At 37.9% G+C, this 412732-nt stretch overlaps 5 protein-coding genes across 15 annotated transcripts; 3 read left to right on the top strand and 2 right to left on the bottom strand.

The window, feature by feature from the left end:
• Positions 1-19693: 19693 nt before the first annotated feature.
• On the top strand, positions 19694-286117 carry TTN (titin). Of its 2 annotated transcripts, XM_081261924.1 has the most exons (331): positions 19695-19909; positions 22172-22275; positions 24437-24640; positions 26033-26320; positions 26846-26931; positions 27024-27274; positions 31676-32006; positions 32372-32524; positions 33195-33332; positions 34660-34791; positions 36013-36150; positions 36640-36777; positions 39967-40260; positions 40366-40488; positions 41742-42023; positions 42256-42321; positions 43068-43326; positions 43542-43605; positions 43727-43942; positions 44901-45043; positions 45915-46120; positions 46854-47087; positions 47198-47442; positions 48316-48587; positions 48711-48875; positions 48973-49141; positions 49249-50942; positions 51076-51357; positions 51778-52044; positions 52139-52411; positions 52612-52875; positions 52963-53223; positions 54798-55058; positions 55560-55823; positions 55912-56172; positions 56285-56545; positions 57027-57287; positions 57779-57920; positions 58007-58172; positions 59305-59536; positions 61225-61509; positions 61717-61842; positions 66561-66749; positions 72157-72201; positions 87137-87415; positions 89029-89592; positions 90092-90373; positions 90483-90761; positions 91218-91496; positions 91594-91872; positions 91989-92276; positions 92390-92668; positions 92763-93044; positions 93137-93415; positions 93528-93806; positions 93908-94186; positions 94314-94601; positions 94731-95009; positions 95150-95431; positions 95531-95809; positions 95928-96206; positions 96318-96596; positions 96699-96986; positions 97226-97504; positions 97691-97972; positions 99171-99449; positions 99570-99851; positions 100564-100842; positions 100959-101246; positions 101390-101668; positions 101773-102051; positions 102160-102438; positions 102557-102844; positions 102966-103253; positions 103799-104080; positions 104380-104658; positions 104778-105059; positions 105179-105457; positions 105551-105838; positions 106018-106296; positions 106389-106667; positions 106776-107054; positions 107195-107482; positions 107626-107913; positions 109296-109577; positions 109802-110080; positions 110481-110762; positions 110873-111151; positions 111651-111938; positions 112054-112332; positions 112431-112709; positions 112799-113077; positions 113623-113910; positions 114056-114343; positions 114783-115073; positions 116725-117012; positions 117767-117859; positions 117979-118264; positions 119073-119256; positions 119461-119550; positions 119637-119904; positions 120432-120692; positions 122261-122470; positions 122675-122752; positions 122852-122878; positions 123224-123283; positions 123595-123678; positions 125359-125433; positions 126348-126401; positions 127813-128214; positions 128633-128695; positions 129077-129154; positions 129317-129394; positions 129975-130061; positions 130308-130388; positions 131339-131422; positions 131800-131886; positions 134412-134495; positions 134708-134788; positions 134938-135018; positions 135188-135271; positions 135522-135623; positions 136038-136142; positions 138013-138093; positions 138279-138356; positions 138595-138672; positions 138831-138914; positions 139208-139291; positions 139506-139589; positions 140296-140376; positions 140675-140893; positions 141616-141693; positions 141893-141967; positions 142161-142253; positions 143025-143102; positions 143299-143553; positions 143771-143854; positions 144038-144115; positions 144605-144688; positions 144949-145032; positions 145238-145321; positions 145530-145748; positions 146064-146150; positions 147257-147331; positions 147483-147566; positions 148089-148163; positions 148758-148901; positions 149496-149573; positions 150152-150220; positions 150366-150470; positions 150599-150904; positions 151690-151770; positions 152544-152621; positions 153151-153234; positions 153394-153465; positions 154662-154745; positions 154856-154939; positions 155054-155137; positions 159316-159399; positions 159511-159594; positions 159700-159783; positions 159867-159950; positions 160177-160263; positions 161578-161658; positions 161765-161848; positions 161957-162040; positions 162153-162236; positions 162343-162426; positions 162539-162622; positions 162735-162818; positions 162924-163007; positions 163091-163174; positions 163305-163388; positions 163510-163593; positions 163723-163803; positions 163938-164015; positions 164397-164480; positions 164944-165036; positions 165323-165400; positions 165597-165674; positions 165887-165970; positions 167622-167705; positions 167939-168019; positions 168526-168606; positions 169037-169150; positions 170429-170497; positions 172676-172756; positions 173640-173714; positions 174348-174434; positions 174866-174928; positions 175300-175389; positions 176807-176857; positions 177532-177933; positions 178102-178380; positions 178744-179019; positions 179157-179296; positions 179593-179719; positions 179812-180075; positions 180457-180723; positions 180858-181121; positions 181210-181349; positions 181476-181602; positions 181716-181982; positions 182094-182360; positions 183343-183609; positions 183699-183838; positions 184283-184409; positions 185221-185363; positions 188334-188457; positions 189186-189452; positions 190999-191096; positions 191841-192009; positions 192097-192363; positions 192470-192736; positions 192818-193096; positions 193186-193594; positions 193725-193849; positions 193952-194218; positions 195067-195336; positions 195428-195730; positions 195829-196131; positions 196383-196570; positions 196756-196870; positions 196972-197256; positions 197350-197501; positions 198195-198342; positions 198468-198645; positions 198952-199073; positions 199161-199448; positions 199546-199842; positions 199955-200141; positions 200579-200694; positions 200784-201083; positions 201270-201569; positions 201663-201768; positions 202202-202398; positions 202482-202787; positions 202886-203164; positions 203750-204049; positions 204261-204563; positions 204674-205036; positions 205335-205637; positions 205758-206057; positions 206154-206450; positions 206555-206839; positions 206923-207216; positions 208499-208798; positions 208917-209225; positions 209318-209508; positions 209904-210333; positions 211488-211796; positions 211921-212069; positions 212153-212185; positions 212286-212415; positions 212509-212808; positions 212901-213218; positions 214327-214623; positions 214730-215029; positions 215117-215431; positions 215528-215676; positions 216212-216362; positions 216452-216733; positions 217743-218045; positions 218582-218884; positions 218986-219267; positions 219353-219652; positions 219742-220044; positions 220146-220454; positions 220570-220851; positions 220954-221253; positions 221338-221631; positions 221726-224692; positions 225221-225541; positions 225640-225924; positions 226019-226318; positions 226617-226919; positions 227313-227588; positions 227691-227990; positions 228086-228388; positions 228688-228987; positions 229757-230044; positions 230394-230690; positions 230780-231082; positions 231183-231488; positions 232330-232617; positions 232712-233002; positions 233083-233370; positions 233517-234104; positions 234193-234297; positions 234717-234914; positions 235007-235303; positions 235396-235983; positions 236074-236376; positions 236488-253593; positions 254394-254690; positions 254795-255382; positions 255477-255779; positions 255896-256192; positions 257701-257988; positions 258100-258399; positions 258649-258951; positions 259042-259347; positions 259460-261226; positions 261539-261832; positions 262457-262744; positions 262861-263160; positions 263257-265323; positions 265425-265727; positions 265829-266134; positions 266227-266517; positions 266612-266908; positions 267050-267355; positions 268254-268559; positions 268645-268926; positions 269100-269693; positions 269813-270100; positions 270202-270501; positions 270963-271265; positions 271556-271858; positions 271962-272546; positions 272675-272980; positions 273097-273396; positions 274057-274632; positions 274730-275035; positions 275518-276111; positions 276234-281926; positions 282049-282205; positions 282916-283607; positions 283701-283854; positions 284372-284674; positions 284806-286117. In XM_081261924.1, the coding sequence occupies exons 2-331, from the start codon at positions 22185-22187 to the stop codon at positions 285102-285104; spliced, it is 101961 nt and encodes a 33986-aa protein (XP_081118050.1). In that variant the 5' UTR covers positions 19695-19909; positions 22172-22184; the 3' UTR covers positions 285105-286117. The 2 variants fall into 2 exon arrangements, with proteins under 2 accessions (XP_081118051.1, XP_081118050.1); XM_081261925.1 differs by lacking the exons at positions 87137-87415; positions 89029-89592; positions 90092-90373; ... (282 more) ...; positions 284372-284674; positions 284806-286117 and adding an exon at positions 73278-79937 and having other exon boundaries at positions 19694-19909.
• A 15315-nt stretch (positions 286118-301432) lies between these two features.
• PLEKHA3 (pleckstrin homology domain containing A3) lies at positions 301433-326561 on the bottom strand. The gene is made up of 8 exons (XM_081262158.1): positions 326122-326561; positions 321308-321424; positions 315377-315532; positions 312735-312871; positions 311107-311271; positions 307661-307704; positions 306085-306200; positions 301433-303658 (listed from the first exon to the last, which is right to left on the bottom strand). Exons 1-8 carry the CDS (start codon positions 326159-326161, stop codon positions 303531-303533), a joined length of 903 nt encoding a protein of 300 aa, XP_081118284.1. The 5' UTR covers positions 326162-326561; the 3' UTR covers positions 301433-303530.
• Positions 326562-328573: 2012 nt separating this feature from the next.
• Positions 328574-340136, top strand: FKBP7 (FKBP prolyl isomerase 7). Of its 4 annotated transcripts, none has more exons than XM_081261822.1 (4): positions 328574-328890; positions 330293-330444; positions 336226-336356; positions 339813-340136. In XM_081261822.1, exons 1-4 carry the CDS (start codon positions 328682-328684, stop codon positions 339972-339974), a joined length of 654 nt encoding a protein of 217 aa, XP_081117948.1. In that variant the 5' UTR covers positions 328574-328681; the 3' UTR covers positions 339975-340136. The 4 variants fall into 4 exon arrangements, with proteins under 4 accessions (XP_081117948.1, XP_081117947.1, XP_081117949.1 ...); XM_081261821.1 differs by having other exon boundaries at positions 328576-328890; positions 336223-336356; XM_081261823.1 differs by lacking the exon at positions 336226-336356 and having other exon boundaries at positions 328576-328890; positions 339813-339977.
• A 2702-nt stretch (positions 340137-342838) lies between these two features.
• On the bottom strand, positions 342839-349116 carry PJVK (pejvakin; the record flags this gene model as incomplete). Of its 2 annotated transcripts, XM_081261786.1 has the most annotated exons (7): positions 342839-343131; positions 343334-343432; positions 344868-344985; positions 346441-346582; positions 347651-347846; positions 348572-348761; positions 349079-349116. In XM_081261786.1, the coding sequence occupies 7 exons, from the start codon at positions 349085-349087 to the stop codon at positions 342839-342841; spliced, it is 1047 nt and encodes a 348-aa protein (XP_081117912.1). The 2 variants fall into 2 exon arrangements, with proteins under 2 accessions (XP_081117912.1, XP_081117911.1); XM_081261785.1 differs by lacking the exon at positions 349079-349116 and having other exon boundaries at positions 348572-348782.
• Positions 349117-351187: 2071 nt separating this feature from the next.
• On the top strand, positions 351188-366909 carry PRKRA (protein activator of interferon induced protein kinase EIF2AK2). Of its 6 annotated transcripts, none has more exons than XM_081261787.1 (8): positions 351188-351490; positions 352065-352234; positions 355712-355793; positions 358707-358785; positions 359918-360035; positions 361571-361665; positions 362738-362912; positions 366181-366909. In XM_081261787.1, exons 1-8 carry the CDS (start codon positions 351426-351428, stop codon positions 366336-366338), a joined length of 942 nt encoding a protein of 313 aa, XP_081117913.1. In that variant the 5' UTR covers positions 351188-351425; the 3' UTR covers positions 366339-366909. The 6 variants fall into 6 exon arrangements, with proteins under 6 accessions (XP_081117913.1, XP_081117915.1, XP_081117918.1 ...); XM_081261792.1 differs by lacking the exons at positions 351188-351490; positions 352065-352234 and adding exons at positions 352438-352562; positions 353836-353903; XM_081261789.1 differs by lacking the exon at positions 362738-362912 and having other exon boundaries at positions 351196-351490; positions 366181-366323.
• The last annotated feature ends 45823 nt before the right edge of the window (positions 366910-412732 follow it).

The following is a 412732-nucleotide window of genomic DNA, read 5'->3' as shown; positions in this document are numbered from 1 at the left end:
TGAGATCTTTTTCAGCAGAATCCATGACAACTCTGTTCATTATATTCCCAGCACCTAAGACAAAATCATGCTCAATAAATATTTCTGAGTTGATTGTTGTCAAAGGTAGACAAAAATAAACCTAGCTGTTTTTCTTTTTTAAAAAACAAATATCTTTTAAGAAAGATTGGAGAAGAAAATGTTAAAAAGAAAGATGATTCTTCCTTTTTATGTACATGAGTTGGGGACATAATGAAGCATTCCCACCCAATATACAAAACTTACATGTAAACCCTCCAAATCCTTTAGGCTAAACCATGATTAGAAATAAAAACTTAAAAATAGCTGATTTCTTGAATCAAAATAATAGTGAGGAGCGAAGAGGGAAGGTCCAGGATCATTGTTTCAACATTTTAAAGCAGATGTAATAAGGCATAAATCATCATCAGGAGTAAGGGACAGGATGGCATCTCCACTCTCTGTGACCAAACCCAAACCAGAATTTGTGTACTTCTTTAGAACACTACAATTATCAATATTTAGTTGCAGCTGGGGCTCAGTAATCTGGCTATGAACAGATCTTATTTTAAACTAGTGTATTGTAGATGCTTGTAAATATATACATTAAAAAAAAAAATCCAAGACCTTAGAGTATTTGAATTCCAAATGACGGAAGGGAAGACTATTGGATCTTGTCCTGCTTTCTGTTTGTCTGTATTCATGACAATTTCTTACTAAAAATTGCCATCTGAAGCTTTTAACATTCCCGTTATACATACAGCATTTTAAGTGTGGCCATGAAATAAATTAGTTGAAACAAAATAAAATACCTCCTCCCTGTGCACTCTGATGTTGTGCATTTCAATGCAAATGCCAAAGCTTGACAGTCTGTTTTCCATTTATAATAAGCAGAATCTTGAACTGTACCAGAAAGCCAAAAGATTCACATTCACTAAATGAAACAGTGTCCTGCTTAAAGCAATATCACATCATTTTCTCTGCTCTCATCACAGGAGATGAGATTTAAACATTATCTGCTGCACATGAATTCAGTCTCCAAACAGAAAGCACAAAGCTGCTTTTGGTCTTTTTCTGTGAGTCTCCTCCACACCACCATTCTTGGGTTGGTGAGTTTATATACCATGGTGAACCACCCTAGCACCATGGTGAGGTTGAGTGTATGGTATTCCTCCCAGTGAACACATCTTGGTTTCAGAGTTTGAGTGCTGGATCCGTTGGCTCTTCTTTTTGTTCAACAGCAGTTTCATTTGCATAAACGAGCTCATGGCAAATCTGATTCTTTGGACTCTCCTTTTCTGTACCACAAAATTCACTCTATCCTCCTTAAGAGCAAGACAGCAGAGAGAATTATATAGATAAGCATTTTTTGTATGCATGTATTTCCAGTTACTACAATAAGAATTGGGTGAAATCAAAATACATTTTTAGCCATAGGGAGACACTGGAAAACATTGATTAAATCTGATATTTTTTAAAAAACTAGAATAATGGTAGTTGCATAATTTGAAGTTTTAAGTTTGTATTCAGAGGGCTCCCTGCTGTGGCTCTTTTCCCATTTAGAACCCACTTAAATATCAATACCTGCAAAATAACAGCTCCAGAACTAGGCAACAAAATGAAATAACCTTTTCCCTTTGTCATTCAACAACTTTATTTCCCCCAAGAACTGCATTGATCCCAACAACTATAGAATGGTTATTTTTATCTTATGTTAGCTTAAAAATCATATAATAAAACCCTTTGAAAATAAAATTCAAAGGTTGAAATATAAAAGAACATACTTTCTCCATGGCAAATATTCCCTAACACACATTTTTCTAGGGTTGCCAGAGTCACTTCTTTTTTGTAGTGTTATGCTTACCCTCACACAGACAAGCTGTTGGCACATAGGGTCAGCTGGAAATGCAGACAGAGTAGGAAGAGCTCACCTGGCAGGATCAGAAAGGCAGAAATGCCCATGGGCTCCAAGGTGTCCTCTAAGCAGCCCCTGCTATGGACCCGGAGGCCTGCCTTTGATCCCCCTTAATGCAGCTCCAGAAGGGGCCTCTTAAAATGCATATTTATCCATTTCTATTACTCTTCAAGAACTAATAGAATTTCTTATCACATTCTGGTTATCAGATTACATGAGAGTACTTCTCTCTCCCCTGCAAAACAAAATAGAGCAACACAGTATATTCTAGTGAGAAAATGGGTGATATGAGAACCTGAAAGATTTGTATATTGTACTCCACTTCAGATGGTGGTTGGGAAATGCAGGACAAGAAGACCAAAGAACAGGAATGAGGACACTAAGTGTCACCTTGGGGTTTCATCTTTGCTCTGTATGAATTTCCTAAAGACTCCAGAAAAGTGTGTGAGGAGCTAGCTCTCTGAGAGGAAATCAGAGGCCACAATAAAATGGACCTGTAGGACAATTATTTTTCCCCCAGTTAGGAAAATATTGAGACTGAATAGTGTCCGGGTGACTGGTGTCCTTATAAGAAAGCCATGACAGGCACAGAGACACAGAGGTGCCACACTAAGGGAAAAAAAAGTCATGTGACTACAGAGGCAAGGACTGGAGTTATGTGGCTATTCTAAGCCTGGAAACACCAAAGAATGAGACCACCAGAAGCTGACCGAGATAGGAAGGATTATCCCTGGAGACTTCAAAGGAGCATCGTCCTGCTGATTCACACTTTGTACTTTCGGATTTCTAGTCTTCATGAAAAATAAACTTTTGTTGTTTGTTTATGGTACTTTGTTACAGTAGCCTCAAGAAGAAGAAGAAGAAGAAAAAACCCTGTTTTAGAATAGTCATTATGAGTCTTTTTTGACAACAAAATTCCCAGAGATATTTATTAATGGACACCCATAGCTTCAAAATCAGCCCTCCCAGGATATGCTGGAATGTCTCAGTTCTCCTCTTGATTTGGGGGAGTGGTGGGTGTCACCTTTGTCCATTGCAATCAACAGCTATTCATCTCCTATGTGAATATCATCCACTATGTGTGCCATGGTGCTAGGAGTTTGAGAAGGGCAAAAGGCCTTCAAGACATGGATCTGCTACTTGCTTGATTATGACACACATTCAAGAGTCAGAAAGGAATAAAACAATACAATGTATGATCCAAGTAAGAAAAAAGGGGAGGGCTCTGGAGTAGGCGAGAAGCAAAGGGAAGTTGCAGTTAGAAATACAACCAAGTAGGAATATACAGTATAAGATACAGTGCAATACAGTATAAGAAAAGAGAGAAGTTTAAGAAACGAGATTACTCACAGACAAACATTAGGATATACATGACCTAAACTACTTTATCCATCTACTTGCTCTAATTGACACTTAGAGAATATTCCATCCAACAACAGCAGAATATATACTCTTCTTATGCTCACATGGGAGCATTTACCAAAATAGACTGCGTTCTTCACCAGAAATCTCATCTTTTTTTTAACAAATTTAAAAGAATAATAAACATACAAAGCATATTATCAAGCCACATCGGCATTAAATTAGAAACAAAAAGCTCAAAAATCCAAAAATATTTGGAGATTAAACAACATACTTCTAAATAATGTAAGGATCAAAAAGCAAATCTCAGGAGGATTTTTTTAAATATTTGGAAATAAGCAAAAATACAACTTACCAGAATTTGTGTAATGCAGCAAAAATAGTGATTAGGGGGAAATTTGTAGCACTGAATACATATACCAAGAAATAAAGAGGGGAATGGGAAAATAAACAAGGAGAGAAATGAATTACAGTAGATGGGGTAGAGAGAGAAGAAGGGAGGGGAGGGGAGGGGGGATAGTAGGGGATAGGAAAGGTAGCAGAATACAACAATTACTAATAGGGCATTATGTAAAATTGTGGATGTGTAACTGACATGATTCTGCAATCTGCATTTGGGGTAAAATTGGGGGTTCATAACCCACTTCAATCTAATGTATGAAGTATGATATGTCAAGAGCTTTGTAATGTTGTGAACAACCAATAAAAAAAAAAGAAATAAAAAAATATCAAAAATAAATGGCCTGAGTTTCACCTAAGGAGGTTAAGGAGAGAAGAGCTATTTAAGCCAACAACAAAAGAAAAGAAAATTTAAAAATTGAAAATATATTCCAATGACAAAGAAAATAGTACAGAAAATCATTGACCCCCAAATCCTATTCTCTGAGAAGATCAATAAAATTGATACATCTCTAGCCAGGCTAAGAAAATAAAGAAGACAAAAATTACTAGTATCAGAAATGAAAGAAGAGTCATCATTACTGATCCATGGACATTAAAAAGATAATAAGGTTTTTTTGGGATTGGCTAATTTCATTAAGCATCATATTCTCCAACTCCATCCATTTACCCACAAATGCCATGGTTTTATTCTCTTTATTACTAAGTAATATTCCATTGTGTATATACCACATTTTCTCTAGGGCAATGGGGTGGGAGGGGAAAAGTGGGGACATGGGGGTAGAAAAGACAGTGGAATGGGATGGACATCATTACTCTAAGTACATATATGAAGACACGAATGGTGTGAATATACTTTGTATACAACCAGAGATGTGAAAAATTGTGCTCTATATGTGTAATAAGAATTGTAATGCATTCTGCTGTCATTATAACAAATTAGAATAAAAATAAACAAATTAAAAAAATAATAATAAGGGCTACTATGATTATATTATACTCACAAATTTGGTAAATAAAATGAAATATATCAATTCCTTGAAGGACACAAACTACCAAAACCAACACAAGCAGAAATGGACAACCTGAATAACCTTACATCAATCAATAGTTGATAACCTTCCAAAACAGAAAGCACAAGACCCAAATAGTTTCATGACCCAAATGTCTAAGGAAAAAACAATACCAGTCCTCACCAATCTGTTCCAAGAAAGAGAAACAGGGAGAACTCTTGTTAACTCATTCTACGAGGTCAGAATTACCCTAATACTAAAGCCAGATGAAGGTATCATAAGAAAGGAAAACTACAGACCAACATCTCATGAATATAAACACACAAATCATCAACACGATACTAACAAATCAAATCCAGCAATGAATAAGAAGTATAAACATAAGAAGTAGAATTTGTTTGGGGTATACAAAATGCCCCAAATTTTAAAACTGGAAAGTCAAAAGTTAAAAAGTCAATCACTGAATCTACTATATCCACATACCAAAGAAGAAAAGTTATATGATGATATGAATTAATGCAGAAATAACATTTGAATAAAAACCAGTACATGAGCATGATAATTTTAAAAAAAATTCTTATAAAACCAATAACAGGAGAATTCTTCTGTTTGATAAAGAGATCTACCAAAGACCTGCAGCTCATTTTGTGTTTAGTGGAGAAGGACTGGACACTCCCCTAGGATTGAGAGCTAAGCAAGGGTGTCCTTTCTCATCACTACTATGTTACATGGGTCTGGAATCCCAAGCTAGGGACTATGATAAAAAACAGAAATTAAAGTTACAGATGTAGGAAAAGAAGAAATAGAACTTAACTTCATTCACAGATGTCATGATTTTCTATGCAGAAGATTCTTAAAAAAAAAAATCTACAGTATACTTAGGAGTACATCAAGGTCACCAAAAGTAGGAAGACTGTGACAACTGCATCCAGGAGGATGCAAGAAGCTGGGGATTTCTTGAGCAAGATGCCAGGTCATCCTCTGAGACCACAGCAAAGATGGGAGACACAAAAACTTTCCCCTTTGCATACATTGGTTAGAGATATAAGAGATATTAGGAAACATGTGGCAACATCTCATACTTATTTTTTCCTTTCAGCTCCTGTGACATTTGGGGATGAGGGGTGAAAGAGGTAAATTGTTTAAAGAAGACAACATTAATCAGAACAAGAGGATGCTTGATGTGGAACAGGAATCAAGTCTGATCATTTTCTGGCCATTGTCATTATCAACAGACTGAAAGGGAAAAGTTAGAAAGAAATTGTAATTGTAGCATTAGAGAAATCAGCTTTTTCCAACAATTAACACAATAATAGTGGAAGAAAGTCCCTTGACCTCTGATGTCATCTCCTGGGTGAATGATTAAGTCAGTTGGTAAGTTGCAGCCTTGTAAGAATTGGATGTCATTACCATGAGTAAGTAATTTCCCAGCAGGAAGGATGGACTCAGGCTGCTAATTTTATTTCTGAGATTTTTTTGTTAGAAACCTAAGCTAAAATATGCCACACATCTTATTATTCTTTAAAAAGTAATGTTTCATAAAGTCCTATCTTGGTGTGTTAATTAGTAGACTACAAATGGCTACTTTGGCACTTACAGTTAACTAGAAACTTTTCAATGAAACTAATTATTTTGTATTATCTCAATGTTAAATATAAGTGCTTTCTTCATTTCCATTAAACATGCTCCTGAAGCTAATTTTTGGTCTTACATGTCATTCATCTAAAGTAGAATGGCACTGTACATTATCACTTAAAAGAAAACTCACTGAGGCAGCACAAAATCCAAGTATTAGACTTGTATCAGAGGCTTTGTAAACATAATCATATAAATGTAATCATAAACATAATAAACAAACAATCAATTATATAAACATATAAACAGTGGAGACACTGTAAAGCCCCCTCTATGACTCAGAAATGAAAAAGTACTTATTCTAGATGTTTTTCAAACCATGTCAGTGCATTGCAGAGTTGCACAAACACTGATTTACTGATACAAAGGGATCATGAACACCATTGTGAATGACCCAGGTGTCACAGGATGTACATATACTTGTTATGACTACTGTCTGAGCTATAGGGACTGCTCTTCTGGTGAGCCTGGCTTTTTCTTGGCACAGGTTTCTCATTCCTCTGTGCTCTGTCTCTAACTTACCACAGGTACCAGTAGTATGGAACAGTTACATGGTGCCATGTCCCAGAGAACCTCAAAATTAGAAAAGTCTACATGGCTTCTTTAAATGTGAGCAATTGTGATTGGCTGGTGTTTTAGTCAGCTTTTTCGCTGCTGTGACTAAAGGATCTGACTAGAACAACTCTAAGGAGGAAAAATTTATTTGAGGGCTCACAGTTTCAGTGGTCTTAATCCATAGAAGGCTGGCTCCATTCCTCAGGGCTCAAGATGCAGGTGAACATCATGGTGGGAGAGTGTGGCAAAGGGAAGCAGCTCACATCAGGAAGCAGAAAGAGAAACTCTACTCTCCAGATACAAATATATACCCAAAGTCACACCCCTATTCCCATCCCCTCCAGCCACACCCTTTCACTTCAGTTAATCCCATCAGGTATTAACTCATTGATTAGGCAAAGGCTATAACCCAATCATTTCTCCTCTAAACTTTTACATTGTCTCACATGTGAGCTTTTGGGAGACACCTCACATCCAAACTATAACAGTTGGCTTAATCACAATTATGTGTGTCAGACACCATAGCATCATTGAGAATGAACGAGAAACCATTTTGGATGAAGAGTTTTGATAATGTGTGGGTGTGCCTATTTTCGGTATGAGTCCTTATCTATTCATATTGTGCCTAGATGATATATGATATAATCAGCACTTCATGCTAATGACACCCGTGCCCTGAGCAACCTATGGCCAAGAGCTCCTAAAGAATAGGCTTCTCTTAATTTTACAGTGGTATCATGCCAAGTTATTTATATGCATGCTACAGATAAAATACTCAACACCACTCTAGTTTTTTAAATGGCCGATTAAAAACCAGTTTATTTCAAACAAGGTTTTCAGACAGCTGTCAGAAGGGGGGAAATACTGATATGTATTCACATATATCAACTTCAAATATAAATCCATTAAAATTCCTTACAGATAGCAATCCAGAAAAGATTATTTCTAAATAGAACTTACAGGTTACTTATAATGTATGAATAACATCATAAATCTTGGTTGAGAAGCAGCTGTTATTGTTGTTGTTTTAATCCTTTGCCTATGAAGTTTGAATTTTCCATATAAAGTACTGAATCTAGAGCCTTAAATATAGGTTTTTCCCAGCTCATTTCTCAAGTATTGAAGTATATATGATTGAAATATATATGATTGAAGTATATATGATTGCTTTAGGAACAAATGTCTTGTATTCAGCTCTTGTATATTGCTAATAGTTTACATGCTAATTAAGAAATATGTATTATATTTATTAGATATCTGGAAACAACAGAATTTAGTTAACCTGTTACTTAGTTTTGCTGGGAGTTCCTTAACATTAAGTTCTCATAAGGATATTAACTTTTATCTGATTATTTCATTCAGATTTTTCAAATAGGAGATGTTTATTCTTGTATAAATGTTGATGCCCGAATCCATACACAGTAAAAAATTCAAATGGCTATTTTAGGATATTCACACTTAAATTTGAAATCATAATATAGTCAACATTTCAGTTATATGACACTGGCTATGTACAGTATTGGAAATAAATTATAACCGAGTTTCACTTTTAATTTTCTTATAACAGATATGCCTTTTATATGTCCAATGTAGATTTCCATTTAGATATAAAGTATTTGAGGTAAAACAGTTCCTTTATTGATGTTGCTCTGATAAACCCAGAGGCATCTGCATCTTTTTTACCTGGGTAAACGAAGGTCTTTTGTTAGTACATCTTTGTACTAGTTAATTGAATGCTCTTACTGCTCATTAATATGGTGGAAAACTCATTTTATTACCAAAAAAAATGTGCATTTAATTCTTTTTCAATCTTGTATTCATATAGAAATAAGCATTTGTCTTAAAGAAATGGACTATTTTATATCACTCCTCTTAAAATGTTGCTACGTGGAAGAGCCAAAGACCTAAATCCTAATCCTAGGTTTGTTACAGAGAAGCTCTAAAGATTTAGGCATAGTAAAAGCTAAAAAAGCTTTTTAGTAAAAGCTCTGACCCCATGTTCCTTGCCTGTGAATGATAATGTAGTTAGATCATCTCTAAGAGTGCTTCTAACTCTCAGGGATCTCTAAGGAGCATTAAACACACCATGTGTTCTGGGGTTTTGTCATTGGAATGGACAGATGGTATTTTTAAGAACTTGGTGTTTGGGACTAAATGATCAAGAGGCTACCAAGTTTTAGAACAAAAGTTGAAGAAATTTTTCCTGGAAAGCATAAGAAATATAAGCAAAGGGATTTCTTTACTGGGAATAGTATACTCCTTGGCAGTCATAAAATATTTTCTTCATTTGAAAGTGAGAAATCATATAAAGCTATAGGATTCCAAATAGAGTCAACAAAAATTCTGTTGTACCCAAACACAGTCAGTCTCTTACTTTACCCCCAGTAGTCCCAGCCTCAAAGCCCTTTAAATGCAGCAATGACTCCAATGAATGATGATAAAACTGAGAATACAGCCCTTAAGAGTTGATTAAAATTTATCCTTGTATAAGAAATAAAAACAGTTAATTAGTATAGATCTTATCATTCTCTAGAGAAATGTAACCCTACTACTTGAACATTCTCTTTTTGTGCAATGAGTAATTATTAAAATGCACAGTGGTATAATAGAACAGAGAACATAAAAGTCATGCTGACGTGTCTAGCATGTGGAATTCTGAAGGACTTCATAAGGTAGGCGACTTTATAAGGCTATGGTGCTGTAAACAGAGCCATCAACGTGTCCACCCACACAATCCCTGCCTTAAAGAAAAGATCAGTACCAGTTTCAGGCAATTTTAAAATCTTAGCCTTTATTATATTGAAATGAAGTCAAATTATTTTTCTATTATGATCTCTTTTTGAAAGAAGCTTTTATACATTTCTAATCTTTTCTTCTGAAGGGTCCATATAAATTAATGCTTTAATTTTTTTATTTCACTTTGATCTGCTTTAGATCTCTTTCTCAAGGAGAAACAACTGTGTTTAAGTCACTTTTAAAAATGATTTCTCTCTACTGCAACTGAAATAATGACAAATAGAACATAATTGGTAATTTTCTTACAAATTAAACTTAAGCCTAGATTAAAAAAAATATCAAGTGCCTAAACCTATTCAGGTATTACTTACCATGTTTTAAAATTTTAATAGGAAGAGATAATATATTTAATTAAAAACACATATCTAAAAGTGAAATCTGATTTTGTAAAATATTAAATTGTGGTTTGTAAAGTCAAGTCAACTCTGAAAATGTGTCCCTAAGTGACCACAACCTGTCCCAGCCCTAACTCTCTTCACCCCACCCCACCAGTGTGGCCAAACCAAAGGAATTGTGAAGCAGGAACATAGTCCCACAGGTCAGGGCCAAATAAAAGGGTAAAAATAGTATTAGTGGCTTTCAGAACCACCAGGTTTCAAAGTGAGCCAGAGGGCAGAGCAACAGCTTTCTTTTCAAACAGAAGTAACTACATCCTTCCAGTGAGACACCCTGATGTGGAACATAAACTGCAGTAAATGATGACTTCATGCCTATTTATGCTAAGATAAATACAGGGAAGTATCTTTGATGTGCTTTATTGTTGAACAAATTGGTTATGAGAATAATCATTCCTGTCATAGCACCTTTCAGTCACATGATAATGAAGATTTAAATTAAATATATCAAATAAAAGTCAGGAAAATTAATCAGATTGAATCTACATTATTCTGGAACTGGACAGGAAAACAGTGTGGAGGATATCACTTTTTGGACAAAGAGGCCCCTATGTATGTTGTAATTAGTGGCCACATACATATTTGTAAATGTCATCTATGTTATTATCTATGTTATTTCTGTTTACATTTGTGTCTCCAGGAATGCAGATTTTTTACTCTGGACATCCTTAGACACATCCCCAGCAGAGCATAAGTCAGGCTCAGAAAGCCAAAGGTCAAATGTTCTCTCTGAGGTGTGGAACCTAGGGCTGAGGATATAGCTCAGTAAGTAGAGTGTTTGCCTTGAATGCACAAGGACCTAGGTTCAATCCCCAGCACCACAAAAATAAATAAGTAAAGATATGTGGAAGCTAGTCCAAAATAGGGGGGAAAGGAAAAGAGAGAGGAAAAAAAGGTGGGGGAAGGGAGATTCCATCAAAATAGAAGAAAGAAGGGATGGGATAAGAGAAAAACAGAAGAATGAATTTGACTATGTATATATATATATATATGAGTATACCACAGTGAATCTCACCATCATGCACATACTGAAAAAGAAAAAAAAGTAAATAACAGCAAGATCAGTAAAATAGAGGAAAGGGAACAGGAGAAGGGAGGAGAGGAGGTAAGGGAAAGGGGAAGTACTGGTGACAGAATTAGAGAAAATTATATTCCATGCTTTTTTAATTATGTCAAAATGAATCATAAAGTCATATATAACTAAAAAGAAACAATTAAAAAATGTCAACTATGTCAAATGACTCCAACAGCATTACAAATGTATAACATAACTGCACTAAATGGGTTGGCTTGACGTACGTAATTATAGAACTGAAAAAAACAACAAAACGAGTGAATCCTAATGTAACTATGGGCTTTAGTTAATTCTGCATCAGTATTTGCTCATCAATTGTAACAAATGCACTACACAATTTAAATATAATTGAGTTCATAACAGGAAAACCACGCTGGGAGGAGGGATATACAGAATTTAGTGATTTCTGCTAAATTTTCCCGTAAACCTAAAGCTATTCTAAAAAATAAAATCTGTTATTCTTTAAATGTCTCTGAATGTAAAACTACCAATTAATTTTTAAGCTGATAATAGTGTATTCTCTTCAAATTTGGGGTCTTAGGCAGAAAATGGTATGATTAAGTTTTAAGGATCACTTAGAAAACTCATTTTCTTACATTCTACTCTAGCCTGAGAGCCGTTCTCTCTCATTAAGGTAATTTGAAACTCTATCTTTCCTCCAAGAACAGTTGTCTAACTCATATAGCAACCCTATTTTCAAGTTCTCTGGCTGCCTCAGTGATACTCTGGGCTGTTAAGCAGATTGCCAAACCCCACCCCATCTACTGTTAGTGTGGGGCTTTATTGAACGAGCACTTTGTCATTTTTCATTTGCTATCAAGAGCCCAACTAAAATGCTGATTTTTTTCTGGAGTCAGTAGCACATCTTTAGGAGCACATCACTATTATACATACATCCCTGTATCTTGTCCTGTGGGGCCGTGTGCCCCAGAAATTCTCACTGTCCACTGTGTAGTATGGGCTGAATGCCTGAAGCAGATACAAACCCATTCATCATGGTGCAAATGCTGATTCTTCACACTTCTCTGGAAGAAATAGGTACAAGAATCCTATTATGAGCCTGAAGAATCCTCCAGCTATTTTTCCTTTCCTTCACAAAAGAAATTTCTCAGAAGATATATATATATAAATACTTCAATCCCACACCATTTCATGGAAACTTATCTCCATGATCAGTTCTCCCTCATCCCTGATCCCTAACAGCAACAGTGAATCTAAAGGACATGTTCCAGTCCCATTCACTTCTCCCTCATTCCTGAAATATACATATTCCCTTTGACTCTGATGCTACCATTCTCATCTGGATTTCCTATCTATTCTTATTCTCAGTCCCTTTTGTATCTTGCCTCCTTTGAATCATTGTACTTCCACTCTAGCTCTCTTCTAGGCTTCTCTTATCTCCTAGTGATAGAGCACTTCTCCCCAGGTTTTAGGTACCAAGAACTCCTAAATACTTATCTCCAGTCCAGATTTCTGTTGCAAGCTTCAGAGTCAGTCATCTACTCAGCACTTCTAATTGAATTTCTCACTAGTACATCAGTTTTGCCTGTATCAGAAGCCATCTTTCCTTAAACTGGCCTCTCTTCTTAGCTCAGTGTAAGGCATTTATTAGCATCCCAGCTACTTAAGCCAGAAATCCTGGCATTATCCTCATGTCAAATTTTCCTCACTTTGGTCAACTGCATTCACAGAATAGCAACTGGGTGGGTATTTTTCATGGAGAAAAATTCTGTTATTTATTTATTTAGCTTTTTTTTTTTACTGGTACATTACAATCACACATAATAGTGAGATACAATATGCTATATTTGTACATGTGCATGATACAGTTTGATCAACCTTGTTCCCCAGTACTTTCCCTTTCCCTCTTTTCTTCCCTCCCCCACCCACTTTCTCTACTCCACTGATCTCTCATTCATATATATATATATATATATATATATATATATATATATATGTGTGTATATATATATAATCATATATGTATATGATTAATTGTGGTGTACTCAGACATGGACATAATATAATTTTGTAGATTTCATTCTTTATTCCCCAGTATTTCTCCATCTTCTTCATGCCCTTCCCAACTCCTTCCCTCTTGATCTCTTCCTCTTCTTTATTGGTCTCCCTACTCTTTCCAGGAAACCCTCCTTTTAATAATTCATATCCTCCCTCTCTTTAGCATCTATGTATGAGATAAAATTCATTCTTCATTTTCTGAATCTGAATTATTTCACTTAGCATGATGTTTTCCATTTCCACCCATTTTCCACAAATGACATAATTTTATTCCTCTTTATGGTTGAGTAATATCACATTTACTTTATCTATTCATCTGTTGAAGGGCACCTAAGCTGATTTGATGACTTGGATACTGTGAATTGCACTGCTATAAACATAGGTATGCATGTATCACTAGATTGTGATGATTTTAGATCTTTGGTAAATACCAGAGTAGTATAGTTGTGTCATGTGATGGTTTCATTCCTGGTCTCTTGAGAATCTCCATACTACTTTCCAAATTTGTTGTACTAATTTGCAGTCCCACCAACAACTGTATAATTTTACTTCCCCCACCATATCCTCACCAGCAATTATTGTTATTTGTATTCTTGATGAATGAAATTCTAACTGGAGTGAGATAAAATCTCTGTATTTTTGATTTGCATTTCTGTGATCACTAGGAATGTTGAACATTCTTTAATGTATTTATTGGACACTTGTATTCCTTGTTTTGAGAAAAAATCTCTCTTCAGATCATATGCCAGTTTATTATTAATTTAGGGGGTGGTGTTAAATTTTTTTATATATTTCTTTATGTATTCTGGAAATTATTCAGCAAAGTAGCAGGAAACAAGATCAACATAAAAATCAATAATTTTCCTATACTCCAATAATAAGTCTGCTGAGAAAGAAATTAGAAAAACAATTCTATTTAGAATAGCCTGGGAATAAAAATATTTGGGAATAAATCTTCTTAAAACTATAGAACACTGAAGAAAGAAATTGAAGATATTAAAAGATGAAAAGATCTTCTATGTTCTTCAATAAGCAGAATTCATATTGTTAAAATGACCACATTACCAAAACTGATATACAGGTTCAAGGCAATCCCCATCAATGTACCAATGATGTTCTTCTAGATCTAGAAAAAAAAAACAGTTCTAAAATTCATATGGAAGAAAAAAATACCCAGAATAGCCACAGCAATGCTGAGCAATATGAGCAATACTGGAAGCATTACAATACCTGATCTCAAGTTATATTGCAGAGCCAGAGTAACAAAAACAGCATGGTACTGGCATCAAAACAGATACATAAACCAATGGAATAAAATAGAAGACACAGAGGCAAACCCACACAGTTACAATCATCTGATCCTTGACAAAGGTGCCAAAAACATCCTTTAAAACAAATGGTGCTGGGAAAACTGGATATTCACATGTAGGAGAAACTAGATCCCTAACTCTTACTCTGCACAAAAACTAACTCATAGTGAATCAAACACCTAGAAATTAAACCAAAAACATTGCAACTGCCAAAAGGAAGCATAGCGTCAACACTCAAACATATTAGTGCAAGCACCAACTTCCTTAATAAGATTCCTAAAGCTCAGAAATAAAACCAAGAATCAATAAGTCAAGATCATTGTAATGTTTTGAGCAATTAATAAAAAAAAGAATCAATAAGTGGGATGGCTTCAAGTTCCAAAGCTTCTGTCCAACAAAGGAAATGATTGAGAGTGTGAAGAGTAAGCCTACAGAATGGAGAAAATCTTTTGCCAGCTACTTTTCTGATAGAAGTTTTTCATTTTATATTAACTAGATGTTATAAGTTTTTATAATTACACAACTGGTTTTGGATGCATTCCCATAATAATTAGTCCTTTTTAAATGAAAATAACATATGTTCATGGTAAAAACTGCTATAGAAAGTGAAAATTAAGTTTTTCATCCTAGTTTTAAGACCTCTGTACTCAACTATCTTTTTAAAAAAATCACTTTTAATAGACTTTGTATTTTTCCAGAAGTTTACTATGAATTTTCATTAAATTAATGTTTAATAAGCATCATATATGTGCCTGGAGGCAGAATTTTAAAGATGAGCTAGACAAATGCTGTCTCTCTTTTTATTATCTCTCCTTGAATTGTTATATCACTCTCTTGTTTTTCCAACTAATATCTAAGTGTAGGGCCTTACATTTTCTGTACCCTCCATAGTTTTTGGTACATGGAAAACAATTTTTAAAAAATCACAGGTGGAGGAAGGTCATGCTCAACTATACCCCTACTCTCTCCTGCCAGCATTTGGGTTGGCTGGGCCTTGTCAGAAGGCAGAGAACAAAGGAGCTCATAGATGGATGGAGAGGACTGGGCAATATGTGAAATGGGGCAGGGGTGACCAGAGAATGTGATAGGATCTACATTTCTCATTCACAGCAAGGACCTGCTCAAAAGAATTCTATATTTATGATTAGCGAGGTGATAAGGGGAAGAGGAATCAACTAGGAATCTGAAACAGAAGAGCTAAAACACAGAGGTAAATAGGCCTAAATGTTTCACCACACGGATTCTCCTACTTTTGGAGGATCTACCCCTGAGCATATGACACATAATAAAATATACTGATCTGAAATGCAGTTAACCAGTTTTGTTTGCCTCTGATAAACATTCATTATTTTCATTTTTGCAAACTTCTTTTTTTAATTTTAGACCAGAACATATTTTTCAGCCCCCAAACACATTTTTAGCCTTGAAAAAGCTTCTAATCCCAGGAGTTATTGCTTACTGTGATTACTGGATAAAATGAACTCAGCTGCCTCCCTTCTGCATGTGTAAAGCTTATTATTTGACAGCAATACTCCCTCCAGTGAGCATCTGCTGGTGGTTGGATTTGATCTGGCTTATGGTTTCCTGTTCTAGGCTTCCAGAAACCCAGTTTATTTTTTCCCTAAGATTCCAGTATTTCTTGGGCTTTGCTTTAATCCCATATAAATGTGTCACCTTCTGAGGTCCTTCAGGGAAGGACATGACCAGTTTCTATGACTTCACTTTTGGGCTTCCCTGAGATTTCTTAGAAAACACAATCCTGTATATTTAGGTAGTTAGATGATTGGCCAAATCAGTATTACTAAGCACAGACATTGTTTTCTTTGTGTCATGCTTGATAGCATCAAACAAACAAAATGCCTATCAAGTGTCAGATTCTCTCTGTCCTGGCCTGGACATGTTCGTATTGTTTTTGAATCTTCCCAATAGTTCTTTGAAGCAGATATTATAATCCCCAATTCACTGACAAGTCTGAGAATCAAGTGAGTTGTCTAAAGCCCACTTAGGAGAGAAGCAAAATTCTGTGTGCCCTTGGAGTCAATGCACACTTACTGGGATCCAAGTCTTCAAGAGGTTCAGGACTTCAACTTACTGATCTTACTTATTTTGGAAAGTGTCGTACGTGTTGGAAATAATCGCCTTTAATGTGGCATTAAGTGTGTCAGTAATCATTAGCATACTGGTGAATAATTGTGGAAATCAATTAATTTGGTCTTGCTACTAAAGCAATTTTAACTGGATATAGGAAAACAAAGGGCCAAAAGTCTTCTCCTAAATTCCAAGTCACAATTTCTTTCCCCTGGATCCCCATGTAGCTTCACCTGCCTTCAAAACTCAAGGAGCACAGACCACCACCATTAGTAGGAGTTGTTCTGTCAGAACCTTCTTCTTGGTGCATTTCCTTAATTTGCTTTTTTCTTGTTTCCTTGTGTAAAATTAGTTCTGTGATGAGTCTGTATTTCAGGTTTGAAATATTTTATGAGTGAAATGGACTGTACAGGTATTGTATGAATATGTATTTCTGTGCTTACTAAAATGTAAATTTAGGGGAGGGCAGAGATTATTGTCTTTTTTTTGTACATTGCTGCAATCCCAGCATTTGAACTGTGTTGAACATAGTAGGAACACATGGGGTTTAGTTAGTTATGAGACATTAATTTTGTTCTTTCTCTCCAAAAGTACTCTTAGGTTAACCTTAAAAACTCTTCCCATTTCTCAAATAACTCCCAGTAAGTTCTAACTTTTGCAAATGGTTCTATGCAGTTTAAATAAAATTTGACGCCAAGAGCGATAGAGAGGAGTTTCCACCTGGGTTCTGCATATATCCTAGTCTAGGTTTCAGTTGCAGATTAGTGAGAATTTATCAGGAGTTTAGGCAGACTTGGATCCCCAAGGGCACAATCCACACATGTGTCTTTCCCAGCTCTGTCTCATCATCATCTAGCACAATGGCAGGCGCTCAGTAAAAATTTGTTGAGTCAACAAACAATGCCAGAATTCATAGTCCTAACAACTTAACAGTGTTCAGCACTGAGTATAGGTTTAATATATATTTATTGAATTGCATTGAGATAATTCTCAGAGAGAATCATACCTTGCATTCCAAAACGAAGGAGGCATTATATCTGAATTATCAGCTGTTTTGGATTATCTCTGTGGCTCCTCCCCACTGTTAGAAAAGTAAAAGACGCTCTTACTGCATCAGCAAACTCCCCAAATCTGAATAGTATTTCATTTCCACTGGCCTAACTTACTATATTCCAACTATGACATATGTAATTTTTAACTAATGCTTACCAGTATCATATATTGTTCAAGAGTGTTCACTAAGCCAATAATAAGGCCTCTTTCCAGAGCAGTGTGTTAGTACTTTCTTTTTTGTTTTCTTCCTTTTACTTCCTTTCTTCCTTCTTAACTCTGAATGCCATATAAGGATGTAAATGCAAAGGCAAGGACCTCAGCAATACTGAAAATCTAGGGAAATCTAAGAACAGTGAATAGATAGCAGTTTAGGGGAGAGACACTTCACTTGGTTATAGTATATGGTCATTCTCCTGGCTCCTGAATGCCCTGAACTGTGTTGGGCCAACATGACACAAGTTTCAGGATTCTATTCACTCATTCCCTGTAAATTTAAAGTGGTTTGACTTCAGTTCCAACAAACATGACATGACATTAACATGCCAAATATTGGGCCACATGAGCCTAAAAACACACATATGTATACAGTGTACACAAACATGTAAACAAATGCCTTTTAATTGATTAGTCCACTGTTGAACTCCCCAAATGGAAAGAGCACACATTTCTAGTCTTGCTTTACTTAATGATGGACACGTTGCCTGTAACAGGAGTTTCTCATGGAAGTATTTTCAAAGTATATAACATGAAACTAGTTGTTTCAGCAGAAAGCAATAAAACAAAATTATGACAGATGCAGTCAATGGAGGAGGAACAACGCTCTCAATATGGATAACACCAAAGTGAAGAGACATGTTTAAATAAGTACATGGTGTCAGCTTGTAGATATAACTGCACTGAATTCATTGTTGGTAAATTTAAGCTCTGTTAAATGTTAATGAATTTATCACTGTATAAACAAGTATGAGGAATGAAGTACTCAAGAAGGTAACAAGTCTAAGACAAGGTCAATTTATTCTATAACAAGAAAAATTTTTTACTATAAACAAAGAAATTTACTTAAAATTTAAAATTTTCATCTGTTTTATTGATTAAAGCCTCTTTCCATTATCAACAAGACAATTTTCTTCCCTCTAAGTAGAGTTTTACAAATCTCTCAGCTGAGCCATTATAAAGGTCTTTCGGTTTGCTCTTTTGTATTTGAAGTATCTCTTGCTTGAAATTAAATTCAGTCCTAAAATAGCAACTATATCATCCCCTAACCACTTCCCATTAGTAACAGCAAACTCCAGAGATTAGTAGAGCAGCTTTCATGTACTGGGGAAAACAGCCTTATGGATGATTTAAACAGAAAACTTGCCTGCTCATTGAGAAGCAATCGGTGTATATTTGTAAATACCAACACCAGACAAAAATGAAACCTAACAAGAGTGGTGATGTTGTCCTATGCAGACTAAATCTAAGCTAAGTTCAGATGTTGCTTTTCAACATGAATTCTTGCAGGATTCTTAACTCATTAACATAGGTTTAAACTTTCTCCAAAGTACAGGTGGATTCTGGAGAATGCAGATAAGTACAAATGAGTCCCTTCAATATAAATGTTTATAACAACAGATTCTTTAGAGAAAATGAAGCCTTATACATGAGATAAATTTCCTCATCTGCTGTCATGATTGATGGGTCCATTTGGTTACTCTGGGGGGAGGGAACAGGAGCGGGGCCTGATTCGCAGAGCAAAGCCCGCAGGTTTGGGCTATTCTGTATGAATGCCTACAGGTGCTGTCTATTGATTGTCACATCTTTGTTTCAGTCCCGCATTAACAGATTTTTAACGTTGGTAACAAATGCTCTTCTCTGAGCCTCAACCAGGTTATTTTTCCAACACACTTCTATTTCCTTGGTAAAGCCTCTTTTGAGGGGCTAAATTTAGCACTGCCAATCAGAAGAACAGGTGGTATGTGAAACTACCAAAAAGGTCCTCTCCCATCATGCTTTCTTAAGAGAGCCAATCACCAGGGCCCTGCCCTGAGGATGTGGGGCTGTCAGCAGATCTGGTGAATATAAGGGCGGGCCAGGCCCTGGCTCTGGAGCAGTCGTGCATTCCCGCCTCGCCTCGGGTGTAGGGATTGCATAGAAAAGCAAAACTACACAGTCTTGACTGTGTAGTTTTGTTTTTAGGTTTAGAGGCTCACCGATTCATGTTGGAGATGGTCGGAAAAACCAACTCTACATAGGACGTCGTTTCAGAAGCAGCCTGGGCTTAGTCCCACCCTTTTTAGGCACTCTTGAGACATCAGGTGAGTAGCAGCTTTTCTTATTGTAATACCAGAGTTACTTTCTTATTGATTTCTAGCTCCTGTTTATTTTTGTGTGCCAAATGTCCACATAGACGTGTTTGGGTAACTTCTTGCTGTTAGTGCTGACCCATTATTTGAATCTTCTTGTTAAATTTTGTTTTTAAATGTGTGAGCTTTGTTTTTCTTAAATGGAATGCTTTAGCATATCAGCTCAGTCAATAATTCAAACTGTTTAAATTCACTGGATATTCTAGAAGTTGGGGTCTGCAATGGTGATCAAAATGTTTAGTTCTTTTATAGTCTCTTTGTGTCGGCTGAGAATGTTCAAGGTTATATTACTCAGTGATAAAGTGAGGCGCACCAAGAATAGCTCTGATAACATGCATGTGGTATCAGCTACACCCTGATGACTTTTTAAGGGAATCAACTGCTGAGATATCAGTTGCAGGACAGTGACAGAACACTTGCCTGCTGTCAGTCAATGCTGGAGAGTTTATTTTGGGAGCATGACATTTTAGATGCATACCTTCAGCCCTAATTAGATAAGGGCCTGTGAAAAGCAAGGACTAAAGCAACAAAATTCACTAGACAATAGGAGTATAAGATCAATTTAGGCCAGTTAATTGCAATGTTAGAAATTTGGAATAAGGCTATATAATTGTTTTATAAAATACTCCAAATCTCATTATGCTTTTTAACTCAACTCACAATCCAATTATATGATAGGAGATAAATGCTAATGCTAAAAGGGTAAGGAATAATGTTTAAAAGCTTTTGATTTCTAAATACGCTTTGATTTTCCATCTTCTTAGAATTAGATTACACATTGTAAATACCTGTTAATACTGATATGGTGGTGTTATATACCTATGAAGATAGTTATTTTTAGAAGATGCATTAGCTTGTAAACAGGAAAAGTTAGACACAAATTTGTTCATTTTGAAAATAACATGCTACAAAAGACTTCTTGACAAAGTTTTGTGAAAAACTTTTGGATATTATCTGAATTTTCCAAATATAATTTTTGTCTGAAAAAATGCTGGTTTAATTTTCTTTTTAACTAAGTAAAAAGATAGAATAAGGTAAGGCATTATCACAAAGAAGACTATTGCTCCATAAAGTTTTGGTGAACAAAGAACTTTATGAAAAATAATAATGAAGCAATTGATGGTTCAGAAATTGTCTTTTTGTTTCAGAACAGTAAAATAGTCATGTTGAATAATCAGCTATTTATGCATTAGAAAAATTTTCATAGTCTCTGAAAGTGATAGACAAAGTACTTTCTTCCACTTATAAAGAACTTACCTGCAAATTTTATATTCATTTCTTCATTGAATATTTTATGTAGTAAAAGCATAGTCCTTTGTTACTTCCCCCACATTTCCCACCAACCTTCCATTATTCAGACTTCGCACATTGTTCCATATTAAGAACTCAAGCCAGCATTTTTGTTTCAAATCTATAATAAATTTTGGTCCTACCTATAAAATTAATATTTTTTTTCTAAATATCTACTCAGCGGTAGCAATATTACTTGCACAGTTATAGTTTGAAGAAATGTTTAGAAATATAAAGCACCCTATAGGTCTACCAAAAGTTCATATATCCGGGGCTGTGGCTCAGCGGTGGTGCACTTGCCTGGCATGTGTGAGGCACTGGGTTCGATTCTCAACACCACATATAAAAAAATAAATAAAAGATCTAGCAACAATTTAAAAAAATTTTAAAGTTCATATATTCAATAAATCTTGCCAGAGCTTTTCAAATTAGGAAAAAGATTGCAAAGTTCAAACTTTTAATTTTGGTGACCATTTTAAGTAATTAGACAATGCCTGTATCCACGTCAACTTTATAAATATAGCTACAGTAAGTGAAAGATATTTGGGGGAAGGAAATATTTAAGCAATTGTCCCATACACATTGCAGAGATTCATTATAGATTTGTCACATATCATCTCTTTAATTACTCACTATCCCTATGTTATTCCAATTTTCAACTCTCGGCCTGATTTTTACACCATTGATAAGGCTATTTGGGCATATTCCTTGCTCTGTCTGGCTAATTTTCTCCCCTCATTTCCCCTTAAATTTATTGTTTTGTGTTAAATTTTAAATCCAAGCCGTAAAGAAGAGGCCTTCCCATTATTGCAGGCCGCATAGATGACCAATGAGCAACCCAGTGGAGAATATGTCTCTTTCATCCCCACAGGAGCTCCAGTGGCCCTTGGATGATATCCTCACTTACTTTCTGTTCCTTTTCAGAGTGCCTAAGAAGATGACGACTCAAGCACCGACGTTTACGCAGCCGTTACAAAGCGTTGTGGTACTGGAGGGTAGTGCCGCAACCTTTGAGGCTCACGTTAGTGGTAAGTCCACCCTGGTGCTTTCCTTTCCTTTGCCTCCTTGCCAGTGAATTCACTTTGTCATAGGACATGATGCTGAGATGATGCTCTGCTTCAGTTTTGTAAAATTGGTGCAGCACCCTAGAAGGGTCATTTTCAGAGTTTACCATTCAGAGTACTGACACAATCTGACAATATAATGACTCAAAAATGTTTTATTCATATTTATAATTCTACAAAGCAAAAATAATTAGCATTAGATTAGAATTGCTGTCAGAATCCAGCAACTAAAGTCGGCCCGCATTTGGTCATTCTATATTTGGGTTCAGCTGCAGAGCCAGACTGGCAGCCAAGAGCTCCAGTGTAGTAAAGGCTGCTCCGAAGCTTCTGGGAGGTGGTCTGGGTTGGCTGCTCCATGCACAGGAATCTCAGTTGTTTTATACAGAAAATAACAATGCATCCAGCCTTCCTCAGAGTCAGAACCCACCAGTGATGAGCTAACTCCTCATTGTTTGAGTCTATTATTTTCTATCTTCATTAAGTGGTTCCAGTGAACAAAAGACTTTCCAATCATTTCAAAATGACAAGAAGAAATACTATTTGCCACTCTGACCTTTATATTAAAGGGAACCATTTTCCCAAAAGTTTTATTTAAAAGGAAGTTTATCTGTTTCTTTATCTGCTGCTTTTTCTTCATAATTCAGTTTAGGGATGACTACAGAAAATGCATGATTTCGAGGACTTATCTATTATCTTGTGAAAAAATACACTGTTGCAAACATTTCAAAAATCACTTAATATTGTTTCCTTCTATAGTCTTGTAACTGGCCATGTAAGATTACATGGGTCAATTGAAAATTATGCTAGCTTCTTCCTTCAGTGCATCTCCACGGTACATCATTGTTCTTCTTTGTTTTTTTAATTGTATAGCTTATAATAAAGACATAAAATAAGATTTCCTTTTAATTTTTTCTATTTTATGCACCAATCTTTCTATAATTGAATTATACTTTATTTTATATCACACAAATATCATATAATCATTCATTTTCTATTGTGTGGAGACAAATTCAATTCTCTTCCTGCATGATGAACTCTTATTGACTTTCAAATAATTACTTATCTTGGAATGCTCAGTAATTTTTCTAAACTGAACAGAACACACATAGTATCAGTGGGAGTCTCTCTCCTTGTGAATAGTAGAAACTGACTTCTTCATAGCTTGTTCCTTCACACTACTAAGTTCTTAGAAATACACCACTGAAAATACCTGATACCTATTAGTGGATACTAACACAGTATCTACTCGTCCACAGTGGGAGATTGGCTAATGTAAGGATAACAAAGTGACTTTTCCATTATCTTCGCCTCCTAGCTGGAGGAGATAAATCACCAGTGTTTATACCAAATGCAAAGTAAACCATTCCCTGAACTTGCCTCATATCTTCTCATCATACAGAACTTTAAAATACCTAAAATGTCCAACCATGCGCATATAGTTATTCACTGTTAATTTATAGTGGGAGAAAAAAAATTGGCTTTTCTAGCCACAACTCCAACTCTACACATTGTTCTGAAAGACAAGGCTTGGAAAACTGCCTCTCTGCATTATGGTGGTTTTACTGCAGGCACACAGGAAAGGAGGAACATTCCAGAAGGTGGTGTGCCTGCACTGCAGAGGAAGAGGAGTGCACCACCCTCCTTATGTCAGACAGAACTGTCAGATCCTTTTGCTGCTTTTGTTCCTCATTTGTGTTCAAAGAGGACACCAGTCACTTTTTATTTCAAAGTTTCCTCACTTTTATAAATCCCTTTCATGATTTTAATGATGTCTATTAAGTTGCATCAGACAGAGCCCCAGGCAGGAGGGAAGCGTATGAAAATTCTAGTCCTCTGCCTGCCACTGCTCACTGAGGGACCTTGGAAAAATCATCAGGCCTCTATTGGCCTCAGTTTCCTCCCCTGTAGAATGAGGGTGCCAGCCTCTACCTAAGCTCTTGGGCCTCCCTAATGGCCTACAAAGTTATGCTTCTGCCAGGAGCCTGTCAGGGTGTCACTGTCACCAAATGGTGTTTCACTCTACAAAGCTTTTTAGGTTAGAGCAAGGCAGCAAGGATAATGTTTCGGTGGAGAGGAATTTGCTGTGCCCACTCAAACATAAAGATCAATTGTGCTTGCTCTTCAGGTTTTCCAGTTCCTGAGGTGAGCTGGTTTAGGGATGGCCAGGTTATTTCCACTTCCACTCTGCCCGGCGTGCAGATCTCCTTTAGCGATGGCCGCGCTAGACTGACGATCCCCGCCGTGACTAAAGCCAACAGTGGACGATACTCCCTGAGAGCCACCAATGGATCTGGACAAGCGACTAGTACTGCTGAGCTTCTCGTGACAGGTGGGCTGGTGAGGGCATGCCTGTCCTCTGCTGCCCCTGAGGGCATCCCTTGCATCTGGCGGAAGGGGTCCATATTGAGCAATGGGTACGAGGACTTGCAGCTCCCAACCTAGAAAGGGCCCACTGAAGGCTGATTTTATAGCAAAGCTGTTTGCCATGTGAAATTTAATTCTCCTTTCAAAATATAACACAAAAGTGCCTGAGAATCAGTGCTTCTCTGTATACATGTTAAACACTCAAAAATGCTTTAAGGAAATATTTTAAAAATCATGCTTCTCAGCAAGTAGAAAAGCTCAAAGACTTGTTCATAAGCTTCATAAGAAATATGACATATTCTAGGATTCACCAGGAATTTCCACCTCAACATTAGCACCAAGATAATTCTGATACAAGTGGTCCACAAACTAGTCATTTAAGAAATATTAAAAATACTACTCAATAACATGTTCAGAAAAAGACAAATGCTTATTATTCTAATGTATGACACCATTCACCCAGAAAAGTTATTAGTGGCCTCTGTTGTTCTCCATTAATACTCAAACATGAATTAATTTATACATTACATAATATCCTGCATGAACTGCATAATGGTATCAATGCTTATTCAATAAACCATATCTTCAGTGATATCCAGTTATAGGGCTATAATTGATTTAAATAGAAAGCATATCCGGTAAAATTAGGTCTGAACCTTAAAACACAGAAAATTCAGAAATAGAAAAGCACAGGGTTAGTAAAATTTGCTATTGCTATTCAAAAGCACACCAAAGTTAATCCCATCCGCCCTTCACATTTATCATATAATTTTTTTCCAAAATAACCCTTCCCCAAAATCCCCTTTCTGTAGAATAATTAACATGAAAACATATCATTATTGAGATTAACATTTTAAATGCAAGTAAGTATTTCAGTTCTTTGACTATCAACCAATTTGGAGAAGATTTAGGGGTTTTTTAATTAAGTTTAAATGTAAAGATTCTATAAGTCACAAACACACCCATTCTACCAACCCCTGGAATTCATTTTAATGTAATAACCTATTGAAGTATACAAAGTTGCCATAACTCATTAACATGGTGCAGATATGAGGTTGGGAAGTACAGAAGATTCTCTAGTCAAAACAAGATTTAGACTTTTTATGTAAATTACAAAACAGACATGGTGGCCTAGAACTGCTAAGCAAATGAGAAACATGGTGGCTGGATAGCCACCTGCCATCTCTGGGCCCCATTCTTGCTGTCATCTGCTGGCTGAGCTGGGTTCAAGGACAGTCAAGGATGCTGAATTGGCGAGTCATTGCCTGGTTTTGGAATCAGAGCTGTGATTGTTTAAAAATACCCTGTTGGTAAGGTTCTGGCTTCCTGGCCTGATTTCCTTCTCTGTCCCCTGCAGCGGAGACAGCGCCACCCAACTTCGCTCAACGACTGCAGAGCATGACCGTGAGACAAGGAAGCCAAGTGAGACTCCAAGTGAGAGTGACTGGAATCCCTACACCTGTCGTGAAGTTCTACCGGGATGGAGCTGAAATCCAGAGCTCCCTTGATTTCCAAATTTCACAAGAAGGCGACCTCTACAGCTTACTGATTGCCGAAGCATACCCCGAAGATTCTGGGACTTATTCAGTGAATGCCACCAATAGCGTTGGAAGAGCTACTTCGACTGCCGAATTGCTGGTTCAAGGTATGCACTGAAGGTTGAGAAGGGAGAAGGGGAGAGGCCTGATCTGTGACCAAGTGGGGCTAACCTGCCTCCCCTGAGGCCCTGGGAATGCTGAGAGCTAAAATCCAAGCTGCCTTTTAAACCCTATGAAAAGAAAAGTCTGAGATTCCAGGCAAGAGCTCAGTACTGATGCAATCTTCAGTTATTAACCCCAATATAATAAACTGGAAAGTGTTTCAATTAAGTTACATACACTTCAAATTATTGAAAGTACTGGAATAATTTTTTTAAATGGTTCTAACACAATCATATTGTAGTCTTTATATGTTTACTATGGTGCTTTTCTGGCAATGGCAGAAGTTTTGAAGAAGGGGCATTTTCTATTTTTAAATCTGATTTCTATCCATACAAGATTCAAAACTTTCTGCATTTTCCCCCCACAGGGATGCCCAGAAAATTTTATTGACTTTGTAGTCACAATTAACAGAATGTCTTTCCAAAGGAATGGTTTCTCCTCCTCCAATGCTCATCTTTCCCTTCCTACAGGTGAAGAAGTAGTACCCGCTAAAAAGACAAAGACAATTGTTTCGACTGCTCAGATTTCAGAAACAAGACAAACCCGAATTGAAAAGGTATTTTTCTATGCTGCTCTTTCCCAGCCTTTCCGATTGTCACTTCCCCAGCTATTCTCCCTCATGGTGTACTTTGTTTTAATCTTTTGCAGAAGATTGAAGCCCACTTTGATGCCAGATCACTCACAACAGTTGAGATGGTCATAGATGGTGCCACTGGGCAACAGCTGCCACATAAAACACCTCCCAGGATACCTCCTAAGCCAAAATCAAGGTCTCCAACACCACCGTCCATGTCCATTGCTGCCAAAACACAACTGGCTCGACAGCAGTCCCCCTCACCAATAAGACACTCTCCTTCCCCGGTCAGACATGTGCGGGCACCCACTCCATCTCCTGTGAGGTAAAGTTTCTTTAAAGAGACCAGGTTATCAAGCATTGTAAAATGAGATTTTGTGCAATCAAAAATGTAGTATGTGATACAAGAGGTATATCAAGATGTCACTGAATATAATTTTCCCAAATCTTCATTGTCCACAGGCAATTTGAAGAACTTTATAATTCTGAATTCTTTACTTCTATTTAATACATATTTGCTTTAGGAAAGGAGAAAATAACACAGCAAAAGGAGAAAAATCCTAAATTCAACCAGCCAAATCACTTGCTAAGTTTGACTTGGAACAATAACTATTACAATAAAATAATCACTACTGTCTATTGATCACTATCACTATGGCAAATATTTGATTTGACACTCTACAAACATTATCTCACTAAATATTCACAACCACTAAGAATTATTATCCTCAGTATTATGAAATAGCAAGAGCCAAAGAAGTCACTTGCTCTAGTTCTTAGTTGTCTCATCTATAAATGAAGGAGAATCACAATAAGAATGATCTCACAGATTCAATGAGATAATTAGTTGATGGTGCCTTGTAAACAGCAAATTATACACCTGCTCTTATACTTTCATAATAAAATATTTTAAACATTTTTCATATGCTTATTTTACCTAGAAAATAAGTAGTTTTCTATGCTGAGTTAAGATGCAGGTACTTTAGAAGGCAGACTTGTATCATCAGGGCCCAGAAATTACAGTCAAGTATAAATTATCTGCAGCAGATTTCAAACTCTGGGATGCGATTTAACATAATGAGACTTTTAATATGATGAACTGAAAAACTGCAAAACTTGAGCAAACAAAAAAAAGTGTGTCGTGATCAATTTAAATAAAAGACATGTCGACAGTTCCCTACCAAGAAAAAAAAAATTAAAAGCAGAACAAGTCATTGACCTAAAAAATATTCAAATTTACTGTGAAGTTACTATAATCACAATAGTGGTGGAGCTGTAGCTGTAGCTCAGTGATAGAGGACTTGTGTAGCATGCCTGAGGCCCTGGGTTCAATCCCCAGCACTACAACAATAATGAAAGATAGTAATGAATAGACAAATACATTAGGAAAGCAAACAGAGTCTAAAAATAGATTCAAAAAATACAGGGAATTTGTTTTATAATCAAAGTGACCTTTTATTTAGGGACTAGGCATTTTGCTTCATGAAGAATGCTGGCCAATTTGACATCCATCCATCCAGTGCTGGCCAATGAGCATAAAACTACCTCACACCCTTTACAAAATATACCCTAGCTTGATTAAAGTGTTAGATTTAAAAAAAAAAAAAGAGAAAGAGAAAAACAAAAAATTTGGGAAATATTTATGGGGAAGAGCTTTTAAAAATGGACGTCAAGATTCAAGGACAGAAAAATAAAAATTTATGGCAATAGCAAGTCATTGCTAGACTGAATAGTATACTTCTGGAAAAAAAAACTAACAGTACTCCTTCCTCAGGAGATCTCACTGCCACTGCTAGAAAGGCATCAGAACAAACACATAATGGCTACAGTGTGAAAAATGCTAGCCCAGAGATAGCCCCCAGCCTGAGCAACTATACATATTTATGCTAGATAATGCCTGTAAGCAAGCAAAATGCAAGCAGATCTAGAGGGAATGTTAGCTGCACTTATGACAAAGAACTAATATATCAAATAGATTAAAATGTCCCAAATCAAAACACTATGTGACCCAGTTATACCACCCCTCAGTATTTATCCTAAAGAATTCAAGTCAGCATACTATAGTGATGCATGCATACACATGCTTATAGCAACACAATTCCTAATGGCCAACCTACGAAAGCAATGTAGGTGTCTATCAATGCATGAAATGATAAAATGTGGTGTATATACACAATAGGGTTTATTCATCCATAAAGAAGAATGAAATTATGCCATTTGCAGGAAAATGGATGGAACTGTAGAACATTATGTTAAGTGTAATAAGCCAAACTCAGAATGTCAAGGGTCATATGTTTTCTTTCATATCTGGAAGCTAGAGAGGAAAAAGGTGGGGGTATCTCATGAAAATTGAAGGGACATCAGTAGAGTAGAGGAAAGGGATCAGAGGAAGGGAGAGAAGGGGGAAGTGTTACATATTACAATATTTAACTATATTCTTATATTGTGTGTTTGTACAAATATGTAACAAGCCCATTGTGTACAATTATAATGCAACAACAAAAAATGGGGAAAAAATTTCCACAAATCAATTTTCATAGGAAGAAAATTCAACACAAATTGGAAAAACCACAAGCTTTTAAAATTATATTTATTGGACATTTATATTGCTAAATATCTAATAAATATAGTTTAAAAAGCTAGATATTTTCTCATTTTTATTGTTTTTAGCCACTTAAAATATTAAAAATTTTGGTAAACACTAACATGAAAACTTGAACAAAAAGCTCAACTTCAAAACATGTCTAGCAATCACATTTCTAAAAGTGTTCAGTCTCAGGCTAACTCCAAGTTTGCACACCGTGAAATCACCACACAGGCCAAATGTGATTTCTGAGGGAGATAACAGCCTTACTATATTTTAAATCCAAGGGTAAGGGTCATTTAGAATTAGTTTGTCTGTTCCCATGGAGTATTTTGACCATTATAGCATTCTAAGAGTTTATTAATAACCTTCCAAATTTATCCCTTAAGTTTGTTTTACAGTAATTAGGAAATACAAATGCCAATTTGTGGAGAAAATAATGGTTATCCAAATAGACTCTTTCCTAAAATGTCTCATAGTTAAATCTTGATTTTTGTTACAGAGTAAGGCAAACATATTTTATTGAATAGGGTGCATTGTCTCCAGCTGTGACCAGGTGATTATTTTTTATTGTACCTGCAGAAATAAGCACTTTCCTAAAATGACTCAAATTACACTGATTTTTCACAGTTTCAGGCTTACCTGAGGCCCGCTGCTAATCACTTATGTCATGCTAATCATGTCTTTAACTCTTTTGAATAAAACCACATTACCAGATATAGCAGGAACTAGGCACAAGTTGAGACTTCGAAGTGCAAGTCTGTCTGCTTTTCTTCAATCGCTAGAGACCTACATTATTCTAATCTGGCCTTTGTGCTATTTCCCAGGCAGTCATTTTCAGAATGGAGCCATGTTCCTTAGATCTCTCGTTAATTTGATTACAATTTCATTTATAAAATGCAAATTGATTTTCGCAGAAAAAGCCCTTCTTTAAGAACACGGTGAAACCTTTCTTTAGGAAACTAACTGACTGTTGTAATGTACTGTTACTCTTAGAGCAAATAGCAACTGTATCTTGAGGTTAATTAGGATAATTGTTTCATTTATGATCAATGTAAACTAAATATCCTGCATACTGCCAGGATACTTTATAAATGTTTTCTTAGATTCGGAATTTATAAAATGCAACGATGGAGCAATACTGCCACCTAGAGGGATAAATGCAATAGATCTTATTGATTAAAAATAAAATGAGTTTTGCAAAATTTATCTTAAAAAATTTATCTTAAAATGGCTAATCAATTCCAAGATTCTAGGTCAAAAGTTGTCTTTTTAGGCTATCTGGCCAGGATTTAGCACCTATACCCTTCAACTGATATTGTGTGCAGTTTGGATACATCTAAAAAAAACCAATGAAAAGTGTTTTGGAAGAAACTATTTTATCCATTTAATAATAAAAAAAAAATTTAGGTTTCAAATTAGCCAAAATCCACAGCAATTATATGGTTATTTAAAGAAAGTCTTTAAAGAAAGTCTTGGTATGAGGGTGAATGCAAATAAACGGGCAGAAAACAAAAACCCAGCTCACAAACCCTATAAATAGAGCAGCAGTTTCCAGACTGCAGTGCACAGCCCATACCCCAAAAGATTCTGCAACAGCTCAACCAGAAATCTTCCTCCTGCCCTGGGAATTTGCAAGACAGATAGACATGGTGAAGGTGGTGTGGAAGCCCTGCAGGAGGGAAGGGAGGGAGAGAGGAAGAGAGAAAGATTTAACTTGTTTAGCGGGAGTGACACAAGTGACACAAGATTACATAGAGCTTTCTTCATCTAGCATCTATTTGACATCCACCCACCCCTGTCCAGATGGGGAATGCAGAGACACTTACAGATGAGTCCTGGATTTGCAATGCCCTTTCTTTTTCTGTATCTTTAGGAAATACCTTCTTCGGTCTTGTTTATTTTTTTTAATGTGAGAAGATGAGACAGGGCACAAAATTCTTTACTTGGGATTAAGTCTGATTCAGATACTGCAGATAAGAATAAGTTTTATTGAGACTTAAAGCAACTGATTATCATATTATACATCCTCTGAACCAGTTGTGGGGACACACATTTTAAAACTCTGCCATTATCTTAATCTGATTATGCCTGCTAGAGCTCCTCACCTTGTCATTCTGACCTCTGCTATTTGGTTTTCAGGTCTGTGTCCCCAGCAGGGAGGATCTCCACATCCCCCATCAGATCTGTGAAGTCACCCTTACTCGTCCGGAAGACTCAGACATCCACCGTTGCCACAGGCCCTGAAGTGCCTCCCCCTTGGAAGCAAGAGGGCTACGTGGCCTCCTCAACTGAGGCTGAGATGAGAGAGACAACAGTGACTAGCTCTACTCAGATCAGGAGAGAAGAGAGATGGGAAGGGAGATATGGTGTCCAGGAGCAAGTGACCATCAGTGGAGCTGCGGGGGCTGCTGCCAGCATATCCGCCAGTGCTTCCTTTGCAGCAGGGGCTGCTGCTACTGGTGCCAAAGAGGTACAGTCAGGACTACTCTGTTTTCATTACTTCACTTCTCTTTTTTTCCCGATGTGATTTCTGGAATAAAAACCAGGATGGATGGATTGGAGGGAAAATACACAGGAACACAAACATATTATGGAAACTACAGACCAAATTTGGTTGTCCTGTTCGTAAAACCATCTTCAGTTAGGACAAAGTCTCTGATGTGAGGTTTACATACAATATGGATGTTAGTGATATAGACCCTACATCTCTTTGCAATGATAAATGCTCACACACCAGTACATTTAGCTCTAGGTAGCTATTTCCATTGTGCTTTTACATTTCTTACCAAACATGCCACTTTGAAAATGTATTGAACGTGTTCATTTCCAATCCAGGTGAAACAAGAGACTGACAAGAGTGCAGCTGTTGCGACTGTTGTTGCTGCTGTTGATATGGCCAGAGTGAGAGAACCAGTGATCAGTGCTGTAGAGCAGACTGCTCAGAGGACAACCACGACTGCTGTGCGGGTCCAACCTGCTCAAGAACAGGTATGCAAGGGCCGCACGTGGGGCCAGGTCCAATGGCCCATCCACTCAAACACCATTCACTGCTTTGAGCCTTGGGTGCTCAGATGCCAGGACCAAACAATGTCAAATCATTCTGAAGGCAGAACTGAACCCAGCATGACCCAGGATTTTAGAACTTCTGAGCAAAATGTGGTCTGAGAGAGCAAAGGTGTTTAAGCTGTAAATATCACAAGAGCACACCAGACCAGAATAACACGGGGCTACATCAAGTCGGCAAAAGTTAACAGTATTAGGAGTATCAGGGGACTCCTGGTTGAAGCAGATGAAGGGTGGGAGGACAGAGTCAGCTACTCAAGGGAGCAGACACCCAGAGCACAGCGACTCCGGAAGTCAGGTGTGGGAACCAGTGTTTCAGGGCAGATATTAGATTTCTCTGAGCTTCCCTGAAGGATCATTGCTTTGTTCATCTACTTTTCTCAAAACAAACGTGACATTTGATTCATGAATGAAAAGTCTCATAAATCCAGGATAATTTTCCACCTCGTATTTGAATAATTTTTGTTCTAATTTAAAACCACTCTGCCTTCCCTTCTTCTCTTCTGTGACATTTTTGCCTTAATCCTGAAATATCATCATAACTTCCTGTTCAAAGTGCATTAAGGTGTTTCTTCCTTTCCTCTGTGAAAATCAGGTGAGAAAAGAGGCGGAGAAGACTGCCATTACACAGGTAGTAGTGGCCGCTGATAAAGTCAAGGAACAAGAATTAAAATCAAGAACCAGAGAAGTAATTGCAACAAAGCAAGAGCAGACGCACATAACTCATGAGCAGGTGAGAAGGATTTTTTATTTGAAATTCACTGGTGCGATAACATGTGTTAACACGGTGATAATCTTTACTACGAAGGGTGGTGTTTCTTGGACCATACAACTGTTACCACACTAATCAAATCCTCTTGTCACGTGTGACCTGTGCACTGGATACCAAAGTCTCTTGGGGGGACTTCACTGAATGCTCTCCCTATATAGATGAAAGGGACTTCTGTGGACACAACCTGAATGTAGAAAGAGAGTCTTATCTACATTCTTTATGACCATTTACATTATGATCATTATTATGTATGTGATTGTGGGGAGAGGACAGAAGGAAGTAAAACTAGGAGGGAGAAATAGATGCTTAAGTAGCCACGTGGAATAGTAGAAGAGAACATTGAACACACTTTGACTTTAAAACCTCAGCAGCTGCATCCTGACTCCTAAGAGGACTTGTGTAAATGGGATGGATGTAGAATAGAAAGCCTAGCCTTAGTAAGCCACAGAAAAGACAAAAGGATAGTCTCATGATTGGAAGCCCTGGGGACAGAATAGAGAAGGCTGATTGATAGAGAGCTGTTAGCCAGTGGAGCCAATTGTTAATTGGGTAGTTTGAGAAGAAAGGCTTTTAAGTTCCATCTAACCTTGAGATCCTGGGTTTCAGTGATAAAGTATCTGAGAATGGGAAAGAAGCAAAGAAGAAGACTCCCCCACCCCACAGGCACTCCCTGGGCTCCCAGATAGAAACAGCATCCTACAGGGGGTTAAAGATTTAGAAAATATTTTGCCTAGGATATATGCAAAAATCTTCTTCCCATAGTAAGTTTTGATTCTCCAAACCATCATGGTATTTAGGAAATTTTTTCAAAACAAAATACTGTAGATTTGCAGATTATTAATTATCCATGTTTGATTTCTCATATAAAATAAAAGGGTCAGGCATAGTTACTTCTCAAGTCTTCCATTCTAATATTCTGTACTCTAAGATTATCTTTAAATGACATAACATGGAAATGTATTGTCCTATATCTATTCATAAAAATTAGAAGTCTTTTTAAAGAAGACTACAACTTTCCTCTTCAAAATGAACAGGAATGAACTCAGCATTTTTTTCCTTTTTTTCTTTTCTTTTTTTTTTTTTTTTTGTCTAAACAGCCTAATTTATGTTTTAGGCAGAGAAATAATATGGTTGTACTAATGAATGAGAAATTATTTATTTGATTTAGTGACATCTCCAAAAAAAGTGATTTTACTTCTTTAAATTCCTGTATTGTATTTAATGAATACTATGTTACTTGCATTAGAGATCAGGAACTAGTAAGGTTTTGTTTTTATCTTCATTGCAGATAAGAAAAGAAACTGAAAAAGCCTTTGTACCAAAGGTAGTAATTTCCACAACTAAAGCCAAAGAACAAGAAACTAGAATTACTGGAGAAATTACTACGAAACAAGAACAAAAGCAAATAACTCAAGAAACAGTAAGTCCAACTTTGCAAATACCTTGTAGTCTGTTAATATCACCTTCTAGCCAACTGTATGTCCTTCAAAATGGAGTCTTGGTCTCATGTTTTCTTTTTGTTGGTTCTGTCTCACATTGAAATTCTGCTATGATGGAAGTTCTATTCTCACTTCTCTTTTCCTCTCAACTGATTAGTTTTGGGAGATTGTCTGTTTACAAGAACAGTGTGGGGACATACCTAAGAGCTTTCTAGAGCATACCTAGGTGGAAGGCAGATATCACCTCTGACCAGTTTCACACAAGTACAGTTTTTTATGCACAACCTGAGCTCTCAGTCACTTAGATTGGAAAGCATAACCTACACACAGCTGTAAGAGGGGGTGTGCACACACCTGTGGACACACACATGACCACTGAACCTTCTGTATTCTCCCAAACATAGCAAGGGCATCTTGACATTTCTTTTGTGCCATTTGAAACTCAAAATATTCATTTTACTCTAAAAAATCAGATAAGACAGGAAACTGAGAAAACTGCTGCATCCATGGTGGTAGTTGCCACTGCCAAATCTACACAACTAGAAACAATCCTGGGAACTCAAGAAGAAATTGCCATACAAGACCAAAGGCTCTTCAATCATGAACAGGTGATGACTTCCTGCAGCTGTGAAAGTCAACCCTCACCATTTCACTTGCGAGCCACTAGCATTTCATCCTAATGGCCACGTCTTCACCACCTCCTCTTCTCATATCTCACACAGAAAATTCTTTCACCATCTCACTCCCATGAGCCTTTGCCACCCATCTGGCTTTCACTGTCACCTCTTATTCCTAACGTTCACTCTTTCTTTGAACTACTACTAACATGATATAATTCACTTTAAAATATTACTGTTGATGTCAGCCCCAGGTACAAGTCAGTGGATAATAAAGCAAAGCTGTGCACTATTTATGGCTTTACTAGACTTTCCCGTGGATTATAATGATGGGAAAAAACAGCATTTGTCTGTCTTTTATTGCTAATTCTGTTTTTTCTTTTAAATTTATCTTATTATTTTGATATTGTCAGTGAAACAATACAGATGATTGAAGCAACTTAAATAATACACTTAGGTGTAATTAAAATGTCCTTGAGTAAAAAGAAAATTTGCCTCCTTTCTCAGTTCATTTGCTTCTCTTATTAGAGGCTCAGGAAATTTAATGACTATTTTCTTATCTTTTTTTTTTAACCACATGACCAGATAATGAAAGAAACTAGGAAAACAGTGGTGCCTAAAGTCATAGTTGCCACACCCAAAGTCAAAGAACAAGATTTAGTATCAAGAACTAGAGAAGGCATCACTACCAAAAGAGATCAAGTCCAAATAACTCAGGAAAAGGTGAATACAGATATTTGAAACATGAAGAGTTCATCTTTAAACTAATTGTTAGAAAACTATTAACTATTATATAGTATCAATTATTAATCTATATTTTCCTTTTTAAATCTGTAACTAAAAACAAAATGGAAAATGTGATTGATTACGATTAATTTTTTTCTGCACATTTGATTTTCATCCACCTGTAACACTTATAATTCATTTTATTCACCATTATTGTTTGCATGAAGATTAGCATTTTTAGTTTTATTTTTGAAAAAGCACTGGGCACTGGGGAAGCATCTAGAGGTTTTTTTGTTTTGTTTTGTTTTGTTTTTAGTTAACATTTCTAAATTTTGTGATTCTCACTGCCAAGTGAAAATTAATTTCTTTCCTATATTTAACCCTAAATAACTTCCTCTTACATCTCCATCAGGAGGGGGGAAGGGTCATATCATGTATGTCTGAAGCCCCATACAACTTAAACCTTGATTTTACTGTAATAATCAGATCAGAAAGGAAGCTGAGAAAACTGCCTTGTCTACAATAGCAGTTGCTACTGCTAAAGCCAAAGAACAAGAAACAATACTGAGAACTAGAGAAGGAATGGCTACTAGACAAGAACAAATCCAAGTTACTCATGGAAAGGTGACTATTGCTGTTCCAAGTGTGAAATCCCCTTTTATAATATATTAATACCAAACCTCATGTGACCTAATCTTGGTGGTTTTTTTTTTTTTTAGTGTATGAGATCTATTAACCAAATTTGTTTTCATATACTTAAACAACTGAAAACTAAAAAATCAAATTATTTATATTGTTAATATTACTATGCATTCCTTTCCCCACTTATCTTTTCATGTTATTTTCAACTTTTTATTATTAACATCTCGAAATCCTTCAGAAGTTGATGATTGAAATTGCATGCAGGCTAAATTTAAGAGACTCTATGAACATTAAATCAAAGTTGTATACATAAGTGGTGAATCTTACTGTAAAGAAGACGTGGTTTTGAGAAGTCATAAGTTCACTATATTACATTATAGTGTATGGATTTATTTCAGTAAATAACCTATAATTTTCTTCATGTGAAATTGTATTTTTTTTATCCCTGTAAATATCAGATGAGGAAAGAAACTGAGAAAATTATAGTGCCTTCAGTAGCAGCTCCATGAAAGACAGGCAAGATCCAGTACTGAAATCTAGAAAAGGAAGTATCAAACCAGATCAATTATACATAAACCATGAGAAGGTTGCTGCCTCTATTTGTAGCTATAAAATTTCCACAAATTAAGTTACTTCCCATGACTACACTTTTCTCTAAATAAGCTATTTACCTAAATTTATTCTTTATTGCTAATCTAGTATTGGAAATCAGCAGCCAAAGGGTTCCAATTCCATTAGCATCCTGACCTAAGTATTACTTGTATTTCCCTGACGATTGCTTCCTATCTTTGACTGGTTTTTGCTAAGCATGATGTCAGATAAACTTTCATCCAAGTCTCATATTGAATGGCACATCAGCCTTTCAGAAGTCTCATGGATGACAGAAAATTTTCAGTGAAGCATATTCCAGGAGTGATGAATTTGTTTCTGTCCTGAATCACATGAGTTTGATTATCTTGTTTTTGTTGTTAAATATTAGCTAAGGATGGAAGCTGAGGAACTGTCTATATCTAAGTTCATAGTTACTGCTGCAAAATCTGCTGAACCTGCCACACTGCCAAGGACTAGAGAAGGATTTGCTATTAAGCAAGAACAAACACATCTTTTCCAAGAGGAGATGAAAACTGATGCAGTGGAGGTGAAAACAGTGTTTCATCCCATTTCATCATCAGCTCTCATAACTCTTCATCCATTATGTGTCACTGTGCTCCTAGTGTTCCACTTAATTGCTTTACTGATCAACAAAACATTAGAGATGATTAGATTCAGTCCAAGTCCTCCGGTAGAACAGTTGGCATTTCTAGTTGTGAAAGGCCAGATTAAACAACATTTTCTTTGTGTCTCCTAAATTAATTCTCAGCATTTAACTGGTGCAAATTGAGGTCTCCTAATCCAATTAGTTTTCCTGATTATCTGGGTTCCAAAAAGGTAAAGAATATTCTAGTCTATTAAGAAATAAAAGTGACTTACCAGCATAGAATACTCATTTGTAGTTGTCCACCAAACAGCATTTGTGTATGGATTTAATGTACATTAATTCAAGAAAAAAAATGCACATATGCTTCCTTAAGTTAAAGTATCTTACCATCATTAAGATTTTTTTGGCATAAATATTAAAATAAAAATGAGATTTATGTATTTCAGTGGATTTTTTAAAGTCAAATGATAATTTCATTGAGCCTGACTCTTCTCATTTTTAAAGTAAATAAAACTAAAACTTACTCTGATTACCTTGTATTATTGACTACTAGTCAAAAGATGCAAATGAGATAGCACGGATGCAATGTCCCAGCGAGCCAGGTTATATATTTATATTAGGGTTATTTATCAAAGATGAACATTTTAAAACATCTGCAAAATTAAAGTCAACTGGTTGCCTATATTTTTTAAAAATAACAAATGAACAAAATTAATTCACCCATGCCTTATGTATATTTTATAGTTTCTTCTAAAAAGCAATCTGAATGAAGATGGTCCATGCAATCCTTCAAGGCAGATTAGATTTTTGTGGCTTCCTAGAGGGAAACACTGGATAAAGCCCATGATCACTAAACAGCCAATTCCATCTTTAAAAAGGCCCCATTTATATCTCAAATGGCTTCAAGAGTAATTTTTAAGGTTATACATATAGCATGCTTGTGACACATTTCAGGTACACACTAGATCCTATTCACAGCAGCAAAGAAAACTGAATATTAATAAAATATTACAGCCTTCCTTTTAAAGTGCACTAGATGGACCTGGAATTTGATTTTTCACTATTCTATTTCCAAGCATCACATAGGATTATAATACTCATGTCACATCAACTGATTTGCTTTCTTAAAAAAAAAATTTCTTTGCAAATTGTATTCTCATTTATGTTAACCAGATTCATGGAGATGAAAAAATAATATTTTTGTCCCTTCTTTGCAAAAATGAAAGTAAATTGGATTTCAGTGTGAAAGGTTGTTCTCTTGAATGCAAAATGATAACACTTTCATTTTAATCACAACATTTTCATTCATGTGTTTTAAGAGTGTTGCTTTTCTAAAAGATTAAACAAATCTTATCCCTAGTGAATCATAAGTAAATTCACATGCTCACTCTGTGTTCATGAGCTTTCATGTTATCTCTGATTTGCATGCAACCATATAACTCTGTAGCAATTGATTTTTATGGATGGGATGATGACAATATTTGAGTATACGTTTATCATCACTGTCACTGTGTCAACACCAGACTAAATGATCGACAAGATGATAAAAATAATGAAGATAACCAGCTCCGAAATTCTGATTTCCCAATTGCCAATTGACTGTCTGTCTAGATGAATTAGCAGAAAAACCCAAATCACTTTATGATTTTGTATACATACTTGTTATCCTACCTTGTGCCTAAGTGACTTAATGTTTAGTATAATTAAGCAGATATATAAGAGCATATCTAAATAGATGTCTGTACAATACAATCATCAAAGAATTATTAAGTTCCTAGATGCATTTCAGAATTAATATCTGGACATATAACATTCTTATATTACATGGACACCATCTACCAAACATGCCTTTAGGCATTTGTCAGTTCTGAATGTCTAGGAGGAACTGTGCCCAGGAAGATGTGCCTGGGAGGAGATGTTCCAGTTGGACTTTGACATTACTATGCATTAATTCTGGAAACCTTGTCCTCCAGGTGGGCGCTGGGAAAAAGGCTGAAGCCGTAGCAACAGTTGTTGCTGCAGTTGATCAGGCCCGTGTGAGAGAACCAAGAGAGCCCGGGCGTGTGGAAGAAACCTATGCTCAGCAGACTACTTTGGAATATGGATATAAGGAACATGTTTCCACCACAAAGGTACCTGAGCATCCCCAGCGTCCAGCCTCCGAACCCCATGTTGTCCCTAAAGTAGTCAAGCCTGTGGTGATTCAGGCTCCATCTGAGACTCATATCAAAACTACTGATCAAATGGGAATGCACATATCATCACAGGTGAGTCATTACTACCTGCTGGGTTTTCACCCTGTTCACAAAGCAACCTTAATTGCTATGGTTATCTGGCAAACAGTGGTATCAATGAGTTTTATCTTAATGCAGATCAAGAAAACTACAGATATAACAACCGAAAGATTAGTCCATGTGGATAAACGTCCCCGCACAGCAAGCCCTCATTTTACTGTTTCAAAAATTTCTGTTCCTAAGACAGAACATGGATATGAGGTAAGAAGTTACAGAGCATGATTTTAAAAATTGGTTAGCCTTAAGGATATGCATACCTAATATAACTGTAGAGCATCTTCATTATAGGTCATTGCATGCCTGTTTTTGACAAAGTCTGTTTCCATTCAGGGTGACTTGGATGCCCCTCAGTTAAGTTTCTGAAATTGGCCGAGCAGGGTGAGCCTGAAGTAGCAGGTGGTTATCTTACACCTGTGAGAAGTTGAAACAATGCAGGCTTTTCTGTCTCACATTTCAGGGATAGCTTGAACTCAATTGTTTTGATAGCTGTTGTTCTAATGACTTTGTAAATGGTAGAGCATTACATAGGGTAGTTTTTCTTCAGCCGCAAGATATTTCAGCATAACTGTGAATGTGTTTTAATAATAGAGACAGACATTAAGAAATCACATATTCATATATTTAATACAGCAAATTGGAAAGGTGATATTGTTAGTGAGTTGGATTGTGACATTAAACAGCCTTGAATTAGTCTCCTATTCCTTATTAAAACTGTCATCAGCAGGAGGTAAAAATACAAGTAAAATACATGCAAAAATTTTAGCAAGTTGACAGCACGTAATAATCTTCAATATTAGTTACTATTGTTCTTATTCTAAAAACATTGAAACCTTCTATACCTTCAAAGAATTATAAGGAATATGAAATGCCTTTATTTGGGATTGTCTCAAGTTATTCTTGAAACTGAATAATTGTAGACAGCAGCAGAATAAAAACAGTAAGGAAACCTTTAAAATGCTTTTCTGAATGTCTCCATTTTCATCTGTCACATAGATTTGTGGCTGAAACCCAAATGTGAAATTTCAAAGTAGTTCTTAGAACTTACCAAATAAAAAATAAACAATTTTAATTATTTCTTAATTTTAACTTTGCCACTATAGTATTTTTAAAAGTAGCACTAATTGAGATGATTAAGTAAAGAAAATTCATGACTGGGCTTTTAAAAATCTGTGGTTCTGTCATAACAGATGTAAAAAATAAGGAGTTCTTAATATAACTCTTTTAAAAATATATTTTTTACATCTGTTTTATAAACCAACAGGAATGGCAAAAAGCTTTGTCATTGGCTTTTCTCGGTAAGAGGGATAGAACATTAAAAATGGATGGTAGAGATAATACACTCGGGTGTTAATAGCTGTCCCCCTAAACAGGAATATTAGTGGCAAAGCACTTCTGAGGATGACTTGAATGACAGTTAATGAATGACTTTGTTTTCTGACTCCCTTTTCATTTAGGCATCAATAGCCGGTAGCGCTATTGCCACATTACAAAAAGAGTTGTCAGCCACATCTTCTGCTCAGAAGATCACCAAATCGGTGAAGGCTCCAACCGTGAAGCCCGCAGAGACTAGAGTAAGGGCAGAGCCCACTCCTTCACCCCAGTTTCCCTTTGCTGACATGCCAGATACTTACAAGAGTCAAGCTGGCATTGAAGTGAAGAAGGAAGTAGGGGTGAGCATTACTGGTACTGCTGTCCGTGAAGAACGCTTCGAAGTACTGCACGGTCGTGAAGCCAAGGTTGGTCGCTGGATTGCATGCTGTTTTCTCCTCCATCTATTCCTATGAGTCCACCACTGCAGAGCAGCCTGTCTGGGTGTTGCTTTCTTCCTTTACTGTGCTCTAATGTAATTTTATTGAACATTGTATGGGCTAGAGACCATTTTCTCAAAAATTGTCTTATAATTTTGCATGTGCTAAATGTTTATGAGATTTCTTGGGCATTTTGTAACATCCTTTGTAAAAATTATAGGTAACAGAAACAGCAAGAGTACCTGCACCTGTTGAGATTCCTGTTACTCCCCCAACTCTAGTCTCGGTGAGTAAAAAGTTGATTGTGTTGGGCCCTTTTCATATTTGATCATATCACTTTAATACATGAATATATTACTGATTGCAGAGATCAGTGTCTTAAATTTCTAGGTAAATGGCATATGTGAGTTTGCAAATACTAATTTTCATGCCATACTCTTTGGCGAGGAAAAGGGAAATTCTGTAGGGCAACTGTCATTCACATATTCAACTGATTAAATGAGCTTCTAATGTGTGTAAGACATTATCTCAGGAGCTCTAGAGATACGAAGACCAATACAGTCCTCTTCAAAATCTGTCTCGCTATCAATGACATGTTCATAAACAAGCATAGTGAGACATGGAAAGTGATAAAACCTTTAACAGAAGGAGAGTCCATGGAAAGGAGAGACTAGTGCCAATTAGGGTAATGCGGCAAAGCTTTGTTGAAAAGTTTGCTTTTGCTGCTGTGCTTTCCAGCTTAGTAAGGATTAAATATGCAAGAATAACAGAAGGCACAGAGTTTCCTTGATGACATGAAAGTAATACAGTCCCACTGCAGGGAGTTGGAAATTTCGAGCATTAATTTCTAATTGGGAATATTCCAAATTCCAAGGGAGGTACTTCTCTAATATTTCTGGAGTCCTGATTAATAAGCCATATTGTGGCAATTAAATTGTGCAAATATGTTCAAATGCCACGGTTGTTGTAACAGGTAGAGATAATTAATGAATATGCACTTATATCATAATTTCCTTTTTCTTCTCTCTTCAGGGCCTAAAAAATGTGACTGTCATAGAAGGTGAATCTGTCACCTTGGAGTGCCACATCTCTGGATACCCATCCCCCAAAGTGACATGGTACAGAGAAGACTACCAAATCGAAAGTTCCATTGATTTCCAGATAACCTTCCAGAGTGGAATTGCTCGCCTGATGATTCGTGAAGCCTTTGCAGAAGACAGCGGGCGATTCACTTGCAGCGCTGTCAACGAGGCTGGGACCGTCAGCACATCCTGCTACCTAGCAGTACAGGGTTAGTGGATGTCCCCCACTGTTCCCACGCAGGTGTCACCACTCTTAGTGGGCATGCTGTTCTACAATATGGTTTACACACATCTCATAATGGTGTCCCTGTTTGGAATTGGGGGGGGGGGTAGATTATGGGGTCCACTAAACATTGCCAAGCAGAAGTCACCAATGGAGCAGACTAAATAGCTCACTTCAGTGAGAAATTTTGTCTTCTTCTAGTTTCAGAAGAGTTTGAAAAGGAAACAACAGCGGTGACTGAGAAATTCACCACTGAAGAGAAACGGTAAGAACAAAAACATTCTTTTGCCAATTAGCTGCTGTTTTGGTACAGTTTTTGATATTTTGTCCTTTTAGTATTGTCCAGTTGCAACCCAGAAGCTAATGCAAAGGGAATTCTCTTCCAGCTTTGTTGAGTCAAGAGATGTGGTAATGACTGATACTAGCATCACAGAGGAACAAGCAGGGCCCGGAGAACCTGCCGCCCCTTTCTTCATTACAAAACCAGTGGTCCAGAAACTGGTGGAAGGTGGGAGCATCGTGTTTGAATGCCAGGTTGGAGGCAACCCAAAGCCCCATGTCTACTGGAAAAAATCTGGTGTTCCTCTAACAACTGGATACAGGTATTTTGACAGCTGTATAACAGAGTTCACTGTGGTTGTGCGATATATAGATGAAGCCTAGAGAGAAGTAGAATTTATCTATGCCACCAACTCCTGCACATAGAATCTTTCACTACAGAGCTTTCATCATTGTTCTGAGGTGTTTTTACATTTTATGCAGAATATTATTGAGAAATAAAACTTTGTGACCAAGGTGGATGGGAGATATAGTCTAGTTTAATTCATTGATAGTGCTAGTGAAATAAAACATTTTATACATACACACACTCTCTGTCTGTCCCTCTCTCCCAGAATGGATTTAAGATAACTTTCAATTTAAAAAAAAAAGTAATAATTAAGTTAAAAGATTTTAAAAAATAGGGGTAATGTAATGAAGACAAAAGCTTGTCATGTGTGAGAAGCTATGTTAATGAATTTTCTGCAATTGAATATAAAATCTAGTTCTAAATATCCTATAGTTTTTTTAAGTCAAAAAGGGCAACTTGATAACTTAAAAATGTCATGTTAAATATAGTATTCCAGAGACTTAATATTAAAATATTTAAAAATTTTATTTTTGCTATTCATTTGATCTTCAAGTGAAATAATGAATAAAGAGAAGATAACTGTTGTTTAAATAATCTCATCATTTTTTCACATGAGTGCTGAAGCTACTTATTTCCATAAGCAGTGTTATTCTCCATATTTTAAAGAATATTTAAATATTCTATAAGATAAAGATCTATTCAAGTATTCTCTAAAATTAAATTTTTAACTTCCTTGTCCCTCATTACTCATATACATGTATTTTCCTCAGTTTTTAGCAATTTTATAATTATAGTCTATGATAGAGCTTAATCACATGTTTATGATTATTGAATTTTATATCACAGATCCATTTACAAACAAGTCCATTTTTTTTTTTACTCTCAGAAGGGTTGTTTATAACTGATTTTCTTGTTTATTCATTTCCATAAAGATACAAAGTAAGTTACAACAAACAAACTGGTGAATGCAGACTGGTGATTTCTATGACCTTCGCTGATGATGCAGGAGAATACACTATTGTTATCCGTAATAAGCATGGAGAAACTTCTGCCTCCGCTTCCTTACTTGAAGAAGGTAAGTTCAAAGAGTAGTTTCTATGTGCCTGGTAAGAAGTGAAATGCAATGAAGTAGCTGTGCCCTGTTGTAGTATCCTAATTCTAAGACTTATTCCTTCTGTTGGACTCAGCTTCAGACCAATCTAAGGCTGAATTTCTGAGGTTCTGTCAGTAGTTCCATTTGTTGAAGGATAGCTTCTATCCTCCACTCTTGCAATGCAGGGATTCTAGATCCAGGTCCCTTCGAGGGCCAGCCAGGTAGCATGGATGAGCTCATTGAAGACAATGGCAAACTGGAGTACCTGCCTTGCCTCAAGGAGCGTTAGCTCCCATCTCCCATGTGTTGACGCCAAGCAAGCACAAACCAAGTTCAATGTTGCTAGAGCTGCCAATATTTTAAAAGCTAGATATCAAGATTTTTGATGTTCATCATTTGAAGGAAAAGAAAGTAGTAACATTCATGCCAAACACAAAATGTCTGTAGGTCACCATTATCTCTGCTAGCTGTTTACATTTACAGTGAACAGCTCTGTCTCATTTGATCTGCTCCACATCCCTTAGAGGAAGTTATTTTATTATCCCTATTTAGCAGCTAAAACACACAAGAATCAGGAAGGAAAATGAATAACAAAAAAACTACACAGCAAATCAGGAAAACCTTTAGAGTAGATCTAAAGGACTGACTGCTGAAAATTTTTTTCAACAATAGTTTGACTTGTTACTAGAAGTTTGGTTTTTAAATTCAATTTGATATTCATTAAGCAATTTGACAGTAGAAATTTGGAAAACTGGTTTTTCATTATTAAACTTTCCCTTGTTTAGGCTTTTCTGAATGAATAGGGCATTCATTTTTATAATATCAAAAATTAACTTATGCTCTTAACTCCTAGCTGATTATGAGTCACTGATGAAATCCCAGCAAGAAATGCTTTACCAGACACAAATGACTGCATTTGTTCAGGAACCCAAAGTTGGAGAAATAGCACCTGGATTTGCATACTCTGAGTATGAAAAAGAATATGAAAAAGAACAGGCCTTAATTAGGAAGAAAATGGCCAAAGATACTGTAATGGTCAGAACATTTATAGAAGACCAGGTGAGTAGAACAATAACATTCTAAACTGTCTCATAAATTATGCTTTTCTCCAGCAATACCCCTTTTTAGTTTGATATTTTCACTTTCAAGGGATGAGATCAGGGTTAGACAACTATTTATGTGTCTAAATTCACTGTTAGAAAATTTCCTTAATCTTTGTGATGTATTGCTCCTGGAACTTGAGTAATAGGGATTGTATATATGCAAAAAACATGAGTTTTGATATGAGGTTTAGGAAAAAATATAAATATTAGCACGAGTAAGTCCATTAATGCCAAGACACCTATATCTGTATGATGAACATTCCAAATGTAACCCATACTGAAAATACTATTTATTTTACCCAAGATGCCATAGCATACACTGGCAAAGGTGACTTTTTTGTAGATTCAAAACCAAACCAAAAATAACAATAGTCATCTGGGTTCTTTTCACCAGTTAAATATATGACTATATGATCAATGTGATCCTACAACATGTATAATCAGAAAAATTAGAAATTATACCCCATTATGTATAATATATCAAAGTACATAAATGCATTCTACTGTCATGTATAACTAATTAAAACAAAATTTTTTAAATAAAAGCATAAATTTTATTTAAAATAGAGGTACAAACAAAACAAAACAAAACTTCAATCATTCCTTAACACAGAAACTAATACATAACTTTAAAGAATTTCTATCAGTGAGGATATGTCTTTCTAACACATCATGTTTCTACTGCACAGGAATTCCATATTTCTTCTTTTGAAGAGAGACTCATTAAAGAAATTGAATACAGAATAATAAAAACTACATTAGAAGAACTTCTTGAAGAAGATGGAGAAGAAAAGATGGCAGTTGATATTTCTGAATCTGAAGCCATTGAATCAGGATTTGAATTAAGAATCAAGAATTATAGAATTCTAGAAGGGATGGGTGTCACTTTTCATTGCAAGATGTCTGGATATCCATTACCCAAGGTAAAATATAAATACATATCAAACCTCCATGCTATAATAATGATACAGATAAGTTACACTACAACTATTTTATCCAAATTTCATTAACATTTGCTTGGTGTTCTTGGCAGATTGCATGGTACAAAGATGGCAAACGTATCAAACATGGAGAAAGATACCAGATGGACTTTCTACAAGATGGCAGAGCTAGTCTGCGTATACCTGTTGTTCTTCCAGAAGATGAAGGAATCTATACTGCATTTGCTAGCAATATTAAAGGAAATGCAATTTGCTCAGGAAAGTTGTATGTAGAGCCTGCAGCACCACTTTCAGCTCCAACTTACATACCCACACCAGAACCCATGAGCAGAATCAGGTGAGACTTGTAGGGAATTGAGTTGCTTAGTGTGTAAATTGTGTTTAAACACCAAACAGCCCAGTAGCAAATGGCTGAGATCACACAGAAATGTACAATTGGCAAATACTGACAACTGTCTAGAGTTCTTCTTTCTTGCACTTATGTGGAATGAACAAAGAATTTCATTAGTGTACCATGCTATTCATTTTCTTTGTGCTTATACCTAATATCACAATAGCTCTTATTTATTTAACACATGATCTTCACAGATGTTTAATTTATGCAATAGCCCTACAATGTAGGCATTATTAATGCTTTCTTATAAATTGGAACACTGAGACTCTGGGAACCTTTGCAGATTGCCTTAGTTCACCAAGCTGTTAGTGGTTGTGCCAGAATTATAAATCCAGCCTGGTTTGGCTACAATATGTAAATATGGTTTGGTTTGGTTTTTAAGTGTAATTTCTGTTTTCCTCCTTTAGATAAAATAGTATATTTTTCTTTTCCCATAAATTTATTCATTAGTTTATTTAACCAATTAATCAATTAAGATGTCTTAGTAGTTGAACCAAGAAGGTATGTTGACTAATTAAATCCAAATGGTGAGGAAAAGACAGTAATAAGGATAGTTTCAAGACTTTGAGCCTGAGTATCTAGATGTGTTGAATGATTACTAACCAGGAATAAGACTATAGGGTGAAAAAAAACATAATTTGGAGGGTAATAATTATATATTCTATTTTTGGATCCCAATGAATTTAAGGTACTTTTAAGGTACACACAATAAGTAGATTCTAAAATGACCTTACCAAATAAGAGAAAATTGTTTATTATTTTGCTGAGTTTTCTAAATGTTTTGTGAAAATATTCTGTTTTGCCTTGATTTTTCAGGTCTATCTCTCCACGTTCAGTGAGCAGGTCTCCTATACGCATGTCCCCTGCACGGATGTCCCCTGCACGGATGTCCCCTGCACGGATGTCCCCTGCAAGAATGTCCCCAGGACGTAGGCTGGAGGAAACAGACGAGTCACAACTTGAGAGACTGTATAAGCCAGTCTTCGTGTTAAAACCTGCTTCCTTCAAGTGTTTAGAAGGACAAACTGCCAGATTTGACTTAAAGGTTGTGGGTAGACCTATGCCAGAAACATTCTGGTTTCATAATGGTAAGTTTAGTTTTGTCCAATGAATCATTAAACACACAAAAAGGCTAGTGTGTGTATGTGTGTCCAAGAACTTTAAAAATTTATTTTAAATCTATTTTTTGTTTGTATGTATTTTTTTAACAGGCCAGCAAGTCGTCAATGACTATACCCATAAGGTAGTCATTAAAGAAGATGGTACCCAATCACTCATTATTGTTCCTGCAACGCCCAGTGATTCTGGGGAATGGACTGTGGTTGCCCAAAATAGGGCAGGGAAATCTTCGATTTCAGTTATTTTAACTGTGGAAGGTAAATAAAATAAAAGCAAAGAAACCACCTCATCTCTTAGGTTGTAAACAGGTATTTCAGCCCTCCTCAATTCTAAATCGTGACCTTCCTCTTTCAGCTGTGGAACATCAGGTAAAACCAGCATTTGTGGAAAAACTGAAAAATGTCAACATCAAGGAAGGCTCCCGGCTTGAAATGAAAGTCAGAGCTACTGGTAACCCCAACCCTGACATCGTATGGTTGAAAAACAGCGACATCATTGTACCTCATAAATATCCAAGAATCAGGCAAGTTTGTTTGAAAATACAACCATTAAGCTTATTGTGCAAGTTCAATAACCAAGAAAGCAATACTACTACTATATTATTGACAATTTTTTTTTCACTTTTTATAGGATCGAAGGAACCAAGGGAGAAGCTGCCCTTAAAATCGATTCCACTGTCAGCCAAGACTCTGCCTGGTACACTGCAACTGCTATTAATAAGGCTGGCCGAGACACCACAAGGTGCAAAGTAAATGTTGAAGTTGAGTTTGCAGAGCCTGAACCAGAGAGAAAATTAATCATTCCACGTGGGACATATAGAGCAAAGGAGATTGCAGCCCCAGAACTGGAGCCCCTCCATTTGCGATATGGTCAAGAGCAGTGGGAAGAAGGTGACCTCTACGACAAAGAGAAACAACAGAAACCTTTTTTCAAGAAAAAACTCACTTCCCTCAGACTTAAGCGCTTCGGACCTGCCCATTTTGAATGCAGACTAACACCGATTGGTGACCCAACAATGGTAGTGGAGTGGCTTCATGATGGAAAGCCCCTGGAAGCAGCCAACAGGCTCCGTATGATCAATGAATTTGGGTACTGCAGTCTTGATTATGGAGTTGCATATAATAGAGACAGTGGCGTCATTACTTGCAGAGCCACTAACAAATATGGAACAGATCACACATCTGCTACCCTTATCGTTAAAGATGAGAAAAGTCTTGTAGAAGAATCTCAGTTGCCTGAGGGGAGGAAAGGCTTGCAGAGAATTGAGGAATTAGAGAGAATGGCTCATGAAGGTGCACTTACAGGTGTAACAACAGATCAAAAGGAAAAGCAAAAGCCAGACATCGTCTTGTTCCCAGAGCCAGTAAGAGTGCTTGAAGGGGAGACAGCTAGATTCCGCTGCCGAGTCACAGGCTACCCTCAGCCCAAGGTCAACTGGTACCTCAACGGACAGCTCATTCGCAAAAGCAAACGGTTCAGAGTTCGCTATGATGGCATTCATTATCTGGACATAGTGGACTGCAAGTCATATGATACCGGTGAAGTCAAGGTCACCGCAGAAAATCCTGAAGGTGTGATAGAGCATAAAGTGAAACTTGAGATCCAACAGAGGGAAGATTTCAGATCTGTCCTTAGGCGAGCTCCTGAGCCAAAGCCTGAATTTCATGTCCATGAACCTGGAAAACTTCAGTTTGAAGTACAAAAGGTAGATCGACCTGTCGACACCAGCGAAACCAAAGAAATCGTGAGATTGAAGAGGGCAGAAAGAATCACCCATGAAAAAGTGCCTGAGGAGTCGGAAGAGCTGCGCAGTAAATTCAAGCGCAGAACTGAGGAGGGATATTATGAAGCCATCACAGCCGTGGAGCTCAAGTCTCGGAAGAAGGACGAATCCTATGAAGAACTCCTGAAGAAGACGAAAGATGAACTTCTCCACTGGACCAAAGAGTTAACTGAAGAGGAGAAGAAAGCCCTTGCCGAAGAAGGCAAAATCACTATTCCAACATTTAAACCTGATAGAATTGAACTTAGCCCTAGTATGGAGGCACCCAAAATCTTTGAAAGAATCCAGAGTCAAACAGTAGGTCAAGGATCTGATGCACACTTCAGGGTCAGAGTTGTGGGGAAACCAGACCCTGAATGTGAATGGTACAAAAATGGTGTGAAAATCGAGCGATCTGACCGAATCTACTGGTACTGGCCAGAGGACAATGTTTGTGAACTGGTCATAAGAGACGTGACTGCCGAGGACTCAGCCAGCATCATGGTTAAAGCTGTCAATATAGCTGGAGAAACCTCAAGTCATGCATTCTTACTTGTCCAAGGTAATTTGAAAATCTTTCATTTAATGGACCCGTCTCTGTGTGTCCAATATCACAGTTTTAAAATTTTCTTTTCCTATTGCTCATATTATAAATGTAACATAATGTGCTTTTTTCTCCCCCCCCCCCCTTGTAGCCAAGCAATTGATCACTTTCACACAGGAATTACAAGATGTTGTTGCTAAGGAAAAGGACACCATGGCAACGTTTGAGTGTGAAACTTCAGAGCCATTTGTCAAAGTGAAATGGTATAAAGATGGCATGGAGGTTCATGAAGGAGATAAATACAGGATGCACTCAGACAGAAAGGTCCACTTCCTCTCTGTGCTGACCATTGACTCCTCTGATGCTGAAGACTACAGCTGTGTTCTTGTAGAAGATGAAAATGTCAAAACAACAGCAAAACTTATTGTTGAAGGTAGAAAATAATGATGTCATTGTTTACTTAAGTTGTAAAGTCACCTTTGGTTTGTGACAAAATTAGTTATGCAATTTTACTTTCATGAGAATAATTTATTTGAGAATCAGCCATAAGCTTCTTAGCAAGAATCATGAATTTATATGCCTATTAAGAATATTGATGGTAGGGTTTTTTTAAAGCAATATTACTTTGATATTTCACTTTAAAAATTCTATGAAATATAACTCTGCTTTCAAAAATAATATAAAATTAAAATAACTCCTTTTGTTGAAAAATTTTCAGTCTGTTAGCAGGCAAATATTAGAAATATTCCTGATAGCCTGGGAGAAAGAAAAGCTATACAGGGCATTGTCTCTATCCTATGTCTTGATATAGAACTCTCCAGAGAAATCAGTTTACTCTTATCTTATACTTCAGGTGCTGTTGTGGAGTTTGTCAAAGAACTTCAGGACATAGAAGTTCCAGAATCATTTTCAGGAGAGTTAGAGTGTATCGTGTCCCCAGAAAATATAGAAGGGAAATGGTATCATAATGGTGTGGAGCTTAAGTCCAATGGCAAATACACAATCACATCTCGCCGAGGACGTCAGAACCTCACAGTCAAGGATGTAACCAAAGAGGATCAGGGAGAATACAGCTTTGTTATCGATGGGAAAAAGACAACTTGTCACCTTAAAATGAAACGTAAGTCTTCCCACTCCCACCAGCCAGCAGTAAGCTCATGATGGTTGATCGAACAAAATGATCATGATGTTCTTTTTTGCTCAATATTTCACAGCCCGCCCCATTGCTATTCTACAAGGACTTAGTGATCAAAAAGTCTGCGAGGGTGACATTGTCCAGCTTGAAGTTAAAGTCTCCTTAGAAAACGTGGAAGGCATCTGGATGAAAGATGGCCAAGAAGTCCAGCACAGTGACCGAGTTCACATCGTGATTGACAAACAGTCCCACATGCTGCTCATTGAAGACATGACCAAGGAAGATGCTGGAAACTACTCCTTCACCATTCCTTCCCTTGGACTCTCCACCAGTGGACGTGTCTCAGTCTATAGTGAGTGTTACTTATATACTTTTGCATATTATTTCATTTTTGCAATGCTAGAAATTGAACCTGGGGCCTCACACATACTGAGCTACACCCCAGCTCTAGTTTCATGGTTACATTAACGTGAGAAAAAGAACTTTAATGAGAAGACATCTTAAACAAAATTCTAATCATAATTTTTTTTTTATCCTTGTCTGCTTTTGCAGGCGTTGATGTGATAACACCTCTAAAAGATGTCAACGTGATCGAGGGTACCAAGGCTGTGCTCGAATGTAAGGTCTCAGTCCCTGATGTCACTTCTGTTAAGTGGTATGTGAACGATGAACAGATCAAGCCCGATGACCGTGTACAAGCCATTGTCAAAGGCACTAAGCAGCGACTTGTGATTAACCGAACTCATGCTTCAGACGAAGGACCTTACAAGCTGATGGTTGGCAGAGTTGAAACCAGCTGTGACCTCTCTGTGGAAAGTAAGGGTTATTCCATTCAGTCATTATTTTAAGCATTCTACTTTCCAACTATGATAATAACCAATTTGTTATTTAATTTTTCCCTAGAAATTAAAATTATCAGAGGTCTTCATGACCTTACCTGTACAGAAACTCAGAACGTGGTCTTTGAGGTTGAGCTATCCCACTCAGGAATCGATGTCTTATGGAATTTTAAGGACAAGGAAATCAAACCCAGTTCTAAATATAAAATTGAAGCTCATGGGAAGATATACAAATTGACAGTTCTAAACATGATGAAAGATGATGAAGGAGAATACACATTTTATGCTGGAGAAAATATGACATCTGGAAAACTTACAGTGGCAGGTTGGTACACGTTTTGTTTGACTTTATCTCTTCTGTGGACAGTCTGTTTTCATTTAAGCAATTGTTGCCCAATTCTCCCCCAATTCCCATCCATTTTCCACTTCCATGTCTCTACTCACATAGATTTCTAGTACCCTCAACATTTCCCCCACCGGCCTAAATGCCAAACGTTCACCAGGGCTTACCTCACATGCCATCTCCTCTGTAAAACCTCCTTCAGTCTCCTTGCTGGGATAGGATCTCTTTCTCCTCCAACTCCAGGATCACTTGACCCTTGTTAAATACTTGTCTTATTCCCTGTTTCCTCTTCCCACTCATAAAATAAACCCCTTAAATCTGGACTTCTTTCTCTTCTCTGTGTACTCCACATAACCTACGATCAATAAAGGTTTACCCAATTGAGTTTTATTTAAACTTTCCTACTGCTTCTTTAAACTTCATTTCTCTTATTTCCTTCATACTTTTTATGCACCCAATGAATGCATGTTAAGCACAACTCTGCATATCTGTTTATTTCTTATGACATGAGTAGGGATAATACCAGTCCCATTCATCAGAGATGCTTAGCTTTAAAATGAAAGATCAAATGCGTAAACTAGTTTTCAACAATAACTAGAAATCATCATCAATTTTTTGGTTTGTTATAATTTAATCGTAGAGGAATTAAAATACTACATTCAGATTAAATAGTGTGATCCATGCCAGTTGGTAAATAAGCAAGTTAGACAGTAAAAGTGGTATGAAAGTTTAATAATTCTTGCTTTATTACATCATAAGATTTCCTTTGAGATTTGACCATAAAAATACAATACAACAAAATCTCAACTTCTGCACTTTGATATGTTTAATGTAAACTACATGTTTTTAAGTGTGTGAAAACAAGGAAAAAACTGAGTTCTTTGGTGATTTCACTCAACATTTTTAAAGTGCCTACCATAGGCCAGGTACTTTTAGAAGCTCAGGACATGAAAATGAGTGAGTTATGATATTTTTTCCTAAAGAATTCAAATTTTAGAGGGGAATAGATACATAAGCTACATAAGCAACTGAATTGTTAAAGCAATTATTTCTGATGATGATGGAAGAGGCAGTGGAAGAAACTGGGAGAGGTGACATTTGTCAACACATTGATTTTTAGTATACAGGAGTCCTCAATCCTATAAAAGCATTAATGACTTGAACATTTTGTTTAGCAAAATGTTCCCAACCAATATCAGTCATATTTCCAGGAAATATTCCTCACAGGGACCAAATACAATGTTTAGAAGAAGGAACTCAGTTAAAGGTCATTCAACTTGTGTGCTGTGCATTATGATTCTCAGAATTCTGTATTTTTATCAGTTGCTTTTTCTTCGCAAAACTGTTCTGATTCCAGTATATTCTCTGGTTATTAGTCATGCATATGTAGAATAAGAGATTTCTGTGATAGCTTCTAAATATGGGTAAAAATAATCTCATTAGACATTTTACAGTGTTCAAAATCATGTTTCAAAATTTGATTTTAAATTGCACAAACATTACTTCATTCTATAAATACTTTAAAAGGACTCACGTGTACTTCTCTTGTTCCCAAGGTGGGGCAATCTCCAAGCCACTCACAGATCAGACTGTAGCTGAATCCCAGGAAGCTATATTTGAATGTGAAGTTGCCAACCCTGATTCTGAAGGTGAATGGTTGAGGGATGGCAAACACCTGCCACTCAGCAACAACATCAGAAGTGAATCTGATGGCCACAAAAGGAGACTTGTTATTGCTGCCACCAAGTTAGATGACATTGGAGAATATACCTATAAGGTGGCCACTTCCCAAACATCTGCCAAACTCAAAGTTGAAGGTCAGTGATATAACAGAGTTATCTTTTCCAAATCATATTGCTTTCTTAACTGTTATTTTAGAAGTCAAATGGTATAAACATTTTGGATGATATGAATCTTCATTTCATAAAAACATTATAAATTCTCTGAACTTTCCTTCTGAGCCATATCAAATGAGTCTATGTGATGAGATAAAGCTATTTCATAGGCTCTGTGAAGTAATTAAATCAGACACTGATTCCCCATTTCTCTTTCATCCTTCTCCAGTCAGTCTATTAAGCTATTAGTATATGGTTATGCAAATTTCATCCCAGTCTATATTTCAAACATAGAAAAACATTGCAAAATGTCATGTCCAACTGAATCCCATGTTTCCCTAAATAATCTTTTAGAATGAGGAACTGCATACTGCAAAATTTTTGTAACCATTGTTTTGTAAGATGACTGGGTAATCGTCTTGTTCAGGACTTATTTTCCTTGCAGTTTAATATTTTCTAAACCGATCATTAATTCATCTTCAGCTGTCAAAATCAAGAAGACTCTGAAGAATCTCACAGTGACAGAGACACAGGATGCTGTTTTTACCGTCGAGCTTACCCATCCTAATGTCAAGGGTGTCCAGTGGATCAAAAATGGGGTTGTGCTGAAATCCAATGACAAATATGATATCTCAGTCAAAGGAACAATTTACACCCTGAGAATTAAAAACTGTGCCATCGTGGATGAGTCTGTCTATGGCTTCAAGCTTGGAAGGCTGGGAGCCAGTGCCAGACTGCATGTTGAGAGTAAGTTGACTTGGAAACAATTTACAAGGAAGTAATTCATGATTACCATTAAGTTAACCCTATCACTGAATTTCTCTATCTTCACTAGCTGTCAAGATCATTAAAAAGCCAAAGGATGTCACTGCCTTGGAAAATACCACTGTTGCCTTCGAAGTCAGTGTTTCCCATGACACGGTTCCCGTAAAATGGTTCCATAAGAATGTGGAGATTAAGCCAAGTGACAAGCACAGACTGGTCTCAGAGAGGAAGGTCCACAAGCTGATGCTGCAAAACATTGCCCCCTCAGACGCTGGGGAATATACAGCTGTGGTGGGGCAACTGGAGTGCAAGGCAAAGTTGTTTGTGGAGAGTACGTTTTTAGGCAGCCCCACTGTTCTACGATTCTACCTACCATTTGTTTTGTTTCATTTAATTTTAAAATAAGACATATTAACTGAAGTGCTCTCTCTCATTTTCCCTAGCATTACACATCACAAAAACCATGAAAAGCATTGAGGTACCTGAGACCAAAACTGCCTCCTTTGAATGCGAGGTGTCCCACTTCAATGTCCCTTCCATGTGGCTGAAGAATGGTGTGGAAATTGAGATGAGCGAAAAGTTCAAGATAGTTGTGCAGGGAAAACTCCACCAGCTGATCATCATGAACACCAGCACAGAAGATTCAGCAGAATACACGTTTGTCTGTGGCAATGACCAAGTCAGTGCCACCCTGACAGTGACTCGTAAGTACAAAAATACATACATGTATGTATGTATGTGTGTGTGTGTGTGTGTGTGTATATATATATATTTAAATGCACATATTCAGTGGACTCATTATTATTTCATATCCTAGACTTTTCCTTATCCAACATTTACTCTACTCAAAAAATTAAAAAATTTAAAAAAACTTGACTGACATATCTAGTGTGTGTTCACACTGTTAGGTGCTAGCACTCCCACCAGGATAAAATTTCCCAATTATAGTAGCTTTGAAAGGCTACTCAGAAAGATGCTTCATCGTCTATCACTTCATCTTTCTGCTCCTCTCGCAGTTGACATTGTCCTGTACAGGATATGGAAGACATCAAAGCCCCTGTCTCTGCATTCTCATCTGTTCAACAGACATACTAATAACATATCAAGTTTTCATGGTGCATGTGTTACCACCCACATCGTATTTATGTGACGTCTCCTTGGGTGTTTTCCCTTTCCCCCTTGCAGCAATCATGATTACATCCATGCTAAAGGACATCAATGCTGAAGAAAAGGACACCATTACCTTTGAGGTGACAGTAAACTATGAAGGCATCTCTTACAAGTGGTTAAAGAATGGTGTGGAAATCAAGTCAACTGACAGGTGCCAGATGAGAACCAAAAAGCTCACACACTCACTGAACATCAGGAATGTTCACTTTGGAGATGCTGCTGACTATACATTCGTGGCTGGAAAAGCAACCTCGACAGCCACACTTTATGTGGAAGGTATGGCTTCATAAGTGTCATAGTAATAGGGGGAAAAAAGATAAAACCTACTGTATAAAATGTTAGTCCATCAATTGATAAAGAGATAAATAAAAGGTGGTACTTCCATATAGTGGCATATTAATTACCAATGAAAAGGAAGCACTGATGTGTGCTACAATGTGGATGAATATTGAAAAACTTACACTAAGTGGAAGAAGAAGTCAGCCACAAAGAACCACAGATTATATAATTCTATTTATATGAAATGTCTGGAATACCCAAATCTATTGAGAGTGGGAAGAGTCTGGGGGTGATAGCTCAGGGGTACCTGTTTTCTTTTGGGGGAAATTAGAATGTTATAAAATTATAGTGATGGTTGCACAACTCTGAATTTGAATACACTAGGAGCCATTTAATTGTGTACTCTATGTGAGTGAATTCTATAGTATGTGAATTATGTATCTGTAAGGCTGTTAAAATGGTCAACTTTTTTACATGCTATATTCCAGCTCGTCATATAGAGTTCAGGAAACACATTAAGGACATTAAGGTTCTTGAGAAAAAGAGAGCCATGTTTGAATGTGAAGTCTCTGAACCTGACATTACTGTACAGTGGATGAAAGATGGCCAAGAACTGCAGATTGCAGAGAGGTTAGTCATTTTGTCTAACTGTATCCCAGTAATGCTGTTTCTTTTGAATCACATACATTAAGCTCCAATTTCCATTTCATCCACAGAATAAAGATTCAGAAGGAGAAATATGTCCACCGCCTTTTGATCCCATCCACGCGGATGTCCGACGCGGGCCAATACACGGTGGTAGCAGGAGGCAACATGTCCACTGCTAACCTCTTTGTAGAGGGCAGAGACGTTCGCATCCGAAGTATTAAAAAGGAGGTTCAGGTATTGTCTACAAGCTGAATTTTATGAGACATCATCAACAGTGCCTAATCCATAGTTTTATATTTTAATTTTTGATTTCTAAATTTTCTTTCTTTCTTTTTGTTTGTTTGATGTCTAAATTTTCTAGCCACAGTTTTTTAAAGATTAAAATCAGCTCATCCCTGCTGGCTTAGATTCTTATGCTGACACCAATTTAGTCATAGTTTCTACTCACTTGGGGAATATGTGTGTCCTTAGCAGCTGTCTAAGTACTTTAATTAGAGCATCTGTAGAGACCTCATTGTAACAAGTGGCCACTTGCTGAACTAAAATTTAAATTATGATGTTCAGACATCAATTAGAATTAAGGAAATTTAAAATGAGGTAGAAAATTCTCGGGTTTCTATCTAGGGAGTGGCAGGTGTGCAAGGATTTAGTGCTGAGTACTCTTTCTGTGAGGAATTCCATTCTGAGCAGCACTGGACTCCTCTCAAGGATGCTGAGCAAACACCTTTGCTCTCTACTGTATTTGCAGAGTTGGTCCTCATGGGTACCAGTCTTCCCAAGTGATGAAACGGAGGGAATGTGTTCAGAGAAATACTTTTTGAGTTCAACTTCACCATATTGCTCATCCAAAAACCTTAGGCCATCATGAAAAAGCTTTCAACAAGGATTCAGATCACCTGAATGTCTTCCAGTCTTTATTTTCCAATTCTGAACCTTGTTGCTGTTTTTTTCTTTTTTTTTTTTTTACTTTTAAAGCAAAGATAATAACTCTGACCTAGCTTGCCAAGTTATTGTTCATATAATATGAAATCAAGTTGAATAGTGACTTCAAAGAGCTTTATAAATAATTAAAAGTCCCCAGTGTAATATGTCATTACTTTTTTATTATTAATTAAGAAGCAAACATTTAAAGATGAAATGATTGTCTCCCTGGACAGCCTCCCTCATTAGTGCAGGTATAAACATGATTCTCTACAAAAGAAGTTTGAGTAATATTTGTCAAAGACCAGGCAGGAAAAATTAGAATATTACATAATCAGCCAACTTATAATGTACAGATTTTGTATGCTTGTCAAATCAACAGTTTTAGAAATAAGAGGAAACTAGATCAGATTTCAGTTTTCTTTTTATGTTACTCTATCAACAGGTCATTGAGAAACAGCGTGCTGTAGTTGAGTTTGAGGTCAATGAAGACGATGTAGATGCCCATTGGTACAAAGATGGCATTGAAATTAATTTTCAAATCCAAGAACGACACCAATATGTGGTAGAGAGAAGAATCCACCGTATGTTTATCTCTGAGACCAGACTGAGTGATGCGGGCGAATACACCTTTGTGGCAGGAAGGAACCGGAGTTCTGTGACTCTTTATGTCAATGGTACGTAGTAGAGATTTAACCAATTGTATGGATCCATCTGGAGTAATCCTCTCTTTTAAGTAACGGAAGCTCTGGTAGTTCCTGGGCAGTTTCTAAAGAATCCATGGCACTTATATGACTGAAGATACATTTATTTTCACACTATACTTCTGGGAAAGGGAGGGTAGCTATTACAAGTATTATTGAGAGGTCATTTCCAGGAAGCACCTAAAGGCCATATCCTCTTTTGATTGATCAATGCTGTTGAATGTCCACTGTGTGTCAATTATTATATGTCCCACATATGATTCTAAATACTGCATTAAAGTGTTTTAGTTCTCTGTCCCAAGTGCTTAAGTACCAATACCAACATTATACAGGTGATAGAGACATTTCCAGGTTCTGGTGTGAAGAATCTGGGAGAATCCTAAGATTCCCTTTGAGACTGTGGGAGGGTCCAGAGCCACAGATACTATGGATCTAGGTCCTTATTGCCTCAAGCTCTAAGATCAGAGGTTCAAGTTCCACATACTACCAAGCACTCTGGCGGAGCCTGAGAGCAGTCTGTCCTCAGGCGGTTACCATTAGACCTCTGCTTTCTTCATTAGAATCCTTATTGCTGAATTTGAGACTGGTCTAGATTGAAGGCTAATCTAGATACACAGAGAAAAATAGAACCTTCCTCCCATCCCTATCCTGGGCTCTATCTTGAACACAATACCCATGAGACAGACACAGGAACACTCAAGATTCACAAATGTGAACCATTTACCAACCATTTTCCTGGGTTCCTAAAAGACCAACTGGTCATAATATCCAGTTTTTACTTCTGTATTAGTGGTGGGGAAGCTGAGACATGAAGTAAAGTTCTTTTCTATAGTAGTGTTAGAAACTGGCCTTGTAAAAGTCCTCTCTCCCTTTGGGTTCTGCGAACTGCCCAGGTCCCCTTGCTCATTCAACCCTGAGAATAAGCTTTAAGTAACATAACAGAAAATTTTGTTAAAATCACTTAATTGAGCTTAACTAGATCTGAAATAATATTCATTTATTCTTTTAATACATACTGATTGCATTTCACTGGCACCTGTTTATAGTGAACTGACAATGATATATACACAAATCCTTGCAAAACAAATAAGCCTGAATGGAATGAGCTGCCCCATTGCATGACTTTTATTTGATTGATTAATTGATACTAGGGATTGAACTTAGGGGTACTTTATCATTGAGCTATACCTTTAGCCCCTTTTGATTTTTTATTTTGGTCTTAGGTCTTCCTAAGTTGCCAAGACTGAACTTGAACTTGTAATCCTTCTGCCTCAGCCTCCCAAGAAGTTGAGATTATAGATGTGCGCTATTGCACCTGGCTCCAAATGACTTTTAAAAATAAGTAGCTCACAGAAGTTGTTCTAGAATTATCTTAGGCATTCAATGTTATGTACCATCAAGGAACTAAAATAATCATGTTATAGTGAGAAACCGCATTCTCAGCAATACCCTCCATCCCATGTTAAAAAAAAAAAATCTTCTGAAGCTGTTCCTTCTACTTGAGGGCAAAATTCTTGCTTAGAATAAATAATGTTTTAATATTTAATTTAAAGATATCATAATTCCAAAGTTTTGCTTCTGGCAACAAATGAGTGTAGAGTCCTGTGTGCTCTCTGTGTTTTCATACTTTTTCACAGGCTATCTCTGTCCTTTTCTTCCAGCTCCAGAACCGCCCCAAATTCTGCAAGAGCTCCAGCCGGTCACTGTGCAGTCTGGCAAGCCTGCCCGTTTCTGTGCTGTGATATCTGGCAGACCACAGCCCAAAATTTCCTGGTACAAGGAGGAACAGCTGCTTTCCACTGGCTTCAAGTGCAAATTTCTTCATGATGGACAGGAGTACATGCTTCTGCTCATTGAAGCTTTCCCAGAGGATGCTGCTGTCTACACCTGTGAAGCCAAGAATGACTACGGAGTTGCCACGACCTCTGCTTCACTTTCAGTGGAAGGTAGGAGTGCTGCTTGCTAATGAAGCCCGCAAGCCAGCTTCTTTGTTCTCCCAGTGCATTTAAGTTACAACCTGGAACTTGTAAATGATTCTATCCAACTTTGAAAGTGGTCCATTGCAAAATAAATGAAGATAAATCTGCACGCTCCCTTCTGTGAGATCTGTGTGGTGAATTAATCATGACAAAACCTTTGGTCTTTTTGTTTAGTTCCAGAAGTTGTGTCTCCTGATCAGGAAATGCCAGTTTATCCTCCTGCCATTATTGCCCCACTTCAGGACACCGTCACTTCTGAGGGACGGCCAGCCCGTTTTCAATGCCGAGTTTCTGGGACAGGTAGGCTTATACACAAAAGCTCTCATTGCTAGTATTTACAAAGAATGATGGAAAGAAAAGTTTCTTTCACCTTTTCCTCTACCACGAACATCTTATGCATAATGTGAAGCTTGATAGGTATGTAGCAGGCTCACTTAAATTATTGAATGAAGAATTAGATTAATATTTTCCACTACTGTTTTATAGCCTTAAAAATGGTTAAGGTGGTAAATCTTGTGTGTGCATATGTGTATGTTTACACAACAGTTTTTTTAAAAAAAATAGCTCAGTGTTTTCCACTAATCATCAAAAAAAGTCATGTTCCTTTATGAATGTAGCTGCACTTTTATCCCTTGATTGAGACATAACAATGACAAAAACTATACTTATTATTGTACTAATTATAATAACATCTGAAAGTGTTTCAAAAAAGAGTCCATTTACATGTAGGACATTATTTAGTCTATGAACAATCCTGTATGAAGTATCTGTTCCTTTGAAAGGCAATAGCGCTCAAAAGTGGGAGCTTAATGGTCAGAGAGGCTGGATTTGAATCTTGGCTCCAATGTGTGACCTTCAGCAAATGTGTGGTTTATCTATTTCTATTCCCTCACAAATGAGGATATTATTGCATTCAATCTTAGAATATTCATTTCTTGAGGGAGAGATACCAAACTAGTACCGGAACCTGGTGCATGCAACATGGAACCTATTAGAAAGTAAGCTCCATGAGAACAAGTGTAGATCCTTACTCAAGAATAGCACCCTGGTACATAGCCGGCACTCCATAGCAGGGGTGGCTTGGACAGTGAATGACTGTTATGTGACCAACAGCAATCACTGAAGTCCATTACCAGGATTAAGCTAGCTGACTCAAATCAGTATAATGCCCAGTGCCCTCATAGAGAAATCACTGCTTCTATTTTTACTTGAAGCTTACATTTTACACATTATCAGCCCTTCCCCTCACCCCGGAAATCTGACCTTGGAAAAATGAAACAATACATGTAGAGCCATTTCAAACCAATTATGATTGCACAGATAGAGATGAGATAAATCAAAAGAATAAATTATTGATTTGTCCTAAATGAAACTCATTGCCTCATTTGCTTAGCTTTTGTATACTAACACTAAAGGGAAATTTCAGAGCTCAAGTATCTCACTGTACTCTTAATCAATTTTATTGTTTTGTTTATTATGCTTCTCCCATTAGTTTATAACCCAATCTCTACCTTGCCAGGGTCTATTTTCCCAAACAAGTTAGTCTTTCAATAAGTCTTCTGACCTAATGATTTCCTCCTCTGGGATGGAGATGGTAAGCTAGAAACCAAATGGACCTGTTGGATTGTATGAGCATAATTAAAGTGCAATACACATAAAACACCAATAGGCACAGTGCCAAGTGACTGGTGCTCAATGCATTCATTTTATTATACCCACAGAGAGGCTGTATATACATATAAGTCTAGTATTGGATGACAATGCAGGCAAAGACTAGAGACTTTCTGTCATTGAGCCGTAGTGTTTGAGAAACACTAAATATCAATAAATCAGGACTGATCTGATAATATCCTACTAATACAATAAAGAAAAATTTATTTTAAAATCAAATTCATTAAAACTACACTAAATAATTTACCCATTTATTGAATATTATAGAAAGCTTTTCATATAAACAGATGTAGATCATCCAAAGTAGTAATAGTTATCTCAGCTATATTTATATAAATTTTTGTCTATAGAAAAATATAGTTTTGCCTTGAAGCTGTTGCAAAAACATATTTTAAGCTTTCTATAAGATTCTGGAGTAGAAAGAGAAGAATTCTGTCTTTTCTGCATGACTAATGTCTTTAAATGCTTGAATGAGTCTTATAAATTCATGAGATCATTAACTCTCTATGTGTGGTAATATTTCTTATACATGTAGAGGGTTAAACATCCTCTTGTAGATATACTTTCTATATGACAGATATTGAATTCATTAAATAAAATGCCCTTTCAAAAGCTTACCAAATCACAAATTCATCCCTGGGTCTGAAAGTATTTCCACAATGTACCCTGACTAGGTATTACCTAAAAGAGTAAACACAGTCCTGCCTTCTATGAAGTGGATAAATCTGAGTTTTCAAAAGCCTTGGTCTTGTGTTTCTGGGGACTCCTGAACCATGTCACAGGGTTCTAAGCCATCTGGTGATGCTTTTCTCACAGTGAAAATGTTATTTATGGCAGGTCTCTGGTGACCCCTACTGGTCAAAGATAAATTTAGAAAAGTAAATTTTTTTTTGCCTTTATTTTATTTTATTTTATTATTGATTTTAAAAAAATGATAGCGAAATGCATTACAATCCTTATTACACATATACAGCACATTTTTTCATATCTCTGGTTGTATATAAAGTATGTTGACACCAATTAATGTCTTCATACATGTACTTTGGATAATGATGTCTATCATCCTTACTAACCTCCTGCCCCCTCCCTTCTCCTCCCACCCATCTGCCCTATCTAGAGTTCAATTTTTAAACAATACAGCTAACAGCTAGCTTCTTGCAAGTTAGTGTCATTTATTTAGAGGCTGATAGTGACAGCTAGCTAAATGAAATAACTAGTAGTGAGGGATGTCCATTGTTCATTTGAGCATCTATTCCATTTCTATTCTACTGACATTTATTGTACCCCTACAGTTGAGATGTTATACTAGGTGCCAGGGGTGCACAGAACAGGCTGTAGATGAGGGGAGGAGTGTGGGCAGCTGGAGCCCAAGGTTGTAATCGCTACAACAAGTCCACGCATCAGTCTGGGAGATAGTCAGAGGATGCTGTATTGAAGAAGTAAGACCATCAGGCACAACGATGTTACAGGCAGAGAGAACCTTCCTAAAGTCACTTTGTGTTCTGCAAGTGACAAGTGATGGAGTATGGTTGGAAAGCAATGTCCTGAGAGGATGAGGAAGCTAGAAAAGAAGACAAAGGCCAGATACTAAAGTGTTGGTATTTTACGCTTAGGATTTTGGAGTTTATCTTGTTTACTTTGAGGAGCCACTGCAGGATTTTTAAACTCCTGGGTAACATGATCAGGCTTGTTTTTGAGAAATAACACTATGATAAGGAACAGAGGAATGGACAGAGGTGGGAGGTGAGACTGAAGAGGGTCTGGGGAGAGGCTGCTATTGTAGGGTGGAGAGTGCTGGCCAGTCTTCCCCAAGGGGAGTCAGGAGGGAGAAGTAAGTATATTGCCAAGGGAGGTTTTGCCCTTTGGCTCATTTGCTGTTGGCAGTTCATGTGTGTCCTCCTTCAGTTCACAAAGGAAAAACTGTCAGTGGGAGTAGCAGAGGACCTTGTACAGGGATGAATGAACTCTGCATCCTCCCGTTTCCATTGGCAATTAAAAACACACCTAATAGATCAAGTAGTTGCAGGATGGCTGTGCAGTTCCATGTGATGGTGTTGCCAATTATGTCACATGTCCTTGTCTTTAGGCATGGAATTGAAGACACTGTGATGTTAGGTACTCTCATTCTAATGAATGACTTGTGCCAGTGGTTTATAAAGCCTTTCATGCATGCTATGTCATTTAATTCTCACAGCCATTTTATGCAATGAATTGTGGCACTCCTCATTTTTCAAATGAGAAGACTGATCAGAGAGGCTAAATGATATAGCCAAAGTCACACAGCTGGCCCAGTGCAGTCTCAGGATTCCATTCTTTAACTTACCTTGGAACAACAAACCAATATGTTTCATTCAAAGGAGAACCCGTAGTTTATAAACAACTACCATCATAGGAAGGAGGGTAACTTTCATAGATCAAAATTGCTGCCAAAAGGCTAAGGATGGGGTTGTTAGAAGATTCCTATGGATGGTATTGAGATAGGAAGTGGGATAGTTTCAAAAACAAGGTGGCTTTGATTCTGGCCATTTAAACCTAATTTTAACACCTAAATTTAAAATGCACATTACCATAAAGTACAACAGTATAATAATATTTTATCCTTTATTTGGGTTTGTATTTCTATTAAGATGGCTCAAAACATGTATGGAAATAGTTTTATTATAACTGCTACTTGGGAAAAAAATTAATTTTTAATGTGCCCAAATTCCATGAAGCTCTCAGTGTTTGTCTGTCTCTCTCAATTTAAATTTTTTTCTTCTGTACAATTATTTGTGCCATATATTTTGCTTAACTGAGCCTTTTGACACCTGTTCATTGGTAACAAAAAGTACAGATTTTTCTCTTCGGCCTTCAAGAATGTCTACTTTAGACTTTATAGGATGTTGATTTTCTCAGCTGTCTTTTTGATTGATCACTGTGAATACTGCAAGTGGAGATTTTCCTTATTTCTGTCTCAGAATACAGCCACAATCCCAAATCCGTCATTCATAATGACTGCTTTTCAGGACCATGTTTTTCTCAAGGTCACTAAATAGGTCAAAATTGTGTTCCTGTCTGTATCCACCACATGATCTCCAAATGCCTCAAAAGAGTATAACTAAAATTCTATCATGTTGAATATTTCAAACCAGTGAGATAGAGCAAGAGAGATTTTTCTAGAATCATGATTCCTTCCTGAAGATGAAAGGAAGTCATTTAATAGTGGATTTATAGTCCATCCAAAGGAAAAGAATAATGTCCTTAAATAAGCATGAAATACAGTCTCTAGTCTGATATTATGTTTGCAGGTAAAATTTAACACTTACTTATTTGGGGGACTTAGATGTTGACTTTTCTTTTTGATACAGATCTAAAAGTGTCTTGGTACAGCAAAGACAAGAAAATCAAGCCATCTCGGTTCTTTAGAATGACTCAGTTCGAAGACACTTACCAACTGGAAATTGCTGAAGCTTACCCAGAAGATGAAGGAAGTTATACTTTTGTTGCTAGCAACGCTGTGGGCCAAGTGTCAAGCACAGCCAACTTGAGACTGGAAGGTAGAGTAAAGCCACTTTAAGGCCACATTTTGATAGAGCTCTAATCTCACAGCACCAGTAACAATTACTAAATATTTCATGTAAATCATTGTTGGTCCTACCATTTTCTTTTAATTCAACTAATTATTTCCGTGTCATATGCAGTGCTCTGGCTCCTCAGTTACCCTTTCTCCCCATGAGTCATGGACCATTATTTTTTATTTTGCCTGCTTTTTCCCCATAGACTTGTGACAGGTCACTGTCATCACCAGCTTTTCTGTCTCCTGATCAGCCTGTGTCCCAAAGGGGAAAGAGATGCTGAAAGAATGGGCATATTTGTTTTCTCATTTAGCTGGGATGAGAATCATTAAAAAAAAAAAAAAGCAATGAAGTGCCATCAACTCCCATTGTATTGACACAATTATGATTTTACAGGAGTGACAGTAGACAATTTCATATCTGTTCACAAGCTGGAGGCATTTACCATCCCTCAAAGAAGGCCTAGTGTTGAGTGGCCAGGTATTAAAGTGGATTCACATTTCTGTTAGTTGGGGATCTGAAGTTGTCAGCAGACATACTTCCTTCAGTTTAAAGACAGGGTAACATGCTAATGCATCAGACTATTTTTTTCTGAATGAATATAGTCTAAGTAGTGTTAGGTATACACAAATACACAGTGATTTAGGAAAATGTATGTTTGTTCCTTAACTTTAAACACTTACTATAATGAGATACTTTCTTAATAATAAGTAATAATAAATAAAATAATAAATAATAATAAATAAAAACAGAAAATGTTGTTTTACGATCAGAGGAGGAAAAGAAAAGGATACCTAAACTCATTTCCGAACTCCACTTTTCTCAAACAATATGATGAAGTTCCTTAACCAATTGGGGTCTCAGCTTTCCTGTCTGGGAGTGGAAGTGAACTTGTGTGACTTTGATTCAGTAGTGACATCCAATGGCAAAGCATTAAGACTGGACTGGAGTTTAGTTCGTTGTTGAAATTTGATACAGATCTTTAGACAACTCCAAACGTGTTTTGGTTTCAGTGCAGGGAAAAGACATTAAAAACTGGCATGCTTCTTTTCAGGATTTAGCAAATATGAAGAAGTTACATCAAACTCCCTGTGGCATGTCTCTTCATCAATTTCATTTAAGAAGGAGGCCTTTGGCCAAAAGCCCATCTTCATCCAGCCTCTATCAAGCCTCAGGGTGCACAGCGGGGAGACAGTCAGATTTCATGCAAGGGTTTCTGGTGTTCCCAAGCCAGAAATCCAGTGGTTTCATAATCAGCAGCCAATTCCACCAACAAAAGATGTAGTTTTCCATTTTGAGGAGTCCACAGGCATGGCTATATTGCTTATAGTTGATGCTTACTCAGAGCATGCTGGGGAGTATTCTTGCAAAGCAGCCAATAGTGCTGGGGAAGCCACTTGTGCAGCTATACTCACAGTGACTCCGAAAGGTAAAGCCCATCTTGCTTCAAGGACTTTGATTTGCTGTATACCTTCTAGTCCCACTGTTACTAACAACGGTCTCTGCTGTTTGTTTCACTGCATACTGTAGTCAGCCTGTAATTTACTAACAAAGTAATACCCAACAAGGCTCCCCAAGTCCTCGACCATGGCTCGACCTATGTACCTTAAATCTCATGTGTGTTCTGTGCATTGGAGAACCAGTAATGATTTTTCTAGGTACCAACTTGGCTTGACTTTTTTCACTTCTCTAAACAACTTTGCATCAGTATATGATCTATGTGCTGTATATTGTTCATATGATGGAGGGAGAATAAATGGTATCCCAAATAGAGTGAGTTAAAAAAAAAAAAAAGGAGGGATGGGGAAACAGACTGTGTCACTCCACATAGCTGCAAGGACAACAGAAGGAAGAAATCAGAACTGTATGGCAACCGCATAAGCCTTCATCAACCACTCATGACTGGAACGCTGGGAATGAATTTTCTTTTTGTGTGATCCTGACACCCATACTGCATCTGGCATGCTGCTTCCAAGTGACAATGACACCTTTCATCTTCATCTTCCATGCTATTATATGTTACTAACCTAGCCAAGTGACAAAGTTGAGATCTTAATATACTTTTCTTTTTCTTGTCACTTGATTATACAGTGCAAGCCCTAGATAGGCAAAGTTCTGGGAAAGATGTAAGAGAGTCCACCAAGTACCAGGCAGTGGCAGATTCCTCTTTCACAAAGGAGGAGAGCAAAATATCCCAAAAGGAAGTTAAGTCATTTCAAGGATCATCATATGAATATGAAGTGCAGGTTTTTGAAACTGTATCTCAAAGTTCTGCCCACACAGCTGCCTCTGTTCAAGATGTAGAGTTGCACCATACCACGTCCCTTTCACAAATTGCAGAAAGCTCTGAGTTGTCTGAGAAATGTGCTCAAGAGTCCATGGGTGAGGCACCGAAGATTCTCCTGCACCTTCAGGACCTCACTGTGAACTGTGGTGACACTGCTCAGTTCCTCTGCGTGTTAGAAGACGAATCTTCTGTTGATGTAACCTGGACTCATGAAGGCATAAAGATAGAGGAATCTGAGAGAGTGCAACAATCTGGAAATGGAAATCTTCAGTCTCTTATCATATACAATGTTCAGCTGGCAGACCAAGGACTGTACAGCTGCATTGTACACAATGGCTATGGAGAGAAGACCACATCGGCTGTACTAAGCATAGAAGGTGGTTATTTGATTTTTTTAGCTATGAATCACCTCATTTCATCTTCATCGCTTTATGTAAGCAGCTTTTCATGCAGCTATGCAAATTGAAACAACATGTTAATTAGAATGTCTCTGGTATTTCTCTTTATAAATGGCTTAGGAAAGTAGGCCAAGTCAGTGGCCAAACTTGTCATGATAATTTAATTCTCTACACTAGATTCAGGAAGTTTAACTTTCAAGTCTAGGTTCAGGAAGTCAAGATTTATTTCATATCTTCTGCTTTTTATAATATTTAATCTATGAGCCACCTAGAAAGTGTACCAAAGAAAGCTTCAATGTTGCAGTTTGCTGTGTACTTATTGGGTATTTACAATTTTGTCTGAGAGTGTGTTAAATTTAATTGTTTTGATAGTAAAGACTCCCACTACCCAATTATCTACCCTTTCTTTTCAAAGTTAGAGGTTCTAGTTGTTTAGAAGGAGACCTTAAAAATAGATAATTGGGTACTCAAAATAATAAGGCTCTCTGTGGACCAAACATAGGGTTTTTTGTAGATACTTCTCAATAAGTGATATTGCTCTTGCAGCATTAGATCCCCTGGAATTGTAGAATTTTCTCATGGCAAGATCATTATTTTTGTCATTATTGTGCTTGATTCTTCACTATGTCTGGAAGAACACAAGTAAATCTTTCTAGGCAAGAGATAACTTCTCCCTCTCACCAATAGCCTTTCATTTTAGATGCTGAGAGAGTGAGAAAAAAAATAATTTTTCAAATGCTAGAAGCTCACATTGTGCATCTGCGGGCAAAGGAGTTTCATTGAGCCCTGTGGAAAGAAGCTAGTGGAAGGAAGGGTGGGCATCTCCAGGGGTCTGTGGAAAGCCGTAACCTAAGTTCCTCCACAATCCTGGCAATAATGTGGAAATGTTAGAGGTGAACAGGGAGCAGCACAATGCTATCTCCTTGCACAGCCATCTCTGCACTGAATTTTGAAACTATGGTTATCTTTCCTGCCCAACGAGAATATTCATTTAAAATATCTGTAATACCCACTCACCAAAAAAGAAACTTTTTAAATCAGAGATTGTATTCGATAGTCATTTCTGGTCCTGTTTCCATAGCCTACAAAAACTGAGGTCTAGTTATATAAAATATATTGGAAATTCCAGAGCATTGACCCTCAATTTCACTGCAACTTCTGACACAGTAATCACAAAATGAATGACTGCTTAGCTGGAGGTGTTGTCTACAATTCATGTAGGTGACAGCTGTCATGGTTTCTGCGAAATGTGAAACTTGGAGTTGGATGTGTTGTTGAAGCATAAGAAATATAGGTCTTTCCACTTACTTCCTGGAGAATCCAGTGCTGTAGTATAGTACTGGACTGTCACACTCATGGTGTGGATCTGAGCTAGGCATTTTTGCCCCAGGATCTCTAGTTCATGCTTTTCCAAATGATTCTATTATTAAAGTGTTCTTGAAGCAAGAGCTTCTCTTTCTTTCTATCTTTCTTTCTTTCTTTGCAAGTCTAGACTGCCTTCCTATATTTAAAAGATAATACACTTAAACACTTAAAGGTGTTTGAAGAGTTAAGAATCAAGCACAGTCATGTAATTGTTTGACATAAGCCCGGTATTTATATGTTCCTTTTCTATTTGGGCTGAAAAAAGTTCATCCAAGCCATGTAGTTGTCCACCAAGATCAAGCAAGAATGTAAATCCCCCATAAGCCTGTTTGATTAGAGTTTTTATGTGTGTAATAAACATAGATGTATCATATCTTAGTTTGGGGACTAACATGCTGCATTTCGTTCTCATCCTAATGACATTTCATCTTCTCTATATTCAGCAGATGTTTTATACATATAAACATAGCTAATTTATGCCTTTTCCTAACTTTATTCTTACCTAGCAAAAGAATCACAAACCAGAACAGTTACAAAAGTTACCCTTGGTTCAGACACTAAAAGTATTAAAACACTCAGAGAGTCACACATTAAAACAACCCACGAAGTAAAAAGAGAATCTTCAAAGAAAACATCAGCTTTGTCCTTAACTTCATGCTGAAGACCACAAGGAACTGAGAAGAAGGGGAACCCAGCTGGCTGACGCAATGTCACACGGACCATGGAGCAAGAGTCTTTCCCAGGAAGCTGCCCCACAGACCACTGTGCCTAAAAGCTCTGCTGGTTCCTTGTATAATAAAAGGAATTTTGAGTCCAGGGGTCTTTGTTTCACTCCTTGATGTGTCATGGGACTTTAAAGTTTGAAGTTTAAGGTTTGAAAGGTGGTTCAAATCCAAGAGAGGATATGCTACAAAAATGTTTAATTCTTCGGGAAAAACTGAGAATAGCCCTCAACTAAAAATGACAAGCTAGAAAATGCATGTTTCTAATAAACGTGATTTCATCTCTTAGCAAGTGTTCAGTCAATAGGATGGTCAGTTTAAGAATAGATATTCCTTTATTTTTGTGGATTGCTTTTCTGAATGCATGCAAAGGCATGGGAATTATGGGACTAAAGGAAATTTAATGGAGAAGCTAAAATAAAAATGTTTTTAATCTCTCTGTCAACCTTGTCATGTATTTTATCAGCTTATTGATTTGTTTGGCATGGACCTTTTGGTGAATTTGGGGGATGCAGTTTTCTGGTTTTATAATAAATTATACAAATCATATAAATCATGAATTGATGCAGAGAGGATATGCATTTAATCACTAAAATATCTTTGTTTTTCCCTTTTAGCCCCTGAATCAATGTTACATGAGAGGATTGAAGTGGAGATGAAAGGTATTGTTATAATGAATGTGATATTAAAGTAGAAATTCCGAAGGATTAATAGAATCCTTGAGCCGTCTTCTTACTCAGTATCATAGAGAAAAATGACATAGATGTACAAATATATCTCTTAGAGTATATATTACTATGTCGCATGCCTGGTTTAGTATGCTGGTGGTTACATGCATTTTACAATAATTTTGTTGTATGGAAATTTTAAATCTTGTATTTAAACTGTATCAGCGGTATTCAACCTCATGTTTGCAGCCATTTTCAAATGTGTGAATTATAAAAAGTTATCATCTTAATGCATGAAATCATGAAATAGAAGTTTGTTTTCAAAATCACAGTGAATTCAGTTGAACAATAGGCAATAACCTATCATTCTCAGAATGCAACGTCATGAATGAATTATGATTGAAATGCTACTTTATTTAGGATGTGTGAAAACATTACATTCCCATTCTTGGTTTACACTTCATGCACATACATCATTTTAACATTGATATGTCTTACACTGGCTTGCAGATAGCTGTCTCATGTGATCCTTATTGCCTGCTTTTCTTTGCATAACATTGTGACTCTATGGCTGTATTAGTTCGAATAAACGCCTTCTCCTTTTTAGCTAATTATTTATGGTTATAGTTCTTGTATATATTTTTAAATAGTTAATTCTCAAAAATATAATAACTTAATCTACAATCAAAAGGATCAGAAAGGGCGTTTATTCCACTCTCTGCAAGTCAGGTAAGATTTTCCCTCTAAGCCATCAAAACAACAAGGTTTTCCTGCTCTCAAAACAAATATGCACAGGACTATGTTATTTTGAAATGCATTTTTGCTTGTTCAAGAAGAAATTTCAACAGTTTGAAGAAAAGACCAGACAACGAACGATTTTCGTGTCAGAATCTTTTAAACAGAGCATGGTGTTGCGTTTATTCGAACAAATATGGTGAGTGAATTTTTTTATGGATTTGTGAGAATCTGTAGCATGCACTTTATTTCATTTTTGATTTTGCAATTTATTTTCAACTTTTTCAAATACGACAGAAAAGAGTAAAATGCTTTATAATTTAATTTTTTTTCAGAGTTATTCACCGAGGGGGAAGCTGAACCTTCAGAAGGAGATACACGTGATGCTTTTTCAGATTCTGAAGACATAGACCATAGCTCCATGACTGCTAAAAGATATGCAAGTAGAATATCATCCACAAGCTCCTGGCCTGAATATTTCAAGCCTTCTTTTACCCAAAAACTTGCATTTAAATATGTTTTAGAGGGTGAACCTGTTGTCTTTGCATGTAGATTAATTGCCTGTCCAACTCCAGAAATGACTTGGTTTCATAATAATCGACCTATCCCAACAGGTCTCCGTCGGGTTATAAAAACTGAGAGTGATTTACATCATCACTCCTCCAGCTTAGAGGTTAAAAGGGTCCAAGATAGAGATTCTGGAAGCTATAGATTATTAGCCATAAATAGTGAAGGGTCTGCTGAATCAACTGCCTCATTGCTGGTTATCCAGAAAGGGCAAGATGAGAAATATTTAGAGTTTCTGAAAAGAACAGAACAGACACATGGAAACATGGAGGCTTTAGCTGGAAGGAAAGAAGATAGGATAAAAGTTGACCTAAGGTTTACTGGCTCTCCCTTTAACAAAAGACAAGATGTGGAACAAAAGGGAATGAGGAGAACTATACACTTTAACACAGTAAGTCCTGGCAAAAAAACAGATTATATGTATGATGAAGAATATTTGGAAAATAAATCTGACATAAGAGGATGGCTCAATGTAGGTGAAAGTTTCCTGGATGAGGAGACTAAAATGAAGTTACAACGTTTACGGGAGGCTAGGAGAATGTTATTGGAGAAAAAGAGGTGTCTAGAGGTATCGCCAGAAATAAGCCCAAACACTTTGAGAGGTGAAGTTAGTGATACAGATATTCTGTCCTCTAGAGAGGAAACAAAGAGCGGGGTTGTGTTGGAACTCGCTGAGAACAGGAATGAGATGGCTAATTTACCAGAAGGTGTCATCCATCTCCCATGCACCTTCCCCAATAAAATGGATCAACACAGGGAATCCATAGAACCTCCTACAAGCTTACAAACTGCTGTTGATGAAGAAATTCTCCAGACTGAAATTAGCCTGAGGCAAGAGGCATTTCTAGAAGAAAGTCTACAGAAAGAGTATTTATATGATTGGTCTCTAGTAAATGAAAACATACAAGCACAGAGACAGTATGAAGAAATTGTGAGTAATACTGCAATTGAAGAGTCATCCAAATATGTCACTAATGTATATGAGAGGGAGGAAATATATGAGACTCCCGAGAATGTCTCTCAAGTCTCTATACCATATACCAGCGAATCTTTTGATACACTTGTACATCTTAAAGAAAGTGAAGAAATAGATAGTGAAAGAATGAGACAGTGGGATTTGAGAGAATTACAACACTCTGCTTCCACAAAAATTGATGAATTCAAAAGGGAACAAGAGGAAAAAACAACCCGATTTTTTGAAAATCCTCTCCAAAAACGTCCACAACGTTGTCCACCTTTATTTCTACAAGAAATTGAATCTCAGGAAGTTTATGAAGGTGACTGTTGTAAATTTGTGTGTCATTTTCAAGGATATCCTCAACCCATAGTGACATGGTATAACAATGATATACCAGTCCGACATAATCGAGGATTTATCACTCAGACGTCAGAAAACCATTCAACGTTAACTTTTTCTTCTGTTCATCCTCAAAATGAAGGGACTGTTACCTGTGTGCTGTTTAACCAATATGGAACAGTAAAAGCAACCAGTATGCTTAGAGTGAGAGCAAGAGAAAGGTATGATGTCCAACCACAGAAAGTCCCAGTATTCCAGGAATACACAGAGGAGGAGGAAGAGCTGGCTTTGGTGTTTGACCAAGCAGAAGGTGTCCATTCATCTTTGAGTCGAGAGAGCCAGGCAGATCTCCATGTGTTAAAAAGTCATGCACCAGGTCCTCCCTCTGCAGACACAGAATTGCTCTCCTTCCCTGTAGAAATTCAAATAACAGCAGCCACTCCAACCCCAGAACAGGATAAAGAGTCAAGAGAAACACTCCAGCTGGAACCTGAAGCCCCACCTCTAGATCAAGCAAGTCAGTCACCAAAACACAAATTTATATTCTCATCCGATATTACTAATGAGCCACCAAAAATGTTACAAGAAATGCCAAAGCATGCCAGGTGTAGAGAAGGGGATTCTGTGATTCTTGAATGCTTAGTATCTGGTGAGCCTCAGCCAATTGTAATGTGGTTCCAAAATGGATCCCTTTTAATGCAGAACCAGAAGTTCCAGTTTGAAGAAGCTGGTTGTAGCTACAGATTATATATTCATGATGTTAATTCTCAAGATTCTGGGGAGTATAAATGTGTTGCTGAGAACAATTCAGGAACCGTAGAGAGTGTTTTAGATCTAACCGTGGAACCTGTCACGTACAGGGAATACAGTCAATTCAAAAACATTGGTGGAGTTTATGCACCATATTCCAAAGATCAACAAGTACAAAATCAGGGAGAATCTGTGAGGGCACATTTTTATGATTATCCAGCTGGTACTTTTACTCCCCCATCAAATGTAAAAGAGGATTCTGTAAGAGGGTATTTTGAAAGCCTAGAGACAATTGAGCAGGTAGACCAGAAAGATCAGGTATATTGTACAACTCCTAGAGAAAAACCACCTAGATTTATGCAGGGTGCTTCTAGATCCATGAACATCAACAAGCCTCTCAGGGCTGAGCTCATACAATGTCAAGAGGAAGAGGAAGAGGAACATGCAAGTGGAAAACCAAAGCTTCATCAAGCAGAGGGTACTGCTTATCCAAGTGTTGATGATTTCAGTGATGCTAATATTAGGAAAGAGTTAAGAAATGATTTTGAAAAACTTGGATCTGAATGGGAAACTATGCAAGAACGTGCCCAAAGAGACTATTTATCAAATATCCACTCTGAGAGAATTTCTGACAAAGTACAAAATATGAAAGACTCATCTACCATTATGTATGAAGAACCCTTTGATGGAGAGAGATACTACCCAGGGAAAAAGGTGAAGCATAAAATAATCGCATTTGAAAAGTTACAACATGTAGAGAAAGGAGTTCTAGAAAAAAGGCCTACCAAGAAATCATTTGTTAATCCTCCCCAAAGGGAGTTGGAAGACATAGACATTTTATTAAAGCAAAGAGAATCAAGATTAAGTAATCTAAATGCAAATATGCATCAGGCAGAGAAAATGTCTTCAAACACTGAGACAGATTCAGCTAACGTTGTAATGAATTTGAAGCTGCTTTCCTCTCAAACTCATAAGGAATTTGAAATACAAGAAAGGGAATACCAGAAAGAAATAGGCTCTGTAGATCAATCTGCAGTTTCTGACAGGGTTGAACATGAAGCACCTATTACATTTGACCTAAAGCAGTTTCATTCACAAATAGAAAATGCAGGTGTAATATTCCAAGAATTAGACAGTGGTCAATCAGAAGAAGCTTATTTTAAAACCCAGCATCCTGCTTCAACAGCAGCTGATACTGAGCACATTGTATTTGACCTAAAACAAATGTATTCTCATATAGGAGATCCAGCTAAGGAGTTCCAAGGGCAAGAAACTAGGCAACAGCAGGAAACATTCTATAAAGAACAGACTCCTAGCCCTGAGACATTACAAGCTGGTACCCAGAGTACCTCTCAAAGTGTACAAAATAACATATTTACCAATCAAGAAACTTATCCTGGTCAGGAGTTTTCAAATAGAACTCTGGAGAAAAGTCACAGTGATGCAAATGCCTCTTATTTAGAAAAAGAAATCCAACATGTACAGGATCAAAGTACAGCAATTTTAAAGACTGAGCATTCTTTTAAGTCCTTTACTGAAGCAATCTGTGGTGAATCATGTGCCCCATTTCCAACCCCATCTGCTGGGAGAGAAGAAACTGATGTTTCTGAGGAAAACGGATCTCTAGAAAATGGAAGTAGAAGTTTCATCTCACAGCTGAAAAAAGCAAGTGAGGAAAAACTTTTAGAGGTTGATGAGATGGAAGAAGGCGGCATCAACCCAGACGCGGCCTCATTCCAAAGGCAGGATGGTGGGACACAGGGGAATACAGATGGAACTTACAAAGGTGATGCTCAGGACGCAGATGCACTCCACAGACAGCTGTCTCTCAGTCAGTGCTTGCCATTCTTGATGACTGGAGAACAACCAAATCCAAATGAACCAACAAGTCAAAAAACCGATGCCTCAGGAGAAGAAAAAGGTGATGAAGAAGTTCAAGTTCAAGATGAAGCTTCTTCCTCCACTATAGAAGGAGAAAAGGTAGAAACTTGTTTTTCAGAAAATCTTCCTAAACTGGATGAGGCACATGCAACAAAAGCCTTGGAGTCCGAGACCTCTCTGACACAATATTTACTTGCTGCTGGAAAATCTGAGGTTCCTGAAATGAAAGACATCAAACACAGAGCACAACTTGTCCAGAGGGAGTCCATCACTTCGATGGAGGTTGAAGAAGTGACTTTCAACACTGTGTATGAATACTACAACCAAAAACAGGAATCACTAGGTCGTCCATATTCTCCTGAATCTGATATTTCCATTGATGTGGGAAGCATAAGCAGTGAAGAAATCTCTGAGTTAGATCAATTTTATACCCCACCATCGTCTGTGGAACGTTTTGAATCTCCACAGTCTTCTGACTTATGTTTTAATCCTTCGGATACAACTAGACAACCAACTAAAAATTCAGAAAGTGACTCTGTTGAAAGATACTCCACATCTTTAGAGGAAGTTTCTGAAAGATACTCAACACCCCCAGGGGAGACTCTAGAGAGGTACTCCACACCCCCAGGGGAGGCTCTAGAGAGGTATTCTACACCCCCAGGAGAGGCTCTAGAGAGGTATTCCACACCCCCAGGGGAGGCTCTAGAGAGGTATTCTACACCCCCAGGAGAGGCTCTAGAGAGATATTCTACACCCCCAGGGGAGAGACTAGAGAGAGATTTTATTCCTACCAAAGGACCAAACCCCACTAGAAATTTTAAAATGTCCCCATCAAAAATAGAAAGGGAGGACAGTACACCAAACGAACATTTCCATACGCCTACAGAAGAAAGAAGCTCAGCTTATGAACTATTGCGTTCTGATTCCTTTGGCACACCCAATGAAGCCATTGAACCAAAAGACAATGAAATGCCTCCATCTTTTATTGAGCCTCTGACCAAAAGGAAGATATATGAAAACACAACATTAGGCTTCATTGTTGAAGTGGAGGGCCTTCCAGTTCCTGGTGTGAAATGGTATCGAAATAAATCGTTGCTAGAGCCAGACGAAAGAATCAAAATGGAAAGGATGGGTAATGTATGCTCTTTGGAAATTTCTAACGTTCAAAAGGGGGACGAGGGAGAGTACATGTGCCATGCTGTGAACATCATTGGGGAAGCAAAGAGCTTTGCAAAAGTGGACTTAATACCCCAAGAAGAAAGGGCAGTGGCACTCCCACCTCCAGTAACACATCAGCATGTCATGGAGTTTGATTTGGAAAACACAACCTCATCGAGAACACCTTCTCCTCAAGAAATTGTCCTGGAAGTTGAATTAAGTGAAAAAGATGTCAGAGAATTTGAGAAGCAAGTGAAAATAGTCACCATGCCCGAATTTACCGCAGATCATAAAAGCATGATTGTGAATCTAGATGTTCTTCCGCTGAATTTAGTGCCTCCAAATATGGATACAAAAGGGGAAGAAGACAGGGATTTAAAAATTGATTTAGAAGTATTTGACATGCCTCCACGTTTCATAACACCTATTTGTGATTTCAAAGTTCCAGAAAATTCAGATGCTGTATTCAAATGTTCAGTCATAGGCATCCCTACACCCGAAGTTAAATGGTATAAAGAATATATGTGTATTGAGCCAGATAATGTGAAATATGTGATTAGTGAGGAGAAGGGAAGCCACACCCTTAAAATTCTAAATATCTGTCCCTCTGATAGTGCGACATACAGATGCAGAGCTGTGAATTGTGTAGGAGAGGCTATCTGTCGGGGCTTCCTCACCATGGGAGATTCTGAAATGTTTGCTATGATAACACCAAAAAGTAAAGTGACTTTAAGCAGTTTAAAGGAAGAATTGGTCTTAAAGAGCAAATACGCAGACAGCTTTTTTGAATTTCAGGTGGTGGAGGGGCCTCCCAGGTTTATCAAAGGCATTTCTGACTGTCATGCACTATTAGGCACAGCAGCGTATTTCCAGTGTCTAGTCCGTGGCTCTCCAAGACCCACGGTTTACTGGTACAAAGATGGGAAACTGGTCCAAGGAACAAGATTTAGTGCTGAGGAAAGTGGCATAGGGTTCCACAACCTATTTATAACAAGTCTAGTAAAAAGTGATGCAGGTGAGTATAGGTGTGTAGCAACAAACAATTCAGGCATGGCTGAGACTTATGCAGTCCTCACTCTAACCTAAAGAGAGATGGTTTAGCACCTCAGTAATGATTAGAATTTGAGTGCTTCCACATTTTCCAAAGTATATGGACCGAATAAACGTCCAAATTAGTCCACTCTGTTTAAATGCATTACAGCGAAGACACCTAGGGAAGTATCGTCTCTGTAGAAACCTCATCCTTGTAATCCATGTAAATATTCTTTTATCCAAACTGTGGAATCATCACTTGTGTCAATTATGCTGTGTATCATCAAGCAATTAAACATCTCCTTGGCTACCTAATCGTCTGGACCTCTGCTTTGCCCTAATTCCTCCTCCACAAATGTTTTAGTAAGGGGCATTCTTTTTTAGCAGGCCATGCCAGATGATCCTCCAGACAATTGGTAAGAGAAATTCCTTTGCTCACATTATAAGTCATTTTTGGAATCATAAATATTTGCATCCAAACTATGGATTTTTACCAGGAGTTGGGCAAAAGGAGCAACAAAACCCAGCTTCACCCAGTCAGTAATTAACTCTATAATCTGTTGTACATTATAATCTTAGTATTATTAATTTTGTTTCTTTTTAAATTATTTTAATTATTAATATCCTCTTAAATGTTTACTTCTCATTGGGTTTGAAGGGACCAACTGTCTTTCTAAGGACAGGGTTCATCTAGATATTTGCAGAATATGCAAATAATGATCTTTCCATGTTTGGAAACATTTTCTCAACTTTTAAGACAGTGTCAAGTATAAAGTGCAGCATTAACTTAATATTGGCCTGGGTGCAACTAAGAAAATTACTATCTTGTATTTACATGTAGGTTTTAAACTATATTTCAATTCTGGAATCTTTAACATTAGAAAAAAAGAAGGTGGGGCATTTTAATAATTGAGACAATATGGTAATTTGTATTTCAGTGTGTCTTCAATTAACATTAAAATCTTGTCATTTTACTGAACTTTATCTTTAAAACTAGAAATTAATAAGCATTCAAATTTTATTAAGATGTTTACATATATATTTCTAAAGCAAGTCTTTAATTTCATTTTGCAAAATTAAAATTATAATAAATTCACAAACTCCTAATATCTATGAGCCTAAATTTTCTCATATAAAATTTAATAAATACAAAGAAATCTAGTTTTCTTATCTAAAAATGGGTTAGACCAAAAGATGCCAGAGGTGATATTCAACAATAAGATTTAGAATCATTCTAGTGATAATAACTGTTAATATAATTTAGAATAAATTTTAGTTTCATAACAGACAAGAGAAATTATTATGGCAATAAAATTATGAATCTAACCTCCCCCCATTCTTAAATAACTTACTGTTTTCTAGAGACTTTATTTATCACCTACATTATACGATATTTAAGTAACATAATTGTCTTAAACATACTGATTTGAATTTAAACATAAGTCCCTTAATTTAAATTTAACTTACAAAAGAATTCATGTATCCAATTGTGTTTATTGTGTTTCTTTAAACTATTAATTTTTTTATTCCCACAGTGGGACTTTCTTATAGTCATCCAAATTAAAAACAATTGGAAGAATATGCAGAAAATAGGCAGAGATGTCAGATTTTCCCTATACTCCTGTTGTCCAGATTCCTAAAATCATTTGTTCTGAGTGTTCATAGCTCATCAGGAGATAGATACAGAACAGTTACTTCTGAGTATATACTATCATTCCTGAAATAAAATTAATTCTATAGTTTAGGAATTTAGGGTTCTATTTTACTTTTAACCACATAATGTGTGTTCAGATTAATTGAAATTCAGAACATAACAAACACAACAAGAACATTTTACCCAAACATCTGTAGCTTAGCAACAGTTTAGAACCTGTTTCTTGACAAAGAATACGAAGGAGGGAAGAAAGGAAGGAAAAGAAAGAAATATTTTAATGCCATATTGGCTTTTCAGGAAGAGCTGAAAAATATACTTTTATTCACATTAAAAAGAGGGCTTTATTTGATTTTGTTCATTAGAATTCTTTCAGTCTCAAATGCACTGAACTTGAGAATATGCAGAATAATGAAGACTAAAGAAAAATAAGCCTTGCCCACACACTTGGCTTACTTATTAATTATTGTAGATAATTAAATGGGATTTTTTATTTTCTGACTCAATGACACATAACTTAAAAGCCTGAAATATTAATTTCCCTGATGCTGGAGAAAGAATTCTTTGTATGACACATAGTTGAATTAGATACAATTATTAGCTGCTATTGTTTCATGTTTTTTTAACTATACCTTCCATGTTTCAGAACATTTGCATTCCATTGACTATCTTTTTAATGGTTAATGCATTGTGTTTTGAAGTAAGAAAAAATCTTGAAAATATTTCAACATGTTAGGGTATTTTAATTATACTTACATTCATAGTTCATTTTGGAAGTTCAAATGATAGGAAACCTAACATAACTTATATAGATCAAATGTACACCTAAGAGGCCACTCTTAGTATATGAAATTAGTCAATGTTGTATGGCTTACTGGATGCAATAATAGCTGAGTATGATTCTTCATGCTATAGGCAGGTTTTACCAGTGTATTTAAAGCCAACAGACATGAGTCCTGTCTTCTAATGCTATATGCTAGAACAGAAAGTAATTAGGGCATACGAGTGTTCCATGTGAGGCAAGTGAAGTGAACTAATGAAATAATAAAACTGCTTTTCAGTAAGGCAATACAACTTCTAGTAACAGGATTGTTCTACATACCTCACAGATTTAATGAAAAATTGAATAGCTTGTTATCAAATTACTGGTCCTTCATCCTGTCATCCATAGCACTGTTTAGAGAGTGTCTGTTATCCACTGTTTCCTGTTCAATAATGCTGTGTAGGTTTTCTTCACACAATAAACTATAATCAGATTTCTAAAATTGGACTCATTTTCTCTTATTTATGATTCTTCTATTTTCTTAATTAATATCTTGTTTACAAAAGCTTCATTGAAGGGATATGACAATTTACACAAACGAAAGAAGACCTGTGACTGCCAACAGCCCTTCTTTTACAAATCCAAATTAAACATTTCCCATGACCCCTTATTTTTAATAGTGGCTTCATTTTAGAGAGAGTAACTAAAATGTAGATGGCTTCTTTGGAAATAATTGGCCTTTAACAATGAAGATCATTTTTCTTTTTATTTGATTTGATTTATTGTGACACTGGGGATTGAACCCATAACTTTATGCGTGCTAGGGAAGCACTCATGACCTCACTGAGGTCACTGAACTGCATCCTCAGCCCCAAAGTTGTTTTTTGTTGTTTTTTGTTTTGTTTTATGTTTTGTTTTTTTGTTTTTGTTGTTGTTGTTCTGGGGATTGAACTCAGGGGTGCTTCACCCCTGAGCCACATCCCTAGTCCTTTTTATTTTGCAACAGGGTTTTGATAACTTGCTTAGCACCTAGCTAAGTTGCTGAGACTGGCTTTGAATTTACAATCCTTCTGACTCAGACTCCCAAGCACCACCATGCCTAGCCCAAAGATAATTTTTAAACTGAAGAAGGTCCTACATATAATGAGCAATTCTGGATCTTTTTAGAAATTGATTTAAATAATCCTAGATTCTTTTGTTACAAAACTCTAGCAAGCACTTGTTCAAACTTTAGTACTAGAATTATATAACAAGGAAGACTCATAAAAACGACCTTCAAATTTATAAACTCGAGCAAAGAAGTGGATCACAACTTGCATTTGTATGGTAACAATTATATAATCTTATATAATGTAAGAAAATTTAGAAATGTGCTTTTATATAAATTAATCTTAGAATACTCTAATGGCTACAGGAAAGAAAAAAAACAGAAGGCCATAAATTGGCACTTAATTCTTTACTATTTTTTTTTTGTTAAACAAAATTTTATAGTAAAATAATAATCACTTTTCTCCATACAGAGATTTCTAGTTTTCTGGCTGCCGAGGAAGGACTTCAATCCTATAGTTCTGAACTTCAGTTATCTCATTTAAAAGAAACACTTGAACTTTTGTCTGAACCTCCAGTTCATTCAACTAAATTTGATATCAAAAAGGAAGGCACTGTCCCAAGTTTCATTAAAGAAGTGTCAAATGTTGAAATAAGCATTGGGGATGTGGCTAAATTGTCCGTTACTGCTATTGGCATTCCCAAACCTAAAATTCAGTGGTTCTTTAATGGGGTGATGTTAACCCCTTCTGCTGACTACAAATTTGTTTTTGATGGTAATGATCATAGCCTGATCATTCTGTTCACCAAATTTGAGGATGAGGGAGAATATACATGTGTGGCCAGTAATGAGTATGGAAAGGCAATATGTAGTGCATATCTAAAAATAAATTCCAAAGGAGAAGGACACAAAGAGACAAAAACAGAATCAGCAGTGGAGAAATCTCTGGAAAAGCTTGAAGGTCCTTGTCCTCCTTTCTTCCTCAAGGAGTTAAAGCCAATTCACTGTGCTCCGGGGCTCCCTGCCATCTTTGATTACATGGTGCTTGGAGAGCCTGCCCCCACTGTTTTGTGGTTCAAAGAAAACAAGCAGCTTTGCACCAATGTTTATTATACCATCATTCACAATCCTGATGGCTCCGGGAAGTTCATTGTCAATGACCCTCAGAGAGAAGACAGTGGCCTCTACATGTGTAAAGCAGAGAATGTATGGGGTGAGACCACCTGTGCTGCAGAGCTGCTTGTACTCCTCCAGGACACAGACATGACTGATGCACCCTGCAAAGCAAAGTCTACACCAGAGGTGTCTGATGACTTTCCAGAGATGTCATTAAAAGACCCTGAAGTCAAGGCATTCAATACAGAGCAGGAAATCGCAACCTTTGTAAAGGGCACCATTTTGAAAGCTGCTTTAATTGCAGAAGAAAAGGAGCAGCTTTCTTATGGGCATATTGTTAAAACCAGTGAACTAAGCAGTCAAGCTACTTTTGGAGCGCAGCAATTACAATCCACAGTCATGTTGGAGCAAGACATGCCCACTCCTGAAAGCACCAGGGAACTTCCTTCCATTGATGGGACTACTTGTATGCAGCCCATCAGGGAACCACCTCCTGATTTACAACTACAGATTGTCCAGTCCCAGAAAACCCTCCACAAAGAAGATACTCTAGTGTTTCAAGAGTCAGAAAAAATCATCCCAAGTGCCTTCTCCATAGAACAAATTAGTTCTTTAACAGTTGAGCCTCTGGCAACCTTATTAGGTGAACCTGAAGGGAGTTATGCACAGTCTTCAACAGAATCTCCAGCACATACACATCCATCCTCTGTGGTCGAAGAAGTACTTTTATTAAAAGAAAAGGCAGTATCTGAAGTGGATGAAGAGCAAAGTATGACTCTGCCAAAGCCAGAGGCACAAAATGCTCTCATTCTGAGTCAGAGTTTAGCTGAGGGACACATGGAAAGTTTTGAGGGTCCTGATGTGGTGATTTCTAAGGTGAACTATGAGCCCCTGGTTCCTTCAGAACACACATGCACAGAAGAAAGCAAAATCTTGATGGAAATCACAGATCAACTAGAAAGTGCAGGGCAAGATATTGCAGTGAGCACTGAGGAAGGCAAGTCTGTTAGGTTCCCATTAGCACTTGAGGAGAAGCAGGTTCTGCTCAAAGAAGTGCATTCTGATGACACAGCAGTGCCCCTGAACCAAACCACTGAGTGTAAAACAGAGCCTGTGGCAATCAAGGTGGTGCAGGAGGTGCAGGGATGTGACATTCTTTCTAAGGAAAGCTTGCTTTCTGCTATTCCAGAAGAGCAGCGATTAGACCTGAAGACTCAAATCCGCAGGGCTTTGCAGGCTGCAGTAGCCATTGAGCAACCCAGTCTTTTCTCTGAGTGGTTAAGAAACATTGAAAAGGTAGAGGTCAAGGCTCTGCACTTCACCCAAGAACCCAAACGCATCATGTGTACCTACCTTATTACTTCAGCTAAGTCCCTAACAGAAGAATTAACCATCGCTATTGAAGGTATTGATCCTCAAACAGCTAACCTGAAAATCGAACTGAAGGACACTTTGTGCTCCATTATTTGTGAAGAGATAAACATCTTAATGGCTGAGGATCCTAGAATTCAGAAAGGAGCCATAACAGGTATGCAGGAAGATGTGGATTATTTTGCAGATTTGCAGAATGTTGAAGCAATCACTGAGGTCAAATCTGAATGCTTCGTGTCCACGGAAGAGGTCAGTTGTTTTAAGGTGGAGAGTCAGGTCAAAGATGTGGATGGCACAGCTGCCACTGAGGATGTGGCTTCAGCTGCCATCTCTGATGAAACTCAGGATGAGATTCCGATACCTTCAGAGGAAAAAGAGAAAGCCGCTAAAAGCCATACCGAGGAGGGTGGTATGGTGAAGATACAAGAAACCGAGGGCAGCTTACTTAAAGAGGACTGCCCTGTTGTACAGACACCCTTGAAGGACAACACTTCTGAGGAGGGTGAGGTTGTTTCCTTCATGGTATCCATAACAAATGCTAAAGAGGTGAATTGGTTTTTTGAGGGTAAACTGGTGCCTTCAGATAAAGAGTTCAAGTGTTTACAAGATCGGGATACATATACACTGGTAATTGACACAGTAAACGCAGAGGACCACCAAGGAGAGTACGTCTGTGAGGCCTCGAATGACAATGGAAAAACCTCAACATCAGCAAAACTCACTGTAGTGGAGAGAGGTTGGATTTTTAAGGATTAAATGGATCAAGCTCTAATACCCACTGAATTGTAATGATTGAGGTTTTGTCACTGAGTTTTTACTTATCAACCATTTCCAGGATGCAAGTTATTTAGAATAAGAATGAAATGGCCTACGTAATCATGGTTATTAGCTATGTTTACTTGCTGCCTCGTTGGGTAGCCCGCTATCATAACTACGATACTACTTATTTTTAAAATAAAACATTTTAAAATAATAAATAATTTTAAAATAATGTTTTATTTTAAAACGTTTTGTTTTAAAATGTTTCGTAATACCAAGTAAATATGCTTTTTAGTTGATTTTTATATGGAAATACTTTAATAATATGTACAAAAAGCTATACATGAACATCTAGCCATTTCTGAAATCACCAATCGCATTCCTAAATTTGAAATAACCATGATTAGTTGTCCATTTGTGTTTAATGTTTCTATTTCTTTTCTGCTATTGTTTTTGCTTCATCACTTTGCTTAATCATGTTTTCTCACATTATTTTCAATGTTCCTAGTAAGCATGGTTTTTAAGGAATATATCATGTTATGCATGTAAGCCAATAGCAATCACATTTTAATATTTTTTTCACAAATCACCGCAAAGTAATGAATATGTTAGAGCTGCGTATTGCCTCCTTTGCCTTTAATGATCTTTCTCATTTTCCAGTCACTTGTCTTAAACTGCAGCAATCCGTCTCACCAATTTCCACTGTTTTACTTCATTAACAGCAACAAAAGTTAGAAGAAAAAGAAAAATGGGGTGTACGTGATAAGGAGGCCTGCTAATGGACTCTGCTTCCTTTTGCAGCTGCCCCAGTGATCAAGAGGAGAATCGAACCCTTGGAAGTAGCTTTAGGCCACTTAGCCAAATTCACCTGCGAGATCCAAAGTGCCCCCAATGTCCGGTTCCAGTGGTTCAAAGCTGGCAGAGAAATTTATGAAAGTGACAAGTGTTCTATTCGATCTTCAAATTACGTCTCCAGCCTGGAAATCCTGAGGACACAGGTCGTGGACTGCGGCGAGTACACCTGTAAGGCTTCCAACGAATATGGCAGTGTCAGCTGCACAGCCACGCTGACTGTGACAGGTAAATACCCAGCAAGTAACATGGATGTTGTCACCTATGGTTGCTTTCTATACAGGTGCAGAAAGTGCTGCCCATGGGAACCGCTAGTAACAAGATGGTAACCTGGTAGGGCAGAGCCCATGTGGAACAAAAGTCATAATTTATGGTTATATTTCTAATCAGCAGCCAAAGGAAAAATAGCTTATTACTTGAGAACAATGTTAAGTCATCAAATGAGCATGGCTTAGTCCCTAATATAAAATATTCGAGGACAATTCAGTGCTACTCAAAAGTAAATGGTCTCAATGAATTTAATAGTCTGAAGTCAAATAACCAATTAATAGAATCACAAGCTGAAAAGAGCCAGTATATAAGACTAAAATTTTTAAAACCCAAATTTCAGATACACACCTAGTGCAAGACTCAAAACAAGGGTTCTCACCTCAGGCTTTACTCCTAATTTTATAATAAGGGCAACTTACACAAAAATTGTGCTCTCAATCTTCTAACTGACCCACCAGATGACTTTCAAAGTGTTAATTAACACTCATCCAATGTCTGAATTCCCTCAGTAGCCAAAGAAAAAAACAAACCAGTGAATTGTTTTTCCTTCCTCCCTCTTTCTCTTTTACTTTCTTCCTTTCAAGAGAAAATTTAAGTGTGAGCTATGGTATGAGGATGGGGTAGCAGTGCCCTCAAGTCATGCACTGACGATTGGAGGGGGAGACAGTCCCTGGGTCGATGGCAGCATCCAGGGGAAGGACAAATGTAGCACATTTCTTTGCCATGAAAAAGGCAGGGTTCTCTGAACTTCCTCCTCTTTGCAAACTTTTTACATATGAGAAAGTTTCTGAGATTCTAAGATATCCAGTTCACGTCACATAGCCAGTGGTTTTCACTCTATGGTCAAAGTATCTCCATGCAACCAAGTAGGTGGCATTATTCTTACTGACACTTTTGGATATTTCTTTACCTGAATTAGACCAATTCAGTAATGGAACCGAATCAAAGCCTCACAAAGTAAGAGGAAAGGACAAGGAGGAGGATTTTGTTTTTAATTAGAGAGTTTTCTAAAGGCTGGCTTCAAAATGCAGAATGGAAATGGGAAAATACTGCTATTGGATATTTTAACAAGTTTAAAATAGCCTAGGGTATGTACTCAGGTGAAGCCATTTAAGGGTTTCCTGGCATCGAACATGAGGGTTAGAAAGACTTCACAAAACTGCCTCAATCTTCTTATAATATCCCTACTCTTTTGAAGAGTTTGAGAACATTTTCTTTATCTTTATTGCATAGTCTTCTAATTTGTAAAATAAAGGTATCAGCTGAATTGCCTTTCAAATAATTCAAACTATGAATCAGCTACTATTATGAACAAAGTTTTAGCAGTGTGGCTTCACACAGGAACATTTGTTCTTTGCTTTGATAGATAATTTAAGTGCTGTCTCCCTCCTCCACAAAGATGTGTTTCTCATCATTTTCCTTTGACAAATCTTTTGGTCTTAGTAACATATTTACCCTTTTTTAAATAATGTCTCTAAAAATATAATTTATCTTTTCTCTGTCTTGGAACATAATTATGGCAAGAGCTTTGGTGGGGACTACGTGTAATGCTGGAAAACTTTCTTTTGCAGAGGCATATCCACCAACCTTTCTCTCCAGACCCAAGTCCCTTACGACTTTTGTGGGTAAGGCAGCCAAGTTCCTCTGCACAGTGGCAGGAACTCCCGTGATCGAAACCATTTGGCAGAAAGATGGTGCTGCTCTCTCTCCTTCACCTAAGTGCAAGATTTCAGATGCAGAAAACAAACACAGTTTAGAGCTCTTGAATCTTACCATTCAAGACCGAGGAGTCTACTCTTGTAAGGCTTCTAACAAGTTTGGAGCAGACATCTGCCAAGCAGAGTTAATTATAATCGACAAACCACATTTCATTAAAGAGTTAGAGCCCGTGCAGTCCGCTATCAATAAGAAGGTCCATCTTGAGTGCCAGGTAGATGAAGATAGGAAAGTCACAATTACCTGGAGCAAAGATGGGCAAAAACTTCCCCCTGGGAAGGATCATAAAATCTATTTTGAAGATAAAATAGCATCACTTGAGATTCCGCTGGCCAAACTAAAAGATTCTGGAACCTATGTGTGTACAGCTTCCAATGAGGCTGGGAGCAGCTCCTGTTCAGCCACAGTTACCGTCAGAGGTAAGAATCTTCTTCCTTCCTTCCGAAGTCTCCATAGACAAACCGATAACAAACAAAATGCAGTCTGCACATTTTGTATTAAAATAATTGCATTCAGCAAATGCGTGGGTCTGGGGGTAGTCCTAGCACTGTTTGATTTTTATGTTTTTCAATCTTCTTCAGAATCCGCTTACTTCTGTTAAAACTGTCATTGCAGACAAAGAAGCTTGCTTAAAATTTCTTCTAAGAACTTTGTGTCTAGAAATTCTTTATTGTCTTTTATAAAATCTATGTGTTGTATAGATATAGTTTGTTGGCTTTCTTTTTTAATCCAGAAGACTGGGGACATGTTTTTGAATGATGAAAAGCTATGGTTTGTCCCACTGTTTCTTTTTTCAGAAATTCCATGAAAATATTTTCAGTGTGTTCAGTCTTTTTGTTGTCTACGTCCGCTTTTCTTTTGTGGAGCGTATGTTTCAGCTCTTTTTTCCCTTTTTTCTCTTTTGTAAACTTCATGTAGAGCCACCATCCTTTGTGAAGAAGGTGGATCCCTCTTATTTAATGCTCCCAGGTGAATCAGCACGCCTACATTGCAAGCTGAAAGGCTCACCTGTGATCCAGGTGACTTGGTTTAAAAACAACAAAGAACTTAGTGAAAGTAACACGGTCCGAATGTCCTTTGTCAATTCTGAGGCTATCCTCGACATCACGGATGTCAAAGTGGAAGACAGCGGGAGTTACTCCTGCGAAGCAGTGAATGAGGTTGGCAGTGATAGCTGCAGCACTGAGATAGTGATCAAAGGTTTGTGTGCCCGGTTACAGTCCCTCATATTTTTTTTTCCCCTGTGAAAAGATTTCCTTTTCAATTGCTTGTGACATCTTACTGATACAATGCTCTCATGCTTTTGTAGAACCTCCTTCTTTCATCAAAACTCTTGAGCCTGCAGACATAGTGCGAGGAACAAATGCCCTGCTTCAGTGTGAAATCTCAGGCACGGGACCATTTGAAATTAGCTGGTTTAAAGATAAGAAGCAAATTCGAAGTAGTAAAAAATACAGGCTGTTTTCCCAGAAGTCCCTGGTGTCTCTGGAAATCTTTTCTTTCAATAGCGCGGACGTTGGTGAATATGAGTGTGTGGTTGCTAATGAAGTCGGGAAGTGCGGCTGCGTCGCAACACACTTGTTAAAAGGTCAGTGTGTGGAAAACCGCTGTCTCTCTAAGACATTGTACAAATGGCTTTCTTAGCCATGGAAGGGAAACTTGTACTACTTCTACTGGCCTATCCTTTAAACTTTTTTTTTTGGGGGGGGGGTGGTTTCACTTGGGGCCCAGGGAGCAAAGTCAGAGGCTGTCACACCATCTGTATATCTGTATCCTGATACCAGTGTCAATATTTATTTATTTGATAGCAAAGGAGAATGACATAATAGGCATTTTGTTCCATTGATAAGATTTATCTTCTATGCTTCTGTCTCTTGGATGAGATTGTTAATTCTTCTTGAATGCTCTTTCTTCTTCTAATTAACCAACACTATGAAATAGCAGTATTGGGGGAAAAAAATAAATGTAATCTAGATAAAACTCTTAAATACAGATAGTGTTGAGAGGGTCTGGGAATTGATCACTGTATGCTCTCTTTAACTAGAACCACCAACCTTTGTCAAGAAAGTAGATGACTTTACGGCACTCGCAGGACAAACTGTTACTTTACAAGCTGCGGTAAGAGGGTCAGAACCCATTTCTGTCACCTGGATGAAAGGACAAGAGATCATTAAAGAAGATGGAAAAATCAAAATGAGCTTTACCAACGGTGTTGCAGTCTTAATCATCCCTGATGTTCAAATTAGCTTTGGTGGCAAATACACATGTCTGGCTGAAAATGAAGCCGGAAGCCAAACATCAGTTGGGGAGCTAATAGTTAAAGGTTTGTGCAGGAACATTTTAACTTTGTATTATTCTTTCCATTTAAAGTGAAACTGTCATTCACACTTAGGGATCCTAACTATTCAATACCATTTTAGAACCTGCCAAAATCATTGAGCGAGCAGAACTGATCCAGGTGACAGCAGGAGACCCAGCCACACTGGAGTACACTGTCGCAGGCACCCCTGAACTCAAGCCCAAATGGTACAAAGATGGGAGACCTTTGGCTGCCAGTAAAAAGTACCGCATAAGTTTTAAAAACAATGTTGCCCAACTCAAATTTTATTCCGCTGAACTGCATGATAGTGGCCAATACACATTTGAAATTTCCAACGAAGTGGGCAGTAGCTCTTGCGAGACAACCTTCACAGTATTAGGTTAGTATTTTTAGGAAACTGCATTACACATTTCTTTAAAACCTAACAAATGGCCAAAGTTAACCATGGAGCATTTTTCCATATTAATCCTTATGTCCTTCTTCTGCCACCAACAGATCGAGACATTGCTCCGTTTTTTACCAAACCCTTGCGCAATGTGGATAGCATTGTTAGTGGTTCCTGCAGGCTGGACTGCAAAATTGCTGGCTCCCTCCCCATGAGGGTGTCTTGGTTTAAGGATGGTAAAGAAATAGCCTCTTCTGACAAATACAGAATAGCATTTGTGGAAGGCACAGCCTCTTTGGAGATCAGCAGAGTAGACATGAATGATGCAGGAAATTTCACTTGTCGAGCTACAAATTCTGTGGGAAGCAAAGAAAGCAGCGGAGCCCTGATTGTGCAAGGTTGGCTGGAGACTTTGCATTCCATTCATACTCTAGACAATGTTCAAATTGAGTCTTCTTCCCTTATATCCCACTTCTTAACTCTTTAAAATTCTCTTATACCTCTTCTTCAGAACCACCCAGTTTTGTAACTAAACCAGGATCCAGGGATGTTCTGCCTGGTTCAGCAGTGTGCCTGAAGAGCACTTTTCAAGGATCTACTCCTCTCACCATCAGATGGTTCAAGGGTGACAAAGAGCTGGTCTCTGGTGGAAGCTGCTATATAACCAGAGAAGCTTTAGAGAGTTCCCTGGAACTCTACGCAGTAAAAACCTCCGATTCAGGAACATATACATGCAAAGTTAGCAATGTCGCCGGAAGCGTGGAATGCAGTGCAAACTTATTTGTAAAAGGTTTGCATTGTTTTCTTGACATCTTTGTGCTACTTTTGTTATGCCAATTCTTTCATCTTTCTCATGTTTCTTAATCACTTCCTGCCTTCCACAGGACCTGCCACATTTATTGAAAAATTAGAACCCTCACAGCTGTTAAAGAAGGGAGATGCCACCCAGCTAGTCTGCAAAGTAACTGGTACCCCTCCAATTAAAATAACGTGGTTTGTGAATGATAGAGAAATCAAGGAGAGCAACAAACACAAAATGTCTTTTGTGGAGTCCACTGCAGTTCTAAGACTTACAGATGTTGGCACTGAAGACAGTGGTGAATATATGTGTGAAGCTCAAAATGAGGCTGGCAGTGACCACTGTAGCAGCATTGTAATAGTCAAAGGTTTGTGTTGACTCTGTCCCTGGGTTTCCAAATTTATGGCCCATAGCACAGATCCCTCCCGGTTAACCCAAACCATTCCTTTTTCACTGTAGAGTCACCTTACTTTACCAAGGAATTTAAGCCAGTTGAAGTGTTGAAAGAATATGATGTCATGTTGCTGGCTGAGGTGGCAGGCACACCTCCCTTTGAGATCACCTGGTTCAAAGACAACACAGTCTTGAGAAGTGGTAGAAAATATAAAACCTTCATTCAGGATCAGTTGGTGAGCCTGCAGATCCTCAAGTTCGTAGCTGCAGATGCTGGTGAATATCAGTGTCGGGTGACCAACGAGGTGGGCAGCAGCACCTGCAGTGCCAGGGTGACATTAAGAGGTTAGTGTCAGTTCAAAGGATGGACTGTCTCTTCTGTAGAGTCAGTTCTTAAGAGAAAAAGCTGGGTTTTGCCATAAAGCTGGTATTGATCGAGAATTCATTCTTCTGTTAGAACCTCCATCCTTTGTAAAGAAGATCGAAAGCACCAGCTCCCTCCGAGGAGGCACGGCTGCCTTCCAGGCTACTCTGAAGGGCTCCTTGCCAATCACAGTGACTTGGTTAAAAGACAACGATGAAGTCACTGAAGATGATAATATAAGAATGACCTTTGAGAACAATGTGGCCAGTCTGTACCTCAGTGGCATTGAAGTGAAGCATGATGGGAAATATGTCTGTCAGGCCAAAAATGATGCAGGAATACAAAGATGCTCTGCGTTACTTTCAGTAAAAGGTTGGTTCACAAAGCTTGCCTCAGGTTTGAGGACGAAATGTAGATGTGAGCCGTTCAGCAGAGCAGTTCACAGCCCACATCTATCCCTTTGTTTTCTGCAGAACCTGCAACAATCACCGAGGAGGCTGTGTCCATAGATGTCACCCAAGGAGACCCAGCCACTTTGCAAGTTAAATTTTCAGGGACTAAGGAGATTATAGCCAAATGGTTTAAAGATGGCCAAGAACTGACCCTGGGCCCCAAATATAAAATCAGTGTCACTGACACAGTGTCAATACTGAAGATTATTTCTACAGAAAAGAAAGATAGTGGAGAATACACTTTTGAGGTCCAAAATGATGTTGGGAGAAGCAGTTGCAAGGCTAACATTAATGTATTAGGTTGGTATTCCTTTTCTCCAGAGACCTGGGCCTTTCTGTACTCCTTCCTCTCTTTTAATTTAACAGAAAAAAAAAATTTTTTTTGACAGATTAACCTGACTTTTTTTTTTCTTTTTGTATTGGATAGATCTTATCATACCTCCTTCATTCACCAAAAAGCTGAAGAAAATGGACAGTATTAAAGGGTCTTTTATTGACTTAGAATGTATAGTGGCTGGGTCACATCCTATAAGCATCCAATGGTTCAAAGATGACCAAGAAATATCAGCTAGCGAAAAGTACAAATTCTCTTTCCATGACAATACGGCCTTCTTGGAAATCAGTCAGCTGGAAGGTTCCGACAGCGGGACATACACTTGTTCTGCCACCAATAAGGCAGGACACAACCAGTGCAGTGGCCATCTGACAGTCAAAGGTCGGTCGGCAGCTTTTTTCATCACCGATTAGGAATTTATTGCTCTTTTACGCCTTAATTCTGACCTTCATTGCTCAATTCCAAAATAAATCTTCCCCTCTCCTTTTGCTTGTTTTTCTTTCACCCCAGAACCTCCTTACTTCGTGGAAAAGCCACAGTCACAAGATGTCAATCCCAGTACGAGGGTTCAATTAAAGGCTCTTGTGGGTGGCACTGCGCCCATGACCATAAAGTGGTTTAAGGACAACAAAGAGTTGCACTCGGGAGCAGCTCGCTCTGTTTGGAAGGATGACACCTCCACCATTTTAGAACTCTTTTCAGCCAAGGCTGCTGACTCAGGCACCTACATTTGCCAACTAAGCAATGATGTTGGCACAGCAACTAGTAAAGCCACCCTTTTTGTAAAAGGTCTGGTCTCTCCATCACCTTATTTTCTTACTTATCTAGATTTTCTTGGGGGAGGGAAGAAATTTATTAAGAAAGCCATTTTGCTGGTTGGACTTTGTTTTTAAAAAATGTTCAATATCATCCCTTTCTTTCATCTTTAGAACCTCCTCAATTCATTAAGAAGCCCAGTCCAGTGTTAGTGCTGAGGAATGGACAATCAACAACGTTCGAATGCCAAATAACGGGCACCCCAGAAATCAGAGTTTCTTGGTATCTGGATGGGAATGAAATAACAGACATTAGGAAGCATGGCATTTCCTTCATGGATGGTTTAGCCACCTTCCAGATTTCTGGCGCGAGGGTAGAAAATAGTGGGACTTATGTCTGTGAAGCTCGAAATGATGCAGGCACAGCAAGCTGCAGCATTGAATTAAAAGTGAAAGGTTGGTTATGGGAATCTGCTTTCCATTTTGGCTGTGCTGCCTGATGGGCCCTGGGCTTCCCTTGAATAAGCTGCTGTCTGTCTTCTTTCGAATCTTTAGAGCCCCCCACCTTTATCAGGGAGCTGAAGCCCGTGGAAATAGTGAAAGATAGTGATGTGGAGCTAGAGTGCGAAGTCACAGGAACGTCTCCATTTGAAGTCACTTGGCTGAAGAATAACAAGGAAATTCGAAGTGGCAAAAAATACACCCTGACAGACAGAGTGTCCGTGTTTAACCTCCATATAACCAAGTGTGACCCTTCAGACACTGGTGAATATCAGTGCATTGTAGCCAATGAGGGTGGCAGCTGTTCCTGCAGTACCAGAGTTGCGCTGAAAGGTCAGTTCTTTTCAAGAAAAAGGCTACCAAATAAATACCCTCAGTGCTCTTTCATTTCTTAATGGTGGGTAGGAGTTAAAACAGACCTCTTTTTTCATCCTCTTTTATTTGACCACAGAACCACCTTCGTTCACCAAGAAAATAGAAAATGTCACCACAGTCTTGAAGAGTTCTGCCACTTTTCAGGGTACCGTGGCTGGTTCTCCCCCCATCTCTGTAATCTGGCTAAAGGATGATCAGATTCTTGACGAAGATGACAACACTCGTATTTCATTTGTGAACAATGTGGCCTCACTTCAAATCAGAAGCGTGGATAACGGACACAGTGGGAGATACACGTGTCAAGCCAAGAATGAGTCCGGAGCCGAGAGATGTTATGCTTTCCTTTTAGTGCAAGGTTTGTAAGCTGTCCTCTCTCAACGTTAGTCAATGGAGACAATTCATAGGCACCCCTTAGTTCCAGTGGAATTATCAGTGTAACTCATCCCTATTTCCATTCTTACTTCAGAACCTGCTCAAATCATAGAGAAAGCCAAATCAGTCGATGTTACTGAGAAAGACCCCGTGACCTTGGAGTGTGTTGTAGCTGGAACACCAGAACTCAAAGTGAAATGGCTTAAAGATGGGAAACCAGTTGTACCCAGTAGATATTTCTCAATGAGTTTTGAAAATAATGTGGCCAGTTTTAGGATTCAATCAGTAATGAAGCAAGACAGCGGTCAATATACTTTCAAAGTAGAAAATGACTTTGGAAGCAGTAGCTGTGACGCCTACCTCAGAGTGCTAGGTGTGTATATTTGCCCCAGTCAGCTTCCCTTATTTATATTATGTTCTTTGTAAGCAAAGAGCAACAGATTAATAGATATATTGTGTTGTTTGCATTGAATAGATGAAAACATTCCTCCATCCTTCACTAAAAAATTGACCAAAATGGATAAAGTTCTGGGCTCTTCTATTCATATGGAATGCAAAGTTTCTGGTTCACTTCCTATTAGTGCTCAGTGGTTTAAAGATGGAAAAGAAATATCTACAAGTGCAAAATACAGACTTGTATGTCATGAAAACACCATGTCACTTGAAGTTAATAATCTGGAATTAGAAGATACTGCAAATTACACATGCAAAGTGTCAAATGTAGCAGGAGATGATGCATGCAGTGGCATCTTAACTGTGAAAGGTTAGCATTTCTTTACCTCCTCTTGATTCTTCTTTGTGAATGCTTTAAAAACATATAACTTATCCTTGTGTCCTTTAGAGCTTAAATCATAATTCTGTTTCTTTAGACACATACTCATTGTGTTCAAGAAATATTCAGCTATTACCTCTTTTCAGGAGTATTTTCTTATATTTCCTAAACTATCAAAATAATTCAGCTACAAGGAATATAATTAAATATATCTCTCTTAAAATCTATAGAACCACCAAGCTTCCTAGTAAAACCTGAGCGACAACAAGCCATACCTGATTCTACAGTGGAATTTAAGGCAGTACTAAAAGGAACACCACCATTTAAAATAAAATGGTTTAAGGATGATGTGGAACTTGCCTCTGGACCTAAATGTTTCATTGGCTTGGAAGGGTCAACTAGCTTCTTAAATCTCTACTCAGTGGATGCTTCCAAGACTGGACAATATACTTGCCAAGTTACCAATGATGTTGGTAGCGACTCTTGTACCACGATGTTGCTTGTGACAGGTGTGCAAGTTTTATTGTTTTATGTTTCTGTCTGACCCATGTCTCTGGTTCTTGCTGTACTCTGTTGATGCATCTTTCTAACACAGTAGACTGTCTTTGCCAGAATTTGACTGTGTTTGCCATGTTTCTTTCTAACTTGTTATTCATTTCTGTTCCCTCATAATCTCCCTTTTCCTGACTCTCTAGAACCACCAAAGTTTGTGAAGAAATTAGAAGCATCCAAAATAGTGAAAGCAGGTGACTCCTCACGACTTGAATGCAAGATAACTGGATCTCCAGAAATCAAAGTTGTGTGGTATAGAAATGAGCATGAACTCCCAGCCAGTGATAAATACCGAATGACCTTCATCGACTCAGTGGCTGTCATACAGATGAACAATCTCAGTACTGAGGATAGTGGAGATTTCATTTGTGAGGCTCAGAATCCTGCAGGCAGCACAAGCTGCAGTACCAAGGTCATAGTAAAAGGTAGAAATCTCATCCTTACATTTCTCCTCCTACCCTGCACATCAGAGTTCTTTGTTCTTTATTGCAATTTTAGTTTCCATTTCAGATCATAGACTATTTTCCTAAGCTGGCATTATTCCCCTTTATAGATGTTACAGCTTCTTAAGCTTTGCTTATGTATAGCAAGGCATTTTGAGATATTTTTCTTGTTATTCCAATGCCATAATTCTGAGCACCACAATACACTGGCCAAACATCAAATTTGATGATGATTCAAAAATGCATACACACACATGGGCTGGGGATGTGGCTCAAGTGGTAGCGCGCTCGCCTGGCATGCATGCGGCCCAGGTTCGATCCTCAGCACCACATACAAACAAAGATGTTGTGTCCGCCAAAAACTAAAAAATAAATATTAAAAAATTCTCTCTCTCTCTCTCTCCCTCTCTCTCTCTCACTAAAAAAAAAATGCATACACACAAAATAGGCATTTTAAAATTGATTTTTGCCTTCAGTCACCTTCCAAAACCATTATCATCCTTACAATAATCTCTAGCATAACAAGGATATATATGCAATGTGTTAGTAGTAGAAGTTTTAACATTAAATTTAAAAGGGACAATAATATTTTTCCCTCTTCTCAAGAATTGGTTCCATTAAAAATGCAACTGATGGCACGTTGGTGCAAATAGTGTTGGTGTTTTCGGCTGCAATTTTCCAGTATTTTTTGTCACAAAGCTCAAGTTTATCATCTTGTAAGGCAATGATTGCAAGAACCATTTGCTGAAGTGGAAGACTTAGTTGGGGTGATTTCCAGATATCTCAGTTGTAAAGCATACAAACAAAAAAATTCCAATCCTGAAGTCAGAATTCCATACTTCATGGAAATCATGAAGTATTAATATTTATTAATATGTTTGTTTGCTTGTAAGCTTCTTGTCTGTCTTTGTAATGCAAGATAAATTGGTAAGGTGGAATAGACAGAATGTTGACCTGCTCAGTCATGATCTAGGATCTACATGGGTTTTCTACCCATGAGTTGATTGCCTTGTAAAGGTTAATGGCCTCTCAGAAGTTCTTCTTCCTCAATAGTGCTAATGCTAGACACTACTAACCCATTATAGTATCTTAAATCTTCCAATTTAAGAACAAAGAAATAAAAAAATTTATTTAATAAAATTAAATAGCCCAATTCATGAGACATTCTTGTTTTTTACAGAACCACCTGTGTTTAGCAGTTTCCCTCCTGTAGTTGAAACCCTTAAAAATACTGAAGTTAGTCTTGAATGTGAACTTTCTGGAACACCACCATTTGAGGTGGTATGGTACAAAGACAAGAGGCAACTCCGAAGCAGCAAGAAATATAAGATTGCATCTAAAAACTTCCATGCAAGTATTCACATTCTTAATGTTGAATCTTCCGACATTGGTGAATACCACTGCAAAGCACAGAATGAAGTAGGAAGTGATACTTGCATTTGTATCATAAAATTAAAAGGTAAGCATATTTCTTGCACATGGCAGAAATGTCAGGAATCTGCAAAATACTCATTTCTTTTCTCTCTTCTATTATCTGAGCAATTTTTTCAACAATCTCCATCCATCTTTTCCTGTTCAGAACCTCCAAAATTCATTTCCAAAGTGAGCAGCCTCACTGTCGTAGCTGGCGAGCCCGCTGAATTACAAGCATTCATAGAAGGCGCCCAGCCAATTTCCGTCCAGTGGCTGAAAGAGAAAGAAGAAGTGGTTAGAGAAAGTGAAAACATCAGAATTACATTTGTGGAAAATGTTGCAACTCTGCAGTTTGCAAAAGCAGAGCCAGCTAATGCTGGAAAATATATCTGCCAAGTTAAGAACGATGGTGGAATGAGAGAGAACATGGCCACACTGACTGTCTTAGGTTGGTACAAAAATCCCCTGATAGAAACTGGTGCCAAGTGCTGAAGTGGCTTACAGGCAGAATCTCTTTTTCTGACTTTCTTCTAGACCTGTATTGACCCTCGCCTATTTGGAAAATTTAGGGGAAAGAACTAACTGATCTTTCAAACACTCTTTTCTGTTTCTATAAACCTTCCAGGTTCAAAACAAAAGCCAGCCATTTGTTTTATTGTGTATATACTACTTTTCTTGATGGATTAGCAAATATAATTTTGACTCTCTTGTTTAAGCATGAATTAATTAGGATTCCAGCATATGTTGCGAGGAAATTTGTTTCCAAAGTAATAGTTTTGTTAAAGTTGATAAGAACTCCAATGAGCAACGTTTGATAGGAAAGACTTAAACTTTCATCTTTGGGAATATTAAATTTCATTTTAATATTAATTTGGGAGCTATCTGAATAATACCTTAAAGTAGAACAGAAATATCAAGTGATTCAAAATATCAGGTAGACATTGCTCCAAAGAGGTCAAGGACAAATTGAACATGTTGTCTAATGTCCACTGTCAAAACTGTTTTCGAGTCAAGTAGTACACAAATAATAACTGCCGTAAATTTATGACAACATGTAATTATAGATTCGTATATTAAAGTCAACAGAGAAGCCTAACATAATCATCTCATTGATCTCAAAGATCTCAACTTTGACAGATAGGTATCACGTTGTATTTCAGAGCCCGCAGTCATTGTCGAGAAGGCAGGACCGATGACAGTGACAGTAGGAGAAACGTGCACTTTGGAGTGTAAGGTGGCTGGCACTCCTGAACTCTCCGTCGAATGGTACAAGGACGGGAAGTTGTTGACCAGCAGCCAAAAACACAAGTTTAGCTTCTACAACAAAATCTCTTCCTTAAAGATTCTCTCAGTGGAGAGGCAAGATGCAGGCACATACACCTTCCAGGTTCAAAACAATGTTGGGAAAAGTAGCTGCACAGCTGTGGTTGATGTTTCAGGTTAGTTCTGGTGTTTTCCTTTTGTTGTTTATACAAATTCCTTTTACAAGTTTTTCTTCTTTCAATCTCTTCTATTCTTTCAAATCACAATGAGTCTCTTGCCTTTCCTCATACAGACCGGATGGTTCCTCCTTCCTTCACACGAAGACTGAAAGACACTGGTGGGGTCCTGGGTGCTTCTTGCATCTTGGAATGCAAAGTAGCAGGATCATCACCTATCTCTGTTGCCTGGTTTCATGAGAAGACTAAGATTGTCAGTGGAGCAAAGTACCAAACCACATTTTCAGATAATGTCTGCACATTGCAGTTGAATTCTCTGGACGCCTCAGATATGGGCAATTACACATGTGTAGCTGCTAATGTCGCTGGGTCAGATGAATGCCGTGCAGTGTTGACTGTACAAGGTCAGTGTCTGTCAACTTCTTAAGGAATTCCTTACAAATTCCTACCATATTGATATACATCCAAAAGTGCTCTTATATTTTATTCAAAATTGCAACCAAATTCAAACATCACAGGATCTTTTGTCTCTCACATTTATGTACAGAACCACCCTCTTTTGTGAAAGAACCTGAACCTCTGGAAGTACTACCAGGCAAAAATGTAACCTTCACAAGTGTTATTCGAGGAACCCCACCATTCAAGGTCGGCTGGTTCAGAGGTGCCAGAGAACTGGTGAAAGGAGATAGGTGCAACATCTACTTTGAAGACACTGTGGCAGAACTTGAGTTATTTAATATTGACATATCTCAGAGTGGGGAATATACTTGTGTGGTGTCCAACAATGCTGGCCAGGCATCCTGCACTACGCGTCTTTTTGTAAAAGGTTTGTTCAAGTGCATTCACTTGCTCATCCTGTTTCCTATACATTTTGGGGTTGTTTTGTTGTTGTTGTTGTGTGTGTGTTTAACTGCTGTGCTTTGTCACCAGAACCAGCTACGTTTGTGAAGAAATTAAGCGATCATTCTGTAGAACCAGGGAAGTCTATAATTCTGGAGAGCACCTACACTGGAACACTTCCCATCTCAGTCACCTGGAAAAAGGATGGCGTTAGCATATCTCCATCTGAAAGATGCAATGTAGTCACAACAGAGAAAACTTGCATACTGGAAATTCTGAATAGCACAAAAAGAGATGCAGGACACTATTCCTGTGAGGTTGAAAATGAAGCAGGAAGGGATGTGTGTGAAGCTCTGGTTTCTACATTAGGTGTGTTACCTTATTCTCTCCCATATGTTTTGCATTCTTCTAGAATAGAGCATGGTTGGTTTGGTTTTCTTTAATTCCATTTTCTGATTGTGAGACTTTCTTCTTTAGAACCACCTTATTTCATATCGGAACTGGAACCTCTGGAGGCATCAGTTGGAGATTCAGTTTCTTTGCAATGCCAAGTTGCTGGGACACCAGAGATTACAGTGTCTTGGTACAAGGGAGATACCAAGTTACGGTCAACTCCTGAATACAGGACCTACTTTACAAACAATGTGGCCACACTTGTTTTTAACAAAGTGAATATCAACGATAGTGGAGAGTACACATGTAAAGCAGAAAATAGCATAGGATCTGCTTCTTCCACAACTGTCTTCAGAATTCAAGGTGATATTATTTTACACATAAGTGATTTCTTTTTTCCCCCTAATTTTCTCACAACTTCTTGGTGAGAAACTTCTCAATTGCACTACTAATGCCTCAAGTCTTACTTGTCTTCCTACAGAGCGCCAACTCCCACCTTCCTTTGCAAGACAATTAAAGGACATTGAACAAACTGTTGGGTTACCTGTTACACTCACTTGTCGACTAAATGGCTCCGCCCCCATCCAAGTGTGCTGGTACAGAGATGGGGTACTTTTAAGAGATGACGAAAATCTACAGACATCATTCGTAGATAATGTGGCAACTCTGAAAATTTTGCAGACTGACTTGAGTCACTCTGGCCAGTATTCTTGCTCAGCCTCCAATCCACTTGGAACAGCATCTTCTAGTGCTAGACTGACAGCCAGAGGTTTGTTCCCATGTCACCCTTTCTCTTTGCAAACCATGATTTCCTATTTCATTGTCAAAGTAGAAATGACCTACAAGAAAAAGCACAGAAATATACATTGCCCTTTCTTCTCATCTTCCAGAACCTAAGAAATCTCCCTTCTTTGACATCAAGCCCGTATCAATAGATGTCATTGCTGGAGAGAGTGCTGATTTTGAGTGTCATGTTACTGGTGCCCAACCAATGCGAATCACTTGGTCAAAAGACAACAAGGAGATCCGTCCTGGAGGAAATTATACAATCACCTGTGTGGGCAACACTCCTCACCTGAGAATTCTTAAAGTAGGCAAAGGAGACTCTGGTCAGTACACTTGCCAAGCCACCAATGATGTTGGCAAAGACATGTGTTCAGCTCAACTCAGTGTGAAAGGTATCTGTCATAGACCAGTGTTTATTCTTTCCTGTGTTTAAGTTATTGTCTTTGAAAATTTTTCTTAGTTTTTAAATGTTTGAGATGAACTAATTGGATCATGTTAGAATTGTTGGAGGCAATATTAACCAAAGATCTGTTTTCTCTGTTATGCCTTAAGTTAGTATATTCTAAGTGTAACCTTGCCAAAGAGTATTGTTTCATGGTCTTTGTCAAATGTTGTTTCAACTATACATTCTCCCTTTTCATTCTTTTTCTGTTATGACCCTTTGATTCATCTTGCTAAATTTTGATCATATCCATATGTAACATATTAGCTAGTATTTTTAACTTACATATCCAGACTACAGTATCTCAACTGAATTCTCTATTAAAATATTAAAATAGGATTTAATAAAAAGATAACTTATTTTACCATAAATTTATTAGAGTATGATCTAAAAAATAAACCAGTTTACATATGAACTCATTGGCTGCTCAACTACAAAACTAGGCTATATTAACATGTAAATATTCCTTACGGACTGTTTCCTTTGGTTTGATAGAACCTCCAAAATTTGTGAAGAAACTAGACGCTTCCAAAGTTGCAAAGCAGGGAGAATCCATCCAACTGGAATGTAAAATCAGTGGTTCCCCAGAAATCAAAGTTTCATGGTTCCGAAATGACGGTGAACTCCATGAAAGTTGGAAATACAACATGTCATTTGTTAATTCTGTGGCCCTGCTCACCATCAATGAAGCCAGTGCTGAGGACAGTGGGGACTACATCTGTGAAGCTCATAATGGTGTGGGTGACGCCAGCTGCAGCACCTCACTGACGGTTAAAGGTTAGATACGCTTGGCTCCCTTTTCCTACCTTCCCTCTAATTTGGATTCCTTCTTAGTAGTGTTATGAGATTCAGAATGAAAGTTTGCTTGCAACTCTTGAGCTGGTTTTCATGAATTTGTAATTTCTTGGGTCAACCCGTAGTGTCATTTGGTCATACCAGACACTCTTAATGATCCCACATTGATAGGAAATATTTCTAGATACTGGAAACGAGAAACCTAAAGTCTAGGAATTTTTTAAAAATCTTTTTTGGAAGCAGATATTCTCATTGTGTGTCATCTTTTTTCCCTCTGGTAGCACCTCCTGTTTTCATTCAGAAGCCTCCTCCAGTAGGAGCCCTTAAAGGTTCTGATGTGATCCTCCAGTGTGAGCTTTCGGGAACCCCACCATTTGAAGTGGTGTGGGTGAAAGACCGAAAACAAGTTCGAAGCAGCAAGAAATTTAAAATCACTTCCAAAAACTTTGATACCAGTCTTCATATTCTTAATCTTGAAGCTTCCGATGTAGGGGAGTATCATTGCAAAGCCACTAATGAGGTGGGAAGTGACACGTGTGTTTGCACAGTCAAGTTCAAAGGTTTGTATACATGGGCACAAAAATACATGCCTTTCCCTTTAATTTCTTCCTGCTTGACTAATAATTGATGTGACTATGACTCTCATTTTTTTTTCCTCCACACAAATTTCTTCCATTAGAACCTCCCCGTTTTGTGAAAAAGTTAAGCGACACCTCCACTCTTATTGGGGATGCCGTTGAGTTACAGGCTGTGGTGGAAGGCTTCCAGCCAATATCTGTGGTCTGGCTGAAAGATAAAGGTGAAGTCATCAGAGAGAGTGAAAACATTCGGATTTCATTCATTGATAACATCGCAACCCTCCAACTGGGAAGCCCAGAAGCATCCAATTCTGGAAAATATGTATGCCAAATCAAAAATGATGCTGGCATGCGAGAGTGCTCAGCAGTCTTGACTGTACTAGGTTAGTAGCAAAGTACAGTACATGAAAAAATTGACCCCGGCGATCATTTTCTGCAAATAGTACTCTTAATGCTATAATATGGTGACTTTTTTTTCAATGCAATATGCTTCTTCTTTTAGAACCAGCCAGAATCGTAGAGAAACCAGAACCTATGACTGTCACTACTGGAAATCCTTTTGCATTAGAGTGTGTGGTGGCTGGAACACCAGAACTTTCAACCAAATGGTTCAAAGATGGAAGAGAATTATCTGCAGACAGCAAACATCACATTACATTTATCAAAAACGTGGCTTCTCTTAAAATCCCTTGCACAGAAATGAGCGACAAGGGGTTATATAGCTTTGAAGTGAAAAACAGTGTTGGCAAAAGCAACTGTACCATATCTGTCCATGTTTCTGGTGAGTAAAGTGAGATGTTTATAAATGCACCATTTATTTCTTGAAGGGGAAAAATAAATTTTTTTAAATGGAAAACTACCCTTCTCCATGTAGATCGGGTTGTGCCTCCGTCCTTCATCCGCAAACTGAAAGACACTCACGCCTCCCTGGGCACCTCAGCTGTTCTAGAGTGCAGAGTCGCTGGCTCAGCCCCAATTTCGGTAGGCTGGTTTCAGGATGGAAATGAGATCGTCAGTGGGCCCAAATGTCAATCCAGCTTTTCAGAAAACGTCTGTACTTTGAAACTGAGCTCGCTGGAGCCCTCCGACACCGGCACGTACACCTGCGTGGCTGCCAACGTGGCAGGTTCTGATGAATGCTCCGCATTTCTGACTGTCCAAGGTCAGTGTGAAGGACAGGCGCAATGCAAGGTTCCTTCCCCATGCCTAACACCTGCCTGGCCAGGAATTCCTTTGTTTTGTCTTCACTTTTAGTCTTCCTTTTCTTTAAGGAGTAAGCACACTTCTCACTTAATTTTTTTTCCTCTCTCTTTCACTTCCCCCACCCCCTGGGGTATCTAGAACCACCATCTTTTGAACAAACTCCTGATTCTGTGGAAGTTCTTCCAGGAATGAGCCTGACATTCACCAGTGTCATTAGAGGCACCCCTCCCTTCAAGGTCAAGTGGTTTAAAGGCAGCAGGGAACTGGTGTCAGGGGAGTCTTGCACCATCTCTCTGGAAGGCTTTGTCACAGAACTGGAATTGTTTGAGGTAGAGCCACTGCAGAGTGGAGACTATTCTTGCCTTGTTACCAATGATGCTGGCAGTGCTTCCTGTACCACACATCTTTTTGTGAAAGGTTTGCTCTTTTCTCCAATTCCTGTATCTTTTAAAAATTTTCCTAAGTCTTCATTTGAAGGTATAACTTGCCCTCACATTTTCTTCTTATAGAACCAGCCACTTTCGTGAAAAGACTGGCTGATTTCAGTGTTGAAACAGGAAACCCCATAGTTCTGGAGACCACCTTCACTGGCACACCTCCCATCTCCGTGAGTTGGATGAAGAATGAGTTTCCTCTTTCACAGTCTCAGAACTGCAGTATCACCATGACAGAAAAATCTTCCATACTGGAAATTCTTGAAAGCACAATAGAGGATTATGCACAGTACAGTTGCCTGATAGAAAATGAAGCTGGGCAAGACATTTGTGATGCTCTGGTATCAGTCTTAGGTGTGTTGACAGTTACCTCTTTATTATTTTTTTTTTATTATTCTCTTCCTTCTGAAATGCCCTCTTTGAGTTAGCATGATCGATTGATTACCATCCTTTGTACCTTAGAACCACCTTATTTTATTGAGCCTCTGGAACATGTGGAAGCAGCTCTTGGAGAGCCTACAACTTTACAATGTAAAGTGGATGGAACTCCAGAAATTAGAATCTCTTGGTACAAAGAGCACACAAAACTACGATCGGCTCCTGCATACAAAATGCAATTCAAAAATAATGTTGCCTCCTTAGTCATCAACAAAGTGGATCACAGTGATGTGGGAGAGTATACATGCAAGGCGGAGAACAGCGTGGGTGCAGTCGCTTCTTCAGCTGTGCTTGTTATCAAAGGTGACCATGGTTTTCTTTAACAAGTCTTGCCATGTGTTGACAGATTCATTTTCTTGGAAACATCAGCATTTTAATGGGTTGAGATATGTTAGAGATGTATGCTCTCTTGTCAATAAGGATTATCTGCAACTTCTTTTCAGAGCGCAAACTTCCACCTTCCTTTGCAAGAAAACTGAAGGATGTTCATGAGACTCTTGGTTTCCCTGTTGCATTTGAATGTCGCATCAATGGCTCGGAACCTCTTCAGGTGTCTTGGTACAAGGATGGGGTACTTTTGAAAGATGATTCTAATTTGCAAACATCTTTTATTCATAATGTAGCAACTCTTCAGATTTTGCAAACTGACCAGAGTCATGTTGGTCAGTACAATTGCTCAGCTTCCAATCCTCTTGGGACTGCGTCATCCAGTGCCAAGCTCATTCTCTCAGGTGAGTATTACATCATATTACCCTCTTTATTACAAAGCAGCTTCATTGCTTCTGGCCATCAAAGGACTGTTGTCATTTAATTTCTTTTCCATATCTGGGAACATGGCAACTAAAATCGCCATGTTGGTCTTCATTCTTTTCAGAGCATGAAGTGCCTCCTTTCTTTGATCTAAAACCTGTATCAGTAGATCTTGCTCTTGGAGAAAGTGGTTCTTTTAAATGTCACGTCACTGGAACTGCACCAATCAAAATCACCTGGGCCAAAGATAACAGAGAGATTCGCCCCGGAGGCAACTACAAGATGACTTTGGTTGAAAATACTGCCACTCTGACTGTTCTCAAAGTAGCCAAAGGCGATGCTGGGCAGTATACCTGCTATGCAAGCAATGTTGCTGGAAAAGACTCTTGTTCTGCTCAGCTGGGTGTACAAGGTACTTGTCAGAGTGGAGTACCAACAACTCTTATATTTTCAATGTCTTAAGATACAGGATGGTGGGTATACTTGAGAACTATGTATAGGACCATGGTCTAGTGATTAGAAATGATCAAATGGGGCATGGAGGTATAGCTCAATGATAGAGCACTTGCCCGGTATGTATAAGACTGGTTTCAATCCCTAGCCACTTAATTAAAAAAAAAAAAGAAAAAAGAATCAAATGGCTCAAGGACCTTCTAAATAAGGACTGATTTTTCAATATAAAACTGGGAAAAACATGAACTGAAAATTTCTTTTCAAAGTGTATAAATAGAGACTAGGGAGATAGCAAACAAAAATTTTTCACAGAATTGCAAGAAAACTCAAGTTCGGATGAAGTTACCAGAGAACAAAAAGAAGAAATTTATCTCAAATGATTTATTTTCCACAGTACTTACTGATTGTGAGTGGATTCTCCCCCCTCCAAGGCATAATTCAGCTCCAAACTCTTAAGCCCTTCCAAAAGAAGCCAGATTAATTATAAAGTCAACTTCTTTTCCTCCACTAGCTCTGCTTAATTAATAGTGGAAGTCAAGGGGCTGAGGGGAAGCACATCAGTATCTGATATTATGGAAGACAGTCATGCTTTTCATGGCAGCTGTTGTCAGAGATTAAACACTTAACTCAGTAGACTGCTGGTCTAACCCATTAGAGCATTTTAAAGGATTTTTTTTATTTTCTTTTTTGGTAATGGTTTATAAATACCTTGAAATTAAAATAGAATTAGATTTAGCAGCCCATTTGCTCTATGACATATACCAAGTCATTTTTACCTCCCTAAGCCTGAATATTTGGCTTCAGTTAATAAAGAAATCATTGATCTCACCCACTTCAAAAGGAAATTAAGAGGGTCGAAGAAATAGCTATTTAAGACCCATAAGAGATAATGGTACTTTAAAAATATTACCATATCTGACCCATTTTGCTCTGGCTCTTCATAGTGCATCACTGACATCTTCACAGCCCTCGGAAGTACATGGTCCTCTACTGGTCACACAAACGAAAACCATCAAACTCCCTCAGCCTCTGAGAGGGCTTCCATTGCTATTGCCTCTGGTCTTGGCACTAGAGAAGCGCTTCTTTGCTAGGAAGAGGATTGCACCATCCTTCCTTTAGTCGTAATACTTGACATTTGTATATATACAAAAAAAATACATGTTCTATTTTAGGGGTTTTTCTACTTAGGTTTCATTTAACTATTCTTCCTTGAACTGCACTAAATGAATTTGTTTTCTGGAACTAAGGGATTCTCTGACAGAGATGCCTTTTTTCACCTCATCTTGAATTATATGTGTCTTTTCCATCCCTTAACTTGTGTTTTTCCCCTTGGTTCCCTAGAACCACCCAGGTTCATTAAGAAGCTAGAACCTTCACGAATTGTCAAACAGGATGAATACACAAGATATGAATGCAAGATAGGCGGATCTCCGGAAATCAAAGTTTTATGGTACAAAGATGAGACTGAAATTCAAGAGAGTAGTAAATTCAGAATGTCATTCATCGACTCAGTGGCGGTGCTGGAAATGCATGGCCTGAGTGTGGAGGACAGCGGGGACTACACGTGCGAGGCCCACAATGCCGCAGGCAGTGCGAGCAGCAGCACTTCCTTAAAAGTTAAAGGTCAGACCTTCCTCCCCCTTGGCAGTCTTCACCTTAGCCTTACCCCATCCTATAGGCTTCTTTATTCTCTGACTCTCCATCTGCATTTTAAAATCGTTCAAAGGCACAATAAAAAAAAATGGGAAGTGATGCCTTTTCTTTCTCTGACAGAGTGAAAACTGATTCTTACCTTTAACCATATTCTTACAGAATACCTCCTAATTTTCCCTTTCTTCCCATTTTAGAACCACCTGTTTTCCGCAAAAAGCCTCATCCCATTGAGACACTCAAAGGAGCTGATGTTCACCTTGAATGTGAGCTTCAGGGCACTCCTCCCTTCCAAGTTTCTTGGCATAAAGACAAGAGAGAACTTAGGAGTGGCAAGAAGTATAAGATCATGTCTGAAAACTTCCTCACGAGTATCCACATCCTGAATGTGGACACTGCAGACATTGGGGAGTATCAATGCAAAGCTACAAACGACGTGGGAAGTGACACTTGTGTTGGGTCTATCACTCTGAAAGGTTAGATTAGCATCATTCTCTTTTTAATTTTAAAACTGTCCTGCCTGCCTTAGCTATTTATTGCCTTATCATTTTATGACTAAAAGACTATTCTTCATTTCCCTTTCTAAATCCTTCTGTGCAGTCTGCCTCCTTTTTCTAAATCATACCAAATGTCCTTTTGGATACATTTTCCCAATTAGTTTCCATTGGATTTAGAAATCTAGATAAGATAGTCCATTTCTTTTTCTACTTAATACGAGCTCTAAGATGTCCTTGGTCCCATCCACCAAGAACACCTCTTATTTAAGGAATAGAAATAACGTTTTATCAATTGTTTGACTGCTAGTAGTCATAATTTGAGGGACAGGTTATCAGTTCCACACGTTTTAAAACCCTGGATTGCTTCTTTTTTCACTAGCACCACCAAGATTTGTGAAGAAGCTCAGTGACATTTCTACCATCATTGGTGAGGAAGTCCAGCTGCAGACGACCATTGAAGGCGCCGAGCCAATTTCAGTGGTGTGGTTCAAAGATAAGGGGGAAATTGTTAGAGAGAGTGACAACATTTGGATTTCTTACTCAGAAAACATTGCAACACTACAGTTTTCAAGAGCAGAACCAGCCAATTCTGGGAAATACACCTGTCAGATCAAAAATGACGCTGGGATGCAGGAGTGCTTTGCCACACTCTCTGTCCTCGGTTAGTACAAATAGGATGTTATCAGAAGGCACACAGTTACGAGGACCTGTGTTTTCTTTCATTTCATCAACTTGATTTTAAAATATGGTGTAATTTCCATCTCATTCCAGAACCCGCAGCAATTGTGGAAAAGCCAGAATCCATAAAAGTTACCACAGGAGACACCTGTACCTTGGAGTGTACAGTCACCGGCACACCTGAACTGAGTACTAAATGGTTTAAAGATGGAAAAGAGCTGACAAGTGACAACAAGTACAAAATTAGTTTCTTCAACAAAGTATCTGGCCTTAAGATCATCAATGTGGCACCCAGTGACAGTGGGGTATACAGCTTTGAAGTGCAAAATCCTGTCGGCAAAGATAGCTGCACAGCCTCCATCCAAGTTTCAGGTTGGTTGGGCTTTTCATTCATCATTATAATAATGTAGTTTCTGATTTTTTATATATTTACATGGAAAGCTTCACCTTATATGGCATAACATGAATCTGACATCTTCTGATCAGAGTAATAGACCTCTAGAGTTAGAAGACAACCAGGTTCAAAAGTTACATCCCTTTCTTCTGGAGAAATTTCCAAAAGGGTATAGGAGTAAAATCTAACCCCTAGATAAGGTGAATGTACTTTTTTCCTATAAGTTATACGCAGATAATTTGCCCCAAGATGACTCAGAACAATAACAAAAAAAGACCAAAATCCCTAGTAAGTCAACTGACATCCTGTTCATTGATTCCCCGGGATTTTGATAGTGTGATTCCCTACAGGGAATTCTTTGTTATTCTTGCAAAAGAGCCAAGTGGATCTAGGGATATTCCATCAACAATTCTCTTTTCAAGTCGTTTCATATCTAATATCCCTTGTTTATTGGCTTTCTCATTTAATTACCTTCAGATCGAACTATTCCTCCTTCGTTCACAAGAAAATTGAAAGAGACAAACGGTCTATCAGGCTCCTCGGTTGTAATGGAATGCAAAGTCTATGGATCGCCCCCCATCTCTGTCTCCTGGTTCCATGAAGGAAATGAGATCAGCATTGGAAGAAAATACCAGACTACCCTGACAGATAACACTTGTGCTTTAACTGTGAACATGCTGGAAGAATCCGATGCTGGTGACTACACGTGTATAGCTACAAACGTGGCTGGCTCTGATGAATGTAGTGCTCCTTTGACTGTGAGAGGTCTGTTTAAAATACAGTAAAATAGAATCACATTTCATAAATGGTTGAGGATTTTTATCACCACAATTCATGGATGTTAAACTTTTTCTGATTTGTGCTCTTGTCTTGTGTTTAGAACCACCATCTTTTGTCCAGAAACCTGATCCCATGGATGTCTTAACTGGGACCAATGTAACTTTCACAAGCATCATAAAAGGAACTCCACCTTTCAGTGTAAGCTGGTTCAAGGGCAGCAGCGAACTAGTACCAGGGCCCAGATGCAATGTGTCTTTGGCAGATTCAGTGGCTGAACTGGAGTTGTTTGAAGTGGATACATCCCAAAGTGGAGAATATACTTGCATAGTTAGTAACGAAGCTGGCAGGACATCTTGTACAACACATCTCTTTGTAAAAGGTATGTTTGCTAGCCCACGTTTAGACAATTAATATGCATATAGTGATTATATGTATCTGTATCTGTATTTAATTTCATATTTTTAATGTTTATTCTAGCCCCAGCCAAATTTGTGAAGAGGCTTAATGATTACAGCATAGAAAAAGGGAAACCCCTAATCCTAGAAGGAACATTCACTGGAACTCCTCCCATTTCGGTGACATGGAAGAAAAATGGCATAAATGTAACTCCTTCCCAGAGGTGTAATATAACCACAACTGAGAAATCAGCAATCCTGGAAATTCCAAGCAGCATGGTAGAGGATGCAGGACAATACAACTGCTACATCGAGAATGCTTCTGGAAAAGATTCCTGCTCAGCACAAATTTTGATACTAGGTTTGTCATGATTGCACATTCATATCTTTGTCTACGAGCCATGATTCTGATATGTCCCCCTCATGATGGATTCTCTCTCTTGGTTGCAGAACCACCATATTTTGTGAGGCAGTTGGAACCTGGTAAGGTGACTGTTGGAGATTCTGCCTCTTTACAATGCCAGCTTGCTGGAACCCCTGAAATTGGAGTATCCTGGTATAAAGGAGATACAAAACTGAGACCCACTGCTACTTACAAAATGCATTTTAGGAACAATGTTGCCACACTGGTTTTCAACCAGGTGGACATTAACGACAGTGGAGAATATATCTGCAGAGCTGAAAACAGTGTGGGAGAAGTTTCATGCTCAACTTTCCTTACTGTTCAAGGTGATTACAATAATTAAAGTGAATAAACTTGTGCTTCTTTTAAACAAGATTTAAAGTCTGGTGAAGGCCACCTCTTTAAGAACATCCAAATGCTAAATTTTCTGCTTATGTAATTTCATCTACAGTTAGCAGTTCATTCTTTTCTATATCCTTTACTGATAAAAATGAGATAGTTAGAAGGATCATGCATTCATTCTCCTCTATAAATATTTAAGAAAAATAAGTGACCATATATTTTAAAATTCCACCCCATGAATCTCACTGAAATTGCTAGAAGATAGTCTTAAAAATTAGGAGGCTCTGCTGCATGTCCAGAGATACACTTTAAGTCAATAAATTATTCTATTGGCTTACAGATATTTTGCATCTTGTACTGTACAAACTTGCTTCAAAAGTCTACATGCCTTCCTCTGTCTCTGAGTTTATTCAAGAGCTGTTAATACTTTCTGATATTTTAGTAGAAATCCATATATATTTTTGAGAAGAATATTTGGTAAATTTGAAACATCCATGAGTAGTCAATGCTTTAAATTCTATTCCTACAGAGCAAAAACTACCGCCATCATTTTCTCGACAATTGAGAGATGTGCAAGAAACGGTTGGACTGCCAGTTGTTTTTGAATGTGCCATAAATGGATCAGAACCTATCTCGGTGTCTTGGTACAAAGATGGCAAGCCACTGAAAGACAGTTCAAATGTGCAAACATCATTTTTAGATAAAGTAGCCACTCTCAATATTTTTAAAACAGATAGGAGCCTTGCAGGCCAGTATTCTTGCACAGCTACAAATCCTATAGGATCTGCTTCTTCTAGTGCCAAACTCATCCTCACAGGTTTGTGGATTCTTAAATTTCTGTTTTCATAGTTGAGATTTTTTACAATCTGGTACAAAACTGGGAAGAAAACATTATGATTTCTGTCAACTGGGATGCACCAAGTCGTGGTCTCTGACACCTTGTCTTTGTGTTCTTCTCACAGAGGGAAAGAACCCACCCTTCTTTGACATCCCCTTGGCCCCTGTGGACGCGGTGGTGGGCGAAAGTGCTGACTTTGAGTGCCATGTCACTGGAACACAACCCATAAAGGTCAGCTGGGCCAAAGACAACAGAGAGATAAGAAGTGGCGGGAACTACCAGATCAGTTACCTGGAAAACAGTGCTCACCTGACGATCCTCAAAGTGGACAAAGGAGACTCTGGACAATATACCTGTTATGCTGTAAATGAAGTGGGAAAAGATTCCTGCACGGCTCAGCTAAATATAAAAGGTATCATTTATTTTGCATGTGGTCCTACAAAGGGTGATCATTTTAACTTAGAGTAGAGCTGAAGATCACAGGTTTTATTATGGTGGATGCAAGGTAGGGCAACATTTCTAAACAAATGACATGAAAATATTTAAGAAGAAATAAGTTTATCCAGAGAAAAAGTAATCTTTAAAGGCTGTATTTTTTTTTCTGAAACTGTGTGTGTCCTACTTAACCCTAAGATCACCCTCTTTTTACAAGTTTGTGATTTTATAAATGACTATAAATTATTTTCATTATCTAGAAGTAGAAATTCTTAGAAACATACCCTGGTGCACTGTATATTTCAATGGTTAGCTTGGATTTTAAAGTAAACACAGGACTTCTCTTTTCTTGAAAAGTTTAAATGTAATAACCTGCTTCCATATTCTATTTCATTTGTCTTTTTGATTTCTTATAGAGCGGCTAATCCCACCAAGTTTCACTAAAAAACTCTCGGAGACAATAGAAGAAACAGAAGGGAATTCATTCAAACTTGAAGGGCGTGTGGCTGGTTCCCAGCCTATCAGTGTGGCTTGGTACAAAAATAATGTAGAGATCCACCCAACTTCTAACTGTGAGATAACATTCAAGAACAACACACTACTACTGCAAATCAAGAAGGCAGGCATGGCTGACGCTGGTTTGTATACATGCAAAGTGTCGAATGATGCAGGCTCTGCTCTGTGCACGTCTTCAATTGTCATCAAAGGTTAGTGACCGTCACAGCCCCAGCCAGTTGTATTTTTCTTCAGTACCCATGAGATACCCATGTGCATTTCTTCTGACATCTTAACTAACTATAATAGACAAAAATTTAACTGGGTTATAATCCTTCCATAAAGGTTTACTAAAAAAAAACTATAACTTAATTACATGGTTCCCACAAATAGGTGTCATTTAATGAATAGATTAAAATCTTACCTTTCTAAATCATATTCCAAGATTCTCTCAAGAAGTTAGAAGTCAAAGCCTACTTTAAAACGTGACCACAAGTGACATGTATTTTTAGGAAGCACATTCGTTTCAAAAAATTCAAAAATTTTTTGAATGTGCTAGCTTTGCTTACTATGAGTTATATTCTGAAACATTCCCTGAGTATATTTCTAAAGGATTATTGTTTAACATCTGTTGCCCAAAGCTTTTGGCCTATTAAGTGAATTTTAATTCCAAACAAAAGAGTAAAAGTTGCTCACATTATATATCATTATAAAAAGTGTATTTAAATACATAGTCATCATTTGAGGCAAAGAAATACACTGTATTATTTAATGAGAATTTTGTCTGCTTCTCAGACCATAATGACTTTATCCAGATAATTATGGCACAGATTCATCAGAATCACTTTACAAAGTAATTGAATAGCTTCAAATTAATTAACCAGTTCTGATGATCTGGTTGGCCATCTCAGAACACACAGATAATAGGTTAAATATTATAAATAGGCTAATATTACTAATAGGCTAATATTACTACATTGTATTAAAATTCAAATTTATCATTTGATAGAATGGAAATGCAATACATGAAGTAAAATGAAAACCATATTATTAGCAGTAGTTTATATTCATGATAGTTTTACTACCAAGTATATAAATGTATTTCTATAGAATTCTGAGGCTTAGAATTTTTCTTAAAGAGGACTAAAGGTTGTAATATTCATAATTGTGAACATTGGCCTTATTCTTATATGGATATAGGTCTCAAAATCATTGACTAGAACTATTAACACCAAGTTGCACTTCTTCTCAGGTTGCTTGTGATTTCATCCTTGGTTTTCAATTGAACATTGAACTTCAACTTGTAAATCCTTCAGACTAGATTTGGATTTTAAATGCCACATTTAATAGCTAAAAATGAACAGAGAAAAATCACATTTTAAGATTTGGGCTTGTGGATGACTCAAATTTTGGCTTTCTTTTCCAGAGAATAGCAATCATTGCTACTCTTGATGAGCAGAATTCCCAAGTAAACTCTGAGTTTTGAGGGTTCAGCAAAAATGCAGCTGTAGGCAGGTTTGAGAGTATCAAAACAGTGCTATGTGGTTTAGAGGTTGACAGTAACTGCCTTTCCGTGTTCGCTGTGCTTAATCAGAATACAGATGCTTGGGTGAATTCTGGCAGCATGGAATCAGTTCTTTGCTTGTTTTTAAAATTTTATGTTTTTTTTTTAAATAGTTCACTTAACTACTACATTCAGAGAGGAGTAACCCAGGCACATATTTTTATTTCATTCCAGTAACCACTGTTAGCTGTTGGAGGAAAAACTGTTAGGTTCTTTGATTGTTTCTTTTTAATGGACATTAGCACTCTTTTGCCTTTCTGTTCTTCATGTTCATCATGAAAATACGTTTTCAATTCCAGAACCTAAGAAGCCACCTGTGTTTGATCAGCACCTTACTCCAGTAACAGCAAGCGAAGGAGAATTTGTGCAACTCAGCTGTCATGTCCGGGGATCTGAGCCAATTCGGATCCAGTGGTTGAAGGCTGGCAGGGAAATGAAGCCTTCCGACAGATGCAGCTTCAGTTTTGCTAGTGGGACAGCTGTGCTGGAACTCAAGAATGTAGTTAAAGCAGATTCGGGAGATTATGTGTGCAAAGCTTCCAACATGGCTGGAAGTGACACTTCCAAATCAAAAGTAACCATTAAAGGTACAGACAACCTTGAAAACAATATGCAAATCAAGCCAACCACTGCTCTCATTTATTTGATGATTTTAATGTAAATCTGAATGGAATTAGACTTTTAGAAATAGCAGTTATTGATCATCTGCAATTGGTAGCCTTCTAATTATACCAGAAGCATTAGGTAATGTAATGGAAGCAATATCAGCACAAATTCTTTGAAATTACCCTAAGTACACACACCCTACTTCTTGAACCTCTTTTCAGCATATTCAAGAGTATAATTAGTGAGGTTCTAAAAATGATGCTATGCTGATGAGATACAAAGTAGTTTGATGTCATAGCCATATAGGAAATCTATAATATAAAGCCATGCCTAGAAATACAAGATTTGATCTACTAATATGATTGTAGTCCAACCTTCAGTAGCTATCACTGGAATAAATGTCTGTAAAATAACTTTGTCTTGGGCTGGGATTCTGGCTCAGGGGTAGAGCACTCTGCCTTGTATGTGTGAAGTCCTGGGTTCAATCCTCAGCACCACCTAAAAATAAATAAATTAAATAAAGGTATTATGTCCAATTACAACTAAAAAATAAATATTAAAAAAATAGCTTCATCTTCTATAACCCATTCTCATATATGTCTTACAGTAAGGAAGTCTTGCAGTACATGATATTTGTGACATGGCCAAACCTCTACTGCTTATTTTATGTAGAAGAATATTTATTATAGTTTTAAGGGAGATGTAATAACAAAATATGTAAACATTTTTTTTCAGAAAAACCAGCTGCAGCCCCAGCAGCTAAGAAGGCAGCAGTAGATGGAAAACTCTTTTTCGTATCAGAACCTCAGAGTATCAGAGTCGTTGAAAGTAAGTGCTTCATGAAAAGTACATCTTCCCTAATCTTGTACTTTTGCTACCCATTTCATTTCAGAAGAACCAATTTGGGATAATCAAATGCTTTTATAATTTTTTTCGTTATTCCTTAGAAACCACTGCAATATTCATTGCAAAAGTTGGAGGTGATCCAATCCCAAATGTTAAATGGACAAAAGGGAAGTGGAGACAACTGAACCAAGGAGGTCGCATTTTCATCCACCAAAAAGGCGATGAGGCAAAACTGGAGATTAGAGACACCACAAAAACGGATTCTGGACTCTATCGATGCGTTGCATTTAACAAACATGGTGAAATTGAAAGTAATGTTAACCTACAGGTGGATGAAAGGAAGAAACAGGAGAAGATTGAAGGTGATCTTAGAGCAATCCTGAAAAAGTAAGTCCAATAAAGGATAGTGCACAGAAATTATTTATACACACAGGAATATCTCAAGAAGCATGGACCATCCACTTCAAGGTTGAGATTCTTAAGGCAGTTGAATAGAAACATAGAAGCAAATACACAACATTTGAATGGAAATTAGTTTGTTAGAATCTATTCCTGAATTATGAGAAAGTTCTTAAGAATGAGGTACATTTTAAAGCTTTTAAAGAAAAGGAAATGGTCTATAGAGAAGTCCAAGTGTATTATGTGTCTAAGTATGAAATTTTTGTTTCTATTCATGATTTCTTATGTTACAAATGATTTTTCTAGATCAATAATTTAAAACATTTTTCAGATTTACCAAGAATTTCAATACAATTTATGTTTGAACATAATTATTGAATTAATCAACACCCAATTTCCACACATCTTTTCCATGATGTGTTATATTAACCCTTTATTAATTTTTTTCCATTGCTCTTATTATTTTTGTGTATATTTTAATTCTTTAAATAGGCTCTGATTAAAAAAATTATAGAAATACTCTGTTATTCTTTTGTTTCTTAAAAAAATCTTTGTTCAAATTTTATGCTTTGTAACAACAGTCCCATCTTAAGCCACTCCATTTCTAAACCCTCTTTATTATTATTATTATTATTTCAGTCACATGCTAAAAAATAATCATTCTTGAAGGGAGAATATACAAGTTTTCCTTTTTTGAGGGGAAAAGTGAAGACATTCATAATCTTTGAATTATGGCAGACAATTTAAACTTAATAGAAGACAAGTGATTTGTATTTGTTTCCTATTTCTTATTTAGGACTCCCACCTTAAAGAAAGTATCTGGGGAGGAAGAAGAAATTGATATCATGGAACTTCTCAAAAATGTTGATCCTAAAGAGTATGAAAAATATGCCCGCATGTATGGAATCACTGACTTCCGAGGTCTCCTTCAAGCATTTGAACTGCTAAAACAAAGTCAGGAAGAAGAGACACATAGATTGGTATGACCCTTTGTATGTAGCTCCTCCTGAAAAATATACATTAGAAACAGCTAACAAACATATCCCCTTTAAATTATCAGAACCCTACAGTTATAGCAAATTATTTAATATAGCCCAAAGAGCATCAAGAATGGAAGTTGAACATGCATCCTATAATTTAAATTTTGTTTCATAAGTAATACTTTTATTTTTTTGCCTCTTCAGGAAATCGAGGAAATAGAGAAGTCAGAGAAGGAAGAAAAAGAGTTTGAGGAACTTGTATCATTTATTCAACAAAGGCTGACCCAGACAGAGGTAAAATGAACTATGCTGATAATATAGTTACAAAAGAGTGTTGTGAATGATAAGTGACTAACCCATTTAATTCTTTATTCTCCTAGCCTGTCACTCTGATCAAGGATATTGAAAATCAGACTGTTTTGAAAGATAATGATGCTGTCTTTGAAATTGACATTAAGATTAATTATCCAGAAATCAAGCTGTCCTGGTACAAAGGGACTGAAAAACTGGAACCCAGTGATAAATTTGAAATAACCATTGATGGTGACCGACACATCCTAAGAGTCAAGAACTGTCAACTTAAAGATCAGGGCAATTACAGACTGGTTTGTGGTCCACATATTGCAAGTGCCAAACTAACTGTAATAGGTAAGTTAGAAAAAGATCTCTAAATACAAAGGGGAATGAAGGGAAGTGAGGGGTGATGTGAATAGGAAAGACAGTAGAATGAATCAGACATAACTTTCCTATGTTCATATATGAACAAATGACCAGTGAAACTCATATCATGTTCAACCACAATAAGCTGCACTCCTTGGATGTATAATATATCAAAATACATTATACTGTCATGTATATCTGAAAAGAATAAATTAAAAAGAAAGAATAGTGTAGGCCAGTGAAGGATAGAAAACAAAGGCTTCTTAAGTTCCAGATCTCTAGCTAATTATAATTTATAGTTCATCTGGCTTCTTCTCACTTTTGGAATAGGAAAATTTTCATTGCAACTTTTTACCTTTTATTTGAAAAAATAGTAAAATTTTCTAATTCCCTAAAAAAATAAAATGTTAATCTGCATTGTTAAAATAAAGAGCTATAAATATTTCTGAGATTAAATTAGTGTTGAGCACATCTTCATGTGATATTGAACATAATGAATATTGTATCGAAAACAGAGCCTGCTTGGGAACGGCACCTTCAGGATGTTACTTTGAAAGAAGGCCAGACTTGTACCATGACATGCCAATTTTCTGTGCCAAATGTAAAATCCGAATGGTTCAAAAATGGCAGAATCCTTAAACCTCAAGGTAGAGTTAAAACAGAAGTGGAACACAAAGTCCATAAACTGACCATTGCAGATGTCCGAGCAGAAGACCAGGGTCAATATGCCTGCAAACATGGAGACCTTGAAACTTCAGCAGAGCTCAGAATTGAAGGTGAGTGGAAGACTGTGGAAGGAGTTACCCTGTATGGTATAGGGCAGTATCCAATGTGCAGGACTCCTGCTACCCTGTCATTGGACATACCTCAAAGGGCTTGTGTATTCTCATTCCCACCATACATACTCAGAGTGTTGACTTCCATTTCAAAATTCATACAAATTAAAAGGGAAAGATGTCCACAAGTGCCAGTTCTTTCTCATGTTTCTTTTAGACGAGAAGCAAATTTTAATCTAGACTGAAACATGACACTCAAAGGTTATTTCTGTTTAAAGTCTAAATTTCATAATTCTCATATCAGTGTTTCTGATTCCTAGAAAGAAATCTTGGAGAAGATAAGTGTCATGGCTAGGAATCTAAAGAATCCTGGCTAGGAATTGATATTTTGTTCATAGGACACAATGTTATTTTATCCATATAAATTTTTATAGATCAAATCAGAAACATATATGATGCTATTAAGTAGTTATTTTTTCAACAATGTTTGCTTCATTTGAGGATCATATTCCAACTTTCTGAGTCTCTGAAGTTGAATGAAATCTCAAAATTTAAGAGCAATAATATTTATTTCATAGTTATTAAATTGTAAGCATTTTATAAAAACACCCTCAAACTCCACTGAGAAAAAAAAAATCTATTATAATAATAGTATCTATGTCCATCTGTTGGTGATCTTCTTTGTTGAAAATAATTATATGACATCTTATTTACATAAGCATTTCTATTTTTCTGACTTACTTGACAATGAATATCAATGCCTGGTTGTATTTTAAAATTTAAAAGTTTTTAAAAGTTTTTCAAATTAAAGGGTCCAGTTGAATGTGCTAATGTCATTTTTTAAATGACTGAATATTTTAAATATAATTTTTCAATGAAAATAGCTCACCAGAGTACTATGTATAGTAAGATGCTCATGATAATGTTACACGTGTGATTCCAGATTTCCAGATAAAATTTTTGAGAAGGACCCTCTCCACTCCAGGATGTTCTTCTAAAAACCACTATTTCTATCCTCAGTGGGTTGATTCCTTTGTATCTGCCCATATATATTTAGAAAGCACATTTCCAAACTCTAAAAAGAATTCTTTTAAATTTAGAAGTACAGATTTCTTACTGAGTTGAAATTATCTCACAGGGAAAGTTATACATGTGAGATTGTGAATAGCAAAAATTATTTCAGTAAGGTAAGAAAGAATTCCTCAGAAGAATAAATTATAGAATAAAATCGAATTTATCTTCTATTTATAAGTCTCCCATCTCCCTAATATTTTTGAAATGAACTTTTGGTTTATAATCTCCCTATAGCATTTCCTCCATATAAATATTTTAAGGACTCTTAGGGATTTTCTTATAGTCTCCTACATTGATCCTATAGGAATGCACTGAGGAATTGGGATAATTTTTATTGACACAGAAGAGCATTTTGTTCTTGTTTTACATTTTTGGCTTTCTTCTACTATTTCACAATTGGATAAAAAGATGGAGATTTTAAATATTGAATAAAAAGCACAGTATAAAAGGGACTCTACACAATCTAACTTTGAATTCACTTTGTGTTTAAACAGCTGAGCCAATTCAGTTTACAAAGCGCATACAAAACATCGTGGTGAGTGAGCATCAGTCTGCCACCTTCGAGTGTGAGGTGTCCTTTGATGATGCCATCGTAACATGGTACAAAGGACCAACAGAACTGACCGAGAGCCAGAAATACAACTTTAGGAATGATGGTCGCTGCCATTACATGACCATCCACAATGTGACCCCGGATGACGAAGGTAATTTTGTTGAAAGTGAATATGTAATTCAAACCTCATCTGTTTTATATATTTCCACTCCTGTATACACTTGCACTCTATAATTTTATGTAGAATACTTTTTTTTTAGAATACAAGTAGAAGTAAAGATAGCTAGATATTTAACTAAAGAGGAGTCATTTGGAAGGTACCAGAAAACTCAAGTTTCATGATTCTTCTCTCTAGGTGTCTATTCAGTAATTGCTCGACTAGAGCCAAGAGGTGAAGCAAGAAGCACAGCAGAGCTCTACTTAACAACTAAAGGTGAAAGCATCAAATTAATAACCCTGTTGCAATCTCTGAAACAAATACCCCACCCAGAAAATTCTAAATGCAAAATTCCATTTTTTTTTTCTTTTGCAGAAATCAAACTTGAGCTGAAGCCTCCTGGTAAGTATTTATTTTTTAAAATCAATCCTTGCTTACAATAAGTCCAGGAAAATTTTGCAAAAAAACAGAAGCCAAACAAAAATGCATAAAATATCATCTCTCTTTTCAGTAAAATATTATTCAGAAAATAATTGTCAACAAAGTAATAAAATGTTAAACTTTTTTAATTTGGGAAATTAGAGATAACAAAGTCTCATTCAGATAATATCCAGGATCATTTGCAAAAAGAACGCTAATGTTTGATTGCACTGTTGGAAATGCCTAATAATCAAATATATCTTAGTTAACTAATAAATACCAATATTCTCAGTTCCTCTGTGCTTATCATTACATGTCCCTTTACAGATATTCCCGACTCCAGAGTTCCAATCCCAACCATGCCTATCAGAGCAGTACCACCAGAAGGTAAGACCCAGAAAGCACCTCCATGTCTAGGCTAGTTTGGAGCAGCAACATTCTACCACTAGGAAATGACCAATGCCCAGACTGCAGCAGAATCACAATGCACACTTCCTGTCGTAGTATTCACAGTGCAATTACAAAAACATCAAAGCAAGTGTAGTTATAAATATATGCTAGTTCTATTTGTGCTGATTGATAAATTAGAACTATAATAACTTTGAGGTACTGAAAGAAATGCATGAGACTTTTTATTATATATCACATGAAACAGGAAATGAAAATAAATTACTGATGATGACATTTATATTCTTCAGAAATCCCTCCTGTGGTTGCTCCTCCTATTCCTCTTTTACTACCAACACCTGAAGAAAAGAAACCACCAGCAAAACGTATTGAAGGTATTATATGTCAACCACTTCAATGTCAAAATACAGAATTTCACCATAACTGGCACTGAAAATGTTGCTTACTATAACACATTCTCCCTCTCGTGGTCAAGATATGAAATTGCCTTCGAAATTTAATTATTTCAAGTAGTAACTGACTAAATGTACAAGACATTTGTTTAAAACCCTGAAAATCATTAGACAAACTAAACATTATGCTTAGCATTAAAATATTTTATCTTAATGGAATTACTTAAACATTAATGGAAAATTAATTTGTTTCATATTTTCCAATTATGTGTAACAAACAACAAAAAGGAAACCATTTTCTTATGCAGCTTATAAGGAAAAAAATGCTACTTTATAGTCAAATTGCAAATTATGGTTTGGGTTTTTTTTCTCAGTTTTAATGCTAACTACTCTTTAAAGTCCACTGTTTACAAACATCTGATTTAAGGGCTGGGGAACAGCTTAGTGGTAGAACATTCACCTGATGTGTGCAAGGCCCTAGGTTCAATCTCCAGCACGCCCCCTCCAACACACACACACTAGGATTTAGAAGTCTTTACATATTTGACTTGACTTTTTGTTTTGTTTTGTTTTTTGGTACCTAAGGCATGAGCTCTTAAGTATACCATGAAATCACCCATTTCATCCATTTTATGTATTAAAAACTTAAGAAATTATACTCTTTGTATGCCAAGGCTACTAAACTAAGACAACACATTCCCTGGGACTTTCTAGAGTTACAGTTTAGAATTGCTGCCAGATTTTTCTCAGCATGATCAGAAACAAAATTTTACATGTCAAAGTCCTATTTTTCCATGACCGGGCCACAACTACTATACTACTTTCAAGGGTTTGACATGTTAGTCTTGTAAAACTCACTATAAATGATATCTAATGCTTGAGCTATTTTTAGCCACTCAAAGGAAATTCAGTTTAAAAAATCCTATCTTATGACTAATACAATCTTTTAAGAGAAACTTTTTTTTTTACAATTTACATAAACATAGTTGAATATATGTCATTTACTAGTAGTACTAAGGAGAAACAAGAATCAAAAAATCATAAATTATATTTCATTTATACTTCTGTTGTCAAAAATAATCATTATTTTAATGAATGATTTGTTCCTTGAATGATAGTGTCAACATGGCTAAGTTTGAGCACCCACCATGAAACCTGAGAGGTTAATTCATATTTTAAAAATTAAAGGAGAGATATCGATTCATGAACACTGGAGGCCATGATCTAGTGCTCTTAGGAACCATGATCAAGGTATAACTGTGCAACACAAAGAAAAAGTCACAGACATGTATCATACAGAGGACTTCTATTTCAATAATCCACTTACTTTCTTCCTTATGAAAGATTGGGTGTTTATACCTACATGAAACAAAGGCGAACATATGTACCTTTTCCATTTATAATATCACTTAGATCCATTACCCATGTTTTGAAAACTTCAATCAGGAACAAAACCAGTGAAGATACAAGATCACAGTACATATTCTGTCTCCCCCCAAAACATTTTTTTTTTTGCTTACAAATCCAAGATTTTTTGAAACAAGCATGTTACACTAATGTTCAGACTCTCTGACTGAGACATTTCGATAAACTTCTTAATTCCTTGAGACCATTCTACTTTATATCTGACATCTATCTGAATTTTTTTTTTTTTTTTTTTAGTGACCAAAAAGGCTGTGAAGAAAGATACCAAAAAAGTTGTTGCAAAGCCCAAGGAAGAAGCACCGCCACCTAAAGGTATTATAATTAATTAATCAAAAAGCAGTCATAATGTTTTTCTCTTGCCTCAAAAATTTGAATCCTAATTAAGGGGAGGTGGACAAAGAATAAGACTCTGAAGTCACAAAATGAGACTTCTCTCTTAATCCTCCTCTCCAGTCTTCCTGTGCCTGCCCACCCACAGCACCCAATAGCAACACCAAACAGTGCTTGTTCTCTCCGGCTCGTGGTTTGAAGGAGACCTTGCACTGAAATCCCTCAGCTGGACTTGACCAAGTCCTCCCAAAAGAAGCTCAAAGGCTGGTCCCACCCAACTGAAGATCCTCCCTGGTTTACAAATGTCAATAATACAGAGACTGTATTAGTCATAAGGCAGGATTTTTTAAACTGAAATACTTTTTTGAAGGAAAAGCAATCAAATCACTTTAATACATCCTAATAGGTACTGAAGATGACATTTACATAACTTAATTTGAATAGTTTTAACCCATTTGACTAAGATTAAAGTACAGCACCTCCTCAAAGAAGGAGAATGCAGGAGCACAAGGCATTCATCACTCAGATTTTTCTGAGTGATCACTTGTGAATGTTGTGGAATAAGAAGTTAAAAAGCCTTCATATATTTCATGAACATATGAAGCACTGGACGTATCAAACACCCCTTTTGTATTTGGTATAAATTTAAATTATTTTAGATTTAAGTCTAAATTAGAGCCAGACTTCAGTCTCTGTGGTGCTTTTTTGTTAATCTGGCATGGTATAGCATATCTAATGAGCTAGACCTGGAAACCATAAAGGTCTGTAATGATTCCTGGTAGGTGTGGTGTATTAGTAGTCATACACCATACAAATGATTAATAATAATGCACAAAATTAGGGAATGCTAAACAATACATAATCTAAAAATAAACATGAATTTTATGTTTTTGAAGTCCCAGAGGTTCCCGAGAAGCCTCCGCCTCCTACTACCTTAATTCCAGCAAAAGGTAAATAAAAAGAAATTGTTATTCCATTTATTCCTAAGATTTGCATTTCTCTTTATTCTTATTTTTCAATACTATGCTTCTAGGATATTGTAAACTTGTAGAATTTCATCTGCCATTAAAATTAACGTTAGAAATAATGACAATTTCAGCCAATTTATGGACCAATCCAGCTGTCTGATAACAGAAAAACAGATAATGTGGTGTATATGTGTGTATGTGGTGAACTTTTACTCAGTCATAAAGAAGAATGAAATTATGTCATTTGCTTATAAATAGATAGAACTGGAGGACATTGTGCCAAGTGAAATAAGTCAGATTCAGACAATCAAAGGCCAAATGCTAGAAGCTAGCAGTGGGGAGGGGTAGGGAGGTTAAAAAAGATATCTCATAAAAATAGAAGGAATACCAGTAGAATACAGGAGGAGGGTCAAGAGAGAGAGAGGAGGAAAGTGCATAGGGAAGTTCTGGGAATGAAATCTACCAAATCATGCTATGTCTATGTATGGATATACCAAAGTGAATCCCACTTCATATATATATAATTATAAAGTAGTGATTTTAAAATAATAACAATAGAGGGGAGACCAGTAGAACAAGGGGATCAGCGGAAGGGAGGTAGAAAGGAAAAGGGAAGATTGTGGAGAATAAAATTGATCGAATTATGTGCATATATGAATATGGCATAATAAATCCCACTATTATGTATATTTATAATGCACAAATACAAATAAAAATAATCTTAAAATGAAATAATGGCTATTCCATACTGCTCCCTATCCCAGGAAAAGAAACCCAGTTACACATTCAGCTCCTTTTTGCAGTGGCCAAAGGGAGAAAAACAGTGAGGGACAGAAGGAAGGGCTCATAGTTGCAGTTAATACAAACGTTAAGGATTACATAAATAATGCTAGTCTTAAAATTCTTTTAAAATCTGTTATACAAAAAGAACTATTTGGCTTGTTTGCATAATTCTAAATATTGTCTTTATTAAACTAATGTGTCATAATTGATGGTAAAATAATGTAGGTTCAAAAAGAAATGCACTTGCAAGAATAATTGAAACTTTAAATAAAGATTAATTGCAGAAACATTAAATATAAATTCCATTAAATTATCGACTGGAGTTCCCATAAAACAATGGAAGAGGTATGCATATGATATTATTTATTGAGTCCATATTTTTGATACTGGAAAACCCCCTCAAGAGTAGAGTATATCTTGATACTTTCTGTCGTGTATCATAGTTCATAAAAATAGATTACCAATGCAGAGAAAAATATGTTATCAATATAAATGCTGACATGTGGGGTACTTGATAATGTTTGACTATGTATATTTTCATTTAATAAAGCAGTTGGATGGATATAATTAATATGCTACTATTATCTTTATTTATTTATTTTTATTTTAGCTCCAGAAATTATTGATGTATCCTCTAAGGCTGAAGAAGTAAAAATAATGACCATCTCCAGGAAGAAAGAGGTTCAGCAAGAAAAACAAGCTGTGTATGAGAAAAAGGCAGTCTACGAGGAGAAGAGACTTTTCATAGAGTCTGTGGAAGAGCCCTATGATGAATTGGAAGTGGAGCCGTACGTGGAGCCCTTTGAAGAACCCTATTATGAAGAACCAGATGAAGACTACGAAGAGATCCAGGTAGAAGCTAAGAGGCAAGTTCACGAGGAATGGGAAGAAGACTTTGAAGAAGGGCAAGAATACTATGAAAGGGAAGAAGGTTATGATGAAGGGGAGGAAGATTGGGAAGAGACTTACAAAGAGCGAGAAGTCATTCAAGTTCAAAAGGAGGTTTATGAAGGTATGTGTAAATTGGGCACTCTTTTCCTCTTTTTTGCTCAGATCATTGTATTTTCAGTGCTACGTGAATGTGCAATGATGAAATGATCACTTAGATTTCTTAAGATCAGAAATCTTTGAAAACTTCATCTTTAAAACCAGGCATATCCTTTGAATTACGATCATGACATTATAGGCTGAATCAATTAGTCCTGTTTTCAAGCTCCAAGTGCTCTTTTCCAGGGCAGGACTTCCAACTTGCACTGTGTTGCTGTATCTCTTCTTGATTTTGCTTTGAAACCAGCACTGAGTCATGTCAGCAATATGCTACCTAACCTGATTATCTTCACAATTATGTATGGCTTTTATCTCATTTGTAATTAATACTATTATAACTTAATGACTTAAGCCTCCCTACTTATCCTGTGTTTTTATTAAAGAATCACATGAGAGAAAAATTCCAGCAAAAGTGCCTGAAAAGAAAGAAGCACCGCCTCCTAAAGGTAGGTAGCTGGAATTATTTAAATAGATCAGAGCATCAACATCATTATCATGGCTTGTTTGGCAAAGATGTATGAATCACCAGTTCAATCCAATAGGCACAACTTCTTCTCTAAGCTTTATTGTGTTAGTGATTTTTTTAATAATTTATATCTAATTCATTCAATGAAACAGATGATAAAAAGAATGTTTTGATAAATTTAAAATAAATACAACCAACATAATTTAAGCACAGAAACTTGTGCTTAAGGTTCAGAGCACCAAACCTGCCTCTCTCTTTAAAGAATAATGCATATATATGCATATATACATATGTGTGTGTGTGTAGAGAGAGTTTCAGTAGAAATTCTAAAAGTACTGCAATTTCTTTAAAATGCTTGCAGTTGTAAAGAAGCCAGTAGTTGAAAAAGTTGAAAAGACTTCTCGAAGAGTGGAGGAAGCAAAAGTTCAAGTCACCAAAGGTATTATCATTTAAAACATTCCTAGCATCATGTACACCAGGAATCTGTTTACTGATGTACTCATGTTAGTTCTTTATATAATCATCTAAACTAAGGTACTTTTAAATTTTTGCCAAAGCAATATCCTTCACAATACAAATATATTTGTACATATTTTTAAAGTACCCGAAGTTTCAAAGAAGATTGTTCCACAAAAACCTTCCCGGACTCCAGTACAGGAAGAAATTATTGAAGTGAAAGGTACACATCTTTGTCTTTCAGCTACCAGTTTTAAGCATTTTTAGTTTTGCATATGGATATGTGTACATATATTGCTAGATAACTCACAAGTCATTTCCAAAATATCACATTTTTTATATAACACATTTTTATATAATTGTACATGTGCATAATTTAAATAATATCATCCTCTATTTCTGCTTTTAGTTTCGCTTAAAAATTACATTTTAATTTAAGGAAGGTTTGTGTTTAATGAGTAGTTTTCTAACTTTAATATGCAATATATTCCATTGCATATAATATTCCCCATCCTCTCATTTATATGAATAGACCCTAATGGATTTAGAAAAATACTGTGTTGTATGTGAAGAAGTTGTGTCTATTTGATTCTTAATAATATTTGAAAGGCTGCATAGTTTGTATGTTGCTCTAAATCAAAACATGATTTGTTTCCTTGTTGAAGCTAAATTTGTTCTCAACTGCTCATATTAACCCATTCAATCCATGTCCAAAGACCTAAATATAATGTAATATCTATATGTTTCATCTGATGTCTTGTCCTAGAAAAAGAAAATACTAATGTGAAATACTCTCTTTAAAGTACCAGCCGTGCATACAAAGAAGATGGTCATTTCAGAAGAAAAGATGTTCTTTGCTTCTCACACAGAGGAGGAGGTGTCAGTCACAGGTATAAGTCAAATTTGAACTTGGGGTTCAAATGGAAGAATCTTAAATGGATGTTTACTCTTCTTATTTAATTTGTGATCTTGTAGGCCTTTCTGTCCTCTTGTAACTCTGTCACCCTTTTTGTTTTCATTTGTCTGTTTTAATTTATTTCCATGTTCTTTGTAATTTATTTCCATGTTCTTTGTAAACTGCGATTGCCACTCTCAACATGGCATGTCAGTAATTAAAACATACGGTTTTTTTAAAGTTCCGGAGGTGCAAAAGAAAACTGTCACTGAAGAGAAAATTCATGTTGCTGTTTCCAAAAAGATTGAGCCACCACCTAAAGGTATTAGTACTTCATGTTAAGTTTGAGATCTTTTCAAAGTTGATATAAACCCCATAGTGTACACACAACCATAATAATAATGAATATTATAATATTCAATAACTGTACACAGGACATAATGGGGGATGGGAACCCCACAGGAGAGGAACAAAAAACATGAGGCTGCTCCCTGCTTCAGGAAGCTCATAATCTAATGACCAGGCACTTCAGATGTGGCAGAGCCAGCTCACACTCAGCCTGTGGTTAAATTTTTAGGAAGTTTTCAGTCAGTGGGTTTCTATCACCATTATTAAAAAGTAAATTATATAAATGTACAATTAAATAAATTCAAAGCATATTAATAGATACTTAAACTTACTACTTCCTATTTCACTGCATTTTATGATTATCAGTGTTTCTGAGGTCGTTTGGACTTATTTTCTTTGTGGTAGAAATACTATATAATGGTGTCCTGCTGCACCTAGACAACGAAGTCACATTAGCCAGCATGTCAGAATTTATACCACCAAAAATTAGAAGATAGAGTAACTGTTGTAGGCCAATGCTCCACCCACTCTCTCCAGCCGAACTTTTAAGTATTTATGATATAAAAAAAATGCTTAGATAATCTAATGCAACTGTTCTCATGCAACTGCCTTATAAAGTTGCTACCCAAAAACAACAACAAAAACTACCCTCAAAGTTATTGATGTTGCTCAAAAGCTGTCTCTGAGGAACAGAACCTGGCACCTCAGAGGCAGGGGGTGCTCCAACCTGTAGGCTCCAACAGTTACAGGTGACAACCATCATGTTATCTGGTCACTCAGCCATCTCCATTGATCTTGGTTTCTGATGTATCACTTTCTTGCATTCAGCTGATGTAAAAGGGTGTGTTTACTCTTTAAGCATTGCAAGAATGTATGCCTTGTCAAAATGCTTAGTTTCTCAAATATGGCACATTTCTTTTAAAGTTCCTGAGCCACCTAAGAAAGCTATTACAGAAGAAGTGGTCCCTGTTCCCATTCCTAAAAAGGTGGAGCCCCCAGCACCCAAAGGTAGAATAATATTTTTGAAAAATTAATTTATAACTTCTGTCTTCTTGTAACTTTTTCTATGAAACCTGTGTATTAATGAAGTAGCATCTGTAATGTTTTAATTCTGTGTGTCAGTTTCATTAATTTGTTGTGTTATATGAGTATCAAAAACCATTTTAGACACCAGGCCCTACTAACCGGGTCTTTTCTTTGTGTACTATTTGTAATGTTTACATAGTATTAATGTGGTCAGCATTTCTTTCTATCACAAGTAGAGCATGTTAAATTACCATTAAATTCTTACACTCTTACTGAGGATTTATGCTTTAATGTAATCTTAAATGTCTCAGAAGGAGACTAGACTTTTCAACATTGTTTCAACAATGGTATCTTTAAAGTTCCTGAGGTTCCCAAGAAACCTGTGCCTGAGGAGAAAAAGCCAGTTCCTGTACCCAAGAAAAAGGAACCTGCTGCTCCCCCAAAAGGTACACAGAACTGATAATGGGGAGACCCTGTGCCCCAGACACCAGCTCCTTGCTTTGTACTGCCTTCAACTGCACTGTGCTGTCTTCCAATTTTGTCTCTTGCGTGATGCTTGTTTTTAATGTTTGACAGCTTTGGGGCTGTACCTCCTTGATGTACATTATATATAATATCGAGTATTCCTAAGGCACCACCAAAAAATGTTGTTAGAAGACGTAACTATATCAAACAGCTATCTTAAATTTTTAATATCTTCCATCTCTTGGAGAAAGAAGAAATATTTGTGAAACTTGTCTTTTATAGACCTGTTTCTAGGGGGAAAAAAAGCCCTTTTGTCTCCTGTGTACATGACTTTTCCTTAAGAAAACCATTTGAATGAATAGGAGGAGATGGAGGGTGTTTGGCACAAGTAAATGTCAAGTAGATAAAGACTAACACAATGCTGCTTGTGATGGCCACCCTTCTTAAGTGTCAATAATAGCAAATCTTCAGTAGTGGCAAACATGGAAATTTTTTGACATTTATTTTCCCCATGTTTCTTGAGATATTAACTGAATTTCATTATTTTCAGAAATGTGGCAGTTATCTAAGTAGCTAGTTTGTGTGTTTTTATACAGGGATGTTTTTATTAAAAAATGTGCTGCTATGGTATATTACCAATTACTAATTTTCTTGTTGGTTTGGGTGTTTGGGGGCTTGGGAAGAGTGATAAGAGACACAATTTTTTATTTTTTTTATTTTTTTTATTGGTTGTTCACAACATTATAAAGCTCTTGACATATCGTATTTCATACATTAGATTGAAGTGGGTTATGAACTCCCAATTTTACCCCAAATGCAGATTGCAGAATCATGTCGGTTACACATCCACAATTTTACATAATGCCCTATTAGTAATTGTTGTATTCTGCTACCTTTCCTATCCCCTACTATCCCCCCTCCCCTTCCCTCACATCTTCTCTCTCTACCCCATCTACTGTAATTCATTTCTCTCCTTGTTTATTTTCCCATTCCCTTCACAACCTCTTATATGTAATTTTGAGACACGATTTTTTAATTTGTTCTTTTTAGTTATACATGACAGTAGAATCCTTTTTGATAAAATTACACATACATAGATTATATCTTACCCTAATTAGGACCCCAATCTTATGGATCTTATGGATGTACATGATGGTGGAATTCACTTGAGTATTTTCATATATGTACATAGGAAAATTATGTCAGATTCATCTACTGTCATTCCTAAGGTAGGAATAGGATAGGAATAAAGGCACCGTTGGGGCATTGAAGGTACAACTATACACACCTGGTCAGTTATTGAGAGATTTGGAAGTCAACATCATCCAATTTCAGAGAACCATGCCTTTTGAAATCTTGCATTTTGAATAGTATCCCTTTTTTGCCTGACCTCCCAATGTTTCTACATTTTCTTCCTGAATGAAATCTGCTTGTCTCTTTCTAAAATATCCAGAATTCTGAAGCTTTTTTTTAAAAAAACAGGTTAAACCCCTAAAAAGATAATTTTGACTATCTTATCCTTAAATACAAATCATTACTAATACCAAAATTACTTGATCACACCTGAAGGGAACACAGAGGTATCTCTCATTTATCCAAACAAGCACACATAGTAACATGTGCATATATATAAATGCTGCTTATATATAAAACATGACATACATATAAAGATGCATCCCTATGTAATTATACCAAGATAATTACAAATGCAAGAGTAGCAATGTAGGGATTCACAGAAGCTGCCAGTATGTTATGTAAGATGGGTACTATTATTGCCAATAGTGCATGCTGTTAAAATTCATCTTCTGATTAAAAAGTCACCATCATCAATGCTTAGAATATATCAATTAAACCCCCCCTAAATATTTTTTTGTTGTAAGAGACCTCATTCAGAACTATAGAGTCCTTAGAGGAAGACAGATATGCACATATCCACAACATTTTATACACAGATCATTGTCACAGTATATATAAGAACAAGAGACCTAATTTATAATAAGTTTTTACCAAACTTTGCATACTCAACAGGCATACCTGAAAATATCACCAGAAATGGGGGTTAATAAGTTATATAGATACAATTATTCTGTTATTTCTTAGTCTTAGTCTAAAATTAAACCCACTGCCATTGTGGACCTGATTTCTTGGTACAAAGAATAGTTTTTTCTAGATACAGTATCTACACACTATAATCACTGATTTGTCTTTTGCAAAAGCAATCTAATATATAAGTAAAGGATGAATTATACACACACACCTTTCTGTTATATAATCCATTTCTAATTGTCTGAATCTAAGTGTCCCTAAGACATTATTTGTGAAAGTGGCCATATTTGTGACTTTATTTATAACCTTTATAAGGTTGTAGTTAGCTTAATTTTCTGCAGTATTTCACTGATGCATAATCTATAACACTAACAAGCTTCATAAAAATTTGTGGGTGTGCTTGTGCCCCCTGGTGGAAGTATTCATGTTTCAACTAATTTTCTGTTTTAAAACTTTTAAGTTCCAGAGGTGCCAAAGAAACCTGTCCCTGAAGAAAAGGTTCCTGTTCCTGTGGCAAAGAAAAAGGAAGTGCCCCCAGCTAAAGGTAGGGTGACTTGCTTAGTACAGCAGTCCCATTCCTATGTCTTGTGTGCAAAACATCTCGGGTTTGGCTGTTAATTGAATTAGTTTACTTCAAAATGAATGTTTTATGTGAGTGAGACTTCAACAAGGGTGTCTGTCCAACCTGTCTATTTTCTTATAAAACAAGTGCATTAGCTACCCTGTAAAGTCAATTCCAAAAAATGTCTTTTCAAGTTCCTGAAGTACAGAAGACAGTTGTCACTGAAGAAAAAATAACTATCATTACTCAAAGAGAGGAGTCTCCACCACCAGCAGGTACTTTATCCCATCTCCATGAAATAACCTTGTCTTTCCTTGAAGCTTCTTTAATTGCATGCCTTCTTAAATGGGCCTGCCCGCCCGTTCTATGTTGCCTATTTGTTGTGCCTTGTTGGACATTTTAAAATTAAGTTCTATTCTTTAAGTGCCAGAAATACCAAAGAAGAGAGTTCCTGAAGAGAGAAGACCTGTTCCTCAGAAAGAGGAAGAAGCTCCACCACCAAAAGGTATTTGTCCCTCCATCTTTCCAAGTACCATCTTTATACAGCGTATGTCATAGCTAACTGTGCTTTGTCAGTTTTGTGATCCGGGTGTATGGTGGTTGCCTATCTGTGTTTTGTGTGGGGCTTCAGTGAGATAACACCGAAGCTCTAAATATATGTCATGTTTCTTAAGTGCCAGCTCCACCTAAGAAACCTGTCCCAGAGGAGAAAGTACCAGTGCCAGTTCCTGTCGCTAAGAAAGCTCCCCCTCCCCGAGGTAGGATTTGTCTCCATCCTCTGATGAAATTGTGAAGCATGTGAATTCTTGTTGTTGTTGTTGTTGTTGTTATTGGGTCTCTTCCTGTACTGACCCTCTGTCTTGCTTCTGAGACTTTGTATACTCGCCATATTTGTTTTCCCATTTTGCTAATGAAAGTAGTGTACTGTACAAATCTTCCCAAACCCTAAAGAAAGAGAATTGTTAAAATTCTTGCATTTTAAACTTCAACTTCAATGCTTTCTTAAAGCTGAAGTTTCTAAGAAAACTGTTGTAGAAGAAAAAAGATTTGTTGGTGAAGAAAAAATATCCGTTGCAGTTCCTCAGAGAGTGGATGTCATGCGGCATGAAGGTACATAATCCAAGTGAAGGAGGAAGGTCTTTTTGTGTTTTCCTTGGAGTCTTGTTTCCAGATGTGCTTATTGGCTTGTCCTGACCAGTTACTTCCCTTGTATTGATATTGGAATGTGTCTACCTGTCATAGCCTTCTGGAATTGCCTCTTTTATGTCTACAATGATCTTAAATCATTCTAAGGAAGTGAATGGGTGCTAAAAGTGGCCCTACCTGGAGATAATTTGAATACCCCTCTCAGTCTTGAGCTGTTCTGTCCCTCGTCTTGAATCAGCTCTCTCCCTCTTGTAATGAAGAAGTACTATGACCCTCAGCAAGTAGAAGAACCTTCATCCATCTTTAGTGAACACTGGCCCTTACTGGTATTCAGCATGCTGAATTTAAATTTAATCTTATCTTTTAACATATCTGCAGAGGAGGAATGGAGTTACGAAGAAGAGGAACGAGTGTCTGTTTCAGTCTATAGAGAAGAGGAAAGAGAGGAGGAGGAGGAGGAAGTGGAGATTACCGAATATGAAGGTAAACAACACAGACACACTAGTGATGATCTGGAGTCTGGATGTTGTCTTTCACAGTTTATCAGACTAATGAAAAGTCACACCAAAAAGTGACACAGATTCAGTGAACATCATGGTCCTCATTCACTGTATCTTTTGTTCAACACACAAGATTCAGGAGCATTACACAAAATTAGCATATTTCTTGTTCATCTCTTCTTACTTAACTATATAAGAGAAAAGGGCCCAAAATTAATTAAATTTCATGAGATAGGACTCAGCTTCCGCATTGTAGACTGGCATAAACTTCACCTTGGTAGTCAAAACTTTTTTTGGTCCACAGTTGAAATGTATTTTATGTTAAAATAATACATACATGTATGTATTCTCTCAAACACATATGTATCTGAAACACTGTAGCAATATTAGCCTTATAATATGTGATATACTTATGATATTCTTCTATATTTTCTATGCCATTCTATTCTATACATTAACAAAGGCAAATGACCACCCATTAAATTGATTGCACAAGTTACTAATATGTCCTGAATCACAGTTGTAAAATGAATAATAAAATACTAATTACCTCATTACTTTCTAGAAATGAAGGCCATATTCATGAATCTGAAACTGACTCAAAGGGCTTTCCTTTATTGCACATGTGGAGAAAATAATTATGTAATATCTGTGATCAGATTGACTTGTTATTCAGATGTTCCTGCGCCTCTAATACTAGCTCTCTATCATTTAAGCTGTGAATTTATTTTATTGGAGTACCCTTTCAGTGAATTAAGATAGGAGTAGTACAATCCAACATTCTGACTGAAGCTATATATCCAAAAAATAAAAATAAAAATGTCCTAATGTTCTAGAATAGCTCTGCTTTAAAATGGAACCAAAAAGTTCTTAACAACTCAACTCTCTTCTTGGTGAATTGAAGAGTTAAATTGTAGTTAATTTAAAGGTGGTACACCACACCTGCTTTCTCTGTTTGGAAAAAAAGTTCCTCTGAAATTCAATATGCACAGTCTATATGGAATGGTTTGGGACGGAACAGGATGGGGTATGACTTCCCAAGAGGAAGCTTGCTAGTTCTATTATACTTCCCAGAAAAGGTCATGATGGTGGGCATGGTCAGGAATCCAGTGAATTTGAAGAGGACCCCATACATTCCAGAAGTGTCTGGAAAACCAAACATAACATATACATGAGAAATGTTCATGTTACCTGGATTTGATTTCAGTTTTTGATGGTATAGATTATAAATGTTCTTCACTACTCCAGAATTTAGGTAAAGGAGAGATACTCTAGGATATTCTTAGTCTTCATTAAGCTTAAAAGATGGGTGGCCCATTAGATTTACCTTCACTGAAAGAGCTGATGTGTTTTTAACTAGACTTTTCTATTCTGTAATTAATTTAAATACATAAATTGAAAAGTCACCATTCTTATCCTGCAAAGCAGGGAAGGGGGGCATAAAATATCTTGCAAGTTACTTTTAAATCCTTATGTATATGTTTGTCCTGCAGCCTTCAAACCTAGAGTGTTGGGTTATTTTTGCAAGTTCCCTTCAAATCTTGTGTTCTTGTTTATTTTTTCCACTAGCATTTTTTATTGTCTTATATGTGTCCTATTATTCCTATGAATATAAGTGTTATTATCTTTATGATATACTTGAACATTAAATTAATGAGAGGTAGTTCCCATACTCTTTACTAAGGTGTTTGCTCTGATTAAATATCCTTTAGGTATTTAAAATGGAAACAATCAGGAGCTTTGCAGGTGTTAAACGTTTGCTATTTTAGTTATTCTTTTAAATGATAAATCACAGCTAAACTTAAACACAAAAACACTACAACTTTTCTTCTTTAAAATTAATGTCTTTAAAGTGATGGAAGAGCCTGAGGAATATGTTGTGGAAGAAAAACTACACTTTATCTCTAAGAAAGTGGAAGCTGAACCAGCTAAAGGTATATGGAAATCTTAATTTTATTTCTCTGTCGGTTTGTTCTGTTCTTTCTGTTCTCTTATAGCCAATTTATCCTCTGTATTGCAAATATTGATAAATAGCATGACTAAGAAAAAGATTTCTTACACTTTTATTGTAAAAAAAATCTGCACATTTTCTACAAGTATATTTTATAATCTTTTCAAGTGCCTGAGAAGCAAGAGAAGAAAATTATAGTGAAACCCAAAGTTCCTGCTAAAATTGAGGAGCCTCCACCAGCTAAAGGTACAATGTCTCCCAGAGAAGCGCAGGACTGTTTGTGTTCACACAGCAAGGCCTCTATTTGGCACACCCATATTTCATCAGCACAGATCTGAACATTTTTCTTGAGCATAGTCAATCGTGTGTGTGTGTGTGTGTGTGTGTGTGAGTGATCTTTTCAAAAAGTAAGTTCTAAGACCCCAAACCGTGTCACCTCTTAATGTAATGCAAACTAATATTCTTAAACCTAATATTTCTAAAGTTCCTGAAGCACCTAAGAAAATTGTGCCAGAAAAGAAAGTTCCTGCTCCAGTTCCTAAAAAGGTGCCACCAGCCAAAGGTATATTGTGTTTTGCTTTATTCTTGAATCACTCCTGTCTCTCTTTCTTTATCTTAATTGATACATTCTTCAAATTTGTATAGCAAGAATAAGAAAATGAATGTGCCAATGGAAGTGCTTTTCATGTCATTTAACCATGTTACCTGATGTCTTTTAAGTGCCAGAAGAACCAAAGAAACCAGTCCCAGAAAAAAGGGTTCCTCAAAAAGTGGTTGAGATAGAAGAACCTCTCCCAGCCAAAGGTAAACACAATCTCCCAGCACACATACACACACACAAAATGAGAGGAGTTTTAAAGTCTTGTCTTTCTTTCTCTAGTTGCTGTTCTTTGGGTCACACCTTGTGTGTAGAGTTTATTGTCTGTTGGTGGCCGTGGTGTGTTATTGCCTTGTCTTTGAGTAGAATCCTACTGACTTGTGATGTGTTGTGTGTGCATTGTAAATTCTTCTAAAATGACAGTACTTTCTGGCAATATATATTTTAAAAATTCCACTTTAAGCAATATAATTCCCTAATATTAAAATTATCTTTTAAGTGACTGAGAGGCACATGAAAATTACCCAGGAAGAAAAAGTTCTTGTTGCCGTAACTAAAACAGAGGAGCCTCCAAGAGCGAGAGGTACATCAGCCTTCTAATACCAATAGTGTTGTCTTCACCCACCTTCCTAAGTGCTTTGGTCATGGGTGTGGGTTCTTGTGGGTGTTATTGTCATTTGACATTTGAAATAATGAGCATGTCGAGTCTTTCATGTTTTCATTACTACTGTATGGTTGTGTTTTTTTGTGGTGTGAATGAGGGAAACAATTCTTTAAAGCGAAATCTATCTTTAAAGTGCCAGAAGAACCAAAGAGAACTGTCCCAGAAGAAAAAGTTCCCAAACTCAAACCCAGAAGAGAGGTGGAGCCACCAGCCAAAGGTATACTGACTCCTTCAAGAAATCAAACTAAGAATCTAGTTATTGAAACCATCCTAGTAGAATTAGTATCACTAGAGAAAATTATTTCAATACAGATCAGAAAGTAAGAAATATAAGTATGCTATTTCATATCACTTTATAACGAAACATTCTGAGACCAGAAAGTACTTTTTTCCTAAAATGATGTGAATCTCCCCCAAAATATATAGTTTTCTTTAAAGTGTGTTTGTCCTTTAATTTGTCTATTTGTCCATTTGCTAAACTCATTTGCCTAAATGCTTGTTTATGTGTCAATCTTTGATAAAATTTTTAATCTTAAATTTTCTACACTGTATCAATAGAGCTTTTAAAAATACCCTAGAATTGAGGTGCAGAAACTGTTGATGTAACACGTTTCTCTTTAATGCTTGTGCTTAGTCACTATTTCTGTTGTCTTTTTTGTTAACTCTCTTGTAAATTCTGCTTGAGCTTCCTAAAGTTTTTCATTATCTTTGAAGTACTAAGTGGCTTAGACAGAAACCAATTCAAAAGTATATTTGACTATATTTATTTCCAAGCCTATTGATTTTTCTTGCCATTTAAATGAAAAAGTTTAAATGAGCACCATTATGGCTGTCTTCGTCCTTGGATTACTTGTATAAAATTCCTCTTAACATATATATTTCTGGAATCTTGCCATTTACTTATAATAATTACTCTTTTAAAGTGACTGAACTCAGAAAAAGAGCTGTTAAAGAAGAAAAAGTGTCCATTGAAGTTCCAAAGAGAGAACCTCGACCCACGAAAGGTATATTATGCTTTGATTAAATAACATAAAGCATGAAGCTTTTTGACTCTTTGCCCACTAAGTCCCAATTTTAGTCCTCTACTTTATTGGCTCATTGTTGACTAAAGTCAGGGACTCAGACATTAGAAGTCACCATTGGTAAATGTACATTTTATGATATCTTAACCAGTAGAGGATAATCAGGGGCTCCCATAACCAGTGCATGGAAATAGCCCAAAGGAATGAAACCAAAGCATGGTCTCTATCATCCCTAAGTGGGCTTCAAATAAAATGCTGCCTGTTGTCAATATTATTCTAGAAGTAACGGTAACAGAAGAGAAAAAATGGTCTTACACCCGAGAAGAAGAAATTGTTTCAGAACAACGGGATGAGGACTACCAGGAATATTTAGAATATGAGGATTATAAAGAATATGAGGAGTATGAACCAACAGAAGAATATGATCAATATGAAGAATATGAAGAACGTGAGTTTGAACATTATGAAGAGTATAAAGAGCATGAAGAATATATCACAGGTATGAACAAAACTGCAAATCCCAAACTACATTAAATATACGCAAATTCCATTAGAACAAGATAAAACTTTGGATGTCCTAAGAGATTTGTAAAGAACTTTATTTCATTTGTCAAATTCAGAATATATTTTTCTTGGATAATGTCTGGGGGAAAAAATCTCTGTGAATCTTAAGCTTCTTTTGGGGCTTTACTACCCTCGGGGTTCCCATCATCCAAACTTAACAACTACTTCCAAAGTAAAGACAGACAAAGCGCTGTTTTACCCAATGAAGACCAGATTTGCAGGCAAATAGTTTTATTTCTGAAGAATTTGTTTTACTCATAGAATGAATTCCTACTAGAATTTTGAAACAAATAAGTGTTATTTAACTCATTTACTATCTGATGTTTTGTGGCCAAACTCTGAGAACATTCTTCATAGTTCTACACATTGGCATTAAAAACCAATATTATAGATGGAGGAGTTTCAGTCACAATTTTGTCTATTTAAAGTAAATGAGCATTTAATACATACCAATGAGTTATAATTACCTGAAGTACAGAGCCAGGAGAAAAGGGTAATAGAAGTTGTAGGTCTCTCAGAGTTTGTCATAACTGCACCTCTGAGGCTATGCATGCACTGTAGGTACAAGATCAACTATTATATTTGATTCCTTTTAAGAAGTATTTTTGATTTATGCTCTAAAGTCTAACATTAAGTACCTTGTATGTGCTTTTAAAGAACCTGAGAAGCCTGTTCCAGTAAAACGTGTCCAAGAAGAACCAGTTCCCACAAAACCAAAGGCCCCACCAGCTAAAGGTAGAGTGAGAAAAACTCTCAGTCATGAATGATTTGGTTTCCTGTCTGTCTGTCCCCTATAAATATGTGTTCAAGTGACAGTGTGCAAATCATGTGTTTGGGAATATTATGTTGTATATGGTATTTAACTTTTTGTTCTTACTAACTCTTGAAAAATCTGGTTCTGGTTTTTAAATCTCTTAATATTGATATTTTCAAGTGCCGAAGAAAGCTGTCCCCGAAGAAAAAGTACCTGTGCCCATTCCAAAGAAACTCAAACCTCCACCGCCCAAAGGTATATTGCAGAGTAATATCTAGCCAAAACAACTGTGTGACTGTGACCGTGTTTTAGAATCTTGTCTCTTGTTCTGTTTCACTGAGTGTAATGTTCTGGTTCTGATTCTTATATTTCAGTTTTTCGTGTATCTTTATTTCATAATATTCATGGGGCTGGCTTTAATGCTCTTTAATAATTAATATCTTTAAAGTGCCTGAAGAGCCAAAGAAAGTTGTTGAAGAAAAAATACACATTTCAATTACCAAACGTGAAAAACAGCAGGTGACTGAACCAGCTGATAAAGGTATAATGATTTCCTTCCTAGAGTGTGGTCTTTTATCATGTCTCTTTGGACATTAATGTAACTATGTTTTGCTTATCTTTGTCATTTTTGTGTCTCCTATATTGTTAGGAGAATGTTGGATGTAAAAACCTGTAAATTCAGGATAAGAACATAATGTTAAGTTTAAAAAGAAAAATTATTTCAAAATAGATCCACAGCCTCTTATGCAATGGCTATGTCCTGCCACATAATTATGATATGTAGAAAATAGAATGTTTGGATTTGAAATTAGGTACCATTTGGCATATTCTTGCAATACTTAAACTAATGTAATGATATAATAATATTCACCAAAGTTTGATAACTGTTTATTCATTCCAAATTTATTTTGAAGATTAAAAATAAAAGATCATTCAATGTCCAGTCACTTATTTTCCTGTTTTATGCTAAGTGTGAAGTAACTTCGGGGCAAAATCAAGAAGTACATTTATCCAGGAATATATGTACCTTTTTAATTAAGGATGTTTCTTATGAGCAGAGACATTTGAACACTAAACATCATTTTACACTTGGATTCTGCTACCTCACACTTGACTACTTCTGTAGATTTTCATTTCTATAAAGCTCAGAATTGTTTCCATGGCAAACATAAACTTTTTTTATAGAAGAACAATTGTATAACTATTACATCAGAGATTGATACAAAATTATCTACTTAGAGTACAACAAAGCTACTATTGGTTGGGTAACCTGTTTTTGACCATAAAATTTCCTTATACTTAATTTTTCAAGTGCCCATGAAGCCCAAGAGGGTTGTCACAGAAGCAAAAGTACCAGCCCCTAAAAAAGAAGTAGCACCTCCTGTTAGAGGTACTTAATACCACTTATTTTAATGCACTGTTTGTCTTCTTTGCCGTGGAATTCATGTTCAGTTCTGTGTGAAATCCTTTTGTGAGAAAGATAAAGCCTTCTCTTTCTTTTGTTATAAATGGGCTTGTGTTCCTAAAATGTCTTAGTTTTGTTGAGTAATGGGAAAACGTCCAACTTAAAAATAATATCTTTAAAGTGCCAGAAGTGCCTAAAAAACGAGAACCAGAAGAGGTTGCCCTTGAAGAAGAGGTTGAAACCCATGAAGAGGAATATATTGTAGAAGAGGAGGAGGAGGAGTACATTCATGAAGAGGAGTACGTTCATGAAGAGGAGTACGTTCATGAAGAGGAGTATGTTCATGAAGAGGAGTACGTTCATGAAGAGGAGTACGTTCATGAAGAAGAAGAGCTCATAACTGAGGAGGAAGTAGTGCCCGTGATACCAGTCAAAGGTAGATGATATGTCCTGAAAAGGGATTTGCAGCAGTGTCTTTAGAGATTAGGTGTCTGGCTTGGTCGAATTCTGGGGGTTATTAGTATTGATGACCAATTCTGCTTATTTTAGAAGCAGACTTTTTTTTAAGATACTTAAGTATGATAACTGCAGGTGCTTTTCACATTTTTATCTTTTCTGCAACGTTTCCAAAATTCTTAATAATATCTTTAAAGTGCCTGAAGTACCCAAGAAACCTGTACCAGAAGAGAAGAAACCTGTTCCTGTTCCCAAAAAGAAGGAAGCCCCACCAGCCAAAGGTATACCACCAACCACTCACATGACATATATATGGGAGACTTAATTTGCTTTTAAATAGTTAACTCTCTTCTGACTACAAAGTGTTTTGTACCTTATTCTCTATTGTGAAAAGCATTAAATGTGCTTTATATAGATGAGTTTTACTCATAGTTAGAATTTAACAATAAATAATGTCTTTAAAGTGCCTGAGATTCCTAAGAAGCCAGAAGAGAAAGTTCCTGTACCTATTCCTAAAAAAGAGAAGCCTCCACCAGCTAAAGGTACATTTATTTATAATCCATCAGTGGAATGATTAATAATTTACTTATGTAGTATAACGTGGTGAGCCATAGCAATCCTTTCCCCCATGACATTATTAATAACATTAATGCCAGGATAAAGATCACTCAGAAGTCAGCAGGTTACCATGTATTCTCTGAATTTTGCCATTGAAGCATGCTTATGCTTAACATTTAGCTCTTTTTCTTTAGTGGAAAGTTCTTAGTGTAAAATAAATTCTTTTAGCAGTATCAAAATGGACAAAGCTATTCTTTACCAGGCATTGTGTACTGTCTTTATCACTAATCCATGTTTTATTTAGTGTTTTCTATTTTAACTCTTGTGTCTTTCCAGTCCTTTGTTTTGTGACAATTACTATTTTCAGTGAGATTGTTACAGTATCTGTGATGTTTCAATTAAAGTCTTAAAATTTCTGGATTCTTAGCTATGGGTGAAAAACATGACATTAACCATATCTGATGTCTTTAAAGTTCCTGAAGTGCCCAAGAAACCTGTGCCAGAGGAGAAAGTACCAGTACCAGTGCCTAAAAAGGTGGAACCTCCACCGGCCAAAGGTACATGACCTTGAAAAGCCACATTATCTTTAATTTCTTATTTGCATAGAAATTAAAAAGTAATTGATTTAATTCTCTGCTTTTTAGTGATACAGCAGCTCTTTTTCATTTCCTTAAGGAAAACAAAAGATTTTAAAAATAAAATACTTCTTGGAATTTCTTTCTCATACTTTCATTGCCTTGTCTTAATCTTTTTAAAACTATATTTGACTCAATATTTTTATTTTACATAATTTTTTGTCTAAATCATTTCTTTAAAGTGCCAGAGGTGCCCAAGAAGCCTGTGCCTGAGAAGAAGGTGCCAGTTCCTGCTCCTAAGAAAGTAGAGGCTCCACCTGCAAAAGGTACATCATTTCATCACTTAAAGTACTCGGGGAGAATCCTCACAGTTATGTATATTCCTATGTGAATTTTCCCATAATATTAACATGTTCTTAAAAGGCACCTGTCTAGTTAAATATATAAGTCAAATATTTTATGATTCTTTTTTACATCTATTTGCAAGACTTTTAATAGAACACATTCTTAAAGATAATAATATCTTTAAAGTGCCAGAGGTGCCAAAGAAGGTCATCCCAGAAGAAAAGAAACCAACACCAGTTCTGAAAAAGATGGAAGCTCCACCACCCAAAGGTAAATTAATCTCTAACAAAACCAGGGCCAAAAGGAAAATTAACTGGTGTTATGCACCCTCGTTAATTATAATTAACGCTTGATGATATGTATGCTGGTGATAGCTGTTGCTTTATGATCACAGAATATTTGCTTCTCATGTTGTCACATTATCATGAATATTGTCCATAAAAGTGATGCTCGTGCAATTGAATAAATATCTTTAAAGTGCCAAAGAAACGTGAAGCAGTCCCAGTTCCTGTAGCTCTGCCTCAGGAAGAGGTAGTTCCATTTGAAGAAGAAATTGTTCCCAAAGAGGAAGTTCTACCTGAGGAAGAAGAAGAATTCATACCTGAGGAGGAAGAACTTGTACCTGAGGAAGAAGTTGCACCTGAAGAAGAGGAAGTTCTTCCAGAAATTAAATCTAAGGTGCCAGTACCTGCACCAGGTATAGCTGCTTGGAATCAAGAACTCTTTTGTGTTGAATTTTGTCTTTCCATCATTTTGTTCATCTGTACTTTTATCTGTAATACTTTACTGTGTATGTTTTCTACCATGTCAGTCTTAGGACACATTCCAGACAAGTCCTCTTCTAATTGTGTGTCTTCATGGTGTGTCTATTGTCAATTATCTGAATGTCTTTTAAATGTTTGTGTTATGAAAGGTTATTAATTGTTTGTGGTCTTATTGTTGTGTGTCTTTTTGTTTTATATACAACATTGTACATGTGGTTTTTAATGTCTTCAAATGAAATGTTTTTAAGTGCCTGAAGTGCCAAAGAAAACTGTACCAGAGAAGAAAATCCCTGTTCCTGCTCCTAAAAAAGTGGAACCTCCACCACCTCCCAAAGGTACACCGCCCCAAATCGCATACATGTTCTTCACCATCACTTTACCAGATAGATTATGGTGGAACTGCATTTCAGGAAAACTTATAAAGTGAGCAGCCATACTTCCACTTCTAAAACTGTTCAAGGCACTGATATTCGTTACTTTTTCATGTGTGCTTGGTACACCATGTTTATTAAGAACAATGGTGAAAGGAAGTGTTGTTCCAAAACTGCCACAGGAGTTCTGATCTCTCATGTAGATATTTTGCAAAGCTTAATTCTCTATAGAAAAAAAATTTACCTGAAAAATATAATGAATAAATATTCTTAAATCATTCTTCATTCATTATATGATGTGCCTTTATAACAGGAGGATGAAAGGGAAGAGAAAGATTAATGCATTTATCAAAACAGAGGAATGGCTTGTCTTCTCATACATATGTGTAAATAGTAGCCCAGCAGGTTTTGATGCTAGCCTGGGCTTTGCACCCTGCTCTGTTCCTCTGATCAAGTTTTTTAACCAATCTGAGCCTCAACTTCCTCTCCCCCAAAATAGTGATTCTACTGTCATGTATAACTAATTAAAAAAATAAATTTTTTAAAAAATAGTGATTCTAAAATGAGTCCTAATGGGCTCAGATATTTTTGTGAAGACACAATGTAGTGTAAAAGTACCTCATCACTGAATGAATAGAATCCAGACTTGAAATATTAAACCAGGTCATAGTATAATACATAATGGTCATATTTATGCCTTAATACCCAATGTTATTTGCTACAAAAGGTCCTGGCATCACTACTTAAACACAACCCTTGTATCGGGCAATATATATTAGTATAATGAAATGGAAAGGCTGGTCTTTCTTGGATTTTAAGGATTCAGAAATGTTTTATAAATAGTGATTTAATAAATCATTAGTGAAATTTAATAGATGAAATGATAGCATTGTCCTCAGAGAACCAAATAGGTTTCTGATCCCTTGCTGTGCAAACGCTCACTCCCAACTTGCATCACTTCTGTGTCCTAAGTAATAGTTGCATGTTGGTCTTTCTGTGTGGGGACTTCTTGATTTCTCTCGTTCTTGTCCCTCAAAACAAATTCTTATCATGAAATGATGTCTTTAAAGTGCCTGAGGTCAAGAAGAAAGTACCAGAGAAGAAAGTGGTCATTCCCAAGAAAGAGGAGGCTCCTCCTGCCCCAGGTACTGCATCTCCGAGAACATTCCACAGTGTCTTTTCTCTCCTTCAACCATAAAAGTCAAAACTCCTGTTTGGTGTTTATTAACGTAACATGTATTACTGCTATGTCTCTTGTCTTTGTGAAACTGAAATTATAAATTAATATCTTTAAAGTGCCTGTGGTACCTAAGAAACCTGAACCAGAAAAGAAGGCGCCTCCTCCCAGCCTTAAGAAAGCAGTACCTCCTCCAGCCAAAGGTATACCATCCCCTCCAGGGATGGGTTTGCTGCATTCATGTTGAACTGTGGTGCTATCCACCCAGGACATTCAACATACATGTTTGTACTCTGTGGTCCGTGCTGACAATCACTTTGACTCTGTTGTGCCCTTGTGGGTATTATGTCAGTTTTGCTCTTTGCATTGGTGTGTTTTGTGTTGTTTCTCTATGTTTGTTTGGTTTTTTCAAAAATAAAAAATAAAGTCTTTAAAGAGCCAGAAGTGACAAAGAAATCAGTCCCTGAGGTACCCATTGTTCTTCCTAAGAAAGAAGAGGGTCCAGCAATAAAAGATAAAATCTCTCTTTAATAGATCCTTAGTCTTAAACCACAAACCTCTTTATCCTTTTTTCATTAACTAATTCTTTGAAATGTCAGTGTTTCATCTGTGCATGTGTGTTGTGATATCTACTCTCTTGTGTTGAAAATGGGAAGCTTGATCTTTAAGTATTCTTCTTCAACTCTTGCATTTTAAGTGCCTTAAAAAAATCAATATCTTTTAAGTTCCTGAGGTGCCTAAGAAAGTAGAAGAAAGACGAATCATTCCACCTAAAGAAGAGGAAGTTCCTCCAGTTGAAGGTAGATGACTTTCCAAGAAAATAGCATTTCAAAGTCATCATTGTCTTATTATTATCTAATATTCAAAGGAGGCCAGTGCACTTTTCACCCCAGAAAATAAACATGCAGACTCTAAATTACCTTTATCTAATAGAAATTGGGCAGGCAAACTAATACCATTTGAATCTCCTCTGGCATGTTTAGCTTACTTGTCTATTTGCTAGGTTTTATTTCAATAAAAATTGTAGAAGGGGAACTATTTTCTGTGGGAAATATTTTATCAAATGGCTTGATTATCAATGATGGAATAAAGCTTGTCCAAGTAACATTCTAGGTAACTGGTACAGATCTGATATCTACTTGTTAGTGGTTGTTTGACACCAAACAGGTCCATTTCCATTAAAATAATAATTTTAGCCTAAATTTTCAGAGGTTTTTTTCCAGTTACAAATGATGAAAAGGAACTAAAATTTTGAAAACTCCAGAAGATTATTTTTTTAAGGGCTAGTGACTTTTCTCTAGCATCTACAAGGCTGAGCAGGCTTAAGATGTATCATTTTAGTCTAATATTCAAAAGAATTGTAAAAATAACTTAAAATAATAATCTTTTAAAAGTGTTTGAGGAGCCTGAAGAGATTATTTCAGAAGAGATCCCAGAAGAACCACCTAGCATAGAGGAGGTGGAAGAGGTGGAGGAGGTGGAAGAGTTGGAAGAGGTGGAAGAGGTGGAGGTGGTCGAGGAGGTGACGCCACCTAGAGGTACACCTGCTCTTATGGGTTGGACACTAAAATATGTGGCATTCTAAATCTTTCTCAGAATTTATCTAAACCTAATGTTTACCACTCTATTCTCCTTACATCGCCATATCAATGAATATTGAAGAATAATTATTCCTGGTACCTGAAGCTATCTGTCCCTTTATTTTTTCTCCTAACTTTTCCTACTTCATCTTCAATACAACTAACAACCAAGGAGAGATGATTTTTCTGTTATTGGCACATTAATACTTTCTCCCAGATTGGAATTCTTATTTTTGTCTTCAATGTAAATGTAGAGGAGCAATTTGTGTGGTGAAAGTGTTCATTTTTTAGAATAATTCTTAACCATTTGTTCCTGAAGACCACCACAATCTTTTGCATAATTGATGTTATATTTGCTTATGGGGTTTTCTAGTAATATCCTTCACACCTCTAGAGCCACTATGCCGTATATATTATTACCCTTTAGGTTGCTAACATCTTTTTAAAATACATTAGTGTTTTGTGTTTATTCTTTTGGAATATGAATGTTGTTCTGTTCATTACATGCTTATTCTGTTCATTTTTCAAAATGTCCATAAAATATCTTTTAAGTGCCTGAAGTGGTTAAGAAAGCAGTACCTGAAGCACCTACTCCTGTTCCTAAAAAAGTGGAGCCACCACCAGCTAAAGGTATAGCAAATCCTCATTAATATCTTTAAATTCCTATTAATTTTCTTTCCAAAAAGCAAATGTCTTCTTTCACTGTTTCTCTATAGTAATTTAATGTTTGAATGTTGATGGAATGTTGATGTTGTTACAAAATTTTTAATTCTCTTTGCTTCCTATTCAATTAATCCTTTCAATAGCATCTTTCCCAATTAGAATGTACAATTCCTATCATAATAAACTTCTCAGCAAATATCATAGTACCCAACAGAATGTATGGCTCATATTAGAGTTTAAGTACTCTGGGATGCTAATTACTTCAAGACAGTTCGTCAAATGAAAAATAGTAGAAATAGGTCCAATGTTGGTAATCTCAACTATTTAAAAAAAAAAAAAAAGCTCAGGTTCTTTGTGGACTAACCTTCTAAGGGTAAGGCTAGCACAAAAGAATAGTCTGGAAAAGTGTCCTATTGCCTGTAAAATAGGCGTCCAACAGTTTGGAGTGGTGTCGAGTTTTATTGTAATGTCAATGTTTCTGATGCTCTTATTCATGTGCACTCTTGAGCATTGTCAGCTAACTAAAACACCTAATATCTTTAAAGTGCCAAAGAAAATTCCTGAGGAAAAAGTACCTGTTCCTGCTCAGAAGAAAGAGGCACCCGCAGCCAAAGGTACATCTTCTCTAAAACCTAAATCTCCACTTTTACCTTTAAGACTTTCATGTTTTATGTCCTTGTGTCTTGATTGGTTATGACGTCTGTTGTCTGTGAAAGTTTATTCTTGAAGGTCTTAAATATTAAAAATGTATCTTTAAAGTGCCTGAAGTACCAAAGAAAGTCCCAGAAAAGAAAATCCCAGAAAAGAAAGTCCCAGAAAAGAAAGTCCTTGTGCCTAAAAAAGAAGCTGTTCCCCCCACTAAAGGTATTTTTGGAAAGATCTTTGTTTTTGTTTTTTATGTTGCATGCAAGCCTTTTATTAGTAGTTTTCTTACATTTTCAATTTACTTCTTTGTTTCTTCTGTGTTTAAAATAATAAATCTCTTAAAGTAGATGCTCTTTCAGGGAGAACTGTTCTTGAAGAAAAAATATCAGTTGCCTACCAACGAGAGGAAGTAGTAAAAGAAAGACTAGAATTAGAACTAGTAGAAGCAAAAGTGGAAGAAGCTCTCGAAGAAGAAGAATTCCATGAAGTTAAAGAATACTTCGAAGAAGAAGAATTCCACGAGGTAGAAGAATTCCTCAAAGTAGAACAACGCAGGTTTCAAGAACACAAAGCTGAAGAAGTCCATAGGGTCATAGAGTTTTTAGAGGCCGAAGAAGTGGAAGTATATGAAAAACCCAAAGCTCCACCTAAAGGTAGAGGGAATTGTGCAGATATTACTCTTTGTTATATCTTGCTCTAACTGGCTTTCTTTTGAAAGTACCTTGTATGTTTAGTTTGAAACAGTAGAAAAACCTGTGAAATACTTCAAGCATGAATTTAAACTCTGATACAAACATTGATATCAAATACAGATTAACCACACAGTATAATTTTCACAGACAGAGAGTAATATTTGATATGTATATATCTATAGAGGTCAACATATAAATTTGTGAATTCTTTTAAAAATCTGACCAAGATTGTTACTTGATTGTTAGAGATACCAAAATAACTGACCAGTGTCATGAAGTGAAAAAGAAACTTGTCAGTTCACTGAGAATTTACCTGCTCTGGCCGGACAACCATTGCTTTATTAATATTTTGGTCAACAGTGCACAAATTGATAATTGCCTTTCAAAACCTTTTGCAGTTTTATCATGTCTTAGTTTAAAAAATAAGGAAATAGAGCAAGTATTGATAATGATACCTGCATTCTGGTAAATTCTGAGGATAACTGTAGTTCAACTAAGTTCTCTACTACTCTGAATCTTGCATAAATTAATAATTATGTAAGATGAAGAAATATGTGTTTTACACAGTAAATGTACAATATAGACAATATCTAGCAAAATCAAATATTTTTTGGAAGTAAGCATAATATAAATTCAAAAAATATAAGAAAAGTATTTTGTGAGCCTTCATTCTAACTTTAGAAGTAATGCTTCATAAGACTTTTGAGTTTTTTTTTTTCTAAAACAAAGTACTAATATCTTTTAAGGGCCTGAGATATCTGAGAAAATCATCCCTCCAAAAAAACCACCCTTTAAAGTTGTTCCTCGAAAAGAGCCACCAGCTAAAGGTATTTTATTGGTGAAAAATTACTTAGCTAAGTTATGTATAGTAGCACTTTTGTTGCTTTATAACTTTGCCATCTGTTTGATGTTTTTCTTTGGTGTTTTGTTTTGGGAATTTCTAAAACAAACTAACATCTTTAAAGTAACTGAGGTTCCAAAGAAAATTCTTTAAAAAAAAAAAAAAGACAATCACTGTTGTTATTACCATCTAAATAGATGTACTTGTTAACCAAAGAGTGAACTCAAGTATCCTTCTTTGATGCTGTTTGATTTTATGTTCACCAATATCTTTACTCGTAAGCCCCTTCTTTTCTATTCATTATAAATGGCATTAATGTATTAAATATAAAAATATAGTTTCTATGTGTTTAATGTCCCTGCTTTATGTTTGCTAACTTCTTGAATTTCACAATAGAAATTTTGTAAAGCTTCTAATAAATAATATAAACTCATATCTTAAAAGTCCCTGAAGCATATAACTTATATAAGAAAGTTATCACTGAAAAGAGAAAGTACAGATTATTCCACCAAGTCAAGCAGAAATAATACCAAGTGAAGGGGCATTATAATTTTTCTTATCAAGTTCTTACCATTTTAATATGAGAAATCTCCTGGATATTTCATCAAATTTTTAACTCATTTTTAGTATTGTTAAGTATGTCTGTGTTTTATATTGTGGCTATATCCTGCTTTGTTTTTATATCTCTTATGCTCTCCGTGTTAAAAATCTTTACAACTTTTTAAAAGTAAAAGAAATTTTTTACTGCTATCTTTAAAGTACCTGAGGTGGCCAAGAAAGCTGTGGTAGAAGAAAAAGTTCGTGTTCCTGAAGAACCAAAAGTTCCACCACCTAAAGGTACCTGCCTTTGCTGATTACCACTAATATTATAAATCCCTTTTTATTCACTTTCTACAGAGGAGAGAGACCATTCTCCCCTCAGGGCCACAAAATGACTGTTAATGGCCTAAATTTCAACTTCTGTTCTATAGCATGATCTTTCCTTTTATGTGGTGACCCTTTGGGAACAAAGACATAAGTCTGAAAGTTACTGTTTTTATTGGTCCTTTTCTTAAGTAATAATGAAATAATATTGACCCCTCAATTTCTCTTCCAAATATAATCCATCTTAGAAGCTCTTTTCAAGTTCCTCTGGGAATAAGTAAAAAAAAATGTTTTAAATGACAATTCCAAATGATCGTTATCTCCAAAGAGCAGAGTGTCTGTGATATAACAAAGAACTTATCAATAAGGCAAAATCTAAGAGGAATAAAATTCTGGAATTTTGACATTCTCCTTTGGTAGAGGCCCCTTTTGGTTTTGGTCTTGATTTTTCTATATCCAATTATGATCTTCTTTAAAATAAGACAAATAAATATCTTTAAAGCACCTGAAGCACCCAGGAAAATTGTTCCAGAAGAAAAAGTTCGTGTATCAGTCCCTAAGAAGCCTGAAGTTCCACCAGCTAAAGGTATACACTTATAGTGATCACAATTCAAAGTATCTCCAAGATAGTTTTCATTGCCCAGAGCAATTGAATGTGATATTAAATCTTCATATGTTGTTTCTTTATATTCTTAATATCTTATATTTCTTATTAATAACAATAAATATACTAATATCTTTAAAGTTCCTGAGATGCCTAAGAAAATTATGGAAGAAGAAAAACCTATTGTTCTTCCCGAAGACACAGAAATATACAGTGAGTGTAGAAAAATTTAAAGTTCTCTTTGGTTTCATCTGTGTTCTCAAATTCACTGTGTTCATCTATAAAACTTTTAAAAGTAAACATACTAATATCTTGTAAATATTTGTCTCAAATAATTTGAATGACCTCAAGCCTTAGACAAGATATATCTCCTTTAAAAAAATATGATATTACCCAATTTTAGAAAAAGCATTTTTCTTATTGAATTTTTCTAACCTCTGTTTATAAACAACTTTTGCTTTGAAGCAGTTTGTTTTCTTAGACCATTAAGTGAACCATAATATTTTAGTTTAATTTCAAAGAACCAGAATCTCCACCATTATTATATTTTTACTCCTCACAACAATCATTAACATTTGGCAATGCTGCCCGAGTGGTTATAAAGTTATAAGACCATTAAAAACCCAAAAAGTATTATCGAGACTTTTTTTGCCTTCATACAAAACTACAATTAAACAATTTTAATAGTAAAATATTATGAAAAAGAATTCTATTTAAGACTCTGAATAGTAAAAATGCTATATTCCATTTTTAATCTAAAAAAATTTATACTATATTGTGATAAAAGTATACAATCACCCCATCCTTTGAATACCTTTTCTATATTTGAATTTAGTTCTTACTGTCAGTCTTCCTTTTTAAATTCTGAAGAAATCCTTTATTATTTTTATTGGCCTTATTTTCCAAATATTTAATCATTTTTTCCTTTTCTTTTCTCTCTAATCCTTAAATGATTTTCACACTCATTTTAAGCTGTGAATCCATAAATGAGATGTGATTTTAAAATATATTTTTCCTTCCAGAAGTGGAAAAATATTTACATGAATTTGCAATAGGTCAAATGTAGAAAGCAAATTCCCCAAGTGTAGCTCAATATCTTCCCTGATTTTTATGCACAAATCCATTAAGAAGTAGAGCAATTGGACGATTTTATCAATAACTTCCTGCAGAAAAAAAATTGAAGAATTTTATGGTCCTTGCCTGATGAATTCCTCAATTTCATTATCATTCTCATAAATAAATGCCATAAGAGTCCTATATCATAAAACTGGGAGTGAAACTCATTGCATTCATGTCTGTGTACTATCATTAATTTGGGTGATGAGTGTATATTATATGTTGTTTTATTGATACTATTCTTCATCCACCTTTAAATACCCCTAATTATCTAAATACTAATATCTTTAAAGTTTATGAAGCATCTGAAGAATTGGTTGTAGAAGAAAAAGTGCTTGTGACTCATCCTGAAAAGGCAAAATACAGAATAGCAAAAGGTATATAACATCAATGATCCAGTCTTAAAAAATTGATTTGGGGGTTCAGTTTAGAAGCTCAATATTTTTCTTCATCATTTATAAATATAACTGTACTCATGTCTTTAAAGCACCTGAGCCACCTGAGCAAGTTGTTCCAGAAGAAAAAATATATGTGACTATTCCTAAAACAAGAGAAGCACCAGCAACCAAAGGTATTTTTCAACTGTGTCCAACTCAGATGAATATCTTTAAGATTCAAAAACTGCATGTTATATAATTGACTTGTTTTACAATTTCTAAGTACAAACCTACTAATATCTTTAAAGCACCTGATACAACCAGAGAAGTTCTTCCAGAGGTGGAGTTACCTGAGGCTGTTCTTAAAATTCCAGAACATCCTCCAACTGAAGGTATAATTCTCTAGTTATGAAAATCTAAAGAAGAAAACCTTTCTTCTAAAGTTGAAAAAATCTGATTAGAATTTTATGTACATTCTCATGACCTATAATGCTAAAATACTAATATCTTTAAAGCATCTGACAAAGATGCCCAAGACAAAGAATTACCATCTAAAGTCAAGACCCACTCAAATAATATACAAAGATACACTATTTAAAAAAATTAAATTTCCAACTTAAAATTACAATATCTGTCAGTATACCTAATTCTTTGTATGTCATGTCTTTGTCTTTGCCTGTTTTAACTAAACACTACTAATATCTTTAAAGAATTTGAAATCTTCAAGGAAGTGGTTCCAGAGAGACGAACTCTTGTTACCAAAAGAAGAAAAACATTACCACCAACAGGTACAAGTCCCAATAAAGTAGGCTTTCTTATCTCGTGTTTGTAGTAATGGTTAACACATGTGAAAATACTAATATCCTCAAAGCACCAGTGGTTACCAAGGAAATTATTTCAGAGAAACGGGTGCCCAGAGAAGAAGTTTGACCAAGTATACGCATGGCCCAGTGAGCCACTCAAGAGGCAATAGAGAGAAGATCTTTAACAGATGAAAGATAGTTGAGTTATACAGTTTATGAGGATTACAGAGAAAACAATGTATACATATTATGTCCAAATATGACCCAGATGTATTCTTCAATAGGAAACAGCTATCTTTCCTTTAAAAATAATAAAAATCAGACTAGCTAGAAATAATGGACACAAGACTAGATTGAATTGGTTCATTCAGTGCCGTCAAATAACAGAGGTGTTAGATTGTGCATGAGATGGCAATAATTCAATCCTCCATGGGACTGGAAATTCAGGAAATATAGCCTTTCAGAATTGTTTTTCCTATTAAGATAAACTTAGTGCTAAAGAAAGCATATGAATATGAAATTACTGATTTCCAATAAGAAATATCATAGAAATATGTTTAGAAAATCATGACTTAAAGAAAATGAAATATTCGATGTGAAGTTGCTATTCTTGTAATATCATTTCTTACCCATGAGACACATCTGAGAGCCTTCTAAAACTAAGGCAGAATTCCAGTTAATTCTAGAACTCACTTTCTAAATATATTTCTGTGATGTTAAATCTTCTTGGAATCAGCTATTTCACATTCATATGTGTGCTTTTAGCAGTAAGTAAATATTTTAATAGGAAAGTGATTTTGACAGGCTGGTAAATTCTGGAATTCCAGTCTCATGAGAGATGAATAATTACCTTCTGGTGCATAATCAAGCACCTCTGTCATTTAGTGGCACCAACTCCTCCTTTAAATGGTCATGTGTTAAGCCCATTCACTGTGGTTTCAGTCCTGAGCACTCTGTTCTGAATGTTTGCTCCACGCCTGATCTATGTTTTATTTTTCAAGCATCATACATTTTCCCATTTTGAACATTTTTCAGATACATTAGAAACTGGGGACATTTCAAAGCTTCCAGAATAACAATGTTTTAATAATGCCCATGATATTCTGGAATTGAAAGAACACCCAAGTACTCTGATCTTTCTTTCTCAGTCTGGCATTTTTTGGTTGTTCTCTCCTGAACTCAGAAAACACTATTTTTAATTTTTTTTTAAGTTGTAGATGGACAAGCCACAAACCCAGCCCCAGAAAACACTACTTTAATGTGACTAAGGTGAGGGTACAAAAAAGAAGCCAACACAGATAAGAACACCTGTTTTATCTTCACAAACTAAATTGCTAAAGATACCATTAGTGGCCATCTTTTTTTTTCACTTTCATAATCTAATTTTCTATACACCTACAATTGTAAGAAAAAAAATTATTAATATTTATAGCACCTGAATTGACCAAAAATAAAAAAACAAAAACAACCCCTGATAAGCAGGCATTTACATTGGTACTAAGAATCAGATTCTGGGGATTCCCAATCTGTAGCATATCTGTATATGACTGGAACTCTTCACTGCTCCTCATAACTCAAAAGTACACTACATCAATATCTAGAGAGTGCTAGAACCACCTCAAGACATTGTCTCTTGTAAAAGCAAAACCCATGCCAGTTCCCTCTGAAATCGAAACACCTCCCCAAAAGACATCATGGTTATTCTCATTCCTTCATTTATTTAATAAGTGTCTACTATGGACAAGGCCCTAGGGAGCTAAAGAATAATTAACAAAAACAAGATTTGATGACTCTTAAGATTTTGCATCTCATCAGATTCTTGAAGGAAGCACCCTAGTAGCCACAAAAATCACTTAGGTTCAGTTCATGGAATTAATATCTCCACTGATCCTTTTAACCTCTGAGAATAATACTAATATCTTCAATGCACCAGAAGCCAGAAAAGAAGCTGCTCCTGAGATGAAAGTCATTGAGGATGTTCCTGAAGAGCCAGAAATGCCACCTATGGAAGGTACATGCCACCTCTGAACAGATAGGGAAGAAGAAATTATCCATCTTCTGCTCCTAGAACTGTTTTTTTTCTAACACTCTTTGTGACTCTAAACATAAACATACTAATATCTTTAAGGTAACTGAAGCTTCATAATTCCCTCTAGAAAGAAAGAATTTGTGGCTATTCCTACCACAAACTAAAACCTTTCTACTAAAAGGATTCGTTCAAAAAATACAATCCTCCCTCTGTCTCCATGGAAAATTGGTTCCACGACCCCACAGATACTAAAATCCATGGATGCTCAAGTTCCTTACATAAAATGAGGTACCAGTTCCATGTAATTAATAACATACCTCATATACATGAAATCATTTAGATTACTCATAATAACTAATAAAATGTAAATACTATATAAATCTCTGTTTGCTATGTTGTTTAGAGAATAATGATAAGAAAAACAATATATCCATACACAGTGCAGACACAACTTTTTCATCTGTGGCTGGTTAAATGGAGGATGCAGAATCCATGGATACGGAGGGCCGACTATACTGTGCAGTGAGGGTGTGGGTGTTACAAGAACGCTGCTGGGTAGTAGAGCAGGGCAAGTCCCTCTTCTCAAGGATCCGTGAATCCCTCTAGGTTAGTGTATTGATGAAGAAGGGAAAGAAAGTTCTAGAAAGTTGCACTCGCGATCTTATTGTAGCTACTGTTTTCACGAATATTTTAACTCTTAAATGTACAATACTAATATCTTTCAAGTGCCCGAAACTCCTCAAGAAGTTGTTCCTGCAAAAAGAGCTCCTTCCAAAAAGACAGAAGCTCCCTCGGCTAAAGGTACCTGTCACTAAACCCTCAGGCTCAAGAACTGACTCCAACAAGTTTTGAAATTAATTTGCTATTCCTTGTGATTTTCATAACACTCAATGTAAAAATACTAATTTCTTAAAGTGTCTGAAGTTCCTCAAGAAGCTGTCCCTGAAAAGAAAACATTTGGGGTTCTACCCCCAAAGCCAGAAGTTCCTGCCCAAGAAGGTATATCTTGCTGGAAGCTTAAAAGGGTGGGAAAAAGTCTTCTGTCTAATGTGTTTCCTGTTTGTCCTGATTCTTTTAACTCCTCAATGTAAAAATATTAATATCTTTAAGGTGCTTGAGGCTCTCAGAGAAGATGTGCCTCCCCAAAAAGTGTATTTATCACAAATGCCTGAAATCTTACCTGTCAAAGGTACATTCTCAACTGGTTCCCTTACAAGGACTAGGGAGGATAGAAAATAGAAAGGGCCACCTTTCTAGTCCTGAAAATTCTTGTGATGTGTAAATGTAACTCGTGTCTGTGTTCACCACTTTTGACTCAAATGTAAATTTACTAATACCTTCAAAGTGCCTGAAGCTCCCAAAGAAGTGATCCTCAAAAAGAAAGTAACAGAAGTGCCTACCCCAAAGTCAAAAGCACCGTCTATTATAGGTACTTGCTACTACCATCTCAAGTTCAAGAGAGTAAAACGGTTCTTTTGTTCTTAAAAATGTTTCATTGTGTCTTGTGGTCTTTGTATTTTCTAAGTGTAAAAAATACTAATCTCTTTTAAGTGCCTGAGGTGTGCAAAGAGGTTGTCCCTGAAAAGAAAGTGTCTTTGGCTCCGCCTAAAAAGCCAGAAGTCCCACCTGTCACAGGTAGCTGTCACTCATCCGAGGCTTCCCAAGACATACTTCTGATCTTGAGTAGTTCATGTGGTCTTCATAAATCCTAAGTGTAATTTCACTAATTTCTTTAAAGTGCCCGAGGCTCCCAAGGAAGTTGTCCCTGAAAAGAAAGTGACCGTGGTGCCTCCTAAAAAGCCAGAAGTCCCACCAGCTAAAGGTATTTGTCACTACCTTAGGTATCACAAGACTTAAATCTTCTGCTCTTGGAAATATTTCATCCTCATGGTCTTCATAAGTCCTAAGTGTAATCTCACTAATCTCTTTTAAGTGCCTGAAGCTCCCAAGGAAGTTGTCCCTGAAAAGAAAGTGACCGTGGTGCCTCTTAAAAGGCCAGAAGTCCTGCCTGTCACAGGTACTGCTCACTCACCTGAGGCTCCCAAAACATAACTTCTACTCTTGAGAATAGTCCATGTGGTCTTCGTAAATCCTCAGTTTAATCTCACTAATCTCTTTTAAGTTCCTGAGACTGCCAAAGAGTTTGTCCTGGAAGAGAAAGTGCTTGTGGTACCTCCTAAAAAGCCAGAAGTCCCACCTGTCAAAGGTAGTCACCCTGATGTCACTGTGCTTGATATAGTCCTTTTGTCTCTACTCTGTCTAATCTTGGAAATACTAATATCTTTAAAGTACCTGAGGTGCCAAAGACAGCTGTCCCAGAAAAGAAGGTGACGGAAGTTATTCCCCCCAAACCGGAAAGTCCTCCCCCTGAAGGTAATGTCAAACTGTACAAATTAGGGAGACAGATAACTGCTCTTTTAACTAGAAAATTATGTACAAAAATCTTAAACCTTAAAGTAATAGAATTCTAATTAAAGTAATAGAATTCTAATTTTTAAAACATGCCAGGAGCTGTCCACAATATCTTGGTGTATGATTTATGCTCTGATATTAATTGTTCTCACCTATTCTAAACACATATTTTAAATTATCTTTGAAGTGCCTGAAGTGCCACCAAAGGAAGCCATCCCTGAAAAGAAAGTACCAGTGGCTCCTCCCAAAAAGCCAGAAGTTCCACCTGTCAAAGGTAAGTATACTTACATGTTATCAGTCACCTGTTCAGGGAGGCGGGGGAAAGTGTGTAATGTCCACCTGTCTCACAAATTGTATTTGGTGGGAAATGCATTGTCAAGATTCTCCCTTTATAGTGACTAACTAAAAGATACTAATATCTTCAAAGTTTCTGAAGCTCCTAAAGAAGTTGCACCTGAAAAGAAAATATCTGTGCCCAAAAAGCCAGAAGCCCCACCTGTGAAAGGTATTTTTTCCCACTTAGAAAAAAAAAATACCATCCTATTCTCCTCACAATCATGCTAATACGTGCCTTCACGATTTGTAAATTCTAAAAATACTAATATCTTTCAAGTGCCTGAAGCTGCTCAAGAAGTTGTGCCAGAAAAGAAAATTCTCAAGGCACTGCCCAAAAAGCCAGAAGCTCCACCGGTCCCAGGTATATGTCATCTAAAATGTATTCTACAGAAGAAATATCTCGTTCGTTCTTGAAAAACAGTTTTAGTCCATTTCTCTTCATTATTAACCAAAGTGTAAAACTACTAATATCTTTTCAAGTGCCTGAAGTTCCTCAAGAAATTATTCCTGAAAAGAAAAAGCCAATGGTACCTCCTAAAAAGCCAGAAGCCCCACCTGTCACAGGTACTTGTCACCGGGTCTTTGTTCTGCAGAAGAAATATCTCTTTCATTCTTAAAATTATTTTGGTCCATGGCTCTTCATTAAATGAAAAAACTACTAATATCTTTCAAGTGCCTGAAGCTGCTCAAGAAGTTCCAGAAATGAAAGTCCCCATGGCCCTGCCCCCCAAACCAGAAGCCCCCCCTGTCGCAGGTACTTTTGCCCCTCTCCTTATTCTTCAGAAGAAATCTCTCTTCTGCTTTTGGAAACATTTTTTAATCCTGTTACCTCACTAACCAAAGTGAAAAACTACTAATATCTTTTAAGTGCCTGAAATTCCTCAAGACGTTGTCCCTGGAAAGCAAACAGTGGTGCCTCCTAAAAAGCCAGAAGCCCCTCCTGTCACAGGTACTTGTAACTGACCTGAGGGTTTATAAGACATAATTCTTCTGCTTTCGAAAATGATTCATTCTCATGGCCTGTAGAAGTCCTAGGGATAATTTTACTAATCTCTTTTAAGTGCCTGAGGCTCCCAAAGAGGTTGTCCCTGAAAAGAAAGTGTCTGTGGCTCCACCTAAAAAGGCTGAAGTCCCACCTGTCACAGGTACTTCTCACTCACCTGAGGCTTCCCAAGACATAACTTCTACTCTTGAAAATAGTCCGTGTGGTCTTCATAAATCCTCAATTTAATCTCACTAATCTCTTTTTAAGTGCCTGAGGCTCCCAAGGTTGTCCCTGAAAAGAAAGTGCCTGTGGTGCCTCCTAAAAAGGCTGAAGTCCCACCTGTCACAGGTACTTCTCACTCACCTGAGGCTTCCCAAGACATAACTTCTACTCTTGAAAATAGTCTGCGTGGTCTTCATAAATCCTAAGTGTAATCTCACTAATCTCTTTTAAGTGCCTGAGGCTCCCAAGGAAGTTGTCCCTGAAAAGAAAGTGACTGTGGTGCCTCTTAAAAGGCCAGAAGTCCTGCCTGTCACAGGTACTGCTCACTCACCTGAGGCTTCATGAGACATAACTTCTACTCTTGAAAAAATAGTCCATGTGGTCTTCGTAAATCCTCAATTTAATCTCACTAATCTCTTTTAAGTTCCTGAGACTGCCGAAGAGTTTGTCCTGGAAGAGAAAATGCTTGTGATGCCTCCTAAAAAATCAGAAGTCCCACCTGTTGAAGGTATTTGTCACTCACCTTGGGCATCACAAGATCTACATCTTCTGCTCTTAAAAATATTTCGTCCTCATGGTCTTCATAAATCCTAAATGTAATCTCACTAATCTCTTTTAAGTGCCTGAGGCTCCCAAGGAAGTTGTCCCTGAAAAGAAAGTGCCTGTGGTGCCTCCTAAAAAGGCTGAAGTCCCACCTGTCACAGGTACTGCTCACTCACCTGAGGCTTCCCAAGACATAATATCTACTCTTGAAAATAGTCTGCGTGGTCTTCATAAATCCTAAGTATAATCTCACTAATCTCTTTTAAGTGCCTGAGGCTCCCAAGGAAGTTGTCCCTGAAAAGAAAGTGACCGTAGTGCCTCCTAAAAAGCCAGAAGCCCCACCAGTTAAAGGTATTTGTCACTCACCTCACACATCACAAGATTTAAATCTTCTCCTCTTGGAAATATTTCATCCTCATGGTCTACATAAATCCTAAGTATAATCTTACTAATCTCTTTAAAGTGCCTGAGGCTCCCAAGGAAGTTGTCCCTGAAAAGAAAGTGACCGTGGTGCCTCCTAAAAAGCCAGAAGTCCCACCAGCTAAAGGTATTTGTCACTACCTTAGGTATCACAAGGCTTAAATCTTCTGCTCTTGGAAATATTTCATCCTCATGGTCTTCATAAGTCCTAAGTGTAATCTCACTAATCTCTTTTTAAGTGCCTGAAGCTCCCAAGGAAGTTGTCCCTGAAAAGAAAGTGACCGTGGTGCCTCTTAAAAGGCCAGAAGTCCTGCCTGTCACAGGTACTGCTCACTCACCTGAGGCTCCCAAAACATAACTTCTACTCTTGAGAATAGTCCATGTGGTCTTCGTAAATCCTCAGTTTAATCTCACTAATCTCTTTTAAGTTCCTGAGACTGCCAAAGAGTTTGTCCTGGAAGAGAAAGTGCTTGTGATGCCTCCTAAAAAGCCAGAAGTCCCACCTGTCAAAGGTAGTCACCCTGATGTCACTGTGCTTGATATAGTCCTTTTGTCTCTACTCTGTCTAATCTTGGAAATACTAATATCTTTAAAGTACCTGAGGTGCCAAAGACAGCTGTCCCAGAAAAGAAGGTGACGGAAGTTATTCCCCCCAAACCGGAAAGTCCTCCCCCTGAAGGTAACCACAAAACTATTCAAACTATTATCTTTTAAAAGAGAAAAATCTCTTCTTAGTGATATGAAACTACTTTTGTAAAGTATGGTATACATGTTTCTTCTGGTATTAAAACAAGCTGATGTCTTTAAAGTGTATGAGGAGCCTGAGGAAATTGTCCCCGAAGAGCCTCCGGCTGAAGTTGTGGAAGAGCCAGCTCCTGCCCCACCTCCAAAAGGTACTTGACTAAGCTGCTGGGATGCCTCACCCCTTCTTGCCCTCACAGTTCCGGGCACTGTGAGCTTGTTTCTTTTTGCATTCATCTTCACTGCTTCTAAAACAAATTCTAAAAACTTTAGTGACCGTGCCACCTAAGAAGCCTGTTCCTGAAAAGAAAGCACCTGCTGTTGTGGCCAAGAAACCCGAACCACCACCAGTGAAAGGTACTTCTCACTAACTGCCTGTAGAAAAATGTCTGTCTTTAAGTGTCACATTCCACTCACTGCTATGTCTAATGGACTTTCATATGCCATTGAAACTATGAGCTTAAAAACTACTAATATCTTTTAAAGTGCCCGAGGTCCCCAAGGAAGTCGTGCCTGAAAAGAAAGTACCTCCTGTGGTTAAGAAACCAGAAGTTCCACCTGCTAAAGGTACAAGTGGCTTTCTATTCTTTGATGGAAATAGATATGGCCTCCAGCTCTTAAAAAAGTGCTTTGTTGTGTATAAATGTGGCAGATGTTTACTGGTGATTATTCATAATGTTAAAATACTAATATCTTTAAAGTGCCTGAAGTTCCCAAAGAAGTTGTTCCAGAAAAGAAAGTGGCTGTTCCTCCAAAGCCAGAAATCCCACCAGCTAAAGGTACATGTCACTAATGAGGTCCTACAAAAAAAGTAACCTTCTTGGTCCCCAAAGTCCCCTATTTATGGAACTCTTTGTTTGCCAATCATCTTATAGTTACAACCACAAAACAGCTACTCTGATTGTTTAAGGTTTATGTCTTTTCAAAAATCACTATTTTTTTAAAACATTGATGCATTTATTATAAGGGTTGGAAGAGTTAACATGGTTTTGTGATTATTGATAGGCCTATTTTCCTCCCCCCAGGTCGGGATCCAAGGGCAGATCCCTGACCTTGTTGTGAAATTTATTCTTGATTTAATTGAACAAAATATGAAATAGATTTGGTGTAAATTTCATGTACTTCTCAACTACTCAAAAGTAAAACTAATATCTTTAAAGTGCCAGAGGTGCCCAAGAAACCTGTCATAGAAGAGAAACCAGCTGTTCCAGTTCCCAAGAAAGTGGAGTCTCCTCCCCCAGAAGGTACACATAAGACCACTAATGAGCTTGCCACACTTGTGACTATTTCTCATTTAAGCTTTCTTTCTCTTCTTGGCTAACTCATTATTCCTGGTCATTTCCTGTCCTTTATTTGTCTTACGTCCTCATGGTCAATTAGCTCCCATCTCAAAGCTACACAGGGTTATCAGTCAGCAGTATCTACATAGGTCATGTTTGTATTAAACAAAGTTTGTCAAATGTACACAGAGGAAAATGGGAGGGTTGATGAGATTAAATGACTTTAAACACCACAAGAACTTTCAAAGCATTAAATCAATAGATATAGAAGTTGCTGCAAATAAAATAGATTTCAGCTTAACAAAAGTAAGAGAATCGATTAATGGAAACCAGAGAAGAATCAAGATAATTATTTACTGCTTTGCTGCTTTATGCATTTTAGAATTTGTTCCACACACTGAAATAAAATTAACTGATATCTTTAAAGTATATGAAGAGCCTGAAGAAATTGCTCCTGCAGAGGAAGAACCAGCTCCTGTTGTGGAAGAGGAGGAACCAGAAGCCCCTCCACCTCCACCAGGTACTAGGCAGGATCCACTGTGGGGAAAAATATGGTCATCTGGTTGGTGTTTTTATTATAAATCTTATACGTAGGGTAAAATATCAGTGTTCTATCTCCTTGCTTGAAATTTGACTTCATTAACAAGAACAAAAGATATTTTCACACATCAAACCTTGGTACTAAGAATTTTACAATGTACGTGCCAAAGAAAAATGTGTGGTCTTTACTATTATTATTGATCATTTGTTATCATCTAATTTGTCCTAAAATCATCTAACGCTAAAAGAAATTCTTCCTCTTCAAGTGCCTGAGGAGCCCAAAAAGATTGTCCCAGAGAAGAAATTTCCTGTCATCAAAAAACCTGAACCTGCACCTCCTAAAGGTACTTATGTGAAAAGAAAGAAATGTTCTTGCCATTTTGTGTGCTGTCTAAAATTTGTATTCTTTCCTTCTTGTGTGTTGTGTTATAATATGTGTTTGTTGTTATCTGTTTGTTTTGGTGTTAAAAAGACTTGTACAATTTATGTGGGTATATTACATCTTGCATTTTATATTAAATGCTACTAATATCTTTAAAGTACCTGAGGTGTCAAAGAAAGTTGTCCCAGTGAAGAAGGTTCCAATTGTTAAGAAGCCAGAAACACCAGAAGCCAAAGGTATTCATTGTCATAATTTTTTAAAAAGCACTCTGATATCTTAACATGGACTCGAATAAGCTGTCTTTATTGCTGTGGCAAGTGAGGGAATAAAGATGTCCTTATTTTGCTTCTGCTAATTTTAATGCTGCTCCATGACTTGCAGATTTTTTTCTTAACATTTTTAAATGTTCTTAAACACTCTTTCTAAAACAAAACTAATATCTTCAAAGTGCCTGAGGTGCCCAAGAAACTTGTTCCAGTAAAGAAAGAGCCTGTGTCGGTTACCAAAAAACGAGAAGTCCAACCAGAAAAAGGTATCTACCAAGAGGCAATGTTTCTCTGACCACTATTTAAGTATATTTAAGAACAGTTCTTATAGGAGAAAATAGTGAGTATGAGATTATAACAAACCACATTTCATAGAAAGAAAGGAAAAATAATGAGGGCACAGAGAGAAAAAGAAACAAACAGGAGAGAAAAAAATCTGAGCCCACTGTACTGTGAGCTATCGTGTGGTTACAAGGGGTAGAGCAGAGCATCTCCCATTCAGTGTGTTTTGCTGAACATTATCATGAACAAAGTACTTTGTAGAAGATGTAAAATCTAACTCTATCTTCAAGCAACTTCAATCTGATGAAACAATAGAAAGATAACACAATGCCAATTCAGATAGGAGTTGATAGCACTTTCAAACTAAGTACAAAGAGCTGCAGAAACAGAGCACACAAAGATGGATTTCAGACAGAGACATGATAGAGAGTTATGTGGAAGAAGTTGTGTTGGAATATTTTGACAGATTTTTGCATGTAGTGATCAGGGAAATGGAATTCTAGGCAAAAGGAAAGAGCATATTGAAAAGCACACAGGTAGAAGGGTCCAGCAAGTTCTAGGACTGTTGATGTAAATTTGAGTATGAATTGTTGTTTATGTAACATCTTAAAAGACAATAATAGAAATAAAGGTAGGGGTCATATTTTTAAGTTCTTTGGGTTTAGAGGTCTATTTTTGTTTTGGTGTGGTTTCCCAAGATACCACTGAGGGCCTTGCACATGCTAGGCAAGCACTCTGCCACTGAGCTAAATCCCAGTCCTGTTTATTTTGAGAGTCTCAGTAAATTACCTAGGCTGGAATCAAACTTGCTATGCCTCAGATTCTCAAATAACTGGTGTTACAGGTGTGTGCCACTTTTTGAATGCCAGTACAAGATTATATTTTGTTCTGTGGACACAGGGAAAAGGAAGCCTCAAAGGTTTCGAAACAAGTGTACAAAGTAATAAGATTTGAGTTTTAGAAATATAACTGGCAGCAGCACAAGCTATTGAAAGACAGTGATAAAAGATCCATTGTAATTAAGGTCATTAAGAGCTGGAGAAAACCAGTGGTGGTCGAAATGGAAAAGGGCAGTGGTTTTGAGAGAGACAGAGTTGGCTGACTATTATCAAAACAATTAAGGTAATCAAGGAGCCCAAGATAATTGTAGCTAACAGCTCAGTTCACTACTTTTCTGAGCTGATTATAGAAAGAAGATAGTGAGCTATTTTTCATTTTTCAAGTATGTTATTTGAGAATGTTGCATTAAGAGCTTAGGAAACAGATCAGGCCTAGAAAAAGAGAGAGAGAGAGAGAGAGACCTTGAATACCTTGAAGTCATCTGTGGAAATATGAGTTGAGCATGCGGAAATGATGACTCAGAAAATGTAGAGTGATGTTTTTTAAAGTGCCAAAGATAGTCCACTGAAGAACACCTACATGGAAAAATACACAGATGAGGAGCAAATGAAGAAAGCTGAAAATGCTCATTTATAAAATTAGAATGTCCGCAAAGGCACCATGCCTCAGAAACCATCCTCCCTGTGAAGTCTTGTAAGATGAAGTTCTTTCCCCATATTCTTGCCTGCTCTTTGCAGAATCTTGCACATCTTCTAAATTCTTAATAGTAAAAAAAAATAATTAATATCTTTAAAGTGCCTGAAGTGCCCAAAGAAATTGTCCCAGAAAAGAAAGTGTCTGTTCCCAAGCCTGAAGAGCCAGAAGCTCCACCTGCCTCAGGTACATGGCTGCTCTATAAATCTTGGAAAGATGACTATCATCTTCATCATCTTGCTTTGATTGTAAATGGGTCTTATATATTTATCTGTTGTTTGTCTCATGTATTGGCATTATTGGTTTCTTGGGGACACCTGAATTATATGTTATGGAGTGTAAGTAGATAGGTTGCAACCCTGCAGTTGTACTATTCTGCTCTGAATACAGTCTAAAATAAAAATGCTATGTTTTTTAAGTTGAAGAGACTCCTGAGGAAATAATATATGAAGAAAAAGCATCCATAACCATTGGTAGAAAAGAGACTCCCCCTGTCGAAGGTATACATTTACAAGTATATGTTTTTTTTAATCTCTGAAAATTCCTGTTAGAAATGCAAAAGTAGTTTAGACTGACCCTCCTACTTACCATCATGTACAAAAGCATTCCAGCACATGCTCCACTGCTTTGTTTTTTCAAATAATTGTACTGATTTGGATTAGAATCTTTCATTTGGTTATTCTTGATGGTGATTCATAATTCTAAAAGGCACCGTTGACTAAAGTAAAATTGGAAGCATTGCATTGGATTCTCACATGATTACCCAGTATCAAATTTTACATCATCTCATTTGCCATCAACATGCATAGAATAAACTAGTTGTTGGCAGAAAATTTAAGTGTAAGAAAATGGAAACCTCTTAACTCTTTTTCTGTAGGAATTGCTTTGTGTGAAGTGTTTAGTTTCTGTTTTGTGACTGTAATATTTACATGTATGTGAAATCTGTAATGAGTCCAAGTGGAACTTTACATTACGATCTTGTATCCCTTGTCAACATTCTTTAAAGAACGTGACATTGAAAAGTATATTGAGCCTGAAGAACCTAAACCTGAACCTGAACCACAGACAGAAGTCGTCCCAGTACAAGGTATTCAATTAATAGGACTTAAGTCTTCATCATCATCTTCTTCCTCTTGAACTCTTCATGGTTTGTGTTGTTCTACGTGTTCAGTGGGTCTCTTTGCATCTATTTGTGTGTAAGATATTCTTTGTTTTAAGTGTGCATTTTATTCTTTTGTTTCCATGTGTTTGTACCATTTATCTATGTCAATCGTAGCTTATCTGGATGCTTCCTTTGTTTTCATTAGTGCCTTTGATATATTACTCATCACCAGTGTACAGTGTTGATATCTTTGTTTTTTGTTGGATACTGTTTTATGTTTTGTGTTGGAAACTGATATTACATATCAAAGAAAGCAAACCTTTAAATTCATATATATTTAAATTTCTACCAAATATACCTTTTACATACATGCTAACATATATAGATACTAACACTCCTGAAATACTCTTTTAAGAACCTGAACCTGAAAAGAAGGTTATCGAGAAACCAAAACTCAAGCCAAGACCTCCGCCTCCTGCTCCTGTTCCACCTAAGGAAGACGTGAAGGAGAAGATATTCCAACTTAAAGGTATCGGATATTACTTCCAAAGTCTTACTAACCTGCTCCAAACTTCTGTGCAGCCATTTGAAATGGTGCTTGCAGGAAATGTCTTACTTTTGGAAGTGTGCACTTTTAGACATGATCATGCTATGAGAATTGGTGTGTGTTTCTGCTCCCCTGGGGCCCTGGGCTGCCTTGTTAAGCCATGCCTACTGCCTACAAGTCAGCCATTGCATTGTGACATCATCCTTAACATCTGGATTCTGGGGCTACCCTACTAACTTTCTTATGTGGAGTGGGGAGGAGGGTCTTTTTTTATTTCAAAGCCTGGTTGCTCTGTGTGTTTTGAAGTCTTATGCATGTGAAATATACAACAAATCTTTCCATTGATATTTTTATCATGGCAGTAAAACATTTATATTAAAGCAAAAACTTTTTCTTAAAGAAGTCTAGGTTCTTTTAAATATAAGTAATATATTTAAGGGGTCCAGCAGCTGATATGTGTTCATGGACCATAAAATGAAGTCCTAAGTACAACTGGTCATTTCTGCTCCCCCACTTTTTTTAAAATTTAATAATAGAAACTACTGTATTCTATGATTTTCCCAGGGTATCTGGAAAGAATGGTTGTTAATATATTTGATATCTAGTATATCTGCCCATTATTAAACTTCCATTCATTCTGTGTTTTGATTTTCCTTTGAATTGGTGCAGTATTTCTTGATTTTTAAAATATAACATCTATAAAAGATCTGAAATAAACTGGAAAGAGTACATTATTCTTTTAATTTTCATAAAATCTGTCTCATTTGCAATAAGATTTGTTCATCTAAAAAAATTCTAGATATAATCTTAGATAAGCATTTTTCTCATGCTTCCACATCTACAAAGCCAAAATCTTTCTAGAATAAGACAACTTTTCTTGTGATTCTTGCCCCCTTTCAATTCCTTGTGGGTTTTAGGTCAGATGCAGGAAAAGAAAAGCAGACAGTTCTGAAAATATCACCTTCTTTGAGGACAATGAAATTTTTTCTCCTTGAAACAAATTTATGCTCAAAGGAAAATTTATTCTTTCTTTAATGAATAAAAAAAAAATCTCTCAGTCAGTCTTAATTTATAACTCAGCTTTGGAGTCAAAATGCAGTGGTGTTCATGATTTCAGAGCTTGGATGTTCTTGTAGCTATTTGGGCTGCTATCAATGCTTCCTGGACATAAGCAAGGCTTGGTTTTGATTCATGGCATAAAAAAGGATTTGCTTTAGATTAAATGTACAAATAATAACAGTAAGATCATATTCTTTAAAGCTGTTTCAAAGAAGAAAATTCCTGAAAAACCTGAGGTTCCAGAAAAAGTGGAGCTTACACCTCTGAAAGGTATTTCACAGACTGATAGTCTGTTCACATGTATCTACAGTATCCCTTCATCTGATTCTTTGCTCTTTTGGTTTTCATAGAATGTTCTCCTTTTTTTTTTTTTTTTGTCTCTCTCTTTTTAATTATCATAGTAGTAGTCTTGTTTATTTCTTGCAATTTTGTGGCTTTTATGGTCCTGGCTCATAAGTGTTGCTTCCTCGGTCTCCCATCAATTTCATACATCATGCTAGATGTTGTTTATCCTTGTCTTATTTTCATATGTCTATCTGCATTGTTTGAAAACATCAGATTTGACTCGTTGGCTGAAATTGATATCAGGAGACATCTTAGGTTAAAATGCTGAGTAGTAATAAGCTTCAGGGATTCACCTGGAAGTTCACATTTTAATCAGTGTGACAAGCACTACAAATCATACCCTACTGAATGATTTGTATGGTTTTCCTCACAACTGCCCTGTCACTTTCTTCCCACTCCAAAGACATTTTCTCAGGTGTACAGATCTCATGTTTCAGGTAAATTTCATTACCAATGCAGATCACTTTTCAAAAGTGATTTTTCTTTAAACAGTCTTTTCCCCCATCTACAATTAGACCTTAAAGAAAAATAAATAACTCATAAAAGTCTGGAGAACATCCACTAAAAATAAACTTAGTTTTTCTAGTAAGTTTAATGGATAGCTGCATTCTGTTCTGTTTAAGTAATCAATTCATCCAGACCCAGGAAGTAAATCTGAATGAATTGATTACTTAAATAATCACCTGTATACCTTTCCTGATTCATAAAATGGACATTACAAAATAATTTTATCATATATATTAACTAATAAATGTCAAACATTAGGATAGCATTTAGTGACATCTAGTGACTTTAAAAAGAGTAACCACTAGTGGGTGTGTTCTGCACTGGGTCTCAAACATCAGTAAGATCTTAAAATTAATAATATGGAAAAAACAAATGCACAAAAGTATTTTCACTATGTCCATTATATAAGAAATGTTTATCTTGCTTTCTCAACTTGAATTAACTAGATGCATAGTTTTAATCAATGAAAATAGCTATGTATTTAAGAATATTGGTAACTCACAAATAGTATTGAAGGGCAGCACAATTTATCATGAATAAAATTTAATGTTTAACTGTTAAATTTTTACTTAAAATATTTGACATTATAGAACATGATTATTTAAAATGAAGTACATAATTGCCTTTTATGTGTTTTTATTTTTGAAGTAAGATGTATACAGTTTTCTTTATCACATAAAAATCTATTAATTGCAAGTGTCTTCTTTAAGCACCAAATGGGAAATTTTACAGAAATATCTAAGAAATTCAGATTTCGTCTCACTGAGCACATATGTTACATGAGATAAACAATGTTTTAAATTATATTTTAATTGTTATCAGTAGAGAGTTAAAGTGGCTCAGTAATTACTAAGAGTATTTTGTTTTGCTTTCCTATTTAAACCCATATTTTTTTCTTATTATAGCAATAAGAAAAAAATAACATCATTACAATGTTTGGTATTCATTGTAGATGCAAGAGGAAATTAATTTGGAATTCCTTGGGTCACTTGTACTTTAAATTCAAGAATATTTTCTTATTCATAAAAAATGAGCCTCTAACATTAGCCTTAAAATTTTATGGTTCTATCATATTAAGTTAGTAATATTCCAAAAAGGAGACCTTAAGAAAGGATACTTCTCTTTAGAAGGTAAAATATGGTCTTCCCCCAATATCAAGGCCACAAACCAGATCTATGGCTTTCTCTTTCCTCAATGTAGAAGACTGAGTGATAGCCCTAACTCTTGCCAATTTAATGTATTTAATGGTCAGGTAAATACCAATGTAGATTTGAGCTATTGGAGCAAAGATGCTGTCGAAAACCCTTGCAATTTGGTGAAAGGCTCATAAAGTCAATGTAGCACAAAATCTGTGTTCATCAAGATGAATATATTTGCCTTAGTCAACGTAATTGAATTTCATCATAGAGTTGTATAGATATTTGCAGAGGAAATAATTTGACATGTTTATTTGTTTTTAAATTCTGTGAATTTTTATGCAATAAAGTTGTTACTTGATACATTATAGTTAACCAGTTTGGGCAGAGACATTTTTCATGTTGAGATTCCATTTTTATATGAATTCACTTCAAAATTTGAATTCATATCCTTTTTAAGTGCCTGGAGCTGAAAAGAAAGTCCGCAAATTACTTCCTGAACCTAAACCTCAGCCAAAGGAGGAAGTTGTTCTGAAAAGCGGTATAGTATCAGCTTTAAGTATCTAAAAAACCGACTTGAAAGCTTACAAAATATTTCTGTCCCATGGTTTTCTTTACATTAGGTATCTTATTTATCAAAATGTGTTAGTGGTTTCATTGAAAATTAAGGCTGTGATTTCCAAATCTTTTTTAAAAGGAGACAGAAATTTTGTGAGCATTCATAGCATTTCAAAATTTATCATGTTAATAGAAATAACTAAATTGATACTATTCTAAACTAACAACAATGACCGTGAATGTCATTTTTCATAACCAAATTACATAGTCAAATACACTAAACCAATTAAATACGCAAAACTACTTAAGCATAAATATAATTTCAGTTTTAAATTATGGCACAGGATCACCACTAATAAATAATATTTTTAAAAAACTGAATCTCTTTCCTACTAAATATTTAAACACTAGAAACAAGGTATTCAATAGAAGAAACAAGTTCTAACATTGTCTTCATATGGAATAACTGATTTCTAGGCTACATTTCTTTAGGTATCTCTGCTTAAGTAAACTTTCTACTTCTTATTTAAATACTTCCTCATAAATTACAGCATTGAATTATTATTGGAATTTTCTGATATTCAAATTACTCATTTTTTGTTGGAGCCATTTCTGCCATGCAACTATCTTTGAATAGAATCTCTAAAGAGAAATAACATGACTAAGTACTATGTAAATAAACAGCAAATGTTGATTTGGGGGGGAGAGAGAAAAAGCATTTTTAGTGAAAATGCTAAAATTTCTAGGGCATGTGTGCGCATGTTTTTCATTTTCCTTGCTTTGTACATTATTTGCATTTGTCAAGCTTGTTCAACATCTTCATCAGTTTGTCTTGGTTTACATATAAACCTTTTTGTCTTTTAAAGTTCTAAGAAAGAGACCTGAAGAAGAAGAGCCTAAAGTAGAACCTAAAAAAGTAGAAAAAATTAAAAAACCAGAAGGTAGGAATCTCGGTGAAAATTTGTGAAATTATCTTTTAGCAAAGTGGACATTTATTAAAAGGTTTATCTTGTAAACATAACTGAAGTGAAACATAAACGTAGCTTCATATTTCATCTGTATGTAATGTGTGTTTTCCATTGTCTGCTTTTTGCTTACTTTTGTAGTAATTCCCAAATCCATTCATGTATTTCCCATAACTTTATTATTATCATTCCCTTTCCACTTACGTTCTTCCAGTGGAAATGACTGAAATAATAAGTTGGCTATAGAAGAACTTCATGGGAGGGGGTTGGCAAATGTTTCATAATCTATGGGGGCTTTTAAGTGGGCTGAGTTTATTAGCCTGTTCTCAAAGGGTCTAATGATTGAGAACTATTATAAAAATGATTTAGAAAGGGAAAATTAGTGGAGTTGAGAAGCAAGTGGATGGAATAAAAGAAAGAAAAATGAATTGAGACAGATTCTAGAGGAGAAAATAGAAATCAAATGAGAAAATGTAAGGTGCTTATAAAAGTCGTCAATAGAGTTTTTTTGAAATCTAGAAACATAAATACTTTGAGCTACTATTTCAGAGGAGTTGATTTCTAAGTGTTCAAATCTTAACACTAGAAAATCATCTTATTTTCTTAAAGTACCAGTGCTAAAACCTGTTGAAGAGGTTGAAGTGCCTCCAGCTACTGTTACAAAAAGAGAAAGGAAAATTCCTGAACCAGAAAAAGGTATAAACCTATGGGTGCTTTCTCAGTTGTCTCTAAAGATGTGGGCATTTAGCATTTAAAATATGATTGTACTGGCATCTACATTTAAATATGTGCCTTAATCTAGTATCACCCATATCTTAATTTTCTTTACCATTTCACTCTCCTGTACCATTTGCTAATGATCACTCATTTGTTAAATGAATTGCTAGAAAAAAATGTAATGGGCCATAAGCTGAAGAACAACATTAAAACCAATAAAAATGCCTTCCTATGATTTTTGAATATTTCATTTAAAATTAAAAATAAGCTTACATCAATACTTGGTTTGATAAACATGTGTGCATAAATTCTGTCTTCTAAGTTATGTTGTCTGCTTGATTTTAGTTTTGACTTTGTGGGACTCTTAAAAAATACTGTAATAACTTTTTCATTTCTATGAATTATTTTAGTGCCTGAAATTAAGCCAGCAATACCTCTGCCTGGTCCTGAACCAAAACCAAAGCCTGAACCGGGTGAGTGAGTTTATCCTTAATGTCATGGGCACATTCCTTCAAGTTCCACACAACTCATGCATAGTCAGTAAGAAAACATACATGAGGGCTGGGGTTGTGGTTCAGTGGTAGAGGCCTTGCCTAGCATGCATGAGGAAGTGGGTTTGATCCTCAGCACCACATAAAAATAAAATAAAGATATTGTGTCTATATAAAGAAAACATACTTGAAAGTCATCATGCATCAAATGATTTCTAATATCTCTGTATGCTTCTCTGGAAAACTAGTTATTTGAAGATTTCACAGTTACTTTCAAAAAGGCAAACAGGCTACCACACAGGGTTTCAAGAAGTGACAATGGATACCTTCATACTATGCATTTCTCTCTGCAGAAGTGAAAATAATGAAACCTCCGCCTGTGGAGCCAGCACCAGCCCCCATTGCTGCCCCAGTTACAGTGCCAGTGGTTGGAAAGAAAGCAGGTATTTATCCTATAGTTTTCTTGATTAAAGTTTCTGGATTAAAATGAAAGCTATATTTAGAACATAGACATCACTTCAACTGTGGGGATTATGACATATTATGTTTTCTTCATCTGATATACTTTACCATCCAGTCTGTCTCCCAACGGAAAAGCATAGGGTGCGTTCATTGGATCGTGCACTCCTGCAATTCGTTATTTCTTTCATATGCTTTTGGTATTAAGTAATGAAGATGTTTAAGGCTGATCAGAACTAAGGACACAGTTTCTCTACGAACACATACAAGAATCCCATGGAACTCCAAAGTTCCCTTGTATCCTACAGAAATTATTGCTCATTTTTTTTTAAAGACGGCATATTGGAATGATATAAAGGAAAATAATGGTTGAAAACCCTGTGAATATACTAAATGTAATTGAATTGGACATTTTGAAATGGCTAACATAATAATTTTTATGTTAGGAATATTTTATCACAATAAAAAAGTTAAAAAACTACATAGCTCAGTCTTTAAGTCTATATAAAGATTTAGACCAATAGTGGTACAATTTTTAATTGTACTAACTTAATGATATAGCTGTCTCAAATGCAAATTCAAGGTACTTATCAGTTATATATGAACTATTTAATAGTTTATCACTTAGGCAATAATTTCAAAACCAAAACTGATTTGACATGTAATTATTAATCATAAATACACATCCTATTTGGCCCTTGGCAGGTTATTTGATCTTATAAAATTTTTATTTAAAATTATCTCAAAATATTTTGGATTTTTTTACATTTGATGACACAAAAATTACTATGTTCTTTTGACTATAGTTTAATTTTTAATATTTATGCTAGATTTTGTCAGTGGTATTTACCACTTGGGCATTATTCTTACTTTTAAACTTGCAAAATAGTTCAGAAAAAAAGTGAATAACTGCCAAAGAGCTAATTTCCTTAGTCTTCCATGGATTTGTTTGTCTGCTCAACTTAAAAAGAAAGGCTTTTGGTAACTTCTGGCCCATTTACCTTTTCCCTATATGAATTCATTGCAGACAAAACTTATTTCCTTGGTTCTCATAATCAATACATACAAATACGGGTAAAATACTTTGCATAGCTAGGCAAGAGCAAAACTCTTCCTCACAGGTTGACAGTAAGCCTTTCAGAAATGAAAAGAAGATAAAGGCACTCCTGAGACAATTTTTTAATATTAAATATGTTAGCAATTTAGCTTAGTTCCATCAGTCTCTGAATACACCTTCTTGGAAATGTTGAAGTATTCTCCATAGAAATCATATAAATGAAACAACTTCACTTTATGTATCAATATTTATAATATAGAACATGACTTATCCCAGGTGGTTGACTGGTGAGCATGAAATTAGTCTGAAAATTGTTTAAATGCTGAGTCTTCTTTTTATTTTAGAAGCCAAAGCACCTAAGGAGGAAGCCGCCAAGCCAAAAGGTCCCATCAAAGGTGAGCTCCATTCCCCAGGACCTGTACTGTAACCTTTCACTCTGAATTCCTATACTTTACATTAATGGGGAAAACAATTTTCAAAATTTACAACAATCTTTATTATTTCTAATTGATTCTGTAAAAGCCAGTATGTCTTCTTTTTAAAATAAGCTACCTCTAATATTACTCAAATGGATGTCATGTATATAACCAATTATATTTTAGCACAATAAACCGTACAAGTTTTTTTCATTTAATTTGTTCTTTTTAATTATACATAAAAATAGAATGTATTTTGACATATTATACATATGTGGAGTATAACTTCCCAACATGATGTGGAGTCACACTGGTTGTGTTCGTATGTGAACACAGAAAAGTTACATCTGATTCATTCTATACAAGAACATTTTCATACAGGTGATATTATGTATGACAGTTAAAGTAATTATACAATAGTCTGGATATTTTATACTTAGGATTAAAACTTGATAAAATGAAATGAGTTTATTATTTATGAATTCCTTATGCCATCTCATTTTCCTGTCTGAAACAAGGTAATATATATTGGATCCATCTTTCAACTGCCTGGTCTTTAGTTTTCTGTTCTTGACTCCGAGTTGCTTTATGGCTAGTTTATCCAGCAGGCATCCCAGCATGCCAATTCAACTTTTTATTTTACTCCGAATTAGGTGTAGCCAAAAAGACTCCTTCACCCATCGAAGCTGAAAGGAAAAAGTTAAGGCCTGGAAGTGGTGGGGAGAAACCTCCTGATGAAGCCCCATTCACCTACCAGCTAAAGGCTGTGCCATTGAAGTTTGTGAAAGAAATCAAAGACATCGTCTTGAAAGAAGCTGAGTCCGTGGGCTCTTCTGCAATCTTTGAGTGTTTAGTCTCCCCCTCCACTGCAATCACAACCTGGATGAAAGACGGCAGCAATATCCGAGAGAGCCCAAAGCATAGGTTCATCGCAGATGGCAAAGACAGAAAGCTGCATATCATTGATGTTCAGCTTTCTGATGCTGGTGAATACACCTGTGTTCTACGTTTGGGAAATAAAGAAAAGACCTCCACAGCTAAGCTTGTTGTAGAAGGTAAGTTCCAATCTCTCAAACATCATCAGTATTAAACTTTGCACAATAAACCTTAGTATAAGCAACTTTTCTTGTTGCTTTAGAAAAAAAATCTCATTTCACCAAATAAAAGTTTTATTTCACTGAATATGATGAATATGTTCAAATTTATACTGCAATTTTCCACAGAACTTCCTGTGCGTTTTGTGAAAACACTGGAGGAGGAAGTCACAGTGGTCAAAGGACAGCCATTGTATTTGAGCTGCGAGTTAAACAAAGAGCGGGATGTGGTTTGGAGAAAGGATGGGAAGATTGTGGTGGAGAAACCTGGCCGAATTGTGCCGGGTGTCATTGGCTTGATGCGGGCCCTGACCATCAATGATGCAGACGATACAGATGCTGGAACTTACACAGTTACTGTGGAAAATGCCAACAACCTGGAATGTTCATCTTGCGTAAAAGTAGTAGGTTAGTATGTGGGAGGCTGAGGTGGGAGGATCACTTAAGCATATAAGTTCGAGATCAGCCTGGGCAAACATAGTAAGACCCTGTCTCCAAAAACAAAACAAAAAACAGTAGTAGGTTAGTACATTCCTAGGAAATTTTGTTCACTTATTATGATGATAAGAAAATGTAAGAAAGAATGTGTTTCCCAGTATCTAAATATCAGAAGTCTTATGCCTTTGGTAATAGGGAGACTATCAGCATATTGTAGCAGGTTACTGATATCTACTTCTATGAAATTTTTTTCTATTTCTGAAATTTACTAAGGAAGTCATTTACATTGCTCAAATCCTAATCATTTTTCTTTCTGATTTCCTTTTCATACAGAGGTTATTAGAGACTGGCTGGTGAAACCTATACGAGATCAGCATGTGAAACCCAAGGGGACAGCTGTTTTCACCTGTGACATAGCAAAGGACACTCCAAATATTAAATGGTTTAAAGGGTATGATGAGATCCCCATGGAACCAACTGATAAGACTGAGATTCTGAAAGAAGGAAATAAACTATTCCTCAAAATTAAGAATGCTATGCCAGAAGACATTGATGAATATGCAGTAGAAATTGAAGGGAAAAGATACCCTGCAAAGCTGACACTTGGAGGTATAAAAACTTTATCTGTCATTCTGAAAGATAAATTTTGGGTTTGCATAAGGCAAAATAACACACCAAAACCAAAAAAAGCAAACCACTGTTAGATGGTTTAAAGTGATGTGTTACTTTGTCTCTGACCAATACAGAGCGTGAGGTCGAACTGCTTAAACCAATAGAGGATGTCACCATTTATGAGAAAGAAAGTGCAAGCTTTGATGCAGAAATCTCAGAGGTAGATGTTCCTGGGCAATGGAAGCTGAAGGGAGAACTTCTGAGGCCCTCCCCTGTGAGTACTTTACCATTTTAAGTTATCATATAAAACGGCTACATTCTGTATCGGGGTTCAATATTCAGATTTAGTTTAATAATGGGATGACTTTGGACTTCTAAAGTCTCAAGGGATGGAATTTGATTCATTATTTGTACCCAAGTCAGAAAAAAATTTGTGAATTTTTATGACAGAAGATGTTTGGCTTACATTCATTAATAGTAATTTTTTAAACTTTAAGAAATCTGTCTGAAACATTTCTCCTCTAGGGACTTTATCTCATGTAAATGTTAACTGAAATTATTGTTTTCCAGACATGTGAGATCAAAGCAGAAGGTGGGAAGCGCTTCTTAACTTTGCACAAAGTCAAACTGGACCAGGCCGGTGAAGTCCTCTACCAGGCACTGAATGCATATACAACCGCCATCCTAACAGTGAAAGGTATGAGGCCTTAGGAACTCAGGGAGGGGCTGAGCTTCATTTCCTGGTCCTCTGCATTATGGAAATCCTCATTCTCAATGTTTGACTTTCAGAAATTGAACTCGACTTTGCTGTGCCCCTGAAGGATGTCACCGTTCCAGAAAGGCGACAGGCTCGATTCGAGTGTGTGCTCACCCGAGAAGCAAATGTTATATGGTCTAAAGGACCTGATATAATCAAGGCATCTGACAAATTTGATATCATCGCTGATGGAAAGAAGCACATCCTTGTTATCAATGATTCTCAGTTTGATGACGAAGGGGTCTATACTGCAGAGGTGGAGGGCAAGAAGTCCTCAGCACAGTTGTTTGTTACAGGTAAGAGCTGATGAGATCTGACCATAACATCCCATGGACAGAATTTGTTTCATTATTTGTGCCCACGTCAGAAACACATATATTACCTTACACACATATATTACTTTAAAGATAGAATCCCAAGTTCTAAAACCAACAATCAGAACCACTACTTTACTTTCACAGTGACACCCCCCTACACACACACATTAAGAAAACCACAAACCACCCCCCCAAAAAAAACCTTAAATTTTTCAATGGAGAGCAGCTCCACTTAAAAAGAATTAGTGTCATATGAAATGAAATTAAATTAAATGGGTCCCTTTTACCCAGGCAGGTTAGAGTGGAATCTTTCTGTAGTAAATTGTGTCTCTGAACATATTATCCATGCTTGCATTGCAGGTATAAGACTGAAATTCATATCACCTCTCGAAGATCAGACGGTGAAAGAGGGTGAAACAGCAACTTTTGTCTGTGAGCTTTCTCATGAAAAAATGCATGTAGTCTGGTTCAAAAATGATGTCAAGCTGCACACCACCAGAACGGTGCTCATGTCTTCTGAAGGCAAGACTCATAAACTGGAAATGAGGGAAGTGACGCTAGACGATATATCACAGATAAAAGCTCAAGTCAAGAACCTGAACTCCACAGCCCATCTGAAGGTCCTAGGTAAGTGCACCCGTTGCACCTGGACAGTTCCTAAATGGTGGGAGGGGTGGTAATTAAGCATCTTAGACCTGTTGTTCTTTGATGAACTTTGGTTTTCACATTGCTTCTGACCATATGCTAACTGACTTTGACAGAGGCTGATCCCTACTTCACTGTGAAATTACACGACAAAACTGGAGTTGAGAAAGATGAGATCATCCTGAAATGCGAGGTGAGCAAAGATGTGCCGGTGAAATGGTTCAAGGACGGTGAAGAGATCACACCCTCAGCCAAGCATTCCATCAAGTCCGATGGGCTGCGTCGCATCTTGAAGATCAAAAAGGCAGAACTTAAAGATAAGGGTGAATATGTGTGTGACTGTGGCACAGACACAACCAAGGCCAACGTTACCGTGGAGGGTGAGTTGCCCCGAGACCGCAAATTTACCATTTCCAAAGCTGCCTTTTATTTGCTCAGCCTCACTAATAGAACTTTGCGTACTTTCAGCTCGACTGATCAAAGTGGAAAAGCCGCTATATGGAGTAGAAGTGTTTGTTGGTGAAACAGCCCGCTTTGAAATTGAGCTTTCTGAGCCAGATGTCCATGGCCAGTGGAAGTTGAAGGGAGAGCCTTTGACGGCTTCCCCTGTAAGTGAGAGCTGATGAGGCAGGAGGGGGTGGCTCTGTTGTTTAGAAGGGGAAGACTTGGTGATTTGCAGACACTTATTCACTCATGTGAATAACATTCTTTCTCCAAACTCTCACTCTAAACAGGACTGTGAAATCATTGAAGATGGGAAGAAGCATGTTCTCGTTCTTTATAACTGCCAGCTGGATATGACGGGAGAGGTTTCCTTCCAGGCGGCCAATGCTAAATCTGCAGCCAATCTGAAAGTGAAAGGTAAGCCCCCCCTTGAAGGCACCTTTCTGTATTTTCAAGACTTCAAGACCCTAATTGATCAAGGTCATGAATGGAAGCATTCTGACTTGATCCACACCATCTTTTTCCTTCAGAGCTGCCACTCATCTTCATAACGCCCCTCAGTGACGTTAAAGTCTTTGAGAAGGACGAGGCTAAATTTGAGTGTGAAGTATCCAGGGAGCCGAAAACTTACCGGTGGTTGAAAGGAACCCAGGAAATCACAGGTGATGACAAATTTGAGCTTATAAAAGATGGCACAAGGCATTCGATGGTGATCAAGTCGGCTGCTTTCGAAGATGAAGCAAAATACATGTTTGAGGCTGAAGATAAACGCACAAGTGGGAAACTGATCATTGAAGGTAAATGTTTTTATCAGCTAGGCCACCCCAACATGATTTTTTTTTTGTCTTTGTGTTTATAGTTCCTTGTTAAAGTGTTAGAATTTGTGAGCTTTTTTTTTTCTTTGATAGGAATCCGGCTCAAATTCCTTACCCCTCTCAAGGATGTGACAGCTAAAGAGAGGGAAAGTGCTGTGTTCACAGTGGAGCTATCCCATGACAACATCCCAGTTAGCTGGTTCAAGAACGACCAGCGCTTACATACCAGCAAGTTGGTCTCAATGCACGATGAGGGGAAGACACACTCCATCACGTTCAAAGACCTGTGTATGGATGACACCTCCCAAATTAAAGTAGAAGCGATGGGAATAAGTTCAGAAGCTAAACTCACTGTGCTTGGTGGGTACTATTGTAAAATTAATTCCATTCAATTAAATTCAACAGAAATTTGTAGAGTATTTATTACATGAGATAGTCTTCTAAGTGTATGCTGAATGAAAGCAGACCTAGCCCTTAAGAAACTGTCACCATGTTATGAGGTTTGTGTCTAAAACACTGTTACCTAAAAGGTAACAGAGGACTTTAATGAGGATTTTATTACAGGCCCACAGAATAGCCATTTAGAGTCAGAATTAAAATTCTTAATTAGGGATTGGGGTTGTGGCTCAGTGGTAGAGTGCTTGCCTTGCACATGTGAGACCCTGGGTTTGATCCTCAGCACCACATATAAATGAACAAATAAAATAAAGGTATTGTGTCCATCTACAACTAAAAAAATTAAACAAAACTCTTAGTTATTAAGATGTCATGTTTAAAATTAAAATATAAAAATATTTGCTATCTCCTTATTTTATCAAATTACTTCACAGAAATGTTTTTCAAGTTTCTAATAGAACACATTAACAGAATTTACCTTAATAAGCTTTATTTTTTTTCTTGGTTCCTTAATACCAAGAGGATCAAATATAAAATCTAATTAAATATTGACATTATGAAGGCAAACTATTAATAGATTAAGAAAACAAATAAGATGAATCTGAAAGCTTAAAAGCAAATGAGACGTAATAGAGTTTCTAAGAAATGAGAAATTTAGCCAAATAAGGAATACAAAATTATATTGAAGCTAAGTTGCATAGTATCTCTTGAACTACTATTAACCTATTAGAAAACATAATACCGATGGTTTAGATCTTGACAAATTCCATGCACTAATTTTCTTTCTAATATTTAGAGAACTTTTAAACCTAAACATGATTGAATATCTGATACAATTTTAAAATATACTTAGAACTTTATGACCTACCTCTTAGCTTTCCAAAAAAGAATCATTTCTCTAGTTGGTTAATAAAGATTTTATTTTTCTCTTATGCTTTCCTTGCAGAGGGAGATCCATACTTTACAGGAAAGCTTCAAGATTACACTGGTGTGGAGAAGGATGAAGTAATTCTTCAGTGTGAAATTAGCAAAGCAGATGCACCAGTAAAATGGTTTAAAGATGGAAAGGAAATAAAGCCATCTAAAAATGTTGTTATTAAGGCAGATGGCAAAAAGCGCATGTTAATCCTAAAGAAAGCCTTGAAATCAGATATTGGGCAGTATACCTGTGACTGTGGGACAGATCAGACCTCTGGGAAGCTTGACATTGAGGGTAAGAAAATTTCCATGAGTTTCACTCTTGACACCGTTGGGTTATTTCTGCAGAGGATAATGGCACATGCTGACCCTTCACTTTTCCAGATCGGGAAATTAAACTGGTGCGACCCCTGCACAGTGTGGAGGTGATGGAGACTGAGACGGCCCGCTTTGAGACTGAAATCTCTGAAGAGGACATTCATGCCAACTGGAAACTCAAGGGAGAGGCACTGCTCCAGACACCTGTAAGGCTATTTCTGAACTTGTCAACACCCAGAGTTGCTGTGTGAAATCAAAAAGGACAGGGGAAACGTCAGAGTGCATGGAGGGCATTTAAAACATGGCATGGGATTCTGTATCAGACTCTAAGGCAAACAGAGAGTCTTTGAGCTCCATCACCTTTACACAACATAAGTTGTTTGAATTCTGTGTTGTTGCTAGTTGGTTCAAAATTATACAGTTAAAAAAAAATGTTGCTTTCCTGGTAAGACCTGTAACCCTTATTTCTCTAACAGTAAATACATAAATGCATATTCAATAAATATAATAAATATACATAAATATGAATTTGTATAAATATATAAAATCTCTCCATCTATTTGTAGCATTCTTTTAATTATGGTATTCTACCCTTAGAGAAAAATCTCAAAATTATTTACAATTAAATGGTTTTCTCTGTTTTCATACAGGATTGTGAAATTAAGGAAGAAGGCAAAATTCACTCTCTTATTTTGCACAACTGTCGCTTGGACCAGACTGGTGGGGTGGATTTCCAAGCTGCCAATGTTAAATCTAGTGCCCACCTCCGAGTTAAACGTAAGTGTTACATTTTTTGGCTGAAAATTAAATATACACTTTTTTTGAAAATGAACGCATGTGAAACTGATTGGAATTATTATCTCAAAAATATCACTAAAGTACAAAAACTGCCTTTCTGTTATTTACTTCTTCAACATATTAACATAAAAGTGGTTCCAATTCTAAAATTTCAAAAATTTCATTGATCTTGTCATTGGAGCAAAAGAAAAGTTAGCAACTCAGATATCCAACTCTCATAATCCTTTTCATTCAAGTACATAAACATACAGTAAGAATCTAACTCCGAACCATTGACTTTAACTCAGAACACATCCCTCCAGTGGCTGTACAAATATAGCACCATAAAGAAAGTCTTTGCTGTGTGGGCATTTCAGGCTCAAGAAAGAAGGCAAGGAGCGTGAGGCTTACATTTTTGGAAGGTGCAGAGTGGTTGATGGAAACAAACAGGCAATGTGACAGAGGGCCCCTTGTCCTCCCCCAATCAGAGTCTTAGTTATTTTGGAAGTCACATACCTTATGTAGCGAGAGGAACTTGACGCCTGGCAGAGAAACAGATGCAGTGCAGATTTCTTGCTGACCTTGTACATCCCAGAGGAAGGGCCCTACAAATACCCGCTCTCTAGCCACCAGCTCTCTCCCTTTCTCCACACCACAAGGCCACATTTCACATGGGAGTCAAAAGTGTGGCCAGTCTCGTGGCTTTTTCCTTCTTGAACCAAACAACCATGGAGGTTAATAACTAATTGCAATTTATCCTCTTGGAATTACAAAATGAGTAATGCAAAGCTTTTTCTTTCCTCCCGCAAAGCACGGGTAATTGGTCTTCTGAGGCCTCTAAAGGATGTCACAGTGACTGCAGGAGAAACAGCCACCTTTGACTGCGAGCTCTCTTATGAAGATATCCCAGTGGAATGGTACCTCAAAGGGAAGAAACTAGAGCCCAGCGATAAGGTAAGAAGTAGGCACATGGTCGCCTTGCCTTATCCTTGCTTTCTCTGATTTTTCTGCCTTTACTCACATGTTTCTTATTCTTTGCTCTTTCTAATGTCTCCTTCCCTGCCTTTTCTTCTGTCCCTCCTCTAGCCTGGTTTCCACTGAAGCTGTAAGGCAGATTTTTCAGATTTTGATTGAATTTAACCTGATAAGATATTTATTGAAATAGAAATAAGTATTTAAAGGAGAATTATATTTTAATTTTTGTTAAGAGGCAAACGCTTATTATTAGCTAGCAGTGCTACTTTATTTGATTAAATAGAAGACAAAAAGCATCAAAAAGGCTTTTGTAACAGTAGCACACATTAGGTTTTAAGACTAATTCTCTTTATGCTATCTAGTATTCTGCATATAAGGGGATTAGAGGAGAAGACTGGAATTCCATTTGAAGCAGTTGATCAAGTAGTTGAGATAACTTTTGAGCAGATTTGCTCTTTGAGCCTGTCTCCAAAGCTATTTTTAACCCTCAAGTGCTTTGAGCTGTGGAAATTCTGGAATGCAACTATTTAAAGTACAACTGGTGGTACTGACAAGAAAGAAGGGTGCTGTGATTATCCACACATATTAACAAGTATACTTTAAGAAGTTTCGGTAAATAACCAGCTCCCATGGTTAGGTTTTAATAATTAAAAACTGAGGCAGTTATTTAGATAGGTCCCAAGTACGATTTGCCTAAATTGACCTGTGTATTTTACACTCCTTCTCCAAAAACAATGCACGTGTTTAAATTATTTTGATAATTCACCATTAATTTTGAATTCTTGAAATTAAATATACAGAAAATGTCCAGCATGGTTTGGAAAGAGAGCACAGGGTAGTACATTGTTATATGACAACCCCCTCCAGTATTTCAGAAATAATAAGTGTGTACCAGGGATTCAATAAAGATTTAAAAATTAAAAGAGGATTCAATTTAACAAGAACCAGATTGAAATATTGGAATATAGTATCTTTGAACAAATGCCTAAAACAAACAGAAAAAACTAGTAATCTACAGAAGTAACTAAAGGGTAGTTCAATAATACTGATCTGGTGGATAAGTTCTGCCTGTCATACAGACAGTGATGACCAGTTGATCTCTTTCAACCAGCTGAAAAAGCAGCAGTACATTCCAACTGTAGCATGAGAATTAATTTACAGAACACTTTCTTTACAGCAAAATCTTAAATACTGATTTGGGTGATGGGGCATCTCTACCTTCGAGCTTGCTTTAAAAATGTACATTTTTCCTGTTAAGTGTAGTTTAATTAATTTCATGTCTATCAGTCAAGAACTGATTGATTTTTTTCATGATTTTTTGGATTCTAAATTTGTGAAATTGCTTAAGGATAGATAATTGGTATTATTCTTGTGTTACTAAATAACTTTTGGTCAAAGGAAGAGTTTTTAACTAAAAGATCTTTTGGAAAAAATCAGTTCCAATTCTGATAAAAACTGCACTATTTAAATTTTTAAAAAATCTTATTCATATTTCTTTTACTCAAAAATAATATCTCCCCCAGTGGCTTGGGAGGCTGAGCCAGGAGGATGGCAAGTTCAAAACCAACTTCAATAAAAAGCACTTCACTAAGCAACTCAGTGAGACCCTGGCTCTAAATAAAATAGAAAATAGGGCTGGGGATGTGGCTCAGTGGTTGAGTGCCCCTGAGTTCAATCCCCCATAATCCCCCCACCGAAATAATAATCATGATCATGATCATCATCATCATCATCACTAAAGCTTTTTCTGAAGTTAGGATCAGTTTGCTATAATTCTAGAGTGCTCACTCCTATTTTTCCTTTAGCATAGGAATTTTAATCCTTACTCTAGCTTCTCAAAATATATCATCTTTTTAATGAACTTACTCTTAATATTACTTAAATGTCTCTTTTCAAAAAGAAATATCAACTGTGAAGTAATAAATGATTTGTGACATTTCAGGTGTATTTAAATTATGTCTATTAGAATAAACTTGTTCTAGTCAATTCAGGCCTTTAAGTTTAGCTTTCTGCAAAGTCTTTAGTTTCGAAAACTTCAACAACCAAACAAAAACAGGTTATAGAAATAGGCAATGGGAAGAGAAAATTTTAGAAATAAGCTATAAATAAGCTATTTTTGTTTGTGTGTTTGTCTTTTGGGGGGTTTTGTTTTGTTTTCACTATTTGTTTTTGACTACTTAGAAAAAACTAAGTCGTAATAGACATTTGATAATTTTGTATTTAAATTTTAATAGTTCAGTCAGTTATTATGCCTACTGCATTAAAGCAGTATAGTTAATAAGTTAATATTTTAAAAGTGTAACATCTAATATCGTCCTGACATAATTTACCACAATATCTTTGGCATTAATTTTATTGGTTGGTTTTTATAAGATATGTTTTCCTTCTTTTAACATAGTAAAGATAATAGCTACATTGTATATGAACTGTTTATTGAAAACCATTATGAGCAATATACTTGGAAGCAGAGAATATTCTAGAGTAGCCTAGGAGAATTCAGATGATACAGCAATGTGTACATTGATGAAATATGTATCTGCATGGGTTAGAGACCGACTTAAGTTGCCATTGAAAATTTATGTTCAAAATTTATATTGAAATGTCATTAAATAATTTTTCCAATACCATGTCTTTAAATAAATAGCTATGTTCCTAGACCATATCTTAGTTTATCATTTCCTCTGGTTCTGTTGTTGTTCTTTATTTTGTTTCTTGGCTGTTCTCAATTACTAAGGTAATTTTAGTAATTATATAAATATAACTATGAAAGTCTTAAAGCCTTCAGAACTATTAGGCAAAATCATTTTTAAATACATATGTGCTACAGAGATGATTATAAAACAACTTGGGTCACTATTTTAAACCATTTATCTAAATGAGTAAATGATCCTGTATAGAGTATTACATTTCATGTCTTCTTCTACTGCACTTTTCTGAAAAAACAACTAGGTGGTCACACGTTCAGAAGGAAGAGTTCATACACTTACCCTGAGGGATGTCAAGTTAGAAGATGCTGGTGAAGTCCAACTAACAGCAAAGGATTTTAAAACTCAAGCCAATCTCTTTGTGAAAGGTAATTATAAGGCTTATTTTTAAATGAATCTATACTGCAGGATTCTTGTAAATAATGCCAACTCTTAATTATCTTCATTTCATGAGTACCATAGATCATTAAAATATGCAAAAGTCTTTTTACCTTTTAGCCGAACAAAACACATCACAGACTACTCTTTTAAAAAATGTCAAAATTGACTAGTGTGGTGTGGTGTGGTAGCGTATACCTGGAATCCCAGCTGTTTGGGAGGCTAAAGCAGAAAAATTGCAAATTCAAGACCAGCCTCAGCAACTTAGCTAGACTCTTTCTGAAAAAATTAAAGGTCTGGGGATGTGCCTCAAAGGTAAAATGTTCATGTGTGAGGCCCTGACTTTAATCCCCAGTACCATTAGAAAAAGAAAAAAAATGGATTAAATAGGTTTTGCTACCTGTTTCTGTCCCTATTTTTTAATTTCACATTTGAGTTCAACAAACAGAGGAAAAAATTATCAAACTAGGTATCCATTGCTTTATTAATCAAGAGTTGGCTATTATTTCCTTGATGTTACTTTTTAAAAATTCTTTTCCTCTGTTACAAATAATGATAAAACATCATTATTGGAGGAAAATATCTGAGTGCGGTCAAAACTTACAAATGAACAAACTTAGAACAGAAAAAACCCTGGAGATGCCAGAGGAAAGTTGAGGAGGTTCTAAAACTCTTGAAGAAGGGAAAATTCTCTGGCTAATAAATATGATTCTTTCAGAACCCCCAGTTGAATTCACTAAGCCTCTTGAGGACCAGACGGTCGAAGAGGAAGCCACAGCAGTACTGGAGTGTGAAGTATCCAGAGAAAATGCTAAGGTGAAATGGTTCAAAAATGGAACAGAAATCCTCAAAAACAAGAAGTATGAAATTGTTGCTGATGGCAGGGTCAGAAAACTTATTATACATGGCTGTACCCCAGAGGATATCAAAACATACACTTGTGATGCTAAGGATTTTAAGACTTCCTGTAACCTGAATGTTGTGCGTAAGTATTCTTACACAGGATTTGTCATTTGCAACTCTTTGTAACAGCAACAGCAAAAACACTTGTTGCATGCCCTTCTTGGCTTGATCCCATTTCTTGGCTATTTATAATATTGATACTGAACTAATTTGATCCTATATTTATTTTTTAAAGTCTGTATGCTGTATCTGCTCTTATGAAACATCCATCACTTTTTATTAAGCTGCTTTTCTCTCAGGGTAGTGAGCAGATGCACTCTTTAAGCCTGCTATATGAATATTCTGATATGGCTGAGGCCAAACTGAATGCAAAAGAAAAGTTAGAGACCCCTGATTTTAAGAAAATGAAAGTAATTTCCATGTGGAGGGAAAATGCATTTTCAGGCATGGGGAATAAATAAAAAATGAGCATGAAATTTCATTTTGAATAGAAGCATATTTGGAATTATGATAATGTGACAAAGCCCATTCATATGATTGAATCTCTGAGAATAAGAATGGATGAGAAGATGGAGCATGTCTTTGATTCTTTTAATGAAGAGCTCCAGCATTACTTCTTGCCTTGGTGAAAAATAGCATCTTTTTCAAGATTCCACAAGCTCACTCATTTGCTTCATTTATTCATTAGCCCAGGGATTACATTTTTTTAGTGCATACTTTTACACAATATTTGTTTAGTTTAATTGCTTCTTGTCGGTCAACAGCTACAACCTAGTGCCTCTGATTGTGCTTCGTGCATCTTCTACTGTGCTATTCTTTCCATGTCATGGTTGCTCTGCTTTAGCTTAAGTCAGAGTAGCTTTTGGGTTTCCTTCTTCCCCTTGTCATCTGTCTCCACTCCAAGAAGACCCAGCTGCAATGGCATATCTTCAAGCCCATCAGCCAACATTTGTCCCAGGATCTCTCTGAGCAAGAAAGGTCATCTTGGAAAGGACTCACATGGAGATCTGAAAGAAGGAAGGGCAAGAAGGCAGCTGTCCACCTTACATAGCACTTAGATGAATTCTGGAGAAAAATGAAACAACAGATATAAAATGCCAAATAACTCTTCCATATACAACACACTGTTCGTCGTACTACTAGATTTTTTGCCTGACTTATATGTGACATCTTTTAAGTCAAGTTAAAAAAAAAAAGCTGGATATATGGGGATATATGGGATTTTCAGTTACTAATGCCTCTTAGCTGATCATAGTGCTTCAAGCTGTATTACCACTGATTTCTACTAATTTCTCAAAAAGTATGCTGGTTGCCTTAAATAAGAAAACATTTCTTTTCTACCGGTATGTCTTTCAAATCTGGCATAGTATCAATGAAGATTTTTTTTCAGTTGTCCTTTAAAAAATGGACATATAGTATGACACATGTCTTATGTAAACTACAGAGATACAGAAAAAGCAAAGCACCTTGTCTGAAAAGCAACTCCAACTGATTTCCAAGTTAGTTGTAGTAGCCTATTAAGATGCAAAGGCCTTGCCCAAAACTTTTTTTTTTAAATCTCTTCCATAGTAATGTCAGAACAAATTTCCAGAAACCTTATTTTTAATCATGATGACATTCTTTTACAGCTCCTCATGTGGAATTCTTAAGACCACTCACTGATCTTCAAGTTAAAGAAAAAGAAATGGCTCGGTTTGAGTGTGAAATTTCCCGAGAAAATGCCAAGGTATGTGATTATACACCTGTTATCCTGTGTAATATTATGTTTGCTTTTGGTCTCGTTAAAATGGAAAAAGAAATTAGTCAAATTTTCCCTGACCATCACTTTACTTTTTTTTTTTTATTGGTTGTTCACAACATTACAAAGCTCTTGACATATCATATTTCATACATTAGATTCAAGTGGGTTATGAACTCCCAATTTTTACCCCAACCATCACTTTACTTTTAAAGATTATTCAGCATGAAACATATACTTAATTGTTCTTTTTAGTATTATTCATTCATTATTGCTTGAAAAACACTGGACTCACAACCAAGAGATTTAAAGATTATTATTTTGGATCTTAGAGAATTGCTGTTTTCTTAGATAAAAAACAATCCAATATCAGCAGTTTAATGTCACAACTAAGTACTTCTTCTTCCCATTAACTACCACAGGCAAGATCCTCTGAGTCTCAGTTTACACATCAAAGGAGTTGGTCTGTGTGATGCCAAGGCCTTCTAAGGCTTTAAATTGTATGATCTCATTATTTTCAATAACTGATAACAGTATCAAAGCAACTCACTTCATAGTAATTAGTAAATTTTTTCTTGTTTTTTAAATTATGTTTATCTCTACCACCTTAATCCTTTGTTATATGATAAAGTTGTGTTGGTTGCTTTCAGAAAAACTTAAGATTATAATTCCTCTTAACAACACCCAGCATGAAAACTGATTTTTTTAAAAAAAAATCTATCTTAAATACAGGTTCAGTGGTTTAAAGATGGTGCTGAAATTAAAAAGGGCAAAAAATATGACATCATATCTAAGGGAGCAGTGCGCATTCTTGTCATCAATAAATGTCTCTTGAATGATGAGGCGGAATATTCTTGTGAAGTTAGGACAGCAAGAACTTCTGGCATGCTGACAGTCCTAGGTAAGAGGGAGGCTGTCTTTGTTGAAATCTATGGTTAGCAAAAACTAATTTCCAGTGGAGCTCAATTTTTCTTGTTCTATCTTTCAGAGGAAGAAGCTGTCTTTACAAAAAATCTTGCCAACATTGAAGTTAGTGAAACAGACACCATAAAGCTAGTTTGTGAAGTCTCCAAACCCGGAGCAGAAGTTACTTGGTACAAAGGGGATGAAGAGATCATTGAAACGGGAAGATATGAAATACTCGTTGATGGAAGAAAGAGAATCCTGATTATTCAGAATGCTCAACTTGATGATGCTGGCAACTACAACTGTCGACTCCCAAGTTCTCGAACTGACGGCAAAGTCAAAGTACACGGTATGAAGATTATAATGCGTAACGTCATATTTTCAACAATTCTTACTTGTTACATTTAAGGTACATATATATGGATTTTTAATATCTTGGGCCTTTGTCTTTCTAGAACTTGCTGCTGAATTTATCTCAAAGCCTCAAAACCTTGAAATACTTGAAGGAGAAAAGGCTGAATTTGTCTGCACTATATCAAAGGAAAGCTTTGAAGTCCAGTGGAAGAGGGATGATAAGACACTTGAGCCTGGAGATAAATATGACATTATTGCTGATGGCAAAAAGAGGATTCTCGTTGTCAAAGATGCCACACTACAAGATATGGGTACCTATGTGGTCATGGTTGGGGCTGCCCGAGCAGCAGCTCACTTGACAGTAATTGGTAAGTTTGTTGTTGAATTTTGTATCTGTTTACATTTGAATGGTCCTTCTCATATTATAAGGTCTTATTGGTTGCTTTCAGAAAAACTCAGGATAATAGTTCCTCTAAAAGACACCCGTGTGAAGGAACAACAAGAAGTTGTCTTCAACTGTGAAGTCAATACCGAAGGTGCCAAAGCCAAATGGTTCAGAAATGAAGAAGCCATATTTGATAGTTCAAAATACATTATTCTCCAAAAAGACCTGGTCTACACCCTCAGAATTAGAGATGCACGGTTAGATGACCAAGCCAACTACAATGTGTCTCTGACCAATCACAGAGGTGAAAATGTTAAAAGTGCAGCCAATCTAATAGTAGAAGGTAAGTTATTCATATGGTCTTAGAGATTTTTTTTCTATCAATTTCTGTTATAGAAACAATATCAACATTATTCTTATCCCTTACAACAGAGGAAGATCTTAGGATTATTGAGCCTCTTAAAGATATTGAAACAATGGAGAAGAAATCTGTGACATTCTGGTGCAAGGTTAATCGTCTCAATGTAACACTAAAGTGGACCAAAAATGGAGAAGAAGTGGCTTTTGACAACCGTATATCATACAGAATTGATAAGTACAAGCACTCACTAATCATTAAAGACTGTGGCTTCCCAGATGAGGGTGAATACATTGTCACCGCTGGACAAGATAAATCTGTTGCTGAGCTGCTTATAATAGAAGCCCCGACAGAATTTGTGGAACACTTGGAAGACCAGACAGTCACCGAGTTCGATGATGCTGTCTTCTCCTGCCAGCTCTCCAGAGAGAAAGCAAATGTAAAATGGTACAGAAATGGTAGAGAAATCAAGGAAGGCAAAAAGTACGTAAAAGTCTTCTTAGTCTTTATTCTTATTTCTTGGTCTTATTCTCTATTTCTAGAGCTGTCAATACTCTTTTGACAAGTTAGAAATTATTATGCAGGCTAACCAATCATTGAATCTCTTCTTTAGATACAAATTTGAAAAAGATGGTAGTATCCACAGACTCATCATAAAAGACTGCAGGCTGGATGATGAGTGTGAATATGCTTGTGGAGTAGAAGACAGGAAGTCTCGAGCCAGACTTTTTGTGGAAGGTATGTATTAAGTAAAACATAATTCTAATATTAGTGACCAATTTTTTTAACTATTAATCAAAATCTAAACATATTTGTAATTATTTCACATTTACTTTCCAGAAATCCCAGTTGAGATCATCAGGCCTCCTCAAGATATTCTTGAAGCCCCTGGTGCTGATGTTGTCTTTTTCGCTGAACTCAACAAAGATAAGGTGGAAGTCCAGTGGCTACGAAATAACATGGTTGTCGTCCAGGGTGATAAGCACCAGATGATGAGTGAAGGAAAGATACACAGGCTACAGATTTGTGATATTAAGCCCCGTGACCAGGGTGAATACCGATTTATTGCCAAAGACAAAGAAGCCAGAGCTAAACTTGAACTGGCAGGTAAGTTTCTTTCTTTTATTCTAAAATATTCTGACAGATAATATTAAAATATTATCACAGATAACACACAGATTTCAGACTTTACAATTATTGAATAACATAATCCTTGAGAGAACCTTGAATTTCTAGTAAGCCTTCTCCACATGTTAACTTCTTTTCTTTTTTTCTGTTGCACTGCTGGGGATCAAACCTAGGCTTAGGGCAAGCACTCTACCACTGACCTATACCTCAATCCCCCCATGTTAACTATTTTAATGTCTCTTACTACCAAGTGCCCTGAATAAGAGGACATGGATGGCATTCAGCTTTACATGCCAGAACCTTGGAAAATTGCTGGCAATGTAGTGGCTACTCATAAATTCCTAGAATTGTCTTTTCACCCAGAGAATCTTCCCAGACCTAAAGATAGCCCCATACTCTTTTAATTTCCAACCCCTGTAAACCTTTTGGATCTGTACTGAAAGTATCCTTATAGGTTGTATGTAAAAGCCATTAGGATATCTCTTACACATATGAAAAAAAGTTTGGTTTATTGTGAACTAGTGCTTTATCAAAAAAATTAAACATATTTCATACCATTCTTAATCCTTTATTATTATTTTTGGTGAAGAGTGGTTATTTTATGATTTTAGACCATTTTCAACCCTCTATTCTCCAGAACCCAATAATTTGGAGGAAAATAAAAAGTTATTAGAACTCTAAGACAGTGTTCTCTAATACAAAGTTACCATGATGTACTTCCAAGATTATGCTGCCAATATTTGTTAATAAATTCACAAAAAAGGCTATGCTATGATTTAACTGCAGTACATAACTCAAAAGCATTCACTTGTTATCTTTCTCACTAGCTGCACCTAAAATCAAGACAGCTGATCAAGACCTTGTGGTTGATGCTGGCCAGCCTCTCACAATGGTGGTACCATATGATGCCTACCCCAAAGCAGAAGCTGAGTGGTTTAAGGAAAATGAACCTTTGTCTTCAAAAACTGTTGATACTACAGCTGAACAAACTTCTTTCAGAATTGTAGAAGCCAAGAAGGGAGACATGGGAAGGTATAAAATTGTGCTTCAGAACAAACATGGAAAAGCAGAAGGATTCATCAATTTACAAGTTATTGGTAAGACCTTGAGTCATTCAGATTTGATTGACACAAACACAACCTAAGGCCATGATAACACCATAAAAATTCTTTTGTATATGAATTCCAGATGTTCCTGGGCCAGTACGTAACTTAGAAGTGACAGAAACATTTGATGGTGAAGTGAGCCTCGCTTGGGAAGAACCATTAACTGATGGTGGAAGCAAAATCATAGGTTATGTTGTGGAAAGGCGTGACATCAAGAGAAAGACCTGGGTTCTGGCCACAGACCGTGCAGACAGTTGTGAGTTCACTGTCACAGGACTACAGAAAGGAGGAGTTGAGTATCTATTCCGTGTGAGTGCAAGAAACAGAGTTGGCACTGGCGAGCCAGTGGAAACGGACAATCCTGTAGAGGCAAGGAGCAAATATGGTAAGAAGTGTTTAAAGTAAACTGCAAACCAGGTCATCTTTGCTTTTATCCCCTACACAATCCAAACCAACATTTGCTTCTTCTTTGGTGAAATCCAGATGTTCCAGGCCCTCCTTTGAATGTAACCATCACTGATGTGAACAGATTCGGTGTCTCACTGACATGGGAACCACCAGAGTATGATGGAGGTGCTGAGATCACAAACTATGTCATTGAATTAAGGGATAAGACTTCTATAAGGTGGGACACTGCCATGACTATAAGAGCCGAAGACCTGTCTGCAACTGTCACTGATGTGGTGGAAGGACAGGAGTACAGTTTCCGTGTCAGAGCCCAAAACCGAATTGGAGTTGGAAAACCAAGTGCAGCCACACCCTTTGTCAAAGTTGCTGATCCAATTGGTAAGCCCATTAAAAAGATGAAACGTATATTGCATCAAATCAAGACATCAGGCCTACCAATTAAAATAATTCAAATTAAAGTTAATAAAAAGAACATCAGAGAAATTTGAACAAAATTATAGAAATGTAGACTGTGCCTACCCTTTATTGAGTGAATTTAGTAAACCTATTCTTTTAACAAGGCAGATGATGAGTGCATCATCTTCATCAATTGTGACTAAATTATGCTCCAACTCTTTCTTCCATTCTAGAGAGACCAAGTCCTCCTGTGAATCTAACTTCCTCAGATCAGACTCAGTCATCAGTGCAGCTCACATGGGAACCTCCTCTGAAAGATGGAGGAAGCCCAATATTAGGCTATATAATTGAGAGATGTGAAGAAGGAAAAGATAATTGGATTCGTTGTAATATGAAACTTGTCCCTGAACTGACTTATAAGGTAAGGAATTTGCATCTAAAAAAAAAAAATATTTAGAGGCCTGGGGATGTAGCTCAGTGGTACAGCCCTTGCCTAGCATGGATGAGGCCCTGGGTTTGATCCCTAGTACCACATATAAAAAATTTAGTATTTGATCATGGGCTTAAATGTACATATTTTTAACCAATATGAATCCATAATTTTAGGTTACTGGATTGCAAAAAGGAAACAAATATTTATATAGAGTATCTGCAGAAAATGAAGCTGGTGTTTCAGATCCATCTGAAATTCTTGGTCCTCTAACGGCTGATGATGCATTTGGTAAATAGATAATTTTAGATTTGGGAATAGCACATAGCTACTTTGGGGTACCAAGGACTTATCTATGGTACTGGAAACTCATTAATTTTTCTTTTTGGTAGTTGAACCAACAATGGATTTAAGTGCATTTAAAGATGGTCTGGAAATTATAGTCCCGAATCCTATCAAGATCCTGGTTCCAAGTACAGGCTATCCAAGGCCAACTGCAACCTGGTGTTTCGGAGATAAAGTACTAGAAGCAGGAGATCGTGTGAAAATGAAGACCTTATCTGCCTATGCTGAACTTGTCATTTCTCCAAGTGAACGTCCAGACAAGGGCATTTATACACTGAAATTAGAAAATCCTGTGAAATCAATTTCTGGGGAAATTGATGTCAATGTAATCAGTAAGTAGCTAAGCTTATTATCTAAGGTAATATGGCAGTATTAACAAATATTTGTTCAAACCATCAATGATACTGACTTTTTTTTTTTTTAAGCTCGCCCAAGTGCACCCAAAGAACTGAAATTTGGAGACATAACCAGGGACTCAGTACATTTGACTTGGGAACCACCAGAGGATGATGGAGGAAGTCCATTAACTGGATATCTTGTTGAAAAGCGAGAAGTCAGTAGGAAAACATGGACTAAAGTGAGTTTTGAGTAGTGATGCATCAACTCCAGAAAAGACTGTAGAAGTAGTCCAAATTTGTGTGGGATGCCACACAAATTAATATGTGCCACATCTTTTTATCTCACTGAAAAACTACCAAAACCTTTTTTTTAAAAAATGTATTGATGTTAACCAAGGTTTGGTGTAACAGTCCCATTTTGTGAGCCTTATCAAATCTTTAGCTAGGTTTGGTAAAAAAAATAAATAAAACTTATACATTCACTTGGTATCTGATAAGAACCCCATATGTCCCCATTAAGCTATAAGCCATTTGAAGGAAAGTAAGTATTACCATGGTGACCACATTTTTTCTCACTCCACTGGATTATCTCAGTTGGTCTCTCTACCATTCTTTTCCTCCTCCATTTATACTAGTAACTACTCTTTATCCTTATTTCAAATCACTTTTATAATAACCAAACTGGTAGAATCAACATCTTATTTGCCATCTTGTGAATGTATACAAATCATGAAACAGTTTCTCCTTATATTGAGGGTTGAATACTATTATGTATCCAACTTTGCAATTTTTTTCCTAATATGAAATTAATATAAGAATAATCCTTAGCACTCAAAACAACTTCCATTTGTATCCCTGCTCATGGTAAAAATCTTTGAATTGGGAAAATGGTTTTTGGGAAATAACTAATTATCTGTGTTTCTTTGTCCCAGGTTATGGACTTTGTGACTGATCTAGAATTCACAGTTCCTGATCTAGTACAAGGAAAAGAATATTTATTCAAAGTCTGTGCTCGTAACAAGTGTGGCCCTGGAGAACCTGCATATGTTGATGAACCTGTAAATATGTCTGCTCCTGCAAGTTAGTACCTACTTCCATGATTTCTTACCTATTCTCATTTTTTACCTGATTTTTATATTAGAACTGGAGTTAAGTTATGGGGAAAGGAAAGGGAATTGACTGACTCACTCTTCAAAATGTTATAGCGGTGCCTGATCCACCGGAGAATGTTAAATGGAGAGATCGGACAGCCAAGAGCATCTTCCTAACATGGGATCCACCTAAATATGATGGTGGTTCACGCATCAAAGGATACATAGTAGAAAAGTGTCCACGTGGTTCCGATAAATGGGTTGCCTGTGGAGAACCTGTTGCAGAAACAAAGTAGGTTTCTTAATTACTGGGCACAAGAGTAAATGCTTACTCCTAACTCACTAAAATACATCTTCCCTGGGAAATTTTAAATATTGTGTTTTTCATTAAGAACTCTGGTGTGCCTGTCTGCTTTTAAAAGTGTTGCTGAAAATGCTTGCAGTTTAAGGTTTTTAGTAGTTACAATATTGAAGTAATACAGACTTAATTTAAAAGCTACTTGTGCCAATGGTATGAATTTTAGAAAGTCTATGACAAATGTACAGTGTATTAGGTTATCCATAGGACAGTAAAATATCCTATTTTGCTTTGTGACAGAATGGAAGTGACAGGTCTTGAGGAAGGCAAATGGTACTCCTATCGTGTAAAGGCTTTGAACAGGCAAGGCGCTAGCAAGCCGAGCAAACCCACAGATGAAATCCAGGCTGTGGACACACAGGGTATTTATTTTTTATTTTTATCTTATCAGTCAGGGCTCTAACTTGAACTTGAACTTGCTAATAGCATAAACAATCTTTTCCATTCAGAGGCCCCAGAAATTTTCCTCGATGTGAAGCTCCTTGCTGGCATTACTGTAAAAGCTGGAACAAAGATTGAACTTCCTGCCACCGTAACTGGAAAACCTGAACCTCAAATAACTTGGACTAAGGCTGATATGCTCCTAAAGCAGGACAAGAGAATCACCATTGAAAATGTTCCTAAGAAGTCCACAGTGACTATCATGGACAGTAAGAGAAGCGACACTGGCACATACATCATAGAGGCTGTGAACGTCTGTGGCCGGGCCACTGCTGTGGTGGAAGTGAATGTCTTAGGTAAGGGAGGTTTTTGTTTTAAAAGGGGACCAACTCTTTCAGCTACCTTCTCAAATAAAATGTGGTTACATTTTTTTCTGCATAATTCCATCCACAGATAAGCCTGGGCCACCAGCTGCATTTGATATCACAGATGTAACTAGTGAGTCATGTCTTCTAACATGGAACCCACCACGAGATGATGGTGGATCTAAGGTCACAAACTATGTTGTGGAAAGAAGAGCAACAGACAGTGAAGTGTGGCATAAGCTCTCATCAACTGTTAAGGACACAAAATTTCAGGCAACTAAATTAATACCCAATAAAGAGTATGTCTTCAGAGTTGCTGCAGAAAACATGTATGGTGTTGGTGAGCCAGTTCAGGCCACCCCAATAATAGCCAAATATCCATTTGGTAAGTGGATATCAATATCAATTTGGAAAAGGATGCTTGTGTCAAACTTATATTTGGGTGTCATATTGATATATAGGACATATAACTTTTTATATCATTATCCTGTCTATAGATCCACCTGGACCACCAACTCGCCTAGAACCCTCAGATATCACTAAAGATGCAGTGACCCTCACATGGTGTGAGCCAGATGATGATGGTGGCAGCCCTATCACTGGATACTGGGTTGAAAGATTAGATCCTGACACTGATAAATGGGTTAGATGCAATAAGATGCCAATAAAGGATACAACATACAGGTATGCCCAGAACTTCTATCAAGTGTTAAAATAGCAATATATCCAAATTTTTGCTTTTTAGTATTTCCTGTGATCATACATGATATAGATTACTATTAAATTTTTTTATTTTCTATTTTCATATAATTTCAGAAATTATATAAGTTCCATTCAAGAACACACTTCTCAATTAACTATAAAATAGCAGCTTTCTGGAAGTTTCAAAGTGTCTTCCACTATATTATAATGATCATTAGTATAGATAACAATCAGATTGATACATTTATCCAAATCTAAATTGCTTGACTGTTAAAGAACAATTTAAATTTATATTAAAATATTTTTAGTTAAGTTTCCAAATTAGTTTCTCACAATTTAAACAAATTTGCCCCTTCTATGTAAAACACAGTTGGCTGCTTCTTACCATATTGTTGCATATGCTCTTTTTCCTAATTCAGAGTGAAAGGTCTCACCAATAAGAAAAAATACAGATTCCGTGTGTTGGCTGAAAATCTGGCTGGACCTGGAAAGCCAAGCAGATCAACTGAACCAATCTTAATAAAAGATCCCATAGGTATTATTTTTATAATTTTCCATGATTATTTTGAAGCTTACAGTCACTTCTTTTTTACAAACCTAAATATTTGTCTTCATTGTTTGCAGATCCTCCATGGCCCCCTGGAAAACCAACTGTGAAAGATGTAGGCAAAACATCATTATTCTTGAACTGGACAAAGCCAGAACACGATGGAGGGGCAAAGATTGAGTCTTATGTCATTGAAATGCTGAAAACTGGAACGGAAGACTGGGTCAGAGTGGCCGAAGGAGTTCCGACCACTGAGCACTTCCTCAAGGGGCTCATGGAAGGGCAGGAATACTCGTTCCGAGTTAGAGCTGTGAACAAGGCTGGGGAAAGTGAACCCAGTGAACCCAGTGACCCTGTGCTTTGCCGGGAGAAACTCTGTAAGTCCCTCCTGATGTGTGGGGCGTATAAATTCTTCCAACATGTGTCTGAAAACTACACTATGAGAAAATAGAAAAAAACTCATTTTCTTTTTGCTATATTATTTCTGGGTGACTACCAAACTATTCAGTGAAGACTAGATACTGGACAATACGAAAAACTGAATTTTTCTCTCTCTGGTCCAGATCCTCCATCACCACCTCGTTGGCTTGAAGTGATTAATATCACAAAAAATACAGCAGACCTAAAATGGACAGTTCCTGAGAAAGATGGAGGGTCGCCCATCACCAACTACATCGTGGAAAAGAGGGATGTCAGGCGAAAAGGCTGGCAAACAGTGGACACCACTGTCAAGGACACCAAGTGCACAGTAACCCCACTGACTGAGGGTTCTTTATACGTGTTCCGAGTTGCTGCAGAAAATGCCATAGGACAAAGTGACTACACTGAAATTGAGGATTCTGTCCTGGCCAAAGACACCTTCAGTATGCTTTCCAACTGAATCTTTGCAACATTTGTACTAGATTATTACTTTTCCCTCTGGCTTTTCTAATCAGTAATTATTATTTTGCTTTCAGCTACTCCTGGACCACCATATGCCCTGACAGTGGTTGATGTGACAAAACGACATGTTGACCTAAAGTGGGAGCCACCTAAAAATGATGGTGGAAGACCAATACAGAGGTAGAACTTGAATTAATTTATAAAAGATACCTTACTTTTGGTTTAAAATTTTTTTGTGTGAAACTTGGGAATTAAACCCAAGTGTATCTATAGCTGAGGTACATCCCTATCCCTTTTTTTTATTAGTTGCTCAAAACATTACAATGATCTTGACATATCATATATCATACATTTGATTCAAATGGGGTATGAATTCTTATTTTTCCACGTAAAAAGATTTTTCCATGTGCAGGATCACATTGGTTATATAGCCATGTTTATACATACTGCCATACTAGTGTCTGTTTTTTGAGATAGTCTCACTAAATTGCCCAGGCTGTCCTCAAGTTTGCAATCTTCTGCTTCAGCCTCTACCCTACCCAGCTTGACTACAAATTCTTAACATTTTCTTTTTTATTATTAATGCTAATGAAATGCCTTCTTATTTCAATAGATATATCATTGAGAAGAAAGAAAAGTTAGGCACTCGTTGGGTGAAAGCTGGAAAGACCTCAGGACCTGACTGTAACTTCAGAGTAACTGATGTCATTGAAGGAACAGAGGTCCAGTTTCAGGTTCGGGCAGAAAATGAAGCTGGAGTTGGTCACCCAAGTGAACCCACAGAAATCCTGTCAATTGAAGATCCAACAAGTAAGTAGTGTTGATCCTACAAAGGATATTGTCTAAAACTTGATGATGAGACTGTTTACGTAATTGTTTCACTCTTTTCCCAGGTCCTCCCTCACCTCCCCTTGACCTACATGTGACGGATGCTGGAAGAAAACACATTGCCATTGCTTGGAAGCCTCCAGAGAAAAATGGCGGAAGTCCTATAATAGGATACCATGTTGAAATGTGTCCAGTAGGCACTGAGAAATGGATGCGAGTTAACTCTCGCCCAATAAAAGACCTGAAATTCAAGGTTGAAGAGGGTATTGTTCCTGACAAAGAGTATGTTCTAAGAGTGAGAGCCGTCAATGCTGTTGGTGTCAGTGAACCTTCTGAAATCTCCGAAAATGTGGTTGCCAAAGACCCAGACTGTAAGAACACTGTCTTTTACAGTTAATAAGTTGGTCTTTGTTCATTGCATTGCATTTTGACAGACATTTTACCCCTTCTTTTGGATTATATCTTATAGGCAAGCCAACGATTGATCTGGAGACTCATGACATTGTGGTCATTGAAGGTGAAAAGTTAAGCATTCCTGTTCCCTTCAGAGCTGTCCCAGTTCCAACTGTTAGCTGGCATAAAGATGGCAAAGAAGTTAAAGCTAGTGATAGATTAACAATGAAGAATGATCACATCTCTGCACACCTTGAAGTTCCCAAGAGTGTCCATGCAGACGCTGGAGTTTACACCATTACACTGGAGAATAAGCTTGGCTCAGCAACTGCCTCAATCAATGTCAAAGTCATAGGTAATCATTCTTTAATGAAATAAACACTATTTTCTTCACATGTTGGGGAAATTAGTTAAGTTTGCAGTATTAGTATAAATGGCTTCATGAACTGGCCAATTTGTAGACTAAACATCCCCTCAGATTATTTATTTCCATGTAAGAAGTAAAGCAATTCTTAACAGATAAAATTGCTAAACTCTTATTAGGCTAATTTATTCCTGTTTTAATTATTTGCATGTGAAATAATGATTTAGAGATATAGCATACCCAAAGAATGTTTAAATGATAAATATTTATTTCTTGTTGTATAAATTGACATTTTTCCATAGTATTCTCTTTAAGGGGTAGTAACATTTTCTGTCCTTTATCCCACCCCTGATAATGTTTGGAAATTTATAGGGCCATTTTTGCTCTGCACAAAGACTAGGAGCTGCTACTGACATTTAATAGTAGAGGGCCAAGGATGCTAATGTCCTCCAATATGAAGGACACTCTAGCACATGAAAGATTATCCAACACAATAGCTCCACCTAGAGAAAGTACACTATGAAAATTCTGATTTTTCAGGATTACAATAATAATTATCAATTACAATTGTAACAGGCCTACCTGGTCCATGCAAAGATATTAAAGCAAGTGATGTGACCAAGAGTTCTTGCAAGTTAACCTGGGAGCCTCCAGAATATGATGGTGGAAGCCCAATTCTTCATTATGTCCTGGAACGCAGAGAAGCTGGGAGGAGGACATATATACCAGTCATGTCTGGTGAGAACAAACTGTCTTGGACTGTAAAGGATCTCATACCAAATGGTGAATACTTCTTCCGTGTTAAAGCAGTCAACAAGATTGGTGGAGGCGAATATATTGAACTGAAAAATCCAGTCATTGCTCAAGATCCAAAGCGTAAGTTTAAACATGGATATACAATGACTAGTAATTCATATGCAAGTTTTCTTTTTGTTTTAAGAAGGTGGGTTGGCCGGGGACATAGCTCAGTTGGTCGAGTGCTTGCCTTGCATGTGTAAGGCCCTGGGTACAATCCCTAGCACCAAAAAAAAAGAAGAAGAAGAAGATGGTTTTCCCAAAGTTAATATTTTTTTTTCTTGTTCTACAGAACCTCCTGATCCACCTGTAGATGTTGAGGTTCATAATCCTACAGCTAAGGCAATGACTATTACGTGGAAGCCACCTTTGTATGATGGAGGAAGCAAGATAATGGGTTACATCATAGAGAAGATTGCTAAGGGAGAAGACAAGTGGAAGAGATGCAATGAACACCTGGTACCAGTCCTGACCTACACAGCAAAAGGACTTGAAGAGGGAAAGGAGTACCAATTCCGTGTACGCGCAGAGAATGCTGCCGGTATTGGTGAACCTTCTCGGGCTACTCCTCCCACCAAAGCTGTAGATCCTATCGGTAAGTTTTGTCTAATGGAGTTGCTACTTTCCTGTTATGAAATAAATGAGAATAATGTTTTGTCAGATATTTTAATCAGAATTGAAAATAATTATTTTTAATCATTACAGATGCTCCAAAAGTGATTATGAGAACAAGTCTAGAAGTGAAACGAGGTGATGAAATAGCTCTTGATGCAACCATTTCTGGCTCACCATACCCAACTATTACATGGATAAAGGATGAAAATGTCATTATACCAGAGGAAATTAAGAAGCGACCGACCCCCCTGGTTAGGAAGAAGAAGGGTGAAGTTCAAGAAGAAGAACCATTTGTCCTGTCTCTGACAGAGCGTTTGAGCATCAACAATAGCAAACAAGGAGAATCTCAGCTCCGCGTCCGAGATTCTCTCCGACCTGATCATGGCCTGTATATGATCAAAGTTGAAAATGACCATGGTATTGCGAAAGCTCCGTGCACTGTCAGTGTGTTAGGTAAATGGTTAAACCTATACTTTTAGCTGGGAAAAGCTTACACATAACATAAAAATTAGTTGGGGGTGGGCAGTTAGAAGAAGTGGGAAATAGGTTCAGCAAATAATCCTCGGTCATATTTTTTCATACCATATTAAAAAAATCAACTAATCTCATCATTCATTATCTAATGTGATATAAAGAGAGTCAGATGTGGGAAAATCAGATTTATGTCAAAGAATCATACTAACATTTACATGTTCCATAGCAAACCATTTCTATGCAAATTTTTAATTACTGTTTTCTTTTGAAATATTAGATACACCAGGACCACCAATCAACTTTGTATTTGAAGATATTAGAAAGAACTCAGTCCTCTGTAAATGGGAACCACCCCTTGATGACGGTGGCAGTGAAATCATAAACTACACTTTGGAAAAGAAAGACAAGACAAAACCTGACTCAGAATGGATTGTCATCACCTCAACACTTAGACACTGCAAATATGCAGTAACAAAACTGATTGAAGGAAAAGAGTACCTCTTCCGTGTAAGAGCTGAAAATAGGTTTGGACCTGGACCACCATGTGTTTCAAAGCCACTTCTAGCTAAAGATCCATTTGGTAAGGTTCCTTTGGCATTGAAAGTTTGTCATATACTTTGAGATATATATATATATATCACAGTGTATAAAGTTCAATTTTTGTGTCACATTTGGGAATTTTACTTTTTTTTTTCCTCAGAACCACCTGATGCACCTGACAAGCCCATTGTGGAAGATGTTACCAGCAACAGTATGCTAGTGAAATGGAATGAGCCAAAAGATAATGGAAGCCCCATCTTGGGTTACTGGCTTGAAAAACGTGAAGTTAACAGTACACATTGGTCTCGTGTCAACAAAAACCTTCTGAGTTCTTTGAAAACCAAGGTAGATGGCTTATTAGAAGGACTCACCTATGTCTTCAGAGTATGTGCAGAAAATGCAGCTGGACCTGGCAAGTTCAGTCCACCTTCCGATCCCAAAACAGCACGTGATCCAATATGTAAGTAATTCCCCAGGAAGAAAGTTAGGGATAGTAAGCCACTGTACATTTAAAAACCATCAGTGGGTTTGATATGTGTACCTGCATTCATTCTAGCTCCACCTGGACCGCCTGTTCCGAGAGTTGCTGACACAAGCTCTACAACTATTGAATTGGAATGGGAACCCCCAGCTTTCAATGGTGGTGGGGAAATTATTGGCTACTTCGTCGATAAGCAGTTGGTTGGCACAAATGAATGGTCACGCTGCACAGAGAAGATGATCAAAGTCCGTCAATACACTGTCAAAGAAATCCGAGAGGGTGCCGATTACAAACTTCGAGTGAGTGCTGTCAATGCTGCAGGTGAAGGACCACCTGGAGAAACAGAACCTGTTACAGTGGCTGAACCAAAAGGTACTTAAAAGTTTTATTTGAATAAAATGATGGATATTTTCTAAAGATGGGGCTATTTTTTTTCATCTTTTTTGGACTAATGTATGACTGTTCTCTTTCAACAGAACCTCCAAATGTGGAATTGGATGTTTCTGTCAAGGGTGGAATACAAATCATGGCAGGGAAGACTCTTAGAATTCCAGCTGTGGTGACTGGCCGCCCAGTGCCTACAAAAGTATGGACCATAGAAGAAGGAGAGCTGGACAAAGACCGTGTTGTAATAGAGAACATTGGAACCAAATCTGAGCTAATTATCAAGAACGCATTGAGAAAAGATCATGGCAGATACATAATTACAGCTACTAATAACAGTGGCTCCAAATTTGCAGCAGCTCGGGTGGAAGTTTTTGGTAAGGAATTCTGCATGGATTTTCATAGGATTCTCCCAAGTGATAGTGACTTATTACATTAATTTTGCTGCTTTATTTTTCAGATGTCCCTGGTCCAGTTCTTGACTTAAAACCTGTTGTAACAAACAGAAAGATGTGTCTGCTTAACTGGTCTGACCCAGCAGATGACGGAGGAAGTGAAATCACGGGCTTTATTATTGAAAGAAAGGATGCTAAAATGCATACTTGGAGACAACCAATTGAGACGGAGAGATCTAAATGTGACATCACAGGTCTCCTCGAGGGACAAGAATATATGTTCCGTGTTATTGCCAAGAACAAGTTTGGCTGTGGCCCTCCTGTTGAAATAGGACCAATTCTTGCAGTTGATCCACTAGGTAAAACAAGTTTTTCACTGTGTACAAAATACATACTGCTTTGCTTCTAGTTATATCATTTATTCATTGAGCTTTATGGTTTCAAACTCCCAACAGTCTCAAGATCTATAAATAGAGAGTAATCAAAACGAATAGCTAGAGAGTAAATCATATAACTACAAGCAACTTAAAGACACCATATTTGGTATAATTCCAAAGTAACTTTGGTTCCAAGTATATTTATCATCCATAGATTTGTGTGCTGAAAACTTGATTTTCTGGGACTTAGTAATAACCTAGTAATAATTTAGAAGTATTAAATCTTTCCAATGGAATTCACTGGAGTTTGGGTTTTTTTCTAATAATCTAGTAGTTTAATAGGTTTTTTTTTCTAGAAGATAAAATGCCTTATGATAAATGCCTTAACCTTGCCCTTTCATCAAAAAGTCCCCAAATTGGATAGCTAGGGAGGCCACAAACCAGAAAGAACCACCAAAGGACAGGAAAATAATCAGAGGAAATCTTCCAGAGACAACATGAAATCTTACAATTGTACATACTTGGTAATGCACACTGACCCTCATTTTAAGAAAGCAATGCCTTTGACAAAGACCTATTTCTCAAGAGACAAAAGTAGTTATTCCTCTGCCATCACCCCCTGGAAAAAATATAAATTATATCCTACACCACTGTTAAAGCTTGTCTCAAAAAGCACATTAAATTGTGCCACAAGCATTAGAACAGTGCTGGGATTCCACTGCTTTTAGTTACAATAACTTCAGTAAGCATGGATTGGGTCTAGTTTCACCTTTCAGAACTTACCCTTGGTTCTGTCCTTCAGGACACAAAACCATAGAAGGATTACATACAGTCTCCATTGTATTTAAAACTACACTTGAGGCAACGTGATTTGCAGAATGTTTAGTAGCCATATCTCAGTGTCTGCTAAGAAACACTTTGCTCTCAACTGGCCATCCAAAGCAAAACCACAGACCTATTTTACTAGGTCATTAAGATTAGAAACTGTCCCAGTGACAGGAGGTAAACAATCTAAAGGACTAAATATAAAAAAGCATATGTTCACCTTGATTTATTTTTAATTAATACTCAATGGAAAGTTTGCTAAAAACAAATTCTGCAAGAATGGCTATATTTTGATAGCTGACACATTTTGAGGAGGATTTTAAAAATGGATATAAGATAATGCCAAAGAGAAACCTATTTTTCACATGATAATATGAAATATTAATTCCTATATTAATATTTCTCTCATGCACATCATTTAATTTGCTTCTGGTTAAAGGTCCTCCGACATCTCCTGAAAGGCTGACATACACAGAAAGGACCAAGTCCACTATCACCCTTGACTGGAAAGAACCCCGCAGTGATGGTGGCAGTCCCATCCAAGGATACATCATTGAAAAACGGCGTCATGACAAACCTGACTTTGAAAGAGTTAACAAACGCCTCTGCCCAACCACATCTTTCCTGGTTGAAAATCTCGATGAACACCAAATGTATGAGTTCCGTGTCAAAGCCGTCAATGCAATTGGTGAAAGTGAACCATCCCTGCCTCTTAATGTAGTCATACAAGATGATGAAGGTGTGGATTCTGAACCTAATAATTTTAATGCCCATTACAGTTCTGCCCTTCTCCTGTAAGTTGAGAAAACATCCTTATGAGTTTTCTGCTTTTCCCTTTCTCTCCCTTCTCTTTGTAGTGCCTCCAAATATTAAATTACGTCTGGCCGTTCGAGGAGACACTATCAAAGTTAAGGCAGGGGAGCCTGTTAACATCCCTGCAGATGTGACGGGTCTTCCAATGCCTAAGATCGAGTGGTCCAAGAATGAAACAGTAATTGAAAAACCCACAGATGCACTTCAAATAACCAAGGAAGAAGTGTCCCGCAGTGAGGCAAAGACGGAGCTTATCATTCCCAAAGCTGTCCGGGAGGACAAAGGCACTTATACCATTACTGCTTCTAATCGCCTCGGCTCAGTGTTCCGAAATGTTCACGTTGAAGTTTATGGTAAGTGACTTGCTTTCTTTTGTATAAAAAAAAAAAATCCATTGTCAGTTGAAGAATTGCCTTCTCAAGCTCCTCTGTCCTTTTCCTTCCAGATCGCCCATCCCCACCAAGAAATCTTGCTGTTACTGATATTAAAGCTGAATCTTGCTACTTGACATGGGATGCCCCTCTAGATAATGGTGGCAGTGAAATCACCCATTATGTTATTGACAAACGTGATGCAAGTAGGAAAAAGAGTGAATGGGAAGAAGTCACCAATACTGCTGTAGAGAGAAGATATGGGGTAAATGTTTCTGGGTATTTTCTCACATACTTAAAAGCACATGACTTTGATTTAACACCATTTTCATATAACCCTGAAATCTAATGGTTAAACTCAAAATCACGCACAAGAAGCTATTTCATTATTATAGTGTTTAGCACCTTGCACATAAGGCTACTTAGCAAATACCATTTGATATGCAGATACTCTTTTACTTGAAAGATTTGCTGAGGTAAAATAAATTTATATATTCTTATTTTAAATGGGTTTTCGTTTTCTTTCTTCCTCCATGATTTAAGTCTATATATTTATTTCCCATTATAGTAATGCCTTCCAAAGTAAGTTCAATTTTGAGCAGAGTAAAAATCAGTGGAAGCCTATTCTTTTTAAGACATTTCTATTTGTCTCATTTCTAGGTCTGGAAACTTATCCCCAATGGACAGTATGAGTTCCGAGTTAGAGCAGTGAATAAATATGGAACCAGTGATGAGTGCAAATCCGATAAAGTGGTCATTCAAGATCCTTATCGCCTTCCTGGGCCTCCAGGAAAACCAAAGGTCTTGGAGCGCACCAAAGGGTCAATGTTAGTGAGCTGGACACCTCCTTTGGACAATGGTGGCTCTCCAATTACTGGCTACTGGCTGGAGAAGAGAGAGGAAGGAGGCGCCTACTGGTCACGTGTTAGCCGAGCACCAATAACAAAAGTGGGATTGAAGGGTATAGAATTTAATGTTCCCCGTTTGATTGAAGGCGTTAAATACCAGTTCAGAGCCATGGCAATAAATGCTGCAGGAATTGGCCCTCCCAGTGAACCATCAGATCCAGCTCTTGCTGGAGATCCCATATGTAAGTATGCTTCCTTGCTGGAAATCATTTCTAAAGGGAAGAGTTACTAAATAGAAAATTAAAAAGAAAAGAATGATCTATGTCAAACTATTATTCATGTTCATAGGCAGTCATAAGTATATATGTATATAACACACTATATACGCATAAAATCATACCGTTTTTAACTTTTGGATTAAACCTCATATTTTATAAGGAATCAGAATATAAAAAACTGGACTGACTATAAGCTCCTCTCTGCTCTCATACTTTAAATACACTTCTCACTAGACTATCGAAATAATTTCTCCCACTAAAGACACCCTTCTGTAGGAATTCAACAAAAAGAAAAATGTCGTAATATTTATCGAGCAAAGATATCAAATTTTCAGGCACATTCTGTGAAAGCAAATAAAAGAGAAAAATTCTGAAAGATCTATAAGATTCATTCAAAAATCAAATTTCTGTGTCCTTGGTAGTTAATTCAGTTTTCTGTGTACCTGATTGGATATTTGGTAGGAGAAAATCAACTGTTATTTTAAAATACTCTTAACTGCTATATGGAGAATATATATAATATGGTACAATAGGTAGTCATTCATTCATTCAGCAAACTAGTACTTACTGAACATGGAGTCTCTTCACTAGAGGGGGAAGAGTTATGATTAAAAAGACAAATAGAGTAAAATAATTTCTACAATTGTAAAATACTTCAGAAATATAAAGGGTGGTTATGTGATTATTGCAGAGATTGATCCTTACTAAAGATTAGCTTATGTTCAAAGATATACCAACTAATGATGAAATTATTTAAAATTTTTCATACTGTAATAAAAAAATGTGTTTTCAGTGAAAAATATGGTAGAACCTCATCAAGGGAATCACAAAAGTACACTAGCTTTTCACTAATCATGTGTAAACAGACTGTAGAGTATCTAGATATTATAAGTAGTCTTTCTTTTCCAGTTGTTTGATTTCTGTGTCTTTGCATTAATGCTAAAGACAAGTAGATTGTTTCAGGTAGATTCTTATTCCCTTTTAACATTCCTATTTTAATAAATTAAAATAATATTTAATCTTATGTAGCAAAAAAGGATTCTTACAGTATAAAAATTTAGCATTACATTACCTTCAAAATTTGATGTGTTTTTTGGTTTGTTTTGATTTCTTATTAGACCCACCTGGGCCACCTTCTTGCCCAGAGGTTAAAGATAAAACAAAGTCAAGCATCTCACTGGCATGGAAACCGCCAGCCAAAGATGGTGGCAGTCCAATCAAAGGATATATTGTAGAAATGCAAGAAGAAGGTACTACTGACTGGAAGAGAGTCAATGAACCAGACAAACTTCTTACTACCTGTGAATGTGTGGTACCCAACCTGAAAGAACTCAGGAAGTACAGGTTCAGAGTGAAAGCTGTCAATGAAGCTGGTGAATCTGAACCAAGTGACACAACTGGAGAGATACCTGCCACTGATATTCAAGGTACTGGTCCTTATTCAGTGTATGCATCTGTTAAGTCTCATTATGAAATTGATTAATCTCCTAAGGATAGGTCGGTCACTTTTTTATAATGTCAGCTAAATCCTATTACATTATGGCTTTACAGAGGTACCAGAGGTTTTCATTGACATTGGAGCACAAGACTGCCTGGTTTGTAAGGCTGGCTCACAGATTAGAATCCCTGCTGTGATAAAAGGGCGCCCAACACCAAAATCATCTTGGGAGTTTGATGGAAAGGCAAAGAAGGCCATGAAGGTAAGAAAATTAAAATTTTCCTGAGTGTCCCACTGAATCCCTGGAAGGAATATTTATACTACAACTGTCTTCTTTTCTAATAGGATGGAGTTCATGACATACCTGAAGATGCACAGGTAATAAAATAATAATAATAATTGAAATAACTCACAATATGGTTGACTTCTGTACTACTGTTACTTCATTCGATATATGAACACTGTTTACTTTGTACAGTTGGAGACTGCTGAAAACTCATCAGTAATCATCATCCCAGATTGTAAACGTTCGCATTCAGGCAAATACAGCATCACAGCCAAGAACAAAGCAGGACAGAAGACTGCAAATTGCAGAGTCAAAGTCATGGGTAAGAAAGACTTTAAAAGTTGCTATGGAATAGGAACAAATTAGTTTTAAACATCCAAGGAACGCTGTCTACATTATGATTTGCCTCCAACAGATGTACCAGGTCCACCCAAAGATTTGAAAGTCAGTGACATCACAAGGAGTAGTTGCAGACTTTCATGGAAGATGCCAGACGATGATGGGGGAGACAGAATCAAAGGCTATGTCATTGAGAAGAAGACTATTGATGGAAAGGCTTGGACTAAAGTCAATCCAAACTGTGGAAGCACCTCATTTGTAGTGCCTGACCTCATTTCTGAACAGCAATATTTCTTCCGCGTGCGAGCAGAAAACCGTTTTGGTATTGGCCCACCTGTGGAAACCATTCAGAGGACCACTGCCAGAGATCCAATATGTGAGTTTTAAAATCCAAGTCTAAAATATCTTCTCAAAATTGAACTGTATTGGTATAAACTCTGCTTAATGTCTCCTTAACTATTTTTACAGTTCCTCCTGATCCTCCTATTAAACTCAAAATTGGCCTAATAACAAAGAACACAGTCCATCTCTCATGGAAACCTCCAAAGAATGATGGGGGCTCCCCTGTCACCCACTATATCGTTGAGTGCCTTGCATGGGACCCTACTGGGAAAAAGAAGGAAGCATGGAGACAGTGCAACAAGCGTGATGTGGAAGAATTGGAATTTACCGTTGAAGACCTCGTAGAGGGTGGGGAGTATGAATTCAGGGTCAAAGCTGTCAATGCTGCAGGAGTCAGCAAACCTTCCGCCACTGTTGGCCCCGTGACCGTCAAAGACCAGACATGTAAGTACCAACATACTGACAGAAAATTCCCTTTTTATAGCTGCCTTCCTAGGTATTTAATACTACCCCAAATTAGTAAGAATGGGATATGAGAACATTAGGAAGTTCCTCTGGCCTGAGTGCTGAACCTGTTCTCTATGACACCCACGTCAACAAACTGGTGGTGGACGACACCTGCACTTTAGTTATTCCACAGTCTCGCAGGAGTGACACTGGCTTATACACCATCACAGCATCAAAGGAGATGAGACTCAATGTCCTTAGCAAATTCCTCAATTACCCATCCCTCGACCTCAACTAAGTTACATTCTCCTTACGTGAAAGGAGATGATGTTTGTAATTTTCTTACTGTAATTTTCTCCATGGAAAGCTGTTTTCTTTGTCAGAAGTTAAGGCAGTTCCTCTGCCTGCTCCTCAGAAGGGTCAGAAAGCAACCAGTCATTTGCTTGGCAACTGCTGCAATGCGTTTCTTTTCACAAACAAATTTCTTTTCCTCCACTTGAGAAAAAGAAGTATCTGTTTAAAAAGATAAAATATACATACAAATATGGTAATGTTGCGCTCTCTGATTATTGTTACCATCACTACTGCTGTGCAAATTTGTTTGATTCTCTTTTCAAAGCTGAAGGCTATAGTTACTACCCTCTTTCATACTCTTATACTAAATCTGTGGAAAATAGAAAATTCCTTTGCCTCTACCAGCAGTTGCATTTCTTATGAGGGGAAGTCACCTCAGAGTAAACGTTGTGAATCCCTTTGTAACTCCAAATGAATATTAAAGAAATCATGGCGACAGGGCTCCCAAGCCTAAGCTATTACGCTTCACTCCCTTCTGCCCTTTCATCAGTATATGCTCATGCATAATTATGCCAGAAAAGAGAGAGGCAATTGCTGAGTAATCTAGCCACATGTAGATCCAATAAACTACATGTACCTGTTCCTCAAACAAGTACAACAGTTTTAAAAACAGATCCACTCTTATATGGCCTGGGATATAAAGTCTGCCTATAGTAGATACAAACACCTTTATCACCCTTGTAAATTGTACTTTCTGTCCTTCAGCGCTTTTTACTCCTAATGATAACTTATTTAATTTTTAATAATCTAGGCCCACCATCAATTGAGCTCAAAGAATTCATGGAGGTTGAAGAAGGAACTGATGTTAACATAGTGGCCAAAATCAAAGGAGTGCCATTCCCAACACTCACCTGGTTTAAAGCTCCTCCAAAGAAGCCTGATAACAAAGAACCTGTTCTCTATGACACCCATGTCAACAAACTGGTGGTGGACGACACCTGCACTTTAGTTATTCCACAGTCTCGCAGGAGTGACACTGGCTTATACACTATCACAGCTGTAAATAACCTGGGAACAGCATCAAAGGAGATGAGACTCAATGTCCTTGGTAAAGATTGCATGACTTGGTTAAAACTGCATGTTTTTACATCCATAAATAGGTTCAGGCTTTAAAAATAACTCTAATAAAATGTTCCTTCTTTAAACCATTTTAGGTCGTCCTGGCCCTCCAATAGGACCCATAAAGTTCGAATCAATTTCAGCAGATCAAATGACATTATCTTGGCTTCCACCTAAAGATGATGGTGGGTCCAAGATTACAAACTATGTAATTGAGAAAAGAGAAGCTAACAGGAAGACATGGGTACGTGTTTCCAGCGAACCTAAAGAGTGCATGTACACAATTCCCAAATTGCTGGAAGGCCATGAATATGTATTCCGAATCATGGCCCAGAATAAATTTGGCATTGGAGAACCACTTGACAGTGAACCTGAGACAGCACGAAACCTCTTCTGTAAGTTGGCTCACATTTTACACCAAAGCTATTCTTATCTATGCTGTTTCTAATTTCTTGTAGACTAATGTATTGTTTTCCCCACAGCTGTCCCTGGGGCACCAGATAAACCAACAGTTAGCAGTGTGACTCGTAACTCCATGACTGTCAACTGGGAAGAGCCAGAGTACGATGGAGGTTCTCCTGTGACTGGATACTGGCTAGAAATGAAAGACACCACTTCAAAGAGATGGAAGAGGGTGAACCGAGACCCTATCAAAGCCATGACTTTGGGTGTTTCTTACAAAGTAACTGGTCTTATTGAAGGTTCTGACTACCAGTTCCGCGTGTATGCAATCAATGCTGCTGGTGTGGGTCCTGCAAGTTTGCCATCAGATCCAGTGACTGCTAGAGATCCAATTGGTAAGGCTTGCCATCATTCTTTATTTAAAAAAAAAATTATCTTCCAAAAGTGCAATGGAAAAGTCAAGAATACTAATTTATACTGGTTTGTTCCAGCTCCTCCTGGCCCTCCATTTCCCAAAGTGACAGACTGGACTAAATCATCGGTGGACCTCGAATGGTCTCCCCCATTAAAAGATGGTGGCTCCAAAATAACTGGATATATTGTTGAGTATAAGGAAGAAGGAAAAGAAGAATGGGAAAAGGTAACTAAAACTTGGCTTTAACAAAATGTACTATGTATGAACTAAAAATGTAGTAGTTACTCTCAATCCCATTAGCTTCTATCTATATTTTTAGTTTAAGAAATCAGAAAAATAGGGCTGGGGTTGTGGCTCAGTGGTAGAGTGCTTGCTTAGCATTCATGAGGCACTGGGTTTGAACCCTGGCACCACATTAAAAAAAAAAAAAGTAAAATAAAGGTTAAAAAAAAGGAAGAAAAGAAATCAGAAAAATAACTTCATAACTAATGATGCAAATATGTTATTGTCAAAAAATTAATCAGATTAGGGTTAAGGAGACTACCACTGAGCTACATCCCCAGGTCCATTTGATAATAATTTTAAAACATAATTCCTGGCAAGTTATTCCATTTAGTGTTGCCTATAAAAGCTGAGCCCTAAAACCTAAACTGACAATTTTCCTAAAGAGAGTAAGTGGGCTACTGGTTATATGGTAGAAAGTTATTAAAGCAACAAGCTGCAAAGAACTAACTATAAAATGTTTATCAATTTCCCCCAGGCTAAAGATAAAGAAGTGAGAGGAACAAAACTTGTTGTGACAGGATTAAAAGAAGGGGCATTCTACAAATTTAGAGTGAGAGCAGTTAACATTGCTGGCATTGGAGAACCTGGAGAAGTCACTGATATCATTGAAATGAAAGACAGAATTGGTAATTATCAGCACTTCTATTATTTCTTCCATACTTACGTTTCACACTGAAAGTGGAAATCACATTGAAAATTTTCAATTCTTTCCCAGTTTCACCTGACCTCCAGCTAGATGCCAGTGTCAGAGACAGAATTGTTGTCCATGCTGGAGGGGTGATCCGAATCATTGCTTACGTCTCTGGGAAGCCGCCTCCAACTGTCACTTGGAGCATGAACGAAAGAGCGTTACCTCAAGAAGCCACCATTGAGGAAACAGCCATCAGCTCATCCATGGTCATCAAGAACTGCCAGAGGAGCCATCAAGGCGTCTATTCTCTTCTTGCCAAAAATGCAGGGGGAGAAAGAAAGAAGACAATTATTGTTGATGTATTAGGTAAATAAGTTCACTTTGTCTATGCAATGTTTTCAACAAGCATTTTTATTACATCTACAGCAAAACTATGTTGTAATAAAACTATGTTATAAACATTTTGGAAAAGAAAAAAATCACCCATAATCCACAGATTAGAATTTAAAATTTTTCCTTTTTGCTTTTTTAGCCTACGTATATTCTATACAGTTGTATTCCTACTACACAAAGTTTTTTATGCTGCTTTTTTTTTTTTTACAGAACATACCACTATAAATGCCTACTATTATTATATCATTTCCCTAAAAGCAACTTTTATACACATGAATGTTTAAAATCTGTCAGTGACGATCATTTTCACATTTGAAAATAGTTATTTTCACATGGTTATTTGCTAATTATCTTAATAATGAAAAACCCTCTGAAGGTTTCAGTATTCTAATTGAGGAGCCTCATTTGGTTATATTCATAACCAAATGTCACTGAACATAGAATTGAACTTTTTATGCCTCTTGTTGTCTGGTTTAGTCCAGTGATTTGCTTTGAAAGTGAAGCCCTCCCACTTAGAGCACATGACTCTAAGTACAGCCATGCTGCAAATAGCCAGTCCTGTGTTAACATAATTAATATTTAAATTACATAAAACCATTTCATTCAGCTGTAGTCCTGGGAGCTTTTCAGTTTCAAGCTCCTAAACCTTTTTACTTCTAAACAGCCATGACTTTAATTGGAGAATTCATATACTCCCACATTAAAATTCCAACCCCTCCTGTGCTGCTCATTGATTGACTCATCACTCAGAAAAAAAATTATCTTTTTACCTCTTGGAGAGGAAACAACCCAAAGTGACCATACCACTCTTCACCCCTCTCCTGCTGCTCCCTCTATCTCATGATTTTTGCATTTTATTCTCCCTTAGACACAAAACCTTAATTTCTTCATAACCATATTTGTCTCCTTTTTAAAAGCAGAGAGTAACACATGTTGAGTTCACTAAAGACAAACAGTTTGAATTTTTTCCTCTTATTTTCAGATGTACCAGGTCCTGTTGGAATACCATTCCTCTCTGACAATCTAACCAATGACTCCTGCAAATTGACATGGTTTTCTCCAGAAGATGATGGAGGCTCTCCAATCACCAACTATGTCATTGAGAAGCGGGAAGCTGACCGCAGAGCTTGGACCCCCGTGACATACACAGTCACCCGACAAAATGCTACTGTCCAGGGTCTCATTCAAGGAAAAGCCTACTTTTTCCGAATCGCAGCTGAAAATATTATTGGCATGGGCCCATTTGTTGAGACACCAACTGCACTTGTCATCAGAGATCCAATAAGTAAGTACAACTTAAAACAAGTTTCATCACCTTACTCATTTAATAAGACCATGGTGACAAAATTTGTATATAAATGCCATACATTTCATTTACTTAATAAGCACTTATTAGACAACTTCTCAGAATATGATTTGATAGTATTTTACTAGTTATATGAAAAAAATTATAGGAATATTTATGATTCATCAAATCCTTTCTGTGTATAACACTCTGATTTTTTTTTAAACATTCCACTCAGTAGCTTAAATAGAAACTAATTATTTTCCTAACCCTAAAACCACCAACTCTGGAGATCTTTCCTAAATTAGTTTTAATGAACCTTTATTTTCTCACCTAATTTTTCTTATTCTAATTTTCATTAAGACAATTAGATTGTATTGGGCCCTTTTTAGCTTGCATAGTCACATGATGAGTCACTTCTGTTATTTATTGAAGCAGATCACTTAATGTTTAAATGCAGTCCTTACAAAGGAGTTTTTACTACATTCTGTTACATTCTTAATATGACACATTTTTCTCTGTGTTCATACGTACAGCTGTACCAGAGCGACCTGAAGACCTAGAAGTCAAAGAAGTTACTAAAAATACTGTAACTTTGACTTGGAATCCTCCTAAATATGATGGTGGATCAGAAATCATTAACTATGTCCTAGAAAGCCGGCTCATCGGAACGGAGAAGTTCCACAAAGTTACAAATGACAACTTGCTTAGCAGAAAATACACAGTTAAAGGCTTAAAAGAGGGTGATACCTATGAATACCGTGTCAGTGCTGTCAATATTGTTGGACAAGGCAAGCCATCATTTTGCACCAAGCCAATCACTTGCAAGGATGAACTGGGTATGTGTCGCCCACAATTTATACTTTGAAAATTGTACATTCATAGAGTTGCCAAAGATATCAGTAAAGTGACTTTTTTGTTCATTTTTATTAACTTTTAGCTCCCCCAACACTTGACCTGGACTTCAGAGATAAGCTCACGGTTAGGGTTGGTGAAGCTTTTGCCCTCACTGGCCGCTACTCAGGCAAACCAAAGCCTAAGGTTAGTTGGTTCAAAGATGAAGCTGATGTGCTAGAAGATGAACGTACTCATATAAAGATCACTCCGACAACACTTGCTCTAGAGAAGATCAAGTCCAAACGTTCGGATTCTGGCAAATACTGTGTCGTTGTGGAGAACAGTACAGGCTCCAGGAAAGGTTTCTGTCAAGTTAATGTTGTTGGTAAGTACTGTTTGACAAGGAACCTTCTGTTCCTTCAAAAGCAGAAGTAGAAACGACACTTTGTGCTCTGATTTCTTTTCTGCAGATCGTCCTGGACCACCAGTAGGACCTGTCATTTTTGATGAGGTAACCAAAGATTACATGGTCATCTCCTGGAAGCCACCTTTAGATGATGGAGGAAGTGAAATCACCAACTACATTATTGAAAAGAAGGAGTTGGGTAAAGATGTTTGGATGCCTGTGACCTCTGCAAGTGCTAAAACAACATGCAAAGTTCCTAAACTGCTTGAAGGAAAAGATTACATTTTCCGTATACATGCTGAAAACCTGTATGGAATAAGTGATCCTCTGGTGTCTGATTCAATGAAAGCCAAAGATCGTTTCAGTATGTATTGTTTCTTTCTGTGGAGTCAATTCTTGATGTAGTTTAAAAAAAAATTAACTTCTAACACATTTTGCTAACATTTGTTATAGGAGTTCCTGATGCACCTGATCAGCCCATTGTTACAGAAGTCACCAAAGACTCTGCATTAGTAACCTGGAACAAGCCACACGATGGAGGAAAGCCCATCACCAACTACATCCTAGAAAAGAGGGAAACGATGTCTAAACGATGGGCTAGGGTTACCAAAGAGCCTATCCACCCATACACTAAATTTAGGGTTCCTGATCTTCTAGAAGGATGTCAGTATGAATTCCGGGTTTCTGCAGAAAATGAAATTGGTATTGGAGATCCAAGCCCACCATCCAAACCAGTCTTTGCTAGAGATCCAATTGGTATAGTATTGATGCTTCATTTCAGTTTGTTTATGATCCAACATTTTTCCCATCTATGTTCTAATACCTTTTGGGTTTTTCTTTCTTTAATTTTTATGTAGCTAAACCAAGTCCACCAGTGAATCCTGAAGCAGTAGATACAACATGTAACTCAGTTGATCTAACCTGGCAGCCACCACGTCATGATGGCGGGAGCAAGATACTGGGTTACATTGTTGAGTACCAAAAAGTTGGTGATGAAGAGTGGCGAAGAGCCAATCATACTCCTGAGTCATGTCCTGAAACTAAATATAAAGTCACTGGTCTTCGGGATGGTCAGACCTATAAGTTCAGAGTGTTGGCAGTCAATGAAGCTGGTGAATCAGATCCAGCTTATGTTCCAGAGCCAGTGCTGGTAAAAGACAGACTTGGTGAGTAAAATGTTTTCATCAGCATGTGCAAGGAGAATAGGTGCCTGACTGAATATGTGTAATTCTAACACACATTAACTAATCAAATTTGAATGTGCTGTTCTTTTCATTCTAGAACCCCCTGAGTTGATTCTTGATGCCAACATGGCAAGAGAACAACACATTAAAGTTGGTGATACATTAAGACTGAGTGCCATCATCAAAGGAGTGCCATTCCCAAAAGTCACCTGGAAAAAGGAAGACAGAGAGGCTCCGACCAAAGCACGAATTGATGTTACTCCAGTCGGCAGCAAGCTTGAAATTCGAAATGCTGCCCATGAAGATGGTGGAATTTATTCCTTAACAGTAGAGAATCCAGCTGGTTCCAAAACTGTCTCAGTGAAAGTACTTGTATTGGGTAAGAATTTTACTCCTTATGCCATTAAAAGTATATTTTGATACACCTTTTTCTCTTGTCTGGATTAAATCCCTTTTATAACTATAATTTAACACTTTTCAGACAAACCTGGGCCACCTAGAGATCTGGAAGTCAGTGAAATTAGGAAAGATTCTTGTTACCTTACTTGGAAGGAACCCCTGGATGATGGCGGTTCTGTTGTGACAAACTATGTGGTTGAGAGGAAAGATGTTGCCAGTGCCCAGTGGTCACCTCTTTCAACTACATCAAAGAAAAAGAGTCATTTGGCTAAACATCTTACTGAAGGCAATCAGTATCTCTTCCGAGTAGCTGCTGAGAACCAATATGGACGTGGTCCTTTTGTTGAGACGCCTAAACCCATCAAGGCTGTGGATCCTCTCCGTGAGTTGCTTTCTCTGGATACAAAGTATCATTTAACTGTCTCTGGGAGAACTACTTATTCATCATGACTTCTTTTTTTTAAAGATCCCCCAGGGCCACCCAAGGACCTACATCATGTGGATGTTGACAAGACTGAAGTCTCCCTTGTGTGGAATAAACCAGATCGTGATGGGGGCTCTCCAATCACTGGATACTTGGTGGAATATCAAGAAGAAGGTGCTGAGGACTGGATTAAGTTCAAGACTGTGAAAAACTTGGAATGCGTTGTTACTGGATTACAACAAGGAAAGACCTACAGATTCCGTGTAAAAGCTGAAAATATTGTGGGTCTCGGGCTCCCTGATACAACTATCCCGATAGAATGCCAAGAAAAACTAGGTGATTTTTGGATTGGCATTATTATTTTATTTTCTTATTTAAATCCTTTATAGTGCAAGAATTGAAATCTAATTTCCTCATGTTTATTTTCCAGTGCCTCCATCTATAGAGCTAGATGTGAAATTAATTGAAGGGCTTGTGGTAAAAGCTGGAACTACAGTCAGATTCCCTGCTATCATAAGAGGTGTACCTGTTCCTTCTGTAAAGTGGACAACCGATGGGAGTGAGATTAAAACAGATGACCACTACACAGTTGAAACTGACAACTTCTCATCAGTACTTACCATCAAGAACTGCTTAAGGAAAGACACTGGGGAATATCAAATCACAGTTTCCAATGCAGCTGGCACCAAAACGGTAGCTGTACATCTTACTGTTCTTGATGTTCCTGGACCACCAACAGGCCCTATCCATATTCTAGATGTTACCCCTGAATACATGACTATCTCCTGGCAGCCACCTAAAGATGATGGAGGAAGCCCTGTGATAAATTATATCGTTGAGAAACAAGATACAAGGAAAGACACATGGGGTGTTGTGTCTTCAGGAAGCAGTAAGCTGAAGCTGAAAGTCCCACATCTGCAAAAGGGCTGTGAATACATTTTCCGAGTTAAAGCAGAGAATAAGATGGGTGTTGGTCCTCCCCTTGACTCCACACCTACTGTTGCTAAACACAAGTTCAATCCTCCATCTCCTCCTGGTAAACCAGTGGTTACCGACATTACAGAAAATGCTGCAACTGTGTCTTGGACCCTGCCAAAATCTGATGGTGGCAGTCCAATAACTGGTTACTACGTGGAACGTCGAGAAATAACTGGAAAGTGGGTGAGGGTCAACAAAACACCAATAGCTGACCTGAAGTTCAGGGTGACTGGACTCTATGAAGGAAACACATATGAGTTTAGAGTGTTTGCTGAAAATCTTGCAGGACTGAGCAATCCATCCCCAAGTTCTGACCCGATAAAAGCTTGCCGGCCCATTAAACCCCCTGGGCCACCTATTAATCCTAAATTGAAAGACAAGAGCAAAGAATGGGCTGACTTGGTGTGGACAAAGCCCCTCAGTGATGGTGGAAGCCCCATTCTAGGATACGTGGTGGAATGTCAGAAACCTGGCACGGCACAGTGGAGCAGGATTAATAAGGATGAACTCATTAGGCAATGTGCTTTCAGGGTACCTGGACTAATTGAAGGAAATGAATACAGATTCCGTATAAAGGCAGCTAACATTGTGGGTGAGGGAGAACCAAGAGAACTAGCAGAATCTGTGCTTGCAAAAGACATCCTCCATCCTCCAGAAGTCGAGCTTGATGTTACTTGTCGTGACGTTATTACCGTCAGAGTGGGCCAGACTATCCACATTCTTGCTCGAGTCAAAGGCAGACCTGAACCTGACATAACTTGGTCTAAGGAAGGCAAAGTGTTGGTCCGAGAAAAGCGGGTTGACATAATTCATGATCTACCTCGTGTTGAGTTACAAATTAAAGAAGCTGTCAGGACTGATCATGGCAAGTATATCATCTCAGCCAAGAACAGCAGTGGACATGCCCAAGGCTCAGCCATTGTTAACGTCCTTGACAGACCTGGGCCTTGCCAGAACTTGAGGGTTAGCAATGTAACGAAAGAGAACTGCACAATTTCTTGGGAAAATCCACTAGATAATGGTGGCTCCGAAATAACCAATTTCATAGTAGAATATCGGAAACCAAATCAGAAAGGCTGGTCCATTGTTGCTTCAGATGTCACCAAGAGATCAATCAAGGCTAACCTTTTAGCCAATAATGAATACTATTTCCGAGTTTGTGCAGAGAATAAAGTAGGGGTTGGGCCAACCATTGAAACAAAGACTCCAATTCTGGCCATTAACCCTATTGACAGGCCAGGTGAGCCTGAAAACCTTCATATTGCAGATAAAGGAAAGACATTTGTCTATCTAAAGTGGCGGCGGCCTGATTATGACGGTGGCAGCCCAAATCTATCGTATCATGTTGAGAGAAGGCTGAAGGGTTCTACTGACTGGGAAAGGGTACATAAAGGAAGCATTAAAGAAACCCACTACATGGTTGACAAATGTGTTGAAAACCAAATTTATGAGTTTAGAGTACAGACAAAGAATGAGGGTGGGGAAAGTGATTGGGTAAAGACAGAGGAAGTTGTTGTGAAGGAAGACTTACAGAAACCAGTACTTGATCTGAAATTAAGTGGGGTGCTAACTGTCAAAGCAGGGGACACCATTAGACTTGAGGCTGCAGTTAGAGGCAAACCATTTCCAGAAGTTGCATGGACCAAGGACAAAGATGCTACAGATTTAACAAGATCACCAAGGGTCAAGATTGATACCAGTGCTGAGTCATCTAAATTCTCCCTTACTAAAGCCAAGCGAAGTGATGGTGGTAAATATGTAGTTACAGCAACTAACACAGCTGGCAGTTTTGTGGCCTATGCCACTGTCAATGTTTTAGATAAGCCTGGTCCTGTAAGGAATCTGAAGATTACTGATGTGTCCAGTGACAGGTGTACTGTTCGATGGGATCCACCAGAAGATGATGGTGGCTGTGAAATCCAAAATTATATTCTAGAAAAATGTGAGAGCAAGCGAATGGTTTGGTCCACCTATTCTTCTAGTGTCTTGATTCCCAGTGCTACAGTAACACGTCTCATAGAAGGAAATGAATATATTTTCAGAGTCCGTGCAGAAAATAAAATAGGCACAGGGCCTCCAACAGAAAGTAAACCAGTCATAGCAAAAACCAAGTATGATAGACCTGGTCGCCCTGATCCCCCAGAGGTCACTAAAGTAAGCAAAGAAGAAATGACTGTGGTTTGGAACCCACCTGAATATGATGGTGGAAAGTCTATCACAGGATACTATTTGGAGAAAAAGGAAAAACACGGAGTGCGATGGGTCCCTGTTAACAAAAGTGCAATCCCTGAGAGACGTCTGAAAGTACAGAATCTCCTCCCAGGACATGAATATCAGTTCCGTGTCAAGGCAGAAAATGAAGTTGGAATTGGAGAACCAAGCTTACCATCAAGACCGGTGGTGGCAAAAGACCCCATAGGTAAGATGTTCTTGTTTTTTTTCTGATATTATATCAATTCTTAATCTCAAGCACAGAGGTATTAGATAAAGGAGTTAATCCATAATATCAAAACTTTGTTTTAGCCAATATTTTCCCAAATAGGCATTTTAGCAAATCACCAAAAAAACAATGGTAGATTCTAATTTGGGGGAGGGCAGGTACTGAAGATTGAACTCGGGGGCACTCAACAACTGAGCCACATCCCCAACCCTACTTTGTATTTTATTTAGAGACAGGGTCTCACTGAGTTGCTTACCACCTTGCTTTTGCTGAGGCTGGCTTTGAACTCGGGTTCCTCCTGCCTAGGCCTCCTGAGCCCCTGGGATTACAGGCATGTGCCATAGCACCTGGCTTTAATTTTTGAAAAGGAAAATAAGGAGGACTCAGTAATTGAGAAAGTGAATTAACTATTTTTGATTAATTGAGGATTGACTATATAAAACTCCACTTTAGAAGATCACTACTTGCAGTTAACCATGTCTATATTTTTATATAATTTATTTCCAGAACCACCTGGTCCACCAACCAATCTCAAAGTAGTTGATACCACCAAAAGTTCCATAACACTTGGATGGGGGAAACCAGTCTATGATGGTGGTGCACCAATTATTGGATATGTTGTAGAAATGAGACCCAAAAAACCAGATATGTCACCCGACGAAGGCTGGAAAAGGTGCAATGCTGCAGCACAGCTTGTTCGCATGGAATTTACTGTTACCAGCTTGGATGAAAACCAGGAGTATGAGTTCAGGGTGTGTGCCCAAAACCAGGTTGGCATTGGGCGCCCTGCAGAACTAAAGGAGGCTATCAAACCTAAAGAAATCCTAGGTAAGGCTCTCCAGTGGCACTGGACTCATTCTCACTTTATTTCTCATGATTTCCCCACATTCAGAAATGCCAACTAATAATCTTAATGTCATTTGCAGAACCTCCGGAGATTGATTTGGATGCCAGCATGAGAAAACTGGTCATAGTGAGAGCAGGATGCCCTATTCGGCTATTTGCAATAGTAAGAGGGCGACCAGCTCCCAAAGTCACTTGGCGAAAAGTGGGTATTGATAATGTGGTCAGAAAGGGACAAGTGGATCTGGTTGACACCATGGCCTTCCTTGTCATCCCCAATTCTACCCGTGATGACTCTGGAAAATATTCCTTAACACTTGTGAACCCCGCAGGAGAAAAAGCTGTGTTTGTGAATGTCAGAGTACTGGGTAGGTTGCTAAGAAACTTCTTCTTCCCTCTCCAAAAACAAATTAGTAAGGACTCTGATGAGACATGGATGTCTGATTCTCTGGTTCTTTACAGATACTCCTGGACCCGTATCTGATTTAAAAGTTTCAGATGTCACTAAAACATCATGCCATGTGTCCTGGGCCCCTCCTGAAAATGATGGTGGGAGCCAAGTGACTCATTATATTGTGGAGAAACGTGAGGCAGAGAGAAAGACGTGGTCAACTGTTACCCCAGAAGTTAAGAAAACAAGCTTCAACGTAACCAATCTTGTCCCTGGGAATGAGTATTTCTTCAGAGTAACTGCTGTCAATGAATATGGCCCTGGCGTCCCAACAGACGTCCCCAAACCAGTGCTAGCATCAGATCCTCTAAGTAAGTAATCTCCTTCCTTCCTCCTTACCCCAGACCCCTATTTTAGCAAGATACCAATATAATTTTAACCTACTACTGAAAGGGATTTAATTTATGGAAATTCTAATAGCATAGTAAATATCTAACCCACCCAGGAAAGACTTCTGTAACCTGCCTCATCTTGTACTTTTTAACTTTCAACATGCTGAACTACAGGTTTCATACACTTTGAGGCCAATATTAAAACTACTATGTACATGAACAAAGGAGATTTGATTTGGTTGCCTAGATAATTTTCTAAATCATGTTTTTCTTCTAGGTGAGCCAGATCCCCCAAGAAAACTAGAAGTGACTGAAATGACGAAGAACAGTGCTACGTTAGCCTGGTTACCTCCTCTGCGTGATGGAGGCGCTAAAATTGACGGCTACATCATTAGTTACAGAGAAGAAGAACAGCCTGCAGATCGCTGGACCGAGTATTCTGTTGTAAAAGATCTCAGCCTCGTTGTCAATGGCTTAAAGGAAGGAAAGAAATATAAATTTAGAGTAGTGGCCAGAAATGCTGTTGGAGTCAGCTTGCCAAGAGAAGCCGAAGGAGTATACGAAGCCAAAGAACAACTGTGTAAGTAGTCGTTGCTTCATTAATATCATCCGGTAGTTCACTAGTATTTTCTTTGGCTACGTAGACTTTTCTCTTTGAAGAATCTGGTTCCAGAAATACTTGGAAAACAGTGGTAACATGTAGTAAATGAATTTTAAATCATGACACAGAACATACATGCACCCATATATATGAAAGAAGTTTCTTGAAACAATACCTTTCCTTAAATATGCTACATCTGTTATTTTCTATTATATTCTATTTCATTCCTTTGGAAAATTTTGGCTCTTATTCAAACACTGATTTTAACCCACTAGGGGTTGCAACACACAATTTGAAAAACATCGGCAGAGCTCCCCACCAAAGAAAACTTGATCCCTCCAAAATTAATGTATTTTCATTTTTTTCTTTTAGTACCACCAAAGGTCCTTATGCCAGAGCAAATTACTATTAAAGCTGGGAAGAAACTCCGAGTAGAAGCCCATGTGTATGGAAAGCCTCATCCCACCTGTACATGGAAGAAAGGAGAAGATGAAGTTGTCACATCCAGCCACCTGGCAGTGCACAAAGCAGACAGCTCTTCAATTCTGATCATAAAAGATGTTACTAGGAAAGACAGTGGTTACTATAGCCTGACAGCAGAGAACAGCTCTGGGACAGACACTCAGAAAGTCAAAGTTATAGTCATGGGTAGGTTAAGTATGAGCCAAATGGCAACTGAAATGTGAAGAACAGAAACATTCTTTCCTACCAAATCCTATTCTTACACTTTCTTCTTCTTGGTTCACACAGATGCACCTGGACCCCCTCAGCCTCCATTTGACATTTCGGACATAGATGCGGATGCCTGCTCCCTGTCCTGGCACATCCCTCTAGAAGATGGAGGCAGTAACATCACCAATTACATAGTGGAGAAATGTGATGTTAGCCGTGGGGACTGGGTCACAGCTCTAGCTTCAGTCACAAAAACCTCCTGCAGGGTTGGAAAACTGATCCCAGGCCAGGAGTATATTTTCCGAGTCCGTGCTGAAAATCGATTTGGTATTTCAGAGCCTCTCACATCTCCAAAGATGCTTGCTAAGTTCCCATTTGGTATGTATTTTTTTCAGAGAGAAAAAAAATAATTGTTTTCTTTCTAGTCTGTTACTTAAAACGGAAACGGGCATTTTCCTTGTTTTCATCTCCAGGTGTTCCTAGCGAACCAAAGAATGCACGAGTCACCAAAGTCAACAAAGACTGCATATTTGTTGCGTGGGACAGGCCAGACAGCGATGGAGGGAGCCCCATCACTGGTTACCTGATTGAACGCAAAGAAAGAAACAGCTTGCTATGGGTGAAAGCTAATGATACTCTCGTCAGGTCAACTGAATATCCTTGTGCTGGCCTTGTGGAAGGTCTTGAGTATTCATTCAGAATCTATGCCCTAAACAAAGCTGGTTCCAGCCCACCCAGCAAACCAACAGAATACGTAACTGCGAGAATGCCAGTGGGTGAGTATTTTTTTCAATATTGTAGAGGCACATTTAAATCTTAGGGCCTCTGAAGATTACTAATTTTCTAGAATAGCCTCCCTCCCACTGCCCCATCTCTTACCATGGAAGTCTACTATATATAACTCTCTTTGAAGCATATAGCACAGACTCAAGAGCTTCCTGTGTGGGGGATTATTAAAATGGGATGACCGTCATCCTGTTGAGTTTGTTACTTAGTTCACATTATCACCTCTGTGGCTATGAGTTTAAACTTCTGCAAAGAAGATATATGCTGAGACGATCTCTTTTGGTTTTAGATCCTCCTGGGAAACCTGAAGTTATTGATGTTACCAAAAATAGTGCATCCCTCATTTGGGCCCGCCCCAAGCATGATGGAGGCAGCAAAATCATTGGCTATTTCGTGGAAGCTTGCAAACTTCCTGGTGATAAGTGGGTCCGGTGCAATACTACACCTCACCAGATTCCCCAGGAAGAGTACACAGCTACTGGCTTAGAAGAGAATGCTCAGTACCAATTTAGAGCAATTGCCAGGACTGCAGTAAACATTAGCCAGCCTTCTGAACCCTCGGACCCAGTGACTATCCTCGCAGAGAATGGTAAGATTCCATTGCATATTATAGGCAAAGAAGCACAACATTCATGATATTCATTTCTTCTGATAAAATGCTAAGTTTACACACATAGAAAAAAGAAAAACAAAACAATAGATATTTCTATATAATACTAAAAAGTATGATTATAGAGAATGTTAACATGCTAAACTAGAAAGCAGGATACTGCATTCAGGACTAAATAATTTCAAAAGTAAACATTCACAGAAAGACGGCAAAGAAATGCATTTAAATGACATTATAGGAACTTACTTTTTATATTTCCAACACTATAAGATTTCTATACCAAGCCTCTAATACTTTGATTTTTTAAAATAATGTATTCATTATTATATTCTTGGTGGTTACCAGAGCTGGGGATTAGGGAGGTAGGGAAAAGGGGAGATGTCAGAGGGTTCAAAGTTTCAATTAGAGAGGAATAAATTTTAGTGATCTATTGTACAGTACAGTGACCATAATTAATAATTTACATCTCAAAATTGTTAAAAGAGTAGATTCTAAGTGTTCTCACCACAGATAAATGCTGAGTCAGTGAGGTGATAGATGCACTAACTAGCTTGACTTAATTATTCCACAGTGCATACATATACCAAAACATCATATTGTATCTCATAAATATATGCAATTATTAGCCTATTAAAATAAATAAAAATTCCATTCTTAAAAGAAAACATGAATTTTTTAAAATTATTATTAAGAATTAAACTATGTATTTTCACATACATGAACTCCTTTTCATCTCATTTCTTTCCAGTTCCTCCCAGGATAGACCTGAGTGTGGAGATGAAATCTTTGCTTACTGTGAAAGCAGGAACCAATGTTTGCTTGGATGCTACTGTTTTTGGTAAACCAATGCCAACAGTTTCTTGGAAGAAAGATGGCACACCACTAAAACCAGCAGAAGGCATAAAGATGGCCATGAAGCGGAACCTGTGCACCTTGGAGCTATTCAGTGTGAACCGGAAGGACTCAGGAGACTACACCATCACTGCTGAAAATTCAAGCGGTTCCAAATCAGCTACCATTAAGCTTAAAGTATTAGGTAACTAAAGCATTTAATTAGAATCCTGCACTTAGCTTTGGTGAACAAGATGCAATAAGATTTACAAAGTAATATGTGAGAAAATTATATATCCTACTATGTATTTCCTAAGCACAGAATTAATCTTATCTCAGAATAGTGTTTTAGAGCTGAGAAGAATATTAGAAACCATACGTTCCAGGTACCTAATTTTACATATGTGGAAACAGATTCTAGAAAATTAAGCAACTTTAAGGTCACAGAGGAAGTTAATGACATAAAGACCGCAGCTCAGGTCTTCAGACTTCTAATCTATATGGAAGTAGAAAAACTTCACTTTTATTCCTTTTTTTTTTTTTTTTTTTTTTAGATAAGCCTGGTCCTCCAGCATCCGTTAAAATCAACAAAATGTATTCAGATCGTGCAATGCTTTCTTGGGAACCTCCTCTTGAAGACGGAGGCTCAGAAATCACCAACTATATTGTTGACAAACGTGAAACCAGCAGGCCCAACTGGGCTCAAGTCTCTGCCACTGTGCCCATCACCAGCTGCAGCGTGGAGAAACTTATAGAGGGCCATGAGTATCAGTTCCGCATCTGCGCGGAAAATAAATACGGAGTGGGTGATCCAATCTTCACTGAGCCAGCAATTGCTAAAAACCCATATGGTAAGAACGTTTTCCTGTAGTTTTTTCTTTTCCCTTTTAAATATTACCTATTAAGCCTGAGAAATTAACTTTTCAATCAATTCCTGCAGACCCACCTGGACGCTGTGATCCTCCTGTCATCAGCAACATAACCAAAGACCATATGACGGTCAGCTGGAAACCACCAGCAGATGATGGCGGTTCACCCATCACTGGCTACTTGGTTGAAAAGCGAGAAACTCAGGCAGTTAACTGGACAAAGGTCAACAGAAAACCTGTCATTGAAAGAACAATAAAAGCAACGGGTCTTCAAGAAGGTACCGAATATGAGTTCCGAGTTACAGCTATAAATAAAGCTGGACCAGGCAAACCCAGTGATGCATCCAAAGCTGTTTATGCTCAGGATCCTCTGTGTAAGTCTGCATCAGAGTTCCATATGTGTGTTCTAATCAGCATTAAACAACTGGGAAGGAAATTTTTACTAAAGTTTTCTATTTTTGTTTTTTTTCTCAGATCCACCTGGCCCACCAGCTTTCCCTAAAGTATATGATACAACCCGGAGCTCCGTGAGTCTCTCCTGGGGCAAGCCAGCCTATGATGGTGGTAGCCCTATCATCGGTTATCTCGTTGAAGTCAAACGAGCTGACTCTGATAACTGGGTGAGATGCAATTTACCAGAGAAACTACAGAAAACACGCTTTGAGGTTACTGGCCTGATGGAAAACACTGAATATCAGTTCCGTGTGTATGCTGTTAACAAGATTGGATTCAGTGACCCCAGTGATGTGCCAGATAAACACTGCCCCAAGGACATCTTAAGTAAGTATGACCAGGAGAAATACATAGGGATTTTCTCATTAACTGTATTCTAGGAGGGAGACTAGAATTGTTATATATTTATTTATGATCTTTAGCTTTGGTAATTCCAGAAGTACATTTTAGGAGAGCTGGGTGGGTACTTCATGGTATCACAGAACAGGCCAAAGGAAATGCAAGGTGATTTGTGGTTCTGAAAGTTTTTTTTGTATACACATGAAAATTTCATGTCTTCGAAGGAATATGGAATGTAGGAATTTTATTCTGAGAAAAAAGAGGATTTTTTTAACTTAATGAACTATTATCATTCTCATGGTTTTCATTTACTCTTCTAATCCAACCTCTCTCTAAGAATATTACTGGCAGACTATCCATCTTAAATTCCCTGCCCCTTGTTCTTCTTCGTTATTCTCTGTAACAATCCCCTTTTAATTACCTGGTATCGTATTTCATCCACTTCTTACTTTTCTTCATACACTGAAATAATAAAAGGAATCAGGGTATATGGCAGAGTACCCTCACTGAATACAAGTAAAACCAAAAATGGAATAAAGCCAAGGACCAGCCACCTACTTTCTTTAATATACGTAGAGTTTGAGGGTTCACGAAAAGAGGAAATATAGGTCCCCCAAGGAAATTTTTGTTGAGGCTAAAGCATATTGGAAAATGGAAGGGCCAACAATGGGTACAAAATATTGAAATAGTTATGAAGATGACATTAAGGATGTTCAAAAGAGTAATAAATAATTTTAGAAATTTATAAGCGATAAGGTCAGTCCATGGAAATCATTTGAGCATTAATTTTTTTTTTCACCAAACCTTTCTCCACCCCCAAATAAAATAGTTCCACCTGAGGGAGAACTTGATGCTGAATTAAGGAAGACACTCATATTACGTGCTGGAGTTACAATGAGACTCTATGTACCAGTAAGAGGACGTCCACCTCCAAAGATTACTTGGTCGAAGCCCAATGTCAACCTCAGGGAAAGGATTGGACTGGACATAAAGTCAACTGACTTTGACACTTTCTTACGCTGTGAAAACGTAAACAAATATGATGCTGGAAAATACATCTTAACTCTAGAGAACATCTGTGGTAAAAAGGAATATACCATTGTAGTGAAAGTGCTTGGTAAGTCTATTTGGAAAAAAAAAATCATATGTTTAAAACTATGGCTTCTGAATCTTTTATATATTCATTTCTTACTTACCCATTACTTATCCAGATACCCCTGGGCCACCTGTCAATGTGACTGTTAAGGAAGTATCCAAAGACTCTGCTTATGTTACCTGGGATCCTCCCATTATCGATGGTGGAAGTCCCATCATAAACTACGTGGTAGAAAAACGTGATGCAGAAAGGAAGTCCTGGTCCACGGTGACAACTGAGTGCTCAAAAACAAGCTTCAGGGTATCCAACTTGGAGGAAGGAAAGTCCTACTTCTTCAGGGTGTTTGCTGAAAATGAGTATGGCATCGGTGATCCCGGTGAAACACGAGACGCCGTGAAAGCTTCTGGTGAGCAAATGAACTACAGTCCATCGACATCCAACCTTGGTTATTTGGGGCTTAGCCTCATCATTTCTCTTTTGCTTTAGAAACCCCTGGACCAGTTGTGGACCTGAAAGCATTGTCTGTCACCAAGTCATCTTGTACCATTGCCTGGAAAAAGCCTCGTAGTGATGGTGGAAGTCGAATTACTGGATATGTAGTTGATTTCCTGACAGAAGAAAATAAGTGGCAACGTGTGATGAAATCATTAAGCCTGCAGTACTCCACAAAAGATCTGACTGAAGGGAAGGAATATACCTTCAGAGTGAGTGCTGAAAATGAAAATGGAGAAGGAACCCCCAGTGAAATCACTGTCGTGGCAAAGGACGATGTCGGTAAGTTTCTCCCTTCACATCTTCATTTTCTCTTTACTATCATCAAAAGTGTGTCCTTGAGCCCTAACCACTAGCCTATCAAGCAAATCCTTTAAAATCCATAATGATCTGAAAAATGATGACAATTCATCTCTGCTGTATTACAGTGGCTCCTGATCTTGACTTAAAGGACCTCCCTGATCTGTGCTACCTGGCTAAAGAAAACAGCAACTTCCGTCTTAAGATTCCCATAAAGGGCAAGCCAGCACCATCAGTATCCTGGAAGAAAGGAGAAGATCCTCTGGCAACTGACACAAGAGTCAGTGTTGAATCATCTGCAGTTAACACAACTCTTGTAGTATATGACTGCCAAAAATCTGATGCTGGAAAATACACAATCACACTCAAGAATGTTGCTGGCACAAAGGAAGGAACCCTTTCCATAAAAGTTGTTGGCAAGCCTGGCATCCCTACTGGACCAATCAAATTTGATGAAGTCACAGCAGAAGCCATGACCTTAAAGTGGGGTCCTCCAAAGGATGATGGAGGTTCTGAAATCACCAACTATATCCTGGAGAAGAGAGATTCTGTAAACAACAAGTGGGTGACGTGTGCCTCAGCTGTCCAGAAAACCACCTTCAGAGTAACCAGACTTCATGAGGGTATGGAATATACCTTCAGGGTCAGTGCTGAAAATAAATACGGTGTAGGAGAAGGCCTGAAGTCAGAGCCAATAGTGGCTAAACATCCATTTGGTAAGTGCCTCAAGGCTAAAAACAAAGCAACCCATGGTTTTGTGGAGGTTCCCTGTTTATAAATCTTGTACTATGTACTTTCTTCTAGATGTGCCTGATGCTCCCCCACCTCCCAATATTGTGGATGTTAGACATGATTCAGTCTCTCTAACTTGGACTGACCCCAGAAAAACGGGTGGATCTCCAATTACAGGTATTTAATTTGCTCTTATCCCACAGGTTTTCTACCAATGTTCCTTCCAAATATTTCCATGAAAACTAGATGACTGTGTGCTCATTCACAGCACAAAGTACATATACAATAACGTATTTTTCTTTCAGCATATGTGGCTAATGTTTAATGTCATTGAAAACCTCCTAATATAACAGTTAATGAGGTCTTTCTTTGTAATATGTAATATGGGTTACAACTGTTGAACAGGGCAATAACAATGCCTATTCCAAGAAAAGAAATGGCACTATGCCTGGATAATAAGAATATAGATGGCAAAAATGATCATCTATTTAATATATCCTATATAAACAATTTTGATAAAAATACATGTAAATTTTTTAAATCCACTTATATTTCTACTTTCTATCTGAATTGATACATCCATGGGTTATTTGCAGGATATCATATTGAGTTCAAGGAAAGAAACAGCCTTTTGTGGAAGAGAGCTAACAAGACTCCTATAAGGATGAAAGACTTTAAAGTGACAGGATTAACTGAAGGTCTTGAATATGAATTCAGAGTTATGGCAATCAATTTAGCAGGAGTGGGCAAGCCAAGCCTGCCATCAGAGCCAGTTGTGGCACTTGATCCAATTGGTAAGTTATTAAACAAAGAAAAAACCTAAGGGCATTTGCTACCTGAAGCAAATGTTGATATTCATTTGACTGGCTTTATTTTTTTGTTTTAGATCCTCCTGGCAAACCTGAGGTTATTAATGTAACAAGGAATTCAGTGACTCTCATATGGACTGAACCCAAATATGATGGTGGTCATAAGTTAACTGGATATATAGTGGAGAAGCGGGATCTACCTTCTAAGTCTTGGGTGAAAGCCAACCACGTTAATGTTCCAGACTGTGCCTTTACTGTAACTGACCTAGTTGAGGGTGGAAAATATGAATTCAGAATTAGAGCAAAGAATACAGCAGGTGCCATTAGCGCTCCATCGGAAAGCACAGGAACTATTATTTGCAAGGACGAATATGGTAGGTCAATTTTACTTTTTACTTTATTTAAAAAATAGCACTAAACCTCCTTCCTTTTCTGATTGCAAATGTTTTTTTTTTTTCCTTTGCAGAGGCACCAACCATTGTCCTTGATCCCACAATAAAAGATGGGCTTACAATTAAAGCAGGGGATACCATTGTTTTGAGTGCCATTAGCATTCTTGGCAAACCTCTTCCAAAGTCAAGTTGGTCCAGGGCAGGAAAAGACATTAGACCATCAGATATTGCTCAGATAACTTCAACCCCAACATCTTCCACACTTTCTGTCAAATATGCCACTAGAAAAGATGCTGGTGAATATACGATCACTGCTACCAATCCTTTCGGCACAAAGGAGGAGCATGTGAAGGTAACAGTCCTTGATGTGCCTGGTCCCCCAGGTCCTATTGAAATCAGTAACGTTTCTGCTGAAAAAGCAACACTTACATGGACACCTCCTTTGGAAGATGGCGGATCACCAATTAAGTCCTATGTTCTTGAAAAGAGAGAAACCAGCCGGCTTTTATGGACAGTGGTTTCTGAAGATATTCAGACTTGCCGGCATGTGGTAACCAAGCTTATCCAAGGAAATGAGTACCTTTTCCGTGTCTCAGCTGTAAACCATTATGGCAAAGGAGAACCTGTACAGTCCGAACCTGTCAAAATGGTAGACAGATTTGGTACGTAGAGCACAGAAAAAGAATTGACAAGAACATTTACAGCAGATTTTAGGAAATCATGGATTTCTCACAAATTTGCTTCCTTTTTAGGTCCTCCTGGCCCTCCTGGAAAGCCAGAGATATCAAATGTCACTAAGAACACTGCCACTGTCAGCTGGAAAAGACCAACTGATGATGGCGGCAGTGAGATCACAGGATATCATGTAGAAAGGAGAGAAAAGAAAGGCTTGCGGTGGGTGAGAGCCACAAAGACGCCAGTTTCCGACCTCAGATGCAAAGTGACAGGACTGCAAGAAGGAAACACCTATGAGTTCCGCGTCAGTGCAGAAAACAGAGCAGGAATTGGTCCACCTAGTGATGCTTCAAATCCTGTTCTAATGAAGGATGTAGCATGTTAGTATTTACCTTTCTCAACCCTGCTCATTGGGGAGTTCCAGTATTTTATATAAATTATCCAAAAGCCAAAGTCTTAACATACACTTTTTATCTTTGTTTCTTTTTCAGATCCTCCAGGACCTCCTTCAAACGCGCATGTCACTGATACTACCAAGAAATCTGCTTCTTTAGCATGGGGCAAGCCTCATTATGACGGTGGACTAGAAATCACTGGTTATGTGGTAGAGCATCAAAAAGTAGGAGAGGAGGCCTGGATAAAAGACACAACTGGAACTGCCCTCAGAATCACTCAGTTTGTTGTCCCTGACCTTCAGACTAAAGAAAAATACAATTTTAGAATCAGTGCCGTCAACGATGCCGGTGTTGGGGAGCCAGCAGTGATTCCAGATGTTGAAATTGTAGAGCGGGAAATGGCTCCCGATTTCGAACTAGATGCTGAGCTTCGAAGAACACTTGTGGTCAGAGCAGGACTCAGTATTAGAATTTTTGTGCCAATTAAAGGTCGTCCTGCTCCTGAAGTGACATGGACCAAAGATGACATCAACCTAAAGAACCGGGCCAACATTGAAAACACAGAATCATTCACTCTTCTGATCATCCCAGAATGTAACAGATATGACACTGGTAAATTTGTGATGACCATTGAAAACCCCGCTGGGAAGAAAAGTGGCTTTGTTAACGTCAGAGTCTTGGATACACCAGGTCCTGTCCTTAACCTGAGGCCTACAGACATCACGAAGGACAGTGTCACGCTGCACTGGGACCTGCCTCTGATAGATGGGGGCTCACGCATAACAAATTATATTGTGGAGAAACGTGAAGCAACAAGGAAATCTTATTCCACAGTTACCACTAAGTGTCATAAATGCACATATAAAGTTACTGGCTTGTCTGAGGGATGTGAATACTTCTTCAGAGTGATGGCAGAAAATGAATATGGAATTGGAGAGCCAAGAGAAACTACAGAACCCGTAAGAGCCTCCGAAGCACCATCACCCCCAGACAGCCTTAACATTATGGACATAACCAAGAGCACAGTTAGCCTGGCATGGCCCAAACCCAGACATGATGGCGGCAGTAAGATCACTGGCTACGTGATTGAAGCCCAAAGGAAAGGCTCTGACCAGTGGACCCACATCTCAACGGTGAAGGGATTAGAATGTGTTGTGAGAAATCTCACTGAAGGGGAGGAATACACCTTCCAGGTGATGGCGGTGAACAGTGCTGGGAGAAGCGCCCCTCGAGAAAGCAGGCCTGTCATTGTGAAGGAGCAGACAATGCTTCCAGAGTTGGATCTCCGTGGCATCTATCAGAAACTGGTCATTGCCAGAGCTGGTGAAAATATCAAAGTGGAAATTCCAGTGCTCGGTCGACCAAAACCCACAGTTACATGGAAAAAAGGAGACCAGATTCTTAAACAGACACAGAGAGTTAATTTTGAAAATACAGCAACTTCAACCATCTTAAATATCAATGAGTGTGTCAGAAGTGACAGTGGGCCCTATCCACTCACAGCAAAGAACATTGTAGGAGAGGTTGGTGATGTCATCACCATTCAAGTCCACGATATCCCAGGGCCACCAACAGGACCAATCAAATTTGATGAAGTTTCATCTGATTTTGTAACCTTCTCTTGGGACCCACCTGAGAATGATGGAGGAGTACCAATAAGCAACTATGTAGTGGAAATGCGACAGACAGATAGTACTACATGGGTGGAGTTAGCAACCACGGTAATACGGACTACCTATAAAGCCACTCGCCTTACTACTGGAGTGGAGTATCAATTCCGTGTAAAAGCTCAAAACAGATATGGAGTTGGACCGGGCATCACATCAGCATCTATAGTTGCCAACTATCCATTTAAAGTTCCAGGGCCTCCTGGTACCCCTCAGGTTACTGCAGTTACCAAGGATTCAATGACAATTAGCTGGCATGAGCCACTTTCTGATGGTGGAAGCCCCATTTTAGGATATCATGTTGAAAGAAAAGAACGGAATGGTATTCTCTGGCAGACTGTGAGCAAAGCATTAGTACCAGGCAACATTTTCAAATCAACTGGACTTACAGATGGTATTGCTTATGAGTTCCGAGTAATTGCAGAAAACATGGCAGGTAAAAGCAAGCCAAGCAAGCCATCTGAACCAATGCTTGCTCTGGATCCCATTGACCCACCTGGGAAACCAATACCTCTGAATATTACCAGACATGCAGTGACACTTAAATGGGCTAAGCCTGAATATACAGGAGGCTTTAAAATTACTAGCTATATAGTTGAGAAAAGAGACCTTCCTAATGGAAGGTGGCTGAAAGCCAACTTCAGCAACATTTTGGAAAATGAATTTACAGTGAGTGGCCTAACAGAAGATGCTGCATATGAATTCCGTGTGATTGCCAAAAATGCCGCTGGTGCTATTAGCCCACCATCTGAGCCATCGGATGCCATCACATGCAGAGATGACCTTGAAGCACCAAGGATAATGGTGGATGTTAAATTCAAGGACACTGTTATATTAAAAGCAGGCGAAGCATTCAAGCTGGAAGCTGATGTTTCAGGTCGCCCACCACCAACCATGGAATGGACCAAAGATGGAAAGGAGCTTGAAGGCACGGGGAAATTAGAAATAAAGATCGCAGATTTCTCCACTTATCTGGTGAACAAGGATTCATCAAGGAGGGATAGTGGTGCCTATATCCTTACAGCAACAAATCCTGGTGGCTTTGCCAAACACATTTTCAACGTCAAGGTTCTTGATAGACCAGGCCCACCTGAAGGACCTTTAGCTGTATCTGATGTAACATCCGAAAAGTGTGTATTGTCATGGTTGCCTCCACGGGATGATGGAGGTGCCAAAATTGATCATTACATAGTGCAGAAACGTGAAACCAGCAGATTGGCATGGACAAATGTAGCCTCAGAAGTCCAAGTAACAAAACTAAAGGTTACTAAGCTTTTGAAAGGCAATGAATACATATTCCGTGTCATGGCTGTAAATAAATATGGAGTTGGAGAGCCACTTGAATCAGAACCTGTGCTTGCAGTGGATCCTTACAGACCTCCTGATCCACCCAAAAACCCAGAAGTTACAACTATCACTAAAGATTCTATGGTTGTCTGCTGGGGACATCCTGACTCTGATGGTGGAAGTGAAATCATAAATTATATTGTGGAACGGCGTGATAAAGCTGGCCAACGCTGGGTGAAATGCAACAAAAAGACCCTTACTGACTTAAGATACAAAGTGACTGGACTGACAGAAGGACATGAATATGAATTCAGGATTATGGCAGAGAACGCTGCTGGAATTAGTGCGCCAAGTTCTACCAGTCCGTTCTATAAAGCTTGTGACACTGTGTTTAAACCTGGCCCACCAGGTAACCCACGTGTTCTGGATACAAGCAGATCATCCATTTCAATTGCATGGAATAAACCCATTTATGATGGTGGATCAGAAATCACTGGGTATATGGTTGAGATTGCCCTGCCAGAAGAAGATGAATGGCAGATTGTCACGCCACCAGCTGGGCTCAAGGCAACATCTTATACCATCACCAACCTCATAGAGAACCAGGAGTATAAAATCCGAATCTATGCCATGAATTCTGAAGGACTTGGGGAACCAGCCTCGGTTCCTGGAACTCCAAAGGCTGAAGACAGAATGCTGCCCCCAGAGATTGAACTGGACGCTGACCTGCGCAAAGTTGTCACTATAAGAGCCTGCTGCACTCTGAGGCTTTTTGTTCCAATCAAAGGAAGACCTGCACCTGAGGTGAAGTGGACCCGGGAACATGGAGAGTCTTTGGACAAAGCTAGCATTGAATCCACAAGCTCATACACCCTGCTTATTGTTGGAAATGTGAACAGATTTGACAGTGGCAAGTACATACTAACTGTAGAAAACAGCTCGGGCAGTAAGTCTGCATTTGTGAATGTTAGAGTGCTAGATACCCCAGGCCCTCCACAGGATCTGAAGGTAAAGGAGGTCACAAAGACATCCGTCACATTGACATGGGACCCTCCTCTCCTTGATGGAGGCTCAAAAATAAAGAACTACATTGTTGAAAAGAGAGAATCAACAAGAAAAGCATATTCAACTGTTGCAACCAATTGCCATAAGACTTCCTGGAAGGTAGACCAGCTTCAAGAAGGCTGCAGTTACTATTTCAGGGTTCTCGCTGAAAATGAATATGGCATTGGGCTGCCTGCTGAAACCGCAGACTCTGTGAAAGCATCAGAACGACCTCTTCCTCCAGGAAAAATAACTTTGGTGGATGTCACAAGAAACAGCGTGTCACTCTCCTGGGAGAAACCAGAGCATGATGGAGGCAGCCGGATCCTGGGCTACATTGTAGAGATGCAGAGCAAAGGCAGTGACAAATGGGCCACATGTGCCACAGTCAAAGTCACTGAAGCCACTATAACTGGACTGATTCAGGGTGAAGAATACAATTTCCGTGTTTCAGCTCAGAATGAGAAGGGAATCAGTGATCCGAGACAACTGAGTGTGCCAGTGATTGCCAAAGACCTCGTCATCCCACCAGCCTTCAAGCTGCTGTTCAACACTTTCACTGTACTGGCAGGTGAAGACCTTAAAGTTGATGTTCCGTTCATTGGACGCCCTACACCAACTGTAACCTGGCGTAAAGATGATGTACCACTGAAGCAGACAACTAGAGTAAACGCAGAGAGCACAGAAAATAATACACTACTGACAATAAAGGAAGCCTGCAGAGAAGACGTTGGACATTACACAGTTAAACTGACTAACTCAGCTGGCGAAGCTACTGAGACCCTTAATGTTATTGTTCTTGACAAACCAGGGCCTCCAACTGGACCAGTTAAAATGGAGGAAGTGACAGCTGACAGTATTACTCTTTCCTGGGAACCACCAAAGTATGATGGTGGAAGTTCCATCAATAATTACATTGTAGAGAAACGGGACACTTCCACTACCTCCTGGCAAATTGTGTCAGCCACGGTTGCAAGGACAACAATAAAAGCTTGCAGATTAAAGACCGGGTGTGAATATCAGTTTAGAATTGCTGCTGAAAACAGATACGGAAAGAGCACATACCTCAATTCAGAGCCCATCATAGCTCAGTATCCATTCAAAGTTCCTGGTCCTCCTGGCACTCCATTTGTCACACTCTCCTCCAAGGACAGTATGGAGGTACAATGGAATGAGCCAGTCAGTGACGGAGGAAGCAGAGTCATTGGCTACCATCTAGAACGCAAGGAAAGAAACAGCATCCTCTGGATCAAGTTGAATAAAACGCCTATTCCTCAAACCAAGTTTAAGACAACTGGCCTCGAAGAAGGCATTGAATATGAATTCAGAGTCTCTGCAGAGAACATTGTGGGCATCGGCAAGCCAAGTAAACCATCAGAATGCTACGCAGCTCGTGACCCATGTGATCCACCAGGGCGGCCAGAGGCAATCATTGTCACAAGGAATTCTGTAACTCTTCAGTGGAAGAAACCCACCTATGATGGTGGAAGCAAGATCACAGGTTATGTGGTGGAGAAGAAAGAATTGCCTGATGGCCGCTGGATGAAAGCCAGTTTTACAAACATCATTGACACCCAGTTTGAAGTAACTGGCCTAGTTGAAGATCACAGATATGAATTCCGAGTGATAGCCCGCAATGCAGCAGGTGTGTTTAGTGAGCCTTCAGAGAGCACAGGGGCAATCACAGCACGAGACGAGGTGGAGCCACCCAGGATAAGTATGGACCCCAAATACAAGGATACAATTGTGGTTCATGCTGGTGAGTCATTTAAGGTTGATGCAGATATACATGGCAAACCAATACCAACCACTCAATGGATAAAAGGTGATCAGGAGCTTTCAAACACAGCCCGACTAGAAATAAAGAGTACTGATTTTGCCACCAGTCTCAGCGTCAAGGATGCAGTACGTGTTGACAGTGGGAATTACATTTTGAAGGCCAAAAATGTTGCCGGAGAGAGATCTGTCACTGTGAATGTCAAAGTTCTTGATAGACCAGGACCACCTGAAGGACCTGTTGTTATATCAGGGGTTACGGCAGAAAAATGCACACTAGCTTGGAGACCTCCACTTCAGGATGGTGGGAGTGATATCATAAATTATATCGTAGAAAGGAGAGAAACCAGCCGCCTGGTTTGGACTGTGGTTGATGCCAACGTGCAAACTCTCAGTTGCAAGGTTACTAAGCTTCTTGAAGGCAATGAATACATTTTCCGTATAATGGCAGTAAACAAATATGGTGTTGGTGAACCTCTTGAATCTGAGCCATTAATTGCCAAGAATCCATTTGTAGTACCAGATGCACCAAAAGCTCCAGAAGTCACAACAGTGACCAAAGACTCAATGATTGTTGTATGGGAAAGGCCAGCATCTGATGGTGGCAGTGAAATTCTCGGATACGTTCTTGAAAAACGAGACAAGGAGGGCATTAGGTGGACAAGATGCCACAAACGTCTGATTGGGGAGCTGCGCTTGAGAGTAACTGGACTCATAGAAAATCACAACTATGAATTCAGAGTCTCAGCTGAGAATGCTGCTGGACTTAGTGAACCAAGTCCTCCTTCTGCTTACCAAAAAGCTTGTGATCCTATTTACAAACCAGGCCCTCCCAACAACCCCAAAGTCATGGATGTTACCAGATCTTCAGTTTTCCTTTCTTGGAGCAAGCCGATATATGATGGTGGCTGTGAAATCCAAGGATACATTGTTGAGAAATGTGACGTTAGTGTTGGTGAATGGACAATGTGCACTCCGCCAACTGGAATTAATAAAACAAACTTAGAGGTAGAGAAGTTACAGGAAAAGCATGAATACAACTTCCGCATTTGTGCCATTAATAAAGCTGGAGTTGGTGAACATGCTGATGTCCCTGGGCCTGTAATTGTTGAAGAAAAACTGGAAGCACCAGATATCGATCTTGACATGGAACTCAGGAAAATTATAAATATAAGGGCAGGTGGCTCTTTAAGGTTATTTGTTCCAATAAGAGGCCGTCCCACTCCAGAAGTGAAATGGGGAAAGGTGGATGGTGAAATCCGAGATGCAGCTATAATTGATGTCACTAGCAGTTTCACCTCGCTTGTTCTTGACAATGTCAATCGATACGATAGTGGAAAATATACTCTCACATTAGAAAACAACAGTGGAACAAAGTCTGCCTTTGTTACTGTGAGAGTCCTGGATACACCAAGTCCACCTGTTAACCTGAAAGTCACGGAAATCACCAAAGACTCAGTATCAATTACATGGGAACCTCCTTTGTTGGATGGGGGATCCAAAATCAAAAATTACATCGTTGAGAAACGTGAAGCCACAAGAAAATCATATGCTGCTGTTGTCACGAATTGCCACAAGACTTCTTGGAAAATTGATCAACTCCAAGAAGGTTGCAGTTATTACTTTAGAGTCACAGCTGAGAATGAGTATGGTATCGGCCTACCTGCCCGCACAGCTGACCCAATTAAGGTTGCAGAAGTTCCACAACCTCCAGGAAAAATAACTGTGGATGATGTCACCAGAAATAGTGTCTCTCTGAGTTGGACAAAGCCTGAACATGATGGTGGCAGTAAAATCATCCAGTATATTGTGGAAATGCAAGCTAAACACAGTGAGAAGTGGTCAGAGTGTGCTCGAGTAAAGTCCCTTGAAGCAGTAATTACCAACCTAACTCAGGGAGAAGAATATCTTTTTAGAGTCATTGCTGTAAATGAAAAGGGGAGAAGTGATCCTAGGTCCCTTGCAGTTCCAATAGTTGCCAAAGATCTGGTCATCGAGCCAGATGTAAGACCTGCATTCAACAGTTACAGCATACAGGTTGGCCAAGATTTGAAAATAGAAGTACCAATTTCTGGACGTCCTAAGCCAACCATCACCTGGACTAAAGATGGTCTTCCCCTGAAGCAGACCACAAGAGTCAATGTTACCGATTCACTTGATCTCACCACACTCAGTATTAAAGAGACTCATAAGGATGACAGTGGACAATATGGAATCACAGTTGCCAATGTTGTTGGTCAGAAAACAGCATCCATCGAAATTATCACTCTAGATAAACCTGATCCTCCAAAAGGACCTGTTAAATTTGATGAAGTCAGTGCTGAGAGTATTACCTTATCCTGGAACCCTCCAGTATACACAGGAGGCTGCCAAATTACTAACTACATTGTTCATAAGAGAGATACAACCACCACAGTATGGGATGTTGTTTCTGCTACTGTTGCTAGAACTACTCTCAAAGTAACCAAACTGAAAACTGGTACAGAATACCAATTCAGAATATTTGCTGAAAACAGATATGGACAAAGCTTTGCCTTGGAGTCTGATCCAATTGTAGCTCAATATCCCTACAAAGAACCCGGTCCTCCAGGCACACCATTCGTCACAGCCATTTCCAAAGACTCTATGGTTGTACAGTGGCATGAACCAATCAATAATGGTGGAAGCCCAGTCATAGGTTACCACCTTGAGAGAAAAGAAAGGAATAGTATTTTGTGGACAAAAGTCAACAAAAGTATTATCCATGACACCCAATTTAAAGCACTGAATCTTGAAGAAGGCATTGAATATGAATTCAGAGTTTATGCTGAAAATATCGTTGGCATAGGCAAAGCAAGCAAGAATTCTGAATGCTACGTAGCCCGAGATCCCTGTGACCCACCAGGAACACCAGAAGCAATAATTGTTAAAAGAAATGAAATCACTTTACAGTGGACCAAACCTGTATATGATGGCGGAAGTATGATTACGGGCTACATTGTAGAGAAGCGTGACTTACCTGAGGGCCGCTGGATGAAAGCCAGCTTCACCAATGTCATTGAAACTCAATTTACTGTGTCAGGTCTTACTGAAGATCAAAGATATGAATTCAGAGTCATTGCAAAGAATGCAGCCGGTGCCATAAGTAAACCCTCTGACAGTACTGGACCAATCACTGCCAAGGATGAGGTTGAGCTCCCAAGAATTTCAATGGATCCAAAATTCAGAGATACAATAGTGGTGAATGCTGGAGAAACATTCAAGCTTGAGGCTGATGTCCATGGAAAGCCCCTACCTACTATTGAGTGGTTAAGAGGAGATAAGGAAATTGAAGAATCTGCTAGATGTGAAATAAAGAACACAGATTTTAAGGCTTTACTTATTATAAAGGATGCCATTAGAATTGATGGTGGACAGTATATTCTAAGAGCCTCCAATGTTGCAGGTTCTAAGTCATTCCCAGTAAACGTAAAAGTGTTAGATAGACCAGGACCTCCAGAAGGGCCAGTTCAGGTTACCGGAGTCACTTCAGAAAAATGCACTTTAACATGGTCTCCACCACTTCAAGATGGTGGCAGTGACATTTCTCACTATGTTGTTGAAAAGCGAGAAACCAGCCGACTAGCATGGACTGTTGTTGCTTCAGAAGTTGTGACTAATTCTCTGAAAGTTACCAAACTGTTAGAAGGGAATGAATATATTTTCCGTATAATGGCTGTCAACAAATATGGTGTTGGAGAGCCTTTGGAATCTGCACCGGTACTAATGAAAAACCCATTTGTGCTTCCTGGTCCACCCAAAAACCTTGAAGTTACAAACATTGCCAAGGACTCCATGACAGTCTGTTGGAACCGTCCAGATAGCGATGGTGGAAGTGAGATCATTGGTTACATTGTAGAGAAACGAGACAGAAGTGGCATTAGGTGGATAAAATGTAATAAACGCCGCATCACAGATCTGCGTCTGAGAGTAACAGGCTTAACAGAAGACCATGAGTATGAATTCAGAGTCTCTGCAGAAAATGCTGCTGGAGTTGGAGAACCTAGTCCAGCTACAGTGTATTATAAGGCCTGCGATCCTGTGTTCAAACCAGGCCCACCCACCAATGCACACGTTGTAGACACCACTAAAAACTCAATCACACTTGCTTGGGGCAAACCCATCTATGATGGTGGCAGTGAGATCCTGGGATATGTCATAGAAATTTGTAAAGCAGATGAAGAAGAATGGCAAGTAGTCACTCCACAGACTGGCCTGAGAGTCACACGATTTGAAATTTCAAAACTCATCGAACATCAAGAATACAAAATACGAGTCTGTGCCCTCAACAAAGTTGGTCTAGGTGAGGCTGCATCAGTTCCTGGGACTGTGAAACCAGAAGATAAACTTGAAGCCCCTGAACTTGACATTGACTCTGAGTTAAGGAAAGGAATCGTGGTAAGAGCTGGTGGATCTGCCAGAATTCACATTCCATTCAAAGGTCGTCCAACACCTGAGATCACCTGGTCTCGAGAGGAAGGTGAATTCACAGATAAGGTCCAAATTGAAAAGGGAGTAAACTATACCCAACTATCAATCGAAAATTGTGACAGAAATGATGCTGGCAAATACATTCTCAAGTTGGAAAACAGCAGCGGATCGAAGTCTGCTTTTGTAACTGTGAAAGTTCTCGACACCCCAGGACCACCACAGAATTTGACAGTCAAAGAAGTAAGAAAAGATTCTGTCCTACTGGTATGGGAACCACCCATCATTGATGGGGGAGCAAAGGTCAAGAACTATGTGATCGACAAGCGTGAGTCAACCAGAAAAGCGTATGCTAATGTGAGTAGTAAATGCAGCAAAACAAGTTTCAAAGTTGAGAATCTTACAGAAGGAGCCATTTATTACTTTAGAGTCATGGCTGAGAATGAATTTGGAGTTGGCGTTCCAGTGGAAACTTTGGATGCCGTGAAAGCATCTGAACCTCCTTCCCCGCCAGGAAAGGTTACACTCACTGATGTGTCCCAGACCAGTGCATCACTTATGTGGGAGAAACCGGATCATGATGGTGGTAGCAGAATCCTGGGGTATGTTGTTGAAATGCAGCCCAAAGGAACTGAAAAATGGAGCACTGTGGCTGAATCCAAAGTCTGTAATGCAGTGATTACTGGTTTGAGTTCTGGACAAGAATATCAGTTCCGTGTCAAGGCTTACAATGAGAAAGGAAAAAGTGATCCAAGAGTGCTTGGTGTTCCTGTCATAGCCAAGGACTTGACTATACAACCTAGTTTTAAGTTACCATTTAACACATATAGTGTCCAAGCTGGAGAAGATCTTAAAATAGAAATTCCAGTTATAGGCAGACCAAGACCTAAAATATCTTGGGTCAAAGATGGTGAGCCTCTGAAGCAGACAACAAGAGTAAATGTTGAAGAAACGGCTACTTCCACTATTTTGCACATTAAAGAAAGTAGCAAAGATGACTTTGGAAAATATACCATAACGGCAACAAATAGCGCAGGCACAGCAACAGAAAATCTCAGCATTATAGTTTTGGAAAAGCCTGGACCTCCAGTTGGACCAGTGAGGTTTGATGAAGTTAGTGCGGACTTCGTGGTCATATCTTGGGAACCTCCAGCCTACACTGGTGGCTGCCAAATAAGCAACTATATCGTAGAGAAGAGAGAGACAACCACCACCACTTGGCACATGGTATCGGCAACCGTTGCAAGAACAACAATTAAAGTAACCAAACTAAAAACAGGCACTGAGTACCAGTTTAGAATTTTTGCTGAAAACAGGTATGGAAAAAGTGCCCCTCTGGATTCCAAACCAATTATTGTACAATATCCATTTAAAGAACCTGGACCACCAGGAACTCCTTTTGTGACATCAATCTCAAAAGATCAAATGATTGTGCAATGGCACGAGCCAGTTAATGATGGAGGCAGCAAAGTTATCGGCTACCATCTTGAACAGAAGGAAAAGAACAGCATTTTATGGGTCAAGTTAAATAAAACTCCCATTCAAGACACCAAATTCAAGACAACTGGGCTTGATGAAGGCCTTGAATATGAGTTCAAAGTTTCTGCTGAAAATATTGTTGGCATTGGCAAGCCTAGCAAAGTGTCAGAATGCTTTGTTGCTCGTGATCCATGTGACCCACCTGGTCGTCCTGAAGCCATTGTTATCACAAGAAACAATGTCACACTGAAATGGAAGAAACCTGCCTATGATGGCGGCAGCAAAATAACAGGTTATATCGTAGAAAAGAAAGATCTACCTGATGGCCGTTGGATGAAAGCCAGCTTTACCAATGTCCTAGAAACTGAATTTACAGTGAGTGGACTTGTAGAAGACCAAAGATATGAATTTAGAGTTATTGCAAGAAATGCAGCTGGCAATTTCAGTGAACCATCTGAAAGTAGTGGTGCCATTACTGCAAGAGATGAAATTGACGCACCAAATGCCTCTCTGGATCCCAAATATAAAGACGTCATTGTTGTTCATGCAGGAGAGACGTTTGTTCTTGAAGCTGATATCCGTGGCAAACCAATACCTGATATTGTTTGGTTGAAAGATGGAAAAGAACTTGAAGAAACAGCTGCTAGGATGGAAATTAAATCTACTATTCAGAAAACCACTCTTGTTGTCAAAGATTGTATACGGGCTGATGGAGGTCAGTATGTTCTGAAACTTAGTAACGTTGGTGGTACTAAGTCTATACCAATCACGGTAAAGGTACTTGACAGGCCAGGACCTCCGGAAGGGCCTCTGAGAGTTTCTGGAGTTACTGCAGAAAAATGTTACCTGGCATGGAACCCACCTTTACAAGATGGTGGTGCTAGTATTTCTCATTACATCATTGAAAAGAGAGAGACGAGCAGACTCTCCTGGACCCAGGTTTCAACAGAGGTACAGGCTCTTAACTACAAAGTCACTAAACTTCTTCCTGGTAATGAGTACATTTTCCGTGTCATGGCCGTGAATAAATATGGAATTGGAGAGCCCCTGGAATCTGAACCTGTTATAGCCTGTAATCCTTACAAGCGGCCTGGTCCTCCTTCAACACCTGAAGCCTCAGCAATCGCCAAAGATTCTATGGTAGTAACATGGGCCCGCCCAGTGGACGATGGGGGTGCTGAAATCGAGGGCTACATTCTTGAAAAACGAGATAAGGAAGGCATTAGATGGACCAAGTGCAACAAGAAAACACTGACTGATCTCCGGTTCAGGGTAACTGGCCTTACCGAAGGCCACTCCTATGAATTCAGAGTGGCTGCTGAAAATGCAGCTGGTGTGGGTGAGCCTAGTGAGCCATCTGTGTTCTACCGTGCGTGTGACACCTTGTATCCACCAGGTCCACCAAGCAATCCAAAAGTGACAGACACTTCCAGATCTTCTGTGTCCCTAGCATGGAATAAGCCAATTTATGATGGCGGGGCACCTGTGAAAGGCTATGTTGTTGAGGTCAAAGAAGCCACTGCTGATGAATGGACAACGTGCACACCTCCAACAGGATTACAAGGGAAGCAGTTCACAGTGACCAAGCTTAAAGAAAATACTGAATATAACTTCCGGATCTGCGCCTTCAATTCTGAAGGGGTTGGTGAACCTGCAACTATCCCTGGTTCGGTGGTTGCTAAGGAAAGGGCAGAGCCACCAGAAATAGAACTTGATGCTGACCTGAGAAAGGTGGTCATTCTACGTGCAAGTGCTACTTTACGCTTATTCGTCACTATCAAAGGTCGACCAGAACCTGAAGTCAAGTGGGAAAAGGCAGAAGGCATTCTCACTGAGAGGGCCCAGATCGAGGTGACCAGCTCCTACACAATGTTGGTGATTGATAATGTGACCAGATTTGACAGTGGTCGGTATAATCTGACATTAGAAAACAACAGTGGCTCCAAAACAGCTTTTGTGAATGTCAGAGTTCTTGACTCACCAAGTGCCCCTGTGAATTTGACTGTAAGAGAGGTGAAGAAAGAATCGGTGACTTTAGCCTGGGAACCACCACTTATTGATGGAGGAGCTAAGATCACAAACTACATCGTTGAAAAGCGAGAAACTACAAGAAAAGCCTATGCTACTATCACCAACAATTGCACTAAGAACACCTTTAAAATTGAAAATCTACAAGAAGGATGTTCTTACTACTTCCGCGTCTTGGCTTGCAATGAATATGGGATTGGTTTGCCAGCTGAAACAACTGAGCCCGTGAAAGTGTCTGAACCACCCCTCCCACCTGGAAGAGTGACCCTTGTCGATGTGACCCGGAACACAGCTACAATTAAGTGGGAGAAACCAGAAAGCGATGGTGGCAGCAAAATTACTGGTTATGTAGTCGAGATGCAGACTAAAGGCAGTGAAAAGTGGAGTACTTGCACACAAGTTAAGACCCTAGAAGCAACTATATCTGGCCTGACGGCTGGAGAAGAATATGTCTTCAGAGTATCTGCAGTAAATGAAAAAGGACGAAGTGACCCAAGGCAACTTGGAGTGCCTGTAATTGCAAGGGATATCGAAATAAAACCTTCAGTAGAGCTTCCCTTCCATACTTTCAATGTAAAGGCTAAAGACCAACTCAAGATTGATGTGCCATTCAAAGGAAGACCTCAAGCTACTATAAGCTGGAAAAAAGATGGTCAGACTCTCAGAGAGACAACTAGAGTCAACGTTTCCTCTTCAAAGACTGTAACAACACTAACTATTAAGGAGGCTTCAAGGGAAGATGTTGGAACTTATGAACTCTGTGTTTCAAACAGTGCTGGGTCCATAACAGTTCCTATTACTGTAATTGTCCTTGACAGACCAGGGCCTCCAGGACCTATACGTATTGATGAGGTTAGTTGTGACAATGTCACTATTTCTTGGAATCCTCCAGAATATGACGGCGGCTGCCAGATTAGCAATTACATTGTTGAGAAGAGAGAAACCACTTCTACAACATGGCATGTGGTTTCACAGGCAGTTGCAAGAACATCCATTAAAATAGTTCGTCTAACAACAGGAAGTGAGTATCAGTTCCGTGTTTGTGCAGAAAACCGATACGGGAAGAGTTCCTACAGCGAATCTTCAGCTGTTGTTGCAGAGTATCCATTTAGCCCCCCAGGTCCTCCTGGTACTCCTAAAGTTGTGCATGCCACAAAATCTACCATGATTGTTAGCTGGCAAGTGCCAGTTAACGATGGGGGAAGTCAAGTAATCGGCTATCACCTTGAGTATAAAGAAAGAAGCAGCATTCTTTGGTCCAAAGCCAATAAAACCCTCATTGCCGACACTCAAATGAAAGTCTCCGGTCTTGATGAAGGACTGATGTATGAGTATCGGGTATATGCTGAGAATATTGCTGGAATTGGTAAATGCAGTAAATCTTGTGAACCAGTCCCTGCCAGAGATCCTTGTGACCCTCCTGGACAACCTGAAGTCACAAATATCACAAGAAAATCAGTGTCACTTAAATGGGCTAAACCACACTACGATGGTGGAGCTAAGATCACAGGATATATTGTTGAACGTAGAGAACTACCAGATGGCCGGTGGCTGAAGTGCAACTTTACCAACGTACAAGAAACATATTTTGAAGTAACTGAACTTACTGAAGATCAGCGTTACGAGTTCCGGGTTTTTGCAAGGAATGCTGCTGACTCCATTAGTGAACCCTCTGAATCCACTGGACCTATAACAGTTAAAGATGATGTGGAAGCTCCAAGAATTATGATGGACGTCAAGTTCCGAGATGTCATTGTTGTCAAAGCTGGAGAAGTCCTTCAGATAAATGCAGACATTGCAGGGCGACCTCTGCCAGTAGTCTCTTGGGCCAAGGATGGCATAGAAATTGAAGAAAGAGCAAGAACAGAAATTGTCTCAACAGACTTTACTACCTCATTAACAGTTAAAGACTGTGTAAGACGAGACACTGGTCAGTATGTACTAACACTGAAGAATGTTGCAGGAACTCGGTCTATGACAATTAATTGCAAAGTACTTGATAAGCCTGGTCCACCAGCAGGGCCACTTGAAATAAATGGCCTTACTTCTGAAAAGTGCTCTCTTTCCTGGGGACGTCCACAAGAAGATGGTGGTGCAGACATCGACTATTACATTGTAGAAAAGCGTGAAACAAGCCGCCTTGCATGGACAATATGTGAAGGAGAGTTAAGAACAACGTCTTGTAAAGTGACCAAATTACTGAAAGGCAATGAATATATATTTAGAGTAACAGGTGTTAATAAATACGGGGTTGGTGAGTCCCTAGAGAGTATAGCTGTAAAGGCACTAGATCCATTTACAGTTCCAAGTCCACCCACATCTTTGGAAATTACATCTGTGACAAAAGATTCCATGACACTTTGCTGGTCAAGACCCGAGAGTGATGGAGGCAGTGAAATCTCTGGATACATAATCGAAAGGCGAGAGAAAAACAGCCTACGATGGGTGCGGGTAAACAAAAAGCCAGTTTATGATCTGAGAGTGAAATCAACAGGACTTCGGGAAGGGTGTGAATATGAATATAGGGTTTATGCAGAAAATGCTGCTGGCCTAAGTCTTCCAAGTGATCCTTCTCCCTTAGTTCGGGCAGAAGATCCAGCATTCTTACCGTCTCCTCCATCCAAACCCAAAATTGTGGACTCAGGCAAGACATCTATAACTATTGGCTGGGTTAAGCCCTTGTTTGACGGTGGGGCCCCAATAATTGGATACACTGTAGAATACAAAAAATCTGATGAAACAGACTGGAAAACTGCCATTCAGAGCTTAAGAGGCACTGAATACACACTAAGTGGACTAACAACCGGAGCTGAATATGTTTTCAGAGTAAGATCTATCAATAAGATTGGTGCCAGTGATCCCAGCGAAAGTTCCGACCCCCAGATAGCAAAGGAAAGAGAAGAAGAACCTGTATTTGATCTGGACACTGAAATGAGAAAGACCTTGATTGTCAAGGCTGGTTCCTCATTTACCATGACTGTGCCTTTCAGAGGAAGACCAGTACCCAACGTCTCCTGGAGTAAGCCAGACACTGACCTCCGCACTAGAGCATATATTGATTCCACAGACACTCGTACGTCACTTACCATTGAAAAAGCCAACAGAAATGATTCTGGAAAATACACATTAACAATTCAGAATATGTTAAGTGCTGCTTCACTGACCTTTGTTGTCAAAGTCTTAGATTCTCCAGGTCCTCCAGCCAATGTTAATGTACATGATGTAACCAAAGAGACTGCAGTGTTATCCTGGGATGTTCCTGAAAACGATGGTGGAGCACCAGTGAAAAACTACCACATAGAAAAACGTGAGGCCAGCAAGAAAGCATGGGTCTCTGTCACCAACAACTGTAACCGCCTCTCCTACAAGGTCACCAACTTACAAGAAGGAGCTGTTTACTACTTCAGAGTCGCTGGAGAAAATGAGTTTGGTGTGGGTGCACCGGCTGAAACAAAGGAAGGAGTCAAAATTACAGGTATGTCTTAAGAAGGAAAATCTATATACCTGCATTCATTTTGCTAGAATAGTGTGGCTCATTCTACTTAGTCATTGCTTAAATGGTTTTGTTCATACCATAAACTATTCATTCTATAGCACAAAATAAAAATCTCTAATAGAGAAAACTTTTGTTTACTTAAATGTTAAAAAAATTACATATCTAGAAATTCCAAGTGTTGAATTTAAGTAAAATTAAATTTAACTGCATACACACACACACACACAAACATAGACTGTGTGTATGTATTCAGAAACTGGATGATGACATTCTTAACTTTCTTAGGAAATTAGATTTTTTTTTTTTTTTTGGGTACCAAGACACTCCACCATTTGAGCCACATCCCCAACGCTATTTTGTATTTTATTTAGAGACAGGGTGTCATTGAGTTCCTTAATGCCTCACTTTTGCTGAGGCTGGCTTTGAACTCATGATCTTCCTGCCTGGGCCTGTGGAGCCGCTGCAATTACAGGCATGTGTCACTGTACATGGCAAGATTGGTCACTTTGTTTCTCCTTTTCTACCCATGATGAATTTGGGGTACATTTTATCATCTAATCTAGGTCAATTTAAAAGCAAATACTTTGACATATAATAACATGATTTGGGGGAGCTTTGGTTGACTCAATAGCCAAACTGGTCATATAAAAAGTAAGAAAGATTCAAAAGTAAGCATATGGCCTTGATTTAAAAGTTCTATTTTGACAATGCATGAAGAGCACATGGGAAAGAATGTTGTTAATGATTCTTCCCTTTCTTTCAATACTTTGTTTTCTTAGAAAAACCAAGCCCACCTGAAAAACTTGGAGTAACAAGTGTATCCAAAGATAGTGTTTCCCTCACCTGGCTGAAGCCCGAACACGATGGTGGAAGCAGAGTTGTACACTATATAGTTGAAGCATTAGAAAAAGGACAGAAAAACTGGGTTAAATGTGCAGTGGTAAAGACAACCCACCATGTTGTTTCTGGTCTGAGGGAGAATCATGAATACTTTTTCCGAGTCTTTGCTGAAAATCAAGCTGGCCTGAGTGACCCACGAGAACTCCTGCTTCCTGTTCTTGTAAAGGACCAACTAGGTATGTCTAATTCTATGTAGAAGCAAATTTTGAAATCACTTACATTGTTCTGATTTTTAAAAACTCTTTTTTCACCTCCATTTTTCCATGTTCTTATTTTTCAGAACCCCCTGAAATTGATATGAAGAATTTTCCAAGTCACACTGTATATGTTAGAGCTGGTTCGAACCTTAAAGTGGACATTCCAATTTCTGGAAAACCACTACCCAAAGTGACCTTATCAAGAGATGGTGTCCCCCTGAAGGCAACTATGAGATTTAATACTGAAATTACAGCTGAGAATCTGACCATCAATCTTAAGGACAGTGTTACAGCGGATGCTGGAAAATATGAGATCACGGCTGCCAACTCCAGTGGAACAACCAAAGCTTTCATTAACATCATTGTGCTGGACAGGCCTGGTCCTCCAACTGGTCCTGTTGTTATTAGTGACATAACTGAAGAAAGTGTGACTCTCAAATGGGAGCCACCTAAGTATGATGGTGGAAGTCAAGTTACCAATTACATTGTACTCAAGAGAGAAACAAGTACTGCAGCATGGACAGAAGTGTCTACAACAGTTGCAAGAACCATGATCAAAGTCATGAAACTGACCACAGGAGAGGAATACCAATTCCGCATCAAGGCAGAAAACCGGTTTGGCATCAGCGATCACATAGATTCTGCTTGTGTGGTCGTCAAACTGCCATACAGTGAGTTTTCAAACTTTTCAAAGATCCTAGGTTTCCATTTACCATAAATGTGCGAAATAGCTGTATTAACCTATGGGGTTTCTCTCTCTCGTAGCAACACCTGGACCACCATCTACACCATGGGTCACTAATGTTACTCGAGAAAGCATCACCGTGGGCTGGCATGAACCCGTGTCTAATGGAGGCAGCGCAGTCATAGGCTATCACTTGGAAATGAAAGACAGAAACAGTATCTTATGGCAAAAAGCCAACAAAATGATCATCCGTACAACTCACTTCAAAGTCACAACAATCAGTGCTGGACTTATTTATGAATTCAGGGTGTATGCAGAAAATGCTGCAGGTGTTGGAAAACCCAGCCATCCTTCTGAACCCGTCCTGGCCATTGATGCCTGTGGTATGTATTTGTCACGAGAGGGACAGTTCTGACACCTTGAAAATGCAAATCTTGTTTATGTAAAGCAAAATAAATTGGCATAAGTGCCACTAATCTTCCTTCTCTCGTTGCCACAGAACCTCCAAGAAATGTCCGTATCACTGATATTTCAAAGAACTCCGTCAACCTGTCATGGCAACAACCAGCTTTTGATGGAGGAAGCAAGATTACAGGCTACATAGTTGAGAGACGTGACCTTCCAGATGGCAGATGGACCAAAGCCAGTTTCACCAATGTTATTGAGACTCAATTCACTGTCTCTGGCTTGACTCAGAATTCCCAGTATGAATTCCGTGTCTTTGCTAGGAATGCCGTTGGTTCCATCAGCAATCCATCTGAAGTTGTAGGGCCCATTACATGCATTGATTCCTATGGTAAGCATTATTGGAACTTTGAACCCCAACAGCTATCTAACCTAATACCATTTCCTTATTTTAATAACTTTTTACTGCATGTTGTAATTAAGTTTTTGGAAGAAGTTATGAACTAGCTGGGATACTTAGGAAATGTCCTTACCTATAAATTGAGAGAGTTGGACTATATAAAGTATCTAAGGACCTTTCCAACTTTCGTGATTCATTGTATAAGTTGGTGCTTTTATTCCCTTTAAAATTATCAGAGCCAATAGTTAACTCCATGTGTACATCCTCACAAAATATTGCTCTTAAATAAGTGGAAGACTGTAAACAGGGACTTTCATGATGATAGTGTTAGCAGTAGCTAGCATTTATTGACTAATTACACAAATTCTCTTAGTTTAACAACCCTAAAATTAGCCATTTTACAAAAAAGAAACTGAGATTTAAAGTGCTTATGCGAGTTCCCCAAGGTCAAGCAGCTTATTAGTGATGAAGTGGGATTCTTCAGAGCCCTAACATCACTGCTCATAATATGCATATACTTGACCATTATGGAAAGTAACTGGTACATTCAACTAACTAACAATGGTTTGAAAATTGAAATATCATGAGAGTTAAGAACCCTGTGACACTTTCCCTAAAATTTCTCCATTTTCAAAAGGGAAAATGAGCCACTATATTGCCTGGACAAAGTATCCACTCCCACCCTCCTGTTGAGAATCCCAGGGCTGCTTTGTATCAGCCAGGCTTTGCAGACACTAAATCAATACTGCTGTTATTGTGAAGCAAGTCAAATTTACTTCTGTTTCTCAATGGTTCAAAGCACTCTGGTATAAAATATTCCCAGTGATATATAATATTATGAGTAGAGCATTCAAAGGTCTGAAACGAACCACTCACATGTGGATAGATACCGGTGAAGTGAGACAGGAAAAGAAGAATAGGAAGTGGTCAGAAGACATGGAAAGAAAACTAGAGTGAAAGAAAATGCTGAAGGCTGCTTCTTCAGTAATGTTCTCTCCCTATGCTATCCCATCTCATCACTGGGATGAAATACCTAACAGACTTTAAAACCCATTTAGAAGGCACTGAAGTCCCTGTGCAATTAGTACAATGTTATTGAGGGCAGAGCTTTTTCATAGTCTTTCTTCCCCATCTAGGAGAATAGCTTATAAAATTTAAAAGTTTAAAATAATAGGTGATGTGTAACCAACGTGATTCTGCAATCTGCATTTGGGGTAAAATTGGGGGTTCATAACCCACTTCAATCTAATGTATGAAATATGATATGTCAAGAGCTTTGTAATGTTGTGAACAACCAATAAAAAAAATAAAAAAAAAATTTAAAAAATAAAATAATAGGTGACTAGAATTAGAAGTGTGTGTATGTGCATGTGCATGTGTGTGTATACATATATATATAGTTTAGTAAGGGCCAGTGACCCTATTTTGAGGTTGTTATGGCTATTTCTTTCATCCTTAGGATATATTATATTAAATATTTCTTATTTGTCATTCTTCAGGTGGACCTGTAATCGACCTACCTTTAGAATATACAGAAGTTGTCAAATACAGAGCAGGTACATCTGTGAAGCTCAGAGCAGGCATTTCTGGCAAACCTGAGCCTACAATTGAGTGGTATAAAGATGACAAAGAATTGCAAACCAATGCACTGGTGTGTGTTGAAAATACCACTGACCTCGCATCTATACTCATCAAAGATGCCAACCGCCTTAATAGTGGAAGCTACGAATTAAAACTAAGGAATGCTATGGGCTCAGCCTCGGCCACTATCAGAGTACAGATCCTTGGTAGGTATTCAATACAGGCCAATGTCATATTTTGTTTGCCTAAAATGTAGTAATTTAAAATTAATAGACTTTTAGAAGCACTAACATATCATCTTATTCTTTCATTGGCAGACAAACCAGGACCTCCAGGTGGACCAATTGAATTTAAAACTGTCACTGCTGAAAAGATAACACTTCTCTGGCGGCCCCCAACTGACGATGGTGGTGCAAAAATCACTCACTACATTGTAGAAAAGCGTGAGACAAGCCGTGTCGTGTGGTCTATGGTGGCTGAAAATTTGGAAGAGTGCATCATCACAACCACCAAAATTATCAAAGGAAATGAATACATCTTCCGGGTTCGAGCTGTAAACAAATATGGAATTGGCGAGCCACTGGAATCTGATCCGGTGGTAGCTAAGAATGCATTTGGTAAGATAGGATTTATTTCATTAGAAAACCAAAAATCATGAGAAGTTTAAGGATAAACTATTCTGCTAGACTATGAATGCTTTCTTAAAATGATTTGCTTTTGTGTCGCATCATATCTTAATGTTATATCTTTTAACAGGGTAGAAAATATAATAAATTAATATTCTTAGACAGGATTCAAAGATCAGAATATAGAATTTATGAGTAATGTTGATCCTGCAAACTCATTTGCTTTTCCTTTCTAAATAGTTACACCTGGGCCACCAAGCATACCAGAGGTGACAAAGACTACCAAGAATTCAATGACTGTTGTCTGGAACAGGCCAATTGTAGATGGTGGTAGTGAAATAAGTGGCTATTTCCTTGAAAAACGAGACAAGAAGAGTCTAGCTTGGTTTAAAGTGCAAAAGGAGACGATCCGTGACACCAGACAGAAAGTGACAGGACTCACAGAAAACAATGACTATCAATACCGAGTTTGTGCTGTAAATGCTGCTGGACTGGGTCCATTTTCTGAACCATCTGACTTCTACAAAGCTGCTGATCCTATTGGTAAGTGTTCTTACATGCAGCAGTAGCATCTTTTGTGTGAATAAATTGTATATGATTGTGTAATTACCATTTTATGAATGGTCATTCCAGATCCTCCAGGCCCACCTGCCAAGATAAGAATTGCAGATTCAACAAAGTCATCCATCACTCTTGGCTGGAGTAAACCTGTCTATGATGGGGGCAGTGCTATTACTGGATATGTTGTTGAGATGAGACAAGGAGAGGAAGAGGAATGGACCATTGTTTCTACCAGAGGAGAGGTCAGAACCACAGAATATGTAGTGTCTAACCTGCAACCTGGAGTCAATTACTATTTCCAGGTATCTGCAGTAAACTGCGCTGGACAAGGAGAACCTATACAAATGACAGAGCCTGTACAAGCTAAAGATATACTTGGTATGTACAACTGGTGTGATTGTGTTTTTATCATTTTATTAGAGTATTTCCAAGAAAAGATTCACTTTCTTGCTTTTAAAATTCACTGTTCCTGTCCGTTTTGTGTCTACAGAGGAACCAGAGATCGACCTAGATGTGGCTCTAAGAACCTCTGTTATAGCTAAAGCTGGCGAGGATGTCCAAGTGTTGATTCCCTTTAAAGGCAGACCTCCACCTACTGTCACCTGGAGAAAAGATGAGAAGAATCTTGGCAGTGATGCCAGATACAACATTCAAAATACTGATTCGTCTTCGTTGCTCACTATTCCTCAAGTTACTCGCAATGATACAGGAAAATATGTTCTGACAATAGAAAATGGGGTGGGTCAACCTAAGTCTTCAACTGTGAGTGTTAAAGTGCTCGATACACCAGCTGCCTGCCAGAAACTACAGGTTAAACATGTTTCTCTAGGCACAGTCACTTTGCTCTGGGATCCTCCGCTCATTGATGGAGGCTCTCCCATAATTAATTACGTTATTGAAAAGAAAGATGCCACCAAGAGAACATGGTCTGTTGTGTCGCACAAATGTTCCAGTACAACCTTTAAGGTAACAGATTTGTCAGAGAAAACACCATTCTTCTTCAGAGTTCTTGCAGAAAATGAAATTGGAATCGGGGAACCCTGTGAAACCACAGAGCCAGTGAAGGCTGCTGAAGTACCCGCACCTATTCGCGATCTCTCAATGAAAGACTCAACAAAGACATCTGTTATCCTGAACTGGACCAAACCTGACTTTGATGGTGGGAGTGTCATCACAGACTATGTTGTGGAAAGGAAAGGGAAAGGCGAACAGGCATGGTCCCATGCCGGCATAAGCAAGACATGCGAAATCGAGATAGGCCAACTTAGAGAACAGTCAGTCCTGGAATTCAGGGTGTTTGCTAAAAATGAGAAAGGGCTGAGTGATGCCGTCACTATTGGGCCAATTACAGTGAAAGAACTTGTAATCACACCTGAGGTCGACCTGTCAGAAATCCCTGGGGCACAAATCTCAGTGAGAATTGGGCATAATGTACACCTTGAACTACCTTATAAAGGAAAACCCAAACCATCTATCAGTTGGCTAAAAGATGGTTTGCCACTGAAAGAAAGTGAATATGTTCGCTTCAGTAAAACTGAAAACAAAATAACCTTGAATATTAAGAATGTCAAGAAGGAACATGGAGGAAAATACACTGTTATTCTTGATAATGCAGCGTGTAGAAATTCTTTCCCCATTACAGTCATCACCCTCGGCCCACCATCCAAGCCCAAAGGACCCATTCGATTTGATGAAATTAAAGCTGACAGTGTCATCATGTCATGGGATGTACCTGACGATGATGGAGGAGGAGAAATCACTTGTTACAGCATCGAGAAGCGGGAAGCTTCACAAACTAACTGGAAGATGGTATGTTCAAGTGTTGCCAGGACCACTTTCAAAGTTCCTAATCTGGTCAAAGATGCTGAATACCAGTTTAGAGTTAGGGCAGAAAACAGATATGGAGTCAGCGAACCACTTGTCTCAAGCATTATTGTGGCAAAACACCAGTTCAGGATTCCTGGGCCCCCAGGAAAGCCAGTTATATACAATGTGACTTCTGATGGCATGTCACTAACTTGGGATGCACCAGTTTATGATGGCGGTTCCGAAGTTACTGGATTCCATGTGGAAAAGAAAGAAAGAAATAGCATCCTCTGGCAAAGAGTGAATACATCACCAATATCTGGAAGAGAATACAGAGCTACTGGACTAATAGAAGGCCTGGATTACCAATTCCGTGTGTACGCTGAAAATTCTGCTGGCCTAAGCTCACCAAGTGACCCAAGCAAATTTACCTTAGCTGTTTCCCCAGTGGGTAAGTAACTATTATTCAAATATATTTAATTAAGCAATCAAATGTATTAATACAAGTAAAATCAAACACTGCTTTCTTTCCATGTGTTACCTTCTTCCTATCTTGTGACTAGACAACTGGTGAGGTAAAGCAAGAGGAATAATTTTAAGTCAGTCTAATAAAGTAATTTAAAGTTCTTTTTAGACTAAGAAGCAGAAAGTTAAAATTAATGAGTAAAATGTGTTGGGGAAATTATTCATGTAATTTTTCTTCTCTTGAGTAAGAACTGGTTACAGATATAATGAGGCACTTAACTTCCTTATGATTTTTCAGACCCACCTGGCACTCCTGACTACATTGATGTCACCCGGGAAACCATCACTCTTAAATGGAACCCACCACTGCGTGACGGAGGCAGTAAGATTGTGGCCTACAGCATTGAGAAACGGCAAGGGGAAGATCGCTGGGTTAGATGCAACTTCACCGATGTCAGTGAATGTCAGTACACAGTTACAGGGCTTAGTCCTGGAGATCGGTACGAGTTCAGAATAATTGCAAGAAATGCTGTTGGAACCATTAGCCCACCCTCACAGTCTTCTGGCATTATTATGACAAGAGATGAAAATGGTAAGCATTTACAACACTTTCAGTGTCACTAAGAGCGTTTTACACTTTAAAAAAAAATAGTTTTGGCCCCTGGTCTATAAAAGGAGAACAGAAACATCATTTCATAGAGATTACCCAAGAATGTTATATAGATGAATTAGATATTTCCTCCCTTTTAAATGAAGAGAAGAAAAACCATAACTGAAATCAGTGCTTTTTACAATGTCTATTATTTCATTTATTCCCATATAAAGATCATGCAAGTGATCTAGCTTTGTAATTTTAGCCACTTATAATAATTGAAAAAGAGCCCCAAGAAGAGGTGTCCATCTGTACTGGAGTTATTAAAATACAACATATAACCAACCACACAGTAATCACCTTGCTTTAGGTACAGCCAAAGGCCTCTTGCACGAACCTGTTTGAACATGCAGCCCTATCTGGAAGTAAATGACCTGTAAAGGTTTCATTTATAATGATGGGAAGATATTTGACCCCATAATCTAAATGTCATTATCAGTCCTACTTTTAAAATAGTCTGGTAGCACAGAATTCATTGCCTTGCCAGGCTTTAGGATGAAAAATATGTTGATGTATTTCTTTATAAAGCAACGCTAACATGCAATATCTCCATTTCTTTTATAGTTCCACCAACAGTAGAGTTTGGCCCCGAGTACTTCGATGGTCTCATTATTAAGTCTGGAGAGAGCCTTAGAATTAAAGCTTTGGTTCAAGGAAGACCAGTACCTCGAGTAACTTGGTTCAAAGATGGAGTCGAAATAGAAAAGAGGATGAATATGGAAATAACTGACGTCCTTGGATCCACCAGCCTCTTTGTTAGAGATGCTAATCGGGACCATCGTGGTGTATATACAGTGGAAGCCAAAAATGTATCTGGCTCCACAAAAGCAGAAATTACAGTGAAAGTGCAAGGTAGTTTTAAAATAATTTATTAATGTTACAATTTATGGGACTAAGATTAAGGACATACCTAATTGTATTTTAATGAAGAGGAAAAAGAAACTAACTCTTAACACTTTTTCTTACAGATACACCAGGAAAAGTAGTTGGGCCCATAAGATTCACCAATATTACTGGTGAGAAGATGACCCTGTGGTGGGACGCACCACTCAATGATGGCTGTGCTCCTGTCACCCACTACATCATTGAAAAAAGGGAAACAAGCAGACTTGCTTGGGCATTGATTGAAGATAAATGTGAAGCCCATAGTTACACTGCCATTAAATTAATAAATGGCAACGAATACCAATTCCGTGTTTCTGCAGTTAACAAGTTTGGTGTTGGCAGGCCACTTGACTCTGACCCGGTGGTTGCCCAAATACAATACAGTAAGTTTCCATTTTTACTAAATGGTACTCTGTCATAATACCAACTTCCCAAGCAAATGTGTCTAACTGTCTTGAGTTTTTCCCCCGCTTTTGCAGCTGTTCCCGATGCCCCTGGCACTCCAGAACCTAGCAACGTAACAGGCAACAGCATTACATTGACATGGGCAAGACCAGAATCAGATGGTGGCAATGAGATTCAACACTACATCCTTGAAAGGAGAGAAAAGAAAAGCACAAGATGGGTGAAAGTGATCAGCAAACGACCCATCTCCGAGACGAGATACAAAGTCACTGGTCTGACAGAAGGCAACGAATACGAATTCCATGTCATGGCTGAAAACGCGGCAGGAGTAGGACCTGCAAGTGCTATCTCAAGACTCATTAAATGTAGAGAGCCTGTGAACCCACCAAGTGCTCCCACCGTGGTCAAAGTGACAGACACATCAAAGACAACTGTGAGCTTAGAATGGTCCAGACCAGTCTTTGATGGTGGCCTGGAAATAATTGGGTACATCATAGAAATGTGCAAAGCTGACTTAGGAGACTGGCACAAGGTGAACACAGAGGCCTGCGTGAAAACAAGATACACAGTTACTGATCTACAAGCAGGTGAAGAATACAAGTTCCGGGTTAGTGCTATCAATGGTGCTGGGAAAGGAGACAGCTGTGAAGTGACTGGCACAATTAAAGCCGTTGACCGATTAACAGCTCCAGAGTTAGACATCGATGCAAACTTCAAGCAGACTCACATTGTTAGAGCTGGGGCCAGTATTCGCCTCTTCATTGCCTTCCAGGGTAGACCTACTCCTACAGCTGTGTGGAGCAAGCCAGACTCTAACCTTAGCATTCGGGCTGATATCCACACGACAGACTCCTTCAGCACCCTCACTATAGAAAACTGCAACAGAAATGATGCAGGGAAATACACCCTTACTGTGGAAAACAACAGTGGTAGTAAGTCCATCACATTCACTGTCAAGGTGCTAGACTCTCCAGGACCACCTGGTCCAATTGCCTTCAAGGACGTAACCCGGGGATCTGTCACACTCATGTGGGATGCTCCTCTCCTTGATGGCGGTGCCCGAATCCATCACTACGTGGTGGAGAAACGAGAAGCAAGTCGCCGCAGCTGGCAGGTTATCAGTGAAAAATGTACTCGCCAGATCCTCAAGGTCAGTGACCTGGCAGAAGGCGTTCCATACTATTTCCGTGTTTCTGCAGAAAATGAGTATGGTATTGGTGAACCCTATGAAATGCCAGAACCCATCGTGGCCACAGAACAGCCTGCTCCACCTAGGAGACTTGATGTTGTCGACACCAGCAAATCCTCTGCAGTCTTAGCTTGGCTTAAACCTGATCATGATGGAGGCAGCCGGATCACTGGCTACCTTCTTGAAATGAGACAAAAAGGTTCTGACTTCTGGGTTGCAGCTGGTCACACCAAACAGCTGACTTTCACAGTTGAGCACCTGTTGGAGAACACTGAATATGAATTCCGGGTGAAGGCCAAGAATGACGCTGGCTATAGTGAACCCAGGGAAGCCTTCTCATCTGTCATCATCAAGGAGCCTCAAATTGAGCCTACGGCAGATCTCACTGGAATTACCAATCAGCTCATAACTTGCAAAGCAGGAAGCACATTTACCATCGATGTGCCAATCAGTGGTCGTCCTGCACCCAAAGTAACATGGAAACTGGAAGAAATGAGACTTAAGGAGACTGATCGAATGAGTATCACAACAACAAAAGACAGGACCACCCTGTCTGTAAAGGACAGCATGAGAGGTGACTCTGGCAGATACTTCTTGACCCTGGAAAACACGGCTGGTGTTAAAACATTTACTGTCACAGTTGTGGTCATTGGAAGACCAGGTCCAGTGACTGGCCCCATTAAAGTCTCATCTGTGTCGGCCGAATCATGTGTCCTGTCATGGGCAGAACCTAAAGATGATGGAGGCACCGAAATTACTAATTACATAGTTGAAAAGCGTGAGTCAGGTACAACAGCTTGGCAGCTCATCAATTCCAGTGTCAAGCGCACTCAGATTAAAGTCACTCATCTCACAAAATACATGGAATATTCCTTCCGTGTCAGTTCAGAGAACAGATTTGGTGTCAGCAAGCCTGTAGAATCAGCACCAATAGTTGCTGAGCATCCATTTGGTAAGAAAAATTAAAATCATACTTCAAAGTCTCATTTATTAAATATTTCCACTGAATTTTGTAAAACCATATTCACATTTGATGCCTTTGTTTATATTCAGTCCCACCAAGTGCTCCTACCAGACCTGAAGTGTACTATGTGTCTGCCAATGCCATGTCAATTCGCTGGGAAGAACCCTACCATGACGGTGGCAGTAAAATCATTGGCTACTGGGTTGAAAAGAAAGAACGTAACACCATCCTTTGGGTGAAGGAAAACAAAGTGCCATGTTTGGAGTGCAACTATAAAGTGACTGGTTTAGTCGAAGGGCTGGAATACCAGTTCAGAACCTATGCACTCAATGCTGCTGGTGTTAGCAAGGCCAGTGAAGCTTCAAGACCTATCATGGCTCAAAACCCAGTCGGTATGTAGATAAAAATCAGGGGTTTGCATTTGTCTTTTGCTATTATTGGTAAACTCGGAGAACTCGGTTATAATTTTAACCTTATTTTTCATCTCTTCTAGATGCACCAGGCAGACCAGAAGTGACAGATGTCACACGATCCACAGTATCACTGATTTGGTCTGCCCCGGTGTACGATGGAGGCAGCAAAGTCGTGGGCTACATCATAGAGCGTAAGCCAGTCAGCGAGGTTGGAGATGGCCGCTGGCTGAAGTGTAACTATACCATTGTGTCTGACAATTTCTTCACCGTGACTGCTCTCAGTGAAGGAGACACTTATGAATTCCGTGTGTTGGCCAAGAATGCAGCAGGTGTAATTAGCAAAGGGTCAGAATCCACAGGCCCCATCACTTGCCGAGATGAATATGGTAAGAAATAGTCAACGTTCTCCTTTAAATTATCACAATTTATGTGGGAGTAAACCCAGATATTCATTCACATCTCTTTTGCGTATTGACAGCTCCACCCAAGGCCGAACTGGATGCCCGATTACAGGGTGACCTGGTTACCATCAGAGCAGGTTCAGATCTTGTTCTTGACGCCGCAGTTGGTGGCAAACCTGAACCCAAAATTATCTGGACCAAAGGAGATAAAGAATTAGATGTCTGTGAAAAAATCTCTATGCAGTACACTGGCAAACGAGCCACTGCTGTGATCAAGTTCTGTGACAGGAGTGACAGTGGAAAATATACCTTAACGGTGAAGAATGCCAGTGGGACCAAGGCCGTGTCTGTCATGGTCAAAGTACTTGGTAAGCATGGTACCAGTTCTTGAACTGTTACAGCATTTTCTCAGGTGAACGGAAAGAATGGTCTTCATCAAGGCTTATCACACATCTGTTTCAGATTCCCCTGGCCCCTGTGGAAACCTCACTGTCAGCAGAATAACCGAGGAGAAATGCACTTTATCCTGGAGCCTTCCTCAAGAAGATGGAGGAGCAGAAATAACTCACTACATCGTAGAGCGCCGTGAGACTAGCAGGCTCAACTGGGTGATCGTGGAAGGCGAATGCCCCACTCTATCCTATGTAGTTACCAGACTCATCAAGAACAATGAGTACACATTCCGAGTGAGGGCAGTAAACAAATATGGCCCTGGTGTGCCTGCTGAATCAGAGCCAATTGTAGCCAGAAACTCATTCAGTGAGTATTAACACTTTTAAACACTTTGGTGACCAAAACATAATAGGATCAGGAAGGGGGGAGAGGGGGAAAGGGCACTCATGGTAATAGTGATTGTGTTCAATTCTGATCATCATCCTTATTTCCATACAATACAAACAGCTATTCCATCACAACCTGGCATCCCTGAAGAAGTCGGGGCTGGCAAAGAGCACATCATTATCCAGTGGACAAAACCTGAATCTGATGGTGGCAACGACATCAGCAACTACCTAGTAGACAAACGTGAGAAGAAGAGCCTGCGCTGGACACGTGTCAACAAGGACTATGTGGTATATGACACCAGGCTGAAGGTGACCAGCCTGATGGAAGGTTGTGACTACCAGTTCCGAGTCACGGCAGTGAATGCTGCTGGGAACAGTGAACCCAGCGAAGCTTCCAACTTCATTACATGCAAAGAACCATCATGTGAGTTCTAAGAATCATACGTTAACCTAATGCCCATCAAAACCATTGACAAATAATTGTCCAACATGCCATTCCAAAGAGCTTGTAAAATTTATGAAATGTACATGCCTAGAAAAGTGTATGTTAGTCTAAGTATATCTTAGATACAGGCTAGACAGAGAACCCTGTACTTCTGTTGGTCAGTTAGAATTAGTGTTGCTAATAAATTATTACCTAAATTATCAGTGTTGATAAATTATTGCAGCATTTTTTCCAATTTGTGAAAAAGAAATTAGTCTGCTATCAATATGAAAAATATGTTTTGTAAATCTTTGTAAGAGTGCATTATAGTGGAAACTACTGAAAAGAAAAAAGTCAAGTCCCTTTTGAAAAGAGGCCCAAGAGGAGTATAAAATTTCTAATATTTAATAAGTTACTCATAAAATAATTGTTATGAGAGCTTCAAAACTAAGAGACAAATCCTTTTACAGAGGTTGAGCCCAAGAGCTCAAAGGAATAATTCATTGGGACTGAATGGAGGGATGAGGAAACAGATTCCTGTATTCAATAGAAACATAGAGGTGACAAATGATATAAACCGTGAAAGAGAGCAACTAAAGAAAGTCCCCACAAACAGCTAAGCCCACTGTTTAACCTAAGAGAGAATACAATCAGCTAGCCAAAGTACTATGGAAGAAACATCTAACTTCCTGAAGCAATCTGATTATTAAAATAATATTAGTGATTATGTGGCATATATAGCTGTCCTGTAATATCAGAAAAGCCCAGTTACAAAGCTGGTCTCGCTGAATATGAACAAAGGGCAATAATGCCTGTGTGAATCTAGAAAACCAAAATTACAATTCTCAAAGTTTCCTTATTTGTATAATATCTATATCCCACTTCTTAAATTCCACAGATACCCCTGGACCACCTTCTGCTCCAAGAATTGTGGATACCACCAAGCGCAGCATTAGTTTGGCATGGACCAAGCCCATGTATGACGGTGGTGCTGACATCATTGGATATGTTCTTGAAATGCAAGAGAAGGACACCGATCAGTGGTACCGAGTACATACCAATGCCACGATAAGAAATACTGAATTCACCGTGCCAGACCTTAAAATGGGCCAGAAATATTCCTTCCGAGTTGCAGCTGTGAACGTGAAGGGTATGAGTGAATACAGCGAAACAATCGCCGAAATTGAGCCGGTGGAAAGACTAGGTATTTATAATGAAAGCTTTTAAATGAATTAATTTCTCATTATACCTGTTCATGAATTAATTAAATTTTGATATTTACTTTCTAGAAATACCAGATCTTGAGCTTGCAGATGATCTAAAGAAGACTGTGACCCTCAGAGCTGGGGCCACGTTGCGCCTAATGGTGTCTGTATCTGGAAGACCACCTCCCGTCATCACATGGAGCAAAAAGGGGATTGACCTTGCAAACCGGGCAATTATTGACAACACTGAGAGCTATTCTTTACTTATTGTGGACAAAGTTAATCGATATGATGCTGGAAAATATACAATTGAAGCAGAAAATCAATCTGGCAAGAAATCAGCAACAGTCCTTGTTAAAGTATACGGTAAGTCTTAAAATTGAGCACACCGTGAGTAGTTTCTCTAAAAAGGCTCTTTGACTATGATTGATCACTTCTTTAGAGAAGACCTGTGTTGATTATATTTTCCTTTCCCCAACCCCAAATTTATCAACCAATCAGGCAAAGAGGAAATATGGATCTTTTATTCTATTTTTTAGATACTCCTGGTCCTTGTCCATCAGTGAAAGTTAAGGAAGTTTCAAGAGATTCTGTGACTATTACTTGGGAAATTCCCACAATTGATGGTGGTGCTCCAGTCAACAACTACATCATTGAGAAACGTGAAGCTGCCATGAGAGCATTCAAAACAGTCACTACCAAGTGCAGCAAGACACTTTACCGCATTTCTGGACTTGTAGAAGGAACCATGTACTATTTCAGAGTCCTGCCAGAAAACATTTATGGTATTGGAGAACCTTGCGAAACATCTGATGCAGTCCTAGTCTCAGAAGTGCCATTGGTGCCTACAAAGCTAGAGGTGGTTGATGTCACCAAATCCACTGTCACTCTCGCCTGGGAAAAACCACTCTATGATGGTGGTAGCCGACTCACTGGATACGTTCTTGAGGCCTGCAGAGCTGGCACAGAGAGATGGATGAAGGTCGTCACCCTAAAGCCCACGGTGCTAGAGCATACTGTTATTTCCTTAAATGAAGGTGAACAGTATCTATTCAGAGTGAGGGCACAAAATGAGAAAGGTGTGTCAGAACCAAGAGAGATCGTCACAGCTGTGACTGTACAAGATCTCAGGGGTATGTACTAAATAGCCAAAAAATAACAATAGTAAAATAAAATGAAAACATTTAGAGTCAATAACACTTTATTGTTAGAAATAAAGTCTAAAACTAAATGCCCAATTTCTCTCTCATAGTGTTGCCAACAATTGATCTTTCTACAATGCCTCAAAAGACCATCCATGTCCCTGCTGGCAGACCCATAGAGCTGGTGATTCCTATTGCTGGACGTCCACCTCCTACTGCTTCCTGGTTCTTTGCTGGTTCTAAACTGAGAGAATCAGAGCGTGTCACAGTTGAAACGCACACTAAAGTAACTAAATTAACCATCCGTGAAACTACCATAAGAGATACTGGAGAGTATACACTTGAATTAAAGAATGTTACTGGAACTACTTCAGAGACCATTAAAGTTATCATTCTTGGTAAGAATGTGTGACAAAGATACAAGAAAGTTGTTGATGTTCAGTCACCCCATTTTGATTTGAAGTGAAAATTAATTTCCTGGATTTCTTTTTCTTTTTAGACAAGCCTGGTCCACCAACTGGGCCCATCAAAATTGATGAAATTGATGCTACATCAGTTACCATTTCCTGGGAACCCCCTGAATTGGATGGTGGTGCTCCATTGAGCGGCTACATAGTGGAACAACGCGATGCTCACCGTCCAGGATGGCTGCCAGTTTCTGAATCAGTGACTAGACCAACATTTAAATTTACCAGACTCACTGAAGGAAATGAGTATGTGTTCCGGGTGGCTGCAACAAACCGCTTCGGGATTGGCTCTTACTTGCAGTCTGAGGTCATAGAGTGCCGCAGCAGCATCAGTAAGTCCTCGCAGCCTTCTACCACTCTCCCTGCCACTGATTATGAATGTTAACAAACAAGAATTGGTTTCCAGTGTGCCCTGATGAGATGAAAACTGGCTCATAAAATTAACTCCGGGATCTAAGGTTTCTAAGCCTCCTTTTAACATGATTTCTTTTTTAAATGTCTTCATTCTTATAAAAGAGAAGAGGGGAATTAGAAAAGGAGCATGGAAAAAGGAAGAAATGGAGGAAGAGAAGAAAGACAGAACCATCAAGCTGTTATAATAAGAAAAAATAGAGTGCATGCATAAAGTTTATAAATTGAAGAAAATGAGGAACAGAAAAAAAGTACAAAAGTGAAAGCATTGGGAAAAATATTCACAAGTGTTTCTAATATACCATTTAAAATGCCAAAACATTAAAATGAGTCTTTAATTTATTCTCAATGCCATGTTGTGTTTACCTCTGTCTTTCTGTAGGCATTCCTGGACCCCCAGAAACATTACAGGTATTTGATGTCTCCCGTGATGGCATGACACTTACTTGGTATCCACCTGAAGATGATGGCGGCTCCCAAGTGACTGGATATATCGTGGAACGGAAAGAAGTGAGAGCAGATCGATGGGTCCGTGTAAATAAAGTACCAGTGACAATGACACGGTACCGCTCCACTGGCCTTATTGAAGGCTTAGAATATGAACACCGTGTCACCGCCATTAATGCAAGAGGGACTGGAAAACCAAGTCGTCCTTCCAAACCCATCGTTGCCATGGATCCGATCGGTAAATAACATTTTGTATAAGTCAAGCTTATTGAGATAGAATTTATATGTAGTAAAATTCATCCTTCTGAAGCATGTAGTTCTATGAGTTCTGAAAAATGTGCTGTTTTGGAATCACCACCATAATTAAACTACAGGAAATAGAATACAAAGATTTAGAAAACAAAAAAAATAGTCTAATGCTAATAGTCCATACATCAACAACTCAACTGAATGTGTTAGATAGCATGGCTAATTTTCAGTTTTGCAGCAACTTTAACAAGTATGTTTTTGTTTTATTCTTCTTCCCAGCTCCACCAGGAAAGCCACAAAATCCAAGAGTAACTGATACAACAAGGACATCGGTCTCCCTAGCCTGGAGTGTTCCAGAAGATGAAGGAGGATCTAAGGTCACAGGGTACTTGATTGAAATGCAAAAAGTAGATCAACATGAATGGACCAAATGCAATACCACCCCAACCAAGATTCGGGAGTATACTCTAACACACCTACCTCAGGGCGCTGAATACAGATTCCGTGTCCTAGCTTGTAATGCTGGTGGACCTGGGGAGCCTGCTGAGGTACCAGGAACTGTCAAAGTTACGGAGATGCTTGGTAAGACATGTGATCATTTACTTTCTGCTACTCCTACCTTAAGACTTATTAAGTCACATTTAAAAAAAAAAAATCTAAATTATAACCTTACCTTTTTCCCCAGAATATCCCGACTATGAACTTGATGAAAGATACCAGGAAGGTGTCTTTGTAAGACAAGGTGGAGTCATCAGACTTACCATACCAATCAAAGGAAAACCATTCCCAATATGTAAATGGACCAAGGAAGGCCAGGATGTTAGTAGGCGCGCCATGATTGCAACATCTGAAACACACACTGAACTTGTGATCAAGGAAGCAGTCAGGGAAGATTCTGGAACTTATGACTTGGTTCTGGAAAACAAATGTGGCAAGAAGACTGTTTACATCAAGGTCAAGGTGATAGGAAGTCCCAACACTCCAGAAGGGCCATTAGAATATGACGACATTCAAGCCCGCTCTGTAAGGGTCAGTTGGAGACCTCCTGCTGATGACGGTGGTGCCGACATCTTAGGCTACATCCTTGAAAGAAGAGAAGTACCTAAAGCTGCCTGGTATACCATTGATTCCAGAGTCCGGGGTACATCTCTGGTAGTGAAAGGCCTCAAAGAAAATGTGGAATACCATTTCCGCGTTTCAGCAGAAAACCAATTTGGCATAAGCAAACCCTTGAAATCTGAGGAACCAGTCATACCAAAAACACCACTGAGTAAGTACTTGTTCAACCACAAAATTGTAAAAAATTACTTCAGTATTCTTGTTTTTAAAATGAAAGCCATCAGTTTCCACGATTTGGGACAGTCTGTGACAGGTATGGGTTTTCCACTTTATTTATAGATCCTCCAGAACCTCCAAGCAATCCTCCAGAAGTACTCGATGTGACCAAGAGTTCTGTGAGCTTGTCCTGGTCTCGACCTAAAGATGATGGTGGCTCTCGAGTCACAGGCTACTACATTGAACGCAAGGAAACATCAACTGACAAGTGGGTCAGACACAACAAGACTCAGATAACCACCACAATGTACACTGTCACTGGGCTTGTTCCTGACGCTGAGTATCAGTTCCGCATCATTGCACAGAATGATGTTGGCCTAAGCGAGACCAGCCCTGCTTCTGAACCAGTTGTCTGTAAAGATCCATTTGGTAAGGAGAAAGCCTCCAGAAGGACTAAAAATCAAAGAAGCAAACTATCTTGACTCTTTTTCTCTTATTTCACCTGTAAATCTTATTCTCTTCTCAATTTTCATAAAATATTTCAGATAAACCAAGCCAACCAGGAGAACTTGAGATTCTTTCAATATCCAAAGACAGTGTCACTCTACAGTGGGAGAAACCTGAATGTGATGGTGGCAAAGAAATCCTTGGATACTGGGTTGAATATAGACAATCTGGAGACAGTGCTTGGAAGAAGAGCAATAAGGATCGTATCAAGGACAGGCAATTCACAATAGGGGGTTTGCTGGAAGCTACTGAATATGAATTCAGGGTTTTTGCTGAAAATGAGACTGGGCTTAGCAGACCTCGAAGAACAGCTATGTCTATAAAGACTAAACTAACATGTAAGTAGCCTTGAGTTCTCTGCCTATAATTTATAAACTAAACAACATATTAAGACTAACTATTCTTCTATACTAAGTAGAACTTCATCAAGATTTACTGGAGAACAAGTGTTTGGAAACAAATCATTTGCTTTGGCATATGAATACATAGGGAATAGCTAATAAGTTCTCTAAGAAGCCATTCATGGCACATAATGCCAGCAGGAGATGTTAGATGCATGAACTAAAGCACATTCCTGGAGCAAGTTCTCTCTCTAATGCAATGGTTGTTTGTTTTTGTTTTGGGTTTTTTTTTAATACCTCTTAGCAAGATTCAAAGGGTTAACAAATGTACCCAACTCAAGGAACCTAAGAAGGGGCAAGAATACTTAAGGTTTACAGAGAGAATGCATATTTCCCCAAAATCTTTTATCACATTTTTAATGTCCTCCCAATCATAAAACAGTCACTCTACATAACAATATGATGATGGGCTCAATTCATTCATTTTCCACATGACTTTAGCAAAATGACTTCAAAGACTCTGTAAGAATTGAAGTCATATGTAACTGTTAGCATAATAGTGCTACCAGTAGGATAAATTCATTGCTGATGTACAAGGACAAAGGATTATAGATTCAGTAGTAATAATGCATGAATATTATGATTCATCTCCTCCAGCTGGAGAGGCCCCTGGAGTACGCCAAGAAATGAAAGATGTTACCACCAAATTGGGTGAAGCTGCTCAACTCTCATGCCAGATTGTCGGAAGGCCTCTTCCTGACATCAAATGGTACCGATTTGGTAAGGAGCTCATACAAAGCCGGAAATATAAAATGTCTTCAGATGGACGCACACATACTCTGACAGTGATGACAGAGGAACAAGAAGATGAAGGTGTTTATACCTGTATAGCTACCAATGAAGTTGGAGAAACAGAAAGCAGTAGTAAGCTTCTCCTGCAAGCAGCGCCGCAGTTCCATCCTGGTTACCCACTGAAAGAGAAGTATTATGGTGCTGTGGGTTCTACGCTTCGACTTCACGTCATGTACATTGGTCGTCCAGTACCTGCCATGACTTGGTTCCATGGACAGAAACTTTTGCAAAACTCAGAAAACATTACTATTGAAAACACTGAACACTATACTCATCTAGTCATGAAGAATGTCCAGCGTAAGACTCATGCTGGGAAATATAAAGTTCAGCTCAGCAATGTCTTTGGAACAGTTGATGCCATTCTTGATGTAGAAATACAAGGTATTTTGGTTTTTCTTATGGTGATTTTCTGTTTTTTAAAAAAATCTTGGGAAATGCACTATGAAAAATCACTACAATTATATTTTTCTCCCAACAGATAAACCAGACAAACCTACAGGACCGATTGTGATTGAAGCACTACTAAAGAACTCTGTGGTCATCAGCTGGAAACCCCCAGCTGATGATGGCGGCTCTTGGATCACCAATTACGTGGTAGAGAAGTGTGAGGCCAAGGAAGGGGCTGAATGGCAATTGGTGTCTTCAGCCATCTCAGTGACAACCTGCAGAATCGTGAACCTCACAGAAAATGCTGGCTATTATTTCCGGGTTTCAGCTCAGAACACCTTTGGCATCAGTGATCCCCTGGAGGTGACCTCAGTTGTGATCATTAAGAGTCCATTTGGTGAGTACAACCTGGACCCTCTTTTCTCTTATCTCATACACTAACACCTGTCTTTACAAAAAAAAATTCTTTTAAACAGAAATAAATTTTGAAAGGAAATAGCAAAGATTCAGATAAAGAATACCTTTTCTCTCACTTTAATTGAATGTTTGCATATCTAAAAGGGGACACATATAGTCTAGCTCCATCTTTATAGGGGAGTTTTATTTTTTGACACATTTCTTAGCATAGGTAACTAGTTTCATTTGTCTGAAATAGCTATATTAAATAGAACTTTGGAATCATTCTGTTTTTAAAAATACGCTTTTAGGGCTGGGGTTGAGGCTTAGTGGTAGATTGCTTGCCTAGCATGTGTGAGGCACTAGTTTTGATCCTCAGTACCACATAAAAAATAAGTAAATAAAATAAAATTTAAAAAATAATAAGCTTTTAATAAAGATGCCTGTTTCACCTCATGACTTAAATCTTTTATTTTCTAATAGAAAAACCAAGCGCTCCTGGCAAACCAACCATTACTGCTATCACAAAAGATTCTTGCGTTGTGGCTTGGAAGCCACCTGCCAGTGATGGAGGCGCAAAGATTAGAAATTACTACCTTGAAAAGCGTGAGAAGAAGCAGAATAAATGGATTGCTGTGACAACAGAAGAAATTCGAGAAACGGTCTTTTCAGTGCAAAACCTTATTGAAGGTCTTGAATATGAGTTCCGTGTGAAGTGTGAAAATCTAGGTGGTGAAAGTGAATGGAGTGAAATATCAGAACCTGTCACTCCCAAATCTGATGTCCCCATTCAGGCACCACACTTTAAAGAGGAACTGAGAAATCTAAATGTGAGATATCAGAGCAATGCTACTTTGGTCTGCAAAGTGACTGGTCATCCAAAACCTATTGTAAAATGGTACCGACAAGGCAAAGAAATCATTGCAGATGGATTAAAGTACAGGATTCAAGAATTTAAGGGTGGTTACCACCAACTCATAATTGCAAGTGTCACCGATGATGATGCCACAGTTTACCAAGTCAGAGCTACCAACCAAGGTGGATCTGTGTCTGGCACAGCCTCCTTGGAAGTGGAAGGTAAACACGAATCAATAAATGTCAATTTGATGTCTGATAACCTACCTTTAAAATGTTGGGGGGAGTGTTACACTTAATGAGATTACTACATCATATTCTTTTTTTCTTTTATTCTGATACAGTTCCAGCTAAGATACACTTACCTAAAACTCTTGAAGGCATGGGAGCAGTTCATGCCCTCAGAGGTGAGGTGGTCAGCATCAAGATCCCCTTCAGTGGCAAACCGGACCCTGTGATTACCTGGCAGAAAGGACAGGATCTCATTGACAATAATGGCCACTACCAAGTTATTGTCACAAGATCCTTCACATCACTTGTTTTCCCCAATGGAGTAGAGAGAAAAGATGCTGGTTTCTATGTGGTCTGTGCTAAAAACAGATTTGGAATTGATCAAAAGACAGTTGAACTGGATGTGGCTGATGTTCCTGACCCACCCAGAGGAGTAAAAGTCAGTGATGTCTCACGAGATTCTGTCAACTTAACGTGGACAGAGCCGGCTTCTGATGGTGGCAGCAAAATCACCAACTATATTATTGAAAAATGTGCAACTACTGCAGAAAGGTGGCTTCGGGTAGGACAGGCCCGAGAAACACGTTACACGGTGATCAACTTATTTGGAAAGACAAGTTACCAATTCCGGGTAATAGCCGAAAATAAGTTTGGCCTGAGCAAGCCTTCTGAGCCTTCAGAACCAACCATAACCAAAGAAGATAAGACCAGAGCTATGAATTATGATGAAGAGGTAGATGAAACCAGGGAAGTTTCCATGACTAAAGCATCTCACTCCAAAACCAAGGAACTCTATGAGAGATATATGATTGCTGAAGATCTTGGACGTGGCGAGTTTGGAATTGTCCACCGCTGTGTTGAAACTTCCTCAAAGAAAACATTCATGGCCAAATTTGTTAAAGTCAAGGGGACTGATCAAGTTTTGGTAAAGAAAGAGATTTCCATTCTAAATATTGCTAGGCACAGAAATATCTTATACCTCCACGAATCATTTGAAAGCATGGAAGAATTAGTTATGATCTTTGAGTTTATATCAGGACTTGACATATTTGAGCGCATTAATACAAGTGCTTTTGAACTAAACGAAAGAGAAATTGTAAGTTATGTTCGCCAAGTCTGTGAAGCACTGGAGTTCTTACACAGTCATAATATTGGACACTTTGACATTAGACCAGAAAACATCATTTACCAAACAAGAAGGAGCTCCACCATTAAAATCATAGAATTTGGTCAAGCTCGTCAGCTGAAGCCAGGGGACAACTTCAGGCTTCTGTTCACTGCCCCTGAATATTATGCACCGGAAGTTCACCACCATGATGTTGTCAGCACAGCCACAGACATGTGGTCACTTGGGACACTGGTATATGTGCTGCTGAGTGGTATCAACCCATTCCTGGCTGAAACTAACCAACAGATAATTGAGAATATCATGAATGCTGAATATACTTTTGATGAAGAAGCATTCAAAGAAATTAGCCTTGAAGCCATGGATTTTGTTGACCGGCTATTAGTGAAAGAGAGAAAATCTCGCATGACAGCAACTGAGGCACTCCAACACCCATGGCTGAAGCAGAAGATCGACAGAGTCAGTACTAAAGTCATTAGAACATTAAAACACCGGCGCTACTACCACACTCTGATCAAGAAAGACCTCAACATGGTTGTGTCAGCAGCCAGGATCTCCTGTGGTGGTGCAATTCGATCTCAGAAGGGAGTGAGCGTTGCTAAAGTTAAAGTAGCATCCATCGAAATAGGCCCGGTTTCTGGGCAGATAATGCATGCAGTTGGTGAAGAAGGAGGATATGTCAAATATGTATGCAAAATTGAAAATTATGATCAGTCTACCCAAGTAAGCTGGTATTTTGGTGTCAGACAGCTGGAGAACAGTGAGAAATATGAAATCACCTATGAAGATGGAGTAGCCACCATGTATATCAAAGACATTACCAAATTCGACGATGGTACCTACAGATGCAAAGTCGTCAACGACTATGGTGAAGACAGTTCTTACGCAGAGCTGTTTGTTAAAGGTGTGAGAGAAGTTTATGACTATTACTGCCGTAGAACCATGAAGAAAATTAAGCGCAGAACAGATACCATGAGACTCCTGGAAAGACCACCAGAATTTACCCTGCCTCTCTATAACAAGACGGCTTACGTGGGTGAAAATGTCCGGTTTGGAGTAACTATAACTGTCCACCCAGAGCCTCGTGTAACATGGTATAAATCGGGTCAGAAGATCAAACCAGGTGATGATGACAAGAAGTACACGTTTGAGTCTGACAAAGGTCTTTACCAATTAACAATCAACAGTGTCACTACAGACGATGATGCCGAGTATACGGTTGTGGCAAGGAACAAATACGGTGAAGACAGCTGTAAAGCAAAGCTGACAGTAACCCTACACCCACCTCCAACAGACACAACCCTAAGACCCATGTTCAAACGGCTACTGGCCAATGCAGAATGCCAGGAAGGCCAAAGTGTCTGCTTTGAGATCCGAGTGTCAGGCATTCCTCCACCAACATTAAAATGGGAGAAAGACGGTCAGCCACTGTCCCTTGGGCCTCACATTGAAATTGTCCATGAAGGCTTGGATTATTATGCTTTGCACATCAGAGATACTTTGCCTGAAGACACCGGTTACTATCGAGTCACAGCCACAAACACAGCTGGGTCCACCAGCTGCCAGGCTCACTTACAAGTGGAACGTTTGAGATACGTCAAACAGGAGTTCCAGAGTAAGGAGGAACGTGAACGCCACGTCCAAAAACAGATTGACAAGACACTCAGAATGGCTGAGATTCTTTCTGGAACTGAAACTGTGGCCCTGACACAGGTAGCCCAAGAGGCTCTGAGAGAAGCGGCTATCCTTTATAAACCAGCCGTGAGTACCAAGACTGTAAAAGGTGAATTCCGACTTGAGACAGAAGAAAAGAAGGAGGAGAGAAAACTCCGCATGCCTTATGAAGTACCAGAGCCACGCAAGTACAAACAGACCACCATAGAGGAAGATCAACGCATCAAGCAGTTCGTGCCCATGTCTGACATGAAATGGTATAAAAAGATCCGTGATCAATATGAGATGCCTGGGAAACTGGACAGAGTGGTACAGAAAAGACCCAAGCGCATTCGCCTTTCCAGATGGGAACAGTTCTACGTGATGCCCCTCCCGCGCATTACAGATCAATACAGACCTAAGTGGCGCATTCCCAAGCTGTCCCAGGATGACCTGGAGATGGTGAGGCCAGCCCGCCGACGTACACCCTCTCCAGAATATGACTTTTATTACAGACGCAGGAGACGCTCTCTGGGTGACATCTCCGATGAAGAGCTGCTCCTCCCCATTGATGACTACCTGGCAATGAAAAGGACAGAGGAGGAGCGGCTGCGTCTGGAGGAGGAGCTTGAGCTGGGTTTCTCCGCTTCACCCCCCAGCCGAAGCCCTCCACGTTTTGAGCTTTCTAGCCTCCGTTACTCTTCTCCACAAGCTCACGTCAAGGTGGAAGAATCGAGAAAAGACTTCAGATATTCGACCTACCACATCCCTACCAGGGCTGAAACGAGTACGAGTTATGCAGAGCTGCGGGAACGGCACGCCCGGGCCTCGTACAGACAGCCCAAGCAGCTGCAGAGGATCATGGCCGAGAGGGAGGACGAAGAGCTGCTCCGTCCGGTCACTACCACCCAGCGTCTCTCAGAATACAAGAGCGAGCTTGACCACATGTCCAAGGAAGAAAAGTCTAAAAAGAAATCAAGACGACAGAGAGAAGTGACCGAAATAACAGAAATTGAGGAAGAATACGAAATCTCAAGACGTGCTCAGAGAGAATCCTCCTCCTCCGCCTCCAGGCTCCTGAGACGGCGGCGCTCCCTGTCACCAACTTACATTGAGCTAATGAGGCCGGTGTCGGAATTGATCCGATCACGTCCACCACCAGCTGAGGAATACGAAGAGGACTTAGAAAGAAGATCTCCTACTCCAGAGAGAACTCGTCCACGTTCCCCCAGTCCTGTGTCTAGTGAGAGATCACTCTCAAGATTTGAGAGGTCTGCAAGATTCGATATCTTTTCCAGGTATGAGTCCATGAAAGCCGCTTTAAAGACTCAGAAGACATCGGAGAGGAAGTATGAAGTCCTGAGTCAGCAGCCTTTCACACTGGACCACGCCCCTCGAATCACACTGAGAATGCGCTCCCATAGGGTGCCCTGTGGCCAAAATACTCGCTTCATCTTAAACGTTCAGTCTAAGCCAACTGCTGAGGTTAAATGGTACCACAATGGTGTGGAGCTCCAAGAGAGCAGTAAGATTCATTACACCAACACAAGTGGAGTCCTGACACTGGAGATTCTGGACTGCCACAGTGATGACAGCGGAACCTACCGCGCTGTATGCACCAACTACAAAGGAGAAGCTTCTGACTATGCAACCTTGGATGTAACAGGAGGGGATTATACCACCTATGCATCCCGGCGCAGAGATGAAGAGGTCCCCAGATCAGTTTTCCCTGAGCTGACAAGAACAGAGGCATATGCAGTTTCATCGTTTAAGAAAACATCTGAGATGGAAGCTGCTTCTTCCGTGAGAGAAGTGAAATCACAGATGACAGAGACAAGGGAAAGTCTCTCATCCTATGAACACTATGCTTCTGCAGAAATGAAAAGCACTGCATTAGAAGAAAAGTCACTGGAAGAAAAATCCACAACCAGAAAGATCAAGACAACACTGGCAGCGAGAATTCTAACAAAGCCTCGGTCCATAACTGTGTACGAAGGCGAGTCTGCCAGGTTTTCTTGCGATACAGATGGTGAGCCGGTACCAACTGTGACCTGGCTGCGGGGAGGGCAAGTGATAAGTACTTCTGCCCGCCACCAAGTGACCACCGCAAAGTACAAATCGACCTTTGAGATCTCTTCAGTGCAGGCGTCTGATGAAGGCAGCTACAGCGTGCTGGTAGAGAACAGCGAAGGAAAGCAAGAAGCACAGTTTACCTTGACGGTTCAGAAGGCCAGGGTTACAGAAAAGGCTGTGACATCCCCACCCAGGGTCAAATCCCCAGAACCTCGGGTAAAATCTCCAGAAGCAGTGAAGTCTCCCAAACGAGTGAAATCTCCAGAACCAGTGACTTCTCATCCAAAAGCTGTGTCACCTACAGAGACAAAGCCTACACCAACAGAGAAAGTTCAGCAGCTGCCAGTCTCTGCTCCACCAAAGATAACTCGATTCCTGAAAGCAGAAGCTTCTAAAGATGTTGCAAAACTAACCTGTGCAGTTGAAAGTAGTGTATTAAGTGCAAAAGAGGTCACCTGGTACAAAGATGGCAAGAAACTGAAGGAAAACGGGCATTTCCAGTTTCATTATTCAGCCGATGGTACCTACGAACTCAAAATTCCTAATCTCACTGAGTCTGACTGTGGGGAATATGTCTGTGAGATTTCTGGGGAAGGTGGAACTTCCAAAACTAACTTCCAGTTTACGGGACAGGCCTTTAAAAGTATCCATGAGCAGGTATCCAGCATATCTGAAACTAAGAAATCAGCTCAGAAAACTGCCGAGTCAACAGAAACAAAGAAATCAGCTCAGAAAACTGCTGAGTCAACAGAAACCAAGATATCAGCTCAGAAAACTACCGAGTCAACAGAAACCAAGAAAACTGAACCAAAAGCTCCTGAACCAATTTCCTCAAAACCAGTAATTGTTACTGGGCTACAGGATACAACCGTTTCTTCAGACAGTGTTGCTAAACTTACAGTTAAAGCCACTGGAGAACCGCAGCCAACTGTCACCTGGACAAAGGATGGAAAGGTAACCAGTTCTTAACTGTCCCTTTTTCTTTTTCAAAAACTAACCTCTCCCCTCATCCCCACTCAAAAATAGAAATTAAAATTAAGTGACTTTTAAAAATTCAAATCATTTGCATTCCACAGGCTATTACACAAGGAGTTAAATATAAACTCTCTGAAGACAAAGGAGTATTCCTCTTAGAAATTCATAAGACTGAAACTTCTGACAGCGGACTTTATACTTGTATGATAACAAATTCAGTTGGATCAGTGTCCTCCAGCTGCAAATTGACAATAAAAGGTAGGCCAACTTTTGTTCTTAACCAACATTTTCCAGAAAACAATATAAAGGAAGCATTATTTAACATCCCCTATTACTTACACAAGAAAATTTTAAAAACATATTTTTTCTAATTCTAGAATGCCGTTTGTATATAAATGTATAAGCACAAACAGTTAATGTGAACTTTTACATCAGTATATATAGATCATGCGTATTTATATGTAGAATTATATAAGACTCCACAAGCAAACCCAGCCCCCAGGAATACCTAAGAATAAAGTCAGGTGAATATACAAAATGGTACTGCTTCCTTCAACTTTCACTCTTGCTTTTTTTCTAAAGTGATACAAAGTTAAGGAGAGGCTATATCTGTTTTCCCAATTAAAATTTGTTTGCTTTCATCTCATCTTTTAAAAGGTGATTTAATTTTTCAGTTACTTAAAATATTTTCAGTCCACACATCTCCTAAATCTTTTGACTATTCAAGACTTTTTTTCCCCTTAAGTCATAAAAATCATCTTCAATTTAGTTTAAGGAATCATTACACTTAGAAGTCATACATGACAATTTTCCTAGATTGGATCTGAGACAGAATTGGTTACCTCTACATATATAGGTTAGAATTTTTTTTCCTTCTGACTCTATATTATGAACATGCAAAATCTAAAGAAAGGGTGGAGGGAGGTATTTTCCAATTAAGTTTGCCTTACAGAGAATTCTTGTTTTAGCTGTAAAAGACACTGAGGCACAGAAAGTATCTACACAAAAGACCTCTGAAATCACATCTCAGAAGAAGGCAGTTGTCCAAGAAGAAATTTCCGAAAAATCTCTGACTTCTGAAGAAATCAAGGTGTCAGAGGTGAAATCTAAAGAAAAGTTAGCATTCAAGGAAGAAGAATCAAAGGTTCTGATTTCTGAAGAAGTCAAGAAATCAGCAGCAGCCTCCCTGGAAAAATCCATTGTCCATGAGGAAATCACAAGAACATCACAGGCATCAGAAGAAATTAGAACTCATGCTGAGATAAAAGCCTTTTCTACTCAGATGAGTATAACCGATGGTCAAAAAGTGACTTTAAAAGCCAACATTGCTGGTGCCACTGATGTGAAATGGGTCCTGAATGGCATGGAGCTCACCAACTCTGAGGAGTACAGATATGGGGTCTCAGGCAGTGACCAGACCCTGACAATCAAGCAAGCCAGTCACAGAGATGAAGGAATCCTCACCTGCATAGGCAAAACCAGTCAAGGCATCGTCAAGTGTCAGTATGACTTGATCTTAAGCAAAGAACTCTCAGATGCTCCAGCCTTCATCTCACAGCCCAGATCTCAAAATGTTAATGAAGGACAAAATGTCCTCTTTACTTGTGAGATCAGTGGGGAGCCATCTCCTGAAATAGAATGGTTTAAAAACAACTTGCCAGTAAGTGAAATCATGAATGCATTACTGAAGAAAAATTTATATACCATGTCCTTCGATGAAGAACATAAATACCTTTTTTCTCCTTCATTTTAGATTTCGATCTCTTCAAATATCAGTGTAAATCGCTCCAGAAATGTATATACTCTTGAAATCTGGAATGCATCAGTAAGCGACAGTGGAAAGTACACAATTAAAGCCAAAAATTTCCGTGGCCAATGTTCAGCCACTGCTTCTTTAACAGTCCTTCGTAAGTATATCTTGGCCATTCCCCTTACTTAAGGTTTTCGTGGGGCTAAGGGGGTGGTTGTTGCCAGAGTGCAGACAACTCTCAGAAGGTGCTATCAATTCCATGTGGAAGAGGGATAGGCATCCTATGTGAATTCACCTTTATTGTCGGTTTCTTTACAGCTAAACAGAAACTTGGATAAGTTGAATTTCCAAGCAAAGCTACCAACTACCTTGTAACACTTACTTTCAGAATGTACAATGTCAATTATTTTCTATATGACTAATCATTTTTCTCCTAGTGACTCCTAGCATCTGCATGCAATATAATGATAGGAAATATAAGGATTCGTTTCTTGGAGACATTGAGCTAGCTCTTGACAAATGTATGTATTCATGTACTCGCTTATGCTTCAACAGCAAATTGTTTGGGTTATGTTTCTGTGTGTGTTAAGTTTTCATTTCCGTAAGTCATTGTCAGATGTCACCAATTAACCAGATGTCATTGATGTTCACTGTGTATCTGCTATGCTCCACAGCTCTAGTTGAAGAACCTTCCAGAGAGGTAGTATTGAGGACAAGTGGTGACACAAGCTTGCAAGGAAGCTTCTCGTCTCAGTCAGTCCAAGTGTCTGCCTCTAAGCAGGAGGCCTCCTTCAGCAGTTTCAGCAGCAGCAGTGCTAGCAGCATGTCTGAAATGAAATTTGCAAGCATGTCTGCCCAAAGCATGTCCTCCATGCAAGAGTCCTTTATAGAAATGAGTTCCAGCAGTTTTATGGGAAAATCTAGTATGACACAACTGGAAAGCTCAACTAGTAGAATGCTTAAAGCAGGCGGAAGAGGTGAGCAATAAAATTACTGGTAGAGGTAGACTAGCCAAGTAGCGTGGTGTAGTCTTTAGTACACATAATTTAGTAGCAAGCATATTGTTATTTTTTCAGTGATCCTAAAACCTTTTTGTTGTTCCCTAAAGGAATTCCACCTAAAATCGAAGCTCTTCCCTCTGATATCAGCATCGATGAAGGCAAAGTTCTAACAGTAGCCTGTGCTTTTACGGGGGAACCGACCCCAGAAATAACATGGTCCTGTGGTGGAAGAAAAATCCAAAACCAAGAACAACAAGGGAGATTCCACATTGAAAACACAGATGACCTGACAACCCTGATCATCATGGACGTACAGAAACAAGATGGTGGACTTTACACCCTGAGTTTAGGGAATGAGTTTGGCTCCGACTCTGCCACTGTGAACATAAACATTCGCTCCATTTAAGAGGGCCTTGTGCCCTTATACTCTACATTCATTCTTAACTTTTCACAAATAATTCACATGGACTAATCTTTCTGATCTGTAAATATTTTTTAAACAGTAGTTTTGTATCCACCTCAATGAGTCAAGTTCAAAAATACACATTTCGATCTCTCATAATTGTTGACCTAAGAATATTAGACATTTCCTAATGACATGTACATATACTGTATATAGCCGGATTCACGGTTATAAAGTTTTGTACCTTTATTTTATGACATTTTACAATGTAACTTTTGAAACTGTTGGCAGGAGAAAGTTTCTTATGGAACGAATACCCTGCTCAACACTTAATCTTTGTGCCTCAACATACTGTTGATGTCTAAGTATGCCTCAGTGGGTTGAGAAATTCCCCACTGAAGATGTCCTGCCCACCTCAAAGATGATGCTGCTGCACATGTCATCTGATATGTGCACCAATACCTATTGAATCAGAAATGTAAGGCATTGGTGATGTTTGCATTTACCCTCCTGTAAGCACCACTTTAATGTTTTACATTTTCTTGATGATGTCACACTTAAAATTATCATGACTTAAATATTACCAGAGCAAAGTGTAACGGCCAACACTTTGTTCGCTCATTATACACTGTCTCTGCCATAAAGAGTGCCTGGATAGCTTGGAAAAGTACCATCACCTGGCCATCCCCTCATTTAACCAAGTTATCCAAGTATTCCTATGCCAGAGCAGTGTCAACTCCTGGAGGTCCCAGGTGCAGTCAATGCCTTTGTGTGGTAGCTCTAAATTTAAATTACAACTGAAAAACCGGGCAACTAAGCAATGAGCCACAGCAAAAAGTAAAGTACAACAACATAATAAAGCTGTTGTTAAGTTAAAAATAACATTACAAACTGCCCAAAATGTCAATTTGATGTAGTTCTTTTCATGCAAGTATAAATTCAATTGTTAGTGATACTATTACTAGACCTCCTTGAGATAGTAACAACAAAATAAAGCAAGCTATCTGCACCTCAAACTGTGTGGTGGTTGTTTTCTGTAAGATTTTAGAGTAGAGAAGTATGTGCTTCACACATCACAGATGTGATCAGATAAAGCAACACAACTTGAAAATAGCCCATGTTAAGTTCTTTTAAGCAAATATTTAAGTTGCTGTTTTGTATATTTTGCTTTAAAAGTCTAGATATAGTTCTTGAGGACAAATTTATCCTCAAAAGCTTGTGTTCTAAACTTATCAAGATAAACTGTTTTATGGGAGGTGTGTCAACTAAATTCAAAGATGAACATCTGCATTTCACAGTATTTTGTGCTAGATACCAGACAGAACAATGCAAAGATAAGTAAGATGACATGGATCTTGTCCATTTGAGAAGTACAGTGAACAGAAAATGACAAATACAGGGACTGAGTCCATATTGACTACTGTAGCTCCAAAATGAGACAGAACAAATGAAAGACTTAGGACTGAAGAACTTATTTAAATAGTATATTTCTACCATGCTTTTTGAAATAACTGACACTCCATTTAAAAAAAGTAAAAAATCTAACACCATAAACACCTGTATTTATCCACTTCAGTTAGCTTAATAGTAATTGTAAACCCACGATGTTGGTTATTTGCCTAAATTGACCTCCTTAATGTAACTGCAAGTGTTCAAAGATGAAGCATATGTACCATTGATTTTTATTTTCCAAAGGAAGATCTTGGATCTTCATTAATTTATTCGTCAAGTTTCCTGTCTTAAATCAGATTCCCAAAAACAAAACTCAGATTCTTGTCTTAACCCAGAGCCTGGAATTTTGGCTTTTTAGCTGTTTTGGTCAACAAAGAACTGCCCTGCACAGCAGGTGCTCCTTTTCCTCTGCCCACCTGAGAGGTAAATATTCAGCAATAAAGACAAGGATTCTTGTCTTGGTTAAATCTTCTCAGGAAAAAGGGGAAGCAGGCACATAGGGCAGAAGAGGAAAGTTAAGAAAGACTGTAGAATCAGCAGCAGCCTCAACCCAATCTCACAGGAAGCTTCAGTCCCTGGAACCACAGAGCTGATTCCAACCAGAGCAAGCGGGAAGCCCTTTTGTACCTCCTTGCCAATCAGTCAAGGGCTACAGGATGTGATGGGGGAGGGGAGAGGAGCGGGAAATAACCTCCCAGGTGAGGCCAGGTGATGGGACGAGAAGCACACCTGTTGGGCACAGCCATTCTCTGTCCACCGAGGCGGCTAAACAGCAAACACTCAAGAAACCGGGAAGAATGGGGGTAAACATGCCCTGGTGAATCGGGACAGAGCTAACAGCACCCGCTACGCCACCTTACAACGTTAAATGCCTTCTCAGACTTCCAAGTGAGAGGTGGATTGGAGGGGGTGACTTCCTAGGATGATTCTTCCCAGCCTGGACGGGTTATATACTCACGTGTCCTCCCCAAGGCTGACCCCGTCGGTGTTGATGAGAATGCCAAACCTGATCCTGCAGTAGCAGCTTCCCATTCCCTCAGATCCAAGCCTGGGAGTAGAGGAGGGCAGCAGGTCTGTGGCGCGAAGGGGATGTGCGTCAAAAGCCAGGCTTGACTTCCTTTTATAGAAGGAAGAAAGCCCCTAGCCTCTGCCCCAGGGCGTGGCCGGCTAGGTGGATTTGCCAGGATTACAAAGGGGGAGGATCCTGAGAGGCCAAGGGCGCTCCAGCTAGAATCCCAAGAAGGCCTTCCTGAGGTTTCTAGCTTGTCTCTTTCCCCTGCTCCTCCAAAATCATTGCTCCCCGCGGAGGTAGGATCTCTTCCAAACCAGGTCCTCCTACACCAACAAAGCCTCAGCGATAGAAGCTTCTTGCTAGGTGCACGTTCCCTGAGTTAAAGGGTAATTCTCCAGAGATTGCACCAGACATCCTTAATACATCCTTAATGTAGTATTCCTGCTCCATGTCGCCCCAACGTCAGCAAGGCAGGAGTGGTTCCTCAGCAACATCCCATCATTTCATAGTTCCCATGGTTTCCTCTCTTTTCCCCGCGTCGACCTCCTGGGTGACTGAGAGCAGTAAGCTGGCAGACATATTCTCCCAGGTGCCAACCTATTCAAACCGTAAAACTTACTGTCCATAAAACTATCAGTGTCCTAACCTCCTTTCCCCTCTCTTTCCTGTAATTTATGTAGACCCAACGATAAGCAGAATAATGTTGGAATCATACATCCTCATTCAACAACTCTGAGCACCCAGCTCTAATCTAGGACCTGCTTTTTCCTATCTTGGGTGATGGTGGGGTGGCAGGTGGCACACATTATTGAACTCATTACTTGATGTGCTCATCTATAAAGTGGAAATAACAGCAATCTCACAGGATTATTGTGAAGACTAGATGGTTACTGCATGCAAAACACAGGACTTAGCATGGCACCCAACTAAGTACTAGCAAGCATTATATTAAGGACTGCCATGCAGAATCTTCAAAAGAAGCAGTTTTTCAGAGGGGACCAAACAGATCTCACTGATGTTCCCTAGATGAATTAGTCTGATAGGGTGTCTGAAATCAAGTACCACTAACTGGATATTTTATACAACAGAAATCAACTTGCAGTTCTGAAGACTAGAAGTCTAAAGTCAAGATGTCCACAGGGTTGGTTTCTTCTGAGGGCTGTGAGCAAGAGACCTGTCCCAGCTTTCTCTCCTTGGCTGTCTTCATGCTCATATGGGATTTTCCCTCTATGTATATTTGTGTCCAAATTTCTCCTTTTTAGAAAGACACCAACCATATTGGAGAGGGCCTATCCTAACTCCTCACTAAAACTTCATTACATCTGCAAAGACCCTATCTCTTGAGGTACTGGATGTTGAAAGTCCAACAAATCCTGTGGGAAGGGACACAATTCAACGTATGGAACTAGATGTGATGGACATAGGACAGCACAGGCTTATAGGAAATGTTTTGATGGAATTTCTCAAAAGATGAATTTATTATGTCTGTAGCCAATCATATAGATGAACCATGTAGAGACAGAAAGGTAAATCAGAAAATCAGTAAAATAATAGATTAAATCAACAACAAAGACAAATTCAATAAGAATATCTTATGGTTGAACTCCAGAAAGATAATGTGTTAATTTTGTTTACTCTACCCCAAGTGTAATTTTGAGAGATTTGAGCAGAGAAAGTTTAGTTTTCTTGTCTTAGGAGAAAATATTGTCTGCCAGATAAATAAGACAACTTTGAAAAGAGACTGGCCCATGGATTTTTATCCAAAGGTTAAAAAATGTGAATGTTTGTCTTGGGTAGATTTTTGCCAAACTCTTTCCTCAGGATGTCTAAGTCATCTGAGAAATCCCTACACACAGTTCCTCCTGAATAGAGCAGCAGTGATTGCCACTCATGAAACCCCTGACAAGGCTCGGATACTCCAAATTCCTTTCCTTCCTTTCCTTTTCCTTAGAGAGGCTGTTAATGCACCTTGTATAAGGCCTCTTCCAAACCAGGTCCTCCTACACCACCAGAGCCTCAGAGATAGAAGCTTCTTGCTAGGTGCACTCCCTGAGTTAAAGGGTAATTCTCCAGAGATGCTGAGACTTGCACCAGACATCCTTAAGGGGGAACACAGGGACAGAATTCTTCCCTGAAGTTGCCACATGTGAATGAAATCAGATTTTTGTTGGCAACTGCCAGATGAGAGCAGCAAAATCTGCTTTTATCAAAGTGAGGGATTCAGGTACTCCTCATTCCCCAAACTGCTGAGAAATTCGTCCCACATATATAACGAGGGCAGCTGTCCCTTCTCCACTCTCACTTGTTGGCTTAAAACAATTCAAAGAAGCTAGGGAGGACACCAGCAGACCCCTTTGGCCAAGACTGGACCAGAGGCTAGGATGCCCTGTCCTAATAAATCGAACTACTAAGGAGAAAATAACGAGGACTTTAATAGCCGAAGTGGAAAGCCCTGAGATCCAGGGCCTTTGAAAAACATACCCAGCCACATGGTCAGCCTCAGACCTAGAACTCAGGGCTTTGTTTATAAATGTTGTCTTAGCACCACTCCCTAACACCAAAATCAAACCTGCTAAAGGGAGAGAGGGCTAGAGACAATGTTCACTTATAAAGCAGAGTGCTCTGCTCTATTTTGAGGGTTATTGTTCCTGGGCAGGATCAACAACAAAATCCCTTTTAGTCATTCCTGTTAAAAGGCCCCTTATTTCCAATGTAGTCAATTAGCCTTCTTCCCAGAAAGCTAGTGAGAAATATTAAACCCTTTGCTGGCACCTGCAATAACACCAGGGAATAAGGTGATTACCTGATCCAGTATTGTCATGGAAAGGGGAAGCAATGGAGAGAGCCAGTGTTATGGTTTGGATGTGAGGTGTCCCCCAAAAGCTCACATGTGAGACAATGCAAGAAGGTTCAGAGAAGGAATGTTTGGGTTATGAGTCTTAACCCAATAGTGAATTAATCCCCTGGTAAGGATTAACTGAGTGGTAATTGAAGTGGTAGGGTGTGGCTGGAGGAAGTGGGAATTGGAGCATGGCTTTGGGGTATATATTTATATCCGGCAAGTGGAGACCCCCCTCTCTGCTTTCTGATCATGATGTGAGCTGCTTCCCTTTACCACACTCTTCCACCATGAAGTTCTGTCTCACTTTGATCCCTGAGGAATGGAGTTGGCCTTCTATGGATTAAGACCTTTGAAACCATGAGCCCCTAAATAAACTTTTCCTCCTTTACAGTTGTTCTGATCGGTTCCTATAATCATAGTGGCAAAAAAGCTAGAACACCCAGTCTTCCAGAAACTACAGTAATGGGCCCAAAAGAAAGAAAAGAATCTTCCTTTCCTTCAGGAAACATGACAAACTAATCCCCCCGATTCCTGGGGGACTAAGACAGAGGGAACCCAGCTGAGATTCCTGAAATGTTATCATGTACTACTACTGTCATGATAAGGGAGGTTTCCCGAGTGCTGGGCACTGGGTAGATGTTATCCCAGAGAACTTGGAGTATCCCATTTTATTCATTTCAATTTGGGATTAGGATAAGCAAATTTCTTAAAGGGATATTTTTTATCTTTCAAAGAATTCTCAAAATACAGGTATGTAGATCCTTACAAAGTTGTACTTATTTTTCCTTAATACACAAGGCAGCTGAGTAATTAAGAGCACTGCCTTCAGCCTGGTAGTCAATCTGTTGACTATTTTCTCCTTCCCTATCTCAGGTGATGGTGATGGGGTTGTTTCCTTCAGTGGCTCCAGATCAGAAAATTCTCTCTAGTTGTTAACATGATGAAGTGAGCACACTAGTTTCATTTTCCAGTGCTGAACAACAGTGTCATGACTTGCTTAAGACACAAAGAGAGGGGGCGGGGGTTGTGGCTTAAGAGGTAGAGCGCTCACCTAGCATGCGTGAGGCCCTGGGTTCGATCCTCAGCACCACATAAAAGTAAAATAAAGATATTGTGTCCACTTATAACTAAAACAAATATTTTTTTTAAAAAAAGACACGGAGATAAGACCTATAATTACCCAATTACCCCAGAGGGTCTTATGAAAATGCAGGATCTCACTCGGCAGATCTGGGGAGGGACCTGACAGTGCATTTCTAAAAAGCTGCCAAGTGAAACAAGCTGCTAATTCTCAGAGCTGGAAAATGTTTGTTAATTCACAATCTTTAATGATGGCCCCAATTAATGAGATAAATTTATGTATTTATACATATAGAGAGATCTGTATATACTCGCATATCCACCTGTTCTTCAATACAACATCAGGGGTGTATGTTTCCACCCAGCTCAGTGGTTCTCAACTTTGGCTACCCACTGGGATTACTGAGAAATTTTTAAAAAAATACAGATGATGGGTTCCACCCCCAGAGATTCTGTTGTAATTGGTTTGGAACAACCTAGACATTAGGAAGCTTAAATGTACCCCCATTTAAATGATTTAAGAATCACCTTATTTATCTAGTCAAGGACCAGAAGAACTTCTGACAAATAAGGGGAACTATTTCATACTTTCATTTAAGGTTAACTAGTCTCCTAACATCTTTTCTCAAAATCACAGAACTAACTTGAAGCTAACCAATCAGGTTTTATATTTAAGTGTTCAACAAACCAGTGTTATTTTTGGAAAGCAGAGGATTACCCTTTCTTAGGTTTTCAGAACATGCTGGCTTTAATGTTTTTTTTTCTTAGTGACATGGCAAATTTATTAAACATTTTCCCCCACATTGTTCACATGGCTCAGTTTTATTGAATTTATAAAATTACTACAATAATTAAACAAGCAGAATTGTCATAACAAAAATATGAATATACACCTTTAGAATTTGGAAGAGAAAAAGAAAATACTCACAAATAAATATACATATATTTTTAAATAAAGTTTATTCACCCCCCCACCTTGGGAATAAAAATCCTATTCTGAAGGTGCTTTAAAATTAAAGTGCTTTTAGTGAGATCCATATTTGCTATTAGATTAATAAGTTTACTTAATGACTAGCTCTTCTATCAATTCCAATATTTCCAATTTATTTTTCTTTTAAAGTTACAAATTTTTCATTTAAATACCCACAAACTTTTGTTGCAAATTTATTATATGTATTACTTATAGCTAATCAAAAACAAAGACATTTAAAAGGCAAAAAGAAATTCATGTGCTTATGTTTTTAATAATATTTATATACAACAAGAAAAATTTTAAACCAACAAGGACATTTTTCTAATGCTGATTTATATTTAGGTTAAGATAATAATTGGTGTGCAAATGTGAATAAGAAATATTCAAATATTCAAATAGCTAAAAAAGTGAAGTTTTTAAGAAAGCCAATTAAAGTTAGGATAGTCAATTTAAGTTATTAAATAATAATGCAGTGAGTTTTAAGTGCACTTAAGAATTAAAAAGTAAAATAATGTAAAAAACATTTAGAACGCAAAAATAAATATTAGCAACATAGTACTCGGTGAGTAATCAAATGAATATGGACTAAAGAAATTTTTAAAAAGAGGTAAATAAGCGAATAAGCTATCTTAAATTAAATGGTTAACAGCCCCTTAGGTGGACTCGCCACCATACCCAAGTGATTCTTTTCTTTTCCAAAGTAATACACCAAATAAAGACACATTGAGGAGCCATTTTTGAGGATTCTATAATCATAAATCAAAATTGAAGAAAAAAAATAAAGTGAAGAAAGAAAAAGGGAAAGGTAAAAAAATGAGAAACATTCATGACTTGCTTTTCAGCAAATTATGGATAATATTGTAAAGTGCTTAGAAATTTACTTTAAACATCCAACCACAATTTCTTAGACATTCTTCAGAGCAGGTAGGAAGAGAAGGTTGAGATAATACACAGAATTTTGAAAACCGGAAGGCAAAAACATAGTATGGAAAGCAAAGGGCAAAAACAAAAAATTAAAACTAGAAGACAAAAAACCCTTCATTTCTTCATTTTATCTGGAGCAAGCTACTTGAAGTAGCTTGAAGTATTGTACTTGAAATATTAAAAAAAAAAAATCACCTAAAACTATATCTACTCCCATCATACCCCTCACCAAAAATACCCATAGGAGTCACATCCCCAAAGGTGACACATGCAAACACCACATAGAGGATGCCAAATGTCCCCCAAAAAAGAATGTTATAAGACCAAAAATGGTAGGTCATTGGTATATTTTACCAGACTTCCAGACTCAAGTCACTTTCAAGGACATCATGTGGCCAACATGGCCTGATTCACAAAAACAAGAAATAAAAGTTGCAACTTATCTCTAAGGAGGTTTGCTACTTAGGCAAAACCACAAATGAACTGAAACTCTTCTCTCCAGTGATGATGACCAAGGATGATCTAAACACGAAAGGTGACTTACGCAAAGCACTGATATGCTGTTAAGTTTCACTTACTTTTAGAAAATAGTATTAGCACTTTATTTTTTCCTGAGCATCATGTCAAGGTTGCAAAGGTTTTTAAATTCATAAAGGCACTGCTAGTAAGTGAATGATATACATTACTTATGCATATATATACACTTGGTCTGAATGAAGAGATGATGAGCTATGTTTATTTCTATTTTCTAGCTTTGTTTTTTGGTACTGGGGATTGAACTCCAGCGGCACTTGACCTCTGAGCCACATCCCAAAGACTGGGTCTCACTGAGTTGCTTAGGGCCTTGCTTTTTGCTGAAGCTGTCTTTGAACTCATGATCCTCTTGTCTCAGCCTCCCCAGTTGCCAGGATTTCAGGCTTGCACCACAGCACCCAGCTCCATTTTCTATTTTTAAAATATTCATATATTTAAGTTCATCCTTTTTGGACAGTAGAAACTGAAAACAGGGAATCAATTATGAGTTGTTTGTTTGTGTTTATTGTGACTGTTTAAAAAAATAAGATTAGCAAAATTATGCTAAGTCTACACCATACTCATTGCCCTATGTTCTCGATGACAGCTATCCTTGCCACCATTCCCTGCACCTTTTACCAAGCCCATGAAGACAACATTAATCAAATAGGTACATCACTCTCTGCTGATTCTAGCTTCTACTTCAGTATTTCTGGAAGTAAAAACTAATTGATCAGAGTTGTCATAGAAAGGGAAAGAAAAAGAAAAAGAAAGGTTGCCATATACTGTCACACTACTAAACCACAGATATATATTATCACAAACTTCTCTAGCCAATTATTTCCAAACAAGAAAATAAAGAAGAAATAATAGAGCTATATGACAGTTGTATTCTAAGGCCTCACCCAAGATAGGGAATGATGACAAAGGGCTATGAAATGTCACCCGAGTATGCCAATTCTGAAGGCAAGATGAAACTCTTGATAACCTAGCAATCCCAAATTCCACAAGAAAAGGCCACCTATAGAAATGTCCTATTTATTCAAGTATGGAGGTTAATTTCAGTTATAAGATTGAAGAGGTATTCACTGAATACTGATTTACTACGTAAATTTGTTAAATGACGTTTTTAATTGCATGGACATGTATACTTTCACTGACAGAAATCTGGATGCTTAACCCTTACTATCTCGAGGCCACACTTTTGATTGTTGCCAAACAAACAAAAACACAACTCTCTATTTTGACCAAGTTGTGGTAACTTCTACAGCAAAAATTGGTAACTTTTACAGCAAAACTGTTTTGATCCTTTATAGCTAACATTTTAAAATTAACTGTAAAACTAAACATAAAGCTGTGAGTCTCAAAACAAAGGACTCCAAGTTGCATTGTCCACAACCAAGAAACCATACACATGCATACATACACTCATGCTCCCTCACAATTAAAGAAAGCACTAGAAACTTTAGCATTCTCTTTTAAAGAAAAATGCTCTATCTAGAAAAACGTAATCAATTCATAGAAAATGAAAGAGCTAGAACACCTCTCTGACGAACAATGTAGGGGTCAGAATTGTTCAACTGTCATACACAAAAATATACTCAAGTAAAGCAATATAGAGTCATCTCCTATTACAGGCTACATAACGTAAGTGTGCCACTGTTTATTAAACGATCTTGCTTTTAATGAGCTAATCCAAACTAGTAAAAATGGGGACCTCCACAAAATCTAAGTCAACACTCAAGAAATAGGCCTGAAAGAGTCCATACCCGAAAAGAGTAGTTAACCTCCTCCTGGGGGAGTGCACGTGAAGGTGAATTTAGATTTATCCATATTATCTAAATTATTATCTAATAAAAGCTATATAGTCAAGTATTGCTTTGAAAAATTAAGAAGAAAGGTGGAAAATTCCCAGTTCTCCCAGAATATGAAGTCCAAGTACAGGAAGAGAAGAGCATGGTGCAGATAAGACTGAAACATTTGCCTAGAACACTCCCTTTCATGCTCCGAGACTCACCATTCTTCATTCCTAAACTGCTTCATCTCATCCACATGATGACTTCTGTGTCTAATACCAGGAAAGGCCAGGAAAGGAGAGTGTAGGTACATAGCTCCTGGTGGCTCTGGATCCCTTCCTGGCACCATTCTCTCCTATGTTCCTAACTATCCCATCTTATCAAATCGGGTTATATATGTTATATTGAAATGAAAGTGGGTAAAAAAATTCTTTGTGCCAAACTTTCTAAAAAGACAGGGAATATCAACAGCATTCTCCTTCAAGCCTGACAGAATAAAACTGAAGAGAAAATTTATTTCAGTCATATATTTTGTTCATTTCTGATATTGGGACTACATAAAAATGACTTCTCATTGATGTCAAGGTACTACTTAATGTGTAAACACCCCCTACATTAATTCATTTGGTTTATCTATAACAACTGATCAAAATTTAATCTATCCTGCCATCAAATTCTGGGCTTGGTTGGTAAATTCTGGATTAGTCATTCATTAAGTCCAAAAAAATGAAAAGGTGTAGGAACTAAAATAATCAATAGATAATGCAAACACTTAAAATTTCAGATAATAATATTAATTCTAACCAATCATGTGTTAATCCTATATCTGTGCATGTTGGTTGGTCTTGTATTCTTGTACTTTAATATCTCCATTATGAGGCTAAAATGAAGTCAAATACTTGGCTTATAGTAACGGTTTATTAACAAAAAGAAAAGGAGGGAGGAAAGAAGGAAGAGAGGGAAAGAGGGAAGAAGGTGGTAAGAAGGAAGGAAGACCATGGGGAGGGAGAACATATTAAAGGGCAAAAAGGCCAAATTTTATCTTATGAAAATATAGTAGATTAATTACCGCATTTGGAGAAGATACAGCATAAGGACTCTAAAGATGCAGACATCAAAACTCAGAGATCAAAGCAGACGTAAGAGGACCCAATAAAGCCTATAACAGAGACATCCAAGGAAAGGGGAAAATGCCAGTGTTATGACAACAGCACGGTTTGTTTTGCCTTGTGTACAACTACTGTCTATTTTCATCTGCTCTATTTGCAAAGAGGTTTAGTTACACTAAGCAACTGGCTATTGCTTTTGGATAAAAAAAATTCTAATCTCTGGAGGTATTGATATTTACAGCCATCTGTCACAACATGGGATTCTTCTTTGTGAGAAAAAATGCAACTGTCCTTAGAGATAAAAATCTCCTTCCTCAAAATATATAGCTCATGTCCGTTAAAAAAAAAAAAAAGTAATGCATCACCTACTTCCATTTCATTTCTAAGAACTGAATCTTATTATGCAACTCCCTTAATCCAAACAAAAAAGGATACTTTAAATATCTTAAAGAAAGGAATTTTGAAATCTAGGCTCAGAGTACCTTGTATCTAGAACAAATTATTTTACTTTTAGATATTAACATAAAAAAAACAGTCTAAAGTAAAATATTTTTAAATATTAAGTATTTAAACATTTTCCGAAACATTCTAATCGTACAATAAATTAAACTTTTACCTACTGAATAAATGCATGCATTTTCTTTGTATACATTCACAACATTTTCTGAAAGGTGTACAACCATTCACAAGAAGGTTACAGATGCAATGATTGCAATCTACTATTTCTCTATTCCTGTAATCTATGTGGTCAAAAAGTTATTATATCTACTAGCTACAAGTAAGGTATAACAAATACCATCTTCATAACTTTATTCTCCATAACTCGTATTTAGATGATAAGACCAAAACAGTTCCAATAAAGTTAAAAGCACTTCAAAATTATTATACTCTTCTTAAAACATTTAAAGTAATGACTACTAATTGGATTTCTTAAGGCTTTAACATTTCTCAAAAAAAAAAAATAACACTGAACACCTCATGTAAAGTAATGTAATGTCAATATTATCAACATTATATTTTCCCAGATATTAATAATTATTCCTATGGCAAAACATCTTCATTCAAGTCTAAAGAGGCTACTGAATTCAGAATGATAGTAGTGAAATTAATAAGGGATAATAACAATATTCATAATAAAGAATCCTTATTTAACACATACTGTGTACCAGGCACTATTCTAGGTGTTTTATGTACTGCCAGCTGTATGAGGTAGGTAGTACAGTAAAAGCATGGGAATTAAAAATTACTAAGTGGAAAGGATGAATTGCAAAATATTAAAGAATTTTTATTTTCTTACACACTATTAGAATTTAAATATAGACTTTCAGTTAAACACGGTGGACTGGCCACATGAATTTATTTTCTCTACTTCCAAAACCCCACCAAAAAGACACTTAAGGAATATAAAAGGAATTAATTCACAAAGACAAAGAGAACAGAATACAAAGTCAAGAAATCTCAAAAGTTTCAAAGAATAGAAGCCAGGAGGAGTATGGAGGAGGTTAAAGCCTAAGCAGAAGCCTAAGAGGGAGAAGCAAAAATACACCAAACCTCTGTTAAGTGCAAGATTTGGAAATATTGTTATTGTAGAAAAAAGGAGGGAGGCACAGGGCTGAAATGAGGATTAGAACTCTATACAAAAGCAATTGGATCCCTGGTTCTCTCCCCTACTCTCCACAGCCGCCAACCACCTTCTTCTGCTGTCCACAGGAAAACTGCAACAGAGGGTTACAAATCATAGAGGACTTAGGTGGGATGGGACAGGATATGAAGAAAGCTGAAAATACAGAGATTAAGTAAAGGCCATCATACAAACTGTAGGGTTTTCAGCCATCTTCTCCTAAGCTATTTTCAGAACGCAACTTTCTAGAGAAATTGAATGACACCAAAGAAAAAATCTCCACTGAAATTCAGTAGATCCTAACCGTAAAGGCTAGCCCTCACCCCATGGCCCTTAAGACAACTGATAAAACAGCCCAAACATAAAGGCCTATGAAATTAGCTTTGTGGTACATGACTAACCTGAATGGATTATCTCTCCAAATTCCTAAGAAAGCCTTCAGAAAGAAAGAGTACAACACAAATAAAAAGCAGAAATATGGGGAATAGAAATGATGAAAGAAAGAGGAAAGATATAAGGAAAAGCCCATTATTTTGTACTCAGGGAGATAAAGAGCCACTGAATCTATAAAATAAAAATAGGGTTTTATGAAAAGTAACAAAGTAAAAAGATCTCTTGGCAATTTAAATGTAGAAAATTCAAGTGAAGAGCTAAAGGGTAACAAAAACAACAAAAAATAATACAATTGAAGCAGCAACTGGAGAAAATACTTTTAAAATTAGAGTATCAATCTGGAATCTGGGAAGTTCAACACTCAAAATGGGGCAGAAAGAATAATCAAAGAAACAACACACAAAAAATTCCTAGAATCAAAGCAGGCAAATCTACTGGGAGACTCCACCAAGTCAAGTACTCATTAAAATGAATGAATAAAGACAGACATTTTGAAACATCAGGGTTTTTGTAAAGAGATGCTCCTAAATGCCTCCAGAGAATAGTAAGAAGGATGTCAGAATTCTCACAGTAATATCAAGTGATGAAAGACAGTGCCTTTAAAACTCTGAGAGGAAATTCTTTTTGACAGACTTCTAATCACAATCAATCCAGAGTAGAGACATTTTCAAACCTGGAAAGCCTCAAAATCTATACCTCCAATGCATCTTTTCAGGAAGCTATTGTGCATAAGCTCTGGCAAAAACAATTCTTTAAAAAGAGACAGTAAATCAAGAAAGAAGAAATCATCGTATTGAATAAACAGGAGATACAAAGTGAGACTACATCACAATGCATAGACAGAAACATGCCTGGAGAGTGCACGGTCCAAATGGCAAAAGAGAGATTGTGGAAAAAATTCTGCCCATAAAGGGCAACCATAAAAAGAAATCTATAGATCATGTGATGTTTTTGAGGAATTGTGGCTTTGGATTATCACTGTGATAGGTATATAAATAATACTAAGCAAATTTTACAATTGGGCAACATAACTCTAGGAAAAATAATAGAAAGTAAATAATGATAGTTGTGTAGACTGTCAGTGAACAATATTTGTAACTACTGATTTAACAAAATCTAGGTAAGGGAAGGGATAGGGAAAGAAAATCAGGAGACATGTGGATATAAAAAAGCAAATCCTGCCTACCATAAAAAGAATTAAATAACTCTTTTTTGAAACTGATTAAATCAAGAAAAAAGTACTATATCATTTTTAAATAGGAAGTAAATACTAAAATAAACCATTAAAGTATACCTCTTTGGGATGCTAAATTGCTCTTTTCATTTCAAGTATTTTATTTCTTTCAACTATGTACATGAATTACTTCAATAAGAAATCTAACTTTAAAAAAAAGGAAAGAAAAGAATTTAAACTTACAAATTCAGCATATTCAAAGAGAGGACTGAGGAACCAAAAAGACATGAAACAGTAGCCCTATCTATCAGCTACCTACCATTTACTTACTCAGCAGAGCTCTTAAAAGAGAGACCTCTCTACAGGAACTCCTATAACCAAATAGGGCTTCCCTCCAGGCCACAAATGACAAAACTGCAACAGCAAAACTCAAATGACAGACACAGAGGTACCTCATTAAATAAAGGAAAAACCAGCAGAGTCTAAATTAAGGATGCAATAATATTAACAGCACTCTAATATTAATATACCACAAATACAAGCTTCCTGAGATTTTTAAATTTCTAAATGTGATAATGCATAGTAAAAAACTAATTTGGGGTCATAGGTTCCAAAGCATCTGTGAAAATTAAGATATTTTATCTCCTGCCTTGGAATTTAAATTTAGCAATAGCATCCATTTCTGGACTTATCTTGATTGAAGACAAAACAATTATTCAATATAATGTAACAAAATTCAAATTAAGTTCATTTACAAAATAATTCTTATCAAGAACCCTCTAATCATGGAGGAGTATACCAGGCACTTCAGATGAAAAGCAAACACTGGTTTTTCTTAGAAGACCACTGACATGTCAAAAGAGTCTCCAGAGTTCTCAATAACCCCATGCCTTAGACAAAGCAAGAAAGAGTCAATAAATAACTATATATCATAGAAAAACCTGATAAACTAAAATTCTTACAGAATTGTTTTCATTTGGTTCACTTTTACCTTAAAACTCAGAAGTCAGTCACATTTGAAAATACAGGGGGTTTCTCAAAATGCAAGATTCCCTTACTCTTTAGAAGTTGCTTCATACTATTAATCCACTGGTAAAAAACCTAGATATATACAAGGTGTCACCACACCTGTAGTCTCATGTACTCCAGAGATTGAAGCAGGAGAACTGCTTGAGCCCACAAGTTTGAGACCCATGTGGGCAGCACAGCAGGACCTTGTCTCAAAAAAAAAAAAAAAAAAAAAAAACCCAAAACCTACTTAAAAATTAAGATATATATATATATGTATATATATACACATACACACACACATACATATATATATATATATATATAAAAACATACACACACATACATATATATATATATAAAAACATACACACAACACACATACATATATATATATATATATATATATATATATAAACATACACACAACACACACATATATATATATACCCACTCAAAAAAAAAAAAAAAAAAGATGATTTCACAAATTTATTTGGTTCCTAAAGAAAAAAAGTGGATCCAAGTCACAATAAAAGCCATTCTTAGGGTTAAAGCACACCTATTCAAGCACCTGTTTCAAGGGTGAAAAATAATACAAATTAGTAATGACTATTTTTTATTTTTAAAATATTTACAGAAAACTTCACAAACTTATCCATCTGTAAAGCAATAGAAAATGGGCTTGACTATTTCCTATGAATTCAAAATCTTATTAATGTTTCATTATAAATGTAATACCTAAAAAAAAAAAAAAAAAACTACCAGAAAAACTTTACCAGAAGCACCTTTACCTTCAAGGTTTCATCACTGTGCAAGTTCCTACCACAAAATAAACAAAAACAAAACCTGACTGTCCATTCAACATGGAAACTTACCACATTATCAATTTTTTTTCAATTAGACATGAAATATAACTTATGAGCAGGAAGATTCCACTGAACACAGAGTAGTCTGTGACCTGTGTGCTATTTAAAATCACAAACATGTTTAGTAGCATTTTATCTAAATACATGTTAATGTATAGAGATCATTGATGTCATATCTTAAACTTAAAAAGCCTATAATTACATATCTTATCTGAGTAAATATCAACTATTAATTCATTTCAAAAAACTGCCACATAAATTTATAAGAGAAATTTAAAGGGAAATAAGCTACACCATTCTAAGCTCACAGGCAACAAAAAGCTAAAAGTATGCTTCATTGTGTATTTACCAGCAGGCCTGAATATGAATATACAAATGAAATCATCAATAAAGAATACTATTAACACTTAATAAAAACTACACAGAATATCAGTGAATGTAAAAAATACAATATATTATATGATGAGTTTGAATGCAAAAACCACATATTTATTAAACACATGATTAACTTAAAAACACCAAGCCAATTTGTTTTAAAGTGCTGCTCATCCAAAATCTTGGACAGAACTATCATCCCAAAGTGAATAAAAAAAAAAAAAAAGAGAGAGAGAGAGAGAGAGATTACAAGGCAAACACTGACAATAGATATGGACAGGCACTATCAAACAAATGCTAACTGCTCTTTAAATAATGCCATTCTCAAGTGATACAGAACAGTCATCTTGACAGGATTCCTTTTTTGTATAAATAGTCATAAATTAAAAATGTCTCTAGATATTCTAAAGAGCTGCAAACAATACCTTATAACAGCAGCTTAATGTCTACTTCAGGAAAAAAGCACTAAAATCCTCTTCCATTGAAAGTCATTTATTTCTCTGGTGTAAGTGAGCCAAGTCACTACAACATCATCCTCTTTTGTAGAACAATGTAAATAACAACATATACACATCTTAAATTTGGTAGGTCACAAAAGTTAGAAAACAATCGTCTTTGAGGAAACAAGAAAATAAATAAATAAAATTAAATACTTTAACCCAACATTTGGTATTGACAAATCAGTAGTGTCAACTTCACATATGAAGGACAGCACAGTCTGGTTTTTAAAGAATATTCAAAATGTCATGTTATTTGGGCTAAAGATATTTAGAATATTAAGCGTTTCCTTTTTTCTTAAAGGAATTTGATACAATCACCATCAAGCTGCTATCATAACTCATTTTAAGCTGGGGTAAAGTGACCTTTTGGTCCATGGCACAATTTACATATATCACACTTCTGTCAAACTGAAACCTTACAAGATTTCATGTTTATAAGCTACAATACACACTGACCAAGATGTCAGTCCCTCACAGTTTTTTAGAAAAATATCTACATTTGTCCTTATGGATGTCAAAATGTTACAGCATCATTTGTTGTTTTTTTTTTTAAAAAAAGAAAGATGCACATTCATACTGTGAAGTTATTAGGAAAATACTCTTGCAAATAAACTATATAAAGATAAAATACACTTCAAAAGTATGTGGGTTGTTTTTTGTTTGTTTGTTTTACAATATTCTATAAAGTGCAGAGAAATACTAAGTAAAGGGAAAAACTACTCCCTATAACAAGTTGATAACAGCAGCTTTTGCATAGCAATACTTAGAGGAAGTTGGACACTTCAGTTTCCTCAGGAAGAGAAGGATGGAAGAGGATCTTCCAATTCAGATTTTTTTTTGGCCATAAGTCTGCTTTCTTCAGGAATGGTTGCTGATGCCAAATCTCCATTAAGTGTATTTCTTGAACAGTGAACAGGTCCTAGTAAGAAATTGATTCAAAGGTTAAACTCTTATCAGTATTAACTCCAGACCTCTATGAAAGAACATTCTCAATTCCCTGTTCTGAGACATGAAATTCCTTTAGCTTCCTATTAATATTTTGTCTGTTTAATAAAGAAAAATCTAACTTTTCTACTATTGACAATTATAAGGAGAATCCTCAGAGTTCATGAGATAATTATGAAACTATCTGAAGTAGAGATTTTTGATTTGTTCATTGCTAAAATTGTGGTTGGCACATAATGGGCAGTCAATAAATACTTGCTGAATTGAATTTAACCTTCCTTAATTAATTATTGCTCTTTCAGTCTATTTTAATGCTGTTATGTCCTCCTTGCTTCTATGCAAAGAATCAAAGATCCAAAGCAGATTACATGTCTTACCTAAGATCTACAACTGGTAAGAGAACTAAGATAAATTAAAGTCTTCCTCTTCATGAGACTTTCTAGGCAAAGTACCCATCTTTCCACATGGAATGCACCTCACAGAAATACCACTGAAACTCCAAAAGGACACAGCTGAATACACTAGCATAGTCCTGCTCCAGAGTAGATTATTTTATACATATTGTTTGAATGTACAAGACCATTTATTACTTTTCTAATTTAAAAAATATTTAAAAACAGAAGCAATTGTACCTCACAAGAAGAACATTTGTGAATAAAGACTTTCAATGAAGACTGCCAAATGCAATGTATATGCTTTAAAAGAAAGAGTGGTAATTCTCTGCTTTGTCAACTAACTGAAACACTAGCTTTAGCATAAACAGAAAAATCTAAGGATGAAACTTTTGACTTTGTCTATTTAGAGAAGTTCTGAAAAAATGAGATAATCATACATATTTGTGTGTTTATGTGTGAGATTAGTTTTGTTATAGTCCTAACAGCTGAATTATGGAATGCTAAATGTACTAAGGCATATAAACCTAAATCTTTTTAAAAAATCAGGACCCAGAGTCTTAAGAGAGAAAGGAACTAAGGAAAAATGGCTAGTTTTATAAAAACTTATCACAAAAGATCCTCTTTAAAAAGAAAAAAGAAGTATCATTTAGAAAAAAAAAGCAGAAGGCAGCACACACTGAATATTCTCAGGAGCTCTGGATTGAAAGAGTTGTGTATAAAAGGCATAAAGAAGAAGAGGAATACGAATCTATATTCCTGCTTCAGAAACACCTTTTTCACATAATCTGTTTAACCCTCTTCTCCTTTTCCCTTTCTCTACCAGGTCTTGCTCAGCTGGCCAGGAAAACTGTTTTCTTCCCTTCCCCTTCCCTACCCCCACCTCTTTTCCTTTTTTCACATCTCCAATGTTCCAACTTAAATTCAAAACGATGGTAAGTATATGTTCTATGTCAATAAACAGGTTATTAGTTCTATATTAAAGAAAGATGCCACTACCTTCTAAATATCTGAAAATGCCACCAGCCCCATTCAGAATCCCATTATCTGCATGAACTTTACCTCCTCCTCCAACAAAACTTGTTTGACTTCCTTTTAAGTAAAACAGCTCTATCTTAATCAGTGCGTCCTACATAATCAAAGACTAGAAATGCAATGACATGTTTTTTGTCCTACCTAGCCTTGCTATGATTTAGCTGGGTTGTCCTAGGCTATCTAAAAAATCTGACCACCATTTACTATGTCACTTCCTAAGAGAAATAAAATCGGTGTTCCAAACAAATGACTTACAAATGAACTTTTGGAGCACAATCTGCTCCTTAATTGGGAACTACATGTAATTTCTAAACCCCATGCTTCCTGGGAAATAGTAAAGACTAAACAGTAATAGTCTATTCGTGGCAATATAATAAGAAGACGTATTCGTGTTCACTAGAAATCATGGTCAGCACTGTCAAACTAGGTAACCTAATACACTTTCAAAGCTTTTTTCTCTTCAGAAACAAAAAATAAAAGTTCTCATACAAATCACAAAAATTTTCCTAAAAATCACAATATAACCCCTCTTTAATACAAGAGAAAAATAATGAATAAATGCTACTATCATTCACCACTACTACCAGACAGAATTATTGTCCTTAGCCATATCAAGGCACATAAGTAAAAACAACTGATTTGTTTTCCTTGGATTTAGAACTTGCCTTTATTTTCCCAAAAAAAATCCTACCTATAATTCATGCTTTCTTCTAAAATGTTTTTTTTCAATGCAAATGTAGCAGGAATAAAAAGATTATGATATTTTATATATACATATACATATATATGAATATAGATATTTACAAAGCAACCCTCAGCACTTCTTAGTTGATAACAAAGCTGTTAGTAACTAGATATATGAGCAGCTGTTACTGTATGCTCCAATGTCAGTATTCTTATTTCCAGAAATCACAGAGTCCACAACAAGTATGCTAAAAAGGCCAAAGAAAGAGACAAACTCCATCTAACTTACTATCTGGGTCTTCAAGGGGAATATCATTACAAGAGTCTGTATCTGAGTAGGTTCTCCTGCGTCGCTGGGAGAGTCGGTGAAGTGTAGATACGGGTTCTTTTATAGAGTAGCTACTCCTATAAATAAATTTTAAAAATTGAATTATAAGACCTTAGACAAAGGAAAACACTATAACTTAATTGGAATTTTAAATTATTTCTCTTAAATCGAAAGAGGAAATATTTTTATGCCCAACAAAGTCAGCAACATTCTACTCATTCAGGGGTCAAACTGTAAGCAGTCAACCTACTTAAATCCAGCCTCAGGTAACCTGGAGAAATGGCCTCGGGTTGAATTAAAAAGGAGTACAACGAAGAAATGGCTTCTAAAGAAGAAGGTCCACCAAGGCAGTACCCGTATCAGATGGTTCACTAATATTTGGAAAACAATTATGGGTTTTACAAGTGCACAAATCTGATCATAAAGGACATGACAAAGAAGTATACGGAAAATGCTGGTGGCAAACTCACTGACAGCAGCAAGAGAAGATGAAGAGAGCCAAAAAAAAGTTTTAATATTTAGTCTAAAAAAATTAAACATGGAAGCCAATCACCACCACCAACAGTACCTCAGAGGATATTTTATGTGAGCCAAATATTACTGTAATTAATGACAACCTTAATGCATCAGAGAAATTATATATAATTTATATCTTACTTCATAAGGCAGAAAGGGGAAAGTACAGTTTAGAAACATTTCTTTCATAAACTTAAAAAAATTGTTAATGATTGTTTAAGCTTCCATATTTCTAGAAAATTCAGTTGGTAAAACTCTTCATTCCCTGACATGGTTGGATATACACATCATCTCTGGCTTCCTCTGAGCATATGATGGTTCAATCAATGATAATATAAGTGTCAGAGAAAAAAAAAAAACTGACAAAACAGTAAGTGCTCAGAACTTAACATTTAGCATAGAGAAATAAATGCTAATGAAACTATAACTTCACCCCTTCCAAAAGAATCAAATAAGACAACCGCTATAATCTAAAAGACTATTACCTAAGCAAAACAAAAAAAAAGGAAAGAAAACTTTAATAACCTGGCATACTGGCAAGATCTAACTAGAAGGTATAATTTTTAAGTGTGTTAAAAGGAATATATACTAAAAGATCACGTGGATTTCTCTTTTCAGAAAGATCTTTCTCATTTAATAAAACTATACCTTAGCATGTATATAGGATGCTACAAAAAGCTGATGTAAAATAAAATGAGCCTCAGTTGTGCAGCCTCACTACATTAAGTATGCTTAACCATCATTTGATACATTTACAATACCTAAAAAAGCTCCAATGGCTGGCAAGGTGCTTACCTTGGGTAAATTTATTCACTCCATTTTTCTTTCCTGATTCTCCATTGGGACCAGGACCTGATATCAAGTTCTAAGAGATGTATATACACTGATACTGTGAGGAGTGAACCAGAACCACACTTTACCCATGCAGAGTTTTCATTCCACGCCACTGTTAGAGGCCCAAAGAATTTCCTAACTAGGCATAAGTTTGAAAGAATGTGGCCAAAAGAAAAGGTTATTTTACCTCTCAGAACTGCAAGAACCAGGGTGGCTGACAGAACGCTTCATCTGGAAATTAAAGAAAAACAAAAAACTTAGCATGATCCACATGTGAAGTAGAATAATGCAGCTCTGATTTACTATTGTTATGACAATTATCATAAATTTATACAGAGAAAAAGATGTCTGGCCAAAAATAAAACCCTATCTTAAGACTCAAGAAACATGATTAGCTCAATGTCAACCTTTCTCCTTAATAATAATCATTGACTGGAAAATTTCTCAACACATACCAAAAACATGCTGTATTCTTTTCTCAATACTAAAAACTACTATATGTTTGTATATGTATATATACAAATATGAATATGATATGTATACATGCATAAAAATATTAAAAAACAGTATATAAAACTAATCCAAAAGTCACACTTTTTGTAATAAAGGACTAAGCAGCAAGCCAGAAAAGTATTCTAATAAACATCACTTTCTTTTTCTCTAAAGGGCAGGCATAGATAGTAACAAAGCTTCTCTTTACCATTTATCATTCAGGTAGCTAACACACAGTGTTCCAAAGTGTGGCTTTCATAGAGAATAGCATGAATAATTCAAGTCTTTAAAGAACTCATACGATCCCTAAGTCTCAAAAAGGTTTCTACCACATATTTTAAACATAAATATCTGATTAAGCTGAGCATTTAATGTAACAAATACTAAACGTAATTTAGAAGCTTAAACTCCCATCAAAAAATAAAGGTCGGCAATCATATAAAACAGATGATTTCAACATTTAACAAGGTAGCAGAAAGGCAAAATTTATACTAAAGGTTTAAGGTGGTTGCCTTTATATATATGGAGTTAAGAATCTCACAAGTACAGGTCTAGCATTTATGTTATGCAAATGCCTTCTATACTTGAAACAAAGCCACTAGTTGATGAGAAATACCAGTAGAAATATCAGATATGACCAACCCAATTTGTAGTCCAGATACATCTAATATGACAGTCATTAAGACACAGATAGATACTAACATGTCTTTTAACAGAAATTACTTCCTTAAGAATTACTTCATCCGGTGATATCCTCACCACAAGAAGAACTCAATCAGTTGCCAAAATGACAACTGTCTGCACCTAACATGATGATTTGCAATAAAGTTAAATGCAAGTTTATTCTAAGATGGATTCAATAAACTTGATGAACCAGTTTTAAAGATCAGATTAAATAGTTTAGGAGCTCTCAAAAATTTCAGCTTCATTTTTAATATAAGCAAACTTTTATATAAAATATAAATTGTTTATTCACCAAGTACAGTAGTGCACACCTATAATCCCAGATATTCAGGAGGCTGAGGCAGGAGGAGTGCAAGTTGGAGGCCAACCTGGCAAGACTGTCTCAAAATTAAAAATAAAAAGGGCTGAGGATATAGCTTAGTGATAAAATGCCCCAGGGATCATCCCCAGCACAACAACAACAACAACTAGCAACAGTTTTTCATATAAATAAATAACTCATTAAAAAATTGGTTTTTTGGGCTGGGGATGTGGCTCAAGCAGTAGCGCGCTCGCCTGGCATGCGTGCGGCCCGGGTTCGATCCTCAGCACCACATACCAACAAAGATGTTGTGTCCGCCGAGAACTAAAAAATAAATATTAAAAATTCTCCCTCTCTCTCTCTCTCTCTCTCTCTCTCCTCTCTCACTCTCTCTCTCTCACTCTCTCAAAAAAAAAAAAAAATTGGTTTTTTGCCTTTGAAGACTGAGTTTAATTTCCAAGCTGCGTCTCTGGAAAAACTGCCATAACCCACAATTCTTGCTTTTTTTGTGTCAAACAAAAGGGCATAATTAGGAAAACTAAGTGGTCTCTAACCTAATATTTCTTAGATTAACTCACTGGATTTCTTTCTTTTTTTTTTTTTTTTTTTTTTTGGGGGGGGGGCGTGGTGGTGCTAGAGATTGAACCTAGAGCCTTGTGAGTGTTAGGCAAGCACTCTACCAGTTGAGCTATATGCCCAGCCCCTAACTCATTGGATTTTTTGTAACTTTTCTGCTGATTAAATATTTTGATTTAAAATAGTCAGTTATTATACAGAAAATACATATTTGACTTCTCCAAAGACATTTCCTAAAGAGTTCAATGCAAAAATTGTAGCAATGAAGTATTTTTATTGCATTTGATTCTATGTAGTATACCTTTAAAAACATAATAACCCAAGTACCCCTCATGCATCAACCTCAGGAACAGAGAGAGCACTGTACATCCAATTCAAAAGATTGGTTTCTTTTACATGTTCTAAATACATGTTATTTAACAATTTATAGCATATTTACAATTGTTCGAAAAAGCATATTTGTAATTGTTCTAAAAGGATTTACTACAGTCCTATGAGAGTACTAAAAAATAAGCAAAAAGGATATTAACTGACAAATTTCAGAAATACTGCACACTACCTCTCTCAACAATTCACACTAAATTTCAGCATAAAAAGAGGCTCTGAGGGGTCCTGGCTAGCCTATTTCTATCAGATTGGGACCAAAAAACCTAATTCACTAAGTCCACCAAAACTTCCCAAATAAACTGACCATAAAATTTATCTTCATGGTACACCTGTCTCAGAGGACATTAGAAAACAAAGCTCTAAATAAATTTAGGAATAATCTTTACTAAATCTCATGTAATTCAATTTGCTGGGGTGGGTAAGAGAACCTAGGAATAAATTGGATCCTATTCTTCTAACCAATACAATAACCATGTAGCATTCTTCCTCCTAAAAACACTTCGATGAAAAAAATTTAGTCTTATCAAACTTTATCTCACCTACAAGTTCCCCACAGCATGCCAGAGTAAGTTCAATAGCCTGAAAAGGACAACAAATCCTCCGCCCCCAGAGAAAAGAGCTCTGGTTGTTCAAGTAATCAAGAGGAAAGAAACCAACATTGGACAGGCAGCATTAACAGGTCAGATCCTTCACAACAGCCCTCTGATAGAGAAGACACTCTACTGTACAAATGAAGAAACTGAAGACCAGAGAGATTAAATGACTTGCCTACTTGGGGGGTTCAAAACTAATGCTGATTACAGAATGCTGTTCCCACTGGAACATGTTTCAAGTCCCTTCCAATCTTCTAAAGACATGCTTCATTGCATCTCATTAGGAGGGAAACATTGCCCCACTATAAAATAAGTGTGCTCACAACCCTTTCTGAGTCCCAGCACATATAGTGCATTACAATGTTTTCCTGGGGGCAGCAGCTCAGGGGCAGGCCTGTGCAGCCCCTTCCAGGGAGAGAGTAGATCTATACTCATGCTTAGCTCATTAGCAGAGAGGTCCAATGCAAAATACAGACTAAACAAAAAAATTCAATCTTTCAACTGTTTCTTCTCCATTGCCTGTTGCCCCCCACCCTTAAAATTAAAAACAAAAGAAAACCCAGAATCAATATCACTAGAAGAAAAGCAAGAAATTCAAACCATTTGAACAGGAGAAGGCGACACAGGAGAAACCAAGGGATCTGGATGGGGCAGTTGAAACATCTCGGGTTTAAACTTGGCATTCGCTATCTTCACACACTCCTCAAGCGTTGTGATGAATGTATTACACGTGGCACTAAGCAGAGAAGAGGCTTCGTTCATGTTCTGAAAGATTACACGTAAGGACTTGAACAGACTCACACACAGCTACGTGGGATCATACACATCCTTATAATCAAGTGATGAAACATCATTTCCAGTGGACCTATGATTAGGGTATGACTTAATAATTTAGGAATTACTTAAAATACACTACCTGACAACATTAAAGCAATGCATAAATATGAAATGTCTGCTTTTTAGGTAAACAATGTATGAAGTTAGATTCCAAGAAAATAAACTTTGCATTTAAACCAAATAGCATACTGAAAACCTGTGTATAAAAAATTTATCTTGGAGAAACCTTAACTGAAATGTGATTTTTCAATTCTCTATTAGAACTTTGAAGGTGTCATAGCAGTGGAACATTCTTGGGAGTTACTTAGTAGCAGCACAATTCTGGTCTATCCTTCCTTCACCCCATCTACTTCTCCCTTGGTAGAATAAAAATCCTAATTTTGTTCAGGGCGATAAGGGGGCCTAGCCTTGGGGGATGACTGCACACTCATTTAAGCCCATCTTGGCTATTCTTTGCCAAATACTCATTCCTCACACTCCCCCTAGTTTCTTTTGAGCCAGACAAAAAAAGATGAGAAGTCAGCTAGGGAATTTCTAGGATTTTTGCTCCATGATTAAAAACAAGAACAGTAAGTTGAGAAGGTCTCTCTACCCCTGGCCTCTCTGTGACCCTAGTAGTCACCTGAAACCTAAGGCAGGAGGAGAAAATCCAATACAAGAGTGGCAGAACAAGCCCAGGCCCCTGACGTTGACACTGAACTTTGGAGCAGTGTTAGAACATCTGCCTCAGGGAGCTTGTGGTAAACAGCATTCACCGGGGAGGAACCACTCTCACCTTCCTCACAAAGACCCTTCCCCCAACAGGAAGGAGGAAGATTTCTTGTTCTACTTCTACCACATTAGGCAAAGGGGACTGGGGCATGTTGACCTTTCACCCAGAGACTAGAGGGCTTACCAGTTCCCTTCACCAGAATGGGTCACCTTATTTCATAGCCAAACCTACTACTAGCCAAACCCTACTACTAACCGGGATTTTGAATCCTTTATGACTGATCTGAAAAGAATGTTTTAAGTTATTTCATAAAGATATTAACTCTCAGTAGCTGAAACTGAGACCTTACTATCAAAAGAAAGATTGAGTAACAGCTGTCCAGTGAATTCATGCACTTGGCCAAGAGATCACTGTCCAGAATGCTTCTCATCCCAACCTCCAATCATCAAAATGGTTGCAAAGACAGATTCCCCAGAGAAAAGGAGTCAAGCTTGACTTTGGCTAGACAAATAACCTAGAAGGTACTATATATTTCCAAAGAGTCTATAGCAGAGAGATTCCCAGAATAGATGGAACTAACTCACTGTGAAAATGCTCCCCTATCATCCTATAGGATGATGAGGACACCCAGGCATAGTTCAAAGTGGAACCAGACACGAGAGGATCCTTTCTTTTATACCTCTATGCTGGGAGATGAATGATTCTCATCATGATGAACAAATTCCTGGATTGTATGAACCTGCTGCATTAGGAGGTCACAGTAGAGGCGAAGTTCAGACATTTTGGTTTTCAGAGATTCACTGGTTTCACTTATTTCTGAAAGAAACATATATAAACATCAATTAGATCATTTTCATATTCCTTGGGCAGTACAACGAAATTTAATCAATTTGAATGGAAGGCCAAAAATACCTTTTTGTCCTATAGTTTAAGAGATATAAGACCTTAGAAGTAGGATAACAGAACCCTGAAAAAATACCTCTTTAGATAACTGGGGGGGAAAAAACCTAAAGGTCATATGTCTGCTGTGAAATTTACATAGATTAATTATAGATATAAAGTGAGGATCCTGGATGTTTCACACAGGATACTTCTACTCCATTACTTGTCCCCTGCCAATTGAAAAATGCCTGTATATCTCCTTTTATAAATAGGTTTTTGGGGTCCTTGGCATTTTTTTCAACTCTGATGTTTGCTTTTTCTCTTAAAAATATATAAATTGATAATTTTTTTAAAATTCTTACACATTAAAGATAATAATCTTTTATTATCCCATAGACTTTTATAGATGTTAGCTTTCTTTTCATTTTCTTTGTTGTAATATAGTGTGGCATACAGGAGTTTTTAACCTTCCTATAATTAAAAATACTGTATATAAATATTTATTTTTTTCTGATTCTTTCACTTCATTTCACATTATACAGTTTTCAGAATTTTCACTAACAGCTTACTTACTTCTCCTTAACTCCAGACAAACAACTATTCAGCCACCATCTCAGCCACTCATAAGCTAATTCCTTTTTTAAATTTTGGTATCAGGGATTGAACCCTGGGTCAAGGGGTGCTTAACCACTGAGCCACATCCCCACTCCTTTTTTATTTTGAGACATGGCGTTGCTAAGTCACTTAGGGTCTTACTAAGTTGTTGAGGCTGACCTCCAACTTGCAATCCTCCTACCTCAGCCTCCCAAGTCACTGGGATTACAGGTATGCGTCACCACACCTGGCAGGCCAATATGTTTTAAATTAGAAGTAAAAGTTGCAAAGGAAGAAAAATATATGAATATTCTGGAGCTTCTCCACACTCTCTAAGCCAGGCCAATGCCATTGCTTTCTGGTACTAGTCACAAAGTTACTCCTGCAGAATGTACCAAAGCAGCTCTATCTGCACATTTGATCTAACCTAAATCAATTCTTCCCCAAATTATAGTCCATTCCTTTGTTTAATTATGGTAAAATATACATAACAGAAAATTTGCCACTGTAGCCATTTTTAAATGTACAATTCACTTGAATTATGTACATTCAAATGTCATACAAACACTATCATTATCTGTCTCCAGAAGTTTTTTCATTTTTCTCAATGAGAACTTTATACTCATTAAACACTAACCCTGTTCCCTCTTTTCTGTAGGTCTGGGAACTACCATTCTACTTTCTGTCTGCATAAATCAGACTGACTATCCTTGGTATCTCATATGTGGAATCATCCAATATTTATCTTTTGTGATGAATTTATTTCACTTTGCATAATATCTTTAAGGTTCACCCATATTGTAACAAATGTCAGAATCTTCTAAGGTCAAATAATATTCCCTTGTATATGTATCCCACATTTTGTTTATCCATTCAACTATCAACATTTGTGTTGTTTCTATCCATTAGCTATTGTAAATATCCATTCCTTCTTATCAGCTTCTTAATTGTACTTTATCCATGATGTTCCTTCCTATATTTGAGTAGTGATGTAAATTCCATCCTCAGCCTCCATTTTTCAATATCCATAACTTAGTTGTCTTTATTAATTTAATATTGTTTTTTAAATATAAAAACAATATTTTTCAGTGAAAAATTTTAGAAAACACAGAAAAATCAATCTATGAAAACACAAATACTGTCATTATTTTCAAATTATATCCACATATGGTTCAATTAATACCATATACCATTTCCTTTGCTTTTGACATTTATTTAATCTCTTTGAATTAACAACGCACCTTCATGAGTAAGTCAAAAGGTACTAAAGGGTATACAGTGAAAAGTAAGTCTCCTCAGAAATTCCTTTTTTCAAAGTAACAACTTTGTAACAACCAACTCATATATCTTTCTTAAACCAGCCAATGAATACTGACACTATATTTAATTTTGAGTCCTGCTTTTATTTTTTTAAAATTTTCTATAGTAGTAGATGCACAGAATGTCTTTATTTTATTTGTTTATTTTTATGTGGTGCTAAGGATAGAACCCAGTGCATTACACATGCTAGGCAAGCACTCTGCCTCTGAGCTACAGCCCAGCCCCTCCCTTCATTAATGATTGTTTAACCCTGGGCATTTTCTCACATCATTAAAACTTCTTGTAAACATTTTACTGGCCACATAAAATATCAACTAATGGAAGCACCAGTTTACTTACTGAACCATTCCCCTCAATTTATACCTTTATACTGCTTACAAATTTTTAACTATGATCATCTAAATATATATGTAAGTCTTCTACATTACTGGTTATTTCTTTGCAGCAGATTACTAATAAGTAGACAGGGCAATTTATTTTATGTCTTTAAAAATGCTCTTGCCACAGGGGAAAAACTATAGTTACCTTTTTCCTTTTTAGTCCTAGTATCAGTCAAACATGCTTTGGAGCTCCCCAGAGCAACCAGCCACCTCTGTCTTTCAGCTGCATTTACCGCCTTCATGTAGAAATGCTGCTCTCCTGGAATAATTAATTCCATTCTTGTGTTGTCTGCTGAATGAACTATGATGATAAACAAAGGAGAGTACAGTTAAGAATGTCAGTAATTTGGGGAGAATCAAATCACCACTCTTACATAGTATTAGATGCTTCACACACCTAAACCAATAAACCAGGACTCACTGTGAAGGCAGAACCACTGTCTCAGGGGCTGCCCAGGGGTACCTTCCAAACCACCCTTCTTGCATGGACCCAAGAGCAATCTGCCAAAGCGATGGCAGCATATAATAGAGAAAATGGACAGATTAACTACTGAGAAGTGAGGCACTCCCTCGGGACCACCTATACCACCTTAAATATATGCAACTAACTTCCTTGAAAGCAGAATCTATGTTTGGTATCCCCCAAGCCTAGGATAGTGTCTAACATATAGAAGGAATGCAACAAATAATAATTATGGCCAACTTCTATTAGAGTTGGAACACCCCTCAAAGGATGTTAGAAAACCCCCAAAGCAGCAATGTTCAGAGATGGGACTTTAAGAAAAGATTGGATCATGAGGGCTCTAACCTCATCAGTGGATTAATCCATTGATAGATTCATAATTCAAATGGGCTGCTGGAATGAAGTGGGAACTGTAGGAGGTGAGACTAGTTGAAGGGATTAAGTCGTCCTTGGGAGTGTGCCATTGAGGCCTATATCTTGTCCCCAGATCCTTCCTTTCTCTCTCTCTGCTTTCTGGCCACCATGAGGTAAGCAGCTCTGCAGGATCACAGCCTCTCTACCATGATGCTCTGTCTCACCATAGGAGTCAGGTGATTATGGACTAAAATCCATGAAACAGTGAGCCAAAGTAAATCCTTCCTCCTTTTGTTACAGCAACAAAAAGCTGACTAGCATACCTTCCATTAGAACAGAAGTTCTGTGAAAAGCCCATCACAATCATCTGGAAAGCACATGAATTTTGAAGACGTTCACATCTTCTACTCCCTCCACTTCCCCTCCTATGTACACACCCCTTCTGATATTCTGACAGAAGAGAGCTAATCAAGAACAAATCTGAGCCAATCTCAAGTCTTTGTTGTAAGATGAAATCTGTACTTAAATGTCATTAAATGACGAGTACTTACTCAGCTCTGGACAGTGATGGTCGAGGGGAAGATAGGAAGAAAAATGGAGTCATTGCTCATATGGAACTGACAATTTAACCAAGGAAACAAACTAACACACCAAAAACCATCAGAACACTTACATGTTGAATTCTGTGGTGCAAGATTTCACATGTAATTATGAGAGAAAGGTTATAAGAGACATCAAAAAGAAAAGGCTTCCAGATCAAGATCTAATGCCAGCAGGATTTACTTAGGAGAAAAACAGCATGAGAAAAGGCTTAAATGAAAAAATAAACACAGAATGTACTAAGGATATGAGAAAGCAAGCCTCAAGAGAGCCTTGTATTGTATTGCAATGCAATATTCATATCCACGAATGGACAATCTGATGGAGCTACATTATGAGGGGCCCAGAAAGTCTAGCGGAATCCCTAACTTAGAGAAGTAATTACTGAAAACTGACTGGATGCTCAGTGCATTATGGCAAATAAGTGCCATAAAGGCACTTATATGGCCAAACTTAGGTGTAGATACTGAAAGTTACAACCACATAACAATCAGTGATAAGTGGGAAAGATTTTTATATCAGGATAAAACTACAAAAAACCCAAAGCTCTAAAATTAACTCTTTTTTGCTAATCACTAGTGCTGGTGAAAGCACCAATGCCTACCTTAAAATAATTCTCTGATTTCTTTCTTCTTCTTTTTCTTTTCTTTTCTTTTTTGGGTGTGTGTGTGTGTGTGTGTGACCAGGGACTGAACCAAGGGATGCTCTACCACTAAGCTACATGCCCCCAACCCCTTTCAATTTTTATTTTGAGACAGAATCTTGTTAAGTTCCCCAGGGTAGTCTCAAACTTGTGATCCTCCTGCCTCAGCCTCCCCAGTCAGTGAGATTACAATGGTGCGTCAATGTGCCTAGCTCAATGTTCTAATTCCTAATAATGTTGCTACAAGATGAAACTAAAATAAGATGACTCACTTTTAATTATGCCAGAACCTATGCATCCAATCAAGGATGGTCCTCTCCAAAGCTGTCACCTGAGAAGTTAACAAACTTAAGAACAAAACTTCTAATACATCAAGTCCCTAAGAAAAAAAAATGATGGATCAGACCTCTATAGACAGAACTACAAAGCATTACTGAGGAAAATTAAATACCTAATTAAATACAAGGCCACATCATGCTAAATCAATATTGTTAAGAATATAATTCTTCTAAAATTAACCTATAAATTCAATGTCACTCCAGCCAAAATTCAGTGTGGAAATTTACAAGCAGATTCTAAAACGTATAAAGGAATGCAAAGGGCCAATAGCCAAGATAATACTGACAAGGAAAAAAGTTTAAAAAACTTAAGACTACAGGATACAAAGAATATAAAGCTAAAGAAATTAAGACAGTGTGCTATTGGCACAAGGATAGAAAGAAAAGAAAGAAAAAACCCATAGAATTAAACAGCCTAGAAAGACCCACAGAGACAAAGACATCCCTATAATGCGGGGGGGCGGGGGGCTATTTTCAAAAATGTGCTCAGTTACATATATCCATATGGAAATAAAATGAATCTTGATTCTTACCTTACATATCTAATTTGAAACTAAATATAAATGGTAGAACAAGAAAACTTCAAAAAAGTGACATAGAAGATGTCCTAAAAGGGGAATCAAATGTTCTAGTAAAAATTATTTGCAAAATGGACTTTGCTGAAATTAAAAACTTCTGTTCATCAAAAGATACTAATAACAAAATGAAAATACAAACAGAGTGAGAGAAGATACTTGTAATACAAAAACTCATTCACATTATACAAAGTCCTGTAAATCAATGTAAGAGATAGTCAAGTTCAGAAAATGGGACAAAGAGTTGAAAAGGGACTTTAAAAGAAGAGGATATTCAAATGACTATTTAATATTCAAGAAGAAAAAATACTCAACATCATTAGTTACTGAAAAAATACAAGTTAAAGTCACCAAGAGATACCAGTAATACCTATAGAAATATTCAAAATTTTAAAAAATTGGAAATGTCAAGTTTTGATGAGACATAGATCAAGTGAAATGCTCAAAGTCCTTCTATCAATAAGTTGATATCAATAAGTTCATAGGACTTTGGAAAACAGTCTGGAATCATCTCTGAAAAAGATTCTCCCCTTAACCAAATTTCAGTCAGGATCTTTTGGGTCCTCAGCTCCACTGGGCTTCCATCTCCATGCTGATAGAGAACAGTTTCAGCAAGAACTCTGCCAAGTCAGAATCTCCCATCCTGGATATCTCTTTACCCTTGTATATGAACAAATTTCTTTATTCCTTTCCACCCTGCTGGAAGTAACTGATCACCCTGACCTACCTCTGCAAGAATCCTGTTAAGTGGGTTTAGTTAGAATCCCCGGTGTCCCTGAAGTTTCTTCTTAGTAACTTTTCAACTGCCAGTTCTCCTGTCCTGCATTTGGGTTGTCAGATCCCACTTTTCCTTGTTGTATTCAGAGTTGAGCTCATTTTCTTTCCTCTGCTACAAAACCCACTCCCTATATCTATCACCACAGTCCTAAATAAAGCATGTCATACTATTTTAACAAATGTCAAGAATGTTTTTCTTTAACACCTCTTAAAGCTAAATATATAAAATATTCAATGCCTCAGCAATTGCACTCTATTAGACATATACTAATTATAAAGGCCTACTTATGTTTGATAAAAGAAATGTGTAAAATGTTAACATTACTGAACTATACATTAAGAATGGTTAAGATGATAAACTTTATTTTATATTTATTATACCACAGGAAAAATTTTTTTAATTAAAAAAATGTTCATGATAGCTTTACTCATTATAGTCTCCAAGTGGAAATAACCCAAAAGTTATGAACTATTCACACACAGGAATACTACATAACAATGACTGAACCACCATGAAGTAGAATATGGTTGGATTTCACAAAAATAATGCTGAGTAAAAAGAAACCAGACACAAAAGAAAATACTGAACTGCTCTAGTTATAACAGGGATAAAGGCTAGATGACTGATGACATTTTAGGGGATAAGTGGCTAAGCGGACCCCCACAGCAGATTTCTGAGTGTCTGGTGATAACCTAATTCTTGATCTGTGGTGGCTACACAGATTCTTTCACTTTTAACGTCTGAACATTTTTTTAACATTTATGATCTTTTCTATGAGTTTGTTATTCTTTAATAAAAACGATTAAACCAACAATGACAACAAAAAAGATGTTGCCATGGTTTGAAACTGTTTTGGAATAAGAATTCCACAGCTGTCATTTAAATATTTTCAAAGATGGCAAAGCTTTTAACTTTGTAGTTTTGATTTATGACCAGACCTCATCTGGGATTATCAGGAATGAGATAAACAAACCTTTTTTTAAATAAAAACTCATGTTCTGGATGTGTTCTTCTTGTGCATTTATAAACTAGCTCATAAGGCAATTTCAAGAAAACACTTTTAAAATGTTATAGGTGGTGATAATATAGTTGAAAATAATTACAGACACCAAAATGAATATATGGAAAGCCAACACTTTTTTGGGTATATGTTTCAGTATATTTGTTAGAAACATGCATGTAATAAAAAACACCAGGCTGAAGTGCTTCTATCTCTATTCATGTAGCCAAGACTCTCTTCCATTAAAATTGTAATAACAATCAACTAAAGCAGACATGATACAATCACTGGGCACATGCAGTTTGGTGAAAGCTCCCCAGAAGACATCACCTTCTCCTCTTTGAGAATATGGATAATGAAAGAACCTACTAGTAACTCTGAGATGAGATAAAGGTGAGGAAACAGATGTTGTAGATAAAGAATGTGCATCCAAAGAAGAAAAATACCCTTAGTCTCCTTGGGTAAATCTAACTAAGAATTACTAGAAAAATCACACAGAAGTAGCAATCTAGCCCTGGAAAAAGTAACACAATGCATTAGCTGCTGCTCTGGTTGAATCTAAGAAAATGTAGAGAGGTAAAGCAACTCTGGAGTACCTGGAAGCTATGAGCAAGAGCTCACCATTTCCAAAGAACTATTCTTTACAAAGGACAAGTATTCAGGCTACAGAAGGGGGATGAGAAAAGCCTAGAGAGAATTTAACACACACTCTTCTAATGCTCTAGTTTTTCCTCAATTCACTCTGGAATTCAAGACTTTTCATTATAATTTTGTCTGATTTCATAGTGCCTATCCCCACACCAACCACCCCCAACCACAAATATAAATGAATCAATGATCCATGAAACATTCTGGAAAATTACAGCATGACCTAGTGCTTTATTCCTCCCCCTTTAGAAGGGAAGGAAATCATCTCTATCATCTAGAACTTATCTCCAGTTCAGCAGATAATCAAAGCTTATGCCTCTGACTTTATCAATACCCATCAGAGTTGGCATGGTCATCTTCAGAGCTCAACTTTTAATCTTTACAATACCTTTCTATAAGAATTAAATCGAATGCACATGGAGGCATCATGGCAAAAAAGTGGCATCCAGCAAAAAACTGCAACGGTCAAACTGGAAAAGTAGCACAGTTACTCTGAATTTCAATTCATAGTACATTTATAAAGGGAGAATTATCAAAACCAATGCTATATGCCACTCCTGACTGCTAAAGAAATTAATAGCACTAAAAAATTGCTACATAATTGGAAATCCTTTTGTCCTCATTTGGAGCATGCTATAGAACCTTTATTACCTAACCTCAAATTCCTAATTACTCACCTTTAATTTCACAAACTGCCATCTTTATACTTCCTTTGCTCCCTTTGCAAACATCATCCTGTGAATCATAGTAGGATAGGATGCCATTATCTAAAACAAACCAGCGAGGTTGCCAACCTAAAATCATAAATAACAAAGGTTAATAAGAATTTACTTTTATCCCATAGAAAATTGTGATTTCAAGCCCTGCCATATACATGATTTCTTGGCTCTCAAGAAACATCTGACAATAAAATTTTTAATGGTCAACACTTGCCCAAAATGTCCTTGCTAGAGAAATGGTTCCCTGGAATCATCTTCAATAATAGCCCTACGCAAGGTACAACATAATTGCTCCTTTTCATGAGTACAGACTGATTATCCCTTATCCAAAATGGACCAGAAGTGTTTGGGATTCGGACTTTGGAATATTTGCATATACACAATGAGAAACTTTGGGAATGGGCCCCAAGTCTAAATACAAAACTCATTGTTTCATGTACACCTTATACACATAGCCTGAAGGTAATTTTATACAATATTTCTGGTTCTGTGATTCATCATATGAAGTGATATGTGGAATTTCCTATTTGTAATATGTCAGAACTCAAAAAATTTTAGATTTTGCAGCATTTTGGATTTCAGGTTATCAATGCTCAAACTGGAACAGTAACAGAAAACAGGGATTTTAGACTCAGTTCTACATTCTTTTTAAATAACCAGGGGCAAATCTTTTCATTTCAATAACTAAAGTACCCAGTCTCCAAAACAAGTAGGTTGCACAAGATGACCCCTCAGCTGCGACCTAACCTTCTAATTCTACAGTGGCCTTCCCTTCTCTTAGAAAATACATTGCCTAAGCAAACTCCCTTAAACACCATATAAGAGCTAAGTGAATTCCAATCTTTACACAGACTCTATAACCTATGTAAGAACATATATTCCCCATGACCTCCCTTCCTTCCTCTGATCTGCTACAGACTTGGCTCTAAGGCAAACCTGGTAAGTAGGAAGATGGTTTTCCTTGGTGCCCAACTCCCACTCCTCTTGCAAACCAAACTCCATGTTCCCTGGAATCTTATCAAGCATGCTACTAATTTATAACAGTTCACTAACTAACAACATGGTGACCATGCTGGAGGCAGTGTGACTGTCCTTGTTCTTTCTGTAACTATTAATTCACAATTTGGCACAGGTATTCTAGGCTAAAATGTACCACCTTTTAAACCACTGGGGTTCAAATCCTGCTAGATTTAGCTATAACCAGTTATATGCTTAATCAATTCAGCTTTTCCAAGGCCAGATAGTACCAAAAAAGGGCAGACAGGTGAAATATTCTTAAACCTTGCTTTACAAATCCAGGACTTTCTTCCCTAAAAGGCTTTACCTATAACACTTTTGAAATGACAGCACCAAGTCATCATTAAAAAAGTTAAATTTTTGGTGGCACATGCCTGTAATCCCAGTGGCTTGGGAGGCTAATACAGGAGGATCATGAGTTCAAAGCCAGCCTCAGCAAAAGTGAGGCACTAAGCAACTCAGTAAGATCCTGTCTCTAAATAAAATACAAAATTGGGCTGAGGATGTGGCTCAGTGGTTGAGTAGCCCTGAGTTCAATCCCCAACTCCAAAAAAAAAAAAAAAAAAAAAAAAGAGAGAGAGAGAGAAGTCAAAAAAAATGTTTATAAGAAAGTAGAAAATGCTATAATACAGTTCAGAAAGATAAATGTCCAAAATAAATAAATCAAGCAGCCTTAGATGCCTGGAAAATATTTTTTGCTGTTGCTTTTTTTGGCACTGGGGATTTTAACCCAGGGATGGTTTACCACTGAGCTATATTCACAGCCCTTTTGATTTTTTTATATTGAGACAGTCTCATTAAGTTGCTTAGGGCCTCAGTAAATTGCTGAGGCTGGCCTTGAACTTGCAATCCTCCTATCTCAGCCTCCTAAGCTACCAGAATTATAGGAGTGCGCCACCACACCTGGCTTGGAAAATCCATCTTTAAGAATGCTATATACCCTAATGCGGCCTGCCAAATTAGAAAGTTCTTTTGAATACATGGACTTTATCATGTTCATCACTGCATTCCCAGCAATTAGAATGGTGGTTGGTGCCTGGCGTAACAGGTGTTTAAAAAATATATTTCTCAAGTGACAGAAAAAAACAAATGAATGAACACCATAAATGTGAGATCTTGCTACGATCCATAAAAAACAGACATTAAATATTATTATTCATAAGTATTGAACATGTATAGAAATGATGAAAACATATTTCCAAATAGTAATTCACCTTGGTGAGCAAATTATAAGCAGAGTATGAAAGTACATTCCTCCACCATAGATCCAGTGTACCTATAGGACAAAGTATGATTCTGCAAATGTGGATTATTGCAATCCAATATCAATTTAAAACAAATATTGAAGCCAGGCACTGTGGTACACTTCTGTAATGCCAGCAACTCAGGAGGCTGAAGAAGGAGGCCTGCAAATTCAAGGCCAGCCTAGGCAACTTATTAAGACCTTGTCTCTAAATAAAGCAAAATGGGCTGGAGATATAGCTCAGTGGTACAGTGTTTGTCCAGTATGTTTACCAAAAGCCCTGGGGTTGAGCCCACACATACACACAACAAAAAAAAAAAACAAAAAAAAAAAAAAGGTTTTGTTTTGTTTTTTTAGTAAAATGATTCATTTCGAATTTGTAGGAACACAAATGGTGACCATGGTTGAATATATTATTCTAACCAAGTCTGTTAATAATCACTATATACCTTTTTTGAAGAAATATTTAACAACCCAACCTGTTGTATAAACATTTACACAATATAGGACTGTACCTGTGGAAAAGATCCACACATTACTCCCTTTTAAAAATTCCTCTTTAAGAAAAACAAAACAAAACACATATTTTTATATCAAACTACCAAAAGTTACCAAAACTCTTATTCTACAAAGGATTCCCAAATTACACTAATTTAAAATTTTAAGGACACAGGAGGTCCTTAAAAACCACTTAGCATGGACAGCTGCTTGTCCTATAGACCCAAGATGAACTAATTAATAATCAGCATGTGGGGGAGCCAGACTTAAATTTTAAAAATGGAATCCTTCCAAACCAAAGATTTCATTTCAGCAAACTCTACATAGCTTACTAGAAGTTACCTAAAATATTCTGCAAAGACTAAAACCTAAGACACAGCTGGTACTCAGTACCAAAGGAAATGAGGAAACTGCCAAGACCACATTTCACTCCAAGTGAAACCTCACCTTAAATTATGACTCATCTTGGTAACTGCCATTGCTCTGGGCTACTCAGAAATGGTTCATCTGGCATGAACTCCCAGGACACAGTGCTTACAAATATTTGCAATGAAGCAATCACTTGCATCTCAAAGCATAGAAGCTATGGACTCACCATTAATGTGATACCTCAACCAAACACTAACTGTGCTTCTCACAACCACCCAAATGAAAATACTTAATAAAAAATATTTGTCTTGGGGTCAGGGGTGTAGCTCAGTGGTAAAACACTTGCTTAGCATGCGGAAGGCCCTGAGTTCACTTCTCAGCATCACCAAAAAGTTTTTTAACTTAATGTTTTTAAATGTGCCTTATTTTTTAAAATGTTTCCTGTTAAAATATGATAGTTAAGGAAATAATTTTTTATTTTGAACAAAATAAAACATCAGTGATTCAAAAGTATCTGCTACTGTATATCTGGCTTTAAGGTTCTAATTAACCAAAAACCAAGAACAACTATGGCTCAGTACCTATGCCTTATAGTGTGTATATGCAGATTTTGCAAAGTCCAGTGAACACAAGTTGAGTACAGCATATAATCACTAAAGGGTTCAATATCTTTGGCAGAGTAAGTGGGCAGCAAGTCAATATTTGCCATTATGTTTAACTAAGAAATGTGTTTACTATTCCAATGTTTTAAATACATTCCCCTTCCTCTTATTTGGTGAGATAACAGAACTCAGGAATAGGAAGACACTTCCAGTTGTTGATCACCCAGGCCTAACAAAAAGACTGAGATCCTGAGAGAACAAGCTATTTGCCTAATTTAGCGCTGACTGATAGTAGAGACTGCACTACAATTCAGACTTAAGAGCTTTTAATAGCCTTCATTATCATGGAAAGTGGCCCTTTCCACTGAAGCTACTAACAGTATGTAGTTCTTCCTTCCAACCCATCTCATGGATGAATCTGACAAGCCTGCTCCATTTCTGTGTATTGCACTTTCTTGCACTATTTCTCAGTTACCTGAATTCCCAAACGTTCGGATACTTCGTTGAAAACCAACCCTTAAAAGAAAAACACCTGGGGACAGATTCCAAAACCATGCTTGCTAAGTTCAACAAGTGAACTTCTAAAATCAATAGTGCAGGTGGTTAAAAGGAATATTGAAAACATCTCTTAAAATTAAATCTTGATCCTAAGAGTCCAATCCTGTCCAATACTCCGGACAACTCAGTTATTAACAAAACACTGACTATTAAGTGTGAACAAGGGCTGAGAATGCAACACACATGGGGGTGACTGGGAATAGTTCCGGAGGCTACAGGGGGCAATCAGAACTATTACTACACACAGCAAAGAAGTGGTCTGGTGCACGTCCCATCCTCAGGAAGGTGCTCAGTCTCGAACTCTCCTCGGCAGAGGCCAGATAGACTCCACGAGGGACCCAGAGGGGGATTAAGCTTTGAATTCGCTATGAGGGTCACCACCCTCCAGGCAGAGAGGGGTCCCCTGACCCACCATCTCCACAGCCTAAGCCTGCCCAACCCTTCCGCCTCTCCCCGCTGACCCTGGACCATGGGAGCCCCGATACCTGTGAGATAGTTGGTCCACTTGTACAGAACCCCCTCCATGCTTCAGAGCCCGGCGCCGCGCATCCTCCTGGCCAGGCGCCGGCCGCGCAGATGGGGGTAGGCACCGGGTCTGGGGCAGCCCCTCCCAGCAGCCCCTCCCGGGCGCCCCGGCCCCCTCCCCGGCTCCCGCCGGTCCTAAGCCGCCCTCAGCCCGCGCGCGCCGCCGGGACGTGGCGGCTTAGAGGCCGGGACGGCGGGTGCCGCGTGGTGCTCCGGGGCCGCGAGTCGCGCGCTCAGACATCCCGGGCGAGCCTCGGCGGCGGCGACCGTGGCAACGGTAAAAAGGCGACCGCAGCCGCCCTCCCGCTCGCACTTCCGCGGCCCGGTGGCTCTCTTCCGCGCCCCGGCGCTTCCTCCTCCTCGCCCGCCTTCCTTCCCCCGGGTTCCCCGTTTGTTTTCATTGACCCCGACGTCGCTTTCACTTCCTGGATGAAAGGGGCCGGCCCGTCCCGGGAAACCCCTCCCCGGCGGCGGGGCTGCAGGAGCGGGCGCGGCCTGCCGCCCCGCCGCTGTGCCGGAGGCGGCACAAGCAATGCGCGCGGGTGCGGCGCAAGTCTGGCCTCCTCCTTCGCCTGGGCCCTGGGGCTCCGCAGCCTTCCTTCACTTGGGCCCTGCCGCTCTCAACCCTGCTCTGTCTGAGCACAAGCTCCGGTGCATTAGTCTCGGGGACAGTGACATAGGCCTCTCCTATTAAGAGTGTTCCTGTAGGGTAGCCTAAGGTCCTTTGGTGATTTTTATTTGTTTGATTTTAAGAAAATAAAAGGATTGTGTGGGCTTCATATTTTTTCACAATCAGGGTGTCCGCGAGAAATTCTCTTCTAGGAAGGTAAAATTACAGCTATGATTGGGTCCTCAGACAAGAAATTGTCACCATCCCTTGGAGAGCCAGGATTTTATCTAGAATATAAAACGTGGAACTAAACTTTGAAATTGCATTGGGGGGGGGGGGGCTTTCTCTAAACTTTGAAATCGTATTTGAAAAATAGGGGCTTTCTGCAAATTTTGAAATTGTGTTAACAGAGGCTTTCTCCTAACTTGTGTGTTTGTGTGTAGTACTAGGAATTAACCTAAGGCCTTCAAGCACTCTAGGTAATTGCTCTACCACAGAACAACATCCTCATCCCTTTTTATTCTGTCTTGAGGTAGAGTCTTTATAAATTCCCAAGACTGCCCTTGAATTTGCAATCCTCCTGCCTCAGCTAATAGGCCTGTGTCACAATGCCCACCTCTTCTAACTTTTATGTTGTTTTTTTTTTTTTTAATCTTGGTTGGTAATGATTGTCACTTCGCATAATTGACAGTAATTTTCAGAATTATAGAATTTTGCAAACTCTAATTCACTATGAGGGTCACCACCCTCTAAGCAATCACATAAAGTAGCCTCAGCGCTGAGACTAATAGCATCATTGAGGTAGAATAGTATGTCTCTTTCCAAAAATTAATCCAGGCCTTTCCTGAAAGCTTTCTGGTTTGGGGTAGTCTGGACATTCACTTGGAAATAAGGTGAATTGGTGGATGGATAGATGGATGTGTAGTAACTCGAAAACAGTTCAACATTAATGATAGAATCTAGTTGGTGGGTATAGGGTGTTCACTGCAAATTCCCACTTTTCTATGTTTGGAAAGTTTTCATATTGAAATGAGTTAAGGGGGTTGCATCAAACAGAGTTGGCCTAATCTTTGCTGCATATTAGCTGAGAGATTGGACCAAAATGCCCGGTATCCAAGTCTCCTCATCTGATATGGATAAATCTGATGTCACAGAGTTAGCAGGGAAAAAAAGGTCAAGAGCTTTTCCCGCAATACTAGAGTCCCTCAAGACAAGGGTGGCCCGGAGTGGTGGCAGACGCAAACGAAAGGCAGCGGCGGGTTACAAATCGCTGAGTACAGCGACGACGTGGCAATTTGACCAGTTCAGGTAACTGTCAGGCTGTGTGTGACTGACGCGGTCTGGAACTCCTTAATGCATGACTCCAACCCCAAGAAAGAACTTTAAGGACGCTCCAGAAGCACTCAGCAACCGCAAGCCTTGCCGTCTTTTTTCCAGAATACCTGCCCCCCCCTTCATTCCCGCTAGTTCCCCATGGGTCTTATAAGCCTTTTGCACCAGAAATAACGATTATATTCTCTGGTTCTAAAACATCCCACCGCAGACTGTTCATCTCGTCTTTTACCAGTTTTATTTTAGGAAACGGGAGTGTTACTACTGAATCTGGAGGAAACCGGCTCTAAAACACGCGGACTTCTCAAGGAGAAGCGTGCGAGGTTGCGACACCTTAGCAACAGAGGACAGCCAGCCCAAGAGCCCATTATCACAGACACGCTCCAGAATCCACACCCAGCGAAAACTACAGTTCTAGCGCGCGGCTGGGGGCGGGGCGCCGAGAAGCCCCGCCCAGGCTCTTTATGACGTAAGACAATGCCTGCCACGCGTCGGAATTCTGCCTTGGGAAGAGCCACCCAAAGCGAAAGACACGCGGTGCGGAACGCGGTGGTGTCGTTGGGCCTGTTCCAGGAATCATGCATTTCTTATCCAGATTAGTTGTTTTCTTTTACCTGTGGGGCTTTGTTACTGCTCAGGGACTAAAGAAAGAAGAGAGCCCAGAGGAAGTGAAAATAGAAATTTTGCATCGTCCCGAAAACTGCTCTAAGACAAGCAAGAAGGGAGACCTGCTTAATGCCCATTACGATGGCTACTTGGCTAAAGATGGCTCGAAATTCTACTGCAGGTAAGAAATGCCGCAAACTGTCCCCATGTCCAATTGATACACCAAATCTTACCTCCCTCCACCAACCAAAAGGCTAATTATTTGGTGGTTTTGTTTCTGTTTAAAGTAAGTTGAACCATTTATTTGTTTTTGTTGTTTTGTTTTGTTTTTTTGGTACTAGGGAGTGAACCCAGAGGCACTTAACCACTGAGCACAACCCTAGCCCTTTTATTTTGAGACAGGGGCTCACTAAGTAGCTGAGGCTGGCTTTGAACTTGTGATCCTCCTGCCTCAGCTTCACCAGCCGCTAGGATTACAGGCGTGCACCACCACACTTGGTCATTTCGTCATTTTAAAAAATCAAATTAGATGTCAGTAGTTCCCTAGTAAACTGAATATATTTTAGTTGTTGAAAATGATGGCTTAGTTTCTGATAAAAGTACACTACACCCCCACACATCTCCAACTACCACCACTATCCTTAGAACTAAACCAAGAGATCACATATGATAGCATTCATAATTTCCCTGAATTGAAGCATCTTTACTAAGAATCACATTGGATGATAGCTAAAAAGATTTTATTCCATCCCTCAAGCTGGAGTGTAGAGTGTGGTTTCTCACTACAACCACAACAATGACTTGCCTGGTGTTTTCTGCTGGGCCCCCTGTCCTACTCTCATCCCACCTACTGCTTAGTCTGATTTAATAAACAGTATATTATTCTGAGTCCGAATGCTATTATCCTATAAAGATAAGATTGGGGGAAAGTAAATTCTTCTTATTTAGAAGAAAAGAGAGACATGTAGGCTAAGGCTGTGGTACACCGTATAAGGCTAGCAGCGAGGGAGGCTGAAACAGGAAGATCTCAAATTCAAAGCCAGCCTCAACAACTCAGGAGTCTCTGTCTCTAAATAAAATACAAAAAAAGGGCTAAGGATGTGGTTCAGAGGTTAAGCACCCCTGGGTTCAGTCTCCAGTACAATATATATATATATACACATACACACACACACACACACACACACACACACACACACAATTTTAAATTATCATTAAAATGACTTTTTGAGACTAAACCCACTCCATCTTTTTTTTAGAACAAACCCAGATAAGTTAAATGAGTTATATGTATAAACCAGACAACAAGTTAGAGGCTGGAGACCCACTAAAAAGTGAACTGTTTCTGTAGCGATCACAATAAAAAAGAAAATGAGATGACTCCTAATGATTAGCTTTGAGCAAATCATACTTCTTTCTACCAATTTTAGGCAAGTTTGAGCCAAATATCCCATTGGGGGTTCAAAAAGGGTTCTAATATGGGAAAAGAGATTCTAATTTTAAATTATAACTAACCACTCACCTGTAATTTGAAGTTTGGCTTCTTGAAATCAGCTTACCTAAGATAATTTTTTTTATTATAGCCGGACACAAAACGAAGGTCACCCCAAATGGTTTGTTCTTGGTGTTGGACAAGTCATAAAAGGCCTAGACATTGCTATGATGGATATGTGCCCTGGAGAGAAGCGAAAAGTGATTATACCTCCTTCATTTGCATATGGAAAGGAAGGATATGGTAAGTTATAATATTTATTTTTCTTTTCAGTTATATTTGAAAATAAATCATAGATTTTTGTGTGTATATCCAAAAGAATTGAAAACAGAGTCTAGAAATTTTGTATGTCCATGTATGATTCACAGTAGCATTATTCACAATAACTAAAGGCAGAAGCAACCTTAGTATTCACCAAAGAGTGTATAAACAAAATATGGTATATTCATACAGTGGAATGTTATTCAGTCTTAAAACTGGAAGGGAGTTCTGACCAATGCTACAAAGTAGATGAGGGCATTATGCTAAGTGAAATAAGCCAGACACAAAAAGAGAACACTGTGTGATTCCATTTATGTCAGGTATCTAGAGTAGTCAAATTCATAGAGACAAAGTAGAAAAGTGTTTTCCAGGGACTGGAGGGAGAGTGAAAGGGAGAGGTATTAAATAGGTACAGAATTTCAGTTTTGCCAAGAAGTTTTGGAAATTGTTTGCATAGCAATATGATTGTGCCTTACTAAACAGTATGTTTTAAAATTATTAATATATATTTTACCACAATTATAAACAAACAAAAAAAAATGGAGAAAATAATCACAGAATCATAGGGTTCAACAAACTCTAGCTATCTCTAAATCAGTTAAGTTCTTTATACTTACAAAGAAAATAAGACATTGTTGGAATATAGGTCTCTGGCCAGAGTTCTTTCCTTTATATAGCAGCAGTACTCATAATGATTTTGCATAGTCTATAAACTCAATTTTGGACATTTCTGTTTTTGGTATCATTATAATATTGTTACATGAATATTTATAAAAACATAGATCTTTGTAAGCAAAAGTTAAATTAATAAAACAGGAAGCCAGAACATGATTTTAAAGAACAGCATTGCAAAAGGAATACTTGAGATATAATAAGCGTAGTCACTGTTAATCCAATACAAGATAGGCCTTGAAACCTACAGGGAATGAATTCTATAGCAAGAAGTTCCACAAACCCTAGGTAAAGCAGATAAATGGGGAAAATGCAGCACATATGAATGACCTACCTCTAAATGAGCCAACTTTATAAAAAATGGTTCACTTTTTAAAAAATACAAATAGCCTTTTAATCTATTAGAATACTTAATTTTATTTATAAAGGGAAATTAAAATACAAATGAGACACCATTTTTTTACCCATCAAAGTAGCAAAGATAAAGTTGGCAAGAGCATGGAAGAATGAGCCATCTCTTGCATTATTGCTGGGAATGCCAACCATTCAGCCTAACAATTTCATCAAAAGGAAAAATATGCATATCTTCTGACCCATTAATTCTGTTACTGGGAATGTGCACAAAGATACATGTAAAGAAACATTCATTGCAGATTCTAGCAAAAGATGGAAAACTGCCTGAGTATTTATTGCTCAGTGATTAGTTAAATAAATTATGGTATATCTATACAGTGAATTAATCTATAGCCAGTAAAAAGAATGGTGTAGAACTATATGTGTGTGTTAATGTGTTAAAAATAAAGTGAGATAGATTACATTCCTGCAACAATTTTTTTTTTTTTTTTTTGGTGGGGAGTACTGGAGATTGAACTCAGAGGCACTCAACCACTGAGCCACATCTCCAGTCCTATTTTGTATTTTATTTAGAAACAGGGTCTCACTGAGTTGCTTAGCACCTAGCTTTTGCTAAGGATGGCTTTGAACTCATGATCCTCCTGCCTCAGCCTCCCAAGCTGCTGGGATTATAGGCATGTGCCACCACGCCCAGCTTGCAACAAATATTTATTTTAATTTTTTTTTTAGTTGAACATGGACACAATACCTTTGTTTTACTAATTTATTTATTTTATGTGGTGATGAGGATCAAACTCAGTGTCTCACGTGTGCAAGGCAAGCACTCTACTACTGAGCTACAACCCCAGCCCCACAACAAATATTTATTAATCATCTATCTCAGGCTCTCTTAGGCACTGGGCACCGGGCAAAAAAGTAGACACTACTTGCTAGCCTTAAAAAGCTTACATTATCGCATGGGAATTTCACCTGTGCATATATCTTCACAGACTATATCTGGAAAGACAGACAGTTATCTGATGACCTTAAGTGTTGGGGAAAGAGTCAAGGGTGAGAAGATTTCTTCTCAGAAAAAAAAAAAAAAAAAAAAAAAGTAGTGATTTCCAAACCTTTTCTTTCTAGCAAGAGCAGGGGTCCCAAATTAGATTGAGGGAAATCAGTGCCACAAGCCCAGTAAGACCTAGGGAAGTGGTTCTAGGAAACAACAGCTTCATATTCAATGCTTTTTGACCAGTCTTTTAGTCCCATCTAAATAGCTCCTGGGGTTGGGCTTGATAGCACATGCCTGTAATCCCAGTGCTTCCAGAGGCTGAGGCAGGAGGATCACAAGTTCAAAGCCAGCCTTAGCAACTTGGTGAGACCCTGTCTCAAAATAAAAGATAAAAAGGACTGGGGATGGGTTTCAGTGGTTAAGGGCCTCCAGGTTCAATCCCTGGTACAAGAAAAAAAAAAAACTCCCAGGGCTGGGGATTCAGTAGCTCAGTTGTAGAGCAATTGCTAGCATGCTCAAGGTCCTGGGTTCTATCCCCAGCTCTGCAAGAAAGCCAAGGGGCTGGGGGAGGGAGGGATTTAAAAAAAAAATCTCCCATTGTGCCAAAACTTGTATATCTCAATTTTTATTTGTGTAATCTAGGAGAGAAAGAAAATGGAAGATAGGTTAAATTTAATACTGTCCTAAAACTGTTGTCATAAAGTTGAGGCCATTTTCTAGATTAAACGATGGTAGCCAGTTTACTTTTTAGTATCTTTTGTTTCATTTTCAGACTTTCCCTTTCTTTCTTATGTTGTCTCATCAGATGCCTGCATATTCTGCCTCCTCCCATAGCACCCACTCTTCTATCTGCTTAGAACACCTACATCCCTTATCAACAGGTGCCAGTCCTGAATCCATTGTTCTCAGGCAAATGATCACTTATTTTTCATAAACTAATTTATGCTTAGATATGAATGACTACCCAAATTGCCTAAGCTATTAAGACACTTGCTATAGTATGTAGAAGTTTGATTTCAAGAAATTAGTTCATATTCAGTTTGAGGTGTCTCCAATAGAAAAATGGTGACGCTCACTAATAATACCACGAGCACCTTCATTGTACCTCTAAGGAAACTGAGGCCCTGAAAAAATGTATTCACTGGAACATAGTTAACTGCTAGCCTTACCTGAATTACAATAGCTTGGGTTATATTATTTTGAAAGTTGCAGTGTAGATCTTAAGTAAAAGGAAAATTATGTTTTTAATTTGTCCTTAATTATCAGGAGAAGTTGTTTTTCTGTCTTATGATGATTGCAACTGAATAGAGTTAGTTCTTGATTAAATAAACTTTTTAAAAGTAAGTTGTTATTAAGACCTAACAGTAGCTATAACTTTATTTTAGGTGATACTTGAAGAAGTCTTTCCTCTGCGAAATGTCCTTGCCTCATGTCACAGAGCACCCCTGCATGTCTTGAAATGCATGTGACTTTTTAGTGCTTTAACTAACGATATATGTGGTATGTATAGATTCTTTACATTAACTCCCACTTCTTTGGTCTGCTTCTCTAAGTAGCAATGCTGTAGTAAGTGCATATTTTTCTCTTTATCAAACTTTAAGGGTTTTTTTGAGAAAAAAGGAACTAATTGGCAACATTTTATATGTTTACAGTAGAATTATGATACAAACTTCATTTGTATCAGTGATATTTTTTTCTTTCAGAAATTTGAATTTGTTCCAGAGGTGTAGCTCAGTGGTAGAGCACTTGACTAGAGAGCATGTGTGAGACCCTGTGTTCCATCCCAAGCACCCAAAAAAGGAACCTCTGTTTGGGGTTTGTCTTTAATTACTATCAGAAATTATTTTTTCTGGGGCTGGAGTTGTAGCTCAGTGGTAGAACGCTTGCCTCTCACATGTGAGGCCCTGGGTTCGATCCTCAGCACCACATAAAAATAAAGATAAATCTCTTTATTGTAGTTGTCCATCTACAACTAGAAAAAATAATTTAAAAGAAAGAAATCATTTTTCTGTCTTAAGGTGATTATAACTGGACAGAATGAGAATCGGTTTTATAAAAAGGATATTGAATCAAGCTCCAGCTCTTTAAAGTCAGGTAATATGTGGTGCAATAATTCACTAATTAGGACTTACATGTTAGTCAATGTAATGCATGGGTAGATTTTTCTTTGTCCTGGTTTTGGAAACTACTGGTATACTGCCTCTTTTGGCTATAAGTTGCAAACCCTTTTCTTTTTTTTTTTTTTTTTTTTTTTTTTAAAGAGAGAGTGAGAGAGAGGGGGACAGAGAGAGAGAGAGAGAATTTTAACATGTATTTATTTTTTCTTAGTTCTCGGCAGACACAACATCTTCGTTTGTATGTGGTGCTGAGGATCGAACCCGGGCCGCATGCACGCTAGGCGAGCGTGCTACCGCTTGAGCCACATCCCCAGCCCCATGCAAACCCTTTTCTACTTGGATTGTTTAAATATTTTAACAAGAATTCTCTGCTTTTTCATTAAAAAGAATTGCTGTTCCTTTTAAAGAACAAATTTGGTCACTTTCAAAATAAACATGGGTCATGTATTTAGCAGAAATTTGAACACCTATAGTCGATCAGGCACTGTTTGAGACCCTGGGAATATATAAGCTACCCACTGCCTCCAAGCAAATTATTTTGACAAGTCATTTTTGTGAAATGCTTATCTGAAACAGAGCATAGCTTACTAAAATTATCTGACTTTAGCTAACCGGTTAACTATTAGTAAGAATTACTCAACTGTATACTTAAAATTTTTTTTATTATGATTATAAATTTCTTTGTAAAATTATTCCTGGATTTTTTCTGTTATCAGAAAGATTAAAAGATTAATAAAGATCTTGTAATAGTAATAAATAACATTTTTCACACTTTCTTGGTACCAGATGCTATTAAAAACACATATAAGTATATGATCTTATCAAACTGTCATGGTGGTTTATGAGGTAGACAGTGTTATCATCATTTCTCCCTTAAAGATGGGAAAATTGATGCCCAGAAAGGTTAAGTAACCAGTAAAAAAAAAAAAAAATCACAATTTAATGTCTATAATTTGAAAAACAGATATATTATTACTTATGATTTATTTATGCTTCCAAGTAGCTGCTTGAAACTTTTTCTTTTTTTTTTTTTTTATTGGTTGTTCACAACATTACAAAGCTCTTGACATATCATATTTCATACATTAGATTGAAGTGGGTTATGAACCCCCAATTTTACCCCAAATGCAGATTGCAGAATCACGTCGGTTACACATCCACAATTTTTGAAACTTTTTCTAAGAGATTACTCATCTATACTTGGAAATTTTTCAGCTTATACATTTCTTCTCTAATAATCATAAAATTTATGTTTATTTTAATTAGGAAATAGTGGTTATATAATTCCTTTGAACTGATTTGGTTTAAAAACAGATGGAAAAAATTGATTAAAAAAAAAAAAAAAAAAGCAAAAGGGCTAGAGATGTAACTCAGTGGCCGAATGCTTGCCTAGTGTGTATGAAGTCTTGGGTTGAATCCCCATCACTGTGAGAAGAAAAAAAGAAAGAAAGAACCACACAAAAAAAAAAGAAAAAAAATTAAAAGGCTAAAACATTTTAAGAAAAAAATTCAATGGTATTTAGAAATCAGTTCTCCTAAATGTGAAATAATGTAATCATAATACTATTATGACAAGAATAAATACTTGTAACATATAAATCACACTGTTAAAATTTGTACTCTTAGCAGATGGCAAGATTCCACCTGATGCAACGTTGATTTTTGAGATTGAACTTTATGCTGTGACCAAAGGACCACGGAGCATTGAAACATTTAAACAAATAGACACAGACAATGATCGGCAACTCTCTAAAACCGAGGTGATTAGAACAAATTTCAAGTAGATAGTCTAATTTTTTTCATTATAAATTAAATATATCTGTTGCAACTGTTATCTTTTTAGTCCTATCTAGCATGGGCTTTTAGCACTTTAGTAGAGCTGGTTATTAAAAAAACTATACTCTGTGAAGAAAATGTGCTTTTCCAATATAAAATTGAAGAGTCGTTCTATTCAATTAACTTTCTCCCTGTACGACAGTCACTAAAATCCCAAACTATTTATTTGTACAAGATTCTTCCATTTTCTAGGCTCTAGGAGTGGATCTCTTTCAGTCAGCATCATAAGAATTTGTAACAGGGTAAATAATTCCCTCCTCAGAGGATCATTCATGAGAATTTCACAAGTTTATGAAAAGAACTAGCAAGAATTTGAATTGGGTGGACCAGGAAGTTGCTAAACAGGAGTCAAGAGTTTGGCTTGACATTATATATGAATTGAAAGATTAATAAAGATCTTGTAATAGTAATAAATAACAATTTTAAACTTTCTTGGTACCAGATGCTATTATAAACACATAAGTATATGATCTTATCAAACTGTCATGGTGGTTTATGAGGTAGACAGTCTTATCATCATTTCTCCCTTATAAATGGGAAAATTGATTCCCAGACAGGTTAAGTAACCAGTAAAAAAAAAAAAAATTCACACAGCTGTAAGTGGCAAAATCAGGATTGCAAGCTTGGCAGGCACTGCCTGCCTCTTTCAGGGAATTTCCATCATGACTATTTTAGAGCTAATGCTTCTTTATTGAAGTCTAGGGCCTTACCTAGGCTCACAGTCTGTACTCTTAAAATTAGTAACTCAGATGTCTTCCCTCTTTACTTGTTTGAAGGCTATTCAGATGCTTAACTCTACCACCCTGTTAAGTAGAAAAGGACTCTGCTGGTCACTGGTTTCAGATGACAGGACTAAATCCTTTTTCTGTTTCTTTTTCCTCTCTCCCACCAATCCTCTTCCCACGTTCCCACTTCCTCCTCCAGGAACTTAGTAAGGACTTTACCCTGGGGTAGCCAACAATGGAAATGGGAGAGGGAGAAGAGAATATCCCCAGTGCTAAAGAAGAAGGGCAGCTAGAGGGGAACTGTTCTCAGCATGTATCTCTCTGTTGACTCCTTCACCATCTTTAGAGTGAATAGCAGCTGCAGATGGATCCACATAGCACCCAAGAGTTCAGCCCAGGTGGAGTCCGGTTGTCACCACAGGCACACACAGAGATGTGTTCTGCAGTAGGAGTACTCCTAGACACTAGGGAATCTTCAGTTCTTTTCTGGAAAATAACAGAGAAAATTCAAACGAGTGGCCTACTTAACTAAAAAAATTTTTTCACAAGTTTATCTTTTTTCACAAGGTTATCAAGTGCATTATCACCAGATGGATGAGTGATTTTCACACTCTTAAATGACAATAGCTGTCTTTTATTGACTCCTGTAAACATTACTCTAATCCTCACATGGATCCTATAACATAGATATTGCCCTTCCTCTACAGAAGACATACCTGAGGTTCAGAAAAGTTGAATTATTGGGCTGGGGATGTGGCTCAAGTGGTAGTGCGCTCTCCTGGCGAGCGTGCGGCCCGGGTTCGATCCTCAGCACCACATACAAAGATGTTGTGTCCGTCGAAAACTAAAAAAATAAATAAATATTAAAATTCTCTCTCTCTCTATCTCTCTTTAAAAAAAAAAAAAGTTGAATTATTTGTCCAAGACCACGAGCCAGTATATGGCAAAGCCTGGATTTGAAAGATGAACTGCAAGAAACTTCTTTCTTAAGCAACAGAAAGATTTAGTAAATAACTTCTCTGGTATAAATGACAGGGGACAGGATAATAGTACTTTATTAAATTACAAAATGGAAGTAGTATGGAAACCAGTACTAGCAAAGTTAAGGTCATGTTCTTACCCACTGCTTTTTTTTTCTTTCAGTTTTTTACCTTTATTTTATTTATGTACTTTTATGTTGTGCTGAGGATTGAACCCAGTGCCTCATGTGTGCTAGGCAAGTGCTGTAATACTAAGCTACAACCCCAGTCCCCCTACTGCCTTTTGAACCCTTTTCTAAATACTACAGAGTATTAGAAAAGGAGTAGATTTTGAGAATCAGCTATATTGGATATAAAAGGAAATAAATTTACCTATTCAGAAACTGCAGATTATTTGAGGCTATTTCAAATTCTCTGTACCTATATAGGATTGCTATATTCATTGGGGGATAAATGTATCCCCCTTCATATAGAATGAAAGTCACATTTGAAAACAGTTGATATATCCTACAGTAAGGTCCATTGATCATTCTAAAGTCTATTTGTGATCTGTTTACCTAGGGATATGTATTGCTAAAATCCTTTCAGGGTTCAACTTCAGCTTTCAAAGATTCTCTTACTTCAGATGTGCTCCAACCTTACAGAACATTATCTCCAGATTTTTGTGCTTTGTTTTCTTTCATGATTATATAGGTTAGCACTTTCCAACGAAAATATTATTGAGTCACACATTCAGTTGTAAACTTTTTAGTAACCACATTTTAAAAAGTAAAAACAAAGACAGGTGCAGTGGTGCACACCTGTAATCTCAGCTACTTGGGAGGCTCAATTGAGCCCATGAGTTTGAGACCAATCTGGGCAATGTAGTGAGACTGTGTCTCAAGAAATGAAATGAAATAAAATGAAAAGAAAACATAGGTGAAATTTTAGTGATTTATCTTAACTCCACATATCTAAAATAGTACCATTTCAACATGAAATCTATATAAAAACTTACAAGATATACTGTTTGGTACTATCTTCAAAATCTGTAGTGTGTTATATATTTATAGTAACTTATCTGGTTGTTGTAGCCATATTTCGAATGCTCAATAGTCACATGTGGCTAGTGGCTACTGTTTTGGACAGTGCTTTATTGTGTGTTTACATAGAGAAATTTCATATTACCTGGAGAAACGGGGAATAATACTTCAGAATGCCAGTTATTTATTTGACATTGTTATTAGATTGTCATAGTTATATAGACTTGAAGAGTGAACTATAGAAGCATGGAAAAATTTAGAATTAAATTTTATTTTAAAATCTGTGGTTGAGTTTTTTTGCTTATACAATATTAGTTTTAGAGCTTATAGAACTGCTAATGTGGATTTATTCACTAATGAAAATCCTTAGGAATAATTAGTGTGAACATGTAGATTACTAGAAAGCATTTAGTTTCAACAAAATTCATGGTATCTGCCACTAACCATCTGTAATCTCAAGGGAAATGGATACTCTTCAAAAATTGTTTCCAATGTTACAAAATTAAAAATCTCAGCTTTTAAAAATGCAACTTTTTAATATAAGTAGTCTTGGATATGAGTTTCGTTATTGCTATATACTCCTCAAAGTTACTGGTTTGAGAAAGAAACTGGTTATATCTTTTTATTAAAGAAATCTTATTTTGGGTCTCTAGATAAATCATTACTTGAAAAAAGAATTTGAAAAAGATGAGAAGCCACGTGACAAGTCATATCAGAATGCAGTTTTAGAAGATATTTTTAAGAAGAATGACCATGATGGTGATGGCTTCATTTCTCCCAAAGAATACAATGTATACCAGCACGATGAACTATAGCATATTTTTATTTCTACATTTTTTAGCTACTTACTGTACTTTAATACATTATACAGGAATTTTTTTCCAGGTTGTGTTTCTATTTTTCTCCTGTGAGATATTTTGTTCCCTTCAATACATGTAATTTTGTTTAATAAATGTGATGCTGTTTTGCAAATTTATCTCTTAGGAAAGGTATGATTGTGTTTCCTATTACTTTATTCTGTGAACACAAATTGCAGTGCCATGAAATGGACCTGTAACTGAGTGGGCAGTATTTTCCCATCCAAGGTATAAGAGAACACATGTCAAAATCTGCAAGCTCTTCCCAACTCTAACCTAACCTGAACAATATGTATAAATATGTAAAGGTTCAATATTTTAAATATTAAAATGTTTCATATTTTTAAAATATGAAGTAGGGACTCAGGAATTAATATATCATCTTTTTATGTATTTCATAACATTATTGAAAGAATTGTGGTCCTTGGCATGCATGAAGGAAGATTTTAGTTGTATATCTCTGTCCCACAAAGAACTTTTTTGGTGCAAGCTTCTAGCCTTGCATGTTTGTTCCAGTTGGGAATGCTAAAAGGTAGATATTTGACCATAATAAAGACTTTTTGCCTCTTATAAAAGGCATAAAGTCAATACTTCTTAGTAAATGTGCTACTGTCTTCCCTCTTGTGGACTTTTATATCTACCACCCCTAACTTTTTGTCTTCATAGTTTTCAATGGATGCCATGGAGTTTCTTAGTTACCAGTAACCTTTCTCTAGAACTTTTCTCATGTCATTTCATTTTACAACATTCTCATCTTTTTTTTTTTTTTTTTTTTGTAATCAGAACACAACTTTATTCTCCCCTTCCCACCCCCCACATACATTCTCATCATTAATGTGAATGATGATTATGAACTGGCATGCTGTCAAATTTTGATAACTATAAAACTTCTATTTTTACTCCAAATGAGGATATACAGAGCTGGGTCAATTTTGTGTCATGGCCAAATCATGATAGTGGTCTACTATATGTTTTAAATATGAAGTGTCTCCCAAAATCTCATGCTTGAAACAATTTGAGAATTTTCAGATGTGAAATGATGAAATTATAAGAGCAATAACTTAATCAGTGGAGTAACATGCTGATAAGGATTAATTGGGTGGTAACTTTAAATAGATTGAATGTGGATGAAAGAGGTGGGTCACTGAGGGTATGCCTTTTGGGTTTTTGTCACTAGTGAGCAGAGCTCTGCTTCCTGGTAGCCACGTCCTGAGCTGCTTTCCTCTTCTACCATGAAGTTCTGCCTTACCTCAAGCCCAGATCAATGGAGCTGTCTGTGTATGGACTAAGACCTCTGAAATCACGAGCACCAAATAACTTTTTCTTCCTCTAAAATTTTTCCCATCAGCTCTTTTGGTCACTGTGATGAAAAAGTTGACTTAGAACATCTACCTTGTTGAGAGTAATATGTAAGAGATGCTGTAAAAGATCACTGTGCCAAAGAAAGGGCACATATTTATTAAAGCATGTAAAATTTTGCATACTACATAACATACATATATGGAGAAGTATGGTCAGGCAGTGCATAGCTCTGCTCAAAATAAGTAAGTTTGAAGCTTTTTCTATTTTCTGAAATTTGCTCTTTCTAAACCATTGCTTACCTTTTAACTTAATTAGATACAATGCCAGAGATTCTATTTAAAAGTCCAGGGGTAATACAGATACCACCACATTAATATCATGTATGCGTAGATACTTTACTATCTTCATTCTTTCTGGTATGTTTTTGCTTCTATACTCAATTTTCTAACACTTTTTGGCTTGCTTAATTATAACTCTTTGATCATTTTATTTCCCTCAGAAAAGGGAAGTAAACCAGGAATGGTGGCATGTGCCTGTAATCCAAGCTCTCGGGAGGCTAAGGCAAGAGCATCATCTTGAGCCCATGAGGCCAGACTAAGCAATCAACAACAACAACAAAAAGACCTTTCAGAACTAAACATATTAAATGTCTGAAACATTTTCAAAGAAGAAACAGACATGTTCTATTTGCCTTAACTTTTAAAATGACAATAGAAACCAGGTATTGTGCCACAGACCTGTAATGCCAGCTACTTAGGAGGCTAAGGGAGAAGGATCACAAGTTGAAGGCCAGCCTGGACAATTTAGGGAAAACCTTTCTCAAAATAAAAAAATAGGCATAGTTCAGTAGTTTAATCCCAAGAACCACAAAAGATTTTTAAAAAAGATTAAAAGGAGTTTATGAAGCCAAAAAAAATTAAGCAAGTTTTATGAAGACAAAATTAGCATATGTACGTCACAGAATGGCAACCTATTACTACTTTCAGTCACACTGTTAACCAAGTACACAAAACCCCATGCGGAGCTCAGTGTTTTTAATTTGATACTGCAATTAAACATTTAGAATTATATTAAATTATTAACACATTTTTCTCCTTTTACCAGACCTAGAGCACTAAAGGACCATAAAGTAGCCACTGGTGCGTTCTTGTCATCCTTAAATGTTGAATTAAAATTTGACTGAAAATAAAATTGATATTTAGAAAAATCTCTTAATTATATAAAATATTATCATAGACTAAATCCCAAAAATGATTCTAAATTAACTGGCAAAATTATGAAGGAATGACTATCTTCTGAATTTTAGGTTTGAATTTTTTTACATACACAATGTTATTAATCATGACAAGTTATGAAGAAAAAAGTTGTGCCACATCTCCACTTTATGTGTTAGGAAAGTGACATCCACACAGGTTTTCCAGCTCTTCTCTCGGTTTAACTTACCATCAAAGCAAACTAGAGAAGGCTTATGGCACAATTGCACTTAAGACACCAATGAGGCATATTCTGTTTTTTTCTTTTTATTTCATTCTCTTGTGCCAAATATCAAAACAAGGGACTGCGTGAAGTCTCACATACTTCTGTCCGTCTACAGAACACTGAAAGCAACCATAGACTGTCTCCCTTTTTAAGTTCCCCATTCCACAGAGTATGCAAGGCCCTTTAGGAATGTTGTGATTAAGTAAGTTAACTCGGATATGAGTCCCTTCCTTGAGTGAAACGTCAGTCATGCTGAGAGGTTTGTCATAGTAGTCAGAAAAAAGATCATCCAAGTAAAGCTGTGAACGAGAAATGGCATCCATCACTCTTCTATCTAAAAGGACAAAAACAGAAATGTATTAGAAGTTAAAACAGAAAACAAACAGCCCAAACTGCATTTATAAATATATGACTCTAAACTATCAGTCATGAAATGATTTGGCTTTTACATTGAAATCTTCCCTTAATACATGGCATTATTGGATATTAATCCAGGAAGGAAAAAATTCATTTGAAATACTCTTCAAGAGACATACTTCTTTCAAATAGTATATTTCTCAGTCTGTAGAGCAGTGCAAACGTTGCTGTTTCTTCCCTTTCAAATCCTCCTTTTGACACTGAAGTGACACAAAGGTCTACAAAACAATTTTGAGAAGATGTTATAACTTGAACAACTCATATGCTATGGGGTATTTTATAAGGCAATGAATTCTAGTAATTCATTCCACTTTTTTAAAGCTAAATTCATACATTTTTGGAAAAAGTTCATTCATATGGTACAAAATTCAAATCATATAAAAAGGGTATGCAGTGATAAGTCTCTAGCCCAACCGCACCCAGCCAGTCTTCCACCTTAGAGGCAATGTTAAGTGTCTGTGTATGCTTCCAGAAATACTCCATATAGTTTACATAAAAGAATATATATGTATGTGTGTGTGTGTGTGTGTGTGTGTATAAAATTAGGACCAAATAGTTACACACTAGATACATTTCTTTAAAATATGTCTTAGATATTGGGCTCAGTGGTAAATGCCTGCAATCCCAGCAGTTCAGGAGGCTGAGACAGGAGGATCACAAGTTTGAGGCCAGCCTCAGCAACTTAGAAAGGCCCTAAGCCATCTCAAAATAAAATACAAAAAGGGCTAGGGATATAGCTCAGTGGTAAAACACCCTGGGTTAAATTTCCAGTTCCAAAAAAAATAAAAAATACAATAAAATATGTCTTAGAGATTATTCCATGTCAGGGTCTATAGGGACCTTGCCCTTAACGGCTTCCTATTATCCTGATTTATGGATGTTCCCTTAAGGTTGTTTTCAATCTTTTGTTATTAGGAACAGACTATCCTTATACCCAAACTATTTCACATGTGTGTAAGTACACCTGTAGGATAAATTCCTGGAAGTGCAAGGACAAACATACTTTCATTTAAGAATTAGAAGGATACCATGTGTCTTCTTCCCATACATCAATATAACTGTAAAAATCTACACTTAGCAGGTTCCAAATAGAATTTACTCAGAATGTAGTTTTGTTTCTAGGCTTCCTATTCTCTCCTCCCACAGAATTGTAGAAAAAGAACAAAACAGATCTAAAAATGTTTATAAATTATCATGGCTAGGGGGCTCCCTTCCTGGTCCTTTGGGCTATATATATACCTGGACTTGGACTGGCTGGCAGCCAACCAAGCTTAAAGACCTGTGAAATGTAGAAGCGACAGTGAGCTACAAAGAGCTATCACACAAGAGGGCAATTCTGAAGGAAGTATCTATACTTCTAGTTATGTTTTTAGGGGAGTACAGGGGCAGTTGTATCTAATATAGGTAAAAACTGAAGTATGGTGCCCTGACACTACAGGCCTCTTTTTACTACTCCTATTTACCACTATCAAAAACTACCTATCAGAAGGTCACTGATTATCTCCCTATGACTGACAGTGCTGAAAGCAGGCATCACTTTTCTATGATTATCAGAGAAAGGAGGTGGGAGAGGGAAAGGGAGAGAGAGGCTTTCCCACTAAATTCTCCTTAAAAAAAAAAAAAATCACTGTTTGAAGCAGATTCTCCACTCACCAAAGGCACCATCCAAGTAAATGAAGAGTTCAAAAACACTGAAAGCTATGGTTGTATGTGCTGGAAAAACAATAGCTTTGTCCCTTCCCTTGGGATTCTGTTCATCCATAAAATGAAACTATATTAAATAAATAAAAAATAAAATAACATTATTAAGGATGCTAACACATCAGGATAGATTTTTTTGAGAAGCAAATTGTCTTTTACAATACTACTAAAACAAAAAACAAAACCTCTTCAAGTAAAGAATTATCCTGCTTGAATTAGACTGTCATAGCAGAGATCCAAGTGATCCAGCAGGAACTGGTAATCTGAATCGGGGAAGACTTCTAGACTATTTTGCTTACTTTGGTACTGAAGCCAATGATTAGGGCCAACCCAACAGTAATGCTCTCTGCAATAGAAGTTTTTTTTTTTTTTTCTTAAAACTTCAAATCTTACAAAATAACTGTGTTGAGGTATTTTTGGCCTAATCTGTCTACTGTTTCAAATCCTCCAGAGTTTTTCTGCAACTTTCCAAAAGCGTTACCCATATTCCAATAATGCTTCAGTCTGTGCCCCTCAAATCATCCAATGTTAATCAGAATTCAGTGGACAGCTGAATGTCATACTGAACAGACCTTTACTTGTAAAGACTTGAAAAAGATTATCATTTAACTCTTACCTTTCTAACAATTGGCTTTAATCCTATCAAGGCATTATTAGGTGTCACTACATGACAAAGATAAAGAATATCATAACTGAGATCAAATTTAAACCCACATGGGCCAGGGTTGTGGCTCAGTGGTAGAGTGCTTGCTTAGCCAGTGTGAGACATATAAATTCTCAGCACCCACATATAAATAAATAAAATAAAGGTACATTGACAACTAAAAACATTTTTAAAAAATTTAAACCCACATAATTTTCTAATTTTTTAAAGGATTTAAAATTGAATGAAGCATGCTTTGACCATTGATAATATTAATTTAGAAAAACTATTTTAATATAAAATATAAATTCAATGTTTAAAAATCCAAGTATGAACTATATAACTTAAAGGTAAAATCAGGCCAGGCATGACAGCACACATCTATAAATCCCAGCTACTCAGGAGGCCGAGGCAGGAGAAGCCCAAGTCTGGGCCCGCCTTGGAAATTTAGCAAGACTCCATCTCAAAATAAAAAATAAAATGAGCAGGTGGTATAGCTAAGCAATAAAGCACTTGCCTAGGATGTGTGAGGCCCTGGGTTAAATCTCAGTACCTCAAAAATAAAATAGTGCAACTTCAGCACTTAGTTTGTTTTCTTAAAGTAGAATTTAATTAGCAATGACAGAAATGCTGGCATGCAAATTATTCAACAAGAATTAGTGCTTTATCTGCATCATATTACACATGTTTAGAATCCATGTTTTCATGGATTTTTTTCATGTTCTTAAACACAGTCATTACTGTGCAAAATCCTAAACCACTGCAGCTCTTTCATCTCAACATTTGATGTAATATCTAAGTTTCATTCTTACTGAGTGCTTTTTTAAAACTTCCCACAGCAACTCTGTAGCCAGTAAGCAAAGCCTAATGCTTCTGTCTTACCCGCATGGCTTCTCCTCGAATGCCAGCATGAACAGACAGGGAGCACTGTCGTGTGGTTCGAATGCTTTCCATGACCACACAAAGCACAGCCTTTCTGCTGCTCCGTGACTGACGTATCAAGCTGTGATCGAAGTTAATTTTCCTAAAATAAAAAGAAGACAGTCATAAGATTCTTCAACATCAAATTATATATAATCCGGCACATTTTTTTCCTATCGTGTGTTACTCATTCATAGTCCATCTTAACGAAATGTAAAAAAGGCAGACCTAATATAAACCAGAAAATACACCCCAAAGAATGTGAATACCCTGGCTCTTCCTTCTAATTTCTTAAAACAGGCTCTTGTAAAGTGTTTTATTCTCTCTATTGAGTCTGTTGGAGGGGGCTCTCTACATTTGTTGCAGACAAAGAGTCTTTTTTTTTTTTTTTTTTTAGTGTAATAATTTAGCAAATTTGTGTAGGGGCTTAGTGATTTTGTGGAACACTAGAAAATCTTCTTCAAACCAAATGATTCTTGGGTATCTACCCTGACCCAAAGTTCGGTATACTGTGATGGCAAAACCAGACCTGGTTGTAAAATGAAATTACAAAAAAAAAAAAAAAAAAAGGTTTGGGTAAGAAACCAATGCTTGGGGAAAGTTCCCCTCAGCCATTCTTTAGGAAGCCTAATTAACCAATGGGTCCCTACCTTTTGGATTACTGTAAATAACTGCCCTAGGAGTTTAACTTCTCCCTCTTGAAATATAAACATCCCTGTGCTATGCTTTTAAGGCTAGAGATTTAACACATGCCTGTGAAAAGAGCCCTTTATCCTTATCTGTTTCTATAACCATGCTTACACAAGGCCTTCAGCCCTGTAGATTAGGAGTTTTTTTTCTTAAAGAAGAAAAAAGCCCCCAATGATAGGATGAGTGTAAAATTATGCCAAATAACCTATAAAAATTGTGAGAAACTGTGGATGAGTGCTCAGAATTAGAGTTTGTTCCCCTCTGGGCCCACCAGCATAAAATAATGTTTGGAGTTCTCCTCTGCTGCTTGCTGCTCCTCAACCTGTTTCCCGCAACAGTACTACTAATTTGTAATGTTTCAAAAAAAAAAAATCACACAAATAAATTACATTAGCAAAATTAAGCATTCTTTACAAGGAAGTTTATATATATTAAAACTTTTAATTAAACCACTGACATGCATTTGGATTATTATACTGACCGTGTAGTAATTTCTTTGAGTAATGTTGATACTTCCACTTCATGTTTGGTTACTACACCAAATGAAGCTTTTACTGCAATGGAATCTGATCCAGTAACATTAATCCCAACGTCATTTACAATATGGTTGCCTCGCCTTCCATAAAGTGAAACATCTGATTCATCTTCATAATTCAGTAATTGATAAGATGAAATACCTTTATGAAAAGAAACTAGTATTTTTAAATGTCTCCAATTCAGCTTATATAGATTATATAAAGTAACATGTTAATTTGCAATTCAAGATCCAATCTCATTAAAAAAAAAACATTTCAGGCCAAAATTAAAATAGCAGTTCAATTTTACAATAACAAAAAACAAATAGCCAAATATTTCAAATGAAATCAAATTATCTGTTCAGTCAACAAAATTTCTTAAATATCAAGATGTACTAGGGTATTGAAATATAAACAGGTGTTTAGAAGCAGTAACTTATCAAAATGTCAATTAACTTTTTAATCAAGCTTTAAAAACACATTTAAAAACACATTTAATCAAGCTTTAAAAACACATTTCAGTTTACCAAGTGTAATAACTGAATCGTAAACAAAATTCAAATTATTTTTATCTCATTTGATTATGTAAGAGATAAGATCAAATAATACACTAATTTACAGAGGAAAAAATACTATGTCATTTTCTAAGTTGATTTTGATTAAAACAACTTATAAAATAATTAATAGACTTGAAAAGTATTCAATAAGAGATTTGATATTATATAAACTTTAGACATTGTTCATCTCAATAATATCATTACTTTCATTATAAAAGTTGCTTTTTTTCATTGAAAATATGTATTACTAGTATAAATAGTACATAGGACCTCTGTTTAGGTTACTAATAACAGTTCCATGAGTAGTCACTCCCAAACATTTAAACTTACCAGCTGAAATTTCTCTGTCTCCTAGGAGAATATCTTTCAGTGTAAAAGGTGTTGAGGTAAATTTATATCTAGGAAACAGAAAGCATCGCTTCTTTTTTACCACCAGACTGAGAGGTTGGTATTTGTCAGCTTCACTGAGGCTTGGAACTGGAACTAATCTCCCTCCATCTCCAACTTGCTTGACAAAGCTCTTTGTAGCAGCAGCAAACATATTAATATCAAAATGTCATCAACTGCAACCCCCAGGTAACAAAATCCATTTTCAAACAAGAAAACCAGGCACAAAACTAAGCTTGCTTGATCTTAATACAATTATACATGTTAAAAATACAAAGCATGCTTTCACCAAGTAGTTTACCCGTGTACACCTCACAACATTGCCTGTCTTCATGTGCTCAAGTAATAAATAATAGATCAACGGTGTAAAATGATATACTAAAAGCAATTCTAATTTGGAATGGCAATTTATAGCACTAAAATATACACAGAAAATGAATTCCAACATACCACTGACATCTTTGATGAGAATCACAGTTGATAGTGATTTTCTAGTAGCAATGGGCGGATTCTGAGGGAAGCAGATAGCCCCATGGGAAACACTGCAATTTAGGCACTAACATTAGTCCTGGATACTATCTATAATGGACATAGTCCAAAGGGAATTCCTTCACAAGTTCACTAGGCAAATTTTGGCCACAGAATAGTGAAACTTTATGGTATAGAGTTAATGCAGGAACATTTTCACAAAAACCAAGTGCCTAATATTAAATACAAATACACAGAATACAGAGAAACAAATGCCTGCAGATCTTTACAAAATACTAAATTAAAGCCATTTTACACATTTAGAAAACTATAAAATATTATGTAATGTTTTCTTACTCAGAAGCTACGCACTCAGTCTATATAAACTGAAATGGAGTCATGCTGCACTTATTTTGTTTTTATTTCGTCATTATTATCCTACTCAATCTATAAAAGGTTTTCACTTGTTTTTTTTCTTTTTTATTTATTTATGTATTTGTTTTAATTAGTTACACATGACAGTACACTGATCTTGACATACCATACATGTCAGATGGGATATAATTTCTCATTTTTCTAAGTGTACAGGTTGCAGAATTACATTAGTCATGCAGTCACGTATATACCCACAGCAATAATGATGTCTATTTTATTCTGCTGTCCTTCCATTCCCCCTTTCCCCTGTCCTCCCCTTTCACTTGTTTTTAAGAAACATTTTAGCTAAAAATACATTTCCAAAGCAAATCTATACTAACTTTTTAATGAACGTTCAAGCAGTGTTTCTGTGGTCCTTAAAGATGTTCACTTAAACTTAATACAGTTGGGTATTTAGTTGATATACATACATACATATGTGGTGTAGAGAAAGAGAGACTAGGCTTAATTCAAACCTCAAATAATGTTAATTAATTTGATTAGATTCTTGGTATTTTTTTTTTCACTCGCTTTTCAGTGTTCAGGGGTCACATGCAACCCAAAATGTACTTTTAGTAACGAACGTCCTTTCTGGGGGCTGGGGCTGTAGCTCAGTGGCAAAGCACTTGCCCACCATGTGTGAGGCACTGGGTTAGATCCTTAGCATTACATAAAGATATAAAGGCATGTTGTTCATGCAAAACTAGGGGGAAAAAAATTTTAAATAATAATGTCCTTTGTGAAAACAGTATTGTGCAAAATCATCTTCCAGAAGCACTAGGTTCAACCCTTAGCACCACATAAAGAAATAAAAGATACGTTGTCCATCTACAACTATAAAATTTTTTAAAAAATAATAATGTCCATTGTGAAAACATCATTGTGCAAAACCATCTTCCAGAACACCTTGTAAGCACAGGGAACCATTTCTGCACGTGGAAAGCAAACATTTAGAGAGACTGCACAACTAATGTCGCAGTTTGATCCCCACAAAAGGTAGCGCATCCACCAACGCCATTACAACCAACAAAACTGGAACCTGGCCTACAGAAGGCCTTCCTTTACACCTAACAAGCCTTGCCGGGCTCTGCTGACCCGGTGTCCAACTTGCCTCCAAGACAAAGGAGCCCGCCCAGCAGGAGAGAAGGGTCTCCAGAAGCCCCAGAGGACGCAGAAGCTGGAAAAGGCTGTTCTGCTTTCAGGAGCTCTCAGGAGCCGGTAAATCAAGGGTCTCAAGTTCATCGCCAGGTTCTCAGAGGTTCCCTAGCAATTTTGTATTAGCATTTTCAAATCTTTCTTAAAGTGAACCTGTCCCCAGATTGTCCTCCCCACCCCTCAAATACACTGGACTTCTGGCCTCGCTAACCCTGAGCCCACAGGAATAAGCATTCTTTCCGGGTGGCAAACCACCTCCTAAGGCCCCAAAACTCAAGCTCCAGGCGCAGTGACAGCGGCAAGCAAATGACCGACCAGGATGCCGCGGGAGCTTAAGTGGAGCGCAGGCGGGAACTGGGAAAAGCTGGGGTATGACAGAGGGGGCGGGGCCTGAGGAGGGGCGGGGCCTGGAGAGGGGAGGGGCCAGCACCGTGAAGTCTCGGGAGCCGAAGGGGGTGCAGGCCAAGCTGGGAAGAGCCGGCGCTGAGAAGAGATGGAGCCGGGAGAGGGGCGGGGCCTGGCTGGTAGCAGGGCCCGAGGTCCGGCAGCGAGGGGGTGTGGCCGGCGCCGTAACGCCGAGTCCCCGCCCTTCCTCCCTTCACCCCGCCCCGCCAGTTCCTTTCGCAAGAGGGACGCCAGCAGCAAAGAGACCGGGAGGCTGTAGTGCTGGAGAGCTCCGCTCGGGGACCGGCCGACGCGGGAAGCGAGGACGCCGTTCCGCACCGCTCTTTCTCGCGCCGCCTAGCCGTCCCTTCTTGCCATGTCTCAAAGCAGACGTCGCGCGGAGGCTCCGCCACTGGAGCGCGAGGACAGCGGGACCTTCAGGTTCGAGCCCGGGCAGTAGGGGCCGCAGGGCCGAGAGTGGTGGGCAGCAGAGGAGGGGGCGGGGAGCCGGCCCCGGCGGCATTCTGGGTAAAGCCCCTTCCTGTTGCCCCCCCCCCAACACACACACACTGTGGTGCTCTGCCCCGCCCTCTTGGCGGCGACTGGCAGGGGTCTACGGCCGGGCCGCCGGGGTCTGTGGCCGCGCCCCGCCCCTTTTGTGGCTCGTGGCGGCGCGCGGGGGGACGGGGTGGCAAAAGGTGCCACGCGCGGACCGGGTTGGTGGACTTGGTCTTGAGAGTATGCAGCCGTGTGCCCCTGAGAACACCTTTCTGTCCGCATTCGAATTCTGTCTATAAAGACGTCCCTCCTTCACCCTGCTAGCCCCTGCTGGGTGACTGCCGCAGCAGAGCTGGGAGACAGGTGCGCACAGGCCTTGCCAGCTTTGGTCCTGGCAGCCAGGAAGCTACAGTAATTCCCCTGTCACCATTGATAGCAGTCAAAATTGGCCCTATGTATGCTTCTGCTTCCCTGTTTGCTTTGACATGCAAAGCACACTTTTTTCTGGTTTTTGCAGTTTGGGGAAGATGATAACAGCTAAGCCAGGGAAAACACCGATTCAGGTATTACACGAATATGGCATGAAGACCAAGAACATCCCGGTTTATGAATGTGAAAGATCCGATGTGCAGATACACGTGCCAACTTTCACCTTCAGAGTAACCGTTGGGGACATAACCTGCACAGGTCTGTATGCACAGTTAACCCCTTGACCCTGCTGGTTGGCAGTCCAGACTTGATGTTGCTTTTCAATTGGGAAAAGTGCCCCTTTTGCCAGAGACAGCTATGAGGGGCAGGTTTTAAATCGGAGACCTCAAATATTAGGTTGTTAAGAGCTTTTCAACTTCATCTGATTCTAATTTTCTCTTCTCCAGATACAAGGATGCTCAGATAATAAAAAGTTATCCAGGCATCCTACAAGGCTCTTCTCACACTATAGGATCCTCCCAAGGTTCCTCCAAGAATTAAAAAGAAACCGGAAGGGTTCTTGGAGCCCTCATAGCTGGGTCAGTAGGTACTATCAAGTTTCATAGTTTTATAAATTATAGCAGATACAGGGAGGCATGACCCGGGAGTTGTCTGAGTTTCCCTTCTGTCTTTATAGAATTATTTGGAACTTTGGATCTCTTGTATCACTCTTAATTATGTACACACACACACACAAAAGGCAAAACAATGAGGAATGTAGAAAGACTCCCATTCATTGTATTACTTAGTAGCTTCTAGTTCCTGAAACTGTACAAGTATTTTGTATAAGATAGTATCTCCTTTTTATACATGAAGAAACAGGGTCAGAGAGATTATAAATAACATGCTCTAAGTCACACAGCAGTGAAGTTTCAAAATTCAGATGCATGCCCATTTGTAAATGTGGACATTATTTTTCTCATATACCTATTTAATTGCAAACAAAAAAATAATACTAAATTTAATTTGGAAAAATGCCAAGAAAAGTATTGGTAGGAAGACTGAAATTATATCATCTGATAATCTGAAGACATCATTTGTATGTGTCCCTGGAAATTTGGACTCCTCTATTTTCATCGAAGCTACTTTAACAAAAATATGAAGCTTTTTTTCTATGTGAGACAGGTGGATAAGAAGTGTGGCTGCAATGTTCCTCATATGAGCCATAGTGTCAACATTGCATTATTATTTAAGTTGTTCTATTTTTAAATATCCAGTGGAAGTTTAAAAAGAAGTAGTCCCACCCCAGTGTGCTTTAGGCCAGGGAATGATTACCTGTTTCTAGGGCTGGATTTTTGGCTCAGTGGAAGAGCACTTGCTTGCCTGGCCTGTGTGAGGCACTAGGTTCAATCCTCAGCATCACATAAAAAATTAAATAAAATAAAGATATGTGTCCATCGACAACTGAAAAATATTAAAACAAAACAAAACACCTTTTTCTATTATTATCCCTTGGACCTCTTCTCCCACTACCCTGTCTTCCTGTGCTAGCTAATCTGCCTCCATGGCTTCAAATACCAGATAAAGGCTAATAATTCAGAAATATCTTTCCTCCAGTCCTATTTGCAGAACAGTGTATCAACTTGTGTGCTTGCTGGGGAACTTTGTTTGGATGATACAAAGGCCTCTCAGACTCATTGTCTCAAACTGAATCTATCTTTCCCCTTAAGCCCATTTTTTTGCACTCCTTTTCTCTGAAAAGGCAGCATAGTCACACAGTCGCTCAGTAGAAATTCAGGATTTGTATTCTTTTTTTTTTTTTTATTTTAGTTGTAGATGGACACAATATCTTTATTTGTTTATTTTTATGTGGTGCTGAGGATCGAACCCAGGGCCTCACATCTGCAAGGCAAGCCTTCTACCACTGAGCTACAGCCCCAGCCCCAGGGTTTGTATTCTTGATATCTTTTACTCCTCTCCTCTCTTATCCATTATGTTATTAAAATCTCTCTACTAAATAGCTATTGAGTCTCTTTCTCTCTTCTTCCTATTGCTACCATCCAGACCACTGTCATCTCTTTTTTTTGGATTATAGCTTCTGTGTTATAACTGCTCTTTTTTTCTTTTTAAATTTTTTGATAGACTTTTTTTTAGCTTTGTTTTATTTATTTTTATGTAGTACTGAGGAGTGAACCCAGTGCTCACATGTGCTAGACAAGCATTCCATCACTGAGCCACAAACCTAGCCCTTCTTTTATCTTCTTCCTGTGTAATGCCCATTCTCTACGAATGTTCTTTTCCTAGTACTCAAATTTGTCCTCCTTCTCTTAACATCCATTGAGTGGTTTCCCCATTACCTTCTGGATAAATACAAAAATTTTAACGTGACTTCTTACCTTCTTGAGATGTAGTCAATAGCAGGATTGATATCATTTGGGTACTTGATGGAAATGCAGAATATAAGGCACATCCCAGATGTATGGGGTCAGAGTATGTTTTAACAAAATTCCTTGTCAATTATTATACATGTTAAGGTTTGAATAGCACAAGTATATATAATATCTGTGTATGTATGTGTATGTTTATGGATATACATATAAAACTCATTCCCCAGCCCCCAAGTTCTCCAGCCTTTTATCTCAAAATTGCTCCCCTTGAGCTCTTACACATTAGCCATATGCAACACTTACGGCCTTGAGAACACTGCTTTCTTTTGCCTTTGAGCCTTTGCAGGTGCCTTTCCTCTACCAAGAATGTTTTTTTTTTTAATCTCCTAGTTCTCTCTCCTTTACTAGACTTTCCTCATCTTTCAAGTGTGTGTTTAGTTCTCTTTCTCCATAAAACTGTTCTGAATCAAGAAGAACAATGGTACTGCTACTTTTGTGTGCTTTCCTAGAGCTCACTCTTAGGCTTGGTGTAACATGTTTCAGAAACCTATTAGCAAACAAAATCCCACACTAGGCTGAAAAGCCATAGAGGTCAGGGAATCTCTTCAGTTCTTTGCTATGTCTCTAATGTCTATGTTATTAGATAAAAGAGTATGGTTTTTGTGTCCTCTGACATTAGAGGGTCACACTTCAATCTTATTTCCTAACATTGAGGGTTTGAACTCAGAAGGAAAAAAATGATTGAATTCACTCGTTACCAGATGCAACTGCTTGCTGAATTCAGATATCAGTCTTATCCGTAACCTCCCTTATCTACAAGGCAAAAGATGCAGATTGTGTAGAAGACATAAGGCATAAGCTGTCACCTATTACTGCTTAGCCTAGCATAGGGGTTTGATCCAGAATAGGACCAGGCTGTCAGAATAAAACTGTGCACATTTCACTGTCCAAAAGTTCTGTAGGTTTCTTCTGTAAAGGAAATTTCTTGCTTCAGAAGAACTTGCTGCCCAGGAATAAGGGAAGAGTGAAATGCTAAGTTGCTAAGAAATGCTAAGTTGCATTTCTTCTGGAGGTGTAACATGGTCTACATCATTACCATTTGTGTAATAAATATATAATATAGAAAGAGTAAAGTTTTTTACATAGGGATGCATAGATTTAAATACATAGAACTTTTTAGATTGTGATTTTGTTCATGTATCAGTTTCACACAGTGAATAGTTTATTTCAGTGTATAATTGCATGTATTGTATGTTTTCAGTACTAACTGCATATATGAAAAACCTGTAGTGACTTTGTTTTGTAGTATGACAACATCTCTGTAAGGCACACATTTTCACAAAGACTATCTTTTTACATTTTAATTCAGGTGAAGGTACAAGTAAGAAGCTGGCGAAACACCGAGCTGCAGAGGCGGCCATCCACATTCTGAAAGCCAATGCAAGTATTTGGTGAGCTAAATTTCTTTGTATTCTGCAGCTCAAAATGATCATGGCTGAGGTAAGATTAAAAATGTGAACATGTTCCCCAAAGCAGCGGAGTGAACAGTATCTGAGCTCTAAAATTCTATTTCTTTGTGAAAACCTATCACCCATGAAGATAGTTCTATCCAATTAAGCCCAGTAGTTACCAATTAACTGCAGCCTCTCATGAATTAGGCTTTACTTTGTTGTTTTTTAGATGGCGTGCAGCAGTCGGAAACCATAATATCTCTGGCAACTGTTAATATTCTGTATTAAGACTTTGATTATTTCTACACTGAAGAAAAACAAGGTGTGAGATGGAAATAAAAATATTCCTTAGGGAATTCTCATTGGAAAGAAGGAGGTAGAGATTTCCTTTTATTATAGACTGTATACCAAATACAAGAGAATGTGAACTGGGATATCCTTGCCATGTTTTTCCAAATTGAATTTTTTTTTTCTGTTTTAGTGAATCTTAAAGCATCTCATGTATAATAAAATATTATCGTTTGGTTTCTGTTAGGCACACCATGGAACATAGTATGCCTTAAATTCTTCTTACACATGAACTCAGAAATGCTAGAAGTGCAAGCTGGATGTGGTGGCTCACACCTATAATCCCAGCAACTTGGTGGTTGAGGCAAGAGGATTGCAAGTTCAAGGCTAGCCTCAGCAACTTAGCGAGGCTCTAAGAAACTTAGTAAGACAAGACCCTGTTTCAAAATAAAAAGGGTTGGGGATATGGCTCAATGGTTAAGCACCCCTAGGTTTAAACCCTGGTACCAAAATATAAAAAAATAAAGAAGTTACTGTGATATACTAATTACTAGTAATCTTTCATTGATTTACATTTCTTTTTGATTTGTATCCCCTGATTCTACATGTGTTTTCTTCCTCTGAATTATAAAACTCAGCTTAAAACAGAAACATCTGGTCTTTGACATAAATTGTCCCAAATTGCAAAATATACACAAATGTTTAGTACATAAAAATGATTTAGGCAACAGTAAATAGTTCTTCTGGGTAATAACTTTGTCCACTCAATTTGCTACCCAGTGATAATAGTTATCTGTATGTCAACAATCTAAATAGATTCTTATGAATTTTTGGTAAATGGATAATATTCAATAATTATTTTAAGAATTCTGAAAGTATAGTTTCAATTTGTCCCTGGGTTCAGCCCCCAGTACCCAAAAATAAAGAAGATGCTTAGAGTTTAGTCTGGTATAATCTGCGCATAACTAACTGCAAAGATCTGTGGAACTTGAAATCAGATTTTTTTTCCTAAAGCCATAGCAAGTCTTTAGGATTAAATCTGTATTTAGGTTCTCATGCAATACTCTTCCCTTTTCCTGGGTCATTCTAAACTTTTTGGGTAATTTAGAACTAACCAGTGACATAGCAACCCTCTAGACAAGCACTTAACCCAGACAAGCCTTGGATCTCACAAGATGATACTTGCTTCTCTGGGATCATACCTTACAATTGATTTATGCTAGCTTTCAAGACTTGCCAAATGGCATAGCAGATTTTGAGTTCTGCCTCCACTGATGATGGCTGTGCTATTTCTGTGCAGCCCAAAGGTCAACCCAACATGTTGAGCACATTGGTAGAAATGAGTGTATGGAGTGTCCTTTCTGCACATAGGAACTTCACTTTGTCAGCAAAAAAGGCTAACAAACTTTACTACATATTTGTGCTTCTTGACAGATAAAATGGGAATTACTAAGCTGTAATCAGGCCTAAAGTGGCCTGATTTAATACAGAGACTTTTTCACTTCTCGATCACAATTATTTGGGTAGCTTTGGCATGCAGCATTGTAAGTGAATACTTATATCTAATCAGCCTATGTAAAGCTTGAAATTCTGGCATTTGGTAAAGAAACTTGAGGAAGTGCAATAGTTAAACCTCACTTGTCATGGAAGAAATGATTCTTCTATTGCTTAGGTGGAAGTAACCTTGGAATGCAGCTTCTTCTGCATTAGGCATTGATCTTCTGAGTAACTAGTAATTTCAAACTGCCTAGAAAAGATTGTTCTCTTTCCTTAATCATAATCTCTACATTGTTAAACCAGATTTATGTAGACCATCTATTTTATGCAGGATATATAGAACTCTTAACAGGATTATCTTAGCACTGAGCACATGATGGAATAATAGGTCTCTCTTCCACAATTATATTGATGATTTGTGTTATCCATAGTTCCAGGCTAAATTTCCTGGCTAATACTCTTATTATATTTTGTGTAGTCATAATAGTGTACTTTGAATATATTTTTATCAAGCACCTATTATGTATAAAGCACTATGAAGCTTATGTAGGTAAATAATGCACTCTACCATCAAGGAGTTTACAATCTGAATTGGGAGGGGTTTGGTGAGGGTCAGACAAATTACTTGTATTTCTAAGGCTGTATAATTTAGGTCAGTTTTCTTAAGAGTCAAACCAAGCTTGGCATAGTGGTGACACCTGTAATTCCAGTGACTTGAGATGCTGAGGCAGGAGAATCTTAAGTTTAAGGCCAGCCCAAACAACTTAGTAAGACCCATCTCAAAAAGAGAGAAAAGGATGTATCCCATTGATAGAATGTCCCTAGGTTTGATCCTCAGTACTTAAAAAAATAAAGAATAAAATGTCAAACCAAATGTTATAATGGTTCAAAGGAGTGAGAGAATATGATCCATTGGGTAAAAGGCTAGGCTTCTTAGAGGAAGTGACATTTGATATGTACAGATAGATATAGAGTTCAGATTTCTATAGAAATTGTTGAAAAGAAGCGCATCACATGTAGATATAATGCAAGAGCTTCAGGGTAGAGAGTTAAGTAGAAAAATTTTTCTTTTTTAGTAAGTAATTTGGCGAAATTATTTTATTGAATAACATTCAAAAATATGTTTAGCTTTGCAGTTCCTGACCCTTTAATGCCTGACCCTTCCAAGCAACCAAAGAACCAGCTTAATCCTATTGGTTCATTACAGGTAAGTTGTATATTTTTTCCATACTTACCTTTTTGTCTACTGATAAAAGATAAAATTAATTGGTGGTATTACGATAAAATTAATTGGTGGTATTACAGTGCTTAAGATAAGCCATTTTATATTTTCATGATAAGATGGTGAAATATTTTGTTTTCCAACTTATTTTATGCAGCTAACTTAGAATTATTTTCCTGTTTATTTAAGTTGTGGATTTTCTTCCATATGCAGTATTTGCCTTTGGTTTGTGAAATTCTCATTTGAAATAACAGGACCTCATTGCACATGGGTAGAGAATATTATACTTTAAGAACATTTCTTCCCATCTTTATGACAAACCTCTTTCTACTTCTTTTGAGACAGAAGACTTTATAAAGAGCCAAAATTGGGTAACCTAATTCAAGATGCACCCTACCATCAAGGAATTTACAATCTGAATTGGGAGAGGTTAGGTGAGGGTCAGACAAATTACTTGTATTTCTAAGGCTGTATAAGAAAAGAGATGTAATTAATTTATTTGATTATTCTAACAAAATTATATTTACACACACACACATGCACACACATATGTTTATCTTTAAATTTCTGCAAACAGAATATTCTTTTTGCAGATTATCCGTGTGCTCTGTTAGAACTATTTTTGTCTCCATTACCTAACCAATCCTTTGGTCTCGTTTTTCTGCTCTGTAAGTTTTTCTATTGTTTTCTTCACATGTAACCTCATCCTAGTTTCTGTCTCTGCTCCTCGTGAGCCCCTGATCAAATGCAGCAGTTAGCAGCTGCAGGTCCAGAAGCCCGTAGCTAGGAGGGGAGAGGCTTTAGGAACCGAGGGCAGGGAGACCTGTAGGTGTCTCCTCTGATGTTCCCAAAGAGGTCACTGGTAGCCAGTCTTTCTCTGATATCAGCTCACTATTGCTGAAAAGAAGAATGCCATTCATAGGACAAAACTGCTTCCATTTTGGTATTGTAATATAAAGATGTGAAAGATGGGAATGTTTATGGGACATATAGGGTCTTTCCTTCTTTTCAAATATATGACTAGAAATGAGATTGAAATCAAGAAGAAATAAAATTTGTGTGATTAAGCCCATTGCACAGTTGAAATTACTATTAAAGCCTCATTTCAATTTTATAGGAATTGGCTATTCATCATGGCTGGAGACTTCCTGAATATACTCTTTCCCAGGAAGGAGGACCTGCTCATAAGAGAGAATATACCACAATTTGCAGGCTAGAGTCATTTATGGAAACTGGTACTTGTTTCTTACCATTTAAGACATTTGCAATATTTTCAGATGATGGATGACCATAGAAATCTCTGTTGTTATATCTTCTCAAAAATGTCTGTGGGGAGAAAAATTGATAAACTCCTATACTACTATCTCTAACTTTCTAAGGTAGAACTTAAATATAAATATTTGGCCATGTACATCTGTAATCCCAGCAACTCAGAAGGCAGGAGAAATGAGGGTTCAAGGCCATCCTCAGCAACTTAGTGAGGCTCTGTTCCAAAAAATACAGAGGGCTGAAGAGGTAACTTGGGTAAAGTAGCCCCGGTTTCAATCCCCAGTACCTCCAATAAAAAAGGAAGAAGAATACTCATGTTTCTTAATTTGATGTTTTTAAAAATCATAAGTTGTTAATGGAAAGATGTATTATTGGCTCCATACCTTAAATAATCTTCATCTATGTATTAGTGATTTAAATAATTCATCTGGGAGGAAAAACAATAGTAAATCTCTTAAAGTTTCAACAGATATTCTAGAAAGTAGGACTAGAGAAGATTACATTTGAAAAAGAGGTGATTAATAAGAGAATAGATGGCCCAAAAAATGAAATAAGATAAAAAATAAATAGAAATTGTCTTTTGGAATTATAGTAACTTCTAAGTTGTAAAAGACATAAACTATGAGGAATAGCAGCCACTTAATTAAGTACTAGTGAGAATTCTTCTTTATTACACTGGCATGTTTTTGTTATTTTCAAAATGACTGAAAGTAGACTTTTACCTTAGCTAGATATTAGTTTCAAGTAACAGGCACTGTCTGCCTTGAGAGGTGATGTGGCCACTGCAGAAGCCACTAGGCCAGAAACAGTGCCTCTCCTTTGGGTTCCTGAAGTAGTCCTTTATTTTCAAAATGAAGCAAATTACTTCATCTCACTGGGCTTCAGATTTTTAATTTACAAAGCAGAGTATGAAAGTAGCTATTTAAGGTATCTTTCTTTCAATTCCATCATTTTTTATTTCCTTCTTATTCATATTAAGGAAATTCTACATTTGTTAGTATAGAAGATTGTGAATAGATAATGGACATTGAGAGAGGGATCATAATTCAAATATATTTTGGTAAATAAATTGGTCACAATTAAACCAAATACTGTTCATTAAAGTTAAGCAAAGGGAAGAATAATTATTAAAGAAAAGCAGAAAGTATAATTATTAAAGAAAAACGGTTAAAGAAAAGAACTACTTTCAAAAATGTAAAGAATTAATAGTCATTTGAGGGCTAGGGGTGTAGCTCAGTATTAGAGCACTTGCCTAGCATGCATGAGGCCCTGAGTATAATCCCCAGCACTGAAGAAAAGAGGGGAGATAAGTATATATATTTACGTGTATGTGTGTGTGTGTGTGTGTGTGTATTTTACAATGAACAAAAACAATAAACAAAATGTCAAGTGAGTAAGAAAATAGCCTAGAAGATGAAAAACATAATCCCTTGTACATTCAATCATCCTCTGTGGACACTGATTTCCTTTCTAAATGTACCATCTTTTTGTCTTTATATAGGAAAGGGGGCATCAAAGAAACAAGCCAAGAGAAATGCTGCTGAGAAATTTCTTGCCAAATTTAGTAATATTTCTCCAGAGAACCACATTTCTCTAGTGAGTATTAAGCAAACAGTTAAGATGTTAATTTGATTAAGATTTTCTTGCTTTAGGAAGATTTCCTTGATTTCTTGTTGGATTGATACTTCAATTGTTGCAATTTTTAAAAATCTTTTCATCTTTCATTTGCACACCATGCCAATTTTAGCTGCTTTCTATATGTGAGCCAGAGTCACATGAGGTAACCAGGTAAGAGGACTTGAGAGACACAGTCAATTCAGAATAATAGGATAGGATCTAAACATGACAGCCCCAGCTGGGGTTGTACCTCTGAGGTAGAGTGCATACATAGCATTTGTGAAACTCTGGGTTTGATTCTCAATACCAAAAATTACTGAAGAACGAATGAATAAAGTGATAGGCCAGTGGTGCTATTTTTGCCTTCAAAGCAACAGCACTTTTCCATTTTTTGTTGGTCCATTCACTTACCACGCAACAATCATTTAGTGTGCTCCTATTGTATGCCAAGGTCTGTGCCCAGTACTAGGCTACAGTGAATGAACAATTTCTGCCACTAAGGAGTTTATAGCCTACTAAACAGGGAAGAATGTTACAGATGGGTCCTTACAGAGGGCAGTCAGGGAACATGGAAGAAGGTATCTGATCTAGACTGTGGTTTCAGAAAACCTTCAAGGACAAAGAGAAACCTTTGCTCTACATACAAAAAATATTTTGTGTGGTTTTGTTTCCCTGATGTGCTGGGGGCCCCCTCTATTTCTCCAAAGTCACCTCTTAGATAAAAGGCGCACCATCTTGGTCAGAAGAGAATCAGAAAAATAATTCATTAAAGGTCTCAACAACTTCCAACTCCAATATTGACAAACAAAAGCATTTTTAAATACTTAACAGTGTATTTTATTTATTTAGTGTTGTTTTTTATTTTTCATTTCATGGTATTTGTTAAACGGATGTGTATGTTAGCATTGTCTAGTTTAAACTGGAAAGATAACCACATAGTACCCATTTAAATATGCTTTCTGAAGTATTAAATGTGAGTGCTTGTAAGTATACTGATACTGGTGTTAAAAGACAGTCTTTAAGACTATAAATCTTCATCTCTATTTTTCAGACTAATGTAGTAGGAAATTCTTTAGGATGCACTTGGCATTCCTTGAGGAATTCTCCTGGTGAAAAGATCAACTTACTGAAAAGAAGCCTCCTTAGTATTCCTAATACAGATTACATCCAGCTGCTTAGTGAAATTGCCAAGGAACAAGGTTTTAACATAACGTATTTGGATATAGGTATGATTTTTTTCTTTGGCTTATCCCAAGATGCATTTCTTTTTAAAATGTGTTTGAAAAACAAAAATTTCTGTTATAATTTGTTATTTCATTGATCAAGGATTCTAACTATATATAATTGCCAGACCAGTATTATATATAATTGAGATGTCTTGATTCTTGTGGATAGTAATAATAGCTAACATACAGTTTCCATAATAAATGTCAATAGCTAAAAGTTATAGTTTAACTGTGTGCCAGCCCTGTACTAAGGACATGTATCAATTAATGAATCCTCAAACTAACTCTGAAGTGAATTCTATTATTCTTACTAATGAGTGAAGAAAGTAAGGTAGAGAAAGGTTGAGAAACTGACCCAAGACCACATAACTAGCCAGTAGTAGAATAAGATTAGGGAAAGAGGTTCAGACATGATGGTGCATACCTGTAATCCCATTGGCTCAGGAGGCTGAGGCAGGAGGATCACAAATTCAGAGCCAGCCTCAGCAACTTAGTAAGCCATAAGCAACTTAATGAGACTCTTGTCTCATAATGAAAAATAAAAAGGCCTGGGGATGTGGCTTAGTGGTTAAGTGCTCCTGGGTTCAGTCCCTCATACCAAAAAATAAAAGATTAAAAAAAATAAGAAAAGAAAATTAGGGAAAGAGTTCCAGCATATTCACTGGCTGTTATACTAGGTCTGTTGGGCATTTGGCAATTAAAAAGCACTCCCATTTGTAGTACAAGTATCAAGTCTGTGTGGGCCAAACCATGTGTCCACTTAATCACTGAGTGCCATTTCTCGGCAGTAAATGGAAAAAAGTCAATTTGTAACTTTATTCCATCCCAGCTATCATCTATTATATTTTCCTTAATTTGTGGTCTTTTATATAGACAAATATGGACAAATGAGAAAGCAAGTCAGTGAAGATTTTATTTTAATTCAATTTGTAAAGCTAGTTGTGTGTATGTGTGTGTCACACATTTGGTATCTTGATTTAATATCAGCATAACAAGTGAAGAATTTGATATCCCTACTCCACTCTCAGTGAGATGTGGGAACTCAGCTGTCAGAGATACTAGTACTGGAAAATTAGAGTGGTCAGGGGATGAGAGAACTTTTGATATTCTCTGCTACTTTGGAATTAAATGATGAGTCATGCAGTGTCTTGATAAGCCAAGAATGATGCAGAACCCGGAAAATTAATGAAGAAAGATGGTCAGGAGAGATGGCTGATGGGAATCCATTCATATGCAAATATTTATTGATGTTTGTAGTTTGTTGAGAGTTTGGGATACAGAGATAAATGAGCTATGTCACGAATAGAGTTAACTATGGAAGATACAGAATCTCTGAAAAGAAGGAAATTTGAGATGGATATTTTGGATCGTGAATTAATTCCTTTGAAACTCTTATGAATTTTAAGAACTAAATCATTCTTATAAATATAGAACAAGGGGCTGGGGTTGTGGCTCAGCTGTAGAGCACTCGCCTAGCACATGTGAGGTGCTGGGTTTGATCCTCAGCACCACATTAAAAAAAAGTGTGTGTGTGTGTGTGTGTGTGTGTGTGTGTGTGTGTGTGAGCTTTTGGCTAACTTTTAGGCAGCTATCTTCAAAGAAAATAGATAAATGACCAACAAACCTATGAAAAGATGTTCAACATCATTACTCAACTGGGAATTGCAAGTCAAAACTACTGTGTGGTACCACTGCACACTATATAGTCAAAACAATGGAAAATAGCAAGTGTCTGATGATGAAGAGATTGGAATCTCATACATTATTGATGGAATGTAAAATAATTTAGCCACCATGGGAAAATTTCTTAGTTCCTTAAATTAATTGCCAGCAGTTTCACACCTAGCTACATAACCCACAAGAATTGAAAACTGGTATTCAAACAAATAACCAGTACACACATATTCCCAGAAGCACTATTTGCAAGAGCCAAAAGTGGCAGTGGTCCAAATGTCCACCAACAAATGAATGAATGAACAAATGTGGAATATCCATTCAATAGAATATTATTCAGCTGTAAAAGGGAATGAAGTTCTAATATGTGCTACAACATAGAAGATAGTGAAAAACATGCTGAGTGAAAGAAGCCAGAAACAAAAGGCTGCGCATATTTTATGATTCTGTTTATATTAACTGCCCACAGAAGGGTAATCCATAGACATTAAACACAGATGGTTGGTTGCTAGGATTGGGGAAGAGGGGATGGAGAGTAACAGTTTAAGGAGTTCAGGATATCCTCTTGGGGTGATGAAGATGTTTTGAAACTGGCTAGAGGGGCTACTTGGACATCACTATAAATCTGCTGAATGCCACTAAATTGTTTATTTTAAAACGATTGGTTTTATGTGAATTTTCCTTAAATTTAAAAAGATAGTAGAACTAAAAAAAAAAAGTCTCTTCACTCAATTGACTAGCTAAAATAGAAACATTTAATCATGACCACTTTGAATAAGTCATAAATTTACTTCTTAAGAACTCTTGCCTCATTTTACCATCTTCAGAAGAATGAGAAGAATGTGCATTTTCTGGGTTTAAGTGTTGTTTTTAAAACACCATAACTGAGATTGCACAGACTTAAACCCTAAGAATAGGAAGGCACAAGAGAGGTCTTTCCCTGAACCAGGTCGTTTCTTGTTTGAAATGTCTACTGAAAATGACTTCCAATGGGAAACAGCCTCTCTAGTCCTCTAGCAAATGGTTCTTTCCCTCTTAAGAAAGTTGCTTATTAATATAGTACTTTCCAAGCCTCATTCAACTAGTCACATTAGAGTTGCCTTGAGAGCTTACTTGAAATGCAGGAGCCAGCCACCTCCAGCCCCAACCCCATGCTTCTGATAGAATGGGCTAGCATTGAGTCCTAAACACCTGTGTTTCTTTGAAGTTCTGTCAGATGGTTTGAAGCAGTATGTTTGAGAACTATGACTGAACAACCATTTCTGTTGTGAAGCTGGGGATTAAACCCAAGTGCTCTCCCACTGAGCTACATCCCCAGCCTTTTTTATTTAATTTTGAGTTCCCCAACCTGGCCTTGAACTTGTGATCCTCCTGCCTCAGCCTCCTGAGTTGCGGGGATTACAGGCGTGTACCATTGCACCTGACTCATTCTATGTTTTTTGTTTATACAAGCATGACAGAAATGATGAATGAAGGAAATAGTGTACCATGGGTGAGAAAGACCAAAAAAAAAAAAAAAAAAAAAGATTGTTTTTATAAAGGATCTGCTTTCTACAGTTGGCACTAATCATCATGTTTGCTTGTGTCATTACAGAAGAACTGAGTGCAAATGGGCAGTATCAGTGTCTCGCCGAACTGTCAACCAGTCCTATCACAGTCTGTCATGGCTCCGGCATCTCCTGTGGCAATGCACAGAGTGATGCCGCCCACAATGCTTTGCAGTATTTAAAGATAATAGCAGAAAGAAAGTAAACTTAGGGCAGCTTAGAAAGTCCTTCAGTAGCACATAAAAAGTTTCCGTCACTCCTTCCCCAGTAAAACTTCTACTGTATTGTTTGAGTTTGTGAGTTGTTTCCACATCTCTTCGGATTCCATCAACACTCCAGATTTAATTATCTCCTGGTAGTTATTACTAAGCTCTTTTTAATGGCTTCAACTTTGTATTGGTATATTGTCTTTATAAACTTTGTACCACGAAGCAGAGCAGGGCCAGGCAAATGGGAGGAAGAAGCTGCATGTTTGATGATGATGATGATGAAGAAGAAGAAAAAGAAATAAAACTACTGCTAGCAACAGTCTTACTGGTGCTTAAACAACCTCTTTTTTTCTTTTTTTTTTTTTTTTTGCGCAAGGCTTCATAATGGGAATTTGAAGGAAGCCCTTCAGGTTTAGATGTTGAGAGATGGCATTAACAGACTTTTACTGAATGTGATTGTTAAATTTCAGGGAACATGATTGGTCTCCTGTGTATTTGAAACCATGTAATAAAGAGCTGTTGTTATAATGAGGTTCTGCTCATTTTATTAAAGAGCTACTGACTTGACTTTGGCCCAGTCTTATAAATAATATTTTAATATGGATAGTTTATTATTTATATAACTCAAAAAGTCAAAGGTAAAAGAACCTGTAGCCTAAGCAAAATATATATGTGATAAATCACTTCCTTATTTTCTGTAAGCATATGCAACATTGTATTTTGCTTTGACATAACCATTCTTAGATGAAGTAGTAGTTGAAAAATCATTAATGGCATTACCAGACAACCCCAGAACCTTTCCAGTTCATTCAATTCCATTATAAGAATATTTGAAACAAAACAATGAGTGATTAATAGAAGGTAAGTCTCACAAATTTTTATTTTATCCTCCATATTTTCATATACCATCTGTGACACCTTAAGTCTCATCTGTCAGTGCCAGCTAGTATAAGCTTTGTAAATGAGAAGGAAGTCTTTTGGCCCTGTGTCCAGAGCTCAGGAGAGCCATGTAGATAGAGAAAACAAGCTATGAATGATGACAGGAAGTTTTGACTATCTCAAGTGTTAATCCTTAACAACAGATAAGATAGAGCAGGATTTTGGAAAAGAATCATACCTGATTGGAACCCTTTAAGAATAATGAAACTACATTACAAAAGAAAACCAGTACATGTAACTTATTTGAAGTTCTAAAGAGTACTCAACATAGTTTCACATTACAAGGTACATATATATCAATTACATTATGGAAATTTAGGTGCTTTTTTGGTGAGGTTAAGGAATGAGTTAAAGACTGGTGGCAAAGTTTAGGCATAAACAGGATCTTGTGAGCTTTTAAGATTGGACTAATCTTGGGTTTTTGTGAATGCTCTGGAATCTCTAGAGATAACAGTATGTTCTGTGTAGTGAAATATTAACTTTGAAGAGGATAAATTGGGTGAAGATTTCATAAGGCAATGGAAGAAGATTCTTGGATGAGGCCCAAGTGTGGGAAAGAATAATATAATTTTATTGTCCACAGTTCAAATATATTGATAAAGTGAGTGCTCAGAAGCCAAGCTCTTCCTGCTGCCTTTCTTTGCTTCTGTCTGCAGAGAAAACATGTTCTTAGATACTACTCAAATGTCCCCTCTGTCAGGGCAACTAGACTTTCTAGGACCATTAGGTAGTCTTTAAATACCATTTTGTTAACTTCTCTTTTAGGTCTCTTTAATTGGTTGTGCCTTTTTTTTTTTTTTTTTTTTTTTGGTACCAGGGATTGAACCCAGGGGCTCTTAACCACCAAACCACATCCCCAACCCTTATGTTTTTATTTAGAGACAGGATCTCGCTAAGTTGCTGAGGCTGGGTTTGAACTCATGTACTCCTGCCTAAGCTTCCCAAGCTGCTAGGATTACAGGCATGTGTTACTGTGCCTGGCTGGTTGTACCTCTTAAATGAGTTTCCTGAAGAGGCTAAGCAGGTAATTCTGCTACTGTCATCCTTATAGCATTAGTTCTGACCTATGATAGGCCTCCAGTCAGTGAGAAACCAGTGAATTAGTAATATATAAACAGCAATAACCCAATGTGTTTTTAATACTAATATTACTTATTGAGCACCAATGTGCCCGACACTATCACAGTATTTAGAGATACAGTGTTTACCCACCTTGCATACACTCCCCTGCTCACAGGGCATACTGTGATATGCCATTCAGATTCTCCATGTTAGAAAATTTAGTTCCCTTGCTTGTGGGAGTGCTGCTGGCAGACAGACCTCAGTTGCCAAATCTCTCTATAATTTCCTTAACTGGAGAGAGCCACCTCATAAGGGCACTCTCATTTCTGGGGCAGCCTGCCTTTGAAGACTAGTCCCATGGCCCCATATTTGGACAATCCAAAAGCCCATCCTGGCTTCAGAGTTTCCATTAAGGTCAGCTGAGACTGCCTTTAAGATTGCAACCTTGCCTATGTTCTCCCTCTGCCCAATGGAGCTTCCTTTCTCTGCACATATATCAATCACTAATCTCTGCACTAACATCCATCTTAAAGTTGGCTTCTCAGGCAACAAAACTTGGGAGCAGAAGTTCTGCAAGAAAGCAGATTTTTATGTGAAGCAAGAGGGAGGCCTGAAATTATACTGCAGAGCTATTGTAACAAAATACCAGACTTTAAATTATACTACAGAAGCATGGTCTTGGCCCAAAACAGACATGAAGACCAATGGAACAGAAGACACAGAGACAAATCCACATATATACAGTTATCAAATATTAGACAAAGGTGCCATAAACATACATTGGAGGAAAGATAGCCTCTTCAACAAATGATGCTGGGAAAACTGGAAATCCATATGTAGTAGAATGAAATTTAACCCCTATATGTCACCTGGGCTGGGGCTATAGCTCAGTGTCAGAGTGCTTGCCTGGCACATATGAGGCACTAGTTCAATCATTAGCACTGCACAAAAATAATAAAGGCATGCTAATAAAAAAAAAAAAAGATCAAGGACCTAGGCATTAGACCAGAGATCATATTAGAAGAAAATGGAGGTCCAACTCTCCATCATGTTGGCATAGGAACAGAAGTCATCAACAAAGCTGAGAGCACAAAAAGTAAAATCAAGAATCAACACATGGGATGGTATCAAACTAAAAAGCATCTTCACAACAAAGGAAACTATCAAGAACATAAACAGCCTATAGAATGGGAAAAAATCTTTGCCACATGCACCTCAGAGGATTAATCTCCAGGTTATACAAAGAACTCAAAAAACTTAACACCAAAAAAGCTCCCAAATAACCCAATCAATAAGTGGGCAAAGGAACTGAACAGGCACTTCACAGAAGAACATATACAATCAGTCAATAAATATATGAAAAGTGTTCAACATCTCTAGGAGTTAGAAAAATGCAAATTAAAACCAAACTGAGATTCCATCTCACTTCAGTCAGAATGACAACTATCAAGAATACAAATAACATATAAATGTTTGTGAGGATGATGAGGAACAGGTACATTCATACATTGCCCGTGAGGCTGCAAATTTGTACAACCACTCTGGAAAGCAGTACAGAGATTACTCAGAAAACTTGGAATGGAACCACCATTTGACTCAGTTATCTCACTCATTGATATATACCCAAAGGACTTAAAATCAGTATATTACAGTGACACAGCCACCTCAATGTTTATACAGCTGAATTCACAATAGCTAAGCTATGGAACCAACCTACGTGCCCTTCAACAGATTTATTGATAAAGAAAATGTGGTATATATACATAATGTAATATTACCATAAGGAAGAATGAAATTATGACATTTGCCAGTAATGGATGGAACTGGAGACTATCATGCTAAGTGAAACAAACCAGTCCAAAAAAAAAAAAAAAAACCAAAGGCCAAATGTCCTTTCTGATATGTGGATGCTAACATACAATAAGGGGCAGGGGAGGAAAGAATAGAAGTTCATTGTATTAGACAAAGGGGAATAAAGGGAAGGGAAAGGGGATAGGAATAGGAAAGACAGTAGAATGAATCAGACACAAACTTTCCTAAGTTCTCGTATGAATATAGGACCAGTGAGACTCCATATCATGTATGGTTTTACAAGAATAGTATCCTAATTAGAATGTTATACTCCATGTATGTATAATGTGTCAAAATACACTCTACTGTCATGTATATCTAAAAAGAAAAACAAAAAAAGTTGAAAGTAAAACTAATAAAGACAAATAAACAAATCATCCAATCCAAAATATGAAGGAAGGAAGGGAGGGAAGGATTCTTCCTTGGAATTTTATACCCGGTTCTGTCTTCTGATTTACAGGATGAGACCCCCTGACTGGTGGTAGATAGAACACATAACCCCTATCATACTGTGACAGTGCAGTTAAAACCTTCACCAGTAGTGAACTGGGATGGCATGCCAGCAGAAGGGCATGTGCTGGTTTACACAGGTGGTTGACAAATCCAGAGAGAACTGGTAGCAAAGGACAGTGGAACCAATGGACTGCTATTAAGCTTAACTGATACTTTGGAAAAAGATGAACAAAAGTGATTTATGGGCAGGTAGGAGCAAGCGTGAAAACCTCCATGGTAGCAATATAATGAGAATCTCTGTTCTTGAAGCCAGTGGAGAGAAAGCTGGGACCAGACCCAGTGCTAAATTGTGAGACTAGTAGAAGTACCAAGAAGGTAAAACGCAACTTCAGCAGGTTTGATATGGTAAGGTAAGGGCCCTGCTTGATAAAAATGGAACTTTGACACAGGAGGAACCATCTAAGTTAATGAACCTGAAAATCTTTTTTTTAATATCTTCGTTTTATTTGTTTGTGGTGCTGAGGATTGAACCCAGTACCTCAGTGCCTTACACTTGTGAGGCAAGTGCTCTACCATTGAGCTACAACCACAGCCCTAAACCTGAAAATCTTGAATCTTCTGGTTTCCTGAAGCTTGTGAGACTACAGAAGTGCCCCCCCCTCTACTCTAAGGAGGGCTCGTGTGCCCCCTACTTTGCTTAAAGACAGTAAAACAATCTCTCTCTCAAGACATCACCTGTAGTCCTCAGGATCTATCACCACTCCCCCTCTCAGAAACCCAGCCAGGTGGATAGAACTATAATAATTGGTGAGTCCAGCATGCCTGCCATAAAGATGTGGAGATAGTCAATAGAAAACGTAAAGTAAATGGTCAGTTAGCAAGGGTACTGGTCAAGCTATATAATTAAAATAAATCAAAATGGAGGACAGGAAACCAAGAGCAGTCACCTCCCAAAAAAGTATCATTTTCTTTTGCCCAGTTTCCAGACCTGAGCCAGTTGTTGGACTCAGAGCCATTAACTAAAGGAGAATCCAGGCCTATAGGTGAAAAGATCTCATAATACCACAAGTGTGCGCAATGATGATTCCCCTGTCCTCCAAAGGGACCTGTAGCCACTACTCAGGTAACCATAGGTGGGTGAAAAGGAAATACTCAATATTTTGATGTCTGAGTTAACAATCAGGCCAAATTAGATTAAGGGCTCTGCCCAAGACCAGCTCACAACATATCCACAGACACACTCAGTTTCTGAGTGTTTAATTACAATAAATATTCTTGGCCTGTGGGGTTAAGAGATATCATAGTGATAAAGGCCAAATAGAAACTTCAGAAAATTGACTCCTTCTCTATACCAGGATAGTAAATAAAAAATAATATTACCTTCTAGGAAATGGCAAAAATGAATGCCATTTAATTGGGGTGACGGTTCATATCATATATCCATTTAATTCACCCATCTGAACCCAGACCCTAGGCCACACTCCCTTCCTTGGGAAGCTTGCGTGCAATCCCTAGGCAACAAAGTCCTGACCCTGGGCTCCAATTTATGACAACTCAGAAGGACCAATCAGCTTAAGAGTTGTCCTTGGGGTCAGCTGAGAATTTTTTTGACACTATCTCAGCCCAGGTACACCTCTACCAAATCTTTGTTTCTTCACAGTCTTTCCATGAATGGTGATCTCCTCAACATTCTCTAAGAAACCTGCTGCCTACTCTTTCCTTCTCAGAGTTTGTTCCCTGAGAATCCAACCTGAGATACAGAATTATAATTTAGCGAGAAAAAAACAATAGAAAAATCATATAAACACACAATTTACAAATCATATAAAATGACAACTCTTGAGATACAGTGGTTTCTTTTTAGATCATATATCTTTTGCCCTTTGCTAAAAAATTTCTAGAGGGCTGGGGATGTGGCTCAAGCGGTAGCGCGCTCGCCTGGCATGCGTGCGGCCCAGGTTCAATCCTCAGCACCACGTACCGGCAAGGATGTTGTGTCCGCCGAGAACTAGAAAATAAATATTAAAAATTCTCTCTCTCTCTCCTCTCTCACTCTCTCTTTAAAAAAAAAAATTCTAGAGCAAGTTATGAGTTTGTAGCCAGCTTTTCCTTTGGCAGATATCTGTAGGTGGTATATGTGCTGCTTTTTATATATTTCTATGTGTATATTTGCATTTTAAAAGATTCCTCATAACATTATCCAAAGGATATGTAGGAAATGAAACAGAAATTATTTAAAGGCAAAGTTCACTCTAACTAGAGATGAATCAAGAATAATGTACCTCAAGGTCCAAAGAAGTAGTTTAAAATTATGAATGAGTGCACATTATAATATGAATTCCCAAAAAAAAGAATGGACTCCACACCTGGAAGTTCAGGAGTGTTAGAACTAAGCAGCAGTCTTAATGGACTGAAAATCATTTTGATGTATTAAAATAAAGCTGTATCTAAAAAATTATAAATTTGTGGAAATCATTGAGGATGTGGTCAATGCTAAAGATTTTATTAGCTTAACAACATATTCATATTTATAGATAGCAGGTTGTAATGGCTTTTTTTCTACAAATAGACTAATATAAAAAAGGGAAGTTGGGCTTCTTGGATGATAACAATAAGCCAAGTATTGCATTATTTGTATTTAATTTACCTCTGATTTCTTCATTTCCCTTTGTAATTCTTCAGGTTAAGACGGATCAAAAGGGCCATCTAAGCCATGTATGGTGGCTCATGCCTGTAATTCTAGCTCCTCAGGAGGCTGAGGTAGGAAGATGACAAGTTCACGGCCAGCCTCAGCAACTTAACAAGACCCTGTCTCACAATAAAATAAAAGGCTGAGGATGTAGCTCAGTAGTTGAGCTCTTTTAGCATTTGGGAGATAAGGGTTCAAAGCCCCAGTATGGCAAAAAGTAAAAATTTAAATTAAAAAAAATGTATAAAGAAGATCTGACAGCTATTGCAGTCTGAACATTAGAGAGGGCAAAGTAGAAGAAATGGAATTATGTTTTTCAGTTGTCTTTTCTGATTGGGGCAGGAGCAAATTGTACTGGAAAGAAGACCTGAAGAAGCTGGTTTTTCTTCCTGTCCTAACCTGAGTTGGGTGGATAGTGGCCACATGTCTGTAGCATTTTGTGCTAGTGTGTGTGTGTGTGTGTGTGTGTGTGTGTGTATATATATATATATATATATATATATTTTCATTCCTTGGGGTTAGTTGAGAATTTCGTTGACACTATCACAACCCAACTCCCCCTCTATCAAATCTGTTTCTTCCCATTCTTTCCACAAATGGTGATCTCCAGAACATTCTCTAATAAGCCTGCTGCCAACTCTCTTTTTCTCAGAGTCTGTTCCCTGAGAACACAACCTGAGGTGTAGAGTTATAATTTAGTGAGAAAAGACAATAGAAAAATCATATGAACACACAATTTATAAGTCATATAAAATGACAACTCTGAGACACAGTGGTTTCTTTTTAGATTATATATCTTTTGCCCTTCGTTAAAAAATTTCTAGAGGTAGGAATAGTTATGAGAATAAATGCTGGGTTCTATTACAAATATTTGCATTCCTGGATATGACAATGTGCCTTAATTCTAGTGCAGTCTCCTCTATGGCCAGATGGGTGTGTAACTGCACAGTATTTGTTGATTTGAAATTCAGAAATGGATAGCATGCATGCTAATTGCTTAGATTTTTTTTTATTCATTTTGTCTTATATTTCTAATTAAGAAAGGTAAATTTTAAAGATAAGGTTTCTGCATTAAAAACTCCCAAGGGAGGCTAGGAAAGCAGATGTTTGTAAGCATGGCAGGCCAGGGACCTGAGACCTTGACAGCAGTGCAAGGTCTTAGGGACTGCAGTACACTGGCTTGCATGAGTCTGGTGGGGAAGGGCAGCTCTCCCCCATGACACCTGATAGGTAAAGTCTTTGTGATTGCCTCTGGTGGGGCCTCAAAAGTTACAGGTTTTTAACCTGGAGGTAGACTGGTTGCTAATTTTTTTTTTTTTTTTTTTGTAGGGGCAGGGGTGGTCTGGGGAAAACTGGTAAACCCAGTAATGCTTACCACTGAACTACATCCCTAGCCTTTTTATTTTTTGTTTGAGAGAGGGTCTCACTAAGTTGCTTAAGGCCTCACTAAATTGCTGAGGCTGGCCTTGAACTTAAAATCCTCTTGCCTCAGCCTCCCAAGCCACTGGGATTTCAGGTGTGTGCCACAACACACACCAAGCTCCTCCTCACTAATTTTATTTTTAAAATTTACAAAAGCTTGAACCCCCTGCTAGAGCTCCCATAAAGTGAGAAACCCTGAAGCTCACTGAAATTGCCTTCTGAATGTGCAAAATAGGGAAACCATGTTTTTAGTCATATAGGCCAAGGGGTGAATTTATAATTGTAAAGAGGATACAAGGCTGAGAACTGGATAGGTAGAGTGATTCTCTGAAGAGGGAGATGCATTTTATATAACAGATTGTATCCCTGAAGACTCTGATAAAAGGTGGTGATTGTTACTCTCTATTAGCCAAGAGGTGCTGCAAGGGTTGCAATTCACCAAGCCTGCCTGCACTGCAATTATGGAATTATTGACATGCACTTTTAATTTTTTTCTGAGCATCTGCATTATTTCAAATACTGCATATCAATTACATTCTACTATTTAAAATATACGTAATACTGATTTGCATAAGATGCAACCATACTCTACACTGAACTAATAGCTAACACTCTATCTTGTAGATAGGAACAATAGTTACTTATTAAATAATGAGACTTTTAAACTGTGTAATCATGGTATGACCCTTTGTCATGGAGGCACTTTTAGAAATCTATATGTTATATAATGTTATTTGAGTGAAAGTAAAAACCTGTCCCTATCTCTCTTATAAGGTCATCTCTTCTACAGTATAACTGTAAAAACTGAGAAGCACACAAGGTACTCCTTGGGAAGCTTATTAAATAATGAGACTTTTAAACTGGGTAATCATGCTATGACCCTTTGGGAAGCTAGAAAGAATACTGGTTTGGGAGTCAAGAAACCTGATTTCTAAGTCTCTGCCATTGATAATTATTAATAGTAATAATGATGAGGAGAAGGAAGATAATAATTATAATAATGAAACCATTCATCAAATACTAAGAGCCATGAGCTAAATGTGTTTAGTATTTATAAGGTCTTCACAAGGAGGTAAAATTATTTCTCTCTTATGAGTGAGAAATATGAAATTTAGAGAAGTTAAATGATTTATCCAGAATTAAGCCTACTAAGTACCTAAAATACCTGGGCTCAAAGGTGAAGCTAACTCAAAACCCATGTTCTTTTTACCATCCTACTTGAGCCTCTTAACTTCTCTGTTGAAGACTAATGTGCAAAAGGTAAAGTCTTAATTCAGGCAAACATAAAATGCATATGTGTCAAAGATTTTATTCCATTTATTAAATAATAAATAATAACCAGTTAGATGCCATGCCGTGCTGAGTTCAAAGAGCATTTGTGAAACTGGGGTATTTATAAGAGAATAAGATTGCTAGGTGAGTACAGAACTAAACTATGTTTAGTGTTCTCAGCTTCACTAGATAAAAATTATTTGCACTTTATTAGAAAAGAAAAACAGTCTCCAGGTTAATATGCATCATCAAGAATAAATAGTTAGGACGGGCACCCAGCAGCTTGGGAGGCTGAGGCAGGAGGATCACGAGTTCAAAGTCAGCCTTAGCAAAAGCGAGGTGCTAAACAACTCAGTGAGACCCTTTCTCTAAATGAAATACAAAATAGGACTGGGGATGTGGCTCAGTGGTTGAGTGTCCCTGAGTTCAATCCCCTGTCCCCTGCCCTCCCAAAGAATAAATAGCTAGGACTAGGGGTATAACTTAGTGGTAGAGCACTTGCCTAATGTCCAAGGCCTTGGGTTTGATCCACAGCACTGCAGGAGGAAAAAAATAAATAAACAGAAAGTTGATACATTTTACCCTGGGGACTGGATAATCTTGAGGGAGCCTTTACCTCCATATATTATTGGAAGGACATGCCACCACCCTTTTGTCTTATTTCCATGTATTCTGGAATTTATTCTAACAACTTCCATTTTCTTACTTAGAAAATAATGCATATTCATTTATAATTCTCCGAATCCTTTCATCATGCTTGCAATATAATTCTAAAAGAAACCTCTATTTATCTATTAAGGGGATTTATGCAATTGTGTTTTAGGAAGCATTTAGAAGGATTAACTCCTCAGCTAGATTACTAAAGAATACATTACAAAAAATAGTAACTCTGCTATACCTACATGTTTACTTTAACTTGAATGATACTAAAGTAAAATGTCACACTCTTTTTAAATGTATTTATTTGTTTCATTTTATTTATTTATTTGAAGTTTGGGGGATTGAACTAAGGGCCTTGTGAATGCTAGAGAGGGTGCTCTAAAACTGAGCTACAGCCCCAGTCCTAAAATAAAATTACATACTACTCATAACAGCCATCAGTGTTTCCTAGGATTTAGTTATTGTGTCAGTGTTTCACATGGGTTACTTCAAATAATACTCACCTCAATCCTCTGATACGCTGATGAATTTTTTTTATATTTTTCATTTTACAGCTGTGTAAATGAGCCTTGGGTAAACAGATAAAAATACCTGTTTGAAGCAATCTGTCTAGGAAGTCCTACATCTCCCGTGTAGAACATATGCCCAAATTACACATGTAACTTAATTTTCTAGTAAATGTGACCAGAGAAAAGAAACAAGTGAGATTAATTTATTTTATTTAACCAATATGTCAAAACTATTTCAACATGTAATCAATGTTTAAAAAAATAATAAGATATTTTACATTTCTTTTACATGCTAAGTGTTTAAACCCCAGCCTGCATTGTACACTTATAACACATGTCTGTTCTAACTAAGCACATTTCAAGTGCTCAATAGCTACCAGTGTCAAGTGTCTACACTGTGGGGAAGCTCAGGGTCCCCTCTCAGACCCACTCACCAGGCTCCTAAATGCAGGACCCCTTGCTCACTATTCCTTCCTTTAGCTTTCATGAACTTACTAAGGAGTTTGCAACAACTTCTTCAGCCTTCCTCTTTGTTCTTTAGGAGCTCGGCTTACATTTCATTGCAGACAATTTCCTCCATTATCACAGAGAAAACAGACACTCTTGTGTGTTGGTGGAGGAGGAGGTATTGGGGGTAGAACCAAGGGTCACTCTAACACTGAGCTACAGCCCTGACTCTTTATACTTTTTATTTTTTTTTTAAAGCTGTGTTTGTGGTTAAGGTGTTCTAACTGATCACCTACCATTTCGATCTGGCACCTGATGTGTAGGGAATGGTTCAGAACATAGCAGTGGCATTTGGCAAGGGAGGTGAGGACTCCATTCCAAACCATGGGGGACCACAAGGCAGGAGCCAGACCTCCCAAGGACACCACATGTGAATAAGTATGGTGTTGTTTTGGAACCCACACTCCTGGTTCCTATCTTCTTGTAGTTGGATAAATGTTGAAAGGAATCTGTATGACTTTGGTCAGTAGGGTTTTCTGTGCGCTTTCAGCAGGCTCTTCATTTAGGTCCCTGCTCATCTGGAAGTTTCTTCAAGGTTAGATTATCATACCTCCAAAATTCTTGTCAATTAGGTCATCACATCTCCAGAAATTTACTCACTGTTAGGTCATCACTCCGCCTTAAGTCTCCCCAGGTTTCGGCCATGGCCCCTGCAGAAGTCTCCTCTGTTAGGTCATCTCTCCTCTGGTAGTCTCATTAATCAGGTCATTGTTCCTATTAAAGTCTTCTCAGGTCATCACTCTTCCAGAAGTGTCCTCAAAGTCAGGTCATTATTTCTTCAAGAGACTGTTCAGTTAGGTCATTTGGTCCTGCAAAAGTCTCACGAACAGGTCATCACCACACTAGAAGTTCCTCAGTTACATCATGGCTCCCCCAGAAATCTCAGGGTTAGGTCATTGTTCCTCTGGAAGTCTTCTTGCTTAGCTTTATTTTTTATTTTGAGACAGGATTGCCAAGACTGGCCTCGAACTTGAGATCCCTCTGCCTCAGCTTTCGAAGCTGTTGGGATTACAGGCGTTCACCACCAGGCACAACTGACAGACTCTTGAATTATTCTTTCCACCACAAAATGTCACAATAGGAAAGAGTTCAACCGTAATATACACAGGTGGCAAAACTGTGCTGCATAAGAATTAGTCATGTGCTGAAACATTTTGGTCAACAACGGTGGTCCCATAAGATTATAATGGAACTGAAAAATTCCTGTCACCTAGTGACATTGTAACTGCACATTACTTATGTGTTTGGGGTGATGCCGGTGTAAATAAACCTACTGTGCTGACAATTGTAAAAGTGTGTGTACACACACAAGTATGTAGTCCATAATGCTTGATAAAAAACATTAATGGCTCACATATTTACTATTCCATACTTTCTATCATTATACTCCTATTTATTTTTAAAAGTTTACTATAAAATGGTGTGCAGTGTTTCAGAAGCAGCAATCACATACATCTTGTGTTTTCCATGACCATAGAGGCCATGTGGAGTGACTGACCTGTATCACCTAGGTTTGTTGTGTAAGTACACTCTGTGGTGTTTACACGCGGACATTATTCTCAGAATGTGTCTCCATTCTTAAGCTATGCACGACTATAAGGGGATTCAGAGAATGAGGCAGTTAAAGCAGTATTTCCCAAAGAGTTTTGCTAAGCTAACCCTGTAAGGATTTGACACTTGATGAGTGTACCCTATAATCCATTTTTCCCCAGTATATTGATCCAACTCCTTCTGAATATTTATTGTGTCATATCTTTCCACATATTAAACTTCTAGAATGGTGCCATACACACAGGAGGTACACATTTTTTCATTGAGCTTTACCTTAGAGCTAATAACAACTAGCAGTTGCTTTAACCATAGGAACTTCAGCCAATTGGTCACTAGAGGGAGACACACAAGAGCAGGTTCATCCCAGGGGCCGGAATTTCCCCACCCACAGTTACTAAAAACCCTACCTACTTAGGCCACACCCAGTCTTAGGTAGAAGACACTGACTACCATCCATTTCATGCTGGTGTGGCCCGGAGTTCAGAGTAGAATCTTTTGCAGAGCAGTTGATTCAAGACTGACCAAGTTGGAATGTAGCTGATGGAACACTGTTGAACTTAGAGTAAAATTTGATAAGAATAAAACTCCCATAGACTTATCCATGAGACCTGGGTTCGAAGAAGTAATGTTTTCCCCTTCCCATTTAATTTTAGGACCTGTAAATATAACTGCTTTTTACATCACATAATTCTAAATCAATTTACTGAGGTAATAAAAGATAATTAGGTTAATATACACTGCTCCAAGGGGTTTTTGATCAAGGCCTCAATTTTATTTCACTTGAAATAAAATGAGGTCAGTGTTTATTTTGCAAGTTAAATAATCTTGACTTTTCTCTTGAAGGGAACATGAGATAGAAGGGAAATTTCCATTTTATATAAGTGAGAAACTGTCTCTTACACTCATTCATTAGTTTGACAGCCCAATTTGTGGCAGTTAATATCTTTATGTACAAAGAATCCTCCTCATTAAAGGATTGGTATTGGCCCGTCTGTACAGTATTGTACAATTTGAAGGAAAAGTCCTATTGTTTCTTTTTTTTTCTTTCTTTTTTTTTATTGATTATTTAAAGCATTACATAGCTCATGATATATCATCTTTCATACATTTGACTCAAATTGGGTTTTGAACTCCCATTTTCACCCCAAATACAGATTGCAGAATCACATCTGTTACATATTCACATTTTTACATAATGTCATATTAGTGACTGTTGTATTCTGCTACCTTTCCTATCCCCTACTATCCCCCCTCCCCTCCCCTCCCCTCCCATCTTCCCTCTCTACCTCCTCTGCTGTTGTTCAATTCTCTCCCTTTTTTTCCCCTCCCCCTTGCCCCTCATAACCTCTTATAATTTTATGTATCATTGAAGGTCTCCTACCATTTCCATATGCTTTCCCTTCTCTCTCCCTTTCTCTCTATTGTTTCTTTATATCAATTGCTGTAGTGTAGTGGCACCCACTTTCTCCACAGAAAATCATAACTGGCTTCTCCAAAAATCTTTACCATGGCTGATTTTAAGACTGTCAGCAAAAGAGTCTCTACAAAAGAGTTCAATATAGATAAACTCCCTATTTTCGTGTTGCCCTATTTTACTTGCCCACTAACCTGGAAGAAATCAGCACTCCAGGTGTTGGACATCCCTTGCTAGTTTTTCAGAAACATTTATCCAGCAAAGTAACTACTTTACGCAGTTAGAAATGTAGACATTTCTGTGAAATCTTGAATCAACTGCTCTGCAAAAGATTCTACTCTGAACTCCTGACTACACTGGCATGAAATGGATGGTAGTCAGTGTCTTCTACCTAAGACTGGGTGTGGTTTAAGTAGGTAGGGTTTTTAGTAACTGTGGGTGGGGAGATTCCAATATCTGGGATTAGACCTGCTCTTGTGTTAAAGCAACTGTTTACACAGTTGCTTTAACCATAGGCTGAAGTTCCTATGGTTAAAGCAACTGTGTAAACAAGGTCTCTGGCCTTGAGCTGGGCTTCACAGAGATGTCTACATTTCTAAGGTAAGAGAAGTTACCAATTGGGCTGCATGGTAACAGCTGGCAGGGGGAGGTAAGAAAGGGGAGAAGAAGCTCCCCCCTTCTCAGGTGTTGTCCTTGAAGGGTTAACTTGCCCAGAACAGTGAAAGAAAAGCTGCTTTCATGTGAACTTCTGCAGATTGTGAACTTCTGAGTCCCTCCCCTTACATGCTGGGTATGAAATTCTGAAACTACCTGAACTCGGGGTTCAGGGGATTGATTGACTACAGCAAAAGCTGTGCCCTCTGAACCTGGCTGCAGCCAAATAAAACTGTTTCCTGCTCTCTTCGGTGCCTTGCCTCGATTGTCCCTACAACAACAGGACAGTATCAATACTTACTATACTGAGATACCATTTCTGGAAAATTCCTTATTATAAAAAACCAAAAACTGCAAGTCAAGCTCCTGCTCTGACTTACACTGTCACTGCTCGACTTAACTAATGATGTAAAAATGAATCATGACAGGGCTGATTTCAAGGAGTAGGGGCCCAGTGCTCACAGCGACAAGGGCTCTGGTGAAGTCTCCCCTCAGCCCTGCATAGTGCGCCACCTAGTGGACAGAAGCTCCTTTGAGAGGAGTGTGGGGATCCCCAAGAGCTCCTTCAGGAAGAGAGGAGTTGACTCTGTGGGCAGGAGCCCACAGAATGGTGGATCCCCAGGGACAGCTAGACTTACCAGTGGGAGCAGGCGCTGAAAAACCAGCCTCTATCTCAGAGCAAAGCCTGTCTAGGAAAGGGACATGACCTTTGTCCTTGGAAAAACCCACAGAGCACTCCTAGGCACATTCCCACCCTGCTAAGTTGTTTATCTACAAATAACAGGAGAGATCTGCTGCCCCAGGTGTCCCTGACTCAGTCAGGCTAGGTGGGGATCCATAGCAGTCCCCTAGCAGCCACCAATCAGCATGAGACAGGGAAATACCTGGGATGCCAGATGACCCTCCCAGTAGTTTATGGTGGTTGATAACGTGTTGGGAAACCATGTAGTTCAGCACGTACACCCCTCTTGGCTTAAACCAATCAGTTCAAATGAATACCCCTTTTGTATTGACCAATCACCCCTACCCAACTTGTTCCCGCCAGTGAATATGCTAATCATGTTTTAGAGTTGTTATTTGATTTTCCCGAGGTGTGTGATGATTTGCTATGATGTATGTGAAGTCCCTGCCCTCTCCAAAAAAAATGTATAAAACTGCTGCAAACCCTGGGCTCAGGGCCTCTCAGCGTCACCAGTTGCTGTGTGTGCATTCGGAGGACTGAGCTAGCTCGCAATAAACACCTCTTTGCTGCTTACATTGATCTTGGGTCTCTGGTGGTCTTTGGGGGTCCTGAATTCAAGCATAACAGCGCTGGGGCCCCAGTCTTGAAGAGGAAGTGCAAGAAGATCCCACTCCAGCATCTGGAGGCAGTCCCAGAGTACAGGAAGTGCCTTGAGGGGACATGGGGCTGGACAGGGAGTTATATGGGGTAGGGAATTAGGGAAGAGGGGGTTAGGGAAGCGGCCATGAAGTTTCAGAAAATGATGGTGGAAAAGAACGGGTCTTAATATCAGGAGGAACAATCAGAAGATTAGAAACGTGTTTCATAAAAACAACAAAAAAATTCCATTTATGTAATAGGAGTCTTAGATAAGTCCTAAGAGCTACATAAAAAGAGGAAAAGAATAATAGATACAGCTGATTTTAAGAAATAGTAAAGCAGTGTTATGAACAATCATCAGCACTAACTTTCAACACCTACATGATATTGACAAATATTCAAAACATATAAGCCCCCCCCCCACCCTGCAAGCACCAGAAATATGAATAGACTAATAACTGTTAAACCCTTTCCAGGGACAGGCAAATAAGAATATTTCTTCTAGAAGCAATCCTTGCAGTGGGGAACTAGGGGTTTGAATCATGGATTATAGAATTAGGTAACATCGCAACATCATCTGCAAACCCTTCACTTAAAATTTGGAGCTACCCAGGTTGAGAGAGTTGTTAGTTGAAACAAACTGGAATCCATAATTTTCAGACTTCTGTAGACCCTAACAGGAGGCTAATGTTTTTCCAAGGGCAGGGGTAGATCTTATGTCTGAATTGGGAGGGAAAACCTTGCCACTGCACTTGGCATTGGTCAGAGGCAATACTATCAATTACGCCTTCACAGTGTAATAGTGGGTCTTGTACATGGAGAGAAACTGGGCCATGTTTTATGGTTTACTGTTTTTGCAAATGAAGTATTTGACGTAAAGGAGAATTATTATTAGGGCCTATGCTCATTATGAAACCATCGCCAAGGCTCCAGGTCAAACAGAAAGCTTGTTAATTCAGCTTCCCTTGAAGGCTCGTAACTTGTAATGATGGTTACGTGGATTACTTGGTCCTGCTGGGTCTCAGCTTGTGAGATTCTTTCTGATCAAAGTTACTCTCTTAGGCAGGCTGTGGTTAAAAGCTTTAATCTCTATGTTCTTAAAGTTCTGTTATCCCGGTCCAAGAGATTGAATCACCAGTCTGTAACTTCCTTATTTTTATTTTACATAAGCATAAAATATTTAAAAAAAACCTTTTTGTTTTGAAGTAATTACAGCTTCACAGGGAGTTACATAGATAGGATGGAAAGGCCCCCTGCACCATTCATCCAGTGTCCAACAATAGTTTCATCGCACATAAATATAATACAATATCAAAACAAGGAAATTAACCATCCTACAATATGGAAACAATAGATCTTTCATTTTTCTTATTTTGTTAACTTGTCCTTTTTAGTTTACATGACAGCAGAATGTATTTTGACATATCATACATACAAAGAGAATAATTTCCCATTCTTGTGGTTGTACATGATGTGAAGGTACCCTGGTCGTGTATTCATATATGAACATAGGAAAGTTATGTCCGATTCATTCTCCTGTCTTTCCTATCCCCTCTACCCTTTATTCCCTTTGTCTAATCCAATGAACTAGTCTCTGCTTCCCACCCCATTGTGTGTTAGCATCCACATATCAGTGAGAACATTTGGCCTTTGTTTTTTTGAGATTGGCTTATTTCACTTAGCATGAAAGTCTCCAGTTCCATCCATTTACCAGCAAATGCCAAAATTTCATTCTTTTGTATGACTGAGTAATATTCTATTGTCTATATATACCAAATTTTCTGGCTAAGTAATATTCTATCATCTATATGTACCCAATTTTCTTTATTCATTCCTCTGATGAAGGGTACCTAGGTTGGTTCCATAGCTTAGGTATTGTGAATTGAGCTGCTGCAAACATTGATGTAGCTGTGTCACTGTAGTATGCTGATTTTATGTCCTTTAGGTATATACCTGTAAGGGTCCGGCAAAACGTCGGAGGAAGAGACCATAAGAGACCAGCTTCATGCAATGAGCAGGAGGGAGTTTATTGAAGAGGATCCTAAGTCAGTGCGCTGAGGCCCAAGGCTCACTCAGGAAGGGAGAGTGGCCCAGAGCCCAGAGCAGAGGTCAAGCAGAGCTTACGTACACTTTTTGGGGAGGGCGGGGGGGGGGCTTTGCATACATCAGAACAAATCATCATGAGGCAGGGGAAAATTGAACAACAACTCTGAGACATGATTAGCACATTCATTGGCAGGAACAGGTCGGGCGGGGGTGATTGGTCACTCCTAAGCGGGTACACATTCAAACTGTGCAGTTTGTCACAGGGCCCTGGGCTAAATGGCCAGTAGGGCATTGTCTTAACTATCTCAGGAATTTCAGGTTCTGGGTGTAGCAGAGGAACTTAACAATACCTAGTCTTTTACATTTTAATTCAGGCTTTGCAGCTTAGAAACTTTACCCTTTCATACCAAAGAGTGGGATAACTGGGTCAAATGGTGGTTCCATTCCAAGTTTTCTGAGGCATCTCCCTACTGCTTTCCAGAGTGATTGCTCCAATTTGCTGTCCCACCAGCAATGTATGAGTGTACTGTTTTCCCCACAACCTCGCCAACATTTATTGTTACTTGTATTTTTAATAATTGTCATTCTGACTGGAGTGAGATGGAATCTCAGTGTAGTTTTAATTTGCATTTTTATAATTGCTAGAGATGTTGAACATTTTTTCATATATTTGTTGACCAATTGTATATCTTCTTCTGTGAAGTGTCTGTTCAGATCCTTTGCCCATTTATTGACTGGATTATTTGGGGGTTTTTCTGGTGTTAAATTTTTTGAGTTTTTTTTTTAATCTTTTTTTTTTTTTAGAGAGAGTGAGAGAGGGAGAGAGAGAGAGAGAGAATTTTTAATATTTATTTTTTAGTTCTCAGCAGACACAACATCTTTGTTGGTATGTGGTGCTGAGGATCGAACCCAGGTCGCACACATGCCAGGCGAGCGCGCTACCGCTTGAGCCACATCCCCAGCCCCTTGAGTTCTTTATATATCCTGGAGATTAATGCTCTATCTGAAGTACAGGTGGCAAAGATTTTCTCCCATTCTGTTGAGGGTCACAGCCCAGTGGGGGATTATGTATGGCATTCTGCCAGAAGGGAGTGGTTGAGAGGTGAGCCATTGAGATGATGATGGTTATGTTAAGCTGTGTATTCAGTTGTATATGGACCTCTGCTGTCCGGCAATAGGGTGGCTCTGGGAATAGGGTGGCTCTGGGAATAGGGTGGTTCCTGCTGCCTGGGGTGCCGCTACTTTGGAGTTCCTGTGGAGTTCTCAGGGTCCAATGGGGTAGGCGCGAGCCCTGGGGAGAGCTAAGAGAGTTCCCGGGGAGTGCTAAGAGAGTTCCCGGGGAGTGTGCGTGGAGTGCTGGTGGAATTCGGGCGATAAAGTTTCCTGTTTGAACATACAAGTGCTTTGTGGCAGCTTGGTGATTTGTGCCCAGCCAGACTGCGGCACCATTCTGTAGGCTCTCTGTTTATGTTCTTTTTTTTTTTTTTTTTTTTCATTCACTGGTTCTGTTTATGTTCTTGATTGTTTCCTTTTGCTGTGAAGAAGCTTTTTAGTTTGAAACCATTTCACTTATTGATTTACTTCTTGTACTTCAGGAATCTTGTTGAGGAATCTGGCTCCTAAACCAACATGATGGAGATTTGGGCCTACTTTTTCTCTCAGTAGTGCAGGGTGTCTGGTCTAATGCCTAGGTCCTTAATCCATGTAGAGTTGAGTTTTGTGTAGAGTGAGAAATAGGGGTTTAGTTTCATTCTGCTACATATGGATTTCCAGTTTTCCCAGCACCATTTATTGAAAAGGCTGTCTTTTCTCCAATGTATTTTACGGTGCCTTTGTCTAGTATGAGGTAACTGATTTATGTGAGTTTTTCTCTGTGTCTTCTATTCTCTACCATGGTCTTAATGTCTGATTTGATGCCAATACCACTCTGTTTTTGTTACTATATCTCTGCATTATTGTTTTAAGGTCTGGTATTGTGATACCTCCATCTTCACTTTTTTTGCTAAGGATTACTTTGGCTATTCTGGGCCTCTCATTTTTCCAAATGAATTTAATGACTTCCTTTTCTATTTCTATTGTAAGGGACCAGCGAACGACGGAGGAAGAGACCACCAAGAGACCGACTCATGCAACAGCAAAAGGGGGTTTATTGAAGATCCAGCGCGCTGGGGCTCTGTGCTCACTCAAGGAGGGAAAGCAGCCCAGAGCCCCGAGCAGGGGTTAAGCAGTGCTTAAGTACACTTTTTGGGGAGAGCGGGGGCTTTGCATACATCAGAGCAAATCATCATGAGGCACGGGAAAATCGAACAACAACTCTCAAACATGATTAGCACATTCATTGGCGGGGACAGGTCGGGCGGGGGTGATAGGTCAGTCCTAAAGCGGGGTATACATTCAAACTGATTGGTTTAGGCCCTGAGGTGCCTACATGCTGAGCTGCACTGGGTCCAGGTTGTTAAGCAACTAAGTGGTCAGGGGGGATTTCGACACATATCTAATGGGCAATCCTGGGAATTGTCTTAACAGCTACAGGAATTTCAGGCTTTTAGTGTAGCTTAGAAACTTAACAATACCTGGTCCTTTACATTTTAACTTCAGTTTCTTTTACTCTTTCACTATGAAGAACATCATGGGGATTTTCATAGGAAATGCATTAAATCTGTATAGCACTTTGGTAGTATGACCATTTTGACAATATTAATTTGCCTTCCAAGAACATGGGAGATCTTTCCATTTTCTAAGGTCTTTTTCAATTTATTTCTATAGTATTCTGAAGTTTTCATTGTAGACGTGTTTCACCTCTTTTGTTAGACTGATTCCCCAATTCTTTTTTGAGGCTATTGTGAATGGGGTAGTTTTCCTGATTTCTCTTTCAGTTGATTCATCACTGTAAATCATTCATTTTTAAACTAAAAATTTTACTTTTAATACCCATAACATAGAATTTACCATCTTAACCATGGTTAAATGTATAGTTCAGTATTGTTAAGCATGTTTGTGATGTTGTACAACCGATCTCCAGAATTCTGTTCCTCTGGCAAAACTGCAATTCTATCCCCATTAAACACCTCATTTCTCTCCATTCTTTCCTCCCCAGCCTCTGGAAACCACCCTTGTTCTTTCTACTATGAATTTAACTACTGTAGTACCTCATATAAGTGGAGCCATGTAGTATTTATCTTTCTCTGACTGGCTTATTTTGCTTAGCATAATGTCTTCCATGTTTATCCATGCTGTAACATGCCCGGATTTACTTCCTTTTACAGTCTGAATCATATTCCATTTCATGCATATACTATATTTTATTTATTTATTCATCCATCAGTGGACACTTGTGTTACTTCCGCAATCTAGCTACCATGAATACTGTTGTGTAATTATCTCTTTAAGACCTTCATTTCAGTTCTTTTGGATATTGTTGTGAGCTGATTTGTGTCCCCACAGACTTCATAAATTTAAGTCCTAGCCTCCAGTGCCTCAGAAAATGTGACTAAATTTGGAGTAAGGTCTTCATAGAGGTAATAAAATTAAAATGAGGGTGTTAAGGTAGGTTTTAATCCAATCTGACTGGTATCCTTATAAGAAGTAGAAATTTGGACACATTAAGAGACATAAAGCCCAAAAGGATGACCATGTGAAGAAGCAGCAGGAGACTGGCCATCTGAAGGCCAAGGGAGAAGACTCAGTAGAAACCAAACCCAAGGATACCTTGATCTTGGTAGGTAAGAGTTCTGCCCCACGCTATGTCCCCAGCCCTGACACCTTGATCTTGTACTTTTTTTTTATTGGTTGTTCACAACATTACAAAGCTCTTGACATATCATATTTCATACATTAGAATCAAGTGGGTTATGAACTCCCATTTTTACCCCAAATACAGATTGCAGAATCACATCGGTTACACATCCACATTTTTACATACTGCCATATTAGTGATTGTTGTATTCTGCTACCTTTCCTATCCTCTACTATCCTCCCTCCCCTCCCCTCCCATCTTCTCTCTCTACCCCATCTACTGTAATTCATTTCCCTCCATGTTTATTATCCCGTTCCCCTCACAACCTCTTATATGTATTTTTGTATAACAATGAGGGTCTCCCTCCATTTCCATGCAATTTCCCTTTTTTCTCCCTTTCCCTCCCACCTCATGTCTCTGTTTAATGTTAATCTTTTCTTCCTGCTCTTCCTCCCTGCTCTGTTCTTAGTTGCTCTCATTATATCAATGACATGATTCTATACCTAGAAGACCCAAAAGGATCTACAAAAAAACTACTAGAACTAATAAATGAATTCAGCAAAGTGGCAGGATATAAAATCAACATACATAAATCAAAGGCATTTCTGTATATCAGTGACAAAACTTTTGATCTTGTACTTCTAGCTGTGAGAAAATAAAACCAATATGTGTTATTTTATTAAGGAACCCCTAGCAAGTATTTACATGTACATACCCATAATTGAGATTACAGAATCATACTGTAATTCTATTTTAATTTTTGAGAAACTATCATACTCTTCTGCCGCAGTCTGGCTGGGCAGAAAATCACGAGCCACTCACAGCTTTGTAGATTCAAACAGCAATTCTTTATTCCCAAACTCACACTGGCCCTCTACAAACATGTCCTGGGGAAAATCACGTTCTGGGCAAAATCCACACTTCCACTTGGCTCTGTATCCCCAAAATACTCTCTGAATCCCATGAGAACTCAATGGGAACTCAAGGAGAGGGCACGCCTGAGGCAGCAGGATACGCCCTATTCCCAGCAGGGTACACCTTAAACCTGGAACCGCCCTAAACCCAAGGAGTGGGATACTCCCTGTTCCCAGCAGGATACACCCTAAACCTGGATCTGCCCTAATCCAGTAGGATCCTCCCTAAACCCGGATCTACCCTGGTCCTTGAGCAGGGTCACCTTTCTCAAACATACATGCAATGTCACTGCAAATGTCCAAGGCAGGTCCATTTCCACGAGTCCTTCCTCTAGCAAAATGGGGTACGCTGGCAAGGAAATTGTCATACCTACTTGGCTAATGGCTCTCAGAATCTCCCCCCTTCTGATTAATTAAACAACAAGCAATGTGGCTTAAGGACTGTGCCTGGTAGGTTGTCCAATTCAACATATGGTTCTTACCCGTCATGGGAAAAACTGACCTCTAGGCGTCAGCCTCCTGTCTTAGGTTGATACCACTGCAATTGGATCATACCCATCACTGACTACTGGTCCAGCATACAGCCATACTTGTGGATAGGCCTATGCACCAGTGTGTGTGGGGGGGTGAGGTTCTTGCCTCACCTCTGTTGGCCCCCAAATTTAGCCTTGGTGCCAGTGGGGGGGTGAGGTTCTTTGCCTCACCTCTGTTGGCCCCCAAATTTTAGACCATCACTAGCAGAAGGGAGGAGGATACAGAAATGCCATGACACCAAGCCAGTTGACGGCTCCTATGGAAAAATTGCATCACTGGTGACACCATCAGCAAAGATATGCCAGCACTACCTCAATTAACATGGGGTGCGCTGGCAAGGAAATAAAAATTGCATCACTTGTGACACCATCAGCAAAGATATGCCAGCACTACCACAATTCGCTGCACCAAACGATAGTTCACAATGCATACAAGTGATATATAGTCCAGGCAAGTTCTGCAGGCAGTTCAAAGCGGAGGAGTCTATCAATATGTCCATTTCCTCCCAAAGTAAATCGAGTCCTTGATTGAGCATTACTTGTTGAGTTATATTCATTGATGCATCAGTTTATACAGTTTACTGTGATAGCTATCATAGAAGCTGTAGTTTGGTTTTATCTTAGTCTTCACCGGCACTGGGATGGAGATGGGAATTCTGGCAAAGATGCTAAAGAGATTTTATCCTGAACAGAATTATTAAATATAACGAAAAGGAAAGGTGAAAGTAAACAAACAGATCTGTTACACACATACAGACATACAACACAAAACACAAGAGTGCACACAAACGTACAACACATAAGACAATAGTAAAGGCCTTGTAGCTTTACCTAGGTGAAATCTCCATTGCAATGTTTAAAAACTCCACAGTCAAAAAATAAAACTGATCAGAAAAACATTAACCTAGGTTTGTATGAGCTCAAAAAATAAAATAGAACTTTATGATGTGGGAAAAATGCAATAATAAAATAGATATTGAAAAAAGTATCCTGGTTAATCACTGTTGCAGATGTAAGAATAGCCAATCTGAAGCTCTGGATATCAGCTGTTATGGATTTGAGTCAAATCATCTTCTTTTTGGTCTGTAGAAATTGCTTTAGTTAATCTCTCTGGAATCCAAATCGGCTGCTGTTCTCCCTGTGGAAAAACACAAACAGAACCCCAACTCCAGACAATCACTGGGTCAGAACCTTTCCATTGTCCTGTTAGAATATCTTTCCAAAGTACCTTAGACTTATGTACATTTTTTGGATACATATGTCTTTCCGTAGCACTAAGTCCTGATGAATCCAAACTTAAAAAGTTTAGAGTAAAAAGGGTTATTTTAAGTTTATCTTTGGGGGATATATACCCCTTAAAGATTCTTTTAAATTTAAGTCTTTCAAAAGCATTTTGCCTTAGTTTTTAGAATTACTTTAGTCCTTTTAATTTTTTGATGTGGTTTTAAACCAATTTCCTTCTAGTTTAATGTTTTCTAAATTGGCTCTTGTCTATAAATTTTAACACCCTCATCTGAGACTTCTAATTTCTGCACCACCAGAAATTTAAGTTGATGGGCTTTTTGAAAAAAAATTACTAATAATCTCCTTGTTCTTCTATTTTATCCAATATTTGACTTTAAACTTCTCTCTTCTACCTTTTTCTATCTTGAATGTCTGTATCTAATAGTTGTCTTAGTGTTTTGTATTTTTTTACTTGAAATACCTTTATTTGACATTTTCAACCATTTTCTATCTTATTTCTATCTTCTAGTTTTTTTTTCTTTTTTTAAGGTTTGTACATTCACCCTTAGTTGTTTATTTTTTTCCTCCTAGTTTTCTTTTGTTTCCTATTTTGTGGGTTTAAAATTCTTGTCTTCCTACATCTTCTCTATCTTCCTATATCTTTTTTATCTTTCTACATCTTTCTTTTTTTTACCTTTCTGTACTTCTGTTTTTAAAGTTTTCCACTTCAAATTTTTAATCGTCTTTATCTAAATATCTTTTATCCTATTATCTTCCCATTTTCATGGCTTTTTTTTCCTCCGTCATGAAGGCATCTTAACCACCTTCAATTTAACCTTTTAAAGCCTTTTGCAACATACTTAGACATTTTACAACTATTTACTTTATCACACAAAGATTATCTCATCTAAAAACGTTTCTTTTTCTTATAACCTTCCATATTAAAATATATTTCCACAACTTGAATATTTTTATATCTCTTTTTTCTTTTTTCTGCCATGAAGGTATCTCAACCACCTTCAATTTAACCTTTTAAAGCCTTCCAATTATCATCTATACTGTACTTTTAAATGTACTTTTTCACCACCTACAGCTTCACTCTTTTAAATGATGAATTTACATTTCTGCCACAGTGTACAAGGATTCCAATTCCTATTCTTCTTCATCAGCATTTAATTTCTAGTGTTTTGAGGGTAGCCATCCTCCTGGTATGATATGGTATCTCCTTATGGCTTTGATTTGCATTTCCATAATGTTTACGATATTGAGCATCTTTCCACATACTTGTTGGCCATTTGCACATCTTCTTTGGAGAAATGTGTCTTTAAAAGCCCTTGGACCATTTAAAAATTTTTTTATTTGTTCTTTTTAGTTATATATGACAATAGAATGTATTTTGACATATTATGCATACATGGAGTATAACTTCCCATTCTTGTGGTTGTACATGATGTGGAGTTACATTGGTCATGTATTCATATTATGAACACAGGAAAATTATGTCTGATTCATTCTACTGTTGGGACCCTTTTTTAATCAGATGTTTTTTGTTGTGAGTTCCTTATCCTTTAAAACTCCTCTTTTTAAGCCTAAGCCCTGGGTGGAACTGATGATCATAAAAAGAGTTTTCAAAGAAACTAATTTGAGAAAGAGAGGGAGATACCTAGAGTCATTGAATAATTTGTTGTAAAATCAGGACGTTTTGGGGAATGATGTGCTAAAAAAAATTACAATTTTATATTTGTTGAAACGTTTCTTAAATTCTGTAATAACTTTTTTTTTCAGTGCTGGGGATTAAATCCAGGGTATTGCACATGCCAGGCAAGTGCTCTACCACTTTTATGGTTTAGATATGAGGTGTTCCCCAAAAGCGTACACATGAGACAATACAAGAATATTCATAGTGGAATGATTGAGTATAAAAGGCATAACCTAATCAGTAGACTAATCCCCTGATAGGAATTAACTGGGTGGTAGCTGTAGGCAGGTAGGGTGTGGCTGGAGGAGTTGGTCCCTGGAGGTGTGCCTTTGGGGTTTATATTTGTCCCTGGTGAAGAGAGCTCTCTGAGCTTCCTGGCTTTCTTGTCCTGAGCTGCCTGAGTTTGGTGTAGCAAATTGAGCCATGTGGGAGGGAGGCCTGAGGGGGTTGAAGGCTCTGAATCCTCTTTGGATGGGCTATGGATAAGATCTCGAAGTTTTGATTCTGACTCCTTGATGTGTTCGACTACCTGGATGGTTGCCTTAGGTGGCGTAATCAGGGTGCGGCCAACAGTCATCCACCCTGTGGGTCTGGCTGAGGTTGTCTGAGCATAGACCGCAAACTCAACATAGTCCAAATGTTTGGCCTTGGGGTCAGGTATATCTAAAGTATACCATCCATTGTTATCAGATGAAGAGCCTTTATGCCATTTTAGGTAACTAGAAGTCCACCCTTCAGGGTAACCAAGTGAGTGGTAAGAATAGCTACCACGTTCATCATGGAACCTGCATGACCAATAGGGGCACCCATTATATATCTCAGGCCACCAATGGCAATAGCCTTTGGTTTGATCAAAAAGGAAGCAAATGAAAGGCCAGTTCCAGCTACCAGGGACAAAGGTCCTGGAAGGTGACAATTTTAGGGAAATAGAGGTGCAGTTGTGGATGAAGCAAGTAGTTGCATCCACTTCTCGGACCTTCTGCATGCCATGTTCTGAGTATCGTTCCCGAAGAGTGGATAGATACATGGTAGGAGAGGAGGATAAAGACCGGTCCCGACAGAGCACAGAAAATAAGCAGAGCACAAAAAATAAGCAGAGAGAGAAGACTGGGGTATTGAAAGGAGAGTGTGTAGGCCTAAGATATCCCTTTCGTAATAAATCTTGGATGATGGGTTCTAATCCAAGGAGGGCTGTGGTTGTGAGTGGATATTGTGGTTGACTAATATATCTTGAAGGGTCCCATAAGACAATATGAATAGGACTGCATTTAGCCATAGAGGGTGTAGTTGTGTCCCAAACCTCAGGGTTAACTGGTTTAGATAGTTGTGGAAGAGTGTGTGAAGGACGTGTGTCTGCCCCTAGGAACATCATGAGGAAATGAGAGGTAGGAGAGATGTGGGGTGATATGTGAATGGTGACTTTCAATAGTGAGAGTATGTCCCTTCCCAGAAGGGGAATGGGGCAATGGCTCATAATGAGAAAGGAGTGTGTGAAGGACAAAAGGGATCCCTGCATATAACATGATAAGGGGGGGGGGTTTCCAGGGAAAATCTGTTTACCTCCTACCCCGACAATAGGAGTTTTTGAGGGTGTGGTAGGACCTCAATACTCCCTCAAGACCGAAAAAGCGGCACCAGTATCTAAGAGGAAGGTAACGAGGCGTCCATCCACCAGGAAGGTGACCCTAGGCTCTTGCTTCTTGATGGTAATAGTCGGGAGGGAAGGCCCAGGGCTCTGTCAATCCTCCTCTGCCAAGCCCAGGAGAGGCTAGGGTTGCCGGACGGCTGACCAACCTCCCTTCCGGGTTGTTGGGCAGTCCGCCCCCCAGTGTTCCCTTTGGTGACATTTTGGGCAGGGGGTGGAGGGTGTCCTCAGCGAAGGACAATCCTTGGCCCAATGTCCCTCCTTACCACATTTGAAGCAAGCTCCAGGGGGTGTCTTATTAGGACGGCGTGGTGATGACCTTCTCTGAATGAACTGGGCCAACATTTGGAACTTGGCATTTTCAGCCCTCTGCCTACGGCGTTTGCTTTCATCCTCTCTACCATGAAAAACCTTGAAAGCGACAGCGAGGATTTCGGTCTGAGGAGTAGCAGGGCCCTGTTCAAGCTTTTTAAGCTTGGCTTTAATGTCAGGGTAGCTTTGGGCCAGAAAATATGTCATTAAGACATGACGGCCATCAGGGGTTTCTGGGTCGAGGTTTGTGTACTGTTGAAGGGCCTTGGTTAGTCTATCCAAGAATTCTGAAGGTGTTTCTTCCTTTCTTTGAATGACCTCCTGCACCTTTTGAAAGTTAACAGCCTTGCGGGTGGCCTTTTTCAGGCCCGCCAAGAGGCAGGATGTAAAAAGGTCACGAGACTGTAAGCCTTCAGGGGTGTTGTAATCCCATAGGGGATCCTGCTCTGGGACAGCATGAGGGCCTGTGGGGTGGTTGGGATTGGTCCTATGATTTTCATCAGCATGGGCTTGGGCTAGCTCCCAGACCCGTCGCCTTTCCTCGGGGAGAAGTGTATTGGCCAAGAGCATGTAGATGTCATGATGAGTGAGGCTATATGCTTGCAGGACCCACTGAAACTCCCGAATGTAAGTGGTGGGGTCAGTGGTGAATGAGCCTAGCTTCCTCTCTAGCTGAGTAATGTCTGACATGGAGAAGGGCACGTGGACTCTGATGATACCCTCGGGACCAGCTACCTCATGAAGGGGTGCGATTGTCTTGGGGGTGGGAAGGAGTCCCTTAGACCTGGTAACAGGAGGACTGAAAGAGGCAGGCGGCGGACAGGAAGGAGAGGGAGGGGAAGGGGGTGTCTCTGCAGAGGAGGAGGTGGAGCAGGCAGAAGAGGGCGGAGGGGAGGAGGATGAAGGCTGAGGATCCGTGGAATCAGGCGGAGGAAGAGGAGGGTATAGCAGGAGAGAAGGAGCAGATGGGGCTGGGGGATAAGGTGGGGGTTCATCTGCTGGGTCGAATGAGGAAGAATCTGCGAAGTCAGGAGGAGAAGTAGGGGAAGAGAGGGGTTTGCAAACAAGGAGGACTTGAGAAGGAGAGCAGGAGGAGCAGAGAGCAGGGTGCTGTGCGAGAAGGCTAAAACCTTCAACGCAGGGAATCTCCCTCCACTTTTTCAGACGCTGGCAATAGTTAAAAAGGTCTCGAAGGAGGTTTGGATCTAAGGAGCCTTCTGGAGGCCAATGATTGCCATTATCCAGTGGATATGTAGGCCAATCTTGGGTACAGAATTTGATTAGAAGTTTGGGCTTGATGTCTGGTGTGAGGGAGAGTGTGGCCAAATTTTTTATTAAACATTTGAGAGGTGAGGCTTCAGGTACAGACGAAGAGGTGCCCATAGTCACAGGGAGAGATGGAAGAGAGAGAAAGAGAGAGAGAGAGAATAAGAGTAAGCGAGAGAGACAAAGAGAAAACCCGGGCTGGAACGGCTTCCAGGAAGCCCAGGGCGAACGGGGGTCAGGTGGGCGTCCCCAAAATGACCAGCTGTCTCGAGGAACTACAGAGGGCACTACCCGGTCATCACCAGTGAAGTGCAATCTTTGAGACCCAATGGGGTTGGAGCTACGGGCAACCTGACGTCAGGAAAGTTTTCGATTGCAGCAGAAAAAGTCAGTAATGAAAACAGAACTCCGGCTCCGGCAGAACGCAGTTCCAGGCCGGGAGTTCAGTTTTCCCCAAGCAGAAAGGCAGCTTCAGCCAGACACAGCAGCCCCGCAGGAAACAGCAACTCTAGCCGGCAGCAGCGGCAGTGGAGGAGGAAAAAACCACAGAACCTCTCGTGTAAACTCAGAAGCCTCACGCCCCAAAGGGAAACGGATCACCAGAGGGTCCAATGCAACCGGTAAAGGTCTTAGTGGTGTGAATTCCCTCCCCCCACCAGGCATCTGGAGCGTGCCGGACGATCACGGTCACAGCTCCAGCTCTAGCCCGAAGGGAGTTGGCAAGCCGGGGTCAAGGGAAGCTTACCTACGGTCGGATCGGTGGTGAGTGCAGGTAAGTTTGCGTCTGAAAACAGTGGACCAGGGCGGAGTGTCTTTGGCGGAGCAGGGGACGGGGCTCTTGTTGGAAAGAGCTCACCTGTATCCTCACACGGGGCACCAGAATGAAAGAATTCCCCACGCAGAGACACTTCACTGGGAGAATTCCAATTTTATTGCAAAAAGCTGTGTGCTTATATAGAACTAAAGGGGAGATGGTAGGGCTTAGATAAATGGCAGGCCACCCGTTTATTGGCAAGTTCTTCCAGATATCAGCTCCCGCGCCCAGGAATTAGCTCTCATTGGGGCTAAGGTTCCCCGCCAGCGAGATTTGAAATTGGCGCCAGCGGGAGAGTTCACAAGGGCGGGAACTTTTCGCGCCACTGCAGAGAAGAAGAAGGTAGGAAGAAGAAGTCCTTAGGCGCCATGTTGGGGTTTTTTTCTCTGGGGTACGGCTGCCGTTTATACTTTTCCCAACATCAGATACTTAGGATTACTTACAAAGTAGTACTTCAAAGGCTCAAACATTTTTAAATTCAATTGATGACCAATAGTAAAAAGAGAATATAATTGTGTTAAAATTGCAAGGGTGTTTTTTTTCTCCCTACACATTAAGGTTTTTGTACTCATCAGTTTTTCCACAAAAATTTTGTATTTAAATTATTTATAGTAGGTATGTGTAAATATTTATTATATTGGAGAACTACTTTTATTAGTAAAATTTCTCAGTTCATTTGAACAGTTATGAATTATGTTTGTATCATAGTCAACTCCTAGAATATTTCTGCTCTGGAGGTTTCTTAGTTTTTCCTGGGTGGCAGTGGCACATGCCTGTAATCTCAGCAACTTGGGAGGCTGAGGCAGGAGGCTTACAAGTTCATAGCCAGCCTTGGCAATTTACTGAGACCCTATACAATTTAGTGAGACCCTGTCTCAAAAATAAAAAGGGCTAGGGATGTGGCTCAGTAGTTAAACACCCCTGGGTTCAATTTCTGGTACCAAAAAAAAAAAAAAAGAAGAACATTGGTTTTAACACAATACATATCTACCATAGTTTGCATTTTTGGAGCAAATTTGAACTTTTAAACTGAATTTATATTAAAATTCATAAAATAGTGTGAAATATGTCACTTTTGACATAATTTACCTCTATAAACATTTTACTTTGGTTTCTGTGAACTGGGTGAAAAAAATTGAACCACATTTGGAATTACTACAATTGATTTTCTATTTAAAACATCCTTTGCCTCTGGAATAAAACTGACTTTTCTTAACTATTTTTGTTTGTTTGTTTTTTAGTTCTAGATGGACAGCATGGCTTTATTTTGTTTATTTATTTTTATGTGGTGCTGAGGATTGAACCCAGTGCCTCACACTTGTGAGGCAAGCGCTCTACTGCTGAGCCACTACCCAGCCCCTTAACTGTCTTATCTCCTACTATGGAGCCATCAAATGAAGGGTTATTGCTCCATGTTAATGAATACACAAAAAATTTGGTCTAAAAAGTGAGTAAAATTAATTTAGAAGTAGAGAACCGTGACCTGAATGCAAAGTTATGCTTCACAGACTACTATAAAAATATACTTTCTGCCGCTCTAATATGTTAAATCATCATCCTTAGGCATGGCTTAAAATAACAACAAAACTTTCAAAAACATGCTGATGCTTTTTCAGAAGACACACATCTTCTAGTTTTCAAATTGAGAGACTGAAGATACCAACTGTCTAGACCACAATCATATGTGCAGATGAAAGTCCCACCTGCAATCTCAGTAGCAACTAGCTTGCAAGAGAGCTCAGGATCTCTACAGCCATCAGCTATAATGATCAAGGAATGGAGGGTGCTGAGCCAGCAGAAGAGGATCCTGCCCTCTGAGACCAGGTGTGCAGTCAGGTGTGGTCAATGGCTGCCAGCTTCCTTAATTTGCCTCTCTTCCAACCCAGGACCAACAAGAGAAAGTCAAAATTGCTCCCCAAACCAAACACACAACATGCCCTGCTTCTAGTTAGCCTTCCTACATCTTCCCCTTGCCAATAATTTCCAAATCCAACATCTGAAACTTTTCTCAATATAAAACTTCTCTTATTCCTTTCCTGCCTTAGAAATTCTGCTAAGTATGAGTGATGGAGGCTGATTCTCTTGCAATAGCCAACCCCAAACCAAAAACCTCTATTATCATTTGGGTGACCTTCATTTATTTCCACTCCCTGGTTTCATGATGGGTGACATTTCCAATAACAGATGGCAAAAACTGACTCACATTTTGGGTGAATTACATATTCCTCATCAATTTTTGTGAGAAACCGAAATTCAATTCTTATTTTTTTATTATCTTTTTACTTTTAAAAACTAACTTCTCGCATTTAAAAATCACCAAATAAGAAAATAAATTAAGTAAATAGTTGCGGACTTTTTGTAAAAGTGACAGTCTTTTGCCATTTAATAAAGAAGTACTAGAGTCATTATAGCAGGAGTGAGCCAAGGAAAAGTCGAGCAAGGTGACTGAATAGAGGCACCCAGCACTGACCTGTTCCTCCACAAAGAAGATCTGAAGCAACAGGTGCATTGCTGCATGGGAGAATACTGGAAATCAACAGGAGAAACATAAAACTTTGTAATTAATAACTGGGACAACAGTATAGTAAGATAAAATAAAATATCCCAGTACCTGCCACCTAGCACCACATCCAGGGGAAGACGAGTCTATCCCCCATGCAGGGGTAAGGGTGAAAGGGTCCCAGCAAACTCTATCAATCTTTGCCATTGGGAAGTTTCACAACCTTCACAAGTTTTCAGCCTAACTAGATAAGTAACCTGAAATCTGCACAGCAGCCTTGCTTTGAAAAAGGTTTCACATCATCTCCCATCTCCTGGGCCAGGGTATTGTAGCCAGGAGCCATCTTGAGAAGGGACCCCTTGTCTGAATTTGAACAGCTTTAAGGGTCAGAACTCCTGTGTGTTCCCGTCTCTGGGGCCCCACAGACACTCCACTGCACTGGATCAGTGGGTGGGTAGCTGCGTCGAGAACAAGAATTAGCTCATAGAGTGACCCTGCTGACAGGGAGAGGAACAGAGGACCCTGAACCAGGGAATGAGGGGGGGGGCATGGGGCATGGCCCTAGCAGACCAGGTGCAGAGCTAGTTGGATGCAAATTCACATCAGTGCCACCACTGAAGGCATTTACCCTCCTGGTTCCCGCCACCTCACCCCCAGTACTGTGCACAAGCACCTTTCACTCACCAGTTGGGGAAAGAACTCTGACTGGAGCAGGCTGGGGCAGTTTCCAGCAATGCTGAAGCTCCAGTTGCCACCTCATCCGGGCACACAACCTTAGAAAGTCCAGTGAGAAACTTGGCCTGGTGCTGGCCGCATTATTCTCTTATTTGCTTCCAGGAGCACCTCAGCTGAAGGGAATTCTGCCCAGCTCCAGTCAGGGCCACTCCCACTTGCTCTCCCTGGTAGGCACTACAGCTGAACTAGTCCCAGGGAGGCAAAGCCGTTGGCTGTTGCTCGGTCCCTGATGCACAGAGCCAACGGAGTTCCCCAGAGGAATTTTGGACATGGCCCATTCCTGCTCAGTACCTGGTGGGCACTACAAGTGGAAGAATTGAGGGGGAGAAAAGCCCCAGCCAATGTCCAATTCCCAAGCATGCCCGCCGACTAGGGAGATCTGAAATTCCATTCCTGGGACACAAAGCAGCAAAGAGGAACACAACTACTACTGCCACCACACCTATGAAGCTCCCACCTTTGGCAGCCCCTGCACTTTTCTGATTACACACTGCTGTCAAAACTGGGTGGGAGTGATACAGAAGGGGTTGCTGTGACTACTGTCCTCATCAAAATGTTAATGATATCCTTCATGGATAGGGGAAAAAATTCCAAAATTCATACGGAAGCCCAAAAGACCCTGAATAGCTAAAACAATCTTGAGCATAAAGAGCAAGCCGGAGGTGTCCCAACTCCTGATTTGAAGACTTACTATTGGCATAAAACAGACCCATGGAACAGAATAGAGAGCCCAGAAATAGGTCCACACATCTATAGCCAACTGATTCTTGAGAGAGGTGCCCAAAACATACAGTGGAGAAAGGACAGTCTCCTCAACAAGTGAGAAAACTACATCTCCACATGCAGAAGATTGAAACTTACCTGCTATCTTTTACCCTTTATGGAAATTGACCCCAAATGGATCAAAAACGTTGATATAAGACCTGAAATGAAACTATTGGAGTAAAACAGAGGAGAAACACTTTTGTATTTGTACAGGCGATGATTGTGTGGGTAGGATTCCAAAAGCACAGGAAATAAAGGGAAAAAATGACAAAATAGGATTATATTGAACTAAAAAGCTTCTGCACAGCAAAGGAAACAATCAACTGAGTGAAGAAATAACCTACAGAATGGAAGGAAATACTTGTCAGCTAGCTATACATCTGACAGAGGACAAATATCCAGAAAATATAAAGAACTCAAAAAAAATACCTTGACAATAAAAAACAAGTAATCTATTTTTAATATTTATTTTTTAGTTGTAGTTGGATACAGAACCTTAATTTTATTTATTTATTTTTATGTAGCACTGAGGCTCGAACCCAGGGCCTTGCACGTGCTAGGCAAGTGCTCTACTGCTGAACCACAACCCCAACCCCAGGTAATCCATTTTTAAGAAATTGGTAAATGATCTGAATAGATGATTCTCAAAAGAAGAAATACAAATGGTCAGTAAATAGATGAAAAGATGCTCAATATCATTAGCCATCAGGGAAATGAAAATCAAAACTACAATGAGATAGCATATCACCCCCATAAAATGGCTATTCTAAATAAATAAATAACATTGACAAGAATGTGGAGAAAATGGAATTCTCATACCGTTAGTGGGAATGTAAATTAGCACAGCCTGTTATGGTTTAGATATGAGGTGTCCCTCAAAAGCTCAGGTGTGAGACAATGCATAATTGCCAGAGCTAAGTGATTAGATTATGAGAGGTGTAACCTAATCAATAGATTAACCCACTGATGTGGATTAGCTGCAGGCAGGTAGGATGTGGCTAGAGGAAGTGGGTCACTGGGGGCATGCCTTTGGGGTTTACATTTTGTCCTTAATGAGCAGAGCTCTCCCTCTGCTCTCTGGCCGTCATGACCTGGGCAGTTTTTCTCCACCATGCATTTCTATCAGGATGTTCGCCAGCAACTTGGGCTCAGAGCTATGGAGTTGGCCAGCCATGAGCTGAACCTATGAAACCGTGAGCCAAAATAAACTTTTCCTCTTCTAAATTGTTGTTGTCAGGTATTTTGGTTACAATGACAAAAAGCTAATTAAAACACAGCACTGTGGAAACAGTATGGAGTGTCCTCAAAAAATGAAAAATAGAATTACCATATGATTCAGCTATCCCATTCACACACACACACACACACACACACACACACACACACACACACACACATATATCCAAAAGGAAATGAAGTCAGCATGTAAAAGAGATACCTGTATGTCCATGTTTATTGTAGCTCTACTCACAATAACTAAGATATGGAACCAGCCTAGCCTACATGCCCATCTACAGATTCACAAACACAGAAAATATGGCATATTTACACTGAAAGAAAATGAAGGAGAATAAAAAGAGAGAAAGAATCGGACACAGACCTCAAAGGATCAGCCATGCTTTATTAAGCAGTGAGGGGCACATTTTCAAGGGGCTTCAACAAGGGTCTGAGTTTTATAGGGTTAGTAGGGCCCTGTCATGGGAGGAGTTTGTCAGTTAGCTTTGGTGGGCTTACTTTGGGTGGGCAGAGGAATTTTTGCTGGTAAGGGAAATTATGAAAAGTCAGAGTCTTTAGTTTCCTTTTACCTGAGGGTGTTGTAAATTTTTCCCCTCCTTCATACACAATGGAGTATTACTCAGTCATAAAGACAAATGAAAATTTGTCATTTGCAGCAAAATGGATGGTACTGTAGGACACCATGATAAGTGAAATAAGATAGAAACAGAATCACAAGTATTGTATGTTCTCTCTCATATGTAGAATTTTTTTTTTTTTAAAAAAAGTCAGTCTGTGCAGGGGCTGTGACTCAGTGGTTGAGTGCTTGTCTTGACGTATGAGATACTGGGTTCAATCCTCAACACCACATAAAAATAAATAAATAAATATCTTGTGTCCATCTACAACTAAAAAAAAAAAAAAACAAAAAACAAGAAGAAGAAAGAAAGAAAGAAAGAAATGTCAACCTGGAAATTGAATAGTGATTACTAGGAATTGGGAAGGATGTTGGGTTGGGTGGTAAGGGTAGAAGAAGGGTGGATAGATATGATCAATGCATGCTGTACACATGTATGAAAATAATACAGCTAATATCTTTAATATATATCATTAATATGTGTTGTTAAAAAAAAGAGCAAGCAAACCCTTGTACACCCTGCAGTAGGGCTTCTCAGTATCTAATGTATAACTTTCCACATTTTATTGATTTTGCTTCATACACAGTGTACTACGGTCAAGGTGACGGCTATAGTACAATGAATACTTATGACAAGTAATTGGCAAGGGTAGTAGCATCATCTGCTCCTCCCAACAATACAGGACTGGAAGGGGCTTAGCTGTTCCTAGCCTCGTTCTAAGCACAGTTTGTTTCATCAGAAAGTTTCCTGCCTGTTCTCCTTGAAAGGGAGCATTTAGTTATATTGAATCTGGCAAAGGTCTAGGAGAGAGAGAAAGGTTGTTATGAAGGCTTTCACAGGTTGTTCTTTCTGATTTAATTGTGTGCTAAGTGAGAACCTTGTTCATTGTATAAACCTAATTGTATTCTGCTGAGACCATGGCACTAAGTGGAAAATATACAGAAGAACTCTAGTAAATTCATGCTGGCTTATTTCAATACAAATGTTAGCAGTAAGGATTTATTAAAACTGAAAAGCTCGGGGACAAATATATCCAACAGGATTCAAGGAATGCAGGCAGCCATGGGAGCTGGAAGAGGCAAAAACAGGTTTCCTCCATAGTTCCAATAGTCATAAACCAGACATGCCCTGGCTCCATCTGCATATATGTTCACACTACAACACTTGGAATGATAGATAATGTTCCAATGGAAAAATTGCACAGTTGTCATTGTTCAAAGGAACAGTGGAATATGGAATGCTCCTGCTGCTGCCCTTGTGTCAGTGTGGCTTTCCTGGGTCCTAGAAGTAAAATAGACCTGGACAGCACTCCCAAGAGAGCTCATCTGTTATTTTCTCACCTAGGAAATTAGTAAAGCACACCTCTGAGTGTGTCTGTAAGGATATTTCCAGAGACAACTGGCCTGTGGGACAGTAAACTGCAGAGGGACACCCAACCTGAATGCACCTGGCTGGAACAAAAGTGGAGAAGGAGAAAGCCCACCAGTGTGTGCCAGCTCAACTCTTCTTCAGTAGGTTTGCCAATTATTGCTGCCACGGTCTGTGGACATCAGACTCCAGCTTCTTCAGTCCTTCATTGTTGTGGACCACACCAGTGATTCTTCAGAAAGACCTTCAGTCTTGCACTGGGGCAGCATCATTGGTCCCTCTTGTTCTGAGGCTCCAACTTCTTGTACTGAGCAGCCACTGGCTCCTTGGGCTTTCCAGTGATCAGACAGCCATTGTGGGGCTGTTAGCCTCTGATCGTGTAAGCCATTCTAATAAATCCCATTTTAAAATTGTATGTATTGGTTTCATTTCTCAGAACTCCAACACATTTCCATTCAGAAAATAACTGTACGTGTGTGTGTGTGTGTGTGTGTGTGTGTGTGTGTGTGTGTGTTCTCCTGCTATTGCTATTGAAAAACTATAGTTCAAATGGCATGGAGGAAAGGAGGTAAGAGACATAAAATAAATGAGGTTAGGTGAACCCCTGATTGGAATTGGAAGTATCAACATGAACTCATAATGTATCTTATCATCTTAAAAAACTATCACCTGGCTTTCAAAGTTCTCAAAGGTCTAAGAACAAGGACATATTGGTAGCAATAAACAATAATAAACATGTGGCCAGGTTTGGGTCTCTAGATGCCATTTTCCTGACAAGAAACACCACTCCTTAGGGAAATGGCAAGTCCAGGTCTGGGACAGGAAATGTGGACAATGAGTCTTATGAGAAACGAGGAGGCTGTGAAGACTGCTGGACAGCATGTCAAGAGGCTTAGGAAACAATCAAGAGATTCCCCCAGCTGAAGACAAGCTGAAGTAAAGATGAGAACTGTAAAGAGTTTAAAACAATGTGAATAGATTAAAATATACTTAAGAGCATTACTTCTATTTGTCAGATTATTAAATGGTTAGTGAGGGTCAATTTGTCTTTGAATAAGCATTCCACTAATGAATGAAAAAATAAATGAATATTGAAATATTTCTATTTTGCAATTCCTAATGAATCAATTCATAGAGGCAATGATCATCAATATAGTGACGTATTTTTAATTCTTCAGCTTTGGTTTTGTACAACTCAGTTCCTCCTTTGTGGTAGACTGAATAATGGAATCCAGAGATATCCTCATCTTAATCCCTCATAATGAATGAATATTGCCATATATTGCCAAAAGGACTTTGCAGATGTTATTACATTAAGAATTGTAGGACTGGGGATGTGGCTCAAGCGGTAGCGCGCTCGCCTGGCACGCGTTCGATCCTCAGCACCATATACAAACAAAGATGTTGTGTCCGCCGAAAACTAAACAATAAATATTAAAAAAAAAAAAAAGAATTGTGACATGGGAAGAATATCCCGAATTATCTAGGTGGGCCCTAAATGTAATCACGAGTGTTCTTATAAGAGGAAGGCAGGAAGAGAGTCAACTGTAGAAGGAGAGAAGGAAATATGATTACAAAAGCAGAGAGAGGTTAGGAGTGATGTGGTTACAAGCCAAGGAATGCAGGCAGCTGTGAGGGCTGAAAGAAGCAAAAATAGGTTTCTTCAATTGGCTTCCAAAAGAAACCAGCCCTGCCAACACCTAAGTTTTAGCCCTGAAAGACTCACTGGATTTCTGGCCTTCAAAAGTGTAACAAAATAAATATTTGTTGTTTTAAGCCATTAGATTTATGATATTTTGTTACAGAATCAATAGGAAGTGAAAGCAACTATAGAGTTTTGAGCATCATTGTAAATGAAAAGGTGGATGTCTGAATATCTCTAAAATCACTAATGTCATTCATGAGTTTGTAAGTAGTTTTACAAATTTTCCCTATTGGCTAGGAAAATTACTGAACGATTCTCCCTTATGGTTTCCAAATCTATTTGAGGAGGCAGTATCCTATGAGATGGCACTTTGGAGACAAACAGGCCTAGGTTCCATCACACCTTTCTTTAAAGTGTGGATAATAATGGTCACATAAATTTGTCAAGATTTGTCCCAGGTGCTAACAAAAAATAAAGCTTCTAGGACTGGGAATGTAGCTCAGTGTGGAGCAATTGCATAGTATGCTGGAGGCCCTGGGTTCCAGCACCAGCATTGAAAAACAAAAACCAAAAACAAACAAAATACGTATCAATGAATAGTCTATGGGCCTCTAACATAATATTAGCTGTCTCACTCCATTATTTTGTCTCTGGAGTCTGGAAAGTACAGGAACACAGTGCAGCATCTGGTGAGGCCACCTTGCTGGATTGTAATCTGGCCAAAGGGCGAGTGAACTTGTGTAAGACTGAAGCCAGAAGAGGGCCAATTTGCTTTTACCCACACTGCATAACTAACCTGTTCTCTAGATAACAGTACTAATCCTCTCATGAGGGCAAAACCCTCCTGACCCAATCACTTCTTAAAGGTTCTATTTTTTATTACTGTTACAATGATAATTAAATTTCAATCTGTTTTGGAGAAGAATTCAAACCTTTGCTCTAGGGACTTTCATCAGGTCAGCTACACTTTCTGTGGAAAAACATCTTCTTCACTGAATAACATAAGAAGTTTAGAATGTTCCATTAAATATCATTACCCATGGAGGGTGGAATTGTAAAGAAGTTAGAAAATGACTTTGAACTCTCAGGACTGATACTATGAACCTGAACATTATTGACTCCTACGTAACCAAGCCCAACATATGCTATAGATCCTGCCTATTCAAGTACACTTAGAAGTAACTGTGCGAATCTAAACACAAAGGGTTCATAGATTGCTTTCTTTGACACTCCTTATGAAAACATTCCTTCCTCTACCCCTTTTTAAGAAATTAGAGAAAGGCTAATAAATATCTTCTTTAACTGCATATACAGATTAAAAACAGGATACGTTGCTACTATTTTATTGAAAATGGCTTCACCAGTGATAGAAAATATTCCCCATAAAAATTCAATTTCCAGATGGGTACACTGGTGGATGTCTGTAATTCCAGTGACTCAGAACACTGAGGCACGAGGATCGCAAGTTCGAAGCTAGCTATAGCAAGGTAATGAGCTCCTGTTTTGAAATAAAAAATAAAAAGGCCTGGGATATAGCTCAGTGGCAAAGCTCCCAGAGGTTCAATCCCCAGTACTACAACAATACAACAAATAAACAAAAACTCAATTTCTAAAAGGAAAACTATTATAGATGAGTGAAACAGATCCCTAGGGCTTTCCCAAGCGACCAGAGATTGGAAAAAACTCTGAGGAAGTTTGAATTTCTTGCGGTTTTCATAAACTACAGTTTTATTCTCATGAAAAACTAAAGCCTGCTTTCGACAGCTTTTAATATAAAGAACTTCAAAATCCAGGGAAACGTTTCACATTCTAGTTTCTGCTTTGAAAACTACAAGGAAAAAAAAAAAAGACCTGGAAATACAATTAGACTAAGTATTCAACCTTCTTTATGTTGTATCTGAAGTCTCTTGCTGGAGGTAAAAAATATTGAGCAAATTTAGTAGTTTTTGTAAAATCAGTAATTTTATGGAAAAATCATAACAGTTATACACAGAAACAAAACCTCTTTATGTAATTTATTTAAAATTTATTGAGCTTCCTGTGCTGCTACAAACCTAACATTCTCATCCATTCTCATCCAAGAGGCAGCATTTTCATTGAGATGACATAGGTGAGAATTTTTTTTTAAACGGAATAATATACCCTTCATTAGGAAATTTAAGTACAAGCTGTTTTTCTGTAGAAAGTTGCTTGACATTCTATTCCTAAGATAAAATTAAAAATGATCTGTCTCAAAATGACATATACAAACTACCAGTACATGACCAATGTCTTTTCACATCTTCAATTATAAGCAGAGTAACTTCACTGTGGGTCTCTCCCCCGCCCCCCAAGCAGAAAATTTAAAAATATATCGCTTTTAAGGTAAAGAATTTGATGCTAAATCTCATTATGAAATTATCAATCAGGAGTGGACTTTAGTACCAACAAGGGCCTCATCAGTCAACTCAGATGGTAGAGGCCTGTGAGGGGCAGATGAGGCAGAGACCAATCCATGTTTTGAAGGGTAAACTTCTGGTTATCTGGCTGGTGAGAATTTCTCATGAATGCCCATCGGTGCTCTCTGGTGTAACACCAGCCCTGTCTCTTAGGTTGCAGGGTTCTGCCCTCCCCACTCTTTATCTCTGTATTATAGCACTGGCATTGGAACAGAAGTTAAAAAAGTGACAAAGTAGCAAAATGAGTCACAAGTCACTGAGCTCTAATTAGTTTTTGGCTCTTGAACTAGGTTTTCTTACTGATATGGGAATAGTAAAGAATAACAAAGAAGGCTTAAGTTGAGGCAGGAACCATGTAGTCCCTTCCTCGGGTCCCTCAAAATCCCCTGGGACAGAGGATGCTTGTTATAACGAGTATTGTTGGTCCAAGTCCTGGATCTCAAGAATCTTTGGAGGGAAACTCAGGACTCTGTCTGTAAATAGACATTCGATGATTCTGTGGTCTACCTGGGATCCATCTATGTACTCCCATGGACCATGATCCCTGCTCCACTTAAAGAATCTTTTCTTTCCCAGATTTCCTTTCTCTTTCTTGCCTTTTCTCTTTATTAGCATCTAATGTTAATCATGTTGCATTGGCTCACCTCTGGAATGCTTTTTTTCACTTTCAAATAAGAGAGTTTGGGGATCAGGATATGAGGAATACACGCTTTCAACTTGCATAGCCTCAAATTCATTTCCTTTCCAGTTTGTTTTCAAAATTAGGTTTAGCAACTTTGTTTTCAGGTGAGTGGGGGCATTTGACCCCACAGAAAAGCAGACTTCCTGAGCACTGGAAGTTTCAAATGTTTGTGACCACAATAGGATTATTACAGATAATAATGTATTATTCATTTCAAAAAGCTACGAGAAAGGATTGGAAGTTTCCATTATAAAGAAATGTATACATGTATCCAAACATCACCATGGCAACATATATATATATAATTTTTGTGTATCAGTTAAAAATAAATTTAAAAGTATGATGTAAAAGTAGGGCTGGGGGAACAAGTAACTCAACATAGGCTGCTTCTCTGATCACCATCATCAAAACATCATCTCCAGTGTCATATAGGATCGCCACAGCCTGGTGACTATTTCACTAAACACCAGAGAAAAACACTTCCCAGGGCTTCCTTAGCACCCCTAGCCAGTTGTGTTAGAATTATTTTGGACTCCCAAAGCACGACAATTAATCTATGCATTTACATGGCCATTTCAAGATGAAAAGTAGTCTAGTTTTCTAAGCAAATTAAACTTTTTACTGGGCTCTCAGGACTAGAGCTTAGTGGGATCCTCTTTCTCTTGCAACGTATTACTGGTTACTGCCTGATGGTCGATGTAGATGGGATAATGACATGGGAGGAGATGGCAGGCATTCGTCTATCCATATGTACACAGCCTTTGAAGAAAATCTTGTGTGCAATAAATATAAGAAAATTATGCAGACTTTTAAAAGTAAAATAATCAGATCAGTGATTGCCAAGGAGGATGGGGAAAGATTACATAGGGGTAGGGGAAACTTTTAGGAGTGATGGATATATTCATTATTGTGGTTGTGACAGTGTCAAAATGGAGTAAGTTGTGCAATTCATATATGAGAAATTGATTATATGTCATGTACATCTGAACCCTAAAAAAACAAAACAACTTAGCAACCACTTTGGAACAAACTGGATGAGAATAATTAAGGGGGGGGTACCTAAGATAAAAGAAGTAGTAGTTTTAGCATTATTGGTTTCTTAACAGTTTTAAGTTCAATTGCTTATCCTATTAACTAAAAGTGCTGAAAGAAATGGGTGGAACCCAAATAGGATTACATCTGGTTTCCTGAAAACTTAATATTGTTCCTGCTACATCTAACTTATATTTAGAAGGAAGGCATGGCTAGAAACAAATTTTTCAGAAAACAAGAATATTTTTGTAATGTTTTTTCTTGCCAATCTGTAGACACCAAAGTAACTAACATGCAGGTATTTATGGAAAATTTTTAAGTGCTGAACAGGACTTAAAATGAAGTAGGACTAAATGAAGTAGCTTCTGATATTGAATGACTCTGGAATCATGCATAAACATGTTTCACAGTACAAAAGTGCAGACATATAAATCTGTACCCTTCTCTATGTTAGGGCCAGAAGGTTAGACAAAAATGAATTGAGTCAGGTACTCTTTTAGAGAACAAAAGGATGCATAAGACAGACCAGTGCTTTTCCACTTGAGTCACCTGTAGGCTCCCCCAACAATGAATCCTTATTTGCTTAAGATGGTGGGCATGGTGGTTCATCACAGCAATTTTGAAATAATTCATTCTTTAGGTCTCAGTTTGGAAGAATTAAAACTGAATTTTTCTTATACAATTTGCCATTTTCTTTAAAAGCAGAGGCTGCAACAAAAAGGTCTTACAATTCTGTAACAAATGTATGCTCTTAAAAATATGTATTTAAATCAGGTTCCATTTAAGAGAAAGATACATGCAATGTACAGTTTAAAAGTATAAATTTTACAAAATAAATTCATTTAAGACAGAGAATCTAATCTTGGTTTGATATGAAGTATTTCTCAATAACTAGAAAGCTTTTTGGAAAACAAACAAACCAACACTTTAATTTTAGCTCCACTGACACATTTTTTTCCATGTTTTCCCCCAAAGAACATTTCTAAGCACAAAATAGATTCGTAATGGTTTAATTAGATACATTTTATATATCCTGAACATAATGGCTCCCTTAGAAATAAACTAATATTTTGTACACAAACTGTATTTACTGTGCCACATTCATAATATAATGAGCCAAGAGCAAACATTTATTACACCCCCCCGGTGTGTACGGAGCTCTGCTCCCACAAACACTTCATTATCAAGGATGACAGAGAACAAGATTAGACAAGATGGAAAATTAAAACCCACTAGGTAATAACAAAAATTTACTTTATATTATGATTAGAAACCCTTCTCCAGCCATAGCTGTAAGCACTATTAAGCAGAACAGTTTAATCAGGTTTTCCTCCCTCATCCCGCCTCTCACTGCTCCTGGAACAGGATCTGATGACTGATTAGCGGAGCTGCTGAAAGAAATTGGGCCAGAATAATCAAGAGGAGCAAAAGATTGGAAAATTGACAACTAGGCATCTGTTGTATTAAAAAATCCCTTGGTTTCTCTTACTCGGAAAATTACATTTGGGACCCCTACCCCCACATCAATTCATCTGTATCTTAAAAGGTATCTGAAATGAGGTTTAATTTTACAATTGCTGGGTTATAGGGAAGGTTATTTTAAAGTAATCTGTGGGAAATAATAATTTAATAAACAACATAACAGCAAAATTGGAGAGTAAATTTGCATCTTGGGTAGCAGCAGCATTCAGAATCAAAATAGTTTCTGGCGGACCTCTCAGAGTATTGGTGTGTGACATCCATCTGTTCATTCTGGCCAAGTCCATGGGGCCACTTTCACTTATTACTGCTTTCCTAGTGACCATCTCAAGCGAGAGGAAAAAGTTTGTAAGTAAACCATGGGAATGGGTACAGACACATCAAGTCCTCCTCTATCCTAGACTGTTCTAGGAAACAAATAAAATTGTGCCCTGAAATAAAAAAGCTTACAGAAAATTCTAAGGACATTATAGCTTTCATCCAGAGAATGAGCTAATATAATAGTCTATCCTTTTCCTGTTCAATCTCAAAAGTCTAAATATTATGTAAATGAAAATGCCAACAGGATAAACCTCATAATTCTGTAACTATCATGTCAATAAACAGTGGAAAAGAAAAGGGGGATGGGGCATTGCACCAAGATGAGTATTTGACATGGGAGACTGGAGAACCAGGTGTTAGGGGAGCACCACCCCAAACTTAATCCATCACTTCAGTGGGAATAATCAGGGTATCTGAATCCCCCCCCCCAAAAAAATCTAAATCTGGTATATTATAAAATGTGTTGATTTTTAGTTTGATAATTTTTTCTCAGTCTCATCTGACCAACATTCAACCACTTGACTTATAGTGGACTCATCTTCTAGTCAAGGTTCTATCCACTATTTTTTTCTTAACTATAACCCAAATGCTAGGTATGGTGGTTGCATGCCTGCTGGATCCTAGGTCCTCTTCAACTTTCCCATTTCTCTATTATGATATCTTTAGTTTGCAGAATTCCTGTATTTAGTCTATTTTGAAACTGTTCAAGGAAATGCTAGCAAGTTCAGGCCAGAATTATTTTAGTATTTTAAGCTTTGCCAACCAAAGGAAAACAGACTTCTCTATGAGGGAGTCAATAGGAAGCTAACTAAATTCTAATTAAAATTAAAGACGTATCTTCTGAGGATGCAGATAAAAGGACATCAAGATAAATGAACAGAAAAACAGTCAATGACAAGGGGAAGAGTTTACAACCACCTATGGATTTAAAGTGGGAGATGAAGGAATTGAGAAGCTCATAGAGGGTGTTGTTCATGTTACACCTGGAGCTGGATTGAGAAATTTAGTGGAGAGTGAAATTCCATTCTAAACAAGTGCATGGACTTAGAGGAAGGGAGAAATGAAATTTTAGGGTAATC

The sequence above is a fragment of the Spermophilus citellus genome, assembly GCF_964194105.1.
Source record: "Spermophilus citellus genome assembly, chromosome: 11".
Classification (NCBI taxonomy): Eukaryota; Metazoa; Chordata; class Mammalia; order Rodentia; family Sciuridae; genus Spermophilus; species Spermophilus citellus.
Note: the sequence above shows the minus strand (reverse complement) of the source record. Positions and strands in the feature narration are given on the sequence as shown.

Bases quoted from the DNA above. Each gene is read 5' to 3' on its own strand.
- TTN (XM_081261924.1), top strand. From the start codon at position 22,185: ATGACGACTCAAGCACCGACGTTTACGCAGCCGTTACAAAGCGTTGTG. The intron at 115,074-116,724 runs GTTAGTGACCGT...TTTCAATTCCAG, and splicing joins GTCTTCAATTGTCATCAAAG to AACCTAAGAAGCCACCTGTG. The intron at 140,377-140,674 runs GTATATTATGCT...ATATTATTCTAG, and splicing joins AGAACCTCGACCCACGAAAG to AAGTAACGGTAACAGAAGAG.
- PLEKHA3 (XM_081262158.1), bottom strand. From the start codon at position 326,161: ATGGAGGGGGTTCTGTACAAGTGGACCAACTATCTCACAG. The intron at 321,425-326,121 runs GTATCGGGGCTC...TTATGATTTTAG, and splicing joins GTGGACCAACTATCTCACAG to GTTGGCAACCTCGCTGGTTT. The intron at 311,272-312,734 runs GTATAAAAGAAA...GTAATCTTTCAG, and splicing joins ATTCATCTCCCAGCATAGAG to AACATGAACGAAGCCTCTTC.
- FKBP7 (XM_081261821.1), top strand. From the start codon at position 328,682: ATGCATTTCTTATCCAGATTAGTTGTTTTCTTTTACCTGTGGGGCTTT. The intron at 330,445-336,222 runs GTAAGTTATAAT...TTGTACTCTTAG, and splicing joins ATATGGAAAGGAAGGATATG to CAGATGGCAAGATTCCACCT. The intron at 336,357-339,812 runs GTGATTAGAACA...TTGGGTCTCTAG, and splicing joins GGCAACTCTCTAAAACCGAG to ATAAATCATTACTTGAAAAA.
- PRKRA (XM_081261787.1), top strand. From the start codon at position 351,426: ATGTCTCAAAGCAGACGTCGCGCGGAGGCTCCGCCACTGGAGCGCGAG. The intron at 358,786-359,917 runs GTAAGTTGTATA...TCAATTTTATAG, and splicing joins ATCCTATTGGTTCATTACAG to GAATTGGCTATTCATCATGG. The intron at 362,913-366,180 runs GTATGATTTTTT...GTGTCATTACAG, and splicing joins CATAACGTATTTGGATATAG to AAGAACTGAGTGCAAATGGG.